Source organism: Vulpes lagopus, chromosome 12 (assembly GCF_018345385.1).
Source record: "Vulpes lagopus strain Blue_001 chromosome 12, ASM1834538v1, whole genome shotgun sequence".
NCBI lineage: Eukaryota > Metazoa > Chordata > Mammalia > Carnivora > Canidae > Vulpes > Vulpes lagopus.
The window spans coordinates 19646813-20193533 of NC_054835.1; the positions used below are offsets into that span (position 1 = coordinate 19646813).

Below are 546721 nucleotides of genomic sequence, written 5' to 3' on the forward strand. Positions count from 1 at the left end.
GGGGAGCTTTGGAAATAGATGTCAGGGTGGCCCCAGATCTACCTAACTGAAACTTCGATGGGATGCTGCAAGGTTGGGACAGTCAGCTCCTGTCTCCACCGGAGGGGTCCATGGGGTAGAGGTGCTGGCCAAAGCTGCCCACAGAGGACCCACGCTGACCACAGAAGCAGAAGGGAAGTCCATCAAGTGGGAAGCTGCTTGTTGAGGGATGGTCACAGGGCACTGCTAACCTGTCAGCTTCCTGGGGTGAGGAATGAAGGAGGACCAGTTTTGGGCAGTAAAACCCAAGCCTGGGGAAATAGCCACAGAGTTCTCTAGATTCTTTCTGGGTGTGACAGAGGCTGCACCTCCTCCACTTCTGGCTTTTCTTGGAGCCAGCCCAGCAGGGCCCCTGTCCTTCCCAGGGGGCCAGAGGGAAGTGGAGGAAAGATGAGGTCACACTGGAGTCTGAGCTCCCAGCAGTGCTCTCCCACCCCTCAAGAGCTTCCCCTATTCCCCTGCTGCTCAGCCAGTCCCTCTGCAAACCCCAGCTTCCTGCTCTCTGCCAGAGGCTGCCCTAGCCTCTAGCCCCCCGCCCCACAGAAAAGAATCTTCCAGACTGGAGTAGGTAGAGCCAGGTGAAGATGTGATGACCCTGGAGGGGGCTGTGACTGCCCTGGGGCCCCACAAGCTGGGGCACTGGACCGGGAATAGGATGGCCGCAGGAAGGGTACGTAGGCAACCACAGGTTTGAGCCACATTCTGAAAAGCTCAAGCTGATAGATCAAAAGGAAGTTTATTCCTGCTCGGATGAACTAGTCAGAGGGAAGAGGTCATGGTGGGATTTCAGGGATGAAACTGGGAGTGTAGGACGCCTGGGTGGCTCAGCGGTTGAGCGTCTGCCTTCAGCTCAGGTAGTGATCCCAGAGTCCCGGGATTGAGTCCCACGTCAGGCTTCCTGTGTGGAGCCTGCTTCTCCCTCTGCCTGCTTCTCCCTCGGCCTGTGTCTCTGCCTCTCTCTCTCTCTCTCTCTCTTTCTCTCTATCTCTCATGAATAAATAAATAAAATCTTAAAAAAAAAAAAGAAAGAAAGTGGGAGTGTTTATAGATGGCCCCCCACCTCCACCCCAGATTCTTACACCAGCCAGCAACTGTCCTGCTCTTACTCCCATCCCTTAGACTAGCCTTTAGAACCTGTGATCCAGACAGTGGGCAGGATGGTCCAAAGGGGAGTTCTTAGGGGTGGAGGAGGTTCAGGGGAGGAGTAAGCCAATCTTCTGATAAAGAGTGGAATGGAGAAGAGGGAGGCAGGGCGCGTGGTATCATTCTTGGCTATCAAACCATGCTTCTAGAACTGGGCGCTGCTGGAAGTTACATCAGTGGTGAAACAATGAGGGCTTTCCCTCAAATCTTGACATCTAGACCACTGCTGCTCTGCCCATCAGTCATACTAGTCCTAATAGCCATTCATTCATTCGCTCACTCATTGATAGAGAAGATACAGCCATGGAGAAAGCAAGGACCTCTGACTTCAGGGAGGACTTCTGTCCTCGTGGAGGAGACAGGCAAAGAACAATCAAACCAGTCAGGGCTAGAGAGGAACGAGAAAGATGAAGAAGAGGTATACTGTCTCCTTTTGGGGGGAAGGCCTTAATAATAAGGTGACAGGTAGGCAGAGAATTGATGGAAGGGCAGCACCTGCAAAGGTCCTGAAGCAGGACTGCCAGACGACCTGCAAGGCCGCCGGTGCTGTGAACGGGGTGAGCAAAGCAGGGAATTCTTCGTAAGAAAAGAGACCGAGAAGAAATTTAAGTGTATCAGCTTTGCAGTCATGCACCCCTGGGACCAACTGTTAACTAGCTGTCAACATTTAGGCAAATCGCTTAATCTTCCTACTGCTCATTCTCCTGGTCTATAAAAGTGGGAGACACAGTGTTAACACAATAACAGTGTTATTGTACTTACGGTGCCCTACAGAGTTTCTTTCTTTCTTTTTTTAACATTTTATTTATTCATGAGAGACACACACACAGAGAGGCTGAGACACAGGCAGAGGGAGAAGCAGGCTCCATGCAGGGAGCCCGACGCGGGACTCGATCCCTGGACCCGGGATCACGATCTGAGCCAAAGGCAGATGTTCAACCGCTGAGCCCCCCAGGTGCCCCTCTACAGACTTTCTTAAATAAGTGGTGACTATTACTGAGGTTATGATAAGTGCCTGAATACATGTTCAATATTTAGTATCACCGCTTTCCCAGGGAGGTTTTCCAACAACATATGCTAGATTTTGTTCTTTTTTTCCTTTTTTTTTTTTTTAATTGTGGAAAAATATATGAAATGTACAATTTACTATCTTAACTGTGTTTAAGTGTGCAGGTCACTGGTGCTAAGTACCTTGGCTCACTAGTGTGCAACCATCCATACCTTTTATCCCCTCAACTTCTTTCATTTTGTAAAACTGAAACTCTGTCCATCACCCACTAACTCCACATCCCCCTCCCCGGGCCCCTGGCCAACCACCATTCTTTCTGTCTCTATGAATAAAGGGAAGCCCGTGATATTTGTCTTTTTAGGACAGGCTTCTTTCACTTAGCATGCTGTCCTCGAGGTTCATGCACATTGTGGCATTTGACCGAATATTCCTCCTTTTTAAGACTGAATACAGGGATCCCTGGGTGGCGCAGCGGTTTGGCGCCTGCCTTTGGCCCGGGGCGCGATCCTGGAGACCCGGGATCGAATCCCACGTCGGGCTCCCGGTGCATGGAGCCTGCTTCTCCCTCTGCCTGTGTCTCTGCCTCTCTCTCTCTCTCTCTGTGTGACTATCATGAATAAATAAATAAAATCTTTAAAAAAAAAAAAAAAAGACTGAATACAATGCCATTGTATGTACACAGAAGTTGTGTTTATCCATTTAACCAAAGATGGGCAGTGGGATTGCCTCTGCCTTTTGGCTCTTTGAATAACTGCTATGAACACGGGTGAACAAGTATCTCTTCAAGTTTCTGCTTTCAACTCTTTTGGGTACATACTGCCAAGTAGAATTGCTGGGTCATAGGGCACTTCTATTTTTAATTTTTTGAGGAACCTTCATATACTTTTCCATAGCAGCTGCACCATTTTACATTCCCACCAACCGTGCTCCAATTTCTCCACATTCTTGCCAACTCTTGTTATTTCCCTTCCTCCCTTCCTTCCTTCCTTTCTTTCTTTCTTTCTTTCTTTCTTTCTTTCTTTTCTTCCTTTTTTTAAAAAAGATTTTACTCATTTATTAATGAGAGACATAGAGAGAGAGAGGCAGAGACACAGGCAGAGGGAGAAGCAGGCTCCATGCAGGGAGCCCCATCTGGGACTCGATCCCCGGTCTCCAGGATCATGCCCTGGGCTCAAGGCGGCGCTAAACCAGTGAGCCACCGGGGCTGCCCTCTTTATTTCTTCTTTCTTTTTTGGTAGTAGCTCTCCTACTGTGTGTGAAGTGTTTTTTCTTTTTTCTTTTTTGGTTGTATAGAACATCTTAAATTATATTGGCAATAACCTGCCTCCTGTGCTATTTGGAGTATGTGGACAACAGTTACCAGAAATCACAAGTTATACTCACTGCCTCCCCCATCCCTCAAGATGGGGGCTGGCCATCTTTACTCCAGTACTCCATACAGGAGGGCAGAAGAGCAAAGAGCTTGGCTGGGTGTAGGCAAGACCATCACCAGAATCAGAATTGGGATCTAGTAATTTTCAGACAGAAGCAGAAAGTTTCTCTTTGCATCAACACTTCCTTCCACTTTCTTTTCATTTGAGTAAACAGAAACCCTAAGAATTTAAACCCTTTCCAGGGAGTTCTGAGCTATGGTCAGAGGGAAGGAATAAAGCAACATAAGGAAATGGCCATCTTGCTTGCAATTTTTAGTTTTGCACATGGGTCATTGCAAGGTCCCTCAGCAACTGGCCTGGGTCCTTGGAATGGCCTCTGGAATGTGGGCAGAATGTAGCAGGTCCTGGTCTGGCCAGCCCTGCTCAACCCCTGTCCTGCCAGCAGTACATGCCATATCCAATCTGGAGTGTCCTGTTCATCCATGCCCTCTCACAGTCCCCCTTCTGGCTTTCTGAGGAGCCCCATACCCTGGTCTGCCCCTGCTTGCTGCACGGCTTATACCTCTTAGCATAGAAGCAGAGCATGACACAGTTTCTTTATCCTGAAGGACATACAGGGGCCTTCCTGCTCTTACTGGTCCCCATGCTTTGGGCTCTTCTCATGACACAGCCCATCCTCCCTAGCTGGACCATGGGTCTGTGATAGGGACGCATGGGGTATAGGCCTTGCCTGGAAGAGTTAGTCATAGCAGAGGAAAAAACAGTAATGACAATCAGCTAATGGAGTGCTGTATAAAAGAAAAGCTAAGTGCTCTATTGGATAAAAAATAAAGGCCCAGAGGCCCTGGGTGGAGTGCTGGGAGGAACAGTTTACCTCAGCCTTGGCTTTGCCGGGGAGGTTTGGAAGGAGGAAAAGGCCACTGACATCCGGCTCCACAGGAAGGCAAGGTCTCCAATAGCTGCTGCTGAGCTGGCCAGGGGTGTCATGGGCATTGGACATCTAGCCACCTCGGCCACACCTGTGAAGTGCCTGAGACAGGGATGGTGGCACCAAGCAGCAGGGTAGGCGGCCAGGTTGGGGCCTCTCCACTATGAAGAATGAGGCACGTAAGAGGAACATCAAATCTAGTCAGAGAGAGTCAGGATAAAGGTGTGGTACTTTTCTTCTGGATTTGTTTTTTCTAAAAGCACTGACTCCTCCCAAATAACACAGGACAACAATTGCTCATATCGATCATTTGTGATGGGGCATTTGTTTGTATGCTTGGCTACATTCTTCTTGTGTATTATCTCATTTCATCCTCATAACAACCTTATGAGTCTTTATCATTACCTTCATTTTGTAGGTAAAGAAGTTGCTTCATTTTGTAGCACCTGGGTGGCTCAGTGGTTGAGCGTCTGCCTTTGGCTCAGGGAGTGATCCCAGGATCCCCGGTCCCGCAGGGACCCCCGCTTGGAGCCTGCTTCTCCTCTCTCTTCCTATGTCTCTGCCTCTCTGTGTGTCTCTCGTGAATAAATAAATAAAATCTTTTTAAAAATGCTTATCATATTTAAATATTAGCAGCCTCTATCTCTGTGATGTGTATTTCCCAAATAATTTTTCTGATGAAACCAGGAGAGAGAAATATTGGTTAAACCCCACTGTGACCAAAGTTTTTCAGGTTTTAGACTCTGTGGGGTCATGGATGTGTTAACTAACCCCATTGTGATAATCATGTCACATATACATGTATCAGTTCTTTAACTTAGAGGTCTTAAACATTCACAATGTTACATGTCAATTCTATCTGAATAAAGCTGGGGAAAAGAAAACAAAAATAAAAAAAGAAGTTTGCCTAGGTAAATAATTATCAAGATAAATAGGTCATTAGGTAGGGCGTAGAAATCTTTTGTTATAAAGAGAGTTTTTGATGACGTAAATTTTCTGTAGCAAGTTGACTGTTCACACTCTAAGTATAAAACTGTCCCTAGCTCTTCAGGCAAGTTACCTTCACTCACAAAGCATTAACCAGTTGAAAGATGCTTTACAATCTGACAAGTAAGCCCCAAGCAGGCAATGCATCTCTGCTTTAATCTTTTAGGAAAAATACCTGCTTTTATGACTGACCTACCTGTAAAAATCAGATAAGTAACATGGAGAATAGGGACTACCATGAAACTATTTTTTTTCTTAATTAAAAATACTTTATTACTATTTGAGCTATGGGGAGTCAATCTTTTTTTAAAAAAATATTTTATGTATTTATTCATGAGAGACACAGGAAGAGACACAGGCAGGAGAAGCAGGCTCCGTGTGGGGAGCCTGATGTGGGACTCAATCCCCGGACCCCAGGATCATGCCCTGAGCTGAAGGCCACGCTCTACCGCGGAGCCATCCAGGCGTACCACCTTCGGGGAGGGAAAAGTAAAGTGCTTAGCCCTAGGCCTGGTAGACTGTTTACACTCATCGCCTGCCATCTTTATCATAAAAATTCCAGCATCTTGGGGTGCCTGGGGGGCTCAGCTGGTTAAGTATCTACCTTCAGCTCAGGTCCCAATCTCAGGGTCCTGGGATCAAGCCCCACATCAGGTTCCCTGCTCTCTCTCTCAAGTAAATAAAATCTTTAAAAAAAATCCCAATATCTTATGGTCATTGAAAACAATTCTTTTTTTTTTAAGATCTTATTTATTTATTCATGAGAGACACAGAGAGAGAGAGAGACGCAGGGACGCAGGCAAAGGAAGAACCAGGCTCCATTGCAGGGAGCCCCAGGCTCCATTGGGAGCCCGATGTGGGACTTGATCCCGGGTCTCCAGGATCACGCCCGGGCTGAAGGCGGCGCTAAACCCCTGAGCCACCTGGGCTGCCCGAAACTATTTTTTAAAGAAAGAAAAGAAAGAAAGGAAGGAAGGAAGGAAGGAAGGAAGGAAGGAAGGAAGGAAGGAAGGAAGGAAGAAGAAAGAAAGAAAGAAAGAAAGAAAGAAAGAAAGAAAGAAAGAAAGAAAGAAAGAAAGAAAGAAAGAAAGAAAAAGAAAAAGAAAAATTTACAATGCTAACCCAGATTATTGGAGACCTCAGAGCTTTTGGTGACATCTTCTGACCTCTGCTGGACACATATGAGATTGCATGGCCCTCAGGTCCAAAGCAACCCGCAAAACTTGAATTTTAGAGTTGAAGTTTACAGTGTCTCAGCTAAAGCCCTCACTTCAGGGACGCCTAGGTGGCTCAGTGGCTGAGTGTCTGCCTTTGGCTCAGGTCGTGATCCTAGAATCCTGGGATCGAGTCCCGCATTGGGCTCCCTGCATGGAGCCTGCTTCTCCCTCTGCTTGTGTCTCTGCCTCTCTCTCTCTGTCTCTCATGAATAAATAAGTAAAATCTTGTCTCTCATAAATAAATAAGTAAAATCTGAAATAAATAAATCTCTGACTTCACAGACAAAGAAGCATCTTCAAAAAACAAAATCAAAAAACAAAGAAGCATCTTCCATAAAACAGGGATGTGCACACATTGATGAATTCCATGGGGGCAAATACCCTTTGGATTATCCGTAGAGAACCATCATTATTAGAAATAGTAACAGCTGGGCAGCCCCGGTGGCTCAGCGGGTTTGGCGCCGCCTCCAGCCCAGAGCGTGATCCCGGAGACCCAGGATCGAGTCCCACATCGGGCTCCCTGCATCTCCCTGCTCCCTCCAGGATCGCGCCCTGGGCCAAAGGCAGGCGCCAAACTGCTACGTCACCCAGGGATCTCTGTCTCTGTATCTAAGATAAATAAATTTTTAAAACTTAAAAAAAAATGTTTTCATTCTTAGAGAAAATTTCAATGGGCAAGAGAAGACTGCCTCCTGTTAACAGGATTGCTCCTTGTAATAACTACATCTGCGAGGGTCCCTGCATTGGCCCTTGGGAGACAGGAGAGGTGTCCAGAGGTCTCTGGTATTTCTTCAGCCAGGAGTCAAAGGTCTTCCCTTTGAGGCGTCTCCGGATCAGAAAGCTGAACAACCACTGAAATATATGCTCAACTTACTCCACATTTTAAAAGATCAACATGCACGGTATTATCTTTTTTTTTTTTTTTAATTTTTATTTATTTATGATAGTCACAGAGAGAGAAAGAGAGGCAGAGACACAGGCAGAGGGAGAAGCAGACTCCATGCACCGGGAGCCCGACGTGGGATTCGATCCCGGGTCTCCAGGATCGCGCCCTGGGCCAAAGGCAGGCGCCAAACCGCTGCGCCACCCAGGGATCCCTGCACGGTATTATCTAAATGTCATATTTGACAGAACATAAGCTTTGGAGCCACATAGTCACTGGTTCTTTACTAGCAGCGTGAACTTACATAAGTTATTTAACCTCTCTGAGCCTCATTGACCCCAGCTATGAAACATAAATCATAAATGATATTTTTCCAGAGAGTCATTTGAAAATATCTGAAACTGGGGGCACCTGGGTGGCTCAGTTGGTTAAGTGTCTATCTTTGGCTCAGATCATGGTCCCTAGGTCCTAGGATCCAGCCCCGAGTCAGGCTCTCTGCTCAGTGGGAGCCTGTTTCTTCCTTTTCCTCTGCCTGTCCCTCTACCTGCTTGTGCTCTCTATCAAATAAATAAATAAAACCTTTTAAAAAGAGAGAGAGAGAGAAAATATCTGAGACTGTGCAAATCCTTAGCATATACCTGGACAAGAGGAAGGATAGTGTTTAAATACATCACATGCTATTAAATACATCAGATTTTAATGGTGGAAGATATACTACTTTTGTTTTACAATTAGAAGTACCAACAACAACAAAAAAAAACCCTACTAAGTTATGTATTTATCATGAAGGAAGTCTCCATTCTATCCCTCAAAGACCCAATAAAATAATCTAAATTGGACAAGACATATATGCACAAATGCTTTTATGAGGGTAGAAAAGCATCCTCAATCTCATATTTTTTTGCTGTTTGCTCTCTCTGGTTTTCCTTTGCCTTCTCCACACTAACAAGTGCTCTGAAACAAAACAAATGAACAGAGGGGGAAAAAAAAAAAAAGAGAGAGAGAGAGGGCAGCCTGGGTGGCTCAGTGGTTCAGCACCGCCTTCAGCCCAGGGCGTGATTTTGGAGACCCGGGATCGGGTCCCACGTCGGGCTCCCTGCATGGAGCCTGCTTCTCCCTCTGCCTATGTCTCTGCCTCTCTCTCTCTCTCTCTGTCTTTCTCTCTGTCTCTCATGAATAAATAAATAAAATCTTAAATAAATAATATTTAACAATATTAAAAAAAAAAGAGACAAACCAGAAAACAGACTCTAAACTCTAGAGAAGGGGCGTCTGAGTGGCTCATTGGTTAAGCATCTGCCTTCAGCTCAGGTCATGATCTCAGGGTCCTGGGATCAAGTCCCATGTCAGGCTCCCTGCTCAGTGGGGAGTCTGCTTCTTCCCCTCCCTCTGCTGCTCCCCAGCTTCCGCTCTCTGTTGTTATCTGTCTCTCTCTCTCATATAAATAAATAAAATCTTAAAAAAAAAAACTCTAGAGAAACAATCTGATGGTGACCAGAGAGGAGGTGAAAACAGGTGATGGGGATTAAGGAGCACACCTGTCACGACGAGCACTGAGTCCCATACAGAACTGCATGGGATCACTGTATCACACACCTGAAATTAATACAACACTGTACGTTAGCTACACTGGAATTAAAATAATTTTTTTAAATATGAAGTGTTCTGAAAGCTTGGCAGTTGCATCAATTACCTGTGTGTATGTGTGTGTTTAAACATTTCGCAGACATTTGCTCAGCAAATTTCTTCAAGAAGAAATGAGTCTGTCAATGAGAAACTGCCGATTTGATGGCTCCCTGAGTTAATGAAGTGGACCCAGTCTATCTTTCATTGCGATGAGAGAGGGGAAGTGCAACCCTTTCCCATTACATACCAGAGCAGAAGTCACAGGGCGAGTTGAGAAAGAGTGAAGAGCCTATCCAGGCTCTTAAAATAAGAATCCTGTCTTTGGATTCTGGAGCTTTGAAACCCTTTGGCCGGAGCAGTATCCATCAGTTTTAGGATTTATTTGCTCCCATAAGGAAGATTGTTTTTGCAAAGCCTTTTGTGGCTGAAGAATATTTGCAGAACACCAGTCTAGTCTTATTCCCTAATTTTACATAAGAGGAAACTGAGGCTTATGGAAAAACAATGAGTTTCTTAAGTAAGTTAGAAGCAGAGTGAAAACCAGAACCTAAACATCTCTTAGGAGTCCGGGGTCTTGGTTGCCAGTTATGGAAGCCAATTCGGGAAAACTTGAACAAAGGCTCAGAATGGTTGAGAACCTGAGTGTCAGACTTGAGAATAGCAGGAACAAAGGTTGTCTGGAGGGCCAAGAAGCTCAATGGAGTTCATAATAAGTCCAGAAATGGTTTCCTAACTGGAGAAATCGGTTCGAAATATCAATCAATTCCTCTTCCATCTGGGCTGCAACCGATAGCATCAACCTTCCCCTCATAGTTTTATGTCACTTGTTCAAGCTTCGAAGCCCAGGACAGAGCACCTGGCTGGCTGAGCTGAAGTCACACACGCATATCCTGGCTGAAGTGGAGTCTGGAGAGTCAGCCCTGGCTCCGTGAACTCCCATATGAGAACGTCACCACAAGAACCCACCTCCAATGAGGAAGGAATAATGCCCCAAAAGAGAAAGGGGATAGTGTTTGGGGGGATGGATGTGGGCAGCCCATGGGGTAACCCCAGGGAGCTGGAAGGGAAATAGAGCAGATCCTGACCACGAGGATCAATTGCCCCAAACAGAGAGAGACAGAGGAGGCACAAAGCAACCTTGTTGATGTTTGACACCGGCCTCTGTTCTTCACAGGGCAAGCTGGGTTTTGCTGTTACTTCTCTGTATGGTTGGGCAAATCCCTGACACTATTCTCCATACACTTTACCAACCCATCACCAGTTTGAAACTAGTTATTTATCACCCTATACCCACTGTTTAAACAATGGCTCTTTTAGGATAGTATTTCTTAAAATGAAGCTCTGAGTCAAAGATTACGATAAAAAGTAGGCTGGATCTTTAGAGAAATCATGATGGTGTATCAATTAAGATTCTTCAGAGAGACTGAACCAGTGGGATGTGTGTCGACAGGGGGACTTCTTATAAGGAATTGGCTCATGTGAGTGTGGAGGCTGGTGAGTTCAAAATCTGAAGGGTAGCTGGCAGGCTGGAGACTCAGGGAAGGCAGCGTGAGCACAGCGTGGTCTGATAGCAGGATTCCCTATTCTGGGAAAGTCAGTCTTTTCTAATAGGACCTTCAACTGATTGGATGAGGCCCACCTCCCAGAGAGTAATCTGATGTACTCAAAGTCTAATGATTAAAAAGTTTAATCTCATCTAAAAAATACCTTCACAGAAAGAAACAACAAGAATAATGTTTGGCTAAATATCTAGTACCATGACCTGGTCAAGTTGACACATGAAATTAACAGACAGGTCTCAGAAAAAGAACTGAGAAGGTTTAAATGACCTTACAGCCTGCTATGGCCACAGTGTGACTGTGGGCAGCTGCTGTCCTCTCTGAGCCTGTTTCCTTATCTGTAAGGGTATGAGTTGGGTAGGATCTTGGAATTTTGGGGTAAAATAACAAGATGAGCACTAGCCTCAAATTTATACCCTCCCAAATTCTCATGAGAAATTTCCAGCAGAGAATTTTGGGCTTTTTTTTTTTTAAAGATTTTATTTATTTATTTATTTAAGAGAGAGAGAGAAAAAGAGCCAGAAAGCACAAGCAGGGGGAGAGGGAGAAGCAGGCTCCCCGCTTAGCAGGGAGCCCAATGTAAGGCTCAATCCCAGGACCCTGGGATCATGACCTGAGCCGAAGGCAGGTGCTTAACAGACTAAACCACTCAGGTGCCCCTCCAATAGTTTAAAATGGTGAGGACTTATATCAGACTTAGAAACCAGGTATAACACTCTTCATGAGTTTCCTACTCTGTACCCATTTCTTCATTCCCAGTAGCATCTCAGCTTTTCCTCAGGTTCCCATCTTTCCTTACACAGCCCATGAGCTTCAGGAAGAACTGAACATAGCAGGTGTTGACTTGCTTGGCCTAAGGGGATTTTCGTCCTCCTTGCTATTGGTTGGTTCAGGAACCCAGCAAATTAACACACAACATTTCCCTGGACACAGAAATAGATTCACAAAAGAGTTAGTAATTAATTGGAGCTAGAAGATGTAAGGAGAAGTTTGCCAGAAGCTTCTGAAAAAGTTACATTCTTCTGCTTCAGAGATACCTGCCAGAAGAGACCACCTATCTTCCTCTGGAAGTTGTCAGGTGAGGTTTAGAACTGTTTGGCCAACTTGCTACCAGTATAAGAAGAATCCAACTCAAGGGAAAGAGGACCCCAGGGAATCCCAAGAACCAAAGCTGAAGCATCGGCTGTGTCTCATCTGATCACTCCCTAGTGATGGGCTTGGGGATCCAATAAATCCTCTTCATTTTTTAAAGCAGCTGAGTGGGGATTTGGTTATTCATAACAAACAGAAACCTAACAGACACACTATAAAAGCTGCCATTGAGATGCTTCTGGAATTGGTGCTAGGCAAACCCTGACAGAACCCTTCTCCTCTCCTATTATGGAATAACAGGCAGGAAGCTGCACAGCAGGGCTTTCTGAGCAGACAGCTGCACCAGGCTGTGCATTCGTCCAGTGGGCTTTCTCCCAAGTGAGCAAACAGAGAGAGATATTGCCGTATCTATAAAAAGATGCTGCAAATCAAAAGAGGAGTGCTGCCCTGGAGAATCAAGGGAGATTCTCTAACCTGAAGTAAATTCATGCAACATTTTAGAAAATTTATGAAATTTATGAAATGGATATAATTGTTTAATCTGCTAGCATCCCTCCCTTACCTCCTCTGATGATTGGCCTCATCCAATGGATACAGGTCTGGGAATGAGACCCTGGCTTGACCAGTAAGTCCGTCCATTCCTGTAAAGATTCTCTGACACCAGGAGAGAGAAATTCTATTGCTTCTTTGGTTATGGAGCTGAAAAGATGAGTTTGGTGTTTCTAGTGTTATGTTTCTAACCAGGGAGCAAAAATCCAACTGCAATAGGAGAAAACAAAGCCAGTGAGGTTAAAGAGGAAGAGAGAGAGAGAGAGAAAGACAAAGAAAGAAAGAAAAAGAAAGGAAGAAAGAAAGAAAGAAAGAAAGAAAGAAAGAAAGAAAGAAAAAGAAAGAAAGAAAGAAAGAAAGGAAGGAAGGAAGGAAGGAAGGAAGGAAGGAAGGAAGGAAGGAAGGAAGAAAATAACCTGGCAGCATGAAGTTCTGGTTCTGGTCTGTCTTCCTGAGGCCCCTGGAGACATCCTAGCTCCCCAGACTTCCTTCAGCCTGTCAGCTTCCCCAGGGTTTTTCATAAAGTCTCCTCTTCCCTCAGGCCACTTCCAGCTGTGTTTCTGTTTCTTGCATGTGAAAAAACTGTGGTGTTCTTATCCAGCCACATGGAAGGAAACATTGGCTGAGACAGAGCAAGAAGTCACACAAGGAAGGATCCGTTTGAGGTCAGGAAATATTTTCCTGGAGAAGCAAACTACAAATGCCAAATGAAACACTGCACAGAGGCAGAACTGCCAAAAAGTTAATGAAGAAGACAAACTTTTATTTTTTTTCTTAAGATTTTATTTATTTATTCATGAGAGACACAGAGAGGCAGAGACACAGGCAGAAGCAGGCTCCATGCAGGGAGCCCGACATGGGACTGGATCCCAGGTCTCCAGGATCACACTCTGGGCCAAAGGTGGCACTACACCACTGAGCCTCCGGGGCTGCCCTTAAGAAGACAAACTTAAGAAATTACCCTAGAACTCAGAAGATGAATCCGAAAACTGGAAAGCAAGAATGATGTGGAGGACTTGTCCAGGAGATCCGAGGTAGACATACAGGCCAACAGCCCTATGTCAGCACTTTATAATAAAAAATGCTATGTTTCTGCTGTAAAACACTCAGGGAAATAAAGATGATAAATAGTTTCACATTATGTTGGGTCAGAGTTTACTGCCAAGAAAGTGTTTTTTTTTCATAGATTTTAGGATTTTGCAATTACAACTCAAGGAAACTGTAATAGGAATCCCAGAAGGAGAGCACAGAACCCATAAAATAGGAGACAGCAGCAAAGAATCAAGGGGAAGCGAGAAATATTCAAGAGTTGAAGATAGTAACATTTTGAAGCTCAAATGTCATAAAGTGTCAGATGAAATTAATTTAAACAAGAACTAAATGCAGTCTAGTCACATTTTTAATTTGGAAGAAAAAGATCTATAAGAATATAGAAAATCCTAATAAATAATTCACTACACTGATATAAGCCTCTGTATGAAAAACTTTCTGCCCTATACACAGTAAGTGTAATTTTCTTCAAACAAATATGTTACATTTATACATATTGATCACACACTAGGCCACAAAGAAAAGCTCAATTATTTCTGAAAGATAATTTGACCAAGGTCACCTAGCTGGTAGGTAGTGGAGGTAGGGATTCAACCCAGAGCTGCACCTCTTTACTTCTCCCAATATCTTAATTCTCTGAGGACAACAAGTAGATAGCAATTCATGTTCAAGTACTGATCACAGAGATGGGTATTGTAATTTGATGACAAAGACTAAAACTGGCTAACTGCCTAGAACAGTGTAAATATGCAGTAAATGTTAGTTCAATGAATAAATGAGCTAATGAAAACATGAAACAAGGCTCACCAAGGAATGCTGTATTTTACACGAGATATACTCAAAAGCTTTCTAGAACATCTTCTGAGAGTCTGAGACAAGGTTGGGGAAGGCAGCTGTTTCTTTATAATGCAAGAGATGTAGCCAAGCTGCCATTAGGTACCATTAGAGGAGCATTAAAACCAGGATGTATGTGGGACCGAATTGCAGAAAGACTTCCCTAGGGTGACAGGGATCAATGGGAGACAGGGCCTAGAGAGCCTTAATGGTCTTCACTTACTCTTCCTCAAAACTTTTTAAGCTTCCCTCATAGTGACCAACCCCAGGGTAATGCACATTTAATTCAACTTCTAATGTAGGGTAATCAATAGCACTGCACCACAGACAGTTTATTACACGTAATCTGAAGTTTAACACATAAATAAATAAGTAATGTACACAAACCATAGCACTTAAGAGTACAATTTGGGGGCTTCTCTTTTCCCACAAATCAAAATACTTCTTACAATTTATTAAATATTTCATGTTAAAACATAATAAAATAATTTAAAGATTTTTAAAAAACATCTAGGCTGGAATCGTTTGGAAATTTTTCCTTTACAATAATAATTATGATGGCTTTTATGTATTTTTTTAAAGGTTTTATTTTTTTCAAGTAACCTCTACACTCAGTGTGGGGCTTGAACTCACAACCCTGAGATCAAGATTCACTTGTTCCATCCACTGAGCCAGGCAGGTGCGCTGCCCCCCCTCTTGATGGCTTTTATTTTTAATAATACCTTGTAAGGTGTTTTAACATACCTTATTCCATTTTAATATTCCTCCCCAAATCTTTGTGAGTTAGATAGGACAAGTAAACCCATTTAGCAGATGAACAAACTGAGCCATGAGAAGAGCCCTGCCATAAGAAATGGGAGTCCAACATCCATCCAGTTGAGGGTATTTTTATTTTTGTTTTATTATTTTCTTTATTAAAGATTTTATTTATTTATTCATGAGAGACATGCAGAGAGATGCAGAGACATAGGCAGAGGGAGAAGCTTCCTGCAGAGAGCCTGATGTGGGACTCAATCCCAGGACCCCAAGATCACAACCTGAGCCAAAGGCAGACGCTTAACCACTGAACCACCCCGGTGTCCTCGTTGAAGGTATTTTTTAGTCTCAAAAGGGACTTGGCTCTATTTGGAGCTGGTGGGGGTGGGGAGATGGAAGTAGTTTGACCCTGGGATTGATTGGAATTCAGACATGTGTAGACGTGGTACACTAGATTGACCAGAAGTCTTTATGTTTCCTGTTGGTTTATTTTGTAGGTGTAGACTTTAGGTAGAATGAGGAAGTCATTCATACCCTTTAACTCATGACACATCAAAATCATCATTAAGGAACTACTCTTGGGGCAGCCCCGGTGGCGCAGTGGTTTGGCGCCGCCTGCAGCCCAGGGCGTGATCCTGGAGACCCTGGATCGAGTCCCACGTCGGGCTCCCTGCCTGGAGCCTGCTTCTCCCTCTGCCTGTGTCTCTGCCTCTCTCTCTCTCTCTCTCTCTCTCTCTCTGTGTCTCTATGAATAAATAAAATAAAAAAATCTTTAAAAAAAAAAGAACTACTGTATTTCTTCAATGTTATTCCTTCCTTCTATACACTATCCTTACTCAATATCTATAAAATTTGAAACAGACAAAGCTATTCTTTAGTTACCAGGGTGACGGGGAAGGGGGGTTGGGAACAGCAGTGTTTCTGAGGTTACTGGTAATGCTTTAGTTTTTATCTGCAACATGGTTATATAGAATTATTCACTTTGCAAAAATTCATTGTGTTACACTTTTGATTGGTATGGTTTTCTGTATGAATGTTACACTTCCTTTAGAAAAAATCCTGCTGGAATTTTTAATGGAATTGCATACATTGATGGACTAATTTGGGAGAGAACTGCCATCTTAGAATTGCTAAGTCATCTTATCCATGTACATGTTGCTAAAGTTTTATTAAGAAGGCGATTTGTCATGAGGTCTGTAATTTTTTTTGTTTGTTTTCCTTGCAAATGTCTGGATTTAGTATCAGGGTAATACTGGCCTCATGAAATGGGGTTTAGAGTACTTACTCCTTATCAATTTTGTTTGTTTGTTTTTTCTTTAAGAGTTTGTAAAGATTTGGTGTTAGATCTTCCTTAAGCATGGGAGAATTCACCAATGAAGATACTTGGGCCTGGAGTTTTCTCTGTGGGACAATTTTTAACTTCAGATTCTATTTCTTTAATAGACATGGAGCCATTCAGGTTATCTATTGTTTTTTTTTTTTTTTTTAAGATTTTATTTATTTATTCATGAGAGACACACAGAGAGAGGCAGAGACAAAGGCAGAGGGAGAAGCAGGCTCCCCACTGAGCAGGGAGCTCAATATGAGACTCAATCCCACGACCCCGGGATCATGACTTGAGCCAAAGGCAGATGCTCAACCACGGAGCCACCCAAGTGCCCCTATCTATTGCTTCTTAAGAGAATTTTGGCAGTCCTCATCTTGCAAGAAATTTTTCCATTTCATCTAAGTTGTCAGATTTATTGGGATATAGTTGTTCAGAGAATTCTCTTACTATCCCCTTAGTATCTGTAGAATCCGTAGAGATGTCAGCTCTCTCACCCCTGATACTGCTAATTTCGATCTTTCTTTTTCTTGCTGATCATGTGGCTGGATCTTCTCAAAGAACCAGAGTTTGGTTTCATTGATTTTTTTTAAAAAGATTTTATTTATTTATTCATGAGAGACACAGAGAGAAAGAGAGAGAAAGAGAGAGGCAGAGACACAGGCAGAGGGAGAAGTAGGTTCCATTCGGGAGCCTGAAGTGGGACTTGATTCCAGGTCTCCAGGATCAGGCCCTGGGCAGCACTAAACCGCTGAACCACCCAGGCTGCCCATTGATTTTTTTTTTTTCTATTGGTTTTCTTTTTTCTTTTTAGTTGATTGCTTTTTTCTCTAACATTTATTATTTTTTCTTCTCATTACTTTGGGCCTAATTTGCTCTTCTTTTTCTAGACTCATAAGGTGGAAGCTAAGACCACTTGTTATGAGACAAATAAATCAATGGAATAGAATGGAGTCTAGAAACAGGCCTGCACATGTATGGACAATCATTTTTTTTTTTTTTTTAATAAAAATGCTAAGACAACTCCATGGGAAAAGAACTGTCTTTTCAACAAATGGTGCTAGAACAATCAGATATCCATATGCAAAAAAAAAAAGAATTTTGGAGGCCTGGGTTGCTCAGTCAGTTAAGTGTCTGCCTTCAGCTCAGGTCATGATCCCCAGGTCCTGGGATAGAGCCCCTGTATCAGGCTCCCTGTTCAGCAGAGAGTCTGCTTCTCCCTCTCCCTCTGCTATTCCCCAGCTTGTGCTCTCTGGCTCTCTCTCTTTGTCAAATAAATTAAAAATCTTAATAAATGAATTTTAAAGCGTATCTCACAACATATACAAAATTTAACTCAATTGTATCACAGACCTAAATGTAAAACCTAAAACACTAAAATTTCTAGAAGAAAACACAGGATTTCTCCTACTTATGGCCTTACATTAGGCAAAGATTTCTTAGCAACACCAAAACACTATTCATAATAGGAGAAATTGATAAACTAAGCTTTAGCAAAATTAAGAACTGCTCTTTGAAAGACTTTGTTAAGAAATTGAAAAGTTAAGTCAGAGACTAGGAGAAAATAGTTACAAGTCACATATTTGATAAAATGACTTGCATCCAGAATACATCCAGAACTCCCAAAACTCAGTAACAAGAAAAGAAACAACAATTATTTTTTATTTTTATATTTTTTAAAGATTTTATTTATTTATTTATTGATGAGAGACACAGGCAGAGGGAGAAGCAGGCACACGCGGGGAGCCTGATGTAGGACTCAATTCCAGGACTCTGGGATCACCACCTGAGCCAAAGGCAGAAGCTCAACTACTGAGCCACCCAGGTGTCCCAACAACACATTTTTTAAAAAGATGGGCTAAATATTTGAAAATATTTCACTAAAAAAAAAAAAAAGAAAATACTTCACTGAAGAAGATATGTGGATAGCCAATAAACAGAGACACTAAATGTCATTAGTCATTAGGGGAAATGTAAATTAGAACCACAATTATATATCTTTTTTTTTTTTAATTTTTTTTAATTTTTTATTTATTTATGATAGTCACAGAGAGAGAGAGAGAGGCAGAGACACAGGCGGAGGGAGAAGCAGGCTCCATGCACCGGGAGCCTGATGTGGGATTCGATCCCGGGTCTCCAGGATCGCGCCCTGGGCCAAAGGCAGGCGCCAAACCGCTGCGCCACCCAGGGATCCCCACAATTGTATATCACTACATACCTATTAGAATGGCTAAAATTAAAAAAGATTAATCAAACTAAGTCTTGCTGAGGGGGTAGAGCAACTGAAACTTCCATACATTGATGAAGGTAAAACCACTTTGGAAAACAATTGGACAGTTTCTTAAAGAGTTAAACATGCACCTACCATATGACCCATCATTCCATTTCTAGGTATTTATCCAAGAGAAATGAAGTTATAAGTCCATATAAAATCTTGTATATGAATATTCATAGAGGCTTTGTTTATATTAGCCTCAAACTGGAGACAACCCAAATGCCCATCAACAAGTCAATGGATAAAAATTAAAAATACATACAATGGAATACTTCTCAGAAATTAAAAAAATTAAACTACTGGTATTTGTATCAATATGGATGGACCTCAAAATTATAAAAAGATTACTGTATGATTCTATTTATATAAAATCCTAGAAATGCAAATTCAGCTATAGTGACAAGATTAATGATTGCCCTAGGGACTGGGGCAAGGGTGTAGAGAAGGGTGAGAGGGAAGGATTGCAAAGGGATACAAGGAAACTTTTGGAGATGATATGGTGATATGTTTATTATCTTTTTGTGGTGGTAGTTTCACAGGTACATATATATGTCAGAACTTATAAAATTGTACGCTTTAAAACGTGCAGTCAGTTATATATGTTATACTTCAATAAAACTGTTGAAAAGATGGCATGTCTTTGATTATCTGGGCCTTTTTTTTTAAGTGGGCCCCACACCCAACATGGGGCTTGAACTCATAAACCTGAGATCAAGAGTCATATGCTCTCCCAACTGAGGCAACCAGGTGCCCCTGGGTCTCCTTTAAATAGTTTAAAATTTTTCCTCATAAAGACTGCACTTCTGTTAGGCTAATTCCAAGACGCATGATAATTTCTGTTGTTATTGTGATATATCTTCATCCTTATTTTTGCATTACTTATTATATCAGTTATATCAGTTATGTATGGATATGTGATATATCACCCTAAAACTTAGTGAATGAATACAACCATTTTATTACTCATAATTTTTCTGACTCATAAGTCAGAATTTTAGGCAGTGCTCAGTAGAAAACTGACACGTGATGTCATTTGGGGTGACAATGATTTAGAAGATTTAAGATGGTTTCATTCATGTGTCTGAGATCTTGGGGGTGGCAGGGGAGGCTAAATGACATTGCACAGGGATGGAGCCAGAGAGGCATGGTTCATTAGAGATCATTTAAAATACTTTACTACTCTAGTGAGGAGGAACACTACAAATTTGTTAAGTGATCATTTACCTGTTGACCTTGGTGAACATGCTTAAAAGTAAATTTTTCTCTTCTCCAACAATCCTTACACCTCTGATTCATTTTTCTTGCCTTATAATGATGGCCAAGTTCTCCAATGCTATGACTGTATCTTTGACAGTGTGTGATCCTTGTTTTTTTCCCCGATCTTACAGCAAATGAGTCTGAAATTTCTCTACAAAATACACTGTCTTTCTGTAGGTTTTCAGTAGATGTCAAGTTAGGGATATTTTATTCCTAATTTCTTGATAGTTTTTTGAAAGTCATAAATAGCTATTGAACTTTACCAAATACTTTTCCTGTATGTACTATTGTATGTTTTTCTTTATATTGATGTCAAACTGTCCTAATTACTTCAATAGACCCTACTTTTTGTCCTCTTTTGTATCTTTAATTTTTTTAAAGATTGTATTTATTTATTTGATTGAGAGAGAGCATACAAGCAGGGGGAGCCACAGAGAGAGAGGGAGAAGCAGGCTCCACACTGAGCAGGGAGCCAGACTTGGGGCTTGATTCCAGGACCCTGGGATCATGACCTGAACTGAAGGCAGGCACTTAACCGACTGAGCCACCCCAGTGCCTCTGTATTTCTTATGTTTTGTTTGAGTTTTCCCATCTTTGTTCATAAGTAAAATGAGCCTATAATTTTATCTTACTATTCTATGTAGTTTTAGAATCAAGTTTTTACCAGTTTTGCAAAATGATTTGAGTAACTTTCTATTTCTATTTTCTGGAACAACTTACATAAGATAGGGGTTATATTCCTTGAGAGTCTGATAAAACCTATGGAATTATCAAGGCCAGAGAATTTTGGGGGTGGAGGAGGATATTTTGATTTCCAATTTATTTTCTTTCATTTTATTGGTACATTCAACTTTTCCGTTGATTCTTATACCAATTTTGGCAGCATAAACTCTTCTAGAAATTTGTCATTATCTGTATTTTATTTTATTTTTATTTGTATTTTTAAACTTTACTGGGATATAGTTTTAAATCCCTATTTTATCTATATACTATGCCTTTTTTTGTTCTGTGAAGTAGTGCTTTGAATTTCCTTGGTCTCTCTAAGAATTAATTGCTTTTGGTTTTGTTAAAATCCTTCATTACAGTCTGTTCTCTATTTCATCGACTATTATTCTATTTCTTGTTTCTTTAGGCTTAATCTACTGTTTCATTTTGTTTTGTTTCTAAATTTTCAGCTAAACACAGCTCATTTGAAAAAACTATTCTGGTTTTATTTTCTTAAGTTTATTTTTAAGTAATCTCGACACCAGTGTGGGACTCAAACCCACATCCTCAAGATCAGCAGTCACACACTCTACCAACAAGCCAGTCATGCACCCCATCTGGTTTTCTTTTCTTTTTTTTTTTTAAGATTTTATTTATTTATTCATGTGAGACACAGAAAGAGAGAGAGGTAGAGACATAGGCAGAGGGAGAAGCAGGCTCCATGCAGGGAACCTGATAGAGGACTCGTCCCGGCACTCCACGATCACACCCTGAGCGGAAGGGAGATGCGCTTAACTGCCGAGCCACCCAGGCGTCCCACGGTTTTCTTATTAATGTATTTATAACTGTAAATTTCTCTCTAATTATAGTTTTAGATACCTTGAAGATTTTCATATATTTATTTTTAAGTAATCTCTACACCCAATGTGGGACTCAAGTTTACAACCCTGAGATAAAAGGTGACATGCTCTACCAATTGAGCCAACAAGGCACCCCAGCCTTAGATACTTTTATTTATTTATTTATTTTTGCCTTAGATACTTTTAGACACAAAGTACTTTATTTTTTTTTTAAAGATTTATTTCTTTATTCATAAGAGACATGCACAGAGAAAGGCAGAGACATAGGCAGAGGGAGAAGCAGGCTTCCCTCAAGGAGACCGATGCGGGAGTCGATCCTGGATCCCAAGAGCCAAAGGTTGATCTTCAACCACTAAGCCATCCAGGCATCCCCCCCACCCCCCCTTTTTTAAAGCACAACTGCTTTCATTTAGTTCTAAGTTTTTAAGAATTCCCTTTATGGCCTTTCTTTTTATCTGAAAAGTTATTTAGACATGTTTTAGTTTATAATCATATGGGACTTTTTAAGCTAAATTTTGGAACTGATTTTTAATATTTTTACATTGTAGTCAGAGAAAGTCTGCATGATCTTAGTTCTTTGAATCTCACCAAGGTTTTCTTTGTAGTCAAGATCAGGGTCAATTTTAGTGACTGTTTCACATGTGCTTTAAAAAAATATATGTAGGGATCTCTGGGTGGTGCAGTGGTTTGGCGCCTGCCTTTAGCCCAGGGTGCGATCCTGGAGACCCGGGATCGAATCCCATCTCGGGCCTGCTTCTCCCTCTGCCTGTGTCTCTGCCTCTCTCTCTCTCTCTCTCTCTCTCTCTCTCTGTGTGTGTGACTATCATAAATAAATAGAAATTAAAAAAATAAAAATAAAAAAATATATGTACATTCTGATAACTGAGCAATTATATCTATATTTATCAGATCAGGTTTTATTCATATTTTCTTTATTTTTCCTTAAATTTTTTTTTAGATTTTATTTATTCGTTCATGAGAGACACACAGAGAGGCAGAGACACAGGCAGAGGGAGAAGCGGGCTCCTCACAGGGCCCAGGACCATGGGATGAGCCAAAGGTAGATGCTCAACCACTGAGCCACCCGGGTATCCCGGAAGAGAGAGGCTAGAGTCTTAAGCAGACTCCTGGCTAAGCATGGAGTCTGACGAGAGGCTCCATCTCAAGACCCTGAGATTATGACCCGAGCCTAAACGAAGAGTTGAACACTTAACTGAGCCACCCAGGAACTCCAGTCATATGTTTTTTATCCCTCCTCTTATAAATGTGATGTATCATGTTGATTGATTTACCAATACTAAGCCACTCTTGTGTTCCCTGGAATTGTTAAATTATTTTAAAAATCCAATTTGAGAAGCTTTCTATTGGTGAATTATTCTATTTACATAAATTCTAATCACCACCATATTAAGACTATCTACTATTTAGTTTCATGTTTTCTATTTCATACTTTCATCTTTTTTTTAGTTTTTTTTCTTTTCATTAGGAGAGATTTCCTACTGTTGTTTGGAAAAGTCATACATTTTACTTTAATTTTTCTTGGGTTTACTTCTCATACATATTATGTATACTCATCTCCATTTAACTTCTTAGACTTATCAATATCTATTTGTTTTCGTCCAAAGAGATACATACCAGGCATGTTTCACTAGCTCTGGTCTTTTCATTTCTATTTGGGTTGTAGCTTATTATATTCTTTTTCTTTCTTTCTTTTTTTTTTTGGTCGTCATTTATTTACATAGGAAAGGACTTAACTAACTTATCTCTATGCCATATATCTCAAAACATTCTCTGACTTTTTCTCCTTGCTGGAGAACTTCCTCCAACAATGTCTTCAAAATGGGTCTTTGTGTGGGAAATCTTCTGAGGGCCTCCTCGAGTACCTGACACTATCTTCAAGTCACTACCTCATTTAAAAAATACCTTAACTCGGGGCACCCGGGGGGCTCAGTGGTTAAGCATCTGCTTTTGGCTCAGGGCATGATCCCGGGGTGGGTCCCCGGGAAGGGGTTCCGCAGGGAGCCTGCTTCTCCTTCTGCCTGTGTCTCTGCTTCACTCTCTGTGTCTCTCATGAATTTAAAAAAAAAAAAAATCTTAAAAAAAAATAGCTTAGGGCAGCCCTGGTGGCTCACCGGTTTAGCGCGACCTTCAGCCCAGGGTGTGATCCTGGAGTCCTGGGATAGAGTCCCACGTTGGGCTCCCTGCATGGAGCCTGCTTCTCCCTCTGCCTCTCTCTCTCTCTCTCTCTCTAATGAATAAATAAATAAAATCTTTAAAAAAAATAGCTTAGCTGGATGTCAAAATTCCTTTCTTTCAACACTTTGAGAACATCTCTCAAGTGTTTTCTTGAGGATCATATTAAGGATTCTGACATCATGGGATCCCTGGGTGGTGCAGCGGTTTGGCACCTGCCTTTGGCCCAGGGCGTGAGCCTGGAGACCCGGGATCGAATCCCATGTCGGGCTCCCGGTGCATGGCGCCTGCTTCTCCTCTGCCTATGTCTCTGCCTCTCTCTCTCTCTCTCTGTGTGACTATCATAAATAAATAAAAATTTAAAAAGAAAAAAAGGATTCTGACCTCAGCCTAATGCCAGTCCCATTAGAGATGATGTACTTTTCTCTCTGGAGAGCTCCATGAAAACCAACTCTTTTTTTTTTTTTTTGAAAACCAACTCTTTGCTTTGTTCACTGCTTCATCTTTAACGTCCCCATCAGTGTTAGGCCCAGACCCTCCATCGGCATTTTCTGATGAATGAACATCATCTTGCCTTCAGGATTAGTGTTAGTAGCAGCTGTGTGCTTACAATGATGAGCAAGGGAGGTAGGTGCAGTGTGATTTCATAGGAGAGCCACATAGAAGCATCAATTAGTCTTCCAGTGCTTATAATGACCAGTGGTTGACCCATGGTTCAACTTAGTGGCAATGTCATGTTCAAGACGCAGGTGACAACAACCAAGAATTAATTTAGAAGGAATTATCTTTCTCCCTCCTCCATGGGGACCTCTGGTTCCAGCAACTTTTTGCCCTAGGGCCCTTTCCTGCTTATTCTTTGTATCTGTGTCAAGAAAGGTGTCTCTGACCAAAGTGGACAGTGAATAGGAGCTGGTGATGTGGATAAGGAAGGAGAGAAAATAGTCTGGCAGTTAGAGAAGCTGAGAGAGGACTTCTGTAAAAAGCATCTTGTTAATAATTTATATTCCTGAAATTCTATACTGGCATTAGGTGTCTTTCCTTCTAGCTCCTTCCCAGCCTATTCAACATCTCCTTGCCTTTTTTCTTTTTTTTAAATTTATTTTTAAATATTTTATTTATTTATTTGAGAGAGAGAGTGAACGAGCAAGCAAGAAAGAGAACATGAGCAGGGTGAAGGGAGAGGCAGAGAAAGAAGCAGACTCCCCGCTGAGCAGCGATCCTTTTTTTTTTTTTTTTTTTAAGATTTATTTATTTATTTATGATAGAGAGAGAGAGAGAGGCAGAGGCAGAGGCACAGGAGGAGGGAGAAGCAGGCTCCATGCCGGGAGGCCGACATGGGACTCGATCCCAGGACTCCAGGATGGCGCCCTGGGCCAAAGGCAGGCGCCAAACCGCTGAGCCACCCAGGGATCCCCCTGAGCGGGGATCCCGATGCAGGGCTTGAAACCAGGACTCAGGGCTCGATCCCAGAACTCCAGGATCATGACCTGAGCTGAAGGCAGATGCTTAACCAACTGAGCCACCCAGGTGCCCTTCTTCTTGCCTTTCAGGATAAGCTCAGATCTCTACAGGGCCTAAGATAATAATTAGGAACTCATCTATACATTATATTTGAGTCCCCAGTTGCTTGGTAATAAGAGTATGTTCCATTTAGCTCAGGTGAAAATTTAATACTTGGAAGGAAGGCATGATCTGACTCCCAACCAGTGCTGACAGTTTTCCAACCCTGCATAACAGAATCAAATTAGATCAGAATCCCTGGAGTTTGGGCTCAGGCATCAGGAATTTGTAAAAGCTTCCCCACTGAGGTTTATGTGCAGCCAGGATTGAGCACCAGTGCTCCAGCATCCCTGACCAGTGGATACCAAAGAGGCAGCACATGAAGTGGAATCTGGCACAAAAAGAAATGACTAGGTTTTTAGGTTTAAACCAAAGCTCAGAGACTTTCCAGGTATGTGAACCTGGACGAGTTAATTAACATCTATGTGTTTAAAAAAAAAAATCTATGTGTTTTAGTTTCCTTATCTATATAGCGGGAATTTGAAAATACACCATAAGATATAACTACAGAGGACAGTTAGGTGTACATGGACACTCAGATTTCCAATAAATAAACTCTAAAATATTTAGGAAACCACTTATACAGCTTATAATCTATATACTAATACATGTATTGTTTCTGTAATGAAGATTAACGTATTCTTTTTTTTTTTTTAAAGATTTTATTCATTCATTCATGATCACAGAGAGAGAGAGAGAGAGAGGCAGAGACACAGGCAGAGAGAGAAGCAGGCTCCATGGGGGACTCGATCCGGGGTCTCCAGGATCACACCCTGGGCCAAAGGCAGTGCTAAACCACTGAGCCACCCGGGCTGCCCGGTATTCTTTTTTTTTTTTTTTTTTTAAGTAATCTCCATGCCCAACGTGGGGCTTGAACTCATGACCCTGAGATCAAGAGTCATATACTATCCTGACTGAGCCTGCCAGGCACCCCTTCTGTGATGAAAATTAAAAACCAAAAATAAATAAATAAAATAAAACAAAGATAATAAAATGCCATCCCGGGGCACCTGGATGGCTCAGTCAGTTGGGTGCCTGCCTTTGGTTTGGGTAGTGGTCTCAGGGTCCTGGGATTGAGCCCCTATCAGGCTCCCTGCTCAGCAGGGAGTCTGCTTCTCCCTTTCCCTCTCCCCTGCTCGTGATCTCTCTCAAATAAATAAATCAAATCTTTTAAAAAATAAAATAAAATGCCATCCTCCTAAGGTGGTGGTGGTTACATGAGAGAGCCAGCACTAGACAGTCAGCATTATGCCTGTCAGCTAGTGCTCAGTGAGGTAGCCAACCTGCAAGGTGACCACAGTGATTCTCACCATCTAGTAACTGTGCCTATGTATAGTCTTTTCCCACACAGTTTTTAAAAAAGATTTATTTATTTATTTTTTAAAGATTTTATTTATTTATTCATGAGAGACACACAGTGAGAGAGAGAGAGGCAGAGACACAGGCAGAGGGAGAAGCAGGCTCCATGCAGGGAGCCCAATGTGGGACTCAATCCCGGGTCTCCAGGATCAGGCCCTGGGCTGAAGGTGTCACTAAGCCACTGAGCCACCCGGGCTGCCCTTTAAAAAGATTTAATTGTAAGTAATCTCTATACCCATCATGGGGGTCAAATTCGTGGCCTTGAGACCAAGAGTCACACACCCCACTGCATGAGCCAACCCAGTGCCCCCTCACTCACAGAGTATTATAGAACTGAAAGACTGTGACTTCCAAGGCTAGTTCATAAAAGACATTGCAGCCTCCTCTTTGTTCTCTTTCTCAGATCACTTACTCTGGTGGAAGCCCCCTACCATGTAGTGAGGTCATTTAAATACTCTATGGAGAGGTCCACATTAGGGAACTGAGGCCTCCTGCCAGCAGCCACGTAAGTGTGCTATCTTGAAACAGATCCTCCAGCCCCAGTTAAGCCTTAAGATGAATGCAGCCCCAGTTGGGATCTAGGCTACAAGCTCCTGAGAGACCCCAAGCCAGAACCACTCTTTTCAGCCACCCTGGCATTCCTGACTCACATCAACTCTGTGAGATAATAAATGTTTTTTGTGGCTTCAAGCTGCTAAGTTTTGGAGTAACTTGCTCTGCAGCAATGCGTGACCAAAAGGCTCAGCAAAGCTACCGTTGTTATTATTAAAAAGTACTTCCATGGGATCCCTGGGTGGCGCAGCGGTTTGGCGCCTGCCTTTGGCTCAGGGCGCGATCCTGGAGACCCGGGATCGAATCCCACATCAGGCTCCCGGTGCATGGAGCCTGCTTCTCCCTCTGCCTGTGTCTCTGCCTCTCTCTCTCTCTCTCTCTGTGACTATCATAAATAAATAAAAAAAATTAAAAAAAAAATAAATAAATAAAAAGTACTTCCTAATTTTGAGCTGAAATCCACACCTTCTTGTAATCTCCGCCTTCTTTTCCACTTCCGTCTTTTTGTGCCACATAGAAAGTATACAATCTGTCTTCCTTGTGGTCAGAATGTTCGGTGACAGTTTCCCTGCCAAAAGTTTAATCAATCAGACATTAGCTGAAGAACACTCACTGTACCAGGCACTAGTGTGGCAAAGATAAATAGAATGGGGACTCTGTTCAACCAATGTCCTTCCACATGAGTGGGGCCATAATAAAAGTACCTGACTCCTAGATGCATAGGAAGGGGGTCCTCATGAGGCATGGGTGGTTCTACTTAGAGACGTGAGGGAAGGTTTCTCAGAAGTGACAGAAGAGGTGATAGCTGAGGCCTAAGGGATGAAGAGGAGTTCATCAGGCAGACAGGAGTAGGCCTTTCAAGCAGAAGTCAGGCAGTGGACCTCCCTCCGCATCCCTCCACCTAAGCCCTTTCCTCTCCAGGTCACTCCTCTCTTCCTCTTGTCCAACTTTAGACACAGTTTCGTCTCTCCCCTGCCCCACCTCCAGCCCCAATCTTAGTAACTGCACTCAGAACACACCCTTTCCCCTCACAATGGGGCATCCAGACGGAGCCAAACCTCCTCCAGGGTGGTCTGACCAGTGTGGAGTAGAGTTAGTCCTTACCTTTCTTTTTCTGGCAGCTCTACTGGGTCCAAGCTTGCCTGAGGTTTTTTTTAGCACCCACATCCTCCAGCTGACTCATGGGGGAGCCTACAGGCTTTGGGGCTGCTAAATCATTTGTCACACGTGCTCCTGTTAAACCACATCTCCCCAGCTTTGTACTTCTGCTGTTGTTTTGCTTCTACAATTTTCATGGGTATTTTGAAGTCCAATAATTTGATCTGCCCAGATGCTAATCTCAGCTCCCGGTTGGCAGGGGCCACATGGAAACAAACTGGGCCACAAATAAAACCCACTTTAGAACACACCCTGGAAACAGAAACCCTCTGTCATTCTGAGGCCATTATGGTTAGGGGTGATTCAGACTCACTGCAGCCCCAGCCAGCCTTCAGAGATCTCACCGGTAAGAGGCTGTCTCGGGTTTGCAGCCGCCTTCTTTGAAGGAAAGGCCTCGGCAGGGGTTGGGGGTGCTGGGAGGCTGCACAGGAGCTGAGCACGGATGGAAGGAAATTGGAAGGGGATGTTTGTCTGGTTCCCCACGGTTCCCACTCCCCCCCGCCCCGCCCCAGGGCATGGAGAATTGGCCCATTGTCTCAGTGGAACCCTTGGCTTGTGTATCTTCTTAGGCCCAGCTCTGTAGGTTTCACTTAGTTTTTCTTCCACCCCAAAAAATGACCACAGGAAGGAGCTGACCTGCTTTTGGCAGGTGTCCCGGCCATGCTCTCCTTCCCTGTGTCTCTGGCTCTTTCCCCTATCACTGGATTCTAACAGAAAATAAGAGCAACCTTTTCTCTGTGGCCCCCACTGAAGGCAGCAGTTAGTCATTCATTTCTTCAACTAGCATTTAGTGAGTGCCTACTACGTGCCAAGCGTTGTTCTAGGTGCCAGCAATCCTAATGTGAAAGGCGGCCCCTGACATCAAGAGGTCACAGTTCTGGAAGGAAGCTCAGCAATATTAGAGGCAGCACAGGAGGAGATGGGGGCCCAGGGGAGAGGCATCTGACCCAGCCTGGGGAGCAGTTAGAAAAGTCTTCCAGCAGAGGAGACACAGAGGTTAACCTTAAAGGGAGAGTGAAAGGTAGCCATGGGGAATAATAAATATTATTATAGCTTTTATTAAGCTTGGTGTGTCTGGATGGCTCAGTTGGTTAAGCGTCTGCCTTCAGCTCAGGCCATGATCTCAGGGTCCTGGGATGGAGCACCGAGTTGGGCTACCTGCTCAGCGGGGAGTCTGCCTCTCCCTCTGCCCCTCCCTCTGCTCATGCTTTCTTTCTTTCTCTCTCTCTTTCATTCTCTCTCTCAAATAAATAAAATCTTAAAAAAGAGAAAGTATTGGAGGTTTAAAAATTAATAACTTAAAAAGAAATTTATTTATCTAATGGGAACAAGAGTTTCAGTTTGGGATGATGGAAAAAGTTCTGGAGCTGGATAGCAGTGATGATTGTACAAGGTGAGTTGACTAAATGCTGCTGGACTGCACATGTAAAATTTGTTAATATGGTTAATTTTACATTGTACATATTTTATAGCAATTAAAAAATCATGTCAGTCTCAAGAAAGAAAAAAAGGAAGGAAAGAACTTCCTAAATGCCATGTAGTAATGCCCAAACCAGTGAAATCTGAATAGAGTCTGCAGTTTATTTTATTTTTATTTATTAAAAGAATTTATTTATTTATTCATGAGAGACACAGAGAGAGAGAGAGAGGCAGAGACACAGGCAGAGGGAGAAGCAGGCTCCACACAGGAAGCCTGATGTGGGACTCGATCCCGGGTCTCCAGGATCGCGCCCTAGGCTGAAGGCAGGCACCAAACCGCTGAGCCACCCAGGGATCCCCGAGTCTGCAGTTTAGTTAATATTTGTGTATCAGTGCTGATGTCTTCGTTTTGACAAATGTACCACAGTTATATATGATTTTAACATTAGGGTAAACTAGCAAAGCATATACGGCCAATCTTTGCAACTTTTCTGTAAATCTAAAGTTATTTCAAAATCAAAAAATCTTTTAAGTTAAATAATAAACTTCATTACGAACAATATTTAATCCCTGACGGTTCCCAACACAAAGGCTAGTTATGGACAAGATGTCCATATTGTTTCATAAAGTGAAAAGAAGTTTATTATCTATTAGGAATCTCACAGTTGGGTCATGTCCTCATCTGAGTCTCTAGTTCCCTCTGCATTGGTTATGCAGTCAACAGGATGGTCCTTCTCCAAATCCAGTTTTCTTATTGACTCAGAATTCATAAGAGATCTTTAAAAATGGAGCAATCAGGGCAGCCTGAGTGGCTCAGCGGTTTAGTGCTGCCTTCAGCCCAGGGCCTGATCCTGGAGACCTGGGATGGAGTCCCACATCGGGCTGCCTTCATGGAGCCTGCTTCTGTCTCTGCCTCTCTCTCTCTCTCTCTCTCTCTCTCTCTGTCTCTATGAATAAATAAATAAAAATATTTTAAAAAATAAATGGAGCAATCAGCCATCACATGCCTCAGAGATGCTGCAATATGCTACACACCGCTCACATTGAAAGGCCTCTGGTCTAGAACAGGTAGCCTGAGTCTAGTGAAACTTTCAGGTCCAATTTTGGGGGAATGCAGGAGATAGAAGAACAAATGATAGGACACAATGGATGCCAACCAATCCACAACTTGGAGGCACCCCAGAAACGATGGATTTTTTTTTTTTTTAATTCATGAGCGACACACAAAGATACAGAGACCTAGGCAGAGGGAGAAGCAGGCTCCCTGTAGGGAGCCTGAGGCGGGATTCAATCCCAAGACCCTGGGATCACAACCTGAGCCGAAGGCAGGCACTCAACCACTGAGCCACCCAGGTGCCCCTCCTCAAGTTGTATCCTTTTGAGAATTTGATAATGAAGGGGAGTAGAAAAAGGAGGAGGTAGGTGCTAAAAGGAATCACAGGAGGTTTTTTTTGTTTTTTGTTTTTTTTCTGATCCTAATTTCCAGTCTTAGCTGTGGATCAGTAAGAGCTTCAGCTGGCTGTGGGTGAGGGAGATGTCCTGTTTTTCCCTGTTCTGGGTCTGGGTCACATTGTTGCTTCTGTATATTACATTGTCATGTCCAATATTAGAATGCTTCCTCCTTCTATCAGGGGTTTTAATTTTATCTGCAGAAAGTTTTGTCTGGCTGGGTGGCTGGCTGTGTGCTCTATCAATGTTTAATGAAAGAATAAAAAAAGTCAAAGTCAGGAATAAGTAGGGGAGGGCTTTCCTGTGTTAAAACAGGGCCAGGATCAGGGTGGAGTGAGTGAGATGCTTGCCTTGACTGCAAAATTTAAAAGGATGCCAGAAGATTCAGTAATCAAGAACATATTTGAATGCAATATTTTTAAAAAATGAAAATGTGAAAAAATTCCAGGATGAACAAAATATCAAAAGTTTTTTTTTTTTTCAAAATATCAAAAGTTTAAATGAAGGTCCTGCATCAACATAGCCCTGCATTGCTTGCCCTAATCCCAGCCCAATAAAACATCATTTACAAAAGCAGGCAGCTGGCCTGTAGGTTATAGTTTGCTACCTTGATTTTTTTTTTAATATTGCATTAAGACAGTATCTCACTTGAATACTGAGTTTTCTGGTGTTCTTTTAACTTACCTCACCCTACCCCAGTCCTGCATAAGAGCCTATGACCCTTGATTAGATACTGGTTTAGAAAAATCAGCATGTATAAATGACTTTTTGAGGATTACCCTGAAAAAACAGTATAAGATGATATTGGGGAATGGTGTTAATTTATAGGTGATAATAGCATTGTGGTCATGTAGAAGATGTCCTTATTTTCTGGAGGAGACTTTGGCAAAAAATGTGTAATATATATATGAAATAAATAGAATGTTAGCAATGGTTGAATTCTGGTGGTGGGATATGAGTGTTCTTTGTACTATTGCAGCCTTACATTTGAAATTTTTCACAGTAAGGAGTATCTATTTATTTATTCGAGACAGCACGTAGGCAGGGAGGAGGGGCAGAGAAAGAGGAAGAAGCAGACTCCCTTCTGAGCAGGGAACCCAATGCGGGACTCAATCCTGGGACCCCAGGATCATGACCTGAGCTGAAGGTAGATGCTCAGCTAACTGAACCACCCAGGCACCCCAACAATAAGGAGTTTTTGTTTTGTTTTGTTTTGTTTTAATTCTATACAAGCCTGGGCCGCCTGGGTGGCTCAGCGGTTAAGTGTTGGCCTTAAGCTCAGGGTGTGATCCTGGAGTCCCCAGATTGAGTCCCACATCAGGCTCCCTGCAGGGAGCCTGCTTCTCCCTCTGCCTGTGTCTCTGCCTCTCTCTCTGTGTCTCTCATGAATAAATAAATAAAATCTTAAAAAAAATTCTATACAAGCCAAACTTTTATAATAACATGATAGATTGAAGACCATCTAGAAGAGGCTGATTACCATATATTGGGGATAGGTGAATGGAGCACCTCACCTGCTCTAAAACTAACCCTATCTGGCTTTGGGGAGCCTCTCTGACAGCAGATGAGTCCAGGGTGCTGTGATCAAGTCTGTGGTGTCTTCTGACCTTGAGTGTCTTGTAAGCTTGTCATGTGTGTCAAGGGAGCTGAGATAGCCATAACATATTATAGTCATTTTCAAGTTTCTCTGAGGCCTTAAAAGATCTTATATTTAAAAAACGAAAGAAAGAAAGAAAGAAAGAAAGAAGAAAGAAAGAAAGAAAGAAAGAAAGAAAGAAAGAAAGAAAGAAAGGAAGAAAGAGAAAGAATCAGCAAAGTCTAATGAGATTGTTGGGGGCAGGCTTTGGGGATGGGGTGGTGTACTTTTTCATCAAATGGGGCTGTTAGTTGGCCCCTACTTCTACTTTAGATCCATGCAGGGAGGCCTCCAGCAGCCAATGGGTTACCTCTCCCTACCCACCGCCCCCAACCACTACAGCTTCAATTTGGACTCAAAACATGGAACTCCCGCTGTACTCACTTACAGCTGGGCCAGGTGCACTCACAAAGCCCCTTTTGGTCTTTGCATGAAGGTAAACACAGATCTGGCAGGTGAGCATCAGGAAAGCCAGGTGTGCTGAAATTCCACAGAGGCAGGAAGTGTCCATGCTTGCTATGTTGTAATGAGAATTTACCTAACAACCTTCAAAAGGCAACTTGGGACGCCTGGGTGGCTCAGGCAGTTAAATGCCCGACTCTTGGTTTCAGCTCAGGTCATATCTCGCAGTGGTGAGATTGAGCCCCGTATCGGGCTCTGTGCTGAGCATGGAGCCTGCTTAAGATTCTCTCTCTCGGGCAGCCGGGGAGGCTCGGCGGTTTAGCACCACCTTCAGCTCAGGGTGTGATCCTGGAGACCTGGGATCAAGTCTCACATCAGGCTCCCTGCATGGAGCCTGCTTCTCCCTCGGCCTGTGTCTCTGCCTCTCTCTGTGTGTCTCTCATGAATACATAAATAAAACTTAAAAAAAAAAAAAATTCTCTCTCTCCCAGGGCGCCTGAGTGGCTCACCTGGGGTTCAGTCAGTTAAGCAGCCAACCATTCTTTTTTTTTTAAGATTTATTTATTTATTCATGAGGCCCACACACACACAGAGGCAGAGACACAGGCAGAGGGAGAAGCAGGCTCTTCACAGGAGCCTGATGTGGGACTCGATACCAGATCCCGGGATCATGACCTGAGCTGAAGGCAGCTGCCCAACCACTGAGCCACCCAGGCATCCCAAGCAGCCAACTCTTGATTTCTGCCCAGGTCATTATTTCAGAGTTGCGAGATTAAACCCCACTTCGGGAGTCTGCTTGAGATTCTTTCTCCCTCTCCCTCTGCCCCCCCCCCCCACTCCTGCTCTTTCTCTCTCTAAAATAAATTATTTTTATTTTTATTTTTAAGATTTGTTTATTTATGATAGACGGGGGGGGGGGGGGGGGGGCGGGCAGCGACACAGGCAGAGGGAGAAGCAGGCTCCACACCGGGAGCCCGATGCAGGACTCAATCCTGGGACTCCAGGATCGCGCCTTGGGCCAAAGGCAGGCGCGAAACCACTGAGCCACCCAGGGATCCCCAAATAAATTAAAAAAAAAAAAAAGATATTCTCCTGGGTGGCGCAGCGGTTTCGCACCTGCCTTTGGCCCAGGGCGCAATCCTGGAGATCCTGGAGCAAGTCCCACGTCGGGCTCCCGGTGCATGGAGCCTGCTTCTCCCTCTGCCTGTGTCTCTCTGTCTGTCTCTCTCTCTCTGTATGTGTGTCTCATGAATAAATAAATAAAATCTTTTTAAAAAAAGAGAGAGAAATCTTTAAAAAAAAAAAAAAGATATTCTCTCTCTCCCTCTCCCTCTGCCTTTCCCCCACTCTCTCTCTTAAAATTTTTTTTTCTAAAGATTTTATTTATTCATGAGAGACACACACAGAGAGAGGCAGAGGCACAGACAGAGGGAGAAGCAGGCTCCTCGCAGTGAACCCGATGTGGGACTCGATCCTGATCCCGGGATCACGTCCTAAGCCAAAGGCTAATTCTCAGCCACTGAGCCACCCAGATGTCCCTTTCTTAAAAATTATTAAAAAAAAAAAAAAAAAGACAACTCTTTACAACTGGATCTGGACCCTTCACTCAGGGGGATGGTTCTCCACAACCTGGATCTGATGTGGTTACATGAATGGGGTCTTTTAATCAAAGGCATGAGGCTGTAGGCTCCTGGTTAGGGAGCATCCTCATATCATTAAATGTCACCTAAAACCAAAGTGAAATTAATCATGTGTAGAAATTATGCTAAATGGTAACTTGTTTCTGGGGTTTCAGCAAGGGGACTAAAATATAACATTAATTGTGATTCAGTCATTGTTACAGGCCTGAATTAATTCCACCCATGGTACAGAGGACAGTCAATGTTTGTGACTGCCTAGCATCCAAAGCTCTATTTAGGGTAACTTCCCACTGGGTGAGTCAAAGCCAGTCTCACCTCCCGCTAGGGAAATAGAAAGGTCTAGAGACAAACCTCTTCCCAAATGCACTCTTAGTTAGGACAAGGGCAAATGATTCTGGTTTTTCAATTAAGACACTCTTATCCTGGGTTTTAAGTTGTGAATAAATGAAGTATGGATGAATGAAAAGTGAGGATCCATGTGCATTGGAATGATTTGGCTGAGGCATCATCATTGGTTGGATTGTTCCTGCTGAAAGATGATCATCTGGTATTCTGTTCCTTGGGTTCCTGCCCCTATCTTACCTAAAAAATATATATAAAATATATATATTTGAGAGAGAGAGAGTAAGAGAGAGGGGAGGAAAGGGGGCAGAGGAAGAGGGAAAAAGAGTCCTAAGCAGACTTCACGCTGAGCACAGAGCCTGACGTGGGGCTGGATCTCACGACACTCGGACCATGACCCATGCCAAAACCAAGAGTTCCCCACTTAACGGACTGCACCACCCAGACAGCCTCCATCTTAATTTTTGTCTGGTTCTCTAGCTTCTTCTTCTTCTTTTTTTTAAAAAAAGATTATTTATTTGTTTATTCATTCAGAAGAGGCACACAGAGAGAGAGAGGCAGAGACACAGGCAGAGGGAGAAGCAGGCTCCATGCAGGGAGCCTGATATGGGGCTCAGTCCTGGGATTATGGGATCATGCCCCCAGTGGAAGTCAGGCGCCAAACCGCTGAGCCACCCAGGCATCCCCAGTTGTCTAGCTTCTTATAAATATCTTATAAATTATAAATTTTTGGTAGCATTGTTAATCTCTTTTCTGTTTATGATAACTGGAATTGTTTTCTGCTACTCATGACGAAGAATTGACTATGCACACGTTTGAAATGCTCAATTCCAAGTCCAATTCCAAGTGTTGTAGGGACATCAAGATGACCACAGTACAGGATGCACTGCACATGGCACATGACAATACAGGTTCTGCAGTGAAGCAGGCTTGCATTCAAATCTTGACTCTACCATTTACTAGCTGGGTCATTTTCCACATGTTCCTTGTCCTCTCTGGGCATCATTTTCTCATCTATGAAATGAGGATGCTACTTATAACACTGTTATGAGGATTAAATTAAATAATAGAGTGAAGAGCTCAGCATCATGCCTGGTATGGAAAAGCACATGATAAATGTTGGCCATGATGCTGATGATAATGCTTCTTTATTTTTTAAAGTTTTGATGATGATGATTCATAACTTCAAGGAATTTGTAGTCTTGTGGGTCTGGCTCACAGTCACTTGTTCTTCCCAAATATCCATGATACAGATACAGGGGCAGGTAAAGTCAAAACAAAAGGTAATCATGTACATGGGAGTCTAGAAAATAGGGAGCCAAAGCATAAGTACATTTATTAGTCATTTAACCAACAAGATACACAGATATATATTCAGATATTTGTTGAGCTCCTATTTTGTGCCATGGCTTCAATGGGATCTAATGGAGGAAAAAAAGCTCTAGCTGGAAAAAAAAAAAAGAAAAAACAGGGATCCCTGGGTGGCGCAGCGGTTTGGCGCCTGCCTTTGGCCCAGGGCGCGATCCTGGAGACCCGGGATCGAATCCCACATCGGGCTCCCGGTGCATGGAGACTGCTTCTCCCTCTGCCTATGTCTCTGCCTCTCTCTCTCTCTCTCACTGTGTGCCTATCATAAATAAATAAAATTAAATTAAAAAAAAAAAAAGAAAAAACACCATTAAGAGAGCAGGATCTAGCAAGGAGCCTAAAAGAAGTCAATTCCTCTCAAAATCATCTTTCTTTCTTCCTTTCTCTTTCAGATGGGCTTCTGAGTATTAACTAGTTTACTTCTCTAGGGACTTTTAGGCCAGGAAGTAGATACCCTATAAGTGTGTTTTTTCCTTTTTTCTGTTGTTGTTGTTTTGTTTGTTTGCTTTTTTAATGTATTTATTCATTCATGAGAGAGGTGGTGGAGAGGCAAAGACACAGGCAGAGGGAGAAATAGGCTCCATGCAGGGAGCCTGATGTGGGACTCCATCCTAGGTCTCCAGGATCACACCCTGGTCAGAAGGCAGTGCTAAACCGCTAGGCCATTTTTGGGGCTGCCCAAAAATTAAGTTTCTAAACTTACAAAGATGAAGACCAGACTCAACACTGATATTTGACCCCACTAAGAGGAAGACAGCCTATGAAACCTACCCTGTGCAGATAATGTACAACTCAAGTATTTTTTGAGCTCGTACTGTGTGCCAGACACTGAGCTGGGGATAAGGAATACAACTGTCAATCAAGTAGGATGGTGCTTCCTCTATGGTGGGGAAAAAAGACATTCACCAAAGAATTACATAAATAGTCATGCAATGAAAAATTGTGATAAATACCCTGTAGGAAAAATTTCGGAGTCTATGAGATCATGTATTGGGGGCACTGACTCAGTCTAGGGAGTTAGGGAAGGTTTTTGTGAGTAAGACCACATTTGAGCTGTGATCTTAAGGATGAGTAGTGGTTGACTGTGTGAAGAAGGGAGGAAGAGCAGGTCAGGCAGAGCAAAGAATGTAGATAAAAGCCCAAAGGAGTGAGGGGACAAGAACCCACCTCCTAAGATGTTGTGAGAATTATATGAGCTAATACCTGTAATAGTCAATAAATATTAGCTGATTACCCAATTAATAAAAACTAGCATTTATTAAGCCCTTATTATACTTTAGGAACTTTTAAAATGTGTTAATAAGGTTAATGAACACTAGCAGCTTCTAGCACAGGACTTCCAAATCTCTGTAGCTCGACACAACAAAGATTCATTTCTCCCTCACCTCTCAGTGGGTTAGGCAGCTGTCCTGGGTGGTCTCTTCCAAGCAGTGACTTAGGGATCCAGGCTCCTTCTAACTTGTAGCTCCATAACCAACCCCCCCCCCCCCCCACCACAAGGCCTCCTTGAAATTCTCCCTTAGATCTTTTCTATACAAGTGCTATATAAGTGCCCAATGAAGGAAGTGCCTGTCTGGGTGGCTCAGTTGGTTAAGTGTCTGACTTAGGCTCAGGTCATTATCTTGAGGTCGGATGGAGCCCTGCACTAAACAGGGAGTCTTCTTCTTCTTCTCCCTTTCCCTCTGCCCTTCTCCCCTCTTGTACTCTCTCTCAAATAAATAAAATCTTAAAAAAAAAAAAAAAAAAAGGAAGAAGCCAGGTGCTCAACCAGGAAGGAAAGAGTGTGGATGGTTATGTAAAGCATTTTGGGGCTTGGAAGGGGTATACATCACATTCCCCCTCACTCACCTGGCCAGAATCCTGTCACGGGTTGTTCCAGTCATGTTGAAATGTGGAGTAAGCTGGGGGGTGGGGTGTAGAAGGAAATAGTTGTATTGTTCAATGGGAGTTAAAAGAAGGTTGAGAAACTGAATAAGGGTAGGGAGTAATTTACAAAGTTGTGAATTTACATGGGAGAAAAAACAAAGGAACAGGCAGGATTCTTTCCCCATCTTCTTCCCCCAAGCTGACCACATGTCACATTTTCTAAACTTGATGGAAATTTCCTCTCTAATCTAGACTTTGGCCTAGATAGGGAATGAGAAGATCAGGAATGAGGAATTGGAGGCAAAGAGAGGAGGATCTTAAATCATAGAAAGTTGCTTAGGATAGGGGAGGAGAAGTCCTCAAAAGCCAAACAGAGTGCTTCAGGCAATGCCCCGATTTATGTTTAAATGTTAGAAATTGCTACTGGGTGGTTGGAGAGCCCAAATAAGCACTCGCAGATTCCAGAGCTGAGTTTCAAAGTAGGGAGAAATCGCTGGGTGGTGAGGAGTGAGACATGACCCTGGACAGGACTCAGAAGTTCCCAGGGGAAAGAGTGGACAATGAGTAACAAATGTAGATGGGCTTTGAGAACTTTTTTAGTAAGCCCTCATGAAAAAAAAAAAAAAAAGTAAGCCCTCATGGACTGAGGGAGCTCTCAATAATGAGAGCTAATGCTCACACACACAGACTACAATACACATTTTACCTGCTTTTAATCACCGCAAGATTCCTATGGAACATGCACCACTGTTGGTCCCATCTGCCAAAAGGTCACACTGCTCTCGTAAGTGGCCAGGCTGGGATTTGAATGGTCCTTTTGGCCCCAGGGTGCAAACTAGAGTAGGTGTGCCTAAGAGGCATGAAAGTCTGGGCAGCCCGGGTGGCTCAGCAGTTTAGCGCTGCCTTCAGCCCAGGGTGTGATTCTGGAGACCCAGGATGGAGTCCTATGTCCAGCGCCCTGCATGGAGCCTGCTTCTCCCTCTGCCTGTGTCTCTGCCTCTCTGTGTGTCTCTCATGAATGAGTAAATAAAATCTTTAAGAAAAAAAAAAGAAAAGTTTTTAAAAAAAGAGGCATGAAAGTTTAATTAAATGCTAGTATTTATGCAATGGAAATGCACACACAGCATAGTTAATTACCTCTCTTAGCAGTCTGGGCATTAAATACTTTCCCCCTTACCTCTGTGGGCTCCCATTTGGAAAGAGAAACTTTGTATCTTTAAGGATGATCTGCTTGTCTCACTTGGACAGCTTGGGGAGGAAGAGCGCTAAATCCTAGAAAGCTCCTCCTCACAGCCAAGGTGAGCCAAATGAAAAGTTGGTTCCATTTTCCCCAGAGAGTGACAGTTCATTTAATTCCAGCAGTAAACCAGCTTCCAGGGAGAAAGGACTGTTTGAAGGTCTGTGTCAATTACACAGTGATTATGAAATTCATGATATGACTAATCCAGTGGCTGAACCTATCATTATCTGACATAATCCAAGTATATACAGTTTAACAGGCTCCTTGCCTCCGTTAAAGAGAAGTCAGTTTGTGTCTGTGCTACACTACAGAAGACTTTTCTCATTTCCTTAGATCTCCTCTCTCTATGAAAGGGAGTAAACATGTATCAGTTTCTGAATTAAACTCAGTGTCCTGGAAGCTACATGGGCTATTTTTCTCTGATGGCTCAAGGTTTGGGAATTCCAGTGTGTTACTTGATACAATTTGGAATATCACAAAGGACTTTGACCTTGAAGACTTCCCTTGAGTGATTTGCATATCCTTTCTTATACTTAGTGTCTATGATTAGATTGCACGCCATCATAACAAGCCCATAACTTCCTGAAGCATTCCTCCTTTATTTGTTTTTGGACACTTTACAATTTCTTTTCCCTTAAGAGTCCTCTGTAAATGGTAACTAAAACCTATGGGTAGGGGTGCCTGGGTGGCTCAGTCAGTTAAGCATCTGCCTTCGGCTCAGGCCACTATCCTGGGGTCCTGGGATTGAGCCCTGCATTGGGCTCCCTGCCGGGGTGGGGAGTCTGCTTTTCTCTGCCCCCTCCCTGCTCATGCTCTCTCTCTCTCTCTTAAATAAATAATTTTAAAAAGAGATTTGATTCATTTATTCATGAGAAACACAGAGAAGAGGCAGAGACACAGGCAGAGGGAGAAGCAGGCTCCATGCAGGGAACCTGATACGGGAATCGATCCCAGAACTCCAGGATCCAGAACTCCTGCCCTGAGTCAAAGGCAGATGCTCAACCACTGAGCCACCCAGGGATCCCTCAAATAAAAAAATTAAATCTTAAAAAAAGAAAAGGAAAAAAGAAAACCTATTGGTAATAAGCACCTGTAAACGTATCCATTTTTATAATCAGAAAGCAAAAAAATTTTGCCCCAATTCTGTCACTGACATTGTTTTGTTTTAAAATTATTTTATTTATTTATGATAGTCACACACAGAGAGAGAGAGAGAGAGGCAGAGACACAGGCAGAGGGAGAAGCAGGCTCCATGCACTGGGAGCCTGACATGGGATTTGATCCCAGGTCTCCAGGATCGCGCCCTGGGCCAAAGGCAGGCGCCAAACCGCTGCGCCACCCAGGGATCCCTGACATTGTTTTTGGATAGAAGTCTGAAAAATCTCTGAAAGCTCTCAGCCCCTTTCAGAAAAATGTCTGTGGTTCCTATGCACTAGGGGCCATGTTTTGTGTCCCCCGTCCATGCTTCCCTGCCCAAAGCTGATTGGACTGGCTCTGGATTCAAAAGCTGTCCTCTAGGGGATCCCTGGGTGGCTCAGTGATTTGGCTCCTGCCTTCGGCCCAGGGCATGATACTGGAGTCCCAGGATCGAGTCCCACATCGGGCTCCCTGCATGGAGCCTGCTCCTCCCTCTGCCTGTGTCTCTGCCCCCCTCTCTCTCTCTCTCTTGCTCTCTCTCGCTCTTGCTCTCACTCTCTCTCTCATGAATAAATAAATAAAATCTTTAAAAAAACAAACAAACAAACAAAAAACCAGAGCTGTCCTCTATAGGCTAGAGAGCAGCCAATTAAATGTCCTGATACAAGAGCTTGGCAGAAAAGGAGAGCCTTCTGCAGGGTGGGCCTCGCTGACTCAGTCTGACTGCCGGAGATACTAAGGTAATCAGAAAAAAGAGGAGGTAGAAACAGTCAGGATAAATGTGGAAATCTAGAGGCTGGAGCAAAAGGCACCTGCTGAGAGGCCAGAGAAATAACCAGGTATCTGTGTTGTATCCCAAATGCCAGTTAGTTTTCTTGACTTCCCATTCTTTCCTTTCTCCATGTAACCTGATAGTAAGCCCCGTTGCCTGAGGAGGCACAGCAGAACTGTCTTACCACCTGTGGGAGACTGAATAAGCTCTTCCCACCCCGCCCCAATATGTCCATATCCAAATCCCCAAAACTGTGAAAGTTACTTTCTATGGCAAAAGGGACTGAAGAAGTGATGAAACACTTAAGATGGAGAAACTATCCTGGATTATGCACTTGGGCCCCATGTAATCCCAAATTCTTATAAGAAGCAGGAGGAGCAGAGCCGGTAGTAGGAAATGTGGCCATGGAATCAAAGGGTTGAAGTGATGTGGAGAAGAGGCCAGGAGGCAAGGAATGTAGACTGCCTGGAACAGCTGACAAGGCAAGGAAATGGATTCTCCCCTGTAGCCTCCAGACGGAACTAGCCCTTTGAACACTTGGCTATATCCCAGTGAACTCTAAGATAACAAATTAGTACTGTTTAGTGGCGCCTGGGCGGCTCAGTCAGTTAAACGTCTGCCTTTGGCTCAGGTCATGATCCCAGGGTCCTGCTTGGCACAGACTCTGCTTCTCTCTCTACCCACCCCCTTCCCCCTTCCTCGTGCTCTCTCTCTCTCATAAATAAATACAATTTTTAAAAAGAATAACAAATTAGTTCTGCTTTGTCACTAAATTTGTGTTAATTTGTTATAGCGGCAAAAAAAATTTATATACCACTTGACTGACTGAGCAAGGATTCCAGCATTTGTGCGCTCTCTTATTACTATTATTTTTTTGTCAAATGGTCCTTCATTGAAATATTTTCTTAATTAGCAGGGCATTCCACGGCACCACTATTGATGTCATCTGTGATGTTATGAGGGTGGCGGCATCAACACTGCAGCCCACAGACTGGGCAGTCCCCACAATCTCTTCAACGGTTCCAGAGAGTTCTCTGACAAAAGATTGCTGCTGTATCTCTCAGGCAATATTGACAACCTCAGCAAAAGTGATATTTCCACTGTGCTTAACGTTTTCCTTTCTGTCTCTTGGCAGGTCTGTGAGGGCTTTGCTAAGCAGGGCAGAGGCAGACGGTCCCATTTCAATCCAGGTCTGTCTGTTCTGAATAGTCAGTTTCACCGTCAGCCTCAGACCCTTCCAATCACTGGTTGCCTGGGCAATGTCATCACCAACTTTTTTGGAGACAGCCCTACTGGGCCCATCTTTGAGGTCAAGGCAGATGTGGCACCAACTTTGACTTTGCCACTGGTGCACCTCAAGTACACGACTGTGATCTCCTTGGGCTCAAACTTAGGCAGCATGGTAGGCATCTGATGTGGGATCAATGTGGTTTCCAGATGGACCACTGAAACAGTTTGTGTGCTCTATTTTTTTTTAAGATTTTATTATTTATTCACGAGAGAGAGAGAGAGAGAGAAAGAGGCAGAGACACAGTGACACAGTCAGAGGGAAAAGCAGGCTCCACACAAGGAGCCCAACTTGGGACTCGATCCTGGGACTCGATCCTGGGACTCTGGGATCACACCCTCAGCCGAAGGCAGATGCCCAACCGCTGAGCCACCCAGGCATCCCTTGCATGCTCTATTCTTGAGGAAGAAGGGAAGTACCTTAAACACTTGACAGTTCCACCTATTAGCTGAGTACTGAGTTCCCCGATCTGTTCCAAAGAGGTCATTTCATTTTGCCAGGAGAATAGAAGAGGAAGTAGAGAAAATTAGGTAATTAAATAAAAATGACAAGAGAATTAGCGTTGAGGCCAAGATCACTCAGAGAACGCGCCATGAGACCAATATTTGTAGGAGAAAGAACTTGATGTTATGACAAAAACCCAACAAGAACAAAGACAGATGAGAACCAGGTAAAACTGACAGCCATCTCAGCCAGGCCTTTGCCTTCACAGTCATTTCTCATTAATTCAAAATGTGACCGGAGCTAGATCTCAATGCTCTTGTTAATTATTTTTTTAATGTAATTTCATCATTGTAATTGAGCACACCACTAGGGGCCATCCTATAAGTAAGTATGTTAATGACCACATAAAACACACTGAGCCAAACGTTTACCCATACTAACTGCCCCCCCCACACACACCTTTCGACTCTCCCATTATAATTTATAGAGAACAGTCTGCCAGGTAGGCTCACCTGTCATCCTCCATAAAGACTCAAATGACAATTCTTTCCTGTGAAGCTTCATGTTTAATCAGTTCCTTCTGCCCGTTTCTCACAAAAGTCCTTCTGCCGCCAAAAAGAAAATTAAGCCTTGGGGTGGGAGGTGGGTAGTGGGGGGGAAGAAAAGAAAACCCAAACAGGTTTCCATTTATGTGGTATCTTTCAGGATGATTGCATTTTGAAAGCAAGGACAAGGTTTTTATATATGCTGTTCTTTTTCCCTTAGTGGCCTGGATATACTTAATCTTTTTTGACTGAAGTATTTAGGATCATCCTGATGATTCTAATATTGATCACTTTGGTAATTACTGTGTTCTCAGTTGCAGATATCAGAATCCACTCTAGCTAGTTTTCACAGAATAGGATTAGAGCAGACTATTAGGTAGTTTAGAGGATTTCTAGCAGTGCCAAGGAAACAGGCTAGGATACTGCACAGCCAGAAGAGTTCCAGAAGAAATACCCAATCATAAACTGGACTGTTCCCATGGAAACCCCATTACTGCTCCTCACCACTCAACACCTATGATGCTAGAGGCAGGACATTGGAACTTCTACCAAAGCTTCTCCATCATCATAGTTACAAAAAGATGGATCCACCCACAGGCAGTTGTCACTCCATTTGAATCACTTCCACTGCTGGGGCACATGGGCATTGGTTTGCCAGGAGCTGGGTCATATGCTGAACTCCGGCCACAAGAGAGAGTCCAGGCACTGGAGTGAATGTTGTGTGGGTCAATCTGTGGCATCCGTCATAATGGTCGTATCTACTTCAGGTAATTTGTGTGACAGAATGGTGGTAATCATGAGGTCATAATGAGAGTAATAGCAATTTTGGCATGCTTTCTGTGTCCAGCACTGTGCTAAATATTTTATGTCCTTTTATATACATATTCCTCAAACCAACACTAGGAAGTAGGTACTGTTTGAATCCTTGCATTGTAAGTGAAGGCACTGAAGTACAGAGTTAATTAACTTGCCCCAAGTTTCACGGTAAGTAGAGTCAGGATTCAAACTCAGGCCTGTGGGGATCCCTGGGTGGCGCAGCGGTTTGGCGCCTGCCTTTGGCCCAGGGCGCGATCCTGGAGACCCGGGATCGAATCCCACATCGGGCTCCCGGTGCATGGAGCCTGCTTCTCCCTCTGCCTGTGTCTCTGCCTCTCTCTCTCTCTCTGTGACTATCATAAATAAATAAAAAATTTAAAAAAAGACAAACTCAGGCCTGTCTAAACTCAAAGTCTGTATTTTCAGTTAGTGTTTAATGATACTTTATTTATCATCATCTTTTTAGTCCATCTGTGAAGGCCAGCTTGACAAATGAATCTGCATTTCCCAAGTTTCTAGAAGGCTTTGCAAACACTGGGTCTCTGATACTGATGCAACCAGAAAAAGAAATTGAAATTCTGAATGTAAAATGTAAAGTAAGGGGTACATCCGACCTGCCTTGGGTTATATTACCTTTGTGTCAGATCTAAGGTGATCAGCCAGTGATAGGAAATGCACCAGATGGAAAAAGTCATCTGCAAGAATTTACCTCTGAAGAGGATGGAAAAAGTATTAAATTTCTATATCAGATACAGCCTATGTAGTTTACTTTATCTGAAGCAAGGTGGGGGGAGCTTAAAAAGACTGACCTTAACTCTAGGAAAAACTTAAATGATTTTCTTCTCCTCCTTAATTTCCAATCCAGGCGGACAAGACAGGACATGTAGTTACACGAGGATCCTGCTGCATTTTGAGCCTCGAGGCTGGGGAGCAAGTGCAATTAACATTCCAAGGTGTGAATTATTTCCCGCCATCAGAGCCCCACAGCATCTGACTGTGATTACAAAGGCTGAACTGCAGATTTCTTAATGTACAGTGTACACATTAAAGATATACAGAAAACTTCAAAGTTATAAATCCAAACATTGCATAGTGTGCAGAACCACTGAATTACAGAATGGGGGGTAGTTTCAAAAGAGCATGGAGTTCAGTGTGTGCCACTTGTTTCTAAGTTAAAACACAAAAAATGAAAAACTAAGACTGAGGGTCGCCTGGGTGGCTCAGTTGGTTTAGTGTCTGCCTTTGGCTCAGGTCATGATCCCCAGAGTCCTAGGATTGAGCCCTGCATTGGGCTCCCCATGGGGAGCCTGCTTCTCCCTCTCCCTCTGCTCCTTCCCCTGCTCCTTCTTTCTCTCTCAAATAAATAAATAAAAACAAAAAGCTAAGACTCAAACTAACTCCCCTGTAGTCAAGCTTTTATTTCATTCTAAATTTGTGTCATCCTGTCGAACTGAGACCCACAGGGAATAAGGTCCTGCAAATCCCTGGACCTCCTGGTATCTGGGGTAGACCCAGTTGCTGCCCTGAACTGGCCTCCTTCAAGCAAAGGTCTCTTCTGCACACTGAACAATATGTTCTGGGCAGCCCTGGTGGTTTAGCGCCGCCTTCAGCCTGGGGCCTGATCCTGGAGACCCAGGATGGAGTCCCACGTCGGGCTCACTGCATGGGGCCTGCTTCTCCCTCTGCCTTTGTGTCTGCCTCTCCCTCTCTCTCTCTCTCAGGAATAAATAAATAAAATACTTAAAAAATATATGTTCCAAAGAGTAGAATGGAAATCACTAGTGGGAGGGGTGTGCATAAATGGACTGTGAATGATATATGAACAAATATTTTTCATTTTCATACTTGTTAGTTTAAATATGTACTAAGAAAAATGTATAACATCAAATGTGAGATTCATGGGTACTGCTTATAACAGGTCTAGGAGTTGTTATAAGAGGAGGGAATCGTTGCAGGAACTGTATTAACCAAGTCGTTGTTAAATAAATAAATCTAATGGTGCTCTGGTTGGCAAAACCAAAAATTGTTCAGGTTGTCCTATGGTGAGGGTGTGTGGGGAAACTGTCAAAGGGGATAATAGCTAGATTCAGGTGCCTACTCTCCTGTTGTTGAGCTGGGGAGACCTTGAACAAGTTGATTCTCCCTGGAAAACTTCAGACTGTAGAATAAGAGGGGACATTAAGGGACATGTTGGACAGTGGGAGTGTCCTTGTTCCAGGAGCTAGGGCTCCCCATGGTGTATCAGGGGCTGGCTCAGGAAGGAGGGTGAGGCTAAAGCTAGGGTAGTGGTTTGGGAAGAGTAGGAGCTCGACAATCTAGACTCCTACTCTTCTCAAACCACTACCCTAGCTTTAGCCTGAGCAGCTTTCTTTTCTTTTCTTTTCTCTTTTTTTTTTTTAGCCTGAGCAACTTTCATTGGTTTTTCCATACTGGGCTTTTTTTCTTAAAAGATTTTTAAATTTTTATTTATTTATTTAAGAGAGAGAGACAACAGGTGGAGGGGCAGAGGGAGAGGGAGAAGCAGATTCCCCACTGAGTACTGAGCCTGATGAGGGACTTGATCCTAGGACCCTGGGATTATGATCTGAGCTAATGGCAGAGGCAGAGGCTTAACCGACTGAGCCACCCAGGCACCCCTCCATATTGAGCTTTTAACAGAAAAATAGAAGGCACTGAGAAAAAAAGAAGGCAGATTTTAAAATTTCTTTGGGCAGCTTTTTAAACACAACTGGCCTATTCAACCATCCTAAAAGTTTTTCTGAAGTCTAAGGGGGAATATAAAATCACCTTTAGTTAGCTATTTATTGTAGCTCATATATTAACATCAGGTCAAATTTATAGTAGGTAGATTTTGAATAGAGCTGTATTTATTATTATGTTGTATGCACATTTTTAAATGCTTTGAAGCCCCTTGAGTGTATATTGATGTTATGGAGCATAATCTTACTTCTATTTTACAAGATAGTTTATAGTTGTTATATCTGTTTATCTGATGCATTGCTGATCATGTCAAAAATATATTAGCTTCAGGGATCCCTGGGTGGCGCAGCGGTTTGGCGCCTGCCTTTGGCCCAGGGCGCGATCCTGGAGACCCGGGATCGAATCCCATGTCAGGCTCCCGGTGCATGGAGCCTGCTTCTCCCTCTGCCTGTGTCTCTGCCTCTCTCTCTCTCTCTCTGTGTGTGACTATCATAAATAAATAAAAACTAAAAAAAAAAAAAAAAAAAATATTAGCTTCATAGTTCTAAATTAAGAATGTGATTTCCAATTACTACATTATTTTTTCTTTAAATATTTTATTTAGGGATGCCTAGGTGGTTCAGTGGTTGAGCGTCTGCCTTCAGTTCAGGTCGTGATCCCAGGTAGAGTCCCGCATCGGGCTCACTGCAAGGAGACTGTTTCTCCCTCTGCCTATGTCTCTGCCTCTCTGTGTGTCTCTCATGAATAAATAAATAAAATCTTTAAAACAGTATTTGATAATGTATTTAATAAGGTAATGATATAAAGTTTCATGCCCTCTCGACTTAAAGTGTCCATGTTACTGTTCCAGGCAAGTATAACATGAGGGGTATAATAAATACCGAGACTGACCTAAGAAATTCACCTCAGTTCAATGACTGAATCCCTTCCGTGTGTCTAGTGCTGTGCTGGAGAATCATATGTCCTGAGCTTAATAAGCTACCTACTTTAAAATAGTCCCAATTTTTAGTTCTAAAATACAGTTACCATACCTATGGGAACTTTGCTTTGCTTAGAAGTACATAAGGATCATGAACTTGTTCTTATCACTTTGGGACTCTATTGCATAGCAATGAAAGGCTTGCTCCTGGGGACCAAAAATAAGCCATTTACCTTGGTATGGCTATGTCAGCATTTAGCAAAGTGTATTATTAGTGTTTCATAATGGGGGGTTTTGTTCCTTAATGCCATGTTAGAGCAATAGCGTTACATTGGTTCTTTTCCTTCTTCCTGGTGGTGGTTGTTTGTAACATTTCCCAGAGCCTCCAATAAGCTGATCTGCACTGTAATTTCCTAAAAGGAAGATATAGTCATGTTTGCCAAACTTACTTGGCCATAGCACCCTTTCCTGAGAAGTATCTCCTGAATGAGAGCGCAGTAGAACATACTCTGAGAAATGCTGACCTGCTTTTGTCCTCGGACCAGCATGCTGTCAATGATCTGGTCTATTTGGTTATATGTGGAGACTAGCATTTTTCATTAAGTGTCCCTTAGTACTGTCAAGATGATTTTTAAAAACCTAAAAGTTCTCATCACAAGGAAAATCTTTTTTTTTTTTTTTTTTTTGGTGACTATGAGAGATGAATGGTAACTAAGCTTATTGTGGTCACTGTTTTGCAATCTATATATGTCCACTCATGGTACAGCATGCCTTAAACTTCCACAGAGCTGTATGTCAATTCTATCTCAATAACACTGGAGGAAAGGCAACTTGAAAACATTTTTTGGTAGAAGCCCAAAGAATCCCTGCCAGAGATTGAAGCACCAAAGAGAGAATCTTACATGTGGTAAGGATTATAGGGGGAAGTAACTCCTCTTGGGAGGTATTACCTCTCTCCTAACCCATGAGGACCAATAAATAATAATGAAGACTCTTCACTTACCAGGCATTGTGCTAAATACCTTTCATAAGTTAATGCAATTACTTCTTGCAGCATTGCTATCTGTAGATATCAACATTTTCATTTTGCAATTAAAAAAAAAAAAAACAGAGGGTTGGGGCACCTGGGTGGCTCAGTGGCTGAGTGTCTGCCTTTGGCTCAGGGCTTGATCTCAGGGTCCTGGGATCAAGTTCCACATCAGGCTCCGAACAGCAGGGAGCCTGCTTCCTCCTCTGCCTACGTCTCTGCTTCTCTCTCTGTGTCTTTCATTAATAAATAAATAAAACTAAAAACAAACAAACAAACCAGAAAAAAACAAACAAAAAAACCCAGAGGCTTAGAGAAAGTTAAGTAACTTATTTGAGGTGAGTTCTGGATTCAAATCGAAATCTCCAACCCATGGCCTTAACCAATAAAAAGAGGGGGAAACACAAGTATATATAAACATAAGTATATATGAATGGATATTTGGATATCCATCTACCCTTGTATGCTTCTAGCTGCCAGGACTTTAAGTCAGGCCAAAGCTGCCAACATGTGTGGCCCAAAGTGACCATATTAATGTCTCATACTTTAGGACAAGTCACTCAGTGATAATAGCTGATACCTATGGAGTGTTTCCCGGGTGCCATGCATTGTAAGAACTTCATAGGCATTATTTTACTTAAATTTCAAAGTCCAAAGCTGTAAGGCACACACTATAATGGCCCCATTTTACAGATGAGCACAGGCTTAGAGAAGCTAATTTGCTTGCCCATGGCCACACCACTAGGAAACAGCAGATTTGGCCTTCAAATCCAGGTCTGGTCTGAGTGCAAGACCTGTACTTAACCCAGTTTCCTACACTGCCTCCCAAAGTACTATAGAGGACAAATTGAATATTCTCAGTGAAATGACCTTTAAAAGTCTACCATGTCTCTGAATTAAAATTCAAAGCACATAGAAAAATTAGTCCTCAAGGATGCCTGGGTGGCTCAGTATTGAGCATCTGCCTTTAGCTCAGGATGTGATCCTGGGGTCCTGGGATCGAGTCCCACATCCTGTAAGGGAGCCTGCTTCTCCCTCTGCCTATGTCTTTACCTCTCTATGTGTATCTCTCTTGAATAAATAAATAAAATCTTAAAAAAAATTAGTCCTCTTTTCAGATATTTCTATACTGTGAACATCTGATTTGTTGCTGTTGATTTTTTTTTCCTCTGCAGCATCTAAATCTCATTCCTATGCTGCATTTCCTATGCAGCACCTACATTTCATTTATCCAAAAGTGGGAATCTAAAAAGTGGGAATCCAAAAGTGGGAATTCTGCTTTTGGATGATTTTTTTAGGGCCCCCCACCCCCACCCCCAGCCTGTGGAAGCTAAAAGAGGCTAGACTTTTCTTCCCTGACTCCTGGCTCAGCCAATGGGATGTTCCATCTGTGAGTGGTGATCACGGAGGGAGTGATGATGCAAAGACATGGGAGCCTTTAGGGAGTACTCACAGCAGTGCCTGTAGAGTGGAGAGGCCAGTGGCTGTGGCCATGAGTAATGTTCCTGTGTCATGTCTTTGGCTGAGTTTCCTGCTGACTCACATCCATTGGTTCTTTCCTGTTTTCTGGGGCCAGTCACCCAGTTTACCATCCTATTCTATGACCCACCAATATCCTGCTAGTGTACTTCCTTTCTGTTCAGGTAAACTGTATGTGGCTCCAGATGTGTATAACCAAGAGCCTGATGTACAGAATTATCTCCACATTTGGAATTATACAGTTGGAGCCAAAGATGAACTTTTCTCTTAGAGTTCTACAGCTGATAAAAAGTGTCTTCTTTTTTGAGACCCAAGGTTAAGGACATATCTGTGGCTTTGTATCTTGGCTTTATAACCACCTTTTGTACTTTGTGGCTATGAGCAGTGAGTTCCCATTTCTCAGCCAGGCCTCCGGGGCTTTGACCAGAATGGCTCCACGTATGGCTCTATTTTCTACTGGTCTCCTAGACTAGACCCGTACTCCAGCCAACCTGGCCCTCTGGCAGCCTTGTTTTGCATTTCCTGACCCAGATATTCCCCTACCTTCCAGAGGTCAGCCTTTTTTAACATGTGGAGATATATGGAAAGCTTGGTGTTATGCATCTTGAGTTGTCCACTTATGAGTACTTCTTAGTGCCACAGCCTTGATTCCCACTGCTTCCAGCTCTGCTGAAGACCTCAGTTTGTTTCATGGTCTGCTAATTCCAATTCCTGATTTAGTCCTCTTGATAGAAGAGTCTAGTCCTTTCTTTACAGGCCTCACTGGGGAACGGATAAGGAATCATGTCTCTTTTTTGCCACAACCACTGTAGACAATGCAGAGAGAAAGTTTGCTTTCTTGGCATTTTGGGACAATTGGAAAAGGATTTGAAATTTCTTTTTTTTTCTTCTGAAAGGGAGAGAGAGCACATGTACACATGCACACACACAAAGGGGGGTAGTGGGAAGAAGCAGAGGGAGAGGGAGAGAGAATCTTAAGCAGGCTGCATGCTTAGGGGGAGCTCCATCTCATGACCCTGAGATCATGACCTGAGCCAAAATCAAGGATCAGATGCTTAACTGACTGAGTGCCCCAGGCGCCCCAGGAATTGGAAGTTCTTAGAGAAAAGGTTAAAGCTCCGGGGGAATTTGATTCTCCCAGAGTTGTAAGGGGAAACTAGCACAGGGTTAGGATTTCAAAGGGTGAGGGTAGAGGGTTCTCCTGAGGTCTGGCCCTGAGTGTCCCACTCTTTCAAGCATCTTCTACTATAAGACTCTTGGGCTTGTCACTTCACTGGAAAGCAGTGGGAAGGGTCTCCTCCAACCTCCTTCTCTCTCCAGGCAGTTTCTCAGTCTCACTGAGGAATTTAGTAGGACTATCAGCCATGCATGGACAACTATATCTTGCAGACCTGGAAGAGGCAGGAGAAGATGGGGTGGGGGTGGGCTGTAGCTCTGTTTCACCAGAGTCTGCTGCTGAGGATGGGTGTGGATCATCTGAGGCAGAATTCCTTTTTGCTATTCCCTTCAATGTGGGTTGTCATCAGACATGGCTGTGACCATAACTCTGTAGCTTGTTACATCTGATGTCAGAACATCCCCCAAAGTAATCCTTAATTAAGGAGAAACTTTCTTCAGTATCAAAGTGCTTCTCTTTCCCCTGGAAATCCCTAAATCCCATTATAATGTACAGTAAGTTCTGTTCCTTTCTCACTTTGCCTATCAAAACAATGGAGAGTTACTTAGAAAATAACTTAATTTTATTATTTTATTTTATTTTATTTTATTTTATTTTATTTTAAAGATTGATTTATTTATTCATGAAAGACAGAGAGAGAGAGAGAGAGAGAGAGAGGCAGAGACACAGGAGGAGAGAGAAGCAGGCTCCATGCAGGGACCCCGAGCGGGACTCGATCCCGGGACTCCAGGGTAGTACCCTGGGCCAAAGGCAGGCGCTAAACTGCTGAGCCACCCAGGGATCCCCTTAAAAATAACTTTTTAAAAAATAAAGTATAATTAACATTGTGTTATATTAGTTTCGGGTGTACAATGTGATGACTCAACAATTCTATACATTTCTCAGGGCCTGTCAATATAAGTGTACTCTTATTTTTTTTTAAGATTTTATTTATTTATTCATGACAGAGAGAGAGAGAGAGAGGCAGAGACACAGGCAGAGGGAGAAGCAGGCTCTATACAGGGAGCCCGATGTGGAACTGCCTCCAGGGTCTCTAGATCACACCCTGGGCGAAAGGCAGGCGCCAAACCGCTGAGTCACCCAGGGGTCCCTAGATAAGTGTACTCTTAATCCCCTTTGTCTATTTCTCCCATCCCTTCGCCCACCTCCCCCTCTGGCAACCACCAGTTTGTTCTCTGTATTTCAGAGTTTGGTTTTTCGTTTGCTTTTTTCTTTTTTGTTCATTTGTTTCTTAAATTCCACATATGAGTGAAATCATATGGTGTTTGTCTTTCTCTGACTTGTTTCACTTAGCATTATACCCTCTAGCTCCATCCATGATGTTGCAAATGGCGACATTTCATTCTCTTTTATGACTGAATATATTCCATTATATATGTACACCACATCTTCTTTACCCATTCATCCATCAGTGGATACTTAGGCTGTTTCCATAGTTTGGCTATTGTAAACATTGCTGCAATAAACAGAGGGGCTCATATATCCTTTTGAATCAGTGTTTTTGTATTTTTTTTAGGATTTATTTATTTATTCATGAGAATACAGAGAGAGAGAGAGAGAGAGAGAGAGAGAGAGAGATATTGAGAGAGAGAGAGGCAGAGACACAGGCAGAGGGAGAAGCAGGCTCCATGCAGGGAGCCTGATGTGGGACTCGATCCCGGGTCTCCAGGATCATGCCCTGGGCTGAAGGCAGCGGCTAAACCACTGAGCCACCCGGGCTGCCCATGTTTTTGTATTCTTTGGGTAAATACTTGGTAGTGGGATTACGGGGTCATATGGTAATCTATTTTTAATTTTTTCGAGGGACCTCCATACTGTTTTTCACAGTGGCTGTACTAGTTTGCATTCCCACCCACAGTACACAATGATTCCTTTTCTCCACATCCTCACCAACACTTGTTATTTCTTGTCTTTTTTATTTTAGCCATTCTAACAGGTATAAAGTGATATCTCATTGTGGCTTTAGTTTACATTTCCCTGATGATGAGTGATGTTGAGCATCTTTTCATGTGTCTGTTGGCCATCTGTATGTCTTTTTTTGAGGAGGGAGGAATGTCTATTCAGGTCCTCTGCCCATTTTTTCATTTGATCTTAGCCAAAAGGCCGAGAAGCAATCTGCCCACTTTTTAATTGGATTGTTTGGGGTTTTTTTGGTGTTAAGTTATAGAAGTTCTTTATATATTTTGGATTCTAACCCTTTATAAGATATATCATTTGCAAATATCTTCTCCCATTCAGTAGGTTGCCTTTTTGTTTTGTTGTTGGTTTCCTTCACTATGCAGATGCTTTTCACTGTGGCATAGTCCCCGTAATCTAATTTTGCTTTTGTTTCTCTTGCCTTAAGAGACATATCAAGAAAAATGTTTCTGTGGCTGATGTTAGAAAAATTATACTCTGTTTTCTTCTAGGAGTTTTATAGCTTCAGATTTCACATTTAGGTCTTTGATCAATTTGGAGTTTATTTTTGCATATAAGAAAGTGGTCCAGTTTCATTCCTTTACATGTGGCTGTCCAATTTTCCCAGCGCCATTTGTTGAATAAATTGTCTTTTTCATATTGTATATTCCTGCCTCCTTTGTCATAGATTAATTGACAATATAAGCATGGATTTGTTTCTAGACTCTCTATTTTATTTTATTGATCTATGTGTCTATTTTTGTGTCAGTACCATATTGTTTTGATTACTACAGATTTGTAGTATATCCTGAATTTTGGGATTGTGATATCTCCAGCTTTGTTCTACTTTTTCAAGATTGCTTTGGCTATTCAGGGTCTTTTGTTTTTAGGATTATTTGTTCTAGTTCTGTGAAAAATGTTGTTGGTATTTTGACAGGGATTGAATTAAATCTGTAGGTTACTTCAGGTAGTATGGCCATTTTAACAATATTGGTTCTTCCATTCCATGAGCATTGAATAACTTTCCATTGTGCTATCTTCAATTTCTGTCATTAGGGTTTTTTTCAAAGATTTTATTGATTTATTCATGATTTTATTTAATTTTTAAACTATTTTTTTTTTAAATTTTTAAACTATTTTATTGATTAATTAATTAATTAATTAATTAAATTAACTAAATTCATGAGAGACACACAGAGAGATACAGAGACATAGGCAGAGGGAGAAGCAGGTTCTCTGTAAGGAGCCTGATTCAGGACTTGATCCCAGGACCCTAGGATCATGACTTGAGCCAAAGGCAGACGCTCAACCACGGAGCCACCCAGATGCCCCTCTGTCATTAGTGTTTTATAGATTTTGGAGTATAGGTCTTTCAGTTTCTTGGTTAAGTTTATTCCTAGGTTTTTTATTCTTTCTGGTGCAATTGTAAATGGGGTTGTTGTCTCTTTCTATGACTTCAATATAAGTTTATAGAAATGCAACTGATTTATACATATTAATTTTGTAGCTGGTGACTGTATTGAATTCATTTATCAGTTCTAGTAGTTTTTTGGCAGTCTTTAGGGTAGTCTATATATCATAAAAAAATAAGAGCTTTATTGAGATATAATTCATGCATGGTATAATTCACTCATATAAAGTGTATAATTCAATGGTTTTTAGTATATTCAGAGTTGTGAATCCATTACACCACATTTTAGAACATTTTTATTGGCTAAAAATGAAACCCCACACCCTTAGCAATCATTCTTCATTTCTTCCCAACACCCCCCCATCCCTAGCAACCCCTAATTTACTGTCATATCTCTATGGATTTGCCATTTATGGACATTTGATGTAAGTGGAATCACAATATATGATATTTTGTGACTGACTTCTTTTGCTTAATATCATTTTTCCAATGTCCAGCCATATTGTAGCCAGTATCAGAACTTCATTCCTTTTTTATGGCTGAATAATATTCTGTTATGTGGCTACACCACATTTTGTGTGTCCACTCATTAGTTTATGGATCTTTGAGTTGTTTCTTTTTGCCTATTATAAATAATGTTGCTATAAGAGTTCATGTATAAATCTTGTGTGCAGTGTTTTTTAATTTTCTTTTGGGTATATACCTAGGTGTAGAATTTCTGGGTCACATGATAGCTCTATATTTAATCCTTTGAAAAAATGCCAAAATGCTTTCCACAGAGGCTGCACTATTTGATACTCCCATAATTAGTGTAAAAAGGTTTCAGCTTCTCCACATCCTTGCCAACATTTGTATTGCATTGTACAAAACTGTCTTTTGCATTACAACTATCCTAATAGGTATAGAATGATACTTCATTGTGGTTTTAATTTGTTTTCCTTTGATGGCTTAAAAACTGATGAGCAGCTTTTCTAGTGCCTAGTAGGCATTTGTGTATCTTACTTGAGAAATGTCTATTCAGATTCTTTGCCCATTTTTTTTAAAGTTGTTTATTTACGTATAAGTAATCTCTACACCCAATGTGGGGATTGAAGATCAAGAGTTGCATGCTTTCCCAATTGAGCCAGCCAGGTGTCCTTGCCCATTTTTTAAATTGGGTTGTTTGTTTTGTTGCTGTTGAGTTCTAAGAGTTTTTTGTATATTCTAGATACAAATCTCTTATCAGAGTTGTGATTTGCAAGTATTTTCTCTCATTCTGTAAGTTATCTTTTCACTTTTTTGATGGAATCCTTTTTTTTTTAGGATTTTATTTAACTTAAAAAAATTTTTAAGATTTTATTTAATCATGAGACATACAGAAAGAGAGAGGCAGAGACATAGGCAGAGGGAGAAGCGGGTCCCTGCTGATGTGGGACTTAATCCCAGGATCCAGGATCATGACTTGATCCCAGGACCCCAGGATCATGACCCCAGGGTCATGACCTGAGGCAGATGCTCAACCACTGAGTCACCCAGGTGCCCATAAGATTTTATTTTTGATTAATCTCTACATCCAACATGCGGCTCAAATTCACAACCCTGAGATAAGAGTCACACCCTTACTCACTGAGCCAGCCAGGTGCCCCTTGATAGAATCCTTGAAGTATAAAAGTTATTTGTTGTTTTTTAATGAGTCCAATTTATCTATTTTTTTTCTTAATTGCTTTGCTTTGGTGTCATATCTAAGAAACCATAGCCTAGTCCAAGGTCACAGAGATTTACTCCTTTGTTTTATTCTAGGAGTTCTAGAGTTTTAGCTCTTACATTTAGCTCTTTGATCCATTTTGAATTAATTTTTGAATATGGTGTAAGATAGGGATCCAAACTTACTCATTTACATGTGGCTATCCAGTTGTCTTAGCACCATTTGTTGAAAGGAATGTTCTTTACCCATTAAATGGTCTTGGTGTCCTCATTAACAATCATTTGATTCATGGTAAGTGTGATGGTTTATTTTTGGACTCTCAGTTCTATTGCATTACTCTTATGTCTGTCCTAATGCCAGTACCATGAGTTACCTTTTAACCATGGCTGCTTTCTTTCTTACACCAGGAGGAGCACTCAGTTGACTGCTCTCTTGTTAACAGCTCAGTCTCAGAGGGAGGATGTGGTCAGTGAAAGGAGAGGAGGTAGCCAAATCTCCGTTATGTCTGTCTCCTTGTGCTGCTCTCACTTCTTCAAGAATAGAGCCCATGGCATGGAGATGTTTTCAGTGACAACCTTGCTGATTTATCCACTTTCAGGGCATTATCCACTTTCAGGGCATTATCCACTTTCAGGGCACAAGTTTACTTGTCCCTAATTAAGTGGATCTATGGATTATATTATATAGATTTAAATAAAAAAACACGCTGAGCATGACAGCAGAGGCTGTCAACAGTATTCTAAGTATTAAAAAAATAAATACACATACACAAGATAAAGGTGTTTATTAGACAATGATTGAGGGAGTGACAAACTTCTTTTGTCAAGAAACCTGCTATGGAAAGGGCATTGTGAAAAAAGATATTTAAATATTTCATGGTTATGTGGTTTGTTGCTAAAAAAATTATAAGGATTCACCTATTTAAAACTCTCATTACTGCACATTTTAAAAACTTGGAAATAAAAACATCATACCCATTGAAGTTACAAGGAAATGTTTCAGTGGACTTTGAACCCATATGTTAGTTTAAAAAAAACAACTGATTGACCTCAGGGAAATTAGAAATACACTTACTGCATTATAAGAGCAGTAGTGGCCTTACAGAATTATTGAAAGGGCTGAAAAACTATTATCATTACATAGTAAGCACAGCCAATGACAACTTTGTTCATCTGTGTATATATGGGTTTTAGAGGGAACTTTTCAGTTTTAGTAGCCATTAATTAAAGAGGAATAAAATAAACTCAACTTTAGAACCAGAATTTTAGAAAGATCAATAAATCAAGATGCTGGGAAATAATAAAACAAGTCCAGGGATGCCTGGGTGGCTCAGCGGTTGAGTGTCTGCCTTTGGCTCAGGGAGTGATCCCAGAGTCTTGGGATCGAGTCCTACATCAGGCTCCCTGCGAGGAGCCTGCTTCTTGCTCTGCCTGTGTCTCTGCCTCTCTCTCTCTGTGTCTCTCTTGAATAAATAAATAAAATCTTAAAAAAAAAAGTCCAATCACAATACTTAGTAAAAATATTATTATAAACAATATTAATATTTTATGTTTTTAATAATAAATACCATTAACAATATTGCTTTTATTGGACATTTTAGCAAGAACAAAAGTAATATATTATTAAAGAAAATTAAGAATAGCTAGAATATGCCTAGAATTAAAAAAAATTTTTTTTATGCCTAGAATTTTTAAGTAAATAGATAAACCTGTACTGGGCATAGTGCTTAAGTTTTTTTTTTACTGAAAGGAATGTTTTTCCAAAAAGGTTTGGGTACCCCTGGTCTAAACTGTTACATTATAATGCAAAATAACACTGTGAATGGCCAAGAAGGAGCTATTGTGCACAGCATTTCTCAAACTCATCTGGCCATGAAACATTTGGAGAGATGAGTGTTCCAGGAAACCTTCTTTGGGCAATGCTGGATGATGGTGAAAGGATGGGGCGGACTGCAGACAGAACTGAATTTAACTATCAGCCTCATCACGTACTACTAGCTGGGTGACCTGAACATATTACTAAATCTTTCTGAGCCTCTGTTTCCTTACCTGTAATATGGGGCTAGTAATACCCACCTCATATGTTTGTATGAAATTTAAAAATGATATTGCATATAAGTGCATAGCATAGTGACTGACATCTTGCAAACACTTCTTGAAAAGAAGCTTTTATTGTTTTGTCACCTATGATAGTTTTTTAGAGACTTGTTTTATCTTTCATAACTACGCTTATTCAGCACAAGGATTGGATCTTCTATTGCAAGTCCTTTGTAATACTTAGCTGCAAAGACATTAATGAATGAATGAAGAAATGAATAATAGAAGCAGAATTCTCTGAAATCAAAGCTGGGAGACTACCTATATCACCAAAGACTGAAGGAAAAACATTTCATTCTCAGTTGCTTATAACTCATCTTTTAATGACTAAACCAGAACACTCATGTAGTCCTCATGTAACATTTGTTACCTAGGTAGTTGATAACAATTAGCCAGTAATTAATTGTTTCCAGCTGCTCCCCTTTGATTAATCATGCAAACAAATTTATTATAGTTCCCCAGTGGCTGGGTATTGCTAGGAGCTAAAAGCCTAGCACACCTGAAATGAAGACAAGATGACCATGATTTTTTTTTAAAGTTTATTTATTTATTTTTAGTAATCTCTGCACCTAATGTAGGGCTCAAACTCATGACTCCAATATCAAGAATCGTATGCTCTTGCAACTGAGCCAGGAGCCCCACCATGAGTGCTTTAAAGGGGCAAAAGGACTGGCGTGGCCAGGGCAAGGTCAGCCATGGGAGGATACAGTAGGCTTCTCTCACCTCAGCTTTATTCAGGTATAATTGACAAACAAAACTGTAATATATTTTAAGTATACAATGTGATGATTTGATAGATATATAGTGGAATGATTACTGCAATCAAGTTGATTAATACATCTATCACCTCACAAACTTTTTTTTTTCTTTTTTGGTGAGATGCATAAGATCTACTCTTTTGGCAAATTTCAAGTATACAAAACAGTATTATTAACCGCAGTCACCATGCTGTGCCTTAGATCCCCAGAACTCATTCATCCTAAAGCTGAGAGTTTGTACTCTTTGACCAACATCTCCCTGCATTCCCCCCTTCCCTCAACCCCTGGCAACCACCATTTATTTCTATGAGTTTGAGGGTTTTTTTTTTCCACATGTGAGTGATACCATGCAGTATTTGTCTTTTTCTATCTGGCCAAAAGTGGGCTTTATTTTTTTTTAATTTTTATTTATTTATGATAGTCACACACACACACACACACACACACACACACAGAGAGAGAGAGAGAGAGAGAGAGAGAGAGAGGCAGAGACACGGGCAGAGGGAGAAGCAGGCTCCATGCACCGGGAGCCCGACATGGGATTCAATCCCGGGTCTCCAGGATCATGCCCTGGGCCAAAGGCAGGCGCCAAACTGCTGCGCCACCCAGGAATCCCCCAAAAGTGGGCTTTAAAGGATAGACAGGGCGGCCCCGGGTGGTTCAGTGGTTTAGTGCTGCCTTCAGTCCAGGGCCTGATCCTGGAGACCCAGGGTCGAGTCCCACACCGGGCTTTCTGCATGGAGCCTGCTTCTCCCTCTGCCTGTGTCTCTGCCTCTCTCTCTCTGTATGTCTCTCATGAATAAATAAATAAAAGCTTTAAAAAAAAGGATAGACAAATTATTTCGGGCTCAGATAAAAAGAGTGGAGGCATGATAGAGTCTGTGTCCTTCCCTCATTCTCTCCCGACCTGTTACCTGTGTTCCTATTTCAGTATTTCATTATAATAGTTCTAATAATACTATAACTTAAATGACAGACTTATTTTCTTAAGATTTTATTTGAGAGAGTAGGAGCACAAGCAGGGGGAGCCACAGAGGGAGAGGGAGAAGCAAGTTCCTTTCTGAGCAAGAAGCCCTACTTGTGGCTGGATCCCAGGGAGGGGGATCATGAGCAGAGCAAAGCAGCCACTTAACCCACTGAGCCACTGAGATGCCCCAAAGACTTACATAATGATAAATAACCCAAATAAGTCTTGGCCTCATGTGGCCTAGTTTGGAGGTAATAATGCATTCAGAGAAAGAACCTCGCAATTAAAAATGAAGGTAATTCCTATGGATGTTATGCCATATGCAACTCATAGTCACACTTGGGAAAGTCACTTGTGCTTCTGCTCCTCTAGGTCTGTTGCTGACCACCCCCCCCTTCTTTCTCTCTCTACTCTCTTCGGGGTGCATTCAGCCACATGGCACTGAGCCCTGTATGCACATGTATAACAAAATGGCCTTTCCTTTTCCTCATGGAGCCGGAACTCCAGGGGGCTCAGGCCAGGGCTCCCTGCTCTCAGTTGTGGCAGGGACCTCAGTTGTCTTTAGCTTCTATCTTTTGCAAAATGGCTGCTTCATCTTGAATCTGTGTTCTCAGTGGAGAGACAGAAGAATGAAAAGCAAATGACAAAAGCTCCATCATGCTTGCCAGCTGAGTCTCTCTCTCTCTTTTTTAAATCAGGAAAACAATAGGGTCTTTTTTTTTTTGAAACTCCATCTAGTAGTTCTGCTTAGATCTCATTGGCAGAATTGCATCAACTGGCCAACTTCAGCAGAAAGAGTCTGAGAAGGTGAGGATTTTTTATTTTATTTAAAGTGGACACATTGTGGGATGCCTGCTTGGCTTGGTGGTTGAGTGTCTGCCTTCTGCTCAGGTTGTGATCCTGAGGTCCTGGGATCCAGTCCTGCATAGGCTCCTTGCAGGGTGCCTGCTTCTCCCTCTGCCTGTGTCTCTGCCTCTCTCTGTCTCTCATGAATAAATAAATAAAATCTTAAGAAAAAAAGTCATTGTTCCCTCAGAACAAAATTGGAGGAGAAAGGAAAGAAAGATGGTGGTGTGTGTAATATCTCTGTCCACCAAAGTGCTCTCTGAACCTTCTCTAACACATGCAAACTTTCCTCTCTTTCCATTGCTGTTCATTTCTTTCAGGAGTCACACTGAATCTTTTCTATTCCAGCTTTTTGGCTGCTCCTCTTCCCAGCTGGGAAACACCTACTGGATGCCATATGCTTCTCCAAGTCCCTTGCAAGTATTATTTTGTTTAACTTTCATGACAGCCAGGTATTTCTATTGTCCCCCTTAATGGGAAAGTGAGGCTTGCAGCTGGGAATTTACTTGCCAAGGTCACTAGCTATTAAGAGGTGGTGTTGTCAGTTGAACTGGGATGTCCTAGGTGGAAACTGACTCTGAGATGGAGAGTTGTGCCCACGAAGTTCATTGTGAAGTGCTTTCAGGATTAACACCTGGGCAGGAAACAAGAACTCTGGTTCGGCTAGAAGAAGTCAAAGACATAGTTTCAACAAAAGACTTCAGCCAATCCCACAAAGAGCTTTGGAGCTGAGAAGACCCTTTGGAATAATCCCATCTTGAGGCCAACCCTTTCAGAGCCCTACAGAAAGGGGGAGTCTCCTAGACTGAAAGTGGGCTCTCTTGGGGAACAGGTATGACCTTGGGTGAGGTGGTTCTCTTCAAACTGATGCCAATTTCTGCAGAAGGTCTCAGACAGCCATCAGCTTTTAACACTCCCAGCGGCAGGGGGAGGGTGGGAAATGAGGGTTTGAGGCCTGAAGTGGACATGTTGGTGGCCACTATTGTCCTACCTTTGGACTGCTCAGATCCACTTTCTTCATATAAGAAGTTCTGTGAGTTCTTTTTTTTTTTTCTTCTGTGAACAGTTCTTACAAGATTCTGGTTGTCCCTTTCTCTGGGGAAATGTACATGGGTAAGGTTAGTAGGATTATAGTCCTCCATTGATCATCTCCCTTCACTACCTTTTGTAGATTCCCCTGACCCGAAGGGGGCATCTCTGCTACTCTCAGTGGCTTTTGTGGTAGGTTGATCGAAATCCACATCCTTGAGAGGGCCTAAGGCCCTCATCACCATACCTTTTTCAAATGTGGCTGTTGTTGTACTTGTCCATTTACCATCATAATTGAACAAAGGAGAATCGAGATGCCCCTATGGATCCCCAAACATACTCTTCTTTGCTTCCCATTGTGTAATAGCTCTACCTCTTCCTGACAATTGGGGTTAACTATCCCTGATGAGATGCTGACCCCTTTCCTTGCCTGCTGGTCTCTTAGTATGAGCAGCCCAAAGTGACTGGGAGGCAGCCATAGTTCAAAGTTTAGTGGGACTATTGTGTCCCTGTTGGTAGTGTTCCCCCTTTGGGAACCAGGACCTTTAGACCTGCGGAGCCCAGAGTTGTGGGGATGAGAAACACAAATTCCCCTAGTGAGTCACAGGGGATAATGTTAGCCAGGGTCACTCCCTTCCAAGATCCATGAATTCTACCTACTGGGGACACAGTATCAAAGAATTGTCACTCGCTAGGGTGCATTCTTCATCCTGGAGGATGATGCCTCATTCTCTCTAAGCTGGGCCTTGGTTGTGGCTTCAAATGGCCATTCCATCACCCTGTTGGGCCAGCAATTCCTGGCTAGTATGGTATACTATAGGACCAATAGATTTCATGGTCATATGCCCACTGCACACCTGTTTCATTTTAAGGAGATTTCTTTGGTCCAATGCTAGGATCTTGTGTCAGTGGACCAAACATTCATTAGGTCCTTAGAAGTGGTGCTGGCTAAAAACAACAACAAAATTCTGTGGGCAGGAAGAGCAAACTCATACCCTGAATGTGTCTATCCCAGTCCAGACAAATTATTGTTCCTTCAAGCATAGAAGTCATTTTGGCATCAACAGGCCAGTTAGTTTCCCAAGGGATGGTGTCATATTAGGAACTTACTTTTGGTGTCTGTTGGTGGCAGGCTGGTTACTTGGTGGCATCAGTGGCTAGATCAGCCTTGGTAAGTAGGGGCCCATGCTGTTTGCCTCACTACATAGTCTCTACCCTTGCCACTGTGGCCACTCTGGACATGCACTCTTATCTCTGCATTCTCCTAGGGTATACAAATTTTGAAAAGTTTAGTCTTGGCTAGGTTCGGGGGGTTAGTTTCAGAGGCTTTCACTTGGCCTTCTCCACTATGACGGTGCTTATCCCATAGGCCAAGGGACAAATGTGAGGCTTTTGCCAACTACCAAGTATGTCTTTTCTATTTATACATTCAGGAAAGACCAGACGACTCGTTTTTCTATATTCTTGCTGGGAACACAGTCTTCTTTAGTTATCAGGTTCTGGGTCTGAAAACTGGCTAAGGTCCAGAAATTAGGCAAGGCACTGTGGCTTTTCATTGGGGCAAGTTCCCTCAGCCTCTTCTTCATCTATCCTTGAGTTTTAAAAGGTGTACTCATTGAACCTTGCTGGCTGCCCATGTCTGTTTCCTTCAGTACATGGTATCCTATTAACTATCTCTGTAGCTCTCTGTGGGTCACATCCTCTAGGTTGCCACTTTAATCGTGCCACTCATGACAATGCTGCTTAATCTTGCTTCTGTTGGTTGCCCACTAGTCTCTATTTCTTCAAGACCTACCAAGCCTACTACTATCAGGGAACCTAGCTCTGTAATAGTATCATCTGCCACTAGCCCTGGTTTTGAGGGGAGCCACCACTGAGAAGCTCAGTGGTACTGACGTCTCTTCCACTAGCACACTCCTTATTGCTTATGCCAAAGGGCACAATGTAGTCAGCTGGTGGGATGTACATGGTATGTCCACTCTAGCATGTTTACTTCTCTGAGTTTTTTGCTCCCTTCTTCTATTCCCTGCTATGATGGTTCTGGTCTTTTCTGTTTTAACTAGTGTGGACCATTGCTTTTGCTAAGCTTCCTGGAAACCTCTTAGCGACCTATTAGCATTATTTCCCTGGGGGCCTGCTAGGATGTAAAATACCGTAGTACAGGGATGTGTTCATACCAATAAACTCTACTTTGTCCATATCATTTGCCATCAGGGAAATACTAATCAAAACCACAATGAGATACCACCTCACACCAGTGAGAATGGCTAAAATTAACAAGACAGGAAACAACAAATGTTGGAGAGGATGTGGAGAAAGCGGAACCCTCTTGCACTGTTGGTGGGAATGCAAACTGGTACAGCCACTCTGGAAAACAGTGTGGAGGTTCTTCAAGAAGTTAAAAATAGATCTTCCCTATAACCCAGTAATTGTACTACTGGGTATTTACTCCAAAGATACTGATGTAGTGAAACGCCAGGACATCTGCACCCCAATGTTCATAGCAATGTCCACAATAGCCAAACTGGAAGGAGCCATGATGTCCTTCGACAGATGAATGTATAAAGAAGATGTGGTATATATACACAATGGAATATCACTCAGCCATCAGAAAGGACAAATGCCTACCATTTGCTTCGACATGGATGGAACTGGAGGGTATTATGCTAAGTGAAATAAGTCAGTTGGAGAAGGACAATCATCATATGGTTTCACTCATATGTGGAATATAAGAAATAGTGAAAAAGGAGGGCAGCCCGGGTGGCTCAGCGCTTTAGCACCACCTCCAGCCCGGGGTGTGATCCTGGAGACCCGGGATTGAGTCCCATGTCGGATTCCCTGCGTGGAACCTGCTTCTCCCTCTGCCTGTGTCTCTGCCTCTCTTTCTCTCTGTGTCTCACATGAATAAATAAGTAAATCTTAAAAAAATAATAATACAAGAAATAGTGAAAGGAATTATAAGGGAAAAGAGGGAAACTGAGTGGGAAAAATTAGAGAGGAAGACAAACCATGCGAGACTCCTAACTGGGAAACAAACAAAGGTTGCAGAAGGGGAGGCAGGTGGGGGGATATGGTAACTGGGTGATAGGCCCTAAGGAGGGCACTTGATGGGATTAGCACTGAGTGTTATACTATATGTTAGAAAGTTGAATTTTTTTTAAAGATTTTATTTATTTATTCAAGACAGATGCAGACAGAGAGAGAGGCAGAGATAGGCAGAGGCAGAAGCAGGCTCCTTGCAGGGAGCCTGATGTGGGACTTGATCCCGAATCTTGGGATCACCCTGAGCCAAAGGCAGATGCTCAACCACTGAGCTACCCAGGCATCCTGGAAAATTGAATTTAAACAAAAAAATTTTTTTAAAAAGAAAAACATTTCAGAAGATGTGGCACATATATACAGTGGAATATTACTCAGCCATCAGAAAGGATAAATACCTACCATTTGCCTCGACATGGATGGAACTGGAGGATATTATGCTGAGTGAAGGGAGTCAGTCAGAGAAAGACAATTATCATATGGTTTCACTCATATATGGAATATAAGAACTAGTGAAAGGAACCATAAGAGAAGGGGGGAAACTGAGTGGTTAAAAATTAGAGAGGAAGACAAAACATGAGAGATTTCTGACTCTGGAAAACAAATGAAGGGCTGCAGAAGGGGAGGTGAGGAGGAGGAGGGGGTAACTGGGTGACAGGCATTAAGGAGGGCACATGATGAGATGAGCACTGGATGTTATACTGTATTTTGGAAAATTGAATTTAAATAAAATATTTTTAAAAACCCCAAAAAACAAAACTCTACTTTGTCTAGCCTTATGTTCTCCTCCTCTGTCCTCCTTCCCCAGTTTAGTACCTGGGGACCAATCCTGCGCCTAGGCTCCAGGCTTCTGCAGGTATATACATGTTATTTAGCTCTTTAAGCTCCCCCATGATAGTGCCTCATCTCCTTTGGCAGGTCCAACATCTGCACAGTGGGGTTATTTTGTGACATGATTTCAGTTATTGGTCTGGTAGACAAAAGGAAAGGGTCAAGTAGATCCTAAGGAGGATGTATGTTGCCTTGTAAGGTAGATACTTTTACATTTATTTTTTTTTTTTAAGATTTTTATTTATTTATTCATGAGAGACACACACAGAGAGAAAGAGGCAGAGACACAGGGAGAGGGAGAAGCAGGCTCCATGCAGGGAGCCCGACGTGGGACTCGATCCCAGGTCTCCCAGGCTGCCCTACTTTTACATTTCAAGCAAGGGGGAGTGGGGCACTTCTACGCGCCTGCATGTTCAGGTGGTATGGGCTCTTAAGGTTTTTAAGTGTGTCAACCCAGATGCCCCAAGTGCAGGATACCATTTCTAACTATGGCACTGACCTTAACATGGAAGACTTGCCAGGGCTGAGAATTCAACCTGTTTGGAGTTCTTCTAGGCTTATAATTAAATTCTGGGCCTGGGGGATCCCCTGGTGGCTCAGCGGTTTAGTGCAGCCTTCAGCCCAGGGTGTGATCCTGGAGTCCCGGCATCGAGTCCCACGTCCGGCTCCCTGCATGGAGCCTGCTTCTCCCTCTGCCTGTGTCTCTGCCTCTCTCTCTCTCTCCCTCTCTCTCATGAATAAATAAAATCTTAAAAAAAAATTCTGGGCCTGATCCTCAGCATTTTATGTCTCTTGCCCTCATATATTCTCAAGGAGGCACTCTAGCTTTAGCCTTTCATTGGTTAACCACCCACAACTTTTCATTGTCTTACCCCATCAATAGCCATCCAATCTTACAATTCTTAAATTTCTGTCTCTCCCATATTTTTAAAAAAAGTGCCTCATAGATTGCATCTACCCATGCATTCTCACACAGGTATTATATCCCATTCATCCCATCCCCACTACTGACAGTTTTTTTTTTTTTTCTTTTTTGGTTTTTAATTTACCTATTCATGAGAGACACACATACAGAAAGGCAAAGACATAGAGGGAGAGGCAGGCTCCTTGCAGTGAGACTGATGGGGGGCTCAATCCCAGGATCCTGGGATCATGCCATGAGCTGAAGGCAGATGCTCACCTGCTGAGCTACCCAGGCGTCCCACCCATTGCTGACAGTTTTAACAGTTGTATAGCTATAGCATGCCAGGGCCTATCAAGGGCTTAACCTGGGGCCTTACTGCCAGCTGGCTAGCAGATGATTCAGCTCCACTGGATCAGATCACACTCATGGGACTAATTGGTTTAGTTCAGATTCTCTGGAAAACCAACTCCAAAATGGAGATTTCCAAGCAGGAAATTTATTAGGTAATACCCTTGGGATGGACACTGTGAAGAACTAAAGGAGTAGAATGGAGTAGAAAGAGAAGTTGTATAAATGCAGTCACAGCACAGGGCTTATCTGACCCCCTGGGAGTTGATCTCTTATGAGTGCTCTGGAGTGCTGCAGGGTGGTCCTACCTGAGGCTTGCGTCTTCCAGCCATTTGTGCAGCTTCTCCTGAGGCTGGTGTGACCTGGCAGGTGGTAGGTCTTTTGCTAAGGGCAGTTTCTGGAAAGGAATTCAAAGGAGAGCTGTTGGCCACTAATGTTCCCAGCATTACTAAAGTATCTATCTTACCTTAGTTCTGGGGTGCCCAGCCCTCCTTGAGGTCCTAGGGGTGCGGGGAATGGGTAGAGTGGAGGGAATGCTCCTGGAACAAGACACCTGAAGACAAAATTGGCCTCAGAGACTGCTGTGTGACCAAAAGACAGAGGACAACGGAGAGTGATGCATTTGTTTTACTGTTTTTAAAATCTAAGTATAGTTGACAAGAGTGATAAATTTTAAAACTATGCCAAACACTAGTAGTCCCCCTGAATGCTCTTGTGATGGACAGGGCAGAGCTGGGATGTTAGGACACAATCTAATTCTGTTCTACCCTGAAGCCATGTCTTTCCACTAGACCGGAGAGCTAGTCAAACTAGTGCTCCGTGGGCTAAATTCAGATATCAAATGTATTTTGTTTGGCCGCACAATGTTTTAAAAAATGTGAATTGGCTGCCACTATGTAAAAATTGGAAGAGTTTATATCTAAGTTCAGATTTCCACCTTCTATTGAGTAACAGGAAGATCTAGCAACACTGTGTCAATATTCCTGCATGGCAGTAATTGAATGAAGCTGAGTGATAGCTGCCCCTTTAACTGGGTGGGGCAAGGGGAATGTGCCCCTTAGTTCGCCACAGTCTCTATGCATTACCCTCTTTGGCATTTTTGTTTTGAATTCCTGCTGTACTACGCACTGCCTGACACGGTGCATGGTATATATAATAGGTGCTTGGGTGCTTAATATTAGTTCAGCAGAACTGAATGAATTTTTTTTGGAGAGGAAGTGGGAGTGAATTCTAGTGTTAACACTCCAAGTGTTATGAGAGGCTTGGCAGTCAGTGGGGGCAACAGGACAGGAAGGGCAGATTAGGATGAATTAGTGAATTAATGTTGGCTGGAGCCTGAGTAAAGCAAGAACAGCAGAGGGCCAAGGCTTGAAGTTTGAGTGTTCTTACCCTAGAGTTAGAGAGGAATGGGGAGTCAGGGGAACCAGAGGAAAGGAAAGAAAAGCACAAAGGGACCTCAGGAATGGAATGTCACTGGAGCCAAGGGAGCTGAGGGCTTAGACATTTGCATCCAGGCTAGCTAAGATGAGGGGAATAGACAGACAAAGAGCCATGGCAACAAGAAAGCAATTAGGAACTTTCAGAGGAAGCATGAGAAAAGGAAAGGAAAATTGTGGGCCTGGAGGTTTAGCAGTGAAGGAGAGGCATTGGGATACTCTCTGGAGGTATGAGGGAGAGCATTTTCTGGGGTCTTAGCTGGGAAAGGCATAGATTCATTTAATGTTTATCCTTCAACATTTTCACCATCATTTGACATCCTCTAAAATAAATTAGTTGGTATTCATGTTGCATCCTTAAAGAATGGACTGTAGAACGACTTATCCTCTTGTTCTAGTGGAATGAAATATTAATTTGTGTTTTTGGACAATAACCAGCTAGCAAAGATTGGAAACTTGTCTCCTGGATCTCTCTCTCTCTCTGTGCATGGAATACTGGCTTAGAGGATTTTTTTTGTGGTAAATGTAAAATACTAGTTTTGCTCTGCCTTGTCACCCAATTGGTATCATTCCATGTGGCCTAACTGGCTAATTAGTGTGTGCTCAGAATGTGTAAGCTCATTTTAAGATTACCCTAGGTAAAGTGTATTGAGGAAGATAAACTTAAAAATAGCTCATTCCAAAGTTCAGGTCCAATATCGATAGATCATTGTTTTGGATGTAATCCTCTTCCTGGAAAACCAATTTCGTGACCTATTTCATATGAAATCATTTCAACTGTGTTTTTAGGGCCATAGTGAAAGCCTTTGTTTCTGGAGAGCCGCAGCTGATATCCTATTGTCTTTGGAGTCAAACCACCTGGGTTTGCATCCGGACTCCGCTACCTACCAACTCTGCGCCTTGAGGCGAATCTCAGAACCTCGTGTGACCCAGCCTCATCAGTTAGATGAGAGTAATACCTATTGGAAAGGCTTAAAGATTTAAATAAGATGATGAATGTTGAATCAATAACGTATGGGAAGCCCTTAGGGGATTATTGAGGATGGTGCAACTTGCATCTATCATCAACCGTGCAGAAGTTTTATTAACTTGGGTGCCTATCAGTTCAACAGAGGAAGTCCGGACTGCATTTCGGAATCTGAGCACTTTGCCATCGGGTCCAGCACTGGGATTTAAGAGACCGTTGAAAACAAAACAAAACAAAACAATCCTTGAATCTCTCTTGGCCTCACTTTTCCACGTTTGCCAACAGTTTATACTAGCTACGAAGGACCAGGAAACCTGGGGCTGTGTGCTTTATTTTTTGTGAGAGCTTAAGGCAGAGAGGGACTCTGCCCAAGTTTCCCCAGACCAGCAGCACAGATTTGCGCGCTGGGAGAAAACGCTAGCCCTACGGCGCTCTAACTTCCCACCGGGGGAGCAATCCAAACCCCGAGGCCCGGCGGGGGAGGGGGAGCCTCCTGCGGCAGCCGGGATGCGAGCGGATGCTCCTGGGTCGGCTCGGACTCTCGCTGGGGGAACCCAGAGCCAGAGTGCAGGTGAGCCCCGCGGCGAAGAGGGACGCGCGCCTCCGGGCCCGGAGGAGTTAGGTGACGTCACCTCCAGGAGGACTCGCTTTTTCATTAATGAAACCGGCCGGCGCGGGCGCATGCGCGGCAGGCCCCCTTCCCTCTCGCTTCCCCCTCCCCTTTCCCAGCCGCGCTCTCAATCTCTAGCTCGCTCGCTCTCCCTCTCCCCGGGCCGTGGAAAGGATCCCACTTCCGGTGGGGTGTCATGGCGGCGTCTCGGACTGTGATGGCTGTGGGGAGACGGCGCTAGTGGGGAGAGCGACCAAGAGGCCCCCTCCCCTCCCCGGGTCCCCCTCCCCCGCCCCCCTTCCCCCTGCCTCCTCGCCAACGCCCCCCTCCCCAGTCCCCCTCCCGGCTGGGCGCAGGCCCCCCATCCCCACCCCCGTGGGAACGTCGGGAGCCCGCACTGCTCAGACCCTCTCCTCGCCTCTGCCCTCACCTCGGCCCCCGCTCCCCGCCCTCTTCCCGGCCCTGGGCGCCGGCCGGCCGGTCCCTCCGCCGCCCCCCGGCCGCGGAGAGGACATGGCCGCGCACAGGCCGGTGGAATGGGTCCAGGCCGTGGTCAGCCGCTTCGACGAGCAGGTAACGGGCCCGTGGCGGGCGGGAGGTGGGAGCGGGGTGGGGGTGGGGTGGGGGCGGGGTGGGTGAGGGGAGGAAGGAGCAGCCGCCTCCCCCGCGGCTGCCTGGGGCTCGGAGGAAGGGAAGGGAAGGGGGGAACCGGAGGGGGTGGCCTCGGGGGGAGGTGCGGGGAGGAGGGGACGGCTGGTAGCTCGGACTCCCCTTCCCTCCGAAGTCGGGGGTGGGGCCTTTTCCCTGACCACCCCTCCGACCCTCCGACCCTCCATCCCCTTTATCCCAGCCCTTCCGCTTGCTAATGAGGATGAGTGACCTGGGGGCGCTTTCAGGGGCTCTCCATCTGGATTTAATCATTCCTCCCCCTTACTTTTTTTTTTTTTTTTGAACGGAGATGGTAACGTTTAGGGGTTCTCCTTACCTCAGTGGACCTCCGAAGTGGGGGTGAGTAACGGAAGGAACCCCCAGGCTTGCCTTGTATACCCCCCGGAGGAGAACGATAACATCCCGCCCCTCCCCCAGTTCCTTCAGCTTCCTCTCTTGGACGGGGAAGAGTAGAGGAGAGCAGGGAAAGCACAGGTCTTCTTACTTTCTGCTCCAAGTGCATACCGCACATCTTTTTGGTACCCCGTATGGGCGTCCCCCCCCCCCCCCCATATCCTGATGAGACCAGACTGGCGTTTACTTTGCCGTTGTAGTAGAAACCGTGGTTCTCGTTTCCCTTTTGCTTCCGAGATATCTCCCCCCCCCCTTTTTTTTTCCTTCCTTGATAATTGCAGTCTTCCCCTTTATTTTGCCAGCGGTCTGAGAATGTAAATATGGCTCTCTTGAGTGAGAATCTTGGGGGGTGAAGGGAGAAGGGTGAAAGGAAAAGTGGGAAACTGCATTTGAGTCCCTGACAACAGAGAGCAAGGACAGCTGGGATGTGGTCCTGGAACCAATAATTCTCCTAGTATTTTGTTGTTGTTTTCAACTCTCACCTCTTGGTTGACAAGAGAACTTTCATTGAGAATATTTGGGGTGGGGAAAAAAAAAGTTTTCATAGCTTGGGGAGGTGCCTTTTTATTGCCTGAGCTTCACACACTGAATCCTGGGGCGGATCAGAATGAATGCACACGAAGCCTTTTGTCAGTGGGAATTAGTTTGTGTTGTTGTAGGTAGTTGGGGATGGCTTAAAGGGATGCTTTTTGCAGCTGCAGCTCTACCCTTGGGCTTCCTGTGATGAGGAACTGTTTAAGATTGAATCAATCTATTTTGTTTACTGGATACAATCGTGGGAGCTGAATGGAGCAGGGAGGAGGGCTCCACTTTTATCGGATCCACAAACATTTTCTTACAGGAGTCATAGTGTTTCTGACCTACCTGAAAGATATTTGGGAATAGAGAGCAGGATTAAAAAGAAATTGGAGAAGAAAAGACATAGATAAAATAGAATTACACAACTGTCAGGGGCGTGCAGGAGTTGTTGCGCCCATCCTTCTGTTTCCAGACCAAAAGGCATCTAAGCCAAGTGTACTACTATCTGAGGAAGTAAAATGTTACTGCATATATTGGCTTGTGTTATTGATAGGGCATTAGATTAAAAACTTGATAGAAAAGACTTTTTCTGTGTAATCTTGAAAAAGAATTTAAAAGGCACATGTAAGAACCCCAAAGCTGAAGCTTGTGGACAGCATAATCTGGATGCAGGAATTTGAAGGAGTCACACCATTGCTATTCTCTGATTTTTTTTATTGAATATTTTTTCCCCCCAGTTAATTTTGAACTTTATTTCTTCTAACCTGTTGATCTCTAGGCTTATTATCTGCCACGTACAAAAAAGATAGTCTTCTAAATTTTGAAAGAAGAATGATGTTGATTATATGCCCAGTAACACAAGTAAATATTTCCTTCTTTTTGTCTCAAGTGTTAAAAGACCTCAGGCCTTATTGTTTGCCTTGTTACGAATATTGTGGGATCAAACTTGCCACCATCTGTTAAAAATTAAGAACATTAGAGTTTTAAACGGAAGCATTTTTGAAAAAATATATTCCTTATGTTGTAATTAAGAGAAAGATAGATAGGGCAAATTATTCCTCACATATTTCTCTTACAAGGTTAGAGCCCCCTGACTTTGCAATACAAAAGTATAAGGGTTTTCACTGTTTAATATAAGGTACTTACCTATATACCTTAACTTACTATTGAAGTAATAAATGTTAGATTCAAATTAGAGTTTAGCTTGAGGTTGGAAAGTGAGAAAACTGAGGCACAGAAATATTAAATGACTTTCCAAGGTCATATGGCAGACCTAATAACAAGAGCCTCAGTATGAAACGTATCCTGCTGCACAATCAGGATATTTTTTTCTGGAAAGTATCTCATAGAATTTGTTTTAATAACCCATTAAGTATAGTTAAGAGGGAAGAGTTTACATTTATATTGAGGGGAAAAAAAGCTCTACGTGTAGTGAGGGGTATTTGTATAAGAGTCTTAAATGTTTTAGCTATTTTTAAAGTTTTAAATTTTGGATATATTTTCTGTACTTTGTTTCACTGGGTCTAGAGGGATTCAGGATGCTTTTTATTACAGCTAAGACACGTGTATGTTGAGCCAGAAAGCATGTGCAAGTCTAAAATAACAACTGTTTATGACTGAATTGATGTTTTGGTTGGCCTTCTAATATTTATGGTGATTAAAGCAGAAATGCATTGCAAGCTACTACTGATAATGTTTTGTACTCTGATGGGTATTGCTTGGCAACTTGATGCTGTAGACCCAGTTAAAAGAAGTGTAGACCCAGTTAAAAGAAGCGGTAATATTCCATCTTGATGTTTTGATTTTTAGTCCTTATTTCCAAGTGAGTAAAGTGAAATTGCTGTAACCTGCTAGTATTGCACCTAAATGTAGTATTTATGCCTAAGGTGAATAGTTCTTACCAATTTAAAAAATAATTATCTCCTGGATTAGGGAGATGGCAGTTGAAAAGGTGGAAGGCCAGAAAGCTGAATGAATGTATTAGTTAGATCTGCTTCTCCTTAACCTACCTTTATGATGCTGAATAGTAAGTTTCTAAATTGAAGTTGGCAAATTTAGGTGTGTAACTCTAAATTGTGGCCTATTAGGTTTCTTAATGAATTAGAGAAAACCTTTTTACATGCCCCACCTAGCTCTGTGTGCCCCACCAGTTCTGTGGGACTTTGTTTCTCTCACTTGCTCTCTTTTTAAGATTTACTTATTTATTTTTTGAGAGAGCAAATGAGAGCTGGGGAGAGGACAGAGGAGAGGAAGAGAATCTCAAGCAGACTGGCTGCTGAGTGTGGAGCCCGACTCGGGGCTTGTTCTTACCACCCTGAGATCATTTCCTGAGCTGAAATCAAGAGTCAGACACTCACCTGAATGAGCCACCCAGGCATCCCAGTAGAACTTTGTTTCTGAAAGGGCATACAAGAAAGCTGTGGTTATTTGAAGTTTTTTTTTTTTCCTTAGGAAATTGAAAAAGTATCTCCAAATGATTTATCATAAATACATTCATTTAAGCATTTTCCATGCCTTATCAAGTTAAGAGTATATAACACCTCCTCCCATTTTGAAGAACATATTAGAGAATAAAGTCTGACTTTTGATTTGAAATGATAGCATATTAGTTATTGTACACTGAATGCTAATTGGAATGTCCTTTGAATATGTGGTATAAAATGCACGCAGTAAGGGCGCCTGGGTGGCTTAGTGATTGAGTATCTGCTTCAGTTCAGGTTGTGATCCTGGGGTGTTGGGATTGAGTCTTGCATTGAGCCTGCTTCTCTCTCTGCCTATGTCTCTGCCTCTCTCTTTCTCTGTCTCTCATGAATAAATAAGTAAAATCTTAAAAAAAAAATGCATGCAGTATAAAATGATCAGCAAGGGATGCCTGGGTGGCCTAGTCAGTTAAGCTCTGACTCTTGAATTTGGCTCAGGTCATTATCTCAGGGTCCTGGGATTGAGCCCCATGTCTGGTTCCATATTCATTGGGAGTCTGCTTGAAGATTCTCTCTCTCCCTGTCCTGCCCCTCCTGCTACCCCTCTCATGTGCACATACACATGTGCTTTTTCTCTCATAAATAACTAAATCTTTAAAAAAAATGGCAAGTATCTTTGGGGTTATAAACCACATGTTAATGGCTAAATAGATTTATAAAACTTTGAAGCTGTTTTGGATTAAGAAAAAAATCTCCTAGCCTAGCCTTGTTCTGTCATTTTTATAGGGCCTTAAAAGTAGTTGAATATGAACACTCTTTTGGTGAGGAAAAAAAAGGCTTGTTCTTTATTCTGGAACTCATTTTTAGTTATTATTTTTTAAGATTTTATTTATTCGAGCTTGAGAAAGAGCACGAATGGTGGGGGAAGGGGCAGAGAGAGCAGGAGAAACAGGCTCTCTGCTGGGCAAGAAGCCCATGTGGAGTTCAATCCCAGGACCCCAGGATCATGACCAAAGGCAGATATTTAACTGACTGAGTCCCACCTAGGCACCCCTGGAACTTGTATTTTTTAAAAAAATTTCTTTCCACGGGTCCTCAGTTAGTTCTCTGTGCTCCCTCATTCCTCCTACCTTGTCTAGCATCTTACTTAATTTTTCTTTATGTGAGTGCCTTCCTTTTTGCTTTCAGACTTACTAAGATTTCTTTTCTCAAACATTTACTTGGTCCTGTAGCTTTCTCTCAGTGGATCATTCTTTTTTTCTTTTTGTTGCCAGATACCTGCTGCCTCTACTGTTTATCCACCCAGTTCCTTTATAGCTGAAAACTAGCTTCTGCCACTGCTTTCCTTTTGGATTGTTGCTTTCTTGAAAGTGATTCCTTCTGGCAAAACATAGTGGTTTTTCTCAGCGGTAGTATTCTATAGTACTCTATTACTTCTGGAATACCATACACAGTGTGTATGCTTGCAGATCCTTATATATTGATGTGCTCATTGATCCTTGAACAGATTTGCTTTCTCTGTCATACTATGTTGCCTATTACTGAACGGGGTTCCTGACTGGAGTCTGAGTTTTATTTTTCTATTTACTACTTCTATCTTTATGCTAGCCATTAGATCTCTCCGGATCCTAGATTTTCCTCATGTATCGGAAAAGAATCAACTAGAAAATCTCTAAGGTTCTCTATCTAGTTTAAATATTCAATGACTTTAATATTTTAACAGCCTCTCCCATGCCATAACAGTCCATTGGGAGCTGACTCCACTTAATTTACCAAACTATTTCTCATTATGCCTCAGCATGTACCTATGTCCCAGACAGGTTGGCTCACTCTTCTGTATACATCATGCTTATTCCTGCCTCTCAGCTTTTGTTGAAGGCAGCCCTTGCCTGCATGCTTTCGTTCCTCCTTTGTGCTTTTAAAATTCCTGTCTGTCCTTCAATGTGCAGCTCAAGCTTCATTTTCCCCATGAGGTCTTTTCCGGATTAAAATCATTGCTGTCTCACTTCTTGGTGCGCTTGTCACCTGGGGTTTCTCCCCTCAGGAGGGTTGGTTGAACACAGCTTAATATTTGCTCTTCTCTTTTTGTCAAATAGAGTGTAAACTTTCTAAAAAGCAAGAAGTCTCTTCTCATAAAGTGACTCCAGGGTCCAGCATAGTTAGGAGCATATAGTATGTCATTAATGGAATGTTTTGTATATGATTCCTGGTTGAAAGATTGATTGGCCCCCCCTCCAAAAAAAAAAAAAAGGTTGATTGGCTAAAGGGAGTGGTGATTTTGGCTTTTAAATGGAAATAAGTGAATTTTAATGTAGTGTTTATAATAACCTAGATCTTATAAGTTAAATGATATTTTAACGAAGTTTTTTTTTTTTTTTTTTTTAAAGAGAGATAGCTTTGAGGAACTTCTGCCTATTTATATTTCTTCCCACAGAGCTAACATATTTTTTGAATCAAGTTTCAGATCTGATTAAAACTACCTTTGTGGTCTTGGATTTGTCACTTACTTTTAGTGGTAAGTCTCTACATAAGGAAATGTTTTGCAGTAGTCTGCTAGGATAATGAATGCAAAGCACTTTGAAAAATCTGAAAGTATTTAAATGTAAGATTTACACATTGTCTTTACAGCTTATTGACTATTGTGTTTTCACTAAATAAGGGAGATTGGTCTCTGGATATCCCCCCCCCCCAAACGTACCTTGGCTGATGATATACATGCTGTATAGTGTAGCATTCATTGACACGTACTGAGTGCATCCTTATGTAGTATAACATGGATGTCTACAATTGATTTTTCTTGCTTTATCATTTAATTTGTAGCAAATATATGGCACCTCAAGTTTGGGACATTTAATATAAAAGCTGTCGTAAGATAGTGTGAATTTAGCCAGCAATATTGTTACATTTGATTTTAAATATTCCTACACTGTTTAAAAAAATATTTTATTTATTTATTTGAGAGAGAGACAGAGGCAGAAGGAGAAGCAGAAGCAGACTCCCCACTGAGCAGGGAGTCTGACACAGGGCTCCATCTCGGGACCCCGGGATTGCAACCTGAGCTGAAGGCAGATGCTCAACCACTGAGCCACCTAGGCGCCCCTATTCCTACACTTTTGACATTTTGAACAATAGGAAATTAGGTTCTTATATCCGCTTCCTCCTATTTTCATTCTTATTTTTTGATGTCTTTAGCATGGTCCTTACAGAAAAGGTTAGTGATCTATTGCAATATCATAGTGCCTTATTCTTACATCTTTTTTCTTTGGATTACTTAGACTGCAATGGGGCATTTTTGTTTTAGTCTTCAAATTTGGTGTTTTGGGGCTCTATATAGACTCTGTTTTGTTGCATTTTAACAAAATGCTTCTAAGGGTGAGCAGTGTATTAACTAAGAACATGTGTTTTGCAGATGTGTTCCTTCAGCTCCAGTATATTCTTCATATGGGGGTTATGTATGTATATCAGACAAGGGACAAGAGGTAGAAGAAGGCTTGTGTGTGTTTTTTTTTTTTTTTTTTTTAAAGAAAGTTTAAGGAGGAGAATATTCCATAGAAGAAATAGAAGGGGAGGTTTGTGGTCAGCTTAAACTGTTAAAAGGCTTAGAATCAATATTGAAGTAGAATATGGGCATCTTAAGCTCTTTTTTGCAGAGGATTGACTTGTATTTATAAAAGCATTGGCTTTTTTTAATCTGACTTCTCTTACAATACTCCATTTTCTGCAGGTGAAGAGGGAAAGATGAGAGTTTGTTTTGACCTTAAAGAATAGAAAAGTTAAGGTGTTTTATGTTGTAGTGACTGAATTTAAGGTTCCAGCAATCTGTAAAATTCTGTATTGTATTAGGTGCCAGAGCCTCAGTAAACAGAGCACTCTGAGAAGTAATGCTGAAGAAAATTTTAACAGTATAGAATATGAATAACTGGAATTGGTAGTGCCCTCATTAAAGTCTCTCTCAAGGTGCATGCAGTAGACTGCCTATCTGACCACTTCAAATGTCCTATGCCATTGATATATATATATATATATTTTTATTTATTTACATTCTTTAGTTCTCTGAGAGCGGCTTTTGAGCCATTGTCTTTATCATCAAAAGAACTTCTGTTGAGACAAAGCCCCAAGCTAATATGGAATCCCATCCTATTATTATGAGGAATTGGAATTTTTATTTTTTAAATTTTTTTTTTTTTTTTTTAATTTATGATAGTCACAGAGAGAGAGAGAGAGAGCCAGAGACACAGGCGGAGGGAGAAGCAGGCTCCATGCACCGGGAGCCTGATGTGGGATTCGATCCCGGGTCTCCAGGATCGCGCCCTGGGCCAAAGGCACGGGCTGAACCGCTGCGCCACCCAGGGATCCCCGAGGAATTGGAATTATTCTCTAAACCTTTACATATTTTTTTAAATTTTATTTGTTTATTCATGAGAGACCATGAGAGACACACACACACACACACACACACAGACAGAGAGAGAGAGAGAGAGGCACAGACACAGAGGGAGAAAGCAGGCTCCATGCAGGGAGCCCGACGTGGGACTCGATCCCAGGTCTCCACGATCACACCCTAGGCCAAAGGTGGCGCTAAACTGCTGAGCCACCCGGGATGCCCTACATATTTTTTACTATAAATGGCACTAATTACTTTGCAGTAGCAATACTTTGAGGTGCAAACTTCAGATTGCCTATTTTCTTTAAACCACAGGTTGGCTGTCTTTTAGTTTGGTTTATGGTTGCCACTTACAGTCTATAAGCTATAGCTTTTAAGTGTCTATCCTATTGAATTTCAGAGAACTTGTACTGCTGAAATCCTTTCCCTCTTCACTTCATGTCCCTGAAGCAGGGTAGTATATCTAGTGCAAGAGGAATGAAGTTAATTGAGTAAATAGCAGGACTTTTAGAAATATATTTTAAAGATTTTTTTACCTAACCTTTTTTTTTAAGATTTTATTTATTTATTTATTTATTTATTTATTTATTTATTTATTTATTTATTTATTTTAAAGATTTTATTTATTTACTCATAGAGACAGAGAGAGAGAGGCAGAGACACAGGCAGAGGGAGAAGCAGGCTCCATGCAGAGAGCCCGACGTGGGACTCGATCCAGGGTCTCCAGGATCATGCCCTGGGCTGCAGGCGGCGCTAAACCGCTGCGCCACCGGGGCTACCCCAGATTTTATTTATTTATTCATGAAAGATACAGAGAGAGGCAGAGACATAGGCAGAGGGAGAAGCAGGCTCCCCAGCAGGAGCCTGATGCTCAACTACATCCCAGGACTTGGGGATAATGCCCTGAGTCTAAGGCAGACACTCAACCACTGAGCCACCCAGGTGTCCCAGCCTAACTTATCTTTAATCATAGTTATATATCCAGGTAGTGACCTTGTAGGCTATTACCACTCATAATAATCTCAAGTGACCCTTTTCACTTTAATTGTTGACAGCTTTCCTTGGGTAGTCTTCATAATAATTTAGGCATGAAAAAACAACCACCTCAGATTTGTGATGGCAGTAAACTAGGTATTAAAAAAAAAAAAAAAAACTTTTTATGGTACAGCTTACAGGGTGGCCTTGGACCTGTCACTTCACTGAACTTCAGATTTTTATGTTTTTATGTTTCCATCTGTAAAATGGGTATAATACCTGCCTACTCATATCATGGGCTTGTTCAGTGTCTTAGGTGTGAATCTTTTACATGAAAGGAAGCTGTAAATAGTCATAAAAATGTATTACTGTGATCTTCATCCTGCGTAGTATTTTTTCTTTTCTTTTTTGCGCAGTATTTTTTCTATACCATCTTTATAGTTTGAGGATTATTATATAGTTTGGTATTATATTATTATTACTCTGCATGAGGAAAAATAAAACTAGAGATGCAGAGCAACTTGTTCACAATCCTATGACATGTAATTAATTGAGTTTAAACTAGAGTGTGGGTGTTAATCCTTAAAGCAGTAGCTTTTCAATAAATAGAGCTTTACAAAGGAGGTCTAAATTTTTTAACAGCACAAATATGTAAAGTGAGGAATGTATTATTGCTTCTTCACTCAAAGATGAGTTGTTAACATTTTACCTTTTACGTTCACATGAGCATATCTGGAAATCTTTTAACATATCTGGTCATGTGTTGGACATAACTAGATATACATTTTAAACATTGTATCTTTGATTTTATTATTTATCGTTTTTAAAAGATTTATTTTTATCATTTTAAAATATTTTATTCATGAGAGACACAGAGAGAGAGGCAGAGACATAGGCAGAGGGAGAAGCAGACTCCCTATGGGGAACCTGGTGTGGGACTCGATCCTAGGACCCCAGGATCACGACCTGAATCAAAGGCAAGAAGCTCAACCACTGAACCACCCAGGTGCCCATTATTTATCATTCTTCTTTTCACCATATCAAAGCTTCTTTTTTACTGTTAGAAGTTTTAAAATTGTCTCCTCTCCCATTTTTTAAAGATTTATTTATTTATTTGAGAGAGAGTGTGTGCATGCAAAAAAGCATGGGGGGTGGTGAGCAGAGGAAGAGGGACAAGCAGACTGACTCCATGCTGAATTCTGAGCCTGATGCTGGGCTCGATCTAACAACTCTAAGATCATGACCTGTGCCAAAAGTCAAGAGTTGAGGTGTCCCAAAATTGTTCCCCTTTTATTTAGTTTTATAATATTGCGTTATACTCACTGCAGATTCTTAGGTGAGGAGAGTTGAATTCTGAAGGAGAGAATAGAATTTGTTAGAATACGGACAATTATAAATTTGAGATTATTTATTTGATTTTTTTTATCTTGGCATTTTATTTTCCAGCTTTGTAAAATTGATTTTTTTTACTCTAAGAACATTCCATTAAGGATTTGATTAATTTTGAGGCAACTCTTTAAACTTTGGTAGTATTTGAGTACTTTATTCTATTGGATTCCTAGATATTTGTTTTTCTTTTCTTTTTTTACTTGCTATATCAATTTTTTTTTATCTCCCTCTCCCCCCACAACATCTCTCAAACCATCTAGATTTTTGGAGTATCTTTTTAACTTTGTTCTTAGCTCAGGGCTGGGAAAGTATTTTTCTTTTATAACTCCAGGCAGGTCTTCCTTTTGGGTAATGGACTGGAGGTCAGGGAGGTGGGAGAGCATTTGTATTTCCTTTTATGTTTCAGTTTTTGGCCTCTGATAACTGAACTTGCAAGTAGAGAATGGAAGAAGTAGGCGGTTTTGTTTTTTGGTCAAGTGTTGGCAACAAAGCACAATAAAGACCTGTGCTTTGGTTTCTGCCCTGACTCAACTGCCTTGTGATACGTAAATCTAAATTCTGAGTTGTTTCATTATTTGTAAGATGGGAGAAATAGGTTCTGACAGTCTGAAAGTCTTATAATTCTTAAAATGGATTTATTTTTATTTTTTAGAGCCAGTCTTCTGACTAAAGATATCATTTTTATTACTGATTGGTTAGTCAGAGATCCTTAGAATAACCTGAAATTATTTAAATCCACTTCTGCAATAGCCTTGGCAGATAATTGTCCAACTTCTATTTGGACATTTATTTAAAATAATACAGTAGTAATTCTTGTTCATTGTAGAAATACAGCAAATTACAGGCACACACAATGAATAAAAGTCATTTATAATACCACACCTCAGAGAGAACCACATTTAAAATTTGAGTATATAATGAAGTGTGACAATTCTGAAATCAGGCTGTCTGGGTTTGAATTCTTGGGCTCCACTTTTCCACTCTTCCCTAGCCCTTGGCCAACTTCTTTAAGCTTCAGTTTCTTCACTTGTAGAGTCAATAAAAGTACCTAATTCTCAGAGGTGGTTGTGAGATTTTAAAGTAGGAAGTACTTGTAAAGCATGTGGCACAGTTTCTTGCACATGGAAGGAGCTCAGTAAATGTTAGCGACTGTTATTGTTAGGTTATTGAAATTGAATGAGATACGCTGTTTTATTATCTGCTCTTTTAACATACCAACATAATGTGAATGTTTGCGCATTTGATTACATTTTCCTTAACAGTACTTAAAAATTTTGAGTAATTTTAATTTTTCTTAATACTTTAGAAATTTTTAAATTTTCTCTGTTGACCATGTTTGTAATCAGAAAAACCACCAGTAACAAAGTAAATATTACTTGATAAAATATGACTAGGATATATTAATATACAAAGTTACAATCTCAATTTCTAGCACTAAAAGGTAAATGTATAAGTAGGACCTGAATGAAATGAATGCTAAAGTATAAGGGCTTGTTACGGTGCCTTTAGCCACCTAGGTGAGAGTGGACCATGACTTGTATACAAGAGCAGTCTCCTTGTTGGGTGTATTGATTTTAGAGTTTTCAAGGGTGGTTATGTGGTTGTACCACACATAATTTAACCAGTCCAATTAAAGAGATTAGGATAAATCTTTTTTTTAAAAAATATTTTATTTATTCATGAGAGACACAGAGAGAGAGAGAGAGAGAGAGAGAGATTGAGAGAGGCAGAGACACAGGCAGAGGGAGAAGCAGGCTCCATGCAGGGAGCCTGATGTGAGACTTGATCACGGGTCTCTAGGATCAGGCTCTGGGCTGAAGGCGGTGCTAAACCACTGAGCCCCCCCCCCCCCCCCCCCGAGATTAGGTTAAATCTTTTATCTTTTCTTATCTGTTATACTATGATAGATATGCAAATTTTAAAACATGATATGCAATTTTATTTTGCCCTCTGGGTGACCCAGGGATACTAAATCTCAAGGTAACCCATTCCATTAGTAAAATTATAATAGTTAGAAACTCAAATGAACCTTATCTATCGTATTTGATCAATAAACATTTAAGCACCTACTATTTGTGATACATGCTGAGCATTGTGGTACATGCTAGGATAATAAAGACAAAATATGGCTCTTGGTCTCAAGATACCTGAAGTCTGGTAAGGGAGAAAGACAATAAGAAAATTAGGGTGAATATTATGATAGATGCCTAGAGAACAATGGGTGCATGTAAGAGGAGCATTTATTTTATTGTATTTTTCTATCAATCAATCAAGTAGGCTCCATACTCCAGTGTAGGGCCTAAACTCACAACTCTGAGATCACGAGTCAGATGCTCTGCCCACTGAGGGAGCCAGGTATGCCTGAGGAGCAAATTTAGACTGGGCAGTCATGGAGAGCTTGTCAGGGAAAGTGAAGCCTAAACTGGATTGTGACTCTTACAGGGTTTTGTATGCCATACAGAAATGTTTAAATTCCCTTTTGAAGGCTTTGGGCAAATAGACTTATCCTTATGTGAGAGAGGTTGGAGAATATAATAAAGGGAAATGATGGAATGAAGTACCATAGGATGTAGAAGAAAATAGGGATCTTAAATTCAGATAGTGGAATTAGAGACTGAGATGGTAGAGAAGGAATGAATGGGTTTAATTTATCATAGCTGTTGGAATAAATGAGAATGGGTGCAGTTTAAGGACACTTAGCAATACAGGACAATTATCAAGGACTCAGCTGAATTTGGAGACCATATCTTTATTTTGGTGGTGGTCACTAGAATTAAGATCAAGGAAGGTTAAAGATCAGATGTTGGATAGGTGGTCCACCTTAATATTGAAGTCACTTAGATTAACGTCAGATTTAGCAAACAGGATGTCCAGTTAAATATGAATTTCAGGGGCACTTGGGTGGCTCAGTCAGTTAAGTGTCCAACTCTTGGTTTTGGCTCAGATAATGATCTCAGGGTGGTGAGATTGAGCTCTGTATTGGGCTCCATGCTCAGCGTGGGCCTGCTTAAGATTCTCTGCCTTGTTCTCTCCCTCCACCCTCCCTCCTGCTTGTATGTGCTTGTATGCTCTCCCTCACTTTTCTTTTTTAGAAAGAGAGACACAGGGAGAGGGAGAGCGAGAATTCTTTTTTTTTTTTTTTTTAATTTTATTTCTTTATTCATGACACAGAGAGAGAGGCAGAGACATAGGCAGAAGGAGAAGCAGACTCCCTATGGGGAGCCTGATGTGGGACTTTTTTCTTTGTTTTCTTTTTTTTTTTTAATTTTTAAAATTTATTTATGATAGTCACAGAGAGAGAGAGAGAGGCAGAGACATAGGCAGAGGGAGAAGCAGGCTCCATGCACTGGGAGCCTGACGTGGGATTCGATCCTGGGTCTCCAGGATCGCGCCCTGGGCCAAAGGCAGGTGCCAAACCGCTGCGCCACCCAGGGATCCCTTTTTCTTTTTTCTTTTTAAAGATTTTATTTATTCATGAGAGACACAGAGAGAGGCACAGACACAGGCAGAGGGAGAAGCAGGGTCCATGCAGGGAGCCCGACGTGGGACTCAATCCCGGGTCTCCAGGATCATACCCTGGGTGGAAGGCAGGCACTAAACCTCTAAGCCACCTTAAAAAAAAAGAAATGTAAATTTCAAATAAATAACAGATAAATGTTTAAGTATTTCACAAGTATTTTTTTTTTTTTAAAGATTTTATTTATTCATGAGAGACACAGAGAGAGGCAGAGACACAGGCAGAGGGAGAAGCAGGCCCCATGCAGGGAGCCTTATGCGGGACTTGATCCCAGGATTCCAGGATCACGCCCTGGGCCAAAGGCAGGCGCCAACCCGCTGAGCTACTCAAGGATCCCGGTATTTCAGAAGTATTGATGGGATATATTTATACTAAAAAAAAGAATTACTCATGTTTATTTGAAATTCAGATTTAATTGCAAGTCCAGTATTATCAGGTAACACTAACCTGGATGATACCCGGATGGTGATGGATCTCAGGTAGAGGAGAAACTGAGCCAGGAGCCAAATTGTTTTGATGATTAGGGAAAATATGTAGAAAGTTGGTAGGTGACTATGACAAGGTTATGATTTTTTTTTATAAATTTATTTTTTATTGGTGTTCAATTTGCCAACATATAGAATAACACCCAGTGCTCATCCCGTCAAGTGCCCACCTCAGTGCCCGTCACCCAGTCACCCCCACCCCCTGCCCACCTCCCCTTCCACCACCCCTAGTTCGTTTCCCAGAGTTAGGAGTCTTTCATGTTCTGTCTCCCTTTCTGATATTTCCCACTCATTTTTCTCCTTTCCCCTTTATTCCCATTCACTATTTTTTATATTCCCCAAATGAATGAGACCATATGTTTGTCTTTCTCCGACTGACTTACTTCCCTCAGCATAATACCCTCCAGTTTCATCCACGTCGAAGCAAATGGTGGGTATTTGTCGTTTCTAATGGCTGAGTAATATTCCATTGTATACATAAACCACATCTTCTTTATCCATTCATCTTTCGATGGACACCGAGGCTCCTTCCACAGTTTGGCTATTGTGGACATTGCTGCTAGAAACATCGGGGTGCAGGTGTCCCGGTGTTTCGTTGCATCTGCATCTTTGGGGTAAATCCCCAGCAGTGCAATTTCTGGGTCATGGGGAAGGTCTATTTTTAACTCTTTGAGGAACCTCCACACAGTTTTCCAGAGTGGCTGTACCAATTCACATTCCCACCAAAAGTGCAGGAGGGTTCCCCTTTCCTCTACATCCTCTCCAACATTTGTGGTTTCCTGCCTTGTTAATTTTCCCCATTCTCACTGGTGTGAGGTGGTATCTCATTGTGGTTTTGATTTGTATTTCTCTGATGGCAAGTGATGCGGAGTATTTTCTCATGTGCTTGTTGGCCATGTCTATGTCTTCCTCTGTGAGATTTCTGTTCATGTCTTTTGCCCATTTCATGATTGGATTGTTTGTTTCTTTGCTGTTGAGTTTATTTATTTATTTATTTTAAAGATTTTATTTATTTACTCACGAGAGACATAGAGAGGCTGAGACACAGGCAGAGGGACAAGCAGGCTCCATGCAAGGAGCCCGATGTGGGACCCGATCCCGGGTCCCCAGGATCACACCCTGGGCTGCAGGCGTTGCTAAACCACTGCACCACCGGGGCTGCCCTGCTGTTGAGTTTAATAAGTTCTTTATAGATCTTGGAAACTAGCCCTTTATCTGATACGTCATTTGCAAATATCTTCTCCCATTCTGTAGGTTGTCTTTGAGTTTTGTTGAGGGTATCTTTTGCTGTGCAAAAGCTTCTTATCTTGATAAAGTCCCAATAGTTCATTTTTAAGGTTATGATTTTAATTGAAGTGTAGTTGACATACAATATTATGTTAGTTTCAGGTGTATAACATACTGATTTGACATTTACATACATTATGAAATGATCACTATAAGTCTAGTTACATAGTTATTACAATATTATTGACTATATTCCCTATGCTGTACTTTACATTCACAAGACTTATTATTTTTTTTTTTTTACAAGACTTATTTTGTAACTGAAAGTATGTACCTCAATTCCCTTCACCTGTTTTGCCCATCCCCCTACTCCACTCCCCTCTGGCAATCCCCAGTTTGTTCTGTTTCTGTTTTGTTTGTTCATTTGTTTTGTTTTTTAGATTCCTCATACAAGTGGGATTGTATGGTATTTGTCAGTCTGACTTCTTTCATGTAGCTTAATACCCTTTTAGGTCCATCTATGTTGTCATAAATGATACAATGATAGTACTCAGGTATATCATTTTTTATCCTTTTTCTCAGTATTCTTGTATATGAGGGTGCTATGTGAGATTAAAAAAAATAAATGGCTTAAAAAAGGCAGAACATCAAGTACACTATGTTTTTGGTATTCATGTGATTACCAGTGTAGTAAACCTGTAAAAGAACTTTATGTATGTATGTATGTATGTATGTATTTATTTATTTATTATTTTTAAAAGATTTTATTTCTTTATTCATGAGAGAGAGAGAGAGAGAGAGAGAGAGAGAGGCAGAGACACAGAGGAGACGTAGACTCCATGCAGGAAGCCTGATGTGGGACTCAATCCTGGGACTCCAGGATCATGCCCTGGGCCGAAGGCAGGCGCCAAACCATTGAGCCACCTAGGGATCCCCGACCCGTCAAAGAGTATTGATCGGAATGTGTGCGCATGTGTGTTTTTAAAAAAATTTTTTATGAAAAGTTTCGAACATACACAAAAGTAGAGAGATGATTGTAAATGAATCCCCATGTACCCATTACCCAGTTTCTACTCAGATTTTTCATCCATACTCCTATTCATTTTTTGCCCAGGACCTCTCCATTATGAAGCAATCCTGCTTACCATTTCAGGCTTACTTATTCCTTTTTTTTTTTTTTTTTTTAAGATTTATTTATTTATTTATTCATGATAGACACACACAGAGAGAGAGAGAGAGAGAGAGAGAGAGAGAGAGAGGCAGAAACATAGGCAGAGGGAGAAGCAGGCTCCATGCAGGGAGCCCGATGCGGGACTCCATCCCGGGACTCCAGGATTGTGCCCTGGGCCAAAGGCAGGCGCTAAACCGCTGAGCCACCCAGGGATCCCCGGCTTACTTATTCCTAACTTATGCTGATTTTAAGAGCTTGTGATATAAAAATAGTACTCAATTAGGAATTAGAAAACTTCAGTTTGAGTCCTTACTTTCTGAGTAGTGAGTTAAGCTGGATAAATCAAGCTGTCTTGAATTGTAGATTCTTAATATATTGAAAGGAGCATGGACTGTGGAGGGGAAATAAGGCTACTTCCCCTATTTCACAGGGCTCTGTGTGAATCAAAAATATGAGATAAGATGAGATAATATATGTGAAGGTACTTAGTAAACTCACTTTATTCATGTAACATTTCATTCTTGTTAGTAAATAAATGGTGCTTCCTTCTGTAAGGGCTTAAAAGTCATCTGCATAATAATCAGTCTTAGGATTATCTTGTGGTTGACATTAAAGTCATTCTATAGTCCTGAAATCACATTTTCACCTTGACCCACCTCTGTGTTTTGACAATTGAAGCAACATTTTCTCATTCCCAGTCTGGCACCTTTTTGTTTTTCCTGAGTTCTTAAAGTTCACTTTCACTGACAGTGTTTCCCTTATCATATTTGTAAATTTTTTAAAAAAGATTTTATTTATTTATTCATGGGAGACACAGAGAGAGAGGCAGAGACACAGGCAGAGGGAGAAGCAGGCTCCATGCAGGAAGCCTGATGTGGGACCGATATTGGTACTCCAGGATCATGGATCTGCCCTGGGCCAAAGGCAGACGCTCAACTGCTGAGCCTCCCAGGCATCCCTGTTTGTAAATTTTAATGAATTAATCCAATTTTTTAGATTAATTCAGATAGACTTAAATTCAGATACAACAGATGGATGGGGTCTTTATGCTCTAAGAGTTCTGATGGCTCTCAACAATGCTCTTTTTCAAATGTGAAGATCGTTTTATTTTCTGGTAGAACAATTAGAGTAAAATTGAATTGAATAGTTGTGTTTTTATCCCCTCTTACTATTATACTATATACTCTGATTGGTGGTTCTTGTCCTTCCTCCTTAAATTTTAATATATTTTCAAAAGCTGTTAAATGTTTTAACATTTTTTCTTTAAAATATTTACTCTGAACTTTCAAGTCTTTTATAGTCCTCTATCAATTTGTCTATTGGATATAGTGTATATTCTTTCTTAAATGTCCTTATCAATACTGAACTCTAAGAGAGGGGAGAAGAGGAATAACTGGTATAGGCACATTGATTTATGTAGAAATGCCAGCTTTATCAGATCACTTAAGACTCATGTTAAAAGTATAGATTTCCTCGTCCCACTGAACATCTGATTTGCTAGAGGTATGGACAGTGGGGTTGCATTTAAAAAATCTCTCCCAAGTCATTTTGATGTAAAGCTGGGTTTATGAATCCCTGCTGTATGATATGCGGGGAGACTTCAGCTTATGGGCAGTATTTAGGGGGTCATAGTATACTCCTCTATAACACCACAACAAGTAGAAAGAAACTGGATTGAACTTTGAAAGTCATACTATAAAAAATACTGGAGGGGTGTAGAAATAATGAGGACTAGGTGAATTAAAATTCCAGAGGTTGAAGAGCCCTTTGTAGGTAAGAAGAGAATTGATGACATTTGCTGATTCTGAACACAGGCTGGAGAAAAAGGATGAACCAAAGGTGAAATGAGTCTTACTAAAACTGCAGCATACACTGACAGTTCAATTCCTGAATGGATTAAAATGATCAGCCCCTTTTATCCCTTTTGACTAATGGAGTAAATGGCGAACTCTGAGGGGGAAGATATGTTGTAGAGTTTCTGAGATTCTTTCATTTATATTATCCAGGACACAATGAACTAAAAAATTCAAAGGTGGAAAACTGTGATTCCTAATCAAGAAGAAAAATAAAGTAATTCCAAATAGCAGACTGAGACTTTAAAGTAACTATAACATGCTAAAGAAAATGTAGGAAAAGGGATCCCTGGGTGGTGCAGCGGTTTGGTGCCTGCCTTTGGCCCAGGGCGCGATCCTGGAGACCCGGGATCGAATCCCATGTCGGGCTCCTGGTGCATGGAGCCTGCTTCTCCCTCTGCCTATGTCTCTGCCTCTCTCTCTCTCTCTGTGTGACTATCATAAAAAAAAAAAAAAATGTAGGAAAGGATAGACAAATGGATGAAAAGTTGAAGAATTTCTATAGAGAATTGGAATCTGGGACACCTGGGTGGCTCAGTGGTTGAACATCTGCCTTTGGCTCAGAGCGTGATCCTGGGATCCCGGTCGAGTCCCCCATTGGGATCCCTGTGGGGAGCCTGCTTATCCCTCTGCTTATGTCTCTGTCTCTCTGTCTCTCTCTCTCTGTCTCTCATGAATAAATAAATAAATCTTAAAAAAGAATTGGAATCCATGGAAAGGAATTAAATAGATATCCGAGGAATAAAAAACATAACATTGGTTGCTTAACATCTTTCATTTAAATGGTAATTAGAAAACTTTAGAGCAGGACTCTAGGACCTTGCTCTACCCCTTGCCCTACTCTTCCTTTTTCTTTAAAAAAAAAAAAAAAAAAGAAAGAAAATGGGAAAACAGGCCAATTGAATATGTATTACTAATGTACATGAATAGACTACATCTGTCTTGTTCACTGCTGTATTTCTAGGGATTAGTACAGTGTGTGATACATTAAAAACAAAAACCCCAGGAAAACAAAAAGCCCCATGTATCTAAACTTATTCATTGGATGAATTTAATAGACTAAATATAACCAAAGACAAGATTAAAGACCTCTTAGGCAAGTCAGTGGAAAATACCCAGTTTGAAGCCCAGGAAGGATAAAGAAGGGAAAAAGTGGAATAGAATTTGATAGGGCAGCCCCAGTGGCTCAGCGGTTTAGCGCCGCCTTCAGTCCAGGGCTTGATCCTGGAGACCTGGGATCAAGTCTCACATCAGGCTCCCTGCATGGAGCCTGCTTCTCCCTCTGCCTGTGTCTCTGCCTCTATCTCTCTCTGTGTCTCTCATGAATAAATAAATAAAATCTTAGAAAAAGAGCTTAAGAGATATGTGGAACACTAGTAAAAAGTTGAATAATGTATGACTGGAGACCCAGATGAGAGAAGAGAGATTAATGTGGGAGCAGATATTTGAAAAGATAGTGGTAAGACATTTTCCAAAATTGATGAAACACATCAACCTATAGATTCAAATAGTTTAGCTAACTCCAAGTGGGATAAATACAAAGAAGTACCCTTACGCACATCTTAATTGAACTATTGAATACTAGAGACAAGAGAAATTCTTAAAAGCAACCAGAAAGGGAAAAAAAGACACTACTTTCAAAGGAACAATAGTATAGCTGATAGCTGACTTTGAACACAATTGTAGAAACTGGAAAATAATGGAAAGACATTTTTCGTGTCAAAAGAAAAAACTTTCAAGTTAGAATTCTATTCCCAGCAGAGAAATCCTTCAGAAATGAAGGTGAAATAAAGATAAACAGATGTTGAGAGAATTAATCACCAGCGAATTACTCTGTAAGAACTCTAAAGAAAGTTCTTTAGGCAGAAGAGAGAAATGGCTCAAGTGAAGAGTAAAACTATAGGAAATTATGAAGAGCACCTAATTGGCTGTTAAAATGAGTAAAATATACAATATGAATCAATATCAAAAAGTCCTTTTTCCACACCCTTTAGAAACTTTATTGGAACTTTTTAGGAATTTATTATTCTAGAATAATAGTATTTCTATAGCTTTATTAAGGTAAACTTGCCACATACTAAATAAACTGCACATATTTAAAATGTACAATTTGATGAGTTTTGGTATACTTCTAAGTCAGTAACATCACCATAGTTAAGATAATGCACAGCTATATGGCCCACAAAGCTTTCTCCAGCCCCCCCTAGTCCATTTCTACATCTCATCCCTAGGCAACCATTGAGCTGTTTTGCCCAGTGGATATATCACAAATTGTTTTTTCATTCATCTCTTGATAGGTATTTGAGTTGCTCCAGTTTTTAGTAATTACAAATAGAGCTGTCTTGAAGGTTCATGTGCACAACTTTGTGTAGATATATTACTTTTATTTCTCTTAAGTAAATGTGAAGGAATAGAATGGTTGGGTCATATGGTAGGTGTGTGTTTAACTTTTTTAGAAGCTGCCAATCTTTGTTTTCCAAAGTGATTATACCGTTTTACAGCGGTATAAGAGAGTTCCATTTGCTTCATATCCTTGCAACACTTACTTTCCTTGAAAATTTTTTTATTTACAGCCAACCCAGGAGGTGTGAAGTGGCATATCATTATGGTTTTGATTTGCATTTCCCTAATGACTAATGATATTGAACATCTTTTCATGTGTTTATTTACTGTCTGAATATTTTCTTTGATGGAATGTATACTTAAACTTTTGCCCATTTTTTTAAAAAATTGAGGGTTTTTATTACTGAGTTTTGAGAGTTTATAGTATATGCTGAATACAAGTCTTTTATGAGCTATGTGATTTGCAAATATTTTCTCCTCGTTTCTGGCTTGTTTTTTTGTTTACTTTTCAGTGTTTTGAGAGCAGATGTTCTTTCTTTCGCTGAAGTCCAAATTGTCAATTTTTCTAAAGAGGAAAAGGATTGTGTTTCTGATGGTATATTGAAGAAACTTTTGTCTAGCTCAAGGTCACAAAGGTTTCTCCCCTATGTTTCCTTCTAGAAATTTTATTATTTTAGATTTTATCCTTAGATCTATGACTCACTTTTAGTTAATTTTTGTATTTGGTGTGATTCTTTTTTTTTTAATTTATTTTTAATTTTTTAATTTTTTAATTTTTTATTTGGTGTGATTCTATATGGCTATTGTTTTGTCAATCCACATGATGTTGAGTAATGAATCCTTATAGTAAAATTTGAAATCAGGCATTGTAAATTCTTTAACTTTGTTCTGCTTTCTCAAGAATGTTTCAGCTAGCGTAGATCTATGTACAATTTGGGATGAGTTTGTCAATTTCTATTTAAAAAAACTTATTTTGATATGGATTGTGAATCTGTATATCTGTTTTGGGAGGATTGTGATTTTAACAGGTATTAGTTTTGATTTCAATTTTTGATTATTGCTAATATATCGAAATATATTGATTTTTTTTAAAAAAAGATTTATTTGTTTATTTATTTATGATAGAGAGAGAGAGAGGCAGAGACACAGACAGAGGGAGAAGCAGGCTCCATGCCAGGAGCCCGATGCGGCGCTCAATCCTGGGACTCCAGGATCGCGCCCTGGGCCAAAGGCAGGCGCTAAACCGCTGAGCCACCCAGGGATCCCCTGTTCTTTGTTTTTAGTGAGGCTATAGCTTTTTCGTTTTTATAAGGACAGTTTTTTACTTAAGATTTTATTTATTCATGAGAGCCACAGAGCGAGAGAGAGGGGCAGAGACACAGGCAGAGGGAGAAGCAGGCTCCATGCAGGGAGCCTGATGCGGGACTCGATCCTGGGTCTCCAAGATCATGCCGTGGACTGAAGGCGGTGCTAAACCGCTGAGCCACCTGGGCTGCCCTATGAGGACAATTTTGATTGTACCTCACAAAAGTCAACATATTTGATAGTCTAGTTCTCTGTTTGACCTATAGAAACTGCGATAGACATAAGGTTTTTCTGTTGTTAGATTGTAAAGAAGAATGCAGATGGGTTGATGCTGACAGGAACAAGAAATAAACAGGAGGAATAAAGTCCTTGTCTTCCTGCAGTCATACAGTATCTATTAGTGTCCCCTTGGCAGGGCCTTAATGAGGAGCCAGCTGGCAAAGGAGAAATCTAGTTTGCATAGGAACCCCACCATCAGAAAACAAACTACAGAAGGGTAGATGTGAAGATAGGAGACAGCAGCTTAGCAATCGGCACAGTCCACCCCTTTGGCTATATGATCTTGTGTACAGAAGACACTCTGGGGGATTCTTGGGAGGCTCAGCAGTTCAGCGCCTGCCTTCGGCCTGGGGCGTGATCCTGGAGTCCTGGGATCGGGTCCCACATTGGGTTCCCTGCATGGAGCCTGCTTCTCCCTCTGCCTGTGTCTCTGCTTTCCTCTCTCTCTCTCTCTTGTGAATAAATACATAAAATCTTTTTTTTTTTTTTTAAAGAAGATACTATGGTTTTGACTAAGAAGATGGAAAGCTTCTTTGTAAAAAATGCATCCTTACCTTGTTTCCAAAATAAGGAACAAAGGCCCAGTATTTACTGCATACATTTGTGGGTGACATTCACACTATCCAATTTTAGGCTATTTTTGTTATTTCGTAGTTCCATCTGCATATCCTGCTACCTAAAGAGTAAATTGTAAAGTTAACCTTCGCTAATAAAATTTGTGTGACATTGGGAAGAGAGAAGAAACTCGTTTATAAGTTCTTGCAAAATCCTATATAGTAAGCAAAGAAGAACATATGTTTAAATACTGTAGACCTTGCATTTGTTAACTAGTTTCAGAGATTGTAGTTCATCTTTGTAATTACTTTGTTCTCCTGTATGTTCCATGTTTCCTTTGCCCTCATTTAGAACCTCATCTGGTGGGATAACCCAAAACCTTCATTAAGAAAAAATATAAGCCCTCACGGTTCTGTTTTGTGTATGTTTCCATTAACTTTTACAAGTTGTATGATATTTATTTCAGAGAATTTTCAGAGTTCTTTCTAGACAGTCCTCCCTATCCTCATTATGTAGAAATAATCTAGGATCTCTTAAGTAATTCAGATGAGTTATAGTACCTAGTAGAATGACCCCTTCTTTGTTGATTTAGTGCAGTGATTCTCAGCTGAGGGCAGTTTTCCTCTGAGGGAACATTTGGGAATGTCTAGAGGTATTTTCAGTTCATGTGACTTTGGAGAGTGATGTTACTGGCATCTAGTTAGTAGAGGTCAAGGGTGCTGCCAAGCATCCTACAGTGTATAGGATAGCCCCTAACAGCAAAGAATTATGCAGTCTAAAATGTCAATAGTGCTGAAATTGAGAAATCTTGATTTAATGGCCCAGAGTCATTAAATGGGCTTCAGTATGATCATGAAGCAGTTTCAACTTCCAACCTAATGGGATCGTTCTTTTCTTGGGATCCCAGGCCTTGAAGCCAAGACATCAAACTTGTAGGCCCTGGGAGCAAAAATTCTGTTAATGGAGTTAGGGAAATTAGTGACAGAAACCACTTTTTTTTTTTTTTTTTAAGATTTTATTTATTCATAGAGACAGAGAGAGAGAGAGAGGCAGAGAGAGAAGCAGGCTCCATGCAGAGAGCCTGATGTGGAACTCGATCCCGGGTCCCCAGGATCACGCCCTGGACTGCAGGCAGCGCTTAACTGCTACACCACCGGGGCTGCCCAGAAATCACTTCTTCTTAGACCTCTTCACACCTCTTGACTGTCAGACACATGTATTCTGACCATGGGAAAACAACACTGTATATTGGTCATTGATTCAAAGCATATACTTAAGGATTAAAAAAATTTTGTTTATCCATTTGAGAGAGAGAGAGCATGTGCACAAGCAGGGGGAGGGCAAGCAGACACCCTGCTGAGCATGGAGCCTGCAGTGGGGTTCAATCCCAGGATCCTGAGATCAGGGCCTGAATCAAAGTCAGACACAACCGACTGAGCCACCCAGGTGCCCTGGGGATTTGGTGTTAAACCAGCACTGTAACTGAGTCTTCAGCAGGCCATTCTATTAGTCTGTTAGACCAGCTGTGTCCGAATGATAGGGTTTCCAAAGTCCACAAGTCCATTCCTGTATTATTTTTGCTTGAAATGAGTTCCTAGTTTTATTTTGCTTGAAGAGGAACTATTGGCTAACATACCTACTTTCAGTTGTCTTGTGCTCCTAAATTGTTGTCTGTTTATGGACCAAAAGAGCATTTCCACCTGTAAAATTTCATTTTGCCCATTAGTTTTCAGTTAAATTGAAGATCAGTATATTTTGTAAAGTGTATATTATATATCAACAGTTTTTTTTCCCCCTCTGACTATAATGAAATCATTTTGGTATGGGAGGATATGGTTAAAAGTAGACTAATGGGTTATTTCCATGTGAAGTCAATAGGACTTAAGCCTGGAAGGTAAATTTCTCTTGGCTTTTTCCTCTTCATGATGATTCCAAATTTATTTTGATCTGTATCTTTTTTTTTTTTTTAGATTTTATTTATTTATTTATATGAGAGACACAGGGAGGGAGAGAGAGAGAGAGGCAGAGACACGGGTAGAAGGAGAAGCAGGCTCCATGCAGGGAGCCCGATGTGGGACTCTATCCCAGGTCTCCAGGATCAGGCCCTGGGTTGAAGGCGGTGCTAAACTGCCTAGCCACCCGGGCTGCCCCTGATCTGTATCTTTTTTATGAATGAAATACTCTCATTCAGCCTGATAGTAAATGGACGTTGGTACATGACTAAATAGCTTAGGCTTCTGTCTTGAGCTAAGTTGTAAACTAAGCACAGTGGCAGGTGTTTGAACTTTGTTATTTGAAAAGCTTCTTCCTTCCCTAGATGAGTTTAGAATTGTTTTAAATGTCATGTTATAACTAGCACATAGAATCTTTGCCATTCAGAAATTGTTTTCTCAGCTTCAGGAAAGAGATGAAGCCTGGATTGAAATTTTCACTGACTGCTGACTTTTCTGCAATTTTTAATTTATTAAAATTTACAGTTTGTGCATTGTGTTAGATTATTTTGTTAATATGTTTTTTAAAAGTTGGATCCCAGAGGTAAACATTATAAACATTTGGCTGTCCTTCTTTGTATTGTATTATTTGGATGTTCATTTTCATTTTTAACATCAACTGCCTTATGTCTTCACATAATTATAAAAAGGGATGATTCAGAAATTTGGTTGATGATTTTTTAAAGAATTGTATTGGAAAGTCATTTTTATAATTGAATATAATTTAGATGTTAGCTAAAATGATGACCTGGAGGCAGACTATTTTGGTAGGTCAACACCAAAACATGTTTTATTATTCCTTTTTCTCTTTTTGTGTCTGTGTGTGGCACATGTGTGTGTAAAGGCATTTAACAATAAGTTGTTGGCATTATGTTCCTTTATTCTTAAATACTTTAGTTTGCTACAAGAACGAGGAAGGGCGCTCTCTTAACTACAGTACAATTATAGAAGTCAGGAAATTTAACATTGATAATAATACTATTCTCTTTAATACATGGTCCATATTCAAGTTTGTCAGTAACAATTTCCCAAATAATTTACATGCTTTGAAAATCTGTCTCTAGCAGCTTCCTGTGTTTTGTTTTAGGAGCGAGGTTTGAAGGGGTACCTTTTTTCTTCTTTTTTCCTTTGGGTTTCAGATGGGGGAATTAATCAGCATTCAGTACTATAAACTCTACATAAGCTGTGTTTCTCACGCTCAGGCCTATGTAACTTGAGTCTGACTTGGTATGCTAGGCTCCAACACTTTTTTTTTTCATTTTTTAAAAAAATTATTTATTTATTTATTCATGAGAAACACACAGAGAGACAGAGAGAGGCAGAGACACAGGCAGAGGGAGAAGCAGGCTCCATGCAAGGAGCCTGATGTGGGACTCGATCCCGGGTCTCCAGGATCACACCCTGGGCTGCAGGTGGCTCTAAACCACTGCACCACTGGGGCTGCCCTAGGCTCCAGCACTTAAGCATACTTTGGGCAGTCTTTTTTTTTTTTTTTTTAATTTTTATTTATTTATTTATTTATTTATTTATTTATTTATTTATTTATTTATTTATGATAGTCACACACACACACACAGAGAGAGGCAGAGACACAGGAAGAGGGAGAAGTGGGCTCCATGCACCGGGAGCCCGACGTGGGATTCGATCCCGGGTCTCCAGGATCACGCCCTGGGCCAAAGGCAGGCGCCAAACTGCTGCGCCACCCAGGGATCCCCTGGGCAGTCTTTTTGGAACATGATTTTACTTCAGTTGTTTTTGGGAAAGGATTTTATTTTAAGATCATTTATTTATTTGAGAGAGAGGGATAGAGAGCCTGAAGGGAGGTGGGGGGGGTGGGTAGAGGGAGAAGCAGATGAGTCCTGTCATGGGGCTCAGTTCCAGGGCCTGAGCCGAAGGCAGATACTTCACTGACTGAGCCACCCAAGTGTCCCAGAAAAGGATTTAAAAATTTATTTATTTATTTAAAAGATTTTATTTATTTATTTAGAGCACGGGTTGAAGGAAGGGCAGGAGGAGGAGGAGAGAGAATCTGAAGCAGACTCTATGTTGAGCGCAGGGCCCAACACAGGCCTGGATCTCACAATCCTGAGATCATGACCTGAGCTGAAACCAAGAGTTAGATTCTTAACCGACTAAGCCACCCAGGCACCCCAAGGATTTTAAAATTTAAACAAATATGCATATTATGGAATAGAATACCAAATTTACATTTCTTTTTAAGATGGAGCATGAGACTTCAAAGGAGTAATTTACTTTCCATAATTGAGGGTCAGAATCAGGCCAAATTTGCCTAAGGTAGGGGAAGTATTCCCCCCTTTAAGATTAGTCTGCTGAAGTCTAAGCATTTGGCTTTTTAGGAAATATTAATATTTGAAGTTCTTGGATCAATAGTTTTAGCGAAATTCATCAAAATTTTGAAATAGGGCAGCCCGGGTGGCTCAGCGGTTTGGCGCCATCTTCGGCCTGGGGCCTGATCCTGGAGACCTGGGATTGATTATCGCGTCAGGCTCCCTGCGTGGAGCCTGCTTCTTCTTCTGCCCATGTCTCTGCCTCTCTCTCTCTGTGTGTCTCATGAATAAATAAGTAAAATCTTAAATTTTTTTTTAAAAATAAAAATAGTAATTATGTTCATGTTAGAAGAATGATACTATCTATATACAATTTTTCATCAAAGTATCTCTGTCCAGCTTGGAAACAGGTACTTTGAGTTTAGTGTAGATCAACCACTGTAGCCGTTTTTTTTTTCCATTAAATTGGAAAATTATAACTTGTGATTATTGGTTGCTGGAATAACAAGTGTTTGACTCTGTTTAATAGCTTTAGATATTTGTATTGAATATAACTGAAAAATTATGAAGAGATTTTTCTTTGACAGCTACTTTTAATGCTTTGTCAGATGTTAAGTTGATGCACATTATTAAGCAATAACTGGAAGATTGAATGTACCATCCTAGGAGCTAGGGGCAAGTAGCTTCCTATTTTACTACTGGGTTGTGCTTGTTCCAGAAAATATTATTAATATTTTTTTCTGTGATGTGTGTGTGTGTGTGTGTGTGTGTGTGTGTGTGTATGTGTTAGAGAGGGGCAGAAGGAGGAATACTATTTCTATTTTTCTTTTGGGGGGGTATATAGTTTTTTTTTTTTTTTTGGTTATAAGTCTTCCTAATTGCAAAAGATTACAAATAAAGTTGAAGTGCTCTTTGCACTACTCCATGATCCAGTTCTCCCCTCTCTAGAATTTACTACTATATTGTTAAGTTGATTTATACTTTGTGTATATACTCTTTCTCTTATAGATGTGTGTCTTAACCACATGTATGATGTTTCAGTGTATGAAGGTCAGTTTATCTTTTTCTACTACAGAAGAACACTTAGTTTGTTTCCATATTTTGTTTAATTGTTACAAACAGTGCTTCAAGAAGCAAGTATTTGCATGAATCCTCTAGTTTTTATCTCCGACTTAAAATATATTGTGAAACATATATGCAAGAGTATATGAGGGATGCCTGGGTGGCTCAATGGTTGAGCATCTGCATTTGGCTCAGGTTGTGATCCCAGGGTCCTGGGATCGAGTTCCACATGAGTCTCCCCATGGGAACCCTGCTTCTCCCTCTCTTTATGTCTCTGACTCTCTCTCTGTCTCTCTCATGGATAAATAAATAAAATCTTTTAAAAAAATGAAACATTTATACTGTTCATAGTTTAAAAAGTAATACTGTGACCATTTGTCATTCTAAATTCAGATTAAAGAAGTACAACATTGCCAGGGTGCCATGGTGCCATGGTGCCTCAGTTGGTTGAGCCCAGCTCTCTTGGCTTCTGCTCATGTCATGATCTCGTGGTGGTGAGGTCGAGCCCCATGTCATGCTTTGCACTTAGCAGGGACTCTGCTGTAACTCTCCTTTTGCCTGCGTATGCTCTCCTGTTTATGCTCTCTCTCTAAAATAAACAAATTTTAAAAAATAAAGTACAACTTTACCAATACCTTCGAAACCCTGTTTGGCCCAAATTGCATTCCTTTTCTTATCATTATTTACCACTATCCTGAATTACATGGGAAATTTTCCTTTACTTTTCTTTATGTCTCCTTACACTGTTGTTTTGTTTGCCTCTTTCTGATCTCTAGATAGTGGAATAATACTGTAAGTATTTTTCTAACTTCTTTTGTAAGCATTTTTTCCCCCAGTGTTATCCATGGCATTGTATGCAGTTCATTCAATTTTACTGCTATAGGTATTTTATTATTTGAATACACCACAGTTTATTTATCCATGTTATCAGTGACAACATTTGAGTTGGTTCTGTTTTTTTTTTTCTGTTACTAACAATGCTCATGTACATGCATCTTATACATATGCAGGAATTTAGAGTGTATAACTGAGAGAAGAGTGAGGATATGGGCTTCTTTAGTTTTATTAGATGGCAAATTGTTTTTTAAAGTGATCCAACCAGTTGACACTCCCACCAGCAGTGTGTAGTGTTCCTATTGCTCTGTGTCCTTGCCAGTGCTTGGTATTGTCCGTCTTTTAAAATTTTACCTATCTTGTGGGTAAGAAATGGTATAGTATTATAATTTGAATCTGTATTTCCTTGACTACCAGTGAGGTTCAGCTTTTCATGTATCGATGGACTGTTTCTTATTCTGTGAGGTAAGTGTCTATATATATTTTTGCTCTTTTTTCTATTTGGGTTGTTTGACTTTTCCTGATTGATTCACAGTAATTTTTATATGGTTTATATGTAATTCTTTTTTTTAATTCTTGATATTTACATGTTGTTAGTATCTTTTCCAATTTATGATTGGATTTTTTTCCTCTTCATGTATCTTTTAATGATTGAAGTTCTTTTTTTTTTTTTTTTTTTTAAATTTTTTTTTTTTTTAAATTTTTTATTTATTTATGATAGTCACACAGAGAGAGAGAGGCAGAGACACAGGCGGAGGGAGAAGCAGGCTCCATGCACCGGGAGCCTGATGTGGGATTCGATCCTGGGTCTCCAGGATTGCGCCCTGGGCCAAAGGCAGGCGCCAAACCGCTGCGCCACCCAGGGATCCCATGATTGAAGTTCTTAATTTTAATGTTGCTGAATTTATCAGTCTTTTATGATTTGTAGTTTTTATTTTTGGCTTGTATCATTCCTTTTCTTTTCTGGTGTTGTTAAGATATTTTCCTATATTATTTTCTAAAGTTGTCATTGGGCTGTGTGTGTGTGTGTGTGTGTGTATGTATGTATGTGTGTGTTGGGAGGGGCTTGTTTTAGTTTTCATTTTCACATTGAAGTCTCTCTAATCCACATTGATTTACTTTTGTGTAAGGATTCACTTTAATTTTTTTTCTATATGATAACAAATAACTGATTGTTCCAGCTTATTTATTGAATAATTCATTCTTCCTCTATGATCTGCAGTGCTTGCTCAGTTGAAAAATAAGTGTCATTATATGCGTCAGCTTAGTTCTCTGTTCTGTTATCTGTCCTGGTCCCAGTAACCGCTTGATTATTTATCCCAATTAGTATGACTTTTAGTAAATCTTTAATAATTAGCATAGCAACCCCCCCAGACGTTTTCTTCAAGAAAAGTCGTGTCAGCCCTTTTTCTTTTTCTTTTTTTTTTTCCTAAAGATTTTATTTACTCATGAGAGACACAGAGAGAGAGAGGCAGAGACCTAAGCAGAGAGAGAAGCAGGCTACATGCAGGGAGCCCAATGTGGGACTCGGTCCTGGGTCTCCAGGATCATGCCTTGGGCTGAAGGCAGACACTCAACTGCTGAACCACCCAGGTGTCTCAGCAGTCCTTTTCCATATTGGTTTTAGAATCAGCTTACTGATTTTCATAAACAGTGGTGGTAGGGTTTTGACTGTGATTGCATTGAGTCTTTGGATCAAGTTGTGGAATACTGACATCATGATATCGAGGCTTCCTTTTAAAGAATATACCTTTCTATTTTATCTTTTAAAAGTTTATTTCAATCGTATTTTATAGTTTTCTCCTTATATAAGGTACTTGCATCAAATGTCAGAATTTTTCCTGGAATTTTTTTGTTGCACTTTTTATATGGCATTTATAAAAAATAGCATTTTCTGATTGTATGTAGAAATGTAGGGATGCCTGGATAGCTCAGCGGTTGAGCATCTGCCTTTGGCCCAGGGCATGATCCTGGAGTCCTGGGATCGAGTCCCACATCAGGCTCCCAGCACAGAGCCTGCTTTTCCTTCTGCCTGTGTCTCTGCCTTTCTCTCTGTGTCTCTCATGAATAAAAGAATAAAATCTTAAAAAAAAAAATGTAACTTTTGTATTTTGTATCCAATAACTTCACTTTTGTTGATTTATTTCTAGATTTTTTTTCTGATTTTTTTGTAAAGTCATGAATCATCTGTAAATAGTTGCAATTTTATTTCTTCATTTTCAATTTTTATAACTTTTTTCTTTGTGAACTCATTGAGGTTTTTAATGTTGAATGGGAGTGAGCATCTGTGTAGTGGTAGTGGGCATCTGTGTCTTGTTTTTGATCTTTTTTTAATTTTAATTTTACCTTTATTTTTTAAAAATATTTTATTTATTTGACAGAGCACAAGCTGGGGGATCAGCAGGCAGAGGGAAAGAGAGAAGCAGACTCCCTGCTGAGCAAGGAGCCCGATGAGGGGCTTGATTCCAGGACTGTGGGATCATGACCTGAGCCGAAGGCAGACGCTTAACTAACTGAGCTATCTAAGCACCTCCTTTTAAAAAGTTTTAAAAAATATTTTATTTATTTATTTGAGAGAGAGCAGGGGTGGGGAGAGGGGAGGAACAGAGGGAGAAGGACAAGCAGACGCAACGCTGAGCACGGAACCTGACACAGGGCTCAGTCCCCTGACTCTGAGATCATGACCTGAACTGAAATCAAGAATCAAATGCTTAACTAACTGAGCCACCCAGATGCCTCTTGTTTCTTTCTTTTTTTTTTTTTTTTTAATTTTTATTTATTTATGATAATCACACACAAGGAGAGAGAGAGAGAGAGGCAGAGACATAGGCAGAGGGAGAAGCAGGCTCCATGCACCGGGAGCCTGATGTGGGATTCGATCCCGGGTCTCCAGGATCGCGCCCTGGGCCAAAGGCAGGCGCTAAACCGCTGTGCCACCCAGGGATCCCTGCCTCTTGTTTCTTAAAAAGAAAACTTTTAGGGCAGCCCAGGTGGCTCAGCAGTTTTAGTGCCGCCTTCAGTTCAGGGCGTGATCTTGGAGACCCAGGATCGAGTCCCACATCAGGCTCCCTGCATGGAGCCTGTTTCTCCCTCTGCCTGTGACTGTGCCTCTCTCTCTCTCTCTCTGTCTCTGTCTCTCATGAGTAAATAAATAATAAATATAGTATTTGTAAGTTTTTTTTTTCTTTTCTTTTCTTTTCTTTTTTTTTTTAAATAAATGCTCTTGGGGCGCCTGGGTGGCAAAGTTGGTTAAGCACCTGACTCAGTTTCAGCTTAGGTCATGATCTCTCAGGGTCATGAAATTGAGCTCTGCGTTGGACTCTGGCCTTAAGCTCAAGTGTGCTTGGGATTCTTTCCCTCTTCCTCTCCCTCTCTGTTCCTCCCCCACTCATGTGTGTGCTCTTGCTTGGTCATTTGCTCTATAAAATAAATAAAATCTTAAAAAATATTTCTATTAAGGAAGTTCTTGATTGCTAAGTGAAAAAATTCTTGAATAGATGTTGAGTATTATCAAATGCTTATTCGGTCTTCATTGAAGTAATTGTATAATTTTTCTTTCTTTAGTCTGTTTATACTGTTTATCATTATTTTGTCATTTTTTAATTTCTTTTTTTTAAAATTTATTTATGATAGTCACATAGAGAGAGAGAGAGAGAGGCAGAGACACAGGCAGAGGGAGAAGCAGGCTCCATGCAGGGAGCCTGATGTAGGACTTGATCTGGGGTCTCCAGGATCATGCCCTGGGCCAAAGGCAGGCACCAAACCGCTGCGCCACCCAGGGATCCCGATTTTTTGATTTCTAATAATCACATTAACCTTGGGTTCCTGGGGCAGTTCTAGGGTGAAATGTATAAATTAAAAAAAATTACTGGGATCCCTGGGTGGCGCAGTGGTTTAGCGCCTGCCTTTGGCCCAGGGCGCGATCCTGGAGACCCGGGATCGAGTCCCACATCGGGCTCCCGGTGCATGAGCCTGCTTCTCCCTCTGCCTGTGTCTCTGCCTCTCTCTCTCTCTCTCTGTGTGACTATCATAAATAAATAAATAAAAATTAAAAAAAAAATTACTGAATTAAACTTGCTGTTATTTTGTTTAGGATGTTTGCATTTATGTTTATAAATAAGAATTATAATTTACCTTTCTTGTGTAATCCTTGTCTGGATTCCATATCAAGGTTATTATAGTTATGTAAAATCAATTGGAGACCTAATCTTTTTATGTTCTTTGCATGTTTATGTAGTATTGGAATTCTATGTTGGTTCACAGTTTGGCAGAATTCCCCAATATAACCATCTGGACTTAGTACTTCCTTGCAGGAAAATTTTAAACCACTGATTTCAGTTCCTGAATTGTCTGTTCTGATTCTTTTTTCTTAAATGCATTTTGATAAATTGTATTTTTCTCAGAATGTCCATTTCAATCAGAAGTTGTTCATGGTACCTCTTTATGATCTGTTTAATCTGTGGGAACTGAAATGATAGTCTGTTTTTTTGCTCCTTATGTTTATTTGTTCCTTTGCTTTGTCTTGATTTTTTGTGTTTCATTTGTATTTTCAAAGAAACAGTTCTTAGCTTTGTTAATTTTAATGCCTGCTTTCTGTTTTGTTAATTTTGCTCTTACCATTTTTCTTCTTTGGGTTTGTTCTGATGTTCTTTTTTCCTGACTTTTACTTTTTAATTGTGGTAAGATAAACATAACATAAATTATACCATCTAAACTATTTTTAAGTGAATAGTTCAGTAGTGTTAAGTACATTCACACCGTTGTGCATCCAATCTCCAGAACTCTTTTCATCTTGCAAAACTCAAACTTTATTCCCATTAAATGACTTTTTCCTTATTTCTTCTCCCCCTAGCCCTTGGCAGTCAACATTTTACTTTCTGTGTTTCTAAATTTGATTATTTTGGGTACCACATATAAGTGGAATCATAGTGTTTGTCTTCTTATGACTTTTTATTTCACTTAGCATATCTTCAAGGTTTATCCATGTTGTAACATTTGTGAGAATTTCCTTTTTTAAGGTTGAATGATATTCCATTGAATGTATATCCCATGTTTTCGATATCCATTCATCTGTTGGTGGACACTTTGGTTACTTACACCTTTTGGCTATTGTGAATAATGCTACTGTGAACATGGGTATGCCAGATACGTTTTTGAGGCCCTGTTTTCAGTTCTTTTGGGTATATATCCATAGGTGGAATTATGTATCATATGGTAATTCAATTTTGTTGTTGTTGATCACATTTGTCAATTTGTTTTTTGAGATGAGATTTTAAAGAATATAACACTCCATTGACTTCTGCTCATGGTAATTCTGTTTTTAATTTTTTGAGGAATCACTATGCTGTTTTTCATAGCAGCTGCACCATTTTATATTCCCATGAATAATGCTCAAGAGTTTCAGTTTCTCTAAATCCTCAACAACATGTTTCCTGTGTGTGTGTGTTTTGATAGTTGCTATATTAGTGGTTGTGAGGTGATTTTCTGACATTCTAAGTTATATATAAGCTCATTAATTTCAAATATTTGTTTATGAATGTAAGTATACAAAAACATAAATTTATTAAATTCTGCTTTGGTTGTATCTCACGGTTTTCATAATTAGCTTTTCAGTGTTTTGCAATTCTAGATGTTTTCTGCTTTCCTTTATGACTTCTTTCAGCCAGTTTCTAATTTTTCATTTTTTTAAAAGATTTTATGTATTTTTTCATGAGAGACACACAAAGAGAAGCAGAGACATAGGCAGAAGGAGAAGCAGGCTCCCTGCAGGGATCCCGATGCAAGGTTCGATCCTAGGACTCTGGGATCATGACCTGAGCCAAAGGCAGAGGCTCAACCACTGAGCCACCCAGGTGCCCTTAGTCAGGGTTTCTTGATTTTCATGTTTTCCTTTGGTTATTAATTTTTTTTAAGATTTTATTTATTTGAGAGAGCAAGAGAGTGCGCAAGGAGGGGGAGGGGCAGTGGGAGAAGTAGACTTCTCCCCCCTGAGCAGGGAGCCCCACTTGGGACTTGATCCCAGGACCCTGAGATGATGACCCGAGCTGATGGCAGATGCTTAACCAACTCAGCCACCCAGGCATTTCTATCTTAATTGTATTGTGGCCAGTGAATACGGGTTTTATGATGCTAGTGCTTTCAATTTAAAGTTGGCTTATGAGCTAACATTAGCATGTTACAGTGTTAGCATTTGTATTATTGCTGTTGTATTTATTGCTATGTAACAAATTTCCCCAAATATAGCAGTTTTGGACAACAAACATTATCTCATAAAATGTCTTGAATGTCGGAAATCCAGTAGCAGTTTAGTTAGGTGTTTCTGGCTCAGAGTCTTTCATGAGATTCTAGTCAAGCTCTTGGCTGGGGCTGCTGTAATCTGAAAGCTTGTCGGAGGTTGGAAGATTTACTTCCAAGCTAATCATTTACACAGGTATTGGCAGGAGGCTTCAGTTTTGCTAGCTGTTTGCCAGAAGTCTCTCTACATGGGCCTCTCTGTAGGGCTGCTTGTAACATGGCAGCTAGCACCTTCCAGAGTTAGTGATCTGAGAGAAGCCACAGTCTTTTATGACTCTTGGACGTGACCTACCTTCCATTATACTTTTTGCCATAATGTATTTGTCATGCAGAAGAACCTCGGTAATATAGAATGGGAGAGAATTACATAGGGAGGGCATGGACAGCAGAAATCAGGGATCATTAGGGATCACTTTGGAGTCTGACTATCCAAACATACAGCCCTATTTTTGTAAAGATTACATGTGTTCTTGAGGATTGTATGTAGTCACTAGTTCTTGGGTATGATTTTTGCATGTCATTTGATCAAGTTTATTAATTAAGCAGTTCAATTTTTCTGAATTCTGACTGATTAATCTTTTGTCTCCTAGATCTTATTACTTGAGATTTATATTAAAACTTTCAGTGTATTGGTAAATTTTTAACTTTTTCTTATAGATGTGTCAGTTTTGGGGTGTGTGTGTTATTAGTGCATAGAGGTTTAAAATATCTTCCAGGTGATTTGAATTTTATTTTATTTTATTTTATTTATTTTTTTTTTTTTTAATTTTTTTTTTAAATTTTATTTATTTATGATAGTCATACAGAGAGAAAGAGAGAGAGGCAGAGACACAGGCAGAGGGAGAAGCAGGATCCATGCGCCGGGAGCCTGATGTGGGATTCGATCCTGGGTCTCCAGGATCACGCCCTGGGCCAAAGGCAGGCGCCAAACCGCTGCGCCACCCAGGGATCCCGTGATTTGAATTTTAAATCCTTTTTTACTGCTCTTATTTCTGGTGCTTTTTCCTAAGTTTGCTTCATTTTCTTTTGTTTTATATTTGCTTTTTAGATTTTTTTTTAACTCTTTGATCATCGATCTTTCTGTGCTCTTATGTTAGTGTGTTATAAATAGCACATATGTAACCAAAGTTTTTATCCTTCTAAGTGAAGGTTTAGCCCATTTATATTCATTGTGATTGCTGATATATTTGAATTCACTTCTGCCATTATATGCTTTTTATATGCCTAACTCTTTCAGTATTTTCTTGTTGAATCTCCCAGACTTTCTTTTTTTTTTTTTTTTAAAGAATGTTTTTTTTTTTTTTTTTTAATTTTTTATTTATTTATGATAGTCACAGAGAGAGAGAGAGAGAGAGGCAGAGACACAGGCGGAGGGAGAAGCAGGCTCCATGCACCGGGAGCCCGATGTGGGACTCGATCCCGGGTCTCCAGGATCGCGCCCTGGGCCAAAGGCAGGCGCCAAACCACTGCGCCACCCAGGGATCCCTCTCCCAGACTTTCTGAGTTCATTTTTCTTCTGGCTTGAAGCATATTTTTTAGAATTTCAGAAACTTTGGTGAAGATCTGTTGTGGTAATTGCCCTTATTTTCCTTTCTTTGAAAGTGTCTTTATTTCCCTTTATTCTTGAATGACAGTTTTGCTGGATCTATAGAATTCCAGGCATTGTTTTTATTTCAGTATGTTAACTATCTTTTTGAGCTCTACCATTATTGTTGAAAATTTAGTTGCTAGTAATTGTCATCACCTTAAAGATGGTGTTTCTTTTATTATTCCCTTGATAATTTATTCCTTTCATGTTCATTTCTTTATTTCTTCCTCTTCCTTCACATGTTAGAGTTGACTGTGTAATTTTTTTTTAAGATTTATTTTTTCATTTGGGGTGGGGGAGATAAAGTGAATGTGTATGCATGAATGAGAGGGGTGAAGGGAGAGGGAAAGGGAGCGAGAACCTCAAGCATATTCTGCACTGGGCATGGAGTCCGATGTGGGGCTCTCTCTCACAACTCTTAGATCACAACCTGAGCTGAAACCAAGAGTTGGACGCTGAACCTGTTCTGGCACCCAGATGTCCCGCTCATGTAATTTTTAAAGTCTCTTCCCCTTGACAGTGTTTCCTTTTGTACTTTTTGTTGGGGAGGGTCTAAACTTTATGTTCCAGCTCTTTTTTTTTTATTTTTAAAGATTTTATTTAATTATTCATGAGACACACACAAACACACACACACACACACACACACACACAGAGACAGAGACAGAGATACAGGCAGAGAGAGAAGCAGGCTCCATGCAGGAAGCTTGATGTGGGACTCGATCCCGGGTTTCCAGGACCACACCATGGGCTGAAGGTGGCGCTAAACCGCTGAGCCATCCGGGCTGCCCTCTTCCAGCTCTTTAATGTTTTATCTATCTGTGCAGGGTTAACGTAGCAGGCCTGAGAATGTTACCCTTAAACTTGGAAGGATGAACTTTAGCTGGTGTCTAGGAACTTGCAGTTTGGAGGAGTTCCCACCATTCCTCATTTAGAATTGCTCCTTGTGCTATTCTGTTCACCTAAACTATGCAAAGATGATTCATGCTGAATATCTGCTTTCTATCTGGGTGTCTTGAATGTTGTTATATGTTAGGCAGAGGATGCCTCCAATATAAAGCCTGATAACCAAGTTACTAGTGAACTTAGCTGGTAGAGAGTATTTCATATTTGCTGTCACAGCTCATTGCTGGTGGAATTTAGTATGGCCCGTCTGACACCATTGGGAGAAGACTCTTGGGAGCTTGTGTCTGGTTTCCTCTGACCTTGCACCTTTTCCTTTCATTGATTGTGCTTTTTATCCTTTTATTCTAATACATCATAGCTGTGAATGTGACTATATCTTGAGTCTTAGGAGTCTTTCTAGCAAACCACAGAACTTGGAGGTGGTGTTGGGGACTTGTGACATAATCCTATTTAACTTTGTAAGTGTTCTTTATTCTCATTTGCTCTCTATTCCTTTCTAAGATAGCATCCTCTGGGATGCCTGGGTGGCTCAGTGGTTGAGCATCTGCGTTTGGCTCAGGGCGTGATCCCAGTCCGGGGATCGAGTCCTACATTGGGCTCCCTGCGAGGAGCCTGGTGCTCCCTCTGTGTTTCTGTCTCTCTCTCTTTGTGTCTCTTATGAATAATAAATAAAATCTTAAAAAAATAGCATACTTTAAAATCATTCCTAATGTCTTTTAGGATGTTAATTAACTTTTTTTTGTGTGCAGGAAGTTTCTTTTAATTCCTGCATTATCTTTTTTCTCAAAATTAATTTGTGTATGTTTACTTGGTTCCTTTTCTTTCATGCTAGTAGCCTTCCTTCTGTCTGGTGAATCTAAGCTGTCCTCATTTTTGGTATTTTTATTTTTTTTTAAAGATTTAATTTAAATGACAGAGGACGGCTGGGGGAGCAGCAGGCAGAGGCAGAGCGGGAGCCTGATGCAGGACATTGATCCCAGGACTGTGGGATCAGGACCTGAGTCAAAGACTGATGCTTAACTGACTGAGCCACCCAGGCATCCCTAGGCTGTCCTCATTTTTTTTTTTTTTTTTTTAAAACTTTTATTTATTTATGATAGTCACAGAGAGAGAGAGAGAGGCAGAGATGCAGGCGGAGGAAGAAGCAGGCTCCATGCACCGGGAGCCTGATGTGGGATTCGATCCTGGGTCTCCAGGATCGCGCCCCGGGCCAAAGGCAGGCGCCAAACCGCTGCGCCACCCAGGGATCCCGGCTGTCCTCATTTTAAACATTTACTCTTAAATGTGAGAAAATAGGAAGCTTACGAGCATGGGCTTTACCCTAAAGATGAATTGGTGGTGAATTAGCTTCATTGTTGAAAGCCCTCCAAATGCAGCTCTTTTCTTGGGGCATTCAGATTCTCCAGGAAAATATTGCCCAATTGCCTCCCTGGGATGATATATATCTGGTTCCAGGTTTCTGAGAGCTAGAGGGAGGGAAGAGACTGGTGGTTTATGGTATGGAGATTTTCACTCATTTAGGAAGTAATAGAATTATTGTGGAAGTAGTATTTTATGGTTCAAGTTTGTAAAATATAAAGGAAATGACTGATTGATGATTTCAGAGAGTGAAAAAAAACTATAGCAAGAACCACCTGTTGTTCTTGGGCTATAGTTTGAGGCACACTGCTATTAGATAATAAAGAGGTTGCTGTTAAGGGAGATAGGAGAGTCAGTGTAACACACTAGTTCATTCTTTTATTTAGCAAGCATTTATTAATTGCCTTTTAAAACTCCTGACCCTGAGGTATAAAACAGGTTATAAGAAAAATTCCTTCTCTACTCCTGTGGAACTTGCATTCTTACATGATGATGCATATTAAGGTCATCTGATTATTTAGTTACAATTGATTTAAAAACGATATAGGAGAGGTTGAGGAGGCTAACAGCATGTAGGGGAGACCTGCTCTGGGGTTCAGGGATGTCATCTCTGAAAGTATAAATTAGGAAAGGGGTAAGAGAATGAAAGGAGAGTGGCAGAAAATGAAACTAAGAGATTAATCAGGATACTAATACTTAATCAGAGATTAATCAGAGATTAAATGAGGTATACAGTACATGTTTAGTGCCTGGTATTTGTGCTCAATAAGTGTTAATTAGTTATATTTTTATAGGAATATTGTACTGGCTGATCAAATAGAAAACCTAGTATTTAATTTATAAACATAAAAGTTTTATGTCTACAGTAAAACAACATACCCATAGAATCATTACTAAAAAAGTTCTCATAGAAATTTTGGTGTTTGGAAAGTATTGCTAGGGCAAAGATAATGTTTGCCTTCTTCAATTATATCTCTGGCACATCATATAAGTGCTTGACACATAGAAAGTACTGAATCTCTTTTGAAGAATATCTGAAATGGGTTCTAGAAATTCTTAGTAACCTAGAGTCTGGGAAAGATATATAATTTCAGGTACAAGAAATATTCTACTTTTTTTCCTTGCTGAGGAGCTTGTTTGGTGGAATTATAATGTGGCCTTTTGATTAAAATATAGATATTATCCTTGTCATATGCCTTTTCAATGGCCAGCAAGTATCTGTTAGGATAAAGTCTTATTTTTTCTTTTCTTGGGGTGTCTGTGATTAGTGCTTTCTAGCCCTCTAGCACTTATACCCACAGTACATTAGTTATCTATTGCTGTGAAACAAATTACTTCAAAACTTAGCAGTTTAAAACCGCAGATGTTTATTATCACACAGTTCTGTGGGTCAGGAATGGGAGAGTGGCTTAGCTGTGTGCTTCTGGTTTGTGGTCTCTCTTGAAGTTGTAGTCAAACTGTTGCCTGGAGTTGCAAGCTTCCAAAAGCTTGACTGGGGGGAGGATGTACTTCAAAAGAAGTTCACTTACTTGACTATTGGCTGGAAGCCTTATATTCCTTACCATGAAGGCCTCTCCATAGATGGCCTGAGTGTTCTCACAACATTCTCTCTTGGCTTTCTCTAGAGCAAGTGGGGTATGTGTGTGTGTGTGTGTGTGTGACACAGGGAGACAGAATGAGAACACAAGCCAGTCAAAGATGAAATCCTTTGTTTTTGGTAACCTGATCTTGGAAGAGACATATGATTATTTCTGCCACATTTTAGTAGTTAGAATGATCAGTCCTCTTGTAATGTGGGGACCTGTGAATATCACGAAGTGTGGCTCACTGGGAGCCATCTGGGACACTGCTCCATGCTCTGTCAGTGGTATCAACTTCTTCCAGTTTAAAATAGTACTCCAGGGCAGCCCTGGTGGCTCAGCGGTTTAGCACCGCCTGCAGCCCAGGGTGTGATCCTGGAGACCTGGGATCGAGTCCCACGTCAGGCTCTCTGCATGGAGCCTGCTTCTCCCTCTACCTGTGTCTCTGCCTCTCTCTCTCTCTCTCTCTCTCTCTGTGTATCTCTCATGAATAAATAAATAAAATCTTAAAAAAAAAATAGTACTCGATTAATATTTGTGTGCTGTTTCTGTTGGAAATTGAGATATCCCAGTTTCTGAACTTGTTAGTTTGGCATTTTTGGTACTCTCTTCTCCTTGCCTTATCTACTTTCCCTTTCTTGTCCTTCTTATAATTCCCAGATTTATTCAGAAAATAATAGCTCAGTGTTTTCATGAGATAGTACTTTCAACCTTAACAGAAAGAAAATTGGATTAGATGCTTATATATTTCTAGATCCTGTTAAATCGTAAACCTCAAAAAAAAATTGTAAACCTCAGTCTTTTTTTTTCTTTAAGATTTTATTTATTCATGAGAGAGACACAGAAAGAGGCAGAGACATCTGCCAGAGGCAGGGGGAGAAGCAGGCTCTCTATGGGGAGTCTGATGCAGGACTCAATCCCAGGACCCTGGATCACAACCTCAGCCGAAGGCAGATGCTCAACTACTGAGCCACCCAGGTGCCCTAATCCTCAGTCTTTTATAGTAATATGTATGATGATATTGTTATATTATTGTGATACCACCAAGGTTTTAAGTCTTCAAGTAAAAGTGAATAAAATAAATAAACGTGTTATTTGTAGGTTTGCTTTTACTTGTATATGGTTGTTGATAGTTAAATGTTGTATTAAAGAATAAATGATTGCTGGTTTTTAGCATTTAAGGATAGAGAACATAGACCTTCTCCATAAACTAAAAATCAGGAGATTTTTGTTCAAATTTAGGAACAAAAAATTATTTTGTAGTTTTTGGAGATACCTTTTCTTCCTGTATCCTGAGTTTGAGCATCATATTTTGGAAAGCTGAATTATACTAAGGGTAGTGCAGTTGCCAACCTCTGAATGGGTTATATGCTGATACTTCACTTTGTAAGTTTGTGTAGAACTTGGGTAATTTTTCCTTCTAGAAATGCTGTTGTAAATAGCTGTAGGTGTTCTTCCTGTATGCTTTCTAAACTGATACCTGTACAAAACCTGTTTAACAAATGTTGATTGAATTAGAACTCAACCAAAAATTTAAAATCTTTTTAAAAATCTTGAGGCAATCATAAACTTTCAGAGAAGCTACAGTAAAGCACAAAGTATGATTTCCTGAACCATTTGACTGTAAGTTGCTGATATAATGCCATCACCCCTGAATACTTCACTATCTTTCCTGCGAATTAAAATGTGTTTTACATTACCTACAATATACCTATCAAAGTCAGGAAATTAACAGTGCTATGTTACTACTACTGTCTTGTTTTCAGGCCCCATTCAAGTTTTATCAATTGTCCTAAGAATGTCCTATGTATCTAAAGGATCAGTGCAGAATCACATTATGTTTGTCCTGTATCTTGTTGCTTTCCTTCTGGGATGGTATGTATTTCCTTGACTTTAATAACCCTGGCACTTAAAAAAATTTTTTTTAAGTAATCTCTATGCCCAGTGTGGGGCTTGTATGATCCCAAAATCAAGAGTTGCATACTCAGAAGAATGAGCCAGCCAGGTGCCCCTATAACCCTAGCACTTTTGAAGGCTGTATCATGTGTTTTGTAGATTATTCCTCAATTTGTGTTTGTTTAACATTTCCTCCTGATTATGTTCATGTTATGTATATTTGATAGGAATATTTCAGATGCAGTGCTGTATTCTTACTATATCAGATGGTACAATTTAGATTATTTCATTACTAATGATGCTGATTTTGATTATTTAGGATGATGAACCAAGCCTCTGTTGTTAGGTTACTCTTTCCCCTTATAAACACACACAATCTATGGGGGTGCTTAGAGACTATGTAAGTATCTAATTCTGCATCAAGCTTTCAGTTTATTCAAGTATTCTTATGAGTACAGACTAATTGCTTGTCTTATTCAATGGATGATAATCTTTTTCATTATTTGTTTTCATGCTGAAATTGTTCCATATTTGGCTAGTGAGAACTCCTTCAGTCTAGCTTCTATGTCCTTTTGACATATCTTCATCATTCTTTGAGCATTTCCTTTGTTTCTGGCATAACAGAATGTTCCAGGCTTCTCAGAACTTTCCTTGTGTTTCAGAAATGGAATCAGCTATTTCTCTGAGGAGCTCTGGTTCTTTTTAAAGCAGAATGGTGTTTAGAAACCAAGATCTGAGGGCTAGGTGCACTCATTATTATTGAGTTGTCATTGTTTCTAAGTTCTCAAGGTAGTGAACTGGGGAAGGGAATAAATGTGTTCTAACCACCTCTCTGTATGTGTACATATTTCTGTTAATATTTATTTCCATATTTCTCTGTATTGAAAAGTCTGTTCACACAACCTCTAATTTTAGTTTAACACCAGAGGGTTCTTTATGCTTTTCTCCCTTTCTTTATTTGTAACTTCTTTGATCAAAAGAAACCTGGCTCTCCTTATTCTTAATATTCTTACTTATTTGGTCAGTCCTCTTAGATAACTGATCTCCCATCATTGTCATTCGCCACTACGACTTGCTCCTAAGCACAACAGATGCCCTCCTCACTGCTTGAGCTGTTATCCCCGAAATACCACCTCTACCCTGTGTGGATGCCCTTCTTTCCTTGCATAGGCTTATATTCTCTACCCAGTGCTGCTTCTCAGTGTGGACATTTTCCTCACCCTGTTTAGACTCTGTCCTAGAACATGCCCCTTCCCATCGTGCAGAAGCCCAACACCCCTTGCTGGGCCCCACTGTCTTGTCTCTTTATATCTCACTCTTGCTTTGATACCCAGTTCTGGGGTGGACAGAACACCCTCCTTACCCCATTTGGGCTCTGACACCCTATGTGGCCTTCTCTCCTATGTACATACCGTTCTCACCATTGCTTGGATTCGAATATCCTGTGCCTGGCTACTCTCTCCATGGGAGCCTTTCTTTACCTTATTCATGCTCTGACACCCTTCACTGGGTTGCTTTCCACACATGTACAGCCTTTTCACCTTGCTTATGCTACATTTCTTCCACACAGGTGCCTTAATCACCCTGCTCTGACTCCTACATCCCTTTCTGCCCCAGTACACACACAAATGCCTAATTTGCTCTGCCCTTCCTGATGGATTTTGCACTGAATTTTTATACTGAAGGGAAGACAGAGGAGGAGAAAATGAAGAGCCAGCATTTTTTATGGGAACAATGTGATCCAAATTTATGTTTGACAGAAATAAATCTTTCCCTGCTGTGGTAGTAGGTATCTGGAGAATCTGGAAAGGACCTTTGGGAATCTGCTTTTGGAACTTTATAAGTGGTTAGGACTCCTGGAATAAATAGGTTCTTTATTTGTGAATCAGCGACTTCTGTGTATGGAAAAACTTGGGTAATCTCTAAGTTCAGAATAGTAGGAAGGGAAGAAACTAAAAGCAAGAAGCATTTAAGGGAGGATTGATGTTGGAATTCACTTCTAGGGAAAACTGATTTGACTCCATGCTACTCTCCATGCTTCCAAGCATCAGTATTAAAAACAATAGCAACAATTGATTGATTTTTCATCTACTTTATGAGCTTGTCTTTACATTTCAGAATGTTATCACATATTTCCCTAATTTTAATCCTTCATATACGTCATTTTAGCTGCATACTACGTCATTTACCTTGCTTCACAAGGTACTTGCTTCACAAGTTGTGAAGTACCTTCACAACTTAAAGTTGTGAAAACTTTAAGTTTAGCCTTGTCAAAGGCATAGAATATCTTTGTAATCATAAGATTGATGTGATAATTATTTTTAAATTGAATGTAAAACTGAACATTTTTAAAGTTCATTAGGTACCATATAAAGGCATATTATATACCAATGGTGTGGGGTGTACTTTGGGAAAAATGTCAGTATAACCAGTATAAATATTTATATGTTTTCCTGATTTATGTTTGTTACTTGGTATTGAGAGCTTATGGGGTTCTATTTTCTAATATGATTTTTTCTAGTTTCTTTGCAGAGTGTAATTTTTTTCCTGTTTTTTTTTTTCTCTCTCATTTAGATGATAATTTATATTAAGTGAAGTTTAACATCATCCCTATCCCATCATAATGTGAGGGGCCTTTTAGAAACTGGTTTAAATGTACACAGAGACAAAATTTCTAGCTTGTGACCTTTTGAAGAATTTTCTGAGTGCAGCTAGAAACAAAGTATCCATTGTTTGCAGTGCTTTGCTTAATGTTATTCCTTCTCTTGCTAAATCTGTATATTAAATTGCTAACAGATTGTTAATACAGATCATTATTAAAAGGGGATTATTTTTCATGTATTTTAGACTCTTTATATTTCTGCCATAATATCTATTCAAAGATTTATTTATTTTTTTTCAAAGATTTATTTAAGGTAGAATGGAATGTTTAAAAAATAGTTTTAACTTTTTCCCAACTGAGAAAGTAATATGTACCAACTAGAAATAAGAGAAACTAGGGGCACCTGGGTGGCTCAGTGGTTGAGCATCTGCTTTGGGCTCAGGTCATGATCCTGGGGTCCTGGGATTGAGTCCCGCATCAGGCTCCCCACAGAGAGCCTGCTTCTCCCTCTGCCTATGTCTCTGCTTTTCTGTGTCTCTCATGAATAAATAAATAAAATATTTAAAAAAGAGAGAAACTGATAAAAGTGAAAAAAAAAGGAAAAAAATCATCCATTCTTACCTGTCAAGAAGTATTATTTTATTATTGTGTATTGTGTACTATTGTAGTAGTATTTTTTTATTATTGTGTTCAAATTTTTGTTTTTTGTTTTTATTTAAATTCTCACCCCAGGCATAGTCATTTTCTTTCTTTTCTTTTTTTCTATATTTTATTTATTTATTCATGAGAGATACAGAGAGAGAGGCAGAGATACAGGCAGAGGGAGAAGCAGGCTTCATGCAGGGAGCCCGATGTGGGACTCGATCCTGGACCCCAGGATCATGCCCCAGGCCAAAGGCAGGCGCTAATTTGCTAGCCACCCATGCATCCTGGCATAGTCATATTCTTATTAAGTATTCTAAGAATATTTAACTTTATTTTGGAAGAATATAGAGAGTCCCCAAAATGGTCTAATTTTTATTTTACACTTTAAAAGTAATTAGTGAACATATTTTCATATATTAATTGACCACTCATCTTCTGTAAATGACTTCGTATTTCTTCATCAGTTTTTCCATTGAAGAGTCTTGTTAGTATATAACATAACCTTATGTATTAGTAATGTAAACTTTTTGGGTCCTGGTGGTTGTACATTCTTTTACTTCCTGTTTGTTCCTGTTTGTTACTTGTGTTTTTCTCTCCCATTAGTGTCTTCTTCTTCTTTTTTTTTTTTTTTTTTTAAGATTTTACTTATTTATTCATGAGAGACGCACAGAGAAAGGCAAAGACATAGAGGGAGAAGCAGGCTCCCTGTGAGGAGCCTGATGTGGGACTCGATCCCAGGACCCCAGGATTATGACCTGAGCCAAAGACAGAGGCTCAACCACTGAGTCACCCCGGTGCCTTTTTTTTTTTTAATGCAGAATTTAAACATTTTTTTTTTTTAAATTTTTTTTTTTTTAAATTTATTTATGATAGTCACAGAGAGAGAGAGAGGCAGAGACATAGGCAGAGGGAGAAGCAGGCTCCATGCACCGCGAGCCCGATGTGGGATTCGATCCCGGGTCTCCAGGATCGCGCCCTGGGCCAAAGACAAGCGCCAAACCGCTGCGCCACCCAGGGATCCCAGAATTTAAACATTTTTATGTTGGTGAATATATCAGTCTATTTTTAAAAATTTTTTTTATAGCTTTTGGATTTTGTCTTGCTTAGAAAAATCTATCCTACCTCATTTTTAGTATATGTGCTGCCGAAGCGAGCACTCAGTACCTACCTCAGTATTATGCAGTTATTCTTTAGTATTTTTCCTAATAGTTTCATGGCTTTGTTTTCTTTACCATAGGTTTTTAGTCATATGTGTGTACACACACACACACACACACACACACACGTTTATTTGTTTTAAAGATTGATTTTAGAGAGACAGCATAAGTAGGGGGGAGGGTCAAAGGGAGAGGGAGAAAAATAATCTCAAGCAGACTCCCCACCAAGCTCAAAGCCTGATTGATGGCAGAACCCTGAGATCATGACCTGAGCCAAAACCAAGAGACAGATGCTCAGCTGAGCCACCCAGGCGCCCCAATGTAGTTTTAAATTTGGTATGAGTCTTTTTTTTTTTTTTTTCCCAGATGGATCCTTGATTTGGTAATGGTTTACTGATGAACTCCTTCTTTTACCACTGATTTGAAATACTACCTTTATCATACTAAATTTATATGTACATACTAATATCTGCTCTCAGACTGTAACTTTTTTTTCAGTATAGTGAATTTATTCTTTTTTTTTTTTTAATATTTTATTTATTTATTCATGAGAGACACAGGGAGAGAGAGAGAGAGGCAGAGACACAGGCAGAGGGAGAAGCAGGCTCCGTGCAGGGAGCTCGATGTTGGACTTGATCCTGGGTCTCCAGGATCAGGCTGAAGGCAGTGCTAAACTGCTGAGCCACCTGGGCTGCCCGTGAATTTATTCTTATAATGTACTGGTTTTGTTATTATAACAGCTTAATAGAATGTTTAAGTGACCTGGCAATGAAAGTTTTTTCTTGTTCTTGTTTTTCAAGAATTTCTTTGGTAGTCTCACAAATTTATTCCATCAAATGACCTTCAGAATATTTAAATAAGTACCTCCCATCTTCCAAATCCATTATAACATCTCACTATTTTTCCTCTACGCTTGCTAGTCTGATTTAAACTACCATCTTCTCTTGCCTAGACTGTCTTCTAACATATAGCGTAAGAAGGTTCTTTTTAAAAAAATATAAATCAGATCCTGTTACTCCCTTGTTTACATCTCTTCAGTATCTTCCTCTTTCTTTTTGTTATCTATTGCTGCATAACAAGGTACTCCAAAGCTTTGTAGCTTAAAAGTCTATTTATTTTGCTTACAATTTTGCTAGTCAGGATTCATGATAGGTTCAGCTCTGTTTCACCTGTTGTTGGCTGGGGTGACTGGGGCTGGAGCATCCCTTTCAATATGACCTCTTCAGTCACATGTCTGGCACCCCAGTGTTTCTTGGATTCTCTTTCCACATGGCATCTCATTCTTCAGAATCTCTCCATGTGGCCTGTGCTTCTCACAGCATGGTGGTCTCAGAGTAATTACTTTTTACATGGCAGCTACCTTCCAGGAGGAGGAAAAGAAAAATTATCAGACCAATTAAGGGCTTTGGCTGGAAATGGCACAGTGTCCTTTCTGCCATATTTGCTCATTCCAACATCAGATCCATTTTACCTGCCACTACTGCTTTGAATGCTTTTCTGCAAATCTTTGCCTGAGTCTTCCCATTCTTTTTTTTTTTTTATTACTATTTTTTGAGTCTTCCCATTTGTAATTCAATTAGGCCTCTGCTCTGCTCAGATGTCACATCTCTGGAGAGCTTTCCCTTCCCACTTTATCTGCTAAAATCTTGGTCCTTTACTTCCCTTAATCTTGCTTTTTCTTTTCTTTTCTTTTTTTTTTTTTAAAGATTTTATTTATTTATTCATGAGAGACACAGAGAGAAGCAGAGACACAGGCAGAGGGAGAAGCAGGCCCCATTCAGGGAGCCCGGTGCTAAACCGCTGAGCCACCTGGGCTGCCCATTGCTTTTTCTTCATAGATTTTAGTGCTGTTTTGGGGAGCTTAGGGGCCTGAGTATACTTTCTAGCTCCCTGCCTTGCTTCTGAACAAATTGAGAAATAAAAGCATAAAGATGGAGGCCAAAATATATATGAAATCTATAAATATTAAAATATAGAAATAGCACTATTCGTGAATTTATAATATACAAGTATATATTTATATTGATAAAATGAGTACATATTATAAAATATGTATGCATATATATATGTGTGTGTAGTTTTTATTAGAATTTTTTCTGATCATTATGAAGGTGAAAACCCAAATGGGCCTTAGTAACTAAATATAAATTTCAGAATTGGGTAGACACCCCCCACCCCCCTTCAAAGGCAGTGTTGGTCACTCCCCTCTGAGGCAGGCTAGGTTTCTTATCAACTCTTGGCATGTTGACTGACACAGAATAAAATTCTTGCACTCTGTGGCATGTCTGTTCCCATGTAAAGAAAGGTAGAGCTGAGTTGTGCATGCCCAGTTATTTTCATTTTTATCAGTCTGACTAAAGGGGTTTGAAAGGAAGAGAATAAAGGAAATGTCAAAGATGACTGTCAGATCTCAGATAGGAGAAATTGGTGTATTGTGGTGCTATTTTTAAGATAGGAAACATGAGTTTGGATTCTCTTGTTTCCTATCTTATAAATTAAATTAAATTTTAGAAACACTGAGTTTGAAGCGCCTGCAAGATACCTACGTGGAGATACCAAATACTATTTGGATAACACATTTGAAAATACAGATTTGGTAATTGTATTGGCTTTCTATTTTCTCTAACAGACTACCACAAGTGTAGTGGCTTAAAACAGCACAAAATTACTGTCTCACGGTTTCTATGGGTCAGGAATCTGGGCATTGGTTAGCTGAGTTCTCTGCTCAGGTTCTTACCAAGCTGAAATGAAGGTGTTGGTCAGGGCTGCAGTCTCACCTGAGTCTTGGGGTCCTCCTCTTCCAAGGTTGTTGGTAGAATTTAGACCCTTAGAGCTGGGGAACTGTGGCTTTCAGCTCCTAGAGACTTCTTGCCATTCCTTGCAATGTGGCCGCTACCCCACAGCGTGGTAGTTTGTTTCTTCATGGACAACAGGAAGCATTTTTGCTGCTTCTGATCTTTTTTATGACTCACTTGGGTAGGACAGGCCCATCCAAGTTATTAATCTCCCTTTTGATTACCTCAAAGTCAGTGATTAAGGATCCTAATTGTATCTCCAAAGTTCCTTTTGCCATAAAATGTAATAATCATGAAAGAGATACCGCATTATATTTGAAAGTCCTTCTATCATGGGGGAGAGGGAGGATTCTAAAGGGCGCGTACAGTCTGGGGCTATTTTAGCCATCAGCACTCCTCATAAGAGTCATCAGCAGGATAGTCAGTGAATACATGAGATTGCCCAAGAGGAGGTGACTTTATTCAGAGAGAAGAGGAGAGATTAGAGGAGATTTTCAGAATTAGTGGTACTTGGAGGGTACATTTATTCATCTTTGTGTTCATAACACCTACATTGGTATCTAGCATATGGTAAATATTCAATAAGTGTTTTGTTAGAATCCTTTGATCTCAGATTATAAGAAATCTGTGTATAATTTACATACAGTAACATTCACTGTATGAAAAAGTGCACTCTCTTTTTTTATTGTGGTAAAATACACATAACGTAAAATTTACTGTCTTAGCCATTTTTAAATATACAGTTTAGTGATATTAAATACATTAACATTGCTGTACAACTACTACTACATCGCCATAACATTTTTCTTCATATAAAACTGAAACTCTATACCTATTAAAAAATAATCTTCCATTCTCCCCCCTTCTCCAGCTTGGCAACCACCATTATACTTTCTTTTGATTTACTCTAAGTAATTCATATAAGTAGCATCAAATAGTATTTGTCTTTTTTGTGACTGGCTTATTTAACTCAACATAATGTCCTCAAGGTATATGTTGTGGCGTATTGCAGGACTCCCCCCCCCCCCCCCTTCAAAGGCTGAATAATGTTCCATTGTAGGTATACCACATTTTGCTTATCCATCAGTGGACACTTGGGTTGCTTACATGTTTTAGTTATGAGTAATGCTGCTAGGAACATGGGTGTACAGATATACCTTTGAACCCTGCTTTCAGTATTTTTGGCTATATATCCAGAAGTGGAATTGCTAGATCATGTTGGTTATTTTATTTTATTTTATTTTATTTATATTTATTTTTTATTTTTTGGTAATTGTATTTTAAATGTTTTAAAGGTACTTTTGTAGCGTTGGCTGTCCCATCTTCACATTCTTACCAGTAGTGCACAAGGGTTCCATTTGTCTGTATCTTCACCAGCACTTTTTGGTTTTCTATTTTCTTGGTAATAGTCATCCAAATGGATAGGAGTTGGTGTATCTCATTGTAGTTTTGATATGCATTTCTCTCCTGTTTAGTAATGTTGAACATCTTTTCATGTGCTTATTAGCCATGTCTTTGGAGAAATGTCTATTCAAGTCCTTTGCCCATTTTTGAATTGTTTTTTTGTTTTTGTTTAGTTTTAAGAGTTCTCTAAACATATTCATCTCTTATCAGAGATGATTTGCAAATATTTTCTCCCATTCTGTGGATTGTGTTTTACTCTGTGAATAGTGTCTTTTGATGCACAAAATTAAAAAAAAATTTTTTTGTAGTCCAGTTCTTTTGTAACCTGTACCTTTGGTGTCATATCCAAGAAATCATTGGCAAATCCAATGTGATGAAGCTTTTCTTCGAAGGATTTTTTTTTTTTTTTTTAAAGTAGGATCCACACCTAGTCTGGAACCTGTTGCAGGGCATGAACGTATGACCCTGAGATTAAGACCTGAGCTGAGTTCAAGAGTTGGATGCTCTTGAACCAAATGAGCCACCCAGGTGTCCCTCTTTGAAGAGTTTTGTTGTTTTAGGTCATACATCTATGTCCCTGATCCATTTTGAGTTTTTATATATGGTGTTAGGTAAGTGACCAACTTCATTCCTTTGCATGCGGATACCCAGTTTTCCCAGTCCATTTGTTGGAAAGACTGTCCTTTCCACATTGAATGGTCTTGGCACCCTTGTCAAAAATTATTTGACCATGTATGTGAGGGCAGTAAGACAGGCATGCAGACCAGTGGAATAGAATAGAACAATTCCATTGGTCTGTATGCCTGTCTTAATGCCATACTATGCTGTTTTGATTACTGTAACTTTGTAGTAAGTTTTGAAATCAGGAAGTGTGAGTCTCCAACTTTGTTCAGTTTTTCAAGGTACTTTTGGCTCTTCAGAGCCCTTTGAGATTCCGTATGAATTTTAGGATGGATTCTTTTATTTTTTTAAAAGATTTTATTTATTCATGAGAGACACAGACTGAGAGAGGCAGAGGGAGAAGCAGGCTCCATGCAGGGAGCCCGATGTGGGACTCGATCCTGGGACTCTGGGATCACGCCCTAGGCCGAAGGCAGGCGCTAAACCGCTGAGCCACCCAGGGATCCCCAGGATGGGTTCTTTTAATTCTCCTAGTATGTTATTGGGATTTTGATAGGAATTGCATTGAATCTGCAGATCACTTTGGGGTAGTGTTGACATTTTAAGAATATTAAGTCTTTTAATCCATGAACATAGAATGTATTTCCATTTATTTATATTGTCTTTAATTTCTTTAAGCAGTGTCTTGTTGTTTTCAGTATATAAGTTTCACTTAAATTAATTCCTACGTGTTTTATTCTTTCTGATGCTATCATAAGTGGAATTGTTTTCCTACTTTCTTTTTAGATTGTTCATTGCTAGTGTCTAAAATACAACTGATTTTTGTGTGTTGACTTTTTTTTTTATCCTACTACTATGATGATTTCTTTTATCAGTTCTCACAGGTTTTTTTTTTTTGTGTGAAATCTTTAGAATTTTCTACATATAAGATCATGTCATCTGGTAACAGATAATTTTACTTTATAATTTGGGTGCTTTTATTTCTATTTCTTCCCTATTGCTTTGGCTAGAATTTACTAAGTTGAATAGCAATGGTGAAAATGGGCATCCTGCTCTGTTCCTGTTGTTAGGGGAAGAAAAAAAAAAACTTTCAGTCTTTCCCCATTGAGTATGATGATGTTTACTGTGGGTTTTTCACATATGGATTTTACTATGCTGAGGTGGTTTCCTTCTCTGCCTTCTGTTTGTTGAGTGTTTTTATCATGAGTGGGTCTTGAATTTTGTCACATGCTTTTGCTGGATATGTTAAGATGAACCTGTGGTCTTTTGCCTTCATTTTGTCGATGGAGCATATTACATTGATTTTCATATGTTGAACCATTCTTGCATTCTAAGAATAAATACCACTTAGTTTTGGTGTATGATTCTTTTAATATGCTGCAGAATTTTGTTCTATTTTGTTGTGGATTTTTGCATCAATATTTATGAGGGATGTTAGTCTGTAATATACTTGTGTCTTTGGCTTTGGTATCAGGTTTATGCTGGCCTCATAGAATAAGTTAGGAAGTATTCTTTTCGATTTTTTGGAAAAGTTTAAGAAGTATTAGTATCTGTTCTTCATTAAATGATAGACTTCACTAGTGAAATGATCAGGTTCAAGGCTTTGTTGAGAGATTTTTGATTACTGATTCTATTTCTTACAAGTTATAGGTCTATTCAAATTTTCTATTTCTTTGTGATTTAGCCTTGGTAGGTTTTATATTTCTAGGAATTTATCCATTTAATTTAGGTTTATTCATTTTTTTTGGCATACAGTTATTCATAGCACTCTTTTTAAAATCTTTTTTTAGTTCTGTAGAACTAATAATATACAATGTACCCACTTTTTTCTTTTAGTAATTTGAGTATTTATTTATTAAAGATTTAATTTATTTATTCATGAGAGACATGCAAAGAGAGGCAGAGACATAGGCAGAGGGAGAAGCAGGCTTCCCTCATGGGAGCCTGATGCGGGACTCAATCCCAGGACCACCAGATCACGACCTGAACCAAAGGCAGACACTCCACCACTGAGCCACCCAGATGCCCCTATTTATTCACATTTATTTATTTATTTATTTATTTAAATTTTAAAAAAAATTTATTTATGATAGAGAGAGAGAGAGAGAGAGAGAGAGAGAGAGGGGCAGAGACATAGGCAGAGGGAGAAGCAGGCTCCATGCACCGGGAGCCCGATGTGGGACTCGATCCCGGGTCTCCAGGATGTGCCTTGGGCCAAAGGCAGGCGCTAAACTGCTGCGCCACCCAGGGATCCCTATTTATTCACTTTTAGAGAGAGAGAGAGAGAGAGAGAGAGAGAACACGAGGGTGAAGGGCGGGGCTGGGGAGGAGAGAAGCAGACTTACCGCTGAGTGTAGAGCCAGACATGAGGCTCAATCTCAAAATTTCAGGGTCTCAAGAATCAGATGCTCAACCAGCTGAGCCATCCAGGTGTCCCTAACCTGAGTCTTCCTTTTTTTCCTCAGTCCATTTAGCCAAAGTTTTGTCAATTTTGTTGGTATTTTCAAAGGACCAACTTTGGTTTCATTGATTTTTTCCCCCCTCCTTTTCTATTCTTATTTTGTTTATCTCTGCCCTAATATTTATTATTACCGTTCTTCTTCCAGATTTGGATTTCACTTGTTCTTCTTTTTCTAGTTCCTTATGTTGTTAGATTGCTGATTTGGAATCTTCTTTGTTTTTTAATGTAAACATTTTTAGCTTTCCCCGTTGCACTGCTTTCACTGTATCTCACAAGTTTTAGCATGTTGTGTTTACACTTTAATTTGTCAGTATATTCTAATTTCTCTTGTAATTTCTTCCTGAAACATTGGTTTAAAAGTGTATTGTTTGAAATAATCCAATTAAAATGGGCAGAAGACATGAACAGACATTTCTCCAAAGAAGACATATAGATGGCCTTCAGACACAAGAAAGGATGCTCCACATTACTCACCATCAGGGAAATGCAAATTAAAGCCCCAATGAGATATCACCTCACAGCTGTCAGAGTGGCTGAAACCAACATCACAAGAAACAATAAGTGCTGGTGAGGATGTGGAAAGAAAGGAGCCCTGGTGCACTGCTTCTGGGAATGCAAGCTGGTGTAGGCACTGTGGAAGACAGTATGGAGGTTCCTCAAAAGTTAAAAATAGAAATACCATGTGATCCAATAATTCACTCCTGGGTATTCACCCAAAGAAGACAAAAACACTATTCTGGAAAGATCTATGCACCCTAAATTTATTGCAGCATTATTTATTATAGTCAAGATATGGAAGCAACCCACGTCCATTGATAGATGAATGGATAAAGAAGTGCTGTACACACACACACACACACACACACACACACTGGAATACACTCAGCCATAAAAAAGAAAATCTTGCCATTTGCAGCAACATGGTTGAAACTGGAGGGTATAATGTTAAGTGAAATAAGTTGGTCAGAGAAAGACAAATACCATATGATTTCACTTGTATGTGGAATTTAGGAAACAAAATAAATAAGCAGAGAAAAAAAGACAAGCCAAAAAACAGACTCTTAGATACAGAGAACAAATTGATGGTCACTATAGAGGGGTGGTGAGTAGGGGGCATGGGTGAAATAGATGAGGAGGACACTTATTGTGATGTCCCTGACTAATGTATAGAATTGTTGAGTCACTATATCGTATATCTAAAACTAATGTGTGTTAATTTCCGGTTTTTTTTTTTTTTTTTTTTTCCAGAAAGTGTATGGTTTCATTTCCACAATTTGGTGAATTTTCCAGTTTTACTTTTGTTACTAATTTCCAACTTCATTCCATTGTGGTCAGAGAAGATATGTTGTATTATACCTGTTTTTAAAATCTGTTGATGTGGGGCACCTGGGTGGCTTAGTGGTTGAGCATCTTCCTTTGGCTCAGGTCATAATCCTGGGGTCCTGAGATTGAGTCCTGCATCAGGCTCCCATCCCAGAGGGAGCCTGCTTCTCCCTCTGCCTATGTCTCTGCTTCTCTCTCTGTGTCTCTCATGAATAAATAAAATCTTAAAAAAAAAAATTAAGAGTTGGTTCTGGTCCTTAGGTTTCTCTGTCTTCCTGCTGTAAGAGAGACCATCTTTATATGCTTCTACAGAGACCTTTTGGCTTTCATGCTTAGTTTCTGATTGGCAACGAGTTTTTTTTTTTTTCCCCCAGAGAGCAAAGATTTTAGTCATATTCTTTCCAATTTCATTGATTGTAGTTACTGTTTTTCCTCCATTGCCAGCTTTAAAATCTCATCTTAGTGGGATCCCTGGGTGGCGCAGCGGTTTGGCGCCTGCCTTTGGCCCAGGGCGCGATCCTGGAGACCCGGGATCGAATCCCACATCAGGCTCCCGGCGCATGGAGCCTGCTTCTCCCTCTGCCTGTGTCTCTGCCTCTCTCTCTTTCTCTCTGTATGACTATCATAAATAAATAAAATTAAAAAAAAAAAAATCTCATCTTAGCATCTGCAGCCAGCTGCCCTGGCAGCCTAGTGCAGGATGTTCACTAAGATGGTCCTTTGGGATCAGCACCTGGGAGGAGGGAGGATTGGGCAAATGCAGAATTCATGGTGTAATGTAAGTCCAGCATTAACCTTGGCCATCCCTTTTTGGGAGCTCTGGTGCTAGAATTGGCCCTTTTCAGTTGCCCAGAATTTGGCTTAGATGCTTAGGCCTTTATATTGCCACATCAGTTTGTCATTGGATGAGGGCTACCCAGGAAGGGTTTGACCTTGGGTAGGGTCATTCTCTGAAAGTGAGGCAATCCCTGAAGGATAGAGCATTTCTAGCAGTTAAGGCAACAAGTTCTTCCCTGAAGGGGAGCTGGGCAGTACCTCATCTCAGCATCTACTACAATTCCTCTGTATCCACTAAGAGTGCTTATCTTTATTACTACCTTGCTTTTCCTAGATCTGGGTTTCATTTGTTGCAAAATTTTAGTTTTCTAGTATCATTATGAACACAAAGATTTAAATGCATATATTTGACAAACTTTCTGTTGATTTAAACATATAGAAAGATGCGCAAATGTATGTAAATATACAACTTAATAAATGTTGATAGTGTCAACACACCAGTGTAACTAGTATAATCCTAGCAGTCCTTCCTTCTGTGTTTCCTTCTAGTCATTACCCGTTCTTTCTAGGGGTCTCTACTATCCTGACTTGAATTTATCATGTTTTTGAAATTTGTGTAACATAACATAATCATAGAGTAAGTGATACTTTGTTATGACTTCACTCATTTGTGAATTAAGCTTATCGTTGTAAGTCATTTATTTTAATTGCTGTATAGTTTTTCTTTGAGTATACAGCTTTTTTATTTTTTTATTTTTATTTTTTAATTTTTATTTATTTATGATAGTCACACAGAGAGAGAGAGAGGCAGAGACACAGGCAGAGGGAGAAGCAGGCTCCATGCACCGGAAGCCCGACGTGGGATTCGATCCCGGATCTCCAGGATCGCGCCCTGGGCCAAAGGCAGGCGCTAAACCACTGTGCCACCCAGGGATCCCAAGTATACAGCTTTTTTAAAAAACAAATTCTACTGCTAGACACTTGGCATGTTTTCAGTTTATGAAAGTGCTGTTATAAACATTTTGATGGATGCATATACATATTTCTTTTGGGTGTGTATATATACCTAGTGAAATTGCTAAGAATGTAAATAATCCCATTTTAGTAGATAATGTGAGGTATTTTTTTCAAAATAATACGAGATTTACACTCCTACTAGTGATGTTTGAATTCTAGTTGCTGGGTGCCTGGCTGGCTCCATTGGAAGAGTGTGTGACTTTTGAGTTCAGGGTTGTGGGTTTGAGCTCCACGTTGAGTGTAGAGATTACTTAAATAAATAAACTTTAAAAAAAAGTTCCAGTTGCTGCAGTTTGCCCCTGTTTATGTAGGATGTAGCCCTTGGAGCTTATAGTTGAAAGCAGGGTGTATTTTTAGCCTCCCAGCAGGTTCTGAACTCTCATCTTTTGTCTTCCTGAGGTTATGAGACTTTGAAATGCTGCTTTGCTTTTCAGAAGTTTTTGGCTGAGCTTTTATTTTTATTTATTTATTTTTTTTAAAGATTTTTATTTATTCATGAGAGAGAGAGAGAGAGAGAGAGAGAGAAGCGGAGAAGCAGGCTCCATGCAGGGAGCCAGATGTGGGACTCGATCCTGGGTCTCCAGAATTGGGCCCTGGGCTGAAGGCGGCGCTAAACTGCTGAGCCACCCCGGGCTGCCCTTGGCTGAGCCTTTAAACCTTTTCCATCAGTCCTGCATTTGAGGCCCCAGGGCTTAAGTTTTGTCACTTTAGCCCTCAGTGTCAACCCATGTCTTGGATGGTTTCTCTTTCCTTCAACAGAGGTACCTTACTTGGAACATGACTTTTTGGCACACTTTCGTTTTCTGTTGCAATGTTATTCTGTCTCTTATTCTTTTTCTTTGTAATAACTTCACATATGAAGTGACCATATTCTTTGTTGTTGCTCATTTTTAAGGGGGGAGGGGCAGAGGGAGAGGAAGAGAGAGAGAATCTGAAGCAGGTTCCAAACCTGGTTTGGAGCCCAACACGTGGGGCTCAATCCCAAGACCCTGAGATCATGATCTGAACTGAAATCAAGAGTGAGATGCTTAATTGTTTGAACCACCCAGGCGCCCCTGCTGTTGCTCATTTCTTTGTGAAATTAGTTTCCCTGAATTGGTGGGAGGGAAATGTGAGCCAGGATAGGTTTTTATCTTCATGGCTCTAGAGTTCTTCTGTTATTTTCATGAAATTAAACACATCATCTCATCCTTTTTGAGCTTTTGTAGCTTTTGTCCTCTTTTCCACCTTTATCTGGGCCTCCTTCCTTTGTTCCTGTTGTCTAGTGTGAAGTGAATCTCAGCAATTTCTCCTTAGTGTGGGCTTCATCCTAAAAGAGGTTACTGCTGCAGTTGGTTAGCTTAGAACTGTGCTGCTCAGTGGTGTCCAATAGCTACTTACATTTAAGTGAATTAAATGGAACTTAACATTTAATTCCTCATCTGCATTAGCCTTGTAACAAGTGCCTTGTAATAGCACTTGGAATGTGCTTAACTGTCTGCATTAGCCTTGTAATAGCACACGTGGCTATGGCTATGGTATGGCTATGGTATTGAGCTTGTTGAAATAGTATAATATCACTGCAGAAAGTTCTGTTAGATAGTGGTGGTTTGAAATGTACTCTGTTCTCTTTAAGCATTATTGTAGACCTTTTGTACTGGTGTGCAAATAGCAATATACAAAAAACCTCGTGTTTCAGCTAATGTCCGTCCGTCCTTCCTTCCTTCCTTCCTTCCTTCCTTCTTTCCTTCCTTCCTTCCTTCCATCTGTCCCTCAGCTAATGTTCTTAAGTTGGCCTATTGTACTTTTCATTGAGAATGAAATAGAATTTTGGGATTTTTCTCTTGTCAGATCCATTCTATTTCCTTCTGCTTTCTTTTGCAGAGATGCTTATACCACACCAGTTTTGTAGATGAAGTGGTTTGTTCCTATTTGCTTGTATTTTTGGGCTTTGTTGGTGCCTTGTCCCCTGCTTTACTGAGTTCACTTATTCAGATGCTAATTGCATCTGGAAGTACCCTCAGAAACACACCCAGAAATAATGTTTAGCCAAATTATCTGTACATCCTAAGATCCAGTCAAGTTAACCCATAAAATTAACCATTACAGAGTGAGTTGGGGAGATTTACAAGCTACATTGTATCCATTGACTTCTTCTAAAATTCTCATTTCATAGGTCTTTCAGATTTTTTTCCCCTTCATAACCCTTAAAATTAACAGAATTCTGTAGCTCCTGTTCTGCCGCTCCCAAACCCTAAAAATGCTTCCCTCTTTTATTTAGTGTTTATTATCAAATCAGTTACCTATTATTAACTGACTAGGCAAACTTGGGCATGCCGCTTAGTCTTTTTCCAGTTTTGATTGCACCATTTAAAAAATGAGAATGCTGGACTTAGGTCTGTTTTTTCCACAGAGGAACCTCACAAGTGTTCTCTCTTCGCATTAGCAGGATCTTATATTTAAACGGTAGATATATTCATGATGCTATTAAATACAAAATGCTACTTTTGAACTGAGTAGAGATGAACTTCTTAGCAGTGTGACTTAACTCATTCTCAGGTAAATGTAAATGTGGTCCCCTTAAAATATTTTTTTGCCCTGAAACTGACCTGTTTGTTGTTCTGTAACTTCCTCAACTACGTACCTGAGAGTGGTCATCTTACCTGAGTCAGTCTTACTGTGTTCATTCCAAGTGATACAGCTTGCTTATTTCTGAAAAATATGTAGTTATTTGCCATTATTGATTAGAGGTTGGGGCATAGATGTTGTTGGTATGTTGTTCTTTTAATGCTGGAGTTCAATGTATAAGGAAAAGAATTGTATGCACTTTATTGCATACACTCTCTGAAATAATTTTTAGCTACAAGGAAATAGCTCTGTTTCTGTGAGTCACCATCTCTCTTATGTAATACTGGGTAAAGTTTTAATTTTGTAGATAGAGATTTATGACTTCTAGAAAGAAAGCTGCAAAAATTGAAATTTCAAGAGTTTTAGACATGCTGCAATTGCTAGTTTGTATTGAAAATTGGAGTTTGAGGTACAAACGTACATAACTGTGGCTGATAAAAATTTTCCTAAAATCTCATGAGTTTCAGTGAGAAATAGTTCTTTTTAGTCATTTTCATGTATAAGCTAACATTTTCTTTTTCTCTTAGCTTCCAATAAAAACAGGACAGCAGAACACGCATACCAAAGTCAGTACTGAACACAACAAGGAATGTCTTATTAATATTTCCAAATACAAGTTTTCTTTGGTTATCAGCGGCCTCACCACTATCTTAAAGAATGTTAACAATATGGTGAGTATTTAGGTCATTGTTTTGTGGGGGAATTTGCTTTGGTTTGTTTTTGATTTAAAGACAGCAGATTTTGAAGTATTGGAAAATCCTTTGCTGTGGGCTTTGGATATAAACATTCATCGTATTTTGTGGATGTTTATCTTTCATTTTAGTTTTTGATTTTTTTCTCTTAAATACTTTGCTTATTTGTGACCCAGTCTTTTCTGTTATTTTTTTTGGAATTAGAATTTCATACACTTTAGGTCATATATGAATTGATTACATAGTAATCTATTAAAATCTTTTCCTTACCTGCTTCTTTGACTATTTACTTATTAGATTGTACAGTCCTTAGTAGACAACAAATAAAATTTGACCTTGTAGTGTTAAAATGTGAGATTACTTTTACGATGATACTGCTTTCTTTCCTCCTATAACCTGTGACAGATCCTGTAGTAGAGATCCTGTTGTTGAAATGATTTTCCTCAATTAGCAATTTAAACAAGTAATTCCACTGTCAAAAGCTCGCAGTTGCCTTTATTCCTGTTTTACATTACCTAGAGTTCAAGTTACTCCAGCTATTCTGTCTCTGTACCTTTGAACATACCATTTGTCCTGGTTCTCTCAGGTGATTCCTTCCTCTTTGTCAATTCCTCCCTAAATTCTCCTTTACACTCAGTTCAGAACACCTGATCTGGGTCTGGGTGTTTCCTGATTAGTTCCAAATTGCTCTTTCTGTCTTTAGCACTTATAACCACAATTTATATTGTTTGTTTTGAGCTATGAGACTGACTTCTGGTTGTAGATTATGAGAATCCTCTCATTTTTACAGTCACATCTTCAGTGTGTTTTTTGTTTAATAACTTGGTTAGACAATGTCCGAAACTTAGAAAACTGACAGATTGGAGCTGTGGGCAGTGATTTGCCTTACAAAGAAATTTTTTCTTTATAGAAAAAAATTAAGATTTATCTGAAAACAGCAGGACTTCTTGTGAATATGTAAAGTGATATACATTTAAGATTTTGTGGTGCTCTTCTGTTGCATAGTGTGTAGGGCATGGTGATAAGATTTTACTTATATAAATATGTGGCTGTGTTCCCAGTTAGATGAAAATATTTTATTATTTGTAACCTTTTCAAAAACAAAAACAAAAGCAATATTGTGATATTGGCATTCATTTAGTGCTTATTGAGTAAGCTTAATTGTGGAAACCATAGTTTCTTGTTGGTGGTAAATAGCATAGTATTAAATTTAAGAATAGTAAATGCCTAAAATTCACTGTAATTGGTGTTACAGTAAGAATTGAGGCTTTGATTATTTTATGGTATTGAAGTAGGTTAAATGTTCAAGATTTCTGGTTAAGATCTGTATGTATATCTAAATCCTATATATTTTTAAAGTATAAACCAAAGTTATTTTCTTTTACTGTATAAGGCTAATGGCAGACTATAATAAATGCCAGCATTTTTGTTTGCCTGGGAATTTATTTGAGCATTAAGATAAAATCAGAAACAATACATTTAAATACAGTCTAATCTGGGAGATAAAATGGAAGAACTTGATTTTTTTTTTTTCTTAATCCTTAGTCTGTCACTTTTCAGATGTGTGCTGGTTTGTAGTAGAGTAATAGCCAACTTATAGTGTTCTGAATATCTTTTCTTTTAGAGAATATTTGGAGAAGCTGCTGAAAAAAATTTATATCTCTCTCAGTTGATTATATTGGATACACTGGAAAAATGTCTTGCTGGGGTAAGTAAATCTAAAATAGGCAGATTTTATGAAGTCAGTTTTGAGAATGATCTGATGTACCAAAGTATAGATGTGGACAAGAAAAGTCATGCAGAGTTTTTTGGTCTAAGACATGAATATAAATTTTGTTAACAAAACTAACTGTAGATGAGTTTTCAAGAGAAAATTATTTTCTTATATTTTGTAAATTAAATAGATACTATATTTACTTATAAAGTGTTAAGCTTGAGCCACATATCTCTGTCTCAGGTTGTTTAGAAAAGATTTTTATGAAAAAAGCCACTATTTGATTTAATTGCTCCAAATATTGTTAGGCCTGTGGCATTGCTTAGCTGTGAAAAAACATGCTGCAAAAGACCACGAGTAATCTTGTTTGCCCCAGACCATTTTAATATTTTACTTTTCAAATCTATATAAAAGGGAACTTTAAAAAATTACAATTGTAACTATTACTGATAGATTCTACCTTAAGAACACTTGTTATGTGTAAGTTATGAACATACAAAATAGGTATGCAGAGGAATAAATACAAAACTTCTTTCTTAGGGTTCCTCTAATTAGTTATTTCAGTGTGTTTCAAATATGACTTAATTAGAATTTTTTTAAGAATATTTTTGTTGTATAATGCAAGGTGTTTCTATGCTTCGACAGCCTTAACTCTTAATGGAACATGGTAGGAGTTTATGTAAATATATAAATTTTATATCTTCATTTTAAAGATCTGTCTATTCATGATATATTAGAGTTACTATGTTCTCTCTTCCTTTGGCACATGTTTTGCTTTTATTCAGAATTGCTTCTGTCTTCAACGTGTCACAGTTGTTTTCTATAGTAACCATAGATGGGCAGGACTTGGATATGAATATTGATTATGTGGTTGAGAAGAGAAGGAATGGTCAGTAGTGTTTGAGGAAGGGGAAAAATAATTACATTCACTCAACTATGTATCCTGGGGGAAGAGATGAATTTAAGACTATGGGCTACAAAACCTAAGCATAATGTTTTAAACTCTTTTATTGACCCTTGGCCATATTCTGAAATTGTTAGACAGTGTTTATAAGTTTTCTACTTAAATTGAGGATGAGCTAGTTCTGTTTTTAGGTTGGTGCTTTCTTTTAATTTGTGATATGCTGTTGTTCATTTGTAAAGTGGAGTGAAAAAACAAAAGTGCTGTTAAATAGGATGATGTAATTGTGAAAGTGGACAGTTTTTAAACATCCTGAATCAGTTCTCTAGTATTTACAATCAAACCAACAAGACAACGAGTATATCAGCCATATCCATGTTTGAATGGAGGTAGGGTGGTTTATTGCCTCTGTCAATCCTATAGCTTTTCTCTATTAACATTTGTAAGTGAGAGGTAATGGTAAAAGTATTTTAGAGAATGATTAGTGATATTATTGGCCCCTGTTGGAGATAGCCTAACTGAAACTAAGTGGGCATGGTATAACTTATATAATGCATAAAATATATTATCTTGCTCTGTTCTATTGAAAATGTATGAATTTCTTTCATTGAATTTTCAGTTAAAAATGCTACTCATATTATCACATAATTGTGTTTTCTTGGATTGTGTTCAATGATTTTATGGTTGTCTGTTGATTTTCATTTTTAGATTGAAGTAAGTTGAGGTAGTTTAAGAAGAAGAAGTGAGCTTACAAGTACATATTTATTAGTAATTGAAATAGCTAAATGAGAATGATCAAATATTTACCAGTATCATACTACAAGTAAAACTTTGTAGAATTTGAGGAATCTTTGTTCCTGCATATATAACCATTATTTAAAAGATTGAACACTTCTGTAATTTTTACATGTTTATTAATTGGAGTTTCAGCATTTCTATTGTTGGATTGGCCTATTAAGATACAGGCATTGCCATTTGAATTTTGCAGGTTTTTGTGACATGTGTTTATTTGCTTTCTGTATATTTCAGTGTATTTATATCTGAAAGCACTTGGATTGCACTTATAGAATCAAGCATAGTACATAATTACATAAAATTTTATTCTTTGTCATTATGCTTGGTATTACCAAAATTGTCATTCATACACGAATATTAGCTGTTAGGTGATATATTGATGTGGAACAGTGTATCTGCAGGATAGCTTATGCAATGGTTATTTTGTTAATTGTAGGGAAAAGATTTATTTTATAAAGTAGAAATCTTAATGTTAACAGCAGTTATCAAGCTCGGTATGCCATTAACATTGGGACCACCTGGCATTATGTACTCCTGATGTGAGATAATATGAATTACACTGCATTATCTGAAGTGTTTAACCTGAATTTATAATCAGGCCATTAGATTTAGGTTCCAGCTACAGAAAATACATTAACTACAAGAACAAGTTAAGTTACACTACTAAGAAATAATCAATAATATGAACATTTTGTAAGGCCCATTTTCTTAAAAAAGTAAATGTTAGAGAAAGTAAAAATTATGTATATGGAGTGTTGGGGGTAGAGGTTGTTTTGAATAAAGAGACTAAAGGAATCATGCTACAATCATCTGAACCTTCTGTGGATCCTAATTGAATTAAAAAGAAGTTATGAGGGCACCTGGATGGCTCAGTCCATTAAGTATCTGCCCTTGGCTCAGGTCATGATTCCAGATCTATTAGGCTCCCTGCTCAGTGGGGAGCCTGCTTCTTCCTCTCCTCCCCACTCGTGTTCTCTGTTACTAGCTCTTTCTGTCTCAAATAAATAAAAATCTTAAAAGTTATGAAAGATATTTTGGGGGCAATTGGGGAAATTTGAATATAGATTATTAGCTTATGTAAGTGGAATTGCTTTTTTTTTTTAATGTGGTGATTATATCAAAGTTATATTTGAGAATGTCCTTATTTTTATTTTCTAAAGATTTTGTTTATTTTAAAGAGAGAGTTGTGTGCACATGCAAGGGAGGGGGGAAGTAAAGGGAAAGGGAGTGGGACAAGTGGACTATGCGTTGAGTGCAGAGCCTTTTGGGCTCTATCTTGTGACCCTGAAATCATGTCCTGAGCTGAAATCAAGGTCAGCCAGCCACCCAGGCACCCCAAGAATGTCCTTATTTTTAAGAGATGATGAAGTACCTATGGATGAAATATGTTATTTTGAAATGGCTCAACAACAACAACAACAACAACAAAAAATTAAGCTGTTTTGGTCAGTCTACTCAGAGTCAGGTATGATTGTCCTTCCAGGATTTTTTTTATTTATTTTTTTTTAAATTTATTTATGATAGTCATCAGAGAGAGAGAGAGAGGCAGAGACATAGGCAGAGGGAGAAGCAGGCTCCATGCACTGGGAGCCCGATGTGGGATTCGATCCCGGGTCTCCAGGATCGCGCCCTGGGCCAAAGGCAGGCGCCAAACTGCTGCCACCCAGGGCTCCCCCTTCCAGGATTTTATTTGAATTTGAGACAGATGACACAATGCACTCACAAATGAATACGAGTAAAGTTTATTTGGAACTCACAACAAAATTGAGACTCCTAGGAGTGGAAAGGCTTATAGGGAGTTGATGAACAGGGAATGAACGGTGGTGGTGATGGTGGAGGAGGAGGATGCTGCTAGAGAGGATGGATTGGTTGGGGGCTGGGTTTTTATTGTGATTAAGAGGTGAAAGATGGGAAAAAAAAGGTAAAAAAAGGAACCATTCAAACACAATGAAATAATTGTTGAATGTAGATGATGACTACATGAGTGTTCATTATTCTATTTCAATTCTTATGTCTGTTTGAAAATTTTCATAACTAAAAATCTTTACATGTAAATTTAAGAAAGTTTTAGAATTCTGTGATTATTTCTATTGCAGCAACCAAAGGACACGATGAGATTAGATGAAACAATGCTGGTCAAACAGTTGCTGCCGGAAATCTGCCATTTTCTTCATACCTGTCGTGAAGGAAACCAACATGCCGCTGAACTTCGGAATTCCGCCTCTGGGGTTTTATTTTCTCTCAGCTGCAACAACTTCAATGCAGTGTTTAGTCGCATTTCTACCAGGTTAGTGTGTAAATCTACATAGAACTGTTGTTAAGTAATATAATTTTAGAAGTCTTTCTTTTGTCCACATAAAAATAAAAAGGTGACAGAAACAAATTTGACTTGGGCTTTTGTGTAAATTTTATACATTGATTTCTTTGACATTTTTATGCAATATTGTGATATTAATGTGTACAATTATTATTATTTTTAATGTGTACAATTAAATGTGAGTACTGTTATGAAGTTAAAAGTCCAAATTTTAGGAAAATTTATTATTCATGATCAGGTTTTTAACACTATTTTGAGTTTTTGGTTGAGCTTTTTAATATTATTCCTTTAAATGGAGTTAGCTAATCAGGTAGAATAATTGAGAAGAATAGTTGGAATTCTAAAGACCTCATAGCTCTGTTCTTTATCACAAGATCCTGAGTTACCAAACAAAAACAAAACTTAGGGATATGGAAGCACAAGGAAGTGAGTAATTGCAAAGTAGACTTCTCTAGAAAGTAGACTGTGTTTTAAGTGTATGAACTCTAAAAGCTCCCATTTTTTGAGTATTTACAGCATGTGTTTATGCTGTTTTATCCACTTAATATCTTTGAAATGTAGGTGATACTTTCCTCAGTTTACAGGTAAGCAAATTAATATCCAAAGAATTTATTAAGGCACTTTTTGAAATAATGGAGGGCCCCAAATTTTTAAGTCAGACTGGTTTCAGAGTCTGTTAAGTCCACTATACCGGGCTGCTACTCTATACTTTCATTTTAATCATATGTTTATGAAATCTTTTTTATGATATTTTTACTGTTGTGCTTTAAGTTTGTATGATAAATATGATTTTAGCTTTTATTGATGAGTAAAAAATCATGTGATTGTCAGTTGTGATATGCTACAGGTGGGAAGAAATTGGTATATAGATAGTGCTATATAGAGTAGAATTCTAACTCATGGTAGGAAGTAACTCTGGAACCTGCTCTGATGGGAATGGTTTGCCTGTCTTGTGTAAGTAGAGTCAAATGGGTCCTTAATTATGACCAAGTAGGAAGTATAACATGAATCAGTGAATTAGTGAATCTAAGACTAATACAGAATATGGAAAAATGGGCCTCTTTGTTTATTGATACATCCTTCATCTTTTGACTTGTCTGTGTTGTGTGAACAGTGGACTTCCATTAGTCAGCTTTGTTCATTTTTCTGTTGTTTTCCAACAGGTGTGAATGAGAATATACATCTTAATTTGAGAGTTTGTGCTATAGAGTTTTGGGTGAATTGGTTAACTTCAGAATCCTGCTATCTTTTTAATAAAAAAATGGCATTTCTAGAATCTTGATGCTAGGCAACAGTATTTTTCAATCCCTTATCAGAACTGGTATGAAAAAAATTAAATTTTGTTTAATGGTATAAATATTATTGATGCTGTTCGGTAATGTTTATACAATAGAACCATATCTTCAAGAAATCTTTTGAGTGATAACATTTTATATTCTGAGTAATATTAAACTAGTTGAAGTAGCAAGGTAACCGGCACTTAGGGAATAGGAAGTGTGAAAATTATAAAAGACAAAAGACAAAAACATTTAAGTGACTACTACACCAGCTTACTATTTGAAATAATCTTACATTGATGGTAGAAAATTATCAGAATAATAAAATATTTTTAGGTCTATCCAAGCGTGAGTTGCTTCATAAAACACAGCAAATGTGCCACCTTTTAAAAACTCTAGAAATTTTCCAGTCATCAAAGATTTCATTTTATAGGATTTTACAGCATCAACACATGTAAATATAGGCTTTTGTGTGTATCCTGAACCTAGTTCACTGTTTCCAGAGAGAAGTATCTCCAGAATACAGGGGACAGACTGCTCAGAAATGGGATCTCTGAAATATGTTGCAGACAAATGCATTTCATGTAGCTTGTTCCAGAAATTGGAGCTGATCTTGTTAGAGGACCACTCACCTAAAAGGCCATTATGATGGTTTAATTTAGATGTAGATATCTTATGACATTCCTGTCATAGCATTAGGTGACTTAAAATATACAAGCAAGTAGAATGGCAGTTCTTTTTTTAATTTTTATTTTTAATTTAATTTTAATTTTTAAAAAAGATTTTATTATTTGCGAGAGAGGGAGACAGAGATAGCAACAGAGATAGCAAGATGAAGCGTGAGCAAGGAGGAGAGGGAGAAGCAGACTCCCTGCTGAGCAGTGAGACTGCCACAGGGCCTGATCCTGGGACCCCAGGATCATGGACCTGAGCTGAAGGCATATACTTGACTGAGCCATCCATGCCCCATTTTTTTTTGGTAAGATTTTATTTGTTTCTTTGAGAGAGGTTGTGTGAGAGTGATAGAGCATGAGTGGAGGAGGGGGAAGGAGCCGAGTTAGATGGAGAGGGAAAGGGAGAAGGAGACTCCTTGATCAGCAGGGACCCCGGGATCATGATCTGAGCCAAAGGCAGACACTTAACTGACTGAGCCACCCAAGCACCCCTAGAATGGCAGTTCTTTCTGAAGATTGATTTTATATCTGACATGTATCTGACATAAATGAAAATTTACTCTGTGACTATTCTACCTGTCCACAAATGTTTCTCTTTTAGGATTAACATTAGCTTTTGATATTTCTGGCCTTTGATGTTTTTTGGGGGAATATGGGCTACAGACCTTAGGTATACTTCTGCCGAAGTATACAATGTTCTGTGGCCCATAGTATTCTTTTATGGAGAAGATGAGGTGCTATCTCCATAGAATTACTGTACAGGGGACGCCTGGGTGGCTCAGTGGTTGAGCGTCTGCCTTTGGCTCAGGGAGTGATCCTGGGGTCCTGGGATGGAGTCCAACATCGGGCTCCTTGTGTGGAGCCTTCTTCTCCCTCTGCCTGTGTCTCTGCCTTACTTTCTGTCATGAATAAATAAATAAAGTCTTAAAAAAAAAGAATTACTATATAATTGTACTAGATCTAATTGTTTTGTAGTGGGAAGGCCCTGCAGAATATCTGATTTGACATATTACCAGAAGCCGAAGATTCAGTGATTTTTTTTTTTAAAGATTTTATTTATTTATTCATGAGAGATACACAGAGAGAGGCAGAGACACAAGCAGAGGGAGAAGCAGGCTCCCTGCAGGGAGTAGGATGTGGGACTCGATCCCAGGACCCTGGGATCATGCCCTGAGTCACAGGCAGACGCTCAACCACTGAGTCACCCAGGTGCCCCAGATTCAGTGATTTTAAGAATTCCTTTGATTCTTTTTTCCTCCTTTTTAGAGAAGGGGGAAGGGGGTATAAGGGAAGAGTCAAGCGGGGAAGGGCAGAGGGGGAGCGAGAGAATCTTAAGCAGATTATGCACAGTATGGACCTGAACACAGGGCTTGATTTCAGAACCCTGAGATCATGACTTGAACTGAAATCAAGAGTCAGAACCTTGACTGACTGAGCCATCCAGATGCCACAAAAGTTCTATTTGATTCTTTCATAGATCTACTGGATTTTTTTTTTATGGTTTCTTATTCTTAATAGTTTAAAATTTTTTATATGGCTGTAATCATTTAGAACATACTTATTTAACATTCTCTTAAGATTGTTAAATAATCTCATATGCTTGTATGTGCCAATTCTCATTCATAGTGAATGGTTTCCTCTCTTCTGTAAACTTTGATTGCAAATTCATCTTTAATGCACATCTGTATTTTCTTTGGGAATCTCTTGTATCTTGGAACTGTGGGAGTGTCCTAGTGATGGTTTTTGCATTTTCTTTTACTAAGTGCCCAGCTCTGGCCTTTTTTTTTTTTTTTGGTTAATTTCTCACCCTAGATTGTATGGATAGTATAAATGTGGACTTCAAACCCATATAAAGTAACAGCCCTGGGTGACTTTTCCCCTACCCACAACAGCCAGAGCAGACATATCTTATGCTAGTAGGTTTTTTTTCTCCTTCTACTCTTCTCATTCTGTCTCTCTCTGTGCGACTTTCTTTTAAGGAATTGCATAGTTCTAGTTCTTGTTAGTCATGTGTTTTGTTTTTTTTTTTTTCAGGGCCGCATTTCCACCCTCTGCATTATTGGGGTATAAGGCTTTATATCTAGTCCCGTGTAGATGTTAACCTCAAACACCTAGGTTAAGGAGAGGAAAAAACCTAGCTCTTGTGCTTCCTTTGTTGCAAGTTCAGACCATGTCTTCAAAACCATCTCTGGTTTTCAGGTTCCTCTTCATTTCTGTACCTGGGTAGGGTGGTGTTTGTTTTCTTTTCTTTCTTTTCTTTTTTTAATTTTAAAAATTTTTTAAAGATTTTATTTATTTATTCATGAGAGACACAGAGAGAAAGGCAAAGACATAGGCAGAGGGAGAAGCAGGCTCCCTGCCGAAAGCCTGATGGGGACTTGATCCCAAAACCCTGGGATCACAACCTGAACCAAAGGCAGACCCTCAACCACTGAACTACCCAGGTGCCCTTTTTTTCCCTCTATTTAGAGAGAGAGTGAGAAAGGCAGGGAGGGGCAGAGGGAGAGAAAGAAACTCAGGCAGACTCCCCACTGAGTGCAGAGTCTGAGGTAGGGGGCTTGATCTCACCACCCTGAGATCATGACCTGAGCTGAAATCAAGAGTTGGATACTTAACTGACTGAGCCACCCAAGCACTTTTATTTTATTTCTATACGTTTTAAATACCTTTTTTTGTGGTTCAGTTTACCTGGTCTTTCTAGATGTTTTATTTTATTTATTTTTTAAAAAGATTTTATTTATTCATAAGAGATACAGAGAGAGAGAGAGAGAGGAGCAGAGACATGGGGGGGGGGGCAGAGGGAGAAGCAGGGTCCATGCCGGGAGCCCGACATGGGACTCGATCCCGGGACTCCAGGATAATGCCCTGGGCCAAAGGCAGGCGCTAAACCGCTGAGCCACCTGGGGAGGACCCCCTTTCTAGATGTTTTAATAAGTTTTCCACTTCTTTTGCTCCAACTGTCCTTTGATTGCTATGCTTTGGAAATGATGTTTAAGCCTCACAAAATACCCCTTCCCTATGGAAATACTGGACTATTAAAATGATTAAACTTCTATTTTTCAAAAATGCCCACAAGAATTAGCTTCTCAAAAGTTGGTTTTGCTGATTTATTAAGTTGTGTTTCTGAAGAAATCATATTCCGTATTTCCTAGGCTTTTTGCAGCAGCTGTGGAATTTTTAGCATGTAAGTCAATATTGAGGACCTTGTCATTCCCAGTGTGAGCTGCTAAGCCTTCTCACCCTGATGATATGAAGAGCTTTAGTGTAAGTGCTTAGACTAATTTTAATGTTAGCTATACATCTGCAGGCTAAAGTGAGTGAAAAAGGAACTTGAGAAGGAAGAAGTTGAATCAATTTCATTTTTAGCAACTGAAGATTTAATATGGTTAATGTCAGTTTTAGACTACATTAAATTGGTATAATTCGGAATGGCTGGGTGGTTCAGTGGTTGAGCCACACCCTGCCTTTGGCTCAGGGTGTGATCCCAGTTCAGGGATTGAGTCCTACGTCAGGATTGCTGTGAGGAGCCTCCTTCTCCCTCTGCCTATGTCTCTGTCTCTCATAAATCAATAAATAAGATCTTTAAGAAAAAAATGGCTATAATCCAAGTCAATATTATGGCTAAGATTTTGTAGATTATGCTTTTCACCATATCTGTCTCTCTTTGCATTTGTAAACGTTAATAATTCCATTCATCTGCTTACATTTTTAGTATCTATTAATTGAAGTAACGAATATGCCTCATTAGGAAGCACAGTTCAATAGATTAACAATACCAACTTTTGAAAAGCTGACTTCTATCGCTTCTCAGCCTTTTGGCTAAGATCAAGTGAAAAGCTGACTTCTGTGGTTGTTAATGAAAAATGGAGGAAAAATTGTATTCAGACTTAAGGGAATTTTTTTATTAGTTAAAAAAATATTTTTTTACATGTTAAATTTTTCTACATTTGTGATAGCTTCATATTTAATATAAGGGAAATTCAGGGTTTAGAAAGATCTTGCCTTTATAAAATAAGTTCTATTGTGAGGGAGGGACATTAATGAAATAATCACATAAACGTACAGATTGTGAAAAGTGTAAGGAGTAAAAGGCTTACTCATTTTTTTCAATATGAAGTAAATGAATCCTGTAAATGTAGATAAAATGTCATTTATGTTTCTGAAGTCTGGTTGATGTAATCAGAAGTTAATGACTGTTTTCATTACAGAAAAATTTCAAAAAATACACATAGCACAGAGACTAGTATATCATACTTACACGTCTACTTCAGTAGTTCTCTGCATGCTGTGATTTTGTTGTTGTTTAGATAAAAATTATATATATATTTAAGGCATATAGCATGACTTATGTATGAACAGTGAAATCTACTGAATTATCTTGGTTTCTGTCATCATATCCCCTGAATTAGCAAGGTACCTTTAAATTTTATAATAAATATTTATTGTTTTATTTTTATATGTATATTTTTTCTAAAAAAATTAATCACTGGTATGAGAAGAATCTGTTTGGTTCAGAATTTTGAACTTTCCTTAAGATAAATTAGTTTTGGTTTTTACTTTTCAGGTTACAGGAATTGACGGTTTGTTCAGAAGACAATGTTGATGTTCATGATATAGAATTGTTACAGTATATCAATGTGGATTGTGCGAAATTAAAACGACTTCTAAAGGGTAAGTTTAAATGTATGATATGTCTGAAACTAATGACTGATTGAAAAACCAGTGTTTTCGGTGTATGAATTGTACCAGTTGTGTTGAACTAGAATATCAAAGTGGATTTTATAATGCAAGTGTCCTTGTGAAATAGACAATAATGCTTAATGGTTCAATAATATTTGAGCCCTTGAAAACAAAAAAATAGTGAGCATCTTAAATCTTGGCAATGGAAATTTTGTTCAACTACAAGTTTTGTTTTAGCAAAGAGAACATACAGGTGCTGTTACCTAATTTGTCTAGAATTTCATTTCTTAAGGATAGTTATAGGTTATAGAAGTTACCTGTTTAGCTGTTCTATTGCTAAAAGCAGAGTTAGCAGGATATCAAAGTTTCATAGAATGGAACCAGAAGATTGTGATTTTATGATAAGAGGAGGAATTGAGACAAGCATCTCATTTCTGACATTTGTGTTTTCAGATCTTTTACTGTCTTCCTGATTGACTTTGCAGCATTACAAAGCCTCTTACCTTTTCAGTGAATGTTTCAGTTATAATCCCATCTGGGGACATTATAATGCTTAGATTTATTTATTTCAGAGAGCAAGAGAGTGGAGATGGGGAAGGGAGGGGGAGAGGTAGAGGGAAAGGGAGAGGGAAACCAAAGCAGACTCGTCACATGGCCTTAATCCCACGACCCAAGATGATGACCCCAGCCAAAACCAAGAGTTGGACATCTGACTGTGCCACCCAAGCACCTATTAATATGTGATTTTAAAGCTTTGGAAAATGCTTTGATTATTATCTTGATTAAAATAAAGTCACAATGAATTGAGAATATTTGTGGTAAACATGAAAATATTAATATAAATCAAATATCAGTGAGCATTATTGAGTATAAATACCTAAATTCATTTCACAAAAATTGTTTTTTTGGTTTTGTGTATTATTGGATCCTGGCTAATTTAAGTGTGAAACCTTATAGTATGTGATGCACACTTTTTACACTTTTTAAATTTTACTTTGTATATTGATTAAGGAATTATGAAAAATGATTTTAGTGTCTGACTAAAAGAAGATTTAGTTGAGAAACTCAACAGTTTTGCAGTGTAATTGTCAAAATACCTTGTTTATAGTTTTTTTTAACACTTGCTTTAAACTTTAAATTTGTTTCCCTAGAGATGTGTAAAAAAGACTATGTAGATCAGTGCTATAAGGTTGTGTTCTATTTCTTTACCCATTTTAAGTCATTACCATTATGATCAAACAACAATTAAATCACTTTCAGTAACTTTAATAAAGAAGTAAAATGGATCATTTTAGCTACTGTAAGTGGACAGCAATTGTTTTAGACTATAATAAACCACAACTTAGGTCACAGTTAAAATTTTAAGATCTTAGTATTTATCATTAAAATTAAGATAAGAATGATAAAATTTAGAGATTTTTCTCTTGTGTATAAAATCTAATAAATATAAGTGTTTTGTGATTTTTCATGTCTGTTTAGTGACATTTCAGAAATAAACCTAGTCCCAGTTGCGCATGAGTAGGTACTTCTGTAAAACATCAGGTTTCAGGATGCATGGGTGGCTCAGTCGGTTAAGCATCTGTCTGCCTTTGGCTTAAGTCATGATCTCAGGGTCCTGGAATGGAGCCTAGCATCAGGCTCCCTGCTCAGTGGGGAGCCTGCTTCTCTGTCTCCCACTCCCTCTGCTTGTGCTCTTTCTCGCTGTCAAATAAATGAATAAAATCTTTTTAAAAAAATCAGTTCTTTTAAAGAAATGGTTAATCTAATAATTAAATGGTTCTCCATGCCAAATAAGAGAAATTAAATGTGTAAATAAATGTCTCTTTTTATTGTGGTAAGTCATTCCCATTGAATATAGCCCCCTCATGAACATAAATTTAGAGTATAACTGATAAATGTGTAAAGTATAAAAAAGCCAGTATTATCTAGGCCAGCAAAAGATGGCTGTAGGTGACAATGGTGAAAGGAGTGGAAACTTCCTGTAATATGAATAGTGAAATTAGTAATGTGTTTTATTTTTTATTATTTATTTAAAAATATTTTATATATTTATTCATGAGAGAGAGAGAGAGAGAGGCAGAGACACAGGCAGAGAGAGAAGCAGGCTCCCTGCAGGGAGCCTGATGCGAGACTCGATCCCCAGACCTGGGATCACGCCCTGAGCTGAAGGCATATGCTCAACCACTGAGCCACCCAGGTATCCCAGTAATGTGTTTGAAATTTACTTTAAAATTTACAGCATTGTTAAGAAACTGTGTGCAAGAAACCATACTAAGTACTAGGTTTACAAAGGGCAAAACAAAACAAAACAAAACAAAACAAAACAAAACAAAAACCAGAGAGTAATAAAGCTCCCTTTATGGCTTGGCTTATGAGACAAATATATTATTACCAAATTATTTGCAAAGTAATATGGCAAACTCAAGTAAGGTGAGCATATAGTGCGGGAAGAGGTGTGAATTTGGGGGTGAGTGGTTAAGAGGAAAAGAGCAAGATACAGAGGTACAAGAGCAGGCCAGATTGTGTTAATAAAAGCATGGTGTCATTTGTTGTATTTTCAGTATGTGTCACACATTATCCTATGCAGTTTCATGCCTTTTATCATCCATCCTCACAGGAATCCTATGAGACAGATAGTAGTAATATCATTCCTTGTGTAAATGAGGAAATTGAGGCAAAAGTAACATTTCCAGGGTCAGAGAGCTAGTGTAAGTGGCACAGTAAATTTCATATCACATCTTCCTGTCCCTAGAGCCAACTGTTACACATTGTGCTTATGTGTTATAGGGCTTTATTTTAATGGCCATGGGAAGTGATGGAAAGGCTTTAAGGTGGGATCAGTATTTTATTTTAGGCATACCACTTTATTTGAAATTTGCAGGATAGCAGAAGGTTACAATAAGTTCTGGGACTTAGTAACGTGAATGAAAAATGAGAGTAGAGCAAGTCTGGATGGAATGGTGTAGGGTGGAGACCAATTGGTAGGGAGTACCACCCTACCCCACCCCAAATTGGTAGGGTGGTACTTCGGAAGTAGAGTACACTAAATTCATAAAATACGTCACCTAGCATTTGATGATTAATTTAGAAATGTGAGGTTAAAGAGAAATATCACCGAATATTATAGAGCAAGCTGATTCAAGCAGGAAAATAAAGGAAAGGTTGATAGCAGTAAAGAGCTTAGCCAATAAAATGATAAATTTAGTTTTACATCTATTGCCTTTGAGGTATGGGTAGGCTGTCCAGTCAGAAACTTACAGAACTGGAGTAATAAAAGGCATATACATTGGAACTGAGAATAAATTACCATGTGTAACACATTTAAGATGTTATAAGGGTAAAGTTAATGAACATGGGAAGGCAAAAAGGCTCTAGAACACTGAAATATAATGCCATTATTTGAAAATCAAAGGAGAGCAAGAACAAAGAATTTAGAGGGATATATTTTAAAACTTAGAGAGCAAATTAGTCATTTCCAAGTCCAGAAAAAAAAATGACATTTAAATTGTTTTGATAGTTTTATTACTCGAAGACTCATCTCTATCTTAGATATTTATATAAATATAGAAGGTACTTGTATCCCTTCATTAAAAGTCTATAGGGAGCAACAAAAGCAAAAATAAGTAAGTGGGACAACACCAGTAAAAGCTTCTGCACAGCAAAGGAAACATCAATGATATGAAAAGGCAGCTTACTGAATGGGAGAAAATATTTGAAAATCATACATGTGATAAGACAAAATATGAGATTGTTCAACTCAATAGCAAAAAAAACCTTACATTGTGACTTTAAAAAATGGGCAGCCGACCTGAATAGATACTTTTCCAAAGAACACATACAGGTGGCCAGCTGGTACATGAATCTTGTTCAATATCATTCATCATTAGGAAAATGCAAATCGGAACCACAATGAGGTATCGCCTCATATTTCTTAGAATGGCTATTGTCAAAACAATAAGAAATAAGTGTTGGTGAGAATGTACACTGTTGGTAGGAATGTAAATTGGCACAGCTGCCAAGCAAAATAGTTTGGGAGCTCCTCAAAAAATTAAAGGTAGAACTACCATATGATCCAGCAATTTCACTCCTGGGTATTTATCCAAAGAAAATGAAAACATTAACTTGAGAAGATATATGCACCTGGTGTTCATTATTGAATAGTGCAGCATTATTTTACAATAACCAAGGTATGGAAACAACTTCAGTATCCATTGACAGATGAATGGATAAAGAAGGTGTAAGATATTTATATTTAACATGTACGTATGTGTTTTTATATATATTTAAAAGTAATCTTTTAATATTTTATATATTATGTTTATATATAAACATGTATTTATGTATAAGTGGAATATATGTATTATATAAATTAAAATGGAACATTATTCAGCTATAAAAAAGAAATCATAACTATTTGTAACAATACAGATAGGTCTTGAAGGAATTATGTTAAATGAAATATGTCAGAGAAACAAATACTCTGTGTCTCACTTATATGTGGAATATTTTTTTTTTTTTAAAGAAAAACACTGAAGCTCATAGATAGAATAGATTGGTGTTTGCCAGATATGGGGCAAGGGATGGGAGGGTGAGCAAAATGGGTGAAGGGAGTTAAAAGGTACAAACTTGCAGTTATAAAAATTCATGAGGATATAATGTACAGCATGGCAACTATAGTTAATAATACTGGATTGTGTATTTCAGAGTTGCCAAGAGAGTAGATCTTCAAAGTTCTCATCATGAGAAAAAAAAATTTGTAGCTATGTATGGTGATGGATGTTAACTAAACGTATTGTGATTATTTCACAGTATATACAAATACCGAATCATTATGTTGTATACCTGAAACTAATATAATGTTATGTTAATTATAACTCAATTAAAACAAGCAAAGTCTTAGGTATTTTCTCCAAGGGACTGTTACCAGTAAAATAGTTTATAGAAGGGTCATCTTTTCTAGGTATAAGTCTTTTTGTAGATGGGGACAACACATAGATGAAGGAGGAAATAAAAAATAATATATTCATACGGAGTGATGTTTAGTCTTGTTTTTAAAATGCAGTCCAGGGCAGCCCGGGTGGTTCAGCCGTTTAGCGCCGCCTTCACCTCAGGGTGTGATCCTGGAGACCAAGGATTGAGTGCGTCTCACTTCGGGCTCCTTGCATGGAGCCTGCTTCTCCCTCTGCCTGTGTCTCTGCTTCTCTCTCTCTCTGTCTCTCATGAATAAATAAATAAAACCTTAAAAAAAAAATAAAATGCAGTCCAGTGTTTTGAACAAATTAGCAAAATAAAAACAAAAATGTGTTTAATGAGATACGAATGTGATAAGGCTACTTTCATATGCTGCTCTGTGTGAGTGGCATTTGGCCCAGTCCTTCTGAAAATCAGTTTGACAGTGTTTATCAAGAGAAAATATTAATCTCTTTGACCAGATAATTCTACTTCTGGATCTTATCCTAAAGAAATGAACAGTAATATGGAAAGGATTTTTATATAAAAGTGTTTGTTAGTGTTATTTATAATAATGAAATATTGGAAATATCTTAACTGTACAATTGGAAAATGTTTAAATAACCAGTGACTTAATATACGGACTTAAATATTCTGAAAGACACCAGAGCGTACTTGAACAAACTGTGGCTTTGAAACCCAATTCAGTAGTTAATTAGATCTTTAACCTCAGAAACACAATTTGCTCATCTATAATATCTGAAAATAGTAAGATTTTAAAAGAAATATTGAAAATACCTGACTTGTAAGTATTAAGTAATAGTTACTCTTGTATTTAGAGTCATCAATTATATGTATGAAGAATTTTTAATGATACTGAATAAATTGGAGATACTACGTAAAATGAAGAAAACAGGTTTGATTTAGCCTTTATGATCTCAGCCATGGTAAATATATTTGTCTTATACATGCTTACGAAAAGGGATGGAAGAAGTTCATCAGACCTGTGATTCTGAATGGTGGAATCATGGATGATATTTTAAATTCCCCTTAGATTGTTGTGTATTCTTTGAATTTTCTACAATGACTGTGTGTTTTATACTTTAAAAACAAATTATTAAAAATAAAAACAAGAATCTTTGAAATTCAATGCATAATTGCTTTTTATTGAGTTTTGTCTTTAGTGAACATAACCAGTGAGTTTTTGGTTTATATTATCTTTACCTTCACATTGCTTACAAATAATGCTAGAACAAAAATTTGTATGTAGAAGGAAAGTTTTGTTTGTTTTTATGAGTAGTTGTGAATTTGTGTTAACTAATCAATTTTAGAGTTAATTAAAAAAATTTTTTTTCCCCTAGAAACTGCATTTAAATTTAAAGCCCTAAAGAAGGTTGCACAGTTAGCAGTTATAAATAGCCTGGAAAAAGTAAGTTATAACATCTTTGATATTAAAATTTTATTAAATTTTGTTTGTAAATGATGCTATTTTTACTATTTTGAACCATAAGTCACGACGTAAAAGTGATAGTTTCACGTAAATATTTAGGAATGCATTGCAATATTCTTACAAAGGAAATTAGAAGTATGTATGACATTTATTTATATTCTGAAAATATCTGTGCTTTATATATAAAAACATATGTTTTGTTATTTGTAGGCATTTTGGAACTGGGTAGAAAATTATCCAGATGAATTTACAAAGCTGTACCAGATTCCACAGACTGATATGGCTGGTAAGGATAAGATTGTTCATCTTTTAAACTCTTACTTATGAGGTAAAAGCCTATCATTTTCCAGGTTATTTTTGTTATTTAGGTGCTTTTACATTTTGTCAGCTGATGTCAAGTAGGAAATACTATTTTTCTCTTATATTTCAAAATTTCCCTCAGTCCTTTTCCTTTCCTTTTGAGCAAATAGTAAAAGAAGTTTGGAATGAAGCTCTAATCTTTAGAGTTGTAGATTGGATATTTGATGATTCTTCTTTGTAGAGAAGTACTTTTTTTGTGTCCTGAGGCTTCATTTTGTATTTAGAGAGATTTGTATAAAGTGGTGATATCTTTAACTAGAATTTTGAGACACAAATGTAATGCAGAGAATACAAACTCCTGGAGAGCTTTGATGATACCCTTCGGGAAGCTGTCCAGTCTTTATTTCTTGCATACATCATACTTTGCATAAGGCCCTGCTCATTGAAACTAAACACAAGTTTGCTCTGAAATGTGACATTTTCTAGGGTGGATCAAGATAGTTCTTTCAATACAAAGACAATACTTGCCTGCTTACCTGAATGAATTTAATTATTTAAATGAACTTCTAGGTTTATCATTTAAAACTGTGACCTTTGGGTTTTGGATAGTGGCAGCTTTTAGTTTAATGCCAGAGATTTTCTTCTCATAATAGTAATATCATTTAATTGTATTTTTTACATAGAGTGTGCAGAAAAACTGTTTGACTTGGTGGATGGTTTTGCTGAAAGCACCAAACGTAAAGCAGCAGTTTGGCCACTGCAAATCATTCTCCTTATCTTGTGTCCAGAAATAATTCAGGATATATCCAAGGATGTAGTTGATGAAAACAACATGAATAAGGTGAGGAAACACAAGTATTTCCACTCTGTCCAGATGTCATCTAGTCCATTTTAATCAAGATGTGGATTACTTTTAGGCTTAGTGTTCTGTCAGAACAGTATTTCAGGGGACCATTTCTAATTATCATCACATTAGGTCTGTTTGTTTGCTGGCTTTGGCAGAGACCTACTCATACACAGGTTTATTTGGAGGGAAAAAAGATTTAAAACAATTCTTTAGTTTCATTCTTTTACCAGAGAAGACTAAACAACACATCTGCTAGTTGCTCAAGTAGCTTTTTTGACAGTTACAGCAAGGGTTGCTCTCTTACAATCCATCACTTTTGTGTTGTGTTGTTTGCATATACTTAGATGTGTATCTGCTTGGTGCTGATGAAATTGTTTAGTGACTCATTTTAGATATTTTAGAACAGTGTTCATAGCATTTTATTAGGAGGGTGTAGGATACCACATATGCTAAGTGAAATTGGTACTAAAACAACTGCTAATTCTAAGGAGCCCTTGTAATTTTTAAAAAATAGAGTAGGGTAGGGGCACCTGGATGGCTCAGTTGGTTAAGCGTTTGCCTTCGGCTTAGGTCATGATCCTGGGGTCCTGGGATCAAGCCCCACGTCAGGCTCCCTGCTCAGTGGGGAGTCTGCTTCTTCTCTCTCCTCTGCTAATGCTCTTTCTCGGGTGTTCTCTCACTCTCTCAAATAAGTTAATAAAGAAAATCCTTAAAATAAAATAGAGCAGTGTAGGGTGTTAATATTGTGTTATTTGAATTTCTGTATGCAGTTTGTTTTTGTAATACACTGTTTATTGCTTGCTTGCCTGCCACTTTGGGAGAAATACTCTTAATTGAGTGAACATGAAATGGGCTCCTGCCCATGAAATGATTTGCCTGTGGATGGAGATGTTCAGAATCAGCAGAATGATTCAATAATTTGTAGAAATATTGGATAGGGAATTTATGCAATAGATGGCTAAATAAGTGAACTTAGGTAATCCTTTAGAGTCTGTGATGCTTTGGTACTCCTCTTTGATCTGTAGCCTCTATCTTCTGTTGTGAGGACACCGTTTTTCATGTTAGGTTGCCTTGGAGCCTTGTCAAAAGAGTAATTTTTTTGGGGGGGGGGTTTCTGTTTATTGGGAAAAGAAACAGCTAAAAAGCTACTATAAATTCAATACTATTCTTAAGTAATTTGCATTCGAATGATCACAACTACATCTTTCCAAGTGTTTATTGGTTATTTGTATACCTTCTATGAATTTCTCTTTTTCCACTGAATAGTTTGTTCTTTGTTGATTTGTATGTACACTTTTTGCTTGGTTTCTTTTTTTTAACTTTATAGGTTTTTTTGTTTTAGATTTTGCTATTTAGATATTTAAAATTTGTATGTAGCCAATTCTTTTTCTTTTTGTCTCCTAGCTTTTTTGGTCATATTGCTCCTACCCAAGATTCTATTTATTCATTTTATTGAGATATCATTCACATACCATAAAATTCACTCTTTTAAAGCATACATACAGTTCACTGGTTTTTAGCATATACAAAAAATTGTGCAACCATCACCACTATCTAATTTAAGAACATTTTTGTTGTCCCTGAAAGAAACCTCATATCTGTTATCAGTCACTCCTTATTCTAGATTCTGATAACTACGAATCTATTTTCTGTCTCTATGGATTTGCCTATTCTGGACATTTTATATAAATGGAATCACACAATATGTGACATTTGTACCCAGAATGTCTCAAGATTTTTGAAATAGACTTTTATATATTTCTTAGTAATTTTCTAGGTTAAAAATTTTAGATTTTAAAATATTTCTGAATTAAAAATTGCATTATTCATTTATTTTTTATGTATTCTCACTCTTTCCTAGTCACATTACTTATGAGCTAACCATTATTAATGGTTGGTTTATAAATATCCTTCCATTCGTATCTACTTGCTCATACAAATATTCAAATTAAAATATATATACGTACATAGGGCAGTGATGGTTATATTTTAAAATGAAGTCATATATATTTTTAAGTACTCTCTACACCCAGTGTGGGGCTTGAACTCATGACCCTGAGACTAAGAGCCACACGCTCCACTGACTGAGTCAGCCAGGCACCCCACAATGAAATCATAATATACACATTACTCTGCATCTTGCTTTATTTACTTAAGTGTGTATCTTGGCTGTTCTTCAAAATAGTTGGTAGACATCTAACACATTCCTTTAAGTGTTAGGTAATATTCTGTTACACTAATGAGCCTCATTTACTCAACCACCTCACTGTGAATGGATGAATACTTAGGTACTTAGATTTTTTTTTTTCAAATTTTTGACATTACATTTAATTCTTAAGTAAATATTAACTGATGCTTTTAATAAATGTTTATATTTTAATATTTTAAAAGATTTTATCCATTTATTTGACAGAGAGAGTACAAGCCAGGGAAGCAGGAGAGGGTGAAGCAGGCTTTTTGCTCACCCAACACAGGGCTCTATCCCAGGACCCCGGGATCATGACCCAAGCTGAAGGCAGATGCTTAACTGACTGAGCCACCCAGGCACCCCAGTTAACAGATGCTTTTGATTTTATAGACTAGAATTCCAAAACTGGGATTTGTTATTAAATTTTTTTTTGTTATTAAATTTTTTTAAAGATTTTATTTATTAATTTTATTTTATTTTATTATTTTTTTTTAAATTTTACTTTTTTTTTATGATAGTCACACAGAGAGAGAGAAAGAGAGAGAGAGGCAGAGACACAGGCAGAGGAAGAAGCAGGCTCCATGCACCAGGAGCCTGACGTGGGATTCGATCCCGGGTCTCTAGGATCGCGCCCTGGGCCAAAGGCAGGCGCCAAACTGCTGCGCCACCCAGGGATCCCTATTTATTAATTTTAGAGAGCGCATGTGCAAGAGAGAGCAAGCTAGTGTGCTTGAGTCAGGGGGAAGGGCAAAGGGAGAGGGTGAGAGAGAATCCCAAGCAGACTCCCTGCTGAGTGGAGTCTGTCATGGAGCTCGATCTCATGACCCTGAGATGCCCTGAGCTGAAATCAAGAGTTGGATACCCAACTGACTGAGCTACCCAAACAACCCTGTATTTAAAAATTTTAATAGTTATTCTTAGATTTACATTCTCCAATATTTGTAGCATGTCACTAATATGACTTAGAATGCCTGCTTTCCCACATTCTTACCATGATCACATGTTTTTCAGTCTTTAGTGACATGAAAAAGAGTGTCTCATTTTACTGCTTTTGATTAGTGAGGTTCAGGATCATTTCTGTTTTGTGGTCATTTGCATGTTTTCTTTTGCATGTCTATTGATTTCCTGTATTTATTTAGCTTTTTTTTTTTTTTTTTTTTTTTTTGCCAGTTTCTCTATTCACCTATGGACTTTTTGTCTATTAGTCTCTTACTTTATGATACTAAACTTGATTTAGAAGAATCTATTATAGTTTCCAAATTGTTAGGTTTTTTTTGGTGATTTTTAAAGATTTAATTGTGGTTAGAAAATGGTAGTACATATTTGCTTTAAAAAGTATTCTGTGGGGAAAAAATTCTGTGGTTACTGGAGAAGACTGTGTATCATTTCTTTAGGGTACAGAATTTAAACAACTTTCTTTTTTTTTTTAAGTTTTATTTATTTATGATAGTCACAGAGAGAGAGAGAGAGAGAGAGGCAGAGACACAGGCAGAGGGAGAAGCAGGCTCCATGCACCGGGAGCCTGACGTGGGATTCAATCCCGGGTCTCCAGGATTGCGCCCTGGGCCAAAGGCAGGCGCCAAACCGCTGCGCCACCCAGGGATCCCAGGGTACAGAATTTAATGTAAATGTTTAAAACTGCATTTAGAACTATTCTTGTAGCTCTTGAGAATTCCTGTAGGAGCTTGAGAGTCTCCTATGAGTATACTGAGCTCCCTGAACTCTTTTTTTTTTTTTTTAAGATTTTATTTATTTATTCTTGAGAGACACAGAGAGAGACAGAGGCAGAGACACAGCCTGAGGGAGAAGCAGGCTCCATGCAGGGAGCCTGGTGCGGGACTCAATCCCAGGACTCCAGGATCATACCCTAGGCCACAGGCAGGTGCTAAACCACTGAGCCACCCAGGGATCCCCAAGCTTCCTGAATTCTTACTTAAGAATTCAGTACTTAAGCCAATAGACTGGCAGTGTGACAGATCTCCTCCTAGGCATTGGTAATCATTTAGTTCTTTATTATATAGCAAGCAAAGAGCAAATAACAATAACAAACAAATAGAACCCTAAGCATATTGGACTGGGCTCAGTTATACATTGTGAACTATATGTGAACTATATGTGAGAAAAGGTTCTCTCTTTTAGTTTATAGTTTTTGTTATTTTACTGTGTTTTTATTTTACTAGGAAGGTAGTATAATGGCTTATTAATACAATAGATCTTTATTATACTTATGAAACAGTAATGAGCTGCTGATCTGAATAGCTTTGTAGGATACCCCCCTCCTCTTTGTGGTTTCTTAGGACCTTGGACAGCAAAGACTGCCATTTTTAAAACATAGGTTCTATGGAAGTTGATCCTATTCTGCTGGCCAGAAAGGAAAACATGGGAAATCATGCTGAGGCTTTTTATGGGCCAGGCCTGGAAATGGCACACTTTCACATTCCAGTGGGTAGAACTTAGTCACATGGCTATATCTAATTGCAAGAGAACCTGAGAAATACATCTGTATCCTCCAGGAACCAAGAATGAAGGAGTTAGGAGAAAGAAGGGGAGTCAAGGATGGCCTAGACTGCTCTCTCTTAGGTTTTCCAGTTATTTCTTTAGGGATGCAAAGCTATATATCCAGAGTACCTGTCCACTAGGAGAATAATGCAGGCTATATGTGCAGCAAGAAGAGGTGTGGAACCTTAGTTGAGCTTGAAATAAGAATAGAACTTAGAGTTGTTCAGGTCTGGGTGATCAAGAAAATGGATGTTCAGAAAAGTTAGTTAGCTAGAGACTTGAAGATTTATTCAGGTGTTGATAAGAAATGAGGATGAAGAGGCAGATGTGAACAGTCTGGAGGATACTGTGAGACAGTTGGGATTGAAACTATTCTTTAGGCAATAGGGAAAAGTTTAGGGGTAAAGGTGAGATATACAAAGTAGTGTTTTTGGCTGATAAAAGGAAGTTCCAAAGTGGGAACTGGATCAAAATAATGCGAATTTAGCTTTTAAAATTTTATTTACTTATCTATATTGTGATAAAATAACCTTTTTTAAGTGTACAATTCAGTGGCATCAAGTACCTTCATGGTGTTTTGCAACCATCACCATTATCTATTAGTGAACTTTTTAAAGTCTAATTCTGTACGTTAAACAATTAACTTCTCATTCCCCCAATCTCTAACCCCTGGTAGCCTCTATTCTATTCTTCGTCTCTCTCAGCTGCCTATTTTAGGCACCTCATATCGTGGAATCATACAATATTTGACCTTATATGTCAGGCTAATGCCATTAAAATGTTTCAAGATCTATTTTGTTGCATGATCAGAATTTCATATTGTAGCTGAATCAGTATTCCATTGTATGTATATATGACTTTTGTTTAGGTCCTAGAAATTTGTGTTCAGTGGTATTTCATTGTGGTTTTGATTTGCATCTTTTAAAAAACAATTTAAGTTTATTTTAAGAAGTCCCTCCATCCAACGTGGAGCTCGAACTCTCAACCTTGAGATCAAGAGTTGCATGCTCTTCTGACTGAACCAGCCAGGTGCCCTGATTTGCATTTTCCTACTGACTAACAATGTTGATCATCTTTTCATAAGCTTATTGGCCATTTGCATATCTTCTTTGGAGATGTGTCTGTTGGAGTTTTTTGCCCATTCTTTAATTGGGCTGTTTATTTTTTGTTGTTGTTGAGTTGTAGGAGTTCTTGATAGGTCATGGATGGTAATCCTTTATCAGATGTATGATTTGCAAATGTTTTCTCCCATTTTGTCGACTGTTTTACTTTCTTGATAGTGTCACTTGACACAGAAAAGTTTTTCTTTTTTCTTTTTTTAAAAGATTTTACTTATTTATTGAGAAACGCACAGAGAGAGGTAGAGACATAAAGGGAGAAGCAGACTCCCTAGAGGGAGCCTGATGTGGGACCTGATCCCAGAACCCAGGGATCACGACCTGAGCCAAAGGCAGATGCTCAGCCACTCAGCCACCCAGGTGCCCCAAGGTTTTTCGTTTGACGAAATCCGTGTATTCATTTTTTGTTGTTGTTCCTAGTGCTTTTTTGTTATTATATCCAAAAGAAACTGCCAGATCCAGTGTTGTGAAGATTTTCTTTAATGTTTTATAGTTTTAGCTGTTTAGATCTTTGAGCTGGTTTGAGTTAAATTTTACATATGAGGGAGAGAAGGGTCCAGCTTCATTCTTTTGGATCTGGATATTCAGTTTTCCTAGCACCTTTTGTTCAAAAAACTGTCCTTTCTCCATTGAATGGTGTTAGCACATTAGTTGAAAATAATTTGATCCTATATGTGAGGATTTCTTTCTGGACTTCCTATTCTGTTTCACTGCTTATAGCTCTGTTCTGATACCAGTACCACAGTGTTTTGATTCCTGTAGCTTTATAGTAAGTTTTGAAATCAGGAAATAGGAGTCTTCCAACTTTGTTCTTTCTCAGGATTGCTTTGGCTATTTCTTATTCCTTGAAATACCATATGAATTTTCGGATGGGTTTTTCTATTTCTACAAAAAAATGCTTTTGGGGTTTTGATAGGGATTGCATTGAATCTGTAGATTGTTTTGGACATTACGGACATTTTAACAATGTTAGGTCTCCCAGTCAGTGAACATGGGATGTATTTCCATTTATTTGTGTCTTTAATTTCTTGTAACACTGTTTTGTAGTTTCACTGTGTAAGCTTTCACCATCTTGGTTAACTCCCAAGTATTTTATTCTTTTTAATGCTCTCATAAGTAGAATTGTTTTCCTCTTCAAGTGGTTCATTGCTAGTGTCTAGAAATGTGACTGATTTTTATGTTGATTTTGTATCCTAGATCTTTGCTGAATTTATTACCTCTAATAGGTGCATGTGTATGTTCTACAAATAAGATTCTGTCATCTAAGAACAGAGGCCATTTTACTTCTTCCCTTCCAATTTAAATGACTTGTTACTTTTTTTTTCTTTTTCTTTTCTTAAATGTTTTGTCTAGGACTTCCCCTAATAATGTTGAAAAGAAGCAGCAAAACTAGGCATCCTTATCTTGTTCCTCTTGTTAGGAGGAAAGCTTTTGGTCTTTCACTATTGTGTGGTGTTAGCTGTCCTCTTTTTATATATGGCTGTTACCATGTTGAGGAAATTTTCTTCTATTCCTATCTTATCCAGTGCTGTTATCATGAGAGGGTGTTGAATTTTGTCAAATGTTTTTTTCTGCAGCGGTTGCAAGGATTATGTGAGGGTTTTTTTTTTTTTTTTCCTCATTCTACTAACATGGTATATCATATTGATTGATTTTTGTTGTTGGAACCTTTTTTCTACTCTACAAATAAAGCCCACATGGTCATGTTGTATAATCCTTTTAATATACTGCTGAATTTGGTTTGCTAATTCTTGAGGATTTTTCATAAATATTTTTAGGGATACTGGTCTGTAGTTTCCTTGTAGTGTTTTTGTTCGGCTTTTGTATTAAGATAATGTTGCCCTTAATGGAAAGTTCAGAAGTGTTTGTTCCCTCTCCTCTAAATTTTTGGAAGTATTTGAGAAGGGTTGGTATTAATTCTTCTTTAAATGTGTGATAGAATTCACCAGTGAAACCTGGGGTTTTCTTTGTTGAGAGGTTTTTGATTACTGGTTTAATCTCCTTACTAAATCTAGCTTAATTCAGATTTTTTATTTCTTACTCAGTTTTGGTAGATTGTATGTTCTAGGAACTTGCCCATTTTGTCTGAATTATCCATTGTTGGCATATAATTTTTCATTTGTTTTTTAGTCTTTTTCATTTCTTTAAATACAGTAATATTCTCATTTTCAATTCTGTTTTTTGGTAATTTGGATCTTTTTTTTCTTCATCTAGCAAAAGGTCTTTCAAATTTCTTGACCCATTCAAGAGCCAGATTTTGATTTTGATTTTTTTCCTGTTGTTTTCTATTCTCTGTCTTTACTGTAATCCTTTAATTTCCTTCCTTTTGCTAGCTTTGGATTTAGTTTGCTCTTCTTTTTCTAGTTCCGTAAGGTATACAGTTAGGTTATTGAATTGAGAGCTTTCTTCTTTTTAATGTGAGCATTTCCAGCTACAAGTTTTCCTCTTAGCACTGCTTCCACTGTGTCCTGTTTTTGGTGTTGTTTTCCCTTTGATTTACTTCAAGATATTTTCTAATTTTCTTTGTGATTTTTTTTTCCTTTGGCCATTGGTGTTTAATTTTCACGTATCTGTGAACTTTCCAGTTTTCCTTCTGTCGTTGATTTCTAGTTTCATTGTGATTAGGAAATTATTTCCTGTGATTTCAATCTCTTATAAATTTATTAAGACCTGTTTTGTAGCCTAACATATGATCTATCCTGGGTATTTATGTATACTGGAGAAAAATGTATATTCTGCTGCTGATTGATCAGTTTAGCTTTTGACATGTTATATTTGAGAATACATGTAAGTAGAGTTGTAAGATTTTCATTTAGGTGAAAAGCAGAGGGGGAAATTTGTTAGTGAGCTGCAATTAGGGCTTGAGATCATAAGAATGGATAACTTTTTCTCAGGAACAGAATTTAGAGCAATAGAACAACCTTAGGTATATCTAGTTAGAAGGCTGAAGGTTGAATATGCGTGGAATTTTAGAAGAGAATCAATGGTTTGGCATAGACCACAACCAAGACAGTATAATATTTAGAAATATTTAGAAAGAGAATATGATCAGCTGAATTCAGGGTTGAGAAGTTAACTACTTTGTTTGGGAGGGACGGTCTCTTAAGTTCCTTTAATAATTCAACAAACACAGTGAAGAACAGATTCTGTTTTTTTTTTTATTTGAGAAACATGTAAATGATGACAACATTATTTTTTTTTTAAAGATTTTATTTCTTTATTAATGAGAGACACAGCGAGAGAGAGAGAGAGAGGCAGAGACACAGGCAGAGGGAGAAGCAGGCCCCATGCAGGGAGCCCGACGTGGGACTCGATACCAGGTCTCCAGGATCAGGCCCTGGGCGCTAAACTGCTGAGCCACCCGGGCTGCCCATGTAGTTTTAAAATATAATTTTTAGAGGCTGATAATTTGCTATTTTATTACACAAATCTGAAATGTTAGAAACTGCGCATATTGTTGTTTTTCTATATTTGAATTCTATAGAAATTGTTTCTGGACAGTCTACGAAAAGCACTCGCCGGCCACGGAGGAAGCAGGCAGCTGACAGAAAGTGCTGCAATTGCCTGTGTCAAACTCTGTAAAGCAAGTACTTATATCAACTGGGAAGATAACTCTGTCATTTTCCTACTGGTTCAGTCCATGGTGGTTGATCTTAAGGTAATGCAGTTGTTATCTCTTAACTACAAATTTTAAGAAAACTAAAGGAAAAATAAACTTCTAGTATAAGTATTATTATGCTAGATCATTGTCAAAGATCATTGCTAACATTGAAGTTCTGAATCTTCTTGGATGGTAAGTTCATAAGACCTGCTTTTGTTATTTCTGTGTCACTCAGACTAAATTGGTTTTTACAGTATGATGAAAACACAGAATTAACTCATTTTGTTAAATTATAAATATTCAGACTTGGTTTTAAAATAATGTAGAAATAGGGCCTGAAAGGAACCATTTCTGGTATAGTTTAGAATTTTATCAGACTGATGAACCACTTTGTTAGTGCTTTGTGCTTCTTCTGGCAATTAAATGTTATTTCCGTGTATGTGGATGCTGTGTTGGTATTATTAAATACTAGTAAAAAGAAGTACTGCATGATTGTTTAAAGGCTTTTGTTTTCTTTTGGGATTTTCATAGAACCTACTCTTTAATCCAAGTAAACCATTCTCAAGAGGCAGTCAGCCTGCAGATGTGGATCTAATGATTGACTGCCTTGTTTCTTGCTTTCGAATAAGCCCTCACAATAACCAACACTTTAAGGTGAGAGTATTGGTTTATATCCAGTTGTGTTTACTATTACAACTTATGCTGTTGATCCTTACTTTATAAATATGAACAGACTAGAAAGATGAATTGGTATTTTTCAATATTACGTATTGATGTTAATTTTAAGACCTTAAGGATTTATTCTGTTTTTTAAAAACTTTTCCTTTCTGTTTCTTTTATCTTCATTTGTGTTGAATATTTTTCTCATAGAAATAATACACAATTTTTTTCTTATTCCCTGTAGATCTGCCTGGCTCAGAATTCCCCTTCTACATTTCACTATGTGCTGGTAAATTCACTCCATCGAATCATCACCAATGTAAGTCCAAAAGGTATTGCTAAATTACTTAAAATTTTTTTTCCTTCCTTTCTTTCCTCTTGTATTTCTTTTTAAGAAAAACATTCTTGGTTTGTAAAAGATTTCGAACTTAGATGTATGGTATAGAAAGATTTCTCACAGGTGATATCTAGTAACTGATAAATGATTGTATTTTTCTTTCTTTTTTTAAGATTTTATTTATTTATTCATGTGTGTGTGTGTGTGTGAGAGAGAGAGAGAGAGAGAGAGGCAGAGACATAGGCAGAGGGAGAAGCAGGTTCCATGCAGGAAGCCCGATGTGGGACTCAATCCCAAGACTCTGGGATCACGCCCTGAGCCAAAGGCAGACTCTCAACCGCTGAGCTACCCAGGCGTCCTGCGATTGTATTTTTCATATTCAGTTTGACCTGAGGGCCTTTATTGAGAAAGGTAAAGTTAATAGGAGCCTTTGGAAAGATTAAACTTAAAATATTTTATTTGTATCCAAAGCTCTTGAGAACAGTGCCACTGAGACTATGATTGAACATTTTCATCCCCAAACTCTTTACATACTACATACTATTTTAATACTCCTAGCTTTTTCCTTGCATTTGATATTTTCTGACTTGTCACCTTACCATTTTAAGTTAAAAGTAGTAACTGTTTATGTTGTAGGCCAGAATGGTACATTTAAAAAATGGTGAGATCATGTTTGATTGTACCTTTTAGTAGTCTTTCTTAAATAAATGAAATATTAACACACTTAAATAAAGGTGTTGATGTGATACAAAAGCATATCAGACAAAATTAAGCTCATTAAAGGATACTTGTGAAACCTTTGACTCTGATGAGAGTACATTAAGTAGAATGATAATGAAACTATCAGATTTGGACCATGAATTTTTAACTCTTTGACCATTACAGAGTCTCACTGAAGACATTTATGGAAATACTTTGAGACATTTATGGAAATACTTTGTCTTGAATCACATGAAGCTTTTCTTAGATATTTGGACTCCTAATCTTAAAATTCTACCAAATTCTGTTCTTCTGGTTAGGAACAGTAATATTTTGAAGGTTCTCTAGCTCTACTTTTATCCATTTATGTGTAAATTGGTCAACGTTTTCTCCCTTAAAAAGGGCTTTAATCATTAATTAGGTATATTTGTCCTCTCTTTTTATTTATTTATTTATTTATTTATTTATTTAATAAATTAATTTTTTATTGGTGTTCAATTTACCAACATACAGAATAACACCCAGTGCTCATCCCGTCAAGTGTCCCCCTCAGTGCCCGTCACCCACTCACCCCCACCCCCCGCCCTCCTCCCCTTCCACCACCCCTAGTTCATTTCCCAGAGTTAGGAGTCTTTATGTTCTGTTTCCCTTTCTGATATTTCCCACACATTTCTTCTCCCTTCCCTTATATTCCCTTTCACTATTATTTATATTCCCCAAATGAATGAGAACATACACTGTTTGTCCTTCTCCGATTGACTTACTTCACTCAGCATATTTGTCCTCTTTATAATCAAATTCGATTTTAAGAGTATACCTTCTGATGAGTTAAAAATTCCTCCCCATATTCATTTGCCTTGGATGTATTGAATTAAACCAAATTCTACTTCTTTTCTTTTCTTTTCTTTTCTTTTCTTTTCTTTTTTTTCTTTCTTTTCTTTTCTCTTTTCTTTTCTTTTCTTTTTTTTCTTTCTTTTCTTTTCTTTTCTTTTCTTTTCTTTTCTTTTCTTTTCTTTTCTTTCTTTTCTTTCTGCTTCTCCTTCTCCTTCTCCTTCTCCTTCTCCTTCTCCTTCTCCTTCTCCTTCTCCTTCTCCTTCTCCTTCTCCTCTCTTTCTCCTTTTTTAGAGAGGGAGCAGGGCAGAAGGAGAGGGAGAGAGAGAACCTTAAGCAGGCTCCATGTCCAATGTAGCCCAACATGGGGCTCAGTCTCAAAACACTGAGATCATGACCTGAGCTGAAATCAAGAGTCAGATGCTTAACTGACTGAGCCACCCAGGCGCCTCTGTTTTCTCTTTTTTTATTTCATTTTCGTTATCCATTCCTGCAGGAGAAAAATAATTCTAAATCTATTTAGTGACATGTTTAGTTTCTCAGTGAGATGATAGTAGCATTTTGGGCAGGGCAGTTCTTTGTTGTACAGGACAACCTTGTGCGTTGCTAGACACCTAGTATCCCTGATCCTCATTTCATTAAATGCCATTTGGGCCACTTTCCTCCTCCAAACCGCAGATATACTGAACAACTAAAATGCCTTGAGGGAATGATATGTTCCACAGTTGAGTAACAGTGGGTTAAATAATAGGTATAAATAACTTTTCATGTTATTTTCTTGAAAGAGGAAGCTTAATGAATCTGATTACAGATAAGGTATGTTTGTATTAAAAACTTAAAAAGTTTTAATTTTTGCCAGGGTAGTGAACCCCAAGACATTGTATTCTCAATGTTTACTTTCAAGGCTGTTTTAAGAAAAAAAAAAAAAAAGAGGTGATTTTGCTTCTCAGGTTTATCTGTAATTCAGAATTAAAATATTATTATGTTTCTTCTTTGACTTACAATACTAAAAACATTCCATTTGTTAGAGTGGATGGTTCTACATAAATGCTTAAAAAAGTGTATTTAATAAACCCAAGTATATGATTTTTTAATACTTTGTGGCTAGTTACTTTAATTGTGAAATATTTTTGTCTACAATTGAATATATAGAGCACTTTCAAGCATGGACTTGGCACTGCTGTAAGTGGCTGAGCTGCTCCTTTGTGGGTTTAAAGCATGCCTGGAGTGGTACTTCATGCATGCCTCAGTGTATATGGTGAAGTGGTTGTGCATCCTTCTGTACTCTGATGAGTACTGCATGTGTGAAGGTGGAGTGTGTCTGTATCAGAGGTCACGTCAATATGAAGTCTATTTTTATAAAGAGAAACCTATATTGGCTAATTTTTAAAATACTTAGCATCAGTAACCTTCAATGAATAGTTTGACAAAAAAGCATAAATTTGAGTCTATAAAGTGTCTTTTAAAGGTATACTTTAGGTAATGATACTTTATCATACTGTAGAATGTTTGACAAATTATTTCTTGTTATGATTGGCTTTTTTCTTCCTGTGGTTGAGGCTAATAGATATTGAATCTGAAGTACTTTCTGACTGAAAAGGAATATATATAAAGTAATTATGCAGATTTATGGAATTGACCATTAAAAAGTCTCACTGAAGACGGTTATAGAAATACTTTTGTCTTGAAATCACATGAAGTTTTTCTTAGATATTTGGACTCCTAATCTTAAATTTATTCATTGATTCTTGGTTCAATACACACCTCATAAGTTCTTTTCTTCCATGATTCTTCAGCCAAATTCACAGATTTTGTTTCTTACTGTCACATTGTCATATAAGATACAAATTTTACTGATATGTTTTTGAGGGGTTATGTAAAATTGATAATACTTTGCAGTTTTCTTTCTGGAAAACATTCATACTCAATTCATAAGTACAATGTTTAGATCTAAAATATTCTGTTTCTTCCTAAGGAACCTGAAAATCTATTCACTTCTTGAATATTACTATACTGTAGACTGTCAGCTTCAAAAATGCTACCCCTAGTATTTGTAACTTTTTTTATCACAACATGCTGTAAGAGATGAATTAAAGTTATAAGATCTATGTTATGTACTTAATCTTTATTGGCTTCCTTTAGGTTAAATTAGATACGTTGTTATAATTGGGAAATTAAAGAAATAGTAATACACACATGTGACCCAGATATCTTAGCGATCAGCAGAACATGCTGTAGCTGTATAGTATTTAGTATTCTATTTTTTTTTCCTTATGGCAGTTTGTTGTAGTTTCCTTATGGATAACTCACATACTGAAAATGATAATGGTCTCTTCTTACTGAGAGGTTGGAAAAGTTCTCTCCAAGGCACTTGAAAATTTACTTAACTATCTCTTGAAGAATTGCCATAGTTTGCTCATACTATGTACTTGCAAAAGTATTGCATTTGTTTGGCAGTAAACCTAGTGTTTTCAAGGAGGAAAAAAAAGAAATGTCTACTTTAGTTGACTAGTTTCAGAAGGGACACATTTAGTAACTGCTTAAAACACTATAATTTTTGCCAACTACATGATGCCTAGTTTTTAACGCACATTTTATTTGAAAGTATATCTTTAACTTTTATGTTAAAATGAATAAATTTTTATATTATAAAAAATGGCAGTTATGAAAATCACTAAATCTTAAGTTAAAATCATATTATTTTAACAGATGCATCTGGTGTCATGTTACAATTTCAGCAACTATCGATACAGCATAATAGTTTGGATAGGATGTTATATGGATGCATATCTCTTTCGTTACTAGTTTCTGACAAGATACTATGGATCAGGAGAATGAGTAGGACAATTGTCTCAATGCATTTTGTGATCATGAAGCCTTTGGGCTTTAAGCTGATTAACACAAGCTGTATAAATTAGTAAATATATGGTAATCAAGTTGTGTTGATTGCTTGGGCAAGTCAAATGACTAAACTGACCAAAGGTTGAAAGAGTCCATTTTATAGCCAAACTGAAACTTGATCATTTGTTAGGAATTAGCTTAAATAAAGTAAGAGTTGGGGGAATAGCAGAAACAACCTTACTATTCAAAGAGAATTTATTTCTTCCCTCACAGCTTTGGGGTCCCATCCTATAAATAGAGTTCAGGATTCAAATTGTGTGTTGTAAGTTAATCATATAATTTACTATCCAGTACCTAGAGTTTGTAATCTAATTTTAAGGTAATATAACCTAAAGTATTCTAGAATTATGGATGAAGAAATTAGAAGTTGAAGTTGAGAAATAACTTCATTTTGGATGAGAAGGAACCTAGAAATAGGGTGTGACATCCTTATGTCCTCTTCTTGTGCTAGTTGCATCATTCTTCCAGGTACTTCCTATGTAGCGGGAGTGTCATAAGCTGGAAGCCTATGTTTGAAGTTGCCCCATGCTGTGCATAATCTCCATATGGAATGAAAATTCATCCATTTTTGTAGTAACTGATAGATGGGCTTTATAACTTTAGTGATTTTCATAACAAAGTAATGAATTTTAAAGTTAAATTAGATACTCTTCAAATAAAATAGGCATTAGAAACTAGAACCAAACCCAAACAGGTGAAACTGAAATAGATAAATATTTACATAAAAAAATTACCTTTATACACTAATTAGGTATGATCAGTTTGTCTTTGTGATGATCATTAGTCTTTTTGTGTATTGTACCATCATTGCATATCAATTTAAGATTATAGGTTTACTAATAGCTTTATTTCATTTACTAATTTTGTGTTGTACTTACCATTGTTGTTTGTAGGCATATAAGTGATGGTTTTGCCACATATTCCTTCAACATTGTGTTGAACCACTAATCTTTTTTAAAGCTTTGATAATTAGCATTCTTACGTGGGAAAATATATACTATATACAAATGTTTCTGAAATGTGTAAAATATTAAAGTTAAAAAAGGAAAAAGATTGGCTACAGAATTAGCTCTCTAAAGACTGTTTTTCAGATTCATTAACTTATCTGTTAGAAAATCAGTCTTATATTCTTGTGCACATGAAGCAATTTGTCTCATCATTATTTTAAAATAAATGTATGGGTTAATGTTTGAATTAAAGATATTATTTGAAGACTTTGGAAATCATGGTGTGTGTTTGCATGGTCTTAGAAAGTTATTCACAGAAGGATAAAACATAAGGCTACAGTGTTAACCAGAGCGTAGAACTCATGCAAATTTTTACTTTTCCTCTCTTATGGTCTCTGTTTTTCTCCAGTCTGCATTGGATTGGTGGCCTAAGATTGATGCTGTATATTGTCACTCAGTTGAGCTTCGAAACATGTTTGGTGAAACACTTCATAAAGCAGTGCAGGGTTGTGGAGCACACCCAGCAATACGAATGGCACCGGTAAGATTAATCATAATTTGAATCCTACCTTCTTCCTATTGCATTTTCAGTATCTCTATCCTATTCCTACTTTTTTGATTATTTTAGAAAATCAAATGAGTCCCTTCTTTTCTATAACTGTGGTATGTTGTATATTGCAGTATTGTTGCAATGCTAGTTATCTGTTTTTCACTATTTCAGTTAATTGAACTTATTTTTCTTAGAGAAATATTCTTACAAAATGCTGTTAAAATCTTCTTTTTCTTTCTTTCCTTTTCTTTTCTTTTCTTTTCTTTTCTTTTCTTTTCTTTTCTTTTCTTTTCTTAACTTTCTTTTTCCTGTAGCTTTTCCTTAGGAATCAAAATATTTTGGTTTGATCCTCATCTTTGGGGATGAGTAAGGGTGGCTTGACTCCTAGATTAAAATGAATGTTTCTACTAATACACAGTTTTGCCTTTTGGATACTGAATATTCCCTGCATAGGAAATTAGAAATAAAATTAAACATTTTTATTTAAAATAAAAATATTTCATGTTTCAGCAAATATGCTTTGCGTGTTTAAAAAAGATAAGCACTTTGTATTGAAGTTTGTGTTTAAACTTAGTAAAAGGAGTGTTTTTAAATTAGGTATTCTAATAGATTAATCTTCTTGTGGAATTTTAAAACTCATGGAACCAATTTAAACAGAGGATTATAGGGCAGCCCAGGCGGCTCAGCGGTTTAGCGCCGCCTTCAGCCCAAGGTGTGATCCTAGAGACTTGGGATCGAGTCCCACGTCAGGCTCCCTGTATGGAGCCTGCTTCTCCCTCTGCCTGTGTCTCTGCCCACCACCCCCATCTCTCTCTATATATATGTTAAAGATTTTATTTATTTATTCATGAGAGACATATATATGTTTCATTTTATTTTCATATGATTTATATATATATGTCTCTCATGAATAAATAGAATCTTTAAAAAAATAGAGGATTATAGGATTGTAGAAGTCATTTCTTGGTATTTGTGTATAGCAAGAGTATTACACATGGCAACTCTTGACATTGATTGGTGGTGCTTTGTCTTCTGCTTATTTTCTGTTCTTATTGGCTGCTGTTGCTCACATGGTCAGATGCCAACCAGTCACTGTTTCGCAAGGGTTTCTGTAGCTGTATGACCCACTGTAACTACATCAGAAAAGTCCTTAGTTTCTTTGACTTTGCTCTGTATAGTTAGTTATAGTCACATCATGTCATTTCAAATGAAAATGTAGCTTTTTTTTTTTTAAAGATTTTATTTATTTATTCATGAGAGACACAGAAAGAGAGTCAGAGACACAGGCAGAGGGAGAAGTAGGCTCCATGCAGGGAGCCCGATGTGGGACTCGATCCCGGGACTCCAGGATCATACCCTGGGCTGAAGGCAGGTGCCAAACCACTGAGCCACCCAGGGATCCAGCATGTTTTTACCTATTGGTTTTATCTAGTGAATTATCCACTTCACACTTATAATTTAAACAGCTTCCTCCCTGGCATGCTTCTTTTTTCCCAAGTTCCCTTAGTAAAATATTTTGGTTTAATAAAGTTGTAGTTCACTCTTAGCCAGTCATCAGTAATTGTTTCTGATGATTTTTTATCTCTGACGTTCAAATAGAGAAGTTTGCTATACCATATATTTTGGGATTCTCTAGTCTAAAAAATTATAGCCAAAGAGCATGGCAGTTATGTTTTATTCAATAAAATAAATAAAATACAGTTATTTTTTAGTTGACTTTTTGTGATAACACATAACTTAATTTTTTTAAAAATCAAAAATTCCAATCTAAGTTAATTGGAGGTAAACATAAGTAATTTACTTAAATGTCATTTAATTAGACATCATTTAAAAAGTTGTTTTGGAAAATACCTTAAAATAAATTGTTTAAAAAATATTCATTCTAAATATCTTCTAGGAAGTTAGAACTTTGACTTTTTAAGTTTTCTACTTCTTCTGGTAGAAGACTAATGACTTCCAACAATAGAAATTGGTAGAAAGTCTGGGAAGCCTGGGTGGTTCAGCAGTTGAGCTCCTGCGTTTGGCTCAGGTCGTGGTCCTGGAGTCCCGGGATTGAGTCCCACATCGGGCTCCCTGCATGGAGCCTGCTTCTCCCTCTGCCTGTGTTTTTGCCTCTCTCTCTGTGTTTCTCCTGAATTAAAAAAAAGAAAAGAAATTGGTAGAAAGTTAATATTTACTTCCACTGTAATTTTAATATCCAGTTTACCAGCCATCTGCAATTTAATCTTATGTGCATGAAGACTGGAAAAAAAATGAAACTAAATTATTCTTTTGAATAAAGACAAAATTTGATTGGTAGTCTGAAAATGTTCCCAAATTTAGAAGTTATTTTACTTCTTAGCTCTACTTATTAGCTGATTGTAGAAGGAACATACTATATTAATGAAAGTTATTTAATAAAAGCTGTAACTAGACGTTTTTTGGTCCAAGGACACCTATGATAAGAATTTGGCTTTTATTTCCTATTATTCTCTGAGTGTATCAGTATATATTTGATTGGCAGAATTGTTTTTAAGATGTTTATATTTATGTATATATGTATGAAATTGTGTGTATATGTACCCATATATGTATGTATATATATATTGTACATAGTGGCTAAAAGAGAGCTTTCTGGCTGATCCTCTTAGCAGGAAAAATAATTAACATATTTAATATGAAATAACTTTTTAGAATAATAAAATTTTACAATTTAGATGCTTCTTAGGTGAATCTTACCCCTCTTAAACCCGGTGAGTGAATAGTCAGACAACATACGTGGAAATATTGAGCTCTCCCACAAGCTGCCAGGCATAGGATTATAGGTTTACTAATAGCTTTATTTCATTTACTAATTTTGTGTTGTACTTACCATTGTTGGTAAGTTCCCTGGTTAACACCAGGGAAGCATGATGAACTAAACAGACAAGGCACTTTCCCTCACAGAGATGCCAGTCTTGTAGATTTTGCTTGAAAACTTCTAATAAAGAGCTCACTACAGGTGGCCATCAAGTCTGGAAACACAGGAAATTGATAATAAATGATTTAATAAATAAGTGACAGGGTATCTCAACCTTGGCACTATTGACATTTTGGAATGTTGTAGGGGACTATCCTATGTATTGTAGGATATTTTGCAGCATTTCTAGCCTCTAGCAACTACATGCCAGGAGTACCTGCCCTGCCAGTCCAAAAATGTCTCCAGACATTTCCAGTTATCCCCTGGGAGACAACTGCCTCCAATTGAGAACCACTGTATTACATGCATTACATGTTCAGTGGGTCATCCTCATTTGTATTGCCTCAGTTGATTCGTGTCTCTGATAAACCTGAGCCTTTGTCCTGTTACAGAAGTAGCAGTCAAAGAAGTTCAATCTGTAAGAAAGCTTTATAAACCACCCTGAATTTGGAGGTAGATATATTTCTTGTCAGAAAGCGCAATTTGAAGGTTTTTCTTTAACCAAGATGGACTCGACTCTCTGTCACTCCCATTCATCACTCTGTTTTTTGGAGCTCTATAGAATACTTTCAATTCTTCTGTATGACAGCACTGAAGATACTTCATTAAAGTTCCCCTGTACTCCTCAGGTTTTGTTTTATTTTCATATGATTTTAGTATTGGGAGGGGTCTTATTATTTCAGCTTTCTTTCAAAGCTTGTGGGATATGTGTGTATGCTGTTTGATCTGCACAAATAACTGTTTAATGAATGACAGTCACATGATTAGTGAATGGTTGACTTTCATTTCAGTGTCTGTCCAGTTCTTCAGCTGTCTTCCTTCACTAGTGCATTAGCTTGATCAAAGTAGGAGTTCTGTTTGGCTTGTCTAGCACTGGATTCCTGGCTCCTAGAACATGTAGTAGGCATTTAGTACATATTTGTTGAATGAGTGAGTGAATTCCTTTCTTGATTTGCCTTTAAAACTCTCCTCTATCTGTTTTGCTTCTCTTTTGGAAAGAATTCAACCTAACACTTTTTTCCAATTAGAATGACATAGTAAGAGATATGATTTTAGTGTTCCAGATGTGGTGTAATTGAAGAATGCCATAACCTGCTGTGTCTGCATACCATGTTTCTACTAATGCAGTTTAAAGTTGCATTATTATCTTGGATTGAGCACTTGGTCGTTTAAATTTTTTAGTCTTTCCATATGAACATTGAGCCATAGCTTCTCCATTTTATATTTTTGTGATATTTTTTAAAGTTTGAAATATTTTTTAATCACTAATCATTTACTGTTTTAAAACTAAGGTAGTCTATTAATAACAAAAGTATGCATTTTCACAAATATATGTAATCTCTGCACATTTTGTTTTTGAGATCCTGGCTCAAGAAATGCTCTTACATGTCTTTATAGTCATAGTCTCAAATAAGTTAACAAATGGTTTGGGCTTTTAGTAAGCAGCTAAATATTTTCATTAATTAATTATTCCTGGGAATGACCACTTCTGTTCTTTGTCAAAGAGCATGTACTAGCCTGGATTCTTACTAATATTTGCAGTATGGAAGGTCAATGAGTAAATTAATGAATGGATTATTTTTCTTACATTTCTAGTTCAGAAATACATTTCTTCTTTAGCTTTGTTGTTCCTGATTTTATATAATCCCCCAATTGGTTATTAATTAAAAGGTATTTGAATTGAAAACTCTGTTTAACCCTTTCAAGTCTTTACCACATATTAGGCAGCAGTGCTAGAAGAAAATTTATATGCTGATACTGGAGATGTAGAGATGACATAATTGAACCTAGCTTTTTGAAAATGATTATTGAATAAGAGATAATTATTCTGTTAATTGTTCTCTGATCTGTGGTCCTGTGCAATAGCTGCATCAGGGAAGGGGAGTTATGCTTTTTTTTTTTTTTTTCTTTTTTTTAAAATTTATTTATGATAGGCACACAGTGAGAGAGAGAGAGGCAGAGACACAGGCAGAGGGAGAAGCAGGCTCCATGCACTGGGAGCCCGATGTGGGATTCGATCCCAGGTCTCCAGGATCGCGCCCTGGGCCAAAGGCAGGCGCCAAACCGCTGCGCCACCCAGGGATCCCGGGAGTTATGCTTAGTTACAATTTACTAAATAAATTTGTTTAGTGAAAGTTGATCACTTTGATCTAAGGTGTTACCATGACTTAGAATGAAAAAAGAATAGAATTTAATGGGAGCAGACAGCAAAAGCAGAATTTATTAAATACATTCGGTAAGATATTGCCAATGGGATTATAAAATAAAAGCAAGCAGTATTTGTAACTTTTGCTCTTTCTTTCCTGTAGTGACATTCTTGAGCATTAATGTGTATGTTTTCCCTTTGAGGCAAAAACCCTTTAGCGTTCTAGGGTGTACTAACAAATGTATCTTATACTGAAACATTGAGAATTGTGGCTGTGTGTTATAGATATATATGCATCTCGACTTTTTACCTTTGAAAGACAGCCCATTTACTTGGACATTATTAATATGGATACACAGATGCTGGATAGCCTGTTATCTGTTATTTGCAATTTCTCCAAAGAAGCCATACAGATGCCCAACAGGCACATGCTCAACATCACTAAACATCAGGGAAGTGCAAATCAAAACAGTGATAAATCACCTCAACTAGTCAGAATTATTAGAAAAAAGTCAAGAATTAACAGATGTTGGTAGGATGTGGAGATAAAGGAACCCTGCACATTGTTGGTCAGAATGTAAATTGGTACAGATGCTAGGGGAAATAGTATGGATATTTTTTAAAAAATTAAAAATAGAGATATTATACAATCCAGCAACTCTACTCCTAGATACTTATCTGAAGAAAAAAATCCCTAATTTGAAAAGACATGCACCCCTGTGTTTACTGCAACATTATTTATAATAGCAAGATATGGAGGGAACCTAAGTGTCCATCATACACACTGGAATATTACTCAGCCATAAAAAAGAATGAAATCTTGCCATTTGCAACAACATGGGTAGACCTTGGTATTATGCTAAGTCAGACAAAGATAAATACTATATGATTTCACTTATATTTAGAATCTAAAAAACAAAACAGAAACAGAATGATAGATACAGAGATCAAACTGATGGTTGTCAGAAGGGAAGGGCCATGGATGGGAACAATGAAATAGGTGAAGGAGATTAATTTAACTTTTTTTCAGTTGTAAAATAACTAAGACATGAGGATGTAATGTACAGCATAGGGAATATAATCAATAATGTAACCATTTTTTATTTTTTTATTATTTTTTTAGATTTTATTTATTCATGATAGAGAGAGAGACACACACACAGAGAGAGAGGCAGAGACACAGGCAGAGGGAGAAGCAGGCTCCATGCCGGGAGCCTGACGCGGGACTCGATCCCGGGACCCCAGGAATGTGCCGCGGGCCAAAGGCAGGCACCAAACCGCCGAGCCACCCAGGGATCCCCCCCACTTAAAAAAAATACTTATTTTATTATTTATTCATGAGAGAAAGAGAGGGGCAGAGATACAGGCAGAAGGACAAGCAGGCTCCATGCAGAGAGCCAGACGTGGGACTTGATCCCAGGTCTCCAGGATCAGGTCCTGGGCTGAAGGCAGTGTTAAACTGCTGAGCCACCTGGGCTGCCCCTGTTGTAACCATTTTGAATGGTGACAGATGGTAACTGGACTTACTGTGGTGACCATTGTGTAATGTATATAAATATTAAGTCATGTTGTACACCTAAAACTAAAAACATTAATAAATAAAGGGGTATGTGTCAGAACTTGATTTTTTTGTGTCGTTTTAAAGGAAGGGGGCGGGAAATGATTTGTAACAGTATAAAAGGTGGTTTTATGTCCAAAATGCAATTGTTGGATTTTTTGTTGAATAACATTCGTAATTATGGCATCAGCATAGCATCTACCATACTGTCTCTGTAATTGAAGCACGTTTTTTGTGCTTCATGCAGACTTACGTAGCGTAGACTTTTGTGACTCACGCTTGTCAGAGAGTTCTTTCTCTGTTTTACTAATATTCTTCAGGCAAAATACATGCATCCTATTAACTTGAGAGAGGTGGAACGCCTTGAAGGAAAAAGCAAAACTTACAGTTAACTGTTAAATACAGTGATTGCCAATATGGCATATTTCATCAAGTCTAAGAAACACTTATTTTTAGTTTTTAACATCTCTGAAATTGGGACTGCATCTTATTTGTCTGGTGTCTTAAGGGTTGTTGGTCTTTCATTTCTTGTGGAACATTAACAATGCAATTATTACAATTAATGTAGAATCTATGAAATATCTGTATATTTGTGTGAGATAAATGTTTATTAAATGAATAGTTCAGTGTATATATTTGTGAGAACAATAGACTAAATATTTTATCCCTAATGTTTTCCACATTTTGGAAAATTGTTTTTTTACATAGGAGTCAACTTGATACTAAAGTGTTTAGTATTTTTAATAGATTTTCACTTAAACTTTATGACACATTATATATAAGAATAATATAGATGCTGCAAAAATAGTTTCCATTTGTTTTTTAAGTTTAATAATATTAATCTTTTACTTACTTTTGGATGCTTCTACTCATACCATACATATGATGGGATAAAATGTCTCTTTTTTCCAAAGATTTTTCTAATGGATTTATTTTTAAAAGTTAGATAGCTATTGTCTTGAATTTGATGTCTGATTTTTACAAGGTGATGACATATTTTTGTTTTTATTTTTAGAGTCTTACATTTAAAGAAAAAGTAACAAGCCTTAAATTTAAAGAAAAACCTACAGACCTGGAGACAAGAAGCTATAAATACCTTCTCTTATCCATGGTGAAACTAATTCATGCAGATCCAAAGCTCTTGCTTTGTGTAAGTATTTTTTATGAAAGGCCTTGAAATTACTACAATAACTTAATTTGGCTTACGTGAAACACCAAGACCTTGGAGATGATTATTAGCTAAAGAATACTCACTAATCCTTTCTGATCATGCTTGAAACCTAAGACATCTTTAAGAAAACTTAGAGAAGTTACATTTCTTTAATGCTACTACAATTAAATTTCTTAACCTTTCTCCTTAATTTCCCCTATCATTAAATAACTTATTTTGGTGAGATCTTTCTTAGCCTTCTTTCCAGGCTTATTCTATTTAGACATTGTCCTGGAATGGGGATGGAGGTAATGAAATGAACATAAATCCAAGTTTTTTCTCATATTCACAGTTGGTTTTTAAATCTCCAATTGCAATTGCCAAACCATTTAGCTTTCTTATTTCCCTTTCTTCTGTCATCAACCTATTATCACTGGCTTCGCCTGAAAATACTGTATTGGAAGGAGAAGGAGGTAGATGGGTGTGGTTAGCACTTAACTAATGTTATAACTCTGCTTTTGTAGCCTCAGATGGTATTTGATTCCTGGGGCACCACTGTAGTACACAAAGTAGTCAGGAACTACCAGATGTAAATGAGTGCTGGTTATATAAGTAATTGAAAGCATAGGCTCTGGAGACAGACTGATGATGTGATTTTAGGTGACTTAAACTCTCTGTCTTCCTTTTCTCATAATGATGATAATAGTCCCTGTCTCAGAGAGATTGTTAAGAAGCTTGAGATAGTATAGTCATGCTTTTAGGAATGAACAATGTTTAATAAATGCATAATTAGCACCAAATGTTAACTATTATTACTATTAATAAAATATAATCGACATTAATATTAATGTTATTAATGCCCCAAATATGGCAGTTTTGTATTTTGAAGGTCATAGGATAACATGTGTAACCTTTGTTGAAGTTTCTCCTACTCTGGAGAGCAGCTTCTGGAAAAATTTCTTAGTGCTTTGGCAAAAGTTTTTATAAGTGCTGACAAGGTGCTTTCAAATTACTATATATAGGAGTTCATAACTTGATGTCCATATGTTCAAGAGTTCTGTGAACCCCTTGAATTTAAAAAAAAATGTGTACACGAGTATTTTTTCTGCAGAGAAGTGAGAAAGGGGAGAGAGAGATACACAGATCTTAAAGGGATTAGTAATGCCAAAGGAAGGCCTGTGATATTTTGAATTCTTTGAGAAGCCCATCCAAATTTGGGAGTTCTATAGAATAAATTGTTAGAATCTGACATGGAAAATTCCGTAGTGCCTTATCAGTGAGACTGTGAAAGTGATTATATCTCCTGTCTCCTCACATCTTTGTAGCATAAATTATTTTCGGTGGGATTTCATCATGCATTTTGTGTAATATATTCATACCACTCTGCATGCCTGTACATCAGAGTAAAGAATGCACTAGTCACTGGTGTCTTCAGTGTTCAATATTTCATTAATCAAAGAATAAGAATTTAAACAAAACTTGGTATTTTCCAAGGTTGAAAGTTAGCCAGCTGAAGTCATTTAATTGAAATTAGTCTCTTTGCTGCCCTCTAGTGGCGAAACAACTTTTCTCAGCATAACCAAAGGTAAGTTAAAATAGTGACTCATTGTAAATAATTATTCTTATTTACACGAAGAATTCTAAATCATAGTAAGCAGGAGCAATATAGGAATAACTACTAAATGATGTCAGTCATGGTATTTTTAAGGTAACATGATTTGATTGTCTACCATTCCTACCATCTCTGCCGTAATCCACTGCTCTCATTTTGTCAGGCCTCCTAATGGCCCAGCTCATACTCTTCTTCTACCTCCCTGTAAACATTTCTCTGCACTGGAGTTAAACTTATGCTGATGTCTTTAGCAAGAAAATCTTATCATGCCTCTTACCCAGCTTAGAACCTTTTAGTTGAAATTGCCCTTGGAATAAAGACCAAACTCCGCATAGACCTACAGGGGCATGCACAGTCTGACTCCCACTGCCACGTCTGCCACATCTAGCATCTTCTTTTTCTCTCTTTTTTACTGTCGTCACGGTGGTCTGTCTTTCCTTCCATCTTACCTACTACATTCCTTCATACCTTCTCTTGCTCTTCCTTCTGCTTATGATCTGTTTCCCTATTCTGGCTAATTTTGAGCAATTAGCTACTAGCCTGAGGGAGCCTCTCTGCCTGTGCCCCCTTTCTCTAGTTAGGTTCTCCAAGCAGCACATACCTTTGCAGTTCTTGTCTCATTTGCAGTTTCACAGTTGTTGGGCCGGTTACTTTATTGATGTTGGCCTTTTCCACCAGACTTCCATGTTCTTAGAGGGTAGGAAACACATCTTTTTAATGCTCTGTCTTCAGCTTTCAGTAAATGTTACTGAGTTATTCGTGAATGAACCTAAATTTTATAAAGTAGGCCAACAGTTTTGAATTACAAATATCTTAGGATGAGGGTTTACCTTATCATTATAATGAGAAGGAATCCATAGTTAGCAAAATAAAATGGGGGCATAACTTGCATTGGTATCACTTCAGTGAACCACATAGGAGCATCTGGGTGGCTTGGTTAAGTGTCCAACTCTTGATTTCTGCTCAGGTTGTGAGATTGAGCCCTGTTGCAGGCTCTGCGCTCAGCAGGGAGTCTGCTGGAGATTCTCTCCTCCCTCTGCCACCCACCCCCAATAAATTCAAAACCAATCAGTTCCAAACCAGAGGTATATTATTTAGCTAGTGTAGTGTTGGTGAAAAAAATTTACCTACTCTTTATATTGATATGATTTTTTAAATTAAAAAGCTAATACCTAGCTTTTATTTTCTTTTTCTTTTTTTTTTTTTTTATTTATGATAGTCAGAGAGAGAGAGAGAGAGAGGCAGAGACACAGGCAGAGGGAGAAGCAGGCTCCATGCACTGGGAGCCTGACGTGGGATTCGATCCCGGGACTCCAGGATCGCGCCCTGGGCCAAAGGCAGGCGCCAAACCGCTGCGCCACCCAGGGATCCCCGCTTTTATTTTCTTTTAATTAGGATTTTCTCTGGACATTATTCACATAAAGAAAGTATAGATGTAAATTAAGTAAATCCTTAACAAAAGCAATATTGACTTTTAAAAAAATTCCACAATTATTGTAGCTTGTTGAGATATGATTCACATACCATAAAATTGACCATTTTAAAGTAAACAATTCAGTGCTCTATAGTATATTCACAAGATTGTGCAGTGTCACCATTATCTAATTCTAGAATATTTTCATCACCATAAAAAGAAGCCTAGTGTACCCATTAGCAGACATTCTTCATCCTCTTATCTCCAGCTCCTGGATAGATAGTTTTTTTAAATTGAACTTGCTTTTTTTCCTTGCAGAATCCAAGAAAACAGGGACCTGAAACCCAAGGCAGTACAGCGGAGTTAATTACAGGACTTGTCCAGCTGGTCCCTCAGTCACATATGCCAGAGATTGCTCAGGAAGCAATGGAGGTGAGGAGAGATGAATTCTAGGCTCTGGAAAGGAAGTACATTCTTCTTCTTCTTTTTTTTTTTTTTTTGGAAGTACATTCTTTGTGTACATTCTTCACGTTTCTTTTGTTTGTGGTTTCCGTGAGTGATAGATGTCATTTCTGGACATCTGTCAGAGATGGCATTTCTAGAAAATGGTATGTTTGTTTTTTGTATGCTGTTTTAAGAACTCGATAGAAAGAAGGGGTTTTTACTTTACGAGCAGAAACATTGTGCAAATTCATATACTTCATACAAAACCTTAACATTTTCTTTTTTTTTCTTTAAAAATATTTTATTTATTTATTTGAGAGAGAGAGAAAGAGAGAGAGGCAGAGACACAGGGAGAGGGAGAAACAGGCTCCATGCAGGGAGCCCGACGTGGGACTTGATCCTGGGTCTCCAGGATCACACCCCAGGCTGCAGGCGGCACTAAACTGCTGTGCCACCAGGGCTGCCCTAAAACCTTAAAATTTTCTAATTGCAGTTGACTTTTGGAGTTTTTAAAATATTGAATTTTAAATTGAGGTCTAATTACATATCATAAAGTTTACTCTTAAAGTATTTAGTCCAGTGTTTTCACTATATTCACAAGGTTGTGCAGCCATCATTACTGTCTCGTCCTGAAATATTTTTGTTACCCTAAAATGAAACCCTGGAATTCTCCATTACTCTATCACCCCAGCCACTGGCAACCACTAATCTGTTTTCTTTCTGTCTTTATAAATTGGTTTATTCTAGCCATTTCATATAAATAGAACCATAAAATATGTGGCTTTTTGTTTCTGGCTTCTTTCATTTAACATGTTTTCAAGCTTCATCCATATTGTAGCATGTAATAATACTTCAGTGTTTTTTATTGCCAAATAATATTCCAGTATATGCATACATGACATTTTGTTTGTTCATTTGTTGATGGATATTTGGTATTGTTTTTACTTTTTGGCTATTATAAGTAATGCTGCTATGAAAATTTGTATAAAAGTTTTTGTGTGAATATATCTCTTAGGTATATATACCTGCCAGTGGAATTGGTGGGTTGTATGGTAATTCTGTTTAACTTTTTGAATGAGCAAACTGTTTTCCAAAGTGACTACATCCTTTTCTACTCCCACCAGCAGCGTATATGGGTTTTGTTTCTCTGTTCTTGCCAACACTTACATTGTCTTTTGGATTATAGCCATCCTAGTAGGTGTGAATATAGTTGCCTTAAAAATTTTTTTTAATAATGATTGGTAAATACAGTTTTATAATGTTAGTTTATATGGTTTTATAAATATTGTTTTATAAAATTTAAAACCATCTTACTGAAGTATGATTTACATATAAATAAAAAATCATGTAAGATTTATAGTATTTCTAGTCACCCTGGGAAAGTTCTGTGTCCTGTGCCCCACTCTGTGTCCCAGATTCCACTGACCTCATTCCTATTGTAGATTAATTTTGCCAGTTCTGGAAGTTCATATGACTGAAATCTTCTACTATATATTTCTTTTTGTCTGGCCTCTTTCACTCACAAGTTTGAGATTCATCCCGGATATTACATGTGTTACTTCCTTTTTTTTTTTTTTTATTGTTGATAAATACTCTGTTTACTGATTAAAGCAGTTTATTCACCTGTTAATGGCCAGTTAGGTGAACATATCCATCATTGTTGAAAGTTGTCTTTTGCTCCTTTGTGTTTCCTTCCACCCTCTCTCCTCTTACTGCCCTGTCTGCTCTCATCCTTTCCTGGCAACCATTGACTTGCTTGCTGTTATTGCAGGTTAACTTGCATTTTATATAAGTAGTATTATAAAGTATCTTCTCTTTTTGTCTTCTTTAACTGTGTGCTCATCATAAATTCATATATGTTGCTGCATGTATATTGCTGTATAATGTTTCATTTTGTGGCCAGAGCAAAATTTGTTTATCCCTTTACTTATTGATAGATATTTATGTTGTTTCTAGTTTTTGGCTATTACAAATAAAACTTCTAGAAACATTTATTACAGATTTGTATATGTGTCTACACATACGCTTTTATTTCTCTTGGGTGAATACTAAAGAATGCAAAAATCTTACTATGTGGTCTTTATGAGAGACACAGCTTAAATATAAAGACACTATGTGGTTGATATTTCAAGGACAGGAAAATATGCCATACATATATAAACTCAAGAAAGCTGGAGTAATCTACAAATACCGAGTTTAAAGCAGGACACATTACTGGTGACAAAATGGGACATCTCATTATTACAAAAGTGCCTGATCTACCCAGAAAATAAAACTTTATGAACCTAAAAGCAAAGCTTCAAAATATATAAATATATATATGAAATAGAGCTAGACAAATGCAGTTGTAGTGGGATATGTGAGCATACTTTTCTCAAAAGCCTAATAGAATAAATAAGCCCCCAAAATAGTAAGGATAGAAGATTTGAACAAGATTAACAGGACATATATAGAACATTGCACTCAACAAATACTTTCTTTGGGGATCCCTGGGTGGCGCAGCAGTTTGGCGCCTGCCTTTGGCCCAGGGCGCGATCCTGGACACCCGGGATTGAATCCCACGTCGGGCTCCCGGTGCATGGAGCCTGCTTCTCCCTCTGCCTGTGTCTCTGCCTCTCTCTCTCTCTCTCTCTCTCTCTCTCTCTGTGTGACTATCATAAATAAATAAAATTTAAAATAAATAAATAAATACTGTCTTTTCAAGTGCACATGGAACGTTCAATATATCCTGAGCATGAAGTAAGTCTCAAAAATCTAAAAGATTGAAATCATTCAGAATTTTTTGGTGACTGCAGTGTAATTAAGCTAAAAATCCATAATAAAAAGCTTTATGAAATATCAGATGAATATGTTATGTTTTTATTCATACTCTACTAGTAGGAATGTAAATTAGTACAACCATTGTTAAAAATTGTTTCACAATATCAACAAAGTAAACATAGGACCTAGCAGTTCTATTTTAAGGTATGTATCCAATAGAAATGCATATGTATGTTTACCAAAAGACACATACAAAAAATATTAATAGTATAATTTGTAAAAGTACTCAACCCCCTCTCCCCCTCCAAGACTGGAAGCAACTTAAATGTATCAACAATAGAATAGATAAATAATTTTGATTATATTCATTCCATTGATTACAACTGTGAAAAAAGAATGAGCTATTCCTGCTAAATGCAGAGCGTGGATGAATCAGTATTACAAACATAATGGTCAGTGAGAACAGCCAAACACAAAAGAGAACACACTCTGTGATTCCCTTTATATAAATAACAAATAGGCAATAGTAATCTGTGGTGGTAGAAGTCAGAACAGTGGCTACCTTTGTCAAGCACTAATGATTAAAGGGCATATGAAAAGGGCTTCTAGGCACTGACAGTGTTGATCTGGGTAATAGTTACATGGAGTATGCACATTTGTAAAAATTCTTTGAGCTATATACTTAAGATTTGCTGCTTTATTGTTTGTACTGTATGTTTCATTTTACCAAAAATGTTTTAGCATTCATTGTTTGACTCATTGCTTATATTTGTGTACATTGCTGTTGGACCTATAAATTGGTATACTTCTTGCATTCTCGTTGGGAGGCTATTTGATAGTATTTGACAGAAGCAGGGCAAATACCCATTTTTTTGTCCAAATAATTCAATTCCTGTAATTTTTTTTTTAATTCTGTAAATACAATTCAGAGGGAGTAAGTTACACACACACACACACACACACATATGTGCTTATTGCTCTGATTTATAATGAGAGAATATTAGAGAATTTAAAATACTAGTAAGAACAGGTTAATATTCAGTGATAACATTTCACCTTGGTGAATTAATAAACATCCATTAAAACATATAGATCACATGGAAATATGGAAAAATGTTTATGAAATGTCAAATGAGTATATTGTGTTTAGACCTTTGTTAAAATACATGTGGAAAATAAAATGGAAGGGAACATAACAAGGAAAGCAATCATAATAAGGCAGGGAAACAGTTAACATATTGTCTTTCATTATGATAAAAAGTGTTTCTGGGATCCCTGGGTGGCGCAGCGGTTTGGCGCCTGCCTTTGGCCCAGGGCGCGATCCTGGAGACCCGGGATCGAATCCCACATCAGGCTCCCGGTGCGTGGAGCCTGCTTCTCCCTCCGCCTGTGTCTCTGCCTCTCTCTCTCTCTGTGACTATCATAAATAAATTAAAAAATTAAAAAAAAAAAAGTGTTTCTTTAAACAGAACTATAGAGAATTTGCCATTTGAAGAGTCAGTAAACTGTATTGTTTTTATACAATAGTGACAATTGAATGTAAATTAGTGTTGTTTTTCCTTGGTATGAGAGCTAAAATTTTTGAAGATTCTCACAATGAATTGAAGCTTTTCATTATATATCTAAAAATAATTACAATAAAAGTGTTTGAAATAAGATAATACAGGTCTGGTCTTTATATCAATTATAAGTTTTAGGATTATAAAATGGTCTAAGGTTAGACATTTATATATTTTCCTAATGTAAGGCAAGTTATTAATGCAAATATTAGCAGTTTGTGCATTTGATTTGCTTTTAAGAGAAGAAGAAATCAGTTCTCATTATTTGTTCCAAACAGCATTTTATTGGAGTTTTAATAAAAGGTTTTAAAGGGGAGTATAGAATCACCAAATATACTGACCAAGGACTGAGAAGAATATGCGTAGCTCAGTGGTGTCCCTCTGGGGGAATGTCCCTCCGTTGTGGAATTGGAGTTAAGATAGGGCAGATTTCAAGGAAGAGTCTTGTCTTTTCCACTTTATACTTTGATGGTCTTTATTTATTTAATAATGGTGTTTTTGTATGTTAGCTTGTTTTGTATGTTTTGAATGTTTTTGTTTGTACATTTTAAGTAAATTGCTTAATTTCTGTTACTGTTCTGTAAACCAAAATCCAATTTCAGTTCTATTTTTAATTGGAATATTTAACAATGAATAATCTGCAATGAATTGCGAAGCCTATTTTGCTCTTCTTTTCTCTCTTGTTTTTGGAAATAATTGATCTTTTCTGTTCCAAAAGAATTTGTGGTGAGGAAGATAACTTCTGCTTTATCTGTTGGCTTTGAAGAAAAATACTGTTGTGTGTATTAATTTTGGTGAATTCTCCTTACTGAGGCATTTTTTTTCTTCCATTGAGTTCTTTGACACTTATTGAAATTACTTAGTTTATATCTTAAAGTAGTTTTTACATGTCTATATTGCTCCTCTGAATTCATCAATCATTTAATTATATCCCAGTATGGCATTTAAAGTAGGACTAATAGAAATAAAATGATTTGATTCTACATATATTATTCCCTAGAGATTTGAGTTCTTCAGAGTTTTTCTCTTTTGCCTTATACTGTGTGTTAAGTCTACAATTAAATAGCTTGGTTTGTTAGCATTTATAAAATAAGTATTCCAGTGTTACATTTACCAAAAAAACTTTTGAGTAACTCTTCTTTTTTAAAATTCAGGCTCTGCTGGTTCTTCATCAGTTAGATAGCATTGATTTGTGGAATCCTGATGCTCCTGTAGAAACATTTTGGGAGATTAGGTATGTATGTACTTTTATTTTTTAATTCAATTTAAGATTTTATTTTGTGTTTATTCTTTGTGTTTAGATATTAACTCTGTGGTACTTGGTTTGTTGTAAAATTTTATTTGCAGAGGTTTTATGATTTTATATTTTATTTGGCTTAAAATTATTACTACTATTTTTTGGCTTAAAATTATTAATTAGATTACTTGTTTTAACTGCAAGAATTGCTGTCACAGCAATTTGGAACGTAAATTTTTAAAATTGTGCTTAATTTTATTACCCAGCCATAAGTACTCTTACTTGTGTTCTTTTCTGTTTCAGATTTCTGTGTAGTACAACTGTATTTTAAATTGTTTATTATATGCTTAGAATGTTAAAACTTTGTAATGTTAATAATGTGTTTATAAAACTATGGTCTTTTATAAATAACCTGTAATACCAGTGATTTGTGTAAGTGAATTAATAATATCTGCCTAAAAGGTAAAAATATATACAGAGTTTTATAATTTATTTCCTAGCTTATATAAATTATTATATTTTAAAGAGAACAAAGGTAACATATTGAAAGGATGGGAATGTCTAAGCCTGAGGCTTTGTCATTATCTTGTCATAGAGGTAGGTGCACTAAGTCACCTGGCAGCTGAGTTAAATCCTAGACACAGAGCAGTATTCTTTGATAGTCATATAATGTGATTTGATAGTAATCATATATGTAATTTAAATTTTCTAGTTGCCACATTATAGAGAATAAGCAGGTAATATTTTAATATTTTTAAACCCAGTACATTTAGAAATTATTTTAATATGTAATCAGTATGAAAGCTATTAGGATATTTTACATTCTTTTTTTCATTAAGTCTTCAAAAAATTTTTTTTAAAGATTTAAAAAAATTTATTTATTTATGAGAGAATTCACAGAGAAAAGCAGAGAAATAGAGGGAGATGAGGCTCCCCATGGGGAGCCCAATGTGGGACTTGATCCTGAAACTCCAGGATCATGCCCTGAGCTGAAGGCAGATGCTCAACCACTGAGCTACCCAGTCATCAAAATTTGCTTGCATTCCATACTTATAGCACATTTCAGTTTGGGCAAGCTACATTTTAAATGCTTAGTAGCTACGTGTGGCTGGTTAGTGGCTACTGTACTGGACAGTGTGGCTGTAGAGTAGGGATCAGCAAACTTCTCTAAAAGGTGGAGTAGTAAATATTGTAGTGTTGGTGGGCCAGATAGTCTCCGCCAGAACTATTTGGTTCCACCATTGGACCATGAAAGCTACCAGACGTGATATGTCAATGAATAAGTATGGCCATGTTCCACTAAAACTTTATTTACAAAAGCAAATAAGGACTGGATTTGGCCTATAGGCAGTTGTTTTCAGATCCCTGCTTTAGAGCACTGGGTTTACGTACAGTCTGCTGTGTGCATGGTCTGTCATTTCTTCTTGAGTCTTCTGCAAAGATGATATAAATGGATGACACAACTGGGAGTTTGGGGGTTAGAGGATTTAGATTTTTTTTTTTTTTAACATAATCTGTAGACTTAATTCCCTTTGATTATCATACTGTTAACATTTTGATAACCATTTTTCTAAAATCCTAGCTTCTCTCAACTTGTATCTGTTATGAGAGAATGTCATTCTTACGTATTTTGAGGTTATTTATTGAGGTTATTTATTGATGATACTGATAACAGTGAACTTTATGTTATTGCAGCTCTCAAATGCTTTTTTACATCTGCAAGAAATTAACTAGCCATCAGATGCTTAGTAGCACAGAAATTCTCAAATGGTTGAGGGAGATTTTGATCTGCAGGAATAAATTTCTTCTTAAAAATAAGGTAAGCAAAATGACATCTTTAAAATGGAAGAATATTTGGGGGATAATCGGTAGAGATTAAAGAGATGTATGTTAGCTAAATTAAGTCTTAATGTTAGCTCTTCCTGTCTACAAAGTCTTCAAAGGAAATATATGTGCCAGAAGATGATGACTGACAAGTTAACATTTTAAAAATATTCTGAGCCTTTGTCCTTAGAACTGCAATCCTGATAAATTCTAGTAAAGCAGGACTCTGTGAGATCTAGGTCTAGGAGGAATGGGGCTGCTATAACTAAATTAGATTGAGAAACATATTCCATCTTAAGTTTGTGCACAGGGCTTGAGCCCTTATGCGTTATGGTTTCGGGTAGTCCAGAGAATGGTATCTATCAAGAAACTGAAGGGAAGAGGTTGAGGGTGTTTCATCTAAGTTTATTTATATTCCTTCCATAACAGTTTCACCTCTTCGAATATCTGAGTTTTCTTCCTTAGGGTTGAGTGAAAAGTTTTAATTCTGAACTATTAAAATATGGGGACAGAGTGTTAGGCGGTTAGAGAAGAGCTTTATATTTCTTTTATAAAGTTTCTATAGTCAATTAGAATTCTTTTCTATTATGGCATAATTTCAGGAATACTTGATCCAATGAATTTTTACCTATTTCTGGAATCATAGCTACAAAAAAATCCCAAACATATTAAACTCATGCTTTTCAGTGTACCATGCAGCTTGTTAAATTTCTTTGTTTACACATGGACTAATGGTGAGTTGGCATCTGAGCAGACTCCAGGGTTTCATACCCTTGCCTGTGGTGTAATTCTCCAGAGTATAAGCATTAGTAATACAGTAATCTGTATTTGTCTGGTCAGTAAAGTTACCCTTGTAACATACTTGGCATATAAACCAGTGTTAATTATTCATCCAAAGGAATGTAATCTCAAAAGAGTCTGTTTCCAATTATCCTGACATGACACAGGATGAAATGGGAGAAAATCTTTGTCATTCATAATTGACTCAGAAGTACATTATATTTTTCAAATGATAGATTTATGTTGTTGATGTTTTATGTTTTACTTGTGTCCATGTTAGATCTAGAAATGTTAATTCTGTATTTCTAGAATCTTGTTTTGGATGATTTGAAGGGTAAAAAGCTAAGGGGAGTTTCAAAGATATTGAACAAACTATTTGCACTACTGGGTTTTATTGCATATTGTTCAAGGTAAGGGGTATGAGTTGGGATGAGAGGTTTTCCAGGATAGTCTCAAACAGGAAGAGAGCTTGTATTATGTATTTATTTTTCTTGGTTGTCAGTGCATCAGAAAGGCTTACTTATTTTTTCTCTTTAGCAGGCCGATAGAAGTTCCTGTCACTTTCTCTTCCTTTATGGGGTAGGATGTGATGTTCCTTCAAGTGGAACTACTAGTCAGATGTCCATGGATCATGAAGAATTACTACGTTCTTGTACTCCTGGAGCCTCTCTCCGGAAGGGAAAAGGAAACTCATCCATGGTAAACAGCTACTTTTGTAGTTTTTCTGTATCATTGTCATCTGTGCTGTATAGTTTTTTTCCTGAATGAACTTTGGTAAATTTCAGCTAGATAATATAGTAAAGAACTGCTTAGATTCTAGTTCCATTGCTACTCTTTGTGGAACCTTAGGGAAACTCATAACATCTCTGTGACCCAGTTCCTCACCTGTAAAATGGGGATAATAACAATTTATGCCCCAGAATTGTGAGGATTAAATGAGATTGGTGTGTAAAGAGTACTTGGTTATTTGGCAATTACAGGCTATAGTTGATAGCTAAAATTATTACAAACCTCTATGTAAAAGAAGACCATTCATATCCCAGAAGTTTAAAAGTTGTACCAACTACCAAGAATACAAATTTACCAGGAGATAAAGCATTTTGCTTGATGTTATAGATAAGTGTTTGTGTTTTTTGTTTGTTGCACGTTTCCTTTTAAAAAATCACAGTACAAGTGAAAATACCAAATCATTACAGACCAAACTTTTTATTAATGGTATCTTTACTGTTAAAAACACTGTTTTTGGCATTTAGTATGCAGCTCCCAATCTAGAGAGTACATTCTTTAATCCTTATCGGTGGAGATGAATATCAGTTTGCTTTTTTCATGGGAAGGTCAGTACTATGTCTTATTGTAGGGTTAGGTTGTCTTTCTTAATCGTTGCCATTATATAGTCTGCAGGAATCTTGATTAGACTGATTTTCCACAGAAGATCTTGCTGGTCTACTGTAACCATTGGCATTATATTGTTAGACTTGAAAATCACGAAGTACAGACCAAAGCTTTTTTATCCCTAATTTTCAGTATAACATTCTGTTGAGGACAAAATAACAAGTAAGCAGTATAGTGTTTACTGTTGTCTGTGTTAGCTGCAGAATTTATATTCATTTTGTAAATGTGGATTTCTTTTGGAGTATGTAATCCAGAATCAAGTATATCTTCTATAGCAATATTTAGTTCTTGTTTGTGGCCTCATTTTAGTACTTACTGCAGTGTTTATTTCTTGCCCTCAGTAGGTAGATAGAATTTCTTATTACTCCCTTTGTCATTTATAATTTGAGTTGGAAATGCATTGCATTTTTCATTCAGTAGATGTATGCTGTGGGTACCTTCCTTGTGTGTGTTTGCTCAATCTGCATTTCTAGAATCTGGAATCAAATATCTGTTTGATTTGAAATTGGACAAATACTAGCATGATGTTGGTTCAAATCTCATTTCTCATTCAGACAAGATACTGAGGAGTTTGAAGATTCCTGTTATGATGCAAGGGAAAGCTTTTGTGGGTTATTGTATGCAGACATACATGGTATATAGTTTGTTGTATTGTTGGATTTTGTAAATAAAATTATCTACATTGCAAACATAATGCCTCCCATTCCTGACTCTCAGGATAGTGCAGCAGGGTGCAGTGGTACTCCGCCAATATGCCGACAAGCTCAGACTAAACTAGAAGTGGCCCTGTACATGTTTCTGTGGAGCCCTGACACTGAAGCTGTTCTGGTTGCCATGTCCTGTTTCCGTCACCTTTGTGAGGAAGCAGATATCCGGTGTGGGGTGGATGAAGTGTCGGTGCACAACTTCTTGCCCAACTATAACACATTTATGGAATTTGCCTCTGTCAGCAATATGATGTCAACAGGTAAATGTGGGTAATGTTTTTTCTTCCTCTTGTTCAGTTTGCCTTGAATCACATGACATCCAATTGTGCTAGGAATGTAGGAACTACTTTGTAAGTTTATAGGATTAATTCAAATTGCTTACCTGAAACCTTTTCTACACAAGATAGGGTGAAAGTAAATAGCATTTGAAATAAATCGTTAACTTCATACTGAGCTTTTAATATGCGGTGTATTTGTTTAAAAACTGGCAGTATAAATTGCTGTCCGTTACAAATTTTATAATTTACTATGGCTGAACTATATATAGTGAAGTTCTAGACGGTGGCACATGTTTTGAGTAACTACAGATGGGAATATCGATTTTACGCTGTGGACATTGTAGAGTCTAAGTTAGATACCTTTCCTGTGAGGTTGGTGAAAGGAAGTGTTCACTTTTATCATTGAAGCATTGATTCTGCTCCTCCTCTGCCTTATGGGTTGGGATTGCCAGCTTCTCCCTTGGCAAGCAGGGCTCTAAGTGCAATGAGTTGATTTGCTGTTGTCTTTGCTTAGGAAGAGCAGCACTTCAGAAAAGAGTGATGGCACTACTAAGGCGCATTGAGCATCCCACTGCAGGAAATACCGAGGTATGCCCTTAGCAACAGCAACAGCCCTCCCAGGCCCCCACCCACAAATGTAGAAGCCTCAGGTCATGTGTGTGTGACCAGAAATAGCTTTTGAAGCAAATCGAAGATATGTGCGTATTACAAGTAGGATATTATAATATGTACCAAGTTTGAGACCTGTCTCTTGCTGATTGATTTTTAGTTCTAGGTTTAAAGTTGCTTTCAAGTGGTAATTGCCTTCATTTTAGGCTTGGGAAGATACACATGCGAAGTGGGAACAAGCTACAAAACTAATCCTCAACTACCCAAAAGCTAAAATGGAAGATGGCCAGGTGAGTTTGTAAAGTTGATTTTGTCTTTTAACTGATCTGCTAGACATAGGTATTTCACTCCAATAATCTTTTGAGTCACTGTTAGTATAATATGTATATAGTTGTCGTAAGACTGTTATTTAGTTGTGGTTCATCTGAAACTGCATGAATATGGTAGCCACCAGCCACATGTGATTTTTTTAAGTTTAAATGAAAATCTAAATTAATTAAAATTAAATACAGTTAAAATTGAGTTGCTCAGTCATACAGTAACCACATTTCGAGGACTCATTAGCTACATGTGGCCATTTGCTATACTGCATTGGACAACACATAATGTTGCCATTATTACAGAAATATTGGCCAGCATGAGCTAGAGATGATTTATGGTAGGGACCATTCCCTTATCCTCTTTCCTTCTCTTTTTCCATCAGAGTATTTCGTGGAATTTTCAGGAAAGGGACGACAAAGGTAGAGAAAATACATTAAAATTGAAACTACATTTTACTATTTCAGTTAGGTATTTTTTTTTTAAGATTTTATTTATTTATTCATGAGAGAGAGACACACACACAGACACACACACACACAGAGGCAGGGACACAGGGAGAGGGAGAAGCAGGCTCTACGCAGGGAGCCCGATGGACTCAATCCCAGGACTCCAGGATCACTCTCTGAGCCAAAGGCAGACGCTCAACTGCTGAGCCACCCAGGCATCCCTCATTTGGTATTTTAATTAAGGGATCTGGTGGGCAGAAGACTGAACTCCTAGGTTAAGTGAAATTCAAAAAAAATTTTTTTGGACATTTCATCCAACTATTATCATCTATTACCCCAGAAATTAATAATTGCATTTGTGTATATTTGATTTGTAATGGCCATATTGCTCTCATTATAATTAGATGTTAAAGCCTCCCATTGCTTTTTTCTTGTCATTCTTAATTAGAACAAGAGAAAAAAAGTTATGTTTTTGTAAAGCAAGAATATGTACCTAATGTCATTTGGAGAGGACATGTGGCCTTAGGATGAAAGGTTTTTTGGGGGGTAACATTTTATTGAGATATAATTTGCATATGACACAATTTGCACACTTAAAATGTACATTTCACTTTCTGCCACCTTTCCATGCCGCCATAATGGTATACATGAACATCTGGCATCAACTGTGCCGTAAAGAGAGGCACAGGTTTTCCTTAGGCCATGTTCCAAAGTCATTGTCTAGTTTCCGACTGTGATGATGAAGCATGGTTACATTGGTGAGCTTGAAATCATTGATGACCACAGAGCTGGAAAAATGTTGTGAACCTCACAGGTAGATGTTAAACAAGTGTGGAGTGATCAGCCCTAGATTTGATGTACAACTCAGAGATCTAGAAGAATGGCAGAATAATCTGCATCCATCCTGCCAGTTTGGTTTCATTGTGCTGACAACTTCAGCTGGCACCCTGGACCATGAAAAAGCAAGGCAAAAACAGTGTATTTACAAAGTTCCACAACCATCACCCCAATTAAAAAAAACCCATACCCATGAGCTATCATTCTCTAATCTCCCCACCACCACCCCACACCCTGCCAACGCTTGGGAACCATCCAAGTGGTTTGCTTGGTTTGCTTTCTGTAGATTTGTCTGTTTTGGACATTTCACATAGTATGATTTTTTTTTTCACTTGGCATAATGTTTGCAAGGTTTGTTCATGTTAGCCAAAGCTTTTTCAAAGAAGTTTGTTACTGTTGGTTGGTATACTAGTCTATGACAAAAATATACTAGTGGCTCTTAAAAAATGTATATGATAATCTTAGGTTTGGACTTATTTTTTTCATCTTTCACATCAGTTTTTACTGGAATATAACATAACATACATATAAGAACATGTACAAATCTGAGCGGTAGTGCAAAATAATAGGAGGTGAACATACCTGTGTAGCCAGCACCCACATCAAGAAGTAAATCATTGCCAGCACATCGAAGCCTTTGTTATGTCCCATTTCTGATCACTAACAACCCAAGAATAACCATTATGCTGACTACTAAATAACAATAGTTTTCTTGTTTGTAAGCTTGATACAAATGGAGTGCTAGAGATATAGTCTCTTATATATTCTTTCTCTCAACATTGTGAGACTCATCCATGCTTTTCCATAACATTGTTGTTCATTCAGTTACTGCTCTAGGTATTTCATTCAACACACAGTCCACAATTTAATTTTCCTTCCTACTCTCTTGGGGGATTGGATAGCTATTCAAAGAATTTTGTTATTTTGAGTATTTCTGTTGTGAACATTCTTGAATGTGTCTTTTGGTGACCATCTAGATGTATTTCTGTTGAGTACATAACAGTGGAATTGCGGGTAATAGGGTATGCAGATACATCCATGGGGAATATAAATTGGTACAACAACTATTTTTTTTTTTTTTTGGTACAACAACTATTGAATAAACTGGTGGTTTCACAAAGATTTTTAAAAGATAACTATCATCCAGTCATTAAAAGCATTCATTTTACTGAAACTAATATTACACTATGTGTTAACTAACTGGAATTTAAATAAAAACTTAAAAAAAATAAAGAATTTCTTTTAGAGAATATGTGCCAAATGGATTCACTAACAGAGATCTATTAATTGTTTCTTATACCTACATGAACAGTTTTTCTATTGGTGGTTATCAAATTAGAGCCCTTTTAAGACTCAAAGCAGAAAGTAAAATATTGCATATACTTTTTCTAATCTAATTATGTAAAAAATTTTTTGAAGTACTTAAATATTCATTAAAATCAGAATTATATCAGGCCTGGGCATAGGTAACCTGTAAACATTATATTACTCTAATATAACGTATTCAACTACTAATAGAATTCACTTTGCAAGGGAATGGAACATTATTAAGGGAAATGTGAAATTATATCAGTGGAATAGATCTGAAAAGCAAGAAACTTGTAGTAACCGTTTGAACCCCATTAAGGAGTATATAAATAAGCAGCAGAATTCAAACTAGAGAAAAACACTAACCTAATTCTTTATGGACTACAGAAGTCAAGACACAAAAGAGCCACTCAGAGGAAGAATGCCATTATCAAAATGTTTTTTTTTTTTTAAAGATTTTATTTATTCATGAGACACACACACACACACACACACACACACACACACAGAGGCAGAGACAATGGCAGAGGGAGAAGCAGGCTCCATGCAGGGAGCCCAATGTGGGACTCAATTCCGGGTCTCCAGGATCACACCCTGAACTGAAGATGGCACTAAACTGCTGAGCCACCTGGGCTGCCCTATCAAAATGTTTCTATTTCAGCTCAATTTTAACTTATTTAATCTTTTTAATATATAATATGACAGAGTTCAAGAACATTTAACTGTAATTTGAAAACAGAGTAATCACTACTCTTTGTTCCCAAAGACAAGAAGAGATTAAGTATTATTGTTTCTGTTGGAGGGGAGTTAATCAGGAGTGCCAAAAAGTGCTGAAAAAAGCGAGGCTGAGTGATAAAGTATGAACCCTGTGAGAGAAAAGTCTTTAAACCTGTTGTGAAAACTATAATTACCAAAGCACAGGTTGATGATACTACATTAAATGCTGTGAATTCACCACACCTGGTCAATAAAAATATACAACATGAACTTTGACTACCATGTAAAAAATTCTTCTTTACCTGTTGTTGCCTAAATTTTCAAGGCAGCCGTCAGTGAATCTCACTTGATATGGTCTGTAAACCAACATATGAAGCAACAGAGAAGTTTCTCTGCTTCATTTTTTAATCCTTCACAAAGATTAATTGAATCATATCAATTAATGATATGAAGAACTGTATCCCACAATAAAGTGCTTCCTTCCTTGCAAACGTTATCCAAATTAATGTCTATTAGAGCATCACTGTTGGATTGATGTTTATGAACTGCAGGTCCTTGACTAAGACATAAATGGGATGCTGAATTGGGAAGATGTTGATGGAGAAAAGATGTTAGTTTCTGCAGGTGAATGAATCGGAACTAGCTGCTTTTCACACCCAGGTTCTTCATTAGAGTCTGCCTTATTTCTTTCTTATTTTGCACTGCTCTGGGATCTACTATGACTTACATCAACTGCACTCAGTGTATCATCAACAATATGCCTATCGTGGTGGTGACGGTAGTGGTGGTGACACTAGGGACCAATAAAATGTGGACAATTAAATGATTCATTCCCAGAAGTCTCCCCAAGAAAGTCATCAGAGTGTGTAATAGAAGATTCTTGAGATGCTTGTACTATATGAGCAGTGTTTAACTTCCCCCGAAATACCACGCTCTGGGTTTGGAGAGTGAACAGGCATCTAGCATTTGTATTTGATTATCTACTGTTGGCACTGACTCAGTGTTAAAAACTAGGTCCAAAAAAAACAAAAAACAAAAAAAAAACCTAGGTCCTTTCTGATTCTGTCACTTGTCCCCCTTTTTTTTCTAACGGGCCTTGGGAATCGCCTAAGCGATTGATATTCTAACTTTCTGTTCTGAAGAGCTATACTTTTAGGAAGATTATGATCATGATTATCATCTTCATTTTCTTTAAGTGTTTTAATATTGCAGTGTCTTCTGACTGTACCTCACCCCTAGGGCTCCCAGTGGACTGGCTTGTGTAGCTAGAATTCACCTCATTTCTAGGTCCATCACTCTGCCCACTACTGCTACCGGGACCGTTGCTTTCATCTTTACCACGGTTGGCAGTTTCATCAGAACTTTCTGCGTGGATTCCTCTGCATCTGAAAGTTACTGTTCCACATGTTTGGGTCTATTAATAAGTTCATCCATTTCAAGTCACTGACTCCATTTTGATGGGTAACACTATTATCAATACTTTAAGGACTAGCTGCAGGTGACTGAAGTGTTGGAGCTGCTCTTCTGAGCTTTTCTTCCTCTTTCTTATTTAACTTAATATTTAATAAAGATACAGAGGAACTCTATTGTTTAGATAACTGAGCCTTAGCTGCTATTGCATTGTTCTATAACGCTTTTTAAAAATAATGCTTTAATTAACATTGATGCCAAGTATAATGTTTGTTTAGCATGAACATTTGGCTCAAGAGTTGAGACTGGATTAAAGAGATGTCTAAGTGGTACTAGATCCAAATTCTTAATAAATAAAGGAAATAAGTCACTTGTATACTGATTACAGTGTTTTGGCACTGCTGCAGCCCACATGCAGTCAATATGCTTGGTACTCAGTTGCCTTTCTGCTGCTAAAAAAAAAAAATCCCGTGGCACTGTTTAATAATCTTGGTATGTAAATTTCGTCTAAATATATGCTCTACCACATTGCTGGTTATAAGCTAGCTTGCAAGTTCTTTTGCAATGGACATTTCTGTGTCTGATACCAAAAATTCCTTATTGCACAACTCATAGCAGGTGTGAAGTTGCTCTGTTATCTTAGTCCAGCCAACCTCACAAAGTAGGTGACACAAATAATAAATTGCAAGGTCTAGGCTCTCTTTGTCAGAGCAAGCCTTTTTATCCAGTGGTTCTTTCACTTGCTCCACATTAAGTCATCATGTTGCAAGCTGCATTCTGTCTCTAATCTTGTTCAGAGAACTTGCATAAAAATACAGGTCCTAAAAAGGATAATGTGCTGCAGGACAGTAGGGATAATAGCCATATTCTGATTCTGATATTAGCTACAACTGTAATAAAAGCCTGTTCCATAAGAAAATGGTAGTTTCAGGAGTTCTGTATTCAAAGCAGTCCTTCATGGGAGAAAGGCTATTTTTCCAGTAAAACAAACATACATAAGGAGGCAAATGCAGTGGTACTTCTACATCATTTATATCACAGAATGCTCCTAATATGTTTCTTTCTTGGGTTGATATGTTCTCAGTAATAGGATGAGTATTAGCTTGTAAGCAGTGAGTAAGGAGAATTGAATTTGAAAAATCTTGGCCATATGTAGTAAGAGTTTTTCTTTCTTGTCTGTACTCCACAAACAAGATCAGATTTTTTCAAGATTTCCTTCTCAGATTCTTGTAGGGTTTGATTTTTTTTCTATTGTTTCTTGTCTTTCTGTGCTTCCTTCATTACAGCTACTTTCTGTGCTGTGGTTCTTTTGCTTGATTACTACCATCTTGCCACATGGAATCTGTGTTAATGTTTGCACAGCTGGTCCTAGAGCACTTGAACTTGGACTATCACTAATAAGCGCACATACTACTTGGTTGAAAATTTCCAAATGCTTATATTCCTTGAAGCAGAATAGACATTGCCTCTCTGTCCAGGAATTGATATAAGCAAATACTTGGAGTATATGTTCCCTTTTTTTTTTTTTTTTAAAGATTTTATTTATTTGAGAGAGAGGGAGTGAGAGAATAAACAGGGAGAGCGGCAGAGGGAGAAGAAGAAGCAGACTCCCTGCTAAGCAGGGAGCCTAATTGGGCTCAATCCCAGGATGCCGGGATCATGACCTGAGTGGAAGGCATACAGACACTTACTGACTAAGCCATCCAGGTGTCCTAGTATATGGTCCTTTCTGAGCTGCATCTGATTTGCATGTGTGTTCATTGCTACCTCCACTCTGTAAATCTCATCTGGCAATGAAATACCTGGATGTGACTAGAAATGGTGAAGTCTTGGCTTTTTTAAATGTAAAAATGTTCTTTTGTCATGGAAAAAATGTTGGATAAAGTGATTTTATCATGTCTCTCAACCAATTGAAGTTGAATTCATGCTTTCCATAAAAATTTTGTGTTTAGGCTGCTGAAAGCCTTCACAAGACCATTGTTAAGAGGCGAATGTCTCATGTCAGTGGAGGAGGATCCATAGATTTGTCTGACACGGACTCCCTACAGGAATGGATCAACATGACTGGCTTCCTCTGTGCCCTTGGGGGAGTGTGCCTGCAGCAGAGAAGCAATTCTGGCTTGGCAACCTATAGCCCACCCATGGGCCCAGTCAGTGAACGTAAGGGTTCCATGATTTCAGTGATGTCTTCAGAGGGAAATGCAGATACACCTGTCAGCAAATTTATGGATCGGCTGTTATCCTTAATGGTGTGTAACCATGAGAAAGTGGGACTTCAAATACGGACCAATGTTAAGGATCTGGTGGGTCTAGAATTGAGTCCTGCTCTTTATCCAATGCTATTTAACAAATTGAAGAATACCATCAGCAAGTTTTTTGACTCCCAAGGACAGGTAAAGTGTTCTCTGCTTTATTTTTCACCCTTCCCTATGAATAGAGTGATTTAATAATGAAGCCTTTTTCTTTTTGATTAATTTGATACTGGCATGAATATCCTACAATTTTTAAAAAATAGGCAAAAAATTGCAGAAAAAATAATCCTCTGATGTAGGAATCAGTTTTAGTTTTTGGGAACTGTAATGTGTGAGTGTGCCAAGGGTTATAAATATCTTGGGTATGGGTATGAGTGTCTCTGTGTGTCTATTTGGATATATGCCTGTGGGTACATTTTTGCATGTATATGACATTTAGGTCAGACATTTGCATCACTCTATGTATGGTCTGTCTGCATTTTGATGCCAAAATGTATTTTGTTCTTTGTATAGGTTTTATTGACTGACACCAATACTCAGTTTGTGGAGCAAACCATAGCTATAATGAAGAACTTACTAGATAATCATACTGAAGGCAGCTCTGAACACCTGGGGCAAGCTAGCATTGAAACAATGATGTTAAATCTAGTCAGGTAAGCATTCTACTGAAATGTAACAGAAACACATCAGTATTGGTAATTACTAGTGAAATAATTTGCCATTCTTTATTGCACCCAAATTGGAGTATGACAATAAGGTAACCAGAAGTTATGTATGTATTCCTATAATGAAAATAAAAATACTACAACTTTAATAGTTACATTTAATCATTTCACTTAGAGATCAAAACATTTAGAAAACCTTCTCTTTTGCTTATATCTGATATTTTTTTCTCCTGAATGTTTCTGTGTCTAAATAGATATGTTCGTGTGCTTGGGAATATGGTCCATGCAATTCAAATAAAAACGAAACTCTGTCAGTTAGTCGAGGTGATGATGGCGAGGAGAGATGACCTCTCATTTTGTCAAGAGATGAAATTTAGGTGAGTTCTGAAGAGAGCAAAGTGGAGTCTTGTAAATCTGCTAAATGAAGTATAGAAAAATAATAGGTACTTGATTATCATGAGAAGGGGGGGTGGAAAAGCAGCCTTTTACATTTCAGTTTTTCTCCTCCTGTATTTTCAAATTTCCCAAAGCTTTGTGCCCATGCCAGTGCTCCCTTTTTCTAAATAATACTGGGGCTAAGAATTGCTTCCAAACTGATACCCTGGCTAAGGGAATCAGTATCAATGGAAGATCAGTATCCTGGTTGCCTGTCAGAGCCCTTCCAATGCTTGGAGTCGGAGTGGTGGTATCTCTTTTATAAAACTCTCATGTCACCTGAGTGATTTGGCAAATTATTTGCATTATTAAAAAATATTTGTATGACAAAAAGTGTATGTGTGACTTAAAGAATTGTTGTTTTCCTTTCCCCTGCCATTCTGCAGGAATAAGATGGTAGAATACCTGACAGACTGGGTTATGGGAACATCCAACCAGGCAGCAGATGATGATGTAAAATGTCTTACAAGGTAAAAAAAAAAAAAAAAAAAAAAAAAAAAATCCAAAGAGAGAGAAGGACTTCTAATTAAGTATTCACAGGTTTACTTGGGATGTTGATAAGTACTTCACCATGCCTATTATAATATGTGTTTTTTGGATATCAAGCTTTTGCATTTGAATTATATATATTAGTCTTTATTTTCTGTTTTTAACTGAAAGTTTTACTTGGAAAGTTAGTCGTCTATTTAGAAAGGATAATCTATAGTTGTTGGGAAATAAAAGGTATAAAGCCTTAGGCTTTGTTTATTTTGTAATTTGATAAAGGTAATATTTAAGGGACTTACTTGGCTTGAGTCTTTCTAAAAAGTAATTTCCTGCATTTACTCTAATGGTAAATACTTATTGTCACATGTCAGAAAATAATTAAACAACAAACTACATAATAATCATTCATCTGTATTTCTTTTGTGAGGCTTGGTTTTGTGAAAGTTATTATCATCATCTCCCTAACTTGAAATATTTTTGCATTCTGGTTGTGCATGTTAACTGAAATTATTTAGGTTGTACTGATAAACAGTTAAATAGGTTGTTTCTAAATTCCTAAAGTTCTCTTAGGAAGGTGTTTATTTGAGGGGAAGGTGGAGTGGAAGAACCTGAAAAATTTATATGGTCTTTAAATTTTCTTTCTTCAGAGACTTGGACCAGGCGAGCATGGAAGCAGTAGTTTCACTCCTGGCTGGTCTTCCACTGCAGCCGGAGGAAGGAGATGGTGTGGAATTGATGGAAGCCAAATCACAGTTATTTCTTAAGTAAATTTCAGTCCCCAGAAAGGCAAAGCAAAAAACAAAGCCCACATACAACAAAACAAAATCTAACCAAAGTGGCAAATGTGATAATATTTAGAAAATGGATCTCATTTCTTTGGTATTAAGGCCATCAGCAGCTGCCTATAAAATATAACCCATGCATGAAGCAATATTCCCTATGATAGGACTGAGTTAGGAAAACAGCTGTGTTTTGTGTTTCTAAGACAATAATCCAAGCAGTGAATTATTGGCAGTAAAACCCAGATCACCTCACTAAGTCCTTTAAAATAGCATTCTAAAAAAAAAAAAAAAAAAAAAAAAAAGCATTCTCTAAACTCTTTGGACCACTAGTTTTATATGGTAAACACTAAAAGTGATGCATTGACCAGGAAAGATTGCATCTGTTTCATGCCTATGTTATGAAATATGTACTGGCTTTGTCAAGATAAAATCATATTCAGCATAGCACACTTCATCATGAGCCACCCTGGCTGATTCCCCCAAGACTGGGGAGAAGCAGATACCCAAGACCGCTCATATGATGTACATGTCATGATTCCAGAATATCTGATTAGCTTTCTGGTGATGTGGCCTTCACCGTGTAAGAGTCAGTCTTTTTATTTCTCAGGTATTTCACATTGTTCATGAACCTATTGAATGACTGTAGTGAAGTTGAAGATGAAAATGCACAAACAGGTGGCAGGAAACGTGGCATGTCTCGGAGGCTGGCATCACTGAGGCACTGTACAGTCCTTGCAATGTCAAACTTACTCAATGCTAATGTGGACAGTGGCCTCATGCATTCCATAGGTGAGATAAAATGAAAGCTTCATATAGAAATTGCTGGTCTCACATGCCAATTCTCTAGGTTTTCAAAATTACTTCAGCAGGCCATGTTAGTAAATGTACATCTATCTGTCTATATCAGGTTTAGGTTATCACAAAGATCTTCAGACAAGAGCTACATTTATGGAAGTTCTGACAAAAATCCTCCAACAAGGCACAGAATTTGACACACTTGCGGAAACAGTGCTGGCCGACCGGTTTGAGAGGCTGGTGGAGTTGGTGACGATGATGGGAGACCAGGGAGAGCTCCCAATAGCCATGGCTCTGGCCAATGTGGTCCCGTGTTCCCAGTGGGTGAGTTCATTGAGGAAGTGTGGAACCAGGACTGGGCACATAGTAGGTCCTTCCAAATTTATTCATTCCAGGAATGTTTATTGCGTGAATTGCTAAAACTTTAGAGCCAGAAGAAACTTCAGATATTATTTGGGTGGTTTTCAGCTTTGGGAAAGTAGTTGGAACCTCAGAGTAGTGTTCTTACCTGAAGTATGAGGATCTTATTCCTCATACTGATGGTGAAACTCAGATTCCTTCCCTGTCCCACTGAAAAATTCCATTTAAACACTGATCCCTCCAGATATATATCTTTTAAAAAATTTTATTTATTTAAGAGAGTGAGAGAGTGCACACATGTATGAGTGGGGGGAGGGGCAGAGGCAGAGGGAGAAGGGGCTCAATCCCAGGATCCTGGGGTCATGACCTGAGTCAAGGCAAACGCTTAACCCACTGAGCACCCAGGTGTCCCCCCCCAGATATATGTATCTATGTATAATATATAAATATATAATAAAAATATATAACCTATATTAATAATAGTTATATATTATAATATTATATATATATAAACCCTGATCAAAAGAAAATTAAAACCCTTGACATGGTGTGGTACTTTTCATGTATTAAATGAGATAATTAGGGTTAATTGTTGTATGTAGTTGTCATTAACGCTAGAGCTAGAATTAAAGGCTTGTGTGTCCAGGTCACAACTCTTTTCTATAATGAATTGCATGATTTTTAAAAAAATGTAGGCATATTTTTGCATTTGAAAATTATGCTGCTTGTTTTAAACATTGAAGATATTGACTGTTTGGCTTCTCAATAAAAAATTGTCTTAAAACCATACTATTTTTAATAACATGCTAAAAATTTGAGAAGGGTTGTCCTTTTCCATGTTAAAATGCTATTCAGTTTATATTATACCAAAAGTCATTTAAGCCTTGTAAATTATAACTAATAAGGTAATTTGTCATTGCCTGTAGATTTGTTTCTGCTTAAAAGTTGTACGATCTTATTCCTTATACTTAAAGTAAAATTCAAATTCCTTACTCTGGCTTACAAGGCTCTACCTAACCTGGGCTCTGCTTCATTGTTGGCATTGTCTCATGCCACTCTCCTTCTTGTTCACCAAACTTAAACCATGCTGATGGTGAAACTCAGATTCCTTCTGAATCTTTTCACATAGGACTTCCACCTTAGAGAGCACCCTTGCTGTTGCTGCCCCCACCACCACAGCTGCCTGGAATGCTTCTTCCCTCATCTCTTATGCGGCCAACTTCTTGGCCATTACTCAAGTTTCAGTGCAGGTGTCTCTGTTTTAATGAGGTCTCTTGGCCATCCAGCAAGAACCACACTTATAGTCATTCTATCACGTTATCTTGTTTAGTTTTCTTCTTAGCACTTATTCACTATGTAATATTATTTTGTTTATCGTTGCACCATAATGTGAGCCCTGTGAAAGCAGAGACCTTGTCTGTTTTGTTCACTGCTGTAGTGCTTGAAGTAGAACCTGGCACATAACAAGGACACTGTAAATAATTGTTTAATGCACAAAGGTGGAATCCCTGTTGAAGCTCTAAGGAGTTAGGACAAGGAATCTATTGAAACTCTCTTGTAACCTCACATTACAGAAATCTTCATGTTTTTTGAAAATGGATATTCTTCTGAATTACCTTTTTACCACCTACCTGTAATTAGCACTAAAAATTATCAGTAATTCTCTTAATAAAAAGGAATCAGTTAAATCTAAGAAGCTTTAATTCATTCTGTTTTTTGGTAGATCGTTTCTAATGAATTGTATATGACTTTTTTTGAGAAAGACTTTTATAGTAGGCCAGTTATATTAGAGCTGTATCTAGATGAGAACAAAATACAAGATAACTTTTTAAAAAAACTTTCTCTTTTGCAAATTTTAAATTCTGTTGCTTAACATTTTCAGAATTTTGCAGAAAAGGGATTAGATTGGGAAAAAATTTAGCGTAATACTTTGAAAACCTATTTTGTGACTGAATTATCTCTTATAGTTATACTTGATTTTAAAATGGAGGAAAGCTTTTTTTTTTTTTTTTTTAAGATTTTATTTATTTATTCATGAGAGACAGAGAGGCAGAGACACAGGCAGAGGGAGAAGCAGGCTCCATGCAGGGAGCCCAATGCAGGACCCGATCTGGAACCCCAGGATTATCATGCCCTGAGTCAAAGGCAAAGGCAGCAGCTCAACCTCTGAGCCACCCAGGAGTCCCATAAAATGGAGGAAAGTTTTATATCTAGTCAAATATGTGTAACATAACTGTATAGTGTAGAGCAGGATATTTGTGTCTTTTTTGGCTTCTAGATTCTATGGTTAGGATTGTGAAATTTTTTCCTTTACTCAGATATCAGAGTTGACAAAAATTAAAAGAGCTATGGTCACCGATCCTGGCTTTTATTGTCACTTCTTGAAGGGTGGGGCCTCTCTTCTACCCCTCTTCTCTTTAAATCTCTTTGTAGCATGTGTGGTTAAATAGTGATTGACTACCGCATCATTTTTGTTGAGTGTACCAAAAAATACTATGGGGAATTACGAGCCTTAGCATTTAGGAAGTAGGTGGGAATTAGCTGCCAACCCTGGCTTTGTACATAAATCTTGCTGATCGCTTGATTCTAAATGCTCAGCCCAAATCTTTTTCCTAACTTACTACAAATCCTGTAGTCTTTCCATTTTTGTTATTTCTCTGCTAAGCCCATTTTCAGTGTGCTGAATTTCCCTGACCAGCTGAGAATAGAGGTCTTGTGATCACCAGAGTCTTATTCCTGCTCACTGATTTCCTAAGAAAATGATTTGGGCATATCAAACTAAATTCTATGCCATCATGTTCTATTTCTACTCTCTTTGGTTTTGTCATAATTTGAACTGAATCCTGGATTTTTTTTTCTTTCTCCTGGTAAAGCCTAGGCCTCTTTTACTTTTCATCAGTTAATTCTTAGAATTAATAGCTGCCAAGGTGCCTGGCTGGCTCTGTGGGAAGAATATGCAACTTTTGATCTTGGGGTCATGAGTTCAAGCCCCACACTGGGTGTAGAGATTGCTTAAATAAATAAATTGCTTTAAACAAAAGGGGGGTGGGGCCAGCCCTGGTGGCCCAGCCGTTTAGCACCGCCTTCGGCCCAGGGTGTGATCCTGAAGACCCGGAATTGAGTCCCACTCAAGCTCCCTGTGTGGAGCCTGCTTCTCCTTCTGCCTGTGTCTCTGCCTCTCTCTCTGTCTGTCATGAATAAATAAATCTTTTAAAAATAAAAACCAATAAACCTGAAACAGCTGCTGTAGGCATGAAGAAATAGACACATGCACACAGAGAAACACCAGGGGGAAAATTAGGCACCATTAAACTGGCTTTAGCAGGTAGTTGACGGTTTTGGATTTACCTTACAGTTTCCTGCTTAAGAAAAAACAGGATTATTCACACTAACACAATTTTATTTTGTTCTCAGGATGAACTAGCTCGAGTTTTGGTGACTCTGTTTGATTCTCGGCATTTACTCTACCAATTGCTCTGGAACATGTTTTCTAAGGAAGTAGAATTGGCAGACTCCATGCAGACTCTTTTCCGAGGAAACAGCTTAGCCAGTAAAATAATGACCTTCTGTTTCAAGGTTTGTATCCATTTATCTTTTTTTTGTGCCAAGGTATAGCAAACTGATTATGTGCAGAATATACAGAACAGAATTTCTTTAATGCAAGACATTTGGAGAAGACATAATAAATTCCTGCTTTTATATTTCTTTAGGTATATGGTGCTACCTACCTACAAAAACTCTTGGATCCGTTATTACGAATTGTGATCACATCCTCTGATTGGCAGCATGTTAGCTTTGAAGTGGATCCTACCAGGTTTGTCATTCTCTCATCTACAGCTTGTCTTCACTTTTCCACTACCCTGGATGTGAACAGGCTCTCACAATTCCTCCTCTTGATTCTTAAAATTAGTCTGTAATTGTAAAAGTTGCACACAAATAAATTTTTCTCTAAAAATTTACAGGTATCTTTGAGGCCACCTCTAGGGACATAGCACTGTTACTAATGTAGTCTATTCTTTGCCCTTTTTTGGTGCATTTGCGTATGCAAATTATAATATAGCCACACTTATGAAATATTACATAGCAGGTAAAAAGAATAAGATTAATCTTTCTATGTCAACATAGATCTATGACATAGAGCTAAGTTATAAAAACTATAGATATAATGTAGATGCTTAATATAAATGTAAACATTGTATACATGGTTTTGCAACTTAATTTAATTTATGCATTTTTATTTTTATTCAACTTAATATATAGTGTATTATTAGTTTCAGAGGTAGAATTTAATGATTCATCAGTTGCATACAACATCAGGTGCTCATTACTTCAAGTGCCCTCCTTAATGCCCATCACCCAATTGCCCCATCCCCCATCCATCTCCCCTCCAGCAACCCTCAGTTTGTTTCCTGCAGTTAAATCTCTTATGGTTTGCCCTCCTGTTTTTGTCTTATTTTATTTTCCTTACCTTCCTCTATGTGCATCTGTTTTTGTTTTTTTTTTAAGATTTTATTTATTACTGAGAGAGACAGAGAGAGAGGCAGAGACATAGGCAGAGAGAGAAGCAGGCTTCCTGCAGGGAGCCCAATGCGGGACTCCATCCCAGGACCCCAGGATCATGCCCTGGGCTGAAGGCAGACACTCAACCACTGAGCACCCAAGGCGTCCCTCATCTGTTTTGTTTCTTGAATTCCACAAAGGAGTGAAATCGTACGGTATTTGTCTTTCTCTGATTGACATATTTTGCTTAGCATAATACTCTCTAGTTCCATCCATGTCATTATAAATGGCAAGATTTCATCCTTTTTGATGGCTGAGTAATATTCCATTGTGTGTATCACATACCCATACATACCACATCTTCTTTATCCATTCATCAAGACATCTGGGTACTTTCCATATTTTGGCTATTGTGGATATTGCTGTTGTAAACATTGGGGGTACATATGTTCCTTCAAATCATGTTGTTTGTATCCTTCGAATAATACCTGGTTTTACAACTTAATTTTTTTAACTTCGCTCTATGTCATAGATTTTTCTATGTCAATATAGAAAGATTAATCTTATTTTTTTCCCTGCTGTGTAATATTTCATAAGTTTGGCTGTATCATTATTCAGTCAGTACTGTGTTGATCAGATTGACTTTGTTTTCTCAATAAGTTTTTAAAATTATTATTTAAGTAATAATTGACATATTATTTTCAGGTGTACAGTAATTTGGTTTGACAATTCTGTATATTACTCAGTGCTCTTCATAAGTGAAGTCGTCACCTGTTACCATGCAACGTTGTTAGAACATTATTGACTATATCCCCTATGCTGTACTTTCCATTTTCATTTCCATGATCTATTTATTTTGTAACTGGAAGTTTGTACCAGTTAATCCTGATCTTCACCTGTGTCACCCATCCTCTCAGCCACCTCTCCTCTGGCAACCACCAGTTTCTAATCTGTATTTAAAAATGTGATTTTTTTTTTTTTTGGTTCATTTGTTTTGTTTTTAAAGATTTATTTGAGAGAAAAAGTGGGCATGAGCAAAAGGGGCAGAGGGGGAGGGAGAGAGAATATGAAGCAGACTCAGCTGAGCATGATCCTGACATGTGGCTTGATCTAATGACCCTGAGATCACGACCTGAATTGAAACCAAGAGTTGATTGCTTAACCAACTGCACCACCCATGCACACTGCTATTTTACTTTTTAGATTCGATATAGGAGTGATGTCATAGAGTATTTGCCTTTTACTGACTTATTTCACTTAGCATAATAACTTCTGGGTCCATGCATGTTGTTGCAGATGGCAAGATTTCATTCTTTTTTAATAGATGAGTAATATTGCTGTGTGTATGTATGTGTGTGTGAAACACATCTTCTTTACCTGTTCATCTGTCATTTGCCTGTTCATCATGGACATTTGAGTTGCTTCCATATCTTGGCTACGTAGTGAACATAGGGGTGCGTGTATCTTTTCAATTAGTGTTGTCATTTTCTTTGGTAAATACCAAGTAATAGAATTACTGGATCATATGGTATTTCTATTTTTAATTTTTTGAGGAACCTCCATAATGTTTTCCACAATAATTGCACCAATTTACATTCCCACCAACAGTGCATAAGTGTTCCTTTTCTCCACATCCTCACCAATACTTATTTTTTATTTTTATTTTTGATATTAACCATTCTGACTGGCTTACGGTCATACCTCATTTTGGTTTTGATTTGCATTTCCCTGATGATTAGTGATGTTCAGCATTTTTTCCTGTGTCTTTTGACCACCTTTATTTCTTCTTTGGAAAAATGTCTTTTCAGGTCCTCTGCCCATTTTTAGATCAGATTATTTGGGTATTTTGGTATTGAGTTGTATGACTTGCTTATATATTTTGGATAGTAACCCTTTATCAGACATATCATTTGCAAATATCCTCTCCAATTCAGTAGGTTGCTATTTTGTTTTTATTGTTTTATTGTTTTATTGGTGATTTCCTTGCTGTGCAAAAGCTTTTTGTTTTGGTGTAGTCTTGATAGTTTATTTTTGCTTTTGTTTCCCTTGCCTGTAGAGACATATCCATAAATAAGTTTTAAGGCTGATGTCCAAGAGATCACTGGCTATGTTTTCTTTTAGGAGTTTTATGGTTTCAGGTTTCATATTTAGGTGTTTAATCTGTTTGGAATTTGTTTTTGCATATGCTATAAGAAAGTGGTCCAGTTTTCATTGTTTTGGCATGTAGATGTCCAATTACTCAACATCATTTATTGAAAAGACAGTCTTTTCTTTGTTGTATACTCTTGCCTACTTTGTCATAGGTTGACAATATAGGTATAGGTTTATTTCTGGGCTCTTTTTGCTGTTCCACTGATCTGTGTGACTGTTTTTTTGCCTGTACCATACTGGGGTGATTTACTATGGTTTTGTATATCTTCATATCCAAGATTGTGATACTTCTGGTTTTTTTCTTCTTTCTCAAGATCGTTTAGTCTCTTTGAGGTCTTTTGTGGTTCCATATAAATTTTAGAATTACTTGTTCCAGTTTGGTGAAAAACACTTGGTATTTTGACAGGGACTGCATTGAATCTGTAGATTGCTTTGGGTAGTATACACATTTTAATAATAATCTTCTAATCCATGAGAATGGTATATCTTTCTTTTAGTTTGTGTTGGCTTCAGTTTCTTTCATCAGTGTCTTATAATTTTAGGAGTGTATAGGTCTTTCACGACTTTGGCTAAGTATTTTTCTAGGTATTTTATTCTTTTTGGTAATAGTTGTAAATGGTGATCCCATTGACTTTTGCTGTAACTTCCCAGTAATTGCCCCAACATTGTCTTTTCCATTTTTCAGGTCATTTGCTGTTAGAATTATTGTGAAACCCAAGTCTTTTTGTTACTTTCCTTCTTAGAACATCAGTTGTTCTCTGACTACAAGATAAAGTACAGAGTTTTCTAACTATAAGCCATTACTACCTGTCATTCTTTCATGTGTTCTCTGTGCATTAGATCCGATGAAATACGCACATGTTGTTTATTTTTAAAGTGGCTTGACACATGGGTTTTTTGGGGGCAGGGATGCCTAATAAATAATATTGACTACAAGATAAAGTACAGAGTTTTCTAACTATACTGACTACAAGATAAAGTACAGAGTTTTCTAACTATAAGTCTTTACCACCTGTCATTCTTTTATGTGTTCTCTGTGCATTAGATCCAATGAAATATGCACATGTATATTTTTTAAAGTGGCTTGACACGTGGGTTTTTTTGGGCCAGGGATGCCTAATAAATAATATTCCTCTTCCTTGCGCAGTTCAAAACCAAAAGAGTGAAAGGAGAAGGGGTGGGAGAGAAGCAGTCAGGAATCAGCTATCACTTTTTTTTCTAATAACAATGCTTCGAGTATGTGGCTTTTGATCCTTTGGGCAAATATGCTTGCTAATACTTCACCTTGAATTAGACCCCAGCCCTTGCACAACTGGATAACTACAGACTTGCCTCATGGGAAGCTTTCTACCATGGAGGTGGAGAGAGCAAACCAGAATACATCTTTTCTGCAGGCAGACATATCCAGAATGGAGAAGATGGTACTGAGCTGAGTATATACCAGATTTGTGAGAATATAAGGGGATAAGAATTCTTAGACACAGCTCTCAGAATTGCCTTTTTGCAGGTGTTTTATTCAAATCAAGATCCCAGCAAAGTCAAAACATTGCATTTGGCTGAAAGTCTCTTTTAAAGAGTACTTTTGTCTGTTTATTTTAAATGGATTTTACCTTCTCTCTCTTCTCTCTCTCTCCTCTCTCTTTTTAAAAATTTTTTTGCAGATTAGAACAGTCAGAGAGCCTTGAGGAAAACCAACGGAACCTTCTTCAGATGACTGAAAAGTTCTTCCATGCCATCATCAGTTCCTCCTCAGAATTCCCCCCTCAGCTTCGAAGTGTGTGCCACTGTTTATACCAGGTATGTTTAAGGTTAGAGAGTACCGTTATTAATCCAAAGCTGAAGTAAAAATGCTTTACTGAGGAGGGATTTAGCTGCTGATAGTGGGTGGTTGAAAATACTGAGTCAATACATTAAAAATTTTTGGAATTGGCTTTGAAAAAACTTAAATATTGTTTAGGAGACAGATTGAAATATTTTAAGGGAGTACTAAAAATAATTAATTTTCCTTGCATTGGGAGTGAGTTTAAAATGCAAAGAATCTATTGGGTATAATTGACATGGTTGAAATGAGATATATTACGGAATTTTTTTGTTATCTTTTGCCTAAACTACGCACTGAGTTTTTCACATATGAGGCAGGTCTACTGGTGCTTGCTTTTTATACTATTGAAATGCTTGATCTATAATTTTGATGTCTTCTTAAAGATGTAATTTTTTTTGTCAGGTTTTCCTAGGACAAACTAATCTGTTTATTTTATATAGAATGCTACTTCTAAAATATATGCATCATCATTCAGATAAAATTATTAGAATTTTTAGCACTAGCACTGCAAGTAATGCTTCTGAGTTCAGATGTCCACAGTCATCCCCTACTTACTGAAGAAATTCGGTCTGTGTTCTTTTTATGGTTCACTGTGATTTTGAATTGCATATGTAGTTCCAGGGATGATTTAATCATTCCAGGGGGAATTAGTGTAGATCTATATTAGCCTGTTTAAAATGGATTTTGTAAGAAACATTAGTGGCTCTGAGTCTGGAGTTTGGGACAGGGGTGGGTACAGGGGAAAGAATTTATGCTTTCACCAAAACCCTTGCCTTTGTGTCTTTTTCTTTGCAGAGTCATCCCCAGCCATTTGTTTTTTTAGCACAGGGCTTCAGTTGCTTAGAGACATTAGCAAGATCGGTGAAATCACCATTTTAGCTGTTTCAGGCTGCTCTATGTGAATTGTTCCCCCATTGCTATTTATAAAAATGTTTCTGCTCTATTAAAAAAAACACCCAAAAACTTACAACCTGAAAACAGTTAACAAAACAGCAATAGTAAATCCTTTACTATCAAATGATTACTGTAAATGTAAGTGGATTAAGTTTTCCCAGTTGAAAGACATAGAATGGCTGAATGGATTAAAAAAAAAAACAACCAAGATCCAACAATATGCTGCCTACAAAAGATTCATGGTAGCCTTAAAGACACATATAGAGTGAAAGTGAAGGGATGAAAAAATTCATTTTAAGCAAATACTCCCCCCCCCAAAAAAAAGCAAGAGTATATAAGTTATACTTATAACTATTTCAATAAGTTACACTTATTTCAGACCAAATAGACTTTAAACTAAAAATGGTGAAAATAGACAAAGAAGGTCATAATATAACAATAAAGGGGGTTAATACATCAAGACGATATAATAGTTCTAAGTATTTATGTGCCCAACATTGGAGTACCTAAATATACAAAGCAAAAACTAACAGATCTAAAAGGAGAAGTAAATAGTAATATAGAATTAATTGGGGACTTTAATACCCCACTGTCAACAACGGATAGATAATCCAGACAACCGAAACAGCAGATTTGAACAAATATAGACCAGATGGACCTAACAGACAGATATAGAACTTTCTGCTCAACAACAGAATATACATTCTTCACAAGCACACAATATGTTTTCTAGGATAGGCTGTATCTTAGGCCACAAAATAAGTCTTAGCAAATTCAAGAAGATTGAAATCATACCAAGTGTCTTCTCTGACCACAGTGGTGATTACATGAGGAAATCAATTATATGAGGAAAACTGGAAAAGAAGTGAACACATGGAGATGAATTACTACCCTGAACAATTAATGGATCAAAGAAGAAATTAAAGGGAAAATAAAAAAGTTTCTTGATAAATGAAAATGGGAACACAACATCCAGAACATGTAGGATGCAGCAAAAAGCAGTTAAGAGGAAAGTTCATACCAATGAACAACTCTGTTAAGGAGAGGGAAAGATCCAAATAAGCAGCCGAACTCTGCCTTAAGGAATTAGAAAAAGAACAAACTGAGCTCAAAGTTAGCAGAAGAAAGGAAGTTCTAAAGATTAGAGCAGAAATAAATGAAATAGAAATAACTACAGAGTAACAGTAGAAAAGATTAACCAAGCTAAGAGTTGGTTCTTTGAAAAATAAATAAAATTAACAAACCTTTAGCTAGACTAACCAAAGAGAGGAAGGACCTAAATCAGCAAAATTAGAAATGAAAAAGGAGATCTCACAACTGATACCACAGAAATTTAAAGGGTTATAAGAGGCTAGTATGAACAACTATGTGTGTCAACAAACTAGACAACCTAGAAGAAATGGAAAAATTCTTAGAAACACAGACAACTTACCAAGATTGAGGAAGAAGTAGAAACTCTGAATAGACCAATTATTACAAAATTCTCCCAACAAAGAAAAGCCCAGGACCAGTTGGCTTAACTGGTGATGTTTACCAAACATTTACAGAAGAATGAGCACCAGTCCTTCTCAAAGTCTTAACAAAAAGCTGAAGAGAAGAGAACGCTCTAAACTCATTTTATGAGGCCAGCATTAACCTGATAGCAAAACCAGAAAAGGACACTGCTAGAAAAGAAAACTACAGGCCAATATCATTGATGATTATAGCTGTAAAAATTATCAATAAATTACTAGCATACTGAATTCAGCAGTATATTAAAATGATCATGCCCCATGGTCAAGTGGGATTTATCCTTTGGTGCAAGGATGGTTGAACATATGCAACATATGCAAACCAATCAATGTGATACATCACATTAATACAATGAAGAAAAGAATCATATGATCATCTCAATGCAGAAAAAGCACTTAACAAAATTTAATATCCATTCATGATAAAAATTCTTAATAAATTAGACATGGAAAGAATATGTCAACATAATAAAGGCCATAAATGACAACCACACAGTGGTGAAAGGTTGAAAGCATTCCTCTAAGATCAAGAACAAGACAAGGAAATCTACTCTTACCACTCCTATTCAGCATAATACTAGAAGTGCTAGCTAGAGCAGTCAGGAAAGAAAAAGTATCAGAATTGGAAAGGAAGAAGTAAAATTGTCTCTACTTGCAGATGACATAATTTTGTATATAGGAAGTCTCAAAGACAAACAAAAAATAGAACTAATCAGTGAACTCAGTAAAGTTGCAGTCTACATAGTTAACATACAAAAATCAATAGCATTTCTATATACTAACAATGAAATTTGTAAAAAAAATCAATCTCATTTACAATAGCATCAAAACAATAAAAGGCTTAGGAATAAATTAAGGAGGTGAAAGATCTCTATGCTGGAAACTATGACAATGATGAAAAAATTGAAGAAAACAGATAAATGGAAAAGGTATCCTGTGTTCATGGATTGGAAGAACTAATTATTTAGATATAATACTACCAAAGTAATCTATAGATTCAGTGCAGTCCCTATTAAGTTTCCAATGGGCAATTTTTACACAAATAGAAAAAATACTCGTAACATTTTAATGGAACCACAAAAGACCTTACATAGCCAAAGCAGTCCTGAGAAAGAAGAATGAAGGAGGCACCACACTTCCTGATTTAAAGCTGTAGCCATCAGAACAGTATGTACTGGCATAAAAATAGATTCACCAGTGGAACAGAATCAAAAGCCCAGAAGTAAAGCCAAGCATATATAGTCAACTAATATTTGACAAGCGATCCAAGAATACTCAATGGAGAAAAGATAGTCTTTTCAATAAATGGTGCTTAGATAGATCACTGAATATTCACATGTAAAAAACCATCATATACTACTCATACAAATTAACTCAAAATGGATTAAAGATTTAAATGTAGAATTTGAAAACATGAAACTACTAGAAGAAAACATAGGAATAAAGCTTCTTGGCATGAGGCTTGGTAATGGTTTTTTGGAGGTGACACCTAGAGTACAACAAACTCAAAAATAAGCAGATGGGACTACATTAAACTAGAAAGCTTCTGTGTAGCAGGCACATCATATAATGTGAAGAGACAATCTATGGAGTGGGAAAAAATATTTGTGAATTATATATCTAATAAGGAATGTTTAAAATATATTAAAAACTTACACAATTTTCAATAGCAAAAATAAATTAAAAATGAGCAGCAGATACTTTTGAATAGACATTTTTCCAAAGAAGTTACATAACAGACCAAAAGGTACATGGAAAGATGCTCAATATCACTAGTCATTGGGGAAATGCAGATTAAAACCGCAGTGAGGAAAATAAATAAATAAATAAATAAATAAATAAATAAATAAATAAATAAAACCGCAGTGAGGGGCAGCCCCGGTGGCCCAGCGGTTTAGCTCTGCCTTCAGCCCAGGGTGTGATCCTGGAGACCCGGGATTGAGTCCCACGTCGGACTCCTTGCATGGAGCCTGCTTCTCCCTCTGCCTGTTTGTCTCTCTCTCTCTCTCTCTCTCTCTCTGTCATGAATAAATAAATAAAATCTTTAAAAAAATAATTAAAAAAAATAAAACTACAGTGAGATAGCACCTTAATACCTGTTAGAATGACCATCATCGAAAAGACTAGAGATAACAAATTCATGGATAGAGAAAAATGGGAACCCTTGTGCACTATTGGTACAATTGTAAGTTGGTATAGCTAATATGGAAAACACAGTATGGAAAATTCTCAAAAAATTCAAAATTAAACTACCATATCATTCAGCAATTCCACTTCCAGGAATATATCCAAAGGAAATGAAAATACTAACTTGAAAAGATAATCTTCACCCTCATGTTCATAACAGTATTACTTAGAATAGCCAAGACATGGAAACAACCCGAGTATCCATCAACAGATGAATGGATTAAAAGAACTGTGGGTATATGCACAATGGAATATTATTCAGCCATACAAAATGAGGAAATTTACCATTTTTTGACAGTGCACATGGCCCTTGGAGGATGCTAAGTAAAATTAAGTCAGAGACAAATAACTATATGGTGTCACTTATATGTAGAATCTTAAAAAGAAAGAGACAAAACTAAAGTCATGGAAAAAAGATCAGACTTGAGGTTACTGGAGGTGGAGATTGGAGGCAGAGGAAATTGAAGGTCAAGTGGATTTCTGAAATGGCAGTGGCTTTGACTTGATTTAAAAGTGAATGGTTACTGATTGCTTGATTACATGACTTAGTAGATTTTAGTAGAAATTCATGTGGTTGTCATCCTAAAGGGAAAAAAATTTTTTTTTGTATCATCAGCAAACTTGGAGTTCATTTTGAGACCATGATTCTAATAAGGTAAATGGAACAGGGCTTGGCATTTATATGTATTTAGGAAATATTTAATGAAGGAATAGAATGCTTCCATCCACTCCTCCCAAGTAAAACAAGATTCTTGCCAGCTTTCATAGGAAGGGAGGGATGTAGTTAAAATAAATCAGAAAATTGAGTAATAAGATGGTCATTTGAGGCTTATTAAACACTATGTGTTATGCTTTTTTAAAGCACTCTATAATAAAATATCCTGTGTTATAACAGACCTGAATTATCTTATTAAATATTTAACATACAATTATTTTCTTTAAGAATATTATCTAAATGTGTGTCTGCATTATTTTGAAGTATTGGGGAAACATTGTTGGGATGTAAAGTACTATAGAGCAAAATTGTGCAATATTATTTACAAATATGATTTTGTTTTTTAATAAGTGACTGATAACAGGGATTTTACATTTCCTAATTAAAAGAAAGAAAAAAAAGCTTTGGTCTCAAGTTACTCTTTGAGTCTCCTACCAAATGTAGTTTTCTCCTTAGTTTGCTCTTTTATTCATCTTTCTTCTGGCTTTTTCTTGCTCTTTTGACCTTGGCAATAACATAATGGTACCTTTGTACTTCTGTGTTCTGCTGGGAGGGATAAGTAGTTGATTGTTTCCTCGAGTAAATATGGCTCCTGCTTTGGGACTTGGAAAATTTTGAAAGCTGAGTGAGGATATTGCTAGCTAATAAACTTCTCTGAGTGTTAGCTCCTTTTTCTTGAGTTCATGTTTTTGACTCTTAAGCCTTTAATCATGCTTTAGCCAGATCTCTTACTTTGTATGCCCCCTTACACAGTGGACTAGGTTAAGATTATATAGGGATAGCCAACTGTGAACATGTGTCAGATTTATAATTAAGACATTTTTTCATGTATTTATTTCTACTTTTCCTCCTCATTGGAGGAAAAGAATACAGGTTTTCTCTACTATCGCAAAGTAGAGTGTTCCTGTGAAACCTTTTGTAAGCCAAAGTGTCATAAAGAGAAGCAGTTACCATTAATTTATATGGAAAAATTTTTTAGTGTTCCCAGACCCCCAGAATAACCAACCACATCATACCAAATAACACATAAAACCTAAAATAACATCAACATATAGTAAAAACAGGAATAATATGACAAATACACAGCTGTAAAAAGTACAAATAATTTATGTATGGGGTCGCTTCACTTACCAGAATTGGGATGACAGCAAGCACACCAGAAGGGGTATGTTAGGCTGGGGTGTTGGAGGTTGGGGTGGTGGGAGGTGCAGAAGTATAGCATGTAGGATTGAGAGAAAGCGTGTCCTCTATTAATGTCTCATCATTGTCTAAATCCATCCATGCAGACAGGTCACTCATGTCTCTACACCTTCTGCCTGCCTTGATGTCAAAGGTCAAGGTTCATCATCTGCTGTGGCTAATATGGCTGATGTGGAAGGCTTGAAGTATGACATTATGCTCAACTGCTTAGCCTCTTGCATTTTTCTATACTACAGATACTTGTAGGCACTCAAAACCTTCTATAAACCTGTCCCTAAGCCTGTATGCCCTTTTAAAATTAAAGCCATACTTTTCTGCAATCACTGTAGCACCGTCCATCTTAGCAAAAATCTCCCTCAGGTGCTTCACATTCAGTTTCTGGAAAAACCTCACTTTCAGGCCATTCACTGTTGTGTTCAGTGTTGATTGTTCTTTTCTCTTGCAATTGCATCAGCTCTTTACCTGTCAGTTCTTGGCCATGGGATGCCAAAACCATCAACATCATCTTCATCACGTTTCACAAACTGAGCCTCCTTAGCCAAATCATATTTATTGTTGTTGGTTTAAAGCCTTTAAAATTGTTCCCTGCTTCGAGACAGTCCTCTAAGCACCATTTCTCATCCAGACTGTTTGTTACCCTATCAAGAGCATCTCCAACGTTGGCAGTTGCCAATTTTGTATTGTAGTGTTTCCAGATCCCTTGTAAAGATGTTTTGGAGTTGGCTTCTCTGTCAATGGCACTCCCAGAAAGATGCATAACATTTTGCAGTATAGTAAGCCTTAATGGTGGCTATTAGGCCTAGGACACATGGTTGTATCAACAACATCATATTTGGCAGGAAGAACACAATAAGAATGTTATTGCTGTGCTCAGTAATGCCAGGTTGAAGAACAGCACAATTTCAGCAATCAGAAGATACCTGTTATCAAGATTATTTTCTTTACAGTATTTTCAACAAAAGGACTAATGTACTCAGAAAAAAAAAATCATTTGGATATCCAGCTGCTTGGATGCAAATGAAACACAAGAAGTATATTCTTATCAATGCCTTTAAGTGCCCTTGGATTTTCTGAATGGTACACTAGTAGAAGCTTAAGGACAGCATCACCAAAAAAAAAAAAAAAAAAGGACAGCATCACCAGTAGTGTTAATGGTAGGCCTTAGGGTAAACTTGTCCTTTGATGCCTTGTGTCCCTTAGCCTACTTTAATTCTGTTGAAGTAAATGTCTTGTTCAGCAGTTTTTCCAATAAGAAATTGAAGTTTAACACTTGTTTTTTTTTTTTTTTTTACACTTGTTTAAATGAATAACTACCTACTATAATTATTTATTTTCACCAGTTCTTCTGGGAACTTTTCAGCAGCTTCCATATCAGCTGAAACACTCTCTCCAATAACCTTTGAGCTATGAAGCTGCCTTTGCCTCAGCACCGATCAAACCACCCATGACTACCTTTAAATCATACTTTTGTAACACTTAGATAATCATTGTTCGGTACTTTCTGTTTCACCTTACTAAAAAATTTGATTTCTCCTGAAGTGTAAGATAACTTAATGGAATACCATGCTTTGTTCACCCAGAAGTCCACTCAAGCAATAGACTTTTCATTGCATCCATAACTGGATGCTGACTAAAAGAGACCATTTTACTACTGGCAGAACCAGTTAGTAACTTCAGCAACTTTCAAGATTGTTCCTCTCTGTGAGTAAATGGTATGAAGGGTGGATGCAGGGAAGTTTAATGCACACACAGTGTCTGTTTTCATTCACCAGAGTTGAAATCCTTAATTACATCCAGTTTTACGCCAAGTGTAACACTCTTACAAACTCTTAGGCTTTTCTGATAACTTAGGGCACATCTTGCTAATGGATACACAAAATAAATTGAGATGAAGCACAGATGCTCATAGACAAGTTGAAAGCTGTGGCAACTTGGTGCTGAGTGTTGGCTCCTGGGGAAGGAAGTTGGCAGCCCCTCGCTGTTTGGGGGGGTGTACACTGCCTCTGTAATGGCTCACTGCAAAACAAACGCTGATTACAATATTCTCTTTTAGCTATTTTTCCTGTAAAAGCCAAAGCCTCTTTGGATTCCTTTCAGTTAGCAGAAATAGGTACTAATTTAGGTCTTTTGTTGAAAGTGAACTTTTGAAAAGCAGGAGTTACCTATAATGAGAAAATAATTCCCAGAATGGATATTCTCTTATGGTGAGAGAATTCTGAGAAAAAGCTAAATATTATGATTTTAAGTAAATGTCATTTTTCCCAGTAAATCTGCTTCTCCAAGTGGAAGTAGTTTACACCAATTTTTAAGGCTATAAATGATAATTATATACCATAATTGGAAAAAGTTGCATGAAACTGCATTTTAGTGATCTATTTGGTTACTAGTACTTTTGTATATAGTCTAAAGTTTGAACCAAAGCCCCATGAGAAAAGAACTGTGTCGTCTTGTTTTGCTGCTAGTTTCTGATGCCTAGAATGGTATCTAGCATGTTAGATGTGCAATAATTCCTTGGATGGATGAATGGATAGATGGATGAATAAATGTCAGAGTAACTTACGTTATGGTGTTGAATGCCCCAAATTCCTGGAATAAAATGCCATCTATGGTGGATTTAAATGGTTTTAAAGATATTAAAAAAAAGTTGTTGGGCCTAGTCTACTCCAACCAAGAGTCTTAATTTTAAAAGAACTCTTTGGCCTAGGGGTGCCTGGGTGGCCCACTCGTTTAAGCGTTTGACTCGATCTCAGCTTAGGTCTTGATCTCAGGGTCGTGAGTTCAAGCCCCATGTTAAGTTCCATGCTGGATGTGGAGCCTAATTTTAAAATAAATAAATAAAAATAAAAGAATTCTTTGGCCTAGAAGGAGTCCTGAGAGATGAAGCCAGTATATCTGTGTGGTTTTGTTTTTGTTTTTCCTTTTTGGTGCTTTGTTTTTTGATACATTCTGGTAGTCAGATATGTGAAAAAATGTTAAGTGGGCTTACAGTTTTATTCTATAATTTTCTCTGCAGTTTCTTCTTTAATATTAATTAATGCTTATTTCTAGTTAAGCTGATAACATTCTCCTTCCAAATGTTGCAGAGCTTTTAACCTCCTCTGATTAGAACTTTTTCAGGAAGTAGCCTGCAAACAGAGAAATAAGTGAAATTTTAAGAGAATCTTTCTTAAAGAGATTTTTAATTCAGAATCTCTAACGTGAATTTTACCATTATATTTAGCCAATTAATGTTTATTTTTTTAAATCATTAGGTCTAAATTAAATGCCGGCTATTGATAAAAGAACTTTAAGTCAATTGAAGGATACACAGAGAAGTATTTATCAAGAAAAAATTATGTAGACACATAGAAGTGTGTTTAGTGTGTGATCTACTTGTAATGAAATATCTTATGAAATTTATCAAAAGCTAGGAATTAACTGAAGTGTAAATATTAAATATCCTCAAATTTACTTGGGGAGAACTTTTCTGTGATTTATAGCCAGAAATAGTAGATATGATTGTCTCAACATTTCTTGCTGTTTATTTAGTGCTTTGGCTTAAAAATGTGATAAAAATTAAAATCCAGAAATAGATTCATCCCTCAAAATTCAGTTGATTTCTAATTTTTTGTTGATTCCATTTGTGTTACATTTGATCATGTAATTTTATGTACAAGCCAACATTGTTTTCGTTGCTGTATGTAGTTGGTGCTGTGACTTGTTTGTGCTCATCTCTGTTCTGTAGGCAACTTGCCACTCCCTACTGAATAAAGCTACAGTAAAAGAAAAAAAGGAAAACAAAAAATCAGTAAGTTTGGAGAACTTTTTATTAGCTGTTTCTTTCAAAGCAAAACAAAAATCTTTTGCTATTTGTTAAGAACATCTTCACTTAAGCCTATTTGACCTTCACTGTAAAATCATTCTACTAATTCTGGCACAAAATAGCTTTCATTTCAATTAACCCTGGAATTAAGTTACATCAAAACATTCTCTGTGTTCCTTTGGTTTGATTTATCCCAAAGGCATTTTGGGGATATTTGTTGCATTGGACATCCCTGGTCTAATTTTATTATTGTTCTGTTTAAAATTACAAATGAATGCAAAAGAAACTTAATTTCAAGGCCTTAGGAAATGCTGACTCTCTTCATTCTTGCTTCTTGTTGCAGGTAATGTGAGTGGTTTCTTTCATAGAGGTGAAAGTTTTTCCTTTAGTATTAGAAGTATATGGAGGGAGAAAAAAGTATATGGTGGGAAAGTGTGTCACTTTCTAAATCTTACCTAAAAGTTTCATTTTTTACTCCTTATATTTTTATCTAGACAGTCTCAGCAAGAATCTAGATGTTTGTACTTAGATTATAAAAATCCTAATGGTAAACCTTTTACCTTAGAGAAAGTCATCATTAAACTATTGAGACTGAGTATAGTATTTTGAAATAAAGGAAAACTCAGTGAATCCATATTTTTAGAAAAACACCTCATTTTGCAAACATAGTAAGACTGTATTGCCTATTTCTGTGAACTTGCCCTAATTAAAAGGAAGAAAATTATGGTAGTCATAATTATTTTCTTCCCCATGAGTGGAATTTGGCCCAAATATGAATTCATTTTGAATTTGTCACTATCACTGTGACTTACCAGGCTGAGTATCATCTTTGTTCATATAATACAAATGATTTTAGAGAAAAATGTTTAAAAAAAAAGAAAAAAAAGACCTTTAGGAGTCATGGAGGTAGTTAACATACCAAGGTAAAACTTAGAATATAATATTCATTGGGTTTCATCTTTCATTTCTTGTCTAAGCTTTATACATAAGTTCTTGTTTAAATTCAGAACTAAATTAAAATTTAGATGCAATGTACATTCAAGATTTTGAATATGTTAAGTAAGTTTGGTCAGCTGTGAGCAAATGGACTGGATGGCTGTCTTGCTTAAAAACATTTCTTTCTAATGCTTCTAATTCTCAGCATATGTGGGTTTAACACATACACACCATCACTGTTGAAATTTACTATTTCTAACACTCTTGTTCAGTGTTTTACTAATGGCATTGTGTTAGTATATCACATAAATTAAAATTCCAGCTTTTTGTGTTTCTCTAAGCATGTTTTCTAGCCTCCTAACATTGCTTTATTTATTAAGATTTTGTCTAAAATTGTTCCTTGAAATGTTATTTTTACTAGTGTTATTTTCAGATTTTTTTTTTTTTTTTTAAGTTTCTGGGTAATGCTGAGTTTTGGAATGTATTTCTCAGCACAGGTGATATGAGGTCCTCCTGGAAACAAAGGCAAACTAATTGGTAATTTGAGCTATTTTTAGAACACATTCCAAAGTATGAAAACAATAGTCATCATAAATTTAAAACATTGGTTTATGGAGTTGTTGGCTTAAGAATCTAATGATCTTTTCTTTTAAAAAGCAAGCTCTTCATTGGAGTATATGGGTAATGGATTGGAATATGTAAAATGTAGAGAGAAGGTCCTGGCTCTTGGTATATTGGCTGTGTAGTTGTATTATAGATAATTCCATTTATTATACTCAACATATAATGTATAATTAGATCTTCTTTGAGAAGTTAGTTGTCTACCCAACTCAGGTAATCAAGCATATGTGGGGTAGTGATCCTCTTGCTGATGTAAAGTTTATGACTGCATTCATTTGACCATGTTGTTCAGATTTTACTAAGGGTTAACGAGTAGAGAGAAAATTTGACTGATAACTGGTTTCAGCATACAGACTAGCCCAATTTTGACCTTTTATGCAGAATATGTTTGGGACCTAAATTAGATTTTTATAGATTAAAAAAAAACACTTGAGTATGTATACTATGAGGTAAAATTACATTGATGTTCATTAGTGGTGAAAGAAAAAGAACTTTTTATAAATTGTCTCATGAAACTTGTTATACAGCATTTTTATTGATACTCATTATATTTTATCAGGTTTCAGTTCCAAAAATATACTATCATCAGTGAGATACATTATTATATGATCCCATAAGCAGTGTTTCTGAGGTGTGGGTACTTTGAGTTTTGACAAGAATTAATTTTGAAGATGTGGAGAATAGTAAAGGGGTAATACTTTTCAGAAGTTTGACAGTATTCTCCCTTTGGGAAATAATTCACCCAGATTTTCATTAAATTCTGAGAATGAATTATACCTAATTAAATTAGGTATAAATGTGAGTCACACCATAAAACTATTTTGTTCTAGACAAAACTAGTAAGTAGCACCTTTCAGAAATGTGCATATAAGTTACTGCTTTTTAGGACATACTTCCCGGGCAGGTTAGTATTTCCAAATGATTCTTTGGAAACCAAATTATGTCTTTTAGTTTTTAAAAAACTGTTTCAAGATTTTAATGGGTTAAACTGAACATATGCTTATTCTTTTAAAACAATCTATTTGAAATTAAATATAAAACAATTTTTAGTCCTCTTGCTAATTCCTGGAAAGCTTTAAAATTTTGTAGATTTGAAAAAAAAAATAAAATTTTGTAGATTTGTTGATAAGTTTCTTCTGTTTTAAGATTAAAATTTGGGAATTCTAAAAGAACCACTCGGTAGCAATGGTGTTCCTGGAACATTCTGAAGTTGTATGAATTTTGCGTAAATGTATACATTTCATTTTTCTGTTTCTACTTCCTAAAAGGTTAAATACTGTACTACAGTGGTAAGAGACACTTGAATTTTCTTCTTAATTCTATTTCTAAAACTGTATTTCAGCTAAAAATAATTCTCAAACACTATTTGGGTTTTAAAGCTATTCTAGTAAGGCTGCTATATTTAGCCAGCTTCCTCCTATTTAAGTGTAAGGTTGTCCTTCCTGCATTAGCACTCAGAGGACTTTAAGACAAAGGAAGCTTCCTGAGCTGCGTAGTATAAATGAAAGTAAGAATATATTAGTTACAACTCTGTCTGTTATCACCATTTACAAGGATATTCTTTGGCTTAAAAAATCATTCTCTGAAATCTTACATTTACTGATTCTCTATCAGGTACATTAGAAAACTATTTAGAGGTTTTAAGCAGTGAATGAGAAGACATTTAAAATGTATACCACATGAAACCCTAAAGGGGATAGAAAGAAATAAAATAATTCTTAATCTTCCCAGAGTTAATCTGGAATCAGTGTGCCATGTGAATTCGTGACAAGAAGTATTACTTTATTAAAGCATTATAAAATAAACTAGAGTTATGTGAAATTCTGCACATGAATCCCATTTTCTCATTTTTCCCCAAAATCCTCTGAAATGTGGGTCTATCCCTAGAATCTTAGAATATTGCACGGAGCCCTGTGGCTTTGCTGCTGTGGCCATCAGTTGTAAGCAGCAGTTAGCTAAACTAAGCAAAAGCAGTTGTAGAGATTAAAATGTTATAAAAGTGTTCTTTAAAAATATATGTGTGTGCGTGTTATCTGTAAAAATATGTAAGTTTTAGAATAATCTAATTTTCATATGTTAACTTCAAACAGGAGTCACTGGAAAGAGAGCCGGTGGGAGCTGAGCCAGTGTCCTAACATTTTTCCCAATCTAATGTGCCTATTACTTTACCTTCAAAGTAGAATGTTTATAAAAAGAGAGAAACGAAATCCATTTTAAATATTGGGCTCACATTGTTTTTCAGCGTGGGCAACCATTTCTTGTTTCCTTAACTTTTTTTATTTGACAGATTTACGCACTGAGGTACACAAAGGGGTTCTCTTTTCTGCTGGTGGGATCCTTTTTTCTTTTAGGTCCCTGAGAATTCCCGTTCCTCCATGATTTAAATAATAGGTCCTTATAAAGCATTCTGAGGAAGAAAAGAAACTGGCAATAATGTTACTTGTAAGTAAGTTTTTTCTCTTGATAGGAATCTAAAAAAACTTACTTTTGTTTGTGTGTAGCAAACATTTTGCTCAAGATACTGGGTTGTACCAGGTATCCAACAAAATGTAAGTATTTACTACCAGAAATTGGATGTTGCTGGGTATGCTGTTGAAAACTTCGCTTTGCCTTGTGAGAGTTGACCACACTCTCATGTCTATTAATCTTAGTAAAATAGGATAATCTTTGTGTTAAAATTTGGTCTGCTTTTTAAATTAACAAACTTGCAATATAAACAACAATGATAAATTTAAGATCTTTTTTCAGGTCTCTCCTATACCAGTCATTCAGGACATTTTTCTTAGATATCTTTATTGTGCTTTAAAAGGATTGAGGATAAATTTTATTTACCGATGTTTTGGGAGTAGGAAAAAATAGAAAGGTGTTGGTTACAAGAGTAATACTTCAGAGTTATCGTGCCAAAGTTTGACCCTTGAGCTTTTTCTTCCCATTTCCTTTTTAAATTCAAACTATATAGTCAATTTTGAACTCCTTGTTTTTAGGTGGTTAGCCAGCGTTTCCCTCAGAACAGCATCGGTGCAGTGGGAAGTGCCATGTTCCTCAGATTTATCAATCCTGCCATTGTCTCACCGTATGAAGCAGGGATTTTAGATAAAAAGCCACCACCTAGAATTGAAAGGGGCTTGAAGTTAATGTCAAAGGTGATCTACTTTTAAATTTCTCTTCCAACTAAATTTTCAGTTTTTTGTTTTTATTGTACTTCTTTTTGAATTGATTTTAAAAATTCCCTGTGGTTTTCACTTATATGTTTTATTTTATTTTTATTTGTTAAATTGCAAAGGAATTCATTAAACTGATACCTTATTATTATGGGAAAATAATCTTAGCGAAGATTATTTCTGAAGATAGATTTCTGTGTGTTCATTCTGGAAATTCTGAAGTGGCAACTATTTTTTTTATTAAAAGAGACGTTTAAAATGAAATTTTAGTATTTATCTTTATATGTGTAATACATGTATATGTATGTAATAGTTATATTTGGGAAAGAACAGAAACAACACCGAGTAGTTATAGAATGAATAATAATTTACTTTAATCACTAGTAGAAATTACATCAATGAGACAATTAGTACTTTTAAAGAGTATATGACTGTGTTCGTTTCATACAATGAATGATCTGGTTTATAACCCTTTTGTATTATTTAGATACTTCAGAGTATTGCCAATCATGTTCTTTTCACAAAAGAAGAGCATATGCGGCCTTTTAATGATTTTGTGAAAAGCAACTTTGATGCAGCACGGAGGTAGGATTGCTCTGTTTGAATTAACTATTGTCAGTTTCATTTAAGTCTGCGTACTAGGTCTACATGAAGCTCTTGTGTAGGTTTTTACATCTTCCCTCTCTAGGTCAAGAGCAGAGTTAATCTTACTTTATTTTCCAGTAGGAGGCTATGGCACAGTAAATCCATATTCTTTATAATTTGGTAGTGATTTCCATATTTGAAAACCAGTAGAGATTTTTGACATATCTACTAAAATAAAGGATTTGAGGTTGCTACAATATGGAGGAAAAGAAGAAAAAGATTCCATCTAGTAAAACCTAAAACCAGAATGGTACACATAATGCATAATAGTGTATAATGACAATTTTTTTTATGTTGAGTTGTTGGTTTATCTGTAGGTAGGGACAATACTGTTTGCCTGTCTGAGTTGGCTTTAAGGAAACAAATGAGATAGTGTATGAGAAAGTGCTTTGAAAATATAGGTTAAGGTCCAGAATTCTGCTTTTCATGTAGTGTGAAACTAATTGGTCTGACTCATAGTTTAAGCTAGACTTGTACATCTCTCTCTTCCAGTTTCTCATTATGGTTCATATCAACTTCTTTCTAGCTGGATTTTAAAAGGTATATTGTTGGACTGCAAGCTGTTTTGAAGGAAAAAGTGAATATCAGCATAGGTTTCATGTTCTAGCAGATAGACTACTCATAGAAAGTTAAAAGAACAAAAAGTCTAACCCTGGCTCTGACCTAATAGGTTATATAGCTTTGGGGAGGTCTTTCTTTTGTTTCATCTTAGTCTCTGTTTCCTTATCTGTAAAGTACTGGCTTTGATCCAGAGTCTCATCTATCTAAATTTAGTTGTTCTCTGACTTCAAAACCTACTCTGAAACCAAAGCCAGGTATCAGAAATGGAATACCAAATTTCTTCTTGTCTCTTCTTGTTTTGTTTAATGACAGTCATGTGTGAATAATATCATAATCCTCCATACTTATAATCTCAGTTATTTTGCAAAGTTACTTCATATAAATTTGGTTTTTTTTTATAAATTTGATTCAAACATAGATATGAGTGTATCTGGTTTTAAAAAATTCTAATGACTTTGTATTTTTAAAGGTTTTTCCTTGATATAGCATCTGATTGTCCTACAAGTGATACAGTAAATCATAGTCTTTCCTTCATCAGTGATGGCAATGTGCTTGCTTTACATCGTCTTCTCTGGAACAATCAAGAGAAAATTGGCCAGTATCTTTCCAGCAACAGGTAGGATTTCCTGGTCATGGAAATTTTGAAAGCTCTTAATTTTAACTTATAAAAATTATTGGTCATGAGTAATGGTTGTGAATAATGCTTTTTTACTTTTCATCTGCTTAGAATAAGAATTATAGTTTGGAAAGAGAAATGTAGAACTCTAGACTCTTTTAAAAAATAAATAGGCAGGGAACCCTGGGTGGCGCAGCGGTTTGGCGCCTGCCTTTGGCCCAGGGCGCGATCCTGGAGACCCGGGATCGAATCCCACATCAGACTCCCGGTGCATGGAGCCTGCTTCTCCCTCTGCCTGTGTCTCTGCCTCTCTCTCTCTCTCTGTATGACTATCATAAATAAATAATAAAATTTAAAAAATAATAATAAATAAATAAATAGGCAAAGATTGATTCATATTAAATGATCAACAAGCCTGCCTCGGTGCTACAGACTGTTTTTTAATGTTAAGCTGAAAAATCACAAATTAGCCATTTGGGTTTTTTTCTGGTTTGCATCCAACATGAACAACAAGATGTAGAGAAGTTTAAATTTACTAGAAGCTCAAGTGACTGTTGGCATCTGAATCTGAAGAGCAGCTCATTCTTGGGAATTTAATAATTAAAATGTTGTCAGTGTCTGATTCTCATTGTAATACTATGAAGTATAAGCAAATAAAGCTTTATGTAGAAAACAGTAGGGCAGCCTCTGTTTAGAGCCGCCTGCAGCCTGGGGTGTGATCCTGGAGGCCTGGGATTGAGTCCCACGTCGGGCTCCCTGCATGGAGCCTGCTTCTCCCTCTGCCTGTGTCTCTGCCTCTCTCTCTCTCTCTCTCTCTCTCTCTCTCTCTCTCTCTGTGTCTCTATGAATAAATAAATAAAAATTAAAAAAAAAGAAAACAGTAATTAGGAAGTATTAACTTGGGTATTGTTTTATTAGCTGTTTTTAGTTAAAGTCTTTTGTAGCCTGAATCCCTTGCTGTCCTTTCTAGTTGTGTATGTTTATAAAGGGTCTAAATTCCTGTGCATGAGGAGTTCTCTTACAAATGTGAAATGAGTCCAGAAAATCCTAAATGCTAATGAAAATTATTTGCTCATTCATGAGAGTGGTAGAAGACCATGAATCTAAGACTTATTAGGAGATGGTGGTTTAAGAGAGCATTTTAATCCTTCATGAATTGTTAATGGGTTAAAGTGACATGGGCATAGCTTATGGGTGCCCTGATGGAGAAAGATTGAAGATGCTTTATCTGCCTCACACTAAAATAAACTGTGGAGCCTTTAAATGCAAGCATTCATTTCTCTTATATAATTCACATACATATTCATGTAGTTTGAGGTTACAGGGTTTTTTTTTTTATTTCGCTGTTTTTTAAAAATACACATTCCAACGTACAACAGAGTATAGACCATAACATAACATAACATTAGTATAGACCATATAACATAACATAACATATGTATAACATAAAACATAACATAACATATATAACATAACATATAACATAGCATAACATATAACATAACATAACATATATAACATAACATATAACATAAATATAACATAACATATAACTTATAACATAACATATATATAACATAACGTATAACGTATAACATATAACACAACATATATATAACATATAACATAACATATATAACATAACATATATAGCATAACATATAACATAACATATAACATATAACATAACATATATATATAACATAACATAACATATATATATATAACATAGCATAGTATAGACCATATAACATAGATCCGTATCCATCATCTAGCTTTGACATTAGTTTGTGGATTTCACTTCAGATCTCTATAACATTTTATTTATTTTTGGGAAAAGATATTACTTCCCTCTGTAACTGACTAAACAAGGAAATATATATGTGTATACACACATACACACACACACACAAATAACACAGTTTTGTGTGTTTTAAAATTTTGCAGAAACTATATACTGAATATAATCTCTTCACACAGTATTCTGAGATTTATTATTTATTTAACTTATGTCAGTATTTTACTGGCTGATTATATCAAAATTTATTTTCACATTTCCTAATTGATATTTGGTTTGTTTTTTGTTTTTCACTATTTTAAATAGTGATGTAATAAATATCCTTCATATTTGTTTCCTTGTGTATTACCTAAATATGTAATTGCTCGGTTTTGGGATGCACACAGTGCCAACTTTACTAGATACTGCCATATTACTTTTTAAAATGTACATGCTGATTTACATTTTGATCAGCACTGTGTGAGAATACCACTGTGTACATATCCTCACCCAAGTTCGCATTAGTAAACTTCATACTTTTTGCCGGTTTGACATTTGTGAAATAGTATTTTGTTATTCTTATGTAGTTTTAAATGCTTAATAGTTATTGAAAAATCCATATTTACACTGGTTAAGCAGAGATCTGATATCAGGGACAAATATATCCCATTTTGTAAAGAGTAGTTTCTCAAGAAGGATTCTTTTCACCCTGTGAAAAAGTGGATCACAATGTTATTTTTACTTGTTTAATGGTAATGGGTTAAGAATACTAGAAAAAGAATTTTTTTAATGTAAATTTGGTAGTTTGGGAAGTGGTCATGTACACTCAACACCCTTGAGGTCTTTTTGGTGCTGTTTACAAATCATCAAGAACCACCAGCTGACAGTAAGAAGAAAAGCAACCGGTGATAATCTAAAGCAATGTGTACTGCTAAATGTGAACTGCTACTTTTTTCTAACTAGTTTGCTGTATCTAGGGATCACAAAGCTGTTGGAAGACGACCTTTCGATAAGATGGCAACACTTCTTGCATACCTGGGTCCTCCAGAGCACAAACCTGTGGCAGATACACACTGGTCCAGCCTTAACCTTACCAGTTCAAAGTTTGAGGAATTTATGACTAGGTAAAGTACCATGTTAAAATAATAATTGCTTTCTTTTGGTTGAGGTGCAAGATTTACCACCAGGCCACTTGTTAGGTAGACTTGTATTTCTAATAGGAAAGATGTGCCTAATGATCTCATTGCCATATTTTGGGATTCCACTTTTTTTTTACCTTATATATTGTTGATATGTGCTTTGTTTTATATTTGATTTACTTATAAAAATAATAGTATCTTATTGAATGGTAATTTGTCATGTTGCTTTGAGGTAGTTTTGCACTTAATACTTAGAAGGGACAATGGATAATTATAGTTAAAGGAGATGCTATAGGTCAAAGTGAGTGACTAATTTGCCCAAGATTCCACCCTAATTCATAGATCCTGTGGCTAAAGTTCTGAACTCTTTCTGCCACACTGTGACATTTTTCAGAACGCTCCCAAAAGTTAATGCTCTTAACTTCTTTCATATTGAGACTCAGAAAATTCAGTGTATTTCAATATTGCTATAAAATTTCTGTGGACATTTGTTTTGAATCTCACTTAGAAGGATATAGTTTGTGGGATCCCTGGGTGGCGCAGCGGTTTGGCGCCTGCCTTTGGCCCAGGGCGTGATCCTGGAGACCTGGGATCGAGTCCCACGTCGGGCTCCCAGTGCATGGAGCCTGCTTCTCCCTCTGCCTCTCTCTCTCTCTCCCCCTCTCTCTCTCTCTCTCTGTGACTATCATAAATAAATAAAAATTAAAAAAAAAAGGATATAGTTTGTGAGGTAAAAGTTAGACATTCACTTTTATGATGTTACAGTGAAGGTAGCATGCTGAATCCTTGAGTCTTTAAAGTACCTTTCCTTGTACTTTATGCTTAGTTACTTAGTGAGTGCTTCATTAGCAATTGTGGATGAAATGTTTTGTTCATAATATGTGCTAGAAACAAATAATAAAGCAGAATATGACATTCAGAAATTAATTCACATTAGAGATTTGGATATAATTGCCTTGCACTATAAGTGCCTATTATTGATCATATTACATATAGGCCATAGTTGTGTGCATGTGTCTCCAACTCTTTGATACCATTAACAGAATGTGTGAATACATGGGGCACCTGGGTGCCTCAGTCAGTTAAGCGGCCAACTCTTAGTTTCAACTCAGGTCATGATCTTGGAGTCCTGAGATTAGGGCTGCATATAGGGCCTTACTCAGCACAGAGTCTGCTTGAGTTTCTCTCTCTTTCCCTCCACTCCTCCCACTTGTGCTCTCGCACTCTGTCTCTCTCTCTCTCTCAAAAAAAAAAAAATGTGTGAGTACATAACAATCTCCTTTCTAGCTTAATTTTTATCTTTAGCTGTATTATATTCATTTCCATGTAACATGTTTATTCCTAAGTGATTAAAGAAATATTTTTCACGCAAAATTTTCATATTACCTCATTGAAAATTACATAGTACAAAAATATAAAACTATTTTTTTATTTGACATTACTGAGGAGATCCAAGCCATTTTTCCACTTTTCTAAGAAAATCTATTTATTGCTCCTTACCTAAGACCCTAACTTCCCTTATAAAATAACCTGTGCTTTTGAAGACTAAATGACCTAATGTGTGTGAGACACCTAAAACAGTATCTGGTATATAGTGTTTAATGTTAAGTGTTATTTTTGTTCTTAGCTCCCACTGATGCTCTTTGAGACTCATTTTTGTTTTAAAGAAATGAAGGTAGCTTTACACTTCTCTCAGCTATAAAAATAAAAATTGTTGAATTATTCAAAACTGAGAAATCTAAAGAGGAGAGTTAAAAAATTCTCATTTACTCTTCTTAAAGATATTCACCTCTTAGAAATAATGCAGTTGACATCTGACAGCCACATAGTCATTTATCTATACACATGTGTACCTATTTCTTTTTTTTTTTTTTAAGATTTTATTTAATTTATTCATGAGAGACACACAGAAAGAGAGGCAGAGACATAGAGGGAGAAGCAGGCTCTTTGCAGGGAGCCTGATGGGGGACTCAGTCCCCAACCCAGGATCATGCCCTGAGCTAAAGGCAAATGCTCAAGTGTTAAGCCATCCAGGTGTCCCAGGAACTATATTTTTAAATACTTTATTTTTTAAAATGCATAGCTAGAAGATAATTTCTGAGTTCATTACCAATATATAGTTAGTACAGAGAGATAAAGAAGTGAAAAATAGGAAAGAAGTTACAGGATGCAGATGACAGAATGAGAAGGTCCAACATGCGAAATAGGTGTCTCAGAAATGGAGCTTAGAGAGAATAGTGAAGAGGTAATATTTGAAGAGACAACGATGAACATGTCCCAGGGTTGTGAATGAGATGAATCTTCAAATTAATTACACACACTGAGTGTTCAGCAGAATACATAAAAATCAAATCATGCTTTTTCAGAAATGTTTTAAAATACATATGGGAATTTAATACATGATAAAAAGTGGCATTCAGAATCAGGGAACTAGAATGGACTTTTTTTAAGTTTTGGGATTTGCATTCATTCATTCATGCATTCAAGTATAATTAACATTTTATAATGTTAATTTCAGGTGTAAAATTTCAGGTGAAATAACAGTTTCAGGTGTACAATGTAGTGATTCAGCAAATCTGTACAATACTCAGTGCTTATCACGATAAGTGTACTCTTAATCCTCTTCACCTATTTTCTCCATTCCCCTATCCACCTCTCTTCCAGCAGCCAGTTTGCTTTCTATATTTTTTTGTCCTTTTACTGTGTTCATTTGTTTTGTTTCTTAAATTCCACATATCAGTGAAATCATATGGTATTTGTCTTTCTCTGACTTATTTCCCTCTCTAGTTCTATCTGTGTGGTTCCAAATGGCAAGATTTCGTTATTTTTTATGGCTGAGTAATAATACTCCATTCTGTGTATACACCAGTTCTTTTTTATCCATTCATCTATCAGTGAACACTTGGGTTGCTTCCATACCTTGGCTATTGTAAATAATAACTAAAATAAACTAGGGGCACATATTATCTTTTCAAATTAGTGGTTATGTTTTCTTTGGGTACCCAGTATTGGAATTATTGTATCATATGGTAATTCTATCTTTAATTTTTTGAGGAACTGCCATATTGTTTTCCACAGTGGCTACACCACTTTGCACTCCCACCAATAGTGCACTAGGGTTCCGTTCTCTCCACATCCACGCCAACACTTGTTTCTTGTGCTTTTAATTAAATTAAATTAAATTAATTAATTAATTAATTTGTGCTTTTAATTTTAGCCATTGAATGGACTTTTAATAGATGGTGTTGGTACTACTGAGTGACCATCTGGAAAAAAGATGTTTATACCATTCATGAGGATAAGTTCTCATGGAGAAGAAAACATGTACAAAGGAAGGCCTTTTTAATTATTCAAAATCATAAACCAATAAAAAAAGATTGATATACTGAACTCTTAAAAAACAAATAGATAAAAACCCAGTGGCGTCTAGAAAAAAATACCATGATAAAAAAACATCCTATAGTTAATATTACTGCCCAGTACTTTTCTTAGCCTAGTTTTAAGAACTACTCATTGTGTTTCAAAGAGTAACACCTTGAAATTTTGGGTATTTGTTGTAAAATTTCCCTTCAGAAAGTATTTTGCTTTTAAAATATTTTGTCCCTTTATATATTTTATTATAGTTCTAATCATGGGTTTTTAGAAATACTCAGTGGACAGTATAAAGCCTAATGAATTACTCTGTTTTTGTTTTTTCTTGCAGGCATCAAGTACATGAAAAAGAAGAGTTCAAGGCTTTGAAAACATTAAGTATTTTCTACCAAGCAGGGACTTCCAAAGCTGGGAATCCTATATTTTATTATGTTGCACGGAGGTAAGAAATACTATGTTTTAGTTTCTCTTAACAGAGTTTAAAAGTAATAACAAAGGTAGAGAGACAGCAAGTTTGATTTTTTTTTTTTTTTCCCTTTTGACTATACTGGAATTGAAGACAAGTTTACCTGGAAGAATATAGCCAGATAAATAGCCATCCTGTCCCAAAGTGATGTGTGACATATTAGAAATTGCTTTTCAGGAGACCTGTTTCCTATTGGCTTTTCTTTCTTATGTCCGTTTTTTTATACTTCCTACAATGGATTAATTACCAAGAATAAAAAATTACAAAGTATCTTTTGTTTTTAGGTGTGTTCTGATTAAATAGTATCTACAACATGACAATCAGGAACATTTCTTTTTAAGCAGAAATAAAACTTTAATAAGAGTCTGTTTCTAAGAACTTTCAGTAATATGCTGTATATGACAACATCAGGGTGATTTAACAATTAATTCAGAGAAGTTGTGGGAAATTTCTATAAAGGTGGCACAGGTGTCAGCCTGGGAAAAAACATTTTTTCTTCATGGTGTCTTCAGTCCAGGCTAGTTCCTAGAAAACCTTTCTGAAAATGCTGTGAGCTCTTTCTTAACAATAGGTATGAGGCTTGCCTTGCTTTCCCTGCCATTGTCTTCTTTCTTGCCTCCCTACTACCTTCCTTTTGAGAACTTAACTGTGATATTAGTTGGTGAGTTTTACTTCTTCCTGATGGTAACATAAATTGGTGGTAGTTAACCCTTAGAGAATATGTGTGGTATTAACAAAGAGAACACTGGTTTTTAGAATTTCAGGACTATGTGTAATCTTAGTTTTGCTATTCAGTAGCTGTAGGAATTAATCTTTGCACGTTTCCTGAATTTAACATAAATTGAAGAATTATGTCAGTAGACTGAATGGTCATGGGGGCAAAAGATTATCAGTGTGTAGGGAATAAATAGAGGCTGAGAAATAGTGGTGGAGGACTGAAGAAAGGAATGTGGAAGGTGGGAAACGCATTTAATCAAACTAATCAAACTATTTATGTAGGGTTAAGACCAAGGAGTCCCAAGCACTGGGTGTTACAGGACTTGAATTTACCCTGAGAGCTTTCCTCTTGAACAACTCTTGAATAACGTCTCTTCATTGGCCTTGAAAGTCTTCTCTCCAACTTTTATGACAATTCTCATTTCTAAATTGCCTAAATAATTTTAATTTTCTTTTTCAGTTGAGGTGAACCATATTTGTATTTCAACCCCAATTTTAATGCAACCAGTATATTTTGACCCTCCCTATTTTGTCAAAGTAATTAAAAGTGAAGTGTTAGTGAGAGAGGCAGATAGATGTGTGCTTCTCCCACTTTAAATTCTTGTTAGTTTATAAGTAGCAAGGATTTCTGGAAAACCTCAAAGCTAGGTTTTTTTCTTCAGGATCAAAAACTGTAAAATTGTGTTCCTTCTCTGCAGGTTCTAGAAAAGGCCAAGAAAAGTAGGATGGGCCGAGGCAGGCAACCTCTGTTGTATTAAATCAGTGAGATTTCCAGGAAACCTGGAAATGGAAACCTAGAACATGTAACTTAAGAGTGCTAAGGATTCTCAATTCTGTTGCTTTATTAGCTGTGTAATTTTAGACAGTCTTGTTATATATCATCATCATCATCATCTCCTTATTTTTTAAATGTTTCTTCTATGCCAAAAGACTTACAAAAATTATCCTGTCTACCTCTCCCATAAAGTGTTTTGAGACTTTTAAGATTCTGTACAGGGGCGCCTCCGTGGCTCAGTGAGTTGAGCATCTGCCTTCGCCTCAGGTCATGATCCCAGGGTCCTGGAATCGAGTCCTGAGTCGGACTCCCTGCTCAGTGGGGAGCCTGCTTTTCCCTCCCTCCCTGCCTGCCACTCTTCCTGCTTCTATTCTCTCTCTCTCTCTGTCAAATAACTAAAATCTTTAAAAAAACAAAAAAAAGTTCTGTACAGAATATGTTTGGGGTTTTCTTTTCTTTTTTGTTTTTGTTTTAGATAAGACTCTTCCAATTTCAGATTTTCAGTACTTTGAGCTTTTCATTTAGACCTACTGGAGCTTCTCTCAGCCTTCTTTTTCACCTGGTGTGAAGTCTTAGCTCCAAGATGATTGAGCACATACTCGCTCAGAGCAGAGAGAGGCCCATTTCCTCCACTGTACAAGTCCAAAAGACAATATAGTAAAGGTCTTATCTCTACACAGCCAGCTTTGTCAAAGAGCACTTGGGTTTGGCTTCTCCTTTGATACTACTTTGTTTCTATGGCTTAGACTACTATGTATTAGTTTTTTTTGACCTGTAGATTCCATTCTCCTTATAGATAGTCCACAGACATTTCAGACTTGAAATGTACAGAACTTAATTCAGTATATATTCAAATCTTCTTCACACTATACTCTCTTTCTCAGTTACATTATTACTCTTTCTCATGCTAGAAACACTAATCATTTTAAATTCTTACTTTTTCTTTTATCTTCCTCATTATCAGTCACCTAGTCTTGATTTTAGCTATGGGATCCTGACCAATCAATTACATTGTTAGGCCTTTGTTATTGCAAAGAAGAGATTCTTCTTTTTTCAGGAAGATAGGCCTCAGGAAAAACATGAATTACACAGCAGAGCCTGCCCAGGTGTAGACAGAACTATGTGGCTATCAGTTCTGGAACCATTTTACAATCTTTGACTCTCTGTTGTTTTTTCATATACAACTCTGTTTCCTACTTTTTCTTTCTGTGTCCTTTCAATTTTAGCCACAGCTATTTACTCTTTCAATACCTCAGCACTGCTTACTTCAAATTTCAAGAAGAGAATGTGGTTCAGCTAAAAAATAACTGTCTGGTGGGCAGCCCCGGTGGCTTAGTGGTTTAGCGCTGCCGTCAGCCCAGGGTGTGATTCTAGAGACCTGGGATCAAGTCCCACATCGGGCTCCCTGCATGGAGCCTGCTTCTCCCTCTGCCTGTGTCTCTGCCTCTTTCTCTCTGTGGGTCTCTCATGAATAAATAAATAAATAAAATCTAAAAAAAAAAAAAGAAAAAAGTAACTGGCAAAACTTTTCATGCTAGGTGCTGGTCAGCCAGTATATTTCTGGCTGCTGCGTAAGTCTAGTACATGCTCCTAGCTGGCCATTATGTGATTCAAAATGACCACCTACTGTGATTCTTTTATCAGGGGTTGTCCTTTGGTATATGTTATAATTTTTGTTTTTTAAAAACTGGATCTTGGGCAGCCCAGGTGGCCTAGTGGTTTAGCGCTGCCGTCGGCCTAGGGTGTGATCCTGGAGACCTGGGATCGAGTCCCACATTGGGCTCCCTGCATGTAGCCTGCTTCTCCCTCTGCCTATGTCTCTGCCTCTCTCTGTGTGTCTCTCATGAATAAATAAATAAAATCTATTAAAAATAAATAAATAAAAACTGGATCTTAATGGTTTAGTATTTCTTTTAGGCACCTTGAAGATTGCTTTTGAGAGCATTTTTCTCCCACTGCCATTCCTGAGACTCTTACTAGCTTTTACCTGTACTAATGCAACATAATCCTCCTACTTTCTAATCCCCAGATAACTTCTTCCAGGTCATCCTAATACTGCTTCTGGAGGCAATTTCTAGTACAAATCTCCTCTTGTCTCTCTCAGGGACAGGTGTGTTACATAGCACCACTGATTCCTCATACAAAGTCCAGGTCCTATAGTCACCATGCAGGGTGCTCCATAATTTTGATTAATTTAGTTTATGATCTTTCCCTGCTATTCCCTCTTGTGTTTATGATGGCAAAAAAAAATGAAAACAATGTAACTATATTTCAAAAGGGGAACTATTGAATATATAATGATACCTCTATATTATGGGATACTATGCAACCTGTGAAGTTTATTTTGCTTGTTACAAGTGACAGAAATGAAACTCAAACTTGTGTAAACGAAAACGGACTCATTTAGTACATGTACCTTGGAAGACCAAGAGATGATCTGGCTTCTTGCATGACTGTGTGCAGAGCTTTAAACAGTGTCTTCGGAAAACATTGTCTTCTCTGTTTCTTGACTCCTCTTCCTTTGGGTTGATTTAATTCCTGGGAGGCTATTCCTGTGGCCAGCAATATTTTATGTTCTCAGCTTACCAACTGAAGGAAAATAATGTCTTTCCCAGTAGGTACTGGGAAAGTTTTACTGCCTGGCTTGAGTCACATGCCAATTCCTGAGGCAATCACTGTGGCAGAGAGATGGAATGTCTTGATTGTCTAGGCCTGAATCATACACCCATCTCTAGAGCTCAGTGGTGAAACCAGCCCTACTTGAATTGCATGAACTGGAAGAGAGGGCACCAGGGGCAGGGTTTCCCAATGAAAAATTGAAGATACCAGGATGAGGAAAAGTGGTTCTGAGCAGGTGAAAGTAACAGAAGTCCTCCATTGCAGCTTTATAAAGACCCAGAAGGAAGGCTGACACTTGTCATATAAGTATGTGTGCACAAGCACATACAGACTGAGCAGTGTGTGGAAATAGACACCGTTAAGCTGTTCACATTGCTTACTTATGAAGTATGATTGGAGGAGGTAGAGGTCAATTATAATATTTGTTATATACCTCTGTATTATTTGACTTGTTGCCAGGGACACAGGTTATTTTTGAATAAAAATTAAAAGTATAAAAACCTAAAAGTTACAATGAAGAATTTTCCTCTTAGGAATGTTGTGATACCTGGCAATTGTTTTTGGGGTGGTAGTAGTAATAATAATGGAAACAGCTAACATTTACCGTGTGCTTTCTTTGCATCAGGCAAATTGTGCATATGATAGAATTTTTCATTTAACACTAACAGTAACTTTCTGAGGCATTATTATTAACAATGATTAACTTGTGTATAAACTGAAACTTGTTTCAGAGAAGTTGTTAGATGTTCTCAGACCTAGCTGTCAGAATGACTTGGAGAATTAAAACAAGCAAACATCCCAGCCCTTACCATGAGCTACCAAATCAGAACCTCTTGGAGAAGCCTAATCTATATATAGTCAACAGGCATCCAAGGGATTTGTTTGTAGTCAGTTTATTCCTGAAGTTTGGGGATCCCACTGGGTCATGTATTTAACTCATGATGGCACAGTTCTTAAGAATCAGAGCTGGGTTTCAAACCTTAACAACTGTACTATTGATGACATGGTTATTATCAGTGTTAAAAATTAGGAATGAGGTTTTTGGGCTAAATCAACATTTGTAGACCAACATGAAACTCTCTAATAGTTATGAGATATATTTCTATAGGGAAGAATTTTGAATTCTAGGCATCTAATTTACAAATGACTTTTTCAAATACCAGACAAAGATTTACTCAGAGCAAGATAATCTTGCCATTGGACCAGCTATTTATGAATTACAATAGTTAGCAGAATTGGGGCACCTGGCTCACTCAGTTGGAAGAGCATGTGACTCTTGATCTTGAGATTGTGAGTTCGAGCCCCAAGTTGGGTGTAGAGATTACTTAAGTAAAAAGAAAAACTTAAAAAAAAAAAACCAACAGAATTCACACTTTTTTTTTTTTTAATGTAACATTGCTTTTGATGAAATATGGTGACATAGATAGGTAACATCTTGTGTAGTACTGTAATATTTCCTTATAAGATTAGCAGTTGTTGGGGTGTCTGGATGGTGTGCAGTTAGTTGAGTAGCTGATTCTTGGTTTTGGCTCAGGTCATGATTCAGTGTTGTGGGATCAATCTCAGTGCGCAGTGTGCTTCTCTCTCCTCCCTCTGCCCCTCCCACTTGTGCCCTCTCTGTCTCTCTAAATCTTTTTTTTTCTCTCTCTAAATCTTAAAAAAAAATAGATTAGCACATATTTGTTTAATAAAAAATAATACAAAAATAGCACACACCAGTCCTCATTACCTATCCCTAATCCCCCCCTCTCTCTGTCACACACACACACACACACACACACACACACACACACTTTGGTTAAACATCACCGAGATAATTTTTTCTCTGACATTTTTAATGTAAAAATCTGGGTTTTTGTTCAATTTTGCAAATATTTAAAAGGCAAACGTGTGGTATTTTGCTTGTTTTAGCATTTATAAGGAAAGAAATCATTATATTAAGGTGATAATTAAACTTCCACAATTAAAATCTACAACCTTACTAAGCTAGAATAATGATAATATCCTAAGAAGGAGTTGAAAGATACTTGATTTTCTTAGTGTGCTTGTAGTAATTCAGCAGATAGTAATGAACTGGACTAGGAATGCAGACACTTTAAGTCCACTTCAGCCTGAGCACACACAAAACAGCAAACATAGTATAGAAAGAAGAAAGTGAAGGTTGTCCATTGGGTTCACTGCTGTGCTACCACTTTTCATAGTCGTCCCTGTCTTTGGGCTCACTGCTGTTTTCGGAGTCGCCTTGATATTTGAGGTCATCTTTGTATTCAACATTGTTTGAAAATATGAAGTTGTCTTGGATTTTGAGGTTGTCTTGGATGTTGAGGTTATATGGAGATTTGGAGTTATCTTGGAATTCGAGATTGTGTTGGCATTCAAGGTTGTCTTGGAATTTGGGGTTGTCATAGAATGCAGGCTCAACTTGAGATTCAAGTCTGTCACAGACCCTGAAGTTATCAGTGTTGTATTTATCACCGAAGTATTAGTAACAAACAGGAGGAACAGGATGATGAATAATAGCGTAAACATTGTTTTCCTGTTTCAAAATAATTGTAGAAATTTATTGACACTTTGAACACAAATCTAAGAAGTAGCTTTTTTTTTTTTTAAGAACAGATTGTATTTATTTGAGATAGAGAGAGGGTGACGGGCACTGAGGATGGCACTTGATGGGATGAGCACTGGGTGTTATACTATATGTTGGCAAATCGAACTTCAATAAAAACAAATTTAAAAAAGAGAGAGAGGGTGGCTCAGTGGTTGAGCACCTGCCTTTGGCTCAGGTGGTGATCCTGGGGTCCTGGGATCAAGTCCCATATCAGGCTTCCCATGGTGAGCCTGCTTCTCCCTCTACCTATGTCTCTACCTCTCTCTCTGTATCTCTCATGAATAAATAAATAAAATATTTTAAAAATTAAAAAATAATAAAATAAAAAAGAGAAAGAGCAGGGGCAAGGGGTTGAGGGAGAGGGAGAAGCAGACTTCCCACTGAGCAGAGACCTAACACAAGGCTCCATCCCAGGACCCTGAGATCATGACCTAAGCCAAAGGCAGATGCTTAACTGACTGAACTATCCAAGTACCCCAGAACTAGCTTTTTTAAAGAGGGAAAACTGAAGGAAGCGTTATTTTAGCACTGGAGAAATGCCAGTCTTTGGTTTAACACCTTCATAGTTTTTGAGGTACCTGGGTGGCTTAGTCTATTAAGTGTCTGCTTTTGGCTCAGGTCATGATCCTGGCGGGATTGAGCCCCAAGTTGGGTGCTCTGCTTGGCAAGGAGCCTGCTTCTCCCTCTCCCACTCCACCTGCTTGTATTCTTTCTCTCAAATAACTAAATAAATAATTAAAAAAAAAAAACCACAATTTCATAGTTTTTAGGATAGAGGAAAATTTAGAGTGATCAATATCAATTCCTTCATTGTACAAATGAGTTCAGACAAAGGGCATAACTTGCCTGAGGATGCATATCTAAACATGACCAGAATTAGAACTTGAGTCTGACTCTTAGTCCAGAATTTTTTAGTAGACATGGAGTGTAAAAGCATAATATAGATGTAGACCAAAAGTTTAATAGTAAACCATTTTTAAAGTAAGGCTAAATTTCTCTTACCTTACATTCAAATCTAATGGGTTGCCACTTTTGAAATAATGCAGTTAGCTCATGTTGGTCATGGTTAAATAGTCTTTTACTTTTGTTAAACTTAAAGCTGAAACTTTAATTTTGGAAATCCTATATATCCTAAAAGTTACATTTGATTCTAATACATAATTCAGAAAAATTTCAAATTGATATTACCTTTTGATGTTTTTTCTTTGAGGATTAAGAATTCAGGCTTTCTCCAGGGTCTTGTAGGGACTCTAATTTCTTACTGTATGCTATTTAAATATAATTAGTAAGGAAGTCACATGTTCTGAACTTGACCTGCCATTTGCTCCTTGAAAATATCCTGTTGGGTGTTTTCCAAACAACTAGTATAAACAGACCTTGGCATAGATCAAGGAATTCAGATAAAGTCTTTCTGAAACCGACTTGCTTATATAAAGAACCCAGGGAATATATCCATTTATCTATATATTCATTAGTTAGTTTCTTCACTCGATTGACTAACTAGAGGAATATATTATTTTGCCTGCTGTGATTATCATGACTTAAAGTCAAGTACAGTAGAGATAGAGGTCTTTATTTTTCTTAAAGCATCTTGTGTACATGTTTATAGGTGGTTTCTGACCATAGTTATTTTGAAGTATTAAAAATAATTTAGGAAGAAGAATAGGTTGCATATGAAAGTGATACTGTCATACTGCATTAAAAAAGCTTTTTTTTTTTTTTTTTTTTTTTAAAGTAGGCTTCACACCATGGTGGGGCTTGAAATCATGACCCTGAGATCAAGAGTCACATGCTGTATGGACTGGGCCAGCCCGGTGCCCCAACAAAGGGTTTTTTTTGTTTAAGGTTTTCTAAGATTTATTTATTTATTTTAAAGAGAAAGAGAATGAGAAAAAGAGAGTGCTAAGCAGACTCCCTGCTGATCTCAGAACCCTATGCAGGGCTCAGTCCCACCATTCTGTAATCACACTTGTGCCAAAATCAAGAAACAGTTGTCCAACTGATTGAACTACCCAGGTGCCTTTCCCAACAAAAATTTTTTTAAGTACATCAAACACCCACATTGAAGCACATTTAAGTATATTCTTTAAAGGAATTTTGTCTTTTTTTTTTTTAAATTTTGTCTTTTGATTACTTCTTTTCCTTTATAACTAGCATACAGGAAAGTTCAGTTGTATTGTGCTAATGTTTTCATCACATTGGCCAGCAGTCTTTAAAAATTGCAGGCTGTGAACCGTGGTGTTGACATACAAGGAAATTGCTACATAAATGGCAGAAGTACAAGTCAGTACATGTTCCTCGCTTGTTTTACGTTGCCATAAAGATTTATTTTTCTCCTGAATGAATAGAACCAGTGCTTGCTACATCTTATTTATATGGTACATGCAATAGAGTACCTCACTTCACTCGAGGTTAGCATGATTAGACTTAGAAGTCAACATAAAAAGCCTCTTAGCAACTGGAGTAGAAATTTATAAATCAGAGTACTCACATAATGCACAGATAATTCCTTAGTGATGCTTCAGACACCTGAATCTCAACTTATTTAAAATTTAAAAATTAGGGGATCCCTGGATGGCTCAGTGGTTTAAGCACCTGCCTTTGGCCCAGGGCTTGATTCTGAAGTCCTGGGATCGAGTCCCACATCGGGCTCCCTGCATGGTAAAATCTTAAAAAAAAATTTAAAATTCCAAAATTCCCCTCACCTATTTTTAAACCCAGGTTCTTCTCCTAATCTCTTTCTCAGTTAATTCTATCATTACCTAGCTAAATGGCTTTCCAACCTTGGACTCCTCATTATCTTCTTTTTGTTATTAATCTTAAGCTGCCCAGGCCTCGTGATGATAATTAAGTAAAATTTAAAACTCTGAACTCCCTAGCACTCAGATGCTCCTAAACAAAAATCATTTGCCATTCATTATTTAGCCCTTTAAACACCTCCAGTCTCTGTGCAGCCTTCCCTGTATGCCCAAAGTATGACGTCTTCTCTTTCAAAATTTTGTGCTTATTCTAAATCTAATTCCAGTATCTTTTATGTGAGCCTTCCATAATTCTACACTTCAGAATCAGTCATTTTAAAACTTCATACTTTTAGAGTACTGGTCAAGTCTGCTTTTTACTCTAGATATTTCCTAATCTTTCTTCCACCATATTCTGGCATTTCATGGTTCAGGTATTACCTCTAACTATCTATATCCCCTTTACCTGCTAGCACAATGAGTGCTAGTACAGAATAGGACAAAATAAACATTGGAATTTATGGCAATATCTCCTATTTCTTCATGTCCAAGGGCTGATACCATTAATGATATCGAAAGTAATAAGAGCCAGTTGGTCATTTGCAGTTTTCCCAAGTATAAGGTTGCCAGTCACAGGTCTCAGTTGAAGTCCCATCTCTATTTTCTAACTATTTGAGAGCTTTCTTCATTTGTATAATATGAATCATAATGCACATTCATAATTGCTTACCTGCGATTCTGAGATCCAAAATCCTCAGAAAACATAAAGTTTTGCCCAAAAAAGTTTGGTACCAAAACTTACTTGGTAGAAATACCTAACCTGCATTGGTGTGAGGCTTTTCATTATTGTTATTAATACTATCTATATTTGTCCCAGTTTGTGCGGATGTTATAGAAGATATGATACAACTAGTACTTATATTTATGTTTCTCCTGTTCCTTCCAGGCACATTACTCTACTACTCCAAGCATCTTTTCAGTTAGGTGGTACTGTGTGACTGTGTCCCGGTCAGCAAAGTGTAGATTCCCCTGGTGTAAGTCCCTTCCAGACCTCACCACGCTCCATCTTGTTCTTTTCTGTCAGCACCCTCTAGAAACAGAGGGTTGACAAGTGTTGAACTACTGGATGACCTGATACAAGTGAGAAATAAACTTTTGTTGTATTTTGTCAAGGGTTATTTCGACATTGTGGCATTGTAGGAGTTGATGCTGACTCCTACAATGTGCTGGATAACTTGCCTTTGCCTCTCCAGCATGGTTCCCTCTACTTCTCCACTCTGTTGTTCCCTGAGAGCTGACCTGTGTGGGAGATAGCATGCAGCTTCTCTCCTCATTCACTTTCATTTGGCCTATGGGAAATAATGTATTCTTTTGGCTTGCTTCCTGAAAGGTCACTGTGGATTGACTGCATCCCTCCATGAAGATAGCAGTTTTTGCGGAGCAGCCCTGTGTATGTCTGGTTTCTGGTAACTGCTCCCTGCTCTCCTCCTTCAGGTCTACAATCTCACTGTCTTTTATAGTTTTCCTAGAGCTCTTAGAGTAAACCCTTCTCTCTCCTTTATATGTGTTCTCTAATATCCCAGCTTGTGTGCCACCTGTTTCCTGCTGGAACCCAAACTATCACAAACATTATATGCACTGTATTGTCTTCCTAAAAACCTGAACAGTTCTAAATTCTGAACTCTTTCTTGTCCCAGAGGTTTCAGATGAGGGATTGTGGGATCTGTGCCAAGTTCATAGATGTATTGTACTAATTGTGGTATTCAAATGGTATTCAGTACAGTGCCCAGCATATAGTAAGCATTGGGTAAATAGTAGCCAGGATTGACGTAAGAATAGCAACTGTGTTGTTAATTTTTTATCTGGGAAATCTAAATTTCTTGTATTTAATATTGGAACTTTGGAACTAGCAAGCAATCATAAGAGCAGTATCTTCCTTTACATACTTATATTACCTTGAATTGGCCTCCCCCCTCCCCCCACTTTTTTGGTGTTTCTAGAACTTTCTACCTTCACATATTATTTCAAAACTCATAAAAAATGGAGAAAAGTGGTCTTATTTATAAAATCATCTTAGTACTCATAGATTTTATGTTATGTAGCAATTTCTTGAGAATTTCAAGTTGCTATTTATTTATTTATTTATTTAGTTTTTAAAAGATTTTATTTATTCATGAAAGCCACAGAGACAGAGAGAGAGGCAGAGACACAAGTAGAGGGAGAAGCAGCCTCCATGCAGGGAGCCCGACGTGGGACTCGATCCTGGGTCTCCAGGATCATGCCCTGGGCTGAAGGCGGCGCTAAACCACTGAGCCACCCGGGCTGCCCTCAAGTTGCAATTTTAATGTTACTCTAGAAACAGGCCCTATCTTTCTGTAACTTTTCTCTTTGGTTTTTGCCTCATGAATAGGACACTTCAATGTTTTCTTGAGTAGCAGTTACTCTGTTGGCAGTGGAAGCACTTTTTGCTTTTTAAAAGATAATCCTCTGTAATATGCCTTGTGTGCTTATTGCACCTATGCCTCATATCTATTGAACTTTTAAACTTTGAAAGTTATGTATGTTTGGCTAGTTCTGAAAGCATTTAGGGTTTTCAGGATTGACATCTTTACCATGCTATTAATGGGCTTTTACCTGTATTGAAAAGTAGAACATTTAAAACATTTCAGGAGTGTGTAGCACAAGTGGCTTTCATTGTGGACAATTACTTGTAAAGAAACTATTTGGGGTACCTGAGTGGCTTGGTCAGTTGGGTGTCTGCCTTCATCTCAGGTCATGATCCCAGAGTCCTAGGATCGAACCCCCCATCACTCTCCCTGCTCAGCAGAGAGCCTGCTTCTCCCTCTCCTTCTGTTGCTCCCCCTGCTTGTGCTCTCTTGCTTGCTGTCTCTGTCAAATAAATCTTAAAAAATAAAAAACTATTTGTAAGCTTCCTGAGAAAGTGGATATGCAAATATACATAAGCAGGCTGTTGTTATGTTAGACTGAAATGTGATACCTTTTAGAATTGTACTTAGCACTTTTCTATGGTAAAATATCAGCCTTTTCATTTTAGAAATCTAATACAGGGGAAATAACACATTTCCCCTTAGTTGCAAAATACATGTTTCAAGAGCAAATGTCTGTCTGAGCAAGTTTGTTTCCTAATTTTTTAATACTGTAAGTCTGTTATCCAATTTTGGCTTATTGTCATTTATTCTCATTTTTTGTTGCCAATGAAAAAAATAAGTGATTTCGTTTAGTTTTGTTTTTTTTAAATATTTTATTTATTCATGAGAGACACAGAGAGAGAGGCAGAGACACAGGCAGAGGGAGAAGCAGGCTCCACACAGGGAGCCCGATGTGGGACTTAATCCCAGGACCCCGGGATCACACCCTGGGCCAAAGGCAGGTGCTAAACCACTGAGCCACCCAGGGATCCCCATGATTTAGGTTTTAAGAGAGACTCTGCTTCTGTTTCCTTCCCTTGGATAAATGGTTTCTCCATCTGCCTTGAGCTTTAAATGTAAGGCTTCATGTGACTATCAGTTGAATGTGGTTAACATCAGTTTTCACATCTACCTGCTCTTAACCATATACAACTGATTAGTTATTAAGTCTTGTTGATGTTTCTTCAGAAATTTTTTTTGCTTTATCCTCATATTACAATCCCAGTTTGCAGTTAAATCAGTTGTTGAAGCTGGGATTAGCAAACATTTTTGGTGAAGGAACAGGTAGTAAATATTTTAGGCTTTACAAGCCAAAGTTTTTCTTATTCTTTCTATTTTGTGGGGGAAAGGGTTGCTTTGTTTTGAACAGCTCTTTAAAAAAAAAAAAACGTAAGAACCATTCTTAGTTTTCAAGCCTTACAAAAACAGGCCATATGTGACATGCAGACAGTATATTGCCAGTGGACCATAGCTTGCTCACCTCTGGTCTAGGCTATTACAACTTCCTAATTGAATAATTTGTCACCAGGATATTACTCCATCCCCTCCATTTTCCACAATACTGCTAGAATTATCACTCTAAAATATGACCAATGTTACTTCCAGATAAAACCTTTTATGTGCTCCTGTTAGCTAAATTTTCATATGTAAGGCATTTATATACCACTTTTGGGATTTTGCCATTTCTTCAAAACTTCTATTATTGCCTCAGTATTTTTTTATTGGCTTCTTTTGGACTTTTTTTCTTAAAGTAAAATTTATATTATTCTATAAATAGGAAATGAGTATTGATTGCTATAACTAGAAAACCAGTAAACAAAAGATAATAGTAAAAAGAAATACAGAATTATTAAATGCCTATTTCCTTTTTAAAAACTTATTCATGAGAGACACAGAGAGAGACACAGAGACATAGGCAGTGGAAGAAGCAGGCTCCCTGTAGGGAGCCTGATACTGGATTCAGTGCCAGGACCCCGGGATCACAACCTGAGCCAAACAAGTGCCTCTAAATGCCTGTTTCTTATACCACCCCATCGTATGGTACCATGCTTCAACAAAACCACTGACTTGCAAGATAAAGCCTTTGTTCCTTAGCATCCCATATAAGTCTCTTCATAATCTTTTATACTGCTCATATTTAGTTGGAAGGTTGCTGAACTAAAGCAGAAGGTTAAGTAAAAAGCAAGATGCTGGCCTTATTTTGAAAATCTGATGCTGCTGCAATCATTGATGTCATTTTAAGTAAGCCTCGTTTTCTTCTGTGCTGTCCTTAGGAAAGGATATTCATGGTACATTGCTGAGGGTATCATCAGAGCTGTTGTCAAGAAGACTATAGGAGCAGGCAGAGACACAAAGTCTACCCAGAAAACTCAGAATGCCAAACGAGCATTCTCTATATTACTCTTATAGTGGTTAAAGAAGTCCTAAAACTATTTGTCTCAATTGGTCATTTAAATTTAATAATAGAAAACTAGCCATCACAATTGTGTAGTAACATCTGTAGAAGGATGGTCCAGACTTTATATTATAGGCCTAGCCTTGTGCTTCAGCAATACTGGCCGTCTTAATATTGACCTTGGATGCCCATCCTTTAAAATAGGGCCAACTCCTACTTTTGATTCAAGACCCATCTCAGTAACCTGACCTTTGTCCCTTTAGTTAGGCAAGTTTTAAAAAATAATAATAGCTTTAGTGAGATAGAATTCATATATTTTAATTTTTACCTTTCTTTTTTAAGAGAGCATAAGCATGGGGAGCAGGGAGGGAGAGGGAGAAGCAGGCTCCCCACTGAGCGAAAAGCCCAATGTGGGATTCAATCCCAGGACCCTGGGATCATGACCTGAGCTGAAGGCAGACATTTAACCAACTGAGCCACCCGGGCACCCCTAAAATTTACTTTTTTAAAGTATACAATTCAGTGGTTTTTAGTATATTTACAGAGTTGTGCAGTTATGTCTAAGTTAGGCATTTACCCCCAAAAGAAACCCCATATTCATTAGTTATTCCCTGTTCTGACCACTACCCCCTAGTCCCTGGCATCCATATCCCTATGGATTTGCCTCTTCTAGACATATCATGTAAGTGGAATCATACAATATATACTATTTTGTGACTGGCTTCTTTTACTTTATACAATTTTTCAAGATTCATGAAGTCGTAGCACATATCATTACTTCATTACTTTTTATAGCTGAGTAATATTCCATCGCACGGACATACCACATTTTGTTAATGTTAACATCTGTTAGTGGATATTGTTTCCTTTTTTTTTTTTTTTTGCTATTATGAATAATGCTACTACAAACATTCATAGCAACATGCCATGTGTAAATTTTTGTCTGGATATATATTTTTTACTTTCTTTGGTATATAAGGAGTAGAATTGCTGGATCATTTGGTAGCTTAATGTTAACCTTTTGATGAATTACCGAACTGTTTTCCAAAGCAGCATTATTATTTTACATTTCCACCAGCAGTGTACAAAAATTTAAATTTCTCCACAACCTCATCCAACATTTGTTCTCCTCTGCCTTTGTAGGCAAATTTTGGTTAAAATGCCTCCTTACTAAACCATTGCATATTCTATTACTATTTAACAATGACCATGTTAGAATATAGTTTTTCCTTTTTTAAAAAATTGAGATATAATTGACATATAACATTATATTAGTTTCAGGTATACAGCAAAATGATTCAGTATTTATATGTATATTGCAAAATGATTACTACAGTAAGTCCAGTTAAAATTTATCACTTTGCATAGTGACAATTTTTTTCTTGTCATGAAAATTTTTAAGATCTACTCTTTTAGCAACTTTCAGATATTCAATACAGTATTATTAATTATGGTCAGCATGCTGTATATTACCTCCCCGAATTACTTATTTTATAACTGAAAATTTGTATCTTTTGATCTTGTTCACCCATTTCACCCAACCCCCAGCCCTGCTCTGGCAACCACTAATTTGTTCTCTGTATCTGTAAGTTTACTTTTTTGTTCTTTTTAGATTCCACATGTAAATAAAATCATAAGATATTTGGCCTTCTCTTTCTGATTCATTTCTCTTAGCATAATGCCATCAAGGTCCATCCATGTTACAAATGGCAAGATTTACTTCTTTATTATGGCTGAATAATATTTCATGTGTGTGTTTTTGTGTGTGTGTGTGTGTGAGAGAGAGAGAGAGACAGACAGAGAGAGAGAGAGAAAGAGAGATTTTCTTAATCTGTTTGTCCATCAGTGGACACTTAGGTTGCTTCCATGTCTTGGCTATTTTATTTTTTAAGATTTATACAGATTAAGATTGAGAGAGAGAGAGTATGTGTACATGCCCAGGGGGAGAAGGAGAGACAGAATCCTAAGCAGACTACTTGCTGAGCGTGGAGCCCAGTGTGGGGCTCAATCCCACAACCCTGCGATCATGACCTGAGCTGAAATCAAGAGTCAAACAGTTAATCGACTGACACTGGGGTGCCCCTTGGCTATTTTAAATAATGTTGCAGTGAAGCTAAAGGTGCATGGAATATAAATTTTCTGTTTACCTCTTAGACTTTTAGCTCCTAGGTTTCGATGTCTTTGTCTAGATACAGAGAATCTAGCAGAGTATGTGGCAATTCATAGAACACTTAATACCTAGCTTTTAATTGTTATATATAAAATTCAGTGATAGTGTTAAGACTAATTGCCAGTTTAAATTATAGACACACATGACTGTAATTTGAAGGAAGACTTGATTTAATAATAGTGATTAGAATTGGAGTTCTGAATTGAGCCAAAAGATTTCTCTAGTGGTTTTGTTTTCTGTGATACTTTATTTATAGAATTATAGTGACCTTGGATGTTAGTGAAACAAGGCTTTGGTTTACTCATCAAAGATGATTTAGTGATTGATTTTGAATAATCTGGTAGTTGTGACTTGACATATACTACACAATAATACAGTCAGTGGCCACAGTTTATTGCTATGAAAAAAATCAGGTTTTAAAAATTTCATTTATTTTAGAGAGGGAGTAGAGATGAGTTGGGGGTTGGGAGGTAGAAGGAGATAGAATCTCCAGCCGACTCCATGGGGGAGGACAGAGCCTAATGCGGGGCTCGATCTCATGACCCTGAGATTGTGACCCGAGCTGAAATCAAAAGTAGAACAGTTAACTGTCTGAGCCACCCAGGCACCCCACCAGTTGTTGTTTTTAATGAATTGTGGTTCACCTCTTTTAGTGGAAGTATATGATCCTTGAAATAATCCTAAGATGTCTTAAAAAGGTTTGATTATATAAAACAACATGGAAAATTTCTAAAACAGCATCTAAGAATAAATAGATCCAAGTGACTATTATTCCTTTCAGAAGAGTCACTGTTAGAGGTGATGTACATCAAATCCTGCTGCCTTTGAGCACAACATTTAAGGGAAACAATTTTTGGAAGGACTGTCAAAGTCTAAAGCATGTTCTATTTAGATACGGTAGGAAAATCTTCATACTTGAAATTTTTTTGATAAACAAGACAAAATGTCAAGCTTAGTAATAATAGTTTTTGTTTAAAATGAATTTTTTCTTATGTGACTTACAAATGACTCTTAGTAATATTTATATCATGTGTGATATTCATGTTAAAAATTAAAATTTGCTTATAGTCAACTCATAATTAATATATGAAGATGTTTTACTAGTTTCAGGTGACTCCTTGGTGCTTTGATTAATTTAAATGTGCTTTACAGAAACTTTACTAAGTACTTTACTAAGTTCATACTTCATGTCCTACAGCTTTTTTAGACTCAGGGCAAGAGACTTAAAGCACTTCATCCAAGTATATACTTTGTTAAAACAAGAAAGATTTCATGTAGTCATTGTAGAAAAGCCATACCATGAGGAAATACTAGAACTTACCAGTAGATGACATTCTTTTGAAACATTGCTTATTTGTCATCTGCTTGAGGAGACATGGTGGAGTATCTGTTCGCTAAGTAATGGAGCCTGTAATTGGATGTGGCTGTGCCCCAGTTACTCTTACATTGCAAAGTGCCTTACATGCACAAGCGGTCACTGAGGCTTTGTTTGGCAAATGAGGGCCTTCCCTGTAGTTATTGTAGTGATGGCATCTTTGTGTTCTTTTACTGTTTTGTTTTTTTCTATCTCAATGAAAAGCCATTAATCTTAGTTTTTTGTTGAGGCAAGGACAACCATTCTGTTGACAGCCATTTCAGTTCCTTCAGTTCCCAGAAGTGTTAAGTTTGTTTAAATGGTGACTATGGGCAACTAAGTAACAAAGTGAAAAACTACGTTTCCTGATATTAAATATTTCATCAGATTTATGTGCTACTTGCCTTTGAGATACCTGTGTGAATTATTCAGGTATCTGATTTTATTACTGCCAAATTGTACTTTCTATGGGACAAATAAGTGACAGACCTTGTAAACTAGTTATTTGAAGTGTAACTACATATATGGATTCAGTCATTTCCATTTTTGATCTTAGTAATTACCCAAGAATCTCTTAAACAAGGGAGAACAGTAATCTTTAAAATATTTATGTAGCTTTAATAAACATGATTTAATGTATTCCTAAAAATACCCATGTAGGATACATGGTCTTGACTAGATTTTTACTAGAAGATACATTGAATCACTTGCCCAAGATAACAACTTAGGCCGTAGGTGAGAAAACCTTCTCATGCCCTTCCTGTTAAACCACCATGTACACTTAGAACTGTTTTGTTCAGAAAAGAACTATGTAGTTTGTTCTTTTTACTGTGTGTGTATATGTGTTTAGTTTTTGTGCTTTGATCTCAACAGTAGCTACTAGCAAATTCATAATACCAAGCCACAGTATTATGATTATTAAAATAAATGAATGTATTGAGCATATGTTTCCACTAGTTCCTAAACATGTTTAATGGAGTTGGGGCTTTGAGCCAAAATGGCTTTTTTTTTTTTTTTAAGTTAAGCTTCTTTAAAACCTCACTTTGCACAACACTTTCCAAAGCGTGAAGCAAACTAATCTGCTTAATACATTAACATTGAGGTGGCATTTGTTTCTGTTTCCCTGACTGGTTTCCCTTAAGCAGTCTACTGGTACTAAGTTGTTCACAGGTATCAGAATTAACCTTTCTCTGAATTGTTCCATAAGTAACTCACACTGCCCAGAGCTAATTCCTAAGTAGCCGCCTAGCCAAATCTTCTTTTATTCTTTAAGAAAAAAAAAAAAGATTTTATTTATTTATTTTAGAGAGAGAGAGTGGAGTGTGGGGGGGTGGTTGCAGAGGGAGAGGGGAAAGCATCTCGAGCAGACTCCCCGCTGAGCCTGAAGTTCAGCATAGGGCTTGATCCCACAGCCCTGAGATCATGACCTAAGCGACAACCAGGAGTCAGAGGCTTACACAGACTGAGCCACCCAGGTGTCCCTTCTTTCATTTGTAACTTTTCTTAGATCTCTCCTTTTTGTGGACTCTGAAGCTATTACTTTGACCTAATGGAAGAAACAGACTGTAGAATAAGACTTTCAAAGGTTTGACTTGGTCTGTCTTAAGTAGGTCATTGGTAGCCTACCAGTTACATACCTTTGATCTGTGTTAATTCATTCTCTTATTTATAAATTCAGGTCAAATGCTCAAAAAACTCCTAAAAGGGTGTAATATCTAAACTGAAATCAAAAGGGTTAATAAGAGTTTGCCAGGGGAAGAAGAGGGAAAGTAATATATCACAGAGGACATGCAGTATCTTTGAAAGCTGGGTGGCAAGAGAGAATATGGTCAACCAGAGGGACAGATATTTTGCTTGAACTATACAGTGATGGAGCTGGAAAATTTTGAAGATGCTGCTTACTGTAAAGAGAGGCAAGGGCCTGACCATAAGTAAACCATATTAAGAGTTTAGATTGGGACGCCTGGGTGGCTCAGTGCTTAAGCATCTGCCTTCAGCTCAGGGCGTGATTCTGGAGTCCCGGGATCAAGTCCCACATTGGGCTCCCTGTGGGGAGTCTGCTTCTCCCTCTGCGTATGTCTCTGCCTCTCTCTGTGTGTGTCTCATAAATAAATAAATAAAATCTTTAAAAAATAAAGTTTAGATTGTATTCTGAGATTTGGGAAATTATTGAATGTTTGGGGGGTTTTATTTGTTTAAAAGAGAGAAAAGAGCTTGTCTGGTTAGATTTGTTGGGGGAACAATCCTGATAGCAACTGACCACATGGAACTAAAGTTAACTAATACAATATGTTGGCCTACCAGCAAGCAGCCTCCTTTGGAGATACTACAGGTTCAGTTCCAGACCACAGCAATGAAGCAGATATCACAGTAAAGTGAATCAAATGAATTTTTTGGTTTCCCAGTGAATGTAAAAGTTATGCTTACCCTGTACTGTAGTCTGTTAGTTGAGGAATAGCATATCTAAAATAACAATGTACATACCTTTATTGAAGGTACTTGATGCTAAAAATGATTTGAGCTTTCATCATTTGAGCTTTCATTTGAGTTTTCAGCAAGTTGTAATCTTTTTGCTGGTTTAAGTTCCTGACTTGGTGTTGATGGCTGCTGACTGGTCAGGGTGCTGGTTGTTGAAGCTGAGGTGGCCTTGGCAATTTCTTAAAACAAGGCCACAATGAAGTTTGATGCATCAGTTGACTTTCTTTAAGGAATGATTTCTCAATAGCCTGTGATGCTGTTCAGTAACATTTTACCCATGGTAGAATTTCTTTCAGAGTTGGAGTCAGTCCTCTGAAACCCTGCTGTTGGTTTATCAACTACGTGTATGTCATATTCTAAATTCTTTGTTGTTAGTTCAGCAGTTTTCTCAGCATCTTTACCAGGTAGAGATTCCAACTCAAGAAACCATTTTCTTTGTTCATTCATAAGAAGCAACTCCTCATCTGTTCAGGTTTTATCATAAGATTTCAGCAATTCAGTCACATCTTTAGGATTCACCTCTAGTCCAATCCTAATTTTCTTGTTATTTTGCCATATACAATACCTCTTTCACTTTAAAACCCCTAAAGCCATCCATGAAGGTTGAAATCACTTCTTCCAAAATTCCTGTTCCTCTTGATATTTGACCTCTTTCCATGAATCACAAATGTTTTTAATGGCAGCGTCTAGAATGGTGTCTCCTTTCTCCAGAAGTTTTTAGTTCACTTTGTTCAGTTCCATCGGAGGAATCTGTGGCAGCTGTAGCCTTAAGAAATGTACGCGTTAAGTAAGACCTGAAGGCCACGATTACTTCTTGAGCCATAGGCTACAGAATGGATGTTGTGTTGTCAGACATGAAAACAACATTACTCTTTTTGTCCATCTCCACCACAACTGGTGCGTTGTGACCAGGTGCGTTGTCAGCAAGCAGTCATATTTTGAAAGGAATCTATTTTTCTGAGTAGCAGGTCTCAACAGTGGACTTAAAATATTCAGTAAAACTATGTTGTAAACAGATGTGCTGATATTCAGGCTTTGTTGTTCCATTTGTAAAGCACAGACAGAGTAGATTTAGCATAATTCTTAAGTGCCTTAAGATTCGGGATTATAAATGAGGATTGGCTTCAACTTAAAGTCACCAGCTGCATTAGCCTCTAACAAGAGAGTCAGCATGTCCTTTGAAGCCGATCACTGACTTTTCTCTAGTTATGAAAGTCCTAGATGGCATCTTCTTCCAATAGGAGGCTATTGGGTGTAGCCACCTTCATGAATGATCTTAGCTAGATCTCCTGGAGAACTTGCTGCAGCTCCTGCCCCAGCACTTCCTGCTTTGCCTTGTACTTTTCTGTTAAAGAAAATGGCTTCTTGGGACAGCCCCGGTGGTGTAGCAGTTTAGCCCTGCCTGCGGCCCAGGGCGTGATCCTGGAGACCCTGGATCGAGTCCCACGTCAGGTTCTCTGCATGGAGCCTGCTACTCCTCTGCCTGTGTCTCTGCCTCTCTCTCTCTCTCTCTCTCTCTCTCTCTCTCTCTCTCTCTGCATCTCTATGAATAAATGAATAAAATCTTTAAAAAAAATGGCTTCTTTTCCTAAGCCTCATGAACTAACCTCTGCCGGCTTCACACTTTTCTTCTGCAGCTTCCTTACCTCTCTCAACCTTCATAGAACTGAAGAGAGTTGGGCCTTGCTTTAGATTAGGCTTCGGCTTAAGGGAATGTTGTGGCTCGTTTGGTCTTCTGCTCAGATCCCTAAACAGCAATAAGGCAGTTTTGCTCTCTTATAATTTGTGTGTTCACTGGAGTAGCTTCTAGAACTTTTCCTTTGCATTCACAATCTGGCTAGCTGTTTGGCACAAAAGGCCTATCTTTCGGCCTATCTTGGCTTTCCACACACCTTCCTCACTAAGCTTGGTCATTGCTAATTTTTGAATTTTTTTTTTTTTTTAAGATTTATTTCTTTATTTTAGAGCGAGAGTGAGAGAGCATGAGCAGGGGGAGGAGCAGAAGAAAAGTATGTCAAACAGATTCCCCACTGAGCACAGAGCCCAGTGCTGGGCTTGATTGCACAGTCGTGAGATCTGACTTGAGCTGAAATCAAGTCAGTTGCTTAACTGACTGAGCCACACATGTGCCCCTAGCTTTTGATTTAAAGTGAGACCTCTCCCTCTCTCTCTCTCTCTCTCTATGTGTGTGTGTGTGTGTGTGTGTGTGTGTGTCTCTCATGAATAAATAAAATCTTAAAAAAATAAAAAATAAAGTGAGAGGTATACGACTCTTCCTTTCACTTGTACACTTGGAAGCCATTGTATGGTCATTAATTGCCCTAATTTCAATATTATTGTGTCTCAGGGAGTAGAGAGGCTATAGGGGAGAAGGAGAGACATGCAGTGGGAGGTGCAGGACAGCTGGTTGGTAGAGGGGTCAGAACACACACGTTTATGTATTAGTTCACCATATTGTATGGGTACAGTTGTTGGTACCCCCAATTACAGTAATAGTACGAAATGTCACTGATCACAGATCACCATAACAAATATAATAATAATGAAAACGTTTGAAATATTGGGAGAATTACCAAAATGTGAGAGAGACGAAGTGAGCAAGCGCTGTAGGAAAAATGGCACAAATAGTGCAGGGAGGCAACAAACCTTCAATTTGTAGAAAATGCGCCATCTACAAAGCACAGTAAAGGGAAGCCCAATAAAATGAGGTATGCCTATATTTGTGCTTCCTAGAAGTTTGATAATGTTTTTCCATCTCTGATCTTTACTTCATGATATCCTCTAGTTTGTTGACCACTCCACCGTTCATTTTTCTTCATCTTTTCCTGCTCAATGTGGATCTCTTGAACAGCTGTTTCAGTAGTTCTTAGATCTCTTGTATTTTTCAAGGACAAAATAGGTAATAAAACATACTTGGTATACAGTATCAGCATTTTGGTTTATTTCTTTTTTTGTTCTTAATACATAGCTCTATATTTGTATTTATATCCTATGATTTTCCCTTATTTTTCTAGTTTTTGCATTTCTCACATTTCAAACTTTAAAAAACTCTTCATAAAAATTTTTATTAGACACATAATATTCTGGTCAGTGGATCATGATTTACTTTACCTCATGTCCTAATGGTAGATACTTAGCATCGTTTACATTTTTTTGCTGTTAGAAAGAATTTACCTAGAGTTTACTAGGTTATAGGTTAAACTATTTTAGGTTTTTGATCACTGCTGTGTTGGGAGGCCCATAGCAGGTATGTTAAGAATATGCATATTATACCATAATAGATACTTACTCAAAACAAAAACATTAACTTGAAAAGAAATATGCACGTCTATGTTTATTGCAGCATTATTTACAAAGCCTATGTGGAAGCAACCCAAGTGTCCATTGATAGATGAATGAATAAAGAAAATATGATGTGTGTGCATACACACACACACACACACACACACACAATGGAATATTACTCAGCCATTAAGAAGAATGAAATCTTGCTATTTCTGACAACCTGGATGGACCTAGAGGGTATTATTCTAAGTGAAACAAACCAGACAGAGAAAGACAGATACCATATGATTTCATGATGTAGAATCTAAAAAATAGAATAAACAGTAACAGACTCAAATACAGAGAACAAAACTGGTGGTTGCCAGAAGGGAGGTTAGTGAGGGGATAAGTAAGGTAGGTAAAAGGGATTAAGAGGTATAAACTTTCAGTTATAAAATAAGTCATGGAGATACAAAGTACAGCATAGGAGATAAAGTTAATAATATAATAACACTGTATGGTGTCTATATTTATTATGAGGAGTATTGAGTAATGTATAGAATTATTGAATCACTGTGTTATATACCTGAAGCTAATATAACATTGTCAGCTATAGTTCAGTCTATAAAGGTGGGAGAGTGGGATAGAAGGAAAAGAAAGAATATACAGATTATGACCTGCTGAATGAGGACACACAAACCACCTACACAGAGTTGGCAGGCAACTCTCTCGGCCTCTGAGCTTCCATTTTGGGGAAGTGAAAACCTTGGTGTGGTTTTGATTTGATTTGTTTCAGTACACTCACTCAAAATAGTCACAAGATGTATTACTTATGGATTGCAGAACTGGGGGAGGGATGCACAATGAGCTGGAGGAAGGGCAGTCTTCTGTCCCAGGCTACCAGCAAACAGAAGATAGAACACGAGATAGCAAGCATCTGTTACTTACAAGGTGGTTGAGGTAACAGTCACTAGCTTTTCATGGGTTCAACTCTAAGCAATTATTTAAAAATGTGCCCCAGGAAAAGCAAAGCAGGAATTCGTGGTGGAAATCCTAAGTTCAGGTCCTTATCTAAATGTGCAGACTGTGGGTTTGTGCAGGGTTGTTATACTGCAAAATGCCTAGGTAGCAACTCAAAATAGCTAGTTTCTCATCACAATTGCGAATTGCTGTCCAAAGGAGTTGTACCGGTATGTGAATGTAACTATTTCATGATGTCTTTCCCAGCCTTAACTTTTATTTCTTAAAATTGCTTGCCAAATTACTAATGAGAGTGGTATCATACTTTATTTTTATTTCTTGAGTATTATGTGGTAGGCCACATTCCCAGATACTTAATAATCACCAAACTTCCTGACTTTTTTTTTTTTTAATTTTTATTTATTTATGATAGTCACAGAGAGAGAGAGAGAGGCAGAGACATAGGCAGAGGGAGAAGCAGGCTCCATGCACCGGGAGCCTGATGTGGGATTCGATCCCGGGTCTCCAGGATCGCGCCCTGGGCCAAAGGCAAGCGCCAAACCACTGCGCCACCCAGGGATCCCAAAACTTCCTGACTTTTAAGTGTTCTGTTGATGTCCTTTTGGACACTTATCCATTAGGAATCTAAATATTTTTCTTACCAATTTTGTGAGCTTTTGATTAACAATCTCCTATGTGGTATTCCTCTTTGAATATCTTTATTAAACTCATTGTTTCAATATAAAGAAATTTGGTAGTTTTGTATAGACAAATCTGTTGTTTTCTTTGTGGTATTTTAAATCTCTAATTAAAAAAAAAAAGTCACCCAGAGATTTATAAATAAGTGTAAATTCTTCTGATGGTTTTAAGAGTTCCTTTTTTTAATGTTGTCTTTTTCAGTTCACTATGTAGGTGTATCATATGAAGTGAGTGTTAAATTGAGCTGTTTTCCAATTTCCCCAGCATTCTTTATTGAGTCTTAACTCTTGCCTTTTGATGTGTGATATTTTTATCCTTCTCAAGTTAATAACATTTGAGAATTTACTCTGTATGCACTGTTCTGAGCACATTGCATGAATTATCTCATTTGTCTTTACTCCTCACAGCCACCCTGTAAGGAAATGGAGGTACATAGAATGCTTCTGTGCACTGTGCTCTGATTGTACTTTCATTTCTATACCACGGCTATCTTTCTATTTTTATGTCTTAATTATTAGACCTGAGATATGTTTTCCTCTAGAGAAAGTGTAAGATACCTCTACTATTTCTTTTTTTCTATATATTTATTTCTTTTTCCAGATGAATTTAAGCACATCATGTCATGTTCCAAAAAGAATCTCATTGGAATATTTGTCAGAGGTGGTTTAATCCATGAATTATCTGGAAATAATCACATCTTTGCAGTCAGTATCAGTCAAGATGTGTCTCCTGTACTTAGTCTTGACACCTGGTGCATTCCAGGTGCTGAATATATGTCTACTGAGTGAAAGAATAGATGACTGGAGAAATCTTTGTTTATTGTCTCCATCAAGTCTTGGTTAATACCTCTCGCTGATGATTTTTAGCGTTTCCCCATCTGGTCCTGCACATTTCATATAAGTGTTATTTCTTGGCATTGTATATTTATTTGTTGTTGCTGCCATGAGCAGTATCTTTTTCCTGGAGTTTTCTAATTACTTGTTGCCAGCATATGAGAAAATAATTTGTGGTTCCATAATTTTCTCATTAGTTATTTAAGGTTATTCCTGAGGAATCCTTTGGATAGGCAGTTATTTTAGTGTGTTAATAATAATTTTGTTTTTTATTTCCGTATAATTGTATCTGTCATTCCTGTTTTAGAATTTCCCAAATAATGTTGAAAAGATTGATGGTAATGGGCATTGTTGTTTTGATGCTGATTTTAATAGAAATATAACTTTTCACTTTTAACCATGATGTTGGCTGGTGGTTTGCAGTGCATGGTATCATTGTTTATCTAGTCCTGAATATTATTCCTTGTGAAATACATTTTAACGAAAGATTTGGGGTTGACTTTTATCTGACGTTTTTGATGTCAGCTGTTTTTGTTGCTGCTCCAGAGCATTGTTATGGAAGATTATTGAGTAGCACAAACTTGTAATCTTTTAGTTGAGCTAAAGAAGACATCTTTTCATTCTCTTGTGATAATGAGTGTTTCTCTGCTTTCTTCTGGTTGGCTCCCTGTTCCACTGAACCTGAATTCTGGAGGGTAGAAGAGCAGAGACTGCAGCACACACACCTGTTGCTGTTAGGGTGTAGAGCTTGAGTATTTCTACATGCATGAATTTCTCAAAGCATTGGGCTTGGATATATACACATGGTGATAATCATAACAGCAGCAGCAGCAGTGACATCACCCCATCTAGAAAGTGTGGGGCCACAACACTGTGTTAAGGCTCTCTGTGAATTATTACCATTTGGTCCTCAAGAAAAACACTATAAGTAAGTTAGGCCAGCTCATTTTAGACTTGAGGGAACTGTGACCTAGAGAAGTGGTGGTTTGTTCAGCATTGTACAGCTGAGAAGTAACAGAGGCAGGATTTAGGCCTGGAACCTAGACACCAGAGCATATACTTTTCACTGATACTTTATCCCTTGTTACTTTGTGTTTGTGCTCTTATTTGGATCCTTTTGACTGGTGAGAAACAAAAGTTACTATAAAATAGAACCACTCCCCCCCCCAAAAAAAAAATAGAACCAGGCCTTAGGGGTAGATGGATGGATGGATACAGAGCTTATGAGCTTGGAGGGACTAATGTATTTTGAAATGTTTATGGAGCCCAAGAATACAGTTATTGTCTTAGTGGCAAATAATGAACCTTCCTCCATTAATAATGATAACACAATTTTCTTAGAAGGAGGTTTGTCTAATTACTTTAAGGCTAGGTAATAATTTATTTCTAAGGACTTAGAGTCTGTGTAGTTGACATGCTTTGTACTTGTAAATTTAGTGAGTTTTTTCCTCTCCATTTTGCAGACAAGTCGGTAAGATTGGCATAATCCGTAGGTGCTACTAATGCTATAATCCGTAATTTCCTCTTCTCGTCACTCTCTCCCATAGTATTCCTAAAACAGCATTGTATTTGTGGCACCCTCAGAGTGAAAGACACTTACTTGTTGTGAAACTCAGGATATGTGTTTTTTGAAACAAGACACAAGTTTGTGGTAGAGTAGGAAATATCTAAGCAATTAGCCTTCATCATATCTGGTGAAGAAACTAGATCAGTGATTGAGAGGGAGCAGGAACAGCTTGCCCATTTGGAAAGGTACTGAATTTTAAAATCATTTATAGGACTTTTTCAAATAACCCCATTTCTTCATGATTAAATTCCCTAACCTAGTGAGTTGGGTTTGCTGGGGCAGAGAAATGTTCAAGAGCCACTGTACTACTAGTCAGCACAGGCAAGGAATAGCTTTTTATTGAAGCTTAACAGTAATTTTTCTGTAACGCTAGTCCTTTTAAAAAATAAAAATAAAAAGAGCACATTAGAAGGTTATTACTTTTCTCCCTCTCTGAATAGAAATGTTCCCAGCCTGGAAAGAAGTCTTATCTTATTTTAAAATTTCTTTGGAGGGAGCCTCAAAGTTTCTTTCTGGACTCTTTCCCAACTCAAGGAATTGCCTGAAATAGTCTTCCTCGTGTCTCACGAATTAAAAACCTCATTTTGGCCCACCTGCTTCAGTTATGGTCTCTTGCATTTTAATCTAGCCTTGTATCAGGGCTTCTTTTTCTGACTCTTGGCTATTACTTACGTTTGTCTCTAATTCATAAAGTGGTGTACTTGTGTATTTGTAGAAATTTGCCATTTTCTTCTAATTGTGTCCCAGTGCAGTTTGTGGAGTATTAAGATCTGTCTTACAATCCAGCCTTAGTCCTATTGTGTATTTTACTGGGTTCCTCACCTGGTTGTAGCATCAGATGAATCCCATCCTTTTTTCCCTTTCTCTTTGCCTTTTCCTGTCTCTTCCTTAGTACTGCCCATGTTTCTTAGACCCTCAGGATTTTATCCTGAAACTAATCTTATTTTTAATTTAAGTAAAATCAGATTCTGACATCTGATGTGCAAAAGATAAATTTCCCTCTCTTGAATGTAGAAGACTTTTAATTTTGTAAATATTGAAATTTTCCATTAATAAGTGGTCTGTTAAATATGCACTAAAACTGTTCCTTTATATATCTTTAAAGCCAAACTTTTTATTGTTTTTAATACTTTTCTTAAATGCAAAAAGGAAAGCCATTAGACTTTCCTTATTAAAATGCAAAGCCTAGTGTCTTCTAGCTTTTTGAAGAGCTTTTGTCCATTATATAATCTGTAAAGTAGCCAAGAGTTCCTCAGAAGCAGGACATCATTCAGATTTGAAACAATTATGGCTTGTGTCTAAAATAATGATGTGGCATAACCATTCATAGGTGGCAACCACAGTTTTACTTTAATTGGAAAAATCCTTGGATACTTCCAACATTTCATTTACCATAAAGACTTTACCAAGGTACCCTAGAACAGAAATGGTTAGGTCATTTTGATTCTACTAAATAGATAAAGCTGGTATGACTAGAAAACCAAATGACACAGTTACGAGCATAGACCTTTTATTTATTTTTTTTCCCCGGGTGTTTGACAGTGTAAACATACATAAAATACATATTAAAGTTTAGATGCTTTATATTTTGTGCAATAAATTGAAGCCTTAAAAAGAAAACATTTCATTAAAAAGAAAGAAACTCATTAGTTTTACTTAATTAAGACAATAAAATAGCAGCAAGTACCAAGACATTGTGCACTTCTTTTATTTAAGACAAGTTACTTCATTTACATCAGAGTCAGAAATGTAAGACTGACTTTCTTGAATACTTATATAGCTTGAATCACTGGTTAGATAGGGGCATATTTTCCCAACTATACATCAGGGAGGAGTTCTTTCATTAGTTTCAAAAAATGCAGACCCTCAAACAGCCAGCATGACCACAGCATTGAGCATTAAGAGAAATGAAGCATTTACTTTCCAAGCACTTGCCACAGAAGGTAAGCGAGTCTTTACATTTGTGGTTGTCTCTTCCCTCCGTAAGTTAAGGGTTGTGCTTTGTTGAGGCATTTCAGAGAAGTTATTTGGCATGCCACTAGTAATACTTAGGGTCATGGGTGTTGGGGATGATTTTGTTGAGCTAGTGAGGCTTGTGTTTGTAACCATTCCATCTTGGAGATGAATAGTTAGAGTTGCAGCTGCTGCTTCATGTGAATTGATGGTTTCTATGGATGTCTCTTCTGGGTAGGGCACAAAAGCCTTGTCAGTGCTAGCAAAGGTGGTGTCTTTGCTTAGAGTGGCACCAAACGTTGTTTCCTTTGTTCGATATTGTTTGGGTGTTTTGGTCACTTTGGGTTGAGTTACCATACTCAGAGAGTTAATGGTGTCCACTGTCTGCATCCCACTTACAGTGAACAAGCTTGAGGTAAATCCAGGAGGTGTGGGATATATGTTATGTTCCTTCAAAGATGATATTTGGCTAGAACAGGGAGTCCCTATTACATGGGCTTTTGTTTCCATCATCCACTTCAGTAAGTAAGTGATGTTTTGTTTGTGGTCACATGACCACCTGTTATTGTAAAGGGTTATCTCTTGCAACTGAAAGAGTTGGTCAAAAGCTTGATCTGGGATGAATGTGAACTTATTATTGTGCAGGTAAAGATGTGTGAGATTTGTCAGGTTTATTAATGTTCCTGGAAGGATTTGTGTCAAGGAATTGTTAGACAGGTCCACGATATGTAGTTTGGAGGGCATATTGGTTGGAACTGTCCAAAGTTTGTTACTACTGAGGTTGAGAACCTCAAGACTTCTTAGTGTATTTTTAATGAGGACAACCTTTTCCAGCATATTCTTAGAAACATCCAGATATTTAAGGTTCCACTGATAAGCAGTATCAGATTTGTCAAGCAGTTTAATGTTGTTGTTAGCAGCAGACATGTTCCAGAGGGACCGAGGTAACTGAGCAGGCAGGCTTTCAAGCCTGTTGTTTGAAATGTCCAGGGTCCTCAGATTGGTGTATTGGGTTAACTGGTTATGAAGATCAGTAAAATGGTTATAAGACAGATTTAAATGAATAATATTCTCTTGCAGTCCAGATGGTAATGTAGTCAAGTTTCTGCCTGAACAGTCCACATGCCTGTGCCTCTCTGTGCATATACATTGGAGAGGACAAATGCATAAAATACCAGGTGTGAGAAACAGAAGGATGAACAAGCTGGGAGACATTTTCAATATCTGATATTCCATCAAAGCCTGGAAACAAACAGATACACCCTTCTTTTAATATGCAAACACAATTAGGCATCTGCCTGGGTTAGTTAGCATTAGGCAAAATTTTCAATAAACCTCCTTGTTGTTGAGTCTTTTTATAATTGTTCCAGTGATTAAACTAACAAAGCTCCCCTTCATTTAGAGTCCAAATGCTTAATCCTTCAATTGGGGCTATGTGGTAGAGAGAGACTCTCTCCCCCTACTTGTTTCTGAATTTTCTCCCTCCTCTTCTCCTTCTTTTACCATGGTCTTTCTTATTTATCTTCCCAGAGCCTTAACATTACAAAATGGCATTCTCTGCAAATAAAGAACCCGAATCTTAAGCTATTACTATTTTTGATAATATCCTTTCTTACTCAGATAGGAAAAAATGGCTGTCGAGTCTGTTCTGTTGTTTCTTTTTTTTTAATCTCTGCAGTAATGTTATAGTCAATATGTGTGTAGAGTAAGATTTTATTTAGATATTAAAACAATACTTTGAAATTCACCTCTGTCTTTTTAGGATAAATATATCCTTGCAAAGCATTTTAAGGCACTTGAAAAATTCAGACCAACACCATACCCTTAAACCTCACATTTTATAGTGATTTTTTTCTGTATATTTCAGTGCCGATGCTAAAAGAAAGCAATGTGGACATTCACAAAGTGAATGAATATTAAAAAGAAGCCCCTTTACTGACACTGCAGCAAATTTCTGGTGCATGCACTTGCTTCTGAATATATATTCAGTCTTCACATTGACTTTTTCTTTTAAAAAATGGGGGAAAAAATCCCAAAGTCAATCTTTTACTGATCTAAATAACAGCTTACCATAGTGTCGTCTTCAGCAGCATCTCATTTTCTCCGAAACTTAAGCTTAAAGGTCGCCTTGTTCTGGAGAGTGGGAACCGCTTCTGGCTGTGGGCTGTGCTTGCCTGCTCAGCTGCATTGTGTTGCTGTGAGCTGAAGCTCTGCAACCACCTGATCAGTACCACATAGGAGGACTGCAGAGCTGTCATTGGTGCTGACTCAAATTTATTGCAAGAGGTGCACACGCAACAAAATGGACCCCCCAATTTTTTTTTTTTAGTTTACAGCATTGAGCATATCTATATATTTCCAATTTGCTATAGGATATAGTGCCTCATGCACGTTAGACCTGGCCCTCACTCATTTTTGTATGTTTGTCTGAGCTCATGTTCCACGTTCGAACATTGCCTCATGAACAATTTGTGGTTCTTTTTAAAGCTTCTGCTCCTCATCCTTTTTACACATTGAAGAATGTTGAAAATGAATTTGACCTTCCCCATGTATGGTTTTCTAAGATGTTAATGGAACTATTTTTAACTCCTGCCTTTTCATGTTCTTCTAAAATGGTTCGATTGTCATGTCACTTTTTAAAGTAACATAATACGGTCTGTCTCATTTCCATGTGTTCCCCCAACATGGTGATCATTATGTGTAATCAGCTTTTCAAATTTATCAACCACTTAAATCTTCATCTTCTTTTTCGGAAGTACTGAAGTACTTCCAAATGTTTTTTTGTCTTTATCTTTCCGATACAAAGGATCATTTAACCCAGACTACACACAAGCAAGGCTACAGTTTTAAATGAGCATCATATGCTTTTCATTAAATTCATGATGTCAAATATGATTTATGTTTTTTAGGTGAAGGATTATTTTTCTCCATGCAATTTACTTTGTTCAGTGAGTGGGTATACATATTTTCATCTTCTGAGACCTCTTTGATACTATAGGAGTGACCATTTACTTGATTTTATGTTTTAAAAATAATAGCATCAAGGGATCCCTGGGTGGCTCAGCGGTTTAGCGCCTGCCTTTGGCCCAGGGCGCGATCCTGGAGTCCAGGGATCCAGTCCCGCATCGGGCTCTCGGCATGGAGCCTGCTTCTCCCTCCTGTGTCTCTGCCTCTCTCTCTCTCTCTCTCTCTCTCTCTCTCTCTCTGTCTATCATAAGTAAATAAATCTTAAAAAAAAAATAATAGCATCAATTGTAGGTGATTTCTTCAGAGTGTTTCACACTTTGTCTTACTGAGAAAGCAATTAAGGGACACCTGGATGGCTCAGCGGTTGAGCATCTGCCTTTGGCTCAGGTTATGAACCTGGAGTCCCAGGATCAAGTCCGGTATTGGGCTCCCTGCATGGAGCCTGCTTCTCCCTCTGCCTATGCCTTTGCCTCTCCTTCTCTGTGTCTCTCATAAATAAATAAAATATTTTTTTTAAAAATGCAGAGTTTTAAAATTGCATGAAATAATGTCATTGGCAAAATTTTGGTCATGAATTTTATAATGTGACCATATTTTGTAATAGCCTCTGCCTCACTTTTTAGTGGATTGATTGACTAAGTAATCTGTTAAAACTCAAATCTAATTTCCAGAACAACCAGTTTACCTTAGAAACTAAGCAAATAAAGCCATGGCATTTCATTACCAAATTTTTACTATTTAAAAAACTAGCAATTGTTAGTACATTCCATGTAAAGAAAATCTCCTTATGCTTTATTGTTAATCCTTTGTTTTTCTCTAAATTATATTTGCCATTATTTTGCCCTAAGTTTTACCCCAAATAGAATTTATTGTATTAAAATTTCAAGTTTATTTTCTTAGAAAAGAAACTATACTTTAAGAGTCACCTTTTGTGACTAAAATTAATATTCCTCGAAAAATAACTACATTTTAAAAGTCTGCAGTGTTAGAAAATTATTATTGATTAGGTGCTTTATTCCCACCATACTTTGAGAGGTCAGTCTTGGACTCTTAATAAGATTCTTTCTATGGATTTCAGAAACCAGTCATCAATCTTAGTGCTTAAAAGCAATGTGTTAAAAATACTACATTCAGCAATATTGTTGTAGAAATAGGGAATAATTTTTTTTTTTTTGGAATAATTGTTTGGACATTTAGATTTCTTATATTTTAGCTCCTGTTTATACTATTGTATTCAGGGAATGTGACTGAGGGTCAGCTTACCAAACATTTAATTTAGGAAGTCTCATTACATCAGTGTGGAAATAGAGTTACCTAGTTCCATTATACTTACCAGGACTTTTTTTGAAACCAGGAACTGGTTATTTCAGTAGCTTAAGAATTCAAATGAATTTGGATTTAGGCTTTTTGAGATTAGATTCTGCTGTATATAATAGAAAATTCCAATATGATAGTAGTGACAGGTGTCTTTCATTTCAGGTTTGGGGACATACCAGTTGCTTCCTATTCAAAAATTGTTACAAAATTCTCAAAAAAATTGTTAAAAAATTGTTACAAAATTGTTACAAAATTCTCAAAAAGAAAGAGGGGAAGCATTTTACTGTATTTGAGCTCTAAAGATCTGTTCTTAGGCTTCTAGAAATTCTCATGAGATAGGCAGCTGAAGGCATGAATGCACCTCAGTGAGTTAATAATAAAGACTTTGGCTCAGATCAGGATCCCAGGGTCCTGGGATTAGACCATGTGGCCTCCCTAGCTTGTACTCTCTCTCACTGTCTCTATCTCTCTCTCAAATAAAATCTTAAAAAGAAATTCTCATGAAATAAGACTATATTAGTATTAGTCAAAAAATAAGAATTCTGTGTAGGCATAAGTTTATTACAACTTATTCTAGATATTAGGTATTATTTCAGACACATTGCATTTTAGATGAGTCTGTCAAATCAGGAATTACAGCTATTTAGGCAACTATTATATTCTAGACTAAGCAGTACATTCATTTACATATTCCATTGTGAAACACACTGTCCTAGGATATATTACCTCAAAATTGTGAAAGGTATAACATTACCTGCTAGGGAACAACTGTCCTATGGTAATCAACAGTTTGAGAACCCAATCAGTTTGTTTTTTTTTAAATCTGATTCATATTTTTTTCAAGATTTATTTATTTATTTTAGAGAGAGCACACACAAGCAGGGAGGAGGGGCAGAAGGAGAGAGGCTCCTCACTGAGCAGAGAGCCGACATGGGGTTCAGTCCCAGGACCCTGAGATCATGACCTGAACCGAAAGCAGACACTTAACTGACTGAGCCACCCAGGTGTGCCCCCTGATTCCCATTTTGTTTTATTTTTTCACTGAACTTTTTTATTTTAATTCCGGCATAGTTAACATATATTGTTCTATTAGTTTCAGGTCTACCAAATAGTGATTCCACAATTCTATACATTACTCAGTACTTGTGATGTTAAGTGTACAGTTTGTCTTTATTTCTTAAGTTCATAACATTTGTCATGCTTGAGAGTAAAAGTGTTATATTTTCTATTTTTAGTAATATAGTTGGCTATTCAGACTGCATTTCCTGCTGAAAACAACTAAGAGTACTGAACAAAGTATTTAATAGCATGGACGAACTGGCAAGATATAGAAATTAACAGGTCAGAACCCATGTGGATGAGTTTCTTGTACCACCTCCCCACCCTTTTTTCCCCATACCACTGGCTTGTTGCCAAAACTCAGTTAATTGTTCATCGGGGTTTATCTGTTTGCTTCCTTGTGAACATTTAATTTGTTCCTCTATCCCCCATATTTCCTATAAATGGTTCCTAACAGCATTAACATAATTGTTTATTTGTATCATCATATAACAGTTTCAAAATAATGCCAGTATTGCTGGCAATTAAATTACAGACTACTGAATAAAATTTAAGATTTCTTTCTCTCTTTGTTCTTAGAATATATTTGTTCTAAGAATATAAGGATGTATAGTCAATTCTGTGCTCTAATGCAACTTGAAATAATGTTTTTTCTATATGTATCACAAATTTTATATGAAGTTAGAATCATTAGTTTCAATTAGTTACCAGTTTTAATAGGGACTGCTAAGTCAAAACTATATAACAAGGTATACTCAGAGAAATTTTGGTTCTCTGTTCCCTTCACTCTATTCCACTCTTCTTCCTCCCATTGATAACTATTTGTATCAGCTTTTGTTTGTATTTTAACAATGTTCCTTTTCTTTTCTTTTGCAAATGTATAAAAATTAGGTATTTTATTATGTTCATATTCTCTTATATTAAGGGCTGCATACTAAATATACTGTTACACTTTTTTTTTTTTTTTTTTTTTTTTTTAGATTTTATTTATTTGAGAAAGCACAAGTGGCAGAGAGGGAGGGAGAGGGACAAGCCAACTCCATGCTAAGTGCAGAGCCCATCACAGGATCAACACAGAGTTTGATCCCATGACCCTGAGCTCATAACCCCAGCCAAATCCAAAAGTCAGACACTTACCTGACTGATCCACTCAGGTGCCCCTCCTGTTATGCATCTTGTTCTTCTTTTCCTAAATATATTTTGAAGATCATTCCACATCAGTATATAGTGATCTTTCACATTCATTTTGCATTGCATAGTACTCCATTTAGAAGAGTACCATGGTTTATTCAGCTGGTCCCTATTGATGAACATCTCACTTGTTTCCAGACTTTTGCTATTACAAATAATGCCCATATTTACCCTTGCATCTAAGTAATTTCATATTTTGTCCAATGAATCTTTGAAAAAGATTTCTAAAAATAGGATTGCTGAGTAAAAGGGTAATGCATTTGGAACTTTTCTGGATATTACCAAATTCTTTTCTGTAGTCCATACCATTTTGCCATCCCATAAGCAGTGTATCAGGGTGTCAGTTCTGTATCACCCCACCATACAGTTTGTTGTTGAACTTTTGGATTTATATCAATCTGATAGATAAGAGTAGCTCAGTGAAATTTTATTTTATTTATTTTTTCCTCAATGAAATTTTAAATACATTTCTCTTATTTTGAAGAAGGTTGTATATCTTTCCTTTTAGGAATCATTTAAATTCTTCTTTAACTGTCTCTTATGTTTCTTTTCTTTTTTTTTTAAGATTTTATTTATTTATTCATGAGAGACAGAGATTGAGAGGCAGAGGCACAGAGGGAGAATCAGGCTCCTTGCAGGGAACCCAATGCGAGACTCGATCCCCGGACCCGGTATCACGCCCTGAGCCAAAGGCAGACACTCAAACCACTGAGCCACCCAGGTGTCCCAACTGTCTTACGTTTTGCAAATTTTTTCTATTCTGTAGTGGATCTTTCCCTCCCCCTAAATAGGATTTTTTTTTTTTTTTAATTTAGAGATATTAGCCCTTTGCCTTAGAATTGCAGGGTTTTTTTTTTCCATTTTCTATTTATTTCCAGTTTATCTTTGACTTTATTGTGGTAGAGTTTGTTTTGTTTGACATTTAAAAGTTTTTTATATAATTGAGTTTTCCTTTTTATTGTTCCTGGATTTTGAATCTCAACTGGGAATGTTTTTCTCATCTCTAAATCACAAAGGAATTCTTAGATTTTCTTCTATTACTTGTATAATTTCATGTTTATGTTTAGATCTCTGGTCTATTTGGTGTTTATTCTAATGTAGTGTGAAGTATGGATCCAATTTTATTTTTTTCCAAATGTCTATCCAATTGTCCCCATAGTTTTTTCCAGTGATTAGAGAGTTGAGTCTGTTTCTGGACTTTCCATTCTATTTATCTAATCATATATCAGTATCACAGTACATGATTATTATAATGTTTTAATTCTAGGTACCTGATATTTTATACTTTACTTTTTGATTAGAACTAGGTAATAACAATTACAAGTCACGTCATTGTGTCTCCCACTACCGCGTCAAATGGAATACATGTATGATAATATGTCACAGTGCACAAAGTAGGTGCTCTTTTGGTCCTATATTAGTGAAAAGAGTGCTGAACCAGGAGTCAGTGAACAAACTCAGTTTTTAATACCACTACTAAACAAGTCATTCCTCTCTCCGGCGTATATTTTCAGCAGTTGACAAATAAAAGGAGTGGAACTAGATGGTCTTTAGAGTTGTTTCTGAATCTGGTTAATGCTGATGTGATAGGAGCACCACTGCTATGTTGTCATTCAATCTACTTTTTATTCCTTTGTGCCTTGTCCTTTTGCCATATTCATGAAATAAACTTTCTCTTTTGCTCTGGATCCTGGTTCTTTGATCTTTTTTTTGTAGGTTTTTCTTCGTTCCAGCATTTTCTTCTCTCCTGTATTTCTTTCATTAGCTTGCATTTCTTTCTGCTGATTAAGCAAGGGTTGCCACTGTTTGGCTGCTTGGCTTCCACTGACCTCAGTGGGGAAAAATTACACGCAGTAAATGGGAATTATTTTCTCCCCCTGGCAGAGAATTAAAAACAACCCCAAAACTAGCTGCTGTTAGTCTGTTCCTTGGTTATACAAAGAACAGAAGGAAGAAAGTGGCATATAGAATTTGAAGAATCAGATAAGACTGTGACCAGATAGATCATCAGCTCTTAGTTTATCTGTAAGAGTTGGCATTTTCCTATATATCCCAGCATCTCTCCTTCAAGAGATCAGAAAAGAAGGTGATGAGAAAGAAGAGCAAAAGTGTGGAAAAGGCCTCTTAGGTAACCATCTTACGTGTAAAATAAAGAATATTATGATGGCTTAAATACATCAAAGTCTTGACCAAATATAAAAACATATTTAAGCTGACTAGAATACTTACAATTCTGAAAATTAATAGGGAATTCTTAAACTCCTGCTTGCTCCTGGGTAAATTAACCTTAAAAGTGTTAAGTTTGAAAGACAATATGAAAGAAATATTTTAATGTGGAAGACTGAGTACCCATCTAATATGATAATAAACATGCTTTGGAAATAAACATCAGGAAAAATAAGTTCAAGGAAATGTTTCTGTAAATAAAAAGTTTTAATGGTCAGTAAGGGATGGTTTAAAAGATTTAAAGGGAAATACTGTATATAAAATTTCATTGTCCAAAAAGATGGAGCTTTGTGTTTTTGTGAACACTAGTGCTACAAATAAATACTATATTTTGTTTTGAAAAACCCCAGAACTATGAGGGGTTCTTCAAGGTTAAACTACCAACAAGACCATCATATTTCATTATGAGCGAGATTTCCCCCAGGGGTTAGGGTAGGGTAAGAAGGAAGACTGCATGCTGCTTTTTTGCAGGCACAGGCTGGTACCGCCACAAGCATAGCCATGGAATACTTGCCACCATGACTCTGACAAAGATTGGGTCCACCCCTACTCTGATAACTCAGATTCATTACTTATCAGTTTATGGAGGAAAGATGAAATTCTACATAGGAATGGTGGTTTAAGAGTTTAAGTGTATAAGGTCAGAAAGTGTAAGTTTAGTGAAAGTTGAGAACCATCTGTATTTGATACAGTCTGTTTTTCTTGGAAAAATCATTCAAATTTGGAATGAAGCCATTGAGGTGTGGTTTAGTGTATGTGGTTTTATTTTCCTTTGTAAGATTTCTTTTGTTAGGGTGCTTGAGCCATAGAAAGAAGAAAATCTTTAAAGATGTTAGTTTTAGAAACTGTGCTCTCCCAACAAGATGGGAAAAATGTCTACAGTTTATGGTGCATGTTCTTATTTTTTCAGAGTAGATATCCCCAATCCAACACCCCCTTCCATTTGATGTTTTAACAGAATTGCTTTACTGCTTCCAATGAGAGCTAAAAAAAAATTTTTGTATCCTCAACATGCATTTTAGTTTCTCATCCCCACAATAGAATAGTTATTTAATTGGAATAGTTATTTAATATTTGAGGTATTAATTTAAAACTTGGAGTTTTTTTAAAACTTGGAGTATGTATTTAATTCCTCATGCCCCTCCCCCCACCTCAAACTTTGAAATGGAAAAACAAAATGTTATTTATTCAGGGTAACTTTATACACAGCTTTTCAGGAGGAAAAATATCTATTAGGTGATATTAAGTGTATGTAGAGTATTTGTTTTCAAAATGGTTATTTACATACATATATAAAATGTACTGTACATTAAAGTTAAGTACTATAGCCGGTAAATAGATGACTATTACATCATTTTTTAAAAGTAAGTTCTACTTATGCACATGGATTTTGAACAGATTTCAGGTAGTTCCTGAATAAAAATAAAAATTGGCTATAGGTTGCCATCATCACATGAAGAAAAACAAAAGATGGAGTTCATAAGAAGGATGGAAAATCAGCTAAAAAGCAAGTTATACTATTTATAACAGTTCTTCAGGTGGGGGTGGCAAGGATTCACTGTGATCTCGATCAGAGTCCAGAGGAATAGAGAAATCCTGACACTGGATCTCATTTTTGGAATCTTCCTGGTTTTTCATGAAATCTCCTGGTGCCAGGGACAAGTTAAGTGAGTCAGGTGGAGGTGGAAATGTTTGTTTGAACTCAGAATTATGATCTTCACACACTTGATTGAGACAGTCCAGAGATGGTGGGAGGTTAGTGGAATCATTTGGAAGAGGAGATATAACTGTCATTGTGGGTTTGTCACATTGGTTACTCTCCTGTCCTTCCAAATCAAGAAGTAGAGGAGGTGGTGGAAGTGGATCTGCATCATCTGAAGAAGAAACAGCAGTGCCAATGGTTGATCCACCAGCACTCTCCTCTGATGTACCATTTGCTTGATCTTTTATTTTCTCTATTTTGGGGTTGTTGGAATGTTCAATGTGTTCACTTGATTCAAACAACTTTATTTCCAAGTCATCAGCTAACAGTGTGCTTTTGCCTGCTTTCCAGGGCATAAGTGAAACAATTGATGTGCGTTTTGTGGGCACTTCATTTTCTCTAATGTTATCCATATATATGTCAGGGGTTTCACCATCAGCAAATGGAGACCTACCTGCCCAATTCTGATCATTTAAAACTGGTTTTCTCAAGCATTTCCATAGTAGAATTATGATTATAGATACCAACATAGAAGTCAGAATTACACCAAGTAATATGGCAGCTATTGAATTAGATGTAGTTTCATGTGAGATATTTTTGTTACTGGTAGTTTCTAGGATGAATCCTGGAGTATTCCTAGTTGAGCTTTTGACACTTGGTGTTGGTTGTATAGACGGATTATGAACAGTTGGTGATACTGGTTTTCTAGAAGAGGTATGGACAGATGATGGTTGTTGAGTGGAAGTATAGACAAATGGTGGCAGTTGTTTGGTTGAAGTAGGGGCAGATGGGGTTAGTTGTCCAGCAGAAGTAAACACCAGTAGTGCTGTTTGTCGGGAGGAGGTGTTGGCTGTTGGAATTGGTTGTTTGGTGGGGTTAGAGGCACGTGGTTGCCCAGCAGAAGTGTGTGCTTCTGGTTTTTCAGAAGAAGCATAGGCAGCTGGTGTTGATTGTCCAACAGCATCTTTGGTAGTTGGTATTGGTTGTGCAGGAGAAACATGGTTGAATTGTGTTGGTTGACTCATAAGATTCCCTGTTATGTTTTGGGAATTAGCTGAGTTATGTTGCCTTGATGAGCTAAATAAAGTAAACTGTGGTTGCTTCTCTGTTGTCGTTGCTTCTGTCTTTGAGAAAAATGTATCACTGAGGTGTCCACAAAACAAAACTAAGATGAAATATTTGGGATCCATTTCAGAAAGTTTCTTCTTTACCAGTGGTTTTATAACGAAAGAAAGAAAGAAAGAAAGAAAGAAAGACAGGTATTATTTCGTATCTGGCACAAAGTATGTAGGTACTTAATAAGTATTTATTGTTTGTTATGTAGACTTGGGACATTATAGTATAAACAACTCTTTTTTTTTAAATTTTTATTTATTTATGATAGTCACAGAGAGAGAGAGAGAGAGAGAGAGAGAGGCAGAGACACAGGCAGAGGGAGAAGCAGGCTCCATGCACCAGGAGCCCGACGTGGGATTCCCGACGTGGGATTCCCGACATGGGATTCGATCCCGGGTCTCCAGGATCGCGCCCTGGGCCAAAGGCAGGCGCTAAACTGCTGCGCCACCCAGGGATCCCTAAACAACTCTTGAATATATTCTAACTTACTATAGTTGGACCTCATAGGCGATAATCTCTCTTAATTCTTTCATAGGATCTGTACTTGGCCCTGCTGCTCCCCCAGCTTCATTACATTACAATCCTGCATTTCACAGTCATACTTCTGAAATACATAGGCCTGGCTGCTTGGTCCATGTGCTCTTTACTTTTCTCTTCCTTACTACTGGAAATACATTGATCCTGTTGTTCTGAAGGACACCAGTGATCATCTGTTATCTAATTCAACAATCTTTTCTTTATTCTCTTTTTCCCCCTCCCTCTGTTGACCACATTTGATGCTATTGACTATGCCTTCAGCACTATTCAAGTAGCTCTTTGTGATAGTCTTCCTTTCATGGTAATCTCACCAGCTCCCATTTTTCTCTCTTTTTAAAGATTTTATTTATTTATTTGAGAGAGATAGAGAGAGCATGAGTGGGGGGTGGGGTGGGCAGAGGGAGAGGGGAGAAGCAAGCTTCCCGCTCAGCAGGGAGCCAGACTTGGGGCTCAATCCTAGGACCCTGAAATCAGGACCTGAGCCAAAGGCCGACACTTAAACTGACTGAGCTACCCAGGTGCCCGTTTTTCTCCTTAAATATGGGTACTTCATATTCAGTCCTCATTCTTAGCTAGTATTCTCTGATCCTGATTCTATAAAATTTCAACTCTCACCTGTATGCCTTTAACTCCCAAACCTGCACATCCAGCCTAAATCTCTTTAATTCTGTTCCATTTTCATAACTTTTTGGTGGATATTTCCATGTATATATCCTGCCGTCAGCAAATTTAGCATATTTAAAACAATTCATCTTCATGTCAAAACTGACTCCTCTTCTAGTTTTGTTTATGGTACTACCTTTGTTGAAGTTTTTTATGCAGAGTCTATCATGCTAGTAGTCTCTACAGCATCATCAGAGTCTAGCACTGTGTCTTTATGTTAGGATCTTGTACTCTTTTTTTTTAAAGATTATCTATTTGAGAGAGAGAATGCACATATGAGCCCATGAGTGGAGGGAGGGGCAGAAGGAGAGGGAGAGAATCTCAAGTAGACATGTGCTGAGCATGGAGCCCAATGAGGAACTCAACGTGGGGCTCCATCTCCTGACCCGGAGATCATGACCTGAGGTGATGTTAAGAGTCCAACACTTGGGGATCCCTGGGTGGCTCAGTGGTTTAGCGCCTGCCTTCAGCCCAGGGCGTGATTCTGGAGTCCCGGGATTGAGTCCCACATCAGGCTTCCTACATGGAGGCTGCTTCTCCCTCTGCCTCTCTCTCTGCCTCTCTCTCTCTCTCTGTGTCTCTGCCTCTCTCTCTGTGTGTGTCTCTCATGAATAAATAAAATCCTTAAAAAAAAAAAAAAAGAGTCCAACAGTTAACCAACTGAGCTACCCCCAGGTACTCTTAGGATCTTATTACTCTTAAAGGAGTCAGTTCAACTCAGAATCCTAAATGATCTTTGAATCTGGTTAAATCAGCTCTGTCCAGTGGATAAAGTTGTCCCACTGCTGCTTTTATTCATTTATTGTGTCAGGCCTGTTCTAGGTTTAAGAGATAATGCCTCCCAAAAATATTTCTAGTGGTGGGAGCAAATAATAATTATGATAATTTAATAAGTTTTCTCATAAAGGTACACAAGAGATGCACAAAGAAACCAACATAGCCTGGGAGGCTTTCAGGGAAGGCTTCTCAGAGAAGTAAAACTTGAACTGAGTCTTGAAAGATCTGTAAGAAGGAATTAAGCAAATAAAATGTTTCAGGCAGGGGAACCAACATATGGACATGGGAAGAGAAGGCTTATGTGTAAGTTTGGCAGGCAGGGCTTTTTGTGGGATGTGGTAGGTGCTAAAACTTGAAGAGTAAGTTCCAGTTCTACTTCCAACATGTGGCTATGCATCTGACTAGTCACTCTGTCTCACTGTGAGAACTAGTCACTTCATCTCTCCTGGTCTCAGTTGCCTTCTCTCTAAAGTGAGGAGTTAGACTAAGGCGGTTTTCAGCTCTAGGTGTAATAGACCATTTTGTACATCATTAAACACAATGAGAACCATTTCATTATTTCTTAACATTAGGGAAAGGAACATCTCAGGGTGTTAGATCTGGGAAAATATGATTAGAAACTAGTTTTTCTATGATTCTTAAGCCAATGTGAGAGAGATTTGATGTTCTAGGCAGAGTATGATAACAGAAGAGGAACTCCTCAGGTTTTGCAAATAAATGGACTTTTCAGCATATTTGAGTAGTTTTCATTGCTTCCTCCTCTACCACTTGGTACGCAATGGTGGTACATTACCCTGTTTCAGGAGAGGGCATGTGATTTATTCCCCCTGTATGGTCTCTTCCTTTTAATTTTCTTTCTAATACTTCAAGGCTAAATTGAAAAATTTTCTCCTTTAAATTTTCCTGCATAATGCTGAAGAATTAATATTCTGAAAAGCATTTATAGGCACTTTACTACTCCCTTATTAATAGGTTCCCTGTTGCTGTCAAGACAAAAATTCTAAACTGAATTTTCTTCCTTGTGCTTGAGTTTGCCAGTCCTGATTTAGGTCTCAAGACTGAAACTTCTCATTCAGCCAAATGCACCTCTTCCCATCTTAAGTATTTTCCAGACACGTGCTTTTTCCCCTAAATAGACTTTTTTTTTTAAAGATTTTATTTATTTATTCATGAGAGACACAGAGAAGCAGAGACACAGGCGGAGGGAAGAGAAGCAGGCTCCATGCAGCGAGCCCGATGTGGGACTTGATCCCAGACCTCTGGGATCACACCCTGAGCCAAAGGCAGATCCTCAATCACTGAGCCACCCAGGCGTCCTCTAAATAGACATTTTTAATAACACTGTTTCTTACCCTCTTAGAGTGTCCCACACTCCCCTCCCCCAAACCTAGCCTCATTTCCTATCTGAACTGGTCTTCATTGGTCAGACCTCAGTTTAAATTCCCCTTCTTAAATCAAGTTCTCAGTGACTGACCACAACCCAGAGAGATTAGCCATTCCCTGAATCTTCCTACTTTTTTTGTCTTTATGATTCCTTAGATAATTATTCATGGTCCTCCTCACATCTTTATTCTCTTAAATAATTGTGTTATTTTTTATTACTCTTAACTTTGCACATTTTCTTTTTATTATCCCCACCCATTCAAACGAGAACCTTGAAGAAGGCATAAAAGAAATAAAAAAAATTATGTAGAACATACTCTGTACTGTACTATCTGAGATGTTTATATAACTTTACTTCATTTAACCTTTAAATGACTGTGAGGAAAATGGAGAAATCCTTGACTTACAGATAAAGAGGCAAATTCACATGCATTAAGAGCTTGCCCAGTGTTCTATCACTATTATGTATATTATATCACAGATTGGGAATTTGTACTCAGGACCATCTGATTCACAAGCATGTGCTCTTTTTACTCCCTAAACCACCATATATTCCTTTACAGCTAAGTGTTACATGTTAGGAGCTCAGGAAACTTAACCTGTATTGGTTTCATGATTCCTTTCCATTTCACTTTTCACTATTTATTAATACTTCTGCCAGAATATAAGCAGAGAAGATGAAATCTAAGTTATTAAATTATGCTTTTTATCCATTTTGTAAAAGGTTTAATGGGAAAAATTGAAACTTTTGGCATAAATGTGGGGATTTGAATCATCATTGTGCAGATGATGATTATCATTGTGCAGTTCACACTTGCTATTCTTCAGATTACCACCACCCCCGAGAAAACATTCTTCAGAGTTACACTTTAGTTTTTAAAAAATGCCATCCATCTAAAGCAACAGAAAATATAGGCCATGAATTGTCTTCAGCCAAAAATATTTCCCTTTTTTGTGACTTCGCTTGAAATTTTTAAAAAACCCACGCAGTTCCTCTTTCAATTAGCTAAGAAAGGCACTAGAGGAGGAAAGACTGAGACCAGGAACATAATTATAAACCACTTTAGTTTGTAAGATCCATTTTGGTAGGTTCATAGCTTCTTTTTTCAATAGGAAGACCATAAACCTTCAATATATGAGATTTTTCTACTTGTCATTTAAGGGTTACAACAATATCAAAACCAAATTCTATTTTTTATCAATCTTATTATCTCTTCTCACTCATCAGTTAGCTTTCTACCCTCCTAAGGTCTGCTACATCAGAATGCTAGAATCTGTGGTAGAATTCTACTATAGCAAATCAGAACAGTCCAGAAAAGAAAGAGCAGAATTTAATAGCAGAATAAACATGGGGCATAATAGTGAGGAAATTGACTTCTTCTAACTCAGAATAGTAAGGCCAGTGTTATTACCAGTGCAGAAAGTTATTTAACATATGTATTTTTTAAATATGTAAACATGTGTACCTGAAGTACCAACATTGCTTCTGCAGGGAGAGAAGGTAGAAACAATGAATCACATGGGGGAGGGGAGTAAAAGGGAGAAAATGTCAAGATGAAATGAAAAAGGGAGTGCAAAGAAATAAAAACCCGAAGAGAAAAATAAATTTACTATAAATTATAGTAAGGAGCAAATATATGTGAAAAGGGAAGGTCAGTGGACTAGAGAAAGTATTGAAAAGTTAGTAAAAAACTGAAGAAAAAGTGGTAGTTACACAGTTAGCAAGAATTAGGGTAGATGATTAAAGTGGGCAAAATTAGAAGTTGGGGGAGAAGATTGAAATAGATGGAAGGAAGAACCATGAAGTGCTGCTCTCTGTCACTGGTCCGTATTTGTGGACACAGGGAAGTGGTAAGGAGGAGCGGTCTTCCCACAATGAAGAACTTGACTCCCCCGTCTTCTCGAATTCACTAGGCTTTCATTACAGGTTCTCATCCATTCTAAGTATTCTTGAGATTCTCTTTTTAAATTTTTTCTGGCACTATTCAAGACATAACTGCTAATTATTCTAAAGAACTCATGCACATTCTATATAGCACTTTTCTAGAAATCCCTTAGTCTGCTGAACAGGCAAATCCCAAATTTGCCTACCTTCATATTGGCAGTATTTTGCTCATCATTATGGGTTGGCACTTTGAGATCTAAATCTGTGATTTGGGGGATGCCTGGGTGGCTCAGTGGTTAAGCATCTGCCTTCAGCCCAAGGCGTGATCCTGGAGTCCTAGGATAGAGTCCCGCGTCAGGCTCCCTGCATGGAACCTGCTTCTCCATCTGCCTGTGTCTCTGCGCCTCTCTCTCTCTCTCTCTCTCATGAATAAATGAATAAAATCTTTAAAAAATAAATAAATAAAATAAATCTGTGATTTTGGTCCTTTGTTTTTCCTGAATATTTAAAAATGTTTTAAGAGGAAGGAAAACATCAGCTCTTTTAACCAAACATCTTCCGCAGTTACCATGATGGTAGGAGTCCTCATGTATTAGACATGTTCTCATAAATATGATGTATAAGTACATAAAGAGTACAGTTAAAATTGATCCTGTTATGTTGGATATGGTAAGAAATGTCATTTAAAGAGAATCAAGGAGATTTTTGGAGAGTCTCTTAGACAAAAAGGCAAGTATAAGAAGCAATATCAAAAATAATACCTGAATCAGTATGACTTTGATATTATTACTACTTTGATTTAGTAAGTTACAATATAGATATAATAGATTGAAATTTACTAGTAGTATATCTCCAACTGGTTATTAAATCATAAAAGGAAGAAAACAGCAATTGTGTATCTTGAGGCATAGAAAGGGAAATTAACCTTGAACTATAATAGGAAATATTTGGTGACTTTAATCAATAATAATAACTACCATTTACTGTGTACCCACTAAATGTTAGATACTATCCTATTTTGTAGAGCAGGGTAGCTTTACTTTCATCTTCCAGATAAAGAAACTGAGACACAGAGTTGTGGAATAACTTGCCAGAGTGTCACAGTTGTAAATAGAGGCAGTGATAAAGAAATCGTGTCAGTGGTGTATCAGAGCCCTTCCTTCTGTTACATGTCACTAAATAAGCTGCACTGCCTTTCATAGTAAAATTATGAAGCAGGAATGCTTAATGAGGGAGGGAGATGTGAGCTCTCTGGGAATAGATATATAAATAACTTTTGGAGGCAGTCTTGAGTAAGGAATAGAAAAAGAACTACCAGAAAACCATTTTGGTCTTCTGATTCTATGAAAACAGTTTTGAGAGTCTTGAATGGTTAGCCTGTAAGCTGTCATATTTGAGGTGACTTTTAAAGATTGGACAATAAAAGGCATCAGATTTATATTTAACAAATTTGAACTTAGAATTCACAATTTCCTTCTAAGTAGTGTTATATAGGAATTAGTTGGAAAACTCATGTACTATTACACTCTAAATTTTGAACTGATCCTTTAAAAATATATAGAAACAAATCTTGTCTAAAAAAGAGATAAATATATTTATTTTCTAGCTTGTAATAGTTACTTAGAAAAAATCCAAAGTGGACTTCTATAAGGGAAAGTGATAAATAGTTATGAAATGTTGAAAGAGTATCACCCACTATGAATTTATTATATTCTGTGATGTTACAAGTCTGTGTAAACTAAACTCTTTGCACTTTTTATTTAGAGGATATTTACTTTGTAATTACCCTGTTTATTCACATAGTAGGCATGTTGTATGCATATTAGCAATTTTCTGTTATTTATCCTGTGTTTTTTCTTTATCTATTTTACAGTGTTTACCAACAGCTCAGATAATAATGTATGGCATAAATATGTAGATGATACAAATGTATGTACATACATTTTATCATAACAGTTTTGTCATAGTGAGCTTTAAACAACTACAATATTTTTCTATAACCATTATTACTTAAATATAGAAATTCTGTGTGTAAAAAACAAAGCATATGTAATAACAGTAATTGAGTACCTCATCTAAACTCCCTTGATTTCTTTTTTAAATTAAGTGGAGGTGACCATTAAACTAATCCCATAGAAACTATAGGGGATTTAAAAATAAATAAATCTGTGGATTATGTATAGGAAAATTTTATAGAAAGTAATTACAAATTTTAACAGTTGGTATTTGGGGATTGTAAATTCGGTCATTTCCCATGGATTCTAGTTTTACTTATAACCTTTAGCTTTATCTGCCATGGTTATAGTTTACTTTTTAAATTACAGAACTTTTTAATTACAGAACTAAGGCTAATCCACCATTGTGATTGAATAAACTTTAAAAGGGCTATGATATACAAATCTAGCTGAAAATGTTTCTTCAAGGCAAACTCAACATTGGATATTTTTTCATTCCATGCAACAAAATCACAAAACCTGTTATAGACATCTTTAGACTAGCAGAGTTTAAGTTTGAAATACTTAACATTTTAGTTTTAAAAATAAATTTTATATAAAGCAAAGATAAGCCAGATTGCCTGTGTGAAAATTTTCTTACCTCAACTGTTAACTTCTTTTTGCAGAATGCTAAGTTCTTGTTCTATCTGGACATTTTGGCGATTTGGCTAAGAAAGCAAAAGGGGTGGTTCAGTTCAGATTAAAAATGGTCCTGTAGCAAACTGAAATGCTTTCCGGAGAAAAAGAGGAAGTTTATTGATAGTTGGTTCCGGAAGTGCAATAAAGCCACAAAATGACTAAGAAGTGCACTACTTTAACAGAACTTATTTTGAAACACAATTTGCAGCTTTAAGATTTGAATGCTTTTAATTAATATTGGTAGGTCAATATCTGAGACTCTTTAGTTATGTGATTATATAATTTAAATATTTAGAATACAGCTTTAGAGGGGAACTTACCTATTCTAAGGAAAAACCTCCTCTTGGGTTACTACCCAAAGTGAGATTTCTTTACATAAGAAGCGAATGATGTGTTCTGTTTACTTGATCACCTTAGGCAAGTTGTATTCTGAGTCATCATTTCCTGCTCTGGAGGGATATTTCTCTTACTGAGTTACTGTGAAGATTAAATAAGATAACATGTATAGGTACCTCACACACAGTAGGAAGCCAGTAAATGTTAACATTATTTCCTCATCCATAATTTAGACAAAGCCCAGGTAAAAAGTATAATTAAATTTTTTTGACCAAGTACTTTACTAAATGATTTTCAAGTTCCAGTGCATAGCTTTTGATTAGCCACAAAGTAGGTACTCCTCAGTGGAAAGTAAAATAAATTGGTGATCATGATTCCTTAAGTTAACTAATAAGCAAAGTATATTGAAAAAAAGAATGAGTCAGTCTAAATAAAAATTTCTCTGGGCAAGTAACCTTCTAGCCTCTTTCTTTATCTGAGAAATGGAAGTCATAATTCCTAATTTGTAAATTTGTTATGGGATTAAATAAATGTAAAGTGCCTAGCATAACACCTGTTATAGTAGATAAGGTAAGTATTAAACCATGCCCTGTTTTACCCTGGTCACTGCAGAGAATCATGAACTGTTGAGACCTAGTTCTTAATGTCAGGGTACTTATAACTTGTTACAAAAAGAATAGTTTTTGTTTTTAAGGGGTCTAATTATAAAGCAGATATAATAAAAACACTATAAACTTTTGTCTCACTATTTTAAAATTCCTGAATTGAGTATGTGGACCATAACATCCAGGGATAGAAAACAAAAATGTTCTTTGTTCAAAAATAACTTTTAAAATTTGAACTCAAAATGTATCTTAATCTATCATGTTTAAACACTGTCAAGTTTGAAAAGGAACCATTTCTGTTTGTTCGTGAACTGTCCTTGGATAGCATTATTCTGAGGGTGTTAGTGAGTGATGAATTTTAAATATTCTTGCAATAGAAGCTTTCTGTTTTGTCCGAAAATGTTTGACCTACATATTGAATGTGAAAGTAGTTACCTAATTTGTTATTTTTTAAAAGGCACTAATTTTTAAGAATCTTTAAAAAATATTTTTATTTATTATTTATTGGAGAGAGAGAAAGAGAATAAGCAGGGGGAATTGGAGAGGGAGAGAGACAAGCAGGCTCCCTACTAGACAGAAAACCTGAAGTGGAGCTCAATCCCAGGACCCTGGGATCATGGCCTGAGCCAAAGGCAGATGCTTAACTGACTGAGCCACCCAGATGCCCCTAAAAGACAGTAATTTGTTTTAATTTCCTTGGACAAGTATATATGACACTTGAGTCTCAAGGAGTACTTTGTCTTATCACTATTTGTTCTAGTACACAATCTCAAAATTTTAATTTTTTTAAAAAGATTTTATTTATTTATTCATGAGAGACACACACAGAGAGAGAGGCAGAGACACAGGCAGAGGGAGAAGCAGGCTCCATGCAGGAAGCCTGACGTGGGACTCGATCCCAGGTCTCCAGGATCACGCCCTGGGCTGCAGGCGGCATTAAACTGCTGAGCCACCCGGGCTGCCCTCAAATTTTTAATTTGTACAAGATGGGAGCTCTGCCCAGTTTCATTGCCAGTTTGGTCGCTTTTACCCCTTAAAAGATAACGAGGTCTGTCATAACGTGACTGGCATGAGAATTCTCTTGCTTACCTTTTTATTTTTTGGCATTTAGCTTTATCTGGAATAATATGATTATAGTTTTTCTAACAAATTGGTAATAATCATAAAATTGATGCTTTTTTTTCCCTCTCATTTTAAGATGTAACCTAGTTTTTGAAGCCATGGTACCTGTAAGAAGTGATTTTCATGATCAAGAGCAGTATCACCTAGGGAATTAATGCAAAAATTACTAGAGCTTGAAGGTTACCCCTTTCTAGCTGAATCAGAAAGAGAGGGTGCTAATTAGATATTGGCTAGTTTCAAAAACTCTTCAGATGGTTCTGATACACAACCAGGATGGGAATCACTAACCTAGAATGGAGGGTAAGATTGTGATCATATTTGGAAAAAAATATATATGAAATCTTTTCTTAAATTGCTAGCATATTGCCCACAGTAAATGCTCAATAAGGAATGAAAATCTTTAAATGTAGCTTGGTCTTTAATTAGAATGCCCTGGATTTTAGAAGTTGAAATGTCTCTCAAACCAACTTTTGTAATATACTGAAGTATACAGGATACTTCAGATAATTGTTTAACATTTCAAGAAACTGGGTTCAGTAAAATAATGACTTACATTTAAGACTTCCACCTTCAGTCTTTTACTGAACCCAGTTTCTTGAAATGTTAAACAATTATCTGAAGTATCCTGTTTTCCAGGTTAGAGCAAACATACACACATCTTTCCTTTGATCATGTCACATTAGATAGTAAAAGAAAATGAACAAAACTGATAATTTATTAGGCAATTTGGCATCCTTGAAGTCAGAAAATAATCCCTCTTTGGATATTTGCTATAAATATTCTAATAAGCAGTATTTATAGAATAGAGGTACATTGCATTTAAACAGTAGTAAGATGTGCTTTACATTTACTCTTGGCCTTCTGTGGTGGCTAGTCTCACCTGTTTCAGTTAAGCTCTTTTTCTGATTGATCTTTACAGTGTGTTCCCTAAGATAATAAAATGAATACAAATATATGTAGTCAGTTTTATTCTAAGGAGTCTTAATTTATTATACAAAATTAAAGGTTTTAATTAAATATAGTAGAAAACCACCTTTTTCTGTGTGCCATACATAAAGATGAAAACATCTAGCATAAAATTAGCTGTGCTGGTATATGAGATGGTACAGATCTTGTCACGTGCAGCAGAGGTATCGTTAAACTGCGGTTCAACTCTCCGCATTAGGAATTTGGCTTCTGTTAGATGTCAAAGCGTAGATTTGCCTCTGAGGACACACTAAACTCTTCAAAGTTTAATTATGTTCAGATGAAGATCATCTAACTACTGTTGCTGAACAGGAAATTTTTTATTTAATTGTCCCTTTCTGCCTCCATTAGTCAGTTCCTTCAAGTCCTCTTTAAAACCTGCCCCACATTCTTGGATTTTGTTATCTGCTTTTTAAAATATTCAGTATCAGAACAAAAGTGCACAGTTTTAAGTAATTGAGAGGGTGGGCAGACTTCTCCCCTTCTCACCTGCTTGCTTTTAAATTGCAAGGCTGCCATGTCAACAAATTTTAGACCACCAGACCAACATGTTGGCATAAAATACCAAACTGATTTCATTTTTACTTCATACACTTTCCTCATTGCTACTTTGCATTTTTCTTTACTAAAGTGCCTGTTAGTTAGTGAGTTTTTCAGTTCCTCCTTCATCTTTTCTTCCCCTTGTAGCTATAAGTGTTCCAGAAGATTGCATCATTAGGTTGGGCCCTGTGAGCTGGTGCGCTCTTTTCCAAGTGTCTGATTCAGCAGGCCAGAGACCACTGCTTGCCAGGAAATCACCGTTGCTTCTAGGCTGACGCTTGCCTACTTGTTTTGATCGTCTGAGAGATGAGACTTTGTTTGCCAGAACTACAGTTGATAGAAATAGAAGGGTGCAGATAAGAAAAAGCACTGCAATTATAACGAAGCAAATTAGCATAGCCATTTTGTTGTTGTTTTCCTCACAGACCTCTTTTTTGAAAATTTCACGGTGATCTTTGGTTGTGTTTTCTGTGCTCTGTACTGTTGGAGAACTGTTCCTGATAACAGAAGGTATATAAAGCTCCAGTTCCGATTTAGGAGTTAGAGATGTGACCAGAGATGATGTTATTTCAGTCCTGTTTACAGAGTTACCGCTTTTATCTACTGCAGAAGTTGTAGGGTTTGTGTTAATGTTTTCGTCTTGGTTTCTGCCCATCTGATTTTGAACATCTCGCTCCCAGACAGTAGTATTGTTAGCCCACAGTTGGGTATAGTTTGCGTTTGTTCCAGGAGACCAAGAAAAAACTGTCGTCATCAGAAGGGTGAGATGCAGGTAAAGCCGTCTGTGCTCCATGTCCAGGAATATGCTGGAAATCTGTTGGGATAGCAGTGTCATTTGTTAATTTGGGAAAGAACAGTGGTTCCCAGTTGTTACGATTGTAGTTGAAAGATGGACAGCTGATATTTTACAAGTGAGCTACAAACCCATACCTAATATTTGCTATCCTGTTTGAATTCCTTTTTACCTGGCTTGTTTGTTTTCTGTTAGACTGTGTGTAAAGAAACAATTTAATTTCTGTTATTCTTTTAAATGCTAGGAGTTAGCATTAAAAATACTTGTGAATCATTTTAAACTGAATCCCATGGTTTTATAGTTTCCTCCCTTCCAAGCATGCTAAACTTGAGCTTTGAATCAGATACTTCTGCTTTACTTTTTTGATTCCTCCTTTTTTTTTTTTTTTTTGCCCCAACCATTTAAGGATCTTATTTAAAGAAACTCCCCACTCTCTAAAAAAATGTGTCACTGATCCTTATAGGAAAGGAGAAATGTGGCCTTGAGCATTTTACTTCATGTATGAAAAGAAAATGCAAATTGGCTTTTTGGTTTTTGTTTTGGGATTGAGAAAGGGGAAGTGTAGCAACCAAAGGAAAATGGATTTCAAATAGGAATTCAAGATGTTCTTTTTTCTTGAGTGTTTATCTTGAAGCTTAGAATAAACCTGGTACTTAGAAATATACTCCTAGTATTTTTGTTTTTTGTTTTTTGGGTTTTTTTTTTTTGTTGTTGTTGTTGTTGTTTTTGTTTGACTCCTGGTATTTGTGAAAGCAATTGTGGGGATGGTTCTCTCCATTCACCTGTATATCCCCTAATTTATTGTGGCTTTGCTAAAAGCAAAGGCATGCCAGATTTCTCAACCTAAAAATCTGGCATTACAGTGAAAAAGCAGATTTCTTCTGAATAATCTCGAAAGTTAAACAGGTTACTTTTTTCATCATCATATATGCCTAGCATCTTTTCTTTTTTTTTTTTTTCCTAGCATCTTTTCTATGACTATTTGACATAATTTTTTAAAGTAAATTATACAGTAAATTTACAGTAAATTATACAGAACATACGGATCAGTGGAATTTAGACTGTGGGAAGTGGAAGTCAAGGCAGATCATAAGTTTCAACATATAAATAAAAAAGATGAATTTTAGTTTTAGCTTCAAACTCTTTGGAAGCCAGTGCAAAAGGGGGACAAGTCTGTTCCTAATTCTCATTATTTACCATATGAATGAAGATTTAAATAGAACTGGCATATCTATTCTAGGTGCTGATAAACCAGCAGAAAAAATTTATCGGTTTTATATTGAGTTATCTCTTTCTCTCTTCTTTCTCTCTCTCTCTCTCACTCTCTTTCTTTCTTTCTTTCTTTCTTTCTTTCTTTCTTTCTCTCTCTCTCTCTCTTCTTTCCTTTCCTTTCCTTTCCTTTCCTTTCCTTTCCTTTCCTTTCCTTTCTTTCCTTTCTTTCCTTTCTTTCCTTTCTTTCCTTTCTTTCCTTTCTTTCCTTTCTTTCCTTTCTTTCCTTTCTTTCCTTTCTTTTCTTCAGTAAAGCAAAGTTTATTGATAGTACAAGGCTCCCAAAGAGGGAGGGGGGATCCAAGAGTGTTGCCCTCGAGTTCTCTCTCTCTTTTTTTAATTAAAGATTTTATGTATTTATCCATGAGAGACACAGAGAGAGAGAGACAGAGACACAGGCAGAGGGAGAAGCAGGCTCCATGCCGGGAGACACAGGCAGAGGGAGAAGCAGGCTCCACGCCGGGAGCCCAACATGAGACTTGATCCTGGGACTCCAGGATCATGCCCTGAGCTGAAGACGACGCTCTACCGCTGAGCCATCCAAGCGTCCCGAGTTCTCTCTTTTATAGTAATATTCTGTTCATCCAAGTTACTTTTGTAGGAGTATTTTATTATTAACATTTGTTTGAGATAACTAGAAGCAAAAATTGATTATTCTCCTGAGATATATTCAGTGAAATTGCCTGTTTAAGACTTTATTTTATAGAAGTTCTTCTCAAACTTGAATGGTCATGGGAATCTTTTTTTGTTTATTTTTTTTAATGTGGATTCTGATTTTATAGGTCTAGGAGGGATCTGAGATCCTGCATTTCTAACTTCTTCCCAAGTAAGACAGATGCTGCTGGTAGTCATGCTTTTTTGAGTTTTGAGGTTTTATTAGAAATAGTTGTTAAATGTCATTGGATAAAATTTGTATGCCATTGATATATAGAAATTGAGAATAACAAGTATGTTGTTACAAACAAAAGTAACTTATAATAAGCAATGCTAAATGGAAACTAGCCACTGAAGTAGTATTTCCTAAAGGAAAAAAAACTTTATTATGTGTTCTAGAATGATTACTTTTTAGATTATGATCTTTAATAAAGATATTGTGCATTGACTTCTTATATAATAGTGTTCAACTTCCATTTGAATAACGAATCTTTGTATACTTTATAAATCTTTCACAAAGAGAAATATTTTAAATTGGGTTAGCAAGTAGTTTTCATCTTTTTGTACTAAACTAGTTTTCTGCATTCAATGCTAAAATTGTTTAAAGTGGGTTATTCTTATCACATTAGTTCATTAACAGTGTAGTATACATCATGATATTCATACACATTTTAGCAGTGCTTACCGCCGGGTGGATAATAGGCCTGCTGTTGATTGTCTTCTGCCAGATGTACTTTCATCCCCAAATAAACAAACTGTTAACAAAATGAGACTTTCTCTTGCCCTTACAAATGCCTGAGAATAGAGAACTGTCTCTGCATTCCTAATTTATGCCATGGAGGCCAGGTTATGTTATCAAAAGTTTTATCTCTGGTCATGAACTTTATTTTTTCAACTTTTTAAATTCTAAAACTTTTCAATTCACTGTGGAGTCTAAACTCACATCCTTCCTAATCATGAAAAAACTGTTGATGATAAATCTTTCCATTTTTAACTTAAATGTTACTTAATAGGCCAGAAAAAACAGCATACATTTTCAATCACTTATGATTCTACTTTGTTAGTAAGATTCTTAGGTCTCATTTAAAAGCACTTCCTTGAACACTAATCCGTGCAAAGTTATGAGTGAAAAGGCATAAGAAAAGCCATATAGATGACCTACCTTATAAATTCTTGGTTAAAATCTGATTATAACCTGATTTTAATAGCCACTTCTTTTCTTGTCTTGAAGTATAGCTTCCAAGTAATTTAAAGCAGATGAGACTTGGAGAGCATGAACCTTAAAGTAAATCTGCAGTTACTGAAAAAAAAAAAAAAAAAAAAGATTTTACAGCTAGCTTTCCACTTTTAAAACCAAACCACAGATGACACATTTCCTTTCTGCTGCAACTAAAGCACATGTCACAGAGAAGGAAAAAAAAAAAACAAAAAACCCCGTAAAGTCCAACTTGTCCAGTTGGCTACTGGCGTGACAGGAGGCTTTTGTACAACAAATCCCCGCCTCCAGGGCAGGGAGGGTGTTCTACTCAGTGCCATTTGACCTTTTGCTCATTGTATATGCCTCCTTCTTTTGAATGAAGATGAAATGGTAATTTTCCTGCAGCACTAAAATCTCTGAAAATTTTATTTATGTACTGCAGTCTGATTCAATGTCATGTATTTGGAGACCTGGGGTATTGGTCAGATAATAGAAACAATGATATACATAATCAGCATCTCAAATTGTGGAACTATAACAATGACTTGAGAAAATACCGAGTAAATTTAGATTATATGCAGCAGAATATGCTTTTACGTTGATTTACTCTTTCCCCTCCAGTGTCCTGTCATCACTTCATTTTCAGTATGTCTGAAATGGACTTCATTTTCTCTCCCGAAGTTGGCTGCCCCTCATGATCTCTTTGTTTTTGTCCATGATAGCAGCATTCTTTGTGACCTCAGAGGGTTGGTATACAGCGAGTCCTTTTAATTCAAGCCCTTTCTGTCAGCCCTGATCAGACCTTGGATTGTGTTGATCCTTCCTTCAGATTCTTGAATTGGTTTCTTTTTTCTTTCTTTTCTTTTCTTTTTTCTTTTTTTTTTACTGTCACCATAGTGTTTAGATCCTCATTAGGCCATACCTAGACTATAGTATCTTTTTTTTACCAGCCCTGACTCCTTCATATAGCTTGTATATATCACTTCCTTTGATCATCTTATCTCGTTAAGAAAATAAAGTTGAATAACTCTCTGACACCTAGAGCAGTGATTCAGAAATATTTGTACACATAAATATCAGGTAAGACAGTTGCTTAAAAACAATGAAAATTGCCAGGCCCCACTGCATAGGTTCATATGTAGTAGAAACAGACCACATTTCTATCATTTACCACAGTTGATTCTGATGCTAGTGCTTCACAGAACATATTCTGAGAAATACTGGGCCCTTGAGTATTCTTAGATGAATAGTTTTAACCCTTCACAATTTAACTGTTAATGCGTTTTTCCAGCTTTGTCTCTTTTTTTAAGTTAAACTTTCAATTGTATTTTATTTTTTAGTTAAATTTCAATTAGTTAACAATGTCCTATTAGTTTCAGGTGTACAGTTTAGTGATTCAACACTTATAACACCCAGTGCTCATCATAAGTGCCTGTCTTAATCCCTATCACTTATTTAACCCATTCCCCACTCACCTCCCTTCTGGTAACTATCAGTTCGTTCTCTATAGTTAAGAGTCTGTTTTCTGGTTTGCCTCTCTCTTTTTCCCCCCTATGATTGATTGTTTTCTTTCTTAAATTCCACGTATGAGTGAAATCCTGTGGCGTCTTTCTCTGACTTATTTCACTTAGCGTTATATTCTCTAGCTCCGTCATTGCAAATGGCAAGATTTCATTCTTCTTATGGCCAAATAATATTCCATTGTATATATATATATATCATCTTGGTCCTTCTTCAGATTCTTGAATTGACTCGTTTTACTGTCACCATAATATTTAGATCCTTATTAGACCGTAATACCTAGATTATCGTATCTTTTTTAACCAGCCCTTCTGGAACACCATATCTTCTTCATCCATTCATCAGTCGATGGATATTTGGGCTCATTCCATAATTTGGCTATTGTAGATAACGCTGCTGTAAACATCAGAGTGCATGTATTCCTTTCGAATTATTGTTTTTGTAACCATTGGGTAAATACCTAGTAGTCCAATTGTCCAGCTTTATCTCTTAAAACTTCTCTATGTGAATCCTTCATTCCAGCTAAACTAGATGACTGTTACCTCAGCACATCTAGTTTTTCTTTTCTTCTTTACCTCTATGAGGCCTGCTAATCACTCCTCTTATTGAATTAAAAATTTCTTCTACCCACTTTAGTCACAGCGTTTTTAGTGACTACTCAGTTTGTGCTCATCTCTCCCTGTCTTGAACTATTTTTCTCTGCAATTCATTTGGTAAGTGATAACATACTATGTTCTACCTTTCCTTTGATCTTAAAAGATTTTAAAATCATTTAACTTGATTTTTATCTTCTTTTCTCCCAACAAGATTTCCTGAGATACGGATATTTATCTGAGCCTATTTTGTAATACTTTACCATAGTCAGCAAGTGTAGTACATTGGGCCAAGTTAATATAAGTTGTTATGATTTGAAGTTCTAATACTGTGTTCTGAGTAAAGCCCCTGAAGGGCTTTCTGATGGTCCCTACCTTGGCTACTCACACTGGTCAGCATTCTTTTGAGTGTAAGCAATTTATGACCTAATATGGCTTAATCAAAAAAATAGAATTCATTGGCTCATCAACTGAATGGTTTGGGGATAAATTTGATCCCAGGAGAGGCTTTATCTAGGGCTCAGATGATATGACTGAGTCCTCAGTTTCTCTCTCCATTTCTCCAGTTTTTAGGCCGGCTTCTCCTTCATTTCTCAAGGTATGAGCTAGCAACTCCCAGGACAATGTGTTCATTGTTCGTAAACACTGGGAAAGAAAAAGTCTCAGCTAAAGCTAAAGTTTCTGAGTTGGTGGGCCTCTTTGGCCCTGGTTGTACTGATTTGAGTCATGTAATCATTGCTGAACCTCCTCTGGTCAAGATGGTGGGGTAAGCAAATTGACTAAAGCCATTCAGGTTACTCCAGTGCTCCAGGTGGGTCATTCCCACCCAAACAACTCACCTGGGAAATTTAGTGGGCCTAGAGGCAATCAATACATGTTAACTGCCTTCCTGTGCTTGTCTGTGACGTGCAGGTTGTTGCTCAAAAGTTTTTGAATTGGAGACTTGTCTCTTCCATTTTACCTCAGTCTTTTTTTTTTTTTCAATGTCTAAAGAATAACTGATTTTTAAAAATTGATTTAGGTTTTGTATAATTTTTTGATATTACAGTTTTTTCTAGAAGGCTCATAAGAAAATTAAAGGAGTGGAATAGATTTGTAGCATCTGTATATTTATTCAGAACTCTGTTAATGTCTGTGTCCTTTTTATGTCATCTTCCTTAGGTTTAAAACTGGTCAAATCAATGGCGATTTGCTGATATACCATGTCTTGCTGACTTTAAAGCCATATTATGCAAAGCCATATGAAATTGTAGTGGACCTTACCCATACTGGGCCGAGCAATCGCTTTAAAACAGACTTTCTCTCCAAGTGGTTTGTTGTTTTTCCTGGCTTCGCTTATGACAATGTCTCTGCAGTCTATATCTATAACTGTAACTCCTGGGTCAGAGAGTACACCAAGTATCACGAGCGGCTGCTGACTGGCCTCAAAGGCAGCAAAAGGCTCATCTTCATAGACTGTCCTGGGAAACTGGCTGAGCACATAGAGCATGAACAACAGAAACTGCCTGCTGCCACACTGGCTTTAGAAGAGGACCTGAAGGTATTCCACAATGCTCTCAAGCTAGCTCACAAAGACACCAAGGTTTCCATTAAAGTAAGTTTCACTCCATGTTAGGTAAATAATTTGTTATCCTTCTTGGCTAACCAGACTGCACTGGCCTCCCTAGGTGTGCCTATAGTAGTGGATCAAATGTAAAGTCAGTCCAAATGGAGGAAAACCAAGCTTTTTGTCTTCATGGAGGTACTGTGAAAGATAGGAGAGGTGAACACTTAATTATATTCTAGGTCGGATTAGAGGCAGGAGAGTGTTGTAGAGAGGGCAGTTTGCCATCAATTAGTCAAGTGGAAGGAATGTGGGGAGGGTGGAAATTACCAATTGAGGATTCTTCTGATTATTGCATGCTTTTTGCAGAGTGGGAAACATGAACCAGGATAAAATCAGTAATTGTCTATGGGATTCTTGAACTTTAAAAAAAACAACTAACATTTTTATAATGTCTCTTATGAGAGCATTTATTGCAGTTGAACCCATTTGAACATACAATGGTGGTAACTCTTCCTTAAATGGCAAATATGGTATTTGTTCGGTTGGTCAATTGGTTTTTGATGTGGAATTTAACTCTTCTTCACTCCACCCTCTCACCATCACTTTCCAGGTTGGTTCTACTGCTGTTCAAGTAACCTCAGCAGAGCGAACAAAAGTCCTGGGGCAATCGGTCTTTCTAAATGATATTTATTATGCTTCGGAAATTGAAGAGATCTGCCTGGTAGATGAGAACCAGTTTACCTTAACCATTGCAAACCAGGGCACACCACTCACCTTCATGCACCAGGAGTGTGAAGCCATTGTTCAGTCTATCATCCATATCCGGACACGCTGGGAGCTGTCACAACCTGACTCCATCCCCCAACACACCAAGATTCGGCCAAAAGATGTCCCTGGGACGCTGCTCAATATTGCATTACTTAATTTAGGCAGTTCAGACCCTAGTTTACGGTAGGTTTTTAAAAATTCACTTCCAACTTTTTTCAGGATTTGTTACTTTTAGAATGAGACCACTTAATAAGCTTTTAATATAGCCTCTACCTTAATACTCTAAATAGGAAGGTATGCTATGTTGGTTAACCAGTGTGACCTCATCAGTTTGCGGGATATTCACATGAACTGTGGAATTCTGAAAAGGGTGATTCACACTAAACCAGTATATGTTCTTTCTCCAGGAAACTTTCATCTGAAATAGCCTACGTAGCAGCTTTGTTGTTCTGTTTTGTCCCCTGCCCCAAAAAAGCCTTTAAAAAAAAAAAAAAAGTCTATTCCTAAGTTTCTCCTTCTGAGTCCTCTAATTATGTTTTCCCATGTTCAAAAGTATAACACTATTAAGTTTCCTCACAGTCAAATTACATGATCATTGTTTGACAACGGAGGGCTTAATGTGAAGTAACTCAAACAATAACATTGCATACTTTCCAATTATGTGACTTTTTTTTTTTAAGATTTCATTTTTTTATTTTTTCATGAGAGACACAGAGAGAAAGAGAGAGGCAGAGACACAGGCAGAGGGAGAAGCAGGCTCCATGCAGGGAGCCCGATGTGGGACTCAATCCTGGGACTCCAGGATCATGCCCCTGGCCGAAGGCAGGCGCTCAACCACTGAGCCACCCAGGGATCCCCCCCCAACTATGTGACTTTAATGAAATTTTTGAAGGAAGTCTTAAGACAAATGTAGATATCATCTGACAGTATAATTGGTTCTGTTTAGGTTTAATACTCTGAACATGAATGAGGAACTAGCAAGGTGTGTAGGGTCAGTAGATTTGGTTTAAATCTAGGTCTGCTACTATGTATGACTTTGGGCGAGGTACTAAAGTTCTCTGAGCTCTAGCTCCCCATTTTCAAAATAAAGAAAACAGTGCCTTTCCTATATACCTCCAAAGGTTTAATAAACAGTATGTATAGTAGTGTATTTTAGCACCTAGCAGACAGTTTGTGCTCAGTAAGTATTACCACCTCCCAACTCCCCTTCCCATCCCTCCTCTCTCTACCAGTGTCTCTTTGCACTCTTTCCCTCCTTTCTTCCCTCTGCTTTTCATGTTGGGTAATTCTTTGTCTCAGGTTCCTTGGGACTGTCAAGATATTTACCAATAAAATTTCTTAGCTCCAGAAAAATCTTCCCTAGGGTGTAATATAGCCCTGGTTTTATAAGTGGGCCTTTTAGAATTCCTGATTCTTAAATAAAGGGGAAAAAATATCAAGATTTCTTTACCTGGATGCGCCTCCTATAAATTATACATAAAATTTTGTGTATGCTTAGCTTTCTTTATCCCTAAGGAACCTGTGACACTTACCCTAGTTTGAGCAGGCCCAGTTCTTTATAGCTGTTGAAATGTACAGAATAAAAGTCCGTGTCAAAATTGTGTAACTCCAAATTCCTAGGAGTTAGTAAAAGATACAAAAACTTAGAAACAATAGTATTAATGTTCTCATTTTAGGAAAATAAAGCTATGAAGCCTACGTTTAATTTCTAATTCAAAATTCCTCATAGAAGAATCTTCTAACAATTATTAGCTTGAATGAACCTGTATCCTTTTATGAATTGAACTGAACAAAAAGCAGCTTCTGCTTTTTGCTGAAGCATGTCATTCCAAGGAAAAAGCCTTTAGGATGCCTTAAATTTCAGAGGCTTTTTGCTCACATATGGTTGTTGCAAAAATATAGTAGCATGGTAAAGGTTTGGAGGTCAACAAAACCTGAAATTTGCTGAGTAATCAAATTATTTCTCTTGCAGGATAGGGGCAATAAAATGAAAATTTGAAAATCAAGTATGAGTTTTTTGACTTGTGTCCCGAAGTGCTTAAGTATATTTTCAGACATTTCTAAGGGAAGTTTTGGTTCTAATGGAACCTGGATGTATATTATTGGTTTTGTTTTCAGTGCTTATGTATAATGAAAAATGGGGGAGGGGGACTTAATTATATTACATTTGTTTTTGACCTCCAGTTTGTAGGATGTCTTGTAGGACACCAAGAAAGAAAGTCAGTAGGTGCTAACGAAAGATTTTTGCATTTTAATCTGATGAGGGACCATCTCATTTATCCTCTTATGATCCCCATTATAAATAGATCTGATGGGAAGGGGGAACCACAATTTGGGTTTTTGGCCTCATGGAAAATATGATGAGCCTTTATTCTAACTAACTTTCTATTGAACCACTTTAGGACCATAAACCTCCCATATTCTATATCCCAGTAAAATATCTTTTAGAAATGTATTATAGTTACCTGTCTTAGGAGCCTTACAGGGCTCTTCTGGTATTGTCAAGAACCTCCCCTGAATCCCTAAATGATGAAGAAAATCCCTAAATGATCAAGGGTGTTGTGTTTAACATAGAATCATAAGACTTTATCTCTAATTGATCATAAAATTTAAAAGTAGTTGATTATGCTTTGTAATAGAATCATAAGTTGTGCTTTATGAAAAAAATGTGGAATTATAAGAAAAAATGTTTTAAAACAACTTCATTTGTGTTTTCTCCTAGGTCAGCTGCCTATAATCTTCTGTGTGCCTTAACTTGTACCTTCAATTTAAAAATCGAGGGCCAATTACTAGAGACATCAGGTTTATGCATCCCTGCCAACAACACCCTCTTTATTGTCTCTATTAGTAAGACACTGGCAGCCAATGAGCCACATCTGACCTTAGAATTTTTGGAAGAGTGTATTTCTGGATTTAGCAAGTCTAGTAAGTAATAATAATTTTCTTTAATACTAACAATGATTCTAAGAAGATTCAAAGAAAATCATTTCATTTCAGAATTTGCCAGTGAAATCATAACTGATTATATTTTCAGTTCTTTATTACTTCTTATTTTTCCTCTCTGATACTCTGCAACTGAAGAAACTGAAGGAACTTCCTGGTAGACAACATTGAGAAAAATCCACCAAAATTCTGATAAAAGCAAGGTGGCAAGATTTTTGATACTTTACATGTCTCTGAGTCATTTACAAAGTATTTTTCATACTGTTTCAGTTTAAATAGCTTCAGGATTTCTCTTCTTAGATTATTCTAGATGAGTGAAATATTAACATTGTCTCCTTGATTTTAAGGAAATAGTCATTTTCTCTTTCCATCAGGTTAACTTTGAATTGTGATTTTATTCGTCGTGTACAGTTCTTGGAGAATGTAGTGGCACATAATACAGGGCTCAGAGTCAACTCCTTATTTGGCTTTTAATAAGTCTTACAAATTTAACATCCACACTTTCTATTTATTAATCTTCATACCCTATAGAAGTATAAATGTTACTCTTTCTCCAGCTTATTTCCTGACACTTTCTTCCCTCCTCTTTTTCTCTCCATAATACATAAAACTTTTTTTCTGCATTCAAACCTGTTTCTCCTTCTTTTAAGACTTACTGATTTGAGAATAGTAAGATCACATAAAAGAGGTGCAAGCATGCTCACAAGTTGGGAAGAGGGTCAGAGGGAGAGAATCCTCAAGCAGACTCCCACTGAGTGCAGAGCCCGACTTGGGGCTCAGTCTCAATGGCCTTATGAGATCATGACCTGAGCTAAAACCAAGATTTGAATGCTTAACTGACTGGGTCATCCAGGCACCCCTCAAACATATTTCTTGATTTTTCAGGTAATGGAAAGCTTTGACAATTCATCAAGACCAGATCACTATATATATTTACTTATAATTAGAGATGTAGGGATATAACCCTAAAAAGAAAATGTGTTAAGACTAACAAAACAAGAAAAGGATAAAGCTTTATTGAGAAATATTTTTAAAGATTTGAGTGAAATAAACAGGCATATTGTGTTCCTGGATGAACAGTTCTTCTTGATTATTATAGATTCAGTGCTTTCCCATCAAAATAGCTACAGGATTTGAGGACTAAGAATGAGTAGAACTGGGACACCTAGGTCGCTCAGTTGGTTAAGCACCCCACCCTTGATCTCAGCTCAGGTTGTAATCTTAGGCTCCAGAGTTCCAGCCCCACACTGGGCTCCATGTTGGGTGTGGAGCCTACTTAAAAAAAAAAAAAAAAAAGTGAGGTAGAACTTAAGATGATTATAAATTCCATTTGAAACAACAAGAATAGTTAAGAAAATGTTGAAAAGAAAGAAAACAGAGACACTTGTTGCAGACATCTGAACACATAATGGTATAATTAAAGCAGAGCTGTTTAAGAATCAGCAATCAGATCAGTTTAAGAGAAACAGATGGATAAAGAAGTGTCATGAACTGATGGGGGAAAGATTAAATCATTAAAACAATGAGGCTGGGAAGCAAATTAAGTTGGGTCTTCACTTCTCCCCAAACCACAAGATACCAAAATAAGTTCTAGCTATATTTAAGAGTTGAATATAAAAACTTGGAACCATTAAAAAAAGGAAGAGGAAGAAGAATATTTCATTGCTTTCTGGGTGTAAGGACTTTATGAAGCAAAAACGTGGTTGATGAAAATAAAGGAAACAGTGAGCATAAGTGACTACATTAAACTTCCAAACATCTCTATTTCAGGAACATAAACAAAAGTAAAAAGATGATTAAAAAAAACTAGGAAATATACTTGCAACAAATATGAGAAAAGATTAATATCTTTAATCATGAAGAGTTCGTATAGGTTGATAAAAAGAACAACAATAGCATGCAGGTCATAATAAAAGGAATATATTTTAAGAAATTCACTAATAAAAATCAAATAACTGAAAGAATAGCAAGATAACATTCAATTATCAAATTGGCAAAAGGGTTTTGTTTGTTTTTTTAAGATTTTACTTATTCATTCATGAGAGACGGAGAGAGGCAGAGACATAGGCAGAGGGAGAAGCAGGCTCCCTGCAGGAAGCCTGATGCTGGACTCTCTTCCAGGACCAGGGATCATGCCTTCAACCAAAGGCAAATGCTCAACCGCAAAGCCACCCAGGCATCCCTGTTAGTTTGTTTATAATTCAGTGTTGATGGCCTATGGAATTGTGAACAGGGGCAATTTTTTGAGAAAGCGATTTGGAAATGGGTATCAAGGGTTCATACCTTTTGGCCTCATGATCCCACCTTCTAGAGTTTATTGTAAGGAATAAATGTTCAGATGTTTATTACAGCATTACTTTTTATTTAGATTTTTTAAGTTCAGGGATATCCTGTCAGTAAAGTGCCCACATCTTAAGTGAACAGCTTGATGAATTTTTATGTGTGAATCATCACAAAACCCTCTCCTAGATCAAGATACAGAACATCTCCAGCATCCAGAAGGCTCCTTTTAGTTCTATCCCCTCACCAAGAGTAATGACTACTGTGACCTCTGTTGCCACAGATTTATTTTGCCTGCTTTTGAGCTTCATATACCAGTATGTATAACAGCAAAAAACTGGAACAGTCTAAAGATCAAATAATAAAGAACTAATTAAATTATCAGATTTGTATGATGGAATAATATGAAACCATTAAAAATGTTTTAGGTACAGAATTTCAGTTTGGGAAGATGAAAAAGTTGTGGAGATGAATTCTGGTGATAGTTGCATAATGATGTGAACGTACTTAGGCCCACTGAACTGTACACTTAAAGATGGAAAATTTTACGTTATGTGTATTTTACCACAATAAAAAAAGTGTTTTGGGGACTCTAGATAAAGTTATATAGAGGAATTTTTGTATTTTTTTCTAAGTCTGAATTTACTTCAAAATAAAAAGTTAAAACATGTTTTTGGAAAATTTTTAATGATGAGTAAATAATCGCAGTATAATGTGTGGTGAAGAAAATATTCAAAACATACTGCATATACAGCATAGTCCTATGGGGGACTTGGGGTGGGTATATGTGTATACACACATACAAATATATATTATCTCTATGTAGCTATGAAAGCCTGAGGAGAGATGAGGTATATTAATGTCAGTTTTATTCTTGTGGCAATGTTTTCCTTTCAAGTAACTTTCTGTGATTGCCATATATTCCTTTTACAGTTAGAATAAAACAATAACTTTTTTAACTAGAAGAGGAATGATTAAGAGGGAGAAAAAGTAGGTAAAACTTTTCAAAAATTGGCCAACTGGCTTTAAGTTTACTTTTTTCATGGCTTTTTTTCTTCATCTCCGTCTTTAATATATTGGCCAAATCTCTTTTCTCCACACCACATTTTATGTAATGACCTTTACCTTTTACCTTATATTCCCCAATCTTCTATTTTTAGATAACTGTTGATGTAATTTTCATTGACCATCTATGCTAATAGTGTATTTTTTCCCAGGTATTGAATTGAAACACCTTTGTTTGGAATACATGACTCCGTGGCTGTCAAATCTAGTCCGTTTTTGTAAGCATAATGATGATGCCAAAAGACAGAGAGTTACTGCTATTCTTGATAAGCTGATAACAATGACCATAAATGAGAAACAGATGTACCCATCTATCCAGGCCAAAATATGGGGGAGCCTTGGGCAGGTATTGAGTTTGCTCAAATATTTGTCTAGTACCTCTGTGATACAGATATTAATCTAATACCCCTTTGTAGAAAACAGTGTGCTGGGCACTAAGGATATAGCTGTAGAAAAGATAGTCACCTCTTTCAAAAAGCATGCAGATATTCACCTAATTCTTGATTTGGTTCAGAATTATAGTTGTCTCATACATGTTTCAGAGCCAGAAAAACACTAATTATTTTAGCACTCTTTTCCATATCATAATTACATAGAATTTAACTTTAAAAATCTGATGTTGTCTCTAGTAAATAGTGCCCTGTCTTATTTTTTTAGGGGAAGAGAGAGAGAGAGAGGGCATGAGTGGTGGGGGTAGGGGCAGTGAGAATCTCAAGCAGGCTCCATGCCTAGCTGAGAGCCCAGTGTAGGGCTTGATCTCATGACCCCAAGATCATGACCTGAGCTGAATTCAGTAATGGGAAACTAAACCAACTGAGCAACTTGACACCCCTGAATAGTGCTGTATAAAATATTCTAGTACTTATGTACCATAAATGTCAGTAGATGTTTAACAATATTATTTTAGATGCCTTTCATGTATGGTTCTAGCACAAGAATACCAGTATTAAGATATAGAACACAATGTAATATTTTATTTTTGTTTGATAAAAATTGTCCACATCATTTCTTCAAAGTTATCGTTTAAGGCAGCAGTACCCTACTCAAACAATGCTGCAAATCCTTTAAATAATTTGAAATGACCTTGGAGCCAGTTCTACAGAACATCTCAATACTTGATGTCACTTCCTATGTTTTAAAATAATTATATTTTATGTTAAGCATACATTACTGTCTTAGAAGAGAACAGATGTGCTTTGCTAGTAGATGAAAATAGTATTTGTGAACATTTTAAATTTTTAAATATTGGTCCCTTAATCTCTGAAGCAATTGAGTGAATATCTTTATCCTTCTTTGGATATTTAATGAATTATATTTATTGACACATCTCTAAATAAAACCTAGTATTTGGGGGGCTTTAGGTAAAATAGAATTTTCATGTTGATTGGGCTGCTGCTTTGAAATATTTTTAAATTAAAAAGTTGGTGGAGTGAATAGCTAAAATATATGTTATTTTTCCCTTTTCTACTAGATTACAGATCTCCTTGATGTTGTACTAGACAGTTTCATCAAAACCAGTGCAACAGGTGGCTTGGGATCAATAAAAGCTGAGGTGATGGCAGATACTGCTGTAGCTTTGGCTTCTGGAAACGTGAAATTGGTTTCAAGCAAGGTAATCAACTTTTCCTTTGCCTTCTGGGCTTTGGCATGATGTCTGTTTTTACTACCAGAAATTGTTTATATTATAACTAGTCATTTTAAGGTTAAACTGAAATTTTTTGTGATAAAACTGTTTTAGCCCGTTTTTAAAAATTCTGTTTCTTTACAGGTTATTGGAAGGATGTGCAAAATAATTGACAAGACATGTTTATCTCCAACTCCTACCTTAGAGCAACATCTTATGTGGGACGATATTGCTATTCTAGCACGCTACATGCTGATGCTGTCCTTCAACAATTCCCTTGATGTGGCAGCTCATCTCCCCTACCTCTTCCATGTTGTTACTTTCTTAGTAGCTACAGGGCCACTCTCCCTTAGAGCTTCCACACATGGATTGGTCATTAATATCATTCACTCTCTGTGTACTTGTTCACAGCTTCATTTTAGTGGTAAGTTTCCAGAAAGTACTTTGTGGTTTGCAATTTGTGACTCCATTTTATACCACCTGATGAGCATAAATTATCTTACTCATTGGGGATCCCTGGGTGGCTTAGTGGCTTAGCATCTGCCTTTGGTCCAGGGTGTGATCCTGGGGTCCCGGGGTCGAGTCCCACGTCAGGCTCCCTGCATGGAGCCTGCTTCTCCCTCTGCCTGTGTCTCTGCCTATGTCTCTGCCTCTCTCACGAATAAATCAATAAAATCTTTAAAAAAAATTATCTTACTCATTATTGTGATACCTTTAACATTAGTTGCTTATTGAAGCCTGTGATTATGACATGAAATATTATCAAAAAGAAAAAGAATAGATTAATTCCATTCTATTTCAAGCTATAGCAGAGCAGAGGTTTTGTTTTTTTTTTAAGATTTATTTATTTATTTATTTATTTTAGAGAGAGACAGAGTGAATGGGGGAGAAGAGGCAGAGGGAGAGAGAGAGAGAATCCTCAAGCAGACGTCCCACTAAGCATGGCACCTGACATGGGCTCAATCCCACAACCCTGAGATAATGACCTGAGCCAAAATCAAGAGTCAAATGCTTTAACTGACTGAGCCACCCAGGTGCTCTTATAGCAAAGGTTTTCTATGTGCATTTGTTAGGTAGATTCTTAGAGTTATCACAGAAGCTAAAGACTCTGTACCAGTTAACAGTGTTGTGTTACTGTCATGAATTTATAGATAAATGGAGCAAAAGCAGTGAGCTTTGAGAATAATATATCTACAGAGTTGGTGTAGGAAGCATGGTTATATAATTTTGATATGACACTCAGATTTTCTAAATACAAAGTGAAATTTGGCACTTTAGAATTTTAAAAAAGTTAATATCTTTAAAGTCTTTCCTTGTTACTTTTTTCTTTTACAGAAGAGACAAAGCAAGTTTTGAGACTCAGTTTGACAGAGTTCTCATTACCCAAGTTTTACCTGCTGTTTGGCATTAGTAAAGTCAAGTCAGCTGCCGTCATTGCCTTTCGCTCCAGTTACCGGGACAGGTCATTCTCTCCTGGCTCCTATGAAAGGGAGACTTTTGCTTTGACCTCCTTGGAAACAGTCACAGAAGCTTTGTTGGAGATCATGGAGGTACTTTAGGCAAAATGATAAGAAACAGATCTTTTTTTTAATTCACTAGTAGTGTAAAGAAGAAATAGTTTATTCTGCTGTTCATGCATAATGCTTAAATAAAAACACTCCCATGGAACACGTTCATTGATATTCTATATGTCATTTATTTAATGACATTATAAAAAATGACATTATAATTCACATTATTTAAATGTTTCTAAAAAACATTTATGAACATAAATATATTTAGAGTATCTTTTTTTTAAGGCATGTATGAGAGATATTCCAACATGCAAGTGGCTGGACCAGTGGACAGAACTAGCTCAAAGGTAGGCCCCAACTAAATTTAAGTTGTAAAAGTATGTGTATTATTGAAAATATAAGTACTGCATAACCAGTATTTTAATTATTTAAAATAAAGGTTTTTCATAAACTCTTTGAATTTTTTAATTGCAGATTTGCATTCCAATATAATCCATCCCTGCAACCAAGAGCTCTTGTTGTCTTTGGCTGTATTAGCAAACGAGTGTCTCATGGGCAGATAAAACAGATTATCCGTATTCTTAGCAAGGTACCCCTTCCCCCTCCCAAATATTTGTGGTTCTTAAGTTGTAAAGCAGATCTTGTGTTTTTCTAAGGGACATCTAAATTTGAATTTAATGAAATGTCTTGTATGTTGGTCATTAAACTTTTAAACAATGAACTGAATTATTTTCTTTATTGTAATTCTTTGAAATGAAGAAACCTCTAAAGAAGGTATCTTAAAATACGTATTATCTCTTTTGCTAAGAAGGTACTCTTAGTATTTTATCAGTTTTCAAAGCATTCAACTATATGGTAAAACTAGCCTTACATAAAATTACATAATTTGTAATTAATATAATAATGCCTAATGTATTAGAATATAATCTAAAATAATTAAAAATGAAAACCCAAATGATCTGTTTACCAAGAACACCATAGCATTGGAAATGATTCTGTCACTTATTAAATAAGGAATTGTTCCTGAACTGATTGTGAGATTCAGTTTAGGAATTGATGTTTTATTTCAATGAAAGTAAAATAAAAAATTCTGTTTCCCTAAAAGGCACTTGAGAGTTGCTTAAAAGGACCTGATACTTACAACAGTCAAGTTCTGATAGAAGCTACAGTAATAGCACTAACCAAATTACAACCACTTCTTAATAAGGTAATTACTATATAGAAAATGAATGCGTTCATTTTGGGTATCAGTGTTAAATGTTACTTTATTTTGTTTCAAAGAGTTCAGAAAATGAACTGAGAAGAAGTTATAAAGAAAAAGCTGTAAAGTAGAACTTCTTGTCTTTAAATTTAGTTGTTTGAAGAATTTATATTAAAGGGAGGGAGAATAAGTATGGGGAGTATGTTCTCAAGAGCTTATGTGTATTTGTCTCATCAGTGCTAAAAGAAAAAGAGGTATATATTCTTAATTCTTTTATCCAGTAAGTATTCACTGAGCATCTGCTATGTGCCAAGTACCATTTTAGGTGCTAGAGATGTAGTACCTAAAGAAAACTAATAAAACTCCTTTCATCATGGAGCTTATATTCTGGGGGTGAGTGTGGGAGTTGGGAAGTGAATAGGTAATAAAGTAAGTAAAATATGTAATGTGCTAGTTCATGATCATTATTGTGGAGAAATATAAAGCTGGGGCAAGTATACCTGTACATCAAGAGAGTTTAGGTGCTAAGTGAAGGCAATATTTAAAAGGAATAAAATGATGTGGCCACTGTTTCAAGATGGTTTGAGCTCATCTCAGCTTTGTGATATGGAACAGGTCATTTAATATATCTGAACATCATGTTTCCACATTGATAAAATGAGTAAACTAGCCTAGATGATGGCAGATTATTATTTTCTAACTCTGAAGTTGTATAATTATGTGAATTGAGTACAAAGATATGCCAGATTTGAGGGAAATTACAGAGAAATAAACACCTGTATGTTATATGTTCTATGTTCTACAGACATATCTTCTAAACCTAAATTGCACAAAATTGTTTTCTCATCCTTATCTTAGAAGTTAAAATGAGGCTCAGAAGGGCTAAGTGACTTGCCCAAGTTCATATACCTAATGAGACAGAGCCATGATTCTCTTCCATGGCTGTCTGACCCTAAAGTCCTTATATTTTCCCATATACCACACTCTTAAATAAAGGTTCCCCAAAATACGTATCTTTAATTCAGAACAGCAAGAGATTACTATACTGGTAAAGGTGACAAAGTTAAAAGGATAGAGTCTAAGGTTAAAGAGATAGGTACAATTTAGTGTAGAGAAAGGGAGAAAGCCTTGCCCGGCAAACATACAGCAGGAGAATTATACAGGAATGCTGGGACAATGAAGGGATGGTAGGTAGACCATTCTAGTAGTGTGGAGAAACTTTGCAGGAGAATAGTGAGATTGAAGGTTGTAAAGATTGGATAGAACCAATCTAACATCCAAGATTCTTCAGAAGGGAGTTTGGAAATGTACCTGTATGTTTTTAAGCAAATGAGTAGTAGACTAAAGGAAGACTAAAGGAAGGGTCCTTCTGGCAGTAGTGTGCACAGGAGATTGGAGTAGGGGGATACTGGAGGCAGAAGGAATTCACATTTAGAAGAAAGAAGGTTGGCATAGGATAGTGTTATTAGCAATAAGCAAATACAAAAGAGACTACTTTGGAAGAATTAGCAAGACTTGGTGACTGGAGTTTGGAATCAAAGAACAGGGAGAAACCCAAGGAGGCGGCTGAAGTTCTCCGTCTGTCTAACAGTATCTTTAGTTACACACAGGGAATGGATAAAGAGCTTACCCATATATTTACTTTCTCCAAAAAAGAAAACCTGCACAATTCGGGGGATAATGTGCTTTGTTTTACACTGCAATGTGTTTTGGATGAGACTGTTTATAGTTCATCTCACTAACCTGGAATGCGTGGCCCTTGCCAGGACTCCCCTCTGCACAAAGCCCTCTTTTGGGTGGCTGTGGCTGTGCTACAGCTCGATGAGGTCAACCTGTATTCAGCAGGCAGTGCGCTTCTGGAACAAAACCTGCACACCTTAGACAGTCTGCGGGTATTCAATGACAAGGTAAGCTGACTTTCAGTGAGCATCCTAGAGGATGCACAAGTATAATGCCTCCTCTTTTATTGTTGTTGTCCTTTGAAAATCAGAAGAGGTCCATAACTTCAGTATGCAGTTCTGTAATGCAGCTTATTATGAGTATAGTTCCCTAACAGCTCATAAAAAAATTCTTTAAACTTTTCTATATAAAAATAGCAGAAAACAGTACTCACCCAATACTGGTAAACAGAATAGGGATAAAAAATACTGAGTAGTAATAGTAGCTACTATGCTAAAAGCTGTGCTGTGCTATGCTGTACTATGCACTGTACAATCATTATTTGTGATTTCATAATCCAAAAGTAAAAGTTATTAGCATTCTCTACTCTGCACTTCACATATGAAAAAATAATCTAAATATAAGCTTATTTTTATTGAATAGTGGTACTTAATGAAAAAAAACTAGGTTGGAGAGTCTGAAGGAAACTTTTAGGTACTTAATTATACTAGTTTTTTGTTTTGCCTAATCCCACTTTGAAACATACCATTAGCATCCTTCTGAACATTTATCAACCTTGACTGAGGTTGAATTTTGGTTTACAGAGTGTAGAGAAAGAGACGTAACAGTATGAAATGATGTTCCTTTTTTGTCTTTGGAGAAAAAAGGGAAGAGTCTAGGAGAGAAGAGAGGAATTTTTTTTAAAGATAGATACGTGTTTATAACAAGAGATTTACTTGAAGTGAATTTGAACAAAGCTGTGGGTAGGGAAAAAAGAACAGGAGCATGGTTTTAAGTGTGAGGACGGCTGAGCTAAACACTCTGATTAGTCTGCCAAATGTGGTGTAGGCTTGGAATAGCTACCTTGAAGTTTATCCATCAGACTTCCATTTTACAAAATAGAAAAGAACAAAGAAGTTAAATAACTTGTCCATATTTGTACACCTGATTTGTGACAAGAGCCCCTCTTTCCTAATCCCCTTTGCCCTTTTCTGGGGTTGTCTTAGGACAGTGGTGGTCAGAAAGATAGCTAGATATTGGCCATTTGTTTGGATATAAAAATATTTGTAAATAAAATGTTTCTCTAGGAGTATCTGCCTTGGGATTTTCATTGCCAGAACAGCCCATAACAGGAGCTAATACTGACCTCAGTGCCCCCAGGATACTAGGGATCAGAGTTAATAAAGCTTATTAAAAGTCACCAGGGGGGATCCCTGGGTGGCGCAGCGGTTTGGCGCCTGCCTTTGGCCCAGGGCGCGATCCTGGAGACCCGGGATCGAATCCCACATCAGGCTCCCGGCGCATGGAGCCTGCTTCTCCCTCCGCCTGTGTCTCTGCCTCTCTCTTTCTCTCTGTATGACTATCATAAATAAAATAAAATAAATAAAAAAAATAAAAAAAAAAATAAAAGTCACCAGGATATAAGGTGATTAAGGTCTGAGGATCTGATGTATAACATGGTGACTATAGTTGATAACATTGTAGTGTATAATTGAAATTTGCTAAGAGAGTAGAACTTTAAGTTCTATATTTAATGATTTACTGTTCTCACCAAAAGCGGGGGTAGGTGTGATTAAATATGTGAGGTGTGGTGTACACTTTCAATATCTTAGAATTTTATTTGTCAATTATTATACCTCAATAAAGCTAGAAAAAATTGTACATATAGCAGGCTAATAGGTAATCATACTTTATATAGTATTCTGCACTTTGCATTTTATTTAATATAAAGTGAACATCTTTCTAAACATATATTCATGCACACACACACATATATATACACACACACACATAAATACACATGCACTTGTGCATGTAATTCTTTGTAATGGCTACAGTGTTTTACAATATGCATGAGCTGCAGTTTTTTCAACCATTTGCCCATTAATGAACGATTGATTTGTTTCTGTCTTTTCTTCTTTCTGTTACAAACAGTGCTGCTCTAAACATTTCTCTGCATTTATTTTAAATGCTCATGTTTTTCTTTATTTGAGATAGAAATCTAGATAACCCAAGCTGAGGCTCTAAACACTTTCAGTTTGCTTTTAAAAATCGCTGTTGTGGGCTTTTGGGTTTTTTTAAAAAATGCAAATTCCTGGGCTTTGCCCAGTGACTTTAAAGCAGGTATTCATCTTCAGTGACTTTAAGGCAGATATTCCTGGAGCCATACTTTAGAAACACTGTTAAAGTCTTAATTATCTTAGGCAAGTGGGCATGGCATTTTTAAGTTTTTAGTTTCCTTGTTCTCCCACAGTAGAATGTAAAATCCACTTGGGTGAGTAGATTTTATCTATTTAGTTCACTGATTTCTTTGTAGGGCCTATTTGCAGGGCCTAGAACCATGCCTGGCACATCAAAAACACATAAGTACTTGATAAGTAAAAGAATGAGTAAATAAATCTGTAAAATGGTGCTAATATTGACTGCAATAGAATTGCTTTAAGATTCCAGTACAGTAATGCATCTAACATTATACTGTGGCACTCAGTAAGTATGAACTCTTTGTTTTCTCAAATTTTCAGTCCCCATACACAAAATGCCCACTACCATTCAATAGATGGGTCTTATTTAAAACAACAGTGATTACAATTTTTAAAAAGTCATCAGAATTTAAATTGATAGTAATTTATTTTGCAGCATAAATCAAAGCTATTTTGGCTTCTATCATCTTATGCTTGATTGTCTCACTAATTTATAGTATCCTAAATGTTCTATGGTTTTCTGTAGTCACCTGAAAATAGTTTCTCTCAACTTGAATGGATTACTTATCTTGTCATAGCTATTGAACACCATAAAAAAACCCAGTAAGTGATCCTTTAAGGAAAGTTCTTGTGTGAACACTATCAACCATATTCTGATTATCTTTAATAGAGTCCAGAGGAAGTATTTATGGCAATCCGGAATCCTCTGGAATGGCACTGCAAGCAAATGGATCATTTTGTTGGACTCAATTTCAACTCTAACTTTAACTTCGCACTGGTTGGACACCTCTTAAAAGGTAGAGGCCTCAGAATATTTTTTATGAAAGGATATCAAGAAGCCAGAAGTAACTAAAATAATTTGTTATTTGAAATAAATTGAAATAATTTGGCTCATATGTCTTTATTTATTTGTTTGTTATAAAGATTATTTGAGAGGAAGCATGTGAGGGGAGAGGGTAAGCAGGGAGGGGCAGAGCAAGAGAGAATCTCAGTCAGACTCTTCACTGAGCATGGAACCTGATACAGGGCTTGATCCCACGACCCTGAGATCATGACCCCAGCCAAAACCAAGAATTGGATGCTCAACCAACTCAGCTCTCAAGGCGCCCCTCATATGTCTTACTTTAAATGCCGATACATGTTTTATTGAGCTATGCTTTGTTCAATAGATTTTTTAATAGAGCCTAATTTATGCATCAAATACAGATTTCCTTTAAAAGGCAAAAGATTTGATTCTTGAAATAATCATAAGTAGTGGACTTTCTAACTTAGTTAACACTAAGTATTTTTGATTATTTGAAATAAGGCAGACTGTAAATCAATAAATGTTACTTTGAGTAATTTATGTTCTCTTAGAGATTTGATCACAGATTTTCTTCAAATTGTTTCTAATGTATTGCTGATCAGTCGCATTGTTATATACCATACCATCTCATCTTTCTGGTACCCCACCCCAAATTTCTGAGTTACTGATAGCAGTGGTCTCCAGCTAGTCCTCAGAGCCAGCTCATTCAGTGCCTATCCTGGCTTTATTCCCCACTGCTGACTTCGCTGTGTGTTAGCTTTGGCTTCTTAACATGGAACAGTCATGGCCAGAGTCTACACAATTAATAGGAACAGCACAGGGTGGTAAGTCAGAGGCAAAGGCAATACGAAGGAAGGCTTGGGATGAGGAGCTGGTGTAAACCAGCTTTGGCCACAATTAGAGACTTAAGCTCTATCCTGAGTCTGCAGTTTTGTAAATCAATTTAAATGATTCTTAGGCTTGAGGGATCATGGAGGTTCCCTCCAGTTTTTAACCTAACATATGTACATACACCCACTACTGTGAATGTGAACATTTGATTTCATTACCTTATAAAATTTCTGCAAAAAAATTAATAATTTTAATCTCTAAAGTGAACATCAGTTGCTCAAAAGATACCAAAAAGATACTGCAGAATGCCAAAAAGAAGGATTGCACTAGGCTGATAAAGCACTTGCTTATTCTCTCCTTTTAAAGGTACCAGATATTTTCAGTGCACAAATTCCCATCTTTAAATGGAATAGCACTAATAGTATCTTAAAGTGATCTCCAATACCTAAGTTTTTATTTTATTTATTTTATTTTATTTTATTTTATTTTATTTTATTTCATTTATTATTATTATTATTATTATTATTATTATTATTATTATTATTATTATTTTACCTAGTTTTTTTAATTGCCTGCATTGCTTTAGGGATTGGAATATCTGAAACCACATCCATCTTATTTTCCTCTCCCTGAGGTGCCTTAGAGTTATTCTACAGGTTTGGTACTTAATCTTTTATGTAACTAACTATTCACGTACATATGTTTTACCTTCCCAGATGGCTATTTTCAGAAGGCAGGAGGTATCCCTTATGTTTCCTTTCCTTGCAGAGTTGCTAGTCAATAAGAACTCAAGAAATACTTGTTGAAAGAGTGGATTAACTTCTTGTTTTTATTCTTTGTAGGGTACAGGCATCCTTCACCTGCCATTGTGGCAAGAACAGTCAGAATTTTGCATACACTACTAACTCTGGTGAACAAACATAGAAACTGTGACAAATTTGAGGTGAACACACAGAGCGTGGCTTATTTAGCAGGTAAAAAAACACAAAGTAGACCAAATTAATCTTACTGCATATATACCTAAGGACTGCCAAGATGATACAGAAACCCATTGGTCCTTCAGCTAGTTGCTTGGTGGGGTAAAGAGTTCACCAGCTAGTCCTGTGGTGGTGGTTAAAATTTTGAAAGTTTTGCCAAAACCTTTTTCCTTATAGAAGAACTTGCACTAATGTCTCAATGTGTTCCCTTTGTCATCTTTGGTTCAAGGCACTGCATGGTTCCCTGTTGTCTTTCATAAAATCTGAAAGCTTCAGCCTAGCATCTGGGCCCTTCAGCAGCTCTTGAGTCTGACGTCTTTTCCTAAGCCCCATTTTTATTACCCCTCCAGATGGATGGGCTGGTTTAAGCTCATCTACTGGCCACGTCCTGGAATTGCCCTTTTGCCTCTTTAATATGCATTGCTGATGCCATTTGCTTTACCTAGAATGCCCATTCCCACCATCCCATTAAACCTTCCTATTTGCTCTTACCCAGTTTGTGTTTCTCACTCACCAACAATTAGCACTTAAGTGTAATACTTCTTGAATGTAGTTGTTCAGTGGAGAGTGCTGATTCCCAGTTTAGTTCAATGGAGAATGCTGATTCCCAGTTTGCAGATTTTAGTTTGTGGCAATTTTTTTGTTTGAATCATTTGACTTTGGGCAAATCATCTAACATCTCAGATTGGATCTTATAGGATCTGTCCTGCCTACTTTTGTGTTTGTTGAGGCCAAATGTGCATTAAAGCACTTGACAGATACAAGGTTCTTATTAAATCTCTGTATATTTCATGTTTACATAGTCTTCCAAAACAGACCATAAACTCTTAAGGTAAGAAAGTCTGTCCTAAGTGGTTTATACCCTTCACACTCTCTTGGGCTCTTTATCTGCATATCTAAGAGCTATTATCCTCTTCAGGAGGCTGTAAGAAATATATCTTGTTTCAAGTCACACTTGTATTTTGTTAAATAACCTTCCTTCTTTTTCCTTTTAGCCTTACTCACAGTGTCTGAGGAGGTTCGAAGTCGCTGTAGCCTAAAACATAGAAAATCTCTTCTTCTTACTGATATTTCAATGGAAAATGTTCCTATGGATACGTATCCCATCCATCATGGCGACCCTAGCTATAGGTAAGTGGCCTTCTCCTATGATTATGTAATTATAATCAGGTTTCTGTTTTCCATGCTAGGAGGCAAGCAGCAAGAGTAATCCAGAGGTAATATATAGAGGAAAAGATAATCTAGGAAGAATATATAAATCAAAACCCCTTTTATAAATGTACAGTGTTCTATGTGGATTAGTAGGACAGTTCCTCTAAGCTAATCATGCTCATGTTAACATTAGTTTGCCTCATTTAAGCACAAACCAGTTGGGTAATGAAAAGAGATGATCTTGAAATCACTGGATTGCAAGAAAGGGCCTAGGAAAAACTACCGTGGAATATGAACAACATCACATGCTTGATGATGGAAAGCTAAGCTGTGCACGTCTGCACAAAGATACACATGCCACCACATTTATTTCATTTACTTTTTTTAAATTGAAATTCAGTTAGCCAACGTATAGTACATCATTAGTTCTAGATGTAGTGCTCAATAATTCATCAATTGCATGTAACACCCAGTGCTTTTATCACATCATGTGCCCTCCTTAAATGCCTCTATCACCCAGTTACCCCATCTCCCCCTCACCTGTTGCATTTACTTTTATTACACTAAGTTATTTAAAAGTTTTCTAGAGTACAGATTTAGATGATAAGATAATTACATTATGTCCACTGCTATATGTAGTTTTGAGTAGCATATTTTTCACTACAACACAGAGAAATTACATGAGAATGGCATTATTTTGGAGACTTCCTATTAAACAAAAGTAAATTTTCGGTCATATATCATTCAATTTAGCAATGTCCCACTTTTTGATTAAAAGGCCCTCCACAACTTCCCACTGAGATTTTAACAAAGTATGCAGAAGTTTTCCAGGTTTACTTGGTTTTCAGTAGTCTTATTCTTCAGTTATTCCTTTGATTATATTTCTTTGAGATATGCCTTTCTTATTATGAAAAGGAAAAAATGAGTTTGCTTGTGTTCCCTTGTCAAAAGTATAGTTGATTTTCTTGGTTTAACCAAGAATATACTTGTCTGCTTAGACTTAGTTTTGCTGGTTAAAAAAATCAGTGCAGTACAGTTCTGTGCATGGTGAATGCTACTGTGTACAACACATCATAGGAAGAAAGTAGGTGCTAAGGAGAAAAGTGCTAAAAGAGAATAGTGCTAATTTTTAAGAAGGTTTCCCAAATGAATGAAAGAAGGAAGGGAAGATATTTCTTGGATAACACTAAGAGTTTATACCCTGAAGCCCTTTCAAATGCAGTTTTAAAATTAAGTGATTGCTGCCATTGGGAAATAGGACAACCAACTGAGAGGGGCGTACAGTGGTTGTCTTTGTTACCATGTTACTTACTTCTTCTCAATTGTTTTAAATCTCTCAGGACGCTAAAGGAAAACCAGCCGTGGTCATCTCCCAAAGGTTCTGAAGGGTACCTTGCAGCCACTTATCCAGCCGTGGGCCAGACCAGTCCCCGAGCCAGGAAATCCATGAGTTTGGACATGGGGCAGCCTTCTCAGGCCAATACGAAGAAGTTGCTGGGTTAGTTTATCTAAATCATATAGAATTTTTTATACTTATTTTTTTCATGGTCAGACACTTTCTTTCTTGGAAGATTATTTGAAGCTGTTCAAAATTATCAAAATTCCCATTTTGATATAATAAAATTGTTGATAGTTCAGTTAAGCCATCTCAGTTAAGACAGAGGAATAAGAATGGGATCTTAAAACAGTTTTGTTTTTGTTTTTGTTTTTCTGATTCTCAGACTAAATACTGTGGTTGTCCTTGTTTTGTTCTGCCTTGGCCAAGCAACAGGGAAATGAGAATAGGACAGATATTAGCTACTCACAAGATAGGAGGCATCTTGTTGCACTCAGATGCAGGACTTTAACGATGTATTTTCTCAAAAGTATTGTCTGAGAGCAGTCTACATCAATAAGTTATGAAGCTATAATAATACTGTTTGCCATCTTTTCTTTAGAAAGACAACTAAAATTTTTTATTACTGTATTTTTTTATTTCTATAAGAAGATATGATTCTTGAAAGTTAAGATTGCTCAGTTACATCAACATTTGTCAATAAGTACACCTAAAATTCTGTGAGACCCTTTCCCTTTATAAAAACTGAAAGAAAATGAGAGAGATCCTCACTGATCCCACCTCACTACAGAGGAAGTAGAAAGGTGCTCTTATATAACTTCGGCTGAAGTTTTCATTGTTTTTAGAGTACACCAAGATCCATATGTCAGTGACCAGCACTATGAATGGCTCAGTGGGTTTCAGTTATCCCTACAAGCATATTTTTAAGTATCTTTAGGTATTGGAAAAATGTTTCTGTTGGTAAGGAAAGCAATGAGCAATGAAGTGTGAAATAAATAACCTGTCAGTGAGCCATGAAAGAAATTGAAACCATGAATGTTAATCACTGTTATTAGTCACATAGGGTTGCTACCTTTAGTTTGAGTTTCTTTCTGTTTATGCTTTGTCACAAAAATAGTCTTCCAGGAGTTTCCTGGTTACTTTGTGTTTGGTAGTTCTGGATTATCATGCCAAGGAAGTTGTAAATGAAAAGCCAGCTTCAGAGAAAATGTACTATTGAGTTCGTTCAGCTCATGTGCTAGATAAAATATTATGGTCTCTGCCCTGAAGAGCTCATAGTTTGGTGGCTAAGACTTAAAATCAGCTGATCACAACAGCATCCCCAGGTGCCATTAAAATAACATATCTTGCCAAGGAGAAACTGGGGACCTGAGAAATTAGGAAAGGCTGCAGAGAAGAGGTAATATTTGAACTGGGTATTGAAGATTTAATACATGCTTGTCTGACAGACAAGCTAAGGAAGGCAAGCATGAGTAAAGAAAAGTAAGGAAAAGCACCTGTAGAAAACGAGGCTAGCAAAGAGTTGGAACTAAACTGTGACAGACTTTGTATACCATGTTGAGAGATTGAGCCACATTTCCAGCAGGGATCTTTAAGTAGAGAAGGAACATTACCAAATTTCGTTTTTAGGCAAGTTTTTCTGGCTCCAGCATGGAGAAATAGGAAGAAATGTTTGGGAAGGGGATCAGGTAATAGATGGATAGAGCATCCGAATAAGAGACGATGTGGACCTCCACTAAGGCGGGAGCAATGGGAGAATGGAGAAGAGGAATTAGGTTTAGGGTGATGTGTGAAGTAGAGTGGACAAGATTTAGTGCAAGTCCCAATAATCCATTTTCAGTACTTTAAATAGAGAAAAGGATTTCACATAGTGCAATACATGCTAGAGGGACTCAAAGCCAAGTGGAGATGGTACTGTACTACTTGCCATTTTTGAAGCATCTCCCAGTAGATGTATTATTTAGTACTTTTAGGTATGCAGATATTGTTTTCAAAGATTGCAGAATTAAAATCAAACTTTGATCTTGCCTACATTTGGAAAGTTTTCATATGTTAATGACTAATTCTTGCCATGAGTAGAATTTCTTAAATTGAAAAAAGGCTGTTCAGATTTAATTGATTTTTGCTACTGAACAGTGCATACCCCTATATTCATCATCAAATATTGTACTTGTTGGTGGAGCTTGGTTTACCTCCAGTGTAGTGGATGTAATCTCAGTTTAATTTGGACCAATAAGATACATCGTGTCCTGAGATGCAAAGCCATGGGGCCAAATTTCTTGACAAGATGGAGATCAAAGGAGAGAAACTCTGCCCCAGGGATATATTTGAGCTTTCTTTGGGTCCTTAAGTGAAAACTTAACACTTGATGTCCAAACATTTTCTTTTTAGTATAATCCTATTCACAGACATTGTGGTTAATGAACTGCCATATTCTGTAACTTTTGTTTATAGGAACAAGGAAAAGTTTTGATCACTTGATATCAGACACAAAGGCTCCTAAAAGGCAAGAAATGGAATCAGGGATCACAACACCCCCCAAAATGAGGAGAGTAGCAGAAACTGATTATGAAATGGGTGAGAAACAGAGTTAATAATTGATCTAGATCATTGAAAATAAGATGGGAGAGCCATATTTGCTTTCCAGCCATTTCTTAGAATCTTTAGGATGAAATGTAGATGCATTTGCGCTTTTTCAGAAGATAAGCTATACAGTCCTTAAAATGAAAGTTATCCTGAAACCTGTATAAAAAGTAATCATATATATAAATACACAGCATTTTGAACAGCCAGCCAGAACTTTTATATAGGTGACTATTAATTCTGTATGATGTTTATCTTGCTGTTAAGTGCCTACTAAAAAGCTATTGAATTTTAGAAGTAACATTAAAATAAAAAAAAAACATTAAAATATGTTAGGTGAAGTGGTATCTAGTGTGTATGTTCTGTTAATACAGCTGATCACGTTAATCCATATATTATTGCAGAAACTCAGAGGATTTCCTCATCACAGCAACACCCACATTTACGCAAAGTTTCAGTGTCTGAATCAAATGTTCTCTTGGATGAAGAAGTACTTACTGATCCGAAGATCCAAGCACTTCTTCTTACTGTTCTGGTAAGGTTTTTGCCTTTTTTTTTTTTTTTTCTTTTGCTCTCAAAAGTTTTTTTATTCCAGTCTACTCTTAGGAGGCCCTTAAATATCAAAAACAGGAAAGAAAGATTGTCTTATGCTTCTCACCAGAACGTACAACACTTCAGCCACAAAGTAAAATGTGTTTTGTTGACTTTTTTGCCTTTGGCAGGCTACACTGGTAAAATACACCACAGATGAGTTTGATCAGCGAATTCTTTATGAATACTTAGCAGAAGCCAGTGTTGTTTTCCCCAAGGTTTTTCCTGTTGTGTAAGTATCTCTTGTGTTTAACTTCTGTACGTGTCTTGGAAGTCATATGTCTCATAAAAATTTAGGAAAAGTATCATTCAATAATGTTCACTGGTTGTGGAGAGGGGAACGTGAGACTGTATGATAGAGGTGTAGCTTAGAGGGTTTAGTAGGGGCTAAGACTAAGTTTTGGCCTATTAGGGAAAACATTTTTTTATCTTGTTAATTTTCTTAAGTGGTCCTTCGTGATGAGCATTGTTCATTTCCTCACTTAAAAGCAAACCATTAGATGCTCTATGTACCTGTTTGGTTTCTTTTTTGGTAGAGCTTTTGTATTTATCCACAGCTAAGTGAAAACAAAATTAACCCTCTATATAGGAGATGAATGAATTTTACTTTCTCTTAAGAATGAAGGTTGTATTAGCCTCAAAGTATTCAAATCTCAATAACCTAAAGAAACTTGGGAAATCCTATTCCTGATCCAGGCCGTCTATGTAGTATTATTATTTCCTTATTTTTGTTTAATCTCATTTTAGAATTTGGGAATCTCATATAGTTGGCTCTGGATTATTTCTATTAATGGAGTGCAGCCAAGTTAGACATAGTTAATTTCCTCTTAATTTTGAATTAGATCTAGATATTAGATTAGAATATCTGATCTAATCTAATCTGATCTGATCTTCAGCATTTATTAAACATTGATTGTTATTAAATTTAGTTTTAACTCCCTGGGTACATACCAACAGTCAGCAGAAAGAAATAGTTCTAAAACATATCAAGTGACAGAAACCAACCTTGTCTTGAGCAGTAACCATATATAAACATGGTTATGTGACAATACTAGTTTGTTGTTTTTACCGTATTTTTGTAATGATTAAAAGCAACAAAAAAGAGATACCTAGGTGGCTCAGTTGGTTAAGCATTGGGCTCTTGATTTCAGCTCAGGTCATGATCTCAGGGTTGTGAGATCAAGCCCTGTGCTCAGTGTGGAATCTGCTTGTCCCTCTCTCTCTCTGCTCCTCCCCTGTGCATTTGTATTCTCTCTCTCTCTGTCTGTCTCTCAATAAATAAATAAATAAAATCTTTTAAAAGCAAGTAAATAAAAATTTGAAAATAAAAAATATAAGAGCAACAACAAAGGACAGACCAAAAAAGTGTATTTTATTTATTTATACATTTATTTATACAAAATTTAGAAAAGCGTCAGATGGTAAAAAATATTCCTTTCCCTTCATTTTTATCACATTGTTCTGGGTGTTATATAATGTTTTCCAGTGTATATTTTTTATTGAATTTTCCTTTAAAATGTTCCTGTGTTTACTTTTTTTTTTTTTTTTTTTTTTTAGGCACAATTTGTTGGACTCTAAGATCAACACCTTGTTGTCATTGTGCCAAGATCCAAATTTGTTAAATCCAATCCATGGAATCGTGCAGAGTGTGGTATACCATGAAGAATCCCCACCTCAGTACCAAACATCTTATCTGCAAAGTAAATAAATGTCTCTGGAGGAGGATGGTTGATAAACTTGCTGCCATGTGCACTGTTACAGAATGCACTAAATAAGGAATTCTTTATAAGGGATAGGCTTGTTCATACTTCTCTCTCCATATACCATTTTGTACTCTTCTCATTGTATGTTCAATGAGTAACCAGTTTACAGCTTCTTAAGATTAAAATATGGTTTTATACTGAGTGTGTTTTAAGTGAGTTTTAGCCTACTCTGACATTCATTCTGAAAAAAATGTTCTCATTGTGTACACAGGCTTTAAATGTCATCAACTATATAACATTTCATTTCCGTTAGGGATTAGAAGAGTGTCATGCTTATTATAAGAGTACCATTTGGTTTGTTGCAGGTTTTGGTTTTAATGGCTTATGGCGGTTTGCAGGACCCTTTTCAAAGGTAAGAAAATCTGTTTTTCTCCATTGACAAAACTAAAGTTTTTATTCATATTAGTGTGCCTGCTTAAAGAACATAGTATGCTGAAAACCAGAATGATGATAACATGATAATAACATGATAAACACATGTTATTTTTATAAAATGTTTTCCACCACAAGATTCTAAGAGGCAGCACCTTTAATAGGTTTATATGTTAGTTTTTACAAAAAACAACCCAGTTCAATTTATGCTTGACTTTTCAGAAGGGTGTGAAAGAAACCTCTGTAAGTTTTCTGCTTTTGGTCACTTGGGTGTTTGTTGATCATGATGCATACACTTAAGTATCTTGTAATTAGGAAGGAGTGTGACCTAGGGTTTAAACCTACCTTATGACCCAAATATAATGTTATATGTCAATTAAATCTCAAGCTGTTTTTTAATTACATAATGAAAAAAAATTTCTTCATGAAAACATTTTTCCTTCCAACCTATTGGATTAGATTCATTCTTTCCTGAATATATCTTTATTTGTTCCTGTTCATTTTTTTATTTGATTGGCATTAATTGATATAGTATTAAATGTATTTTTAATTATTCTCTCTATATATGGTCCCTCCAGATGGGTTGAGATTCCTTGAAGGCAGGACTTCTGTTTCTTCCCTGGACAGTTCCTAGTGGAGTGTTCTAGACTCAGGGGTGCTAAATCAAGCTGAATTATCTAAATCTTATTCTAGTTTTAAGAATCAGATATTTCGTTTTTTATTTTGTTCAGTTATTACTGAATATCTCTTCATATGCAAAAGCTGTCATTTAAAAAATGGGCCTGAATTCCTAGAAATAATATATCCTGCAGGTCTGTTTGTAGTTTGATTGCCAGTAACCCTCTGCCCTTCACAGTGTTCAGTTAGTGGAGTATCTGAATGGCGGCTGGCATGATGATCCTCTGCTCATTTTCTGTGTTTTGAAAAATTGACTAGACATCATTGCTGATGGTTTTACTGTCTCAGGATTAATTCAGTCTTTGCCTCTGCATGGCTTTCAATAATTGTAGGTTCATCTGGAAGCTGTAGGTGTAAGCTGAAGAGTTCCCAGTTGTAAATCCCATGGTAGTCTAGAAATAGTATGCCACCCACTTTCTTTAATGCTCTCTAGTATAAAAGAAGAAAATTAGTAAATTAAGCCCAAAACAAAAATTGAGTTAATCTTTTTTGGCTTCAAAGGGGATTTACAGAAAAAAAAAAAAAAAGAATGGAGCTAAAATAATTTCCTATTTTCCATTACAGCAAACACAAATCCCAGACTATGCTGAGCTTATTGTTAAGTTTCTTGATGCCTTGATTGACACGTATTTGCCTGGAATTGATGAAGAAACCAGTGAGGAGTCCCTCCTGACACCCACTTCTCCTTATCCTCCTGCAGTGCAGAGCCAGCTTAGTATTACTGCTAATCTTAACCTTTCTAATTCCATGACCTCACTTGCAACTTCCCAGCATTCCCCAGGTTAGTAAATGTAATCTTTATATAAATTTGAGCAATAATATTAATATACCAACATCAGGAATTCCCTTGTTATCAGGTTATAGTAGATTTTGCTCCTTTTTATCATGAGGTTCATCTTACATTTTTTCTTTACCTTATAGCTGACTTGAATTTTGTTATTCTATAAAGCTTTCTGCTTTTAAACAGATACAAGATAGTGAAATGTTTAGAATGTTCACATAGTGTTCTAAGGTTGATAAGTTTTTAGAATTTGGGAGGAAGAGCATCCTTTAAGGTACCTTAGCTTGTAAGTGAAGAGAATTACAATTTCCTTACTAGATATACTAGCCTAGCCCTAGGGCTTCTATGTCTCTGGTACAGCATACTGTATGCAAAAAATACACAAAATATGGTAGTACCCCACTTCCCTGTTGCCAGCAACAACTCAACCATCCAGAGGCTAACCTGAAAATCTAGGAAAATCAACAATTAGAAAATTGTCATCTCAGGAAAATAACATCTTGAAGCACATAAGCATATTCCTTGCCATGGAGTCACTCTTAGGTCCACATGGGGAAAGTATGTCAATGCAACATGCTGCTAGAGGTGGATACACTGAAAATAATAGCTAATAGCTTGAACAAGGCTGAGATACACAAAGTGACAGAAATGGCAAACCTATAGTCTTCTGGGCTCATTCAGTGTCAGAGTGAACAGTTTCCTACAATTCTGGTTGACCCTAGAAGTGTTATTCGTTATAGAACTGATGCTATTGTGTGTGATGATGACAGTGGATAGTGAGGGAAAACTTCCATGTGGTCATGTTTTCCACTCGAAGTGATACCCTTCTAAAATGGTGAAAGTTTTAAAAAGGTTTTGTGTTTAAAGTTCCATTATCTGAAAATTTTACACATGAAGCACCGATGTATAGTTACTATACATTATTCTCTTTAAGGTGTTGGCATGGATTTTTTTTTTAAAGCCTTAGTGATGTATTACAACTATTTTGTGATGTTCAAGACACATAAATAGAATCCCCAGTTTATAATCCCAATTTTGCATGAATAAACATACATAGTTTTGAAGGCCTGAAGAACATGGCACATATAATATCCAATCACAAATCATTGTATTAAAATAACTGTATTAAGTTTTGGTTAGCAACAAAGCTTTGGTCAGCAGAGGAAACAAGTTATTTAGTCCAGCATTTATTTATCAATCCCCTTACTGCACCTAGTCAGCTGCTTTTCTTCCTCCAAAAAATAAGAGAAATCTGACCAACTTTTCTTCCGCATATAACCATGGTCATTTGCCCTCTTGTCCCTTACTCCCTAGGACAATGTTTCTCCAGCTACAATCCCAGACCAGCATCAGAATCATTTGGGAACTCGATAGAATGCAGATACTAAGCCCCACCCTAGACTTCCTGTATAAGAAACTCCACAAGGGGGCCCAGCCAGCAGTCTGTTTTAATAAAACACTCCAGGTGATTCTTACACTAGGGTGTGAGAAGCACTGTCCTAGGGTATGCCTGTGGTCTTGCCTCATCATCCGCATTTCAACCATTATAACCAGGGAAAAACTTAAAATATACTTTCTTCTAGATATTGCAGCCACTGAACTCTTTTCCCCCACCTCCGTGCCCCCACAGCCTCCAAATCTTAGCATTTTGGAGCTAAAGAGGACTACAGAGATCATATAGTTCTAGGCTTACAATGTCTGGTGTGATGGGGAAACTGAGGACTAGAAGAGCTAAGGTAATTGCTTTATCACATAGTTCTTATCCAGAACCAGGGCCAGTGCTCTTTCTACCATAGTCACTGTCTTCCATATCTATGACCTGTCCATCAGCTTTCTTCCTTCCCTTTGTTTCCCTGTTTATTTATTTATTGCTGTCTCATTACTTCCACCTGCCTTACCCTAAGTCCACACGGCTTTTTTCTGTAGAGCTCTCTGTTTTCTGCATTACTTGTTTTTTATAAGGTCAGTGACAATGAGAAAATTCATAGACTCTGTCTATAAAGGTAGCAGTACAGGTTCCTCTGCTAGTTGATTAATTGCTTATATCCTATGTCGGTTGTTTAAAAAATAGTCCTACCTTGCATCCTCTTATTTAAAATTGTTTATAAAAATCAGAAAATAGCATATGTGGTTTTGGTTACAGTTTTAAACTAATAATATCACTTCTAGTAGTTTTTAGATGGCTGCTTGAATAGATGACCACAGCCTAGAAGCCTTTGACTATTCTCAGAGGAAACTGAAGCTTTAAAAACAATAGAATTAAGTAGAGTCGTGGTGTTCAGCATTCCCTGGTTCTGAATTGCAAATTGTAGGTCCTCAGTTTGCCAGATTATTTTACTACATGTTTTTGGAAAAAGGGTTTGTCTTTTCGATAGTAATTTCACTTTCCTATGAAACAAACCCATTTTTATCTCTGAGTTGTGAGCTCATCTCCATGAAAGGATCCTGATTTATCTATTTAACTAATTACTGTGCTTTTGTCATTTGCTATTATAGAATACCTCTTTAAGAGTTAATACTTCAAAAAAAAAAAAAAGAGTTAATACTTCATTTATAATGAGATATACTGCTTTGTATCTTTAGCTACATGTAATCTATATTCCTATCTCCTCAATGGAGCTGAGTTTGCTGATATCAAACAGCTAAAAGAAGTGATGACTCTTATCCAGATTCCTAACTCAGCCTAGCATTTCAACTTTCCTGTTTGGTTGTATAAAAATCAGAATAATTCTGTGTCTCCATTCCCATCAGCCAAGTCCCAAGCCGAAACATTTATTTATTTACTTATTTATTTTTAAATATTTTACTTATTTAGAGAGCATGTGAGTGGGGAAAGGGGCAGAAGGAAAAAGGAGAAAGCAGACTCTGAGCTGAATGCAGAGCCCAATGCAGGGCTCCATCCCATGACCTCAAAACCACAACTCAAGCCAAAACCAGGAGTCAGATGCCCAACTGAGCCACCCAGGTGCCCCCCAAACAGATATTTAAAGAAATTTCATGTCACTCCCTGAAAATGGAGCACAAATGTGGCTTGCTATCAAGTTACCCAACATTAATCTGCACCCAGTCTCCTGAGCTTTAAGCTTGTGAAAGAAAAAAAAAGCTTGTGAAAGCTCTGTTGCTCTATTGTCAAAAAGCAAAAGTCACTGAGCTGCTTAAGGCTCAATTGTTAGCTGCAGACTTTCCTTTTCAATGCAAGACTCTGCTTTCTAGATCTTTGGTACTTAGCAGGATCAGCCACTAAGCTGTATTTTCTTTTTGGTCAACAACCAACATTCTCTGCTGTCAAATCAGCTAGATAAGAGATTTATGAACTCCCCACTCCCAAGCATTAAACCTGACTTAAAGTATTACTTTATTTAGGGGATGGAGGTGGGGGTAATTCATCAGCCACCAGCTTTTGAGAAAGTATTGGTTACTTACTTACATAAAGCAATTGTCTCTGAAAATGCATTCTTCTTGACAGATTATCATAGCCCACTTGTCTATCCCCTTAGCACAAGGAAGATTATTTTCTAAATCTATATTTTAAAATGTGTAAATGTCTTCTGACTGCCTCCCTAGTTGAAATTGAACTTGGCATCGTTGGAGCCATCCAGTAGAGTTCAGTGCATGTAAAATCATAGTAACCTTTCAGCCAAATGGACATAAAACTTTGCCTCGTCAGATTTTCCCAAATGTCACTAAGAGAACCCTGAAGAGAATCTATAAAATTAACTCTGATATATAAGAGTATTCCAAATTGGTTTTTCAGTCCCCTGTTAGGTTCAGAGTAGCTGAGCTGTACATGAATGGAAGAACCAGGATCAGAGCTAGAAAATCAAGCTATCCACTTAAAAATGCTGTGTGAATGGAGCTCACTTGCTTAAGGCCAAGTCATTAGTGGCACTCTTAGGTGATGAGCAAGGAAGCCTTTTTAAAGCCATAGTTTTGAATGCTTTATTACCTTTTCAAGTGCAGTGTTCCTGCATCCTCTTTACATGTTAAAGAGCAAGGATACTAGAAATAAAAACCCAGATGGAATTATATGGATTTAGTACTCATTAGAAAATTTAAGTAGATCCACTTACAATGTATTAAATTTTATTTTATACTCTGCCAAGGTTCTCCTAATATTTTTCACACTGTAATTTAATTCAGTAGACATTTGAACACCCATATTGTAGGTATATACTAGGTTATCTAGGATATTTAAAGATGAGAGAGACCCTGGTCAAGGCTTGACAGTTTTTGCTTATGGATTGCAATATTGGGTTTTGAACTAAAGTCTTTACTTCCTTCTAACAAATTCTATATGTACACAAGATCTTTGATTTTAAGTGCAAGATTAAAATGCTCTGTAGAAAATAACCAGAATTCCAGATACTTATCCTATAGAGATTCATTGTAACATTTTTGACCTCAAGAAAATGTGAGATGTGTGTTATAATTATTTTTAAAGATTTATTTATTTATTCATGAGAGAGAGAGCGAGAGAGAGAGGCAGAGACACAGGCAGAGGGAGAAGCAGGCTCCATGTGGGAGCCCGACGCGGGACTCGATCCCAGGTCTCCAGGATCACGCCCTGGGCCAAAGGCAGGCGCCAAACCGCTGAGCCACCCAGGGATCCCCTGTGTTATAATTTTTTGAACAAAACAACCATGTGATCTATTTTAACTGTTTTTTTACTAGAAAAAAAATCTTTTTTTCTTTCCCCTTTGATCAGCTTTATCTTACTGTTAGTATTGGAGGAGGAATTTTTTAGAGCCAAAACCTGTTCAGTTGAAGTTTTGTTTCTCTTTTTAATTCACCTCTTCCGGTTTATTTTGGGACTGTGTCCAAGCCTGTCAGTTATTCACTCACTTTGCTTTTTTTTTTTTAATATTTATTTATTTATTCATGAGAGACACAGAGAGAGAGGCAGAGACACAGGCTCCCTGCAAGGAACCCAATGTGGGACTCAGTCCCAGGACCCCGGAATCACAGCCTGAGCCAAAGGCTGATGCTCAACCACTGAGCCACCCAACGTCCCTCACTTTGCTTCTTAATTGTAGATCTTCCCTTTAGGAAGCTGAGTGGATCAACTAAGCATTACAGGCATTCCTAAACCAGGAGTGCTGACAGCTGTGTGCACAGTGATAGTGCATCGGAACCTTTTCTCTGTGTGTGCACTTATTCTGAGTCCATAACACTCCTAAGATGTTCGTTCACCAGGTTTCAAATGTCTTCCTCTTAGAAGAAACTTAAAGGCCTCTCTTAAGACTACTTAAAATCTCTGAAATGATTTTAATGTTTTGGGAACTGCGTATGGTATCCCTAGACTTGTATTTGGTATTTTCTTAATTTTTTCCATCTTTTTCTGTTATTATTATTTTTTAAAGATTTTATTTATGTATTCATAGAGACACAGAGAGAGAGAGGGGCAGAGGCACAGACAGAGGGAGAAGCAGGCTCCATGCAGGGAGCCTGACGTGGGACTCGATCCAGGGTCCCCAGGATCACACCCGGGCTGCAGGCGGCACTAAACCGCTGCACCACTGGGGCTGCCCTTTTTCTGTTATTATTATCATCCTTTATTTAAGGGAGAAAAGTAATTTTAAACTGGGCAATTGCTTAGTGTAATTTCTGCTAATTTTTCATTTCATTTTTTAATTCTTGACTTTAAATTCTTAATTCTAAAGAAAACGTAAAAACACATCTATCTGTAAAATTGTAAGTTCTAACGTTTATTTATAGAGTGTAATATTTAGGAAATTAATGGTCAGAGTTCAATAATTCAAAAAGATTTCTTCTGAAAACCAGGGATCATAATTGTCCAATATCTACTCATATTTCACCCTTTAAAAAAATCTTGTGGACATCACTCACTTTTGTTTTTCCTTCCATTCTGTGTCTGTGAAGCTTCTCTGCCTTGCTCTAAGTCAGCAGTTTTCATGCAGCTGTTTCCTCATCAAGGTACTCTTTCCTTCTGTCATCTCTGCATGAAATGCCGCTTACCCTGCGCTCATCCTGGGCACATGGCATGAGACTTCATTTACCAACTCCTGTAAGCACAGTTCGGCTTAGTTAGCACCTGAGGCACTTGTAAAACCACTGCTTTAAGGTCTGGTGCTCGCTGGCCCTGCAGGTCCAGGCATCCTGTCTCTGTGAACAAGCTGTTGACACTCCCCCCTGAACCCTGAACACACAGTCCCAGCCCTGGGCAAACACAGCCTATTTAACAGGAAACTCCGGGGAGAGTTATAAATTAAAAAAAAAAAAAAAGGCAGGATATGTGGTTTGAGGAAGACTTTTTAAAGCCTAGGAAATACTTGTCTTTCCCCAATATAAATCCAATCCCAGTATTTCTTTATTTTTTTTTCCAGTATTTCTTTAAAAATTAAAGCTGACTACATACTCTCACCTATGTTTAGAAAAAGGAATATGGTCTTAGGTAATCCCAGTATTTCTTTAGAAATTAAAGCTGACTATGTACTCCATCACCTATGTTTAGAAAAAGGAATATGGTCTTAGGTAGCTCTGAGGACTGAGAAGGAAAAAATGCATTACACTTATATTTAATTTACAAAAGCTACCTTGTCTTCTTTTATTCTTCTATAACTATTATACAGAAAGATTAGACCAAATACAAAAAGTATTGGCAAGTCATGAAAGTACATTAAAAGTCTTGTTAATTCTTATAGTTAAAATTTTGTATATCTAGCTTCAAATACAAATATTTCTAAATGCATATTTAACGTGTCTCCATGAAAGTATTTACTATACCATAAGAACAAACTTTGTTACATTCTAAGAAGATTTATTATATTTTGTGCTTATTCACATTACCTTAAGTACACATTCTAGAATACACATTCTCATGTAAAATTCAAGTACTATGCATTTGTTCTACTACTACTACTTTCTGTACGTCACCTGGTCTTTTTTATTTTAGGCTTTAGGAGCATCTTGATTTTGTAGTAATTATTTTATCTATGTGCAGAAAGCCTTCACGTCGACTGTCTTATCTGATTGTTCTAACAACCCTTTTGAAATAGGCACATCTACTCTTATCCTTAATTGATGGATTAAGAACTAGAACCAAATTAGGTTCTGATCCAACGAAGACTCAAACCCGGGTCTTCTGACATGTTTGCATTGTTGGATGTAACAAATGAACCCTCTGATATGTTTGCCTTCTCATGTATATCATAAGACTTTGCTGACCGGTTTGCCATAGTATATGTGTAATCACCTAAGCAATGCAGTCAGGTAACTTACCAGTGCTCCCATGCAGGTGGTGTGAAATTTGAGTTACTTGTCTTTCACTTCCTGTTGTGTGACTTTTCACAAATTACCTAACCCATTTTTCTTCAGCTTTTCAATAACTAAAAGGGATTCCATCCTTTTACTACTTTATGAAAGTATTAGGTTCCAGTTTGCGGATACCATTTTGGTACTTAAAAATTAGGTGAATTTTTAAAATGAAGTGTTTTATTCTTCAGGCTGGATCTATCCCTAGTTGTCAGAATAAATAAACCCTGATACCTGCCTTCAAGGAACTCATGTTCAAGCAGAGGAGGTAGACATACAACTTCAATAAGTATCATGCACTCTAATCATTTTTCCCACTTGATTTACTAAATTCTGGCCCATAACGCCTTTTATTTAGGAGTTCATCTTTATCTGGAACCACCACAATTCATTGAAGCATAGTGCTTATTAATACACTGCTGTAGAGAATTTCAGCTTCTTCTGTCCTGCATGTTTGTAACTGGCTGCATGTTTGACCACAGACTATCTGTGGGAGAATTTAAACAAGGAAATCGGACCACAGAAATTTTTATCTTTGTTCGTTTAGGTGGTGGCCTCTGGGTGTCCATCATCTCATGGGTTTTTTGGGTTTTTTTGCTTTTGTGCCCACTAAGGGTCAGAGGGGTGAGCGGTATTTAGGGGCCTCCTACAGTAGACCAGAGTACAAAACTGCAGTGGAGCAGCACCAGGGTCTGCTCTCTAATTTAAGATACAGCGTATATCAATGCAGGGTGGATTCTGTCTGCGTTTCAGTAGTCTGGCTGACCATCCGAGAGTTCTTCCTACGGAATGTTAAGACCAGATCCTTCACCAGCATCTTAGAGAGGTTTCTAGATTTCACTGTGGAAGGCAAAAAGAAGGACTGCTGCCAAAATTCTACATGCAAATTATGCTTGGGAACTGAAATGTCAGAACTGGACACCATGATCGCTGCTTCTAACTAACTTGACTTCTCCAAGATGCTGTACCTTGGTATAAATATAATGCATTTCAATTGATTTTTTTTTTTCTTAAAAATGACCCTTCAAGATGTTTATGTCAGCTTCTTTGATCTTTAAAGTAAAACAGCTTTGCTGTGAGGTTGGGAATCAGTTATACCACATTTACCTCTGTGTGGTTTATAGAGTTGGGTCACTGAATAGGAAGAAAATACACATATGAAAACAAGAATTAAGATGAAAACTAATTTGAGAGTAGAAGTAGGACATCATCCTCTCACATAGCAGGGAAGCTTTTGGCTATGAGTGATGGGACTAAGTCGGTGACAATTTAACATTTTTTACTGAAGGAACACATGTTCATTAGGAAACAAAATTAGAAAACTCAGAATAGAATAAAAAAACCACCCATGATCCCACTGCTTTAAGATAACACTGTTTATTAACATTTTAGTACATATACTAGTTTCTTTTCTTGACATAGTAGAGGTCCTAGTATGTGTAAACCTTTTATACCTTGCTTTCTACCCTTAACATTTAGCAAGAACTAAATAAGGCTTTTAACATTTTATTTAGAGGTCTAAAGGTTACTTGCTTAACAGAAAATAGAATATCCTTAGTATTTCTTCAAAGAAATCTTCACCCTAGTGACTTAATCTGTGTGGCCACAATTTCTATAACTTAAATTCTGAAGAATATCAGTGACCAGCAGGCCCTTATCCTCAAAAAAAAGCATTGCCACCTTGCAGTATAATGACAAGCTCCTCCCCAGAGCGAGCTGAATCTAGTAATGGCAAGGCTGTGTCAAAGATGGGCACACAGGAACAAACCCCAGGGTGGCAGATTGCATGCAGAGACCCACAGTCTCTCTTGGTAGTTGTCCACGCTGGGCTTCTCCTGATGGCTGTCTCCTGGTTGTTTTAAACCCCTGTCTTTTTAAATCCTAGCTTTACCTGAATTTTATTGTCTATTGAGAATATGAACCTACATAAAGAACTTTGGACTTGAACTTGTAGGCCACATGCAGATTTAAGGAAATAGAAAGTTAGATGCACTATAAGTTCATGATAATTTCAGATGAAGGAAATTAACTTTTTCCTTTTCCACTCAAAATATGTACCACACCCATGCTTTTGGGTTCTGAATTACAATGATCACATTTAAAAATGGAAGCATTCAGTTCAACCAATATTTATTGAAAAAGATACCAATTAAATAGATCTCACCGGAAAATGAATGATCTTTGCTTTTCTAGGTGTTTTTACTCTCATAGAGGAAATAAGATATATACACAAGTTGTGGTAGCAGAGACAGAGTGTAAGAAATGTAAATGCCTTATAGAAGCAGGGAGAGAAAGAGGGAGACAGTAGCTCTGGCAAGAAACAGCAGAATGCATCGTGAAGGAAATGGAGTTGAGGAAAAAATGGTTCGAATTTCTCTTGTGGAGACAGGCAAGGCGACAGAAACAGCCTGCACAAACACACATCCCAAAGTTCATGGCACCCTGGAGATGATGAGCAGCTTTCTTTCAGTTTTGTTACTTAAAAAAAAAAAAAAAAAAATCACTCTGGAGAAGATGCAAATACACAGGTAGAAGAGAACAAAAATCACTCAGAATTCTGTTAGCCAGAGAAAACTCTGTGAATGTTGTAGTATCTTCCATTAATCTTTCTGCACGTATTGATTGAAAAAGAACAGATTGGAGATGCCGGTCCATTGTATTTGGCTCCTGCAGAGGTGTGGTAGACATTGTTCAGCTGTACCCAGACTCCTACTAGCTTTTCATAAAAAAGCACTAACAAATGCCCAGTGTTCCTTTGAGAAGTTGAAGACAGCAAACCTTTATTGAGCCTATGGAAATCTGGCACTCTGAATTGAATGCAAGGCTGAATCTAAATGATGTGTGGCTTCTAGAAGATCATCACAAATCCATTTCCTGTTCATGAGCCAATAAGTAGATGTGTGGATCTATGTCCATTTTCTATAGCAGCAATACTTTGAAATGGTGCTTTGTCCAAAAATGAGTATTTTTCCTTTCTCAAATTTCCTGTTTATTTTAAAATTCAAATGATATGGTAAGAATAAAGTAAAAATTACTTGAATTAACACCACCCAGAAGTAACAAATTTGGCAAATGTTTTCCTGTCCTTTTTTTTTCCTGTATTTGAAATTTTTTTTCCCCCTACTTCAAAATTAGAGTCATCTTTCTTTATCAGTAAATATCAGCCAGTACTTTATATTTTGATACAAATTGCTAAGATGCTCTCCAGCTTTCTGCTCTCCCACCAAGTCATGCCACAGGTGGGTATAATCAGTAATTATTTGGGTAAATTTTATTGAAGTGTAACAGAAAAGGACACAGATCAAGTTTACAATCTAGTGACCTTTTAAGAAGTAAACATTAAAAAATCCAACATCTAGATTAAGAAATAAAACATCACCAGCACTCCAAGGAACCACCCACCTGTCCTCTTCCAGTCATATTTCCCCAGGGTAACCACTATTCTGTTACCTATCTTATTTGTAAACTCTACTAATCTGATGGGCAGAAAATATCTTGTTTTTTACTTCTGGTTACTTAGGAAGGTTAAATCTCCTCCATGAAAGAAATGAATGGCATCTGTTTTAGGTGCAGAACATGAAGGGATTTTTCATAGTTGAAAACGCTAAAGCAAAGATTCTACAGGATAACCTTTGTCATGTATTATTTTCTCAGTAAATATTTGAGTTCCTTTGGGACAGGCACTATGATTTTAAAAAATATATATATATCTTCCTTTCTTTGAAGTGACAGATTTCAGTACCTTCTACAACTGGGAGAGTATATTCTGTGTGTAACAGTAAGGATATGTGGCTAGAAGCTGACCTCTGCTGCAAGCTTCTGATACGATGTTGGAGGAAGGAGCTCTAGTCTTCCCTGGTGGCTGCTAGCCTTTCATTCAGCTCAAGCCTGCCTGCCTCTAGCTTTCCCTTGCAACTTCTCAGTTGTTTTTATTTTTTTCTTACGCTATTTTTCTGCTGTGGTAGCAAATTTTGCTTAACAAAATGTGATGTTTTCTGTGTGACAAGGTCTTTGTAAATATCCTAGTAGTTGACTGTTGAAATATGCAAAAAACAATTCACCAGGTTGTATCTCATATGCACATCATGAGACTCAGTCCTGGAGCTTAACTCCTGAGGACAGAGAGTAACCAGCCGATCTGCTTCTCTCCAGGAATCGACAAGGAGAACGTTGAACTCTCCCCAACCACTGGGCACTGTAACAGTGGACGGACTCGCCATGGATCCGCAAGCCAAGTGCAGAAGCAAAGAAGCGCTGGCAGTTTCAAACGTAATAGCATTAAGAAGATCGTGTGAAGCTTTCTTTCTTTCCTTTTTCAAACAGACTTAACTTACACGGGCTCTCCACTAGTGACCCCTTCACCACCGTGCTGTGATGCTGCACTTCATGTTTTATAATGAGCCCATCCAAGTCTGCCATGTTGCCAGATGATCAACTCTTGGAAGCATTGCCTAAATTTAATGCTGCTTTTTCTTTAACTTTTTTTTTTCTTCTACTTTTGGTGTTTCTAGTTTAAGCAGGTGTTCAGAACAACTGCAAAGAAAGCGGGAGGTCAGGACGCTTGAACTGAGAACATCCCAATTGTGAGAGAGGATGAATTCTCAAATACTGCTACCACTGGCCAGCTATGAAAGCCATTTGCACAGAGCTCTCTGCCTTCTATGTTTTCCCCTTCTTCATCATACAAAGTAAAGTGTTAGTCTTATTTACACACTTTTCAAGATAGAAGTGTATGGGAGAAATAATACTGTAACCCCAGTATGTTTAATCTGACTTTTAGCTGTGGACTTTTTTTTACCTTACAAAACTGAAGGAACCATAGAGGTCAAGCCTCAGCGACTTCACACCATAAAGCCACAGGCAAGGTACTTTGGGGGGTGGAGGGATTTAGTATTTTGTAATGAGTTCTTAAGAAGTACTAACACTTGAGTATTAGCAATAATTACAGGAAAATAAGCATAACCACATATATCTTAATGTCACTGAATTAAAGCGATGGGTTCTGAGGCCTTATCCAAACTCAGTCATCCAAACTAGTTTATTTTTTTCTCCAGTTGATTATCTTTTAATCTTTATGCTAAAAGTTGTGTTTTTTTTGTTTTTATAAGCCAAAACTATACTAAGTATAGTAATTATGTGTTTTCCCCCTCCTTCTCTTCTTTCCTAAATAATCCTGAGCAGGGTAATCAGTGAACAAAGTGTTGAAAATTATTCCTCAAAGGTAATTTTCATAGATGTTTGCATTAGCTCCATAGCAAAATGGAATGGTACGTGACTTTTAGAGTAGCTGATGCTGTTATTTTGTTTAATAATTTTCCCAGAAACACAGAGTATGGTGTATATTATCAAAAATTTCTTTGATGACATGTATTTTAAGTGTCTTGTAATCTTCCCCTCCCCTCCAAAAAAAAAAAATCAGGAATCTCTTTAGCAAAACATTGGGGTTCTATATGATAGAATTGCATTTAATCACTGTGAAAGGACTGGTCAGCCTGCGTTAGGATGACAATAGGGGACCTTAAGAGTTGCTGCTATATTGAACGGTATGGATTTATCATGGTGTTGGAATTTCCATAGTAATGCAGATCCAAGTTTTTTGTGGTACCTGCAGTATGCAAATTGATTTGACTTCAGTGAACATAATAGTAGTATCTGGATGTTCCAATTTAGATCTAAACCATATTTATTACAAAAAAGATACTATCCCCCTACTCCCAGGTTCCCTTTATATGTTACGATGTAATGGCTTTGGGAGGGGAAAAGATACCTAGGGGAGGGGGAGCTTCCTGTAGTGCTATTTCATGAGTGGATTTCAGTAAATTAAATTCCACAGCTAAATCAATAAATAATGGTACATTGAAGTGTTCTGATTTTAATAATATAACACATTTCACATTTATCCACACAGTAACAATGTAATATGTTAATGTAAATAAAATTGCTTTTGATATTCAGAAATAACAAGAATTTAATTTTCTTAATTTGTTTACAGCCTGGGAAAAGTAAGAACCATTTGCCAAAATAAAAGGAGAAAAACTTTAGTATTAATAGTTTTTTTGACATAGAATTGTTGGAAAATATTGAAGACAGGTGCAATTAACTTAACTTTGGTTTTTAATGATTGTAGAGGCTGTATTAGAGTAGAAAGTTCTGTAACAGAACAGCTAGGACTAAGGATGCTGAGACGAGAACAGAGTTCACAAATAAATCCTTAACATCCCAATGCCAAGCTGCCCATTGGGTCTTGGATGCCTGCAGCCCAGTGCTTCTGGGAAGGGACCACAGCTTCTTGCATCCTGGAATAAAAGGCAGATGTGAGCCTGTAATCATCGTGGTTCCATGTTTTTCTTCTTTGTTGGTTGGCTTGGTGCATGTTGGTGGGTGTTGTTATGCTGTTTTGCTTCTCCCATTGAAATAAGGAAACTGCCAGAGGTCTTCTGTTAAGAAAAAAAAAAAGTGATATTTCCATAACAAGTTTTCCAAGGTATGCTATTTCTTAAATTTATTCACTATTGCCCTCTAGTGGAATGAATGGAATGAATTCACTTGAAGTACCTCATGAAATGATCAGCGTTGCACAAATCAAAATTGAGCTTGTTTTGAACTGCAGAAATACTTTTGATCAGTACATCCTAGAAATTGGAAAACTTCCTAAGGTTTAAAAGATACCTTGTTTAGAAAACTTTGATTTTTTGAGGAAAATCTAGATTTCTAAGTAACTAAAGTGAACATGAGTTAAGTCTCATCACTGTGCTTCCCCTGTGAAATAAAACACTCTTTTAGGCCTCATACCATGACCTACCCAAGAAATCGGAAGCTCAGAGCAAGTTTCCCATTTTGCATAATCTGATGTAAGTTCTGTAAAGAACGTAGAAGTAATTTGGGGTTTGTGGATGTTACCCCCTGATTTTTTAAAGAGGCAAACGTAATTAACTCATTACGTTTTCGTTGTGCATAACCCACCTGGTTTTATCACTGCTCCAGTCCCAGGGGTGTGCCCTGTTTGCCAGCATGAAGAACATAGTTCACTGGCTTTGGGGGAGAGCTGTGAGGCTCTGTCCCTCATCCACACGACCAACACCTGCCCATTACTGAGTGCCAGTCCCACACGGGTCCTGAGCCCAGCGCTGAGGACACCACGGTGTGCAGTCAGCTGCCACCCCCACAGGATGGAAGCTGGCAGCCCTCCCTCCCTGCTTAGTGGGTTCTAGAGCTTTTCAGTTTGTTTTGACTTTCTGTTTGTTCTCATTTTGTTTTACACCCCTCCCAACCCTCCAGGCATAAAGAGGCATGTCTTAATGTTATGCAATGGACTTACACAAAAATTCACTCTTCGTGTCAGCCACACAGTTTTTTTTAAAGCAGTATATTCACCTGTAAATAGTTTGTGTAAAATTTGACAGAAAAGTATATTTACTACACTGTAAATACATGTGATGATATATTGTATTATTTTGCTTTTTTGTAAAGCAGTTAGTTGCTGTACATGGATAACAAAAATTTGATTATTATCGTGTTAGTATTGTTAACTTCTTCCTGCAACTGCGTCACCTCATTTAAAGAAAATGCTGTGTATTGTAAACTTACATTGTATATGGTAACTTCCTCCCCTTTCCATCTGGGCCTAGACTCTGGCAGTTCCCTCGTCTATGACCTTGTTAATATTGTATGCCAGCAGGAGAGATACTGCCCAACAGTCAGAACCGATCATTGTAGGGGAAAACTGTAGAACTCCATTTCAGATCACTGTTCCCCACCCCATCTTCCTCCCTGTGTATGTACTCCCCCCCTTTTTTTAAGTAAAATGTAAATTCAATCTGCTCTAAGATGTGGGGAGTGGTTTAATTTCTTCACATGCCTCAGCTCTGTGTTCTCACTCCCCCCGCCCCCACTTCTCCCTAACCTTTTGAAACATTCAGGCCATTCCCTTTCTTTTAAGGACCCCTTGGGTTCTCCTCCCTCCCCCAACCCCTCCATGGGAAAGATCCTTCTATTTCCAGAACCTTTCTAAACTAAAAGTAATTTTGGTGAAAGGTGTAGGGGAGGAAAAAGCTTTCCTTGAGCCTTTTAGGGTCCTTGGCTGGGTCTGAAAATCAGACCGACAAGGACAGCCCAACAGAAAAGCACACAGCACAGATTGATTCAGTACAAGTTTGACGTGACAAGGAGCCTTCCTAAGAAAATGAAGACCCGGACGAACCATTCAAACACTGAGAGCTGCTGTGCTAGGTGTGATGAAGAGTGGGCAATCGTGGAGGAACATGATAGGTCCAAGAGTATGAGGTAAGTGTAGTCAACCCTGGGAAACTTAGCGAGGCCCCAATGTCTCCTTTATCTTATGTTTGGAGATAAGGACGCTCCTTTTTTCTGGGCTCAGGGAGGACGCCTCTCACAGGAGGGTTTTCTGCCCTGTTTTCGGGGCAGAAGGGCAGGGTCAATGTCAGAATGCATGCCTTCCCCCATTTTCTCAGACTCCTTCAGCTTAAAATCTTCAATATGCCAAGGTGCCGTATTTTGGGGTTTTATGTTCTGAACTCCATCAAATGCTTTCTTAGCACCTGCCGAGCTGAGGGTGCCTCTCTTCTCTGGGATAAGCTGTCTTGACTTCTTTTAACCTGAGCACTTAATCAGAAATGCCAAGATACCCCGAGGTCGAGCAGTCAGAGGGCCTATGTTAAGACCTCACAGTTTCTCCAATATTTCAGCTCTCCGTCGACGGACTCTTCCATGACACTACGTGTGTAAACACTGGAAAACACTTTCCCTGGCTCCACTGCTATGAGCTTTACTATTTACCCCCTTATGTCAGCTACTCCCACCTGGAGAAAGAATCCAATCTAAGCTCCATAGGCAGGACAGAGCTGGCCCTAAGGAGGACAATAGTGTCTGGCATTAAATAAAAGACTAAAACACCACAAAACAGATTCCTGCAGGTCTGAGGCAAGTGCTGGTCTGTTAACGGGAAGACTGAGAGCAGGTGTACCTCGCCTGAAGAGCTTGCTAATACTTTTTAGGCCCATCTCAAAACTCTGAGGCAAGGGCAGACTCCAAGGATACTGGGAGAGACAGAGTTTAAAGCTGCTGAGGTGATTGCGCTGGGTGCCCAGGCATAGTGCAGATAGCTGTCTTCCCTGGGGCCTGAAGCCTGGTAGTCAAAACTAGGGTTGCTGTTGGGGTAATAACCCTTTGGGCCACACCTCCCCATCCCTTGACAATAAGCTCCTTGAGGACATGGACCATATTATTTATCTTTTGCGGGATCCCATGCCCATGTTTTGTCTGCACAGACTCTTACTCTCTGGGACACCCTCAGGGATTTGAGAAATGATCAAGAATTCTGTGTGTCCTGGTAGGGTTATGTCTAGTGAGCAGCTGAAAGTAAGGTTACATTGAGAAGGCAACAGAGGTTGGGAATGACCTGGCCCAGGGAGCACAGGCAGCAGAGCAGCATCTAGGCAGGAAGCAGCACACTAGAAAAGGGATTCACTCAATTTCATTTTTTCCACTTCGGGGAATGCACCCTAACTTTCTACACTTTAACTCCATAAAAACATGCCTTAGCTCCAGAACAGCAAAAATAGGGGTTCTCTGTATCTTTTCTTTTTTGTTTAAGATTTATTTATTCATGAAAGAGGAGAGAGAGGCAGAGACACAGGCAGAGGGAGAAGCAGGCTCCAAGCAGGGAGCCTGATGTGGGATTCGATCCCAGGACTCTAGGATCACGCCCTGGGCCAAAGGCAGGTGCTAAACCACTGAGCCACCCAGGGATTCCCTTCCTTGTGTCTTTAAGTCTGGCCCAAAGTCAGAGTACAATGAGAAATTGATGACAAGGGATGCTGCTCCCTTACCAATCAAATAAGCTGTGGATGGAAGGCAGAAAGGATTAGGCAATCTGTGCTTCAAGCAAAAACACCACTACCACCCCCAATACTTATATCTAGGATTCTATAGGAGACAAAAAGTTGTTTGTTTTTTTCCATTAACAAAATAGTTATTTTTTGAGTTTGCAGCATCATTCATTTATGGAGGAAACATTTATTGGACCCCTTGTTTTCACAAATGAACTCCAGCATCAGCACCTCCTGGAAAGAGCTCTGTTCAGGCCCTTCTTTGTCTGGGTTGTAACAGCTTCTGGTTAACAGTATTGTGACCAACTGTTCCTACTCCCCTCCAGTTACCGTGCTTGCTTGAAGATACTCAGCACGTGGTTGCTGAATAACGCTTAAGGCTCTATGTTATCAGGGAACTATAGAGATAGATGTAATCGACAGAAAGATCCCATTCACAGTAGCTATCCTAATGCAAAAATCCTTACCAAAATGGAGATGACCTATGTCTGTAATAAAGTCCTGTTGAAAACTATTACCAGATTTTTCAGATTTCACCTATCAAGGAAATTTCCAAAGTGTATTTTGTCAACTCATGCATTTAGAAAAAAGCAAAAATTTTAAAAAAAAGGTTTTTATAAAAATGGAAAAGCCGTGCTCGCTTCGGCAGCACATATACTAAAATTGGAACGATACAGAGAAGATTAGCATGGCCCCTGCGCAAGGATGACACGCAAATTCGTGAAGCGTTCCATATTTTAAAAAAAAAAAAAAAAATGGAAAAGCCATTTCAATCCCAAAAGGGTAGGGAGAGGGGGAATTCTTTGAGAGGAATTATTTTTGCTTTATAAGGAAATCATTGTGTTGTCCTTATTTTCCTCTCTCTGCTGCTGATTCAGTCTGCTATAGCCTTGCTCAGCAGGCAGACATGTGAGGGGCCCGGTCTGAAAGATGAGCTGAGTAAATGGAGAGACAAACCAGTCTTGGGTGGGAAAATTGAATATTATATAGAGTGCCAATTCTTCCCAAGTTATTGGTTTAATGCACTTCCAATAAAGATTCAAACAAATGATTCTAGGGTGCATCTCAGAGAGTAAACAAGAAAGCATGGCTTAGGGGAAAAATATATATGTATGTATGTATGTATGTATATACACACACACACACACACACATACATATACATATACATATAGTTAGAAACTTCCTAGGTGATACAGCGATTTTTAAGTATTTTAGACTGGTAATTAGATAGAATGGAAAAAGTATAAAGGTCCTAATTATGCTATAGTTTAAAAAGTACATCAGAAAAGCACCGGTAACCCCCAAATTTCATTGACGTAAAAGCCACAAAAGCCTGTTTCCCACCCCGCTACACGTCCACTACTGGTCGGTAGGGGGCGCTGCTCATCCAATTTCTAGGGCTTAAGAGCGCCTGGCGCCCGCCCCCCGCAAAGGTCTGGTCAGACAGCAGAGGGGGAGAGCTCAGGCAGTCCCACCCAGTCTCTCCCTCGGATGATGGAAATGTCCTATATACACACTGTCTAATATGGTGGCCACAGCCACATGGGGCTGTTGAACACTTGAAATGTGGCTGAGACTGAGGAACTCCCCTACTTTGTTTAAATAGTTACATGTAGCTACTGGATTGGACAGCCCAGCATCTGAGGGGGCTCACCGATTCTATGCCCAAGGCCAGATGTGCCATCACTTCTGCTCACAGTCACTGCCAGATCTTGTCACACAACTCCACAAAAATAAATCACACAGGTCAGAAAAGCTATTCTCCACTGTCTGGAAGGGCAGCTAGAAATGTTAGCCAGGAACACCAATTACTCTCACAATAGGGAAACCTAAAAGCAGTGGAAGAAATCTTAAAGATTATGCTTAAAATGTCCTCATGTCCAAAGAACTCACGCCCGAAATTTAAAGGCCAGGAAACCAGGAAATTGCTCTCATTAGAAAGCGTTCATTAAAATCAACTTAAAGAAGAGGCCCATGGAGGGGGGGGGGGGGATGTGTAAAGAACATGAATGGCTGATCCATAGAAAGGAAATACTGTACCTTGCTAACCACTATACAGTGAAAAAGCTCTTAGTAAACAAAACAAAAAAAATGCCAATAGAAACAAATATTTTCACATGTCAAATTAGCAAAGATCTATCTAATACTTGGTGGTGGTCAGGAGAGAAGCGTGATGGACTCTTGTACTTCATCTTTCTGTACCACTAGCCCTAAAAACGTTCACACTGTTTGCCCCAGTTATATTGCATCTGGGAACCTAGCCTGAAAGAATAAGTGATCACAGTGCAAAGACTTCCATCAAAGGGTTACTTATCAAAACATCTGGAGACAACCAAAATGTTGGCTAAATTATCTACGTTCATCCAGCACTTTCTGAAAGCTGACGGAACCTCCTTGCGCAGCCTTTTTAAATGGGCTTAAAGGGGGCACTTGGGTGACTCAGCTGAGAGGCCAGATCTTGATTTTGGCTTGGGTCATGATCTTGGGGTCCTGGGATGGAGCCCCCCACCTCCATGCTCAGGGGGGAGTCTGCTTGAGTATTCTCTCCCCCAGCTCGTGTTTGCTCTCTCTCTCAGATAGATAAATCTGTTTTTAAAAATAGGTTTGAAGATGGGGTGGTTCAGCGGTTGAGCATCTGCCTTTGGCTCAGGATGTGATCCCGGGGTCCCGGGATGGAGTCCCACATCAGTTTCCCTGCAGGGAGCCTGCTTCTCCCTCTGCCTGTGTCTCCGCCTCTCTCTCTGTGTCTCTCATGAATGAATGAATAAAATCTTAAAAAAAAAAAAAAAAGAATCAAGAGTTAAAAAGCCTCATATGAGGGCTGATCCCAAATTATGTTTATATATTTATACATAAATTTATAAATTTATTTGTAATTTATTTATAAATTTATAAATTTATATTTATACATATACATGTCCCTAAATCTCAGTGATCTCGGCTGGCCCAGCCCAGCTCCCAGCCCCCACACCTCTCCCAAATCTGTGTTCGGCAAAACACGGACACCTTTGATTTATGGTTTTTTTGGTCTTTAAGCTAATCTTTTTTTTTTTTTAAGATTTTAAAAATTTTATTCATAAGAGACACAGAGAAAGAGAGAGAAAGGTAGAGACACAGGCAGAGGGAGAAGCAGGCTCCATGCAGGGAGCCCGACTTGGGACTCAACCCCCGGGGCCATGCCCTGGTGGAAGGCAGGCACTCAACCACTGAGCCACCGGGGCGCCCGAAGTCTTTAAGCTTCTCGGGCAAGGGTGGCAGAATCGGTAGCTGGGGCTTTAGCCTAACACCCAAGATTCTACATCAGGCACTGCAGGATCACCTGCCCCACTTCCTGCCCCAACACATCCGTGTGGAAAGGAGCACAAATGGGGGCCGGGAGGCCACCTACACCGTGGTCCCGTCTCTGCCGCCAAAAAGGTTTGTGATCTTGGGCACTTGCTTTCCCTCTTGACACTTTGGGTTTCCCAATGATCAAGGAGTGAGCTTGGATCAAAGGAGTTGTCAGGAGAGTGTCTCCCATCCTGACAGTCTCTGGCTCTCTGGTCATCGGGACTTTGGGATAACCAGGATCCCTCCTCCTATGTCATTCAGGGTGGGCCAGTTACCCTTCAGTAACAAATGGCCCTACCTCACCCCCATCTCACCTTTACCCCATGATAAAGGCTGACAAGCAGCATCTATCCAGGACATTGCCAATCCCAAGGCAGGAGCAAGGAGACATGGAGAACCATGCTTGGCCCGTAAGTCTATCCATGAGTAACACTTCTTCCACATTTCACCGGCTGAAGCTCATCACACATGACTACTTTTGAGTTCCACAGGGCAGAATGTATGATACCCTAGAGGGAGGGGCTCGTGGGGGGGGGGGACTAATAATTAGCACAGTAACACTGCCTGCTATTTACCCATTTATTGAGTCCTTGTAAATATCCCAGGCATCTTGTGGGGTGCCTAGGTGGTGCAGTCGATTGGGCTACTGACTCTTGGTTCCTGTTCAGGCTGTGATCTCGGGGTTGTGGGATTGTGCCTCATGTCTGGCTCCACGTTCAGTGAGGAATCTGCCTGGGACTATCTCTCCATCTCTCTCTGCCCCTCCCCTCCCTAAATCAATAATTAAATCTTTAAAAAATATATAATTGAGGTATCTTGTGACGTGAGTCCCAACTCCAAGATGAATAACTATAGAGTCAACCGATGGAAAGCACTATGTGCACCAAACATTAGTCTGTGTTTACACCAGTATTTTGTGAGAATGTTGAGGTGGGAAGGTACACATGATCTTATTTTGTCTTTACAACTCTGTGAGGCAGATAGGATTATCCCTGTTTTACAGATAAGAACACTGAGGTTAAGTCACTTGGGTCAAGGTCACATGGCTTCTAAGTGGCGGAGCCAGATGAGGATCCCAAGCCCTCTGATTCTGAAACCTATACTCTTAGCCTTTCTATCACACACCTCCCACAGAAAGCAGCAGAAGCCCAGGATGGGCCGGCCAGGCTCCCAACAGTATAGAATACAGGCCAGCCTACTGGGAGTCAGAGGAGGTCCACAGGTGGCAGCCACTGGCGCTGGCCAGGCTGTGATGCCCAGCTGGACCAAGGAGCCTGTGTGTTCTGCGAGACGAAGGGCCCTGGGACTCATCGGCTCTGTATAATTCCTCAGCAAAGACACATAGACACTCGAGCACACCTTGCTGGGGGGGCAGTGAAGACAGAGAGATGGGTGCTGTCAGAAGATGAAGCCGGGGGGAAAGCCAGGCCTCACAGAGAGAGGGCTCCTGGAGCCAGACAGCTTGGATTCAAGCTCTGTGACTTTGAGCAAATTATATCAACTCTCTGTGCCTCACTTCCCTCACCCAAAGATGGAGCTGTTGGAGACAACAGAGTTGGTTCGCAGAGAGGCCCTGGCATAGTGCCTGGCGTGTGGTAGGCCTCAGTAAGGGGTTGCTGGTGTTACAGAGGCCAGAGAAAGGGGCTTGCTGAGGAAGAATAAAGTAGATCCAAAGGTACCCCTGTCAGTGTCAGCAAGGTCACCAAGGAAGATAGCTTCCGAAGATAGCTTTACTTCCAGTAAAATGTATTCATCTGGATTTTATTTTTTTTAAATTTTTATTTATGATAGTCATACAGAGAGAGAGAGAGAGAGAGAGAGGCAGAGACATAGGCAGAGGGCGAAGCAGGCTCCATGCACCGGGAACCTGACGTGGGATTTGATCCTGGGTCTCCAGGATCGCGACCTGGGCCAAAGGCAGGCGCCAAACCGCTGCGCCACCCAGGGATCCCCTTCATCTGGATTTTAAAGGTATGTGTATGTGTATGTGTGTGCATACACAGGTACACTGGATCCCGGAATGGACATGCGCACAATCACACTGGATGAGAGCAGGGCCCTGACATTGATGCCCACTCTCCTTTCTTGGTCTTGGAATGGTACCTTCGGTCTTGAAGTCCCGAAGAGCAGAGACACAGAGGGCCTGGTGTCCTGGCCGGGGAAAGCGCAGTATGTGGGCAGGGCATCACCAAGCACCATGAAAACACTCTAGGGAAATCTGCATGGAATTCTGTAAGAGCAGAGCGGTGAGGGAAACTCACTCAGGGAAGACTTCTTGGAGGAGATGGCATCTGAGGGATGGCTGCAGAGACGAGAAGATGTAGGACAATCCAGACAGAGGGAACAGCATGCTCGAGACAAGCCAGGCATTTCATCGATTGACTCATCGATGTTGAGTTGACATCTTGGAGTCAAGGCCCATGCTCGATAAGTGGACAGTGTGGGAGATGGCGTGACTGTCCAGCCACCTTACAGAACAGAGTGTCCCACTGGGGTCAGACTGTCAAGGCCATGGGCCTGTTTGGCACCCACTCTGAGGACCTGGGAGTTTCTTCTGCAGAAGAGGGCAGCAGAGAGCGCTGGAAGCCGGCAATGTGCGGCTCTGTGGGGAGTGGACTTCTGGAAGGTGAGACCTGCTGATGGAGACACTGCCCAACCCCAGAGGAACCCGGAGCTGCTGCCCTGGGTTCCTGGCTGGAAGCCACTTCTAGGAGCCATTTCTGCCGCTGGTGACAGGACTGGGAACTCAGCAGGGAAGAATAAGTAAGGTTTGGCACTCTTCCTAGAATCCTAGAAGGAAGGTTAGCAATCGGTTGGGCCTGCTCCCTTCTGAGGATCAGAGAAGGTTCTCTGTGGGCACCCCCAGTGAGAGAAACCACCAGCCTCCTGGGCACCTCTCTCAACTAGGAAAGACTGGCTATAGGTCTGTAGATGCCCTGCTCACCCAGATGCCCCATCCTTGGCATCCAGGCAGTGCCGGCTGCTTCTACAAGCACATGGGTGCTCTGTCTCTGCTGACCAAGCATATTTTAGGACAGGTGAAGAAAGCACATGAGTTCACACCACTTTCCTCATCTTCAAAGGGATAATCATTCATGGTTAAAAAACAAAACAGCAGATTGTGAGCAAGAAGAAACTGGACCCTGCCCCATTTCCATGCAACATGGACGATGAAGTCCAGGCCCCCTACATGAAAATCAGAAATGCCTCCCCCTTTCGGATTGGTTCCAAAGCTCTCCATGCTGACACACGTACCCGCCTGCACATACCAGCCACTACACTGGGCACCGCACACACACGGGGCCTGCTACGGTCATTTTCTCATTACGTGCAGGACCTCTGCGAGGTAGGGACTGCTCTCCCTACTCCACAGACAGGGACACTGAGGCTCAGAGAAGCGAAGTTGGGTGGAATCATAGGGCTAAAAGAGCAGAACTGGCTGTCCAGCTCAGCTGTTCGGAAATCCCAACTGGCTCTTCATCATTTTTAATAACTTCCCTGTGATATTCGTACATGTATGAGGGTCCTGTGATGACTGTAACAAACTGTCACAAGTTGAAGGGCTTAAAACAATAGAAATTTATTCTTTTACAGTTCTAGAGGCCAGAAATCTGAAAATCAAGGGCCATGTTCACCCTGGAGGCTCTAGGGAAGATTTTCTTCTTCTTTTCAGCTTCCAGTGGCTGCTGGCATTCCTTGGCTTCTGGCTGCTGCCTCACTCTGATCTCTGCCCCATGTGGTCATGTTGTCTCCTCCTCCATTTCTGTCAGATTTCTCTCTGCCCTTTTTTTTTTTTTTAGATTTTTTTTTTTTTAATTCACTTGAGAGTGCAACCCTAAGCAAAAACCAAGAGTGGGATGCCTCTTTCTTATAGTATATGTGTGACTGTTTTTATTTATTTTAAGATTTTATTTATTTATTCATGAGAGACAGAGAGAGAGAGAGAGGCAGAGACACAAGCAGAGGGAAAAGCAGGCTCCATGCAGGGAGCCTGACATGGGACTTGATCCCAGGTCTCCAGGATCACGCCCTGGGCTGAAGGCAGGCGCTAAACCGCTGAGCCACCAGGGCTACCCTGTGACTGTTTTTAGAGCTCACCTAGATAACACGGATAATCTCCCTATGTTCAGATCCTTAATCACACGTGCAAAGACTCTTGTTTCAGTAGAGGAACATTCACAGGTCCCGGGATTAGGACACGAATATCCTCAGGAGGCATTTCCAGCCTACCACATTTGCCCATTCCTTCCTTAATTCCTTCACAGACCTGGATTGTGTGTGTTGGGCACTGTGCTAGGAGCTGGGAGCTAGAGAATCGAGAAAGGACACAGTCCCTGCCCTCAAGGACCTTTCATACCCATTCCCAACTGCTCTTGTGATAACAGGAGAAGACACAAGGACAGTCACTTACTACCTGGGCACTGACATTTACATATATTAACCCACCTGACCCTCATGACAGCCTTATCCCCATTGACAGGGTGGCTCCACAGTCTGTATGTGTCACCTGTCTGTACAGAATGCTACAGGAGTAGAGGGGAGAAGCGGTCAAGATGAGGGAGGGTATAGTCAGGGAAGGTTTCCTGCAAGAGGTACCATGCCACTTCCAGGGAATCTGGAAGAACAGGAGTTGGCCAAAGGAAGTGGCTTGGGGGAGGAGTAGGATTGAGGAGGCACCCCAAGCAGAGGGAGGCAGGAGGAAGCTGGGATGCTCCAGGACAGGGGTGAGAAGAGACTGGAGATGGGAGAGGCTGAAGCCTGTTGAGGCTTCTCCCTAGAGAATGGGCTGGAATCCCATTGTTCCTTCCATGTGTATTTCCCAGATGTGCTTGGTGAGGCAGCTGTTGAAAATCACCTGGGGAATTGGGTCACCTGGAAGAAGGGGAGGAGAGGAGAGAGGCTCTGAGTCTTCTTGCTCACTGCTCCCCCAAAGGGGCCTCATGCTCCCCTGGGGCAAGCCCCTCCACTCTGAGGTTCCAGCTCTGGCACGGCTACTCTCTTGCCGGAGCTGCTGGAGCTGCACTTGGAGCTCTTTGACCAAGGACTTGGGAGCTCTGGGACTCTGGTCCCAGGTCTGCCTCCAGCCACCCGGGGTCTCCTAGTCTGGGCCCTCAGTGCAGGTCACATGTGTCATGACTGCCCAGTTATCAATTTGGCAAGGACAGGACTGTAGCTGCTCTTTTTTTCTGTCCCCCCAGCATGCCCCTACAAATAGGCACTTGACAGAAGGAATGTGACAACACAGAGGGCATGCCTGCAACGTCTTGCTGGCCCCAGTGACAGTGCTGAGCCACAGACCCAGTCCTCAGGTGGCGGAGGCAGGCGTCCATCAAACCATCACCCAACGGAGGTAAAGCTGCAGACGGACACTGGTTGAGGAGAGTCAAGGGTCAGGGAGGGCTCCCCTGAGAAAAGGAGCTTTTGAATTTGGTGTGACCTTGTCTTTGAGGAGAAGAACCACAAATCTGACTGTGGGCTTTGGGCTTGGTTCACCTGGGATTTGTTCATGCTCAGATCTGAGCCCCCCACCCCTGCACCCCAGCTGAACTGGGTGAGGTGTCTGCGTTTCCTGGTCCCCCAGTTAGGGGATGTGATGCCAGAAAGGGCTCTGACAGCCATTTCTGCAGCTTCCCACAGACAATAGCCCCAGCTCCTGTTCATCTCCTTTCTGGGTGAGCCTCTTTGGTGAGAGAAAATGGGCAGGCGGACTTGGACGAACTCACAAGAGGGTTCCAGGGGCAGGCAGCAGCCCCAGCTGCTATACGCCTACCTCCCTGCCCGCAGGCTCACTGGACCTCCTGCAGCTAATATGCACAGGTTAGTGCTAATCTTTGGCCTACAGCAGGTACTGTACTGTACTCTGCAGCAGGTACTGCATTACCCCCATTGTACAGACATGGAAACTGAGACTCAAAGTATCTTGCTGAGGAGCATCCAGCTGGCACAGAAGCCCACACTCTTCCCAGAACCAGCCCCATCCCCAACCTCTAACCCTACCCCATGACCTCCCAGTTTGGACTTTCACTGCATCTTGAACGCTCCAATCCTCAAACTCCCAAGCCTCTCTTCTCAGGAGGGGCTTGCAGAGGAATTCAAGTATCAAGGGGGTGGGGAGGGCAGATAAAGGCCACACCCACCCCTGGAACTGGGGCTGCACAGAGGAAGAATGTGGCCCAGTATTCCAGAAGCCACATGTAGCCCCATTCAAAGCTGAGCAGGAAGACCAGAGGCCAGGGAAGAGAGGTTCCTCACCGCCCACTCCAGACCCCCTGCCTGGGTCTCCACCCTGCTCTTGGCTCCCGTAGGTACTGGGCTGGGGCTTCCTAGGGACCCACCCTTGGCTGGAGATGGGGGACAAGAAGATGCTGAAGACACATCTGTCCTGATGGGTTTTCCAGCATGCTGGGGGAGATGGGCACCCCTCCGCCTCAGAATTATACAACTAACTAGGCATCTGGACGAAGGCAACTGAACTCAGTACTTCAGACTAGCAGGCAAGATGTGTGCCATCAGGGAGGGCTTCCTGGGTGAGTTCTCTTGACCGAGCGAGCGGGAAAGCTAAGCGGGAGTGGACTCAGCGGAGGCCTGCATTTGGGTTGGGGACAACCGGAGCCACAGGGGCCCGGCATGCCCAAACAGCAAGGCGGAGGGGGGAGAGGGGACAGGCGGGATCCTGCAGGGCCCCGGCCCTCGGGGTCAGCATAGGAGCCCCGGTGGAGGCTCGGCTGAGTGCTAGCTGGGGGAGGCTCAGGTCCGGGTGTGCAGGTGCTGTGGGTCCTCGGGGACGAGGCTGGGGCCTCCGGGGCTGCCACTCAGGGTGGGAGTGGAAACCTTCCTAAGTGAGCTGTTGGGTGTCCCTGGGCCCTGCAATAAGCACACCGAGTTGCCTTGTGTTCCCTTCCTCCGGCCCGCCCCGGGCCTCCTCTCCACCTCCTCGGTCCCGAGTGTCCAGAAGCGTCCAGGTGTGCCTGGCCCGGAGTCTCACGCGCTGGGCGGCCGAGGGTAGGAAGGTCCACCTCTCTGGGTCCCCGCGTCCTCGGACGAGTGTCACAGTCACGCTCGCGTCGGAGGCTCGCAGCGCCTGCGGGGCGCGGGGGGGGCGCGGGGGGCGGGGCGTCGAGGACCGCGGGGGGGGCGCGGGGGGCGGGGCGTCGAGGACCGCGGGGGGGGCGCAGGGGAGCGGGGCGGGGCGTCGAGGACCGCGGGGGGGGCGCGGGGGGGCGGGGCGCCGAGGGCCGCGGGGGGCGGGGCGTCGAGGACCGCGGGGGGGGGGCGCAGGGGAGCGGGGCGGGGCGTCGAGGACCGCGGGGGGGGCGCGGGGGGGCGGGGCGTCGGGGGGCGCGGGGGGGCGGGCGTGGAGGACCGCGGGGGGGGGGCGCAGGGGTGCGGGGCTCCGAGGGCCGCGGGGCGGGGCGCGGGGGCGGGGCGTGGAGGACCGCGGGGGGGCGCAGGGGGGGCGGGGCGTCGAGGGCCGCGGGGCGGGGCGTGGAGGACCGCGGGGGGCGCGGGGGGCGCGGGGGGGCGGGGCGTCGAGGGCCGCGGGGCGGGGCGCGGGGGGCGGGGCGTGGAGGACCGCGGGGGGGGCGCGGGGGGGCGCGGGGGGGCGCGGGGGGGCGGGGCGCCGAGGGCCGCGGGGGGGCGCCGAGGGCCGCGGGGGGGGGCGGCGGGGGGGTCGCGGGGGCTGCCGCGGGCCCCGCGCCTCGCCTCGCCTCGCCTCTGCCTTGCCGAGAGGGCGGGGCCTCGGTGCGGGGGGGTTTCCGGGCGCCGGCCGCGCGCCCCCCTCCGGTTTTCGGGGGCCCGCGGGAGAGCGAGGCGGCTGAGGCGGCTGAGGCGGCTGGGCGGGGTCGGCCCGGCCCGGGGGAGCGCGGCGGCTTTTGTCTGCAGCCTCCGCGCCGCCGCCCCTCCCCGCCCGCCCGCCCGCCCGCCCGGAGCGCGGGGCTGCGGCGCGGCTGACACGGCTCGGCCGCCGGCGGGCGGAGGCTGCGCGTGGCGGCGGCGCGCGGGCGGCGGGCGGCGGGCGGCGGCGATGGCGGCGGCGGCGCGGGGCGGGCTGCGGCGGGCGCGGCGGGCGGCGCGGGGCTCGGGCTAGCCGCGGGGCCGGCCGGATGGCGGGCGGCGCGGGCTGGGCGGGCGCCCCCGCGGCTCTGCTGCGCTCCGTGCGCCGCCTGCGCGAGGTGTTCGAGGTGTGCGGCCGCGACCCCGACGGCTTCCTGCGCGTGGAGCGCGTCGCGGCGCTGGGGCTGCGCTTCGGCCAGGGCGAGGAGGTAAGGGCGCCGCGCGCCGTCCCCGGGCTGGGACCCGCCGCCCCCGCCGCGCCCGCGGCAGCCCAGGGCCCTCCCAGCCCACCTCCCCTCCCCCGCACTGCACTGCGGAGCCCCGGCGCCTGGGTGCGTGGGAACCGAATTCCAGGACGCGGGGGGGGGGGGCGGGGGGCGCCCCGCTGGGCCCAGCCGGGGTCGGGGGCCAACGAGGAGCGCTCTGCGGCCTGGCAGCGCCCACCCTGCGCACGCACTCGGAAGGGGGTGACACGTGCTGGCCCCTCACGGCCCGGGGCAGGCCTCAGGCGCCGGTAGCTGCGGCAGGCCAGCCAGGGCCAAGCTGGCGGAGGGCAGCCGAGCAGTGTCTCCTGCGGTCGGCCCGCGTCTGTCTGGGGAAAGCAGTTCCGTTGGTTGTTAGCAGGGCAAGCATCAGAGGGTGGGTGTTGCCAGTGGGGTGGGAAGAGGAATATCAGTAAATGCCCCCTCGGCCATGGCCATGGGCACGGGGACTGGTGACTGTGTCTGGGTGGAAAGGCAGGGGACCCACCTGGCAGGAGAGCATCCATCCCCAGCCTCCTGTCACTGCCCGCTCTGACCCGCCCAGGGCTTTCTCCTAGTGAGTTAAGGCCACCTAAGGCCTCAGGCTCCACATGGGAAGCAGGGGGGCTGAGGGCCTCAGGTGGGCCAGTGGTTCACATTCTGTCCCTGGGGACCCCAGGCCTAGCATTCTGGATTGTGGGAGAAACCTTGACGTGGTTAGGTTGGACCCTTGCCTCTCTGTCACCTGGCAAGGGGGAGATGATAGATGATCATCTCTCCTTAGCACTTGGGCATGGCGAGGATTTGGGAGCAGTAGGTGGAAGAGGATGAGGCAGGTATCAAGTTTAAGAACCCAGATTCCCCATCCCAGGAAACTCAGTGCTGTGGTTCCTGTTGGAGCCCACACTTCCTGCAGCCATCATGATCCTTCTCCTTCCCCTAAGGCCAGCCAAGCCCCTCACCCTCACCAGTGGCTCCCTCTGAGATCAGCTGAGCAGCCCCTTAGCATAGGGAGAGCCCCAGCACACGGGACACAAGGCACAGCACCTGCCTCGCTCTGCTAGAACCTGGAGTTCCAGAACAGCAAAGCAGTTCTTCCAGCAATCTGTGCAGGAAACCACCTGAGCCCCCAGCAAGTGTCCTCACTTTACTCCCGAGGTGGATAGCTGCTGTTGTTAGAACCTTCTCCCTCCTGCACTCTCAGAGCCAAACCTGTTTGTTACATAGTCGGCGCGATTCTGCAAAGGGACTCTCCTGGGTCTCTCTTCTATGTGACAGGCTTTAAATATTTGAAAAGAGCACTCCTGTCCCCTTTACTGCTTCCCATCCACTCCTTCCCATCTTTACTTCTCTGGGTCGAATACCCTCTATTCCTGAAGCGCCAGCCATTTCCATATGACCTGGCAGAGGGGCCAAATCTGTGGCTTATGGCGGTGGAGCCGCCCTAGTAATAACACAGAGGCCCTGAGTCAGGAGCACCCCCCCACCCAGGGATGGCTCCAACCCCAGCAGCTGACACACATGCAGGTGATTCAAGGTGAGGCTGCCTTTTGCGTGGTGTACCACACTTTTCTTTCATATTGACTTTATGGCCACCAAAACCCCCAAGGATCTTTCTTAGAAACCTCTGCCAAACCAGGATTCCCCTCAATCCTGGAGAAAGGTTAGTGATTTCTTTCCTTTGACAGCATCATCTTATATTATTACAGAAGCAGTTTATAATCACTGTAGGAAGTTAGAAATATGGGCAAGCAAAAATAAAAGTATTATGTTCCATCTCCCAGGCAGATCTGCTGTAACACCTTGGTCACATCCTTCCAGAACTATTTCTATGCTTATATGTAGATCTCCCTCATAAAATGAGATCATGCTGTGCATACTGTTTTGTAACCTGATTTTTTTTTCCAGTAAATGATCATCACTTTCTGCTTCAGTAAATTTTCATCTCATTTAATATGCAGACCGTATTCACATTTCCCTGTTTGGCCCCAAAATGTCGATTTTTACTGTTTTGTTTAAACCAGTTTCCTGTCTAGAACTGTGCAGTGCGTCAGTTGTCATGACCCATAGGTCTCTCTGTTCTAATGCAGTTCCTTTTTAAGAAAAAAAAATTTTAATGATCCTGACTTGTTGAGATCAGGCCTTTTATCTGTGTCAGTGATTTCTTGAATCAAAATCTGTTACTTGGCCCTTATTCCTATTAAATTTCATCTTGTTCATTTTGCCTCCTGGTAATAGACGATAGAGAAAATTTAAGATCCCATCTCTAGCACTCTCAGCCACTATCCTGCCTGCAGGTTGGAAAAGCAGGTGTTTTGTCTGAATCCACAGGCTGATTGCAAACACAGGGCAGGACCACGGACAGGGCCTAGTAGAGGCAGCTCTATTCACGCTGTATTGTTGATGGAGACCCACAGACAAACATTTTGCTTCCCTACTCACTATACATTACAATGGAGGAAAGTCATTTCTCTACAGGTAGGGATCCCTTCAAAACTCTACGTGCTTGGACAATTTCTATTTTATTTGTTCAAAAATCAGGTGGAGACCTAGATTTCCCAACCCACTAGTGCTCAAGGCTGGATAACTGTTGTTTGTTAGATATGGGGTTCAGAAAACTTCTCAGGGCTGGTTACCCACATTTTACCAACTATCCTCAACACCAAGGATGCCAGAATCCTTTGCAGAAATCAAAATTTGCTACTAGATTGCAAAGTATAAAATAACCATGAGGTCATACTAATATAAATAAATGATTAAATGAATGAATGAACAAATGCATACTAGGAGCATTTCCCATACAGAAGTAATTTATAATTAATAATAAATAACTTCCTCATCAAAGACGTAGAGCATAACTCCCCACCCCTTAAGCGAAGTGTCAGACGTGCGTAGTGACTGCCTTCTAAAGGGGAAGGAGTGAGTTTCCAGCAGAGAAGCCTGAGAAGCACTGCCTCAGCCACACGATCAAGGTCAACATCAACAGTGATAAGTCAGATAGATCATGTGTACCCTTGATGTGATGTCATAAGAGGCACTTTACCTCACTGGTCTTCCTCCTTGAGCCCATAACCACAGTCTAGTCATGAGAAAAATATCAGACAAACCCCAACCGAGGGATCTTCTGCAAAACACCTAATTGGTATTCCTCAAATTTGTCAAGGTCATCAAAACCAGGGGAAGTGTGAGAAACTGTCACAGCTAAGCACAGCCTATGGAGACACGGCAACTAAATAATGTAGACAGGATCCTGGAACAAGAACAGGACATTAGGTAAAAACTAAGGAAGTCTGAATAAAGTATGCACTTGAATTAGTAATGATATTATGTATATATAAGGTTGGCCTCTGACACCCCCCTGATTTATTATTAGCTTAGGAATCATAGTAGAAAAGAGAAGAGAGAAAATTTGATGAAAATATGAGTACCTGAAATTGCAACACAAAGGCTGACCTTTTGAAGAATGTGAAGATGGGGGGAAACACCCCTGTCCAAACCCTGAAAGTCATTAGTATGTGGGAGCAGACAATGACAAGACCATGTTGACTTCTTATGTCTTTTTTTTTTTTCTAACCTTTCTCAGCCTCTGTTTGCTCATCCATAGAGTGGCAATGATAATAGTCCCCATTCCACTGGGTCATCATGGGGCTTGAACCAGCTCCTATATGTCACATACATAGTCCAGGGTCGCCGAGTAGGCACACTGTCAGGACTGCTCCTGCACTTGTTATGATTGTCTTCTAAAACCTGCAAGCACCTTTGTGAGGCTGTTCTGGGCCAGGGGTTTTCTGGGGTTGAGGTCAAGGTCTGTGACTTGCTCTTGCACCACAAGGTCTGTGGTGCTCTCAGCTCAGAGCTGCCAGCCCCTCTTGTAGCCTTTCAGCAGTCTGGGGATGGAAGACCTTCAGAGCAGCCAGAGGTGGGCCACATGCTTGTCCTCTTTCCAGTTTGAAGACCATCCTTCCTGCTAGAAAAATTGCAAACAAAAGTAGTTGAGTGTCATCTCTGCCATCTGTTAACAAAGCAACAGCTCCCCTGAGCAGGGGGCCTGTCCTTCCCACTGGGAATGAGGCATTCATGTCCCCCACAGGTGCGGCTGGAGCTTGGGAGGTAGGGAAGTGATAGCAAGATCAGGAAAGCCTCAGCCATTCTCTGTAGAAGATTGGATGTGTGTTTGGGAACAGAGGCTGGCTCTAGCAGGAGACTATGACATACAGTCAGAGAGGAGGAAGGTCTGGACTTGAGCAGCACTGGCGGATGGAGTCAGCAGGGGCCCAAAAGGCCTGCAAAGCCCCAACAAGTCACTCCTAGACAATGCAGTTCAAGGCATTATTGGTGAACAGGTGGCCTCTATGTGTCCCAGCTTAATGGGGACATGCTAGAGATGACCGAGCTGACAAAACAAAGGGGAAAGGCTTAAGCCCTGAGATTTGAAGACAAGGTCAGTTTGCCTGTGGGAAGGGGGAACAGAACAAGAGTGAAAGACCTCTTTTCTGCACTTCTGCTCCTGCTGGGTGCTCCCTAGAGGGTGCAGTCCCTCAAGCATAGGGGTGAGTGCAAGGTACCACGCTCCAGGGCTGGGGGTGGGTGGTGCAAGCCCTAGCTGGGATGCAACACCCTCTGGCCTCTGACCTGCCCGCACCACAGCCTGGCTGTGCTGGGAGAAGGGCTGTGTGATGAAAGCCCATGGGGTCTGGCCCATCTTGTTGGACATTCTTGAAGTGTCCTGAATCCATATGGCACACCCCTCTAGGTTATAGCTTTCTTCCCAAGATACTGGGTTCTAGAAAAGATGAAAGCTCCAGGGAGTGTAAGACTTGGTTGCAGGCAGATGCCTGGTGCCTCCCTGTTGAGATCTGAATGAGGGAATAGAATCAGGCCTTCCAAACAGCAAGACATGCCCCCGAAGCAGTTTCTGTGGCTGGAGGAAGATCTGAGCTACCAGTGGGTGCTGGGCTGTCCCCCTGTGAAGTAGGACTTGCCCCCCTTTCACAGGTGGGTGCCCCAGGGCTCAGAATTACCAGCCTGGGTGGGCAGAGTGGATATTATACCTGGCCCCAACTCCAAGGCCCAGGAATGTTCCCTGGCTTCAGGAAGAGAACCAAAGAGGCAAAGAAGGCAAAAGGAGGTGGGGTGGTGGAAGCCGGGACAGAGGGAGCAGCGTTTGGCCTGTGGCTGAGGATCTCTCCCTCATGCCTCCCTGGAGTGGTGGGCCTAGAGGGCGAATGCAGGAACCTGGTGGGTGGGGGGCAGATAGCTGAGAAACCAGTCCTCCTCCCGTGGCTTGGGTGGCTCCTCCACCGTCTGCACTGGTCAACAACCCTGTCCGTGGGTCCCTTCCGCGGACTTGGGAAGGGAGGTTCCTCACCTGACCCTGGGGTAAGTGTGTGAAGCCACGGGGCTCCTATGCCTCCTGCTGCAGTGGGCTCTGTGGCCCTTGCAGCCATAAGTCAGTCCCAGCCCCAGCCCTGAGCAGCCCCACCAGTGCAGAAGGAGAGGCTGTCAGTCCCAAGTGACGGTTAGAGCTGGGCCTGCTGGTGGAGGGAGGGATAGGGGACATGCCTGCTGACCTGGAAACAGAATGAATGTCATGAGTGCGTTAACTGCTGTCTATACACACACACACACACACACACACACACACACACACACACACACGATTGGGTGAAGGCCCTGAAATTTTTATAAGTGTAGCCTTAATGGAAATGCCTTTTCATGTAAGCGTTGTCTTTAGATGTTTTCAGGATTAAAAATTTTATTTTTCTTTCCATTAACACCTTGTATGCCTGCTGTATGCCAAAACTCTCCCTGGCACTGGGAGACCAGGGTGGCCTGGAGATGGGAAGGAGACAGGCAAAGGAATGAAAATTACTATCAGTTGGTGTTAGGTACAAAGAAGACACTAGGTACAGAGACGAAACCAAAGGAAGACTTTTGCCCCTTAGAATGACGGGGAGGAGGCCTCTTCTGTCCTGGGGCACATTTTTGTGGAATGAAGTCGGGGACTGGTTGCACCTGCAGATATCTGCAGGTGGCTGACCCTCGCAGAGACAGGAGCAGGCCTGGAGGTTAGAGATGTGCCAGGTGGCCTGTGGCGTGAAGGGAGATGGGCAGGGAGGGAGATCTCTCCAGGCAAGAGATGCTGGAAGCCCGAACAGGGCAGCCGTGGAGGAGGAGGAGGAGTGGCTGAGTGTGGATACTAGAGCCCATGGGAAGTAGAGTGTGAGAGGAGAGAATTTGGAGAATTTGCTGGATGGGGAAGACTGAGGTGGGAGGCGGGTTGGGCAAGAAGTCAGGAGATGCACCTGGCATCCACGTAGAGATGTGTGCCAGCACTGGGTGGATGAGCCCAAGGAATGCGCCTTGGGCCTGCTTCTGCTGGCAGACCCTTGACTGACCTTCTTCCACACTGGCCCTTCTGTCTCACGGCCCCACAACAGAGGAGTTGTTTTGAGGGAAAAACAGAGAACCTGATTAAGGTGTGATTCAGCCCCCTTTAAAAGCCAGGCACAGGTTAGGGCCCCAGGGACTCAGCTGGGCTGGCTTGGGACATCTCAAGCCTTGTGTCTTCCGTCCAGGATGCTGACTGCTTGTCTGTCAGCTTGTCCGTCTCAGAGCTACTCCTTGCCCCCTCCCTGCACAGAGTAGGAACTGGCCAGGGCCATAGTTCGTTGCTTGAATATGCTGTTGACATGACTACTGGCCCTCTCCAGTGGACGCTGACTGAAGCCATCCCCCAATTAGACTGGGGCTCTTTGTACCCTTCTGCTCTATGCTGTTCCCCCACCCCACCCACAGCACCCTCTGATCCTTGGACATCCCCCCCCCCACTGAGGCATACCTTAAGGCCACCAACCTGCCACCCCTGGGGTCACTGCTGAGGGCCCCATTGTTCATAGTTGCACACTCTTGGGGGTGGAGGAACAAAGCAGCTCAGAATGTAGAAATTTGCATACAAGTGATGCAAGAGTAGAGTAAGCCTCCAGGCCGCCAAGTTCCCTTTAGACCTAAGACCCTGAGTCTCACCCATGTCTCACTTGCTGTAGCACAAAACTCAAAGAAGATGTCCAGCTTCCTCCAAAAGCCAGTGTTGATTGCGCATTAGCCTATAGTGGCCATTGTCTCCAGGAACATCTCAATCTAAGACCAATAAATACCTGGACAGGGTAGACAGGTAAATCAGAGGGCTGATTTAAGAGGGGAGTAGGGGTACATTCAGTGCTTGTGTGACTCTGGAACAGCCCTGCCAAGAGCTGAGGACTCACTGCCTCCCTAGGCCAGCCCATTCTGTCCTAACAAGGCTCTGGCTGAGTTCTTTTTCATATAAGTGAGCTAAGATCTGTCCCACGAAGCTCCATCTTTTGCTCATTCTTCCTTCTCCCCATCCATCCAGCCATCTACCTGCATATTTGACAGTGCATCCACTTAAACATCCACTTAGCCAGCCAGCCAGCCATCTATCTGCTCATCCATCCATCTGAACATCTGCCTCCCTGTTGACCCATCTACTCATGCATTTGTTACACATCCATCCATTTGTCCATCCATCTGTTCACTCACCTTTCCACCAGCCTCCCCTGCCCATCCATTCACCATACAAACAGCATTTACCAGTCTCTTCCAGGTCTGAGGCCTAAGCACAGATCCAGGGCTGAGGACTAGAATTTTCAGGGAGTGACATGTGGCTGTTTGTGGAGAAGGTAGAGGAAGGACAGGGAAAGTGAGGGCGAGGGCTGGAGTAGGGGCCAGACGGTGACCTCATGGAGGGCTCAGGAGCTGAGGCTAGCTGGCTGGCTGGCTCCAATGAGTCGTGGATGGGCAGCAGCACCCTAGCACGTGCCTCCCTGCCTTGGAGTTAGCTGGTTTTGATTCCTCACTTCCGACAGTGGCCATTGTGTCTGGACAGGGCTGAGCCCTTACCGTAAGAAGCGAAGGCCTAGATTATTTCAAAGCTGCTTATTAGGATGGATGTACCTGTTTCCTTATCTGGAAAATGGGGGTCATCACCCCATTTGTGGGACTGTCTTGGGAACTGGAGCATGGTGCCTTTCTTCAGGCTACCTATTCCATGATCCTTGTTGGTATCCCTGCTGGTCTCAGTCCTATGCGTGTGCCTCTGACCCCTTTCTGCCTGGTACTCTTCTAGACCTAGACCTCCCTTGTCCAGTGGCTCAGCCTCTAGTGACTTTCCTGTGGACAGGGTGGGTGAAGAAATGATTTGTGCTATCTTCATAGTTCTCATTCTCTTTCATCCTGGAAAAACCCTGAGAACCAGAAAGGTAAAGTGAGTCATCCAGGGTCCCCCAGTAAGTGGAGGAGCTGGGATATGAACCCAGGCCTGTCTGGCTCTAAAGCGGCCTCCTTGGGACACCTGGGTTCAGCAGTTGAGGGTTTGCCTTTGGCTCAGGGCGTGATCCCAGGTCCAGGGATCGAGTCCCACATCAGGCTTCCTGCAAGGAACCTGCTTCTCTCTCTGCCCATGTTTCTCTCTTTCTCTCATGAGTAAATAAATAAGTCTTAAAATAAATAAATAAATGAAGCAGTCTCCTTAGTGCCTCCAGGTTTTTCCAGGGGAGGGGGGGAGAGGGGGAGGATGATCAGGTCTGAGTTTCAGAAATTTGACATTGGAGAAGCCTCAAATATGAGGCTTTGTCTGGCTTTCTAGATCTGGGGTGGCCCGGGTTCAGGAGGTGGAGCAGTACCTGGCTGGAGCCATAATTAGAAATAGGTTTATAATCTGCAGGGTGGCGGCGGGGGGGGGGGCCCTCCAGGTGCCCGTGATGGGCCCCACAGGCCTGGCTGCCCTGGCTGTGATGGAAAGGCAGGTGGCAACAGGAGCTGAGGTTTTAGGGCGGAGAGAGGCTGCCAGCAACCTCACTGCAAATTGTGCATCTCCACTGTTTCATGTGGGTTTCCTCCCAGGCACTCCATCATCCTCCATGGTCTCCAGGCGTGTAGGGCAGGGGCAGGGGGCCAACTCCCAAACGCGACACCCGACAGCACCCTGTCCCCATTCTCTGGGCTCCTTCGTCATCTTGGTCCATGCTGCAGGCCCTTCCCGGCCACGAAGGCCCTGCAGCCTCAGCCAGCCTTGACCTCCTTTTGCTCCCCGTGCCTCCACCTCCCCCAGCATCTCAGTTCAGGCCAGGCTGCAGTAATACTTTGTCAGGGCGCTGGCTTCAGGCACACTTGGTCTGAGAAGGTGGCTCTGCCACCTTCTAGCTGTGTGAATCAATGTTACATAACCTCTCAGGTGGCTCAGCCTCACCTGTAAGGCAGGGATAATATTAGCAAGCTCTTAACGCCACGTGTGACACAGATTAAGTGTCATAGATATTTGTTAATATCACTATGTCAGGTTTGGGGCTAGAGGGCATACAGCTGGTTAGGACAGGGCTCCTTCCCTGAGGGGCTCACCCTGGGAGTGGGTATAGCGGGGATGTTCTAAGAGGGAAGTCGGGGCTCACCTCTGTGCCCCGGGCAGCACTGGAGACTTGTCCAGGTGGCTTGGGTGCCAAGACAGGAGACTCACTCTGCCTGGGGAGGGGAACGCCTCCCAGGGCTGACGGTGGAGTCTTAAACAGGGTCGACCAGGGCAGAGGGAAAGGATGGCTATGCCAGAAGAGAGACCCGCGGGGCAGGAGGGATGGCAGGTAGGAGAGGGAGAGAGCTGCCAGGCAGGTGGAGGACAGATGGGGAGGTGGCTGGATAAGACATCGAAAGGGTTGAAGCAAAATGATAACGTGGCTCCACTGTGTTTTAGACAAACCCGCCTGGCAGTCCTGTGGGGCTGGGGGAAAAGAGGCTGACATGGAGACCACTGCCCTGGTGCAGGGGCAGAAAGAAGTGGGTGAGGCGACAGAGGAGTGAAGGGTCAGAGGGTGGCTTCCGGGCCATCCACTGGACTTCACAGCACTGTGCTCGATGAGTACAGGAGAGGGCATCATGTCACAAGTGTCCTGTGCTCCCCACTTAGGTGGCTGGGTGATAGGGCCTGAGCCCAGCTCGAAGATGTCTACCCACCTGCACAGCTCACGAGGCCTGCCCTCATGCTCAAGGATCCCTCCCAGGACAGCTGCTTTTTATTTCAAAAACAAGAAAGTTCCAAATATTATCAATTTATAACAACTCTATAGAACAAGAAAGCTAACCAGCACCAAATGGTATTTTTATGCCTTAATATCCACACTGTGTCTTTGGCAGTGACCCACATGTGGTTATGTCCAGAGTGTATGAGCTGTATGGCCTCTAGAGGTACCTGGGCTGGCTGGTCAGCCCCTAGCCCCTGAGCTGGTAGGGGGAGGGTAGAGCCCAAAGGAAGCTTTGTTCCTGGATGATGCCCCAAGAGAGTGGAGTTGGGGGTGCTTGGGGGAAGAGTCCTGGGCCCTCCCCATAAGCCTTCTACCTGCACTGCACACTGGGCTGGCCTCCCTCAGTAACACTCACTATCGCCAAGGTCCCAGCCTGCCTGAGCTCTGTTCCTAGCCTGCTGCCTGGCTGCCAACTAGAGGACTGGCCTCTGCTGTGGGCTTCTCAAAACCTTGACCCCGAGTGGGTAGTGCCGGGAGATATCTGCTGCCATGTCCTAGACACTGAGTGGGTAAGTCAAGAGCCTATTTGCCCATTCATCTGAGGAGAGGTATTGGGCTTCTGGCTGCCCTTGGTGGGGCCATCCAATGGTCTGGTCGTCGGCTTCTTCCTATCTGTCCCCTCCCCACCTCTGATATGATTTGCCTGAGGCATGAGGGTACCTGTTTCTCCACATCTCCAACAACACTGAGTATTATTTTAAATTTGTTTCTGCCAGCTTGATAGATGTATAATATGTAATAGTATCTCAAACTTGGTTACATTTTCATTTTTGATCACTGATGAGAGTTTGCATTTTTCCCCTGTTGCTATTTGTTCTTGGTATTTCTGCATAAACTGTTGTATCCATCCCTTCTGAGCACTAATCAAGAGGAACTTTTGTTTTGATCTTTATATATATATATATATATATATATATATATATATATATATTTTATGATAGGCACACAGTGAGAGAGAGAGAGGCAGAGACATAGGCAGAGGGAGAAGCAGGCCCCATGCACCGGGAGCCCGACGTGGGATTCGATCCCGGGTCTCCAGGATCGCGCCCTGGGTCAAAGGCAGGCGCTAAACTGCTGCGCCACCCAGGGATCCCCTGATCTTTATATTTTTTTAATTGGTTCTTTATATTTTTTCAGAACTGCTTGTCATTTTCTATTCTTATACTTGCCTCCCTTTTGTATTTGTTGATCACATTTTATTACTTGAAAATTTTCCTACATTTGAATATTTCTTCTTTCAATGATATCATGTCTGCTTTATTTCTAATTATATGTATCATTTTCATAGTAGTGTAGGGGCCAAGGGCAGGCCACCTCAGAATGGACCACTTTGGAGTGAAGGTTATTTTGAGTTAAAAAAAAAAAAATCAAAACCCAGCAGATTCAGGAAAAACTCTTTACCTCCCCCTGACTGCCTAAAATAAATTGAGATAGAGGACCTGCTCTGTCACCTAGTTAACTACATTACGATATGAACTGGGTATGGTAGACAGGGAGGAACCTGGCAAGGCCTGTTTAATCAAAGTCCTCTGAGTCTCATTGGTTCTAAGTGGCCCCAACATTTGTTTACCAAACATGTATTCTTTTTCATCTTCCTGTGGTTTTCATTCCTTCCCTTTGAAGCCCCAGACGCCTACCCCCTTCTGCTCAGTTCAGGATGACCATATACCTCATTTTGCCTGACTGTCTTTGGAATTTCCACATCTGTGTGGGCTCCCCATAAATATGAAATGAAATCTGATTTTCTCCTGTTAATCTGTCATGTCAATTTGATTCTTAGTCCAGCCAGAAGGACCTCGAAGGACAAAGGAAATTCTTCCTCCCCAATGGTAGTTAGGAACTTATTTCCTATCTCTAGCAAGAATAAATGAGCTGTTTTCTTTCCAAAGCATCCCCCCCCCATTTGTAAAAATATTTAACTTTAACCCACTTGGAATTTATTTTTTTTTAAGATTTTATTTATTTGAGAGAAAGGGAAAGCATGAGAAGAGAGAGGGGCAGAGGAAGAAGCAGGCTCCCTGCTGAGCAGGCTCCATCCCAGGATCCCTAAGATCATGGCCCAGGCCAAAGGCAGAAGCTTAACTGACTGAGCCACCCAGGCACCGCCTCCCAAGTTGGAATTTATTTTGAAGTTCATCCAACATTCAGTTCTATTAATATTTTAAATTTATTTCTAAACTAGAACTGAATTCCATTAGTTTTTTCCTTTTCTGTTTTTTTCTCACCCTTTATATTCAAAAGGAAAAGTTAAAGAATATGATGAACACCAGATATACTAGATTCTAGATTCATCAGCTCTTACCATTTGGCCACATACACTTTCTTTTACTCTATCGGTAATTATCCATCTATAACTTATCTTCTTCGGTGTTGTTTTGTTTCACAGAAGCATTTTAAGTAAGTGATGACATCTTGACAGTTCCCCCATAAACACTTTGGAGTGTAAGAACAGGGACAGTCTCCCACCTAAACAAGTGTCATCATCGTAACTAAGAATTATGTTAATTCAACAGTATCATCTAAGATTCAATCGTATTCCAATTTCCACAGTTGTTCTCAAACTGTCCTTCCTAGCTTCTTTCTCTCTCTCTTTCTCTCCTTTTTTTTGCTTTCTCTTTTGATCCGGGATCCAACCAGGGATCACATATCATATCTGGTTTGTCACATGCCTCTTTCATCTCCTTGAAATTAGAAGTATCTCTGATTTATTTATCTATGTTCTTGGCTTTCACTACATTGACATTTTCTTTCAAGTCCAGGCCGTTGTCCCATATAGTCTGCCCCATAATCTGGATATGTCTGATTGTTTCTTTGCATTTTTGTCAAGGAGAGGTGACAGTGTGGACTTCTCAGAGCATCACATAAGAAGACACGTGACACCAGTTTGTCCCTTTATTGAGTTTAATCACTTGGTTAAGGCTCTGCCTGCCTGACCCCTTCAATATAATATACCTCTTCCCCTTTATAATTAATGAACATTCTAGGGGGCAGTGCTTTGAGACACTGTAAATATTTGATTCCCCAGCAGCTTTTCACGCACTGGCTTTAGCATCCACTGATGTTCCTTGCTGTGTAAATTACATTGGTGGCAGCAAAATGGTGATTTTTTCCAATTCTGTCATTTCTTCTAGAGAGGGCATGTTGTTCGGCAAAGATCTTTCCTTCACCCCCTTTTCTGAATGTCACTATGGACTCACGCATGCTTTTCTTTCCAGGGTGTTATTATAATCCATTACCATCATTCCTATTTTTGATGCTCAGAGATATTTTTGTTTTGTTTTTAATGCAACATAAAATTTTGCTCATTAGCATAAAACATTTTAAAATTGAGACATCAATCATCATTACCTTTAAAAAAAAGCTCTCTGATACTCTTTACCACTTATGGATTTATAAAGCATATAACACATTCTCAAGGTCTTCATTTGGTATTGTTTTTAAATTTATTGTTAGCCATCTTTACTATATGTTTAATTTTCCCAATAGGAGCAAAATATTAACATAAAAATAAATGTCTTACAATTAGGCTAAATTAATGTTTAATATTTAATGTGTTTTGTTACTACTGAAGATGAAATACTTTTTTCCCGTTGATTTTTTTCCTAGCTGCATGTCACTAGCACATAGAATACAATTGATTTTTCTAAATTTATCTCATAACTCATCACTGGTATGTACCCATTTATTACTTTTAGTAATTTTCTGGTTGATTTCTTTGGATTTTCTAAGTAAGCAATCATGTCCTCTTCAGAAAGCAATAATTTTATTATGTCTTCCTTCCCTGTATTTATGACTTCAATTACTTTTGCTTCTAGAAGTAGTTGGAACAGGGGTGGATACGGGAATTGCTCTAACTCAGGAGGGCTTGGGAATGAGGCATGCTAGGATGTTGGCTACATGACCTAGCTGCAAGTTAGGAAAATAGGCTGATAGGTGCCTGGGCTGCAGTTACCCTGGTGGTCTCGCAAGCAGTGCTGCCCAGGCTCCTGTTGCTGTGGGAGGTGGTCTACCTTAGAGGGAAGGGGCTGGCAAGAGGCAGTCAGGTGTTCTTGGCTGTGGATTGGTGGGGGACTCCAGCCTTGAGATGCAGGCAAACCCAGGCAGAAGCAGCACAGCAGGGGGGATGGACAGGCTGAAACTAACTTGCTGCCCACAGAGCACCAAAGAGCTGGCTTTGGGCAGCCAGAAGCAGCAGGTAGGGCTGAGATTGTTCTTTGTGCCCTGCTCTGGTCTTGGAAAAGTTGGTGGAGCCAGTGAGAATAAGGGTTGGTGGGGCTGGCAGAGGCAAGACCCTACTATCCCTTTCTTACTACTCTTTTAACTGGATTGACTGTCCATTACTGCCATTAAATAGGGTGTTAGCCATGGGGTTTAGGCTTGTAATTTTTAGCATGTTAATAAAGACCGCCCTCTCCTTGTCCCATTTTCCTTTCTCTGTTAAATGTGTTCGTGATGTTTACTATTTTCCCAGTTGATGCGAAGAATAGGCCCGGAAGGGGGAATCTTATAGGCCAGTCCTGGTCAGGAGGCCATCCCCAGAGACTGACCCCAAGCTGCCTGGACCAGGAGGGTACAGTTCCCCAAAGGAAAGTCAAAGCACACTCACCTGGTGAGGGGCAAGTGAGGATGTTGGACAGAGAGAGGACAGACTGCAGGGCAACCCAGCCTGCCCAGTGCTCTCCATCCCCAGCCGGCCTGGGAGGAGCAGGAGGGGAGTTTGCTTCTGTATCTCCCTGGGGAAACAGGCTGTAAGGACAGCAGCTGGCTTTTTACCCTGTTCTGCCCCCAGCACCCAGCCTGGCCGGGGCACACAGCAAGGGCACAGTGAGTGTTACTTACACACCTGAGTGAGTAAATAAATAAATTGCAAGGGGACCAGCCCAGAACCCAGGCACCCGGCTCCTACTAGTAGAGCTCCACCCTACAGCTGTTGATTGGTAAGCAAATCCCTCTCTACCTCTGGGGGCTGCGTGATGGTTTGGGGGCCGAAGGCTTTGTAGTCAAAGACTCAGCCTCTGGGGCTAGACGGGTCAGAGGTCAAGTCCCAGGGACTTGCGGGCTCTGTGACCTGGGCTGAGTCTCTGAGCCTCACCTGTGAAATGGGGATATGATGCCGTTCTCCTTGACAGTGGATTGAGAGAATGAGGTGAAGCACTTAGCGCCATGCCTGGTACACCCTAAGCCCTCTATAGGGGGGAGTTATTTTTGTGAACCCTCTAGAGCTGAAGGGACATTTAGAAGAGGAAGTACAGCACTGGGCATGGCCGGCTGCGGAAGTGCTGGCTGCTGCCCCCATCCCTCGTTGTGTGTGGCCCCAGGTTGTGGATGATGATGATGACGATGGAAAAACATGTGAGCACAGCTCTGTGACGGGCACTGTGCCTGCCACAGTGGATACAAGAGGGAACTGAACAGCAGGAAGGAGTACAGGCTCTTGAAGTTTGAAATCTGGCTCCATCCTTTCCTAGCAAGCAAGCCCTTATTACCTGTGCCTCAGTGGCCTCACCTGTAAAGTGGGGATAATAATAGAAACACCTCCATTAGCTTGTGACATGTACATGTACATGGGTTACTGCATGTACACCTGGCTAATAGTACCCCCCACCATGTCATTGTCTCATTGTCAGATTATATCATTGTCATCATTATTATTGCTGTTATTCAGCAAACACTCAGCCCAGCCAGGGAGCCAGCCAGAGAGCCAGCCAGAACCTGTCACTCCCCTGAAGAGGTTGTACCATGTGATCTGAGTCTGTGCAGGCTTTGCTATCACCCCCACTGTGGCTGGAACATTCTCACCACAGCCACCCAAGCACCCTCTTGCCAGCCTCAGAGGGCATGTGCCAGGCTCAAAGCCCAAAGGCCCCAGGCCTGCTGTCCCTGGCTGTGTGAGGTCACTAGTCACTCAATCTGGATTTCCCTCCCAGGTCTCGTCATCAGACACTCCAGGAAGGCCTTTGAAAATGTAGGAACCACCAGACGCTGCAGGCCTGTGCTGGAAATGTCCCCAGGCTTCCGCTCAGAGGCCGCACAGGCTCCAGATCATAATGCTGGGGTCCCCTCCTGGCCCCTGGTGCTGCTGAGCCTGCTTCCTGGTCTAGTAACAGAGGGCAGGAACTTTCCCTTCAAGGGCCCATATGAGGGTAAACGAGGTGTCCCAGGGGCTCCCAGAATAGTGCCGGGAACCCTCTTAAATTGCTTGCTTCCTTTCAGCCCACAGCTCCAGTCCACTTAGTATGGGGGACAGGTATACATTTTTTTAAAAGGATTTATTTATTTATTTGAGAGAGAAAACATGCATGAGCAGTAGGAGGGGCAGAGGGAGAGAATCTTTCAAGCAACCCCCTGCTGAGCCAGAGCCCCACACAGGGCTCAATCCCACGACCCTGAGATCATGACCTGAGTGGAAGCCAGGAGTCAGACACTTAACCGACTGAGTCCCCAGGCACCCCAAGAGGTATACATTACGAACAAGGGTACAAATCATGTATGAACCCTCCTGCCTCTGCTTTTTGCTGCTGTGCTGCCTGGAAAAGAAATTTGCCTCTGCAAAGCACTCCCTCAAAGCAAAGGATTCAACCCGCTGGCCCTAAGGAACTTCCCCAGTGTGGTGTGCTGCTTTGCATGGGACCAGCCACTGGGAATGCAGGGCCTCCTGCAGAGAAAGAGGAATGGGTGCAGCTGAGAGGACAAGAGGACGAGAGGACATGTGGAAGAAAGTCCAGACCTGGCAGCCCCTGGTGCCTTTATGCCCCCTGGCACTCAGGGTTGGGGCCCCAGAGCTGCTCCTCCACCCAGGGAACTGCTTGGTTCTGGCAGGACCCACGGAGATACCTAGTGGGTGGGTGCAGGCAGCCTGGGAGCTGCACCCCAAAAACCACCTGGCCACGGGGAATAGGGCAAGTGGACTACACAAGTCACATACCCTCCTTTCTCTCAGATTCCATTTTACTGGGGAAATGGCCCATTTAACATCCTGTGCAAAAACCGAGAAGCTGCCAGTGGCAGTGGCCAGAGCAGGGGTTCCATCTTGAGTTTGAGAGACCCTGGTCCTGCAAAGACCAGGGCACAAGGTCAAGCAAATTTGGAAAGGGGCTTACATATCCCTCACCTTAGTCTAGCGTGCCTCTGACGCCTTGACCTCAGAACCCCCTTCTCACAGGACGCCTCAGTGCTCCCTAAGAAGTACCTTCCTGTGACCTTGGGCAAAGGCTCAGCCTCTTGAGGGTCCCCTTGGCTTCCTTTGTGAGGCTGCCCCCCCTCCCACCTCACAGGACAAGGGACCGGCAGGACGGGGCCGCATTAGTCTCTGCTATCCCCACTGGCACAGCAACCCGACCACAGTTGGCCCTCTTGGTGAGAGACATGGGGATCTGAGGTCATGGAGTCTGGCTATGGACCCGAGCTTGATCCAAGCTGTCTTAACCATCACCTCTGAGATACTTGTGAGGTTTCTCACAAGGGGAACTGCTGGGAGGACATCACATCTTCCTCTGCAGTCACCACAGGTGTCTGGCTGACCTCTTCCGCAGCAGAAAGGGAGCTTGAGTCACGCAGGGGAGTGAGGCTGGCGGGGGTGTCATTAGACAAAGGCCTGCTTGGCCTGGCACTCTCAAATCCATGATCTCTTTTGGCCCCCTGGGCATGGTATGAGGTGGGTGGGTTGCCCACCCCATTTCACAGATGGAAACACTGAGGCTCAGAGGGTCAGGGTTCACCCAGCATCTCATGGTAGGTTTACAGCAAGGCTTTCTTCTCTCCTTCATTTAGAAATTCCCTAATGAGGTTTCCAGAACTAGTGAGCTTTCTATTGTGCCGTCTTCTGGTGTGTTGACAGCAACAACATTGGAATTTCTGGCTGGAGCCACCACATTTTGCTTTGTTTCAAGTAGCTAAACCTCAGCTCACAGGAAGGCTGTGAGATGCTGCGGTGAACTCCACTCTCGGGGTAAAGGGGTAACGGAGGGCAGGCAGGAAGGCATTTCTGTTTGAGTTTAGTTGACGTGTCAGTGTCTGAGGGAGGGCAGCCTGGGGCTGAGGCCTGGTGCAGGGGGTGGGGGCTTAGAACCAGGAGCTGGGTCAGTTGGGAGGGCAGCAGAGTGGAATAGATGGGAGAGGTGGGGTCCTGGGACCACAGCCTGGGAGGGAGCACTGGTGAGGGGCAGTGTTCCCAGCTCCAGCAGGCCCACACTCCCCTTCAGTGAGCAGATATTCCCATTGCACGTTAAATAAAGGGCCCCAAACCAACCAGAGCTCTAGAGGGGGTGGCACCTATCAGCCTACCCCAAGGATCAAAGATGCCAACCATGGGCCTGACGCTGAGGTCAGAGCCAGTGGTGGATGTAAGCCGCACCTTCCCGCAGTGCCTCCTTTGAGCACGGTGCCTCCCCCGAACCCCAGAGCAGTGTCCCAGGACAGATGCCCTTCCCTTTGCACAGTGAGCTCCCTGCCTTCGTGGCAGGAAACCTCCACCTGGGGTGATGACACCTGCATTAGGGATAGCCCGTCTATCCTGGGGCCCACCCTCAATTTCCCTTCCTACTCTGCTACCCCAGAGTTCCAGGTGGTGTACACAGATTAGCCTCCCTCTTGTGCTCCTGCTTCAGAATCCCAGGAGGGTCCTTGAAGGTCACCTAGAACATCACAATCCAGAGTGCTCCAGGGACCAGCAGCATGTTAGACATGCAGGGCCCGCCCCAGCCCTGATGAATCAGAATCTACGTCTCTACAAAATGCCCTGGTGTCTCACAGGCACGCTGAGGTTGGAGGTGCTCAGGACAGGGGGTGCATCCATCCCATGGAGTAAACAGGGCCTTGTTTCTTCCTCCTTTTCTTCCCAGCACGGCTGGTTCCTGGACCTGGCCACATGGGCGGGCACTGGGGTACTGGGCTGGCTGGGCCACTGAGCAAGGGGACCGCTGGGGGACTTAGTCCAGACCTGCAGCCTTCTTGAAGTCCTGGTCCCTTGAAGCCCTCAAGCCACAACCTTCTGGCGCTGAGCCAGGTGGCCACTCTCGTCTCCCATGTCAGAGGCACTCCCTGCATCTGCCCCCATGGGGAGGAGTCAGAGCTGCCACTGCCACCCTTGGAGACAAGTTGATGTCATTAGTAAGAAGAAATGGAAGGGAACCTTTCTTGGCAGCTACCAGGCCTAGCCAGGGAGGTACCTGTCTGAGAGCCTGGGAGACCTAGATGGATGGTCAGGAAAAGACCCTGGAGTCTCACCCCCTTCCAACCAAAATCTCCTCCTCAACCTGAAGTTGGACCCCCTCACCCTGCACTTCCCCTCCTCCTGGGTGTCTGCCCAGGGATGGCCTTCACTGTCCCCACAATGGGCCTGCAATCTCCCTCCCTGTACCTCATGCCCACCTCAAATCAAGCCAGTCCTGCCATACATAGGCTGTTAAGTTTTCCCTGGCCCCTCTTTCCTTCTCCCTCGAAGTCCTGGGTCCTCACAGCCTCCTCCTCTGGACTGCCATGTCCTTGTCCCCAGTCTCCCATCTCTGCCCACCATGTGCTCTGGGCTCAGGCAATTCCCAGACCTGATTCATGAGGCCCCTCCTAAAACCCCACCCACCAGAGGGGAAAGTCCACCGAGTCCCCCACATTTAGTGTCCCCCTGCCCTCCAGCCACATGTGGCAGCTGGCGGTTCCCAAGCCCTTCAGCCTCCGCCAGGGCCTGGCCTTGTCTGCTCTGTCCCTCCGCCCCCCAGCCCATGCCCCCATGGCTGTGTTCAGTCCTGTGGTCTTGTAGAGTCCCATAAAACTACCACCCCTTTCCAGGGCCCCATGGCATCCCCCACACCTTCTAGGCCCTCTGTCTTCTTCTCAGGGCTCCCTCCCACTGGGGGTTTGGATGGCACCTTCTAGGGGGTTGTATTATCTATCCTCACAATCCTGGGAGTAATTTTTTTAAGAATAAAAGATTTCACTGGCTTTTTCCCCACTGATTTAAAAGTGATCCAACCCATTTTGTAAATTTACCCAATTAGAAATGTAAAAAGAAGCGGTAGAAGGACTGGCCTTACAGGCACACAGAGATCACCTGTCCCAACAGGTTTGTGCCCGGCTCCCAGGTACAGTCTGCCTCCCAAATCGCTGACTTTATCTAGAGTTTGCTCTGAGCCAGGTTCCAGGCTAAGTCCCCACGTCTTTCCCTTTAAATCCTAACACTCCAAGAGGCAGAGGCTATGGATCAGAGAAGTTGAGTACAAGGATCCCGGGTCACACAACTGGGAAGTGGAGGAAGTGGGATTCCAGCCCAGCTCCACCTGCAGAGTCTAGGAGTGATATTTTCCTGCCCCTGAGCATGTGGCAGTGTTGACAGCCATCTACACCCTTTTATGCTGTTCCCTAGGCTATTTTTACTTCACTCAAAAATACAGCGAGACATCTGTCCTCTCCCTACGAGCTTCCTGGGAACTTGTGTGGCTCCCCACGGGGCAGAATCTGGCTAAGAAGTGCAGGAAATGTTTGCTGCAGGAATGGACATGGAGGGGATCCCTGGGTGGCCCAGTGATTTGGCCCCTGCCTTCCACCCAGGGTATGATCCTGGAGCCCCGGGATAGAGTCCCACGTCGGGCTCCCTGCATGGGGCCTGCTTCTCCCTCTGCCTGTGTCTGCCTCTCTGTGTGTGTCTCTCATGAATGAATAAATAAAAAATCATAAAAAAAAAAAAAAAAAAGGAATGGACCTGGAGAAATGGATGGATAGGCCAGTCTACCTCACAGACCACCCAGGCTTCTGTCCCTTTCATTCCTATTGAGGCATCAAACAAAGCCCTCTTGGGTAGCCTAAGGGATTGTGGTCAGCAGCAATGCAGGCTGTGAGTGAGGGGCCTGCGTGGTGACACTGGGACATGCTGGGGGTCTCTCATTAAGGAAGGCTTTTCCAGCCCAGGACAGTGGCCTGGGTACCATGTGACAGGCCCTTCGTGATGCCTGGCCACCCCGGCCAGGGATGCCCTGATGGGCACAGCCCTCTGTGGTGCACTGCACGCCTTGGCTCTCAAAACCAGGCTCCCACCAGCTTTTACACCTGCAGCCCCTTGAGGAGGCTTTGAGACCAGGAACCAAGGGAAATGGCTTAAAGGTATTCTTTCTCCTAACGTGCCAGCCCAAGGTAGGGCAGCTCCAGAACTGTTTCCGCCTGCAGGCCCCAGCCCGCTCCCCTCCAGCTTCCCCGCGCAAACCCACAGGGCAGGGGGGTGCCCCCCCCCCAGAGCGCTGCCGAGGGCGGCCCTCCCTCCGCACCCTACCAGCGGGGAGCAACTCTCAGAAGCCCCTTGCGGATGTCTCCTCACGCCTCATTGGCCAGAAATGTGCAACACGCTTTAGCCTGAGCCAATCACCGGCCAGGGGCACGAGTCACCTGACTGGCTTGGTCCAATCAGGACTCGCGCCCTGGGGTTGAGGTGGCCCGAGGCACCTGGCCCAGCAGGAGGTGGGCGCCTCAGCTACGTCAGGGTGCCCCCCCGCGGAGGGAGGGGAGGGGCAGCGTAGGGTGACCAGCGGCATCCCTTCCGTCCTTGTCCTTCTTCCTTGACTTCATAGAAGCGAGGAAGTGGAAGGCTCAGAGGGGTTGAGTAATTCTCCAGGGACCCCAAGTCGTTTATTTACCTGGTCCTTGGTGAAGCCGGGCTGGACGGGGACACTTGCCCCCCAGCTCTCTACTCACATCTCTCGCTCTGTGGGGTTTTCTTCTCTCCCTCCACAGACGTCCTTGGGGAAACATTGCAATCATACAGGCTCCGGAGCTGGAACAGACCTCCACTATTAATGTCATTTAATGCCTTCATTTCCCATTTGCAGAAACTGAGGCCCAGAGAGGGAAGGGTCTCCCCAGGACTCCTCAGTGAAGTCACCGATGGTGGAACCGGATTGGACTGAGGCTAGGGAAGCACAGCGTCCCTGAGACTCACGAAGGGGCTTGAGAGCCTGCTGCACTTTACCACCTTGGTTCCTGCTGCAAGGCAGCCCCTGCAGCCCCCCTGCAGGCTGGGAGGCTCATCCCCACCTTTCTCTTTATGCACTTTTTTCATGGAACGCTTCCTAGCACTCTACAATCTAGTGTCCTCTACTCAGCCATAGTCTCATTTGATTGTCACAACAGTCCTGTGAACTGGCCCAGAATACATTATAATGGGGGAAACTGAAGCCCAGAGAGGTAGCATGACTTACCCAGGGTCACACTGTGAGTGCCGCAGGAGCCCAGGCAGAGCCGGCTTTGTTGGCATGCCGTACACTCACATGGCATTTGATGTTCTGTGGTCACCACCTGGAAATTGGGAATAACTTTTGAACAAGGGGTCCAGCTTTTCCATTTTGCACTGGGCGCCACTAGGCTGACCCTGAGCCCCAGCACCTTCCTGTGCACCTGTGGCCAGTCTGATGATGCCATGGGACTGCTCCTCACAGGCCACAGGTGGTCCGGGCTGCAGGGAGTGGCGGCACCCACTCTGGAACCCCTCTTTCACACTTGTCTCCAGCTGGTTGTGCAGAAGCTCCCACCTGGCTTCCCTCCCCTCTCCTCTTGAGAATTAATGGAGAAGGCCAGTGGCTGCCTTCCCCTCCACTTCGGTGCCCTTGGTCCCTCGGGGCTGGGGGCGGGGGCTCCAGAATACAGGGCTGCATTGTGTGCCCTGACGTCAGGCAGCTGGGCTGCCTAGGAAAGTGGATAAACAAGCAGCTCAGAGCACGTAGCCCGGAGGCCCCAGGGAAGGGCTGGAGCCCTTGGGCTGGCAGTGGAGGGGCTGGGGAGCCAGCAGGGTGTTGGGTGCCACCCTTACCTGCTGCAGCCTCTGGATCTTCTGCTGTAATATGGAATGGGCCAGCTTTTTCACAGCACCTGGGTAGATGGGGAAGAGTGAGACTGTGAAGTGCTCGGCACAGCACCTGCCACCTAGTCAGTGCTCAGCTGTGGGCTCTACTGCGGCTGGTACTGCTCCCTTTCCTGCCCTCGCATCTGCTATCCCAGCCTCGGGCAGCCGCCTCTTCTTCAGACCCTGTGCCTTCTCTCTCCGACTTCCTGACTTGCGGACATCTCCCCTTCCTACATGTCCTCCCCACATTGCTTTCAGCCACCCAGACCACTCCTCTCCGGTGGGATCCTTCTCTCCTTCCCCTGCCTCTGCTGCCTGCCATGCCCTCCCCACCATCCCCCTTCCAGCACCAGACTGTGCTCCCATTCCATGTTCCATACTCCAGTGTCCCCCAGGCATCCCTGTGACTAAGCTTAGGGCCTCCTGCCTGACCACCTGTGCAGGGCTCCCAGCTCCAGTGCCTGCCTCATCCCTTCCAGGGGGACCCCACCCTAGAGCACTCAGAAGGCAGTCTAGGCTTGAGCTCCGGGCGGAACTTTCATTGGTGGTTGGGGCGCAGCGGAGGACAGCACAGCACTGAACAGCTCCCACCAGCACTGAGCGCTGCCCTTCTGGAAAGCCCTCCCAGCCCTGTTGAGGGAGCCTGGAGAACCTGTGGCTCTAGCTTGTAGGTGCCCCCTCCCTCTGTTCTTCTATTGCTGCTGCTGTTTTTATGCTGGGGAATTTCAACTCCTCCCTTCCCTGGGCCAGCCCTGGTGCCCCCTTGGCAGGTACAGAAACCTTCAGGAGCCCAGCCCAGCCCCATTTCTGCCCGGGGTAGCAGGACTTCACGCTTGGATGCCCGCAGGCTGGGGAAGCAAAGCTGCTTGGCTCCGGCAGGGGACAGGGCCGGGGGGGAGGGGCAGGAGAATGTGGGGTTTGGGGTTACCGTGATGAACTGGAAAGCAGGGCACTTGTCTGTCTAAAAAGCATGCTCACCTTAGCTGCCGCGCATTGTAGTGGTGGGGGAGCATGGGACCAGGGGTGCTAAATCGGATTTTCCCAGAAAAGTCATCCCAGTTTGTGCCTAGTTTCCTCAAGTTAAAACTTTTTTGATCTTCCATACAGTAAAATTGACTTTTTAAACAAAACATTTGCCCAGATTCCCATAAGCACCACTACATCAGGGATCAGGGTACAGAACAGCTTAGCCCCAAATTCCCTTGGGCGGCCTCTGCGTGCACACTTCCCCTCCTTCCCGGTAACCTCTGATCTGTTCTCTGTGCTATAGCTTTGCCTTTTCCCCATCAGTCGAATCATAGCTGGTAACCTTTTGAGACCAGCTTCTTTGACGCAGCATCATGCGTGTGAGATCCACCCAGGTGGGCATATCAACAATTCTTTTTATTATAGAACAGTCAGTGTATCCATGCACCTGCTGGAGGACGTTTGAGAGGTTTCCAATTTTTGGCAATTCTGTATGATGCTGTTCCAGACATTTGTTTACAGTTTCTTTGTGTGAATATGCTTTTATTTCTCTAGGATAAGGAAGGATAAGGAAATTCTCTTCTATTCAATTTTACTGGGCATTTTTACCACAAATGGATGTTCAGTTTTGTATTACTGAAGTGATTAGTGGGGTTTTTTTCTTAAGGTATAGTTGACACACAATGTAACATTAGTTTCAGGTGTACAACATAGTGATTCCACAAGTCTAGACATTATGCTGTGCTCACCACAAGTGTGGCTACTGCCTGTCACTATGCAACACTATTACAGTATCACTGACTATATTCCCTGTGCTGTGCCTTTCATCCCTGTGACTTATTCATTCCATAACTGGAAGCCTATATCTTCCATTCCCCTTCACCTATTCTGCCCACACCCCCTTCCCCATCCCCTCTGGAAACTATTAGTTTGCTCTCTGCATTTATGGGTCTATTTCTGCTTTATGTTTTTTTGTTTTGTGTTTTAGATTCAACATATAAGTGAAATCATACAGTCTGTCTCTCTCTGTCTTATTTCACTTAGCACAATACCCTCTAGGTCTCTGTTGTCACAAATGGCAAAATCTCATTCTTTTTTATGGCTCAGTAATATTCCATTGTGTGTATATATAGCACATCTTCTTTGTCCATTCATCTATCAGTGGACACTTGGGTTGCTTGCATATCTTGGCTACTGTAAATAATGCTTCAGTAAACATAGATGCTTCAATAAACACTGCCTTTTCAGATTAGTGTTTTTGTTTTCTTTGGGTAAATACCCAGTAGTGGAATTACTGGATCATATGATAATTCCATTTTTAATTTTTTGAGCAGCCTCCACACTGTTTTCCACAGTGGCTGCACCAATTTACATTCCCACCAGCAGTGTACAAGGGTTCCTTTTTCTCCACCTCCTCACCAACACTCGTTATTTCCTGTCTTGTTTATTTTAGCCATTCTGACAGGTGTGAGGTGATAGCTCATTGTGGTATTGATTTGCTCATTTTCCCAATGATGAGTGATGTTAAGCATCTTTTCATGTGTTTGTTTGCCACTTGTCTTCTTTGGGGAAATGTCTATTCAGGTCCTCTGCCCATTTTAATTAGATTATTTGGTTTTGGGGTATTGCCTTGTATAAGTTCTTCAGATGTTTTGGATATTAACCCCTTATCAGATATATCACTTGTGAATACCTTCTCCCATTCAGTAGGTTGCCTTTTCGTTTTGTTAATGGTTTCCTTTGCTGCACAGAAGCTTTATATTTTGATGCAGTCCAAAAAGTTTATTTTTGCTTTTGTTTCCCTTGCCTCAGAGGCTGTCTTTTCCTCATTGCATATTCTTGCCTCCATATAGGCATGACTCACTATTCTATTCCATTGATCTATGAGTCTTTTTGTGCCAGTACCATCCTGTTTTGAATACTACTGTTTTGTAGTACATCTTGAAATGTGGAATTCTGATACCTCCAGCTTTATTCTTCTTTCTCAAAAATCGCTTTGGCTATTTGGGGTCTTTTGTGGTTCCATATACCTTCTAGTGTTATTTGTTCTAGTTCTGTGAAAATGCTGTTGGTATTTTGAAAGCGATTGCACTGAATCTGTAGAATGAGTAGTATGGACATTTTAATAATACCACTTCTTCTCATCTGTGAACATGGAATGTCTTTCCATTTGTGTCATCTTCAATATCTTTCATCAGTGTTTTATAGTTTTCAGAGTATAGTTCTTTCACCTGCTTGGTTAAGTTTATTCCCAGATATTTTATTCCTTTTGGTGTAATTATAAATGGAATTGTTTTCTTAATTTCTCTTTCTGCTACTTTGGTGTTTGTTTGTTTAAATATTTGATTTATTTATTTGAAGGAGAGAAAGAGTGAGGAAGAGTGTGGGGCAGAGAGAGAGGGAGAAGCAGCTCCCCGCTGAGCCGGGAACTTGACGAGGGGCTCGATCCCAGGACCCCGAGAACATGACCTGAGCCCAAGGCAGACGCTTAACCAACGGAGCCCCTGTTACTTTGTTATTAGTGTACAGAAATACTACTGATCTAGGTAATTTGTATCCTACAACTTTACTGAATTCATTTATTAGTTCTAATAGTTTTTCTGGTGGAATCTTTGGGGGTTTTTAATGGATAATATCATGTCATATGCAAATCGTGACAGTTTAACTTCTTTACCAATATAGATGCCTTTTATTTCATTTTCTTGGATGGTTGCTATGGCGAGGACTTCCAGTACTATGTTGAATAAGACTGGTGAGAGTGTGTGTGCATCCTTATCTTGTTCCTGATCTTAGAGGAAAAGCTCTCACTTTCTCACCATTGAGTGTGATGTTAGCTGTGGGTTTTTTCAATATATGCCCTTTATTATGTAGAAGTATGTTCCCTCTAATCTGTGGGGTTTTTTTTCCTTCAGTCATCTTCAGATCACTCCAATTGGTTTTCAAGTGTTGAATGAGCTTTTGTGGCTAAACTCCACATGTGATGACTGTGTTGTATTATTCATGAATATATATATGTATACATATACCTATATTTGTTTCCCAATATTTTGTTTAGGATTATTGCATCTATGTTCATACAGGATATTGGTCTGTAGTGTTCTTTTTTTTTTTTAAGATTTTATTTATTTATTCATGAGAGACACACAGAGAGAGGCAGAGACAAAGGCAGAGGGAGAAGAAGGCTCCCTGCAGGGAGCCTGATGCAGAACTCGGTCCCAGAACCCTGTGATCAGACCCTGAGCCAAAGGCAGACGCTCAACCTCTGAGCCACCCAGGCATCCCTGTAGTGTTCTTTTCTTATCCGGGTATGTCCCACTATTTGCACATTACAACACTTTACTTTTACAAAAGACCTACATCAGTACCCATTTTTCCTAACTGAAAGAAATCCAAAGAGGATTTCCACTTTCAAGAGAAAAAAGCAAGGGGAGCCTGGGTACCTCAGTTGGTTGAGTGTTGAACTCTTGGTTGCAGTTCAGGTCATGATCTCAGGGTCCTAAGATCAAGCACTGCATCAGGCTCCATGCTCAGTGGGGAGTCTGCTTAAGATTCTCTTTCCCTCTCCCTCTGTCCCTCCCCTCCCCCTGCTCTCTCTCGCTCTCTCTCAAATAAATAAATACATCTTTAAAAAAGAGAGAGAGGGCAGCCCGGGGGGCTCCGGTTTAGCGCCGCCTTCGGTCCAGGTCGTGATCCTGGAGACCTGGGATTGAGTCCCATGTCGGGCTTCCTGCATGGAGCCTGCATCTCCCTCTGCCTGTGTCTCTGCCTCTTTCTCTCTCTCTGTCTCTCTCTCTCTCTGTCTCTCTCATAAATAAATAAATAAAAATCTTTAAAAAAAATAAAAAAGAGAGAGAGAAAAGGCAAAAAGCAAAATCCCATTCAGTTTGTTTTGCAGCAGACTGTTACAGAGGCAGCATGCACCCCAGGTGGCAAGAGTAGCCCCACCAAGCTCCATTCCTAGGAACTATAGTCAGCATCTCAGCACGAGCTGCCAGAGCTTCGAACTGTGTCTTTGAGCACCTGTTCTTTATCTTGATTTATTTTGCATATTGGTTAGCAGGATGTGTCCCTAAGGTATCAGAAAAGCTTAAGAGATTTTTTTTAGATTTTGAGATTCCCAAGGTCTGGGAATGCTCAAAAAAAAATTTTCGGTATAAATTAATGGTAATTGCTGCTTCTTTACAGCATTTCAGCTTATTATAGGAATGCTCTATTTTTGGAAGGTGGGGAAAACCTGTACTGCTTTTGCCTGCTTTTAGTATCAGGGTGATGCTGGCCTCATTAAATGAGTTGAGAAGCATGCTCCCTCCTCTTCTCTTTTCTGGAAGCAATTGTGTAGAATTTATGTGTTTGTTCTTAAACATTTGGTGAAATTATTTGGATCTGAATTTTTCTTCTATGGAACTATTTAAACTATGAAATTAATTTATTTAATAGTTAAGGCATTATTCAGATGATCTCATTCGTCTTCTGTGAATTTTGATAGTCTGTGTCTTTCAAAGCACTGAGCCATTTCATCTGAGTTGTAGAAATTGTGTACAGCAATGTTCATAGTGTTTCCTTATTAACCTTTTTTGAAAAGACCTTTTAAAGCAGTTTTAAGCTGACAGCAAAATTGTGAGGGAGGTACAGGATTTCTCATATACTCCCTGCCCCCACACATGTGTAGCCTCCCCCATCATCAGGTTCACTTACTAGAATGGCACTTTTTTTTTATTTTTTATTTTTTATTTTTTTTTGGCACTTTTTTTTTTAAAACAAGGGTGAATCTATACTGATACATCATAATCACCCAATGTCTATAGTTTACATTAGGCTTCACTCTCGGTGTATGTTCTGTGGGTTCGCACAAATATATAATGACATATGTTCCTTATATATACAGAGTGTTTTTAGTGCCCTAAAAATCCTCTGTGCATATTAACCTCTTAAGTCTGTAGAATTAGTGATATCTGCTTTCATTTCTGATATTTGTGATTTGTATCTTCTCCCCCCACTTTTTTTTTTGTCAGTTTGGCTACAGATACATCAATTTAAGCTTTTCAAAGAACCAGATTTCGGTGTCATTGATTTTTCTCTGCTGTATTTCTGTTTTCAATTTTCAAATTTCCTCTCTTAGTAATTTCTTTCCTTCCTCTTGCTTTGGGTTTGAATTTTATGTTGTATTTTTATTTCATTTGGTTTCAAATATTTTTAATTTCCTTTGAGACTTCCTCTTTGACTCATGGATTATTTAGACATGTCATTGAATTTCTAAGCATTTGGGAGGTTTTCAGATATCTCTCTGTTATTGATTTTTAGTTTAATTCCAGTATGGTCAGAGCTCATAGTTTGTGTGATTTCAGTTGTTTTGAATTTGTTTTGTTTAAAGGATATAACCTATCCTAGGATAGAATCCATATTGGTGAATGTTCTGTGTGCACAGAAAGAATGTGTGTTCTTCTGTAACTGAGTGTGAATTCTATAAATGTCAATTTATAAGTGAAGCTAATAGTGTTGCCCAAATCTTTTATACCCTTATTGTTTTTCCATCTAACTAGTTTTATCAATCACTGAAGAAAAGTGTTAAGGTCTCCAATGGTAATTGTCAATTTGTCTATTTCCCCTTTCTGTTTAAGTCTATTGTTAGGTATGTGCACATTTTGGATTGTTATAGCTTCTTAGTGAGTCAAACTTTTATGCAGTGTTCCTCTTCATCTTTGGTCACTTTCCTTGTTGAGATTAGAGTACTTTTATCATTCTATCTTAAGGCTACTAACCATTTTTTCTGTCATCTCCATTCTGCTATTGATCCTACCCAGTGAATTTGTAATGCTTCAGTTACCGTATTTTTCCATTCTAAAATTTCCATTCAGGGGGATCCCTGGGTGGCGCAGCAGTTTAGCGCCTGCCTTTGGCCCAGGGCGCGATCCTGGAGACCCGGGATCGAATCCCACGTCGGGCTCCCAGTGCATGGAGCCTGCTTCTCCCTCTGCCTATGTCTCTGCCTCTCTCTCTGTGTGTGTGTGACTATCATAAATAAATAAAAATTTTTAAAAAATCTAAAAAAAAATAAAATTTCCATTCAGTTCTTTTTTATAGCTTCTACCTTTCTGCTGAGAATTCCTATATTTCCATTTATTCAAGAGTGTTCACCTTTCCTTTATGGAACATAGTTAACTGCTTTAAAGTCTTTGTCTCCTGGGGAGCCTGGGTGGCTCAGTCGGTTGAGCCTCCGACTCTTTTTTTTCTTTTAAAGATTTTTTCCATTTATTTATTTATTTATTTGAGAGAAAGAGGGAGAGAGAGAGAGTGTGTGTGTGTGTGTGTGTTCAAATGAGGGGGGGAGCGCAGAGGGAGAGGGAGAAGCAGACTCCCCGATGAGCTAGGAGCCTGACCGTGGGGCTCAATCCCAAGCCTCTGGGATCACCACCTGAGCTGAAGTCAGTTGCTTAACCACCAGAGCTACCCAGGCACCCCAAGCTTCCAACTCTTGATTTTGGCTCATGTCATGATCTTGGGGTCATGGGATCAGGCCTGTGTTGGGCTCTGTGCTCAGTGGGGAAGTCTGCTTGAGATTTGAGATTCTCTCTCCATCTGTCCCTCCCCCCACAATGCACTTCTCTCTCTCTCAAATAAATAAATATTTTTAAAAAATAGTCCTTGTCCTCTAATGATAGCATCTGCATCATTTAGGAGTTAATATTTATTGACTCTCTTTCCTCTTATGAGTTATTGGGCTTTTCCTATTTTTTTTTTTTTTTTTGGCATGTCAGGTAATCTGGAATTGTGTCCTGGATGTTTTGAATATTGTATTATGAGACTCTGAGTCCTGTTAAAAGTATATAAATTTGAGGGTTTTGTTTGTTTGTTTAAATCAGGAAACCAACCCTGTTCAGTTGAAATCTCTGATCCCAACCTGCCTTCTGTTCCACTGTCCAGTTTTCAAAGCCTTTGAAAGACTATTCAGATCCACTTCAAGTATGTCCTCTCCTGGGGCCAGTCTGTCCACTATCTACACTGTCGTTCAGTTCTCAAAGCCTTTGGTGTGCTTGTGGTTAGTTCCAGGTACGTGCAGCTCCTGAGTGGCTATGGGAATTCAAACATGGCTTTATGGGATCCTGTTCTTGAACTCCTTCCTTTCTGTGACTGCACCCCCTCCAGCTCTCAGGGGTCCCTTTTCTTCGTTCTTCGGCTAGAAATATGAGGCTTTGTCTTCCCTCTGTGCTTTCATCTCTCCTATGATTGATCTACCTCCAGGATAAAGTGGTAAGAAGAAAGAGAGAAAGAAGTAACAGGAATCCCCCCACCCTGGCTGCCGCCCCACTTTGACCCTTTTTCCTAGATGCTCATTCCGCAGAGAAATATTTGTCTTCTCTTGGAGTTCTAGATGCCTTCCTGGCTGCTATTACTGCTGCGACCCACCCCTCCAACTTTGAGACTGGGGCTTGCCTCAGGGTAGGGCATTTCTTCTACTCTCTCTGTTCCCAAAGGGCCCCCTTCCCTGGCCTCTCATCAAGAAGGAAGAGCTTCATGTGAAGCTTTCTCTGTTCACACCTGCTGTGCGATTCTGGGGTTTGGGCTACCTGGGTCTCGGCTAGAAAATACACAAGGGAAAAATAAACCAGGAAATGTATTGCCATATTCATCTTCAAGCCTTTTGTTTGTTTGTTTGTATATTTTTGCTTCAAGTCTTAATTTCCCTCCCAAGTTGCCTGCTAGTAGTTACTCTTCAGAGTCCACATATAGTTGCTTTATGTATGCTGTCCAGCGTTTTTAGTTACAATCAGTGGAAATGATAGAGGATAGGAACTGACTCCATCTTAGCTGAAACCAGAGGCCTTCCTTGGGTTTTAATCTTGGCATTTAATTTTTAAAATTTAAGTCTGGGGACGCCTGGGTGACTCAGTGGTTGAGCGTTTGTCTTCAGCTCTGGTCGTGCTCCCGGGATACAGGATTGAGTCCCTGCAGGAGCCTGCTTCTCCCTCTCCCTGTGTTTGTCTCTGCTCTCTTTCTGTGTTTCTCATGAGTAAATAAATAAAATCTTAAAAAAAAAAAATTGAGTCTGTCTCCAGGCTGCATCTGGGATAACAGTTGGAGACGTGCTTTAGCAACACAACACTTAAAATGATGATTTTCCCTTTAAATATTCAAATTTAAGTAAAGGTTTCCTGCACCCATACCAGTTTTTCTAGGGGAAAAGAGACCAGAATAAAAATGTATTCATTCTCTGGTCCGAGCAAGCCCCCAAACTTGTGAGAAAAAAAATAATCGCAATTTGGTTAGTAGAAATAATAATAATTATTGGTAAAGACCATGGACTTTGGAGCCAAACTGCCTGTGTTCACATCCCAATTCTGCCTCCCACTAGCTGTGCAGCCACAATCCCGAGTGACTCAGCTTCTCACCTGTACAATGGGAATAATAATAGTTTCTGCCTCAGAGCTGGTTGTGAGGATTCAACACATTGATATGAATAGAGAGCTGGGAATGGGCCTGGCACAAGGGAACAGTCACCAAACATTTGCTTGATTGGGGACAGTAATTGCTACCACGTATTAGGCACCTCACCTGCAGACTGCCACTTATTTCCCATGTTTGGATGAGGCTGCTGAGGCCTCAGAGAGGCAAATGGCTTGCTTGAGCCCATCCGGCTGGCACATTGCAAAATGAGGGAGGCGTGAGTGGCTGGGCACAGGCTCAGGGAGCATCTGGCTGGTGATCAATCAGACGGCAGCAACAGCGAGGCTCTGAACATCGCCTGGTTTGTGCTTCGAGAGATGTAACCCAGGGGAATGAGTGGGAGAAGAATCAGCCCAAAGAGAAAAGCAACAGAAATAGAAGGGGAAGCCTGGTAATTGAGTGGCCCCCAAATGGAAAGATCAATATTTTACTGCCAGTGAGGACCGTTTCCCTGGCAGCCAGCTTCATGACCCAGCTGTATGTGCTTTAGGGACAACACTGGTTCTGCAGGCCTGACAGGCCCCGGGTGCCCTCCTCCTCCAACGGAGAACCAAGTGGAACCCCCTGGTCAGCCCAGCTGCAAGTGGTGGGTACAGCATGGGGGTGGGGGCAGGGGGGGTCAAGTGCTTGCAGCCTGCCTTCACTATGAAGACCACATGTGGGGGTTATTTGCTGTACTTGCCCTGTGACCTTGAGCAAGTCCTTCCCCTGCCTGGGACTTGGCTTCCCTATCTATAAAATGAAGAGCTGGGTCAGCTTAATGCACCTTTGGGGTGCACTGGCAAAAGGTTATTTGGTGTCCAGGAAGGTTGAGACTCTTGGTGATCAGGTGAGAGGCCCCCAGTTACAGCGGGGAAAGATGCTCTGATACACAGAGGCTGGGGGATTGAGACTACACCCCAGCAGAAAGCCCACAGAAGTGGATCCTCTGTGCCAGCAGAGGCCAGCAGGACCCAGGTTTAAGAGTTACCACTGCAGTGACTGTCTAAATGTCTAACCTCCGTGAGCCTCAGTCTTCTCAGCTGTGGAATGGGAGGTTATGATTGTAGCTACTGTTATCATTGTTGGGAGGACTAGAGATGACATTGAGACACCATGCTGTAGTTTCTGTCAAGCTCTTCATGAACCCAGCAGACTTTTTATCTTTTAAAAGATTTTATTTATTCATGAGAGACACAGAGAGAGGCAGAGACACAGGCAGAGGGAGAAGCAGGCTCCCTGCGGGGAGCCCAATGAGGGACTCGATCCCAGGACCCCAGGATCACACCCTGAGCTGAAGGCAGACGTCTGCTCAACCACGGAGCCACCCAGGTGCCCCCTCAGCAGGAATATTAATACCTTTCCACATAAGCTCTGCTATTGTTTATTTAGAGAGTTCTCGAGCCTACAGTGATGGTGTTTATTAATTTAATTGGTATTTCTGTTATAATAATTTTGCCATGGTCCCATGCACCTTCTAAAGGGCTGCATGGCTGTTTACATAGCCCTTCCACACACACACGGGGTGGGGGTCTCTAATGAGCCCTGTGGGAGTCGCCTAATACATAGCTCAGGGGTGTTCAGGGACTTTGAAGTGGTCCTCAGGACTTCATCTATCTGCCTGTCATCAAACACCCCTGCATCTCTGCTCCAGGCTGGCTTTCCCTGGAGGTGGGGGGCCAGGCAGCCTGACCCCACCAGTGTCCCCTGGCCCCAGGGGGTGACAGACACCCTGGATTACAGAATCAGAATGCACAGCTTGCTGCCTCTTAGGTGGTCCTGAAGCTGGGGCTCTGCAGTCGGTAACGACTCCACTCTTGACTGCATCAGAGATAATTAAGGCACAGCCTCTGACCCTGGAAGGGAGTGTAGGGATGAGTGCCAGGAGGCTGGGAGGTCCTGAGGGCTCCAGCCCATCCATGCATTCAGAGTCCTCCTACCCACCCCTGGTGCTGGTGGTAAGAGGGCAGGAAGACAGGAGGGGGAACTTTGGCTGGGGGGTGGGGCTCCCTGCAGCCCTGCGGATGACACCTGGGCATTGCTATTCTGAGAGGCCATGTCACTGCCTGGCAGTGTCAGGCTCTTTGCTGTGGGGGTGGGGTGGGGGGAACAGCTGCAGGACTGGGAGGCTCTGGCCTTGGTGGGAGCTGGCAGGGAGCCACCTTCTTCCTTCACTGGAATTCCAAGGTCCCGGTAGGTACTGGATTCAGGGGCTCACAGAGAGGTGGTTTATAGGCTCTGCCCACCTGTCATCCCCAGACTCACACCCGAGGGGAAGAAGCAGCCTCAGCTGGAAGAGAGGTCCCAGCGTAGGGCCACCAAGCTCAGGGAGGGAGGAGAGATACCTATGTGGGGTCTCTTCTTGCTCACTGCTCATCTTCAAGAGCCAGCTGGGCACGTCCCATAACGCCAGGCCACAGCCTGTGACCAGGGCCTCAGAGCTCTGCTGCAGCTGCCACCATTGGACACATGGCCCGGGGGCATGCAGGAAACCTGGTCCTTAATGAGTAAATGAATCCCCAGCACAGCTTGGGCTTTGGAGCATGTGGTGGGCGGGGTGGGTGAGGGGATGTCTGCCAAGGCATTACAATACCGGTGCTAACAATACCAGTAGCAGTTACCCTTTTCCTGCATGCCTTGCCCTACAGTTTCCAGGGCGCTCTCATAGCCTAGCCCCAAAGGAGTCTTCAACCCAGCCCAAAAGGAGTCTGAGAAAGAGCTCTTCCTTGCCCTACAAGGCTTAAGACATTGATGGTGATTACTGGGAGGAGAGGGAAGGTGCCTGATGATGAGCGTGTGACAGTGTGTGCAAATGTGCGTGTGTATGTCTGTGTATGTGTGTCTGTGTGACCACGTGTGTGCTCAGCCATCAGCCCCCGGCAGGGTGCCCGGCATACAGGAGATACCCAATGAGGGAATGAGTGCTTGCATGTGTGCTGTGGGGTGGGGGGATGCCACTAAGTTACAGGTTGATTTAGAAGCAGGCTTCTGGAAGGAATATCAAGAAGCTGACTTTCGGGTGCTGGAACTATGGGCGGGATGAGGGGGAGCAGGGGGGATGGGAAATGGCACTAATTAATTAGAAAAGATACCTCTTACAGAATTGGTCATTGCCAAAAAGTAGGAAACTATACCCAGAGCTGGCAATTTTGAAGTCAGTGGCTCTGGTTGAAGACTAAATTAAGACATCTTTACAGAGAAAAATTTGGCAACTGTTATCAAAAGCCTTTAAAATTTAGGTGATTTGTAGAACCATTCATATTCAGTTATTCAACAAATACTTGTGAAGCTCCTACTATGTGCCAGTTATGGTGCGTGCTACCATATATAGAGTGGTGAGTAAAACAGACGTGATCCTTGCCCTCAGGGAGCTTACTTTCTGGAGGGGAAGATACAAAATAATACAATTATCACATCAAATATAATTACAAATTGCAGCAAATGGTTTAAAGGAAAAGTATAGGGTGCCAAGAGACAGGGTAATAGCAGGGTGGACCCTAATTAGATGGGAATGGTCAGGACAGGCTTGTCTCAGGGAGAAGCCTTTAATACAGGTACAAACAACGACCTGGGGGATGAGTCCAAGTCAGGGGATGAATGGCGGGGCGAGGGAGAGTGGGAGGTGAGGATGAGCATTTGAGATTGAGTAAAGCATGTGCAAAGGCCCTGAGGCAGAGAAGAGTTTGGTTTGCTTGACAAGCTGACTGAAGGCCAGTAAGTTGGAATGCAGTGAGGGACAGAAAAAGGAGGTGGGGCTGGAGGGACCAGAGTTTTTATTTTATCCTAAGGGTAGTGGACAGTCACTGGAAGGTTTTTAAGAGGGGAGGTGGTGACATAAGCCAGTTGGAGTAGAGAATGAGGTGGAGGGCTAAAAGTGGGAAAGGGTAGATGAATCAGATACCGCAGCAGTGAAGAAGGGAGATGATGATGTCTCTGATTGGTGGGATCCCAGGGGCAGTGTGGAAAAGAAGGTGGCTTTAGGATGCAGTATCTACATAGGGATTTTTAAAATTTATTTATTTATTTATTCATGAGACAGAGAGAGAGAGAGAGAGAGGCAGAGGGAGAAGTAGGCTCCATGCAAAGAGCCCGACGTGGGACTCGATCCCAGGTCTCCAGGATCATGCCCTGAGCCCCCAGACTGCCCTCTGTGTAGGGATTAGAAGTGCATGAGAGGGAGCAGTCTGAGGGAAGCTGAAGAACTTCCCGGAGGGCAGGAAGGGAGGGAGGATGTGGCCAGGGAGTGGGACATTTGAGTGAGTGGTACCGGAGGAAGGGCAAGCCCTCCGGGTGGCTGGGGTGGATGAGGGAGAAAGCAATGAGGAAGTCAGGGATCTGAGAGGCCAGGGGGCGACTGGTCATCCACACCGCTATAGAGACCCTCAAAATGAATTGTAATGACAAAAAGTGGGGAAAAACAAAAATGCCCAATTATTCGGGGTGGGTAAGTAGAGGAGGGTGTATCCCCTGGGCAGCGGATCTTATAACCACTAAAAATATGGGCAGTACCGCTGGGCACATGGAAAGGTCTCTGATAAATGGTTAAGCAGAGGAGAACACTCCAAACATCAAGAGTGGCTGACTCCTTTGGGCTAAAAAACTTTACTAACAAACTTTATTTATTTTTTAACATTTTTAAAAAGATCTTATTTATTTATTTATTTTGGGGGGGTGCAGAGAGCATGAGTGGGGAGAAAGAGGGAGAAGCAGGCTCCCTGTCGAGCAGAGCCCGATGCGGGGCTCGATCCCACCCTGGGATAATGACCTGGGCCGAAGGCAGACACTGAACCCACTGAGCCACCCAGATGCCCCTGCCTTTTTAAACATTTTAATTGAAGTATAAAGTACAAATTGAACAGAAAAGTGCATCAACCACCAGCAGACAGCTCCACGGGCTTCACTCTGCAACCAGCACCCGGATCGATAGATAGAAACGCCCTCGGTATCCAATTCCCCACATGAAGTTCTGCAAATGTAGCCAATGTGTTGACCATAAGTGGTTTTGCCTGAAGTCTTATTTGATTTGTATTTTTAAATTTTTAAAGAGTGTAACTATAACTATTTCCTCATTGTAGACAGAGGGGAATTTGACCAAGGGTCTCTCAGAACTACAAAAAAAAAAAAAGTGGTTAAAACTATGTGTTTTAAAGAAAAGTGGGAAACAGCAGGGTTTCATTCTCCTTTCTGGAGTCTCTGCAGTGAGCTTGTATTATTTTTGTGGGAAAGAAACCACTAGGTTAAAAAATCAGAGCACTCACTTTCCATGTGCCAGTCTTTGTTGGAAGGCTCCTCGTGCTGTCTGTGGACCTCAGCAGAATTGAGTGACCCTGCTGCTGTCTGGGGCTTGTTGCTGACCCCACGGTGGGGCATGGAGGCCTAGGAGGGGACCCCTGGTGTTCCCTTGGCTCAGGTGACAAGCCTCCCCAGCCAGCCTTATCCCAGATCCGTGAACCCCCTGGAGTGTCTCTGGGGACCTCACACCTGTCTCTCCTTCCCTCTCACAGGTGGAAAAACTTGTAAAATATTTGGATCCCAACGATCTTGGGAGAATCAACTTCAAAGACTTTTGCCGAGGGGTGTTCGCCATGAAAGGTGAGAGCTTCGAGGGCAGGGGGTCCCAAGAGTTTCTCAGGATCCTGTCCAGCTGCAGAGGCTGGCCTGACTTGGGGGTTTTAGCTGGGTTTCCTCCCGGCAGGGCTGAGGAGGATGATCTGGGGCTCCCGCGGCTCCCCAGCAGTGGGCCTGTGGGGAGGGTCTCTGAACCTCTGCCGTGGAGTCCCACACCAGTGGGACGGTGATTTCCAGCCTTCCCATCCTCTGTCCCGCAGAGAAAGACTCCCAATTGCTTGCCTTCTCCTTGCGTCCTCCTCCAGGTCGCCTCCCTCCAGGATGATCAAACTCCCAAGCAGTTTCCCAGGAGCTGGGACTCACATTTTTAAAACCAGGACAGCTGTGGGCAAATCCACAGGCTTGGGGGAATGTGTGCATCTGGAGTCTCTGTGAACCAGGCAGGGAGTATTGTCTTATATCCCTTCCTCCAGGAAGGCCTCCTTGATTCTCTTTGCCCCTGACCTGCCCTCTGCATTTGGGAGTCTCTTTTGTGTGTTCTCTGTTGGGGTTAGTCCTCACGGAAGAACGCCCCCCCGGAGGGCAAGGACCTGTCTCAGTTCCATCCCCAGAATCCTGGGCCAGCTCCTCCAGTAGCCTGATGCTCCATCTCTACCTTTGCAGGATCAGCTGGTCTCTTGGAGCCTTGGGCCATGTGCCTGCCCATGGCCCTTCCTCCCCAAGGCCCGTTAATCAGAAGCAAAGCTGCTGAGGCTCTGAGCCTGCACTGTCTGTCTGTCTGTCTGCAGGGTGCGAGGAGCTGCTGAAGGATGTGTTGTCTGTGGAGAGTGCAGGGACGCTGCCCTGCACGCCAGAGATCCCGGACTGTGTGGAGCAGGTAAGAAGGCACCTCCTCGTGTAGAAGGAACAGAGGAGCCTCCCAAGGCCCTGCCTTGACCTTTCTGATCTTGCCTTTGCTCCACCTTGTTAGTGTCTGGGAGGCCCCAGGACCTCCCCTTCAGAGGACCCTTTGGCTTCAAAGTCAATAAATGGTTTTGAGCAATGAAAGAGTGCAGGGACTGGGCAGGGGGTCCTCGGAGAGCACGTTTACTCCCCACCTTCTGGTTCCAAGGAGAAACTGAGTCTCAAACAGAGAAGGTGATAGACTTGAGGTCAACAGCAGGCAGGGCTGTGATTTTGTTCTTTTCTCCTGCGCCACAACCCCCTGAGCCAACGGACCCCTGGCTGGGTTTTCCCGAACAGTTCCTCAGCCTGCCAGTTTTCCAGCACCGACCAGGTGTCTAGCAATTCACTCAGCTCAGCTCCAGACTTAGTGCAGACCCCAGGGCCAAGGACAGCCCCACAAGACTGCCCCACAGAGGGGCAGCCGCAGATGGGGTGCCTAGGCTGCCTGTGCTTGTGCTGGCTGAACACAAACATGGGGATTCCCACAACCCAGGTTCAATAATTCACTGAAACAACTCACAGAACTCGGGAACACGCTGTATTTGCGATCATTGGTTTCTTACGAAGGATGCAACTCAGGGATAGCCAGCTGGGAAGGATGCAAAGGGCAAAGTGGAGCCCGGGCTGACTCCCCACCAGCATCGCCAGGGCAGATCCTGTTCCTGCAGCCACAGGCTGCTCCCTTGGCCCCTACACATGGCCATCCGTGCTTCTGGAAGAAAAGGTAAGAGACAGGCACAGAAGCCCTGGGCTCCAGGAGGATGCTCTGCTTGTAAAACAACGCTTCCAGAAGACAAAGTCTGGAAGTTTGAGAAGAGCACGAAGAATAGGCCAGTGGAACCTCAAGTCACCCCAGTGGCCCTCCTTTTCTCTCTCAGGACCTTGCCTGCACAGGTGTTTTCATTTCCCTCTGTTTAAGCCCCTCCGTGGTGAGCCTTCATTCCCTCCACGTAGGTCTGGCTCTTTCAGGTGGCTCGGCTGGCCAGAGCCGGGGAGGTGACGAGCAATCCCTAGATGCACTGGGCAACTTCGTTCTGGGGCATCCAGCTGGGCAGCTTGGTTGCCCTGGGCACTGCTCCTTATGATGGGCGCCTGAGTGCTGGGAGTCGGTGGGGGCACAGGTCAGAGGCCAGGTGAGAGGCCTCCATGATGTGAATGAATCCCCTTCCTGCCTCAGCCCCTGGGATGTGCAGCTCTGGGCTCCGTTTGGCTAAAGGTCCACAGCTCCTCAGGTTGGGGGAGGAGAAGGCTAGCCTGGGGAAGGTTTTGTTTTTTAAGATTTTATTCATTTATTCATAAATGACACAGAGACACAGACAGAGGGAGAAGCAGGCCTCACGCAAGGAGCCTGATGTGGGACTCGATCCCAGGACCCCAGGATCACGACCTGAGCCGAAGGCAGACACTCAACCACTGAGCCACCCAGGCATGCCACCACCACCCCACCTCTGGCAGGTGTTAATCCTAAACACGGAGCCCTCAGCACCTGGCTGTGTCCCAGCTGTCCCCTAGGGGTCAGCTTGAGACTGGCAAGAACCTGGGCTGCTAGAGACAAAAATGTAAGGGGTGATTTGGGGACCATGTGGGGATGACACACTGATGGGACAGCAGGAGCCTCCCCTCTCCTCAGCCCAGGGTGGGGACCTTTGACCTCACCACTCCATGAGGCTTATGGTACAGTGGGGAGATGCTTTAAGGCTGCTGCCTGCGGGGGGCACCCTGCCCCGCAACCTCCAGCCGCTGGCTGTCACAGCCTCGCCTCTCAGCCTGCTGTCAGGGCCTAGGTGAGTCCCTCCCAGGTGGGTGCCTGTGCTACATTGTTTCTTGAACTTACTGGATGTCACCCTGCACGCGTCCTCAGAGCCTGTGACACTGTGGCACCAGAAAGCGTCGCTGAGGACTGGGTAAACCCGGCTGTTGAGCGAGGTTCCTGCTGCAGGGGATTTGAATGCGGTCAGAGGGGATGCCGGGTGTCCCTCGTGTCCATGGATGGGTGTCCCTCGGCTGGGGTCTTGGAAGCGCTGTGGGAGTCCCCCCAAGGCTGGCCTGCCTGCTCCGCAGGCTACCCCTTGTGCAGCGTATACAGCATAGGGGGCTGGGTGGGGAGCGGGTGAGCCCCACCCCCGCGCCTGAATGGCAGGGGGGCGGTGAAATGCAAGCTGACCCCACAAAGGCTGTGAGATCCCGGGCGCCTGGTCATTCTCTCTCGTGGGCTGATTAATAGGGAACCCCATAAAATGAATAGGGCATCAAGGCACCTGCTCCTCCTGTGAAACTCCCATGTTGGTGAATGATGTCACCAGCCAGTGGGGCCCCAAGCCAGAGAGTCATTCTTGACGCCCCCATAGCCAGCCAGCCTCGAGTCCCCTGGTCCCCACTCACCCCTTGTCCTTCTCCCTTGCTGCCTACCACTCTCCTCACTGCCCCCAGCCTTCCCCTCTCTAGACCCTTATTCCAGAGCCACATCTTCCTAAGAAGCTGCTGTGTCACTCCCTTCTGTCACCCAGCCTCACCTCTCACAACGCCAAGGTTGGTGACATCTGACTGTTCCTCATTTTATGATAAGGTCAAGACTCTCAGACTTTTCGCAAGTTTTGTCTGTCTCCTGGGACGTCCTCCGACGCACTGTCCCTGGGCTAACTTCTGCTCATCACTAAGACTCACACCTCCTCTAGGAAGCCCCCACTCTGGTTTCCTCTGCCCTGGCCTCCCCCACCCCCCCACCACCCCCAGCCTGGAGGAGGACCTCCACTGAGCTTCCTTGAGGCTCTGGGCCTGAACCTCATCCTCCACAGTGGCTCCAAGTTCCCTCCCCAGTGACACCATTTCCATTCCTGCAGTGACAGGGCTCACTCGCACTGACCTTGTCTCCACATCCTGCACATCCTTATGCGTGCTGCATAGTGTTTCTTTAAGTATTTCTAGGATTAGAAATCTAAAAATGCTGTATTATTTTTTATTAGATGTGTCCAAAGTTTTCATGTAAAAAGGCGGTACTGATGTATCATCCGACAGTTTGTGAGAAAGCTCATGTCCCATCCCCTCCCTCCCCTCCCTCCTCCCTCACCAGCCTGATGGAAGGAAACTCACCTGCCCTTTCATGGCATTGCCGTCTCCGGGCGAGGTAGGCCATGCTTCCTTATGTTCACTGGCCCTTTGGGTTTCTTCTTTGGGGAGTTACCTCCTCATAGACTTTGCTCATTTTCTTTTGGGTAGTTTATCTTTTTCTTATTGACTTATAAGACATCTAAATATATATTCTGACCATCAATCTTTATGTATTTTAATCTTGTTTTTGGTCTCCTTCATTGCATAGAATTTTTAAATTCTTAAGTAATTATTACCAGTCCTTTTAGGCCATTTACATTTCATGCTTCTTTATCTCAAGGCTATAGACATATCCCCCCTATATATTTTTTCCTAATACTTTTAGACAAAACATGTTATGCTTAGTGCTTTGATCACCTGCCACTTGGTTTCGGTAAGGATACATTCATCTGGCATTATTATTTTCCAAATGTTGCCAGCTGTTGAAGCTCCTCCTGTCAGATAAGCCCTGTTTCCCCACTCATTTAGAATTTCACCGCTTTCTCATATGCCGAATTTCCTTATAAACACGGTTTCTTTCTGGACTCTAGTCTGTTAGATTGCTCTATTTTTCTGTTTATTTTGAGCCAAAACCAGTCCCAGCCACACTTGCTATATTTATTTTATTTTATTCTTTTAAGATTTTATTTATTCATGAGAGACACAGAGGTAGGCAGAGACATAGGCAGAGGGAGAAGAAGGCTCCCTACGGGGAGTCTGATGTGGGACTGGATCCCCGAACCTGGGGATCATGCCCTGAGCCAAAGGCAAACACTCAACTGCTGAGCCACCCAGGCATCCCATCCGTCTTTACTTAAAAACGTTTTTGTCATGCTTACATATTTCTCTCCCAGAATACTCTTTTTTGTCAAAATCTGTTAAAAACCCTACTAGAGATTTTTTTTTGAAATTTGTACATGAATTGAAGGGAATTGGTTTCTTTACAATATGGAATTCTCTCATCCAGGAACATAGTATATCTCTGCATTTATTCGAGCTTTCTTTTTTTTTTTTTTTAAATTTATTTATGATAGTCACAGAGAGAGAGAGAGAGAGGCAGAGACACAGGCAGAGGGAGAAGCAGGCTCCATGCACCGGGAACCCGACGTGGGATTCGATCTCCAGGATCACGCCCTGGGCCAAAGGCAGGCGCCAAACCGCTGCGCCACCCAGGGATCCCCTCGAGCTTTCTTTTATGCCCTTCAGAAAAATTTTATGATCTTCTCAAATAGGTTCTGCACATTTCTTCATGGGGTAACTATATTTTAGAGTCTCTATTGCTGTTACGTATAGAATCTTTGTACCATGATATTTCCCCATTGGTTATGGCTAGTGTGTAGGACAGCTTTTGAGTTTTGGTGTTGATCTTGTCATGACAGCCATACCAAACCCCCTTATTAGTTCTAATAGCTCACTTACATGCTATTTCCCAACCTCATGCTATGGAATAATGCAGCTATATTACTTTTCTGCATAAATTTAAATAGCTATGTAATGTTTCATCATATGAAGACAACCAAATTTATTTACCAGTTCCTTATTGGGCAAATTATATACATATATATAATTTGGGGGATTAATAAAAGCAGTGTAATCAAAATGGTTCCCCACAGCAGCAATCACTGCTTTAGAGTAAGTCTAAAGTTGGTAGACTACAGTTCCTATGAGTCAAATCTAGCAGCCTGTTTATGTAAATAAAGTTTTATAGAAACACATTCATCCCCATTTGCTTGCCTCTTGTCTGTGGCAGCTTTCATGTTACAATGGCAGAGCTGAGTGACTGCCACAGAGCTGTATGGCCCCCAAAGCCTAAAATATTTACTATCTGCCCTTTACAGAAAAGTCTGCCAACCATTGGGATAAAATGTGGTAAGTGGAAACTATTTTTTTTTAAGATTTATTTCTTTATTTCAGAGACAGAGTGTGAGCATGCACAAGTAGGGGGAAGGGCAGATGGAGAGGGAGAGGGAGTGGGAGAGAATTCTCAAGCATACTCCCAGCTGAGCAGAGAGCCCGATGTGGGGCTCAATCCCACGACCCCAAGATTTAGACCTGAGCCGAAATCAAGAGGCAGACGCTTAACCAACTGAACCACACAGGCATCACAGAGTAGAAACTATTTTATCAAAAGGGTGCTAATCTTAAAATTTCTAATTCAACTGCCAATTCCTTTCCAGAGGAGTTGTCTCATGTACTCTCCCATCAGGATTGTGTCAGAGTTCAACTACCTTTTTGATACTGTTGAGGGATATCTCAAATCTTTCTAATCTGAGAAGCTAAAAAAGTTAGGGTTGCTTTTTAAAATTGAAATACAGTTGAACTTGGGATACCTGGCTGGTTCAGTCAGTGGAGCATGTGACTCTTGGTCTCAGGGTTGTGAGTTCGAGCCCCACATTGGGTGTAGAGATTACTTAAAAAATAAATGAATAGAATAGAATAGAATATGGTTGAATTTCTTAAATTCCATTTATTGGAGTTCTTTGTTCATTAATTGCCTGCCCACATTCTTCACTGTAGTTTTTATGCATGTATTAATTTTCATTGATTTATAAAGGCTAGAAATACTACATTTTTGGACATACGTTACAAATAGTTTTTCAGCTTGTCATTAGTTTTTAACTTTGTTTATGACAACAGATTTACAATTCTTTTATAGCTAACTCACCCATCTTTTCTGTAATGGCTTTGGCTTTTGGTGTGATGCTTAGATAGGCTTTCTTATCCACGACTGTGGAAATATTCTATTTTCAAATATTTTTTTTGAGAGAGAGAAAGAGAACAGGCTTGAGAGAGAAAGAAAATATGCTTGCTCATGCACTTGTGTGAGGTGGTGGTGGAGGGGCAGAAGGAGAAAGAATCTCAAGCCGACTCTCCGTTCAACATGGAGCCTAATGTGGAGCTGGATCTCATGACCCTGAGATCGTGACCTGGGTTGAAATCAAGAGGCGGATGCCTAACCGACTGAGCCACCCAGGCGCCCCATTCTATTTTATTTTTATTTAATGTATTAGTTTTTATATTTAAAGTTTTGATCCATGGAATTAATTCTGATGTCTGGAGTGAGGTAGGGACCCAGTTTCCCTTGTTTCTTGTCAGCCCCTTACCCTCCCTCCTGCCCACCTCACCTCACGGGAACCAGAAGCCCTTGGCAAGGATATGCTGCAATGGTCCCCTGGTGGCAAAACATATGGGGTTCACCTAGACTTTAAGCCCGGGCCCAGACTGGCTCTTTTGGTCATACTCAGGAGGAGCTTTGCCGAGCCCCAGTCTGCCAGGACAGCTGTTAAAAATCTGCCCTGTGCTTCTTTCTAGAACCAACCTAATATCCAAGTGTATCCTTGCTTAATTTCCTCCATCCTAAAGCAAGTGTTTCTAAAACCACTTGTGACAATGGCACTTTTAAATTCTAAAAATATTTGTTCTGACAAACAGCACTCTGATTCAGCTGTGCTGCTGGAGGTGTGGGTGGTGGCGTCATGCTCGCGCTGATGTGGTGAGGCGGGAGGGTGTTTAAAGGCTCCGCGGGGGGGGGGGGGGTGCCCTACGTGATCCTTTCTGCTTCATATGGCCACAGTGTTTTTCTATGTTCCACGACCTTCCTCCTCTTAAAGAAAGGAATAATTTGCTCATCCCAAGCCTCACAGTTTCTATAAGAATAAAAGATCTTTGAGCCGTATCTCGGGGAAATAACTCTGATTAGAGCAGAAGTGGCTCTAGAAAGAAGCAGAGCAGATGCTGAAGGGCCTTTTGTTTGTCCTCTCACCCTGGTGCACCCTGGATCTCCTGTCCCTGACCTTCTGCCCCCAACCATCCCTGCCCTAGGAAGACTGGGCTGAGCCAAGCCACGAGCACTGGATTCCTGGAATACCTGTGGGTTCCACCTCCTGCCAAACCCCACCTTGCTGCTCAAGTTCACACTTCCCTTATGAACCCAGACTCACACCGAGTTAGCACCTTAACAGACTTGGGAGAGTGGTCACTTACGTCTCATATTGGAAGTGTTTGGTTTGATTTTTACCCTGTAGGAGACGAACCAATTTTGCATCTGACTTTGTGATTTAATTTCAACGTTATTTCTTTCATTGACTAGACACACTTGGAATCTCTCCCATTCTCCTTTGAAGCAGCTGTCCCAACCTGCTGGTTCCCTCAGTCATGAGTTAGGTACATTTTTGACACAGGTAACTGTGGTAAGACACACATACATACAATTGCGTAAGGACAGAAGTTAGGGGGCACCTGGGTGGCTCAGTGGTTAAGCGTCTGCCTTTGGCTCTGTGTGACCCTGTAGTTCTGGGATCAAGTCCCACATCAGCCTCCCTGTATGGAGCCTGCTTCTCCCTCTGCCTGTGTCTCTGCCTCTCTCTCTGCCTGTGTCTCTCATGAATGGATGAATAAAATCTTAAAAAAAAAAAAAAGGCAACCCAGTCTAAACTAGCAGTTTTCAACCCTCCTGGCCCACTGGATTCATGTAGGGGGCTTTCAAAAGACACTGATGCCAAGGACTCACCTTCCAGAGATCCTGATTTAATTCATCTGGAGAGGGGTCCATTTGTCTCTTTGTAAAAATTCCCCAAAGAATTCTAATGCCTCCCCTAAATTTGAAAACTGAGTGTCTAGACCAGAAGTTCTCAAACTTTGCTGCATATTATAATTTCTCAGGAGCTTTTAAGATTCCGGATGCCCAGGCTGTCCCTCAAGCTGGTCAACGCAGAACCTCTAGAATGTTGTCTTTTTTAAGTCTCCTCTGACGACCCTATGAAGCCTTGATCCTATAACATCCTGAAATCTGGTCAGTTCACATCCACACTTCTTTCCCCAAGGATGCAACACAGAGGTGGAGTTAGAGGGAAGAGCATTTAGACTGTGACAGCGGATGGTGGGGCAGGACATAGGCTCGGCAAAGGCTGGCTGCCCTTTTCCAGGGGGCCGCCTCTGGGGAGACGGGTTTGGGATTGCCGGCCGCTGCTTCGGGGTGTCTGTCCTCCACAGAAATGGGCTGCCTGGGTGCTCAGGCGGAGAGGGAGCATTCTTGGAGTCCAGTGAGCCATGACTTTGCTTTTCCAGAGAGAGGCCCTGCAAGGGCCCGCAGGGACTCTGGGTTAGCTTCCACATGTCAGAGCCTAACCAGGAATCTGATTAGAGTTCCCCATCTGCCACCCAATGGAAAACTGGAGAGTTCAGGCTGCTGCTGTAGAACATAGTAGAATGGAGCCAAGATTTACTTAGCAAAGATCTAGCAAATTTACTTTTCCTCCAACTTTTTATCTCGAAAATCCTCAACGCCAGGAAAGTAGTGAGGGTAGTGCAATTGAATACCCATCTATCCAGCTCCCTAAATTCACCAGTTGATACCACTTTGTTAACATTTGCTTTCCCCTGTGTCTGGGTGCCCGTAGATACTTTATTCATGTATTGCTGGGCCTTTTGAAAGTTAGCTGCAGACGTCATGACACTTCATCTTTAAAATACTTGATCATTCCTAAGAGCAAGTTTGGTCCTCGACCTAACCAAAGCACTGGTTATCACTTGTGGGAAATTTAACATGGTTGTGATATATTATCCAATATAAACACCATGTTCAAGTTTTCCTAATATTTTTGTAGCTTTTCTTTCTGATCTCAGGTACAATCCAGAATCACACATTACATATAGTTGTCATGCCTCTTGAGTAACTGTTAATCTAGAATAGTCTACTAGCCTCTCTTTTTTCTTTTTCTTTTTTTGACACCCTTAATGACTTTGACATTTTTAATGAATCCAAGCCAGTTGTTCCAGAGAATGCACTCAATTTGCATTTGCCCATATTGATTATTTAGCCCTTTGAGGTAGTGCAATTTAAATCCTAATTAAAATGGAGAGTGGGGGAGGACTTCTACTGGATTTCTCTGTCTGCTCCATATGCATTTAAAGTGCCTATCCTTGGGCACCTGGGTGGCTCAGTTGGTTAAGTGTCTGCCTTCGGCTCAGGTAGTGATCCCAGAGTCCTGGGATGGAGTCCCATATTGGACTCTACTCAGCAGGGAGCCTGCTTCTCCTTCTACCCCTCCCCTCTTCTCATACTCTCTCTCTCTCTCAAATGAACAAATAAAATCTTAAAAAAAAAAAAAGTGCCTACCCTTGGTGCCCATTCAACTGGCCTGTTCTCCTGGTTGTAAAGCAGTCAGCAAGCAGGGTGTAGAGAAGATGGGGAGCACCATGGGGCAGAAGGGCTTGTCTGTGGGGCAGAGTGTCCACCCCTTGGCACCTGTCCCCCAAATCGGGAGGAGGCAGCAGGCCCTGGTGCTGCAGGAGCATGCTATGGGCCACGTAGCCATCTCTGCAGTGCCCACTGAACCCTGAAACCCAGCACCTGGGTGCTCGATGTATGGTGGTGGCCACGTCTCCATCCTCTCTGGGCTGGTCACCTCAATGAGGCCATCAGAGTAGGCTCTGGTTTTTCCTGCAGAGCCAATCTCAAGAGAAAAACTGTAAAACAGGGCTGGTGAGAGAACGTCATTGTCTTTCTGGAGATTATCTGAGCTAATGTGGGAAGGAGGTGTGAGGCCCTAGGACATGGTGCATGGCATTTCTCAAGGTGCTCATGCCTGTGGGATCGATCTTAGCCGTGCTCCAACTGCTCAGCGAAAATCAGAGAAAACCCTGTCAAACATTAAAACAGGCTCGGTAAATAATAACAGACATTTTAAAGATAAGAAGGAAGACTTTATTTTTTTTTTAAGATTTTATTTATTTATTCATGAGAAATATAGAGAGCGAGAGAAGCAGAGACACAGGCAGAGGGAGAAGCAGGCTCCATGTAGGGAGCCCGATGTGGGACTCGATCCCGGGACTCCAGGATCATGCCCTGAGCTGAAGGCGGTGCTCAACCGCTGAGGCACCCAGGGATCCCAAGAAGGAAGACTTTAAAGTACTTTTACTTTACAGGTTGCTCTTTTGAGTCCTGCTCCTGTAACAGGCGTATTCATGTCCACTCCCTCTGCAGTGTTGACACTAAGATATTACTATTATTGCTGTTTTATTTTTTTTAAGATTTTATTTATTTATTTGACAGAGAGAGAGAGCAAGAAAGAGAGAGAGAGAGAGCAAGCACAAACAGGGGGAGGGGCAGAGGGAGAAGCAGGCTCCCCACTGAACAGGAAGCCCAACTTGGGGGTTGATTCCAAGACCCTGGGATCGTGACCTGAGCTGAAGGCAGACATGTAACCAAGTGAGCCACCCAGGCGCCCCTTATTGCTGTTTTATTATAATAAAATAAAAACAACGTCCATTTTAATAAGAAAACTGGTCTTGGCCTAGGAGGAAGAGAAAAAGGGAAATTTGACCATGGGTGACCAGGACTAGGGAGGGGCTTCGTGGGTAGGATCTTGCCTCTTCTCTCTGCTGGCCTCAAGGAGACTTGGGTCAAGCCCCATTTGTCTGGGGGCTGCCCTAACTTACAAGAAGCCCTTTAGGGCAGACCCCCACAGGCATTGCTAATTGTCACCCAGGCTGCTCCGAGCAATGAGATGATCTCAAGTTTGAGTCAGGAGGGCTGAATGCGAATTCCACTTGCCCACTTTCTCTGTGTGTCATTGGGTAGGTCGCTTCTCTTCTCTGAACTTTCTTCATTTCCACATCTATATCATCAGGGCAGTGATGCCTCACTTGCAGGGGTAGGGTGGAGATGACATGAAATAATGTTTCTAAAGGGCCCTGAAGAGCATGGGGCCCCCAGTAAGTGATAGCGCTTTTTTTTTAAAGGATTTTTTTTTATTCATTTGAGAGAAAGAGTGAGCCAGCACACAAATGGAAGGGGCAGAAGGAGAGGGAGAGGCAGACTTTCCACTGAGCACAGACCCCACATGGGGTTCAATCCCAGGACCCCGGGATCATGAGCTGAGCCACTCAGGCGCCTGTAAGTGGTAGTTTTGATTGTCTTCTCTGTATAGCTCAGATCCCCGAGGGGAATCCTTGAGAACACAGGTGACATGGAGAATTTCCTTCCCTTCCTTTCCCTCTCCCAAAGCCACCAACTGCCTCCAGCTGCACCACACACAGTGCCCTCCTGGGATGATGGGTGACATGACCCTGCACTGACAAAGGCCACTCCCGTGCCAGAGCCCCAGGTCCCAGGCCCTCTTGCCTGCTCCGGAACAAGCCCCCACCCCCCCAACACCAGGGCCGCACCCTCTCCCAGATTATTTCCACTTGCTAGCTGTTGGTGTAATATAATAATACCTGTGGAGGGGGGGTAGGCAGAGCCATCCTGACCCCATGTCCTCTTTTGCAAAGCTCATCTGTACCCACTTTCACATCTGGCTTTTTCTGCTACCCCTCCCAATCTTGTCTTGACCCCTCCTTCCATGGTCACCAGGCACTTCTGTCTTGCTGAATCCAAGAGTCGGTTCTCATTCTCTTTTTATCGGAACTCACAGCTGGCCGACCTGGCACGGCCCACCTCCACCTTCTCAAGACTTGTCCTTCCCTCAGTTCCACTGACCCCCCGCCCCGCCACCTGTCAGTCTGCTCCTCCGCAGTCGCCTTGCCTGGCTTCATGTCCCTAGGGCTCCACCTAAGTGGTGGTGGGTCCTCAGCCCTCTGCACTTGCTCAGCTGCACCCACTCCTGGTCCCGGAGCTCTAAATGCACCATCACCCATGGGTTCCGGCAGTGTCTCCGCACTGACTTTGCCTTAGGCTCCAGACTCCTGTGTGCAGCCGTGTCCGACCCTGAACCCGTCGTGCCTGCTCCATGCTCTCAGCGCCCAGAAAGCTCCAGGACCCCCACCCCGTCAGGAAGTGGCACTGCCGTCTGCCCAGCTGCTCAGACCAAGGACTGGTTAATTTCTTACCACTTGTCATCTTAGAAAAAAATCCTAAATCCTGGCGTTCCCTGCAACCTGCCAGCTATCCCTGTTGGCTGAATCACTGGTTTCGTCCTCCCCATCCTTCCTGTTCCATCCACACGGGCTGATTTTGTTCCTTGAATGCCCTTGCCTGCTTTCTACCTTTGCTCTGCTGTTCCTTCCACCCAGGATCTTCGACCCTCACATCTTTGTGCAGCTGCCTCACATCCTGTAAGTTCCAGCAAAATCATCACCTCCTCAGAGCCTTGCCTGACCTCTCATCTCAGGGAGCCCCCTCCTGTCCCCGTCGCTAGCCTAACGTCCCGTTCATTTCCTTCAGAGCGTGCACCGCTGTTTGCCGCAGTCAGTTGTCCACGTGTGTCTTGTGTGTGTCCCCCACTAGGCTGTTCGCTCCATGGGTGGGGGGGCTTTGCCTGGCTCTTCACTGCTGTGCCCGTCGTGCCAAGCACCGTGCCTGGCACAGAGAAGCTGGTGTGTGCGTTTGATGCGCAGGTGGCTGGATGAATCTCAGCTGTGCCAGGGAGGAGCGGGCTGGGTGTCCTCCTGCCTGGAGCAGAGGGTTGTCCCCTCCAGCTCAAAGGCTGTAAAATCACACTTGACCTCAGTGCTTCCAGGGGCTTAAGATGGGAGTCATGTCCCCGGTTTCTCTGCCTCTACACCTGAGCTCTGATGCTTTACTGTGAGTAAGACTCACTTGGAGGCTTAACAAAATGCAACTACTGATTCAGGAGGTTGGGGGAACAATAATCATAGGGTTATTGTTGACGTGATTCTGCATTTCCTGCCAACAACCAGGTGGTGGTGACGCTGCTGGCCAGGGATCACACCTGCAGTGCCATGGGTAACTCGTGGGTCATCCCCGCACCCCAAGTCTTCCCCTTAAATACCCCAGGAAAGATGTAGAAAGAGCCCACGGGTCCCTCCATTGCCTCGCCTCTCGCCCCCCCTCCCACCGCCTCCGCCGGCAGCTGTTCTTGCTAGCTGGCACTGTCACCTGTCACCCCTGCACCTGCTAAGTCCCCTGGCTTTCTGTCTTCGCATTTCTGCTACCGTGACAGACAAGACAGATTCTCTGCCAGGAGATGTGCTCAGACACTAGTTTCTGTCACGGCTCTGTTTTCTCTCTGCACTCCTCTCCTTGATGCAGCTGCCTTGGGGATGCTGAGTCTGCCAGAGGCCCCCAGCACAGGACGAGGCCGATGACCTGGTTGGGATTAGGGAGGCATTTGCAGAGTGGTTTCTGAGCTCCGGTTTGGGGAACAGGAAGGTAGAGGCATACCTGACCAGTTCTGGAGGCCAAAGGTAATTTAAATTTGGAGAGAACATGAGCTTTGGGGTCTGAGGTCCTAGATTTGAATCCTGACCCTGTCACTTCGTCACTTCCACCACTTGTAACTGGTATCTTCTTCATAGGATTATTGTTAAACTGAGAAATGAGAATCCTTGGAAAACAATTCCGTGCCTAGAAAATGCTGGTATCTCTCAATTCACAGTGCATAGATTGTAAGTCATGTCTCATAGATTGAATACCTTTTGCCCCAGGGTTGCTGACAGGATGCTGACAAGCAATGTCAATGTCCCAGGCCTCCTTCACACCTGCATCCCATAATCAGGCTTCTACAGAACCAGGCAATTTAGCCCCTGGGGACATCCCCAAGAACTGGGCCCACCCTGTGTCAGATCCTTGTGCCAGGGAAGGGAGGGCCTGCTGCCATGAAAACCATGCCTGCCGAGCCTAAGGGTAAATGCTCAAACATTTTATAAGAGAGAGAAATCACTGTTCCCATCCTGATCATTGCTGTGCTCCATTTCCTGACCAGGACAAAGACAATGACTGAAATTGATATGACACAGCATCAAGTATGATTCTTGAGATGGAAAGGCTCTGTGGGCTCTGTGGACGCATTGGGGGTCTCAGGCTAGCTGACAGTTTTCCCCAAACTTCTTTGATGAGCAGCACAGGGCGGATGGTTAGAAGGAGCGCTGAACAAGTCCCAGCCTCGGTGCCTTGGCAAGCCCCCTGCCTTGTCCATGCTCATTGTATCTAGCTGGCCAGAGAGGGCTCCTTTGACCATAGGGCCCAGGAAGTTGAGCATCTTCTCAATCCTGAGGCTGTGGCCTTACATCCAGAACCCATTCCAGAGCAGCCACCTTTACCAAGGCTGGTCCTCTTCCTATACTATGCTAGAATATTCTTGCTCTCCTCAAGGGACTTTTTCATCCAGCCTGAAAGGATCCCTGGAGAGGGATGGGAGGGCTGACACCCAAGCCAGGCACGTTAGGACCTTTATCTACCGCAGCAAACATCAGCTGATGCCCGGCAGGTTACTGTCCTGCCCTGCCCTCCGGGAGAGTGCGATCCTGCAGTTACAGGCTCAGCTGAGAGATCCTAGAGGAAGTCGCCTGAGGACACAGGAGTCCCCATTCCTTTACATGTTCCACACCTGGCGTGGAGTTCCACGTCAGAAAGCACGGCTGCAGCTCACCTTCTTGGAAAAACCTCTCCATGGATTTCGAGTTTGTTTTTATTCCATTGGCTCAGTGGAAGGTAACCCTTAAATAGAGTGTTTCTTCAGCCTTGTTCCAGTTGCTGTTAGGAACCCTATCCGGTCTGTTGTCTTCTTACTCCTTTAATCCAAAACATGCTTTTTAGGATTTTGCACCAGGAAAAAAAGTCTTCCCTGATGAGATGGTTTTCCTTGTCTCATCACATGATCGGAATTGTAGTGTAATTCCTTGCTTTCCCCTCTTTGTCTTGGTAGCTAGAAAATTTAGAGCTAATGGAGATTCGATGATTTTCAATTTAATTACTTACCTCCTTTTTCTGTATGGTTTATTTTTATTTTATTAGTTCAAATGGAATGTTGGAATGTCTTTTATTATAAATAACTTCACAGACATCAATAAAAACAAGAAATAAGTTCAGGTTTAGTCAGAGCAACTGTGCTGTCCTGCCCCACTGCTCCCTTTCAGTGTGTTCAGTAAACTTCTATCTCTTTAAAAAAAAAAAAAAAAAGTCACCTTGGCTCAGTGGGTAAAGCATCCAACTCTTGATTTCTGCTCAGTTCATGATCTCAGGGTCATGAGATAGAGCCCCACATCTGGCTCTGCCCTGGACGTGAAGCCCACCTCAGATTCTCTCTCTGGGACCCCTGGATGGCTCAGCAGTGAGCATCTGCCTTCAGCTCAGGGCGTGTTCCTGGGGTTGGGATCGAGTCCCACATCAGGCTCCCTGCATGGAGCCTGCTTCTCCCTCTGCCTGTGACTGCCTCTCTCTCATGAATAAATAAATAAAATCTTAAAAAAAGACATTCTCGGGCAGCCCTGGTGGCTCAGCGATTAAGTGTCTGCCCTCAGCCCAGGGCATGATCCTGGAGACCAGGGATCGAGTCCCACGTCGGGCTCCCTGCATGGAGCCTGCTTCTCCCTCTCCCTCTGCCTGTGTCTCTGCCTCTCTCTGTGTGTCTCATGAATAAATAAATAAAATCTTTTTTTTAAAAAGAGGGAGAGAAAAAAAAAAGAGGGAGAGAGAGAGAGAGAGAGAGAATCTGCTCCTCTGCTCTGCTCCTCACCTCTGCTCATGCTTGCTCTCTCTCTTTCTTAAAAAAATAGTAAGGAGCAGCTATTTGAAACAATTATTCCAAGGAAGGGGAAGGCACTATTGAGACAGAAGGAGGGGCCCCTGCACCAGAGAGAAATCAGAGCATCTCAAGGGCGAGGCAGAAGAGGTTTTCTTTACAGGGAGGAGTAAACCAACCAATGTAGAGAGAACCAGTGTGCAGCAGTGTGACGGGGGGGGGGGGGGGGGGGGGGGGGGGGGGGGGAGCGGGGGCGGCAAGGGCAAGGTCCTCACAGTAGGTGGGGGAATGTTCTAGCCTGAGGCCAGCTGGCCAGCTGTGCTAGGGAGGGCTGCTAAGAAGGGGCTGTACTGTTGGCTCAGGCAAGGGCAGGCCAAAGGTCACAACCTGGTGGAAGAAGAGAAGCCAACTCTGCATTTGGTTAACAGGCATTTTGCTGTGGTTGATGGTAGAGACCAGCAGTTCCCCACAAACAATGCGACATGCTGGTTCCCGGGTTCCCCTAAGTCCAGACTGCACAGTCGTCCTGGGCAGGGCCGGCCACATTGATGGCTCTGCTCTGCCCAGTGAGGGAGCTACTTGATTTTGTTTGTTGAATGGCTGAATGACAGCCTTCCTGAAATCAGGAGCTCGCCTCTCTGGGAGGTACAGGCCCAGCAGGCCTTGCTCCCACCCCTCCTGGGGGTGTTCCCAGCTCTGGGCCACAGCCCCACACCCCGCTCCTCCCCATCCTGCCCCCGCCCACCCCAGGCCCCTTGCTGGTGCGGTAAGGTGGATGAGGGACCACCCTGCAGTCCCTAGGTAGACCACAGATGCCGAGGGACCGTGAGGGGACCGTGAGGGCAGCAGCCCCGAGGCAGGAGGTGGGCAGGGCAGGGCCCCTTTCTGCCCCCTTTCCGCCTGTTCCAGGGCCTGGCCTTCCCCAGGAGACCACACCCCACCTGCTGCCTGGACCCCCTCGACTTGTCTTCTCCTATTTCTATGCCTGTGCCCTCCTCGCTGCCTCTTCTTCTCTATGTGCATGTCTCTTCCCGACTCCGTCCCTCTGTCTCCCTTTGTCTCTGTTTCTCTCTGACTCCACCTCTGCCCCCTTCTATCCAATCTCCCTGTCCCTCTCTCCCCGTCCCCTACTCTCCCGGCCCTCTGCTATTTCCAGTCCAGCCCAGGAGGCCTTCCAGGTGGACCCGGGTCCCAGCAGGGTGGGAGAGGGACAGATGGAGTGTCAATCAAGCACAGGCACTTGACCCGTGTCATCTCTAAGCAGCCCCCCACACCACTCCGCCTCTTAGACTACCCCTGCCTACCAGGTAGGTGCTCTTAGACCCACTTTACAGATGAGGAAGCTGAGGCTCACACAGCAGTGAAGCCACTTGCCCAGAGTCTCAGGCCATTAGGGTGCAGAGCCAGGGTTTCAGTATGCACCTAGCACACCTCAGACAGCCAGCTCTGGGCCCACTTTTCCTGAAGCTTCTCAGGTCTCTCCTCACTGCCCCTCCCCCAGCCTGGGAGAAAGGACCAGGAGGTCTCATCTGCCCTGAGGGGTTTACGTGGTTTCAGAGGCAACTCATTGGGAGTACCCATGTTGCCGGAAGACTATCTTTTATCCAAATGAACAAAACTCCGTATTCCTGGGGCAGGAGTGAGGCTAGGTAGGGAGAAAGGAAGTGTAAGAATTATCCAGCCTGTTCCTCCTAGCTTCCGGAGCCTACGCATGGCCTATGATCTGGGTGTAGAGGGGCCAAAAACCACTTTTTGGTTGGGTGCAGGAGGCCGGGGGTGCAGAGCCTCCCAGGGTGGGATGTGCCTGGGGGCATTCCCAGGTGTTCCTCAGAAAGGGGCTTCTCTGCAAGGGAGTCTGGGAAGTGCTTCCAGGAAGATGAACTGGCTTCTTGGCTGCAGGACTCCTGGAAGCCTATATTGTTGTTGTTTTTTTTTTAAGATTTTATTTATTTATTCATGAGAAATACAGAGAGAGAGAGAGAGAGAGAGAGAGAGAGAGAGAGAGGCAGAGACACAGGCAGAGGGAGAAGCACGCTCCATGCAGGGAGCCCCATGTGGGAATCGATCCCCGGACCCTAGGGTCACGAGCCACCCAGGGATCCCTCGTGGGTGCCTTTTAAATGCTCCTGAGCGCCTCTAAGACCCCAGCAGGGAGGTGCGGGCCATTTGCCAAACTTCTTTGCTCTTTGAGCCCTTCATGCATCAACATCTTTGTTACAGAAACGTGGAACTGCCTGGCTCTGTGGGTAGCCCAGGGTGTGGTGTGAAACATCTTGTGGGGTAGCTGCCACTTGGTTCCCGGAGGAAGCAGAATGTGGCTGTGTGATAACAGCGTACGGTTTGATCAGCAACTATTACACAGGGGCCGAAAAGCTTGTGGCCACATACGCAGTCATGTGTGTATCTGGTCCCTCTATCTACCAGCCGGGGTCATTGTGCTACATGATTTCAATGGGCACTCTTCTTATCATAGTCCACGGGAATGGCGATCTGGGAGTTGTGCAGTGCACAACCTGTGCGGCTGAACGTGACAGTACTAATCCTATCTTACAACATGATTGTCTAACAGTTGCAACAGCCTCTTTGTTGACTTCCTGTCCCCTATCTGCCACCTCTGGTATCCCCTGCATCCTTCCTCTGTGTCATCTCTCCAGTCCTATCCTCCAACTTCCTTTTCCCCTGAGCCAGCTGCCAACAGTAGTACCCTCCAGCTGTGCAGGGGCCCTAGAAGTGGAGTCCTGCCTCTGAGATGGTGGGCTGTATCATCTTGGGCAAATCACTTAACCTCTCTGGGCCAACTTCCCCATCTGTAAAATGAGAATAAAATACTTACCTGTGATTTATTATTTCCTTTATCACTAGATTTGAGCTTCAGGAGGCCAGAAGCCATCTCTCATTCACCTCTGACCTCAGTGGCTGGCACGTATTAGTCCTGAGAATGTTTGACTAAGTGAATGCTTGTCACTTTGACCAAGACCTCTCTGCAGCTTCTCCTCTCATGTTTGATTGGCTTACCCAGGATTTCCTGAACATGCCTGCCCTTCCCGGCTCTAGGCCTCTGCCTCTGCTGCCCTCTCCGCGAGGACCTCCGTCTGCTCTATCTGTAACACCAGCCATTTGAGGGAGGGCTCAGCTGCCATCCGGGCCCTCTACCCCCTGCTGGACGTAGCCGCCTCCTTCCATATCAGCCCCTCCGCCATGGCTCTGACACATACGTTTGCCTGACAGGGGGCTTATTTATGTCCCAGTGGGCTGCCTCTGTTGTCCTAGGCAGAGGAGACATTGGCACTTCACTGGACCCTCTTGGGGTTCCCAGAGCCTGCATGGCACTGGGTACAGGGCAGGGCGTAGGACAGAAGGGCACAGAGTAGACTGGAAATTGGCGGCAGCTCTGGTGCTCTTTTTCGCTTCCCAGTGTCTCCCAGCCCTCTCAGGGGCTCTTCACGAAGGGAAGAAATCCTGGGTGGGCTGGTGGGCTGGTGGACCCTGCTTCCTCTCCAGGCACAGGCTGGGCTGGTACAGGCTGGTTTACCAATGCCTGACTTGTGGTGTGGGGGTAGAGCCTTTCAAGTTCATGTTTGAGGCCTGTTGAAAAATCAGCTTTTGGGTCTGGTGGAGAAATAAGCCCAGTGGAGACATTTTAAATGCTTAACTGAGGGACCCCGCCGGTGGCAAGTGGTCAGTGTCTACTGTCCTTGGGAGGAAGCAGCTGTGCTTCACTTTGACAGCATGGACGTCAGAGTCAGCAAGACCTCAGTCTGAATCAAGGCCCCATCCTTTGGGCAAAGTCATATACTTCTCAGGGCCTCAGTTTCCTTGTCTGTGCGATGAGCAGGATCCGGGGACCCTCCTCAGGCTCATCGTGAGGATTCAAAGAGATGGAGCAGAAGCCGTTGGCATTAGTTAGGATGTGTTGGAGCCTGACAGCGAGTCAGAGCACTAGAAACATCGGTGGTTATAAATATTACTACTTCACTTCTATTTTCTGGCAAAGAACCATCCATTTCTTGGAACTCTTCATTTCCTCTTGCCTTCAGTGACTGGCAGGGTGGCAGGTGGCTTTCTCCCTGGGACTGTTTTTTTCACAGAAACAAAATTGCATGTGTCTGTTTTTTTTTTTTTTTTTTTTTTTTTAATCACTTCACAGGAGTTCTCACACACAACTAGTAAAGAACAACACTGCTAGGAACACTGGCTGGCTGGGTCACACGCTGGGCCCCCAGCCCCTCCCCCCCAGCCCCTCTCTCCGGACCCCCAATAGACTCCCACTGCCCGCAGCCCCATGGCTTCTCCCTGCACCCCCTGTCTGATCAATACTTTTAAGGCCATTGGCCACAGAGGAGCAGGTGAAGCAAAAAAGCATAGAGGCCTGGCCTTTGACTCAGATCATCCCTTGTCCACACCTCCAGCCACCCCACAGAAGACTCCTCAGCCAGTCCCTAAAGTACACAGAAAGTAAGGACTTACCAGCAGTGGGGCAAACGCTGTTGTAAACCAAATACATGACCAAACACAGATGAACAGGTGCAGGACTGTTTATATGCTAACATCCCTGAGGACTATCAAAGAGGATGCTAGGACTCAGCCAGGGAACTCTCTCTTCCCCTTGGGAGTGCCACGTTCTGGATCCTTTTTGGAGTGTGGTCCATGGATATCACCTGGGAGCTTATTAGAACTATGGCATCTGGAGCTGAAGCCAGACCTCCTGAACCCGGAACTTGCATTTCAGCAAGATCCCAGGTGACTCATCCACATGCTCAAGAGATTTTGGGCCCAGTCTTACTGGGCCTTGATGGAGGCTGCACATTGAACTCAGCTGGGAAACTTTCAAAATCACCCATGCTGGGACCCAGATTTCATTGGTCTGAAGTTTGGCCCGGACATGGGGAGTTTGAAGAGCTCCTCTGGTGGTCTTACCTGCAGAGAGGTTTGGGAATCATGGCTCTTGGTCTTACTGCTGGCCCAGTAAGCTATTTTCTTGCTTGTGTTTGCGAGCAACGATGGGTGAGAAGAAGGGCTAAGGTTAGGGTGGCTGCTGGCAGCTCACGGATGGATGAACGTCAGAAAGGGTCAGGAGTGTCTGCTTGGAATGTGCAGGGAAGCCTTTGAGCCTTGGAACCAGCCCAGCGAGGCCCAGGGAGAGCAAGGCACTGCCCCAAGGCCCAGGAGCTGGCTGGTTGCAAAGCCAGACCCAGGATTCCACTCCCTGACATCGCAACCGCCAGCTGGTTGTCTGGGCTCTTCGAGTTGCCACCTCCACCTCATCTTGAAAATTCCCCTTCCCAGTCCTCCATGTCAGCCTTGGTCCTCACACCAACACCGCAGCTGCGTCCTGATCAGTAGGCCGCCCCTGCTGGCTCTGCTCTTACTTTGCTGGCCTCTGGCCCAGGACTCCAGCAAACTGTCCCCGAAGCCAGTAAAGCTCAATCCACCAAAGCCAGGAGGCATTAACACATTGTAACCGGCCGAGCTCCATTCCATTCTGTAATCAACACCGGCTGGGAGGCAGCTCGCTGAATGGAGAGGGAGGGATCCCACAGGCTGGGTGTGAGCCTCAGTCCTGCCACTTGTCCGCTGTGCTGCCTCACACTGAGCCTTTGGCCTTGCTGGGCCTCTGTTGCGTGATCTGTAAACAGGCACAGCAGCACTCCCCTGCCTCAGGCCAGTGAGCAGACTGAGTAGATGAAGAAGGTGCCAGAGCCCAGGGCAGTGCCTGGCATGTGGTGGGTGCTAGGTCAGAGATCATTGCGGTTGCAGAGGATTCAAAGCCTCATGGGACATGGGTTCCCAGCTGGACCAGGTATGGCACCCTCCCACCCTCAGCAGGACCATCTGGGTCCCCCCCACACTCCCCAGGATCAGAGGGTCCAGACAGGCAGAGGTGTACCTGCAGGGTACACGGGCTCTGTTGTTATCCAATTTATTTGGTGGCTTTGAGGAGACCTGCTCTGTCAGGGGGATTCCCAGCCATCCAGGGTTGCTTAAGCAACAGAAGTTGGCTACGCTGGCCACAGTGGGTGGCACTCTTCCCACTGCGAGGGGCCACTCATGACAGAGAGCCGTTATTGTCATGGTTATTTTTACTCCTCCCTCTGGGAGCCCCAAATCAAAGGGAAATATCAGCTCCACTGCCTCGTTATAGAGAGCAGAGAAATGGGGTGTGGGGTGAGTTGGATTTTCTCAGCCAGCCCCCCACACACACCCTGCCACCCTTTGCCTCATAGTTGCAGTGGCAGAGGGCGCAGCCCGTGGAGACTGGCGCAACACCTTCATCTTACAGATCAGGAAACAGAGGCCACAGTGGGTCAAGGCCTTGTCCAAGGGTGAGTCAGGGCCAGGCTGGCACCTGCTTCCCCTGCCTCCTATGACTACTGTCACTAGGAAGGACTTGAGGGCAGCTTAGAGTCATCACCCTCAACCAGTGTTTCTGTGTGAAATGCAGATCCCTGGGCCCCAAGGACCAACTCTGTATCTGGAACAGACCAGGGGATCTGACCAGAGTTCTGGAATCACAGCTGTGGACTCTCCACGTTGGTCCCAAAGCTCCAGACCTGTGCTCTTGGTGTCTCCTCTCCTCCCCTGCATCAAAACCCACCACTGGAACATCCCAGCCCCGGACAGATGGACTCCCATTAAAAGCATTGCTCATCTGACATGTACTTAACAGCAGTGGGTCCCCAGTGAAGGGGACAAGGGTGGTGTCCTGTATGGATAAGCACACGCACTCTGGATGCAGGCATCGGGGGATCAAATCCCACATCTGCCACTTCTGGCTATGGGCCCCCTGCATGTTGCTTCACCTTTGGGATGAAGACGGTGCTGCCTCCCTCCTGAGCTCTGTGAGGACTGATAAAGCACTTAGGATAGTAGCTAGCACACAGCAAGGTCCATGTACATATTCTCTATTATTATGTCCATTTTACAGCCTGAGTAGACTATGTTTAGGGTAGCTGAAAGACTTTGCCGAGGTCACGCTGCCACTGTGTAGTGAGGTTGGTTGGGGCTTGTATCCTTGTCCCACTCAGTCCCTGCCTGGGTGACTAGGGCCTTCTGGCTCCTTCTGGCTCCTGGGGCCAGCCACCTAGCCCCCTGCTGCTGATGGATTAGGGATGTGCTGATGGATTAGGGATGTGCAGGAGAGAGCCCCTCTCCACCACCCCCCTCCCCCCCCTCCCCCCCGCCGCCCAGTCACTCAGGGGGGCACGCACACACTTTGGAGTTAGGATAAATTCCCAACTCCACAGTGGTGGTGGTGTGGAGTTGCAGCAGCTTTGCTTCCCTTTGCCCCAAAAGTCCCTAATGGGGGCAGAGGCTGCTGGGGACACTGCCACCCTTAAACTAGAAAACTCCATTCTTGTTATGCCAATGTCTCTTTGCTTTTTTTCTTAAAGATTTAATTTATTTATTTGACAGAGGTAGAGCCAGAGAGCACAAGCAGGGAGAGTGGCAGAGGGAGAGGGAAAAGCAGACTCCCCACTGAACAGGGACCCTGCCTCAGGGCTCAATTCCAGGACTCCAGGATCATGACCTGAGCCAAAGGCAGACACTTAACCAACTGAGCCACCCAGGTGCCCCTCAATGTCTGTTTATTTAAATGAAATGAAAAGCTTATTTTTATTTTCTGGAAGAAATTACACTTCTAGTCTCTGCACTTTCATCTAAGAGAATGTTTTCAGACATCAGCTCTCTAGGTCCTTGTGCTCACAAGGTCATTTCCTCATCTGTGGAAGAGAGTTGGGGCCAAGTGTCCTGAAATGGGCTGGCTGTTGGGGCTGTCTGTCTGGAAGCTGTGTTTCTTCCTGAATCCCCTCCCCGCCCTTGCTCGTTCTCTCTCTGATTTGCATCTCTTCTCTGATGCTGTGGTTGTAAAGGAATTGGGAAGTGTTCCCAGCTGGGGCTGGTGTGCACCCTCCGGATGGGCTCCATACCACCTCTCATCGCCCTGAACTGAAAAATCCAGAAGGTCACTGGAGCCCGCACTGTTCTTCCTGCTGCCCCCCACCCCCTCCCTCTCAGTGGCCTGGGAAAGGGAGCTGCATTACCGATCTTTTCTCTTCTTCCATCCCTGCTGTGATAGAATCTGCCCTGAGTGGTCAGAGCCAGGCCAGCTCTCGGGGCCCATTCTAATGAAAGTAACTGAATGCCAGGCAGCTGAAACCAGCCCTTTGCAAAACAGCAAGGGGAGGGCCGCCCTTGAGGGCAGAGTGTGCCAGCGCTTGTTTGCCCTAGCCTGGTATTAAAGCTGGGCTGGGCCCTGGCAGCCTGGGACGGAGGGGCCCAGGAAGGAGAAGGGGACAGAGAGTAGGTTTATTTGGGGTGAGCTGGGCTGGCTCATTGCAGTTTGCATTCGGTGGCTTCAGGAGTTGGAAAGGCAAACAGTGGTAGATTTGGGTCACGAGGGGGTGGGTGGAGGAAGAGATGGTCAGATTAACCAGGATTCTGATGCCAAGTAGCTCTGGGCTCTGGACTCTGGACTTGGGACCCTTCAGATCATAGCTTTTCTTTCCCCCCGCCCCTCCTCCTTCCCCACTCTGCCCAGAACACAGAGCTATAAAGCTGCCCTTGGGCAGACACCTGTCTCCACTGACCAGGGGGCTCCTTTCCCCAGACTTAGGAGGCCTGTGGCAGAGTTGGAACACAGGCCTGCATCCAAATCCTGACTCTGAATGTCTTTGGGCAGGTTTAATCTTTTTGAGGCTCAGCTTTCTCATCTGCAAAATGGGAAGGGTAGTACATACTTGGTGGCTCCAGATTCTGTGGGGCCTGAAACTTTTACAGTGTGTAAAGTCATCTTTAAAGTAAAAAATCTCAAGGTATCTTATTTCTGCAAGTTCTATGAAACACATGACTATGTGAACACACTGCAGGGCCCCTCCTGAGCACATAAGGTCCTAGAAGTTTAGACCATCGGTTAATAACCCAAAGAGGCATTTCCAAAGGGGATGGTGATGATGTGGGAGAGCTGGGAAATAATTTTGACTTGAGATATGAGGAAAGACCTCTCTTGAGCCATTGAGCAAAAGGAAAGAATTCTTATTATTCTAATTTCTGCACGTCCATCTACAAAGCCGCCTGGCAGAGTGGCATTGCTGACCGACTACCAGGTCCAGCAAGAAACCAAACATACATTGTGTCATTTGGTCCTCTGGACGATACTGAGAAGAGGCAGTGGCGACCAGGGTGGTGGTGGTGGTGGTGGTGGTATGTGCGACTCCTGTCAATGATATACATGTGTAGGGACACCAAGAGGGCTTTCCAAGTGCAGGAAGCTGACTGCTCTCGGACTCTGATGCCCCCAGGAGGTCAAAAACATTTTGGTAGTAGAGGTAGTGTGACCTTTGGGAAGGTCACAGGTCACAGGAGCCTGCAAGGGCATCTCTGCCTGTATCAGCCACGTGGTATAGTTGAAAGAGCTTTAAGGCAGTCTGGTGAGGTTTGAATCCTGGCTCTCCCATTTAGTACACACGCCCATCCACCCCCACCCCCAGCTGCAGACACCAGCCCCCACCTGGCTCTCTGGTCTACCCACTTGACTCATTCCTTTTTTTTTTTTTTTAAACATTTTATTTATTTATTCATAGAGACACAATGAGAAAGAGGCAGAGACATAGGCAGAGGGAGAAGCAGGTTCCATGCAGGGAGCCCGATGCGGGACTCGATCCCAGGTCTCTGGGATCACACTCTGGACTGAAGGCGGCGCTAAACTGCTGAGCCACCAGGGGGCTGCCCAACTTGACTCATTCCTAAAGGGCAAATGCTGTGTTGCTTGATACCTTGGAGGTCTGGAGGGGCTCCCAGTGAGAGGCACAAGATGCACTCAACCATTAAGACAAACGTCAGAGTTCAGAAAACAAGTAGGGAAGCAGGAGGACCCAAGTATTGGACCCAGAAAACCTAGCGGGGGTATAAGCTTATCCTTGTGCTTCCAGACAGGCCTGACAGAAGGAGAAATGGTGATACAAAGTTCTTATAATCCAATGGAGGGAATAAATTACATAGCGGAGGGGGTTCGAGTGGGGTAGGATGGGGGCTCGCATTTTTTTTTTGAAGGTTTTATTTATTTATTCATAAGAGACACACAGAAGCAGAGATACACGCAGAGGGAGAAGCAAGCTCCATGCTGGGAACCTGATGGGGGGCTCAATCCCAGGACCCCGGGATCATGACCTGAGCCAAAGGCAGACGCCCAATTACTGAGCCGCCCAGATGCCCCTACATTTCTTAAGCATCTACTATGTGCCACCCACTCTGCGAGGTACTTGGAACCTCTTATTATGTGGTCCTCATAACATAACACACTTGTGCGGTAGACAACCTTTATGTCCATTTCAAAGATGTGAACACCAAGGCTCAGAGAATCAAATGAACTTACGAGGACACATCCCTGAACCTGATAGGAGTTTATGGGGAAAGTTACTACAGAGGAGACAACAGACTATATAGTAGAGTTTTCCATAGACATGTTATATTTAAAATCAATTTTATTGCTTTTAAATTTTCGTAGTTCTCTTAGGCCTTGTTAAGAGTTGAAGCAAATGTGTTGAAAGTATGTCTGCTGCAAAGGGGAGCTTTTGAGAAGTGTGCGGAACTTAATAATAATCTGCCAGAGTACAACAGCGTACAAATATGGAGGTCATGGGAACCCAGCACGTTAGAGACCTTACCCCATTCAGGCCTCCCAAAAGAGATACTCGTGAGAAAGAGATACTCGTGAGAGAGATTCTCTTACTACCCCCAAGATGACTCAGCTGGCGAGGGGTGGAGCCTGGACTCGAAGTCAGAGAGGAGAGAGATGGCCATGCCCTCGGGCCCAAGCAGACTTTGGTAGGGAGCTGCCATGCTGCTGGGCGAAGTCTGGGGTTGACAGAAACAGCTGGCCGAGCTCTTGGTGCCAGGTGTGACCATGAAAGTCCCCACTTGTTGCGGACAAGCCCCTCACCCAGGGCTGAAGTTGGCAGCGGGCCTAGCCGGCTGGGCCAGGACTTGTGTCCGAAAGCAGGTGGCCCTGCCAGGTGGTGAGGTGCCTTGCCTGGAGCCCTCAAATGCCAACTCATGAAGCAGGGAAGAGTTTGTTTACCTGGGGTCGATTCCCCAGACCTTGGCTCACTGCCATGCTGGGCCGGGGACAGGGCAAGTGGAGATATGACATGGTCCATCCTGGAGGTGCTCAGCCTTCTTGAGGAGAGAGACCCACAAAGAACCACCGTGCAATGCCACCTGTTGAATGTGTCAGCCAGCTGAGGTGCCCGGGAACGTGGTGGGAGCGGCTGGTTCTGCCCTGGGGGGCCGGGCAGGGGCAGGGAGCTAGCAGAGCCAGACTGGGCCTTGAAAGCCGAGTTGTGGTGATCACCATGAGTGCGCCCCACGCTCTCCACCTCCAGTCCTCACGCCCAGCCCGGCACGAACTTTACTGTCGAGGCTCAGCTACACTCTCATTCCACAATCGTATATGGGGGGGGGGGGGGGGACCAGGGATCCAACAGAAAGAAAAGGTCCCGTCCCCTAAAGGACTTCTGTCCTAAGAGGAGAGTTAAGTAATGTTTATGCAGACAGAGAGAAAGTGCTCCAAAGGGAATAACACAGCTTGAAGCAGAAGGATGGGGTGTTCTCAGGAGGCCTGGGGCCAACCTGTCGGAAGTTAAGAGACAGAGGCACGTGGGGATGAGGCAAAAAGCAGCATGACAGGGCTTGGCTGTGTGGGAGCTGGCAAACCAACCAGTGTAGGTGACGGTGACAAAGGAGGGAAGGTGTGGCCCAGGGAGGGGCCTGAGGGCACAGGACAGAAGTTTGGGGCTTATCCTGAGTTGAGGCCAGATGAGGGTTGTCAGCTGGGAAGTGACAAGACCTTGGTGGTTTTAAGAGCTCATTGGGGTGTGTGTGTAAATATGGCCCCGGAATTGGGGCCACCAGTTAGGTGGCTGTGCATTTGTCCAGAGAAGAGGGGGTGGCAGCTTGGTTGAGGATGGTGACAGGCAGATGGTGAGAAGGTGGACCGGGATGGAGCTGCCAGGAATTGCTGATGTGGGGCAGAGGGAAGAGAATCATCGAGCACTGGGCTGAGGTTCTCCCCGGAGCTCCCAGGTACTGTTGGTGCCATTTGCTGGGTAGGCGAGGAGGGGTGCCCCCTCTCCCCCCATGGAGACTGGGGTGGAGGTGAGAGGAGTACTGAGGGAGGGAGAGAAATGCAGCAGTCCAGTTGTGGACATGTCACTTGAGATGCTACTGGGAGTTTCTGATGAAGACATGCACACACTGTCGGGTGCGTTCACACCCCTTCTAGGTTGGCAGCCCTCGTCCTCCCATCTGCCCTGATATTATACACCTTTCCTGGAGGCAGCCTGCACCCCAGACTGGTCCATGTGGGGATACAAGGGTTTTACCATCTTGCTTCTTTGGGGGGCCGTCCTGGCTCCAGAGTGCCTGTGGGATTGGCTGAGGCCTTCTCACATGGCATCTTGGTCCCTCTCTCCCCTCCTGCTCCCCTCACACCCTTGCAGAGCTGGTCCCTAAGACACTCCCAACAAACCTTCTCCACAGGCAATTGGATACCACAGTTTGGAGGTCAGGTGAGTGGGCCAGGCTGGACACAGACATTTGGGGATCATTGGCGTTTGATGGGATTTAAAGTCACAAGTTAGGGAAACAAGGGGAGAGGGCTGAAGCACAGAGGGTGCAACATTTGGGGCTGAGGAAGGGCATGGGAGCCAGCAACAGCAACTGAGTCATGACTGGCGAGCCTGGAGGAAGCCAGAAGGGTGGGCGTGCAAGAAGCTGTGCTGGGAAACTGGGTTCAGGGCTGCCCGAGAGTTCAGGTAGGATGAGGAGCCGGGGAGTGCACAGACCTGGTGGAGGAGCTGGGAGGCAGCTCTCTTCTGGTCCCTTCTGTCACACAGCTGCTCCCAGCTGGCACATGGCAGCAGTGTGGTTCAACCAGCCCCAAGGTGAGCCCAAAGCCTGGGCTCTGGGCTTCACTAGGTGCAAAAAAGTGCCAGGAAAGACATTCCAGGCAGAAGGAACAGCAAAAGTGTCAAGGGTTGGTATGTTCCTCAGGTGATAAGGAGTAGTAACGATGCAAATGTGTTCTGAGCTGTTGCTGTGCCGATCCTCCTCATGCACTGTTTCATTTATCACCCACTCGATAAGCCTCTAACGCAGACATGGCTGACCCTCATTTTCCCCCCGATTCTGTATTTGCAAAGTTGCCCACTTGCTACAGCTTGTAATCCCCCAATGGACACAGCAGTGTCTTTGTGACCATTTGCACGCGTACTCAGAGTGATGAAAATGTGGGTTGGCCACGCTCAGGTCGAAGAAGACACTGCCTTCTCATTTCAGCTCAGACTGTAAACAGGCTTCCTTGTAGCAGTCTTTATAGTGCCCTGTTTTGTATTTGGGGGAGAGGTTTTTTTTGGGGGGGGGGTTGGTGATTACACTATTTAAAATGACCCCCACATGTGATGACATGCTGTTCGTGGTTCCCAAAGGCAAGAAAGCAGCCCTGTGCCTTTTGGAGAAAACACAGCGTTAGATAAGCTTTGTTCAGCATGCAGGACAGTCCTGTCCTCCACAAGTTCATTGTTAATCAACGGCATATTTTAAAATAACGCGACTTTAAAGAAACCTGCATAAAACAAGCCTGTGCGTGGCTTGGTGGATGGAATTGTCATAATCAGAGGTTCTCAGGAACTTGACCCCTGGGAGCAGTGGCTCAGCATTCATGGATTCAGCGTTCACAGGGCTACCTGCAAGTAGCGAGAATGCAAGCTAGGGAGCATGAGAAGCAAAGCTGGGGCTTGGACCTGGGTTGGCCACGCACCAGTGCACTTCAGTCTCATGAATGTAGCCTTGTGGTCTGGTGGGGATGGCAGGGGGCCTGGCCTGGAAGAAAGGCTTCTTTTTTAGGGCACCCTGGGAGCAGCCTCTCCCTCCCTTTCGTTGGCCTCCTCTGGGCTCAGGCTTCTCCAGTGTCCACCTGAACACAGCCCCTCCGCCTTCCCCGGGCTGTGGCCACAAGCTTTCGCAGGGTTGTGGTTTTCCTCTGAGTGAGAGGAACACACTGGCTCAGTGTCCTGGGACCAGGCGTCTTTGGTTTCCCTCTGCCGAGCCCAGCCCTGCAAGGGGAGCCACAAGGGAGGTGTGTGTGCCCGAGCCGGCTCCAGTCGTTCCGTCTGCTGCTGCGGCTGCCTGTTTATTCCGGGCCGGCACGGCCCATCCTGGGCAGGTCCAAGCGAGCTGCTGGCCCCGGGCCCTCCAGGAACCACCCCCAGGACGGGGCTGCCCACGCCCTCCCTTCTCATAGCGGAGAACCCACAGCCCTGCTTCTGTCATTTATGGGGCGGCTTGTTTTTTTGTGGGTTTTGGGTGGTTTTCATTCTAGCATCACCAAGATAATTTAGGAGGGACTGTGTTTGTTTTTAATGTGGAATTACAAGCCCTACAGTGTTTGCCTTCCTGACCTGAAGAAAGAGGTGAAGTCGTCTTCATCCTCTGCCATCCTTGTCTAAGGGTTATTCTCCACCCAGGAGCAGGTCTGATTTCCTGAGATCAAGTACCGCCTGGCTGGAGGGTCCCTTGTGTGGGGGCCCGATGGCAGTCTGGGAGGAGGGAGGCAGAGTGCCCACGGGACGGTGAGGAGGGGCAGTGACCATGGTGGGGGCACCCAGAGGGCCTCACGGGCCGCACCCTGCTGGGGAGCAGCTGAAGGTGGGGTGACCCAGCGGGGAATGCGGGACCGTGGGGCCAAGGATGGAGTCTGGGCTGGACGTGAGAAGAGCTGGGTGTGGGACCGTGTCCCCCCCTCCCCCGACAGCCCGAGCCACTGTCTGGAGGCTGTCAGGATGCCTGCCTGGGCAGCCTCTGGACCCCAGCATCTCAAGGGTAGGGCCTCTCTGGTGAGCTCACACACCAGCACGCACATGTGTGCACACATGCCAAAGGCTGGAAGGGCAGCCCGCTGAGCACACGGCCTTCGGCGCCCATCGTGGCAGAGAGCAGAGCTGCACTCTGGGGTCACAGAGGCCTGGACAGGCGGCCAGTAGCTCCAGGCGGGATTGCACCTTGTTCTTCTATCTCCAGGTGGCCGGCACGGTGCCTGGCCTGCAGCTTCTGCTCGGTACGTGCTGTTTGAGTAAATGAATAAACTAGCGAGTGAATGAATGGTTTCGGCCCCACTCTGGTTACTTCAGGAAGTTAGCCTAGAGACCCGTGCCTCCCTTTCTTCATAGCGTCATGGTTAGGTGCGTGGTCTCTGGAGCCAGCTGTCTGGGCTGGAATCCTGGCTTTTCACTTACTAGGTTTATGTCCTTGAGTCACTTCCTGGAGCCTCAGTTTCCCTGTCTATGACCTGGGGATAGTACTTGCCTCCTAGGGTTGCTGTGAGGATTGAATGAGTTAATATCATGTGAAGCACATGGAACAGAGCCTGGCACATAGTAAGTGCTATGTAGGCGTTTGCTATTAATAAAATGAAGATAGTAACATCTAGTTATTCTGTGCGGGTGTGCGCTGGGAGCCTGGTACATTGTTTTTCCAAGTGTATGCCTTGTAATGCAGAGTCCCTGGTGTTGGTAGGTGTAAAATGACAAGGGGCCTGTCCAAAGCTGAAGAGCCTGAAGGTTACAACAGAGCTGGGCAGGTTTCTCTAGTGCCAACATGCTCTGTGACATCTCTGAGGAGGAGTGAAGAATGTCGCTGGTCCATTTGACCACAGAGCACTTTCTTGCTGTCAGGGTGGGGTAGAGACTCCACAAAACACATTTTTTGGAAGCAACAAATACCTTATCCCTCTGTCTCCCCAGGAGCCGTGGCCCATCCATCCTGCTCCTGTCACCCAGCAGCACCCTGGGGAAATGCCAGGGTGTCTTTCCCTGGATTGGGAACTGGGGCAGGAAGCAGTGGCCAAGTCAGCAGCAGAAGGGTGCCCAGCCCTCCACCCTAATACACTCAGCGGGGCAGGCAGGCATCCCACCCTCATGGGCAGGCCACTCCCCAGGGGGTATTGCAGAGGTGCATGTTGGTGAATGGCAGAGGCCTGGTGTGGGCTGCAACTCATTAAAATAATGTCCACCTGGGACGCCTGGGTGGCTCAGGGGTTGAGCGTCTGCTTTTGGCTTAGGGCGTGATCCCAGGGTCAGGATCGAGTCCCACATCAGGCTCCCTGCATGGAGCCTGCTTCTCCCTCTGCCTGTGTCTCTGCCTCTCTCTCTCTCTGTGTCTCCCATGAATAGATAGATAAAATCTTTAAAAATAAAAATAAAATATAATAATGTCCAGCTGGATAGTGTACACCTCCCCAACGATGATGAAGGGAGGTGTGAGGCCCTTACTTGCTCACAGACTTTCGTCATCCTGATTAATTAATTTCTGCTGCTTTCCAGACGAGTCTAGTTGCTGTCATTAAGCTGGCTGCACAGTAAGAGAGGCGGCAGGGAGATCTGGACATGGGCCAGCAGATCTGAGTGCCAGTCCTGGCTCTGCCACTCTGGCCATGTCACTCAACCCTCCTGAGCCTCGGGTTTCCTCATCTGTTATATGGGTGCAGTAACATCTATCCACAGACAGTCAGACTAAGATAAATGAGAAGAAATGAAGTGACTGGTATACAATAGACCTTCAATAATTGGTAGCCGCTCTGGTCATAAGCTGTAGGGAAATGATCTCTCTTTGTTTTCAGGGCTTGCATGAGGGAGAGGGATGTCTCCTCAGAGCTTAGATCGGATACGTTCTGGGAAGAGGGCAACTGGATCTTGATGATGGCCTTTCTTATTTCCTTGTTTCTCTCCTTTTAAATGCCCATCTCAGGAACATCAGAAAATATTCCTGCGAATTTGTGACTAATCAGGCCATTTATGTGTGAGTGATCCTTACTCCCACTCAGGGCCTCCAACATACCTCAAGTGCCTCCTATGTGCCAGATTTGTTAGCAGCTGGAGTCCAAAGACACTAGGGATGTGGACCCTGCTCTCAGGAATTAGTGTGGTGGGGGGTCTGATAGGAGGCTAATCCCAGCAACACAGTGTGTCCCTCACGGGTTGCGTTTGAGAGATGGAGATCATGAAGCCAAGGAGTAATTTATTCTCACTGGAAGAGATAGAGAAGGTGTCACTTGGCAGGTCACACCTGATTAGGGTTTTGAAGGATAAATAGGAGTTTGTCAAGGCAAGATACTAAAACATCATCCCCAGTCTCTTCCCAGCCACCCCCCTTTCTGAGGTCAGTGTGGATCCTCTGCCATTAACAAGCTTTGAGACTATGGGCAAGTCATGTTGCCTCTCAAGGCCTGTTTCCTGGATCTCTACCAGCTTTACTGCACTGTGATTTTGTGTCTATAGAGGCTTAGATGATGAGAATTTCTAAAAAGTCCTCATATTTGCAGAACACTTTCCAGAAGTCTTTGACATTTTCTCTTTTCTCCAAGTTTTGGCATCAATTTTTTAAATGAAATTTATATATTAGAGAAGCCATGATCACATCTTAATTTCTCAAATATTTATATGAGTAATTTTTGTGTTGTGATACCTCTTTTCTTGTTTGTTTGTTGTTTGACCTTTTTTTTTTTTAAAAAAAAGGATTCTATTTATTTATTTGAGAGAAAGAGACAACATGAGTGGGAGGAAGGGCAGAGGGAGAAGGAGAAGCAAACTCCTCACTGAGCACAGAACTCTCTGTGGGGCTCCACCCCAGGACCCTGAGATCATGACCTGAGCCAAAGGCACATGCCTAACTGACTGAGCCACCCAGGCACTCCTTGACCTTTATTAATGCAGATCCCAGTCTTACAAAGTTGGTCACACTCTCCCCATTCGACTGAAGAGGAAACGGAGACTTGGCAAGGTGAATTGACGTCCCCTTTGCCAGAAAGTGGCAGAGCCAGGCCTTAACTCTAGGTCTTCTGGAAGTCTTCTAAAACTTAGTTTAGTGTTCCCTCCAGTTCCATGGACCTCTCAGACACCCCACAAGCCTAATATCCATCTTGTCGGCTGCTCATAAACAATACCTTGCCTTGGGCGGGCCCTGAGTCAGGTGGTGTTGCTTGCACAACTTGGAGTCAGGAGCACTGGGTGCAGAGGATGCCAGGTGCTGCCCTGAAGACATTGCTTCAGGGAAAGAGCTGGGCAGAAGGCCCCTCGAGGAACAGGAGGGAGGACCTCAAGGATTGCCAAGTGAAAGCTCTTTTAGCCAGAGAACAGGAGGAAGTCCGGGGCAGTGAACAGGGGTGCAGCTACGTTTTCCTGAAACAAAGCCTGGTGCCTAAACCCAGGATGAAAGCAAACCCCAATCCCCAAGGTCTCTCTGATCTCTTACCCTGCTTTGGCTTTCTTCATAGCCCGGGCCATATGTATCATTGATTCGTTTATTTGTTGTCTGACTGCCCCAGGGGAATGTGAGCTCCAGGAGAACTGAGGCTTTCTTATTCATAGCTGTATCTCCAAGACCTGGAACAGAGTCTGGCACAGAGAGATCGTCACTGAATATTTGTGGATGGATGGGTGGATGGATGGATGGGTGGATGGATGAACAAGTGATGCCTTCACCTGTGGCGGCCCTGGCTCCCACCGTGGTCGGCCCCGCCTTTCGCAAAGGAGTTTCTAAACTTGCTTATCTCAGAAATACCTGGGATCTTTAAACACTGCCTACACCTGGCTCCCACTCTAGGTATTTGGATTCAGTTGTGACCTAGGCTTTGACCTTTTGTACGTTCTCCAAGTGAGTTGAGTGTGCATTTTGGGAACTACTGCTTTACCACCAACTTGTAAAAGCCAGAGCCACAGGTACCTGGGCCAGGAGGAGGCAAGGAGTGTAGAGGAGGCATCTATAGGAAAGGAGAGTTATTTGCGCTCTTGAGTTTGCAGCCACCTGATGTTACCAACGGTGAAAGAAGGGGAAGTTTTTCCTCCTTGCTCTCACCCAATCCAAGTCAAAGACACCCTGGTCTGACTTCCTCCTCCCCTGCCATCTCCTCCTCCTAGATGGTCAAATGAGTCAGAGGAAACGCGAGTTTTCTCACCATTTTCCCCTCCTATTGGGTTTGCATGAGTAAGAAAACCCATTGTTCACATGTACACAGGTTGACAAAAATAGAGCTTGGCCTCTCTGCACACTGGGCTGGGGCAAGTCAGTAAGACCCAGTCCCACCCCGTCTGCAAAGCATCCAGCTAGACGTTATACGGAAAAACAGGCCTGGGGCCAAAGTCTGCAGGTGTCCTGGCCAAAGGACAGTCACCAACATCCATCTGTTTGCCAATGGAAAGGGGCTCCCATGCCCGGCTCCAGGATCTGCTCCTGGGCTAGCCCCAGGTTGTAGATTGGGAAGGGACCTTAGCGATGCACTGTCTAAACCACATCTTCTGGTCCCGGTGGCCCCTGGCCAGGCCCCTGCTGGAGTGAAAGGGCTTTGGGATTCAGGGCTTGCTCCTGTTGTTTCTAGATGGCAGATGAGGAACAACTTTCCTTTGGGGTCGAGAGGCCTCTGCAATTCCAGGGTTTTGCCTGCTTCCTTAGTACCCACTTCTCTTTCCAAAGCCATTGCTTCTGACATCAAAGGTTGAATCTGTTCCCTGGAGTGGAAGCTGAGACTAAAAGGTGGGGCTGATGCTCCCTGATCCTATCAACGGCCATTTGAAAAGGAGGCGAAGGAAGACAGGTGTCTGTGGCAGAGTCTGAGCCGGCTACATGGAGGGCTTTACCACACCAAGAACAGTAGCTGGTGCAGCTGTTTGGGCAGAAGTAAAGTCCAGTGTGTGTGATGTTGACAGTTGTGGTTGGTGACTGATGACCATCTGATCAGAGTTCTGAGAGCCAGCCCTAATCCCGGCTCTGCCGATGACAGTGCCATGGTGAGAAGAGAAGCCATCTTCCGCCTCTGGGCTTGTTTCCCTATTTGGGTAATGAGTGATTTTATTAGACTAGTGATTTGGAACTTTAAAACCGTGGGACTCCTTGTTTACATGAGATCTTATGTGGAAGTCTATATGTAAAGTGGATGGAAGTGGGGCCATTCTGGCTCACCTGGAGCACCCCTCCTTCTACAGGATCTCCAAAGAAACCTGCAGGTTCCAAGGAAGTGAATTTAGGAACCACTGGACCTAATGCTCAAATGCTTTTTTTCCAGCTGTGGTATCATTTGTGTAACTATTTCCATGTTCGTTCATTTGGCTAATGTCGGTTGGCATCAGTTGCTTGGCTAATGTCAACACTGGGTAACGTTCAGGGAGCTCTTTTCCTATCATAATTATGTCATATATATTTGGTGGGTCTTCTCTGTGGCCCTGTGTATAAAATGTTGCCTCTGTACACCATCTGATGTTGGGCTAACTCCTGCCTGGTGACAGCAAAAGTAGACAAAGGTAGCTAGATAGCTGTGATACAGAGAGAATTTACTAGACTCTCTTCCCTCACCTGGCTCACCCAGATGAACACGTGCTTTCCACCCCCATCAGTTTCTGGAGGCTAGTAACTCCTGCTTGTCAACATTCTATCTGCTTCTGTCTGGCTTTGGCATTCAACATCCTGGGAGTACTCTCATATCAATAATGGCAGAAGAAGTTTCATGACATAAAAAGAATTAATCAGAGTGACTTGTCCTCTGAAAATTAGTCTTGAGTACATTCTCTGGAAGAGGGTTTCTGTTTTTAATGAGACTGTTCTTCTGAAACAGCAAGTCAGACCCCTTAAGAGACTCACAGCACCGGGTGAGCGCTATGAGGGCATCAGCGGCCCATTGCCCCCCATCCCCTGCTGTCATCGCCCTCAGTAAAGCATCCCAGCCAGAGCAGGAGCAGGCAGTGGAGGGCCTTGCACAGGCAGCCAGGAACACCGCTCATATGGTACCTCCATGTGTGGTTTGAACAAATCCTAGCCTTCTCTGAGCCTCCATCTTCCCATCCATAAAATGGGGGAAGAGCACATTAGATGTTTATCCAGAGAGCCTTCCTAGCTTAAAATGGCTTGATTCTTTAACATCTAAAACACAACTATGTTAAGGAACCAGGGTAGCTAATGCAAGATCCTTCTTCTTGTCTCCAGTCCCATAGGTGGGGTTGTGCTCAGAGGCAGGACTACATTTCCCTACTAATTCTCTCCAGCCCAGCCACCATTTGAACAAAAAACACTGAATCCTGGGCTGGAGGTCTCAGTTCTACATCCCATTTTAGAAGACAGTGAGCCTTCCTCCCCAACCCCAAATTGTCACTGCTTCCCTGAACCCTGTGGAAGATGTAGGGCCTTTCCCAAAAGTCAGGGTTCTTGGGGCGCCTGGGTGGCTCAGTTGAGTGGGCATCTGACTCTTGATTTCAACTCAGGTCATGATCTCAGGATTTTGAGATTGAGCCCCACGTTGGGCTCCGTGCTGCTTGGGATTCTCTCTCCCCCTCCCTCTGCTCCTCCCCTACCACTAAAAAAATTGTCAGGGTTCCGAATCTTTTCACAAGCTGCTTCAGGTTCTAATCCTCGCCTCAGTTCTCCCCAGCCTCTTGTCATATAATTGGAAGTGGCTGCTGTTCATTGAACAGGTGTTATGTGCCAGACCTGTTCTTGAGTCTTATATGCATGGGTCCTGATTATTTGAAGCCTCACAATAATCCTGAAATACATACTATTATTATCTCCAATTTGCAGATGAGGAAACTGAGACACCAGAAATTAAACTTGCCTAGACTTATCCAACTGACCTTTTACAAGGTGGTAATGCCAAGATAGGACGCATGGCTCTGGCCCTGCAACTCATATACTGAATCACTGCATCAGACTGGGGCTCCCTCATGCTGCTGGTAATAATGAAAAACTATTGTTTATTGAGTGCCTGCAGCACAGAAGACATTGACTTAGATGCGTATTTTATCATTTCTCTCAAACCTCACAAATGGAAGAGGAAAGATCTTGTTCCATAGAACGTTCCACAGAGGTGACACTCAGAATTAGTGAATGGCTTTGCCGTGGTAAGCTGTAGAATGAGGCAGGCTTCAGACTCAGAAGTGTTCAGTGCTCACATCTTGTGACCCTCCTCTCTGTCACACCGCTTTTCGGAACAAATACCTGCAAATCCTGCTCTTTCCACCACACCTTTGGGAAAAATAGAGGGACCTCTAGCACCACTCCCTCCACAGAGCTCTTGAAAATGGTGATCAGGTTACCCCTCCCAAGGATGGGGTGTGTGGGGGTGCTTGACAAGGCCTGCTTTTCTTCACTGACTTTTAACAGAACAAAGCTAGGACTTAGAAAAGTGGCGATCACCTGAGGCTTCTGCTTCCGTTGCCAGTTGTGGGTGGTCCTCTCACGTTCCCCATAGCCCTTAGGAGCAACATGAGACTCAGAGGGGAAGAGGGGAAACCAAGACAGAACCCCCTGGATGCAGCTACACCCTAAAACCTCACAGGAAGCGGCCAAGCCAAGGTCTCAGGGTGGAGCTACAAAGGCAGAGCAGGCCCAGGGCACGTGCACCACACCGTTGACAACTGCCTGGAATTAAGTGTACCCTCTGCCAGGGTGCACAATTCATGAGGTAGATTGTACCATTCCCATTTTACAGATGAGGACACTGAGTCTCAGAAGGCTTACATAACTCGTCCTAGGACTCAGAGTTAGCAAGGATTCAAACCCAAGTCTGTGTGATTCTGAAGCCAGTGTTCTTTATGATACACCACATTGCTTCTGCGTGTTAGGGACCGTGGGAGTGGACACAAACAAGGGTGAGAAACAGACTGTGCCCCCTCCCCTCACATAGCTCTCTGAACTGCAAGGCATAAGCAGGGGGGCGAGGCCCAGCGGTGGTGGAGTTTCCACCTCACCCCCATTGCTCTAGCCTCCCCTGGCACAAAGCCTTTGCCAGGAGGCCCTCCTCTACCTAATGCCATCCTTTTTGGGGAGAACCCTGTAGATCTGAGACCCTCAGTGAGATGCTTTGCCTCAGAGACAGGCCCCCGGTTCAGAGAGAGGCAGCTGGCAATGTATTTGCAGGAGAGATATGGGAGAGGAGGACGTTGAGCGCAAAGAGCCAGAGCGAAGGTGGCAGAAAAGTCGAAAAACCGTGTGTGTGCTTGTGTGTCTGTGTGTGTGCTGGTGCTGGAGCTGGCCCAAAGCGCCCAGCTGCCCAGAGGCCCTGCCTACGCTCCAGTGCCACGTTGTTGGTCAGTGAGGACTCAGGGAAGGCAAAGCGGCGTTCACGTTGGCCTCAGACAATTCCAAGATAAATCCCTCAGCCCCTTCCCCCAGGTGCACAATGCAACATTGAATCAAAAGGAAACATCCGCATGATTTGTTGCTTTCCACGTTGGCCTTCTTTAATCCAGGGCATAGGGAAGCGTTGTTGGGAAGGCGAGGGGATACTTTTTACTTACATTTACTAGGATTCAACACAGGGGTCCTTTCTTTTTTTATGTTTTTAGTTCTTGTTGCCACTTGGTTCTTCGTATTCCCGCGCTGGTTATAGATACAACTTTTGACTTGGGACGAAAAGATTGGGAAAGTTGTGGGTGGGATCCGGGACGAGAGTTGATCCGGAGCCACCACACTCGGGCTGCCGGCGGTGGTGATGGGGCTGGGCGCGGGGCTGCGGGGCTGCGGGGCTGCGGGGCTGCGGGGCTGCGGGGCTGCGGGGCTGGCAGGTCTTCCTTCGGGTCCGCAAGCGTGAGCGCCGAAGCGCTGGCGGGAATCTGGCAGGCGGGGACGGCCAGCGGCGAAGGAGTCTGGAGCGGGCAGGCGCGCGAGCTCACAGAACCGGGCTCCTGGAATCCGGGGCCCGCGCCGCGCACTCCCGGGCGACCGTCACCCCGCGGGCGCGGGCGCGGGCGCGGGCGCGAGCTCGGGCGGGCCCAGGCGAGCCCCACCTCCCGGGGCGCCCCTCGGCCGCGCCGCCATTGGGCCGCGCCGCCGCCGCCACCTGCCCCTACCTTGGGGGCGGGGCTACCTGGGCCCCGCCCCCCGGGGCTCGGGTTCCCAGGCCCGGCTTCCTCCCCGGCCCCGCCCCCGGCGCGAGGCCCCGCCCCCTCGATCCCGGAGCCGGGGCGCCTCGTGATGTCACGGCAGCTTTGATACAAAGAGCCCTTCGGCCCACGCGGGTCTCCCGGCAACGGCGCGGGTGGGGGCGGGGCCGGCGCCTTCCACTGGTGCGGAGAGCGAGCGAGCGAGCGAGCGGCCGCGGCGCGGCGGGGATCGGCTCTGCGCCCCTGCCCGCCCGCCCGCCCGCCGCGCCCCTCCGCAGCCCGCCCGCCCGCCGCGCCCCTCCGCAGCGCGCCCGCCCGCCCGCCGCCGGACCTGGGATGCGCACCCCGCCCGCCCCCGGAGGCCAGGTAAGCGGCCACCGAGCGGCTCGGGCTCCCCGGGCTCCCCGGGCTCCCGCGGCGCGCACCTGGCCCGGCCCGCGGCCCCGGGGCCAGGGAAGTTGCCAGAGCGCGGAACTTCACCCGCAGCCCGGCCGCCAGCTCCCGCCCCGGCAGGGGCCGCCTTCTCGGCCCTGGCCTGGAGGTCGGGTTGCCTTGGCCCTCGCCCTCTGGGCCCCGGCAGGGAAGCGTCGGTCCCCGCTGCCCGCTCCGGGCCCTCCGCCGGCTCCCAGGTGCGGGCTGCACAGGGCTAGCCCCGGGGCTCCGGGAGACGGGGCCGCTTCCTCCGCGCGGTTTCTAAAGTCTTTAGGGGGATCGGGTGGGCTGGTCCGCCCGGACGCCGTCCTGGCCCGCCCCCTCCCCCGGCCCCTCCCGGCGCTCCTGCGCGTCGGGCACCGGCACCCGCGTCGCCCCGCTCCCTGCGCTGGCTGCGCCGGGCCCGGAGGGGGCTGAGCGCGGGCGAAGTTCTCCGTAGCGCTGGCGGCTGCGCCGAGCCTGTTCGCGGGTTCCCGCGCCCCCCTGGGGGCTCTGCGGGGCGAGCAGGGCAGCCGGCCTCGTTCGAGCTCCGGCGACAGGGCCCGGCCCTTCCCGGCCCGACGTCGCCAGGCCCAGGCCGGAGGGTGGGATGCCAGCGCTTTGCCCTCCAGCGCAGAGCCCGCGGGCCGTCCGGCGAGTCGCTGCCGCCGCCACGCCGCTTCCCCCGGGCGGCCGGCGTCCCTGAGGTCTCGGTGGAGCCGCCTCGGGAGAGCCGCCCGTGCCTGTGCTAGGGAGCCGGGTCTGGACTTGGCCCGGCACGCTGCGCCTTCTCACCCGTGCACACCCTCCAGGGGACCCCTTTCGCCCTCCATCCCACTCCCACCTCTGCTTTCCCACAGATCACTCTCCCTGAGCCAGCCGGCCTTCCTTGCCTTACTGGCAGGCCACCTCCTCGTCAAAGGACTGTGCGGGGGCTGCCTTCCCGGACCCAGCCTACCCTTCTTGCCTTGGCAAACCTCTGGGCTGGTTTCTGATGGTCCACCAAACCCTGTCCTCCCTAATCCTGTGGGTTCCAAGGAAAGGGGTGGGACATCCCTGGGTCCTTCCCCTGGTGAAATGTGGCCGCCGGGTTAGAGAAAAGGAAATCTCAAAGGAGGGAAGGTTACCAACTGTGTGTAGATCAGACCTTTGCTTTAGGGCTCTCTGCCTCCCTCCCTGTAACTGTCCAACTCCGCCTTGGTGGAGTCCTTGGGTCCCTGCCATTGACTGGGGTCTTGCCACCTGCCAGGCACAAGCTTACTAAAATAGTCTGGCCCAAACCCTGCTGAGCTGGCAATCCTGAAATGCTGCTTACATGCCCAGGTGCTAGTATACAGGGGCACTGCCCTGCCCCTAAAGTGTTTGCAGGCTGTAAGGAGACTGAAAACCTGGGTTACATTGTACCCTGCCCAGCTCCCCTGTACCCCCAGGCACATTAATCCCCCTGAGATCCCTGGGACTTCAGTGGAGGCATGTGGCCTGGAGGAAGGAGGGAAGCCAGGGAAGAACTTGGACTGGTAGCAGCCATCGCAACTTGGGGAGTGCCTGCTGGGGAACAGCTTTGTCATTTGGGGGACCCCAGGCTTTGGTGGAGGGGGTGGGGCACATGACTAAATTCAGCAGAGAGATAAGACTGTGCTTGGGAGGGACTTGACTGGCCTGACCAGGTGAGCAGGCAGGAGGTGTGACCTTTGCCCCAAGGAAGACCAGTGGGAGAGACTACCTAGAGCCTGTCCGTACAAAGGCCCTGTCATCAAGTAAGGAAAGAAAAAAAATCAGGAGGCTGGGAACACCTTGCCTTGGGGAGGCTCTGGGCTGCAGCATAAGAACTTTCTGGTGGATATCCCACTGGCCCCCATACTTGCCCATCCTTCCTGCTCTTCAGAGCACTGTGCCCCTCCCTCTCTCCCTCAGCACACTAGCCCCTTCGTGGACTACTAGCCCCTTTTCCTCCTGGTGGGACAAACTGTTTCCACATCTAGGGCTTTCTATGGAGCCCTCCTGGCTCTCACCTTCTTGCATTCTCCCCGTCCCCCTCCTGGTGGCTAGAAACTGCCTTTCCTAAGGGCTGGCAGTCCCCTCTTTTGAGGTGGCCTTTTATGCCAAGGGATGTTTCACAACTGGTCTTGCTCACAGTTCTACTTCAGTTTATATATTTGAGCTGTGGGTCAGGAGGAGGTAGAGGTGGAAAGAGTGAAAAAGGCTCCCAATAAAATACCAGTTGAGTGATTCCTGAAGACAGATCTCTCAGGACCTCGGATGGAGGAGGGACAGCCTGGGGGCACAGGGTGCCCACTCTCTGGCTCTGTTCTCTGTCTCCTGCCACAGGGCTCGTTGCATTTTGAAAAGGAGGCAACTTTTTCTGATCTGCCTGCTGCCTGGTGCTGGCAGTGGGGCACAGTGCCTTGGCTTTGCCGGGCATGTAGAATCCCTGGGGTTGTGCTCTTTTTTTCCTCTGGGCCTGCTCTGTTGGCTCTTGACTCAGGAACAGGGCATTGATGGTATCAAATCACTGGCTTTCCAAGGAGGAGGACTGCTTGGGTCTTCCCCCTGCCTGGTCTTCCAGCTGCATTAGGTAGTCCTGCCCCACGGTCAGCTGGGCACGACAAGATGAGCACGTTGATTTGGCGGCCCACCTTGCGTCTCACTGGACACTGTGTGCTCACCTCCCAGATGTGGTATGGCAAGCTCCTCCCTCAGATGGCATTCCGGGGAGTAAGTAGACCTTTCCCCATTTCTGTTTGCCCAGCCCCCACCCAGCACATGGCCCAGAACTGGCAGTTCCGCCCTCAAATACTTGGAGCATCTGATTGGTGCTAGATTCCGTTCCGGGCTGTGGCAGCAAACAGTAGCAATGGCTCCTGCCTTCATGGAGCTCACGTGACTGATGGCCAGCAGGCAGGGAAGATGTGTGGTGCTCCAAGCAGCAGGAGGGCAAGCAGGGCAGTGGGTGTTGTGGACTTAAACAGAGTGGGCAGGGAAGTCCTCGCTGAGAAGGTGATGCCTTGAAAAAAGAGGTTCAGGCAGAGGGAGCAGCCACTGCAAAGGCCCTGTGGTCGGACTGATGAGCTGTGTCCACTGAAGTGCAGGGAGGCTGCTGGGGTCGGAGAGGGAGCCAGGCAGGGTCCAGGGTCATGCTCAGAGAGATTGGGGGTGTCCGGTGCTGCTGAGTGAGCGCTCTGACCCCAGGAGAACAGGAGGAGATGAAGAGCACACAGTTGAGATTAGGAGTCCACAGACACAAAACGCATTTCATTGCCCTGTCCTCTGCAAACCCTTGCTGTTGAGAGTTTGGGCAGAGGCATTTCTTGAGAAGAAGTGTCTGCGGGTGGTCATGGCTGCTGTGGACTTTCCTGCTCTCAGCCTGGGTCAGGTCGCATTAAGCCTGTCCCCGTGAGTGTGGAAACCACTCTTGCCGGTGTTATTTCCAGCACGCAGATCAGTCCCAGCAGAATCCGCCTGGGCCGTCTCCCTGTCCCCACCAGTCCGCACCAGCAGGGGCGCAACAGGTCCAGTATTCGGGACCCAGACTCTGGCTGGGCCCCCCATCATCATCTCCTCCTTGGACTCCCAGCCTCCCTGAGCCCCACGGTTGCTCAGGCCTTCCTTTTGTTTCCACTTCTGTGCCCTGGTCTCCTGAGAAGCTTAGCAGAGGCACGCATCCACCTGGGCAGCAGCTTCGGGTCTGAGAGATAGAGAATGTGTGTGTGTGTCTGCAGGGAGAAAGGGGACAACCAGAAACGTGTGCATCCTTGGGGGTTTGCCTGGAGGTCCAGAGCTGTGTGTCTGTGTGACCTCTGGCTTCGGCCCCATCTGGCAGGCTGGTACTAGTAATGCCAACGTTTCCAATCCTGCTTCTTGACTTCTTTCAAGAAATGGGAAATTTTCTGACTATTGGTCATATTCTCAATTGATTTAAACTGTTTTATCTTCCCAGACAAGTAGGTTCTTTCCAGCAATGTAAACATGATTCAAATGGAAACAAAGCTCTGTGGCTTATTGATAGCTGTGGCCCTGCTTCTGGGAGCCTTTCTTCCTTAAGGTACCAGAAAGAGGAAGGCCTGCACAGAACTCGAGTGTGGGAGAGTGGGTGGGAGCTCCTGCTCTCTTGAGTCATCTGCTATCACAGCAAGCCTCACAGTGTTGAAAAGGGAACCTGTGCTTCCAGTAGCCAGTGTGGTCTGTAGCCAACTTGGGGTATGGGGTCGGCAAGGGGTGGCAGGTGGCAGAGTCCACTCTTCTCACCAGACATCAGTCTCCCTCTTCAGAGAGGAGAGACAATAGGAATAGGTGTCTCCTTCCTGCTCCCTGGTTTTCCTGAGAGAAGTACCCGCCTCAAAACCCAGGTGCCTCCATCCCGTGCTCAGCTATCCAAGGCCTCTTTTCTTCAAGTAGTAAAAAACGTTTTGGAGTCTAGACCCTGGCCCCGGCATTTGCTCATTCTGGGACGTCAGGCAAGCCACCTCAGCTTTCTTTCTATCTTTCTTTCTTTTTTAAAAAATTTTATTTATTTATTCATGAGGGACACAGAGACAGAGAGAGAGGCAGAGACACGGGGAAGAGGGAGAAGCAGGGTCCACGCAGGAAGCCCGATGTGGGACTCAACCCCAGGTCTCCAGGATCACACCCTGGGCTGAAGGCGGTGCTAAACCACTGCTAAACCGGAGCCGCCCACCCTAGCTTTCTGAGCCTCTGTGGGGTAAGGGTGAGCATAAAATGAGCCCCTTCCACCTGCTGAGCCCAGGGTGGCTTCTGACATGTGCTCAGTTGCCGCCTGCTGGATGGTTAGACAGCCAGGGAGGCAGGATAGTGTGGTGGCCAGGAGGCTGGGCTCCTGAGTCGGGTGGCCCGTGTTCAAATTCTGCCTTGGCCAGTGGCTACTTGTGGAATCTTAGGCTATTTACCCTCTCTGCCTCTCATTCCTCGGAGGTAAAACGAGGAGGATGCTTGTCCCTCCCTCTGAAGGTGGTTCTGTGGAGCACCATGTAAATGTATGAAAAGCACTTCAAACTCTGCCTGGCATATGAGTGAGCTGATATTTTTAGTTCCTGCAAGCTTCTAGTGGTTTGATTCTTGCTACTGATAACCTTAGCACTTAACAAAATTTCTTGCAGGAAGGATGTCTGAGCAGAAGCAGGAAAGTGGTAGAGGAGAAGCTTGACTACCTGAGGCCCTTTACAGGAAGAGCAAAACTCCCACTTCCTCAGCTTCTGTGTTTTTTAAATAAACCAACTCAGCCTCTGCAGATGCAGAATGTGGTGCTGGAGCAAAATGACTGGCGCCCAGAGTGGCAATCTGGGAATGAGATGCAAACATAGTCTGAGGTGACAGGTGGGCTCCCTGGGCCTTGGTGGGTGGGGCCGCCCCTGATCCTTCCTTCCTACCCTGCCAAAGGGAAGGGGCTGCACCTCTGCCCACCCTCCCTTCGCCTGCAGCCAGGGCCTGTCCACCTGTGCCAGCCGGAGATCCAGCTCAGAGCAGTGTGCCTGTCTGCCACTGCCAGCCTGCAGGGTCTGCCTTCTTAAAGCACCACGACTCTGGCTGCCTGCAGGGTCCCAGGAGATCGGGGACCATGTTGCGTGACTGCCCTCGGCAGTGTTCCCAGGAATGAGCCTACCTGTTCATTTAACTTGGCGGCTCAGAGGTCTGTGGCTTCCTGGAGGCAAAGCTGGCGTGGCCGGCTGGCAGGTGGGTGGTGGTCAGGACAGCCTCTGCTGCTGATACTAAGTAACCTTGGATTGAAAGCCTCCTGGTGAGCTGAGGTTCTTGTTGACAGGCTGGTCTGGCCAGCACATTTTTGTGTGATTATCTGCAAGATTGCTTTGGTTATTAGCAAAGAAGGATCTTGCAGCAGCCAGGTGTGCGTGTGTGTGTGCATGTGCGTGCATCGAATTGTCATCTACCCTCCAAGTCCCACACACAGTCCAAGGCACTGGGACTGAATCCTCACGCCTCACTTACACTCATGCTGTATTTTATAGATTCTAAGACATTTTTTTTCACGTTTTAACATCTCAAATTGGAATGTGTTGTACATTCACTGGTGTGCTTTAATTTAATCGGCAGTGCCGTTTCTTTCTTGGTGTACTTGGAATAACAGTGCATCTTAAAATCAAAGGCTTCTTGGATTTAACGAAACACTGAAACTAGGTAACCTCTAGAGAACTTGTGTAATTTGTCCAGTTTCTTCAAGGGAGGGAGCAGAGCCACCTTGCAGTGGTGGAAGGATTAGGTGAGGGAACGCTCACCGTGATGTGATTCAAGGGAATGAGGTTGGACACTAGGCTGACCTGGGCTCCTATTCAGGCTTTACTGCACATGAGCTGTGTGACCTTGGGCAAGTAGAGCAACCTCTCTGAGCCTCACATTCTTCCTTTGCCAGACGCAGATCCTTGTTCCACGGTTGTCACGACCGTGTGTGAGCATCTCTCCCTGTCTCTCTCTTGCTGGGTCTCATCTAAGCTCACACTGCCCCATTCCGGCTGGACTAAGAGGGATAGTGAGGGCAAAGGCGGGTTACTGGCCTTCCCCAGGTAGCAGAGGGACAGGCATAGTATTTATTGGGGTTTCTTGACTCCATTTCTAATCCTTAAACATCATTGTTTCCTTCCTTCCTGCCTGCCCTCCTCCTCCCAGTGTGCCCGAGTTTTTATTTTCACATGTGTTTCCTTTTAGCAATTCTCCTTCCAATCTCTCTCCTCTCCCTTTCTGTAAAATGCCCCCCTCTCTTCCCCTGTGCAGCCTCTTCGAAGCTCCTCATGGTGGGCAAGGGGAGGGAGCTCTGCCTCGTGGCCAGGGTGGCACAGGCCCTAGGAGCCACTGCTGACAGTAGTCTGTGGTCTAGTGTGCTGTGGTCCCTGCACCCTTCAGCTTAAGCCCACGTTCTGGTGCCACCAGCCTTGCTGCCTCCTGTGCCTGTGGCCTCTGGGGCACAACCCTGCCTGTTGGACACCACCATCACCAAGAGTGTTCAGTCCTTTCTGTACCCTTTTTGCTCCATTAAAATCAGACCTGTTCACATCCCAGCCCTGCTGGCTCTGTGACTTTTTGCAGGTTACTTAACCTCTCTGAGCCTGAGTTTTCTTCTCTGAATGGTGGTTGATGCACAAAAATACCTGGCTCGTGCTAGGTGCTTCATAGATGTTTTCTTCTCTGGACCACCTCAGATGTTTAAGAGTACTTTGTTTCTTTAGGGCCCTGGGAGTAAATGCTCCAAGTAGATACCCTGAGACAGATGGAGGAGCTCAGGGCAGAGAACTGCAGCGGTGAAGGCACAGGGACCTGTGTGAGCAGGAGGTGTTGGGCAGCACGGCTAGCCTCTGGGAGGGAATCAGGTGAGCTGTTAGGACCTCTGCACCTGGGGTGGGGGGTGTGAGGTTGACAACGTGGACCACTCACAAAGAGAGCAGTGGGCTGGGTTTCAGGTGCTGGATGACAGCCACATGGGGCTGAGAGCAGCTGAGAGCAGGCCAGTGAGATGCTGGCTGGCTAGAGGGAGGCTCTCAGCGCAGGGGGTTCTCGTCAGAGGTCCCTCTGTCTCTCCCACTCTTGAGCTCCTGATGAAAGCAGTAGCACAGCTTCCAGTTTCGTTGATGGTGTCAGGTTTCCCAGCCCCCTCCTTGATGAGGTGTATTTGGGCTCTGGCACAAGGGTGGACCTCTGTCTTTTTTCATGTGGCAAGGGGTATGACAAATTACCCAGCCCTGAGAGAAACAGGGCTGGGGTTGGGGCACAATTTGCTTGGGAAGAGCCTGTACTGGCTAGTGTGGTGACCCCTCTGGGCTCCCCCAGGAAGCTGGGGCACCACACAGCTCCTTACTAGGGACAGGAGACCCCGTGGGTTAGTTGTGCCAAGGCTGGGTGGGAAATTCCACCACCCCCCCCACCCCCCCACCCCCGCTAATCCCTCTCCCCTTAAAGTGGTCTCTCGGGGGTGGGGAGGTGAGGAGAAGACGCCTCACCCAGTGTCCCAGGGAGAGCATCCCCAGAGCAGAGAAGGGGCTCACAGCGCTTGTGCCTGGAGATGGCTGTGGGATTCTCGGAACTCAATTCTGGCCTGAGGGAGGAATGTATGGAGGGGTAGGATTGGCCTCCCAGATACAGTGACTTTCTGGGGCTTTTCTAGGGACAGGCCTGTGTGGCACGGGGAGACATTGTGTCCAGATGTAAGAAGCGGTGTGTGCCAAAGCGTGGGGGTGTTTGTGTTGAACAAGAGCTTGGGGTACAAGGGACAGGGAGTGGCCATACCCTGTCCCGAGGCTGAGAGCAGCTGGGCGGGGCTTATGTGTGCTGGTCTGAGGCAGGGCCTGGTTCTGTAGCCACAGGGGAGCCCATGGGCTCGCTGACAGGGGCCTTCGGCAGCCTTGTATGCCCACTGGGCTCCTCCTCCCTCTGAGCCCCAAGCTAGGGTCAGACCCAGAGCTCTTACCTGTTCCTCCCAGAGGAGAGCCTGGGAAGGGACCTGGGCCGGCTCCCCCTCCCCAGCTCAGGGCCCCTGAGCAGTGCCCTGGCCAGCCATGCTCCAGCGAGCCCCTGGGTGAGACGGCAGCCCCGGGATACCCAGCCTGAGCAGCTGGGCCTGGCAGAGGTGGAAGGACAGAAGGAAGTTGCTGAACGGAGCCTGCTGGGCTGGGGCTCTGGGACGATGGGAGGTGCCCGAAGGTTGGGGGGGGCTGTGGGGCAGGGGAGCAGAGGAGCTGCCTTCTCGGTGGCGCACTGCTTGGCCTTCCAATCCCGAGGGTTTCTGTGCAGAGAAGCGGGGAGGTGGGCAGCTGTCCCCAGTTGGCCGGCTCCATGCAGGTGCGGCCTCCCCCGGGAAGCTCACCCCCCTCACCTGCAGGGGCCCCACCTGCCTGGTGGGCCCCCGGAGGGGCGGAGCGGAGCGGGCCAGGGGCACCACCGGCTGTGCTGCTCCTCTCCACGCCCTCCCTGGCGTGCTGGGAAAACACGGAGCCCCCAGAGCCAGCCCCGCAAACTCTTGACTGTGTGAGTAATTAAGCCCTCTCTTCAAACAGCCACATCTTTAAAAGCTGTAATTTGTAGCCCAAAATAGCTGCCTGTTCAAAAAGCCAGGAGAGGCCTTGTTGTGTGCCCCTAGCAGCCTGTGGCCTGCTAATTCGCCTTTGACATTTGCATTGCCCGACACCTGGCTGTGGTTTTCTGAGCCACGGACCCCACGGCGGGCGGGAACTGTAGCTTTCCGGTGTGTACTTGGGAAAGGTTTTGAGAATTTCAACACGGTGTTTGACGTCGGGAGTTCCTGGTTCGGGTTCACGTGGCTCTACCTTTTTGTGTGACCACAGGGCCGTAGAGAAAAATCTCATCGTGACTTTGGGGCAAGGTGGATTCAACTCTCTGGACCCCGGGTCCTTACCTGTCAGGAGGCAGTATTTACTTGCGGGGATTTGGGGGAAGAAAATGAGACCACCTTGGTAAAGCAGACATGGGCCCTGGGGGAGGTGCTGTCCTGTGTCACCTTCCCCCCCACCCCCGCTTCTTGATGTAGACAGGTCTTGTGGATTTGGATAGGTGCTTTGTGGAAGCAACTCGGCTCACAGGAAACACCTCCCTTGACTTACAGCTTCTCCATCAGCTGACATGCCTGGAATTCTTGGGGCTGGCTGCTGGGCTCGGCTTCCAGATGTGGAAGCAATTTAAGTTCTGTTTTCCTAATCTCCAACGGTTTGCTTCTGAAGTCCACATTCTCACTTGAAAATCAAGACTGTTGGCTCTTTCTGGGGGCAGGGGTTAGGGTAGATGGCCTCCTTGGATCCTTTCTGTTCAGGACGTCGGTTCACTGGGGCACTCAAACCCAGGACCCGGGGCTTTGTTAGAATGGTCATAACTCGTCAAGGGCTTGGTCCCTACAGGAACAGAAGTTCACCCTGGGGCCACCTCCCCTGCGGTTTTCCCTTGGTCACTTAGCCAGATTCAGCTTCAGTGTCTGCCTGACCCTGGACAGCCAGCCTTGAAGGGGATGGGATGGGGGGGCTCCAGTTCTGGCCATGTCTGAGGGAGGCTGGTGTCTCAGCCGAGTAAGGTGCCCACGTGTCCCAGGAGTGGTAAGGGCCCTCCTTCCCAAACTGACCACAGCGAAGGGAAGAAATATGCACTGGATTTCAAGGAACCAGAAATACTGTCTGGCATGGAGAAACTGGTAATATCCTGCTCAATTACTGAGCGCTCCTGGCCACAGAGGTGGCCTGCCCCAGGATCAGACCATGGCATGGGCCTGTGGTTCCAGGGCTAACTGCCGATCTCTTCTCTTGTAAAGCATTCACTTTTTAGGTAAACTAACTTTTACATTTGTATTATAACTACACTAAGTACAGTCCTGGGCAAACAAAAATTGCCTTTGCAGTTTTAAATGTCTCTGGCTGAACTGCACATATGCTTTCCTTTAAAGTTAAAATATACCTGTACTATTGAGAGAATACAAGAAATAGAAATAATCTACTTAGATTTATATACATAGTGTTTAGGAAACATCATCCTGATAATTATAGATGCACCAAGCTTCAGCTTCAGCAAAATAGTCTCCAGAAATAGCAGTATCTCAAAATGGTTATGAGAGAGAAGATACCATTTCTTTTGAGGAGAGACAAAAACAAACCCCAAGTCTCTTGATGAGATTCTAAGGTTCAGTAGTTCTCTCTGGAGGTTGAGTTGAATTGACCTAGAAGGAATTTGCCTTTATTATCAGGGTGGGAAGGTGGGTGACAAAGCCAGGTGGGGCCTAAGGTACTCCACACAGGCTTCTGAGTGGGGGAAGGAGAGGGTGGTAGTTGACGAGGGCTGCCAAAACAGCTAGTACCACAGACGAGCTGGCTTGAACAACTGGAATTAATTTTCTCAAAATTCTGGAGGCTTAAACACTCAAGATCAGGATGTCAACAGAGTTGGTTTCTTCTGAGGCCTCTCTCCTTGGCTTGCAATTGGCTGTCTTCTCCCTGTGTCTTCACATGGTCTGTGTGTTTTTCCCCCTGGGTATGTCCTAATCTACTCCTCATAGGATACCAGTCAGATTGAGTTAGGGCCCACCATGACAACCTCATTTTAATGTAGTTGCCTTTTTTAAAAAAAATCTATTTATTTATTTTTAAAGATTTTATTTATTTATTCATGAGAGACACAGGCAAAGGGAGAAGCAGGCTCCATGCAGGGAGCCCGATGCAGAACTCGATCCCTGGTCTCCAGGATCACACCCTGAGCCAAAGGCAGCGCCAAAACTGCTGAGCCACCTGGGGTGCCCTGTAGTTGCCTTTTTAAAGACCCTGTCTCTAAATACAGTCAAACTCCAAGGTACTGAGGTTGGAACTTCAACATATGAATTTAGGGGGTGACAGGACCCAGGTCAGCCCATAACAGAAAGTTTTCTGGAACCATCTTCCAAGGGGTGGAGAAAGAGGAGTATGAGCAGAGCCTGGCATCCAGGGAGAGCCCTGAGTGGAGGGGATAGGAGCCAGCTCTGCCTGCAAGCAAAGGCCCAATGTTGATGATAGGCCCATTGGGGTAGCTCTTGGCCAAGTGCTATATTCAGAAAAGGTTCCAATGTTCTGACTCGTGGTTCACCTTCTAGAGCCTGAACTACCATGGCTGTCTGATCTGATCCTTTGGAACCAAGGCTGCTCCTCATTGAACTTGTGGAGTTTTGACCCGTGGAGTCATGTGGGCCCACCAGGCTCCCTGTTTCTGCTTCTTCGGCCTCTGGGATATAGCATCCTTTAAGGAAGGCTTCGCTTTTGCACATTCCTTTTAAATGGAGCTAAACTTGTCAGAGATTTTACGCTTTTCCTTAATCAGTTGAGCAAGTTTGGGGCAAGCATCTTTCATGTTTTATGTATATATCTTTCTACTAACATGCTGAAAAAAAAAAATAAGACTTGTAAGAACCAATTATGGGAAGCTATTGAGGGCAGGGCCACCAAAGCTGCGTGACTCCCCGAGGTTTTCCTGAAGCACTGCTTTACGGGGGGTTCCCAGCCCCCATGGTTCCAGAGCCCACCATCTAGCCCCTTCAGTGAACATGACTCCATCAGCCACATGAGAGGACCCCCACAGTGTTTCACGTGGAACCCAAACCAGCCCCTGCAACTAGGATAGTCCATCGTGGAGCTGGCTGGGGAGGAAGACAGCCCCAGCAAGGATTTGCACACCCACAATTGCTCTCCAGTGCCACTACCATATTTGCTTTATCTCTGTAGCTTCTATCCCCCTAAACCATTTAAAAGAAAATTAGACAAGACATTATCAAAACTCACAGTTATTTTCCTTATAACTGTTAGCAAGCATAATTAGCAAGCATAATTCCCTAATATTATCCAATATCTAGCCCATATTCTAGCTTCCACTGGGACCTCAATAGGTCTTTTTAGCTAGGAGGTGGTTTGCTTGTTTGTTTGAACTGGGATCTAACCAAGGTTAACATTTGGCTTTGGCGTTTCTTGATTAATCTAAAAGGGTTCTCACAGTGTGGTCCTGGGACCGTTGGCATCACCCAAGAATGTGTTAGAAATGCACCTTTAAAACAAAAAACCAGGGCAGCCTGGGTGGCTCAGCGGTTTAGTGCCACTTTCGGCCCAGGGCATGATCCTGGAGTCCTAGGATTGAGTCCCATGTCGGGCTCCCTGCATGGAGCCTGCTTCTCCCTCTGCCTGTGTCTTTGCCTGCCTCTCTCATTCCCTCTCTCTGTCTCTGTCTCTCATGAATGAATAAAATCTTAAAACAAAAAACCAACCTATTTCAACCTATAGAAAGGAACCCCAGACCTACTGACTCAGAAGCTCTGATTCCATCTGAGCTCACAGTTCCCGTACGATTCTGATGTATGTTAAAGTCTCAGAACCACTGGTCTAGGAAGATCCTTTTCTCTCTTCTTTATGAGCTTCCCTTTTTGAGAAGCTCAGGCAGTGGTCTTGTAGAAGTCCCCACATACCCTCTGCCTGGTGATTTCTCTGTGGTGGTCGGTAACTCATTCCTCCTTCTTCCATGTTCCTGGGGGGGTAGAGGTTAGATCTTAAGGCATGATTAGAATTGAGTATTTAGTTAAGATGACATGACGGGTGAGGCTGTGTCCTTCATCTTGAGTCCGGTCAGGAGGCCAGTGTCCAAGTGTTCCCAATTAGCGATTCTGGGCTTGATCACTGATTATAAAGCGACAATAGCCGATTTTTCTCCACGATGGAGATTTTGAGGGGTGGAGGGTGTTTGGAGGGTGGAGGGTGGTTCTTTGATACTGTGCCAGCATCCAGTTCCTCATCAACCTTCGCTCTGATGGTTTTATTCTACATGTGGGTACACTGTGCTATTTGTGTCTGGTCTCATTTGTGTGGTTCATACCTCCCATCTCCCTTCTAATTCTTTTGTCTGCTCCATCAGTTATCGAGAGATGAGTTAAATTCTCCAACTTTAGGCATTCATTTATTTATTTGGGCACAGTAAGCTCTGTGCCCAACATGGGGCTTGAACTCCTGACCCTGAGATCAAGAGTCACATGCTCTACCCACTGAGCCAGCTGGGTGCCCTGTCATTCCTTTACTTTTGGCCTGTGTCCTAATGTTTAAACTATGTCGCTTGTAAATGGCACATAGTTGTTGTTTCTATCTAGTCTGATGGGGTTTGTTTTTTAATAGTAAAGTTTATTTCATTTTCTTTTTTTTTTTAAGATTTTATTATTTATTTGAGAGAAAGAGTGAGTGAGAAAGAGACAGAGAGTATGAGTGAGTGTGCAAGCCACGGAAGATGCAGAGGGAGAGAGAGCCTGATGCAGGCTTGATCCCGAGACCCTGTGATTGTGACCTGAGCTGAAGGCAGATGCTTAATCAACTGAGCTACTCAGGGATACTGGGTTTATTGCATTTTCATTTAATGCATTGCTACTATGGTTGAGTTATGATCTTTGGCCTTTTTTTCCTTCTTTTTTCATGTTTCTTTTTGGATGACTTAAGCATTTTTTATTCCGTTTCTTTCTCCATTAGAATGTCAATAATTCATTTTTATTTTTAAGTGCTGACTTTTGACATGCTTCAACATGTTATTGGAATGGAAGTGGCATAGTGGGAAGAGGGGCTTGGAGGGTCTCCCGGTGCAGCGCCTGACCCCACTGTGATGAGCATTTCCAATGGGGTCCAGGATCTGGCCCAAAGCCTAATGGGCTTGAAAGCCAGATCTTGTTGGCCCTTCCCTCATCCTGGGGCTTGAGTGCCACCCATTCCCACAGATTATCCCAAGATGGACACGAAGAGGCAGAAGGCCAGCTGATCCATTTATTGTGAGAAGTGTGCTCTGGCAGTTAGTTTGGGCAGCCCGCCTTTCCCTGACGCCTGCACGTTCCTGGAAGCTTGCTGTGATCAGAAGGGTAGTGGGTGAACATGGACAAGGGGCGCTGGTTAGATCTGAATGGACATTGAATGATCTCCATCTCTGATGCCAGCTAAGTTGGACCCCACGGCCTTTGGGGCAGGCCCGACATACAGATCAAGCAGACCTCTGGCCAGTGCCTGGGTGGACACCACCAGGGTCTGCTTCAGACTCTTCTCTTCAGCCCCTTCCTGGGGAAATACTAGCCTCCTTAATACTCAGTCCCTCTGCTCTGCCACCCTGCTGGAAATTTGCTGCCAGGGGGCTATCGGACATCCTCATGTCTGAGTTTTTCTGGGAGCTACATCAAGCCCTCTCTTTGTCTTGCACTCCTGTGACACTACCTTAACAGTAGCGTCTGTTGGGGGTCAGGGGAGGGGTGAGGAGTGTGAGATTGGGGAGAGAGACAGCTCAAGAGTTGCAATTAAAAACATCAAAAAAAAAAAACATCAAAAAGGGGGCGCCTGGGTGGCTCAGTGGTTGAGTGTCTGCCTTTGGTTCAGGTCATGATCTTATGGGATCAGAGCCCCAGGCTCTCTGCTCAGCAGGGAGTTTGCCTCTCCCTCTCCCTCTCCCTCTGCCCCTCCCCCCTGCTCCTTCAAATCACTCTCTCTCTCTCAAATAAATAAAATCTTTAAAAATAAAATTTAAAATAAAAACATCAAAAAGAAGAGCATGAGGGCTTCCCCGCCACTTCCACAGTGGTGGCGCGTGCACTAGCAGGGCCTCCTTATCTGAGTGCCTTTGCTCTTATGCAAATGGCATGGGAGTCCTTGAGAAACACCAGCGTTACTTTCTCTTTCTCTTCTGTTCAGTGCCAGCCTGAGGGGCCCATCCAGGACTAAACCTCGTCTGCCCGAGGGCCTCCCTTCTCCCATCTGTAAAACTGGGTGACTAAGTACTTCCCTGCAGGGGCCAGGGAAGGAAGTTCACTACAGAGCTCCCAGCCACTCTCTGATCTTGCCCCTGGGGATGAGAACACAGCAGTCTGTTCTGTCTTCTTGAATCGGCCTCCTCAGTCAGAGTGGGATGCTTGGGCTTTCATCTTACAGTAAGCCGTCCATCCCCAGGGCTCGCCAGGACAGGAGATAAATGAACTCTGATGGCTTGGTGACCTGGTGCTCCTGTGTCTACCCCTGACCCTGTTGGGGATGAGCTGGGGCCTTGTATCTGAGCCATGGTTACTTTCTGTTCAGAAGTCAAGGCTTAGGTACCAGCCTCCTTGTGTGGAAACTTACCTCCCCCTTTCTTCCCATCCTCACCCCATGACTGGCATCTGAGGAACCCTTTGTTGAACCAGAACCCTATCAGCCACAGATGAGCACCGACCTCCTGCCTGCAGAGCAAGGCCTGGCTTCGGTGCAGGAGTCGGCCGCCACAAACAGGAGGTGGGTACAGCCTGGATTGCTTACTGATCTCCGCTGCTGCCGTGCCTGGATGGGTGCCGGAGCTGCAGTGGCGGGTAGGGGGATCCCAGCCCCAGGTAAGCCCATCCTCTCTCTCTGGACCTGGGGGCACTGGCATCCACAAGTCAGCTCCTTAGTCTTCTGCTACCCATGGGGAAGACCCAGCAAGGCCTTGAGCAGGCCTGTTGTCACTCTTCCTGAGCAGAGGGCTGGCTGGGCTTATGATGAGGGATTTCATCCCCAGCCCCGCCACACAGCCCTCTCACCCCCTAGCCTGCTCAGCCTCACCCAGACAGCATCCTGGCTTCTCTCCTGCCCCAGACTTGGTGTGTGCCCACCCCCCACCCCTCCCACCCAGTACCTTCCCTGCAGTGGGGTTCCACGTGTGCCTGCTGGTGCCTGGCTGCGAGGGAAGCTGGGATGTGCCCGTTCAAGCTATTTTTACCCAGCCCTGTCCCCACAGAGCTGTTCTTTGGCTCTGAGTTACCGGCTGGGAAGTGGAGCCACTGCCAGGCCTGGGGGTGGATGAGCCAGAGCCTCAGAGCCTGCTGGACTCCCTTGCCTAGGCAGTATCTCATCCTCATACTTATTAGATGGCCCTGGTGGGGAGAAAAGAGGCACCTGTATCTCTGGAACTTGCAAACTTCAGGCTTCCAGAAGCTCAACCCAGCCAACCTCCACCTGATGTGTCACTGGGGGTCAAAGGGATAGGGTCCCGGGGCCTGGATAGAGGCCACTGGGCCTGGAGACACCCCTGGTTGTCTTCTCAACAGTGAAGACAATAATAGCTCAGATTTATTGACCATTTTCTGTGTGTGCTTAGAACGTGTACGAACTCGTTTCCTGATGACATTTAACTCCCTTCTGCAGATGGGGAAACTGAGGCATGGGGGATCCAATAAACCTAAGGTTGCAAAGCTGAGTAGTGGAGCTGGGATTTGAACCCAGTCAGTCCATCTCCAGAGCTTGCTCCAACACAGCTCTGCCCCACCTCTTCTCTGCCACGTTCCCAGCATCTATGAGGTGTGAGGCCCTGTTCTATGTAGGTTCTCTGTGGAGGTCTTGCCAGTGGGTATTTCCATCCCTGTTTTTAGATGAGGTCTAGAGGTTGAACAACTCCTCCAGGGTTGCATGGTGGCCTGTGAGCAAGCCAGATGGGCACCTGGGCCTCGGGGTTGCCACAGTGGGCTCCTCCCAGCTCCCCATTCTGCGGGGTAGTTTGCTTCCACAGATACCTGCCAATCACCTGCCATATGCTCCCCACAGTGCCGACTGTTGGGGTTTCAGATGCAAACATCTCCAGGGTTACCCCTTTAGGCTCCTCCTCCTCCTCCTCTTCTCCTCCTCCTCCTCCTCCTCTCCTCCTCTCCTCCTCCTCCTCCTCCTCCTCCTTCTTCTTCTTCTTCTTTGGATTTTATTTATTTATTTGAGACACAGAGAAAGAGGCAGAGACATAGGCAAAGGGAGAAGCAGGCTCCTTAAGGGGAGCCCAGTGCAGGACTTCATCCCTGGACCCGGGATCATGCCCTGAACCAAAGGCAGATGCTCAACCACTGAGCCACCCAGGCACCCCTAAGGTATTCCTTCTCTCAGGGAATGTGCAAGTGGGGTCCCTTGGAGTCTGTGCTCTCGCTGCCATGAAAATGAAATAGGTGGTATGTGTGACTTGGAGGTGGCATCCCACTAGGGCCAGGTGATGGGAAGGACCAAATAAAGTCATCGTGTCTGAACCCTGCCACACCCCCTCTGGGCATGTGGACAGGGGGACATGTTTGGCCCCTCTGATGCTGGGATGCCCTCTCCCACCATGGGTATTTCTTTTTTTTTTTAAACCAGCTTTTGAATTCAGCCTGTGCCAGCTTCCTACAGAGGAAGGGTGACTGTGGAGCCTGCTGGTGGGTAAAGGCGCTCTCACTGGAGAGGTGCTCCCACAGGCAGGCTGTGTGCCTCTGGGCTCCCTCTTCTAGCCAGGGCCAGCTGCATCCAGTCCATCTGGAGACAGGGTAGGAGTGAGGAGAGGGGACACTGGTGATACAGGCCTGCCCTGCCAGAGTAGCTGGATAGGGCCTGTTTTCTCAGCCTCAGCCCTCGATCTCTCTAGAAAACCTTGGTCTTGGATACTTCCCCAGGCCCAGCCTCTTGAGGAGGGCATACTTCCTAGTCTCCAAACCAATGAGTAGTAGCCTTCTAGCACCTTCCAGCAGCTGCCGTGCTTTGCCTCCCTTCCTGAGGTGTTTGGGATCAGAGCAGGCCATCCTCACTTCCAACAGCACCCCTCCCAGGCCTGGTGCTACACCCTTCCCTTTACCAGAGGGCCCAGAGGAATGGAGCAGGGATAGCAGGGCCACTTCTCTCCTGGACAAATGCCAAACCAGTACTGTCCCAGGCCAACCAGGGCATATAGTTACTTACAGCTGTTTTGATATTATTTGAATTTAGGGGGAAACTACTAAAAATGGTTTTGAAGTTATAAAAATTTTAACTTGCTTTGGGCAAACAACAGTGTATTGAATGGAAAGGTGTTAATGTGGGAAGGCAGCTGATCTTAAGAGAAAAGGCTGTATGTTGAGAGTGAGTGAGTGAGTGTGTGTGTGTGTGTGTGTGTGTGTGTGTGTAGCAAGGGGGCGGTGCATGTCCAGAGCCTGGCTCTACGTGTGCGCAGGGCGCTGGGTAGCAGGGAAGTTCCAGGCCAGTCCCTGCCCACCCTGAGCCCCATCTTCCCCACATGTCAGACTAGGACTGTGACTCCTTCATCGCTGCCCCGTACACGTCCTCTGGCTCTCCCGGGGCTGGTGTCAGAGCTGGATGGAGATATGTGCGGGAGACAGACCGGCTGCTGTGTCAATCATGAAGGACCAGGCACACGTGGACTCTGCCCAGTCAGAGTCATGGCTGAGCCAGGCCATTCTTTCCTTTTGGTCCAGCTGTCAGAAGTGGGTATGTTGCTCTGGGGCATCAGGTGAGATGGGGTCGTGGTCCCCACCTGCATATAGTAAGTTGGGTGTCTCTGGGCATCATGCCTGGCAAAAACTGGGCCTCTATGTCTCAGTCTCCAAGGAGACAAACATGAATCAGACACAGCCCAGGCCGGACACCCGGGGAGCATGGCTACTGGTCGCTCCTTGGTGCCCTGCTTGCCTCCTGCAAACTTGTAGGTGGGGGGGCAGCAGCCTCCTCAGGACCCCGTGCTGGCCAAGCTTTGAGGAGAGCGTAGGAACTGGTGGCTCACAGTTCAGTCCCACCCTGCCACCAACTCCCGTGTAGCCCCAGGCAAGTCACCTCACCTACGGGGTGCGGGGCGGGGGTGGGGGGAAGGAGACCCAACTGATGGGGCTTTGAGAACCGGAAGTGGCCAAGGACTCCTATAAGCCACAAGGCAAGCATTCCTAGCAAGTGCTAGCCCTGCCTTTGTGGCTGAGAAGGCAAAAAGCTTGCAGAGGAAGGAACAGAGCGCATGCGTTGCCCGGCCAGGTGCCCTGCTCTCCTGGGTGGGCTGTCTTCCTCCTGCCTGGTTTCTCCAGGGTCCGCGCACTGGCCCAGGCAGCTTCCTGGCGCGGGTGGGAAGCGGGCAGCAGGGACAGAAGGCCCAGGCAGGCTTCATACTTCCTAATATGTTCCTGTGATGCGCAATCTTCTCGTTGTCACCATGAGATTGAAAATCCCGTGAAGTGTAGGTCGCATCACTGATAAATGGAACCAAGCAGGGGGCAGGTGGAGGTAGGTGGCCCTCCGCCTGCTGGCCAGACTTCTGGGGGGCTACTTTCTGAGCCTCGACTCCCTTGTTCATTAACTGGGGAGAAGGATCGCTGTTCTGAAGCTGTCGTAAGCCCGGAGAAGATTCTGCACGGACTCTCAGCTCTGTCTCCAGAACTTGGCGGCTGCTCCGTTAACGTTGGTTTTGCGTTGTTTCTCCTGGGCTGCAGCTTCGGGCTTGCAGAGGAAGAGCTTGCTCAGGGTGCAGGGTCCTGTGAGGTTGGGAGCCATGTGGGGCAGATGAGTGGCCTCGAGGTGGAAAGCGCTGTGCGAACACTGGGAGTGGTTTTAATTACATGGCCCCTGGGCCTCCACAGTTGGGGCGCCTGGCTGCGTGGTGCCGACTTGCCAATCCATCCAGTGCTCGGCCAAGTCATGGCACAGGCAGGAGCCAAGCCCACTAACTGCCAGGAAGTCTTGGTGGGGAGGGAGCCCCAGGAGGGCTGCCTGCCCGCCACCAGCACCGGGGACTGCACTCTTCCAGGTGGGCCCAGCCACGCCTGTCGCTGACCACCTTCCCTGGATGTCCCTGGTCTTGTCCTTGTCTGAGGTGCCTGGAGGCTCTTCACAGGCTTTGTTCTGTTGCCCGTCTTGCAGTCCTGGGGCTGCAGGAACCCCCTGTCGTGGAAGGCTCTACTAGCCCTCGCCAGGGAGCACCCCAAAGAGCCTGGGGAAAGGCTTCTCATCTTGGACAGGTGCAGGTGGAAGCCCCAAGAAGTGGTTTGTCAGGAGCTGCCTCTCAGACGAGGTAAACTCTGAATAAGGCCAGAGCCCTTAACCTGTCAGGTGGTCTCAGCAAAAAGGCCAAGCAAACATTTGTCCCGAACTGACATTGTGGTGGGCCATGTGCTGGGCACTGGGGACCCACCCCAAGCTCAGAATCGAAGGACCTCGTGTCCTCCTCTTCAGCATGGCTGTGAGGGGCACAGCAGACTGTCCCTCCCGGGCTGGCACCGTGTCTTGTGGCCAGGATTGATTGGTTGAGGTCCTCCCCAGAGACTCCGTGATCCTGTTAGTCCATCGTCCCTCTCAATTTACCGAGGAGGGAACTGCGGTTCACAGAGGCTATTTGACATGCCTCGAATCACGGAGGGAGATTCTGTGCTATGGGATATCCCCATACCCTGCTGCATCCAGCTCTGCTCTGTCGGGGTCGTCATTCCTGGTGGCCATCTGTTACGGCTCTGCCCTTAGCTCAGTCATGGAGCCATTCGGCTGCCTGTGCAGACTGTGACGCAGACCCTGACAAGCTGTCCAGGTGCCTTGAGCGACATAGCTGGCCTGCCTGTGGCCCTTCTCCATTGATGGCTGTCCTAGGGTTCTGGCTCTGTGGGGCTCTCATGAGACAGTCATTGTGAGAGATCCAAGACAGATCACCTGCCAGGTATTGTTACCCTCAAGGTCCTGGGGTCTGGGTTCCCCTGCTCCCCAATCCCTGCTGACATCCTTGAAGTCTGATGAGATGTGCTAAGCCCCGGGGACCCAGCCCCACTCATGGGGTGCCTCTCTGTCTTTCCCAGGGCAGCGAGGTGCCAGGACCTACCTTCGCTGATGGCGAGCTCCTCTCCAGGGGCCCCGGCTTCTTCCCCGAGGACGAGGAGGAGGCTATGACACTGGCCCCCGCTGAAGGCCCCCCAGAGTCAGACACGGACAGCCCGATGGAGAGCACCCAGAGCCTGGAGGGGTCGCTTGCCGAAGAGAAGGATGGAGGGCTTGGGGGCCTGTTCCTGCCAGAAGACAAGTGAGTTAAAACTAGTCTGGAGTGCCACATATCAGAAAGTGGTGGTCATGGCCACCCCAGAGATTTGGAGAGGGTGGGAGAGGGGGTCTAGTGTCAGTTTGACCATATGAAATTGTCAATTTTTAATCATTTTTTTGACCTTAAAAATAGAATTTCCTATACATTTTCTCAGTGCAGGGCTTCTCAGACTCCAGGGCCTCTGGAAGTCCAGCTGTTCTCAGTGGGGTCTTTGGAGTTGTTCATCCGGGTGTGTCTTGGGAGCAGTCTGTGAGTGATACTACGACTAGCCACCAAGGACAGCTGGTCAGGGACCACAGACCTGTTAACCCTCTGGCTCACCATTTTGCCACTTGGTCATTCACATTGCGTTTTGGGGACCCATCACCAAGAGGCACCCAGCAGGGCTGGCTTGTAGTAAAATGTGTAGGAGAAAGAGCTGAGGGGTATGATGAATTCCACCCAAGGCTCTAAGGAACCTGAGGACAAATAAGTAAGTTTAAAAACAAAACAAAACACAGGGTGGAGGTACCAGGAGGGTGCTCTCTTATGCCCTATCATCAACAGTCTGATTTTCAGATAGAGACTGGGATCCCTCAAGGGCACAGTTTGAGAATTACTGCCTTAACTGGTTCCCTGCTTCTTGCCACCTGGCCAGGTGGCCCAGCTGGGAGTGTGGAGGCTTAGTAGTTCAGAAAAACCATCATTTATGAGTGACACCATGCAGACATGACCTCACGACAACTAAAGGGAAGATCTGTTTTGGCAGGTGATGAGCTATGCTTCCTTCTCAGGCTGCAGGCCAGGTCAGCCAGCCCCTGACACGGTCACAGGTCATACCGCAGGGGCCCCCGAGAGAGGCCTAGGCTCTCTGACCCACATTCTTTGTAGAGAGGCTTTTCTGGACTAGAAGTCCCCTCTGTAAATCAGGAGAAGTGCCTCACCTGGCAGCTCGCTGTTATTTATTTTAAAACTTCATTTCTTATTAGAGTCCCAGCCAATTAAACAGAATGTGAGAAAGGTAGAAAAATGGGGAGGATGGAGGGGAATAACCAACCTACTATAATCCCACCACCCAGACCCCAGCCCTGCCACCACGGAAATATTTTCATGCCCTACTTTTCTTATCCTGTAGACCCCTTTTACTTTCTATAACTTAAGTTTTCACATGTAACTTTTAACTCGTACTAATTTTCCCATAGGATTGCTAGTATTTTTTTTACAGACCTTTCAACATTTCGATAATCCATAATTTGATCATTTTATTTCCTAATCCATGTTATAATTTTGCAACTGTAATTTGATCACTTAATTTGCTAGTATTAGCAATGTAGAATATATAATCTTATATACGTAAGTTATTATGATTTATGGTGAGTTAATGCAGGGAAACCATTAGGTGCTAAGCGGTGCTTTGCTGCTCTAGAGAATCGTTGGTTTGGACATCTTTCATGTAGGAACCGTTTCTATGGCAAAAGGTTTCCCTTAGGATGAGGTCCCCAAAGTGTACTCACCAGGTCACAAAGCGCAAACTCAACTAGGCTTCTGATCTCTGGCACCGACTGACCTCCAGGAAGGCTGGCTGGTCTCGCCAGTACGAGCTGTGAACGAGACTGCGTTAACGGCCGCCTTCTCTCCTCCTCTGACACCCAGGTCCCTGGGCCATGCTCCATCCATGACCACATCAGACCTCTCCACACACTCCACCACCTCGCTTATTAGCAACGAGGAGCAGTTTGAAGACTATGGGGAGGGGGACGATGTGGACTGTGCCCCCAGCAGCCCCTGCCCCGATGACGAGACCAGGACCAATGTCTACTCAGACCTGGGATCTTCAGTGTCTTCCAGGTGGCCCCGTGGTCTTGAATGGCATTTGGGGTACAAGGAAAAGTGGTGGAACCAACCGAAGCTCATCCTGGGGTGGGGGTTCAGAGGGCGGAGTCCTCAGCTACATGGGCTCTGCTCCAGGGGTTTGGGGGTGCTGCCTCGGCACTCTGGTCGGGGTCTAGAATTTTTTATCTCTCCTCCTATCTTGAGGAAGAATCAGAATTAACCCACGTGGGGGGCTGCAGACTCTGGGGTCTTCATTGTCTTGCTCCCTAGCACCTTGGTGTTGAAGGGTCCTTCCAGGTGACCTACAGACCTAGTCATGACTTACTCTGCCATTAGCTTTCAGCTGCTGTATCTGTGAAATGGGTACTGTTCATTGGCTTATTCTCTGAGGGTTTTGAGGGAGGGAAGATCTGTTGCTGTGTTTCTACTTCATCTGCCCCTAAATGCACGTACAAAAGGTTCACGTGTATTGCAGAATCTTGTAAAACAAGCTCAGCAGGATGGAGTAGGGCACCAGACTGGAGAGCAGGAGGTGATTTCTTTTCTCTCCTCAATCAGTGCGGGGCAGACCCCAAGGAAAATGCGGCACACCTACAACAGTGAATTGCTGGATGTTTACTGCTCTCAGTGTTGCAAGAAAATCAACCTGCTGAATGACTTGGAAGCCCGGCTGAAAAACCTGAAGGCCAACAGGTGAGTCCCCAGGACCCAGCAGAGGGATGGGAGACCAGGGCTAGGTGGGGCGGGGGGTACCCAGAAGAGGAAGCTGCAGGCGAGGTGGCCCCACTCTGTCATGGCAAGTGAGAGCACTGTCAGAGTGGGATTGATCCCGGGGAGCTTGCATTTTTCTGCAATGGGAAAATCAAGGTGCTTCTACTCAGAGCCAAGCTGATTACTTGGGGCTTCTACTCAGGGCCCACCTGCAGTGGGTGGGACAAAGCTCCATGGTACACTCAGGTCTCTTGCAGCCACAGCAGAGTAAGGAGTGTACTGGAGCCCCCTCTGTTCAATGACTGTCCTTTCTCTCTCTCTCTCTCTCTCTCTCTCTCTCTCTCTAGCCCTAACCGGAAGATCTCTAGCACAGCCTTCGGACGGTAAGGCACCCCCTTGGGGGAATGAAGAATCCCACAAGTGCAGGCAGAGCAGCCAGATGAGGTCTATTTCTGAGAAAGAAGGTCCAGGAGCAGTTGGCCTCGCCCAAGCCCCTGGCTGTTTCAGCTTCAGGCAGGCACACCTGGGACACCCAGGGAGACACAGCCCATCTCATGGCTGTGGGGCCGCTCCCTGCTCTCTGGGACTAGCAGCTGTACCAGTGCCTCCCGGGGTTCCTGCTGACTGAGGTTGGGCACGAGGGTGCCTCATTGGAGCTGGTCACTTGGCTCCAGGTTATATCCTGCACAGCTCACTTCCAAGGATCCCACCCTGGATCTCAGGATCCAGCTTCTCCTGTAGGCTGGCCTAGGTCTATGCCCTGGGCCCTGGGAGCTGCCGGCAAGTGCCCAGGCCCTGGCTCAGGAGCAGAACTGGGACAGGACAGCCCGTTGGCAGACACATGGCTGCTGCCTGGCAGGGAGCAGGAAGTGGGAGCCTCTGGAGAATGGTAGCTGGGTTTTGCCTCTAGCAAGAGTTCCCTCGGCCAATGTTGGCCTGTTTGTAGACCCACCCAGCCGGCTGCCCTGCTGAGTCTGGGTGGGCCTCCTTCTCTCTGCCCCTTCCCAGCGTCCCCAGAGATGCAGGAGGAGCTGGTTTGCTGGAGGGGATTGAGTCTTGCTGGGAGGCCTCGAGAGGACCCTCTGCCAGCACTGTGGGGCCAGTCTGTCTTCACTGGGCAGGTTTACAGCTGGAGGGAGGTGATCGGGGGGGTTCATGTGCCCGCTCTGGTCACTGGGTAGTTACTGGCTAGAACACTGGCATGAAGAGGGGTACTGAGCAGCAAGGCAGAGCCGTGATGGATTGGCCATATCTGCCAGGGCTCTGGAAGGGTATAGCAGCCCATCTACCATCCTGAACCAGATGATCTCTTGAGTTCAGAGGTCAGGCAACTCTCCTCCCCTGACTGGGTGAGGACAGCCTCCATGGCTGGGTTCCTAGTCCCCTGTCAGTGCATAGCCTGCTCTGGATCCCAGTTCCCAGAGGCCGGCCTCTATAGCCCTCCACCCCCCCTCCAACCCCTTTCAGGCAGCTCATGCATAGCAGCAACTTCAGTAGCAGCGATGGTAGCACCGAGGACCTGTTCCGAGACAGCATTGACTCTTGTGACAATGACATCACTGAGAAGGTGGGTCCTGGCTGGGCAGAGGTGGGGCTTGATGGGTGCATGCCCCTGGGGGTGGTGGGGAGTGTTCCAGCAGCTGTCTGGGGACCTGGGAGACGGAGACCGTCGTTGTCCCAGGAAGTGGGGATGGGTGGCCCTTATAATGTGAGCACACACACCCCTGCCCTCACCACCCTTCATGTACAGACACTTGGAGGGCCTGGCCGTCCGTTCCACAGTTTCTGCTTCTCTGTCCTGTGAACTCAGAGGCCCCTTCACCCCCACCCCCTCTGCCTCCTGCTTGCAGGTGAGCTTCCTGGAAAAAAAGGTGACCGAACTAGAGAATGACAGCCTGACCAACGGAGACCTGAAAAGCAAACTGAAGCAGGAGAACACACAGCTGGTGCACAGGTTGGGGCCAGGGGGCTGGCTCAGCGGGGGTGGGGTGGAAGTTGAGGGAGAGCCTGGCTGTGACTGGGGAACAGATGGCAGTCTCTGTTGTAAGGGCCCCTGAGAAAAGCAGGGGGTGGTCACCTACACGTCTTGCCCCTCCTCTCTAGATGCTGGGATGCATCAGCCCCTTGCTATGTGGCCCTGCCCATGCAGGATGGCAGGAGGAACTCGTCTCTGGGAACTCAGAAATGGGTTGGAGCTTGACCTTGACCTCCAGGTCTGCAGCACCAGGGCAAGCCTAAAGGCAGGAGTCCCCTATTTCTCTGACTGACAATGATGATAGTCTGACGCCCCTTCTGGGGAGAAGCTCTGTAGAGGGAGAGGCTGATGTGAGTCGGGGATTTGCACCTCTGCTAGTGAAAGGGTCCAGGTATTGCTGCCCCTCATTCTGACAGAGGCCCACTGACCACTACTGCGGTGAGGTAGTGTATGTAGGGTGTAGGGGTCCTCACGGGTTGGCATGAAACTCAGTAAACTGATCCCCACCCAGGGTCTGGTCCTCAACGTTATAGGGCCCAAGGATGGGTTCTGTTATGCACCCTAGAAAGTCAGCCTCCTGGAGGGACTATTACCTTGAAATGTGCCCTAGACTGACATGCCAGCTAGGCTGCTAGAAGGACCTGGCCCTTTCCTGGGTCTGGCACACTCTGGGTCACTATCCAAGGACTTGCCTGTTTCTGGAATCAAGGCTCCCATAGCTGAATTACTGGTCAGAGGGGTGGTGGCCAGGCAGGAGAGCAGGAGGAGAAGCCGAGGCCTGAGGACTGCTTCATGCAGCCATGGCAGGGCTTGCCATCCTTCCCTGTGCCTGGCCTGGGAATGCCACCTTCTCAGTGGAGCCCTGCTTGCCTCTGGACCAACCGCCAGGTCCTCCTGGCATGCTTGCCTGATCCACCTCTCCTTCCATGCTGGGGTGTTCCTAATTCATCTGTTGAAGCTGCTGACCCACAGGCCTGGCGAACATGCTGCCACTTCCCACAGCCCGGCTATTGCTGAGCCAGGGTCTCAGGGCTGAGAGTTAGTAGTTGCAGCCAGGGTTAGGGCAGGAAGACACCATCCATGAGAGCTGGCCCTGGACTGGCGTGCGTACCCCTCTCCTCAGGGTGCATGAGCTGGAGGAGATGGTGAAAGATCAGGAGACCATGGCTGAGCAGGCCCTGGAGGAGGAGGCACGACGACACCGTGAAGCCTATAGCAAGCTGGAGAGAGAGAAGAGCACGGAGATCGAGCTGCTCAACACCAGGTGGGCCCCTGCCAGGGACAGCCTCCCCGCAGAGCCCTCTGCCCGCGGCTGCACCCTCCACTCCTAGTCCGGGCCTATGGGACAGGCACGGTCCCCATTGTATAGATGGAATGCTGAGCCCGGAGAAAAGCCCTCTGTTCTAACAGTTCTCCTCTTGATCCCTGAGCAGCTGAACACGTTTGCCAGGAAGTATATAACAGAATCATCGTAGTAGCATTGCTCATACTAGGTACACCTGGAAATAACACTCCTGTCTATCAACGAGAGAACAGGTGGAAGAACAGTGGGTCTAATGTCCAGGCTCGGGGCTCCCCCTGCTGTCAGATTCTCCCAACCCTGAACACTTGGATGTGTGGACCCTGGGTCCCCGGGACCAAGGTCAATGGAAAAGCAGGGCCTGGTTTCCTTTGGGCTTTTGGGCTGCAGGGATAGCTGTTGGAAGCTGAGGCCAGCAGAGAGAGGAGTATTGGCCTGGGAATCTGGGTTGGTCACCCTTCAGCTCCATGACTTTGGACCTACCGTGTCATTTCCTGGGCCCTACTTTCCCCATCTGTCATCCCTCCCTTCCTGCCCCGTCGAGTGACTATGAGGGCAGGTGAGATGTTGCATATCAGAGTAGTACGCATAGGTAAAGACCATGAAAAAGTCCCAGGACTGCCCTCACTACAGGCCAGGAAGGCCACCCGTAAGCTACCTCTCCCTGGCAGAGAGGACGGCTACCCCTGTGCTCCTGGGGAGCCCAGAGGGCAGTGGAGGTCAGGAGGCCATCGCTCCAGGAAGAAAGTGTTAAGTGCAAAGGAGAGGGAATGTTCTGTAGGAGTCAGTGGAGAAATGACCCTACACTATTCTGGTGCCACTGACAGCCCAGCTCCCCTGCCCTCTTCTTGGGTCACTTAAGGCAACCTGGGTACCTGGGCTGTGTCTCCTCATGGAATCCATTAGGACAGCATCCTGTGAACACTAACACAGAGGATTATGACCACCAGAACCAGTCCCCGTGGGTGTCAGAGGTGGCTGCCGGGAGAGCCAAGCAAAGAGCCTGGGGGGAGATGCCAGGGAGAGAAAGCAAATATTGTCATTGGTTTACCAGTGTGAGTTCTAATAGGAGGGCCCAGCCACAGGAGCCGCAGGAAGACTATTTAGCAGGAAAACCTCCCCTCTGTTGTTTGAGGCTCTAAGGATACGTGCAAAAAGAATCCCATGTTCTTATTCACAAATGAATGTTTCTTTTTATCAAAAACATAAGGATGGTGATTCATTGTTTTTACCATTTTGCCTCGGATGACAGGAAGCTCAAAGCTGTGTTACCATCTGGAACAACTATTCATATTCTCTTGGTCTCTCGCTCTCTGTTGCTTTCTGGCATCTTTCCTCCTCCAGGCAGCAGAAGATCGCTGCAGATTGTCTGTCTATTGTAAGATCACCTCCATTGCTGACATTTTTGTCTTTCTCCTTCCCCCCAGAGTGCAGCAGCTAGAGGAGGAAAATGTGGAGCTCAGAACAACAGTGACCCGGCTCAAGGCACAGACAGAGAAGCTGGATGAGGTGAGCGGCAGGTCGCGGCGTCTCTCAGACTTGGATCTGGAGCTGAATCCACAGAGAGGCAGTGTTGTCCACAAAGACCCTTAGTTGCTAGTTTCTGGAATTCTAATATTATTGCCCTAGGGGCGCCTTGGTGGCTCAGTAGGTTAAGCATCTGCCTTTAGCTCAGGTCATGATCTTGGGGTCCTGGGATCGAGTCCTGCATCCAACTCCTTGCTCAGCGGGCAGTCTGCTTCTCTTCTCCCTCTGCTCCTGCAAGTTTTTTCTCTCTCTCAAATAAATAAATGAAATCATTTAAAAATTGCCTTAAGAACAAAAAGCAATAAAATATGAATAGTAATTTGTCTTTCTATATTTCTGATTTTCCAAATTTTTCTTATTGTGAATATATTTTCTTATATAATGGAGGAAAACAATAATAAACCAAAGAGAAGGAGGTTAGCTTTCGTTTGGCTGCACCTGATTCAGGTTTCATCTGGCACCGCTGGAGGACTTCAGAGGCCTCACCTCTTTTAGCTGTGTTTCTAGAATCACAAGGGACCTGGCTGCTTCCTTAAGCAGTGACTCAGAGGGCCCCGTCCAGGAGGCTGTCTGGATTCCCAGCCCCACACCGGGTCCCGGGGCAGGGTGAGCCTCTCTGGGAGCTCTCCTCCCTGACTCGGTGCCCCCGGTGCCCCCGGTGCCCCCGCCTCCAGGAGCGGCAGCGCATGTCCGACCGGCTGGAGGACACAAGCCTGCGGCTCAAGGATGAGACGGATCTGTACAAGCGCGTGATGGACAAGCTGCGGCAGAACCGCCTTGAGTTCCAGAAGGAGCGGGAGGCGACGCAGGAGGTGGGTCCCCGGGCTGGGGGGTCGGGGGTGGGGGCACCAGGGCTTCGTCCCGCAGCCCTGCTCCCCCAGCCGTCCCCCAGCCCGCCTCTCTCCCATGCAGCTCATCGAGGACTTGCGAAAGGAGCTGGAGCACCTGCAGATGTTCAAGCTGGACTGCGAGCGGCCGGGCAGGGGTCGCAGCTCGTCCTCTGGCCTGGGCGAGTTCAATACCAGGGCCCGCGAGGTGGAGCTGGAGCATGAGGTCAAGCGGCTCAAGCAGGTAGGCCTCGGAGCCTCGGGCCCCACAGGATGGGTCTCTGAGGGGCCGAGGGCTGGAGCACTGCCCTCCCACACGCAGTCCCGTCTGCTCCTGTCTGCTCCCCTCGACCGCCCTGACCATCGGGGCTGCTCAGCCCTACCTCCCTGCTTGGCAAGGTGGCGAGCCCCAGGGGCTCTCCTTGGAGGCCATGAGAAGAAATAGACACCACTCTGCTGTCCTTGGTGATGGGCTGGCGAATGAGACCCCACCCCGCCCAGCTGCACAGCGCTGTCTCGCTGTGTTGGTTCTCCCAGAAGCAGATCCCGAGCCCAAGGTTCCATTTCAGATGGTTCCCAGGAGCACTTCCATGACTGGGGAACAGGATCAGGAGGGGCAGAGACCAAGCGGGGCAGTGATGGCAAGTGGAGCCCCCACTCAGCCTAGCCTGACCCCAGGGGGGGCAGGAAACTGCTGTATAGATTATACCCCCGAGCTGGCTTCACCAGCATCCCACAGCAGTCCTAAAACCCCGGCTCTTTCTCATTCATGACAGGGCACCCAAAGTCCAAGGTTTGAGCAATTAGGAGACTTTGGGCAAAAGTTAGCCCATGGTGCTGGCACATGGAGTCTGGGCAGGGCACCGTGGGGCCACCCATACTCGGGAGCAAAACTGTCCCTGGAAAGAGTTCTCCCAGAGCAGGATCCTGAACCTAGGTACAGGAGGAGCCCAGAGCCAGCCTGCCAGCCCAGGGACCCCGGAGCATCACTTGTATGGAGCACTCGTGTTGAAAAAGGAGCCACCCAGTGGGCAGGGTCCCCACATGGGACTTCAGGAGCTCCTCTGCTGGCTCACCCACCCTCAAGGAGGAAGGGATGGCCAGGAGCCCTGCCCCTATCTGGAAAGCTAGTGCTCTTGAGTGGGCCTATAACTCCTCCTCAGGTCCCCAGGACCTCCCGAGACCGAGGCCTTCCCCCTGAGCCTGGTAGAGGCCACATCATTTCTGGGTATCTTGAGCTAGCCAAGACTCACGCCTGAGGGGAGGGTCCTGGTGGGAGTCAGGAGACTGTGAATGCCAAGAAGTGGGTTCTGGTGGGTTCTGGACACTTCTTGGGGCTGACACTGCCTTTGTCCTGTTCCACAGGAGAATCATAAGCTGCGAGATCAGAATGATGACTTGAATGGACAGATCTTGAGCCTCAGCCTCTATGAAGCAAAGAACCTCTTTGCCACCCAGACCAAAGCCCAGTCTCTGGCTGCAGAAATAGACACAGCCTCTCGCGATGAGGTAACGTGCCCACCCGTTCTTGCTCTGGAGCTTGGCCCTTCCTCTGTGAGCCACTTCCTATCCCCATGTGCTGTGATGAGAAGCCCCAGGCTGCCCCAAGTGGAAAAAGCAGACCAGAGCCTGGTTCCTGAGAGTCCCCATCTATAGCTCCCTGCAGCATGCTGAGCTGTGAGGGAACCTGGCTCTAGGTGGAGTTACATCGGCTCTGATTCCTTGCCTGTGCAGGGAGAAGCATGGATTTGGGAACAGTGAAGTCTGAGTCTTAGCTCTGCCAGAAACATGCCAAATGGCCAGTTGACCAATACGTTTCCATCAACCTCTCCTAGTATAGGAGAGGCTGGAACTCACCTTCCTCCAGCCCACAGGGGGAAAGGCACTAGCGTTCTTGAGCACTTGCTTGTAGTATATCTTCCGACACCTCAAAGGCTTTCTGGACATTTCCATGTCACAGATTGGGAAACTAGGACACAGGTCACCCAGCCCGTGGAGAGAGGACCCAGGTCTCCAGAACCAAAGTCCATTCCTTCTTCCCCACCAGGGTGTGGTTATAAAAGATCAGGCCTCCAAAATACCCTGGTTACATTTTAACATGAATCCTAAGAAGTCCCTGAACCCCTTAGTCTGGGCTTGGGATGAAGAGCTAAGAGCTAATCCCTAGTCTCAAAGGGATCAAGCCTGGGGCCAGAGCCAGCTTTTCAGGGATATCCTAAAGGACACGTCAGGATGGACCTGTGCTCGGGGAGTGGCAGGGATGGGGTGAGGAAGGGGCCATTTCAGGTAGAGGAAACAGCTAGAGGTGGCCTGGAGTCCCAGCTTAAGGCCCTAGGACTTTGGATGTCATTTTTTTAAAAAAAAGATTTTTATTTATTTATTTATTTATTTATTTATTTATTTATTTACTTATTTATCTATTTATCTATTTATTTATTTGTTTGTTTGTTTATTTATTTATTTATGAGAGCCAGAGAGCCAGAGACACAGGCAGAGGGAGAAGCAGGCTCCCTGTGGGGAGCCCGATGCAGGACTCCATCCCAGGACCTGGGGATTATGGCCTGAGCCAAAGGCAGACACTCAACCACTGAGCCACCCAGGTGCCCCTGGAAGTCGTTCTTGACTGTAAATGTCTTTGGCCAGTGTTCTCAGCCTGTACCAAGTAATTACTCACGCTTGGGTCACTCCACAGACCAATTCTGATCCCTGGGGGTGGGGCGTGGGCATCTGCAGAGCCCACACCTTTGGTGTGTATTCTTACTGCTTTTGCTTGTTTCTGGCCCCTGAGTGCTGAGGCTGGCCTTGGGGCTGCCTTGCCCAGAGTCTCCTTAGCCCCTCTGTCGTGGGGTACCGGGTTGCTGCTGAGCCTCTGACCTGCCTCTCCTGTTCCCTCCAGCTCATGGAAGCCCTAAAGGAACAAGAGGAGATCAACTTCCGGCTGAGGCAGTACATGGACAAGATAATCCTGGCCATCCTGGACCACAACCCCTCCATCCTTGAGATCAAACACTGAGATAAGGGCTGGCTGCGGCACGGCCTCAGGGACCCTCAAGACCCCCAGACCTGCCTGAGGATGCGGCCCCAGCCGGGCCTCACACACACACCGGAAATGTATCTCTGGCCACCCTGTCCTGTGTGCGGTGTGTATGCGGGGAAACCGTGCACACAGCAAGGGCTGAACGTGGGGCCGTGGCCGTGGAGGACCTCTGTGCAGTCGCTATCCGTGCATTCTGTGGTCCCTGCGCAAGGACAGACAGTACTGGTGGTGGGAAGGACAGGGTCTGCTATCAGGAGCTGCTGTGATCACGAGAACTGGAAGATTGTGTTTCAGATACTGGATAAAAATGATTCTACCTCTGGGGATAAGGATTAAATCACGCGCTAGTGAGACAGGCTCTTTCACCCCACCGCTGTTCCCTCTGGGAGTGGGAGCAGATTGAAGATTTTTTCTAGGAGCTGGAATGCCCAACAGCTGCATCCTCCCCAACCTCTTCGGCCACCTCTGAAGCCTAGGTGCTCAGGCTCTGAAAGGAGGAAGGGGCCCTCCCAGAGCCCCTCCCAGGCTGGCAGCCCCCCGTGATGCTTGTGTGCTGTGTGTCCAAAGGACTCGGGCCTACAGAGGAGCTGACGTGGGGCGACCTTCGTTGTAAGGGTTCTTGGCATTTTGAGAGTTCCCCGTACACTTCCCCATCCCTACTTCACCTACCTCTTTCTGTTTGATTTTTAAGACCGTGAAAAATAAGCAGCACTTCACTTGGGTGTACAATGAAGGGATTAAAAGGAAGGAGACGTGCTGGGGGCCAAGGGTGTCTCAAGCACGTATTGGCGTTGGGCATCCCAAGACTTGCTTTTCAGGGAGGAGCGTGTTCCCATCCCTGTTCTGTCTCCTTCCCTCTGGCTGCATTTTCCCAGGAGCCCGCAGGTACTGGTGGGCTGGGAGTGGGCCCTGCTTTCCAACTCCTGTTCTCCACGTGGCCTGGGGACAGCAGGCCTCAGCCTATGATTTTTGGATTCTGAGCTCTGGGCTTGGCTCAGCTGGATAGCAAGGTCCCCGCGTTCCAGCACCGTTCAAAAACACTCTTGCATTCCGATCTCTGCCAGGAGAGGGGTGCTGGCGAGAGACACAGTTGGGGTCAGACATTTTAGGGAAACCTTAGTCTTCCATCCTCCTGACATGTGCTGGAAAGGCACACTCTGGATTTTTAATGTGATCTTTTGTTCTAGGCAGCTGGGAGTAGATATGGTACTTTGAGTTTTACTTTGAGTTTGTCTCAGTTGTATATGGCTTGTCATTCATTTCTTTAGTCCAAACATGTATGAACTACGTGTAGATAAATATGAATGGTCTTATATCCCCCCCCCCCACCCCCGCTGCAGTTTCGTGTTGTCTTCAGCAACTCTAGTGTAAAAAGGAAGGTTTAGGCATGTTGGGGGAGGGGCATGGAAGCGTGTGCACAGAGAAGAGAGGGCAGGAGAGGGTGAGAAGGGGCTTGGGGTCTTGGGTATGTATGTACCCTGTTCACAAAGGTAGGGATTGGCCAGGACCGATCTTCGTTCCATTCCACTCAACTTCTGCTTTGTTGGCTTGTGTGATTTCTGCTTAAGCATATGTTTGGGATTTGTTCCATGCTACAGATAATGGGGCTGCCTTGGTCTGATCCAGGACTTTGGGGCCACCTACCCCAGGAAGACTAGGGCAAGGGATCAGTCTAAGAGTCTCTCAAGCCCCTAGGATGCTGGTCCCCTTGGCTCTTCCAGGGGTCTGAGGAGCAGCAGTAGAAAGAAGGCCAAGAGGAGTGGATTTCTTGAGAATATGCTAATAGTAGAGAATGGTCCCGAATTGAAGGGAAAGAAGGACCTATCATGACTTGGCTTTGGTCTGGATTTTACTTTGGAAGGAGTCCTACAGAGGCCAACCAGATCAAGGTCCTCAAGGTCCATGGGGGACTCGCCCCAGGGGTGAACATTTTATACATAAAACTTTATATGCCCTTTAGCTGCACTGGTATGGAATTCCAGAGAAGGTCTCAGAGGCCTGGGTTACACAGTCCCTATGTGGGAGGGAGTTTCTGCTTTGTTGCAGAGGGACGGAAAAGGTGGGCTGACAATGTTTTGCTGCCTCCTTCCTGAAGGGGGCACCACAGGACCAGCCTCCCCGAGGAAGCCGGAGTCTGAACCGCCCCAAGGGGACCTGGTGCTGTGCATGGGATCTCTGGAAGACCGCCGACTTTAAAATGAGGCCTGGGTTACATGGACTTTGTCTCAAGTTAAATCCAACTTTCTGTAGCCAAAATCTTCTAAAACCTAGGCTAACTGGCTTTTAAAGTGTCTTTAGCTGCCCTTCCATGCGGGAAAGCAAGCCCTAACGGAGGCACATGGCCCCAGGGCCCCAGCCCCATGGCCCCAGCAGGGGTTCCAGAGCGCCCTAACTCTGGGGGCAGGTGGGGCCGACCCCGCCCCCCCCCCAGTGCTTCCCCCTCCTCTTCGTGTTGTCCGCGTGAAAGTTCTGCACTTGCCCCTCGGCCCTGGAGCCGCTGGGTTGGACACACGACGCCCAGCTCCCTGTGCATTCCGGCAAACGGAAGCTAACTCCCAGTAGAAGTTACGTTCCACGCAATGCTTGGGACACGTTCAAAATGGGGAGATTTTAAAATTCTGCCACCTGGGCCGAATCCCCAGAGGTTCTGATGCCAGTGGTGTGGGGGCGCGGCCCAGGTATTTGGAAAGGTTAAAGAGTTCCCCAGGTGATTATAATTTAACTAGGTGCCTGGGTAGGGGGGATGCGCTTTGTGTTTTGTTTTTGCTGAACCTGGCAACTCTACCAAGTAGGGATTCGTAGTAACTCTTCCGAGGTTTAGGGGAGTTTCGGGGGCACAGGAAGGGGGGTTCTGCAACAGACCCAACGTCTTAACACAGCATTCGGCCATCCTTACATCCAACTGGAAGGCAAAGAAAATTTGCAGAATCAGTGAGTGAGCTTTGGTCAAGTCAGACAAATTATTTTTTGAGTTGGTAGATTCTTTGAGACTTGTCAGAGGGAGATTCCTTTATTTTGACTTTATTTCTGACTTACTGCAAACCTCTAACAGAGCCCAAGAACGTCCCAAAGCACTTGGACCTGAAACAGTGGTTTTCAGCTTGAGCTGTGCATCGGGATAACCTGGGGAGGCTTGGGAACTGTGCTGACTAGGCCGAATCGCCGGCTGCCCGGCCCCAAGATTCCAATTTAATCAGTGTGGGGGTAGCCCAGGCATCCAGATGTTCAGAGAGCTCCCCGGGTCATGCTGATGTGTAGCCCAAGGTTGAGACTGGAAGGTTGCTAGTCAGGGGTAGAGGAAATGGGTGGAACTGCCTGTCTGATTTGTAACCCAGATTCTACCTTAACGGTGGGGTGTCAGTGGCTTTGAAGGGTAGTGAGAAGTGGGTGGATCCCTCACCCCGGATGGGAGGCCAGGTGCCTTCAGGAACTGGTGTATCCAGCTGTTCTCACCAGCCTGGGGGTTAACCAACCTAAGTGGGCCTATTCTGGAGCCGGAGTAGAACAGAGTCAAGGGTCAGGGAGGGGTTGTCCCCCTGAAAGCAGCCCCAGAAACAGTCATTTACTTGCATGGCTGAGCAGGAGGGGACGCTGGCTTTTTGGGTTTTGTCTCTGACTGGTTTTCAGGCTGGGTGGATGAGTATCACCCCCCGCTCCTCCACTGTTAGTAGCCAAACCAGCATCCCCCTCCATGTCCTGGAGGCTCCGGGCACTAGTCTGCTGGCAAGTCTGGTTCCTGCCCCAGTCAGGTCCTGGTGGTCAGGAGGGCACAGTGTAGGTGTTTTTGTTTCAATGAGGAACTTAATAACCAGCAGGGGCCAGTGGGGCCTGGTGGCTCAGGAAGAAATTAAGCCCACTTTTTGTGCTCTTGGGTATGTGTGTTCAATGCATTAGCAGATTTAAACCCAAAAGCAGGGTAAGTTTGGGGATGGTCACCATGCTGAGGAAAGGACTGTTCGGCTGGCAGATCCATAGCGACTCTTTTAAAAAGAGCTAAAGAGGGTTTTAGGTTGAGTGTCGGCATCCTCACTGGTGTTCCCCCTTTGGGACTAGGGCAGCCCCTGTAGGGTGATGCTTCCGGCTGATGGAGACAGATCGGCCTGCTGAGGGACCACGTACCTGGCAATTTCCTCCCCCCCCCCCCCCCCCCCCCCCCGCTGACCTTAGGGACCTTCTGGGCCTGCCCTACCCACACAGGAGAACAGCCCTAAGGCCCTTCTGCCACTCTCTGCTGCCTACATGAGAAAATCAGCTGTCCTCTGGAAAGGTTTCTAAAAGTATAGACCCTGGTGAAAGTGTGAGGCTATAGGATGTCGGTACCCCTGTCTCATAGGCTCCTTCTCTGTCTCTGTGGCTGTAAGGGAGGGCTGTCTGCCCCGAGCAGGAGGGTGGCTGAGAATGGGATCCCACCCAGGGCTGCCCTGTGCAGGATGTGAGTGCTGTTGCCTGGGGTGGGGACTGGGCTTCCTGCCGGGCCCCTGGGTGGGGGTTGGGGGGACTGCACCTCCTGCCAGGCCCCTCTGCTTTGCTGTGCTGCACAGGCCGTGTTTTGTCCGCATGGTTTGGGGTCATTGTCCTTGTGCCTTTTTTATTCCCTGTCTCCACTGTACAGGATTCTCCACGCCCCCCACTGCCCCTTTTCTATATCCTCTCGTTCACCCCGGTCCTCTCGAAGCCCCGTCAGTGTGTACATAGCGTCCCACTGGGTGTCCGCGTGCATCTAGCATGCCCTCCTCCACGCTGGGTGTGCTCCCAGGCCAGGCCTCCCAGCACGTTTATCCACTTGGAGAGGCTCTGCCTCCTGCTCCTCGCTCAGCCTCGCAGACTTGATAACTTGTACAGAACTCTTTTCATTATGGTCTTAAGCTTGGAGGGCTCGGACCCACTTAGCCCCTCATCTAGCCTGCAGCTAGTTTAGAAGCCTTGCACACCAGAAAAGGGTAACTTTTGTGTCAAGCACCTTCTCCCACACACCTCTTCCTGTATTGGGGTCAACATTTCTAGAAAGCAGAGTGCACCTTCCTAACCATGGGCCCCCGGGCCGGGCAGTACGGGGTCTGCAGCAGCGCCCCAGGCCCTAGAGCAGTGCGGCTCCCCGCACTTGGCACAGGGCTGCTTCAGGACCACCGCCATCTGGTGTCTCGAACAGCTTTGGACTCCAGGTGGGAAGAAAGAAGAGGCTGCTTGCTGCTCCCCCGGCCCATCGTTAACAACTGCCGAGCTCTTCCTCCTCCTCCCAAGGTGCTCAGACCCGAGTGCCATTAACTCCCGGACTGCTGACTGGCCTGCCCTGGGACCGGCGTTGTTGAGGACTCGCCTCGGCTCCCTTTGTCCCAGCTCTTCCTGCTGTCTTGGCTGGATCCCCCAGGGCCCAGATGGGATAAGCTGTGCGTGTGGCCTCCTGGCCAAGGGTTGGTTGGTTGGTTAGATGGCTTTGACTCTGTGGGATTCCACTTGAGTCTTCCCCCAGGAGCCTCCATCTGGAAGCAGGCTTAACTTTGGGGCTGGGGTGAGCCCTCCACCTCCAGGCCCTAGGGGAGGGAGGAAGGGGGGAGGCCCAAAGCTGTGTCCCAGGGCCTCAAGCGCTCTGCCTCCTACCTGCTTCTAGCCAAAAAGGAGCAGGCTCTCAGAGGCAGACTCCTTCAGGAACTCTAATGTACAGACCAAGGTGTAAATAAACAGTTTGCTTTTCTTGCCTGACTTGATGATGAATTTCTGTGGCTGGGGGAGGGAGGGTAGAAGAAGTGAGACCTGGTTCCAGGGCTCCTGGGGGACAGACAGTTGTCTCGAGGGCCTGGGTGGCTGGTGCTGTCCTCCAGGAGCAGGGCACAGCAGGGGGTCACCCCACAGACCCTCTTTTTGGCCAGCTGTCCCTAGGAGAGGAGCTGTGGATCCCAGAAGCCCCCCTAACACCACCAGGTCACCCACAGGGCTGTGATATTCAGAAACTTTGTCTTTGCTCCAGCCATGTTCCCTTTCCCAGCAAGGGCCCCCCAGGGGTCTCAGCTTGCTCTGGTCACTGTAATGGGGATCCACTGCCATCTTCCTCCATGTCTGCCACCCTGACTCCCCCGGGTCTCACGCCCAAGTCCTCCCCCTCAAACTTGGTTTCAGATCAACTTGATGGCACAAGTCCTGCAAAGCCCTAGAGCATCAAGGTGACGCCAGGTTGAGTGGCCCAGACCCCCAGATTTCTGCCCTCTCTCTGGGAGTCCAGGTGTGGGGAAGGGATTCACAGCTTCCCCAGGCCCAGCACCTGGAGATGGCCCAGACCCTCAGGACAGGCAAGACCAGGTCCCCCCCACCCCCCACCAACTCAGTGGATTGATGTGGCCTTGCCCAGACATCACTTCCCGATGCTGGGAACTTGCTGTGCTGGATGTCTGTTCCCTCCAGCTTTCTAATGTGCCTTTTTCCTTCCTGACTTGAGTTGCCAGATCATGTGAATGAAAATACAGGATGCGCAATTTAATTCTGACTTTAAGATAATTTTTCAGTGTAAATATGTCCCACGCAAAACTTAAAGATTATTCATTGCATATCTGAAATTCAAATTTAACTGGGCATCTTGCATTTTATCTGGCAACCCTATTCTCAACCCTTTCCAGGACCCTCCTGCTGCCACAGGCAGGTTTCTCCAGGTCCGGAGCACTTGCCTTGTGCCCAGTTTCAGAAACAGATGTCTTCTTAGTTTGCCACTACTTTTTTTTTGAGCCTGGTTCTGCCTTCCCCACCCAGCCATCCACAAACAACCACTGGCCTCTCCAGGAGCTGCTAGCCCCCTCGTGGCTTTGTCTTCACACAGCCATCTTCTCTCTGTGTATCTCTGTCCAAATGTCACTGTTATACAGACACCAGACCTTGGATTAGGGTCCACCCTGACCCAGGATGACCTCGTCTTAACTTGCTTATATCTGCAAACATCCTATTTCCTAACAAGGCTACATTCACAGGTACCAGGGCTTAAGACTTCCACATCTTTTAGGGGGACACGATTCAACTCAGTTTGCCATTCTGGAGAGAGGTGGAAGCAAGCACTGCTGTGTGTATAGGTCTTGCCCTCTGTGCAGGTACATTCCCTGCTCACCTGTCTTGGAGAGCCATTCCTGAGTCTTCGCGGTTTCAGACATTGTCCCTATGCCCCCTAGAGGTCACACAGTTCCTGCAAAGGGTTCATTGCCAGATCCCAAACTCACTAGGCCCTTACATTTAGAGCCTTTTATTTCTTTTTTTGTTTATTTTTAAAGATTTTATTTATTCACTAGCGAGAGAGACAGCAAGAGCATGAGCAGGGGGGAGGGGCAGAGGGAAGGGGAGAAGCAGACTCCCGGCTGGGAGCCCAACATGGGGCTCCATCCCAGGACCTAGAGATCATGACCTGAGCTGAAGGCAGACATCCAACCATCTGAGCCACCCGGGAACCCCCAATTAGAGCCTTTTAGAGTGGTCTGGGCCCAGGCCAAAGTCTCCTGAATAGGTAAAAAAATGTCTGGGTCTGAAATCACTCAACCAACCAATTTAATCTACTGAGCGCCACTGTGTGTGCCAAGCTCTGTGTTAGGCACTGTAGAAAAGACAGCAGAGGCTTATGTCCTCCTCAGGGAAGGAGAGCCACAGCTGACTCCAGGTGATGAGCAGCATTGTGGGAAAGCTCTGGGGGGGCTGGCAGACTGCAGGAGCGAGGTGCAAGGAAATTGAGGTCAGTTGGGGATCAGGGACAGCTTTCCCAAGGAGGGGTTATTTCAGGGGAACCCTGGAGGACTGGAGGACCTCCAGGGGGAGGCTGCTAGAAAGCACAGCCCTTTCAGGGTACTCTGGCTTGGAGGGGGGACTGGTGAGGTGATGCAAAGCCTGGCGGGCCAAGGGCAGATCTGTGTTCATCCGTGAAGCAATGGTTTCATCAGCGCCTAAGAGATGCATGGTGTAAGGCTAGGTGTGGAGTTCTGACACTGAGCAAAACAGATCAGCTCCTCCCCCTCGTGGCACAGGCTGCCTCTGGAATGTGAGAATGGGAGGTTCTCAATCCTGGCTGCATATTTGAATAACCTGGGGGGGGAGGGGGGGAAACCTCAGGGATATAGGCCCCAGCCCAGCAGTTTGGAATCAGGTGGTAAGGGGTGGGCTGGGCACGCCGGTTTTTCCAAAGCCCCTCGGGTGATTCTAGAGTGTAGGCAGGTGTGACCGTCACTGGTGTGTAATCCTCGCAGAGATCATTTGAGGAGTCCACGGAAGCCAGCAGGAGGCGGAGGCCAGGTGAGGGAGACCGGGAGGACCCAGGGAGGGAACAGCAGGTGAAGAGGCCTGGTGGGTGGAGCACAGGGCTGGGAAGGATCTTAAGCCAGGGAGCGGCGCCGGGCTAGGCCGCAGCCCGAGAGGAGGTGAGAGAAGGCAGCGGGACTCAGGGAGGATCTGCGGCGTTCGTGGTTTGTTTGCTGAGTGGGATAAGGATTTGGAACTGCCAGTGGTCAGGGGTCCTCTGGGCAAGGGAGCTGGGCTTCTCACAGCCTTGCGGGGAGGGTCTACTCCAGCCCGCCTGTCTCCAGGAAACGACTAAGCTATTGGCGAAGGCGGGCAAAGCTACCCCCGCAGGCAGCTCCTGGCTTTCAGGCCCGCGAGGGGGTCCCCTGGGCAAAGCTACCCCCCGCAGGTGCAGCACCAGCCACTGCCGCCGACCCGGAGACCCGTGGCCGGCAGGGGGCGCTCGCTGCAGGACGAGGCCCCTGGCTGTGAGTCCTCTGATTCTCCAGCCCTGGGGAGGCGGGATTTGGCACCAGCCCTCCCCTGTCACTGCGCCTAAGGCAGTGCGTGGCCCGCAGGAGGCAACGGCGAGGTAGTTCCTGTTGGCTTCCATGTAGTAGGCCTTACCCTGTGCCGGTGCTTGGTGTGCCCTGGGTCATTTGATCCTCACAACCACCAGGGGGTGGGTGGCAGTGTTATCCCCATTTTACAGATGAGAAAACTGAGCCACTACAGGTGACCCAACTCGCCACAAGTCACCCAGGGTTCACACCCAGGCAACTGGTTAGGGGTAGTCATCCCAAAGCAGGAGTCATGACTAGCCCGAGGAGGTAGTTGCTCAGAGCAGGGAGGCGTCTCTTCAGGGAGAGGCTTCAGGGACAAAGGAGGACACGTGTGGAGCCCTGGACCCTGAGCCAGCTCTCCATGAGCGGAGCAGCTCTGAGGAGCACTGTGGCAGGAGTGTGTGGAGGTGGGAAACTTGTATGCTCTAGGATGGTTGTTTCCCTGCAGCTCAGCCTGGCTAGCCAGGCTCTACCTCACAGTAGGCTGAGGGTCACAATTGCAAGCCCCCCCTGGGGCAAGGTTATGGCCAGGAAGGCCAGAGCCAGGTTCAAGCCAGTCCTTCCAAAAGATAACCAAATGGCTGGGCTGGGGCTGCAGGAAGTTCCCCTCACTCTCCTGCCATCCCCAGTTTGGCCCTGGCTTTCACTCCAAGCTCTTTGACACTGGGTTCTGATTTGGGCTCCATTGCATTGATGTGGTCTCTGGGTCTAAAAAAAGGAAAAATGCTAGAGCTCCTGAAAGACCCAAACTTAGAGGGTGAGGGTGCTGAAGTCTGAGCATGCTTTCTCCAGCCTGTTTGATGGCACTAAGCCCGGGGGAACCTGTGATCCTCAACCCCTGCATTCTAGCCCACCTGGCCCCTCTGCCCCACTTGGCTTTCCCAGTTTATCCAGTCCAGTAGGTCATCCCCAGACCAAGTGCTGGCATCGGTTGATCCCTGGCATTGTCTGGGCCAGACCTCGGTACTCTGGCTTGCAGTTGTGAGTAGGAGCATGTTCTGGGGGGCCGGGGGGAGGAGTGCTGTGAATGTCAACTCTGGAGGCAGTCAGGGCCAGAAGGAGATGGAGAGAGGATCTAGTCTAACCTGTCCCAGTAGGGAGCCCCCAAGAGGAGTCTGATTTTTGAGGTTGGGCTGGAGACAAAGGACATCCACCTCCTACCCTCTGGCATCCTCTGTCGTATCCAGCCCCAGGACTGAGCACCAATCAGTGTTTATACCCAGAGTCACAGTCAGTGAATGACAGGGGTGGTAAAGTCTCCAAAGATCGCCACCAAGGATTTACTCCCTCCCTGGTGCAGGCCTCTCCCCTGCTGAGGGGTGGAGCTCACTTCCCCTCCTCCTGACTTTGGGCTGGCCCTGTGACTACTTTGATCAATAGGTAGAAAAATGCATCATTTGTGGTGGAAGTGATATCCTGGGACTTCTCAGCTCTGGCCCTAAAAGGCCATGAGGAAACTTCTGTCTTCTTCCTCCCAAGATGCATGCTCCTGGAGGCCCAGCTGCCACACTGAGGAAGCCCAAGCCACCATATGGTAAACGGAGGGCCCAACCCAATAGCTCCAGTGAAGTGCCCATCTCATAAGGGAGGCCATCCCAACACCTTGAGCCAACCACAGACTATGCACAACTGCCTGGCCAACCCCCAGAACCTGAAAAGGATCTTGTTTTAAGCCTCTATGTTTTAGCTATCCTATCCTCTAAGGTGGATAGCTACACAGCAACAGATGCATGGAACAGCATGTCTTAGGGAGTTTGCTCTCCTGAGACCACGCTCACAAGATCTGTCTTCCCCCAAAAGGAATCCACCCAAGCATCTTGAGGAATGACTTGGTCCGTAAGTCCTCTGACCTCACCCAGGTAGACATCTGACTGTGCAGGAGCCCCATGGAGAAGCCAGAGAGTCCGAGACCGTAGGCTTACGTTCCGGGAAAGAACAAGTCCCAAGGGCTGGAGGTGCAGAGCGGTGGTGCTAAGGCTCCTGCATGTTTGGGGGCTTCTGAGGTGGCTTGATTTTATTCAGCCCTTGATCCACCTGTGAGCCCTCCTGACTCCTTTAAAGTCCACAGCCACCTCGAAACATCTTAAGAGTGAAAGCCCCACTGGGGTTCCTGGGTGGCTCAGTGGGTCAAGCATCTGCCTTCCGCTCAGGTCATGATCCCAGTATCTAGTCCCCCATCAGACTTCCCTGCTCAGTGGGGAGTCTGCTTCTCCCTCTGCTCATGTGCGGTCTCTTTCTCAAATAAATAAAATCTTTAAAAAAAAAAAAAAAAAAAGAAAGAAAGAAAAAGAGTGAACACTCCACCAACAAGTGGAGGAGTCTCTTTCTTCCCCTAACCACTGAGAAGGGAGAAGAAAGATAAAGACCAAACTGCCCCAACCCTAAGTATGAAAAGCAGCCTTAAATTTATTTATTATTTTATTTATTTATTCATGAGAGACCCAGAGAGAGGCAGAGGGAGAAGCAGGCTCCATGCAGGGAATCTGACATGGGACTCAATCCAGGGTCTCCAGGATCACGCCCTGGGCTGCAGGCAGGAACTCAACCACTGAGCCACCCAGGCGTCCTGAAAAGCAGCCTTAAATTTAAATGTCTACAGGTGTGGCCTTCTACATTCTAAAAAGGTTGCAAGTTGTGTTGACTTTTTCTCCTGTTAGCAGCAGCCTTAAATTTAGAGCTTTCGTGCTGGCAAAGGGGCCTTGAAACCTGACCACGGGGAAGAGTGTCAGGTTGCTATGAAGGAGAAAAGGTCAAGTGGCATTTCACCTCCCTGCTAACTTTAGCAGTGAATAATGAAGAAGGTGTTCAAATTTTAATTAACGCAGGACTGTGGCTAATAGCTAACCAGCTCTCCCGTTTTGTAGCTAAAGAAATTGAGGTTAGCAGCCCACTGAGGGGACACTGGGCACGGCCCCTCCCACATTCATCCAGCACCACACCAGTTTTTTTTTAATATTTTATTTATTTATTCATGAGAGACACTGAGGCAGAAGCAGAGACAATAGGCAGAGGGAGAAGCAGGCTCCCTGTGGGGAGCCTGATGTGGGACTCGATCCCAGGACCCCAGGATCCCAGGACCACGAGCTGAGCCAAAGGCAGATGCTTAACCACTGAGCCACCCAGGTGCCCACCACGCCAGTTTTAACCCTGCCATGCAAATAACGCCCAGCCCACAAACCCAGAACCAAAGAGCATGGTAGTTGTGTGCAACCTGCTGTATCAGTGGACTCTTCTTGCTAGGTAACAAACCAGCCTCAAAACATAGTGGCTTGCAACAGAAGCCATTCATTATTTTCACATGGCAGGGTGGACAGGGTGGCAGTTCCCCTGAAGGGTCCCCTGAGCCTGGGCTCGCTCACGTAGCTGCATTCAGCTGGAGTGTCAGCTGGGCTAGAGGGCTCAAGATGGGGGCACCGATGTGTGTAGCAGGTGGTGCTGGCTTTCAGCTGGGAGACTCCTTATGGCCTCTCATCCTCCATCAACTACACTGCCTTCTTGATACAGGGTGGGGGTGGGGGTTCGGGACAAGGCTCTAAGACATCACAGGAAGAAGCTAGCTGCAAGGTCTCTTGAGAACCAAGCTTTGGGTATTTACTCAACATCACTTTGGCCACATTCTACTAGTCCAGGCAAGCCTGGACTGCTGTATGGTTTGCTTACTTAAGAATGGAAGCTCCAGCACATGATGAGATGAGCACTGGGTGTTATACTATATGTTGGCAAATTGAATTTAAATTAACAACAACAAAAAAAGAATGGAAGCTCCATGAGGGCTGGGAGCTGTGCTGCTCAGTTCACTGTTATAGCTCCAGCACTGAGAACGGGGTCTAGCACGTAGTAGGTGCTCAGTGAAGATTTGTGGAAGGAATGAATGACAGGATGCTCTTTCTACTGTGCTAGATGGAGGTAGGGATGGCCTGATTTTTGCGACTTAGGGAGCCCTGTGTTCTGGAACCAGCTCCCAACCTTTTGGCTAAGTTTCACAGCATGTTTAACAATACAAAGCTCAATATTAAAAATGGTACCTAAGTTTAGAAAACAGAAGTTAGACCATGTACTTATAGCTGCTCACTCGTGGAGGGAGACAAAACCGGGCTCCTAAGCCTACCAGCTAAGAAGTGGACCTGGACAGACCCATAGTGACCCCACCAAGGAATAACCCCAGTGCAGTCCAGGATTGGCTGTGACTCACACAGTAGGGGGTCAGAGAGCAAAGAATGTATGAGTTATTCACTGTTCTCCTTTTAGGATTTATTTTTTAAGGTGCTTTTATAAAATAGACTACTTTTTAGAGCAGTTTCAAGTACACTGCTAAAGTGAGTGAGAATTCCCATGATATTCCCTCCTCCATGCACAGCTTTCCTATCAGTATCCTGCACCAGAGTAATACATTTTACAGTCAATGAAATGATCCACTTACAAGAATGTGGGAAATGCTCATCCTATGATGGTGAGAAAAATCAGGACACCATGAAATATACAAATGTGAAAATATGAGTCTGACTCTTAACTGTTATACATATGTGATTTCATCAAATTCACCAATTAAAAAGTTATTTCATGTGCCATCAAAAAGGGAAAAAAATACTACCAATTAATTATAAGACTCCATCAACTAATCAGTTGTCATTCTAATTTCTAATTTGTTAAAATATCAGAAATGGTGTTGGGAAAGCTGGACATCTAAAAGCAAAAGAATGAAGACAGATGCTTGCCTTATTCCACATACAAATTAACTCAAAATGGACAAAAGACTTAAACATAAGACCTGACTGTTATAGCTCTTAGAAAAAAAAAAAAATAGGGGAAAAACTCCATGACACTGAAGTTGGCAATGACTCCTCAGATAGAATACCAGAAGCACAGGTAACAAAAACAGACAAACGGGAATGACTACACCAAACTTAAACTTCTGCACTGCAAAGGAAACAATCAATAGAGTGACAAATCAAGCCACAGAATGGGAGAAACTATTAGTCAACCATATATCTGATAAGAGGTTAATATCTTAATATCTAGAATATACAAATAACTCTTACAACCCATCAAAAAAAACATAATAAAAATTTGGCAAAGGACTTGCTCGAATAAACATTTCTTCAAAGATACACAAATGGCCAACAAGCATATGAAAATATGCTCAACATCACAACCAGGAAAATGCAAATCCAACCACAATGAGATATTATTGCATACTCATTAAGATGATCACTATACAGAAAAAAAAAGATGAAATGAGCACTGGGTGTTATACTATATGCTGGCAAATTGAATTTAAATAAAATTTAAGAAAAAAAGTACTGGCACAGATGTGAGGAAATTTGTTTTGTTTTTAAAGATTCTATTTATTTATTCATGAGAGACACAGAGAAAGGCAGAGACATAGGGAGGGAGAAGCAGGCTCTCTATGGAGAGCCTGATGTGACTTGATCCCAGGACCCCAGATCATGACCTGAGCCAAAGGCTCAACCACTGAGCCACCCACAACTGCTGAGCCACCCACGTGCTCCAGATTTGAGGAAATCTGAACCCTTACATACCGTTGGTGGGAATGTAATTTTGGTGTAACCACTATGGAAAATAATATGGAGGTTCCCCGAAAAAATTAAAAACAGAACAGCAATCCCTCTTCTGGGTTATATATGTAAAAGAACTGAAGGCATATTTCCATACCTGCGTTCGCTGCAGTATAATTCACAATAGCAAAGAGGTCGAAGAAGGGAAATACGTGCTCATTGAGGAATGAATGGATTAAAAACCAGTGAGATCTTACTGAGCTTTAAAAAAATAGGAAATCACGTCATGTGACAACATGGATGCACCTCGAGTACATTATGCAAAGTGAAATAAGCCAGTAACAAAAAGATAAATGCTGCAGGACCCCCACCTATGAGAGTTATCCTGAGCAGCCAAACTCTAAAACAGTAAGTGGAATGGTGGTTGCCAGGGCCTGGGGAGCGGCTGAGGCAGGAGCCACTTCCTGTTCAGTGGGTAGAGCTTCAGTGAAAGTTCCACGTGTTGCACAGCAATGTCCAGAGAGCGGACACTACGTTTCTAAGTGGTCAAGATGGTAAGTTTTATGTTTAGCACACACAACAGCTTTCCTAGGTTTCCCCAAACCTCCACAAGCTATAAATAAGCAAGAATGACTTTGGCATTGGAGGGATCTGTGACCCTCACCCCGCCCCGGCGCCGGCCTGCCGGAGGGCTGCAGGCTGGCAGGTGGCCACGCCCTGCCCCGGGAAGAGGCCTGTCTCCCACCTGCCTCTCCGGGAGCAGACCCTGTGGCCACAGGCCAAACGAGGTCAGAGGGACCTAATTTCCTTGAAAAACAGAATTTTCTTTTAAACACAAGGTCTATAAAAACGTTCGTGGTATCGTGATAAGCACCCATATTCCGGCCTTTCAGCTTCTTGCTTCTCATAGAATAGAAACCAAACTTTACCAGCAAAGTTCCCTTTGCCCCTGTCCCCGGCCAGGCTCCCTGACGCGTGTGAGCCCCTCCGCGCGCCCTCGCCTTCCGCTAGCGGCCGGCACCGCCCCCGCCGCTCTCCCGGCCGCGCCCGCCGGCTCGCAGCCCCTCTCCCTGGGCCCCGCCGCCCCGCCCCGCCCCGCCCCGCCCCGCCGCGCCGCGCCGCGCCCTCCCCTTGCTCCGCCGGGCGCTCCCCCGCCGGCCCTGCGGCCCCGCGGAGTGTCCCGGGCCAGGGCGCGGCGCGAACGAGCCGGAAGGGGCCCGCAGGAGCGGAGGTCGCCTCCCCTCGCCCCGGAGCCCGGCCCGCTCCGCCCGGCGCCCCCGGCGCCCCGCACGCTTCTGCGCGGCCCGGCCCGAGCCCCCGGCGCCGCCCGCCGAACCTGCGGCCGCACGGCACCGACCCGGCCCCGGCTCGCGGCCGCTCGCGGCCTGGGCTCCCAGCGAGGCCCCGGCGGGCCTCTGCCCCGGGTCTCCCCGGAAGGCGCGCCGCGAGCTCGGGTCCCGCTGCGGCCAGGAGGCTGGTGCCCGGCCGGCGCCCGCAGCCGCCCCAGAGCGGGGCCGAGCGGGTCCCGGCGGGCGGCCCGGGGACGGGGCGGGGCGGGGCGGGGCGGGGGCGGGGGCGGGGCGGCCCGGGGCGGGGGCGGGGCCTCGCCCTTCCCGCGCCTGCGCCGCCTACCCTCCACTGAGAGCTTCCACCGCTCGCTCGGCTGTCAGGCGCGGTGGCCAAGTGGTAAGGCGTCGGTCTCGTAAACCGAAGATCGCGGGTTCGAACCCCGTCCGTGCCTGGGGCTGGAGGTTGGGGCTTGGCGGTGGGGCTCTGCGGTCCCCACGTGCGCCGTCCCTTAACTGCGCGGTATGTTTTTACTTTTCAGCTTGTATTCGGGCGCCCTCGGTCCCGCCCCTCCCCGAGGCCGCGCAGTCGCTCGCGCAGGGCGGGCCAGGGCGCCCGGGCTCTCGCGGCCCCTCGTTGCCGGCTCGGTCCCCGCCGCGCAGGGCTTCCCTTGGCATTTCGTGCCCCCGCAGCCCCGCTCGCCCTGCCGCACCCCCCCCCCCCCCCGACTCTCCTGGGATCCCTGTGGAGCCGCTGCGGGCCCCGAGGGCCCCGGGGAAGGGCCCATGCTCTGATGTCTCCGGTGGGGGAGGGCGCGGCCTGGTGTCGCGGGGGTTGCGTGTCTTAGGGTGGCAGAACTTCCCAGAAAGCACGTTGGAGTTTCTGGAGCGGTGTTTTCTGGTTTGCGTGTGTTCCTTGAAAGGCGAGTCCACCTGTGCCTACTGCCCGCACTGCTGCCTAGGAAGCCGGCCGCGTCGCTAGACCGACTGGTGGGCGCTTAGCCCTTCCCCAGCCCTCGTGAAATTACGGTGTGAGTCTGGTGCCTGCCTGTGTGATCCTTTCAGGCTGGCCCCTAGCCGGTTATGACACTCCCCAAGTCATCTCTAGGATAAACAGCCCAATTTAATATGACACGATGTTGAGGGCCTCTCATTCCTGAATCATTCCAGTCTGTCCCCTTCTTTAATTGTGATCCTCAGCACTGAAAATACTCCAGAGAGAGTTTGTGGATGGAGCTTCGCCTCCCTCATTCCACATCCCATATTTCTGTTAATATGACCCCAAATCACGTTACCTTTCCAGAGGCCCCATTGCACTGTTAACGATGGGGAGCTTCAGGTGGATTGAATGTCAGCAGAGTCTCTGAGGTGATGTATGGAGTTATCAGAAGACAGGATGTGGGGCTCAGGGAGCAGGGAAATCTATTGATTTTTTTTCCCCTCAGGCTCCAGTAAATGGAAGAAATGCTCTTGGCTTTTGAAGGGAATGCTGAGCTAAGGATTCAGTGTTATCATGGACTTGTTAGTAAATGCAAATTGAGACAGATTCCAGATATTCAGAAATAGGAAGAGGAAAGGTCCCAAACTATTGGATATTGCCTTGAATCTTATCCCTTCAGTTGGATTCCTGATGAGAAGAAACTGCAAGGTTAGGTATTGGGTTTCCTGTAGCAGCTGGAGCAGAGAATTTCACCCTTGCAGAGGGGGGGGCGATGAACCAAGCTGAAATTAATAAGGTACAGAAGATGTCAGGTACAGGAGGTACAGAAGATGTCAACATACAGATGTTGGAGGAAACAGGACTCCAGAAGTAAAGGACCAGAGACAAAGGTCAAGGATGCGACCCAGGTTAAGGTGGGTGAGGAAAGGAGGAGCAGTTTCAAGTACCAGGGTGAGCATGGGAGCAGAGTTCTTGTGGTTACCTTGAGAGCCCATGGGTATCTACACCCACCTGTGGTCGATCACTGGCTTAAAGAGTGGGGTGCTGGGCAGCAAGAGATACCTGTGTCGGGTTTATGCCCTGACCTCTATTAAATCACTAACACACCCTGGACCTCAGCTTAGCTGCAACCTTCAAAAATTGAAAGAGAGGTTTCCTAAATACCTTGCGGCCTAAAATTCTGTTTCTCCCTCGGAGCCCAGACCTTGGAGAAGTCAGGGGACCTCAAGCTGTCCCGCCCATCTCTCTCATGGCTGCCAAGTGGTGACAAATAGTAGTCCCTTTCACGGTGGGGCCTGGTCATCCTGACCTCACGAGAAGGTCCATATGACTCTGGCTCCCCCACCCAGAGAGGGACAGTCAGTGCTCCCTGATGGGCAAGACGAGAGCGGCAAAGGCCCCCATTCCTATAGCCTGCCTCCTACTCTAGTTGTGACGCGCAGCCCTGAAGAGACTACTCCAGAGACGGTTCCCTTGACTGTCAGTTTTCCCTTGCTCAGACCTCCTCCCAGTTGCTCCCTCCAGGATCTAGAACAGAACACAGGGCCTCTGGCCTTCTAGTTTGAGAGCCACGTCGGCAGACAGCCATTTGTGGGCAGCTGAAACCTCCAGGATATTTTTAAAAACATACACTACTTTAGGTCAGGCCTCTTCCTTCCTGTACATAAATATTATTATTTAACTTAAAAGCAGAATTTGGCAAGTGTATCTATTTTGCCTCCTGCTGTCAGTTTGAATCCAATATTCCAGCCTAGAGAGAGGGATTTTTAAATCTTTCATTGTACAATAAAACACAGATTCGAGAGCCACACATCAGGTCAGTGTCTTAATGAATTATAAGAAGAATACCACTCAGGTCAGGGAACTGGGCCAGGCACCCCAGAAATCTCTTTTATGTGCCCCCTGCCCTCAATCACAACCTGCCCCCACAGCCAGAAGTAATGATACTCCCTAGTTAGTGATTATTTTCTTGCATTTTTACGCATCAGCTAATTGTACATCTTTATAGTCTATAATTTAACTTTGTTCATCTTTTTTTTTTTTTTTTTTAAAGATTTTGTTTATTTACTCATGAGAGACACACAGAGAGAGGCAGAGACACAGGCAGAGGGAGAAGCAGGCTCCCTGCAGAGATCCTGATGCGGTACTCGGTACTCGGGACTCAATCCCAGGACCTTGGGATCATGACCTGAGCCCCAGGCACATGCTCAACCACTGAGCCACCCAGGCATCCCTAACTTTGTTCATCTTTAAAACTGATCTTTTAAACTCTTTTTTCTTTTCAATCACTAGTATTATCTTCTTTCCCTTTCACTTCTTGCAATGTATCAGTTGAGGAATCTTGCCTGTTTGACCTGTCGGGTTTCCCATAGTCTGGGCTTTGCTAACTGCTAACGTTTGGTGCAGTTAAACAAGCTCCTCTGTCCTTGGTATGTCCTGCAGATCAACAGCTATATCCAGACACTGGATCAGAGTGAGAAACCTCTGATTCCCGCAGGTAATAAGTGACTCAGCTTCTTGTCTAGGACCTCTCTGTAGTCTCACACCATGGCTGGGAGGCCCCTTAGGGCTGGGACAGTGTCTCACTTATGCCTGGGTTTTTAGTACCTGGGATAGAGGCGCCCTGGCATAAGAGGGGTCCCTGTTTGGAAGGTTGGGGACGTCTTCCTGATGGTGATGTTGTGGCTGGGTTCTGGAGGATGAATAGGAATTCGCCAGAGCACTGCAAGGTCTTGGGTATTTCTGCCCTCATTCACTCATCTTTGACACTCAAATACCATGAGCTAGGTTGAAGCTCACCAGGCAGGGGTAGGTTTTTCTTTACCTCCTGGCCCCTCTAACCTTGCACATAAAATGAAATTGCAAATTAAGAAACAAAAACAAAGTGAGAATTTATAATAAGCAAATACTAAAGGTCCACCCTCATTCTTGGGGGCAGAAGTTACCAATTTGGAATCATGGCCTGACAGGAATGAAAATGACCATCCAGTCCTCCTATTTTATAGCTATAGAAGCAGTTAAAGAGAGGGAAGCGATTCATTCAAGTTTATCCAGAAAGCTCTAGCTTTTATAATACAGACTAGGCTCTTCCACAGAATGAGCACAAATCTGTTTGGAAATACCATCTCCGGGATCCCTGGGTGGCTCAGCGGTTTGGCGCCTGCCTTTGGCCCAGGGCGAGATCCTGGAGGCCTGGGATCGAGTCCCATGTTGGGCTCCTGGCATGGAGTCTGCTTTTCCCTCTGCCTGTGTCTCTGCCTCTTTCATGAATGTCTTTCATGAATGAATAAATAAATAAAATCTTAAAAAAAAAAAAAAGAAATGCCATCTCCATTATTAATTGACATGTACCCAGGAGATGGCCCATCTCTTTGCCAGTCTGTGAGCCAAGCAGGCACCTTATTTGTCTAATATTCACCCCCAGCAATAGGAAAAGCACATAGGGACAAAATAAGAGGCTTGACCAGACCACTCGGGTTATAGAGGCAGGGAGGAACACAGACAAACATGGCCAATGGTTGGAATCCCCAGGAGAGTGACTAGTAGCTCTTCTAGACCAAGGGCTCTAACATGGTCCAGGCACTTACCTGCCCATGGAAAGCCCTTCAGAGAGCCCTGGCTGGGACAGCTGGGACCCTGGGCCAGGAGGGCTCCTTGTGTGACCTTACTTCCCACCCTCTCCGCCTCACTCCTTAGGTCACATCCAGAGGGTATAACCCAAGCAGAGTGTCAGACCACCTGCCCCCGCCCTAACCCCCCTCATGCAGGAAAACCGAATCCAGCTTGAAGCACTGCTTTGGCATTACTGCGATATTACTACACCTGGAAAGAATTGACTCCTTTCCGGGGAATGTACTCCTCCGCTGCTGCTTGTGGGCAAGCGTTGTGCCTTCTTGAGTGACCTAGACAGATAAAGGGGCTCTTTATATGTTGGCTGGCTGGATGAAAGTCAACAATTTTTTTAAAAAGTCAACAACTTCTTTGGAATAGGCAAAGGAATAGGCAAGCCGGGAGAAACCACAGCGAAGATCCTGCTCCAGTTGTGTCAGTGATGACACAGAGGCCGAGAGGCAAAGAATAACTGATTGAAGGTGGCACAGGCATGAGAGACCCCAAATGTTGACAGGACCAGTGATCCCCGGGATGGCTTCTCGGCAGTAAGGACTTTTGTGCCCAGCCTGTCTTTCTCCTGAGCTCTGGGACTCTCCCCTGTGTCCAAGCCATCTGGGCTGGGAAACAAAATGCATGTAGATTGCCATCTGAACAAACTATGCCGTGCCTAGTGTCAGAGCTCTTTCTGGCTGATGGCAGGAAGCTGGAAAGAAGCCAGCACAGTGGGGACTGGGACGTTGCATCTGATAGGCTGGATGGTCCGGAGGAGGAAGTTGAGCAGAAAGAATGCAGCACAGAGTGACCTTGGGTAAATCATTTCACCTCTGCAAGCCCAGTGTCTGTATCAGTAAATAGGGGGTTCCTCCCCACCCCCACCCCCAGCCCCACCACCCCACAGCACTTTATGTGTTGTTAGGGACGTGGCAGGTGTTCATGTACAGGAGCGGAGAATCAATACCGCAACATGAAGTGGATATGAAATACCTTGCGTGGTTTGGGCTTTGGAGACCACAGTCAATGTTGGCCCATCTGCCCTTGGGGGATGTGGTTCCCCTCTGAGGGGAAACTGGGGAAATCAGTAAGTATTGGAGAGAGTGCCTCTGTGGGGCTCAGCCCTGGGGGCCCCTGCCGAGGGTTTAGGGTAGTCCAGCCCATCCAATAATAGCAAAGCTAGGTTCTCAGGGCAGTGTAGGCAGGCCTCAAAGGCATTCGGCAAATATTTACTGAGTGTGCATTATATGCCAGGCACTGGGACACAGTAACGTATGAAACAGACAGAAATTCCTACCCCTGTGGAGCCTACATTCTGGCAGGTGGAGGCAAAGATCAGCAAGGAGACACAACATGTACTTAGATGAGCAAAATATGTGGCACATCAGAGGGGAAAGGACTGAGTGAAGGGAAAAATGCTAAGTGATGGGGAAGGAGGCTGCTGTTTAAAATAGGTCAGCCAAGGAAGACCTAGGGAAGAATCTAGAACGGGGTGGGGGTGAGGGGAACAAGGTCAATGTCTCCAGCTCTCTGGGATTTTGTCCTCAAGGCAGGTCGATCCCTGCCTTGGAGGGAGCCATGGAGATGGATGTGGGCAGGAGTGTCTGGGACCTTAAGAGTGTCCCTGTCACAGCACGCCCTCCCCTCCCCACCTCCCTCAAGGGCTCTGGCTTGCTAAAGAGCCTAATTCCTAGGGGTCATTTGTGCGGAGGAGCATGCAAAAAGGGCAGAAGCCCGAGCAGACTTGGAGAAGGCAAAGGCGACGTGAATGGCTCTGGATGTTGGGCTTCTCTGAGCTGTTTCCCTGGAGCAGCTGGTGGAAGGTACACTGGACCCGGGAGGAACTGGGCAGAGAGGGGCTGGTCTCTGCAGTGACCCTGGCAAGTAATTTCACCTCTAGAATGTGGGCAACAATAATAATACCCACCCGAGGGCCAGCGTCAGAACGTAAGGAGAAGCACAGGGTCTTGGCACCTAGAAATTTCTCACTGAGAGCTATCTCATCTTGGCACATTCTCTAAGGCGATATTTCTCAAATTGCAGGACGTCACCATGCATGGAGCACGAAGGAAATTATTTTAATGGCTTGTGGGCAGCACTTTTTTTTTTTTTAACGGAACAGAATAGGATAACAAAATTGTTTCAAGTGTGTAAAAATTGTTTCAATGAGACGTTTTGTGTGTGGGTATAGATATCTCCTACCACGGGGCGTGACCGGAAATTTGGAAGCCACTGCCCTTAGATGGTGCTTCTGTAACTGGCATGCCACTGTCCCCGTTTTGGCCGTATCAGAATGCCACTTGTACTTGTATAGGCTGAATCCTTGGCTGTGAGCTGGCTCACTTTATTTTTTGCCTCATCGTGACAACAAAATTCATGACATTTACATTAAAAAAAATACAGCACATTTTTTTCAACCTGAAACCATCTCACACATGAGGATAGCGCTCAGGGACGCTGGTGGTCAGGAGCGTCACAGTGAAAGCACTTGTTCCAAGTACGGCTGGAGGAGCTGTGAGACTCAAGCCAGCCCCGGCCCACTGTCCAGCTTTCCCTGCCCTTGGGGTTAGCCTTCCCACCGTGCCCCCTCAAGGACAGCCCCTGTCTGCTTGTGGACTGGCTCTGGGTCTCTTTTTGGGATGGAACCCCCAGTGGAGGCCAGGGCCCAGTATCTAACTTTGTCTTGTGAGCTGTGCCAACTCCGCAGAATCTCCTTTCGAGTCCAGCTTTGATTCCATTGATGGGATTAGGTGCCCCCCATGGCCATGTGCTTTGATGTGGTCAGGGGGTAGCAGGGAGATTTCTAGCTCAGGGAGCAAATCTTAATCTTCTGCAGGCTTCTCTGGGATCAGCGCTGGGGTAAACCCATTACATCCCTGCCCTTTCATCCCCCCAGGGCACCGGCTCCTCCAGGCTCCTCCAAGCTCCGAGATCCAAAGGGTTTGTCAGATTTAGAGAGAGCAATAAAAGGGGAAGAAAAAAACAGCATGAACCCCAGGCCCCCTCTAGCATGGGCAGCATCACCAGCAGTGTCAGGGCATCTTCCTCTTTCTTCCCTTCTAATCCTAGGCTCCCACAAAATGAGGATTACAGACGCTTGCGCCGGCTCAAGCTGCCCCAGCACTGGGTGCCTCTGCCAGTGCCTGGCCGCCATCTGCCCTCCATCCTTCCTAGAGCCACTCTCTCCTGGGAGGACCTGCTCCCGCACATCTGTCTGCCTCGTCCTGGCATCTTCCCTGCGTGGGGGGAGCCCGTTAATTGAGCAGATAAACCAGTCAACTTCCACCGCGGTGAGGTTTTAAGCCATGTTTTGGGTTGGTGAAGCCAGAAAGGAGAAGATAGGAACGTAGCCAATATCCATATCAGGCCACAAACAGGTATGTCTTATTATTTTCCTTAAATGAGACCCCAAGGCTCCATCTGAAGCGAGGCAGGGGCATTCAATCGCAGTAGTGATTTGCATCTCCAGCATCCCCTCTTAGTCTCCTTCACGTTCCCTGGAACCCTGGCCATTTTGAGGATGGGCATCTTGGAGAGGCCCGCGGACACTCCAGGCCGCTCTCAGGCGAGAAACGCAGTTACTCCGCCGACGTTCTGGCGTCTCCAGACGGAGTGGGCCAGCAGGTCCCCACAAAGGGGATCCCACTGACTTCCGACCTCTCCAGTCTTGGGAACACTCTCTGGGCGTCTCAGCCTTTCTCTACCACCCTTTCTCCCCACAGACCCCCTAGAGGAGCTCAGGTTTTCGGAAAGCGCAGTTAAAAGCGGTGGTTTGCAGGAACTGGGGGGGATGGGGGGGAAAACACAAAATCAGCATCTCAACAGAGCGTGCTGCGGGTTACCAGGCTGGGCGCCTGACGCCGATCGTCTCGTTGGTTGCGGTCACCGAAGGCGGCAAGAAGCGCCCGGCCGGCTCCGGGTTCCAAACCGGGAGGTCGAGGCAGGCCGCGGGCGCGCTCCGCCAGGGCGGGGCCGCGGCCCCGGAGCAGCGTGGCCGGCAGGGGGCTCTCCGCGCCGGCCTTCGCGCGAGGACGCGCCGGCAGCCGCTCGGACCGGTCAGAGGAGGAAGAGGGAAAATTACTGGAGCTCGGGGGCGGGAGGGCTGCGTGCCTGGGAGGAGGGCGCTCGAAACTGTCGAGTCGGTCGAGTCGGGCGGCTCGGGAGCCCGGCAGAGGGGCGCCCCGGCCCCCCCGCCCGCGCGTCTGGCCCGCGGGTGCCTCAGCCCGAGCGGGCGCCGCGGCCGGGGCCGGGGCCGGGGCCGGGGCCGGGGGCGGGGGCGGTGCCGCCGAGGGGCGGGCGGAGGGCGGGCTGGGGCGGGGCGCCGGCCGCTCGGCTCCGGGAGGCGGTGCGGGCGGGCGCTGGCCGCGTCCGCCCGCCGGGAGCCGCGGGGCGCGCAGCCTTCCTGATGTGTCAGCAGCACGTGGAGCTGGCTAGGGCCGCGCGAGCGGGCGAGACGAGCTCCCCCGACTTTCGAGGGGTCTCCCGCCCCGCCCCCTCCCCGCGGCGCCGGGCTCGCGCTCCTCGGGGCGGCGGCGGCGGCGGCGGCCCGCGGGGCCGGGCGGGCTGAGCGAGGCCCCCGCCCCGGCCGGGCGCGCGCGGGGCCCCCGGGACGTCGGGGAGCAGGGCCCCGCTCGCAGCGGCTTCCCCGACCCCCGGCGGCGGCGACGCGGGCTCGGCGGTGCGGGAGGGCGCGGCCTGCGGTGGGAGGCGCCCCGGCCCGCCCCGGCCCGGCCCGGCCCCGCGGATCCGAGCGCAGGTAACCGAGGCGGCGCGCGGCTGGGCCTCGCGGGCGCGGAGTGGGGTCGCGGCGAAGTTGCTCGCGTGTGACTCGAGCGCTGTCGGCGGGGGAGCGGGGTCGGGGGAGGCTGGCCCCCCCCCCCGTCCCTCGGCCTGCACCGGGGGGGCCTGGAAGCCACGACGCCGCGTAGCGCCCCGAGGCCGGCTTCGGAGCCCGCGGGCCGAGGTCGGGCGGGGCGGGGCCGTCGCGGGCGGACGCCGCGGGGGGACCCAGCGCCTCGGAAGGCGGGCGGCGGGCGGCGGGCGGCGGGCGGCGGGCGGCGGGATCCGGCCGGAGGGAGCCCGTCGGGGACGGGCCCGCACCGCCAAGTCGGAGACGCGCGGGAGCCGAGGGCTGGGTCTTTGCGGGCGAGATGAGGGTGTCGGTTCAACTGGCCTACAAAGTCCCAGTCCTCGGCCCCCAGGACCGGCGGCTTCTCCTAGCTCCAGGCCGGCAGGGCGGGAGCTCGGCGCCAGCGGGAGCGGGACCCTGCGGGGGGCGCACGGAGGGGGCAGGGCGCGGGGCGCCGGGCGCGGGCCGCGTGCACATTCCGGGGATCCCCGTGCTTCGCAGCAACAGCGGGAATGTGCTCAGAGCTTTAACTCGGCCGCCGTGTGCAGGCGGTGTCAGGTCGGTGTCCTTCCCGCCGGGGCGGCTGTGCAGTGGGGGGAGACACGGCCTCCTGACCCCCAGCCCCCGGGCGCCCCAGCTCCCCCGCTCCCGCGCTCCCCACGCGCATTCCCCCGCTGGGGCTTGCCCTGCCGCGCTCCGGGGGGCGGCTGCCTTGAGCTTGCAAGTGGGGAGGATCACAGATTTCTGGACTTGTCCCTGGGCACATGGGACGGGGTGCGGAGGGTTAGCCCCTGCCCCTCCCTTCCACCACCGTTTGTTCAAAGATACATCTTTGTGGGACTGTTCTTTTGTTCCCCATTCTATGCAACTGGTGTTGACTGTGGCTGGAGTTCTCGGGTTTTATGCTGAGGTTCCCCCTTCTTCCACCCTCTACCCGAGCACTTTGTTCTAGGCCCCCTCCCCCAAAAGAATAACTCTACCAGCCCCGGAAACCTCGAGTTTGTTGGGCGTTGGGACTTTTTGTTTATTTTTGTTTATATTTTGTTTCGGCTATCTTGGCAGTGGGGACCTTGGAAAAACATTTGGGAACACGCGGTGAGGTGACCTGAACAGTCTGAAGGGCAAGCTGACAAAAACAGGGCACCTTGGGCCCCCTTCCGCCTGGCTTTGGCAACCCAGAGAGTTTTCTAGAAGCAGGAGGAGGGTGAGGGAGAAGTCACCCCAGCCAGGTTGGCCAACCCCCCCTGGAAGTTGTGCACAGACCTCCATCTGGAAGGTTTTCCTACAGGCTTCTGTGGGCTTAGTATGGAGTAGACTTTGCAGGAACCCTATGTAGTCTCTGCCCGTGTTTTGGTGGTCATGTGGGGGCCTGAACGGAGGGGGTCAGGTATGTGGAGGGGAACCCCATGAGCTATGGGGTCACTGAGGCAAGGTTGGGCCTGTGAATCCAGGAGTGGACACAGCCTTGCCATGCAGCTGTCCTGCATGTTTTCAGTGTGAGGTTTGTCCTGCGTGCCCTAGTTTGTGTAAGCACAGATGCCACAATTATGGGTAAAAGTTTGTTTGGTCGGGTATCTAAGCGTACAGGTTATCTTAACAAATTCTCAGTGTCCAGGCAGAACTGTCTAAGAGTGGGCTAGGGAGCTTCAACTGGAGGCCTTACCCTATTTAAGAAAAATCGCTCTCTTCTCTGGAGTACTGAACCAGGTTGGGAAAACAAAGTTCTCCCTTTGAACGCACACCTCTCCCAGCCCTGGGGATGAGTATCTTAAAGTAAATGAAGTGGAAATCTCCAGAATGTTATGTGGTCATTAAAAAAAAAAAAAAAAACCCACAGAACTGGGCTGGAGGGATGGGATGTGGAAAAGCAGGCCCAGCTGGCTGATTCACACCCACCCTGGAAGGGACAGACGCTGGGATCATGGACAGAAGTCCTGGGAATCCAGCATAAGGAGCCGGGAGCCTTCCTGGACTGGTTCAGGTGGCTGGCAGTTTTCCCTTGGGCATAGCTGGGGCTGACCTGGGTTTTAGGGATTTTTAGGAAATGCCTTGGTGCTTCATTGCTTTGGGGGAAGTGAGTGATTACGTTTTTCCTTTTCGGGATTTTTCCTTTGCAGAAGGTGACTGAATCAGCCACACAGTGGGCTGGGCTGGCCTGGCCCCCAGCAGCTGATTTGTGCTTTGATTTAAGCCATTGTATTTAGGAATTATGCTTTGGTTGAGAGCCTTTTGATTTTTCTGTCCCTTTTGAATTCTCATTAGTCCCTGAAACAGATGCCTCCCTCCCACCACCCCCGCAGCACCCCAAGTACCTGTTAGCCAGGTACCTCTTAGCTCCACAGGAAAAGAGGCTTACAAGGCAGACTTGTGTGCCCTGGAGCAGTCTTATACTCTGGAAGCAGCTAAATGCAGGGTGGAAAGCTGGTGGGAGGGACGGGTTTCAACCAGACCCCCAGGGAGACCCATGGAAGACTTAAAATCCAGCTGGACACCTGGTCCTGCCTCCTGGGAGGAAACTTGTATTCCCTCAGTTCTTAAGTAGATTGCAGCTTGGTGAATAATTAACTCGCCTTTGTAACTTTTTTTTTTTTTTTTTTAAAGAAAAATCCCAACCTAGGAAAGATTAAAGATCCATTTTTGTTCAGCAGGATAGGATTGGCAAAGGAAGTGTTGGGAGAAGCCAGCCCTCTCATCTCATCCCCCATGTCCTAGCAACTTTGGAAGTTCTGATACTTAAAAGTATCTCCAGGGTCACGTGCTGGTGGCTGTCCCTGAAAGTGGCCTCTGAGCTGCTTTGCCAGGTCTGCCTTTGCCCAAAAGCCAAGTTTTCTGAACCCTCAGCGAAGGTCAGGATTCTGGCCCCTGCTTTGCACTTTGGGTGACGCTCCCGCACCCAGTGGATTTTGCCACCGTGTGGTCACTGGCCCGTCTCGGCTCTTCTACACCGAAAGTGCAGTGCTCCTAATCTGTGACAGATCTGTGGAAGAGTTGTGCCAGGAGCAAGGGGTCAGCCTGAGTTCTGTGAAGGGTTTTTCTTGAAGCAGCCTACTGTGAGGGCCATGAAGACAGACCTTAGGTCCAGACGAGCTCGAGTTGGAGTCCTGACTGCCACCTGCCAGCTGAGTGGCCTTGGGCAAGTAACTTCTCTGTGCCCGTTCCTTCCCTTGTAAATGGGGGTATGTCATGTTGTGGTGAGGCTTATAGGAACAATGGAGGTTCGGTGCCTGGCACTCACCAGTGGACCTTTGACGTGCTCATCTCCTTGGCTCTCTTATTTGGGATCTGCGTGTGTATACATGTTGGTTGAGAACAGTGTAGAGTGATTGTGACCTCAGGCTTGTGAGGGGCTGGCAAGTTGGAAGGTTGTCTCCCTTGCTTTCTAAATGTGTAGCCTTGGGCAAGCTACTTAACCCGCTGGGAACAGCAGCTTTGTAATCCTAAAGTGGAGATGATGCCTGGGAGCCTCTTCCCCTGGCTCCACCTTTCTTGTCTACCAGCCGTGTGGAGGGGGCAGGCCCCGGCTGGGGTTACAGTTGTAAGACGGGTATGGCCCCTGGTGGCCCACTGTGATTTGTCCTCCAGCTCTGAGAGCAGCCGAGGGGTATCGTGAGTCCTCTCGTGGCTGAGGTCCAGAGGGGAGAGGCTCCCCCAGCATCTCCTGGCTGCCGTGCCGGAGACTCCTGGTGCAGTGGGGCTTCCCACAGGTTGGGAGGCAGCAAATGTGAGCTGTGGAACAGGAGGTGGGTGGGGTTGGATGGGCCAGCACAGAGTACTTAAAGTAACCTGGATGTGCCCATGTGGCCACCTCGAACATCTGCTCTGCAATACATCCAGCCTGAAAGGCCCAAAGATTGGCGTTCTGACACTGAGCACATTTTGTGAAAGGGCCCCAGGAAAGGTGAATTGCCACAGCTGCTTTTGGCTTGCTACTTCATTGACCCAATGGGGAGCTAGTGTACTCTAGTGGGGTATCCGTCAAGCAGGGTACGAAATTAAAGTGGGGATGGTGGTAGAAAGAAATAAGTTGATACTCCAAAAAAAAAAAAAAATACTGCAGAGTAATCAACACAGGAAACAAAAATCAGAATTTTGTTGGACTTCCTTACACTTTTTTTTTTTTTTATGGCTCAGTGATGTTTTTATTTTGAATTTCAACCCGGTGCTTAAGAGAGACCATCATCTTTTCAGTGCGTTAGAGACCTTCGTAGTCCTCCCTGGCCGTGGGCAGCAGGCTGGGCTCACAGCGGCCACGGAGCAGGTGACTTCTCACCCACTGCTCAGCTTTCTCCCTCCTCCCTTTGGCACGGTCTGGGGAATTTTGAAATCTGGGGAATTTTGAAATCGCCCTGTAGCCAGACCCCTTATGTTTGCTGCCCAGGAGAACTAGGGAGGGAGGTGCTATGTGGAAAGAACCATCTCCTGATCTTAATCTCTGCTCTGCCACTCTGGGCTGGAGAGCCCCTTCTCGTTCAAGTGGGGGATTGGGCTTAAAGTAGTGTACACACCCCTTGTAGCCTTAACTTCTTCCACGATTCTGGGCCAGGAGGCACAGATGAGGGCACAAGGTTAGAACCTGGGGCTGTGGTTTGGAGGGGTGGGGAAGGGACTCCGAAATGTGCAGCTGGGAAATTTGGATCAGTCTGTGAAGACTTTGTGGTTCATTCTCATGAAACTCACTTCCTCTCACTGGATTTCTGCCCTCGGGTGTGTGGGGTTCAGGGGAAAAGCTAGCTTCTCCTTCTTGGTGACTGAGGCATTCATTCTGCTCTTCAGTTTTCTCTTTCTCTGTCCTTTGCAAGGTAGATCTCCCCCACTCTCCTAAAAACAAGTGCATTGCATTGCTGCTTATCTGCTGTTGGCACCCGGCTTTCCAAAAGATTGGTGGAAGACAAAAATCCTTCCCTGCTGAAGGCAGGCGTTGGCCAAAGGGTGTAGGCTTTGCAGTTGGAAACCAGGCTCTCCCATGGACTAGCTGAGTGACCTTGGACCAGTGACATGAACACCAGTAGTTCATCCCAGGGCCTGTGGGGCCAGTGAAGAAACCCCAGTGAGGTCGAGGAAAGACAACCTGAGCCTGGGAAGCAGCTTGCTGGCTTAATATCTGAGGAGAAAATATTGGGAGAAAAGCAAGTCCTTGCTGGGGGTTGGGAGCAGAAAAGTCATTGCTTCTTAAGGGAGACATGCTGGGTACAGCCTGGTATGTGTGGGGGGGTGGGGGGCGTGTTGCTGACTCTACCAGGGGTGGGTTCATGCAGTCCCTCTCCTCTGCCCATGTGAAGGCACAGGTTAGTAGGAGAGTCGAGATAACATTCCCTTGAATCCCTTCCCACAGAGCTTGCTGTTGTGAGCTTAAAAACATGGCGGGGAAAATGTATCTTTGCTCTGGGAACTTTGAGGGCGATTAAACAGATACTTGGAACCAGGACTTGCATATGAGCAAAATGTTAGTCTCCAACTTGCCTAGCCAGACCGCTGTCTATCTGAGAAAAGTCAACCAGACCACGTGCTCCCAGCTGGTCAGCGTGGAGGGTTCACCCTCCCCTGGCCTGGGTCTCCCTCTCTCTTCCCCTGCCTCTCCTGTGTCTGGTGATAGCAAGCATTCATTGTCACTCAAGTCTGGACGCACACTAACCTTGGCCAAGTCACTGAACGTTAAACCATCTGGCAATATATCACATTTCGTCAATGGGCCTTTTCTATATAGATGAGGATAGAGGGGCAGTGCTAGGTGCTGGAAAACCACTTAAGCACTGACAGTGGGAAGGGGTGGGGGTCCAGGACCTTGACTTGAATGTGAGGGGTGGGGGTGGAGCAGGGGGGCTGCTCCTTAAAATAGAAGTAGGCTGGAGAACCAGCTCCCCCTCTTTCCAGCTCCTGAGTGGGGGGATGGGGCTGCTGCCAACCTACTTGGCATCCTCCCTTTCGTCCTTTTGGTGGATTTTGTTGTAATTAGACAAGTCGCGACAAATATTCCATTGCCCTTTGGGCTGGGGAGTTGTGAGGACTCCTGCCTGGAAACCGGGCCTCATTCACTGGGGAGCCATAATTAGGCAAGAGAACAGTTCTGGGGCCCTTGATTCAATAAAGACCCTTTTATGATGTTGGTTTTTCCCAGAAAAATAATACCACTTTGCCCCGTTTATTGCATTTAGATGTGTAATCATATTAGAGTTGAACAGCCCGGGGGACTGAAGTTACGCAGTTGGGGTTTTCACCAAAGCCTGTTACCGGGTCTTCAGAGGAAAACCGTGTCCTCAGAAAAAAAGCAAATGACAAGGAACATTTTTGAGGATTTTTCTCTCTTGGCATTCAAAGGCGATTTTCTTGCATCAGGGTGAGAGTTGGCCCAGGATGAAAACCAGAAAGTGAAACTAACTGGAGTGGCCCGTGTCAGGGTCGGTGTCACTGCGGGCCCCTGGTGCTCTCCGCAGCCCGGCCTGTGGCTGGGCCATGCGTGCCCAGCGTGGTCCCTCCTGGTCGGGCAGACCGGCAGACTGGATTTGTCAGATGGGCAGCACGTGTGCCCCGCCAGGGCTGGAGGAAATGCCAGAGAGGATGCCTGTGCCGTCTCCACCAGGAGTCGTGGTGTCCCGGCACGTCGGCACCGCGGTGGCAGGGCCGCAGGCGCCGGGGCTCGCAGGTGGCCGCGCAGGGCCGCCCCGCCCCGCCCCGCCCCGCCCCGCCCCGCCCCGCCCCGCCCCGTGGAGGGCAGTCAGCCCTGACTAAATATAGTCCTGGAGGTCGCAGGCAGCTTTGGTTGGTTGGGAGGGTCTGCCTGGCCCCGCCCCCGGCCGCTGGCCCCGCCCCCAGGCGGTCGGCTCCGGGAGGGATGCCCTGCCCCAGGCCGGCGCTCTAGCGTGCAGGCCCCCTCGCAGCCAGCGAACATCCCCTCTCACCTGCTTACCCCAGGCGTTTTGTCAGGATCTACATGTTTCCCAATTCTGGAGTAAAATCCCTCCTAAAAATCTGCCCAGAGCCGGGTTAGGCAGAGCTCATCTGTGGAGTCCAGAACCTCTTTCCCAATTTGGGGTTTAGAAATCTCAGGCGGTGAGGAAATTTCTGGGAGTCATTTGTAGGAGTGCTCTATTAAGAAACAGAGGGTATGACATTTCAGAATGCTGAAACCCTGTTGCATCAAAGAGGGGTGGGAGGGGAGAAAGCCACTTACTTTCAGGACAGCTGATGGGAGTTATTGCTGAAATATTTTAAGTTATCACCCTTTACTGCAGAAGCACTGCATTTTGTAGGTGATTCCACTGTTTATAGATAATGGGTATTAAAAATATTCTTTCAGGATGACTGTCGTAAGGCTTGAGGTTTTTGGTTTTTTAAACTTATAATTTAAACTTTCTGGATGTTTTACACTCTTTGGTGGAAGAAATGCTATTAAATTATATGTACATAAAAATAATATGTAGTGGGTTTTTTGGTTTGGTTTTTTTTTTTTTTTTTTGCTTTTTTTTTTGCTTTTTTCTTCTCCAAAGGAATATAATTAGAACATCTGAAACCAGATTACCCAATTAGTACATTTTTCTAATTAGCTGTTAGGAATGTGTGATGAGATGAATTATTGTAGACTTCCAAATGGAACTTTGACCACAGGGAGGTTCAGAGCAATTACACAAAGGGGAAAAAAAAATCATGTGTTTTCAGTTCTGGTTACCATCCCCTCACCTGCTCCCAGTAAAACACCTCTTGTGCCTGCCCACCAGGCAGCAACAGTGTCCAGACAAAAGTTTCATCTTCCTTAGCTCAAGTAAATGGAGTTGAAAAAATTATTCATCATGTCTGCTTCTCTTTGCTCTTGACAGTGGAGCAGGTCGATGAAGGCAGGTTTTAAATGCTGCTTTTTTTTTGACATTTATCAGCAGTAATGTCAGTGGCTGTTCTTTGAGGAAAAAAGTCCTAGTGATAGTTCATTCAGTTCATCTTTTGGGCATGCCTCATGTGTACTTGCTTTGTGCCTGGTGGCCACGGGGAGAGTCTGCAGGGGTGGGGACCTACAGCCAAGAGCAGGGAATGAAGCTGGGATCCAGCTTTTGTACTTTTTTTTGTTGTCGTATATATTTTTATTGGAGTTCGATTTGCCAACATATAGTATAACACCCAGTGATCATCCCGTCAAGTGCCCCCTTCACTGCTCATCACCCAGTCACCCCAACCCTCCGTCCACCTCCCCTTCTACTACCTCTTGTTCGTTTCCCAGAGTTAGGAGTCTCTCATGTTTTGTCACCCTTTCTGATTTTTCCCACTCATTTTCTCTCCCTTCCCCTATAATCCCTTTCACTATTTTTTATATTCTCTGTATGAGTGAAACCATATGATTGTCCTTCTCTGATTGACTTACTTCACTCAGCATAATACCCTCCAGTTCCATCTACATCGAAGCAAATGGTGGGTATTCGTCATTTCTAACGGCTGAGTAATATTCCATTGTATTTTTTTTTTAAGATTTATTTATTTATTTATGAGAGAGAGAGAGAGAGAGACAGAGAGAGGGGCAGAGACACAGGCAGAGGGAGAGGGAGAAGCAGGCTCCATGCCGGGAGCCCAATACGGGACTCGATCCCAGGACTCCAGGATCACGCCCTGGGCCAAAGGCAGGCACCAAACCGCCGAGCCACCCAGGGATCCCCTATTCCATTGTATTTATAGACCACATCTTTATTCATTTGTACTTTTTAGCTCTTAATTGGTGCAGGCCCACGGTCCTTACCTGAAAACCAGAAGTTTGTTGTTATAAATGATTTCATGGGAAAACCTGCCCCAAAACTGACTTGAGACCATTAGAATCTGTATTTCTCTTAGGGGGTGTGAACATTCGTGGGTTTCATTGCAGAGATGTGAATGTGTTTAATTAGGGATGCTGCCCTGCGGGAGTGTTGCAAAATATGTGGTTGTGCACCTTTACCTTTTTAAACCCTCAGCAGTTCTGAAATACATATGGTCTGAGGGTTCCAGGTGAGAGATGGCAGCTCTGTGCCCCAGGCTGGGGGCCCAGAAGGAGCCTGTGGGCTGAGCCAGGGGCCAACTGACAGGTGGGCCAGATGCCCAAGGAGCAGGCCTCACAGTCCTCGGAGCTCTTCCCTCATCAGGCCTTAAGCCCCATAAAGGCTCAGAGATTTTGCTCACTGTTGTGTTCTGTGTCTGGAGCACACTAGGTACTGAGTGAATACTGCTCAGAAGCAGGCGTGGGTGAAGTTTTTTCTAGGCCAAATAGGGTTTCTCTCTATTGGAACTCTTCTCTTTTGGTGTGCAAGAAGCAGTCATAGATACTACGTGAAGGAGTCCACCTGTGTTGTAATAAAACTTTGTAAAAACTTGTAAAAAACAAGAGGTGGTGTGGGTTTGGCCCACGGGCCTTCAGTCTGCCAACTCCTGTGAGAAGGATCAAAGCATCTTTTTTTTTTTTTTAAGATTTTATTTATTTATTTATGAGACACAGAGAGAGGCAGGCTACTCTCGGGGAGCCTGATGCAGAACTCGAGCCCAGGACCCCGGGATCACGCCCTGAACCCAAGGCAGACACTCAACTGAGCCACCCAGGCATCTCTCAATGCATCTTTAAACATAGACTCTTCTTTCCCATACTGTTGGCTGAGCTGTCTGCGTGCCTTCTCTGCTTGTCTTGTTTCCCTCTCCTGTAGAGTCTCCCTTAAAGAGACCAAAGGTGTGGCTCTGGTGGTGGAACCCACTCCTGGCTCCGGCTGTGGACAAAAGGAGTGTCCTGCCTCCTTGGACCAGCCTCATTAGCAGGAGTGGGTATTTGTACAGACAGATGCATTCAGGCTCTGAGCCAAATTTGCCCAGGGGCACTTGGATCTCTACTCACTGATGAGTTCTTTTTGGGGGGCTGCCCCAACCCCAAGGCATGTTGGCCACTCGGCATCAGGCCAGGCAGGACTGGAGAGTTTGTGGGGTGTGTGTGTGGGGGGAGCCGAAGGAGGTGAGTGCAAGCATTTAGGAACTGAGATGTTCTTAGCAAAAGAATTTCCGGCTGAGAGAGATTGGTTATTGTAAACCTGGGGACTCTAATAGAGAAGTTTCAGGTCTCCTGGCTTTGTTCATCCCAGCCTGTGAACAGCCAGCATGGGTGGATTGGGCCAGCGAGTTCAGGAAGGCTTTCTGGGGCAGCAGAGACTCCAGCCCAGCTGTCCTGGGGCTGACTAGGTAGGTGCCAGGGGAAGGGCCTGTAGAGCCCTCTCCCCTGGGTTGGAGCACCAGCATCCCTCCAGCTGGCCTGACTCAGCTCCCTTTGCCAGGGGAGTTTGGCCCCTGACTCAAAGCATGCTGGGCCTCTGCAGGCCCCAGGGCCAGACCATGTCAGCCAGCCCCTGCTGCAGGCCCCAACATCCCTGTCTGCCCAGGAGCTTCTCTGGAGGACGGGTTCCCCTAAGACATTTTGGAACTGTTGCCCACTGCCCAACCACTTCCTTCCCTAGTCCGGGTGGGACTGGCACATACTTTTCTTTTTCTAAAGCAAATTCCAAACAAGGGCTGATAACTCTGGTTGGCTTTTTTTTTTTTTTTTTTTCCCTTCCACCATGGTTTTGTGGGTTGCTGGCTATTTTAGGGACTCCAAATTCAGAGTGGAGCCTCCTTACTCTGCAGCTCCTCTGGAAGCCTTGATGGCTTTTCACACACATTACCCCCCGCCCCCCAGCAGCGGGGACAGGCCCTCGGTCATCAACATGTGATCAGCACTGGCCAGGCTCAGGAAAGGCCAGGGGACCTGCAATTGGGGGGCGGTGGGGGGGAGTCTGCTGTCAGCCATGCCCAAGTCAGTCACTGTCACATGCCTAGCAGGGCAGGGGGTCATCCTCTGGCCACTCCTTGGGCAGCGTCCCACTCCTACCCTACCTCACCTCATCATCGAATATCTGGGTCATGGGACATTGCCTGTCCTAAGGTGAGTAGATGGCTTAGAGCGGTGCTTCTGAAGCTGGAAGCTGGGGGTGTCCCCAAGAATCACACAGGGAGCCTGTTTGCAATGCACACTGGGGCCCTGGAGCCAGCATTGCTAATAAGTGTGTGTCATTGGGATGTATGTGGTTTGAGGACTGGGCAGCTGGGAGGCCAGTAGGTAAAGCAGCTTCACAAGCATGGGGTCAGGGGGAGCAGGGAGAAAGAAGGGGCCGGGGTCAGGAAAGATTACCCAGAAGAGGAAAGCTGAGTCCAGAAGAACACAGCAGGGGGTGCCAGTCATGATCGCTCACCCTGATAGAATGCTTTATGCCAGGCAGAGTTCTAAGCCTTCGATGCGAATGAACTTAAATCCTCCCAACGCCCCCGAAACAGGTAGTTACCCTGATCTTGCAGAGGAGTGGACCAAAGTCCAGAGGGGTTGAATAGCCCACAGAAGGCCCTGTGGCCGTGAAGCCGTGAGCTGGGTCTCATCCTCTCACTCTGCCTGCTGTATGGGAGCCAGCGCACCCCAGGTGGCAGGACCAGTTCATATGGAAGTTGTGCAAACTGAGGGCTGGGGCTTCTGAGCAGGCGAAGCACGATCGTGTTGTTGAGTGGTTCAGATGGCTTTGGTCCTGGTGTGTAGGGGACAGCTTGGGTTTTCCCGGAGGAGTGTATGGCCATGATCTTGGTTAGGGTAGAAGGCTGTGGGCGAGAGGACAGTTGTCATAACATAGTTGGGCAAGGGTAAGGCGGTAGCCAGGCTGCTAGGTTTCTGGGCATACTTCCTCTCAGTCTGGACAAGGAAGGTCCTGTGCTGTGGGGTGAAGGTGTTACTGTAGTGCTCGGGGAGCAGCAAGGCCTGTGCCCAGAACCTTGTCCCAGTTGCTCTTCCAACAGGGGAAGAATTCTCCGTGATGTGAGTCTTTGGCAACTCCCAGGGGGTCCTGGCCTAGCCCCCGCCCTTGGGGTCCGAGGGGGAAGGGGAAACCACTTGGAGAGGGTGATACACTTTTGTCAGGAACCTGCTAAGTGCTTGGTATATTTATTTCCCTTCAATCCTCCCACAGCCCCGCAAAGTGGGCTTCTTATTTATTCCTAGTTACAAATGTGAAAGCCAAGGCACAGAGAAGTGAGGTGACTTATACACGGTCACACAGCAAGTAAATAGAGAATGGCACCAGCTCTGTCTTCTGTGGGCTGTGCTTTCACCGCAGCAGGGCCGCCCATGTTCTGAGAGGCTACAGGTGGTACACACATGGCATGACTGGTGACAGGCCCCCAAGGGGTAGTGCGGTGTCAAGGTAGGTGGGGTGTCAGGGTGGGTGGGGTATGTTCCCAGTGGCCAGTTGGGCAGGTCCTGGGCCTGGGGGCCTGGGTGGAATGGCCTGGCTTCAGGGCACAAGTGATCCACCAATGGGTGGCATTCTGCACCATGAGCTTCAGAGATTGGGCTGTAGAAGGGATCACCCCAGAAAGAAGGCCCATAAACCAGGCTCTGGTTCTGGAAGCCCCTTTCATCCTCCTATAAGTAAAGAAATCGATCACCATCCTCTTCCCTTTCTCTTGGTCAGTTTCTGACCATTCTCTCATCCCATTCCTAGTTTCTTCCCACCTACGCCTCCCAGCAGAGCCTGTCAGCTGGTTGTTTCGAACCTGAAGGCCACCCGAGACATACTAGCTGTCTTTGCCCATTATAGGCTATTTTTGTAGTGGTCGGGGACCTGCGTTCCTACTCAGGCCAGCCCAATGTTCTTGCCTCTTCCAGAGCCCACCTCTGATGAAGTGGGCAGGATGTGTTAGAGCCTGGGGAAGGCTGGACGGTGTGCTGTTTTTCGCATGTTGCACCCTCTTGCCTCCTACAAGGGACAGAGGGTCTGTGACTGTTGGCTTTTCAAGAGCTGAGCCTTTGGTTCCTACGACAGAGCTGAAATTCTCTTAAGTCCTCTAAAAGGGAAGAGATGATGGGCGCTTAGTTCCACCTGGACCCGTTTTAGAGACAGGGTAAAGCAAAGCCATGGGAACCAGAGCTCAGCCCCCCCCCCCCCCCAACTCTTACTAGAGTCTTAGGTCTTTCAGTAGTTCTTCTCTTGGGCTCTAGGAGTCGAGTAGCTATGACCACCCCCCCCCACCCCATATTCTCCTCTCTACCCTCACCCAGCTTGACCTCTGAGGAAGTCTGGGGCTGACTCTTGCATTCCTATGCCACATTAGGCCTGTGACTTCACTTGGCTTGTCAGGCGCTCAGCCTCTACAAGATGGCTCTACACCCCACAGGTGAACACAAGGGCCAGATGACTCTTCTCGAGGGTCTTACTGCATTCCCTAGTTCTTGGGACTGTTCTCGTCCACTTGGGATTCCTTTACATTCCAGTCCATGGCTTGTTGTGGGTAGAAAGCACGGCATTTAGAAAATTGGCTCTGGGTGGAGCAAAGGCTGGTCATTCCTGGGCGTGCTGTGGGGGGCAGTGAGGCTGGCCACCTGCCAGGCCAAACATTGGCAAGAATTGTGCCACGGTGGAGACTCGGCAGCCCCCCTACCCACCACAGAGCTCTCTGGCTGTAGGGTGGTGGGTCGGCGTCGGGTGAGGGTTTACCGTCTCCACCTCAGCCCCCCTGGGCCAGCTGGTTGACTGCTTACTTACCTGGAGAGTGTTCAAGGACAGCAAGAAAAATGAGGGACTTTCAGGGGCAGCTGTGTTTTCTGACTCAGTCATAATGCCCCTAAAAATCCTTATTGTTCTTGCAGTGTGCATCGGGCAGCAGCTGCCAACCCACCCATTGCCTACCTGGCCACCCTGGGACAGGAAGTGCTTCCTGGGGTCATGTTGGGATGTCCTCCCCCATCCTCTTGAAACGAGAGTGAATTATTAAAACAATTCTGTTGGGCCAGTGCATTGATTTGCATATATGTTTACAATTTCTTTTCTTTTTTTTCTTTGGAGGAGGGTTAGGGAGGGCTGAGCATTGAGACAGTCCTGCGCAGATTGGAACTCAGGAGAACACAGGGCCTCCTCAGTTTGTGTGTGGTGAAGGTTTGCAGGAGGCCGGCTGCATGGGCAGGGCCCCAGGATGGGTACCCTTGGGGCTGGTTATGGCAAGAGCAGCAGTGTTGGGCTGGCGAGGATGCCCACCGCTCCTGAGAAGTTGAAACTGTTTAGGGGCAGGAGGGGTGAAGGCACCCGGGCAGGAAACTGTACTGCGTTTTAAAACAGGGAGCCCAGCCCACTCCCTGAGAGCCAGTGACCTGGCCATTTTGAAAACATGCTCCTGGTGGATTCAAGGGCTTCTCCCCGCCAATCCCTGCTGTGCCCTTGGAGCTTGCTTTTTCTCAGCTGGGATAGAGAACACTCTATCCTGCTTTCACCTCCCAGAGCTCCTCCCTTCTCAGTAGGCACCCCCATCCCCACCTCTTCCAGCCCACCCCAGACATTTTGGCTGAGCCTTGTCTTGAGTGGATTTAGGGTTACTTGCTGGGGGACTGTCAAGAGGAAATACCAATTTGTGACACATCCCTCTCAACCCAGGAAAGCCAATTCACAAGAATGTTCCCAGGTCCCAAAGCAACAGTCCTTCCCCTCTAGCTGAGGTTGAGCAGGTGGCTTGCTCATGCGTGGACAGACAGGAAGGTGATCAAGCAGCAAGCAGGACTGTGCCTGCTGCTGTGCTCCACCCCAGGGCTCATCGACATCACAGGTCAGCAAGGGAAATTAATCCTCCAGCTATTTCTTAGGTTTCCAGGCGCAGACTTGCAACTCTGGTCACTGGAGAAGATGGCTGTCTGCAGGACCCTGACCGTGTGATCATCCTTCTGGCCAGCCTGGCCTCTTGCTCCTTAGGCTCTGGTCATCCCAGCTGGGCCTCCACAGCTCTCCCAGAGACAGTTTTTAAAGGGCTGGGTTTGCTCAGGAGCCTCAGCATTCTTCCACCCAGGAGAAAGGACAGCGTCAAGGTAAAGGTTAACAGGAGATTAGGGGTCGGGTGGGGTGGGGTGTGGAGTGATGTTTATCCCTTCTTGGGAAGAGGTGGATGGGGTTTTCATTAAGTGAGATTCTCACCACCTACAATAAGCATGGGGTACTTTGTCATTCCTCATAGCTAAGCCTTTGCTAACTTTAAATCAGCTATCTCTCCCTAAGGCCCCTTTGCCCTGCCCTGCCATCCCTCCCAAACCTCCTTATTCCTGAATTTGTTCCTCATTCTTTATAAACACTTGCAAAAAACAAACAAAAAACTTCATCAATTTGTTGAAAAAGGTAATACATTAAAAATAAAGCTGAGTACTGTTTCCCCCCAACTGTAGAAGAACCGCCTTCCATTGTAGAGCATTTCAAAATTCAGAAGGAGGAAAAGGCTTATAAAAATGCTGTACCTAGAGATAATGTCTGCTAATGAAATAGATCCTTCCAGCATTTTTCCCCTATGTGCATACACACCCCCACCCAGTTAGCAGGACTAGGGCTTTTAAAAGGTGTGAGGCTTATAACCCATTTGAGCAATGGCCCTGTGCCCTTGGGAGCCAGAGTCTCTCTTTTCTTTTTGCCAAGTGGGATGAGCCGAAGCTCGCCTGCAGCCAGGAACCTCAGAGCTCTGAGTGGTGGGTACTGGAGCCACACTAGGTCACTCTTCTCCACGGAGATTGATGAAGTTGGGGAGGCTAAACCTGTAGGCTTTTTTCCTGATTGATTTCCATGTGGGCTGCTACACTGCCTCTAGACTCCGGCTACACTAAGATTCTGTGAAGCCTTCTACCCATGTCAGCCCCTGTTCCTCCTTCCCCAGCCAGCAAGGCCAGTTGGATTTGGGCTGCCAGGAATGGGGGTAGAGGAGGGCACCCAGGGATGGGTATCTTTGTCTTCTGCTCCTCAGGTGCTCCTATTAAGCAGCCGGAGAACTACTCCGGCTCCGTGGCCACAAGTTAGAGCTGAAGAGATTGTTGAGGCTCTGCCTTCAGAGCCCAGTCGAGAAGATGCGACCATCTGCAGCTGGCAGAATTTTACGTCCAATGCTTTTCCCTGCTGCTCAGAGTCATCTTTTGATCCTCATTTTACAGGATGGGCTGAGGCATGAGTGGTCCGGATACCCACCAGAAGACACAGCTAGGATGGGCAGAGCTGGGGCTGACTCCCAGGGCCAGGGCTTTCAGTAATAATTACTTATAATTAGCATTCGGTTCTAACAAGCATATCCTGATGCTTACTAATACTTAAGCATTTGGTCAGCCAGTATCCGGAGGTGCGTGGGTGGGTGCTGCTGTCTCATGGAGGAGGTATCTGCACCACAGGGAGGCTGGGTTCCCACCCCTGGGTCTTCCTGACGTGACTGCGCACCTGGCCAGCCTGCATCCACAGCTGCCCCCATTCAGCCTGCCATGTGGCCCAGGATCCCAGTTCTGGGCCGGGCAAGATTTAACCCCATTTTCAAAACACACCAGAGGCGTGGCCTAGGTAACGCAGCTGTGGCTGGCAGAGGCCCCTAGTTCCCTGCTCCCTGCCTGCACAGAGGTGTCTAGGAAAGAGCATGGCCTGTGTGGGGCTTGCTCATCTGGGCCCCGCTCTGGGCTGGCAGCCCTAGGGGTCAGGACCCCTGCTGGAGGTGCCTAGGTCTCCAGAAGGCTGTCCCTCCCCCTCCCTCTTTCCTATGGAGCTAGCGTCCAGGAGCCTGGCCGGAGGGCCACCTGGGCAGGCTGCCAGTGCAGGGATCTCATGGGCGGGAGCATTGTGAACTCCAGGAAGCGGTCGGCTGTTCCTGGACCCGTCTGCAGAGCTGGAGGGCCAGCCTGCCTCACACATGCTGGGTGGAGCAAGGAGCTGAGAACCCTACTTTCCCAGAGCCCAGCAGCTCTGGGCCAGGCCCACAGGCTTTCTTGGGCAATGAGGGCCTGAGCCTTGGCCACGCCTTCCCTTGTTGGCCTTGGCTCTCTCTTTCTCAGTCTGGCTCTCCCCCTGCCCCCCTACCAGCTATTTTGCAGCGGACTGCACACTCTTGGCAATGACATCCTTTTAACCTGCTTCCCAGAAAACAGGATGGTTGGGCAGGCAGACTCAGCCAGCACGTTGGTGGGAAACAGGGCGGTCGACCTCAACTCAGGCTTTCTTTGCCCATGCTCCTTGGGGGACCCGGTTGGGAGGTGGCCCTAAGCTGCCTTGGCTTACCTGGGTCAGAAATAACCTCAGCTCAACTTACAGCCTAGAGCATTCGGGCTGAGGCCAGAGCTCTGAGCTTCTGGAGTTGGGGTGTGGGGAGGGACAGGGCTTTGCCCAGGAGTCTGGTCAGGGGCAACCACGTAGCTGGGGGCCTTGAGTAAATGCCCCCCACCTTGGAGTCTTGCCTCATTTGTGCGATGGGCATAATAGTGCCCTTTAGAGATGTGTCTGAATGTAAGGCTTCTGAATACAAATACGAAGCCGTTGCTCCCTTCGTGCCCCTTTGAGGAGGACACTTCAACAGAGAATCCTGGGAGGTGTCTGGCATGGAGAAGATGCTCACTTAATGTAGTTGCACTGCTCAGGAAATGAGGTTTGGGTCTCAGTATATTGGATGGTGTCTTCCATCCTTATCTCTACAAAGATGACCTTTCCTTCCTCTTCCTCTCTGGCCCTCCTGCCCTGGCGGGACCCTGTAAGGATGGTGCCTCTGGCTTCCAATGCTGCATTCCTCTTGGGTTGGGCCCGCTGAGACCCACAGCCCATGGAGGCCTCCTTCCCCTCCTTGACGTTCGTCCTGCAAGTCCGGACGCCAGCTCCAAGGCGTTCCCTCTGGGCCTGGGCCAGAGTAGCTGCAGCAGAGCTCCTCCCTCCCCCACCAGCCTCCTTGGGTGCAGACAGCCCGCACAGGCAGGAAGGGCCTTCTGTTTGCCTTGGCTGGTGGGGAAGAGATTAGTGCTCGCTTTCTGTTTTGACTTTGTATCTAACTCACAGACAGGCCTGTGACGTCACAAAAAAAGCACACTTCAGCCTTCAATGAGTTTAGGTGTTCCTAATACCTGGCCACTCTAGAGATGGTTGGAGGTAGGGATGGGTGATAATACCACCCTCTGGGTGTGTAGAGAAATGTGATGGCCACTTGTCAGCTTTCCCTACCCAGCATCCACAGCCCTTTCTCCTGATAACGTCTCTTCTCCTTCAGAGTATCACCTCTCCGCCACCCTCACGTTAGAGGCAAACATGGATCAGGATGGACATGAAGACTCCCCCTTGGGGGTTTTGCAGCAACTACAGGGAAAGAGGCATTTGTTTTTCATGGAATTTGCCAGGTTGATGGAGCTGCTGGTGGCCATCCTGTTCTCTACTTGAGGTCGAAGCCAACAAAGGAAAGAACTCAGAAATGGAGAGAATATCCTATCCAGACATCAGTAAGCCCCTGGATCCAGCCATTCCTGAAGCTAACATAGCCATGGATTCCCCTGATTATATGAGCCAAAGCATTTCTTTTTTGCTAACATTATCCTGAGTTGGGTTTCTGTCATAGAGAGGGTCCTAATAAAGCAATATTTTTCTTTGGTCTTATTAAAAAAAAAATAATTTCTGAGGTATACTTTACATGCAATAAAATCTACCCATTTTAAGTGCCCAAGTCAAGTTTTATCAAATGGGTACACCCTTGTAACTACCACCATTGAGATATAGAACATTTCAAGCTCCAGGACAACCACTGACCTGCTTTTATTGTAGAGGTTGATTTTGCCTTTTCTAGAATTTCATATAAGTATTATCATTTAGCGTATACTCTCTTGTGTCTGGCTTTATTCAGTATGTCTTTGAGATTCACCCATGCCGTGTGCCTCAGTAGTTCATGCCTTACTACTGAGAAGCATTCCACTGTATGGATGTACCACTGTTTGCTCAGCCATATATCAGAGGGTGGTCATTTAGGCTATTTCTGGATTGTGACTGTTACAAATAAAGCTGCTTTGAACATGAGTTTTTGTGTGGGCATATGTTTCCATTTTTTCACCTAGACATCAGTCTCATTTTACAGTAGAGGAGACTAATGGTCAGAGTGGTAGAATGACTTGTCCAAGGTCACACGGCTGAGGGACCCTGCCGCTTGCACCAGAAACACAAGTGGGCCAGTTATGTAGCACCGGGGCATGGGTGTTCCTTAATAACAACCTCAGACTGCTTGGGGGAGGTTGCTCATGGAATCCTCGTGCTCAAGAATATCATTGCCAGGAGGGACAGTCAGGATGAGTTGTAGTCATGTTCTTCACCTTTTCATGCCATTTGTTTTTCCCTGTGGATTCAACCATTGGAGATTATATCTACTAAACAGTATTCGTGAAGCCAGGCTCTACCTCCCTAAATACATAAAGATGCATCCAAAACTATCTGATCTGATAATCACTGAGCAAACTTGTATGAAGATTTGGCGTTGAAATCACTCCAGCCCCAATGGGGGACCTGCTTTTTCTTTTTTCGGGCTTGGGATCAACAAACCATGGGCCCATCCCAGGAGTCAGAGGATGTCAAGTTGGTAAGCCCTGGTTTAGCCCAGCCTCTCCTCTCACAGGTGCTCCAGCCAGATCTCTCTCCCTCTAGGTCTTCTCTCTGCTGAGGTCAGCCCTTGAAGGTCAAGTGCATGTTGTGAACGCAACAGGGGTCAACTCCCATGAGACTCAGAATCATCCTTGGGTCCAGCTGTGCCAAAGCCAGGGGCACCTTTAGGCCTTCCTCTCCTTCATTTGAGCCACCTGCAACTGAAAGAGTCCTGGTTAATACAGCTTAGCCAGGACTGCACTCTTCGGTGAAGCTTTCCTCAAGTTCTCCTGGCAAAGGCAATGAACAGCCAGTCCAGTTCACCTCCGGGGGCTTGGTGGTGGTGGTGGTGCAAACACTGCTCATTGCTTTACATGCATTATCTCAAATCCTCTCAACAACCCTAGGGGAGGCAATGGTCATCCCCATTTTACTGCAGGGGAAACCGAGGCACAGAGATGTAGATGTAGCATACCCAGAGTGTGGGTGCATCGCATGCATCGTGTGTACCTCTACGGTTTCTATCTGCTCCCCTGTTCGCCATACCCCTGGTTGGCTGCTCTGCCCCTGTCGTGGCTGTCCACAATTGAAGCTGGACCAGCCGCCTCTGCACAGGCTGACCCTTTCCAGGCTACATCCCAGCGTAAAGGGTCTGGCTCCGGTGTGGCCACCAAAGGGGCCAGAGAACACAACCCTTACACATGGAGGCAATTAGTTCTCAGGGGCGAACTCTGAGCAGTAGGAGACAAGGTGGAAGGACAATCCCTCTCCTCCCCCGTTTGGACCATTTGAGGCACATTTCCCATGTGTGGTTTGTTGTAAAGCAGTGACTGTGTTCTTAAACATCACCTGGCATTGCTTCCCCTTCTTCCCTACACTCCCTGTCTTCTCCCTCCCCCTCGCTGCCCTGTGGTTCCACCTCTATGTTAGCAGCACTCATTCCCTAGCCAAAGGCTCCTTTTTCTGGGGAACACAAGCAGTCTGGCTCCTGGGTCTGCACTATACTGTTGCAGTGAACAGAACAAGAGAAGGCTGCATTGCATCATTGCCCTGGGGGTGGGGAATAGGTAGGGGACGGGGTCAGTGCCAAATTCATCAGCTCATTCTCCTTTATATCCAACCACCACCCACTCACTCATTCACTACGTTTAATCAGTCAAATCCTCTCTGACCGCCCCTGTATTTCAGGCCCCACTCACCTCCATCTGGGAGGGAAGAGTCCATGCTGCTTGTAATGTGATGCTGCAAGGTACTCAGTCTTTCTCAGCCACTTTTCCCATCTGAAAAATGGGGAAAAGAATTGTCTTACCACATAGGACTGTTGACAGGCTTAATGGACACTTAGTTTTGTGCCTGGCAATAGGTATAGGAGCCTTTGTTGATGCTCCCTGTTCAAAGTCCCCTCTTCCAAGTATGGCCCTGCTCTCTAGAAAATCCCCCTCCTCCATTATGAGTATATAGGGCTTCCCCCCACACCAGTCCCATGCCCATCACCAGACCCACGCTAATCCATGCATCCCAGTATTGACCTTGAATATTGGCTCAGGTCTGGGCATGAGACCCAAGTTGGAGTGGTCCTTGTAACAGTGTCCTGAAGTTTTTGGAATAAATGCATGCTTGTCTTTGCTGAGATCATTAGCTTGGAGCAATCAGAGGTCATTTTTACTATTTGGCCATTTGAGAATGATGTCAGGAGACCACAGAGCCAAGAGGTGGAGCAAGACACAGAATGCTGATGATGTCTTTGGAGCTCCTGGATCCAGTCATACCAGAAGCTAGTTAACCCCTGGGATTTTTTAGGAATTAATACAAAAACCACGTATCTCTTTTTATTTGTTTAAGCCAGTTTGGGTTGAGTTTCTATTATTTAAAACTGAAGCAATCTGTTTTTTATATTTTATTTATTTATTTTTTTAAGATTTTATCCATTCATTTTAGAGAGAGAGTGCACGCGAGCAAGTGAGTGGCGGGGAGGAGGGACCGAGAATCTCAAGCAGACTCCACACTGAGCGATGCGGGGCTCAATTCCATGATGGCAAGATCATGACCTGAGCTTAAACCAAGAGTCAGATGCTTAACTGACTGAGCCACCCAGGTGCCCCTGAAGTGGTCTTGACTAATCTAGTAATAGGTTCTCTACATAATTGCTGCTGGTATTGCAATTATTATTATTATAAACACATTACTAGAAGATGCAGCCATGGGGATGCCTAGGCCAGGTTTCTCCAGAGGCTCTTGCCGCCCTCCACACATTATACCCTGGATATCAGCTGCCCGAGTGTGGGGTTTCATGTTTGCTGCTGATCTATCTCAGGTAACTCTGTGCCACAGGGTAGGTGGGCTAATAGACATGTTTCATGAACAAGGCCCATCATCCACTGCCTACTCCATCATGTGCTGCCTTCCAACTCCCATGCCAGATACACATTTTGCTCTCTCTCTCTTGTCCTTGGCCACTGTCCGAAGCCACTGTGGTGTCTGCCGGGAGACCATCTTGGCAAACAGAGCTGTTTTCAGTGTCCTTTTGAGGGCCTCATTTAGCCCTTTACCTGTTCAGATAGGGTTTTAAAAATATATTTACTAAAAGTCTCCATTATAGGGGCACCTGGGTGGCTCAGTGATTGAACATCTGCCTGCCTTTGGCACAGGTCATGATCCCAGGGTCCCGGAATTGAATCCTGCATCAGATTCTGATGCTTCTCCCTCTGCCTATGGCTCTGCCTCTCTGTGTCTCTCATGAATAAATAAATAAAAATCTTTAAAAAAAAGTCTCCATTATAGATCGCTATCTTACACCACCCACTAAAATGAAGTCAAAATTCTCTAAAGACTACTGTAGTGCCAGAAGCTGTAAAAAACCGAGAAGAGGGATCCCTGGGTGGCGCAGCGGTTTGGCGCCTGCCTTTGGCCCAGGGCGCGATCCTGGAGACCCGGGATCGAATCCCACATCAGGCTCCCGGTGCATGGAGCCTGCTTCTCCCTCTGCCTGTGTCTCTGCCTCTCTCTCTCTCTGTATGACTATCATAAATAAAAAAAAAAAAAAAAAAAAAAAAAAACCGAGAAGAAAACATAGGGGAAAAGCTCCTTGACATGGGCCTTGGCAATGATTTTTGGGATATTATACCCAGAGTGCAAGGGACAAAATAAACAAGCAGGCCTACACCAAAGCAAAAAGCTCTTGCTGAGCAAGAGAAATTGACCACAAGGTGGAAAGACAACCTACAGAATGGGAAAAAAATATTTGCAAATCATATCTGATAAGGGGTTAAGATCTAAAATGTATAAAAAAATGCATGCAACTCAAGAGTGAAAAAACAAGTAGTTTAATTTAAAAATGGGCAAAGGACTCAAGAAGATTTTTCCAGAGAAGATGTACACATGGTCCACATGTACATGAAAAGGTGCTCAACATCACTCATCATCAGGGAAATGCACGTCAAAACCACTAAGGGATATCATCTCACACCTGTCAGATCAGCCAGCATCGAGAAAACAAGAGATAGCAGATGGTGAGGGTGTGGGAAAGGGGTGATTGTAACCTATGCAGCTGCTGTGGGGAAAAGGATGGGGGATCCTCCAAGTACGAGAAAGAGGAACACCATAGGATCCAGTCATTCCACTCCTGGGCATTTACCCAAAGAAAACAAAAACACTAATTTGAAAAGATACATGCACCCCTATGTTCATTGCTGCATTACTTACAATAGCCAAGATACGGAAGCACCCAAGGATCCATTAACAGATGAAGGGATAAAGAAGATGTGGTGTATATAAAATTGGAATATTACTCAGCCATCAAAAAGAATGAAATCTTGCCATTCGTGACAACATGGATGGACCTACAGGATATTATGCAAAGTGAAGTAAGTCAGACAGAAAAAGACAAATGCCATATGATTTCACTCATAGGTCAAATCTAAACACAAAACAAATGAACAAACACACCAAAAAACCCAGACTCTTAAATACAGAAAACAAGCTGGTGGTTGCCAAGGGGAGGTGGGGGGCGGGGCAGGTAAAATAGGTGAATGAGATTAAGAGGTACAAACTTCTAGTTATAAAATAAAATAAACCAGGACACCTGGGTGGCTCAGCGGATGAGCCTCTGCCTTTGGCTCAAGGGTGTGATCCCAGGGTTTGAGGATCAAGTTCCGTATCGGGCTCCCTGCGAGGAGCCTGCTTCTCCGTCTGTCTCTGTTCTCTCTCTGTGTCTCTCATGAATGAATAAATAAAATCTTAAAGAATAAAATAAAATAAATCATGGAGATGAAAAGTACGGCACAGGGAACGTAGTCAATAATATTGTAATAACGTTGCATGGTGACAAGCGGTGACTACACCTATCATGGTGAGCTCTGAGTAATGTACAGAATTGTTAAATCACTATGTTGTACACCTGAAACTCATATAACATTGTGTGTCAACTATACTTTGATAATAATCATAATACATTTTTAAAACTTTCAAATAGAATGGCCCTATGATCCAGCAATTCCATTTCCAGGAATATATCAGAAGGAATGAAAACATTATGTCAGGTAGCCTTGGTGGCTCAGTGGTTTAGTGCCGCCTTCAGCCCAGGGTGTGAAGAATGGAGACCCAGGATCGAGTCCCATGTCAGGCTCCCTGCATGGAGCCTGCTTCTCTCTGCCTATGTCTCTGCCTCTCTACCTCTCTCGGTCTCTCTGTGTGTCTCTCACGAATAAATAAAATCTTTTTTAAAAAGAAAACATTATGTCAAAGACACATCTGCAGCCCCACGTTCATAGCAGGATTATTTAAAATAACCAAGACATGGACATGACCTAAGTATCCATCGACTGATGAATGGATAAAGAAAATGTTATACACACATGGGTGCATGCGTGTGTGCACACACGCACATGCTGGATTATCATTCAGCCATAAAAAGAAGGAAATCCTGCCATCTGTGACAACACGGATGCTAAGTGAAATAAGTTAGAGAAAGACAAATACTGTATGATCTCACTTAGACATAGAATCTAAAAAACAAAACTCATAGAAAAAGAGATCAGATTTTTGGTTACTAGAGACAGGGGAGGAGATGGGGGATTGGCTGAAGGTGCTCAAAAGGTATAAACTTCTGGTGATAAGACAATTAAGTTTCAGGGATGTAATGTACAGCATGATGACAATAGTTAACACTGCTTGTATGGTGTATCTGAAAGTTAAGAGCATAGAGCCTAAGAATTCTTGTCATCACAAGAAAAAAAAAAAAAGTTTTCTTCTTTTTCCTTTCTTTCTGTATCCATAGAGAGGATGCATGTAAACTAAGATTATTTTGGCGATCATATCACAATGATATGAGGGAGTTAAGTCAGTATGCTATACACCTTCAACCTTCATAGTGCTGTGTGCTAATTACCTCTCCATAAGAAGGGGGTGTGGGAGAAGTGTCCATTAGGCTGGGTGCCAGGAAGAGATGCAGAAATGAATAATGCTTTGCCTGCCTTCAGGGAGCTTCTGTGTTAGTGGGGGGTATCCAAGCTGACAATTTTGGTACAACTATGTAATATTTGGCATTTGGATAATTATCTGGTATTCTTCTATAGACCAGATAGATCATGAAACAACTCTAAAGAGCATCTTTTGGTTTTAAGCTAAGCTGGAACTAATCAGTTTATCTAAGAAAACTTGGTGATGCGGGTAGGGGGGTAGAGAAGTGCCTCCTGGGTGTGAAGCTCTGTACTCAGCCTCCCAAAATCAATCTAATAGCTAAACTGGAATGATTGTCCCATTCTGTTTGATGAAGAAACAAGCTCAGAGAGGTAAAATATGTTCCTGAGCAGAAATGGGATCTGGCCCCAAGTCGCTGTGCTGTACTGGGAGTACCTGGGCGGCCCTAGGGACTGAGTTCTGGATGCCAGCGGGCAGCACAGGCTCGCCAGCTCCCTTGGAACCCCGTGGGAACACTGGCTCTTCCACATTCCGGCCCGAGTAACAACTACTGGTTTCCCCGTCTCCATCCCCCCGCCCCCAGGCTGTAGTTACCCCCACGTCTTCCACATCCTGACCCTCTACCAGCCTCTGGCCCGTGGTAGGCTCAGTGTCGTGGGGGTATCTGTGGGGTTGGTCCTCGCCATCCTTTCTCCCTTTCTTCCCGTGACGCCCTCGTCCTTCCGGGGAGAACCCCCTCCTCTGCGGCTCTCTGGGGGTCCTGGGAGATTTCAATCCTCCCGGAAGCGGGGGCGTGTGTGTCACGTGACCCGGTGAGGCCAATCAGAGTGCAGCACGCCGTGGATTGGCCCAACGAGTAAGCATGTAAGCCAATCAGAGTCCTTCCCTGGCACAGTCTGCATTGCCCCCGGGGCTCCGGAGCTCCAAGCCTCCGACCGCAGCGCCGTGGGGGCCGTGGGGGCGGGACGGGGCGAGCGGGGCCCTGACCAGTCCCACGCGCCCCGTAATATATGCACATGGTAGCAAACTGCACAAAAGAGCCCCTAAAGGAAAGCGGCGGGCTCCGCCCTGTTCTTCCCGCTTCGTTCCAGAGACCAACTGTTTGACACGTTTCCTTTTGTATTTTTTCTGATGTTTACCTTCATAACTCAAGAGAATATACTTCTACTAGCCCCATTTCTTGGATTATAACTTTAGACCAAATCCACTGCTGTCTCCATACAGTTTGTGAGAACTTAGCTCACTTGCACTCCTACCTCCCTCTTAACTGAATGTATAATACCTCTAGTAGGTGTCCACTGATTGCCTATATCTAAATGTCTATTTCTTTTTTCAACTTTAGGTAGTTTATCCTATCTTGCCAGCCCTTTTCAGAATAAGAATAAATATGGCTGTTCCTACCACTCCTCTGCCTATCCACGTGCCACCTTGATCAGCAATAAGTTTTTTTTACATTGTCTGTGGCATCCGTATTTTCTTCGGCCCCACAATCAAGATTTTACTGCTTTGTTCACAGATGATCCAAAAGATTAAACCCATGAAACTGCATTTATATAACTATAATTGTTAAATACTGTTTACTATAAACACCCCCTCTTAGCCGGAGCTCATTGGATTGGAGTTTGTTTTGGTTAGGTCCTAACTCAAATTTGGATGGGATTGGATCAGATCCATCCACATGCCACTGAGACAGAGCTCTTCCAGGGCTTGCGACCTGCGCAGCACCAAGGGCCTGTGCCTAGAAGGGCTTTGCGCTTGGTTTGATTTTTTGCTCTGTCTTGAAATTTACGATCATTTTTGAACAAAAGTCCTCACAATTATACAGCCAATCCTGAGCTCATCGCCTTGCTGATAGAAGCCTGGGCCCCCTGAGAAACTCCTCAGGCATGAAGGATAGGCAGGGTCCTTAGGCAGGTCCTGAAGCAGCCACGGGAAACTAAAGTGGGACGCCATGGATCTGAGCATGGCTGCTGAATGTAGTCTACCTTGTGATATCCGGATGGTCTTCTCCAAGGTCCTTCTTACAAAGGGCTGAAAGATTGGCAAACTTGGGCTGCGTGAGGGAGGTGGGATTATCCACACATTACAGAGCGCATCAAAGCTAAATGGTCAGCCCAAGGTCCCATGCTTATAAATGGCAGGTCCCAGAATCAAATCCTGACCTGATTCCTGACCCCAACCTTTACTGCTCCACCATCTGCCTCCACAACAGTTCTGCATATGATGCAGCACCTGGATTTGAGTTCCAGGACTGATCCTAATTTGCTAGTGTCCTTTAGTGAGGGGCTTGCCCTCTGTGGACCACTCAACCCAGAGTCCACTGGAGGGAGTAGATAAACTTTAAAAGTCTCATTCAAACAGAATAACTACATGCCCAGTAATAGAAAAGAGTATGTTTCTTCTATAGACAGTTCCAGCTAATAAATGCAGAAGGAATGAAACGTAATACCATTTTGTAGTCCCTAATAAATTAATTGCTTGAATGGCTGCTAACGTCACAAAAAAAGAGAATAAGACACCATGTGCCTCTTGATAGAAGACCTCAACACCATCTAATGAGGTAGTCTTGCCCCTCACCCCCCAAAAAATCAAACTTGAATCTGATCAAGCCTCTGCTTCTAACTACCAAGTTCCAGGACAGAGGATAGAGAGACATATTCTATGACACCACAAGGCAGCAATAAGCAAAATGTCACAAGATGAACAGCTAGTTTCTTCCCATGAATTTATAAAAACAAAACAAAGCCCTAGACCCAAAGAAACTCATAATCGATTTACCCACCAATTATAATGTGTAAACCTGATTTGGTTAGAAATTTATACTCTAAAGAAGACAATTATACAACAATGGGAAATTTGAGCACTGGCTGGGTCTTTGATAATATTAGGACTTAAATTTTTGGTGTAATAATGGTATTGTGATTATGGTTTAGTTTGTAAGGAAGAGTCCTTTTAGGGATACACGCTGACATATTTATGGATGAAATGATGTCATGGTTGGCATCCTGCTTCAAAATAATACAGGAGGAGGGGTGTGGATTGCAGGGAGGGTCAGGATGAGGCAGGATGGGCTGTAGGTCGATGATTGTCAGAACTAAGTGATAGGTATATGAAGATGGGTTATATTATTATCTCTGGCTTTACGTATAACCAATTATAGCTTTTTTAAAGTTTCTTTTCATTTTTTAAAAAGATTTAGAGAGAGCAAGAGAGAGAGAGAGAGAGATGAATGGAAGAGGGAGAAGGGGCCGAGGCAGAGGGAGAGGGAGAAGCAGGCTCTCCTCTGAGCAGGGAGCCCAACGCAGAACTCAGTCCCAGGACCCTGGGATCATGACCTGAGCTGAAGGCAGACACTTTACCAACTGACCCACCTAGACGCCCTTCTTTTCATTTTTGAAAAAAGTTTCTTTTCAGTTTTTAAGAAGTTGCTTCAGCCCATAGGGAGAATCCAAGGCAGCCCAGGCTGAGAGTGGGAGATGGGAGAGAAGAATAGCCACTCCTTTTCTGAGTAAGGCTGAGGGGCTGATTTAGGGAACACTGGTTCTTGCATCTCCCTTCCTGACACCCATGGCCAGGCTGGGCCCTGGAGTGTCATGGTCACTATGCCCAGACTCTAGTCTAAAGCGTGGCTTTCCTGGTGTTTAGATGAGCTCATGGAGCTGGATGCTGTAATTGTAGAACTCTGGACTCAGCCCACAAGCCCAGCTCCCCACTCCCTGGGGGATACTGGCTCCGTATTCCAGGCACATCCTCAGCCACATCAAACCATCTGGCTGTCAGCACAGGGCAGGAGAAGGTGCAGCAGCTGGTGGGAGCTTTGGGGCATTCCCAGACATATTTCCCACAATACCCATGGTGCTGGTGGTGTGGCCAGGGCTGGGCACTGAGGACCGAGAGGGTCAGAAGGCCATTCTCTGGCCCACCACCCAGGAGTGTCCCCCCAAGGGAGTGGGTGCTGACCACCTTGGGGCCCAGTGTGCCTGTGTAACCCTGACAAGCTGCTTCCCCTCCCTAGGCCTTGGCTTCCCCATCCAGTGAAGATGGCTCAGCGTTTCCCAGTAGGCTGCTAGTCATCTTTAGGATGGACAATCCTTCTTAGTGAGTATTCCCAGTCCCCTGCCCATTAAATGCCACAAGCAATCCCGGTCACTCTGGCCACCAAAAACTCCCTCCCACATTTCCATCCACCACTGGGTTGCAACCTACTATGGGTCTCTGAGGACCTTGCCAAGCCCATAGTTCTGTGCATCAATGTTTCCGGAGAATTCAGGACAAATTGAGAAAGAGAGGGGCAGAAACTGTTAACGCGACTCACAGACTTGCAGGGAGATGCTATTTGGATGGGTCTCGAAGTTCACTGAGAGTTTACAAGAGGAGCACGAAGGTGTGGGGACTGGGTGAAGGGAATTGAGGCTTCTTGGTGGAAAGATCAGCCTGTGCGTGGCCTGGAGGTATGAAAGAGCATGTGGTCTCTGAAGAAGTGCAGAATTTCCCTGTGGCACCAAGCTTTGGCCTGTGCTGAAAATCCAGGCAATAGAGGTAGGACATTAACTGTGAACCACAGGGAACCAGCAAGGATGTTCAAATGGGGCAGGAGTGGGTTTTCCCATGACAGTCCCTCTGGACTGAGACATCACCGACACCTGTGCCCAAACCAGGAGAATGTCTGTCTTTCTGCGAAGAACCCTGGGGGTCAGAACAGCAGAGAATGCAGGTCCCCAGCTGGGATCTCTTGCCCTAATGACCCCTGGTGGCTGGGGGCAGGGTGGAGATTGGGAGGTGACACCGAAGGAGGGGCTGCTCAAATAATTGAAGACTCCTGCATGTATGAGCAAGAGTGTGAGTGTGTGAATGAGTGTGTGGGTATATGTGTACAAGTATGTGAACAAGTATGTAAGCATGTGTGTGCGGACCCCCGAGGGTCGACACAGGCTGCTCATTCCTTCATCTAACAAGTACGTGCCAGGTGCCCAGCGGTGAGCAACGCTGACCTGGCCCTTGCCCTCATGGAGCATGGAATCTAGTGGATCTAGTGCAGGGGAGAGGAATAAAGAGAAAACCAAACCAAACACATTCCACAAATTCGATTGTGACCTGGCTCTGTAGGAGATGAGTGGAGTGGGGGACCCTTTGGGTGGGCTGGTTGGGCAGGCCTCTCAGAGCAGGTGGCCTTCAAGCAGAGAATCTACAGTGGATGTTTGCTGAGCTCAAGCCATCCAAAGTGCTCTCCTTCCTAGCAGTCCGTGGGGGGATTACCTCTTCCCCACCAAACAGAGCCTACCAAGTTCCCTCCACCCTCCTCTAGCCACAGGGTGGACACGGGACCCCAGTGCGGCCAGTGAGAACCTCCTTCTGACCCAGGTGGAGGGCAGAGGGTTGGAGACCCCGGCCACCTCCTGCCCTCCAGCCACTTGGCTCTCTGGAGTGGTCTTGGTCCTTGCCCGTTCTCCAGAGCCTGGTTTCCAGCCTTTGAGCCCATTTTTCTGAGCTCGCATGGGTGTGTCCATATCTGTGGATTTGGTTTTTGGCTTTGGAAGAAGGAGAGCCAGAACAAGAATGTAAGGGAAACAGAGGAGGCTCACAGATGAGGTTCCCCAGGAATCCCCACTCCTATCAACGCTGTGGGAAGGGGGCGCAGAGGCCACGGTGCTTCCTGGAGCCGGCACCTCTACCTGGCACACACTTGTGCACACTCACTCCTGTGCCTCAGCAGGGCTCATGGGGAGGAAATGCCAGCTGCATTGCTTTAAGCCTCTCTCAGCCTCCCCAGAGACTTTCCTCTGCTTCAACGCTTCCTCTGAGGTCGTGTCAGTGGTGCAGGCCTGGTCGCCTGGGCGGGCCTCCGGTGGGGGCCTGTGACTCAGAGCCCAGCCAGGCAGAGGCAGGATGTCAGCGCCATTCACTGGGCCACGAGGAATCTCACTCTTCTATTTATAGGCAGTGCAACTGCTGGCCCAGGCTGGTGGGGAAGAAGCGGCCTCTGCAGCACGGGTGTCAGGGGAATGGGAGCAGTGAGCCTGGGGTGAGGATGAAGCCAAGCTCTCCCCACCCCCTCTGCCTGCATCAGGGGCTCCAGACTAGGAGTGAACTGGACCAGCTCTCCCACTCCAGAATAGTCAAGGCTGGGGCAGCCCAGGACAGGGAACACATAGCCTGTGTGACCCATGAAGTGAGCGAGGCTGAGGCGACAAACACCTGAGTGGCATGGCCTGTCACAGCCCCGGAAGGGTGGGCTCCAGGGAAAGGTAGCACCCAGAGGCAAGGCATCCTGAAGTTTGGCCCCAGAGAATTCACCCTACATGTCCCATATTGGGGTCCTAACTTGCTTCATCTGTCAAAGATCGCTGATCCCACCTACCATGGCCCTATGGCCAAGATGGCTCCTTATTTTTAAAAAACTCTGAGGTTGTGATACCTACTCTGAGCCAGGCCCTGCCACATATATTCCCTGGTTCAGTCTCCCAAAGCCTTATAATGTAGGTATCAATAAGCCCATTTAACAGAAGTAAAAACTGAGGTTCAGCATGGTTAAGTAGTTGCTTGGTTTGGGGCAGGTGCTTGTGCACAAATGTGCAGCATGTGCACAAGTGTGCAAATAGAAGCTCCATTACCCGGTCACAGGGTGTTGGGAGAGTAAATGAGATCACGCTGCCTATTATTGGTCACCATCTCTTTATGGAGCACCCATCTACCTGGCTTACATTGTCCTTGGCTGAGCTTGCATCTCCGATCACACTGGAATATCGCGTGTCATGGGTTTGTCTGTCTCCCACAGTGGGCAAGGTGAGCAAAGAGTCTTGTTCTCCCTATAACTGGGGCCCCAGCCTAGAGACTGGAACTGAGCAGTTGCTCAGAAGAGCCTGTTGCTCCTTAGCCGTCCCCACCTCAAGGACCTTCAGAGTCTCCCCCACCTTCAGACTCTGCTTCTGCTGGAGCAGCCCTGCTGGGTGCTCTGCTACACTGGATCTGTGACTTGGGGCAGATACTGAAAACGCCAGAAAGGCCACTGCTTCCAGAGGGGCTGGCTGTGGGACTTGGAACCAGGCTGCAAGCTCTAGACTCTCTTGTGGGAACCAATTTCTTGAACAGGAGGCCCTTCCAGTGGAGGATCCTCACGGTTCCTTCCACCCCATGCACATGGCCTTCTAAGATGATCAGCAAACCTCAGAGTCTTTTCTGAGTTTTGCAAACTTTGCAGCCTGACAGTATCTGAATGTCACTGCCTCTTCTATCCCCCACAGGACACGATGAGTGTGCATAGGAGGGAACAGAGTTGGGGGTGGAGGAGACAGGGTTAGTTCTGAGGCTCCCTAAGCTTAGGAGGAGTTCATATAAAGGGAAAAGGGGCCCTAAGGGGTAAGGATCTCGGGGAAGGGAGGTAAACCCTCAAGAATGTGGACAGAAGAATAGGGCCTGGATGGCTCCATTAGTTAAGCGTCTGACTCTCGGTTTTGGCTCAGGTCACAGATCCCAGAGTCCTGGGATTGAGCCCCATGTCAGGCTCCCCATAGGGAGCCTGCCTGCCTATGTCTCTGCTTCTCTCTCTTTATCTCTTATGAGTGGATAAATAAAATCTTTAAAAAAAAAAAAAAAAAAAAGAAAAGAAAGAATAAGAAAGAAAGAAAACTCCCTCTAGCTGTGGGGGTAATGGGGCTGGAGGGGACAAGCTGGTGCCAGGAGGACCAGTTAGGCACCATTGTGGCCTTCATGGTGAGAGATGAACTCCGGAGGGGTTAGAAAACATGGGGTGGGCGGGAGGGGAATACTGAGAAAGAGCTATGACGTGGTGTTGACCGGCCTCACTAAGGCCCAGCCCACACTGATGAAGTTTGGGGTGACCAGAGCCAGAGGAGGACGAGCCCCCAGGAACCCCAAAGAGACCCTGTCACCAGCGCCAGCTGGATGGGTGCAGAAATGAGATCATTTTCGTGTACTTAACACAAGGTAAACAGGGGCAGAAAAACCCAAGCCCTCATTATCTAACTTGGTAGCTGGCGGCTGGCTCCTTAACAACCGGTTTCCTGGGATTCTGCGGTCCTCAGGCAGTGGGGAGCCAGACGGAAGGGGCTTCCACTCCCTGTGCACAGTGAGCGTGACACTGGCCCCTTTGCCTGGGCCTCTTCCTTTGAGTCCTTTCCTACGTGTGCATGGAGCTCAGGACCTGCTGAGGCCCAGGCACCAGGCTAGCCACTGGGGTATGGTGGAGAGCAAAAGCAAATGTGGTGGGGTAGGGGGATTTGATTTTAGCAACCAGGTGGGCTTGAGACCTCAAGAGTACAGGAAGGAAGTGGGGAGACCAAGTGGGGAGGTTATTGTAAGCATTCCAGCATAAGTTGGACAATCCTGAAGGCACCTTGGAGATCATCCAGTCTGACCCTTGATTCTACAGATGGGTAAACTGAGGCTCAGGGAAGTCAAACAATGCATCTAGAGTCATATACTGGGAGAGAAACAGGGGTAAGACTACAACTCAGGTGTTCTGATGGCTGTGCTTCTTTCTGACAAATCCACTAAGAACCAGCCAATTTAAGAATAGAAAGAAAGAAAGAAAAACAACAAAGCATATAGTCTGGCCTCCCCCTTAACACTCATCACCCAGACATGCACACATGTGGGCTTTCCAGAGGGTCAAAGAAATGCCTTCTTGCTGGATGGGTCCCAAGTGCTTTCCCTTTGTCCCTGGAAGCTACCCCACAATCCAATCTAATCCAATCCAGTGGGAGGAAGAGCTTCCTCCTGGCGGAAAGAGCCAAAGGATGACCAACGGTGGCCAGGCAGCCTCAGGGGAATGGCCCATGAGCTACAGTTGCTGACGCGGCGGTGGGAGTACCTGGCCCCTCTCCACCCTCCCTTGATGGAAAGCCCCAGTGAGGGGACAATTTCCCAAGGAGGGCCGAGGCACAGCAAGTCTCTGAGGCTGCCCACCCTCTGGGGGCTCTGGGCTTTCCCTTGCAAAGCACACCACACCCACCCACTCCCTGCAAAAGTCTGGTAGACTTTATTCCCTGCCTTAAACAACAGCAACAAACTACAGCAACACTTCCTTTTTCTAAGGTCAGTTGAGTAAAACAAACAGCATGGAGAAAAGCTGGAGAACTAGCCGTGTGACTTTGGACAGGTTCCTAGTTTCCCTGGGCTCCAGCTTCCTCATCTGTATTGAACCCTAACTGTCCCTAAACTTCACTGACTTGTGAGTTTGAATAACTACTTAATATTAATGCCCAAAGCTACTAAATCCAAGCCCCCCCTTCTCCCAGCAGTGCTTTCCGGGGACCCCCAAGGGGGCCTCCTTGCCTGTCCTCTGGGGTTATGGGGGCCACACCCTATTCCTAGAACTTGGGAATGTTACCTTACATGGCAAAAGAGATTTTGCAGGTGTGATTAGATTAGAGGTCTTGAGATAGGGAGATTATCCAAGTGGGCCCAATGCAGTCACAGGGTCCCCTGTCGGAGGGGGGGGCAGAAGCGTCAGAGTCAGAGAAGATGAAGCAGTGACAGAAGCAGAGGAGAAAAGGCCAAGGCAGGAGTCATTCAAGGGAGGGGCCGTGGGCCCAGAGGTGCCGGCAGCCTCTAGAAGCTGGAAAAGGCAAGTAAATGGATCCTCCTCAGAACCACCAGAAGAAATGCAGCCGTGCCCAAAACTTGATTTTAGGACTTTTGACCTCCAGCATGAGACAGAAGAATTCATATCATTGTAAGCTACTAGGTTTGTAGCTTGTTACAGCAGCAACAGGAAACTGACATGTGGGACCAAACTCCTGGGGACAGATGGCTGCTCACATTCCTCCTAGACCACCCTGCCTGTCCTTCTCTGCCTCTGACTGGGCCACTGCCACATCCTTGGTGGCTCCGAGACAGCCACCCCTGCTGGCAACAGTTTCTATGTGGGCTTCCCTCTGCTGTTTACCCCAACAGCAATCATCGGCAATCTTCAGGGAACAGCACTGGTTTGCTCCTCTCCTGGCTCGCACAGGTCACAACTGCTCCCTCCACCCAGACAGACCCACCCCAGGTTGATGTAACTGCCACATGACCAACGGGACCATCCTCACCAATCATACTTCAGTGGATCTCTAAAGTGGAGCTCCCTGTACTGGAGGTCCCTCACTCATTCATGAATTCTTCTCAAGACCTTCCATTCTCCACCCAGCCCATCACCTCCAAGATGGTCATTTTCTGTATGAATGCCTCCAGATGTATATGTGTTTCAAGGTTCATGTGTTTCTTCCCCACCCACCGCCCAGAAAGCAGCTGACCCACATAGATACATGGTAGGAGACAGGAGGTATAGCAGGTGCCAAACCCCATATGTCACGAACCGACCAGAGACCAGGTTCAAGGGCATAACACAACCTGTCCATATAGCTTATAAGCTGGATCTATCTGTGAACTGGGTTCACCGTTGCTTATGAGTCCCTCCCTACCTCCCTGCTTGGGGTCTGGACCCCTAATATTGATGATCCCCAGCCCCTTCCTGCCTCCAGGTCCCTTCCCTACCTCCTTCTCACTGGTGGCATTAATTCTCTCCATCCCCATGACCCAGTTCAGCAGCATTTTTTTTTTTTTGAAGCAACCACGGACAAGGGTCAATTATGCAGGATCTTGAGAGCACTTTTCTTTCAAAGACTTTTACAAGTTTCATTCAGTTAGGCAAATGACAGGTGTTCCCTGAAGAAAACAGTTAAGCAAAAAACAAAAGGACAACAGTCTTAAGTGTCCAGCAATGAGTGTGGATAATGAGTGGATAAAGAGATATACACAAAGGAAATATTATTTGACCATAAAAAAGAAGGAAATCCTGCCATTTGCAACAGCATGAACAAATGGACCTTGAGGATATTATGCTAAGTAAATTTTTGACAAAGGCAAATACTGTATGCTGTCATTTACACGTGGAATCTTAAAAAAAAAAAAAAAAAAAAAAAAAAAAAACAGAAACAAAACAAAACCTGCAAACACAAAAGACCAAACTCATAGAAAAAGAGATCAGATTTGTGGTGGCCAGAAACAGGGGTGGGGGAAGTGGTTGGATGAAGGTGGTCAAAAGGCACTGACTTTCAGTTCTGAGATGACTAGGTACTGGGGGAGTAATATACAACATGGTGACTCCAGCCAACACTGGTGCATGGTATATTTCAAAGGGAAGAGAATAAATCCTAAGGGTTCTCATCATGCAGAAAAAAACATTTTTTCTTTTTTCTTTTTGTATCATGAGATGAGGGATGTTAACTAAACTTAAATTTACTGTGGTCATCACGATATATGCAAGTCAAGTCATGTTGCTGTACACTTTCAACTTCTACAGTGCTATATGTCAATTCTATCTCAATAAACCTGGAAAAAATAGAGCAATATACAGCACATTTGGGTAAATGGGAAAAAAAGAAGCAAATAAAAATGATCTCTAATCTGACTATATAAAGATAACAATCCAATAATCCATTGCTGACATTTTGGTGTATATCTGATATATATATATATAATCATCACAATCATGCGACTCTAACACAGGCTTTTTTCTCACTCAGCAAATGTATGATAAACTGCTTTCTGGGTCAACAGACACACATCTACATCACTATTTTTCACGGGCATATGGTTTTTGCCTAAGTGAATGTGCTACATTATCTTAAGTCTACTGTTGGACAGTTATGTTTCCACTTTTCCAAAGCTGTAAACAATGTTGCCTTGTAAATACTTCTTGGCCTACTTTTTCAGCTATTTTGGGAGGATAAATTCCTAGAGGTGAAATTGCTGGGTCAAAGGGTGTGCGCATTTTTAAGGTTTTTGGTGCATATTTGTGGCCTGCTCTTAATTCCAGACTCATTTCTTTCCTGCTCTGGATTTGCCACCCAGTTTAGCATTAGCTCGAGGACAAATAAGTTTAGGTGGTAAATCTGTTCTTTGTAATTCTCCAGGCTGCATCTCTCAATTAATATGTATGATTGGGGCGGGGCGGGGAGGATGGACTCTAGTTTCCAAATGCTTGGCATTTTAATGCATCCTGATATTAAAGCATCCTGATGTTCTGGGATGTTTGGGTCTTCCTAGTAATAATGGGCATTGGATTAAATGGTACTTTTCCGGGATCCCTGGGTGGCGCAGCGGTTTGGCGCCTGCCTTTGGCCCAGGGCGCGATCCTGGAGACTCGGGATCGAATCCCACATCGGGCTCCCGGTGCATGGAGCCTGCTTCTCCCTCTGCCTGTGTCTCTGCCTCTCTCTCTCTGTCTGTGACTATCATAAATAAAAATAAAAATTAAAAAAATAAAAATAAAAAAAAATAAAAAAAATAAATAAATGGTACTTTTCCCTTCTAGACTGAGAAATTCCTAGTTAGGCCAAAGACAGTGTGATTTCTCTGAACCTCAATTTACTCATCTGTGAAGTGGAGATATTAACTGTACTTTGCAGAATTTTCATGGTGGGAGAGAAAGGAATCCTGCTTGGTGTCTGACACATGGTGAACCCACACCACTGTGATTTTGTCCTGCCTGTCTTGGGCCCCAGGTGGAATTCAGTGGGGTCTCTTGGCCCACATGTTGGCACTGAACACTTGGATCCTCATAGGCCCTGCTCCTGGCGATCCCCATCCATATTTCCAGCCAGCCTCCCTCAAGAGCAAACTCCAGATTTGCTCTACCTTAAAAAGCCCTTGAGCTCTCAGAAGGACAACCACATGAGAGAACAGAACATTAGAGAAAATTACTTGTCTAAAATAGACAAATAATTTTCATTTCATCCTTACCTCCGTGTTCTACTTTATCTGTCTTTGCTGTCCTTCTTTCTACATAAACCAGGCACGAGGGCGATATTATTCTTATAAATTCTTGAGATGGATTACATAATAATCTAGACTGGAAACTTCAAAAGAAAGGCAAATGCTTGGTAAATGGACAAAAGCCTTTGCAACTATTTAAAGAGACAAAGCCCAGATCACCCTTTGCCTCCTGACGCTCAATAGTGGCCTGGCCTCCTTCTTGGGCTTTCCAAAGACAGTCCTAGCTGAGTCTGTTCAGAGCTATCTGGCCTAACTTCCCAGATGACCAGAATCACCTGACAGGCTTATGAAAATGCAGATTCCTTGGCCCCAGGACAGATCTCTTGAGTCAGATTCTCCAGGGAAGAGACCTGTATATTTACAAACGTACATTATACATTTAACAAATGGCCCCGGGTAATTCTTAATACCATAATCAGCAATCAGCACACTATTAGAGAGGGAGAAAATATTCGTGGTTTTCAACCTTGGCTGCAAATTACATCTCCTGGGGACCTTTAAAAGCATGACACCCAGTTAAATCAGAATCCCGGTCATCTTGAGAACTGTGTACAGGGACTGGGGGAAGACTTCTGACTACATGTGAGCCGAGAGTCCTGGGTTCTAGCACTGGTTTCACCACTAACTCATTGGGTGGCATCCCTAGTCCATAGTGACCACATCTGCAAAATGAGGGACTAGGGCTAGCCCAGTGGGAAAATGCTTTCTGCCATGTGTCAGTCTGACTGACTGGAAGTGACTGGGTCCCAATGTAGAAGATTCTGGGGTTGGGCCCCGGCTAAACAGGAAAGTGCCTTAACTGATTAGTGACATCTGCCATGGATGCGGACAGAGGGCATTGGCCTCTGCACTGGTGCTTTCTATCCTGGACTAGGTCCCCTCTAAGCTTCAGTGGCATAATTGATAATAGCACCAGATTTGTTATGATAAAGAATCAAGATAATCTATACAAAAAACACCTTCCAACCTGTATAGTGCCGTACAGATGTTAGTTATTATAGAATAGTTATTACTTTAGTTCGAGGATGTTATTTCTTTGACACTTTTTAAGGCAGGTTGTGAGCAGCAAGTAGCCTGCCCAGGCCAGAGCAGGGTGAGGTGGCGTGTCTGGGTCAGAATGCACTCTTGAACTGGGAACCAGATGGGATTACAGTAATGGATAATTGAGCTTATCAGGGGTTTCAGAGCTAGAACTCTTCTTTTTTTTCAAACTGAGAAGTGAAATGGTAGAGGGAAGACAAGAAAGAGGGTTCTGGATTCCAAAGAGTAGCTCTGCCCCAACTAGAGCCTACTGACCATATAGTCTTTCTACTTTCAGGAAGGGTTATATTTAAGGTCCCCAGCCACCCCATCTACCCATCTATTCATCCACCTATCTCTCTACTCATCCACTTCTGCATCAGTCCATTTATGGACCTACATTCATTGAGAATTTACCATGTAGCAGATATGTTCTAGATTCTGGGATACAGTTGGGGCTGCTATGTTGCAAAAGTCCAGGGAGCAGCATTCACATAGGTGTTCACATAGACATCACACAGATAGATATTTGCATAGATCCATTTGGAGACAAACAAGACAGACAAGGTCTTTGCTGGCATGGATTTTTCATTCTAGAGGGAGGACAGACAATAAAGAAGAAAACAAAACTAATGAACAAGATCATGTCGCAGAATGATAAGTTCTAAGAAGAAACCCAAACAGGGTGATGTGATAGACAGTGACAGGTATGGGACAGATTGGGTACCTAATTTGGATATAGTGGCCAGGATAAGTGATATTTCAATAAAGGCCTGAATGACAAGGAGCAGTTTGCCATGTGAAATCTGGAGCATATCAGGCAGTCAGGACAGCAAGTGCAAAGGTCCTGAGATAATTGTTTCTGAACAATTCTAGAAATCAAAAGAATACCAGTGTGGCTAGAGCTCAGTGTGTGAAGGGGAGAGTGGTAAGAGATAAGTGAACTTTTGGCTTAAGCAACTGGATGAATGGTTGATGCCATTTATTGGGACGGAGAAGACTGAGGGAGGAACAGATGGGCAGGGAAGTGAATCAAGAGATCTATTTGGACCATGTTACCCTTGAGGTGCATATCAGAAGTATTGAGTGGACGGCTGGACTTTGGAACACAGAGGTCAAAATGGAGGTATGAATTTGGGAATTGTGGTAGACATGGGGGTTGCTTATTCAATATCCATACCCATTTTTCATGCCAGCTACCCTAATTTATGTTGCTGTGTCCACATCTCCTATGTACTTGAGACAATAGCACCACATCTGCACTAGGAATGACATGTAGAGCTCAAGTCCAAGCCAATGATACATCCTATCCTCTGGTCATGTAACTGGCTCAGGAGTGGGCATTTGAGTCCATCTGAGGCTGCAGACAAGTGTTAGTTTTCTAGCTCTTTCTAGAGCACTCTAGAAGAAACCTCCTCTTCCTCCTGAATATGAAGAATCTGGAAGTCATTGGCAGCCATCTTGCAACCATGAAGGGGAGCCAGGATTACTGTAAGGTTGATACAATGGAAAGCAGAGCATACGGACATAGGAAAAAGAAAATGTAAATCTTCTGACATCAAGTCACTGGAGCCCATCCTATCTCAGAGATTTATGAGACAAGAAATGTGCCCAATTATCTAAGCCAAATTGGGTTGAGGTCTCTGTTACTTGCAACTGAACACAACCCAACTGATAATGGCCATGGGACTAGATGCCATCTGGGGAATGTGTGGGGGAGAATGTAGGTAAACTAGGAAGTGGGTGGACCCAGAGGTAGGCTACTGAAACTTTTCCAAAGAAGGGAGTGATCCCTGAATGCAGTAATCCTGGAAGTTTTCCTGTGTATTATCTAGATCTGTTTTATTAGAGAGGAAGTAAATGCACTAAAACAAAAAACAAAACCACAGCCCCTGTGCCACAGAAGCTAGATTTAAGCAACCTCTGCCATTTGCCATCTGTGTAAGTCTGGACAATTCATTTACCCTCTGAGTCTCCATTCTGACCCCTGTGAGAAGGAGGTAACAATATCCACATCAAAGGGCTCTATGGGGATGGGGACAACAGAGTGGCTCAGCGGTTGAGTGGTTGAGCCGCTGCCCTCAGCCCAGGATGTGATCCTGGGGTCCTGGGATCGAGTTCCGCATCAGGCTCCCTGCAGGGAACCTGCTTCTCCCTCTGCCTATGTCTCTGCCTCTCTCTGTGTCTTTCATGAATAAATAGATAAAATCTTTAAGAAAAAAAAGGGGGCTCTATGAAGGTTATCGGTGTGAAGAATGTGTCAGGCCATGGCAGGTGACACTTTCTATCTCTTCCTTTTGCCTTCCCTTTGGTGGTATAAGACCCTCTCTCTCAAAACATTGTGAAGAATGCTGAGTCATTTTATCATAAAACCAAACATTTTAAGTGCCCCCTCAAATATTCTGACTCCAGAGAAAATAATTGATAACCAGACACATGTTCCTCCTTTTCATGCATCTACCACATTTTAGCATGAAAATAGATGCTCTAATTAGGGAAGAAAGAAGCATCCAGTCTGGTGGGTGCTAAGTGATGACTCATGTGGAACAGGGAGGAAAGGCTGCTTCTAACAGGGGTCACCCTGATAAGATGACCCATCCTCAGAGGTCCTGAGACTATAGCCTCAAGGGTGGAAAACTGGAATAGAACTACTGGAGTCTGAGGCATCACAGGAGGCCAGGATACTGATTAGGGACATGTTAAGCTCCCAAAAGGGAGATAGAGAGATCCTCCCAAGCCACTGCCATATATCTTATCTAGCAGAGAAACATTTCTTGGCTGGGCCCAAGTCCCACCTCTGCTACTTAATAGCTGTATAGCCTGGGCAAGCCTATTCAATGCACCTGTACTTCCATTCTTTCATCTGTAAAAGGTAAAATTGGGAGAGTAACGTTCTTCCTAATGTGCTCATGTATCGCTGAAAGGAATGCAAAAAAGTATAACTCTTATTGAGGGAAATTTGGTAGTATCTGGTAAAATTACATAAGCAACTATACTTGGACCCAGCAGTTCCATTTTTTAAGGACTCTATTCCAAAACCACAATGGCAAAAATTCAAAAGATATATGCCCAAACCTATTTGTTATGGCACAATTTATAGTAATAAGAGACTAGAAACAATGCAAATGTTCATCATTTCAACACTGGTTGAATAAATTATGGTCCATCCATACAATGGAGTTCTATGCAGCTGCTAAAAGGAATGAGGACTACTTAGATATATTGCTTTGGGAGTAATCTCCCAGATACAATGTTAAGTGAAAAAAAGAGAAAAGTTAGTATAGCCATTTATCCAAGAAAAGAGGGAGAATGTGTGTATCTGGTGTAAGAAAGTGGTTTAGTTTCATTCTTTTGCATGTAGCTGTCCAGTTTTCCTAAGACCATTTATTGAAGAAACTGTTTTCTCTTCACTGTATATTTTTGCCTCCTTTCTTGCAGATTAATTGACATATAAGCCTGGGTTTGTTTCTGGGTTCTCAGTTCTAATTCCATTGATTTATGTATCTATTTTTGTGCTAGTACTATACTGTTTTCATTACTATAGCTTTGTAGTAAATCTTGTGTGTAATGTTTGTTCCAATGTGCTCACATATCTCCAGCAGGAATGCAACACACACACACACACACACACACACACACAGTTTTTTAGATTGGGAGGATAACCAATAAGTTTCTTGAATGATTACCTATAAGGAGAGGAGGTCTAGACTTCTCTTCTTCTCTTAAAGAGTCTAGACTTCTCTAAAAGTGGTTCAGAATATCATTCCCTCTATTTTTGTGTATGTTGGGAATCTTCCATGATACAATATGTTTTTTAAATGCTTGTTCCCCTGATCTCACACTAACCAATGGACTCCAAAGCATGGTTCAGAACCACCACCTACATACACAGTCTTATCTCAGCCTTTTATGTTAGAAGCAGTAAGCTCTCTTGATTAAGTGATTGACTAAATGCTTTGCATCTCTTTTTTCTGCAGCTGAGTCCACCCTACACAATACACAATTCTGCTATTTCTCTTCTAAGTCTTGGCTTGGCCTTTCCCTCCAGGCTTGAAAGGTCTGGATTCACCTCACAGAGAACCAACCTCTAGTCCTTTTCTTACCATATGTTCTCAAGGATATGGAAGCCAGAAGTCTGGGCCCTGCTATTCCTTGGACACAGCCCCAAGCCCACAAAGCAGTTGGAAGGCACACTGGCAGCTCTACATTATTAATGGTCCCTTGCTCTATAAGCAAGAGACACTTGATTTGGCCTGGTGGTTTTGAATTATTATTATTTTTTAAATACAGAGTTCTTGTGTTCAAATCTTACAGTGAACCCAACTTTTTAAGCAGATTAAAAATGTAAGCTTCTCTGGTTAAAATAGAGAAGAGTTCGGAGCCCTAAGCTCTCAGCTACCACTGCAGCAGAGCCTACCGGGTGTCCACATCATCATGCTTTCACTCCTTCCTCCTTAGTCACCTAGAAGCTCTATTTTCAGCTGAGCTGAACATACTGTTACCTGGAATAAAAGACTAATTTCTAGCTACCCTTGCAGCTAGATAGAGTCATGTGACCATATCCTGACATCAGAAGTAAAGGGAAATGATGTATTCACTTTTGGTAAATCTTATTAAAAGAAGGGGGGGGGGGACCAAAAATTATTAGAACTAATAAATGAATTCGGTAAAATTTACTGAATTCAAAATCAATGTACAGAAATCCCTTGCATTTCTATACACTACTAACAAAACAACAGAAAGGGAAATTAAGAAAACACCCCATTTATAATTGCAACAAAAAGAATACAATACTTAGGAATAAATTTAACCAAAGAAGTGACAAAACTATATTCTGAAAACTGTTAAGACACTAGTGAAAGAAATTGAAGATGATACAAATAAATGGAAAGATATACCATGCTCATGGGTTGGAAGAATTAAAATTATTAAAATGTCCATACTACCCAAAGGAATTTACAAATCCAATGCAATCCTTATCAAAATACCAACAGTATTTTTCACAAAACCAAAACAAAAACCCCTTAAAAGACCCCAATAGCCAAAGCACTCTTGCAGAAGATGGATAAAGCTGAAGGTATCAGAATCCCAGATTTCAGGACTTGCTACAAAGCTATAGTAATCAAAATGGTATGGCACTGGTACAAAAATAGACACATAGATCAATGGAATAGAATTGAGAGCCTAGAATTAAACCCACACTTCTTATATGGCCAATTAATCTTCAACAAAGGAGGCAAAAATATACAATGGTAAAAGTTTCTTCAATAAATGGTGCCGAGAAAGCTGGACAGCTACACGCAAAAGAAAAAAACGGGACCACTTTCTTACACCATGTACAAAAATAAACTCAAAATGAATTAAAGACCTAAATGTAAGGCTTGAAATTATAAACTCCTAAAAGAAGACATAAGCAGTACTCTCGTGGACATCACCCTTAGCAGCGTTTTTCTGGATATGCCTCCCCAGGCAAGGGAAACAAAAGCAAAAGTAAACAATCTGGACTGAATCAAGATAAAGAGCTTTTTGCACAATGAAGGAAACCATCAACAAAACAAAAAGGTAACCTGAGTGGAAGAAGATATTTGCAAATGATATATCCTATAAGGGGTTAATATCCAAAATATATAAAGAACTTACACAACTCAACACCAACCCCCACACACACACACACACAAATAACCCAATTAAAAATGGGCAGAGAACCTGAATAGATGTTTTTCCAAAGAAAATATGCAGATGGCCAATGGACGTATGAAAAGACGCTCAACATCACTCATCATCAGGAAAATGCAAATGAAAATGATAATGAGGCATATCGCCTTATACCAGTCAGAATGGCTAGTATCAAAAAGACAAAAAATAACGTGGAGAAAAGGGAACACATATGCACTGTTGGTGGGAATGCTAATTGCTATGGCCACTGTGGAAAACAGTATGGAGGCTCCTCAAAAAACTAAAAATAGAAGTACCATATGATCCAGTAACTCCCTTTCTGGGTATTTACCCCAAGGAAGATGAAAACACTAATTAAAAGGGATACATGTACCCCTGTGTATATTGCAGCATTATTTATAATAGCCAAGATATGGAAGCAACCTAAGCCTCCATTGGTAGATGAATGATAAAGAACACATACACATGCACACACACAAAGGAATATTGCTTGGCCAGAAAAATTAATAAAGTTTTGCCATTTGTTACATGGAAGAGGGTATTATGCTAAGTGAAACAAGTCAGACAGAAAAAGACAAATATCATATGATTTCATTTATCGTGGAATCTAAAAAACAAAACAAACAGCAAAAGAAGAAATAGGCTCATAAATATAAACTAGTGGCTCCAGAAGGGAGGGAAGCAGAGAGATAGGCAATATATGGGAAGGGGAAAGAAAAGTATAAACTTCCAGTTGTAAGATAAAGAAGTCACAAGCATGGAGCATACAGCATAGTGAATCGAGTCAATAATATTGTAATCACTTTGTGTGGTGACAGATGGTAACTACACTTACTGTAGAGAGCATTTTGTAAAGTACATAATTGTTGAATCACAATGTTGTACACCTAAACCTAATCTAATATTGTATGTCAGATATGCTTCAAGTTTAAAAAAAAAAAAAGAATATGCTGTCACTATAATCTATTGTCCTTCATAGTATTTTAAAATTTAAAAACTTCCTCATATGGGTCAAGTTTAGTCCCAGGCATTTTATTTTGTTGTTATTTTAAAAGGGGCCTTTAAACTTTTTAAGAAAAAGAAAAGATATACACTTAACCTAGGACCCAACAATCTCTTATCTAGGTATCTATCCTACAGAAATAAAACCACCAACATATAAAGACATGTGTTTAAAGTTATTGGTTATAATAATGCTTATAATGACAAAGATTAAAAATAATTTTTTATTTATTGAATAAAAATAAATTATGGCAGATCCACAATATGGAATAATATGTAGCTATATAAAAGCTGAATTAGATCTTCATTTAATGACTAACTTTAAAAAACGGTAATTGTATTTTTGTGAATAAAGCAAGTTTCAGGGGATCCCTGGATGGCTCAGTGGTTTAATGTCTGCCTTTGGCTCAGGGTGAGATCCTGGAGTCCCAGGATCAAGTCCCACATCAGATGAAATTCCCATATACATGTGTACATGTCTATATGAACATGGAGAAAGATGAAGAAGGATCCATAGCAGACCATTAATATTAGTTATTTGAGGTGGGATATGTATTTATTGAGAAAATGAAGATATATGACAACACTGGCATATAAAACAGACCAGAAGAAATTGAGCAAAAGTGTTCTAAAGTCCTTGTGTTGTCTGGGAAGCAAGAACAAGTGCTAGTTAATCATTGATTTTGATATATCAAGGATGCATATCGTTTATCTTTAGCATAACCTATAAAATAATTGTAAAGGGGTAAATAACTTCTGAGCAAATGAGGGATGGATAACAGGAAAATTCTTAATCCAAAAGTGGTCAGTGAAGGAGAGGTAAGAAACATGGAACAGGAGGAACAGACAGAAAACAGTAAAATGATAGCTTAAAAGCAAATATATCAGTAATTACAAAAAATATATAGTAAATGCTCCAATAACTGTTAGAATAGAAAACACAACTCTCTGTTGTTTACAGGAAGCACATCTAAGAAACCAAGATGCAGAAAGGTTGAAAGTAAAATATAGGGAAAAGTAATTCCATGATAGATTAACCAAAAGGAAGTTAGTGGTGCTATATTAGTATCTTTTGATGCAGATTTTAAGGCAAAAAGAATTGCTAGAGATAAGTAGGGAATTTGTGACTATAAAACATTCAATTCACTAAGAAGATAGAACAATTCCAGTTTTGTATTCACCTAATAGTATAGCTTTAAGTATATGAAAAGCAAACATTCAGAAGAAATAGAAAATTCCACAAAGAAGAAAATTTTAGAACACAACTCCCAGATACTGATTTTTTTTTAATCAGATAAAGATTTGAATACTATAATCAGTAAAATTGACCTAATGGAAATATATAAAACACTGCACCCAATGACTGCCAAAAATACACTCTTTGTAAGTATACCTTAAACATTTACAAAATTATATATATGCTGGGCCAGAAAGCAAATTTTAAAACCTTTGAAAAGCTGAAATTGGTTTCCCTGGGTGGCGCAGCGGTTTAGTGCCTGCCTTTGGCCCAGGGCGCGATCCTGGAGACCTGGGATCGAGTCCCACGTCGGGTTCCCAGTGCATGGAGCCTGCTTCTCCCTCTGCCTGTGTCTCTGCCTCTCTCTCTCTCTCTCTCTCTCTCTCTCTGTGACTATCATAAATAAATAAAAATTTTTAAAAAGATTAAAAAAAAGAAAAAAAAGCTGAAATTATACAGGGGCTATTTATTCTATGATCATAATGTAATTACACTGAAATCACCATAAAGAGATAATGTTTGGAAATTAGGAAATATACTTCTAAATAACCTATGAGTTAGAAATGAAATCATAACAGAAATTTTAAAATATTTTGAGCTGAATAATGCAAGGTACTATGTATCGATAGTTGCGGGATATACCTAGAATATGCTTATAGAACTCTAACCACATGTATTAGAAAAGAAGAAAGACCTAAAAGCCAACAGGTTAAGCTTCCACTTCAAAATTTTAACCAAAGACTAACAAATCAAACTCAAAAAAAAAAATAGAAGGAAGAAAATATTCAAGGGCAGAAATTAAATGAAATTTAGGAAATGCACACTAAAAAAAAAAAAAAAAAAGGAAATGCACACTAAAGAGTATTGAACAACATGAATAGTTGTGTCGGAAAAATGAATGCAACTGGTAAACCCCAAGCAAGACTGACATGAAAAAGAGACAGAAAGGCATACGTAATGAATGTCAGCAGTGAAAAAGGGAATCTTATAGATTCCACAGATATTGAAAGGACAAGAAGAAAATATGGTGAAGAACTATGCACCAATACATTTTAAACATCAGATGAAATACACAAATTTCTTGTAAAATGTGACTTACAGAAAATGACACAAGAAAATAGAAAAATGGAATATTCTTAAGACATAATCAATAATTTAAAATATTCCCACAAAGAAAACTGTAGTTCTGGATAGCTTTACTGGCAAATTCTGCCAAATACATAAGGAATAGATAATTTCAAACTTGCAAACTCTTCTAGGGAATAAAAGATATTAATCCCCTATTTATTTTGTGAAGATTTTGTAAGACTCTGACAACAGAATCAATCCAGAACATTTAGAGGAAAAAAATTACAAGCCAGTCTCATGCCCAAACATAAATGTAAAATTTCTTTTTTTTTTAAATTTTTTAAAAATTTATTTATGATAGTCACATACACACACAGAGAGAGAGAGAGAGAGGCAGAGACATAGGCAGAGGGAGAAGCAGGCTCCATGCACTGGGAGCCCGACGTGCGATTCGACCCTGGGTCTCCAGGATTGCGCCCTGGGCCAAAGGCAGGCGCTAAACCGCTGCGCCACCCAGGGATCCCAAATGTAAAAATTCTAAACAAAATATTTCTCAGCCTATTTATGAATAGATCAAGTTGGGTTTATTATACATAAATGCAAAGTTGGATCAACATTTGAAAATCAGTCAATATTGACAGAATAAAGGACAAAAACTATCTCAATAAATGCAGAAAAATATTTTGAAAAAATTTAACATTAATTCATGATTCTTAGCAAACTTAGAATGGAAGGAAATTCCTAAACATGAGAAGCGGCATCTTGAAAACACCTATTGTAATCTTCATACATAATAGTGAAATGATGAAATATTTCCCTTTGAAATCAAGAACAAAATAAGGATGTTTGGGGATCCCTGGGTGGCGCAGCGGTTTGGCGCCTGCCTTTGGCTCAGGGCGCGATCCTGGAGACCCAGGATCGAATCCCACGTCGGGCTCCCAGTGCATGGAGCCTGCTTCTCCCTCTGCCTGTGTCTCTGCCTCTCTCTCTATCTCTCTGTGACTATCATAAATAATAAAATAAATAAAATTAAAAAAAAAAAAACAAAATAAGGATGTTTGTTATCACTAATGTTATCATTGTATTAGTCTACTGCAGTAAGACAAGAAAGGATTGAAAGAACTACAACAGTCATAATTTGTATGTAATATATGATGTGTGGAAAATCTAAAGAAGTTACAGATACATTTTGAAAATTAATGAATAAATTTAGTAATGCATTCGAAACAAGGTCAATATAGTAGAATTGTATTTCTATGTATCAGGAAAAAACCAAATACAATGAAACAAAAATATACCATTTTCAATAGCATAAAAATAAACCTAAGAATAAATCTATTAAAATATGTTACAAAGTAAACCTCCAAACAGTATAAGAAATAGCAAAGATCAAAATAGAGGACTATACCATGTTCATGAATTGAAGATTCAATATTGTAAAGATGTCTACTGCACCCAAATTATTATATAAATTCAATGTAATCTCAACCAAAATCCCAACTTTTTTTGCAGAGCTTGACAAGCTGATTCAAAACTGCATATGAAAGAACAAAGGGTTAAGAACAGCCATATCATTCTTAAATGAGAAGAACAAGATGGGAGGACTTTTTCTATTTCACATCAAGAATTATTATAAAGGGCAGCCTGGGTGGCTCAGTGGTTTAGCACCACCTTCGGCTTGGGGCATGATCCTGGAGACCCTGGATGGAGTCCCTCATTGGGCTCCCTACATGGAGCCTCCTTCTCCCTCTGCCTGTGTCTCTGTGTCTTCTCTACATATATCTCTCATGAATAAATAAATAAAATCTTTTAAAAAAGAATTATTATAAAAAATACAGCATTTAATAGTGTAGTATAAAGACAAAGTTGTCAATGGAACAGAATAAAAGCTCAGAAACAAACCGAGTGGTATATATACACACATGAGATTTATGACAAAGGCAGCCCTGAAGAACAGTAGGGAAATGACAGTCTTTTCAATAACTGGTGTTGGACAATATAATTATATGTCCTTTTGAGGCAAGAATACATTGTATAATTCCACAGGAAGTGAAAAACAGATACATATGAAAAGCAAAAGGTAGGAAAGAAGGAAGGAATCCTTCTAGATAACAGAGGTAAAGATTTTCAAGAACTGTCATAAAGGAAATAATTGCTAAATTTGACTACTTTAAGAACTTTTGATCATCAAAAGACATTCAGAGAATGAAAGAACAAGCCACAAGGTGGGAGAAGATATTTGCAACACAAATAACCACAAAAACTCACAGTGACAATATATTTTTAAAATTCTTTCAAATCAACCAAAAAGAAAACTGGGCCAGGGATTTGAAAAAGCACTTTACAAAAGAGATCGCCAATGGCTCATAAACAAATGAAAAGGCACTCAACCTGATTATTAATCAGGGAAATGCAAAATAAAACATGACCTGATACCACTAAACACCCACAAGAATGTCTAAAATTAAGCAGCGATAATAACAAGTGTTGGCAAGGATTTAGAGCAATGGCCCCTCTCACACACTGCTGATTAGAGTACAAATTAATACAATCACTTTGGAAAACCATTTGGCATTATCTACTAAAGCAGTACACCACATAGCATCGGACCCAAGCTCATCCCAATAGAAATGTTTGCATGTGTCACCAAGAAATACAATTAGAATGCTCATAGTGGCATCATTCACAAAACCCAAAAATCAAAAGCAATCCAAAAGGCCATCAAACATGAAATAGAGAAATACATTTGGTATGTTTAGACAGTGAATGAACTATAGTTCATATAGTTGCCATATAGTACAACCTGGATGAATCCCACAAATATAATATTGAATAAAATAATCCAGCAAAGGAGCACGTATAGTTCGATTTATATAAAGTTCAAAAAATAGGCACAACTGAATTAGAGCTGAAGATTACAAGGACAGTGAGCAAAGCCATAAAGAGAAGCAAGAAAGACGTTAATATCAAGATTTTGTTAATTATATGGAAAGGGAAAGGTAGTAATCCAAGAGGTAGGAACCAGGCTTCTGGGGTGCTAGAATGATCTATTTCTTTTCTTGACCTGAGGTATATTGGCATTTGCTCTAGGACAGTCCACTGAGATACCTTTGTTTTTTCCACTTTATGTATCTATGTTACACTTCAGAAAATTTTATTATTTTTTAAAGATTGTATTTATTTGAGAGAGAGGGAGAGAGCACAAGCAGGGGGAGGGGCAGGCGGAAAGAGAGAAGCACTCTTTCTGCTGAGCAGGAAGCCTGTTGTGAGGCTTAACCCCAGAACCCTGATATCATGACCTGAGCAGAAGGCAGATGCTTTACTGACTAAGCCATCCAGGCATTCCTACATTTCAGAAAATTTTAAGTGATTCTGATAGATAATATTGCTGCAACATTTTAAAATAAAATATGCATAAAGAATTAGAAAACATGGGGAAAATCCTTGGTTTGATTAGGTCACAAAATTTGAGCAATTTTAATCTTGGATATCTGTTGTTATTTTAGCATTAAAATAATTTATAATTTAATAAAGTAACTTCTAAAAGAATATTTGGGAACAGGTAGTATTAGGAAAGATAAATTAATCCAGAATAATCTGAGACTTAGAAAATGTGCTGAAGAACACACAAAGGGATTTTTTAAGATCTACTCAGAGAAATGACAAAAAGAAAGCCAAGGCGAGTCCAGGGCTTGGGGGCTTTGATGTCATGTAAACAGATGATGAAGAGAAAGCAGAGCCACTCAGTTTTTATTTTGCTTCTGTCTTCATCCAGGAGAATAATCTTCAAACTGGAAAAGAAAGAACAGACACCACAAAGCCCAAGATGAATGAAGAAACCAAAATGTGATCACAGATTAGTCAACATAGCTTGTGGGTAATCAGAGGACTGGAGAGGAGGCAGAGGGCAGATAACAAAGAAATATAATCTTGTGGTTTCAACCACGAAGGATCTAGTCAATACATTTTCCTGCCCCAAATCCAGAGCAAGGTATAAACAGGTTGTTTGTGGACCTTTCTAAAGGCAGAGGTGCTCACTTGGAGCTTCCTGTGAATCAGCACGAACAAGTCCCACCAGATGGTTTCGTTCATACATTCACAACATCAGATTGAACATACCAGACATAGTTTGTGTGGGTTGCAGATTGGGATTTTTATAAATCTTATATGGTTCAGAATTCTCTAGAAGAATGGGGAACCTATTGCAAGTGGGAAGTTACCCTAATTTGGGTTTTTAAAATTTGACTGGGAAGACACAGTATCAGTGAAGACAGGCTAGGTTGTGCTGCAATAACAAGATAACCCCAAATCTCAGTGGCTTTAGCAACGAGGCTCATTTCTCATCCATGCTGTAAATCCACAGCATATCAGCAGGACCCTCTGCCCTGCCTCCTCCTCTTCTGGGACCCAGGCTGAGGGGGCAACCAGACCTGGAGCATTGCTGATCATTGCAGCAGGAGGAGAGAGCATGGTGAGCTGTTTTGGCTCTGAAGGCTATCACCCTGGCGAGGCGGTGCAATCTCAAAGTGGGACAAGCTTCCTGTGTGCTGGAAAGATGAAGCGCCTGGAATACCTGGGGAGGAGCACTCCTGATCTCTGTAGACGGTCTTCAGCCCTCTCGTGTGGCAATGTGAACTGATCCAAGCAAGGAGGGCGAGAAGGAGTACCGGCAGCTGGATAGGGATCCAGGCCTTGGCACATGAAGGCCTTCCGTTTCCCCTCCTCTCCTGATTGTGGTTCCAGGAGTAGGAGTAAGTCAGAGCATGAACCAGACTAGCCCATGGCTGGGCATGAAGTGTGAGGGAACCAGATACCAGATGAAGGCAGTATTTCTTAATTCCGCTCTTCCTTCATGCCTGTGCCCCCTTGTCCCCAGTGCCCCTGCTTCTCTTCACTTCCAGTTCTTCTCTCTCCCAGCCCTCTTGGATGTAAGGTTCTGAAATGATGCATCTCTGTCTTTACTCAGTCTTGCCTTAATTAGCCTCTATACCTCAAAAGACACCATAAGCAAAAACTACCTAAAAATTCAAAAGTAGAAGGGTATTGAAATATTTGCCAGTATAATCATATAAATGGAATATTACTACTTTTCCAAATGGCATTATAAATGAGCATTTATTGACAACAAATACATCATGACATATCTTTCAAAAGTTGTGACAAAACCCAACACCCTTCGAGATAAAAACTCGAATAGAGGGGAATAGAATAGGAATAGAGGGGAACTTCCTCAGCCTGATAAAGAATACCTACAAAAGCCCGCAGCTTACATCATAGTTAACGGTGACAACTCTAAACCTTCCCTCTGAGATCGGGTACAAGGCAAGGATGTCCCCTCTCCCCACTCCTTATCATCATTGAACAGAAAAGCCTTGCTAATGCAATCAGACAAGAAAAGGAAATGGAAAGTATACAGACTGGGAAGGAAGAAATAAAAAGCAGTCGTAAGGTGGTGACGCAGCGCTAGGCAGAGAGGGAGACTCTTGGTGATATCTGTAGCTGCCCCCTGGACAGGCAAGGGTGTTCAGGATGAATCTGGTGCAATAGTGAGAAGCCTGACAGACCAGCACCCAGAGAAGTGGCTCATATCAAGGACTGTAGCCAACGAAATGCATTCACAGCCAAGGTGGCACTGGCATTTCCCCCGGAGCTACTGATGACGCACTTTGTGTATAAATTAGTGCGAGCAAGTTCACCCCTGGTTGTCCTCTGGCTGGCATGCCAGGAAGCTCCTGCTTTCACAGAGCCCTTCTGGTTAGAGAGGCCAATAAACTTTATTGCTGGCTTTTTAAAGTCAAGGTCCAGTAAAGATACTGGAGGTAAAAAGTACTAGCCAAGTATGGTGAATATATGAATATGAGCATTTTCTAGTTATGACCACTTTGTCTCCCTATTCCCCCAGACCTCCACTCCTATAGTGAAACCACACATTGTGGATTAACAGCACAGGCTGCTGGGGTTCAAATCCAAACCCAGTGTCACCTTGTGGGACCTCGAGTTAGCTATGTGGCTTTCCTGGCCTCAGTGTCCCTAACTGTAAAATAATATTTCAGAGACTTGTGTTGAGATTTAAATTACATTAAATATAAAGGATTTAGAATGCAGCTTGGTCTGGAGAAAGCACCCAGGAATTTTTTTTTTTTAATTTATTCATGAGAGACAGAGAGAGAGAAGCAGAGACACAAGCAGAGAGAGAAACAGGCTCCCTCTGGAGAGCCCAATGCGGGACTCGATCCCAGGACACTGGGATCACAACCTGAGCCAAAGGCAGATGCTGAGCCACCACCAGGTGCCCTGCATCCAATAAATATTACACATTGTTTTTATTATTACCAATATAGTCCAATAGTATTACAATAGAACAATAACTTCAAGAAGAGTCTGCAAGTCAATTAGAGTATCTTTGTAGGCAAACAGAAAATGTGAGATTCCTAATAGTAAAACCATATGAAGTGAAGGGAGGTGGAACATCTGCAGAGAGGAGAGATTCAGGAATTGGTGTCACCTCCCATGATGAAGGAACTAGTGTCACCCTTTGAAGCAGGTATTTGGTGGTGTGCCATTAAGTATTCAATTCAGAACATGAATAAGGTGATGCTTCAGATCAATAGGGAGAGAAAAAAAATACTCAATTTTGTTAACATTTTGGGGGGGAAAGTTAAGTTAGCCTTGCCACAGTGTCACATTCCGAAATGAATTCCTAACAGATTGAGTTACATGTGAAACATGAATAAAGATCTAGAAGAAGAAATAGGTATGGAGACCATTTTAAGCAATGTGAAGGGTTTTGGATTCCTCCTCCACTCGGTGAACCACTGGAGCCAGGGACTGAAGATTAGGGACAGCTGTCTGGCCCTTTGGCTGCTCTCAGACCCCGAGTGACTGGCATCTTGTTGAGCTGAGTGTGACTCCTACATTAAAAATTTTTTTTTTCAATTGAGGGACAGTTGACACACTGTACAACCTAGTGTACAACATAGTGATTTTAGGTGTACAACATAGTGATTCAACAACTCAACACATTGTGCTATGCACACAAGTGTGGCTGCCATCTGTCACCACACAATGCTACTACAGCACCATTGACTTTATCCCCTATGCTATGCCTTTCATGCCCATCACTTATTCATTCCACAACAGGAAGCCTGTATCTCCCTCTTCCCCTATTTTACCCATCCCCCCATGATCCCTACATTTAAAGACAGATATATTCTCACAGTGTGGCCTCAATGCTGGCCAACCACTTCCTCCAGAACTCAACCAAAGAAACCGAAACCCTGATCCCCTCCTGTAATAGAAGAAGTCCTGACTGTTGTCCTAAATAAGAAACAATATGTCTAGTGGTTATAGGGCCCATTCTACATGTGCCTTCGCCTCTGGTTTAAAAAGCCTAAAAGACATAATTCCCTGATCATGCCCTTTCCCCTGACCCCCTCCACCATTTCTCCCTCCTAGCCCTGCCCATGCTTCTTACCCTGCTCTACCTTTTTTTTTTCATTATCATTCACCACTTTCTAACACATAATTCACTTACTAGGTTTATTGTTTATTACCCATCCCCCTGCCCCCACAACTATAAGCTCCAGGAGAACTGGGAATTTTATGTTTTCTTCATTGATGGATCAATGAATGGAATGGAATGGAATGGAATGGAATGGAATGGAATGGAATGGAATGGAATGGAATGGAACCTGGCACCTCATTGGCACTTTATACATATTTGTTAACTTAATACATCACTGGACAGGGAATGGCTTTCTAAGCTTGATATCAAAGAAAGTAAATGCAAAGAAGCATACTGATAGGTTTTTCCATGTCTTCCAAATTTTTCTGAGCCATAATCAATGAAACAGAAACTGAAGTATCTAACAATAGGTGGTCTATAAAACAAATTCTTACATGTCTATACAGTAGAGGACCTCCAGCCACTCCAAATGGTGTTGTAGATCAAAATGTACTATCATGATGAAGAAAGACCATGATATATATATCAGGAAGTAAAGAGAACCAGTTCTAACATGTTGACCCAAATCTTGCTTAAAGATGTATAGAAAAACTGTAAGATGTTTTCCCCCAAGGGTCAGTAGCTCAATCATTAAAACAATAATTATTAGTACCATATTGATTGTTATTAATTTTGCCCTTAGGAGTTCCTGAGATAGTACAGAGGCCCTGTCTGCCCAATAACTCAGACATTTCTTCAAGTTCTCACTATTTTTCATCATTACTGCTTTTTTGCTTTCCGTTATTATTATTTAAAATTTGTTGCCTAGGGATCCCTGGGTGGCTCAGTGGTTGAGTGTCTGCCTTAGGCTCTGGGCATGATCCCAGGGTTCTGGGATCAAGTTCCGCATTGGGCTCCTTATAGGGAGTCTGCTTCTCCCTCTGCCTATGTCTCTGCTTCTCTCTCTGGGTCTGTCATGAATAAATAAATGAAATCTTTTAAAAAAAAATGTGTTTCCTATACTAGATGATCAGTTCCTGGAAAGCAAGGACAAATGATTAGGTTCGAGGTCTTAAACCTGAGGACTTTTACAGACTGTTCTCACTTAGCCCCCTGGAGTAACCAGGACATCCAAGGAGGAACTAATGTCTGAAGGATACCAAAGAGTATCCTCCCAGGACAGGGCAGCTCAGTGGAGCAGGGGCTGTGTGTGTGTGTGTCGGCGGGGGGGGGGGGGGGGGGGGGGGGGCTTCCCCTCCCCCCCCCCCCACTTCCTTGCACACCCTCCTGATCACCTAACATCCGGGAACCAGGACTAGTAGGCTGTGATGGTCCAAGGCTACTAGGGGAGGAGTCAAGGAGGAAGAAATTCTGATCCTTCCTATCAGTCTTTCAGAGATGGGATGGGTGGGCCACTGGCACTTTCATGTGCCCCACTGAGCCTCCATCAAGACTGTGGGAGCTGCATTAAGAAACATAGGAAATGGCCTATTTCCCATCTTCCCTTCCTCTACACTTGGGCACGGCTATACCCAGCACGTCCTGCCCCTCCCAGGCAGTCAGCCCAGAGTCTTCCCAAGTTCTTCGGCCTTTGGTTACGTTTGTTTCCAGATCAGCACACTCATTGCCCCATTTTACCCAGAGGCTTGGGAGAGGTAGCCTTGAAGGCCATGGAAAAGATGTAGACTCTGTAGTCTGGTTTGACCAGATTCACTCTAGCGACTTAACTTCCCTGAGGCTCAGGGTCCAGATGGACAAAATGGTGGGAAGTGTCAACCTTCCCAACGAGGAACTGGAGGCTCAGATCTACCTCCCACTAGTGTTTCTCAGAACACTGTGGGCGGTTAGGGCAGGCTATGTCCTTGTTGCAAAGGACTAGCCTGTGTGCTATGGGATATTGACCATCCCTGGCCCCAGTTCCTTAGAGTACCCAGTCACTGGGACAACCCAGATGCCCCAGGCATTTCAAAGTGTCACCTAAGCCAGCATTCCAGTAAGAGGACACTGTACTCCTTGAAGGCAAAGACCAAAGCCAGGTGGCCGATAGGGGTTCAGTATGATTCTGCTACTTTCATGGACTTTTCTTTTTAATTTAAGAAAAAATTAGGATTCCTGGGTGGCTCAGTGGTTGAGCATCTGCCTTCAGCTCAGCGTGTGATCTCAGGGTCCTAGAATCAAGTCCCACCTTTGGCTCCCTACTGGGAGCCTGCTTCTCCCTCTGCTTATGTCTCTGCCTCTCTCTGTGTGTCTCTCATGAATAGATAGATGAAATCTTTAAAATTAAAAAAAAAATCACCTCTGGGGGCAGCTATGTGATTAGGGTAGCACTCATAGTATGGTACCCATGGGCCTCGCCCAGGTGGCTGCCAGGCTGAGGGCCAAAGAGACAGGCCCAGGCATGGCAGCAGCCTGGGATAGATCACACTCTGCCACCACCTTATAAGTTCTGGAGCTTAGCTCAGAAGGAGTTGGCCAACAGAGCCCTGTGGCAGGCTGAGGTGTCAAGAAGGGGGTGTCACAACTCAGGGTAATACCACAGAAGCTTCAGGGCAGAGGGACAGGACACTTGCATTCAAACAATCCTGTCACCAGGCCCAAATATCCTGTCCTCCCCTGTTGCTTGGCCCACATACCCTGGGCTCCTTGGCTCTGCCCAGAGATGAACGATGGTCACGTCTACCCTGTGACCTCCGTAGGGACATGCCAGCTTCTAGGAATACACTTAGCACAGGCCCCTGGGTGGGGGGGGGGGGGGGGGGGCTCACCTCACACCCCTGAGCCTGTTTCCTCAGCTATGAATAGCAATCACCTCCATCAGGCTGAAATCGCTTAGTATCCAGAGGTGCTGCATCTCTGTGTTCACTCTCCGCTCCTGTTACCAAGCCAGCAGGTGCATAAAAAAATCCTGACTCGCAGTCCTGGCTGCACTATTTTCTAGCCACGGGACTCTGGGTGGGTTGTTTCACCTTTTTGAACATGCATTTAATTACCAAATAAACAGAATAACTACTGCTGACCTTCCGATCTCCCAGGAGCTGTTGTGACAATCAAATGAGCTAATGGCTGGAAATATTTTTGCAAACTCCCAAGCCAGCACACCCTCCCCTCTATGTGCACCGCACCCCTCTGGCCCAGAAGCCTAAGATGATGGTCCAGGAGGTGAGCAATGCCTTCCAGTCCATTCCTAGTCCCTCTGGGGAGACAGCTCACTGGCTTCCAGGGACTCTCAGGGAGTTTGCAATTGCACATGTATTCAATAATCTAATTTCTTTCAACAAGATGCTTTTTTTTCCTCAGTCATGCACAAATTCGGATTTTTTTTTCTTTCACTTCGTCATTTTGGGCATTTTTCTCCCTTTTATTGTATATGTTTTCTGTTCCTGTGGGTAGGAGACCCCTTGGCACAGCAAGAATTTGTCTTGGGTACTTCATCTCCCCCGCTCCCCACACCGCCATCCTCACTTCTTGCCCAGCAAGGATTCTAGGCAGGGCACAAGTGCTGTACAAATGGGTTGCTTTGGTCCACAGTACAGGCCCCTGGCAAGCAGAGCTGGAGACCTTGGGCCTGATAGGAACAAATGTCATTGGTAAGGGAGGGTCCATACCTCTACCACCAGGAAAGAAGATTTTCTTTTTCCAATTCACTTAATTAGGAACAAATCCCTAAGCCAATCGGGTAACAAAATAGCCCTGCTGAACTGGTAGCCCAAAGGTCCTGCCAATCTTTGAGTTCCTTCTTGCCCAGGGGCTATGGGTGGGGACTCCCCAGATAAAAGCCACTCCCTCCAAGGGGGATTTAAAACCAGAAGTATTTTTGCCTCCTGTCCTCTGAGAGAAAGGCTGTACCCAAAACCAGGACAGCGTTTTTTAATAAATGCTTTTTTTTAAAAGATTCTATTTATTTATAAGAGAGTAAGAGAAAGAGAGCACACATGTGCACATGCACACAGAGCCGAGGATGAGGAGCCAAAGGAGAGACAAGCAGACTATGCGCTGAACCCCACATGGGGCTCTATCTCGGGACCCTGAGATCATTATCTGAGCCAAAACCAAGAATCAGACTTAATGTACTGAGCCACTCAGGCTCCCCCCAAATCAGGACAGCTTTAACTGCTATGGTTTCACCCTTCTGTACCTGTCCTGACCACTCACTACTCCCCAGGAGCTGAACCCCAAAGGCCATCCCAAGATCTCTTCTTCTAGGAAGTCTGTCTCACCCACACCCTGCTTGACCCTCAGGTGCTGGTGGGCACTTTGTCCTCTGAAATCCTACGATCCCATGCTCTGTTGTCTACAGACTTTCTATGCTTCCAAATATTTACCTGGGCTCTTTCTCATCTGCGCTGCCCTCCTAGACCCGTGAGCTCCTACAAGATAGATAGTTCTGCTCTTTGCTGTAGACCCAACAATGCAAGTCAAGAGCTGTCCCCAGAGTGAATGATCAAAGAGTCAGGTTTTATCTCCCTTCTCTTCTACTTTGCCACCACCTTCCGGCTGTGTCAGGGTATGAGGTTCCTCTAAGACAAGGTTCACATCTCCCCTCCACTACTTCACTGCAGACAATGCATCTCCAGCACCTAGCACAGTGCTTGGCACAGAGTAGGTATCCAAACATTTCAGTGTTTGTGGGACTGATGTGCAGCAGGATTGGACACATATTCATACTACACTCATATTTGTGAAGAAAATGTCACTTCTTTCTCTATAACTGATGTGCATTTCTTAGGAACTGTCTAAGGAGGGAGGCCAGCTCCAACTTACCAGGGAAAGATAGTCCATCCTACAGACTTAAACACTGGACACATGGCCACTATACCTTGATGTTCTCAGGCTCTATCTATTTGCTCATTCTTATCCCAAACAAGGGACCCTGCATTCTTAACAAAATCCATTGGGACTAGAAGGGGTAAAATATTCAGACTTGTTCCTTCCTCTGCAGTCTGCCCTCTGCCCCACAGCAGTGATCCTGGAGTCTCTGCCAGAGGAACTGAGAAAAACTTGCTCTCTGCAATGTCTTCTTTTAAGCTTATTGTCTTGCTATAGGTTCAAGTAAAAATCTAACTAGACAATGTTGCACAGTGACTGTTGTTCTAGCAGATATCCACTCTCCCAAGACAGGGACATCCTAAATGGGTGATATACCTTATCACAACAAGACGTACAGTTGTGGAAATACATATGGAAAAATTCGATATATTAAAAAAATTGTGTGTTTTTTATATATATCTATATATAAAAGCAGTCCTCATTATTCACAGGTCCTATATTTTCAAATTTGCCTACTAGCTAACATTTCTTTAGAAGCCCCAAATCAATATTCGCTATGAGTTATTCATAGACACGTCAAAAGAGGCAAAAGAGACACATCAAAAGCACCTCAATGCCCACACTCCCAGGTGAAGTTAAACAAGGCTATGTTCTGCCTTGTGCTCTCAACTCTTACAATGTAAACAAGTGTCCTTTTTATGTTCTGTTTAGTGACATGCTTTTTGACATGCTTTTTGAATTTTTGTGTTTTTGGGGTGATTGCACTATATAAAGTGGTCCCTAAGGATGGTGTTCAAGTGCTGTCTAGCACTCCTAAGTGTAAGAAGGCTGGATGTGCCTTACGGAGAAACTATGTGTGTTAGATAAGCACC

At 42.6% G+C, this 546721-nt stretch overlaps 5 protein-coding genes, 1 long non-coding RNA gene, 2 other non-coding genes and 1 pseudogene across 17 annotated transcripts; 4 read left to right on the forward strand and 5 right to left on the reverse strand.

Annotated features, from left to right (window-relative positions):
* Positions 1-42464: 42464 nt before the first annotated feature.
* Positions 42465-42960, reverse strand: LOC121473955 (annotated as a pseudogene).
* A 27810-nt stretch (positions 42961-70770) lies between these two features.
* NF1 (neurofibromin 1) lies at positions 70771-336287 on the forward strand. 6 transcript variants are annotated; one of them, XM_041726978.1, is made up of 59 exons: positions 70772-71349; positions 76172-76173; positions 131995-132138; positions 133784-133867; positions 137666-137856; positions 144402-144508; positions 150829-150896; positions 151128-151203; positions 151901-152058; positions 161354-161527; positions 162002-162124; positions 162375-162449; positions 168255-168386; positions 176053-176187; positions 179532-179645; positions 185131-185210; positions 186909-187032; positions 188355-188516; positions 189927-190176; positions 190709-190782; positions 191010-191093; positions 197795-198235; positions 198608-198747; positions 199014-199136; positions 199581-199664; positions 200328-200444; positions 201070-201251; positions 201370-201581; positions 205032-205193; positions 205328-205431; positions 209930-210065; positions 220322-220384; positions 224941-225099; positions 225605-225702; positions 226793-226939; positions 229694-229840; positions 233559-233669; positions 293467-293899; positions 294462-294802; positions 297342-297544; positions 301060-301253; positions 302379-302519; positions 302676-302955; positions 303867-304081; positions 304331-304392; positions 304520-304634; positions 305151-305252; positions 307013-307153; positions 309996-310122; positions 311804-311935; positions 312934-313069; positions 314431-314588; positions 316881-317003; positions 317414-317544; positions 317732-317832; positions 319158-319300; positions 319669-319715; positions 320978-321194; positions 332619-336287. In XM_041726978.1, exons 1-59 carry the CDS (start codon positions 71313-71315, stop codon positions 332759-332761), a joined length of 8505 nt encoding a protein of 2834 aa, XP_041582912.1. In that variant the 5' UTR covers positions 70772-71312; the 3' UTR covers positions 332762-336287. The 6 variants fall into 6 exon arrangements, with proteins under 6 accessions (XP_041582915.1, XP_041582912.1, XP_041582910.1 ...); XM_041726976.1 differs by lacking the exon at positions 76172-76173; XM_041726977.1 differs by lacking the exon at positions 76172-76173 and having other exon boundaries at positions 188358-188516.
* Positions 239171-241666, reverse strand: LOC121474138. Its single transcript, XR_005983275.1, has 2 exons — positions 241601-241666; positions 239171-240340 (listed from the first exon to the last, which is right to left on the reverse strand). It is a non-coding gene; the product is annotated as an uncharacterized LOC121474138 (long non-coding RNA).
* OMG (oligodendrocyte myelin glycoprotein) lies at positions 262984-266380 on the reverse strand. Its single transcript, XM_041726987.1, has 2 exons — positions 265323-266380; positions 262984-264494 (listed from the first exon to the last, which is right to left on the reverse strand). Exons 1-2 carry the CDS (start codon positions 265323-265325, stop codon positions 263166-263168), a joined length of 1332 nt encoding a protein of 443 aa, XP_041582921.1. The 5' UTR covers positions 265326-266380; the 3' UTR covers positions 262984-263165.
* On the reverse strand, positions 271231-284108 carry EVI2B (ecotropic viral integration site 2B). Of its 3 annotated transcripts, XM_041726984.1 has the most exons (3): positions 283029-284108; positions 282671-282737; positions 271231-274919 (listed from the first exon to the last, which is right to left on the reverse strand). In XM_041726984.1, exon 3 carries the CDS (start codon positions 274902-274904, stop codon positions 273534-273536), a length of 1371 nt encoding a protein of 456 aa, XP_041582918.1. In that variant the 5' UTR covers positions 274905-274919; positions 282671-282737; positions 283029-284108; the 3' UTR covers positions 271231-273533. The 3 variants fall into 3 exon arrangements, with proteins under 3 accessions (XP_041582918.1, XP_041582917.1, XP_041582919.1); XM_041726983.1 differs by lacking the exon at positions 283029-284108 and having other exon boundaries at positions 282671-282785; XM_041726985.1 differs by lacking the exon at positions 283029-284108 and having other exon boundaries at positions 271231-274916; positions 282671-282714.
* EVI2A (ecotropic viral integration site 2A) lies at positions 285736-290358 on the reverse strand. Its single transcript, XM_041726988.1, has 2 exons — positions 290156-290358; positions 285736-287091 (listed from the first exon to the last, which is right to left on the reverse strand). Exon 2 carries the CDS (start codon positions 287068-287070, stop codon positions 286375-286377), a length of 696 nt encoding a protein of 231 aa, XP_041582922.1. The 5' UTR covers positions 287071-287091; positions 290156-290358; the 3' UTR covers positions 285736-286374.
* Positions 336288-338947: 2660 nt separating the features above from the next.
* LOC121474411 lies at positions 338948-339054 on the forward strand. The gene has a single exon (XR_005983400.1). It is a non-coding gene; the product is annotated as a U6 spliceosomal RNA (small nuclear RNA).
* A 10682-nt stretch (positions 339055-349736) lies between these two features.
* Positions 349737-466760, forward strand: RAB11FIP4 (RAB11 family interacting protein 4). 3 transcript variants are annotated; one of them, XM_041725033.1, is made up of 15 exons: positions 349737-349910; positions 387746-387833; positions 388598-388686; positions 449633-449853; positions 451504-451698; positions 452242-452376; positions 452742-452777; positions 453862-453961; positions 454245-454348; positions 455493-455633; positions 457097-457178; positions 457871-458008; positions 458109-458267; positions 459389-459532; positions 460920-466760. In XM_041725033.1, exons 1-15 carry the CDS (start codon positions 349752-349754, stop codon positions 461034-461036), a joined length of 1908 nt encoding a protein of 635 aa, XP_041580967.1. In that variant the 5' UTR covers positions 349737-349751; the 3' UTR covers positions 461037-466760. The 3 variants fall into 3 exon arrangements, with proteins under 3 accessions (XP_041580967.1, XP_041580968.1, XP_041580969.1); XM_041725034.1 differs by lacking the exons at positions 349737-349910; positions 387746-387833; positions 388598-388686 and adding an exon at positions 428475-428550; XM_041725035.1 differs by lacking the exons at positions 349737-349910; positions 387746-387833; positions 388598-388686 and adding an exon at positions 444235-444341.
* A 10286-nt stretch (positions 466761-477046) lies between these two features.
* TRNAT-CGU lies at positions 477047-477118 on the forward strand. Its single transcript has one exon. It is a non-coding gene; the product is annotated as a tRNA-Thr (tRNA).
* Positions 477119-546721: the final 69603 nt, after the last annotated feature.

Coding starts and splice junctions, on each gene's coding strand:
- NF1 (XM_041726976.1), top strand. CDS start 71,290: ATGGCCGCGCACAGGCCGGTGGAATGGGTCCAGGCCGTGGTCAGCCGC. Junction 168,387..176,052: donor CAGCAATACGAATGGCACCG/GTAAGATTAATC, acceptor TTTTATTTTTAG/AGTCTTACATTTAAAGAAAA. Junction 317,545..317,731: donor CACTTCTTCTTACTGTTCTG/GTAAGGTTTTTG, acceptor TGCCTTTGGCAG/GCTACACTGGTAAAATACAC.
- EVI2B (XM_041726984.1), bottom strand. CDS start 274,904: ATGGATCCCAAATATTTCATCTTAGTTTTGTTTTGTGGACACCTCAGT.
- EVI2A (XM_041726988.1), bottom strand. CDS start 287,070: ATGGAGCACAGACGGCTTTACCTGCATCTCACCCTTCTGATGACGACA.
- RAB11FIP4 (XM_041725033.1), top strand. CDS start 349,752: ATGGCGGGCGGCGCGGGCTGGGCGGGCGCCCCCGCGGCTCTGCTGCGC. Junction 452,377..452,741: donor AAAAACCTGAAGGCCAACAG/GTGAGTCCCCAG, acceptor CTCTCTCTCTAG/CCCTAACCGGAAGATCTCTA. Junction 458,268..459,388: donor AGGTCAAGCGGCTCAAGCAG/GTAGGCCTCGGA, acceptor CCTGTTCCACAG/GAGAATCATAAGCTGCGAGA.